Source organism: Hirundo rustica, chromosome 10 (assembly GCF_015227805.2).
Source record: "Hirundo rustica isolate bHirRus1 chromosome 10, bHirRus1.pri.v3, whole genome shotgun sequence".
In the NCBI taxonomy this organism is placed as follows: domain Eukaryota; kingdom Metazoa; phylum Chordata; class Aves; order Passeriformes; family Hirundinidae; genus Hirundo; species Hirundo rustica.
The window spans coordinates 15325074-15900386 of record NC_053459.1 but is presented as its reverse complement, the minus strand read 5'-3'; the positions used below and the strand labels follow the sequence as shown (position 1 = coordinate 15900386).

General features: G+C 44.9%; 1 protein-coding gene and 4 long non-coding RNA genes across 21 annotated transcripts; 4 read left to right on the top strand and 1 right to left on the bottom strand.

Annotated features, from left to right (window-relative positions):
* Positions 1 to 135991: 135991 nt before the first annotated feature.
* Positions 135992 to 142446, bottom strand: LOC120757426 (uncharacterized). Of its 3 annotated transcripts, XR_005702498.1 has the most exons (4): positions 142182 to 142446; positions 141848 to 141922; positions 141515 to 141629; positions 141214 to 141419 (listed from the first exon to the last, which is right to left on the bottom strand). It is a non-coding gene; the product is annotated as an uncharacterized LOC120757426 (long non-coding RNA). The 3 variants fall into 3 exon arrangements; XR_009208204.1 differs by lacking the exons at positions 141214 to 141419; positions 141848 to 141922 and adding an exon at positions 135992 to 136351 and having other exon boundaries at positions 141515 to 141632; XR_009208203.1 differs by lacking the exon at positions 141848 to 141922 and having other exon boundaries at positions 141515 to 141632.
* Positions 142447 to 142619: 173 nt separating this feature from the next.
* Positions 142620 to 475555, top strand: LPP (LIM domain containing preferred translocation partner in lipoma). 13 transcript variants are annotated; one of them, XM_058422023.1, is made up of 17 exons: positions 145429 to 145530; positions 161478 to 161753; positions 163953 to 164032; positions 164111 to 164216; positions 205179 to 205222; positions 212032 to 212761; positions 235528 to 235592; positions 249412 to 249489; positions 259558 to 259759; positions 290545 to 290657; positions 310162 to 310284; positions 345993 to 346667; positions 391790 to 391913; positions 417536 to 417705; positions 455583 to 455761; positions 458877 to 458997; positions 460617 to 475555. In XM_058422023.1, exons 9-17 carry the CDS (start codon positions 259567 to 259569, stop codon positions 460743 to 460745), a joined length of 1827 nt encoding a protein of 608 aa, XP_058278006.1. In that variant the 5' UTR covers positions 145429 to 145530; positions 161478 to 161753; positions 163953 to 164032; positions 164111 to 164216; positions 205179 to 205222; positions 212032 to 212761; positions 235528 to 235592; positions 249412 to 249489; positions 259558 to 259566; the 3' UTR covers positions 460746 to 475555. The 13 variants fall into 13 exon arrangements, 12 of the variants coding, with proteins under 12 accessions (XP_039930694.1, XP_058278007.1, XP_039930687.1 ...); XM_058422020.1 differs by having other exon boundaries at positions 205179 to 205277; XM_058422018.1 differs by lacking the exon at positions 212032 to 212761.
* Positions 475556 to 501322: 25767 nt separating this feature from the next.
* Positions 501323 to 502845, top strand: LOC120757451 (uncharacterized). The gene is made up of 3 exons (XR_005702508.1): positions 501323 to 501454; positions 501749 to 501901; positions 502350 to 502845. It is a non-coding gene; the product is annotated as an uncharacterized LOC120757451 (long non-coding RNA).
* A 28-nt stretch (positions 502846 to 502873) lies between these two features.
* On the top strand, positions 502874 to 510094 carry LOC120757450 (uncharacterized). The gene is made up of 3 exons (XR_005702507.2): positions 502874 to 503173; positions 508266 to 508434; positions 508552 to 510094. It is a non-coding gene; the product is annotated as an uncharacterized LOC120757450 (long non-coding RNA).
* An 18512-nt stretch (positions 510095 to 528606) lies between these two features.
* On the top strand, positions 528607 to 574335 carry LOC120757449 (uncharacterized). Of its 3 annotated transcripts, XR_005702503.2 has the most exons (13): positions 528607 to 528732; positions 533607 to 533783; positions 534256 to 534320; positions 534419 to 534467; positions 545964 to 546061; positions 546438 to 546609; positions 548918 to 549063; positions 549162 to 549352; positions 554120 to 554337; positions 563184 to 563322; positions 563485 to 563988; positions 573132 to 573228; positions 574065 to 574335. It is a non-coding gene; the product is annotated as an uncharacterized LOC120757449 (long non-coding RNA). The 3 variants fall into 3 exon arrangements; XR_005702505.2 differs by lacking the exon at positions 546438 to 546609 and having other exon boundaries at positions 563485 to 563607; positions 573129 to 573228; XR_005702502.2 differs by lacking the exon at positions 546438 to 546609.
* Positions 574336 to 575313: the final 978 nt, after the last annotated feature.

The window sequence follows — 575313 nt, the reverse complement described above, 5'->3', positions numbered from 1 at the left end:
GTGCTTCTCCACTGGATCTGCCACGGGGTTGCAGTGTGAACCTAGGCAGGTGCAACAGTGAGAGCATCTTCACAGGGGCTCAATAACTCTGCTGCTTTTGTAATGGATTCAGAAAAAGAGATGCTCCAAAGAGCCCTTCAACTAAAGGAGCAGTCCATGGTAAGCTGGTTGTGCCCAGCAAGTGCCTTTACAGACCACCCAGATGACTGGCTCAGGTGTGAGCACCAGCCTTGTGGGTGTTCATACACAGTCCCTGTTGGGGTTCTTCTGGCTATTCCTGCTTCCATGGGCTTTCAGAGCATCACTTCTGCCAGCCACATGTGTCAGGCTGCATTTCCCCACTTGGTTGCTTATTCAGGGAGACAAAGGCTTGAACAGCTTGAACACACCCTCAGAAGGAAGCAAGGGCTTATGCTCTGCTTTCAGGTAGGTAAGGTTTAAACCAGTCTGTAAAGAAATCCTGTTGGAGGGAAGCGCGGTGAGTTTTAGACAGGGACACAGAACAGCTGGTGATAGCTGAAACTTGCCATTTCTACGTGCCAGACTGCTAAACTGCAACACACACAGAGGAGACCTTGATCCAGCAAAGGAGATAAGGTGCTTCAACTGGTACAAAGTAGCCAGTACAGAGCTAGACTGAAAACACTGAGAAAGCTGAAAATATGAGGTGGTGGCGCAGCCTGGCGATGGGGTGCAGCCCTCAGCCACAGCGTGCCCTGATGTGTTATGGAGATAAGGGACAGCAAGAACGCAGCCAGAGAATGGAAGGAGTATCAGTTTTGCATTTTTCTGGAGTGAAACACTTTTCCTTGTTAAATGTGTAGTACTGGTGTTTCCTTCTCATTGTAACCAACTTCATGATGAGGGGAAATGGGTTGCTTTTCTTGCGCAGTCCAGCTTTGATATGGTTAATTCAGCTGGTAAAAGACCCTTGGGGTTTCTTAGAGGGTGCAATGACAACACTGTTAGGAAGGGTGGTCTTGGTGCTTCCTGGACACGGTGGTGTGTGTGCAGAGTGAGAGCTTGGTGAGGCTGAAGGCTCCCCCTGGCCTTGCAGGGCAGCCCCTGTGCCCAGGCGAGGCTGCACAGGGTCGGGTGGGCTCAGCACGGACGGAGCTGCAGGGGCCGTGCACTGGCTGCGTGCTTCGCAGAGATTGACAAATCAACTCACCTGGATTTCTCTTGCTTTCCCAGATGGTATCTTGGAATGTCTCAATCCTGTTGCTCCAGCCCAGGCTGGCGGATAAGAGGCAGCTTGTGCCTAGCTGGGGCAGGGTTTAGGCAGCAAGCGAGTCCAGCTGGCAGGAAGCGCATCGCCTGACTGCGAGGGGATGGAGTCTGTTTCTGCTGTGGCAGTCACGAGATCAAGAAATGCTTTTTCTTCAGAAGAACTTGTTGATTTTAAAAATAAAGCAGCCATGGCCTATGCTCCAAGGAATGTCTGGGATCAGGAAAAATGGAAAGACATTTTTCTGTTCCTAGAGCAATTTGCACTGTAAAACCTAAACAATGTTTGTTCCTCTGGACCTCCCCAGCTCCACACTTCTGTGGTATTTATCAACACAATGTTTTAGTGAATGACCTTCCTCCAGTTAACTAGCATGACTTAAGTAGCATGGTGATATTGCCAAATTCCTGATATCTGACAGCTTTCCTCTTCCTACCCACAGCAGCCAAGTGGATCCAGGGAGTGCTTCATTCATGGAGCTAACAGCCTGACCTGAAAGTATCTTTGGACCAAAACAAGGCCCAAATCTGTAAAAACTTATGCACTTGCTCAGATTTTAGAGCATGAGTAATCTCAGAGGCTGAACATATTATTGCTATCATTTATTCGTATGTGCTATCTCTATGCCTCTCTCCCCCTATTATCTCAGTGCCTTGTAAACATTAATGAATGATTCTCAGGTCCCAGTACTTCAATGTTTGGGCAGCAGGTCAGAGGGAATAATTAAACTGATGGGATAAAATGGCAGGTTGGATTAAAAAAATGTCTGGTTTATTAAGGTTCCTTTGCCTAGATTCTGGAACATAGGAAATTCAAGGTAGCCTAATGTGGGTTTTGAGGCATTTCAGAAAATAGGAACCATTTCCCAAGCTGCTTTTTTCCATCCCCTTCTGAAAGGTTCATGAAAATCATTAGAGGTGTCTCCAAACCTTGCTGCCACTAAAGAACTAATGTACATGGCTACAAACCAGATTTTCAGGTCATTTCAGATGAAAAACCACTTCCTCTTATTTAACTTACCTCTTAGAAAAATGTTGCTCCAGACCTTGGCTACCTTCTTTTATTGAGCATTGCCATTTTCATTGGGAGCTCAGAAAGGCAGGACTGGCCGAGGTCCAGCCAGGCTGGGCTGTGTGACCAACTGCCTTCATCCCCTGGGAGGGTGCTCCTCCCCTCCACCCCTGGGTGCTGGTCAGGGAAGTGGCCTCTGTGTCTCCCACCAGGAAAAGGAATTTCACCAGGGAGCAAAGCCTGAAGGGTTGGTTTTCTGCAGCCATGCATGTGAGATGGGGACGTCATGTTGAGTGTTTGGGAGTGATATTTTTGTCTCTGGACCCATGACCTGGTTGCTGTGGGGTTGGAACAGGTTGCCTCAGTGTGGGATCATGACTTGGGGTGGGTTCCCTGACCTTCCCTAGGGACTGGCCTCGTGCCTTCTGCCATTGTGGGAAGGGGTGTGACCCACGAACTCAGCCAAGAGCTCCACCTGCCCCTGCGCTGTCTCTATGTGACACCGCACTGGGGGAAAACCTTGCCAAAATGTGAAAAGGACAGAGCTGCCCAAACACAAAATGGAAAGCCTGGAGTGGAGATGTGTCTTCAGCAGTGAGAGGTTTGGTACGAATGTCCAGTTGAGTTAGCTCACACAATGGCAATGCGCTGGGAGATGTGCTCAATTCCCAGGCTCAGAGCTGGGGATGGGTGCAATTATTTCACCTGAAACTTCCCTTGTGTGAAAAATGCAAATTTGGTGACAAATAGTTTTGAGCATTAGTGCTGGTTGAACTAAATTGTTTGTCCTGAGAAAAAAATTCCAAGAAAGTACATTTGCAATGTTTATTTCAGTTTAAAATTCCCCTCCATTTTACTTGTAAATAGCTCCAAATCAAAGGACAACATTTTCTCCTCACCTTTCACATTTTCTGTAATTTAAATTAATAGTCCTAGTTGCAATCTGAACTAATTCCCTCCTTCCTGACTTTTCAGAACTGCTCATGAAACAAAACAACTCCAAATTCATTTTTTCAGACATCTCTCCTCAGAATCATTAGACACATTAACATCCACCACATAAATGAAACCACAGGCTATCAATGTTTTGAGACAGCTGTATTTCCCACCAGAAATTTGCATAACACCTTTGTAGCACTCTGAATTACTCTACCAATATTTTTTTGGGAAAAATGCAAGTTACTGGTACTTAACCTAGAATTAGAAGACTAAAAGTCCCCAAGCAAAACCCCAGCCATGCTCTTAGCCACCAGACCCAGGTCTCTCTTCCTGCCTGTGTCTAGCACTGGGCAACCTTCATTCCTTCCCCATCTTTCCTCATTCTGTCTGTCCCTAAGAAAGTGATGTCATCCTGTTTTCCTAGCCCATTTCTCCTCTTGCAAAGCCATCTCGCTGAAAGATTTGGTGCAAAGAAAGGTTTTAAAACTCTTTTTCATCTCCAAATCATGACCTTTCAGAGGGTTCCAGCAGCTATCGCTGCAAAATTTCCATTTTTGCCACCACTTAAGGTTTTCATCAAACTCCCATCTAACAAAGTGTAGTTCTCAGCAACTGGAAGCAGAAGCAATTCAGCCCTCTGGGAAGTGATATTTGTCTGCATCAAGAAAATTCTTGCGATTAGACAGAAAATGGATATTTCTTCCTCGGTAATATATACTTCTAGAGAAATCCCCCAGCTCAACTCCCCTCCCCCCCTCCAAAAAATAATACGAGCAGAAACAGAAAATAATGAAAAAATAAAAGCTTTTCCTGCAGAAAGCACCGTTTCCTGGTGAGCTCTGCCACCAGAGCTCCCACTGTGTCTCTTGGGAGGTATGGGCTGAGAAGGTGCAGGAAGGCAGCCGCTCACCCCGGTAGCTGTGTGCCTCCCACACCCTCAGGAAAGTGCAAGGTTTGGTTTCCCACAGTCAGGTGGAGGACAGTGGTGGGGCTGATGCTTTTCTCTGCTCTCTGGTGAGCCGTGTCTTCTCATCAGGGATGCTGATGGAAAGGGCCAAGCTCCCTCCACCCAGCGCCCTGCTGGGACGTGCAGCGGGGCAGCTGGGGATTGTGTCCCTGGGTGGAGTGGCTCAGTGTGGACTTCTCAGGCCCCACGCCTCCCACCAGAGTCCCCATGGCTCCCACGGGGTGGAGGAGGCTGGCTCTGCACGGCCCTCGGGCTGGCAGTGCTCAGCACAGTGAGCTCACCCCACCGCCTGCACCCAGGTGGAGGTTAGGCAATACTGAAGGAAAAAAACATGGGGGTGGAAAAAAGGGAAATGAGAAAGAAAAAGAAACATGAAGGAGATGATGATGAAACGTTTGCCCTGCCTGGAAAACTCCCCTATCAGGGCAGGGGTGATGCGAGCTGCACTAGCAAAACACGCTCACGCTGCCCCAGAAACGGCCTGTGGGAAGATGTGGGTCAGTTAAGATGGGTGTACTCAGGAGGACCGTGCCCAGAGATGCCAGATGCAGTGGGAGCCCTGCTGGGAAAGAGCCAGGGCGCTGTTGTTACGTGACCATTGCAGGGATGTGCTGCCAGGGCTGGAGAAGAGAAAGAGAAGAAGGAGGAGGAGGAAGAGAGAAGGGGAGTTTCTCTCATGCCACTGCCATGTGGAGCCCAGCTCAACACGTGTTGTCTTGGGAGGTTTGAGTATTGTCTTGCCAGATTGTGCTGGAGCAACTTGACTGAATGAGGAGGGTCCTGAGCAAGATGATCCAAGAGGGGCCCAGGCTCCCTTACTCCATCCCTTCGTCTTGTCCATGAGTTTTGAGGCTGGAGCTGCTCAGCAGTTGAACACTTAACCTCTGACCTGTGTCCCCAGGGCTCCCTGCAGAGTTCAGGCCTTTTTCAGTCCATGCACTCTGAAGTGTTGCCCAGGAGAGCTGAGCTCCTGCAGAGCTCATTTACAAACCCTCATGACAGGTTACTGTGCAGAGTAATCAATCCTCTGCAGAGCTCTCCCTTCTGGGAGCAAAACTCTTCCTGAGGACAGATCTCCTGAGAGAGGCCTGGAGTTGCTGCGGGGTTGTCAGGCTCCAGCAGGGACAATATTTTGCATGGAAAAACTTCCTCTAAGAGGAAGACTTTCTCTGCGTGCAGCAGCATCTCCCAAAGGTGTTGGAGGCTCTGGTTTACCACATCTGTGTCATGACGCTTCTCAGGTAGGAGCCTGCATCCAGCCCTGTGTGCAGTGCTGTAGCAAATCCAGCACAAATAGCTGGAGAGGGTGTTCAGAAATGTGTGTGTGTCTCCTACAGCCACAGAGCTGGGAGCAGGCAATGGTTTGGCTGGCCCTGCCAGGCACCATTTTCTTCCTCCACAGCTGGCAAAGGCTTTGGCACTAGCAGCTGGTCCCTCAGAGACTCCTAGGAATGAGGGAGCTGCTTGCAGAGCTTAGCATGGCAGATTTGTGGAACAAATCAGGATGAAAGTGCTGCATGTGAGTAACTGGGTTTGAGAGATGCAGTTAAAGAAGCCCACGGTTGGGGACTACCTGTTATTGCTTTCCCTGGGCCATTTGTTTGGGCTCCACAGAGATGTGCTGGGTACTTAGAAATTCTCAAGTTCTGAAACTTTCTTCTCATTTCAGGGGAATAATGAAAATCCAGCTCTAGTAATTATGTTCTCAAATTTAATCAGTTTAAAACATGTCAGCATTAATCCCAGCCCCCATGAATACTTTATGACATCAGCTATGTGTTGACACTTTGAAGTCAGGTATTTTTTAAAGGATTGTTCAGTTATTCTGTAATTAAAAGGATTCAAAAATATAGGAATGTATTAATTTTTTCTTCTAGTTTTTTCTCCTCTTCTTCTGAACAAGCCAATGAAGTAATAAAAAGCAGGTGTAATGGAAAACAAACCCAGAAGTCTCCCTGCTGGGAAATGTTGTCTAGCAATGTGGTTTTTTGTTTTTGTGTTTGGTTTGTTTTTTTTTTTTTTTTATTTCAACAGGAGGAAATGGTGACATCAAAATGATATTGTAACATAGTTGGCACTAAACAAGAATAAAGTGTTCTAGATGACAGCACATCATCTCACATGCCTTCTATGCTCTAGGTACTGAAAATAAACCACCTGTCACGTAAACCATAAATGTATTTCAGAGACTGAGTGAGATCCAGGAACACTAGATATTGCAGCTCTCCTCGATGACTGGTTGCACTGAATTTTCCTCTCCCTGTGAGGAATTTCAGAAGCATCGCAGTGGCCCCAAAGGCCCCAATGGTCAAGAACAACACTGGATGGAGCACCAAGCCTGTATGCAAAAACGTTCCTGGCCTTGTGCTGTCACCTACACCATGATTTTGCCTTGGCAATCACACTACAGCTAGTCCCCTGGACATCCTCAACAAGAAGCAAAGGATGAGCCTGTGGGCTTGCTGAGCAACTGTCTCATTTGTTTGACATCCAAAGGTGTCCCACATTTTGCTCAGGACATCGCCACCTGCCTCTTATCTACAGCTGTGTGCCAGATTCCCACTCCTGGTCTGTATCTTAAGCCCTGTCCCTTGCTTTCCTGGGCAGAGCAGATGCTGTTTTTTGCATCCAGGGCCTGTGGCCTTGGAAAAGATTTTATGAGGTTACACCATCCCCATGGACCATGGGAAACAAGAGGGAGGAGAAGCAAGGCTTGGGCACTGTCTCTTGGAAAAGATTTGGTCAAACATCTCTGAGTTTCCCAGACCCTTCATGTGGTACCAGCAGCCTGGTTCCCCGGGCACAGAAGAGTGCCTCTGACCAGCTCCCTGTACCAGCAGCTGGCAGTGGTCACACCAACATTGACAGCAACAGCTTCATCCCAACTCTCAGGTGCTGGTTCTTGCTTCCCCATGTGCGCTTTACCCACTGACTCTCTCAGTCCTGTATGTATTAACTCTCCCTGCCAGGGAGTGGATGCAGCATGGCCAGGTACTTGTCTGACCCCCACAGGATATCCAGTGAGACCAGCCAAAGGTGGTCAGGCAATAAAGACAGGGACTGACAGCAGCACAGCGGGGAGATTCAGTAGTGGGGGAGGCCATCTGAGGAATTTGGGTTGCGCCATGCCTGGAATCAAGGATTGGAATAGCCAGGTGGTTTGGTTTGAGGTTAGCTCCCTCCATTCCTCTTACCCTGACCCTCACCTCATTCCTTCCCACGTCAGAGCTCACCCACTCCTTGCCAATCTCATGTTCATCTTTTCACCACTGGTGCCCTGCTCACGCTTGCTGTCCCGCAGGTCTTCCTCACCTGAATCCTCTGTTTGCATGATGAGGACACAGGTTAAACATTCTTTCCTCTTTCCCTTCTGCCCTTAGAGGATTGGAGGTAACCAGCTGAGGAGGAACTGGGAAACTCCTTCTTCAGCCTAGCAAACCCAGCTGACTTCCTGCAATGACCCTTTTGTGGGAAGGGACAGAGAAGTTATTCTTGGTGTGTTTTGCCAGTTCTTAGGATAATATACAGTATGATGAAGAGAAAAGAAGCCCAACCATTTGTTTGTAGACTCCAGGACCTTCATGACTGACTCAATTTGGTCTTCGTGTTCAAGTGAGGAATGATTGAGCAAGAACTTGATTTTATCAGAAGGAAGTTGTCCTTTCTGTATTCCAGCAGGGATTTCTTTGGTTATTATCTATTCATGCATTTAATTTCTTTAGAACAGCATCTGCCCAAAAGCTCTGGGCAGTCTGCCATTCTTCTGATGTACAAAGTGTACTTGTTATTGAACCTGGGAATGCATTAGCTACTGATCAGGCCTTGGTTTTGTAAAGCCTTTTCCATACACTTAATGCTGAATGTGTAGAAGACAGAGGAACAAAGTGAAGCTCGCCATTTCTCTTTGCATTGCTGGAGTTACAGTGGGTCAAATTCTGACCACTTTTAAATGCTAATTCACTTTTCACTTTTTGTAAAATGCACAAGGTCCTATCCCACATGGACATGTGGGATGCAGTGATCTTTCCTACTTGTGAAATTGTATCAAATAACTCGTGTTTTTAACAGGTGTTAGTAGCTATTTAATTCTCAAGAAATATTTCAAGTAGAGCCGTTCTTCTTAGTTGCAGTCGTATGATCTTGTTGTCACTCTTAGGAGGACTGGATGGGTCCATCGGGTGTCCCAGGTTTGCACCTGGGAACTGATTTAAAACAAACACCTGCCTCTGACTGCACAAATCACAGGTCAGTGGAGCAACTCAAGCACTTTATGCAGCATCAGTGAAGGGACATACAACCTCCTCCTATAGTTTCCCACATGAACGCAAACATTCACCTTTGCACAAGCATTTCTGAGAACAGAAGTATCCAGAGGAAAGGGGATTCCAGGAGACCCTAAATCTATATACGGACAAGTTCCTTGTAAAATATGCACAGATGCCTCTGGAGAAATTTCCAGGTGCAGTAATTAGCAATAAAGCCTATTTTACACCTTTGCGACCAACTGAACTTACGCAATCCCTCTGCTCCTTACATAACGCTGGCAGAAAGCCATCCCCTCCCTGTTCTGGAAGAACCAAACTGACGTGTTAGAGGAACACGATTGGAAAGGCTGGCCTGGGCCATTACTTTGCTGGAGCACTTAAAGGACATGTGGAATATACTTGAGATGCCATGAAATAATAGCCTATGTCAAACTAGTTCTAGGTCTCCTAACGCACCTTGATCTGGCCACTGAACACACCTGTTCCCAAACTGGGGTGACACGTCGCTCCTTCTTAGGGAGCGCATGGGTGGACCCAGACGTGTCCTCCTCTGCCCCACCCAGCTCAAGAAGGTGGGTGAATCCAAGAAGGCACCATGGCAGGAATTAATCACTTGGGGAAACCCGTGATGTTCCCATCCTTGCTTACAATCTGTCCCTTACAAGGAGTTAAGCACACATGAGTTCCCTGGGTAGTGCCAGTTTCCCCTCCTAAGCAGAAAGGAGCTCCCCACTCCTGGGTTACGATGGGTCAGATGTGGGTTCTTCATTCCACTGGTGCAAGGGGGCTGCTCAAAGTCACTGCTGCCGAGGATGTTCTCCCTCAGCTCATGTGGTCATGTGAAATTTTGTGGGAAGGGATAGCAGAGCTGCTGATCATGTTTGGGTTTGATGGATGGGGAAGATTGCATTCCTGTGAGCAATGTTCCTTCTAGCCCTACTATGGAAGCATGAAGTAATATTGGAGGTGGAAAAATAAAACAGAAAGTACAAAAGCTGCTAAGAACCTTCAGTGAGTTTTGTGGACATTAAACACACCCTAATTATAAACCAGCTTCTGTTAACTCCAGAAGCAAAGAGGAACACTGAGCACATGCAGCTGGGGACCTCCATTCTTCCATCTGCACCACAGCTCTTTGCCTTGTGATTGCCTGAGTCCGGCACTGGCACCCAAAGGACCGTGCAAGGTCCTTGGAGGGTCGGGCAGCACCGAAGGGGTCCAGTCCAAGGGGAGCAGAGTGTGCCGGGGCCCTGCTGGGTGCAGGAGCCAGGACTCAGTTTCAGCCTGTGCTGGAGCGAGCACTTCGGTGTAAACAGCGGGGTGGGGAAGGCGTCTGGGCTGGGGCAGGCTCAGACCTGTGTGGCACTGGCGGCCGTCTCCCTCCGTGGGGCTGCTGATTTCAGGAGCAAAGGCGTTCAGAGAAAGCACCCGCGCCGGGCGCTGCGGGCCAGCACCACACACTGCTTACGCTGTCGTCTTCTTCAGACCCTTTCTTTGCCTCTCAGAGGCAGCTCTTCTGTAATACAGGTGGAGTTATGGGTGCAGGCTTTTTATAGAATAAATGGTTTGTGTAAAAAAAAAAAAAGTACTGTGTGGTTATTGCCCTCTTAAATTTGCTCATAGAGGGCTACAACAGGCGAGGAAGGAAATAACTTCTGACCTGCAGCTGAGCAGCTTCTGGGAATGCCCTGTTCAAGCCTGGCATTTCACACTTAGTTTTTCAAGCTGTCATCTCGTGAAATTTTGCAAGCTCAGTGTGAGAGGAGCGAAGTGATGCCAGGAGTGGGTGCGCTGGTTTGGCTGGCAGTGCTCTTGCCCGTGCCCACCATGCCATGCTGTACCATGCCGTGCTGTGCTGGCTGATCCACGCTCTGGACCGGAGCTGTGATTGTTTCAGTAGCTGCAGGTCTCGTGGTGTTGGCTTTCAGTAGCATTCAGGTGGCAGCCACAGTGGCTAGGCCAGGCTACCAGTGGTGTGGAGACAGAAGGCCACCAAACAGGTTTGAAGGGATGAGGAAACATTTAGGTCATTTTTATCCAGAGCTCATCTGCTATCTCTAAATCTTGCCAAGTGGGCACAACACCAGGAACAGGAGGTGAAGTGCAAGAAAAAAAACAAGGCCAGGCTTTTTTCTTTCTGTTTCCCTCCCCCCCACCTCCTTCTCCTGCCCTGTCAGTTTCAGTGAGATTACACCAAACGCAGCACATCTCAATGCACGTGGCCTGATGGATGTGCAGGCAGTTTTAGCGGGACAGAGCCAAATTGGTAACCCAACTAGTTTGGTGGAAATTAAACTTCACTGTTTAGAGATCACCTTGTCTGCACGAAACGGACAGTTCATCAGCTCCCTGCACCAGGGATCCCCATCAGCACCCTGACCCAGCTGCACTAATGGTGAAGACCACAGAGATGCAGGAAAGGCCTGCCCTAGGGTTCACAGAGTAAAGCAAAGGCTGCACACAGGGTCTGAAGGCAAAGAGATCCAATTAAATGCTTAGATTATCCAGAACATACTGGTTTTTTTTGAGGACAGAGTGGGGCTATTTATTTTTACCCCTTGTCTTTTCTTCTGCTGGCTCTGGAGCAATGTGGGCTGTACACACAGTGTAGGATGTGAGCACATACTGTACATCTGAGGTGAGATGAAACACAAATATGCTTTTCATAATAGCATTTACACCTGGAAGAGAAGACCGGTTTATTACCTTGGTAAACAAAAGTTAGAATTCAAGCAAAGTACAAACTTTGCCCCGGGCTATTCTGACAGCGCACCTTGTGTTTGTGAAGTGAACTCGGTTGCTGATGTGCAGCGTGAAGCAACGGGGCCATTTCCATCCCTCCCCCACCCCGTCATCCAGGGCCTAAAGTTTAGAAATTTGTTATTTTGGGAGGGATAGGGTACCTTTAGGTGCTGAGATGCACCCCAGCCACCCTGGCCGAGATGGCCACTGCTGGTGGGGAGAGCTGTGTGTGGCATATCTCTGCTGTGCATCAGGTTTTCTCTCTTTCCGGAGAGGGTGAGGATTACAAGGTTTGTAGATTTAGCAATATGTGGTGTGCCAAAATGAGACTTGTGCTGTGGGGACATGCTAATGGGGGAGAAATACCTAGAGTGCTTCTCTGCACATGGCATCAATGCCAAGTCCCAGCCTGGGAGGACCTGAGGACCATGACCCTGGCTATACCTGGCAGTGTGGGTCTCAGATCTCCAACACTCCAGTGTTACAAGACCTGGAGAAGGCTCTGGGCCACCTGGAAATAATCTTTTGTCTGGGACACATGGGTCTAAGCTCAAAAACCTTCATGGAACCAAATTTCACTCTGCAGCAATGAGATTAGTTCCTGTATTGCACAAAAGAGCAAGCTCTGCCCTGTGCCCCAGTTTGCTCTGTTGCAGTCCACACAATCTGCCAGCTGGGCAGGGAGAAAGGGTATCCAGATAGATCTGAGAAGAGTTGGAGCAGCAGGATGTGTCTGGCACCATGCTCCCAACCCATCAATCCTCAGCTATTTTTCTCCATGCCAGAAGATGGTTACTGGGCTAGGAATCAGGCTCGATCTGTGCTGCCCTGCTTTATATCCTTATTAGGCAGAGCCATGTGCTAAGGGCAGAAAAATGCCAGCTTTGACTGAAAAATATAGGATGAGCTTGATGCCTTAAAATTTACAATTGCTCTGAAATTTCTAGCTCAAGTATTTGACTAAGCAAAATCCCAAAGTGGGTTTTTTTCAAGTTTGAGATGCCCATATAATTTAACTCTGTCTTTGTTCATGCCTTTATGTAGTTCTGGAAAAAAGGGGTAAGTGACTGCAGACAAACAGTTTCAGAGAGATTGTCGGTTTCAGGGATCTGCAGCTCATAGACTGGACTCCTGGTGAGACCGTTCTCTTGAAAAGTTTGTGAAGAATCCCTACTGCTAGGTGTTATTTCCAAAAGTTTGAATTGCCCTCATTGGGCCTCTGTGGAGCTGGTGTGCCCAGGGCTGCATTGAGGATGAGGCATGCCAAGACAGCGGAGCTGTGTCTGCTGCCTTGCCTATGATGGTGTCCCCCACAGTGGCATCTGCTGACCCAGCTCTGGAGGTCATTAGCAAGACGAGACATATCTCACCAGGCCATGTGTTTTACTGCAGGTCACTGCCTGCTCTTTCTGATGACTTAAACTATTTCATCCCTCCGTACAGGAGCCGTACCACCAAGGGGAGCTGAGCTTTGAAAAAAATCTTGCCCTCTCCTAGACCACAGTGCTTTTGCTGGTTGTTTTGTTTAGCTCTGTTGACCCTAGAAACCTCCTGGGTTACTTTAACAAAAAAACATGTCTGATGATTAGATGCAACTGAGCTAGCAAATACACTGGGTATTTATTCTCAGAGACCAGTGTCTCTGGCTGTAAGAACTGATTCCTCATACTCTGTGTGAGCCCAGCTACAAGAGCATGGCATGCACATTGCAACTTGCCTCTGCTGCAACCTCTTTGGGCTGCTGGGAGGGGACCTTCCTCTTTTATGCTTTCAAGGGAAGAAAACTAGCACCCTGGATGATAAAAAATTGCCTCCACAATCACATTTTTTTCTGAGTTGTTTGTTTCCCTTTGCTTGTGTGAGGTGGAACATCACCCTTCTGAAAGCAGTCACGACCACCAAAGGGCAGACCCATGAGAAGACCTTAAAAAACAGCACTGAATTCACTTAATATATGAAAGAGATTCCCAGTGGAGACCGGTCTGATGTGTTAGGAATTGTGCTTTGCCTAAGTGAGGGATCTCTGGATGAAGTGCTTTAAGTCTAGGAAGTGGTGAAGGAGATGATGGAAAAGAAACGCTCACTCAGCTCGCTGATAACAACTTCTGTTGACCTGCACATTTTACTGGATTACAAGATAAAGTCATGAGGGTTAAATTGAATAAGAATAAAGCAACCACATTAATACAAGTGTGATTTCAATTTGTTGAATGATGGCTTTGGCTATATTTATTGCAAGGTCTTAAAAATTCTTGGAAGACGAATACTTACAGAAACTAAAAGCATTTCTGCATAGGATTTTTTTTTTAACCACATCAAATGTGCTTGATAAGTGTACATTGTACAACTGTGGGATTCAGTTCTGATCAGAGATACAAGATTCCCCAGTGCCCCTGCTGCAGCACTATGACATAACTTTGCCTGGCTGTTCTAGTCTCTTTGCTTGAGCGATTAAAAACAAGACGAGGCAAAGCAATGAATATAGCCTAGGGAAAAATTCTGCCTGGCTCATGAGAGATTGCAAATGAATCTGATAGATCACTTCCATCTCTAGCTCCTTTAGTCTCTGTCATGGTTCTCCCAGGCGTTTTGCAAAATATGTGTGACTGTATACATGGATTTGCAATGGGTCCAGAGATAAATAGAGCTGTATGTAAACCTGTTTGAGAACAGCTCTGTGAACTGTGGGTTCTGGGCAGTATTATATGTAGAGGCCTTGCCACATCTCCAAATTTCAAGGTTTTAAGCTAGGCCAGAGCAAGTCTTATCAGTTATGAACACCTGTTCCATCTCTTTGCATGTGACATCTATCATGGCCATGGGATTTACAACCGACTCTCAGGGGTCTCAGTGCTTCTGTTTGACCTAAAGTTTGTTTCTACAACATCCCTCCAGAAAATCTCCAATGGGAGATGCACAGTGGCTGGAAGACCATCTTATCTTTGTTCCCTGTGAGACATCACTGGAGTGGCAGAGCTACACCTGTGCTCCAGGCAAGACGGGCCACATGTGACTGGTTGTATTGGCATTTACAGCACTTGCACCAGCACTTCGCTGCAGCTCCAGCCATCTGCATGTGGCAATGAGACCAGCTCTGTTCACTTGTATAAACACTCCACACCTGTGCAACACTGCTAAACAGTTGCCTAGTGCATGGAGCAAGTATGTGCTGGATCATGTGCAAAGCAGCTTTGTCCAGTGCTCCCCAAGATGAATCTCTTCTGACATTGGTCCCCCCCGGTACTGGTCAGTATAAAACTATCCAGGAAGATCAAAGATGGAATAGTGAGCTCCCTTGTTATGAGCAAAGGTGTGCCCAGGAACAGCTGCCTATGCACCAATCTTCTTCTGCATAAGGCTGGCATGAGCTTAGCTGCAGCCCAAAATTGCAGCTGAGCCACATTAGAGGCATCTTCAACTTAGAAAGGGCTGGTCATGGGTTGTCTACCTGCAGACAGAGCCATAACATTCTTCAATACTCCAGGAGTAAGAGCTTGGCTAACATTATAGCCCCAAAAAGACTGAAGCTCTGAAAGAACTGCAGAGATCTTCCAGACCCAATTGGAGCTTGGACGTGAGGACTTACAATGCAAACAGTCCAGAGAGCAGAACCTGAGGTTGCTCAATGGTCAAGGCATGCATATCTCACGAGTCTTTTGGGGACAGTGCTCAGTGGGGGACCGGGATCTCGGTTTTGCCCCTGCAAATCCTGCAACACAGAGGTGTGAGCTTGCAGAGCTGGACTATGGACGAGAACTGAACTGGGGTTTATTTCCCTGAATGCAGGTGCCAATTTCAGGTGTGTCGGCTGTGCTGTGCTCCTGTGAGTGACTGAGACTGCCTGGGCAACCTTTCATGCACCAGGGAATGGCAGCTTGCGGCACTGAGAGGTGGGAGGAAAAGAGCTCAGTTCAAAGGCTTGAAATGCTCAGTTCAAAGACATTTTAACACTTCATAGTTACTTCCTCCTTGCTGTACTGTCTGCCCCTTAACTTTAATACAATAGTCACATTATATCCACGGTAAACTTATTGTACAGAATGGAACCTTCTATTTGTTACTCACTAAATCAACAACCAGCATTGTCCTAAAGCATAAGACATTCCCAGCAAATGCTTGCTTGCCTAAGATAATGTTAAATGTTGAATAACTATTCCGTTTGCAATTCACTGAGTATTTCTTACATACTGATGGAACAATGACAATAAACTGGGCTTTATTTTATTCTCTTATTGAGGATCTTACAGTGTGTTACAGAAGGTAATTGTTAAGGTTTCACAACAAGATTGGGTTGGGCATTGCTTTGATAAAAACGTTATTTGTTCGGAAAAGCACTGAAAAGTGTCAGATTTTGAAATAAGTTTTTGCTGAATATTTTTGCTGGATCTGCTTCCTTACCAAGGTTGTCTCTACCCAATACTCTACTGTCCCCCTGTCCCCTTCCCAAAGAGCCCCATTAGAATTTTGAGGGGTGTCCAAGGGTCTGGCTGCCACAGTGCCAATCCAGCAGGCCTGTCTGTGACTGTTCCTGTGGGACGCATGGCAGCTCAATCCCACTCCACACTGGTGTTTGGCTGGGCTCATCAGCCCAACAGAATGCTCCCCTTCCCTTGTGGATCCATACCAGGAGCATCAGATGATCTTCAGACAGGCCAAAAGGTGCTGCAAGGGGAAATGGGAGAGACACGATTTCCCTGTTTGCTAAGGCTTAGCTGGAGCTCTGGGCTGATCCAGTGAGGGGAGGTTAATTCAGAGAGGAAGGAACATCTGGGTGAGTGGTGCCCTGCCAGTGACTGCCTGGGACTGGAAATAAACCCATATCTGGAGATAAAGCAAAAGTCAGTTAGTATCTTTTCCAAAGGGCTCAGGTATGATCCCACCAAGCCAGCCATGGGATGCTCTGATCTGGTGACCTGGACCTCTTGTGTCCCAGCTTTGCATTGCAGGAGCACCGCTCATCCAACGTTATTTATGGTGAGCGGCTGAGCGCCCAACCATCTGGAGCCCAGCCCCACTAATCGTGTCCTCTGCCAAAACAAATTGAACCTAATTGGTTGGAAAAGAAGGAGGGGGAGAAACAATAACAGCTAAATCAACAACAACAACAACAACAACAACAAATACCCCAGCTCACCCCAACCCAATGCTAGAAACAAATCATTAAGTATTATCTAAAGTCAAATTGCACCAACTGTCTGCCTGAGGCTGGTCCAAGTCTGGCCTTATCAGCATTCAGCACCACTGCCCCAGGATGGACAAGGAAACACAGAACACCACTAAAGAGTAAGCCAGAGGGCCCATGTTCCAGTTTCTTTTCCAAAGCCCTTTATGCTCTTTTGGAAAATAGAAATAGATATATCTAACTGAGAAACAGATCTCTTCATTATCTTTGATTAAACTGGCGAAGATGCCTCTCTTTCTCTCATTTCTGCTCTTTGCAGGCAGTGCAGGAGCTCCCACTTCCTGGCACTGGGATTGGCACAGAACTCAAGGCTGCAGGTTGGCTCTGGTCTTTGCTGCAGCTGTGAGAGTCACCCTGCAGCCCTCCTTCTGTCCCATCCGTTCTTCCATGGAGGGGCTCAGGGCCATCGCCCGGAGTCCACCTTGGCACCGGACGCTTCCTCACCTTAGTGTGATGCCAGGGGAGGAGAGCAGCCTGTGTGCCTGCACCTCCAGGACCTCTCTGCCCTGTGGCCTTCTCCTGCCTCAGGGGTCTCCTGCTGCTTCCTGCCCTGGTGGCTTCTCACCCCACCTTGTCACCACAGGACCTGATCTTCCTGCGGCGCTAGGCGCGGTGACACGGTTCACATCTGCCGCTTGTTTGTTCTCTCACCCTCTCCCCGGGGGAGGACTGTGTGCAATGGACTGTTCTGCTTTGTTTTGTTTTCCCTGTGTGTGTATACATATTTTTATACATGCATATGTGGAAGCGTGGATACAGATACAGGCCTGGGTTTCCCAGCTTTCGCCTTCCCTCCCACTCGCAGATTAATACCTCTAGGCACGCTGCTCTCTCCCCAGAAATAAGTGAGGCTGTTTGGTTGCACAGTCTCCCACCCCCAGTGTATCCTGGCCCCAGATCTGTTTTTTAAAGAATGCAAACATGGAAAGATACATCAATGTGTCTTAACAGCTATCAACTGGGGGACTTCTTCTGGGGTGGCACACTGAAACCCTCCTCCTTCCTAAGCAGGTTCTGGTTTCTAAAATGCTGCATTTTCCCCTCAGAAATCTTTCCACTGGAGGACTTTCTCTTTGCCATAAAGGAGACGGTTCCATTGAGACCTAGAAAAAGCATTGCCATACGAGACCCTCCTCCTGAACATGGTGTGTTTCCTGTGTTTCCTATTCCAAGGCCATGGCTCAGATGTGATGAAAAGGTTGGGGATGGAGGGGTGCATATCACCCACTGGAAGAACTCCCTGTTCCCACATGCACAGAACTCTCCATGACCCATGGTTTTCTCCTCAGCAGGAGACTTTATGCTCGTAACTAGATGGGTACAGATAGGCAAGTCCTAGATGAAAGCCATCAGATAGTCTTTTGCAGATTGATCTACTTTAATCTTTCTTCTGTGTTTCAGAGTTGATGGAAATCCTTTGGATTCACCTAGAAAAAACATCTCTGATGTTCCAAACGGCAGTAATTGGAAGACAGAAATGCCTTGAATGCTGTGGTTTTTATTTTATCTGCTTACAAGCCAGCACTGCCTTCCAGGCAGGTGGATCATGGATAAATACAGACCACTTCACCGGAGAGACAATTCCCCAGACATTGTTGACAAGGTGAGAGATGTTTTACCTATACTTCCAAAAGCTCTTGGCCTCTTTTGTCCTTTTCAGTGAGGCTTATCTGTTGCCCATCTGGAAATGCTTTCTTCTCTGTTCTCTGTGAGCTTCCTCTACAGAGCTCAGTTCCAGTTCTTGCTTTTCTATTTCTTGTGCTGTTTTCTCTGCCCCTATTGCAGCTATAAAGGACTTCTCAGTCTCCTGCTCATCCAACATTTTATAATCCCTCAAAAATATTACTCAAGCTTCATCCTCAAAATATTGCCATTCCCTAGAGGCCCCTCTCCTTGCAGGCAGCTGTTGTCAAACTCTTTGCCAGCTGGAAACCTCCTAATTTTTATCTCAAATATTCTCATACAAAAACTGATCCCTCATTTGTTTTCATGCCAACAGGATCTTTTAGCTTGAATAGATCTTCTCCTACTCCAGCCTCTTGTGTATTTACAGACAACAAAGCTATGCCCTCTCCTCATTAGTTTTGCTAGACTAAACAAGCCATACTCTCTTGAATGCGGATGGGAAATGCGTTCCAGAGATCTGCTGAACCTGGGACACGCACAGAAGCAGCTGCTGGGGGGCCCTTTGGAGCCCTGACATGCTTTTACCATAAGCTGCTGGAAGCAGGGTGCTTGTCTGACAGCCAGAACAGTTTATCTTCTTCATCTCCATCTTTGGTCAATTCCTCCATTTTGTCCTGCTGGACAGTTCCTTCACTCCCAATGTACTCATCTTACTCCAACCCCGGGCTTGGTCTTGGACCCCCACCCACTGGGAAGTTCTGTGTCTGCCTGTCTGCCCAGCTTCCTGCACTGGATTTTTGGATGGCAAAGCTGTTCCTGTGGGTAAAAGCTAATTTGCTGTCTGGTAGGGTATCATGTGTGCAGGGAGGCTGCAGAGCCATCCCTCCCTCCCTCCCTTCCCTCCCTCCCTCCCTTCCCTTCCCTCCCTTCCTTCCTTCCCTTCCCTTCCTTCCTTCCTTCCTTCCCTTCCTTCCCTTCCTTCCTTCCCTTCCTTCCTTCCCTTCCTTCCTTCCTTCCCTTCCTTCCTTCCTTCCTTCCTTCCTTCCTTCCTTCCTTCCTTCCTTCCTTCCTTCCTTCCTTCCTTCCTTCCTTCCTTCCTTCCTTCCTTCCTCCTTCCTTCCTTCCTTCCTTCTTCCTTCCTTCCTTCCTTCCTTCCTTCCTTCCTTCCTTCCTTCCTTCCTTCCTTCCTTCCTTCCTTCCTTCCTTCCTTCCTTCCTTCCTTCCTTCCTTCCTTCCTTCCTTCCTTCCTTCCTTCCTTCCTTCCTTCCTTCCTTCCTTCCTTCCTTCCTTTCCTTCCTTCCTTTCCTTCCTTCCTTTCCTTCCTTCCTTTCCTTCCTTTCCTTCCTTTCCTTCCTTTCCTTCCTTCCTTCCTTCCACAGCCTCTGTGTTCCCTGCTGCTCCCTGGACGAGGAGAGCTTCATACCCAGTGGGGCTGATCATTCCCTCACATCCATGGATTTATTCAATCAGCATCCAGAAAACACCTGTTATCTGGGTGAAGTTTATGCTGCTTTCAGTGCATTGGCTTTTCTAAACAGTGAAAGGATTGCCATCATATTTTGATCTGAAATACACCTCACCTGGGGGACCACTGGCCTCCCTGGGAAGACAAAGTTTCGGGCAGCTGCAGTTTCGGCACAGAGCCTGCCCAGATGATGGCTTTCAGCAGCACAGAGGAGCAGCTGTGGTCAGCTTTCTCTTTTTGCAATTTCACCTATTTCGGTATGACTTTTGGCCAGGCTGCATCCCAGACCTGCAGGGCTCCTGCCGCAGCCTGTGGGCAGCAGCACACAGAGCAGCACATTCATATCATGAAACAATCTGAAGTGCTGCAATAGAACAGCTTTCCTGAGGGCTCTGCCTCTGTGTTTGTGTGTCTGTGCACACACATAGGCTGGTGTTTCAAAATGTGATTTAAGAGCAGAACTAGTGAGCAGAGTTTGGTGGGGAGTAAGGAATGGGAAGGTAAGAGTATAAATATGTGTTTCAAGTCTAGGACCACCTTGCTTCATTTTGAGAAAGCCTTGTGAACAGTGCATTTCAGCTGAGGCTTAATTTATATTTGCCAAAGAGTTGTACTGAATTCCATGCACCACATTGTTCCTGCAGAGCACCAAAAACGCTTTAGAAAGACAGCAAGCTATTGAATCAGGTTTGAAGCCTGCAGCTGTATCCTTGAGACACTTTTTTGAGACACCCTTGGCCTAGACCATTTTAAAGCAGCATGAAACTCTGATAGGTAATTTCTTTTCTCTAGCACAAAAGAGCTCTCTACAATAAAAGTTTGCGATGTATTCAAAAGAGTCAGAGCTCTACTAGGCAGCCAATCCATGGCAGTGGAATCCTTCAGCCCACGACCCCTACCCTGAAATCAAGAACTGGGCACTGAGCCGAAGTCTGTCCCAAGAAAATCCCGGTTGTGTCTCGCCCACTGCCCAGGAGTAACAAAAACAAAGCCAACACATGACAGATTTCTTGTTGCCCAATTGAGAAACACCTCAATAACACGAAGAGCAGGCTGCTGGGAGAGCACAGGAGAGAATTAAATACCCCTCACTGTTGCACATACAAGGCGCTGACATCCCTGGTGGTCATCCAGCAGCTGGGGTCAGGCTCCTTGACCATCACTTGTGGCTCATGGGCAGATTTCCAGTTTCCAGCACCAGTTTATGGAGAAGCCTGTTCTGCTCATGAGAACTTCATAGCTGGAAGTCAGAGTCCTTTGCTGCTCCAGGGTGCTGCAATGTAAGCTCAATGTGTTTCTGAGACCTGCACTGTGCTTAACATGGCAGTTTCAGTTCACAGTGGCTTGGGCAATCACTTTCCATTGCCTTACCTTTATGCCTGTTTGAGTTTTGCTTTTAGTTTAGGGCTCAGACTCACCCAAACCTTTGAGGTGAAATGAGCTTAATAGAAAGTATCATGAAAGACGACACTACCCGCATTTCCTCCAGCCTGGGCCTGTGAGAAATGTGCATGAAACTTTGAAATTGGAGGCTGTTTCATGTTTTAAATAATATTGTAAACAAAAATATTAATCAAAACATTTGCTATTTTCCAACCCATGGCACAGGAATTGATTTTAATGCATCGTTGCATTTCTTTAAAGTTTCTTGGCTCCTTCACTCAAAAGCTCCCACTGGATCCTCCTCATGGGTAGTATGGTTGCTGTGACTTTTTCTTCCAAGCTGGAGTTGTTTCCGACTCCTCTTCTTTTAGTTTTCACTGTACCAGCAAATCATCTCTTCTTGTTAGAACCAGATATCACCCTGATAGCCTGAGGGATGGAATTGAACTCATAATTTAGTAGCTGTGTAATTTCCATTTCTTCAGTATTTATCTTGAGTGGTCCAGCAAACCTTAGATTTTCTTGCAGGCTTCCTACCTCTGATCTACTTACTACAGGAATTTCTGGAAATTTAGCTCTATAACTTTATATCCTTGTCCTTCACATTTTCTCCCCATCCTCCCAGCTGTCTCTGACCCACTGTCTTCATGGAGTCCAGCAGCAGGATCTTGCATGATTCAAAAATGTCACAGCCTTTAACAATACTGCTTCTTGACACATTCTGTTTTCTAGAAGCAGGTTCGTGCCTTGTGAATTTTGGATATATCACAGCAATTCCACAGAATGATACAGTGTATGGATGGCCTGCTGTTTTTCAGCAGTTAACTAACTCCATAGTTTTAATTGGACTTTAGTAACTTAAATCCCTTCTGTGCAACCTTTCCATGTTCTGGGTCAGAGAGATTAAAACACAAGCCCACACACACCAGAGGCAGACTTCTTGGTCTAATATGTTCTGAGCACAGCGAGACAGTTGTTCTGTACTGACTCAGAAGGAAAAGCACACTCTATTGAATCAGCAACACCACTTCCTTCCTCTGTACCATTCACTCCGCTCTCCGTGAGAGAACCAGCAAGAGCAGTCCCGAGGAGGAAAGGCTGAGGATGCAGAGAAAATGTAGCAGAAGAGACATAGGTAAAATACACTGGAGGGGGAAAGCAACTTTAATCCTCTGCAGCTGATGTCTGTGATTATGTGCTCTTTATTAAACAATGTAGCTTGGCTGGAATGGGTGTCACTGAGCTTAACATCCTTCCAATAGCTGATGAAATGCATCATGTCACACTGCCAGGGCACGAATGGTCACTGAAGGGGCTGCTGTGGAGAAGGGTCCCTGACCCAACAAAAGGGAGCAGCTGCTCTTCCTAGGCTGTGCCATCTGATGTCTCTGTGACCAGACACAGCTGCCTCAGGATGTTTGTCATGGGCCGTCACAACAACACTGTGGTGAACGACTGATTTCTCTTCCCTGCTGCAAAAGCCCTGAGCAGCAGGACCCATTTACCAGCTCACCTTTTCTGGCAGGATAATTAAAAGATTTCCCTTTTCTCAAGACCCATCATACTGTCACGTTTGGCTCTGCTGGCTGAGGGAGGCCTGCAGCAGTAACAATCCCACGTGCCAAGGCAGAGAGGAGGGCTGGCTGCAGAGCTGAGCTCCCCACCACAGAATACGGATGTTGACTCTTGTGCTTTGGTGGCCAAAGCTCCAACTCTGTTGCCTTCCACTGCTTACAAGCGGGAGCTGCACACGGCGTCAGCTGTGATGGGGATCTGTAGCTTCAGATGTGCTTGGCCATGGTTGGCACAAGGAACCGAAAAGGTATTTAAAAGATGTGTAGTTTTGGCACTTAGGAGCGTGGTTTAGCAGTGGGCTTGGCAGTGCTTGGTTTATGGCTGAGCTTGATGATCTTAAATGCAGGCTTTTGCCAACCTAACTGGTTCTGTGATTCTAGGCCTCCCTGTCCTTGGTGCAGTCATTGAATTCCATGCAACCCACTGGAAAGTGGCACAAGGAAACACCAGACATGATGACAAAACTACACAAACCCTTGTTGGGATGTTGCACTATTCCAAGGACCTTTATGGAAGAGGAGTATATAAAGTTGAATTTGGGAATGATCTGGACAAATGTCACCTGATTGTCTTCACACAACCTCAAACTGAGGCACAGGCGTGTGTGCAGTGTCCATTATCATCATGACTGGCCAGGAACCATGTCAAAGGAGCTGTTTACAATGAGAGGTAAAGAAACCATCTATCCAATTCCTAGATGAATTTGGGATTTACATGGCACAGCTGGATTTGAAGCAGAGCAAGCCAGCCCACCACTCACTAAACAGTCATAATTGCATGAGACCATGGGGGACAAAATGCATGCATAGCAACAGGAGGAAGGCTTCCTTTCAAGCTAGACACATGGAATTAATTTTTAATTTTCCTACTTATTTATTATTTTGGCTCTGTTCTGATGGGGCTTTTTTACTGTTTGGTTGGTTTTGTTTTGGTTTTTTTTTTTTTTTTTCATAGAACCATGTGAACCAGGGAGCTCAAAAGCTGGGTGAAATTTTTGCCCCAGGCTCTCAACATATAAGATATGTTCCTGTGTGTGCATATACATGTCTTCATATGAGTCATTCTCACTCTTGTTTGTGTTATTTCCTGGAGGGGGAAGTGGGGTGGTTCAATCCAAGGTAGGGCAATGCAGCACACAGACCTCCTGACACAGGGGGTGGCATGCACAGAGGATTTTGTGCCACAGCAGAGGTGGCTGGAAGGGGAACCTGTAGAAGGGTGGGCAAAACAGCCCTGTGCCCCCAGTGCTTCAGCTGGTCAGAATGTGCCAAGTTTCCTCAGTTTCTGTATGTCACTGTGGGCAGAGGCAAGACTCAGAGAGGAAACCACAAGTGGTCCAGGCTGCCAGTCTCAGCAAAGAGCAGAATGGGCTCCAGGTACGGGCTCTTTGCTTTCCAAAGAACCCAGGGCATTGCTGTCTGTCCCTCTCCCGGGGAAACATCACCTCCTGCATGTTTTCCAGGACACGCCACCTTCCCCTGCCCTGTCTACCCTGCTCCTTCCATCTCCTTCTCAAATAGAGGTTGACCTTTTTGCTCCTTTGTTGTCCCTTCTTATTAAACCTATGTGATGGCTGGCAGATTTAGGGCTGGCAAAAAGGTGCAGGTCCAATAAAAACTGACCCAGATTGTCACCCATGATTTGTACCAAACTCAAATGGGACCGTTCCTGAGGCTCTCAGTTGTTTAATTCAGTGTAAGATGAATTATTTTTAATCATCTCACTCCTTCTGGATCCTGGCTGGGGACAGTACCATCTATATTATCATATATTAAAATGGAACTGAGGTTGATAATGCACAGGAACAGCATAGCAAGCTGTTCCCAGTCTAATTTATGGTTCATCCCATAGCAGAGACCAGTAAAAAGCCTCCAAGAACCTGTATCTTGCAGAGAAGATGAACCTGAGTCTGGAGGACCAGCATGCAAATAAGATTTATATAAACTTTTTAGGGCAAGATCTACTGGTGCAAGCACTGTGGAAATCAGAGGAGGGAATTCAGGCCAGGGTCTGGCCCAGGCTGTTGGTTGTCATCCACATCCCACAGCAGGGTGGGAAGCACGGTGCTGCTGGCAGAGCTGGGGGTGCTGGGCCCCACTTTCCAACACCCATGCTGCACCCCTGGCATTGTCACACGGCCCCTTCACGTGCCCTGGGTGCCCCTGAGCTTTCTGAGCACACATTTGGTGACCCCATGCAGCACACCCCTGGTGGAGGCTGCCCTGGGTCCCCAGCTGTGCTCCTCTTTGCCCGGAGCATCGCCATCGTTACAACACAAATCCACAAATCATGCCCAGAGGTGTTCCCTCAGCACTCAGGGCAGGCGTGTAACTCCTGTACTGCAGTTTGGGACTTCTGTGACACCTTCTGCAAGCAGACTCCCTGGGAGTTACCAGCACCATAAAGTCACCCCAGGACAGTGAGACACAGGCCCTCCTGGCCCCTCACACCATGCTCGTGGCTCCCATGGTTCAGAGATTTGCAAAAGCCATTGGCAGCATTGTTTGCCTGGGCGTTGCTGAACATATTCAGAAGTATCACAAGCACAGACATTTCCAACCAGCTCTAAGGCATCAGGAAGAAAATAAAGTGAGCAAACAACTCCACTGGACTCCAAATTATATTAAAGGCAACCCTCCCTCCTCCCTCTCCAGGAAGGTGAGATATTCTTTGGTGGCAGACTGTGGTTGTTTCTGCTTGAAAGGAAGAGGGAGCAGGCTGAAGCTTCCTCTGGGCAGCAGTACAATAACCATCAGTAAGAATGAGTAGCACAAAAGTAATTTTTTTGGGTTGTAGCAGGCACCTCTCTCAGAGAACAAGCCCTCCTCAGCTGCATCCCTTGCTGCAGTACTGGGAAGCACTGGTACCCTCACAGTGACAGCTGGGATAGCCCAGGGTTGCTCCAGGGTCAGAGAGAGACTCTGCACGTGGGATATCTACAGCAGTATGACCAAGAGACTGAAGTCAGTCAGGGACATCCCTCCTACATCCTTTCCCAGAGCAGAGCTATCTCTGGATCATGGCCTGGATGCCCTGGGAGCTGCAGCCTGGGGTAACTGGCACTTCTGGGGAGGTACCCAAAATGCAGGAAAGCCACTAGGGTGCCAGCCTTGCTGCCAGCTCGAGGGGCTGCTGCAGAAGGTGCTGTTCCACCTGAGCTGTAGAGGCTTGGCAGTTCACAGTGAGAGGTGCAGAAGCTTCAACACAGGGTCACCTGTGAAAGCACATAAGGCCAGGGCTCTCAGTCCTGGATTTTTTTTTTTTCCAGAGACATAGAGAAGAGTTTCATCAGTCTTAATAAGGACATTATTGGCTTTGCAGTTTTTCGTGTCATTCTGGAAAGTCCAGTTGACTTTCCCTTAACTAGTGGAGCTTTTTCCAGGCATGTAGACAGGACAATTGAAATATTTCCAAACAGCATCAGAATGTGTCTTCAAAAGATTCATAGAGGAGATAGAGGACCTTGACATGGTGGGCTGATGGAGATCAGAGATGTCCCTCTAGTGTGGTAAACTGTGGTTGTGTTTTTTGTAACCATTGTGAGTGTTAAAGGGAGGTCAATGCGCAGGGATGTGATAAGGGCAGTTGTGGTAGATAATCTGAACAGCCAGAGAGCTCAGGCTGATGCAACTGCACAAGAGCAGGTAGTTGTGGATGTACAGTGTTCCTTCTCCAAGCCTAGGGCCATGGTAAGAAATGCAGATGTCTGTGCATAAGGCCTTTATTAAAATGACCTCACCCATATGTATACATTTTAATCAAGTCAGTGAATGCCTGTTGTGTTTATTTTTAATACAGCACTTGTTTTGATGTTACAATTGTGATGATGTGGATCTAATGGCAGTGACTCTTCATCTTAGGCCTCAAATCCAGAGCTGAAAGTGAAAAGACACTTTGCATTACTTTAAAATACAAAAGGGAATGTCCCTGGGCAAATGAATCCTTCATTTCCATTCCAGACTGTAGTCAGCTGTCTGCTGCCTGGAGTCCACAGTGCACAAGCTGCTCTGGAGGTCACCTGAGGTTCCTCCTCCCGCTGTTGACCGATAGGTGACAGAAAGGCAAACAGACCTTTGGAGAAAGGTTCACATATACCCTGAACTCCAGTATCACCTTCAGGGCAAAACACCGTCTTTGCCGGCCTTGGATTTTGTTTGAGGTGCTATGACTTTCTTCTTTCTGCGCTTCCTCTTTCTTGCCTTGAATATCTCCCCAAAAGTCCTCAAGGGGAAGGTATATACCCTAAACTCAGGTCTAGCAGGGCTTTTCATCAGACAGCCTGGTGCTGGTGTTATCTCTTGCAGTAGCAGTTCCTACCAGCTTTTCATAGAGGAGAGGTGTAAAGAAAAATGTGTAAACTGAAAAAAGGTCAGCAGAGATGCTGTCAGCCAGTCCATGTGATGGAGCCCCAGGAAGACCAGGGATTTCTGACTTCAGCTTTTTCCCTAAGCTGTATTATTGTCATTGGGTCTGCAGAGATCTCACAGTTTTGTAATGCATGATATGTGCCTGTGATAGACAGACGAGCCAGCGAACTGAGGGCAAGCTGCCAGCCTTCCCTTCACTTTGAACGCCCTTGGCCGTCCTGAGACTCATTCCAAAATATTTAAATTGCTTAAGTGTGCAGCGATGTGTTTTAATTAATGCAGAAGAAGGGGACAGTAAAATACAGGTCCCTTCAGTACTAATTTGGCCTTGTGGTTGAGGCACAGGTGCTAGAAAGCCAGGGGCGCCTGGATGTGCCTCTGCCTCATTGCAGGATGAGCAGTGCTGCAGTTCCCCCAGCCTCAGTGGGGATGACAGTGCTGGGCTGCCTTTTCCAGGTGCCTGGGACACAGGGTACCATGGGAAAGGTGAGTGCAGCTCACAGACATTTATGACATCTTCTTGCTACTCTGTCTAGGAAACGAGCTACGCAAATAAACAGCAGGTTTATTATTAAACAGCAAGACCTGGAGACTGAAGCCTTCCCGTGACACACTTTGTGAAAACTTTCAGGAAGTGGCAGAGTTTCCTCAAAGTCCTCTCTCCAATGCGGGGCAAGCAATGGCATTGTATGAAGAGATGACTGCTTCCATTGCACACGTGGAGTGACAATTGTCACCTGGCAAGAAATGTGGCATCACACAAGAAATGTGGCATCAAACTAGGGCTCCGTAAACTGTCTCTGGAGGCTCACACTGTGATTTACCACAAGACCATCTTTTGTCAAACCTCCAGCCCCCCAACCAATCTGTAGGTAGTGCTAGAGAAGGGATATTTCTGAGTCCATTTTTTTCCCTGTGAACACAGCATAGAAAAGGAAAGTGGAGAACTTTCTGGGTCATGATTAGTGGCACAGGGATCAGATGATAATCGAGTTTTCGATGACATTTGGATTATTAGGGATTACATGTTGTCTGATTGAAGTGCCCCAACTCCAGTGTCTACATCCTAACGGTGATTCTTTAACAGATCTTGTTCTGACCATGTGAATGAATAGTTCATTGCAATGCCAGGAGCATTTCTTTCTAAGGGATACAGATATTATAAACCATGGCTCCGCCAGTGAACTGGTCAGAAGATCTGGTATTGATCTGGGCAGTGAATGACCCTGCTGAATTTGGAAATAAAAGGTCAAATTCTCAGACAGGCTGCAATAGATTAGGACATTTTTATGAGAGATTTCCCTTTAGAAAACCCTAACTGAGCCTTCTAAACTCCTCAGATACCCAGAATTTGAATGACAGATAGGAATGCCTTGATTCTGTAGAAGTTTTATTGGGGAAATTTAACCAACACCTGCAATTAGTCAGCATGAGTCTTACCAGAATGGTCAGTTCCTTAATTTAATGGGCATTAGAACAGTGATTCATTTCAAAGTGGAACTTGGTTATAGTGCTGCAGAAAGAAGAAATGACAGAGAGGAACAAAGAGAATGAGGAAACAGTAGTTTTAGGCTAAAAACAGACCAATATATTCCTGGAAGTACACTTTCAGCCCCTATGCAGGCCTGGCTCAAGCTGAGGGAGAAATCCCTTTATACATTTGGCTCAAATTCTCTTAACAAGGCTGACCTTATTTCATTAGGCCAAAGTTCTGCAAGGCTGCAGGTACTGGCTAACAACCCATGCCAGGCTAATCTGCACTGTAGAACCATGAAAGGAGTATTTTCCATGCATTTCCTTGTTCCGTGAAAGCACTAACAGGTTAAATACTTGCATAGAAATGTAATAATAATGCTTAATGTATTCCTTCCCAGGTTCTGGCTTTTCTTCTGGCATAATTTATCCTTCTTCAAGACCAGAGATCCTTTGCTCATGCTAGCCTTCATTCTAACTAAAGTCAGCAGGAGACAAAAGTGTTGCATGTCTCGCAAGATGAAACCCATTCTTGACCGAGTAAACACCTTCCAGAGTAACAAAAGCAATGGAGCAACTAAGCCTGTGAATAGGAGACCAAGCAGAGAAATAAGAAAACATTAATTTGCCTGGGAAAAAGTCCTGGCAAAGCTCACAGTGGTGAAACCAAATGGAAATGTTGCAAACTTTCACCTAGAATAAACAATCCGAATCAGCTGGAAGCGCTTTCCATCACACTGGTTCCCAGGAATGGGGTTGCCTCATTTTCTTGACACAAGGCTGCCAAAATCTGTAGTGACAGACTAGAATCCTGCTGATTAGCCAAGCTCTTGGCACATTTGTACGGCCAAGGATTTTTATTTATTATTTTTCTGGTAAGAATCGCTAGTAGATTAAAAATGGCAAGCAGGCAACACAAATACATATTCATTTGGGTGGAGGAGACTTGGCTTTAGGGTAGAATAAAGCGTGGTGTTACGTGGCAGCTTTCTGTCACAGGGCTTCAGATGTGAAATGCCATTATTAACCTCCCAGCACTGTCTGTGGCAGGTGAGACATGCTCCATTTCTCAGATGGGCAGAAGCTGGCCAGAGATATGAGGCACCAAATGCTCTTAGATCCCCTTGAGTCAAGCCTGACTTGCTAAATCCTGGTTCTGAGGACCCAGCTCTGTGTTTTTACATTCGCTGTTGAAAGCTGCCTGCAACACCTGCAATTGGTAGGTGCTCTGTTAGAGAAGTTAGTGCCACACTAAAACCAGAACTCAGGAACACTGGCTTTCTTCCTTTGCTATTTCTTGGATTATGTTCAGAAGCAGGGACACTGTCCCTTGGTGTTTGCTCTTCAGAATTATCCTACTGTGAAGAAAATCCCTGTTTTTTTCTTTTCTTCACAAAGGCCTTTTATTCCATGTTTGTTCTTCAAGCACTGCCTGGCTCATCTGTTTCAATGGCAGCCCAGTCCCCACTGCTCACAGGCCAGGTGTTGAAACACCTCTTTCACCCACCTCATCTTTACCAGTTCTCCCACAGTACCTACTTCTTCTTTTCACTCTTCAGTGCCTGAGCCAGCATCCCCCTGTTGTTCAAGGCAGCCTTTGTACACACTTCCCTTTTCTCTGAAGCTCTAGCAACACAAGAAGTAGGGTCTCAGAAAAAAATAAAATAGCAATGGAGAGGTTTCCCTTTTTTCAACTCTTTCTTCAGCATGGCTTTCTTTGAGAATTCTGTTCAGACTTTTCTTGCCACTTGCAACAGCATCCAGGGAACCAAGCTGCAACGTAATACATCTGGGGCTAAGTTTGAAAGAGAAGCCAGATGCAGACAGGCGTACTGGAGAGGAGGGGAAGGAAGCAGGGAAAGTTCAGACAAAAGTGGACAACCAGCAAAGATTTGCAAAGCCAACTGGCAGCCTCGTCTTCCAAGAGGCTGTCTGAAAACAGAGATTTGTCTGAATCAGAACCCTCCATCCAAACAGACGTGAACTTTGAGAAGGGTCAGGTCCAGTTTGTCTCCAGCTGGGCTCCAAGCCCTGATAAGAGAGTTCCTCCCTGGGGCTCGAGAGCAGCTGAGTCCTCAGGCAGCCTCAGGACTGACCTCTCCTTTCCAGGGTCTCCAGGATTTTTTACCCAGTTACTAGGTCGTGATCAACCCTCTTTGGGATTGTTTATTTCACCATCCAGGGACTTTCTTCTTTCTTTGGGGAGCTCTGCAAAGCAGTTTTTCAGGAGGGGAGGAGATTCAGCGTGACTCAATGGTGTTTGAGAAACAGGGAAGACAAATGAGGAGATCCTAGAGGTACTTCCTTTCTAAATAGCTCAGAGATTAGTAACACTTTGCCATACCTGTAAATAGTTCACTCACAGACACGAATGCCAAGGAGTGCTCGGAAAGCTGCACCTCGCTGCCCCTCATTTTCAAAGTGCATTTGTGATTTTTCAGCAATCACCTACCAAGCTGAGAGAAAAGAGAAAGATCCCTGACCTTTCACTGCTCTGATTTCCTAATAATTTGGACACCTTTAATCCTTGCCTCAGTCTGAAGGGCACAGTTGTGTAACACAGGCACAGTCCAGGAAGAGCCTGGCACAAGCTGGACCTCGATGTGCAAAAAAAAGCGGGGGGGGGGGGGGGGGTGCAAAAGGAAAAGTATTTCTGGGGGATCACAACAACATCAACTATATTTCTGTGGTGATTGGAGAATCAGTCACTGTGTGGAAGGCTTTTGCTTGTCACTAAAATGTCCACGCAGAGCGGTCAGACGAGTTGGGCAGTGAACACATGTACATTAATATTTGCTGTCACTGAGGTTGCAAAATAGAACAGACAGATCATTTCAGGACTCGGCCTCCTTATCTCCATCTACCACAGCCCATAAAGTTGCATAAGAAAAGAGGACTGAATAAGAAGGATTTTGAGGTGGAAGCCTGAAGAGGAATGAAGCAGATGCAGCAGTACCAAATGGCAAAGCTCCCCTAGAATGGGATTTTATGGTAATGGCAAAGTAATTCTGAACTTGTCAAACCCCGACTTCAGGTCCTACCCATCATAGGCCAAAAGAAGTTAAAATTAAGAAGGCTTCTTTTGTGGTTTGTCAGATACTCTGTGATTATGGACACTTAAATTGCTTTCTACTGAAAGACTCAAGGATGTGCACCTACTGGAAAACTTCCTTGTTTAACGCATATAATTCCAGTATGCAAAAAACTTAATGACTGAGAAAAAGAGGAAGATGTTCCCATTGTGGTTTAGTGGTGACAAAAGGGTTAATCATCTCCTGACAGGACACTAAATGCCATTGAGTCCTCGCCTTCCCCTAGGCTCCGAGAGCAGCACAGAGGGCACAACCCCATGCAGAAACAGGGTCCCACAAACACCCAGCATGCAACAGAAGAGACAAAGTGGCTCCAAAGCGCTTTTGATCTGTTGTAAACCCTGACTTTGTTTAAGAGGAGTGAAGGCTTTTTTGTTTGGGAGCCATGAGCATCTGTTTAGTGACTTCTCGGGGCATGGGAGAAGCAGCTCACTGGTGTCTTGCCAGGTAAGCAGCAAACAACATTAGGTCATTGCAAACAGTTCTCCTTGGGCTCCATCTGTCAGATAAGGACCGTGTCACTGGCAGGATGTTTGTGCTGATGAACTCTCCTTCAGCTAAGAAAAGCCAAATGTGAAGCTCGTTAAGGGGAGAACCTGAGATGCCCTCCCTCGACCAACAGCAGCTGATTTGCTGCTATGGGTTAGTTAATCTCTCATTAGCTCAGGACAAAATGAGCTGTGTGAAGAAGAAATGTCTCTGTCATGACATGTCAAACCTGTGGAGCCAACTGAGTCCCAAGTGCAGAAGCTGTTAGGGGCCACGGGGGTGGTTCTGGCTCCGAATTAGCCACAGCTGATTATGTGTGAGTGACTCGTGCAGCTGGGGCGTGACCAGCAGCCTTCTTGGGGCTCAGCCTGCAGGAGACAAGGTTGTGTTCCAGCCTCACCTTCCCTGGCTTCGGTTAGTGGCCATTCAAATATGGTGCTGTCAAGGAAGAAGCACCTAATAGTGGTGTAGATTGAGATGAGATTAAAAGAAAACCTGTGGTTCAGAGGAATGACGCCATGGAAAACATCAAGGAAAATGAGCTGGAATGTGCAGTCATTAGCAAATTGCTTTATTTATGGCTATTGGACACTGCTGTTGCGCCAAATCTTGAATTTATTTGGTGCCTTGGATTTCTTAATTAAAATCGTATTATTGAATTGTTATTTGGTGCCGTTTGCAATGATCATCCCCTTAGCTATTTTTACTTTTGTTCTGTGTATGTGTGTATGATCCTATAAAAACAGGCCAGTCTGTGGGGAGAGAGCGCATTTCCAGTCACGTTTTTTAAAAGGCACAGCTGATTTTCTCTGAGTTGACTCACTTCTCTCCTCCATTTCGCTTTTCTCCTTCACCTCGCGGGCTGCACTGCAGTGGCTCCAAGCCCTTTCTCTCCCAGTTATTAATGTTAAGCTGACAAGCTTTAAGTAAGGATTTTCAGGTGTCTTTTCAAAGCTTGTGTTGGCTGCTAGGTGTTCCCAGGAGGCTGTAGATCCTGGAATCTTCCATCCTGGCAATGTGCCCAGCCCATCACAACTGCGACCTTACTGAGGTCTCAGTACTGGGATTTTGCAGCTGTTCAGAGGTCTCCAGACACCACAGCAAATGATTTCTGCTCTCTGAGTCAGCCAGTTCCTGCTTTAGATGACAGAAATCCCAAGCCTTCCAGGTTTTCCCACTGTTCCTTAGGAGAACAACCTTCAGAGTTGGTTTCCCGAGATGGAGATGGAGCAACAAGTGGAAGCTGGTGACTGTGTCATTTGTCTTTAGTTTGCTATATGCCAAGGCAGATGGTCTTCAAGGAAGACATATGGAGATGGCAGGATGGGGGAGAGCTGAGATCTCCAGAGATGATGATTGGATCAACAACCATTTCTGCACAAGGGCTGTACTGTAGAGAAATCACATCAGCTCTCTTCCTTTAATGCAATTAAATCCATTATGCGATGCTGTGTAGATCCAAACCCTATTCAAGAAGTTTTGTGCTTTACGGGCTGCTGGATCCCAGTCACAACTGTGCAAAGCTGACAGCAGCTGCAGAAGGACAGAAGCAGCTGACTCCTGAGCCTTGCTCCCTCAAACCCTGCCCTCCTCTGATGCACACTTGTGTGTTGGAGCACCCCACAGCAACCCTAGAACTCGGACTTTGGTTTTGTACCATCATATCAAGTCATCAAGATTAAAAAGTCTTCTGTGATGAGACATAGTCACAGTAAGAATATGGGTCCTCTGCAAAGCAAGGTAAATTTGGTTTTTCTGGGACATGCCCATCATCCGTCCCTCAGGAAGATTTTTCAGTTTAGAAGCTCACAAGTACACTGCGTACCCTACATTCGGTGCTGCTGTTTTGCATAACACTTCTCAGCCTGTTTGAACCTAGCTCTGGGCTCTCTCAGGTCTCTTTCAGGTCTCTTTTGTCCCAGGGACAAATCTCTCTTGAGAACTGCAGTATCAGCCTCATGTATTGCTCAGTTTTACGCAAATAACCGGAGGCTGGTTACACTCAGGTTCATTAGTAGGTTTCACATCTTGCATGAAGCAAGATCAAAAAAGATCTTTCTTTTTCTTTTTCTTTTTCTTTTTCTTTTTCTTTTTCTTTTTCTTTTTCTTTTTCTTTTTCTTTTTCTTTTTCTTTTTCTTTTTCTTTTTCTTTTTCTTTTTCTTTTTCTTTTTCCTTTTTCTTTTTCTTTTTCTTTTTCTTTTTCTTTTTCTTTTTCTTTTTCATGATTTGGAGCACTTGGGGTGTAATCTGGCTGTCAAAGCAAGCTGAAGGACGCAACACTTGGGACATTCAGGGCAGAGAGTGTTACTAAACCATCTCGGCAGGTGTGATACTGTCTTGTACCCATTGTTTTGCAGTTCTGTCTTTTCTCCAGGACCTCATGAGATGAGAAGCTCCCTTGTGACAGCCTTCTCTGCATGGATTTGTGACTCTGAGGGAGCAGCAGTCTGTGCAGAGACACTGGGTGTGCGCTCACCTGCCTTCATATGTGACGTCTCAGCCCTTGATGTCCAGGGTGGAGGATGTTGAAAGGCCTGTCCTTCTTATTTTGGGTCTTCCCTTTGTCCTTCTCCAAGCAAAGGATGCGTACCAGGAGCTGCTCCCCACAGTAGTGGAATTGAAATAATCCCTCTAATCAGAATCCTGGCTCTCCTCCCAACACACACACACACACCTGGAGGGTTGGGTGCAGAGGTTTCGGGGGAAGATAAGATGCTGCTCTGTCAATCAGAAACACTGTGAACAGCATTCAGGCTGCTTTTGTGGGGCTGTTGTGTATTTCATGTCCCTTCCTGTGGTTCTTCCCGGGCTCCTTCTGAGGGGGAAGGCACCTGGCAGCTGGCTGTCGAGGCTGCCATCCACAGACCAGCCCCAGCACATGCACACACCTGCCTGCAGCCGGGCCAACACGAGACAAGTCATTTGTTGCCAAAGAAGGTTTCTTCAGGATCAGACTAACTAAAACTTCCTTAAGGTATGCAGGAGTTCTTCCAGGTTGCAAAATGAAAATCACTGCCTGGAATCACTGCGTTCAAAGTAGGGAAATATCCCTTTAAGGAAACCTATTGGCAGTATAACTAAAGGCCCTTAGGCTAAGCTGATATTCAACATAACTCCACCGAGTCAAGAGAAATACATCAGGGATTAAATTTGGCCCAATAGCAAAAACCACAGGCAAGTGAGACTGATTCCCAGAATCAAGTTGACCTGAAAAATGTACTTAGGTTTTGCCCTTAAAGGAATAATTTTCTTAATAACAACAGATAAAATGAAATGCTTGTCAAAATTATTACAAGCATATGGGGATGAGATGATCAACATTGCATGAATTATTTCCTTCAGCAGCTGTATTTCTGGTTCATTCTTTCACTGCTCTTTAACTCCTCAGTTTTGACCTTCTCACTGCTCTTCTAGATTTACTACCTGCCCTGTTCATTCTTGGCTTGTTAGACCCACAGACTGTGTGGTTTTGGTGCGAATCCTAGGTCTGCCACTGACTTTCTGTGGGAATTTCATGGCTTGACTTTTTTTTCCTCAGTATCCTGTGACTCCACCTCTAATAGTACATCAATAAATGGACTAATTGCCAGGCAATATTGAGGGTAAAATGCCTCATTTTATCTTTCTGGACTGGGGCCTTGCTCTTCAACTTAATGCCTGCAACCATTAACAAGCAAGGATGGTGGTTAGCATAAGGAAACACTTTCTCAGAAGCAGTGCCTGCATATGGGACTCGCTTCCTGAGAGAGGAGAATGAATGACCACAGAATAAATCTCTTTCAAAACTCTGTCCAGAGCTCATTTGTTGTGTTTAACTTGTTCTCAGCAAGTCCTAAACAAACACTTGCAAACAAAGAGTGGAAAACCCAACTATAGTTTTTCAAAAAAAACCAAACCAAAACCAAACCAAAGCAATTTGCCAGCGTGCTAAAAAGATCACTACCAACAAACATCTATAAAATAATCAGTTTATTACAGTTACAGCATTGAAAAGACAATAAAATTGAAAGGATTGAGGGGTTTTGGGAATGTTTATCACTTTGGAAGAAGTTACCAAGAACTCGTAGGTTTTTCACTTGTTTTCTCACCATCTTGTACCTTCCAAGAAGCAACAGGCCTTTTAAATCATATTTTTCTTATCCAGCTTTGTAGTTCTCAGTCCTAAAATTCATGGCTGCAAGGGAGGGCTGGAGACGCCCTCCTGAGCTCCAGCACTTTAGGATCCCTGGCTATCACTCCCTAACCTCCGTGTTTAACTCATGTTTGGCAAAGCACAACTTGATCTCAATCAGACCTCCTAGGAGGGCAGCCAGGTTGGATTTGATGGCATCAAGAAACATGGATCAAATCCTGCCTCTGGAGTTCATCCCAAAGTATAAGTGTCTTCACTGATACAATGCATGCTGCTTTCTTACTTAAACTTTCTGGGCTGCAGTGCTCTTGTCTGGGCCTTGCCTGCAGTTAAAGACTCTTTCCCTGCCACCATTTTGTCCCGATGGTGCTTACACGATGTAATGACACCACCTCTCATTTTCTGGATGAATTTAGCACATTAAAGCCTTCAAGTCTCTTAACTTTTCTTCTTAAGATGCAGACACCAGCAAAGGACAAATTATTTTTCTGTTCAATGCCCTCTATGGAACCAGAACTGGTCCATACTTCAGTCTGTATCTCCTCTCTTCCCCTCATCAGTCTGCAATGTCACACACAGGTTAGGCTGCATGTCCACCTTGCCCCCAGCGTCCTTTCCTGACTTTCTTTGTTTTCCAAGGTGAGTGTTCTCCTTCCATACAGCAGCTGCCTCCCTGTCTCCTTGGCACAGGGCTCTGGCTGCCTGAACACACATGTTCTGCCTGTCAGAGATCCACCTCTCTCCACATCAGCCACCTCCCCACCTGCCTGGTGTCATCTGCAGGTTTGGACAGCCGACATTGTCACTGCACCTTCCATGTGCTGGGTATAAGCATTGAAAATTAGTGATGTTCTCTCACTCCCTGAGGATCTCCTCTGGGAATGTGACTTCTCATTTGGAAGAACTTTGATCTTGCTGCTCTCTAAGCCATGCAGAGGTTGTGCTATTCATATCATACTATTAATATTTGTAAGAGAATCTGCTAAGTCAACCACCTCGCCAAAAATCTGTGCCTTTCAAAGTCAGTTTTCCCAACAAAACTTTTAGCCTCTCCAAAGAACATAATAGGATTTGTCTGAAAGGCCTGGTTTTCATTTTAAAAAGGCTGAATAGCAGTCAAAGCTTTTAACTCCACTCAGTTCAGCTCCCCAACACCTTTTCCATCAGGTTGTCCACAACTGGTTTCATCCTATTGTGTGGTGCAGTTTTGCTTTAAACCTCGTCATGCCCTTGTGATATTGAAGATGCTGTGCCATGCTGGGAGATGTACATGATGGGGTGCTCAGTGCCTTTAGGAGATAAAAGTCCCAGTAGAGTCTCTGCTCTCCAATCATCTGCCCTAACTGTGCCAGGTATTGGTCTGAAACTGGTGGAAGTGCTCTAGTGTGTTGCAGATACAGTTTACACGAAGAAGTGGGGGACTCAGTGCTAGGAATAGCATGGGAATTTTCCTTTTTCCTTTTTTCAACCACTTTTACTCCTCATTAAGTGCTTTCAGACCCAGCCTCAGGCTTGATTTATTTTTGAAAGGACATTTTTAGCCACTGTGTCTTGAAGGGAAAAAAAAAAAGAATAAAAAAAAAGAAAAAGAAAAAAAAAAAAAAGAATTCTGCAGAGATTATTTTTATACAAGAAACCATGCACATGCACACTAGGTCACAGCTTCTTTGCTTCTCGATATCTCACAAGGTCTTTTCCACTGTGATACAGGGATATTGTTCCACTCCTCTCACCTGCAGCTCTGTAACAACATCAAGGTGGCAGCCCTTCTGCTTTCTAGGCTGGAAAGATTATTGTTTTATTACAAAGAATAATAATCTCACAAAATTACCAGAGTCAGGACCAGCCTACTCCAGACCAACACACCTGAACCTCCAAGCTGTTGCACAGTTTGATAAAGCAACTTTTTCTGTTCAGCAGTGGGTGTAACAGAGGCTGGAGAAATATGTCTTAAGCAGGTATCTGTCACTGTTCAAAGCCAGGCTTTTTTCCTGGCTCTGATTTGGTTCTTGCTGCTCTTAATTTTCCTTTCCAGCTGTCCAGATAATGCAAGACTTTGAACTAGCAGCCTCTCTTAAATCTGCAAGCATTTACTGAGCAGTATTTAGTTAAAGGACCAGACAGAGATGAAGACCAAAGACGGTGGGATACGGAGGGTTTGTGGTTACAGCACAAGGCTCTGAATCAGGAAATTGTCAGAATCAACTTCGAGAGATCAGTCCAAGCCACAAAGCTCAGTTCTGCATCTGCTTCTGCACCAAGCTCCAACTGCCCTGGAGTTTAGCCTGTTTTGTTCTGTGCCTGTTATGTGGAGATCACCTCTGCTTTCCTTGGATTTACAAAAAGCAAATTATTATTAAAGGCACACTCAGTAGAGTGTGCTAGATTGAGAAGAGGGTCCAGTGCAGGATTAACTCACCAAAAAGCTTTCCAGCAGTGAGGAGTTTGGACCCTGTGAACATCACCTGGCTTGCAGGTGTTATGAGAACTCTCTCAGCTCATCCCAAGCTGTGCAGTGCACACACAGCCATAGCTTTTCTCTGAGCTGAAATGCAGTAGCCACAAAGCCCGTGGCATCCCTCTTCTCTGAGCTATCCGTCTGCATCAAGCCAGAGCTGTGAGGAGCAATAACAAATTCCCTCCCTGCTGAACAGCACCACAAACGATGTGCAGTATCTGATTCCCAGATGGCAGTGTTAAAAACAGAAGGCAACATGTCTGGGAAAGTACCCGAGGCATACCTGAACAATAGAAATAATAGAGATGTAAGAAGAAGATAGGTCCTTTCTTTTTTCCTGATATATGCATGCCTATGATCACTTAAAAAAACAAACACTTTTTTTTTTTTTTTTTCCCTGACAGGAAACAGTCTGTCTGAATAGACACACAGAGGGCTAGAGTGAAGTAGCTGAAATAGGTGAATGGTTGGTAGCACAGTGTGCCAATCTTTTCTGCTCCTGGTATCTGTGTTGGGTGTCATGTAGGCACGTAAATCCCTGGAATCCCTTAAGATTTATTTGGGTACCTAAAGTGAGTGCATATCTACCCTTCCAGCAACGTGGAGGATTATTAAGGACCAGAAACCCCTGTAGTCTGCTCAGGAACATGAGGCTTGGCATAGGTTTCTACGCATAGTTTTAATTTTAGGCCCTCCCAGGACAAGTTATAAAAGGTTAATGTGAGGAAGATGTGGCTGTCTTGTCTTGCACATTCCAGGAGCTAAACATCCTGAAGAAAATAAAGGCAGTGAATGTTTTGTGAGATACTCAGCAGCCATCAGAAATGGAGATACCACCCCACAAGCAGCAGGCAGCTTCATGCAGACACACAAATTCTGTCTCTCCCCTCCGCCCCGCCTGCATTTGTTCCTCCTTTGCCTGATGGCACATCTCCCCCACACAATGGCATGTACAATCTAATCTCTACTGAAAGCTCTTCAGGGCAGGAACTCACACATTCAGATCCAAATAGGCTGCTCATGCCTTTTTAATTTCACCGGATCAGAACAACAACGGCAAGGAAATAAAGTAACAGCCAAAGAATCAGATCAATACAGTGAAATGGGTCCCTTCCCTGTTTTACAACTTAATGGTAGTAGGAAATTTAGTTACAACTGGCAAATCATGTTCAATTAAAGGCTCTTTGCCATCGTAGTGGGCATCACCTGGTGATGTGCACTACAGTGATGTCCACCCCGGTGATGTCCATTCTTACTAAAGCCATGTGAACCTGGCAATCCGTGTGAGGTATCCCAGGGCTCAGCGGTGGCTGGAGAGGCTCTTTGCACCAGCTAAGGGTCTGGGAAGAGCGAGCCTGGGGTTGGTGTACTCCCACGCACATCTGCACCCCGGTCTGGCACCCTGCTGATCTCCGCAGCCATCAATCCTGCTGCCATCTGGATGACAGGTCTTGCACAAGACCAGTGCCATTACTTAAGGCTGTGGCTGTTTACAACTTCCCGCCCAGCGCACACCCGCCATGTGTTAATCAGGATGGTTCATAGTTAGTCCCGGAGTAAACAAATGCAACTTCACCAGAAAACACGGGAGCCACACCTCTTTACTCCAGGTGTGCATTTTGGCCCACTATCTGTTTCTCCATAGCGATTAGCGACTGGTATTTAAGACAATTTCTTAACAGGAGTTGGGATCGGTGGTTTATCTCCTCATTAAGTTGGTAATATCATTAATTAAGGCTATGTCAACGGACATGATGCCACAGCAGATGGGTGTTATCAGTGGCAACAGCCTTCCAGGGTTTGGGTTTACACTGTGCCTACCGCGATGCGGCGTTGGCGCCCTGCCCGAGGTGGGGACCTGCCCTTTCCCCACACCGCCTTTGAGAGCCTGCCCCACAACAAATGCATTTTGAGGCAGGCTCCAGAAATCCCCTCAAAAGTCCCTGGTCTCTCACCGATCTCCATTCCCCAGCTGACAGACTGTCTCAGAGCAGGGAGCGAGCAGTAAACCTGGAGTTTTGGCAGGACAAGACAGGGGCACACAGGCTGTGTCCACGGCCCTACTCACCCCAAGAGCAGCAGCTCCTGTGGTGTGCGTTTGGTCCCACCGAACGCAGCTGTTCATTCAGCTGGCTGCATTTTTAACTGAGGAAATGAGCACGTTATGGAGCGATATGGTGGAAGATGTGGTGGACCCTGTGCCATGTTGTCAGCAGCAGGCCAGGATACTTAGAGCAAACAGGCTCTTGAGGCCAGAAGGAATTGAGTGATCGCAATGACCCCTCTGGATTTAAGCCATACACGTCATGAGATCGTGAAACTGTGAATTTTGAAGCTTGGGAAGTGAAAAGTGCATTTATCCTGTCCCACTCGCACGATGCACCTCAATATAGTAAGAAAGCTTGAAGACCTTTAAAAAACCTTTCTTTTTTCTCCCCTTTTTACTCCAGGAAGCATATGGTTAAGTCAAACAAAGCCTTGGGCCAAGTCCTGCCCTGGTTCTGTGCAGAAGTCCCAATATATCCCAAGGAGTCAGTGCACTTTAAATACACGTCAACAGTAGCATGTGCTGGCCAGAAGATATTTTACAAAGCGGTCCTTCAAATGAATGTAGTTTCAGTTGTTTTCCTCGGTTGTTTGAGGTCACCGTTCCCCCGCCCTTATTAATAAAGATGTGATTAATGACTTTTGGCAAAGCTGCTGCCTCAAAGAGCCAATGCTTTAGGAAAAGCAAAACCAGTTTTCAGGTATTTTCTGTAAGGTTCATCTCAGAAACACACAAATACATTTCAAAGCATTTACAAAACACACTGACGCCTCCTTCCCCCGGTCTCCACCCCCCTGCAGACACATCACCATTCATAGTCTGCATGATTCTATTCCATCTACCTGGAAGAAAGCTCTCACTGTGCCTTCAGCTGGAAAGGTTCCCCTCAGCACAGCCAGGGAATGGGTTCCAGCCAGAGCAGTTATCACAGGGCTTCCTGCAGTGCCTGTGGGGCAGTAGTGGCTTTGGAATTGCTCTCCCCAGACTGAGCAGCACCCAAAAGTCCTGAGTGAGGCCTCCAAGTCCCTCCTCAAATAAATCACAGCAGTAGGGATAAAGAAATTAAAAAAAAAAATAAAAAATTTGAAGTTGTTTTCTCTGAGAGGGCTGGACTCACAGTTTGAAGCCTGTTTCTGCAGGCAGGGAGGCTTAGAAATACTGGTGGTTACAAGCAGGATGGCAAAAATTGGGATTTTCACAGCTGGACCCAGGGTGCTGCAGCAGGGATTTGGGGAAAAGCACCAAAATTTAGGGTGTTTATGCAAAAGGCAACACCAAATGTAGAAACCTAAACTGTGCTGCCTCTGTCAAAGACTCATTTCTCCTAGGCAGGCTCTGTTTCTCACAAGAATTTGATATGGCTTAGTTTTCCCAGTCAGGTGATTTAAATCTTCACGTTGGTGGGGTTTAATCTGCAACATGGGGGATTGTGCTGCTTTTGAGGGGGCCACATAGGATTTCTGAAAAAGGGTAACTCCTGCCTGGGGATGGGGATAAGGATAAGGACACTGATGCAGATGCAATAGGCCAGAAATTATGGCTGAGGACTCATGCATGGGGTATCAAATCTGTGCTGTGAACTAGCACCACAAGAATTAGGACCAAATCAGAGGTGTTAATGTCTTGTACCAGGAGGTACATCAGCTCCTTAGTCCTCCATGCCAACCTTTATCCTGCTGGACCTGAGCTTTGAGGACAAAGCTGATCTGCTCCAGGCAAGCATGGCTTGGGCCTGGGCTCGCTCTCAGCCTTCATGGCAGCTGGAAGGAGAGCTGGAGGTGGCTCTGATGTACCTCACTCTGCTTCAAGGGGCTTTGTAAGGAGACAGTTGTGCAGATTTGCATGGGATGCCATGAAATGAGCTGTACCTGCAGCACGCGGTACTTGGCGGAACTGGTGTTTTTCCAGCTGCAGGAAGCTGTACTGGGGAGATCCAGTTTGGATGAGACACTGACAGTGGAGAATAAGGAGTGCGGGCTCCAAAAGGAGTTTTTCCCCAAAGCTGACGCTAAGCCTTTACATTAGGAGGACACACAGGCATATACAGAAATTCTTACTGCTGTGACTCTCCTGCAGGCACCAAGGTGGCTTAAAGCACTGCTGAACTCCAGACAAGCAGGAGATGTGCCTGGGAGTGCTGGCCACTGGATTTCTGAACTGGCCCAGTCCAAGGAGATAGTGAACTGGCAGCACTAACAATAAGATCCCAACCCATACACTGAAGCTTCCCCAAAATTGCTGTGGGTGGCTCTAATTATAGCCTGTATCCTACCGCCTCCCCTTTCTGTGAGTAGGAAGGAGCCAAGCTTCCTTGTTACTCTAGCTGCCTGCCCGTTACCAGGTCGAGATTGCTGGTGGGATAAGGGCCTTCCATTTGTTTGTAGCACTGATGTCCTACTTGGCAACACGTGCCTCATTCCTTCAACCCTACAAAGGGAAGAGCCCCGAGCAAAGCAGGTTTGCAGCTGGCTTAGCAACACGGCTGCTCTGCATTCCTGTAAATTTCCAGGTTCAAGTACAATTTTTTCTCTTTGTTGCCAAGCCAAGTGGACATCTAGCTCCCCTCATACCACAGCTGAACCTTTGGAAAGAGTGATGGGATCTGAGGGGACTGTCTCTCGAAGCAGGCAGCAGCCTGCAGGGAGGCAAAGTGGTTCAGCAGTGCACATGGAGGCAACCACGAGCTGCATCATTTGCCCACCTTCAGACTTCCAAAGCAAAAGGAAAGCTTGCCCTTGAGATTTGAGGTAAAGAGGTAAGTACAGGTATAGATCCAAGTCCCCAGGGCTAGTCTGATTTATTTGGCAGTCCAGGCAGTCAATACTTTCAATCTTGGATGTGATGACCTTTCTTTTCAGCATGTGGCCCATTCTCAGGTTCCCATTACTTTATTCCATGCAGGGTTGGTGTTTCTTCATTGTTTTCCCCTGCGCATGATTGACATGAGCAGGAAGGAAATGTGGAAATTATAGTAACTATTCTCTGTGCTGAGGGAAGGTGCCTCATATTCTTCTGAACCTGACCCCATTGTTTGGTGCTGCACCCACAGGCACGTTCTCTGCCTTGCTCTGGATGGACCAGGGCATCCTCACCCACATTCAGGCAACGGTCACCAAGCAAGCATGAAGAGCTGACCCCATTCCCGTTGGAATCTGTGGGAGTTTCACCCCTGATTTGATTGTGGGAGGAATCAGGCCCCTACTTATAGCATATAAATAGAAGGATTTGATTTGAAGCAGATGGATATCAAGTTGTTCTGAATTTTTCCCGTGATTTCATTAGTGAGGTGATTTGTGTTACAAGGAAAACTTGTTCTGAAGCCGTCATTATTTACCTGAAACGCATCTGTGCTTTGAAGTAGGCTCTGGAAACACAAATAGAATGAAATTGCCCATAGAGCAGAGGTGGAGTGCCTTTTTCCGAGGTTTGAGACTGTTGGGTTCCCTCTACATTGGAATGCAAAATTAATGCCCTAAATTTAAACACTCACTAGGCCCTTTTTTTTTTTTTTTTAATTCGTGAATTGAGAATGAATTCAATCGTAAAACGAAATGCAACTGACACATTTGGCATGCAAAACAACCATTGTTTTTGCCAGGGGGTTTCACGTGCACGTGTGTATGTGTTTGTCTGTGAAATAGCTCATGAGCCTCCATGGAGGACTTGCGTGGTGAAATGTTGGCTTGGGCTGCCCAGAAGAAGCTAGCAACCACTTGTGGTCCTCAGTCCCCTTGTGGACCATCCATGTCCTGCTCAGAAGGATTAACTCAGCTGTATCCAGTTTCCAAAGATTTAACATCATGCAAGATCACTGTGATCTCAAACCATTAAATGAAATAATTTGACAACTGGATCTTTTCGGGCAGTAACTGGAGTGAGCTCAAACACAGCATGCAGCTTTGTGTATGCACCTTGTTTTGCTGCACTGCTGTCTTCCCAAATGAATGGTGTGATAAACGTAGCAGCAGCAGCAGCAGCAGTGTGGTGCAGAGAGCCTAAAAAAAGGTGTTTGTTTCCATTGCAGTGCTTAGCTCATTGTTCCTGCTCCTTGTCCTGTTGACTGGCTGCTCAGGAAGGCTGTGTTCCACCAGCCAGGAGCTCCTGCCTGCTCCCCAGTGCTCGGCCACCACCTTCCTAAGTTCACACTTTTTATCTCCAGTGTCCCCTTCTCTCTTTTTTGAAAGAGTTGGGTTTTTTACTTCCCTCACAAGGATGTGGTGGGTACTTTTAAAACCTTTGAAAGCTGCTTGCACTCGCTCAGATGGCATCAGTGAAAGTCACACTGGTGTAACTGGCTGGAGATACAGGGATGTTGACTTGACAGCTCTCATGAATCTGGCTTTCCTCTTACGTCTTCAGGCCATGGGAAAGTTAACCAAAATTCCCTTGTATCCTGTGCTTGAATGAAAATGCCAGTGAGCTCTGGCGTGATAATATTTATATTTGAATCTTTTCACTCAGTCTTGGGATGAATGAGATCTCACCAAGATGGAGGTTTGCTTTCCACTGCACTGTTTTTCCCTGGTGTGGCTCTTTTTCCCAGAGAAGGAACAAGCGGGAGCAAACCCCTCAGGGCCCTGGGTGCTGCCAGCATTGCAGGCAGGGTCCTTGCCTCCCTCTCCTGCCTCCTGCAGCTGAGGAACATGAGCTGGTATTGAAGGGCAAGAGATATGAGTCCTCATGCTCACCTTCTGTGCTGTGGCTTCCTGAGAGCAAGCATTGAATTACACAGCCCACTTTTGGTTGGCTTTTTTTTTTTTTTTTTAATTCGTCCACTAGCTCTGGAACTGAAACCATCAATTCATTTCACTGACAGTGTCATTCTCAGCTCCAGTCATCAGCAGCTACCTCAGCTAGCAACAGGGTTCTACTCACTGCATCAGCTGTCCCAGATCCTATGGGAAAGAAGATTCATGCTTTGTGATATGAGAGAGTGTTTTTTATTAAGAAAGCAACGTGAGGAACTTCCCTAGACACTCACTACACATCTTTATGTCCTTCTTGGAGACACATTAATCAACCCTGCTGTGATCTGCTGAGGTGGAGCAGGGGAGGGGTGACAGTGGAAAACATGGGGAAAGTCCAGCCAAACAGGTGATTTCTCATCCTGAGCCACAGCACCTGAACAGTGAATTACTCCTGTAATCTCCAACTGTATTAAGTTTGAGATCCATTTCCCAAACCATGGGTCGATGTTACTATCATTGCCATCACCCCGTGTCACACTGGCAGTGTTGAGAGGATTGAACAAGAATGGGGATCACAGCACGATGGCAGTGGGAAGGAGTTCTGCTGTGTGTTGCTCTTGCTGTGCCATATCAAATAAGGACAGGGCTGCCCTGAGCTGCAGAAACCCAAATTCTCGCTATCTGTTCTCATATCTTTCAGAGCTGAACCAAAGTCCACTGAGATCAATGGAGACTGGTGACCATGAGTTTTGGATTCAGCTTCCTCAGATGAAAGTGCAAGGGACAGGCAGGGAATTATCCATTAGGAAATCTGTTTCAGTCATCCCCTTTTATGACAGATGCTTTGGAAATTATTATGTGCTGTGTAAAGAAATATGGCCTTCTGAATTTATTCAGGCTAATTCTGAGTGAACCCAAAGCTGTTTTATACTGTTCAGACTGTGTAAAGAGTTCTAATGCACACAGAAATTAATTTACAACCCATTTAAATCACCTCTGCTCTTTCAGAACCTTAGAAAGCAGAAAAGCCTGCATTTTCATACTTGTATGCTGGTCAAGAGTGTGTTTTTCTTTAACTAGTGCAGTTAGGGTGATAGAGTGGGCTTTAGAGTGATAGGCAGGCAGAGTAATTCCCTAAGGGTGGATATGGTGCTTGCTTTGTTCAAGTCTAATTTATCCCACTTTTCATAAAGGAATAAGTCCCACACATATAAGCAGCTCTACAGAGGTACAATTCCAAGCACAGCAGGGAAGTTTCCCGCTTTCCCACGTGCTGCACAGGATTACAATAAACCCTAAGCTCCAAATCGACAAGGATCTCCTTGCTCCATACTGTGGGATGAGTTCAAAAGAAAGCAGTGGGACAGATGATTGATCTTTTGACAAAAACCTCTTTTGTGATGGTCTTGACAAACTTTTCTTGCCTTCTGTTGGCTGGAATTTCATGTTATTTGCCGCACACCTTGAAAGGTCTCCAGCTGACATCGGTGGGCTTAAGTCTACCTTAGGCTGCCTGAGAGGGTCTTCACACAAAGAGGTTTCTCGTCCCCACCACCAATTCAACACTGGGCTCAGGCAACTTCCAGCAAGGACAATAAAACCAGGTGTATCAGCCAGGACTAAGTAAGGCTGGGTGCAAAACAAAGGGAGATCACATTTTATTTTTTTCTAACAGAAGGAGAGCTCTGTTTCATCTTCCCGTAGCCCTCACAGTTTCATCCCCTACCTGGCTGTTTTGGGACAACCCCCCAAATCCATCTGAATCTCAGGAAGGGCAGTTAAAATGTCTCTTATGTTCCCCACTTCAGCATCTCCAGGCTTGGGACAGCATTGACCCCATTGCTGCCAAAAGGCCTCTGTGCTACTGGCACACAGATTGGTCACCAAAATCAACATCCCTGGGTATCCTTAGACTGAACATGCATTAATGGCTGGCTTCAGCCAGGAGACATCTGGCACACTGTTAAATTTGGGTGCCTGCCCCAGTTCCCAGTCAAGACAGAGATATTCACCATGTGAACCACACTGCTGCTCAGTCAAAACAACTCAAAATAAAAGCGCTGTCGACTAACAGTGAAAGGAATTTTTTTAGTATAGTTTACTTGGCAAATAATCCTGCACTTCAGATACATTTCAGGAAATCATGACCTGTTTTTGGATGACTTATCGTGTCCACATGTGGCAAAATTCCTCTAATAAATCAATTGTGGTGAATGATTTAATTGTTGTTGTTATTATTATTATTATTATTACCACCTGCTCTCTCCACCTTAAATGTTCTGAGACAGGATGAAAGTACTGAAACTTCTAATGCCTCCCTGCTGAGTCGCTGTTGTAGGAGTGAAAAAGAGCAGAATGGATCAGCTTTTAGTAAACCCCATGGTTTATGTAAAGCATCTGATTCAAAACCTATTTTCTATGTAGCGTTTTTTTGTGGACTGAAATAGTAGGCTGCATTCAAGCTAGACTTTGAGCTCAGTGAAAAGGAAACGCTGATGAAAATCACGACTCAAACACCCTTGCATCATACAGTTCTGTTTGTTTTATTGGTGAGATACAACCTAGGCCACGTTCCATGGCTGCAGAAGGAAACTCAGCGTAGGGCAGCAGGCCAGGCTCAGGTTTAGGCAGCCGCTGGACAGCAGTCAAACCCAAGGGGTGGAATTTGGACCAGACCAAAGTCCATGGGGACTTCACCATCAGCTTCCACAGGCCCAGACTTCACCTTAATGAGCACTCCAAGGGCAGCTCTGCAGAAAGAAAAAAATGTTCTTAAAAAACAGGCATCTCTTGTAGAGTTCAAGTTCTCCCAAGGACAGCCGCTCTTCCATCTTGGCATCTAACCCAAGTGACAGAGAGCAGACCTACAGCAGGTGCCCGGCAAAAGCCATGCCCCACTTTTCTGCATGGGGATGGTTGGGGTTCCCCTCTCTTCAAACACCCAGGCAGAATTCATGACATCTTTCCTGGCTGCCTCAAGGGCTTGTGTATCATTTGTGTGACTTTTGGGTCTTGATACCTCTGCAGCGATTGCAGCTTCTGAAAAAAACATTTCAAACATTCCTGCCTGGGAGGCTTTTGGCTAACAGGTCATCATCACCTGGGAGAAATGAAGCTACGAGGCAAACCCTACGTGCAGTGAGTGTGCACACGTGCTCGTGCCCACAGAGATCTCTGCAGGAATCCCCGTCTCCCTCTCATCTCTATGATCTCTAGAGCAGCTTTCCATTTTCAACATACGAAAAAAAATGTTTATAGCTATCGGGGAAGTGGTGACATAAACTCATCCTAAAAAGCCTTGCAGCAGAAAAGAGACGAAGCTCTTTGCTGTGAGTGTTGGACAAACCCCACGACCTGGCTCCTCATGTGAGCAGTGCCATGGTACCGGAGGTGCTCAGTCCAAGGGAAGGCTGTCGCTGTGCTATGCTGCAGAGCAGTGATGATGAGGTGTTGCCTCTTAGGAGAAAGGACCCTGGCAAGGACCCTGGCACTGAGCTGTTCCAGCAAAAGGATACCTCTCTAAGGAAGCTGTAGCCAACACTTGAGAAGCTACACAATGGTCATAAAAGATGCTCAGCCCACAATGCCTGATGAAATATGGATCGGTGTAATTGTTTCTCAGGCTGCTGAAGTATATCAAAAAGGAACAGAGAGACTTGAAGTATTGTATTACCACTGCACCCTTCAGTGGCTACAGCTAACATCTTATTTTTATTTCCATGCTGACAGCACCAGGCAAGTTGATTTATTTTCTGTGCTGTATTAAATATCAGAGGAGATATGCGTCTCCTAGAATGTGAGGCATGGGATACAGCAGATGAGCTAAATGCATGTTAACCAAAGCCTCCTCTTGATTCACTTTGACGTGCCTGAGTGTTTGCTAAGTGAACCTCTTCAGAGCATCTGTGAGCAGATCCACCAAGGGTCTTTGCATGCAGCAATTGTGATTTGCTGTCGTGGCTCAAATAATCCACAACTGCATTGATTGTTTCCTACTCCCCGTTCTTGAATGCCTTTGTTGTACACTTAACAAATATTGCTCCCAATCAAGAAATGTCTGTGATTAGCAGATTTAGATGGAAGATTTGTTTCATTATTATTTGCCTTCTAGCTCTGAAGCTCAATGGAGGATGTGTTTTCAAGCTTTCTCTTCAACCACAAGATTTAGAACTTACTTTCCTTCCCCCCATTTCTTAAAGAAAGCTGAGATTCTTATGTAATCTACCTACCTTCAGCATCTGGGACTTAAAACACAGGACCAAATATGGCTTGAAATGGAAACAATGAATGATCAACTTTTCTCACATGAGTAGTCCCTTTGAAGGCTAAGTGTCTGCACTCAGGAGCAAAGTTACATGTATATTATGAGAGCTTGCAGAACCAGAACATGAACAAAATACAAAACCTAATTTACCCTAGAAATACAAACCTTGTATAAAGTTTTCATTACGTAGTTGGAGGAAATACCCTTTCTTCATACGTACTTCTAATCTTTTTTTCCTTTCCTTTGTAAAAATACCTCCTTTGATACAGAAGTCATGTACGCCTTACAGTTAAGTCTTTCATTAAATGTTTCAGTAAATATTAAGTAAGCTTAAGGCAGTAACAGAAGTTTATGACTTTTTAAAAGAGCTTGTTTCTTTCCCTCCCACATTATGTTAGTTTGGTTTTTTTAAAAAAGTCACAAAACCTACATCTTGATCTGCTCCAGTCTGAAGGCTTCTATTTATAGTTTTTGGTTATGAATGTTTTTTCCTATGAAAAGGTCATACCTCGCACATATACAATGGTGGAAAGCCCTGCTTATTAAAAAGCAGGCAGACGGATTTGTTAAAAAGAAGTAATTTCATAATGCAGCTGCTGTGAAAGGAGGCGGCTTTAGCAGAAACACACTCATGCTGCTTTATGAGAAAAACAGGTAAAGGAATTCTGTTTTGTGGTGGAGGAGTTTTTCCTTTCCAAGCCTCGTTCACATGGCGTGATCTTCACCTCTATTTACACACTTTGTCCTACACCCACACGTACACACAGACACTCACATTCCCTTTACCCATTTTTTCCCACCCCTGCTGCCCTGGAAAGGCTGGAGGCGATACACGACTCAGTGTATCCTGCATGGACCAGTCACCCTTGGACGGCTACCCAGGGCTCAGCCACACTCAGCTTCTGTCCAAAGCCAATGGCCAGTGCCCTCGGTCAGCACAGGAGGGTTGGGAGGTGGGTCCTGGCCCTGGGGCTGGGGTCTGCAGGGCAGGACCACAGCTGGCTGAGGCAACTCCTGCTAAGGGTGACCTGTGGAGAGTCAGTGTTGACTGTCAGATGTCCTTCACCAGCAGCCGGGGGAGCTGCACTGCTCAGCACAGGACATCACTCAGGAGCCCAGGGTAACAGCAACCTGCAACTTCCTGCGTGATGACAAGCAAGAGAAACCTCTCTTATTTGATAATGGGAAAAAAGGAGAGGTCTCAGCTGCTTTGTCCTAGCTTTGAGTGAGGAGCTTTGATTAGCTGAACAAAAACCACTTCATCCCAGAAGCTTTTCTTTTCCTCCTTCCTCCCTGAAGCATCCTAAGCGCTCCACACACCTGCAGCACCCTGGAGTGATGGAAACAGCACATGTAGCCTCACATATCTTAAAAATCTGTGTTATTAAGGAAGAACTCTCCTGTGTTTTATGACATTGCAACCAACTCCTTTAAACTGAATTTTGAAAATAGACACTTCTCATTAATCCCTGGCTACTTTGTACAAAAATGACCTCCACTCTGACCAATCTCTTCTGCTTTAAAGGAAAAACCTCTTCAGAAGGGGATGGGGTCACTGCTGAATGCATAAGGTGTCCTTCAGTCTCCAAAGGCACATCCCAAACAGGATTTAATTTCCAGGAGAGCATTACTGTATGTTCATTCTGAAGGGCTTTGTCTGCATCAGCTCCTGCTCCGCAGCATCCCCCAAGCAAGTTGTCCCGGGGTTTTAGATTCAGGGATCCACCTGTGCAGGAAATACTTTGCCCTAGTAGTGATTCCACCACTGCTGCTATCCATCATGTCACTCCTGTGAGGAAAAATGAGGATACATTCACTGCAAACCCTCTCTCTCCCCAGAGTGGGCTCGACCCAGCACCTCTGGGCTTATTAATCAGCTTCTTCTTCTACCATGAAATAATGCTCTGGGTGACTCCTCCACAGTGACTTCCCACGGGGTGCCAGCCCTGCTCCCGTCTCCCCACTCCATGCAAAGTGACAGCAGTGGCAGAGTGGCCAGGGCTTTCCCCACAGGCACAGCCTGTTCCAGGGAGGCAATAGCTCTGATGAACCCCAGTCAGCACCACAGACCTCCCTCTGGATGGTGACGTGGGTGGGCAGCTCCATCCACCCTTCACGTCTGCTCCTGGATCTGTCTCTGCAAAGGACTCCCCACTCAGGGTTCAGATGGTCCTTGTGTATCTGCAAGCAGGGCTCAGCATTTCTGGTGGAATGCCATCTCACCTGAGCTTTCAGGAGCAGAGCCCAACAATGCCAATCAAGTTATTCATGGAGAGATATGGCAGCTTCCAGTTACCAGCAGCCCAGTATGAATATCAGCACATTCCCACCCATGAATACTCTGCAGCAACAAAACTCATGGGATTTAGATCTTAGGTGGTGTGTGTATATTTTGCCCCAGGTAAATCTCACCCATTTTGAAATCTAATCCAGCCTCTTATGGGATCCCATATCAGTCACCAGAAGAGCTGGAAGAATGGCACTGGAGATGGGCAGCAAATGCACAAGATAAGTGGATCTAGCCCAAGAGTCAGTGAGTCTGGAATTTAGAAACATGGAATGAAACATTGGCCTTCATAACAGACCATGCAGGTGTAACATCCATGTATTTATCTGCAATGAAATCAATGCAAAGGTTTAGTAGGGCAAAAGTGGAAAAACAAGAGAAAATAGCCTTTCCAGGTGACCTGCTCTGCCTTCTCTTGATTATTTCAGATATGAGATTCTGATAGCCATTCAACCCTGGCTTTAGCTCCCCTCCCGTGTCCTGTCCCACTCCCAACTCCCAGGCTTCTGCAGAACCATTAATTACTATTGCCTTTGCAAAAGAGAGCACCTAATTGCACCATGGGACCTGGTATGTGTGCAAGAGGATACATCGAATTACAAACCACTGCTCCTCTAAGCTGCAATGTCTGCATGTGCACTGGGTGCAAGTTACTCTGGCAAGAAAAGGCATGTTACAGATTTGTAAAGTACTCTGTGCGTTAGTCAACGTGGTCATTAAAACAAATATTGCAGTTGTAGGGGCAGATGTTAAAATGCTTATATCTTTCATGGTAACCACACTAATCCGAGAGGAAATCAGTTTGTGATCAATCTGTTGATGGCTAAGAGTGGGATTGTCAAGATTTCCCCCTCTGTGACACCACGTAGGAGGGAGCTGTGCAGCCCAGCTATGCTGTGCCCGGCCAGCAGGGTCCCAAACCTCCCCGTGCTCCGAGCATCCCAGATACAAACTGATCCCCACCTGATGGCCCTCAGCACCATCCACATTACCCTGGCTTGGCATCCTCAGACCTCTCTAAGGATTAAGAAGCTGTGACCCATTGAGATGCTGGGGAGAGGCTCCAGTGTGTTGGAGAAAGGATTATGCTCCAGCAAGGCTGGGAGAGGCCAGGAGGTGCACAGTGCTGTGCACCTGCCTGCCCACCTGTGAGCCTGCAAACCAGGGGAAAGTGAAATAGCTCTGCCCACACCACTGTCACTGCAGGGGGCTGGGGAGCGAGGAGGGCTTAGTAATACCGAGAGCAGAGTAGTCTGCATTAGTCAGATATTTTTAATGATCTCTCCCCACACAGGGCAGGAAGTGAAACTGAGGTCCCAGTCGAACCCCTGAGCCGTGCTCCCCCTCAGCAGGTCCCGCCGTGCCGGAGGGTGAGACATGGTGCTTTCAGTCAGCATGCATGGGATGTGGGAGCTGGGCTCCCACACTGACACCCACCACCCTCCCCACCCCGGGCAGCCCCATGCCACCCGTGCTGCCCTCAGTAAGGATGCCCAGTCAGGGCTGGGCTGTGGGAGGGGGACCAAGACTAGATTTCTGACCCGCTGTCACATAATCTAGGATGATCTCTTCCTGACCTTGTTTCCAGCCCAAATGGGACCTGCAGGGCCTGGGGAAGCCCACAGTGACCACATATCCCAATCCTCGAGGGACTGTGTCGACCAAGCTGGTCCTTGGCAATTGCTCCTTTGAAATCTGTGGCAGCACTGATTTGATTGCTGCCCTACCGAAGCCTGTCCCCATGGCGTTCTCCTGCTGACTGAACAGCATCTGGTCAGCAGATTGAAGGGGCACCTCCTGGCCCCCGTGCAAATGCAACCCCTTGTGAAGCAGAATGCAGGTGCTGTGCGATGTTGCACAGCAAGAGCACCGAGCAGCTCAAAGTGGACACTGGAAGGAAAGGAGGGTGGAAAGCAGGAAATGCTGCCTGCTGAGGCTCCCAGGTGGAAGAGCAGTCCCAGTACTCGGTCTTTTACCAGCAGAGCTGCAGATCAGCAGTCTTGTTGGGGAAAAAACCTCTGGGACAAATCACAGACTTGGTCCAGCCCTGTTCTGTGATTTAGCTTCAGTTGCTGAGGGTGGGTGTCTCAAAAGTGGCATAAAGAGGTGATGATTTGGTTGCCTGAGACTCCCAGGAAGATCCTTGAAAAGTGAAATCACTTGAATGTAAGTGGGCTGGGGAGGACATTGCATTGCAAGCTCCTCTCCAGATGCTTTTTGATACCTGTTCCCATGGCAGTTGAAGGAAGGGAATGTCTTAACCTCCCATCCCTTTGCTGGACCCTCAGGCAGGGTCACTGGTCACAGGTGAGACCCTGCTGGGTCACTGCACCCCTGGCTTCAGGAAGCCACAGTAAATTGTTCAGTGCTGCTGTGCCCGGGTGGATTTGGGTGGTCAGAGCACATTTCTGCTGTGCACAAAGAGGCCAGGCGGAAGAGATGGCTGGGAAGCAAACTGGGACCTCGTGTCTGATCCCTCTAACAAGGACAGCTCAAGGGAAGTGACCGAACAGTGGCACGGTCCTCCCCTCGTGTTAGCCTCATCCGCAGGGCTCGGGCAAAGGTCTTTTTATTACTGTTCTCTGCTCCAATTAAAACATCCTAGATTGTGCTTGGCAGGCTCTCAACGGCATCCAGAACTAAAGCCTGTTAACAGGATACAATCAGCGAGGTTCAGGGCTTGAAGTAAGCCAGAGGGGTAGGGAGTGTGTGCCAACTGCAGAGTGCCAAGTCCTATGGTCTGCCCGTTTTAATTCTGGCTGTTAATTGCTTTCTAGAAGCACCCACAGGTCCCAAGTGACAATCAGAAGCCCGTGGCCAAAAATGCACATGCCCAGAGCAACAGGAAGCCGAGCTTCAGAGAGCTGCATGTCCCCCCTGCGCCCGGGTGTTCCCATGGACCAAAGAAGGGTGGCAGGGACAGAGTAGTGGCCTGTGCCAGTGGGTTTTTGGCCTTGAGGACACAGTGCCCTCCTCCCAGTCGAGCGTTGCCCGGTGTTATCTCAGGCCTGCTGGGCTTTTTGCACACCCTGACAGGATTGCTTGGGCTGACTGGGAATTCTGCCCTTGCAGGAGCTGTTGGAGACACGTCAGCTGTTTTCTGATGAACACCACATCCCCCATGTCTGCAGAGAGCTCTGCAGAAGGATTTCCGCCAGCAGCAAAGCAACCAAGTAGCCTTTCTCTGGGGTGCAAAGGAGGAATTAGAAACAAGCAATAGACATAGTCACCCCAAATCTCTTCCCATCACTTCAGATGCTGTTTCTAACTGTGTCCAGAAGTCCCTGTGTGACAACAGAAGCCTAATAATACCCAGAAAAGGGATGCCTTAGAACCTCTGTGGGAGGGGAGAGGGAAAGGGGTCACAACCAAATTCTCACATTAATTGGCTTATGGCGAAACCATCTAGCACAGGGTGTGAGGACCCCTTTGACACGTCTGGGGCAGGACCGTGATGCCTTTGCTAAATGCAGCTGTGGCCAGGGGGGATGGAGGCGGGAGGTGATACCGGGCTGTAACACATTGGCACTGCCGTGGGAGAATGAGAGATGAGGTGAGCGCAGGATGTTCTGCCCTAAGCTCTCTGCTCCTGACAGACCAGCACAGCCTTGCAGCAATGCCAGGGATGGACAGCAAAAGAAACAAGCAGATTTGAAACATGAAATGACCTGTCTGATTTCTTCACACAAGCTAGAAGAGATACAAGGTGTGAACCAGCCCCTGATGAAAATAACCAGTGATTCACACCAGTTTGGAGGCTGTAGTGTCCAGCAATTTTCTTTCTAGCTCAGCTGTAATGACAAGTGAATTTGATTTTTACAACTCATTCACTTTCAATGACCTATGGCTGTCATTAATGACTGAGCTCAGGACACAACTTTTGGATAGAAAAGGTCTATGTTGACAACTGGGTCTTCATAATTACTTCCTCTTGTTTGTTTTAGTTTTCTCTTCATTTCCAAACATATAGATTGTCCTTATTGTTTCTGACACCTGTCAGCAAAGAGCACAGCCTTGTGTATGTCCTGCCATTCCCGACCAATCTGCAGGGAAACGGCTCTGCATGCTGTGTGGGAACTGTGACAGCAATTCCAAAGATCAAGGAGGGAAACAGATAATGTAAATAAATCATAATGCAAATAAATCACAGGCGCAATGGGAGACTCTCCCTATAGGGACTGGTGGCCTTAACCTCATCTAGACCAACAAGAATCAAAGGTCAATGCAGGTGTCAGCTGAAAGGTAATTTTCTATTGATTTGCAAGTAAGTCCCTGACCTACTGACCTTCGTGGTGTAGGAAATAGGAGTTCCCCTGGAGCAACATATGTGCAGGCAAATCTGTTATTTACTTTGGTAGTCCCTCTAGTATTTATAGGCCCAGGCAGGACCAAAAGAGATAACCTAAGGAATGTGGTAGCCCTCATAAAGATTTCTGTCTCACACTTAAATATTTGGGCAGCAAAATAGCAACCTTGATCATAATTTGACAGAATAAAACCACAAGGGTGCTGCCTGATTTCTACATCCTTTTACAGGCCATAAAAAACCACCCATAAATAATTTTCATGCAATGCCTCAGGAGCTCCTTGCAAGGGTCAGCTCAAGACTCTCTGGACATGATTCATGTTGTGCAGAGGAGTAAATCTATGCAGAGCTGTTCCTGGGGTGCACTGTGGGAGGGACTGGATGATCTGGATTCAGGAACACCCAGCAGAATGATGTTGCCTGTGGGGGCCATGGTTTGGGCTGGTCTGGTGAAGCACTCCCAGAGGCTCAGCCCTGAGCACCAGTCCCTGGCTAGACAGGTTCTTGAGTTTGGGGCCAGGAAGCAGCAGCACATCAGTGGCTTGGCCACAGTTTGGGGACTACACAGCTGGAAATTTTCCTCCTGTTTCTTCAGTAGGCAATTGGGGTTTTTTTAATGAAGAACTGAAAGGCTCAACAGGCTTAGCACAGAGAGTTGGCTGCAGCACTCCCTGAGGATTTTAATTACCTCTTGCTCTCCCTTTGCTTGCACTGCCATTGATGGTCCATGATTCACAGCTGATGGGAGAGGAGATAGCTTGTGCAGGGAGCTAACCTCCCTCCTAGGAAACACGGAAGGGCGGAGGGTTTCCAACCCAAGAGTCGGCAGCAGATTTCCCAATGCAGAGAGATTTATTGAAAATATAGAGTGAATGTTTTTGGTGGCTGGAAGAATAAGTGATGGAGAAACACACCATTTTTGACCACATGCAGAAGAAATGCCACATTCACTTGCACATTCTGACCTCACCTCTCTTTTGTCTCAACAATTAAGCACGTCAGGGTCTACCACACTACTCAGGCTATGTTTAATAGCCCTCCTGCTCCCATTCCTGGTGCTCCAATACCACCCTGGGTACTCCTTGTGCTTCTCCAGTCTGTCTCCTTCCTGTGCAATGTAAGGGGTCAGTAACCAGGACTTAGATCTGGGGTGTACAAGGCAAATGGCAAAGAAAATGGGGCTTCTCCTCCACAGGGTTTCCTACCAGCTGGGAGGAGCCAAAGCTCTCAGAGATGTTGCTGTCATTCCCCAGCTCTCCTGGGTACTGTTGAGGGCAAAGCTCAGGGGTAGGGATGCTGCAGAACCTTCATGGCCTGCCAGACAATGTCTGGATCAGGGCTCAGTGGGTCTGCCAGCTCCAGGAGAATCCGAATCTCATCCTCCCACAGGAAGACTCAGATGTTTCCCTTGAGCTCTGCTTCCCACACCCCATCCCAGCCCAGTTCTCATTCCTGGTTCCTCTCCTTTTCCTTCCCACTCCCAGGGCCTTGATCTCCCTGCCAAGCCCGGTCTCCTCCATCAGATTGCTGGCTGTCTTCTGCCCCACATGGCCTTCTGCTGGAGATGCATCCAGACTGCCTCAAAATTTGGGACACAGAATCTGGCATTTGCACCCTGACCCACCCAAGGTGGGAGTCTATCGCAGCCTGGGAACCCAGCCCAGGTGTGAGTCAAGCTGCTCACTACCTGCCACGGCATTGTGTATCCTGTGCTCCTGGCTGCCTTCCCAGGAGACCCAATTTCACACAAGGATTTCAAGGATGGTCTTGACACATCCTGGTGGTGGTTACAGCTTCGATCTAGTCAGGCATTTCCCGACCCACTGGGAAAGCCAAATGCAGCAGACTGGAGCTCCTGAGTCCCTCTTGCAATGCACCCCTTCTCTCCCACCACCACACACGCCCCACTGCTCCATGGAGCAGGTAAGGCTTTGGTCTTTCTCTTGGTACAAACCAAGCCACAGCTGAGGCATTTTCATGCTCTTTTGCATGGCAATGGCTCATCCCAAAGATGCCAATCCCTCTCTATGATGCTGGGTTAATGTTCCCAGCACCCATTTGGCTCTCAAGGGAAGCAGAAGGGACAAACATTCAGCAGTTGTATGAGCCAGAAAATAATTGTTGATGGGCTTATTCCCATTGCCTCCAGCCAGGGGTGTGGGTTGTGGGGCAGCCCACCTACATCCTCTGCTGCCTGCTGGCACAAGAACCAGCCCTGAGCAGGCTATGAGCCACAGGCAGCCCACAAAACATAAATTGCCCAGCCCTGGCAGTGTTATCCCATCTGTAGCCTGAAATGCTACAGCACTACATTTGGGGAGCCAGGGGACCTGCATTAAACCTGTTTTGGAAATGCTCTGCTACCTGATACCTTCCCTGCTCATGTTCCTCCTGGAACATCTCTCTCCTTGTTCAACAGCTGCTAGGATTTTCTCATTTCTCTTTTCTGTAGGTCGTGAGAGAAACCACTCAGTCCTTGCTCATCCCAGTGCCTCCTGAGGCAGCAGAGATGGCTGAGGGATGGAGAAAAAGGAAAACAAACCCCCTTCATGGGGCTGAGTCAGCATCCACCAAGGACCACAGCTGGGCTGTACCGCTGTCTGCATCCCTGTGCAGGATTCACCTGCCTTCTGCCAAGAAATACAGGGGTGATATTAATTTGATTTTACAGTGGAAGAAACAAGTCACAGGGAGGTTTAATCATAATCTGCTTTTCCAGAACTGCCCAGCCCTTTCGTAGGACCACAGGGAATCCAGGTGTGAGCTGTGTTGGACATAGCTGAGCTTTTCTCCCTGAGATGGGCAGCACCTGATCCATGTGCTGTGCTGTTTCTTGGTTGAAAATGGCATTTGCTCACTGAAAGAAATCTTTGGGTAAAGCTATTTTTGTATTAGGAGCGAGGACAAGAAACTCTACAGAATAAGCAAGTATAAACAAAGCTGTCAGCACAGGTGACTCTTCTTTGACTCTATTGCCCACAATTGGTCAGTGCCACTGCAAAGAGTGGTGTAGCTAAAGGTGATGACCAAAAGTACAGAAATACATTGCCAAGGCAGTGGCTGTTCCCACCAGCATTCTTGCAGATCTGCTACAGCTGGACTCTGCTCATCACTGCTGGGGAAGGCACTGACTGCTCTCGAGAGTTGGTCTCATATTCACATGGATGGTCTTCATAGCCTTCCTTCTGTAACACGGTCACCTTTTCCCTGATACAGTGGGCACCTTTGCCAGCCCCTCTGCAATGGGCAAATGGGGTTTCAAGTGCAAAACTGGGGCATCTTTCAATAGGCCATGACAGCAGCAGATGGGTAAAGTAGGAGAAAATTCACAGAGTAGCCCTCCCCTAGAGAAACCCTTAAAAATAAAAATTAGCTTGCAGCCTTTGACCCCTTTTACATGCACAAACCCAGGCTGCAAAACAGAGGCATGCTGCTGGGTAGTGCTAGAGGTTGATGGCTGCTCCTCCCTGCACAAACTCTCCCAGATGCTGCCGAGGAATGGAGAGGCAGTTGGTTATTATTTTTAGCCCCCCGTTCACGCGGCCTGAGGATCAGATGCACATTCCCAGATGCTCATTCTACAAATGCTGAGATCCCTGCAGCCCTCACCGCGTGGATGCACAGGGTCGGCACAGCTCTTCGCAGCGCTGGAGGAACAGCAGGGGCTGGGATGCAGCTCCCCCAGACCACAGACCCACCGTACACGTGCATGGACGCACCACCTGCTTCTCTCGGGAAGCCCCCAGTGGAAAAGGCTTTCTAGGAAACTTGGATAAATGAGTGTGAGGAAGTCAAACGGAATCAATCCATCAGGCTGATGAACATCCTGTGTCTCCTGAGGTTGCAGCTTTGCCAGGAAGGTGAAGGGCTATGTTCCTATGGGAGAAACCAGGCAGAGGCAGGCAGAGCAGGAGGCTGGGGCTGCCCGTGGGTGGAGCGGGATGTTAGGAAGGGATGCAGGAGAGCAGGAGCTGGACCAGACCATGAGGGTGAATGAAGCACCTGCAGTCTCTCTGCCACGTGGTTCTGGGATGGGCACCCATTCCATCCCTCAAAGGAAAAGGTGATCCAGGAGGATCTCCACAGAGAAGGAAAAAAGAAAAACAAGCTCCTGAAGGAGTAAACCAAGTGAAGGGCACGGAGTGCATTCTTAGTTTTGTCCTGATTTCTGCAAGAGTTGGAGGAGAACTCCAACATGTCTGAGGTGTGGGGAACAAGATGGACGTGCAGAATATCCAGAGGAAAATCATGGTCAGTCTGACCCTGGGAAAAGGTGTGAGCTCCTTCACCCAGCCCACACAGCTCTGAATGGGCTGCCTGGCATCTGAAATGTCAAATGAGAGACTGAAACCCTCACCCTCCACCCAGGCAACATTTCTGGGCAGGGAAATGTAAAGCCTGGGGTAACCCTGATCCAGGGAAGTCCTGCTGGGAGGTGATGTGGAAAGGGAGTGGAATGACACCAAGCCTGCCCAATTAGGGGAGATAAAACAAGATCCAGCAGCTGCAATCTGAAGCCAGACAAATGCAGATTAGGTATAAAATGTGTTTCTATCAGGAGGCTTAATTAAACACTGGCACAGCTTTGGAGAACTGTGATGGATTCTCCATTACTGGCAAGGGTCCTGTTTGCATTTGGAGGTATCTCTGAGCGCTCTGCTCTTGTTCAAGCACAGATATTAATCTAGTGGTAGAATTGTCAGGGAAAAAGCCCGAGGCGCGGGCTCCCAAAGCAACAGAAGTGGAGCATTCTTGATAATGTCAGTTTTGGCACCAATGGAGACTTGGGCTGCCACCAAAACCAAGAGACAAAGCCTTACAGATAAGACTCAGGATACCAAAACATCTCTGGTCTCAGTGGTGGATGTCAGATGACCTTGAAACCTCTAAGAAGGTGCAAGGACCATAGGGACGTGAGGAAATCTTGCTTTGTGGAGAGGCCATTCCTGTGAAGTCACTGCTCATTCTCTTGGGGTGGCACTGCTGAGAGCAAGTCAAGTCTTGGATGCCTAAGGCCAAAGGTGGGCATGGCTTTGCCAGCTCCACAGGCTGCAAGCAGCCTCTGAACCATACCACCATCCTCTTCTCTTACTCAGGGAACACAGCTTTTGGGCTGGGAGAGGCTCATGGTGGGGTTGTGGGCTCAAGAGGACTTTGCCAGCTACAGGGGTTGCCCCAGGCTTGAGTGCCTGAAGAAAACTGCTGACCTTGCTTATGGAAAAATGTGTTTTCTTGCAAAGCTCCTGTCCCACAGACGAGTTTCTGACTGGTAGATAGCTATGGAGTGAGTCACCTCTCTTTGTGCCCCAGTTTCCAAGCTGGCTGAGAGGCTGAGTCTGTTCACCTTGATTCAGTCACAGTGCTGCTGAGGGAGGGGGAGAGGCTGAAACAAACCTGGAGCCTTAAGCCCACTCCTTTCCAAGGACAAAGCCTCACAGCTCTTAATATCATACTTCTCAGCAGCATTGTCACCTCGAGAGGGCTGCTGCGATACCGGAGCCGCTTCGAGCCCACGGACACTCAGCTGTGACTGCAGCATGGCACTGCAAGCTGTGCACATCTCTTGGGCTCTGCTTCCTCCCAGGGTGTCCAGGCATCCCAGAGCCCAGTGCTGGCTGGGGAAATCACCTTAGGGGAGCACTGTGTCTACTCCAGCAGCTCTGCATAGCCAACCTTGAAGGGAAAAGGGAGGAAGGGATAAAATAACTTGATTAGCTGAGCCTCAGGTTCGCAGCAGTACAAAGCATCTCTGGGGAGTGGGCAAACCTTTACCAGAGGCAGGGGGATCTCCACTTGTGTAAGTGATGCCTGTAATAATTGTCATCAGGGCATGGCATTCTTCCCATAACAAAAATTGGACATACTCAGGCTAATAAGCAAGGGAAATGTTTGCTGTTTTTTTAATAACCTGAAGAGATCTGTGCCTTCTGTTCTTTAGCTGTATACTGCCAGCCCCATATGCAGAAGATTTACTAATGATCCTTCAATGTTCCACAATATTCTATTGAAAAATATAGAATCATTTATATTCCCATTTCTGTTCTGCAGCCTTCTGCAGGTCAGGAGCACTCTCCTCTGTTGAAAAGTACAAAATGGGGATCAGGCCTTTCTGCCTACCCAATCTTCTGTGCAGCAAACAAGAACTACAAATATTGTGAAATAATCTCAGGAAGAAATCTGGTTGCTGTTCCAGCCTTTAGAAAGTGTTTTCCTGTGTCCACTGCTGCCCTTTAAACGCCAAGCACCCAAGGCAGGACCTGCTTTCCCAGCTGACCTTTGAATTGATTTCCTCTTTGTTTGTTATTATGTCTGGGACCCTTCTCTCTGTAAAACCTGGGGACCCAGAGACAAATACACAAGCACGCACACACACACACACATATCTCCTACCCATGGCAGATCCCATCCGTGTTCCAGGGAGAACTGTGGTCAGCAAGTGTTAGGTTGGCCTGAGGCTGGGGCAGCTGGACTCCATCCCAGACGTGCAGGTTGCATCTCTGCAAAGTGCTGTGCCTCAGTTTCTCTTGAATGGGGACGGGGGGGAGGTGATTCAGATCTTCTCAAGGTGCCTTCAGATCTAGAGACAAGAAGAGCTGTGTTGTGTCAGTGGTATCAGAGCCTCCCGATTCCCGATCTTTATTTTGCATCACTTTGATGCCCTTGAAATCAAAATATCACACTGTGATTTCATTAGTTTTCAGAGAGGATATCAGCAATCTTTGTCAAGTGTGTGCATGCGTCAGATGAGGGGCTGAGGGTGGTGGAAGTTACCTGAGATGAGTATTAATGACTAACAGCTCCAAGCTCCAGCACTAGAAGTGAGAACATCTAAATCTAGATTGAGGCGCCTAATTAACCTTTATTAAACTTCCTTCAACACATGGACATAATACTCTCTTGCTTTTTGAAACCAGGAATCAAAATAAAATTGTCCTTTCGCACCTAGGATCAGGTTACTTCTACTTCACTGTAACATAAGTTGGTATTCAAGGCGCAAGAGCTGCCAGTGTCCAATTCCCCCATTTCATCACCCAGAGCAGCAAAATTAAAGCTCAGGAACTGGTGTTTCATTGTATCAAAGCCCTGATGCGGCCAGTGCTTTTGCAGGACCAAGGAGGTCGAGTGGTCATTTTTGGACAGCTGCTTCAAGGCCACCAGACAGCTTTGCATTAGGATTAGAACCACCTTCAGCTCTGGTCAAGACTGTTCAGATCCAGAGGATGGAAGTTCCTGTTGCCAGCCAAAGTGGACCCCAGCTCAGCCACATCCCATGTTCATCTACATTTTGTCCCAGTGACTTTTGTAACCCATTTATAAAACTTCATTTGGCACAGCCCAGGCAGGTGGCCCTCCGCTGTTCCTATTGCCATGGCCCGGGCTAACACACAGAAATAATAATATTAAAAATCCCTAGCATCATTAAGCAGCTATAATAATTAATCCCAAGTACTTTGCACTGCCTTTTATGCTTTCAAGAAACACGATGACATTCCCTGACTGTGTTCACTCACCCCTCATCTCCTTGGAGAAAACTCTGTATCACATGCTGTGTTATAGAGGGAATGAGGAATAACACGTCCACGGGCATTCATGCATTTCAGTGCACCAGATGGGAATATGGTACTATGTTTTAAACATTTTGCTGTCCTTGAGTGGTAGTCCCCATGTTCCCCAATTCACAGGGAGCTGGAAAGTTGCCAGAACAGCAGCAAACCTGCAACTAGGTCTTGCAAGTTTGGGCAAATTAGCCCAAAAGACTCCTCTGAAGATCTACCCATGCTCGGAAGGATTTCTCCGTTGATTTTTTTTATTGTGCAAGGAGCGAAAGACGTTATTCTGGACCAGGGGTGGGACAGTGCTCCATCTGCGATGTGTCGTCTGTGCTTGGAGCTTCAGGAGAGTGAACCTCCTCAGAGACAGGCAGCAGAGCTGGTTGGATGCTGCTGGTCACACTGCTGGGCAAAAGCAGAGCTGAGGTGGGCCCACGGGACACGATCGCAGCTCCCTGGTGCCGTGCTCACAGCAGTCTGAAACACATCAGGACGCAGCACAGCAAGGCTTTAGGGAGTGCTCACCTCTAAGCAGAGGAACAACCTACAGCAAAACAATGCTGACTTTGGAGCCTTATCTTTACTTAAAGGTCAAAGCATGCTTAATGCCTCAGCAGCTTAAGACTTTAGCATGAAGGCATGTTAAGAGCAGTTACCCTTTCCAGAAATGCGAACCCTGAGGAGCAGGGCTCTCCTTTTCCTTCTTCCCAGTCCCTTTGGTGATGTAAACAGCACATGCTCTGTGCTGGGGCAAGTGGAGAAGGAGCCAAGTTCTTTCCTTTGCAGCAGAGGAATGGCAGGACAGATGGGGTGAGCCAAATGGGAATAGCACCTGCTTCCCAAAAGAGCCCCTACACCACCCTGGGCTCAGAGATATCAGCCACATCTCGCGTGCTCTCGTGCCCTGCAGAAGGCACAAAGCACTGCTCATCTCCCAGGAGACCAAAGCCTCCAGAGACCTGTAGGTCAGAATCTGGGGAGCCAGGCAGGATGTGGATGCGGCCACGAAACAGCCAACACTTGCCCGCCGCCCGCAGCACATCCTCTGGCTGCCCCATGCTGTCCACCATAGGCACCCCCTGCCCTGCGCCAAGAGATATTTTGAGGGCCTGTTTTGATCTCCTTTGCATGTCAGTTATGCTATTTCTGAGCAATTTTATTTTTATTGTTTTCCGGTGGCGAGCTTGTGTTTTTTGGTTTTTTTTTTTTTAAGAAAGTTGTCTTACACTCTCGCCTTGGTCTTTTCCACTTCCTCTCGCTTTCATGCCTCTTTCCCCGCCGGGCTGACAGGCTGGGTGTTTTTTTTCACAGCTGGTGGATGAGCTGTGTCCATCCCACGTGCGCATCCCACCCCCAGTGGAGACTCCTCAGGGTGGTGGGAGTGCAGAGTCAGCCCCGGGGGTGTCTGTGTGGGTGCGGCACCCCCCTGCCTTTCACGGTGCCTCACCTGTTTCCAGCCGCTGTCATGTGCAGAGAGAAGTGTTGACTCATTAATTATCACAATGTAGGTTATGGTTAGGCAGATGAGTAAAACACCTTCCAAGTGGTGCAGCACTGCAGAAAGGAAGGCTTTGCCCTTTAATCACCCAGTTCCAGAAATGGTAAAACAAGCAGGACGCGGCTGGAAGGGGCCATTGGGTGACCACATCAGCTCCTCATTGAGGAAACTTGGCTCCCACCTGGGAAATTCAACTTTTGTTTAGTTTTGGCTACTCAAAACAGACATTCTTCATCCAAAAATGGGAAGAGGGGGAGCTGAGGGGAACAACATTGTTTTGCAGCTGAGGCGAGAGTAAGAGAAAGGTGTCTCTTGAAATTTTTTTTTGCAAAACCTCCCTTTCTGCACCATATATTTTTTGTAGTTGTTCAAAGTATGATTTTCCTCCACAAATACTCAACAAGATTAAAAAAAAAAAAAAAAAACAAAACAAAAAAAACCAAACAAACAAAAAAACCCCCCCAACTAATTAAAGAGACCCTGAATCTAAGCAGGTATCAATGGCTTATCTGTTGTAATCTTAGCCTACATTCAACACTTGTGGAAGAAGTGCACAACCATGAATCATCACGGTTCTGCTTTAGCAGGGTTTTATTGAAGCAATTCATGTGGTGAGATGCAGGTCAGAATCTGACACGCTGACAGGATCAGCACTCACATTTCCACAGAGAAGGGGCAAAACCCAAGTGGTGTGACTCCAGGACACTAGCAAAGACCAGCAAGCAAGCTGTGACCCAGGTAAGCACTGCATGCTCGTGACAGAGCCAGCCTGGATGAGCGCTAATGAGAGCCCGTGGATTCAGTGCAGCGGGGAGAATTGCAATAACAATGAATCATTTGTCGTTAGCATTGTATCATCAGGTGGTTAGTGAGGGTTTTCTCTCCAGATAGACTCTTATCTTCCCTCAGAGCAGCTGGGATCGGCCGTTTGGGGAGGCAAATGAGTGGCATGTGTGCCTTGAGAGTCTGAGCCAGGCTGCTCAGCCTTAGGCTCCTCTGAACAGCCAGGAGCTCCCTGCAGAAAGGCAGCACCAGCACGCCCGTGCTCACTCTTCCTCACACTTGTGCTCTCTCCTTCCTCTTGCTTCCTGGATTTGATCTCACACTCATCCAACTCACTGCAGGACCACCAAAATGAATGGGGTCAGGCAAAGCCCTCCACGTGCTGGGCTGCTTCCAAGCCCTTTCTTCTAGCCCAAACACCGGGCAGATGATTAGTTAATAGTCAAATGGCAAGACCCTGGTCACTTCAGTCAGGGTCAGCAGTCCAAAAGGTCAGTTGGAAATCATCTGATAATCTTTTCTAAGGCTTTGTTTTTTGTTTAGAGCTGCAGGGAAAAGCAAGGACACCTGCAGCAGGGAAAAGACATGATAAAAGCACTGAAACCACCCATGGTTGCTCAGATGCAGTGATAGTGCATTATGGCAGTCAGAGAAGTGCTGAAGTTAGATAGCAAGAGGGAAGAGGGGTCTGGGTTTACCCAGGTGCAGCCTGGACAGTCTGACCAGCTGATCTCTCCTCTCCAGCCCTAGACAGGTCTTTAAGGAGTATCAGCTTTTTGGGGACCTATCCCATACCTGTTTCCTGGGGTAGACTTGCCTTACTATCAGTGCTCTTTACCCTCACTCCCCTCCCTCAAACTGAGGTCGTTCTGCAGAGTTCATCAGGCTTGAAGCCATGTGCCAGGAGTAGCCCATAACAAGTTTTTGTTTTTAAAAATAATGTGAGGATACCTGCTGCAGAGCAAATCTTGCTCATCTTTCCCAGAGAACCTGCTCCCCAGGGCTGGGTTTGACCGTCAGTTTGCAAGTGTGATAAAACAGACAGGAAATTCAGGGTCTGGCTTCAGTGCACAGGCACTGCCCTTCAGAGATACCCACACCTGCTCCAGCACTGCTGACACGCAGCCTGCCAGCAGGACGGTCCCACTCATCTCCTGCGTGGCCTGAGTTAATTTTGTTGCAGGGGAAACCAGGTCTGTCACCTCCCGCAGGAATGGAGCTGTCATGGATGCCCTTCTGTGGGTGCCTGAGAGAGCAGGGTAGCTCTGGATAAAGTACAGGTGGTGCAGATATGCCCATCAGTGGCGAGGCAAGGCAGCCCCCTTCCTCTCTCACCCGGCTCTGTCACCTTTGCTTCACATCTCTCTCTAGCTTCTCACACCCGGCCAGGGTCTAGAGTTTAGTGATTCATGCTTGGCACAGCTTTGTGCTTGCCCTGAAATTGTATCAGACAGAAACACTTCCTATCCATGGCTCCTTGCTGTGCTGTGTCTGCTCCTCAGGGAGCTCTGGCCCGGGAAGAAAATCCCAGACCAGGTTCATACTGCCCTGCCCAAGCCCCTGCACTACCCTGCCCTTCCTGCTGTTGTGATTTCCACTGAACACTGCTGCTCTGAGCCCCCTTCCACCCACAGTCTCCGTTCACCCCTCAACCACCTCATTCTGCTTGATTTGGGTGCTAACATCCCCCCCTGAGCTGGGTAGCTTTACTGGCCTCACCATAAATTCACTCCCTACCCCTGCTCAGCCCCACACTCACTGTTCTTCCAGCAGCTGCCCTGCACTGTCCAGAGCTGCCTCTTTGCGTGAGCAGAGCCAGGCACGAACCCCCAGCAGAACACTCCTCCGCGGGCAGCGGCACATGCAGGGGGAGCAGTGGGGATGCCGGGACAAATTCCAGAGGGGATGAGCAGAGGAGCTCCTCCCGCTCCCCCCGCTCAGCACAGCTTGATCAGCCTCTTGCTTTTTCCAAGTGCTATATTCCCACATGGAGCGAGAGAGGTTTCAGGAAATTTCTGCTCCTCTCAAAATCACTTCTGATTTTTCTAGTAAAAGCGTCTGCCAGCCTCCTGCCGCCAAGTCGGTTTTTTTTTTTTTTTTTTTTTTTTTTTTTTTTTTTTTTTTTTTTAGTACATATACGATTCAAGCTGCGTTGGCTCTATTCCTGAAGTCTGGCAGGTGCTCAGTGACATATGTTCTGTGATAAATGTTTATTACATAAGTTCATTCAAGCTAACATGGATTTTGAGATATAGTCAGTTCTCATTATACAGCTTGCCTTCAAAGCTCAGTGTCCAGATTATGTCTTTTCTTGTAAGGATGTCTCCCAGGGTTTGTTTGCTCCTCTCCTGATTTAGCCAACTCTTGATTGGTTCATCAAGGTAGTTAACGAAGCACTCAGACCAACTCAGGGGAGGGGAGGAAAAGGAGCAATTATAACTTCAGCTTGTTCCAGCTCATTATTTTAATCACTGTGTATCATATTTGGTGAAAACATCTCTCTGCAAACATTAAAACTTTGAAGCTGTCATCGCTCAGAAACTAAGGGTCTGGTTTCGCTGATTCCCAAGCACTGGTCCTGCCTTAGAGGTGGATTGCATCACTGTGTCTCATTGGAGGAATTCCTCCTGATTCCTGCTGTTTTAGGGCTATGCATACAACTCAAAGTGTTCAAGATTTCCAAGTGTGTTCATCTTCATCCCAGCTGTTCTAAAAGCTTATTATAGTTTGATCTTATAATAAATTCCAGTGACTTTGTGGGCTGTTCTTTGGAAGGATGAAATTATAAGTGCTGTACCATAAAATCCTGAGCATCCTGCACAAGTCCAGAAGGACACTAGTATCAAATTTCTCCTCTTAATGTGCATGAGACGGTAGAAATCAGGATAAACTCCTCTTTGCTTTGGGTGAGGAGTTTGGAAAAGGCAGGAGCCAGAGCTGCCTTGGGGCTTCCTCCCATGTCACCACGTCTGAACCTCTCTGGGTTTTACAGAGACTCAAACTAATTTTGCTCCCCAGGTTTTGGCAGGGTTCACAGGAGAGGAGCATGCATGTGTCCAGGAGCAGCGTGGTGTGCCATTCTGGGAAAAGTCTTGGCTGTGTGGCACACGGATCTCCCTGTTTGCTCTTAGGGATCAGGCTGATCCTGCATGTTATCACTCTTGATGTGCAAATGCTTGTGCAAACGGGATGATTCACATACATTTTGCAAATTCCTTGTGATTCTGGACTCTCTGGTGAGTCCAGCCTTGCTGAGGCAGGGCTGGGTTTTGGAGAGTACAGCAGCAATGAAGCTGACGTTTTCTCAGAGGATCCCCTTGGCCCCATCATTTGGGAGACCCAAAATATCAGGACTGCCTATAGGAAGGCAAAATCCCGGCACAGGAGGAGCCCTCTCCAGTGAGGCTGTCGGGGCTCAGCGAAGGGGAAAGCAGGGTGTACATTTTACACTTGATCAGTTACGGCCAGCAGTTATAATAAACATTTTCTAGTCAACACACCTGTCTTCTCTAGCAAATTCTGAAGCAAACACAGGGCAGATGGGCTGTTACTAAATGCCTGTACCTCTCTTGGTCTGCAATCCATGTGTTTTCCTCCTGTCCTACATTTACTGCTCAAGACCTCTTAGTCAGAAACAACCCTTACGGTTGAAGGGGCAGGGTGTTTTAATACAGCTGCACAAGATAATATGTCAAGCCTTCACTGAATGCACCAGTTTTAGCAAGACATGTGCACGTTATTCAGAGAATCTAAGGTTAAACTTGCTGAGCTGTAAATCTCAGTGAGTGGCATGCACTGCAATTCCAGGGTGTCCTGAAGCATGCCTAGGAAATGGAGACACAGGGAGGACATCATCCTTAGGGTCCTTGGGATCAAAAATGCAGACTGGCATAGATCAGCTGTCTCTGCTCATGCTTTGCCTTGGGACGGTTGTGGTCAACCTCATGTTTTGGATGTTTGGAAGGGACAAAATCTGGTGGACAGAAGAGAGAGGATGCAAAAAGGAAGGAAGGAGCTTTAAGGAGAAAGCAGTGTTGCTGAAGACCCCAGACTGGTCTTTGGTTTCTCCTGTACCTTTGGGAGAAATTGGATGTCCTTCCTGCTAAATAATGAACAGTGGAGAGCACACAAAAAGCATCTCCTGCATGAATGGGAAGAACCCAACCAGAACAGCATTAATGTGCTTTTTAAATTGGTATAGGTCAAAATTCCCCCTCCATGTCTCTTGGAGTGAACAAAGCTGAAGTGGATGACCATCTCAAATGGATATGGGCAAAGCATACACTGAATCGTCCATTTTAGAGAATTGCCTCAGAAAAGGCTGTGGAAAACAGAAAAAATTATCTGAGTTAAATTCCAGCTGTGAGAAACTGACAGGTCTTGAGGGGCAACTTGGTGCAGTCAGTCCCAGATGCTGTGTGGGGTCAGGGCTTCTCTGTTGGGACAGGGTTACACTGGGAGCAGGGAGGGGAGCAGGAGTCAGTCGTGAGTTGGGACAGGAGCCTCTTTGGAGATCAGGTGGTTTTGCATAACCTTGAATTGAATTCAAGAGCACTGAAAATAATAAACCAGCACAGCTGAAAGAGCTGGGTAATTAACCTGACTCTCTTGTGAACTTTTCCTGCCAAGCTCTCTCCTCGTTGTAACTGGTGTCCAGCTCCTAAAGAAGTCAGGAAACACCTGCTTTGGTATTTGCATGCACTACAAGGTTTTTGAGGCAGGGACAGTCCTTTGGTGGCTTGTGCTGGCGGCCTTCAGAGCCAGAGGTCCTGGCTGGGGCACACCTGCAAGGCAAACCTTAACAACCAGATGCCCATCTCAGCCACTGAAGGTGAAGCAGCTTGTCTCCGGCTGGGCAAATGACTCAGACCCAGAGCAAATTAGAGTTAGCTTGGGTGGAAGTGTGATGTGAGTGTCTAGCCACCACTTGTGGGGAGGGTCAGTCACATCGTCACAGTTCCATTAGGAATGATGCAGGCACTCTCCACCTGCAGAGAATTTGGCCCAGACCTTTTAAGTCAGATCCTTGTGGTAATTTGATTTCCCTCTGCATTAAAGACAATAACATTTTAAGTGTCTTAGAAGCTGATGTGACACATAGACCAGTGGAGATGGTGGTTTTGCATGTGCTGACATTCAGCCTCTCTGAGCAATATCCCAAACACCCAACTGCTTTTGGAGCATCTTTGTCCCAAAAAGAGCTTCTACTGTGCTGAAATTAGAGCTCAGATCACTCTTCAGAGAATCAATTTGCCTGGCAACCTTGATCCTCGGGGGATATGACATTAGCATGGTGGCTATCATCAGTCTGTCTGCTGCTGAGGGCACCCTGATCTGCAGGCACTGGAGTACTCTCCACTCTGGAATGGGCCACTGAGAACAATTTAAAACTCTCAGATTTTGGGAAATTGAGTCTAAATTTTTCAGGAGGCCTGGTGAGGAAGGAGATTGAGAAAGGTATCACTGGATATGGATGTGTCTTCAGGGCTTGCAAGATTGCTCACTACAGAGCTCTTCAGGGCTTTGTGACCCTAGCTTAAGTTCACAAGCCCCATGGACTGTAGATGAAAAGTATGAAGCTGATTTGATGTTTATTTAGTTTTCCAGAGGGTTCAGGATTCAGGCTATGTAATTGAATGGACAGCTATATTCTCTTTCAGTCATGAAGCAACTCCTCCTGTTGTCTCTCTTATAAAAAGGTCTGGAAAATAATAGCTTTTGCTGCACAGCCTTGGGATTAAGCTTTCCAGAGGCAGCTCTTCATCATGAGGCTTTCATTTCTGGGATGTCTGAGCGCAGCTTGCTGGAACATCCTCTCCATTGGAGGTCTCCAACTGCTGCATCCTTCAAAGGCCCCTCCAGAGAGGTGCCTCAGACACAGAGCCCCCTAAAGGTCTGGTCACTCCTGAAAGCCCTGGTATGCCTGCAGCATGACTTTGCTCTCTCCTAGACCTTTGCTCTTGCTTGTTCAGCCCATCCTCCAGTCCGTTGTTAGTTCAGCACTTTGGTGAATTCTCTCACACACCTTTGCTCTGCTGACTTTCCTATTCAGGACGTGGATGCAGGAATCAGCTAAGACACTGGTTGTGGTGGATTAGGCATTAAGTCATTTGCATTTCCTCACCACTGCCAATTACTATTATTGCAGCAAAAGACAGAGTGCATCCACTGACTGTGGCTGCTGCTCCCGATGGGAAATCCAGAAGGGAGCACTCCTTCTGTCATAACATGCTCTGTGCACACTGACTGCAAGTCCCTGCATGCTGCCAGCTTGTTTGGTGTGCCTCTCCTTCATCACAGCAATGTGCAGGCAGTACTAACTACCCCAGATCGCTCAAAAACATTTTGGGGTTTGACCAAAGGAAAGACACCCTCCTCGGGAAAGAGCTGATATGCAGGGAAGTGATTTTGTCGGAGCTGCTTGTTCAAGCAAGACAACTGCTCAGGGTCAGGCATGGATAACAAGCCTTCAGATGACAAATGGCAGTCCTTGGCTGTACAGTAAGGGGTGTATGTTCCCAGCATGCTCCCTCTGAATTATTGCAATGGCAGCACTCACTTCCCTTCTCTGGGAAAGAAACAAGAGCAAAGCAAGCAAGAACTAGCAGCAGATGGTCCCTCCTGTGCCCAGATCGTTCCAGCCAAAACAAATCTACATCCCCAGCTGAAGGGAACGGTACAGGAATAGAACGGGAGTGTGACTCAGATCCAGTGACTCAGACAGCAAGGCGAGGGGAGAGAGGGAGGGGGAGAGGCTGAACCTGGCGCAAGAGCCTCTTACGGATGACAGTGATTATTGCTATTATTCCTGCGAGTGCTTGAGGGCACTGACAACTCTCACTCCTGTTCTCTTTTTTAGGGTTGTTTTTTTCTCTCTCTCTTTTTTTTTTTTTTTTTTTTTTTCTCCATGTCTCTTTCTTTCTCACTCTTCCCTTTTGTGGGAAAGTTGTGAGCACCCTCCTCTGCATATTTATCTGTTTGTGAGCTGGTAAATAGCTGGCCAAACACTTGTGTGCCAGATATCAGATAGGCTCAGCTGTTTGCATGCCAGTGAAAAATGCCACATGCCCATCTTCCCTCTGTCGGGGCAGCAGCCTGAGGGATTCCAGGCATGGCCCCCAGCTCTCCTCCCCCCTCTCATCCCCAGTCCACAGGCCTGTGGCACTTTTGCCATGTGCCATCCCACAGCAGTGGCTGTGTGGAACGAAGATGATGTTTGCCCAACCTTAGCAAGTCAGATTTAGAATAACGAGCTCAAGTGCTGAACTTTTGGTAGTATTCTGTCAGAGCTGCCGTGCAGGTCAGATCAGCTACTGTCACTTACGGCTAAGATGTTTTTGTGGGGCTTGGTTTTACCATGGAGGGATAGATTCACGTCTTGATACCCCTTAGATTATATGAAAGGCTTTGCAAAGCTCCTGAAAAGCACTATCACTAGAAAAACTAGGCCATTGGGTGAGATCATGCATTAAGCACTAGGGGCTGGCTGAACAATCTGTCCCAGAAACCAGCCTTGGATTAGTGCTGTGCTCTGGCCCTTGGCACAAGCACAGGTGGGATGAAGGGCTCAGATCCTGCCCGACCGCCTTGGAGGAAAATCACCCTGTGGTGCAGAACATCCTGCCTTGCCAGGTGCCCAGGTCCTGAGCACGAGGGGCTGAGCAAGGAGCAGAATGTCCTATGGAAACCCAGACTCTGCTGTGCACCAGCAGTAATTCTATTTCTCCATCTCCATCCCAGGTCATCCCCTGGGTGCCTTCCCCACCCACCCAGGCAGGACTCTGAGGCTTCTGATTTGTGTCAGACCCCAAACTGCCCCACACTAACCCCACCTAATGAGGTCTATCCCATGGCAATATGCTCTGTGACAACTGGCATGGCACGCTGACGACCCCTGAGTGAATCCTTAGTGAAGATGTAGAGCTGGCACACGCAGCTTGTGCCGTGAAATTGTGTCCACTGGGAGGCTTGGAAGAACCAGAATGGCTGGGAAAAAAATGGTCTCACTGACTGCCAGCTAGACCACACGCCCTAAACCAGGTGCCCGAAACTGAGTAGACTGTGACTGTAGTGGGCATCCCATACACATTTTGGATTTCATGAGTGACAAGAACCCGCATATGACTCTTTTAGGACACAGAGGTGCTTGAATACGCCATCCTCTCTCCTGACATGGGTCCCATGACCCGTATGGTGCCTCTGGACTCAGCAGAGCTGGCTGGGGACTTACAGCTTACTCATCACGAATGCAGACATTGGCACCCCAGTCCTAAACTGAGGGGTCCTCAGGGACAGAGCCAAGGCACAGAAAGGAGCATGTGCCAGCCCACGCACTGCTTACCAACCAGCAAGGGCTTAAAGGAAGCTTAAAGTGGTCACTGGCCCAGCCAACACATCTGGGCTGAGGGAACACGACCCAAAGGCAGGACCCCTGCCTGCTGGGTCTGGAGGGTTTTCTCCTTGGGGTAACAGAGAGGGAAAACAGAGACTGTCAGACCTTGGGTCATTGCCGAGTGGCGTCTGGGAGGTGGGATCTGGAAACAAGAGAAAGGTTGAATTTATATTAAAAATATATATAGATGTTGTTATACAAAGTGTATAGCTATTTTAAACATCGGTACCTGACGTTTGGGTTACATTTAACCAAACAGGATACAGGAGGTAAAACATTTTTCAGGGTTACATGATGTAGAGGCCCAGTGGGCTGTCACACATGAATGGCTTCCCCCTTCTTTGCATGTGTTGGTGACACGTTATAGACCATGGCATTGCTATATTTTCACACATATAATGTGCTTAAAAAAAAAAAAAAAAGTGATTCAGCAGTAATGCAGTCTGCATGCACGTGTGAGTAACTCAAGGGGAACTTTAACGTAAAGCCCCTTCTCCCCAGTTACTGCTCCAGCCCTGCTAAGGGCATGAAAATACAGCATGTTTTCTTCACTTTTGTTCTTGACCACCTTGTATAGTGCTGTACAGGATGAACTGCCAAAATGATGAAGGATGAGGGAGAGATCAAAAACTTTAGGGTCAGACCATCAATCTACAGTGTCCACGCTGGGAGAGAAGTGAACCTTTCTTTCCCAGCCCAAGCCAATGCCTCGGAGGCACAACCTTTACAAGCAGATACACTAATGCGTGATCTGATGCTGCCACTCTGTTGTTATACCCAGAGGCTGTTTCTGGGGGAATATTTGGACAACCTAGATGCAAGTTTTTGGTTCTTGCAGGGAAAACAATGTCTGAAGTCAAAACATTTGGGTGGGAGTCAAGGGTTATTTTACAATCAAGCTCTGGCACAGACTTCCTATGTGAGTTCACTAAGCAACAGGGATGCTCGCTATGGTGACCTAGGGTGCTGTTCAGATGAACAAAGCATCTCTGTGTGATTCCAGAGATTGGTATCGGGGCTGAGAGAGTTTAGGTGGGGTGAAATCATTAGATTGTAGTCTGACCCACATAGTGAATAACAATTGCTCTTATCCATCTATCCCTTACTTGTGTTCACCTAAAGCATCTCTTCCAGAAAGGTGTCTAGTCATGATCTGAAGATATCAAGAGAAGGAGAAGCTGCCCCTCCCCTTGGTCATTGGTTCCAGTGGTTGATCACCTCTTCACTAAGCACGTGCACCTTGCAGCTAATTTGAATTTGTCTGGTTTCAGCTTCTTGACACTGGTGGTTGGTGTTGATGCTGTTCTCTACTACATTGAAAAGCCCTGTTGCACTCTCTGTTTTCATCCGATGGAATTACTTATATGCTGATCTTAACTCACCCTTCAATATCCCCTTCCTTCCCCCTTTGGGTGCATGAAACAGATCGAAAAATTTCAGTATCTTGCTCTAAGGCACTTTCTCTACTCCTTAATTCATTTCTGTGGCTCTTTCCTGCCCTCACTTTAACCACCTTTTGAATATTAAAATGTGAGCCCCAGGCCTGGTTGTGTTATCTCATCCACTTTAGTCTCAGTGCTTTGTGTGGAGGAAAATTAACCTCCCTGATCCTACTTACTACATTCCCTGTGTGCTTAATCCCAGGCAGCCCTTGCCCCCATTTGCCAGGAGAGGTGTCTGCACTGAACCACTCATCCATACTGACCTCCAGCCCTCCTTCGGGAGCTCTGCTACTCTTGCAGCCAGTCTTGCTTATAATGAACAACCTCCTCTCTTCCTCCCCCCTGGACTGCAGGAGTGCACTGCGAGTGAGCCCTGCTTGCCCAGCAGTCACCATGCCCTGGCACGGCTGCCTCTTCACCCACCTTGCCACCAAAGGCGGGCATCAATGCCCTCTGTCAGCGGCCCTTTCACATTGTCTTCCAGACTGACAATAAAAAACATGGGGTAAAGCAGGGCTGAGTCCCAAACCTGCTTGGAATTTGTTGTTCGGTGATGAGTCCTCACTGACAACAACATTTTGAGATCTGTCAGTTATCCGGCTCTCAATCTGTCTCACGTATCCTCTGGTTCGTACTATTCTGTGCTATTTTTTAAGTGGGATGTCATGGTTTTAGCTCAATCCCCTTGTAGAAAATCTAAGTATAGCATATCTGCGTAGTTACTTTTATCAGGCAACTTTGTAATCTCCTCAAAGAACTAAATCAGGTTTGTTAAGTGCTATTTTCTCTACAACAACATTGAATCACATTCGCATAAGAGGGGAATGCTGAGAGGCTACTAAGTTTATTACTCTTAAACTTACTATTCTTATTCTTACTTTATATATTCTTCTGCTGTCCTCAACTAATTGGGAAGACTGATCTGACATTGTTCTCTTGGACGTAGGACCTACAAGCAGAGCCACTGAGCAGAGTCACAGAGTCCCCTGGCCTAGGCCAGCCTCGGGGGTGGCAGTGGCTTGGGGAGAGCTGTGCACAGCCGTGGGTTTGTGCTGGAGAGCACAGCCCAGAGCAGCTCATTCTTGTGAGGTACAGGCAAGACTGTGGCTGCTCTTGCAGGGGCGCCTCTCCGCTGGCCATCTCTTGGGTTTGGGGATGTGCCACCAAACCATGCTTGCCTGGAAACACCAGCTCCAGGACAGAGGAGTGGGAAAGGGCTCTGCCCCTCCCTGCTCCTTCCACCTTCCTCCAGGCGATGTGTCAGTACCTGATCAGGGGGATACCTTGTCTTCATTGTGATAAAGATCTAGAGAAGAGAAAAAGAAAGGATTCTCTCAGGTGTTGGATGCTGTCCTTCCTGCAGAACTGCCCGAAAATGGCTATGTTCAGGTCCCTTGGGTCAGCCCAGCTTCAATGCACTAAAAAGCAAAAGGAAAACTTTGGGGCTAAAGTCTCACTGATGGAGTGAATGTCCCACAGGTTTCTAACGCTGCCTTAAGCTGACCTGCTTGGTGAATTTTCCCTGGTAAGAGTTGTAAAAGTTTGTCTCTCCTTCCCAGCTACAAGGGTGCACTGCAAAGAGGCAGAGGAAGATTGTGCAGCACCTGCAAGGACCTAGTCCCCTTCTGTGTGGGATGTGTTAGCAGCTGAAGAGCTGAGCTCCTGCTTTTCTTTATGTGCTCTCCTGACTCAGCCAATCTCTGTTACAAGCACAGCTGCAGTCAAGAGAAGAATATCTTATGAAGATGGTTCAAACTGGCTCTTCTGCTGTGATAAGTTTTCAGCTACCACCTCTGCAGCACATCCTTCCTTCCTGATGGCCTTGTCAAGAGGTTTTGCAAAGACACCGTGGAAAGGAGACCCAGACATGCAGTGTTTGATGGCCTCATCTTCTGCAGAAATGATGTGTACTCATCACTTCCTGCCTTTGTGTGATTATTAACAATAAAACGAGTCTGAGGGGTGGGCAGATGTAATCAATCAGAAGGGAAACACCCCAGCCTATCCCTTCTGAACACCCCAGGATGTCACTGGCCGTGGGGGGTCTGGGAGGCCAGGTTTTGTTTAACTTAAGTCTTTCCAAAGAAGATGGGAGCTCTCACGATTTATGTCACAGTAACCAAGATCTAAAAAAATATGCCGTGTTTCCACTGCAATTTTCTCTCTCAGATGTGCCAGCTGCTCTTTTTTCACACTTTTGCTGCACATTTACGAGAGTGAGAAGGAATGCACACACACACACGCACATACACACAGCTGCAGCCGTGAGACCAGCCTGGCCTTAGCCCACACAGTGTTGTTAAGCTCAGAGATGTATTTAGTTAGAATAGAAGAAAGATATAAAAAATAATTGAAAGAAAAAAAGGTTGGTGTAACTATGTCTGGATTCCCAAACACCTGCATCAGGGTTTCCTGATATTTCTGCAGACATTTGCATCAGAGATACAGCTGCCACAGTGCTCACACAAGACCTTAACCTTCATTTGATCGTGGCTCTATTCTCCTTTCATTTTCTCTTACTTAAAACAGAGCAGAAATCTCATGTGCACCCCGAGCTGCAATGGTTGGGGTCCACACTTGTGAAAATTATCCAAGTCTATTACACCAGTTTAACATCATTTAGTCAAAGGGCTGCAGGGGGCTGTATGTGCTCTGTCAGCTTAGTTTAATTTGAATACGTGAAGAACGAGCTTAAACCACTATCTGTAATGGATTTTAAATAAGACTGAGAATTTGTGTGCAAAGAAATCCTAATTTGATGGTGTTGTAGCTTTAGGAAGAGCAGACTTCCTTACTGTTTTAAAGGAAGAGACAAATTTTAATTTTTAGTATTTTTATTCCCTCTGCACTATTGCTTTCTAGATGAATACATTAGTTTATCAGATGCTGAGAACCCAAATAAGATAACCAGGGCCAAATTCCCACCTGCTGAATACATTTAAACAGGCTTTTCCCTGAAGTGTTTAGAGTATTCTCCTTCTACTGACTTTCCTGGGGCATGAAAACACTCACCACTGTGGTCCCTTACTGAAAACTTCCCAGGTATATCACAGCTGCCTTAGACAAGTAGTGCCAGGAGTGAGAAATATGTCAGGCAGCTCATTCATTCATCTTTCTCAGCTTAGAAAAAAGAGAATGGGGACTACCACTTGGTGTTTCTACATGGTTTCACTCTCTGGTTCTCATGAGGTAGCAAAAAGCTGAAGAATCTTTAGAGGAAGTCAAGCAAACAATTTCAAGGAGATTTCTTAAAAAAAACCCCCAAACAAACAAACTAAAAAACGAAGAAAAAACCCAGAGTAAAAATAGAACAGCAACAGCTGAAATATTTTTCTTTTTTCTTGGAGATTCTGTAAAACCCCTTGCTTAACTAAACCTAGATTTGGAACCTACACTAACCTGAGAGCTTTCTTTAATTAAAACCTCATCCTCAATTTAACGTAGGAAAAAATACAATGACAACAAACACAAGCTTCAGAATAAAAATGAGATGACATCTGTTCTTTAGGGAAGACCCCTTTGTCCTGAATTCTAGAGAGCTGGTTATTTAAGGAGAGAATTAAATGAACAACTAAGATTAAACAGAAGCAGCAACACACCCTGATGCAAGCTTGAGGGTGTTGAAATTGCTCTGCTCTTCTCCCCAAAGACATTGCAGATCCCATTTCTTGAACACTGTTTATGTCGAAAGTGCTCACATTCTGATTTCCTCTACAGCCAGTTCACTGCTCTCTGCAGTCTCTAAAAGCATCATCAAGCGTTTCCTCATTAGATAATATCACCACACACCCTAATGATTAGGCTCAATGAGTCACCTTCCTTTTTGGAGCCCTGTATTCAATCCAAAATTGTGTATCCTCCCTCTCTCTTGAAGAGAACTGCCTCCACAAAGAGATGTCTCAGGAGACCAGCCCAGCTGTAGCAACAAGTTCATTAGCCAACCTATTGTGGTGGATTCTGAAAGCCCTCTGTGAGATGCCAGAGACAATCAGGGCAGGGTTAGGGGTGCTGTGTGCTGGGAGCAGAATAGACACCTCAGAAAGGGGAGCCCTTGCCTCCAGGGACTGTGACGTCTGAAAAGTGAGGAGCCAGCTAAGTGGTTAGTGAAAGGCTGTGGGGAACAGGAGGATGATAAACAGTCAGTGTAACTGTGGGCACTTGGGATGAGAAGAGAGAAGGGACTAAATATACCATGTCTATGGGGAAGGACAAGAAAGAAGAAAATGCTGAATTGAGACAATGGAGAATGTTGTAGGTAGTGAAGTAGAAGTTAGTAGAAGAGGAAAAGGGATGGGTCCCTCCTATTTGCTTACAAAGGCCTTTTCCTGTCATCGTGCTTGCAGAACAGGTTTTATTATTTATCCCTTTTTTTATTTTTATTTCAGGCAGCATTAGCAGCAATTATAAAAATAATGGCATCTCTATTGCCGTATGCACTATGTACGTTTCTGTGAAGCCTACAATCAGGGGCAGGAAGAGGGGCCTTCTGCAGGGTCTGTGGCTAGCAGAGGTGACAAGATGGGTAGGGCAGTGGCCTGTGGCCACCTGCACAAGCAGCCAGCTTGGTTGGGACAGCAGCCAGGAGGGGGAAGCCTGCCACTCTCACTAAACTTTTCATCAAAGGGTTTTCCTGCCTCTCTCTGTCAGCAGTAATGAGTGGTGGACTCTTCAGGGCTTCTGCTGGATTCATTTATTTTTATTTTATAAACATTGCAAAAAAACCAGATCTTTCCCCTGGGACATGGCTGTTTGCACCCCTTGCTCACAAGTATTTATAGGGCTCCCCTCTCTGCAGCTTCTGGATGCCTTGTGTTTTCAATTGGATCTACACTCAGATTTCCCCTCCTATGCAGGGTAGCTGTGTGCAGGCACATACAGCCAAAACTGAGGCAATCAATTCCAATACATAAATCTAGAAGTGTCCGCCTCAGGTGTCACTTAACACCTCCAACATCCCAAAACTAGGTGGAGAAATACCTTCATTCCCAGAGGGGCACTTTCTAGAAGATGTTTTCTGAACACATGTAAGACTTGCACCAAACAAGTTGCTGCCCTTTCAGGGAGGATGTTTGCGTGTTCCCTCTCACTCACCCAGCCCACTGATAGGATGTGCCACCGTGCAGGAACACATCCCCACTGCCAAGCCACAGGGCATGACTCCCTGGTGTTCCTAGTGAAATGGTGACTCACTTCAGCCTCCTGGTTGAGGAACTCATGAGCATCCCCTCCGGTATCAAGTGAGGTGTATTTCTTCTCTGCATAGAATCACAGAATGACATAAACATTTATACTGGAAAAACCTCCAGGATGATTAAGTCCAACAATCAACCTAACACAGCCAAGCCCACCGCTCAACCACGTCCCTAAGCACCACATCTCTACACAAGTCTTAAATACCTCCAGGGCCTATTCTGAATTAGGGACCTCCTCCTTGTATGCCTGGTCCCTGGAAATCCTCTGCCACCACAGGTTTTGTAGCAGAGGATGGAGATGTGGGAGCAGCAGCCTCCTGTGACAAGTACCTGTTCACAAACCAGCCCCTCTCCAGCCTGGGTGCTGCTGCACAAAGGGGTTGGGAAGGTGCCCATTTTGGGAGCCGAGAGCTGCTCAGAGGGCTCTGTACCCTCTGTGCCTGCTGCACAAGCCATGCAAGCTGAGCTTTGAACGGAGGGCTGCTATAACCATTGGCTGCTGGCTCTCACTGAGGACAGCAGCTTGCTTGGAGGTAACTTGGACCTCTCCTCTCTTTTTCCATCCCTGGGGAATCAAGTCTCTCTTAAGCTGCCTTCCTGATGCCGGTGAGGACTTGTGGTCCACCTGGCTCTCTGGAACACTTATTTCTCCCTAAGAAGGAAAGCTCTCTTTCACTCCCCTCCTTTCTCAAGCATTGCTTAGGTTTCATCGTTCTCATCACCAAAGAGGACCTCTCAAGCACTGTCCCAGTAAGTCCCAACTGACAGGAGAGGTTTTGTACCCCACAAACCAGGGAGAGGCACAACTGCTCTGTTTTCTGTCTGTTCTGCCTTGATAATTTTTTGCTCCCAGTCATCCGCCTCCTCCTAGGTCTTTTCTCCAGAGGAGGTACTCTTGTCTCCCTGTCATTGTTTCATAGACACACGCTTAGAGATTTCCCAATGGTAGTATGTGGCAACAATGAATCCCCAGTGCACGGAAATGCACATGAAATTGTATTAGTCACACACAATTAGGCAACGCACAGTCACCATGCAATCAGGGGAAGCCTGGATGCAGATTATTGAGGTGCAGAGGTTTTTGATGAACTGTATTGTCACCCAAAAATGCTAATATATGAGAAATAAAGCATTTTCCCTGAAAGGGTTGTACTGGGCATTTTTTTTTTCAATTTGAATTGTATTTTAAAGGTTGGAAATTGCCCTTTTATCATTTCCAAAATGAAAAACTCATTTCATTCAAAATTACTTTTGATTTCACAATTTAAGCTAATGAGTTTTTTTTAACGTGGCTGAATACAAAACACTTCAAAGTTATCAAAACGAAGCAGTGTTGATTGCCCCTATAGAGCTTTTTTTCCCCACTTTCATCGTAAAAATGTTTATCATCACCTATATTAGCATGTAAGGAGAAACATTTAAACACTGAAAACATTTTCAGGACAGAGCAATCATGAGTTGCTCAGCTCTAACGCAACAGCAATTTCACCACCTCCTTGTTACATGGTTGTGATATGCAGTCTTGTCTTCTTGACATCTTCCAGAGGATTCTTGCTGTCCGTAGGAGAGGTTCCTGGCCATGCAGTATTTACAAGCTGCAAATCCACTCCAGACCCTTCAGGACACTTGCTAGACCATGCAGAGATGGAGGAAATGGATGTGGTTTGATTTGCCTGACCTGGGTGGGGTCTCAGTGGGACTCAAATGGAATTGACCGAGCAAAGGGAGACCTTTGCGTGCTTTCCAGTCTCCAAGTGAGATTTCCAGCATTGTTTCCAGGCTGCAATCGGAGAATTACCCATCATTATAATTCCATTATAATAACTGGAGGCATGTTCAGTAGCTCAGCGTGTTTCCCAGAGGTGGAATGTTTGCACAAGCCGTAGGTGCTGCTGGCCAAGGTGTTCCCTGGGACACAGGAACTCTCCCATCGGGAGCTGGCAACGCAGTCACACACGTCTGGAGGGAGCACCCCAAAATTCCTGTGTGGCACCTTGCTGATCTCCATGGAGCCCTCCCTTTGCAAATCAGAGCCAAAAAGCTCACTCAAAAGATTGGTATCACCCTGACCAGTGTCTCCTCTGCATTTCCTTGGATTTTCCCCTCTATCTGCACTCCCTGCCCTTTGGTCTTTGGACCATACCAGTGTCATCCAACTTGTTCATCTGTCACAGCAAGGCCACGCTTGCAGGAGAGCCTGGGGGCTCCCTGGGCACTGCTAAGGTGTCCAGGACCATTAAGCCACATCTCCCTGGGAGCTGTTGGAATGGGGAACAGCAACACTAGTTAGAGAGCAGCAAAGGGGAGTTGCTGGGATCAGCCTCTTTGGTGCTGTTTGCTTATTTGAGCTTCAGCCAATGAAGAGTACGTGGCTTTAGTAGCTCCAGGGTTTTGCTGGTGTGGTGTGTTGGAAGTTCTGTAAAGTAAACCTTAATAGCATAATGTTTGTTCTTTTGAGTTATCACAGGACGAGGGGCTGCTGGGGGGTGCCTGACCTTTGTGTAAGTGGCCTGTGCAAGGCACCAACACAGACACTAAATTGCTCAGCTTGGGAACAGATGCTGGGGTATCTGCATCCCAGTCCTTTCCTTTTCTGAACAATTAGTTTTTCTCCTTTTCTGTACAGAACAATTTATAACCTAGCAAGAGGTGCTGTGTCTTATGCTGACCAGAGTTCCTTTGAAAATATCTTGCACAACATGGATGAAACCAAAACCACAGTGTGCTACAAACAAAGGTAGTAAAATGCAGTAAAAGGTACTAAATGCGATAAAAACCTGAAAGACTGGGATTTCCCTAAGTCTCATGTGTCCAGGCTTCACAGGGTGAGGTGACAGCTAGAAAAGGCTGCGATGTCTCGACAGCCATTGAGAACATGACAATAACCAATTTTTTTTTTTTTTTTGCGTTATCTTGCATTCAGTATTTTACAGTACAGGACATCAGACAGGAAATGCAGAGTAAAAATCCCACTACCCACAAGATTTTCTCAGCAAGAATAAATAAATTTTATGTAAAATCAACAGCATTAACCCCCCAAATATTTATGCTTAAATATTATATTTATGTTCTCTTTTGAAATACTCTTGTTTCAAACTCAAGAGGCAGGGCTGCTCACATGCCCAGCTGGCAGCATCTGTCCTTCCTGAAGCAAGAGTTGTATCAGTCATCTGATTCCCATCTTACATAACCCAGAGCTCTGCCTGGCCACGTTGCAGCTGGAGAGGGGGAAAAGAACCTGAGCTTTGCTGAAACACATTGTCACAGTGCTGCTTTAGTGTTGGTTCACCGTGGCATTCCCAAAAGTTAATTTCTGTAAAGATACACGGGTAGTTCAATCATATTAAGAGTTCTCTCCTCCAGCTGTAAAAATTATCAGGAGTTTGCTCTGAAATCACTTGTTCTTGGACTCATCCTTCCATGTGGGCTCTCCCTTTCAGGAAGTCTGTGTGCCCCAGGTAACCTGAAAGGTAAAGTACATACATATATATGTATATATATATTTAAACACACATGTACATATACTTATGTCTGTGCTTATACACCCATGCTGATATTTGTTACGTGTACACATTTTGGAGACCCCAGCCATTCTACCTTGGCTCAAGGAGCAAAGGTCTCCAAACAGGACCCAGCTGTCACTTGCACAAAGAACGTGTCCCCAAGGCAGTCTGGACAGTTCCCATGCTCCAAGATCCCTGGTCCTCAGAGGCCGAAGGGCAGAGTCAGGGCCCATCGCTGAGAGAGCTGAAAAACCCAAAAAAGGTTTGTTGTTTTGGCTGCTCCCCAGAATCTGGTACCCTTGCTCAGAGTCTTCCACACCACTGCCGTGCCCAGAGCTTGTACCCAAAGTTTCCCCAAGCATTTTGGTTAACAAAGATGGCCTGACCAAGAGGAAATGAAGCTCTTCCTTTTTTCTTTCTTTCTTTTATGCAATCATGCATCTGTCTCTCTTGTCCTGTCAGCACAGAGGAGATGTGGTTGCTGGATCCTGCGGTTGCCTCGCACCGCCCTCTGAAGCAGCCATAGGGGACAGTGCTTAGACAGCGCAGAGGAACTGCAGGAATTCCAGTCCAGCCACAGTGTGGTCTCACAGACTTCAGATGCAGGTTCCTCTGTGGTCCTTAAGAGCCCTCAGCGTAGGTGAAGATTTGTGTACCTGCCCTTTTACCATATTTGTAAAAGTTTTTGTCTGTCTTAATGTAGCAGGAGTGCCTAGCAATTTCTAGTGATCTGAATTTTGCTTGTTAAAAAACCCACAGCTTGCTATTGTGTAGGCTCTGCATTGGAGCATACCACTTCACTCTAGAATTTGTTATCATTTAAATAGAAAGCATTCATCAGGAGTAAGGAGAAACATCTTTTTCTTACTCCCATTAGCTTCAAGAGCTCAAGGAAATCTTTCTCACAAAAGAAGAGCAAGTCTTGGGGCTTTCTCCTAATGCTGCCTTTGAAGTGCCATCTCCTTTTCTGTCTCACATCCACAGCAGCACCTGTACTTGTTGGTGCATCCTCAATGAACTAATTTGTCCTGATAAGTGAAATTCAAGCCACCACGACTCACCTTGTGCCTCACCTCTCAGATATGTGTCCATGCCACAAGAACTGAGTACTTCCCAGGGCTGTCAACCCCTCTCAGGCAGATGCTGCTCAACTTATGGTGCTCTTCAATTCCTCTCTTTTTCCAAGTGGAGGAGACTTTACTTAGGAAAACTTGCACAAGGAGGGGTTTACATCTTGAGGTTTTTCACTCTCTATGAGCTTTTGCTTCTCTCTAAATACAACAAGGAAGCTCTGCAAATTGCTATCCTATGGATAAACTCAATCTCCTGAAGAACTTGCTTCTCCATTGACCTTTTCAATCCATTGAGCTTTTATGTGACTTGGATGCTTTCTTTAGCTAAATATTTGTACAGTAAACATTCACTGTATGGATGATTGTTAGGATTGCAAGCTCTGTGGGACAGAGGCTGGCTCCCGCTTTTGCACCTTGCACAGCCATAGCCAACACAAGGAACAGCTACAGCAGCATCATTCCTACGGCTTTGGAAGGGACAGACTGGGACTGGCTTTGTCAGGCACAATGGAGCTGTTATCATCTATTGCTCTGAGAAAGAAGTTTCCAAATTCACCTTTTCTGCAATGTCTGAGGAGAATGGAGGGGGTGTTGAATTCTATCACGACAATATTAGAAAGAAGATGAGTCAAATATGCCACAAGGGTGTCCATCAAAGAGGAGAGATGAAAGTACTGAATTCCAGCAGCAAATTGTGCCTGGCAGACACGATGATATAATGCTGCTTGAAGGGAGTGAGGGGAAGTGTCACGGCACCCCAGGTGTCAGAAGTGCCTCTGTGAGCTCCAGAACAGTGAAGTTGCCTTCACTGCAGCACTGCAGACTTTCTGTCTGACGCTGAGTGAGTCACTGACGTGTGGCTCACTGCAGGAGTGCAAGTGCCTGACTGCCATGGAAATCAGTGCAGGTCAGGCGCTGAAAAAAATTTAAGGATCTGAGTGTCTTCTCTCCTATGACGTACAGATAATACTTCCTTTATTCGTTTGTTTGCAAGGTCTTTGAGGAATTAAGTCATTTATGCTCAAGACTGAGCTTTGGGGACACTCTTCACTGCTACTTTGGTACAGCAATAACTGGGGAAGTCTGAAATTTTGTCTGCTGTTTGTGGAGAGGGAACATCTTGTGGACATTGCAGCCCCAGTACAGCCTCTTCTTGTTCGGGCAGAGTGGGAAAAGCCCTCATGGCTCCAGGTGATGCACAGAGGAACATGACCCACTGCACCCCGCGGCCCTCCCTCTGCTTTAGCACCAAGGCAAGGGAGCTTTGCTGTGCCCCACTTCATGCAAACGGCACTGCCACACTCCTGGTGGGGCAATGCTTGGGTTTCCCTGTTGCAGAATGACGGACAGAACCACAGTGCCTGGGAAATCCTCCTCTGACGGATCCTCCGTGCCTGCAGGGCACACACCGTGTGGCCCAGGGCTTGCCAGCCAGCCCTGGAGGAGGCTGCCTGTGCTGTGAAATGAATTTTTTAACCAAGAAACAAAGTTTCCTTTCCTGTAACCCCAGACTTATGAGTCAGCACTTCACACATCAATTATTTACAACAAAAAGCAAGAAAAGCAATTTTAAGATTTTGTAGGATGGAGGGAAAGTGGAGATATAGCCTACACTGCTCCTAAGTTAAATGTATTCCCTTTCACTGCTTTGCAGGTCCCCAAGAAATTTTCTTTATCTTTGTGCAATCTTCTGCGAGTAGCAACTCCAGGCCTCCATTTATGTTTAGCCTCAAGGTCAACGCAAAGCAAACGTGTTTTACAGATAGGGAAATCAGGCAGAGAGAGTTGAAATAATTTGGCAATGCCTTTAATTCCCCATACCAGCTATGTCAGGATCCAAAACCAGCACGTGTGCACTCCCTGCTAGGAGACACAAGAATTCATGTAAAGACACCTATCCTGTTTGTGCAGGGTAGCTGAAGGCTTTCATTTGTGCACCCTTTGGTAGCGAGTGCACACCTCTAGACCGTACATGAAAATTGCTTTGAGTCACAAGGACAATCCAGGCAACTCTCAGCCTGCATGTCTAACCGTGCTGCTGAACATGGAGCCACGGAGGCTGACAGGGCCTTCCTGAAGTGGCAAAGGGATCATTTGCTGCCTAATGTCTTTTCCAGCTTCCAAGAGCTGTTTGGCTGTCGTGATGATGTTGTGAGGTGGTGATAAAGGATGCAGGAAGTTCTGATGAGAAGGACGCTGCGATGAGGAAGCAAACAAGATGAGCTGTTAATGAAAGACAAAAAGCACTGAAATCCCTCAGAATATGTGGGGATTTTTCTGGTGAGTAATACCAAATTTTAGGAACAGAAAAATGAGTCACTCCTACTCCACATACACTCCTCTCATCCTGCTGTGATTTAAGAACAAGTGTAGTCCCATGGATTCTCTAAGCATGGGATAGAGTAAATGACCTATCCTGTAAGGAAGACAAGGTGACAAGGTTTCAGCATTTGCCCCAGACAAGGGGTCTGTCCTGAGACACCTACTGATGGAAAGAGTCATGAAGGCCCTAATGCAAAATGCGGAACACCTTTGGGCTCTGTCCAGTGACAAGAGCAGCTCTCCTGTTCTCTCACCACCCAGCTGGCAGCAATCTGCACCAAAAACTACACAAGGGATTATGCTACAAACACCTTTCCCTCTCCTCCTCCAGCCCTCAGTCTCATGGGCAGTGTTGGGTGCTGGGGATGTCAAAACTGCCTGCACCATCTTGTTTGGAGTGATGCAGCTGGTTAAAGTAAGTTGGGTGGGTGAAGGTCTTTGTTATGATGAGCTGGTCATGGGCCCTTGCACAGGCACCTCATGGGAGGGCTGTGAGCAGTATCTGTAAACAGGTTTCATGCAAACATTGTTATCCTTGGCAGCTGCAGTGAAAAAAACTGTGGCTTAAACGAGCGTCTGGTTCCTCAGTCTTTCCTGTGCTATGATCTCATGTTACAATGTGAGCAAACTTCCTATCTGTAAAGAAGGGAAGTAGAGAAGCCTCTGGGGAGCTGAGGTGGATTTTCCCTTCTTCCCATCAGGTGCTACTTTTAGTACAAAGCTGTGTCAGGAGCCTGGGTCAGGGTTAATCAGGGGCTCCTTGCAGCCCTGCTGGTGAGATGCTGACCCTCCATGACTCTTGCTGAAGTTGCTGTTGTGCAAGCAGCATGTGCTGTGGCCTCAGGGGTCCTGCCTGCTTTGGGACCCTGTCTTCCCCAGCAGGGTTGGGTTCCTTGCAGAGAAAGACATGGGAAGAGGTCAGCGTGTTCAAACCGAGCCTCCAAGAGGCAGCGGGCTGGTGCTGGCATGGAGGGGATGCATCAGGCAAACTATTCTGGCAAGCTGCTTTGTGCCTTTAATTTTTTTCCTAGTCCAAGATCTGGGGCTTTTACTGTGCTTGGGGGCACCCTGGTCATTCAGAGAAGAGGGGGGAGTCTCTGTTTTCCCATACAGCAAGGATCCTGGGACACCCGTGGCTTCCCAGCCAGGCATAGCTGGGAATGGGTGAGTTTCATACCAGCCTGGATCCAGCGCCAGCCATCTACAGCAAGAACAGCAGGAACTTGTCTGGATAACTTTGGGATCCAGGTGTTTATTTTGATAGCATGGCTGTGTTTGGATTCGTGCTTGTGATTTTTCTTTTTTTAGAAGCAGAGTGGATTTGTCCTGGCTTGTGCAATTGTTGTACCACGTTCAGGCTTTGTGTTGTACAGGGCTCAGCAGTGGTGTCAGGAGACGTGCCCCTTAAGTACTCTTATTATTTATCCTCATTGCACAAGCTGCACCAAATAAGTACCAGGCATTTCCAGAAATTGCTATTGATTGGGCAACTGTGTTTACAAAGCTAATCAATAAGTTCCCCCCACCACATATTTATTTGTGATACAACTGCTCTCTTTGTGTGCCTCATGCGCTTTCCAGAGCTTGTAATTTGTCCAGTGTAAATAGCTGATTTCATTCTTTTTCCTGGGGAAAAAATAGCCCTGCTATTATAATGCCATGCCTCTTGTGGTGAGGGAGGTGTATGTGTCTTCCTGCCTTTAGGGTGGGTAATCTCACCCTTCACAGGAAGAAGATGAAGGGATGGGAAAGAGCCTTGTTGTTTCCTGAACAGCAGAGTTACTGAAGTCTCCTGTGGGTTTTTGTCCTTTGGCCTTTTCATCCTACTTCTGTTTCTATCTTAATAAGCCCAGCTCTTTTCACGCTGCTCTTCCTGTGGCTCCGTGACACGGAAGATAACGTAATGCTGTAGCTGGGACAGAGCTGTGCAAGCTCTGGTTGGCCAGGCAGGACACAAGTGCTGTTTGGCCAGGCAGCTGCTCCCTAAGGGCTGTTACCACGTGCCCTTCCACACTGGAAACTCCTCTGGATCTCCACCTCCTGTCCTCTATGCCTTCTGCCAAATCCTGTAGGCACTTCTTGCTGCGTAAATTTCTACCACTCTTTCAAATGTGACCCAATTGAGTCAAAACCTTCAAAAGTTCTTTGAGAAGGGGATGGATTGTGGATTATCTGAGTGTCAGTCCAAAAAGAACTCTTTGTGTTGATGGCTGAATTGCCACAATATTTAGAGTTTTATTTAGGTTTCAAATTAAGAAGAATTTGGACATCTTCCTCTTCTGGCCTCAAATTACTTTATTTATGCTGCCCCTCCAGGCATGGTTTGCCTATGGGGAGAATGAGAAAGTGCATAAAGCCCTTCTAAAGGATTTCCCCACAAACTGGAAACACCAGAATTTTGCAAGACCTTTTTCTGTAGTGTGGGACTATGAATAAAGAGACATTGGCTTTTCTTGCTCTACTATGTCTGACTATGCCCTGTGTGAACTTGGAATGTCCCCAAATCTCTTCTCCATTAAGGAGAAACAGATCTACATTTGTTTTTCAAAACCCAGTGTATCCCACATTTCTCTCTGAAATTTCCCAGTTTGATCTGTACAGGCACCACATTTAGCCCTATTTTGCACAATTCAGTTTACTCTCACACACAGATCAACTGCTAGATCCAGGATGGGATTTAAGTCAACAAGTTTACGTACTTCTCCAAGATTTTGAGAGATTTTCTTAGGAACTACTGCCCTGGCCACAGTATTAAGCAAGGCCAAAACCAAAGTAGTGTAGAATGTGCTACATAAGAATATAAATTATTTTCAAAATAGTAACACTGGTATCTTTATTGTGTTCTTTCAGAAATTGTAGAACCAGTTGATCAGCCAACCTAAACAGGGAAACCCAAATAATCCTTGTCACAAAAACATTGGAAAAAATCAATGTCAAGGCAATAATGTGCTCTGTATAAGGGACTCAGAGAGTTTTCAAAAGTCATAGGTGCTGTTTGGCCAAGTGAGTAACTGTCCAGAGAGCACAAATAGCCTAAAACAAACCACAGAATATGCTGCTTCTTCCCCAGGTGATCCCTACAGGACATGGGAAGGAGCTGAGTGCATTGGGAAGGGACGGAGCTTTGAGGATGCTGCTGGTACAGAACTGGGTGAGGTGAAGGTTGTTGTGGCTGCAGAGGGAATCTTGAAGCACTGAACAAAGGGAAATGTGGGGGACACTAGAGTACCTGTGCTGGTGGAGGGAAAGGACATAGGCTGAAAATTCTTAGGTCATGAAAAGAAGAATCTGGAGGCCTGAAAAGGCATGGAAGATAAACAAAGGTGTACGATGAAATACTTTGTTTCTCCTTCTAAAAGAACTCCTATTACCCATTTTCATGAGGTTTTTAAACAACATAAAGGGCTTTCTTTGGCACTGGGTACAGTATAATACCATGTCCTAAAAAGTCAAATTGACCTCTGTATAATTAATGTTTCTTTTTAATATACATGAAGGCTTTCAGCCAGTGGAGCTAAGCTCTTAAAATGTGAGCCTTTGTCTTCTGACTTTGGTTGAGATTACATTAATTCAAGGCTCTAGACACAATTAAAATTAACTCTTATTCCTTCCTTCTGCTCCTCTGTACACTCAGTTGCTTGTCCACACCCTCAGCTTCTTGGATCATTGACTCAGATGTTTAAATGGAAAAATACTTAGCACAAGTTTATTGCAATGAGCAGAAGGAAAGAGGGTCTCTGCAAATATCTTGGTTCTTTGTATGCAGCTGGGTTCCCCTTTGTTTACTTGACTTCCCAAGTTATTTCCAAGCCTCTAAGGTCATTGCTAGTTAATAGTTGGCTAGAAATCAATAGACAGAAAGATGGTTAAAGATAAGTTTTAATAATGGGTGCAATCAAATTCTAGCAACTTTTATCTCTCTGCTGCTGCCTGTGGTGGGTGGTTTTTGTGCATTGACTTCATTTATCTTCCAGCTGTACAAACTCCAGGAAGGATTTTTATCTTTGTAAAATAAAAAGTAGAAGCCCACCCTGGTGCTTAGTGCCCTGCTGCTGGAGAGCTGAGCCCAAATGTGCTTCAATGCTTTCCATCAGTTTCAAGTAATTTTCATCCCATGCTCACAATAGTCCTGAGGAAAAAAAGACCCTGCTCAGGGAGTAAGAGCATCATCATCTTTTGACTGCTCTATAAATGGATGGGACATCTCAAAGACTCAAGGAGCTTTGTTGGTCAGTTCAGTTGCTATGTGGCTTCTGCACCCTTAATTGAGCATTTTGTTGAAGTCAGGTTTTAAAACCTTCATCTTGGAAGAGAAAGCTCTATGATTTTATTCATGCCTTTGAGCACCAGGTTTGCTTAACTTGGAGTGTGTGCAGGGCACTGAAAAAGTCTAATAGTTATCTCTTGCCAGCTGGACATTGCCACACGCAAAGCAGATCTCTCACAAATACCTCTGGTGTTGAGTGATCACTTGAACAAGTGCGTTCAGTGTGCTGGAGACAGTGGCTGCTCTGGGCTTGGGATCAGGTGCTGCGTGATGCTGCTTGTCAAGAGCTTCCTTGGCTGCCCACAGCTCGCCTGCTGATCCCGTGCCTGGCACCAGGTTCTCCTCCTGAGGGCTCCGCAGAATTTTATTGGGCTGTGACGCAAGGGCTTCCCATCTGTCCTGCTGCAGCAAATTCACATGCAGAGGAATGGCTGGCACTTCAGTGAATACCCAAGCAAGTGAAAATCTTACACGCTCCACCTAAAGCCCTGCTAGAGCTTTTCACAAATATGACAGGCCATTGGGATGGAGTGCCTGCCAGGAATTTGAGGGACTTGCTCTCATTTCCCTGTTCTGCCCCAGACTTCATCTTCTGTCCCAGGCAAATTACATCACTGCTGTGATTCAGTGGGAGTACAATGGGACTAGCAGGAGTGCCTCAGCTCGTGGGATCATTGTGAGGGTAAACACCTCTAAGACTGTAGGATATTGTGATCAGGACAGCCATACCAGTAACTGTATAAAAAATGACTGGATTTCTTCTATCTGCCAAATGCTTCCTTCAGGGAGCAGTTTGACTTGAGGAAAGGTTTGGGGAGTGCTAAACCTGCCCCAAGATGTGGGAAGGGACTAGGTAACCATTTGGGTGCTCAGGGCCTTCTCCTGTGAAAACACTGGCAAATCCTGAGAGTGTTGCCAAACCGGCACGTCAGCTGAAAATTTGCAGAAGCACCACAGGCACCTGCGGTTCCCCTGTTGTAAAATCTCCGTCCAGGCCATGAATCAGGGAAATAAATTTAGTCTGTGAAATCCAGGGCTATGGATTCATTCTGTGAGTGAGAAAGAGCTTCAGGGCGTAATTAACTAGCCCAAACTACCTGCTCAGGAATTGCCAAGAGCCTGTGAATGTTTTCAGCTTCTCCAGTGTACCGAGACACTTCAATGAGTGCAAGGCTTGCTAGGAACTTGCAAAAGTTACCAGTGGCTGCCCTGCCCTCTCAAAGCCTGCAATCTCCTTACACACATCACATCTCCAGAAGAGCTTTCCCTCCTTCCTACCACCTCCAGCCCTCCCTCCTTTCTGTAAGCATTGGTCTGCCTGGAGAAACCCCTCCTTGGCCAATGGCACCACTTGTCAAACTACTACGGGCAAAACCTTGTTTGGCAATTTCAAGCAGCCCAAGGGACACCTCTTTGGGTAATTGAAGAACACCAGGGCATTACTTTTAATGATTTGCTGAGGATGAGGTGTGGACTGCTCAATACAAGCCCTCCTGGAGGTGCATGTTCTGAATGATTCTAATAGTAACCTCTGAGTAACTACATAAGGTATTAGATAAAAGCAAAGTGGCACAACAAAAAATGGTAGAAGGTCTTGGGGGAGACTTGAACACCCAGACATCATATGGAGTCCATTATCATTATGAGACATAAATGAAAATTGTTCACATGTAGAGTATTTTACATTTATATGTAAATAGAGTATGCAGTTTCAAAATTAATAGGTGAAAGCTGAGTTACCAGTTTGTTGTTACTAGTTTGCAGAAACAGGACACCTCAATGGATTCAAGGTAATCCTGTTTTTATGGGTATCCTAGGATTCAACCTCTCTGCAGTGGCATTGTCTGCCACACCAGCTCATCACATTGTCTCGGAAATATTTCCTAGGCAGCCTATCTCTTGTGTATGATTTCCAGTCCATTTCAGGGGGTAAAATCTCTACATTAATGCTCTTGATAATACATTAGAAGAGACAAATATCTTGCCCCAGTTTTAGCAGCCTCTCTTCACAATGGATTTTGGCCATAGAGCAGTAAAATCGAAATACAGCTGAGAACCTATTCCTGCTTTCAGTGGGAAAATCATATCATACCTCTCAATCAACCTGCTAAATATAATTTAATTCCTCCTGATCATCTTCTGAGGCTAGAAGCCATTTGTTTGTCAGTGAGGATAAACCTGAGTTCCCCGTTTTTTCTAAAGGACAGCCTGTAAACCTGTACACGCCTGTAAACCTGTGCCCCTGCCTCTGGTGCTGCGTGAGTGGTGTGTGGCCAGTCACACCTGGCACAGAGCCACACCTGAAACCCAAACCTTTGCTGGGCTGATAAGCCAAGCCGTGTAACGAGAGAGGAACGCTCTGCCTTGCTTTTGAACGCACTCAAGGACACACACAATGTCAGCTTGTCTAAAGGCGGGAGGGATTTGTTTGAAAAGAGATGCAGGGAAAAAAAGAAAGTAAAACCCATATTTTTTTAATACTGAGCAAACAAAGTGAAGGTTGGGATGTTTGTGGATTAAGACTTAAAACCTGTAAGCATTAAGCTTTCATTTGTTTTCAATAAGGCCAAGGTCACAAACAACCTGAAGCTGTGGTTGTGTTGCTTTGCATGAAGACCTGGTTAGAGTTTGTGAATGAGCAGTAAACTTGGCTCAAAACTACTTTTCAAGAGCCAAGCCTATTTGCTCCTTAGCATCAAATATGGTTTGAGTTTTGGTGAAGGCAAGAATAGGGATGTTGGCATCAAGTGTTTTCCCATGGCTTGCAGACAGCATTTTTACTTCTGTTTCAAAAGAATATTTTTGATGTGCAGAACTTTGGTTTCAAACTGCAGAAAGAGGGAGGGCAAACTCCAAACACAGAATGTTGCTTGTCAAATTAAATGTTTTGGACAGACTCCGAAGTAGGTCTCCCAAAAACCTTTGTTTGTCTGAAATTGTGTGTTTTCCACTTGGTTGTCAAGGGCAAAGACAGGAAAGTCTTCCTTGTAGTCCCACCTTAAATCAGAGTATGAGATAGGAGATCACATAAAGGTTCTGGGCTCATTACTTTGGGTGCAGCACAGGCAAGCAGCAAAAACAACCTTCCCCTCCCTGATGAACGCCTGAACAGGAATTAGACAGGATGCAACAAGTGGACAAAACGCAAATGGGAGTGTTGGAGGAGGATGAAATGAGGAGGAAGCTGTGCTTCGCCAGATGGGTGTGAGGGGTAGGCTTGTGGCAGAGAGGTGTTTTAAGGAACTACGTGAAAGATGCTACTCTGTCTGTTGATGTGAATTTTGAAGCCCACATGGTAAAAAATAATCTCTGCTGGTTTTGGCATTAGTGACTGGTAGTTTCATCAACAAGACTTGAATGTGAATGCTGTCATGGGAGTTTCTGTTTTCCTCACTGTCTCAGATAGTGCTATAAGTCATGCTCAAAGCTTGTTGACGTTGACTGGGCCCACTGCCAAGGCCCATGCAGGAACCGTCTGGGGGCAGGGGGCTTTCTCTCGTGGGCAGTCAACCCAAAGGCCTTTCATCTTCAGAAAATGTCAGTTAACAGATCGAAGATGCTCAAAAATGCTGATTGCTCCTGGTTCCTGTTGTCTGCAAACTGGAGTGTGGGTGCTCAGGCCATGACTTGAAAAAACATCAGAGTGGGATTCTCAGGAGCAGCCAAATGCCTGAGCACTGTGCAACCCAGTGGCTCTCAGACACTCACAAATATATTCCTGTTGATCCTTCAGCAAGTGTTGAACTGGACACTGAGATCAGACTCCTGCCTGGAGCCTGTGATTTTCAAAGCAGTTCCAAGAAGCTATGTGCAAACTTTTAACTCCGTTCAGCTCCCTTTGACACCTCTGGAAATGTGCAGCCAAGGCAGAGAACAGGGATGAAATGGGAGGCACCGCAAGGTAGCACTGCAGCTACCAAATAATGATTCAACACCTTTTATTCCAGGGTAACCCAGAGCTGATCAATAGAATCAATTACAACTGTGGTCATGATGAAGCAGTTGATTGATACCTGTCCTCTCAAGACTTCATGATTCTGTTGCCATTCAGGTAAGGACCCTCTTACTGGGTTTCTCCAAAAGAAATGAGAAGAATAGCTACTAAACTGAAGGAGAATGTTAGCTGTTAACCACAGAGTCCTGGGATGATAATTAGGAGGAAGTTTCTAACAGAGTTTGAAATTTCTTCCCAGTAGGAGCAACAAATGTAAGAATGTCCTGCACAAGGATGTGGCTTGAAAAAAACTTTAAAAATTGTCACAATTATAAGAAGAAAAGGTTTGCAATAGCAAAAGCTTAAATGTAGTGTTCTGTGAGTCTTCCCAGCCTCCTGTTCCACTTGTGATCATCCTGTGATATTACCTTTTTTTTTCCCAAAGCAAACTGGACTAAAACTGAATTCCTTGGTATCATTTTTAGTCTATTCCCATCCCTAACCAAGCTATTAACTTGCAGTATTGGTTATTAAAGGCACCTGTGACCCCCTACAAATCTCCAGAGCCATCTGACTTCCTACTTCTCCTTCCTGATCTGGTTTGAGGTCAAGATCTGAATATGCTTCAGCACTCCAGTCCAATTAAAAAATTCAATTTGTGTTTAAAATTTGTTTGGGGGTCTTTAATTCCCTGCCGTAGCTTCCTCCCCTCCCTGCAAAGTTGTAGGGAAAAGCATGTTCCATGTTATTAACTGACTCACCAAAGTAGCCCAGTGGCTTAGAGGGCTTATGTGAGGCTTAGTGTACTCAATGGAGCACGGTGGGACACCCAGCACTGGCTGCCAGGTCAGGAGTTGAATTGGAGCTATCTGAGTGATATTATCCAGGATGCCTGGGGACAGAGGAAATTAAAAGTCACTAACGCTTATTGCCCTGAACCAAGACTCAATTGCAGAAGCACCTGCAGGGTTGGCCTGTACACCTACTGGTTTTTTTATCTCTTTTTTTTTTTTTTTTTCTTTTTTTTCTTTTCCCTTGGTCAACTCTTAAATGTGTTTTTATTTCCAAGCCAGTGGATGGCATAAGGCTGGCTCTGGATGGCTGAAATAGTCAGGGATGAGGCAGAATGGGATTCACTGATGTGCAAAAGGCCTTGGACACCGTTGGGAGTGAGGAAATGAGCAGCTCTTTCCCTTTTGACTTGTGATCTCTAAGCCTACAAAAAAAAAATGTGGGTGATGGGTTTTTCAGCCTGAACAGAAAGGGTGGGGGAAGTGGGGGAAAACCAGGCTAAGGTTATCCCAAAATTTTCATTACAAAGTATTTTTCAAGGAAAATCTGGGGTTTCAAATGACCGTAATTTTTCTTTACTGGGAGAAATATCTGCTCTTGAATTCCTTCCCCCTCTTCTTTTTTTTAGCTGGAAGTTAAATTAATGAAAATAGTTTTGGATCAAATGAAGCGTTTATCTTTTGTTTTTTACACTTTTTAGAAGATAATAAAAAATTTTATCTAAAAGATTGGAGTAGAAATGTGAAATATCAAGGTGAGCTGAAAGTTCTGGAAAAAAATTCTTCTGTTTGACTCAAAATAAAACCTTCAGATTATTCTGAACTGCCGGTGAACCGAAAAATCAGTCATTTGCACTAATGATAAGTAACTGGCAGGTTGTTTTGCCTGTCAAATTCTGTGTCTTGTGGAGTGAGCACATTGTTGTCTTCTGACATGATCTACTGAGTTGTTTCAAAAAAAAAAAAATCAAATACAGCTCCTCTCTGTTGGCAGTAAGGCTTGCTGACAGGTGCAAGGCACCTACATTCTCATGTCTGGGCTGTGGGGATGAGGGACCCCAATCCCAGTTGTGTTCCCAGAAACCACCATGGCCTAATAAACACACCAAAATTTTCCTCTGAGTAGTGATGTTCAGAGACTGTCACAGCAATAACCTCTGATTATCTGGATGGCAGCGGCGTCTGCATGCAGCCACCCGTGCCAGGGCAGGACACAATACCACAGTGTGTCCCGACAGGGGAGTCGGAGGATAAGGTGCTGGGGGAGGAGGGACTAACTGTGCTTTTCTCAGCCCTCTGCTAAGGGCCGGTGTCACCCACCACCACAAACAAGGGCAAATGACCAAAATCAGCTGGACCGGCCAGTGAGGTAAAGAAAAATGGAAAAAAGAAAAGGAAAAGAAAAGAAAAGAAAAGAAAATAAAGAAAGAAAAGAAAGAATAAGAAAGAAAAAAAGAAAAGAAAAGAAAAGAAAAGAAAAGAAAAGAAAAGAAAGAAAAGAAAAGAAAGAAAAGAAAAGAGAAGAAAGAGAAGAAAAGAAAAGAGAAGAAAAGAAAAGAAAAGAAAGAAAGAAAAGAAAAGAAAAGAAAAGAAAAGAAAAGAAAAGAAAAGAAAATAAAGAAAAGAAAACCTGGGTGTCTTCTAGTTCCTCTTTCTCGTGGGAGATGAATCTGTGTGTTGGGAAAAAAAAAATACCTTCTCCCGCAAATATACGTTATGTACCCCATACATCTTGACAATTGTACCTTGGTGCTTGTACTTATTTCCCCTGGGTGCATTTCTGATAACACTGCCAGGGGAGCAGGCTGCCTCGCAGACTAGATGGACAGGAAAGAGCGGGGGAAATGTAATAACTGTAATTTCATGGTACCTCTACCAGGTGACCTGAGACTCGCCAAGCGAGGCCGTGTCTGAGCTGGAAGGAAGGTCTGGGTTTCACCTGAGGCGCATCTGGTGGTTGTGGTTAGGGCAGAATTCTGGTAGTTTGGCGGCTAAACCAAATCAGAGTTCAGGGCTGTGTGTGAAACGAGCTGCTGATGTGGGCTAGACCTCTCATCCTCATATGGTTCCTCCTGTCTGCTGTGCTGGTCCCCAGGGGTTTGTGGCCCTACAGAAGCGGAGGCAGCTCAGCAGGAGCCTGCCCTGGCTGCTGGTGAGGCTCTTGGCAGCTTTGCCGTGATGTGGGGACAAGTCTGAGGCTCCCATCTGTGGAATGGGAGCTGTGGGATGGAATGGTTGTGGCAGTACAGTGCATTTAAGTGCTCCAGGGCTTAGGTTATGTCTGGTGATTTGGTGTTTTAGTTCTGTTAGGTCTTGCATGGTTGCTGCCCTAAGGGAATCAGTCGAGTAAGCAGAGCATGCAGAGGAGGCAGGTCTAGATCTACCACCAGCTCGCTGTCATCTCTGGGATTCTCTTCTGTGGGTAAAGGGCAAAACTCAGTAAACATAAACCTTATTTCTCAGAAAAAAATGAGGTACAATTCAGGTACGAAAAAACCATGGTACAAGTTATTATCGCTCTGGAAGCTAAACAGGCTGCTGCAAAACAGAATACAGTGATACATGGGGCTGTGCCTCCATCCCCCACTTGAAGAAAAGAATTCCTTGCATTTTCCTTCCTTTACCTAGTTTTATTCACTAAAACATGAGGTACCAGGTCCATCAGATGCCCATGAAGAGGCACAGTGAGTGTGGTAGGGGAAGGGAGGGTAGGGCTGGAGCAAGTACTCATGGTTCATTTGCTCAGAAGCCATCCTGCACACAGCCTTTTTTTGTTTTTTGCTTTTTTCCCTCTAACTTAAAATCGTCCAAATCACCGTCTTGGGTCCTTGGTGCCTGTTTTCCCAGACCAGTTAGGTACCAAATCATGGTGCAAATAACACTACAGTAAATGGCTGCTTTCCCTGTGCACCCTCCCAGGTGCCCCCATACCTTGTTGTGAGGAAAGTGGCAGGAAGGGTGCAGGAGTGTTGGTGCTTTCTGCAAACCCCATCTGAAGGCTGAGGAGCTGGACTCAACAGGCAGCACTGGCTGCCAGGTCCTGCCTTTCTTTGCCGGTTGCATTTCCTTATCTGGTGATGGCTCCTGATGCCAAGTCCTGACTGCCCTCACGTACACTGGCAACTTTCCGCTCTTCTGCCATGAGCATGACACATGTCACGTGCTCCTGCTTGGTCCTGACCCTTCTTGTGGTGAGAAAGGACAAGAACTAGCTCTTCATCTTCAGATGTGCTTGGTATTCACACCCTGGGTGCTATGTCATGCACGATAATTCCCATGCCCTCCTCAATCTTACTCCTTTTACCTTCCTCCTGTTACACTTGTCCCCACTGAGTTTTCAAGCTGAAGAAATAATTTCTGTTTTTTAAGTTGCATAGTTCATCACAGGACAAAAACTACATCTCTTTTTGCCTCTTTTCTGTTAGTCACCTAACAGGATCTCATCTCCAAATAACCCTCTAGCCCTCAAGGATCTAACTACTTGTCTCCTCTGCTTCCTACCCCGTACCAGGCACAGGCTGTCCACAGTCCCTTTCTGACTCAGCTCTGCTGAGGGTGAACCAGCAGCTGCCTCCCTTGGCCACTTCTGTCAAAGGTGGAAGTTTCCAGATGGATTAGAGCTATAGCTTAAGAGTTACAGTACAAAGTGTCTGTTGTGCTTTGGTAATCTCTGGAAAAAGAAGCCAGAGCAAATTAGTTTCATTTGTGGAAGGGCCATTTCTCTCTTGTATTTCTAAAAATCGATAGAGAATAAATCCCATGTGTTACTTGGAGGGGTGTGTGTTAGACTGCAGCTATCACTATCCCAGCCTGAGGCCAAAAACTGCCAAAGGGTTTGGTGAGTTTCCCTAGTTACATTGGGCAGGATAAAAAACACCTGGAGAACGCATGCTCCAGGACAGAAATCAGCTGCCCCCTCACCAGTGTCACCCATGGGTGCTCTGTGCACCCAGGTGCTTCATGAGCAGACAGTTTGCACCATCTCAAGAAGCAGCAGGTATCGACCATGCAGGTCTTGGGTGGCAGGAGAGAAGGAAATAAACTATCCATAGCAGCCAAATAATTCACAACACCCAGGACAATGTGCTGGGTCAGTAAAACTTGTGGCATCTGGTCTGTGTCCCATCTCTTAAAATAATAGGCTCTGCCCTGGAAAAAAGATTATAGGATGTAATTCTGCACCACCAGGAAGAGGACAAGGCAGGATTACTGGATCTTTTTCACGTATCGTAACCTGTGACCTATTTCTCCAGAAAGAAGGGGAGCAGGTCAGGCTGGAAGAGGGGACAGCTCTTTCCATAACCTTACCCAGCTTGGAAGAAATTGCTTACACAGCAACAGGAAGGAGTTAAATCCTAAAACAGGGATGCAAAAAAAAATCTCCACTGGACAAAAAAAAAAAAAAAAAAAAAAAAAAAAAAAAAAAAAAAAAAAAAAAAAAAAAAAAAGTTCATGCTCTTTAATTTTTAGCTTTTCTTTATGGAATTTGCAGGACTTTGTTTACACTGAATGTAAAGCCAAACCAAGATCAACATGTCCTTGATTTTGCTTTGCATGTAAAGTACTGCATATTTACCCCTTGCCACCTAATTTGTGAGTTTGCCAGGAATCAAAACATCCATTTTAACTAGCCTGGAAGATAGCAAAATATAAGTACAGCTAGACCATTATCTAAGGCATGGTTACAATGTACTGAGGGTGGCATTTCAAAGTCTGATGAACTATAAAAAAGCATCTAGATATAGGGAAATAAAACAAAAATTAAAAAATTACACCACCACCACTTCTTCTCCCCCTCAAAAAAACCCAAAAACCAAACAAAAAACCCCCAAACAAATAAAAACAAACACAAACAAAAAACAACAACAAAAGAGGAAAAAAAAAAACCAACCCACAAAAAAGTTTTATTTAGTCCAAAAGCTGATTGTTGGCAGAAATTAAACTGGAACAATTCAGGTTAAAAATATTTTCCCTGTGGACAAGCAGTAATGGCCTGGGAACTCTCCAAGGTTGGATGTTGCAATCTGCTTCGAGACAGGCCCATGGGTGAATCCCAGCCTCTGCTGAAACTCTCTGGCTTGTTCCCCAGGGGAGAAGGAGGTTTCTATTCACCCTTGGGCTAAAAACCTGGTAGGAAATAGAGTCCATCTGGAGACCAGGGGAAGAGATACCCCCTAATCTCCAATGCTTGTGCAAGCCAAGGGTTTTTGAGGGGCAGAGGAGGAGTGAGTGGTCCGCATGGGCTGGAGGTGATGTGTGAACTATTGCACAGAGGCTTTGGGGTTATTTATTTTTGTGGGCGCAGTTGGTCAGATTTGCCCTGATTTTTGTCTGTCTTGATGAAGATACAATGACCATGTAGAAAAGAGTCTCTCTTGTTTAAATTGTTCTTTATATTTGGTTGGTTTTCCCCTGGAAACAATTTGGTAGGGAACTGCAGGCTTTGAAGTTAAACTCAGTCTTTATGAGAAAACGCTGCTAAAAATGTTTTTTATACAACGTTTGAGTTTAATGATCTGGGAGGATTTCTGACTTTCAGTGCTTGCACCTTAATGTTTCTCAGAGCATAATGTTCAACAGGGGATAAAAAAGGTAGTCTTCATCAAATCTGTGACTGTCACCATTTTATTCCATTTTTTCCAGGCATCAGACAATGCAGGTATTGGTCCATTAGAATGCTGAAGTGGGAAAAACTTCTCTGCTTGGTGATCTGTGCAAGTGTTGGGATGTCTCATGACATTTGATGCCTTAGTTTCCCCATTTGTAGAACAGAAATTGTGGTTTTCTTCTGTTTTCCAAACACCTTTGAAAGATGGACAGTGATGCTCACATGATGTTTTAGTGAGCAATTCAAGAAAAGAAAATTATAAATGAAATAAAATAATCTAAACACGAAGAAAAGGAGATTTTTACTTTCTAGCTGTTTTTGTAACCTGTCTTTCAAAGGAAGGGGAAATCCTTCTGCAGCTCAGGTTGCAAATTGAGCTCAGCTGCATTATTAGACATCAGAAAATCCATCCTGGCAGGAGCAAGAGGAAGCCAGCCTTCCTACGCATCACTGTCAGGGAGCTATTGCCTTCACTCCAGTGTGGTGGTAATGAATTATCTCTGGAACTGTTGGGCTTTTTATTTCTGCATGCTGGCTCTCAGGAAAGGAAAGTACACAGGATTTTCAGGGTTGCTAAGAAAGCAGCAAGTGACATCAATCTGAATCTTATATTGTTGTTGATGCCCAATGGGAGCTAATAAGGTTAGCTGGAAGTGTTAATTGTTCTACACTGCTTGCTGTCTACGCTCGCTCTGGAAAATTCATGCATAGCAGCAGCTGAAAACTCAGCAAAAAGTGCTTTAACAGAGGAAATGGGCAACATTTGGCCCAGTAAGATCATAATGCAGGTGGCTGAGAAATCACTCACTCAATTATATGCATGAGGGGGACTCCATTTAAGAGCAACATTTGGAGCTTTATGGGCGACATAAAAGGAGAGAGAATGAGGTTTTTATATCGCTGTGCTCAGTTGTAGAAGAAGCAGGAGGTTGTTTCTCACCCTTTTGCATATGCTTGGACTGTGCAGGGAAAATGAAAATGTCTGCTCAGAGATTTGGATGACACCTGGGGAGGATGGGCTGGAGCTGTTCCAGAGACCCCCTGTACACACCCTGCTACATCCCCTGTTACAGAGAGATTTCGTGTGTTCATGACTGGGCAATGTCAAAGCAAATGCCATACTCTAAAAATAAAACCTTTGGCTCCTTTACTAACAGCAAACTCTCAAAGCAAAAGAAGTTTTCAAAAAATATGATCATAATTAATTGCTGCTTTTCTTGTCCCTTGGCAGTTGTTACAGCAAGCAAAGTAAGATTATCTCTCTGCACCCACAGCTCCTGTCATTTTTATCATCCTTCTGACTCCTGTAGGGACCCTGCCCCTGGAATATCACAGATAAATCTCTTTATTAATGTTTCTTTTCTAATGCCTATGTTGGTTGAGGGAAAAAGCACAGGTAAGAGTGCACGCCACCTGTGTCAAAGTATTTGTATTTTCCTTTGCTTTAAATTCTTCTAGTGCCTTAATCCCTGATTTTTGTGAGGTTGGGGCTGACAGTGCTGTAACTCTGACACTGCACAGGTCATGTCCATCTTTTCCTCCAGGCATGCCAGTTCCTGCACTCTCCCCATCTCTCCTTCCTACTGTGGATTAGACGAACCAAAACATCTTCTTCTCTGCTGCTATCAATAGTCTTTTTAATCTCTTTAGGGAAGATCCATCCACTAGCTCAGTGCTGTCTTTGCATTTCTAACAGAGAAGAACCTAATTTATTTTTCTATTAAACAAAATACAAAACTACCACAAATACTTTTTTTTTTTTTTCTTTCCCTGTGTAAAGCTTGACATCTGGGCCTGTAACAGCTCATCAGTGGATTTGTGAGATGAAGCAAATGACATTTCTACATAGAGCACTGGCTGCTGTAGAAGTCAGATGGTGAAATGGAACTGCAAAGAATTTGGTATTGAGTGATGATCTTCATCCAGGGATCTCGGAACAGAAGATTCCCCACTTTGCTGACACAGATGATGGGTGGCTTACTCCAGGCTGCACAGCAAAATTAGCTTCACAGCTGAGGATCTCTGGAGACCTGCACACCGAGCACAAGCACTCTGGAGCAGGACACATCTCTGCATCTTATAAAGCTCTGTGTTGTAACAAGTCTTTGACCCTGGTGTGGACAGAAGTGCATCTCTAAGTAGCTGTACACGAATCACTCATTCTTATCCTTGGCATGCATGCAACCCACTCGAGTGCTCGCTTGCTCCAGTGCCTAGGCAGAAGAGAACCTGTGCATTGCTTCCCTTCACACGTGCTGTTTGAGCTGTATTCTGTATAAACATTGTTCCTGTGTGTTAAAACAGTGTAAGAACACGGCAGCGCTGCCCTGCCCCGACCTCAGCAGCCTTACTCCAGAAAAAAAGGCTGGAAAGGAATTCCCAGCAGAACTGCTGGGAGTACAAAGCCAGACTGAAACTCAATGACCTGAGGCAGTTTTAAGATGAGCCTGGTAAAGTCCTAGGATATGTTTACTTGCAGCAGCAGGAGCTGCTGGCAGCCTGAGTGTCTCCTCTGTCCCCTGTGTCCCCCTGAGGGCTGTGTCCCGGTCTCTGGTCCCCTGTGTCCCCCCGAGGGCTGTGTCCCGGTCTCTGCCCTGGCCACACCGGGTGCTTTCTGGGGCTGGGTCCAGGCTGAGCTTTCCCCTTCCCGCTGGTGCTGAACGCCCGGCCCCAGCTCCGCTTCCCCAGGGTAGCTCCTTGGCTGGAGCACAGGGAACCGGCCCGGCGGTGGAAAGGGAGTGCTGCCCCAGACTGCGATGCCTTTCACTGCAGAGAGGCCGGGGTCTCCCTGCAGGGGACCACGGTTCATCCCCTCGTAAGCAAACTCAGAGTAGAGGGACGTGGCTGTGAGGATTTCGCGCTCCTCCCCGAGCGCCCGGCAGTGCTGTGATGATCCTGCTGTTACCTCTTCCATGGGAATTTGCTCTGGCAGTGCCAAGCTCTTCACAGCTTCCATACAAGAGTCTGTGGAGCTCGGGGATACTCCTTACACAGATATTTTCCAGTGTCTGACTGTGTGGATGGCAGGAAGGTTTGGAAGGAACAGGGTGCTCAGTTAAGCATCCCTCTACCCAGCACCAGCACGCTTCATGTGTTGAGACACGAGGATACCTTGATTACCATCAGTTACAGCATCTCTGTGTTTCTGGTGTTCCTGAACAAATCCTCCATTCTCTCCCTCCTCTTAACCTCTGGAGTGGCTGGGCACAGCCAGGCAAATTCTGCCTATGATGATGTGCATAAACCTTGTGCAAAGGTAAATAATGTGTTTCAGCGAAGGCTGGAAATCTAGTTCCATGCTCCAGCTTGTACATTCAATAGCAAAGACATTCAGACCCAGCTGCACCATCTCAAGCCACATCTGATCAAATCTGAATCAGCAGCGAGAACTTGCTGATTGCCAGAAATTCCACGCCTTGTAAAGAGATAGTAGTGATGGTTGTCTGTCAGCCAGGCAGTCAGCACTGTGCTCCAGCCCCTGGCAGGACAGGAGGGTGTTAAACTGGTGTCCCAAGAGGAGTCCAGGATACTCATGGCCATTGGGAGCTCTGTGGCACTCGGCTAGAGAAGGAGCATTTGTATAACTCCTGCTGCCTTCCATCCTGGGGAGTTACACGGGCTTTTTGCACTTTTAGCTGAGCCTTCAGTGAAGAATTGAAAAGCTGTAAGAGTCCTATTGTTATTGAGATGTCAGTTTTGCTATGATACAGGAAAAGGTTCTGACAACATTAATCTTCTGGCATTTTTTTAAATGAAACCTTTCAACTTTGATTGCAGTGATCTTGCATATAAGCATATATGAAAATGCAGGTATGTATATATGTGACCTATTGGTAATTAAACTTAAACATAACATACAGCTGGATAGAATTTTATTTTCTGGAAGATATTGTAGTGTGATCCCTTTCTGCCTGGAACCCATGCCATGCTGTAACATTTCAAATTCTCCTGTGGAACAGAATACATTTCCTTAACTAGCATGCAGCTCACCTGCCTGTTAAAGGCCTGGCTGGGGCTGAAGCAGGTTTATGGCTTTAAAAATTGCTTTTAGGAGCTGTGTGGGTATTAATAGCTGTGAAGATGTTTGCTTGCTGTTGGACCCTACTGTGTTCATTTGAACTGAAAGGGTTTTCCTGTCTATACTTGGTGTAAACACAAAGTGCACACTGCTCCAGCCCAAGCACAGGCACTTGGGAGCAGGAAAACTCAGCTCTGTTTCTGCTCTTGTGGTGAGTTTTCCAGCAGCTGTTGCTGTTTCATTAGAGAATCTGTAGGTGATGGCACGTCCAGAGTTTGGTGCTAGAGGTTTTTTGCAGTTCTAAAAGCAAAACAGTGATGAACCAGGACAAACTGAGTTTGCTTTCTGGAAACATTCACAAGGACACTGAGCTGAAGTGGCTCTGAAATAAACAAAACCTCAAGAAGCATTGGAAGAGGCATTGAGTCTGTTCAGAGAGGTGTGGAGTGATCTGTCAGTGGAAATTTATCTTTATAGAGTTGCTGTGGGGTGGCCCCTGCAACCCAGCACTCAGGCACAGAGTGCCTGACAATGCCTCATCACTTCCCTAAGAACAAGGGAGATAAGGAAATAAAAGAATGCCAGAAATGGCTTTATCAACTGGTAACTCTATGTCAGGTTTTCATTAAAACAGTGGAGAGTGGGGCCAGCAGTCTGGAGCTTTGCTTGATAAAGAGATTTCTAAACATACCAAAAGAAAAAAAAAAAATGCAGCAAACACATTACCTTTTGTCTCTGTTGTACAATAGCACCAAGTGGAGAGTATTAGTCACTTCTGGAAGTGGGAAAGGAATTTTACAACATAGAATCACATCTTGCTTCCCTCTTCCTTTTTCCAAGATTTTGTCCATCTGTTCCCTTTTTCAAAAACAAACAAACTATTAATACATTGCTTTGATGGAGCCTTCTGTTCAAGGCTCTTAAAGGGCTATACAGATATTCATGATATTATTTGTCAGGAAAGGCTCCAAGAGATAAATATTAAATTCCTTGCTTCCCACAGGGCAGATGCCAGAGAGGTTGTGTGAGTGCATGTGTGCAGTGCTGACATCACGACTGGCGCCCTGACTTTAGACTCTGGAGAACTTGCTCAGTCCCTGGCTTTATCTCAGCATTCCTTTTTCTCAGCATGTACTCAGGACTGTACACTAGCTGCCTATTCCATCTGTGTCTCAGTTCCCCTATTTGTAAAACAAAGGCATTTCTTTTCTTTTGCTCTTTCTTGCCATCTGCACACTGTGACCTGACTTCCGCCGATGCACACGGTGATCCATTCCCTGTGGAACTGCCCTTGGCTGCGGGGTCATTCCTGCAGGGTGGCATAACCAGATATTTTAGTAACAAAATACTCGGTGCTGGGCTGGCTGGGTTGGCTAGCAGTACCAGGGTAGTCCTGGCAACAGCACTCACTTACAGCTACCTTAATGCTTGCTTGGATTCCTAGGCAGGTTTTCTGCCTGTGCCAAGGTCTTTGCTGCTGCTGTTGGTCCTAAAGGTAGCTCATAGGGGCCTGCCAGAGCTGCTGTTGCTCATTCATCTGCATCACCAACTCTCTAAATCCCACGTGGTACAAGGATATGTGGAAGTGCAGCTTGTGGAGCCAGGGCCCCTGATCCCAAACCTTGCTACATTTTCATTAATGAAGGCAGTAGTGGCACCTGTAAAGTACCAGAGAAATAGTACATGCATTGGGGACTGCAGATTGAGGATCTCCCTTGGAAAAGACTTCCTGAAAAATCTTGTTGCCTGAAACATCAGAGCTGGGGACTGCCAACTTGGGACTGTAGCCCAGTCATGATGTTGTCTTAGTCATTTTTTTGGTCCTTTTTGTTGGTGGAAGAGACAAAAGGATAAATTGCATAAGGTGCCCCAGATGGAAAGCTTTTGTTATCAGGGAAAAAGCAAATGCATCCAAGAAAGGAAGAAACCAAATGTACCCAGCACTGAAATGTATTCAGGAATATCCGAATTGTTGTTTATCAGAAGTCAGAACCTTGGAGCCCCAAAACAATGGCATCTGAAGTCCTTTAATGAGAGAGCCGCCAATGTGAAGTTTTGGGTTTTATAATGAAAGATACTTTCTCTTCTCACTCTGTTATGAAATAGAGCTCTTGATGGTTTTCGAAATACACTCTGCAAGTCTGAGTTGGCTGGTGAGCCATTTATCCCAAACACAGACTCACAAATTTGACCTGACCAGAATGAAAATGGTTTTCAGAAACACTGACCAGTTCCTGGGTTCCTCTTTACTGCAAAATTGTTACAGCTGGGCATAAGTGGCAGGTTCTTCTCAGCAGCCTGGGCTTAGGAGCATGGTGGGACTGTAGGATGTGGTCAGTGTAGCAGACAGTCCTTGGGTCAAGGAGAATAATTGGGCAGACTATGCACCAACATAGAGGGAAGACTGCTTGGATGATCTGAGTGGCCATGGAGAGCAGCTGGATCATTTACAGGAGGGCAAATATCAAAGTGTCTCCAACCAGGAGCAGTGCAAACCGTGGTGGAAGTACTCAGTGTGTGTCTAAAGCAGATGTTCACAGGCAAAACCTACTGGATAAGAAAACACTTGCCTGAAAGGATCAGATGTCTCTTTCTTTGCCCCAGTAAGAGTCAGTCTTGGGGGAAAGTGCCTTTTTATCACAAGATAACTGGGGGAAGGCAAGGCTTCTCTGCTCCAGCAGAAATCCCAGCCTGCAGGACTGGGGTACCTGCATTCAAAATTGGAGTGTGGGGATCTACCCTGAACTTGGTTTGTTTGGTTTTTTTGGCTCATGAATATGCCATGTGTAGGCAGAGAGGCATGAAAGAGGGAATATGGGTCTGGTGCCATTCCAGAGTAAACAGGGAGGCACTGTTGAGAGCAGTGTGGAGGGACTCCTGGGCAGCATGTCCATCTCTGGAGGGGTAGGAGGAAATGAGGTTCCAGAGGTCAGCTCTGTTCCTTCTCTGATCTCTCACCACCTGCCCCCACAGAACCATGAAAGCCACTGAACCTGTAAGTAGAGAAGGATCTCTCTTTTGTGAGATCTCATTGCTGCTTGGTGGCAAGTGACAAGATATCTCTTGTTTTATGGCAAAACAAGATATTTCAGGACAGGTGGAGAACAGTGAGAGTTCAGCACAGCGTGTACTCGAGAAATTAAACTAGACACTGTTGTGCAATTTCTTGTCATGACTTGGCATGACCTCCATTATACCCATGAGATCACCTCCAGTGAGTATCAATAGTCTCTTCCACTATGTCTTAATGTATTTTTAATACCTTGTAATTGCCAGAAAAATCATATTGCTTCTGGAAGCTTTCACTGCAACATTTAGTTATGCATTTATCCTATTGCCTGTGAATTCAGAATCCTTAGTTACCCTGAGCTCAACACCTGCAAATGGAAAAAGGAGGTTAGGAATATTTATCCACAATTGTTTTAAAATAACATTGAAAGTCTTCATTATCTGTCCTTATTGCATACAGAGTCTGGTACAAATGATGAAACGCAATTCCTAGCACCTTGACTGGGATTTTTTGAGCTATTGTAACTTACTGATGACCTGGTCAGTTAAACCTTCCACATAGCTTTAGATCTAGCTTTTTAAGCTGTTTACCAAATACCACACTTTTCACAGCACACAGATATTCAGTATGCTGTCCATCAGAAGAAAGCTCTTGTAGGGCTTTTTTTTTTTTGCTAGATCTTTTCTTAGCTACTAGCTTAGGATGTATTGTTGCCCATCTTGAATCAAAATTAACTGGGATTTATGAGGCTGTATAAGGCCCCAAAATGTTCCAAGCAGTAAATATGGATTGGTGAGCAGAGCACACATAAAATGAGTGATGATACGGCCTGTGCCATAAATATAACTAATCTTACAGCTATTACCTCTACTTCAGTTGACTATGACAATAACACTTAACGCTCTTGATCAGGGGACCTCAGGTCACTCTGTAAGGAATTCTTATTCACATTTTACTGGCAGTGAAAATTCATACCTAGGAGATATAGTGAACATCTGAGACTTGAACAAACCATTACATATTGTAGAATTATAGAATAATTTGTGTTGGAGGAGATCTTTGAAGTCACCTGGTCCAACTGTCCTGACAAGGGAAGGGACACCTTTTGTTATACCAGGTTGCTCAAAACTCCATCCAACTTTGTTTTGAACACCTCCAGGGATGGGACATTCACATTTTCCCTGGGCAGCTTGTTCCAGTGTTATATCACTCTCATTATAAAAAAAGCTTTCTTCAATCAAAACCTGCCCTCAGTCAGTTTAAAGTCACCATCCCTTGCCCTACTGCTACACACCCTCAGAGGAAGACTCTCTGCAGCTCTTTCACAGCCCCCCCCTTATGATATGGAGGAGTACAAACCTCATTTCCCTTGCTTCCAGTGTGATGTCCTACTCACTGGACCATGGCACACGACTGGGTGGGAATACAGACACACCTGTAAGCACAAACATCTTCAAAGCAGAATAGAAACGTCCCAGGCACGCCAGCCAGTGCCATAACTGGTCAGCTGGATGGCATGTGAAAGCATTGAGGAGAGAAAAGAGGCCCCTTTTGATGGCTAATCTGGGAAGGGAATGACCTGGAAGGCAATTATTTTATTTTCTCTGCGCTAAAGTCTCACAAACTTTGATGTTCTGGTCTTGCTGGAGCAGGAGACAGAAACACAATGTCAGCAGCGGAGCCTTGGCCTGGGATCCACTTCTGCCTGGGCTTCCCATGTCTTTCTTTGGTCTTTCTCTGGTCTTTCTCTCTGGGAAAGTACTGCTCCCTGATGTCTCCATGCCACTGCGGTGTAACCTGCACCTTGTGACCAGCTCAGCTCAGCAGATGCTGAAGGGATGAAAATTTCCCTGCACTGAGCCCTGGAGTGGTTGGCAGTAATAGGTTGATAGCCTGATTCAGCGGCGACAGCACTCCACCCTCCTTCTGTAAGTGTCTCCTATCTCCTGCTGCCAGTCATTACAGAAATAGAGACCTAGCTTTTCTCAGGAGGATCTAAATGTCCTGCTTGCTGCTTGGTAAGGGGCATATTTCTCCAATTAATTATTAAGTGGAGCTCTGGCTGGAGGAAGGGGCTGCAGAGACTTCAGAGTGAAAAGGGGAGAGTGTTTTAACCTTTCTGGAGCTCTCCTGCAATCAGCAGCAGGTTTGCCTTGTGGGTGCTGGCCAGTTCTTGTTCTACAGCACATCAGCAAGGCTGGCCAGCAGAGAATGGCCTCATGGGGGCTCTGCCAACTCCATGGCTCATGGGCCATCTTTTCTCCCTCCTTGGCAGCAGAAAAATGCTGCAAGGAAACCGCTACTCACAGCTTCTGCCTTTCCTGCCCTTACTTTCCTGAGCTGGATGGAAGATCCTGGCTGGGTAGGCAGCAGGGGAGGCAGACTTGAAAGAGCAATTGTAGGGACAGGGAGAAGGTTCATCACCTGAGAAGGAGCAATGGGAAGGGTAGCATGGTCTAACACTGGACACAGTGCTAGTCTGGAAGTCCAAAGACCTGGGCTTCTATCAACCTGGATTACAAAGACAAAGGAGACTGCAGTGATCAACTCACAACATGCACTGGCCCTCATTCCTTGGAAGTACCCTGAGAAAGCTGCAGTGCTCCAGGACATTACTGCATCAACCCATGTGTTGGTTTCTTCAGCAGTAACATAATACTCTGCTGTGTTTTGATCCTACAGTAAAAGGCACTTCTCAGGAGCTGAAATGGGAGAGATTATTTGTGCTGTCTTTTCCAGGTAGCATTCCTGAGGCAGACCCTCCACTGGTATGAATCAGCACTGTTCAGGATAGAATATTTACTGCTGGATCCCATGTATAGGAGGATTTTTTACTGACCCCATCCTCTTCTTTTGAGATGGCTTAATTGTCCTTACAAAGAATACAGAGGAGAATGTGTGAGACAGGGCTCAGCTCCATTAATTACTAAATGTCTTCTCCAGCCTGAGCAGGGCTCACACTGTAAGTGACCTCAGCACTCACCCACTGGGGATCCTGCTGTAGGACAGCTGCCAAGGCCAAAGGTGTAGAGCAGCTCTGATTCAACTAACAAGCTGCCTAATTCTGTGTGAGGCTGCGCTTTCCTACTCAGGGATTGCTACAATCTGTAGGTATCTTGAAGCTTTTCTGGTTTCCCTGTGTCTTAGCAGCTGTTATCAAGAATGTTTAATTGCAATGGTTGGGTTCTGGTGCTCTTCTCAGTGGCAGTACAGTGGGATGGTGTGACAGATTACTCACCAGCACAGGGCCAAGCTCAGCAAACAGAAGCCTTAAGAAAGGAACAAGTAAAGCAGGATTGATCTCCAATGAGTTAATTTACTCAAGGAAAGAGCCTTTTCCAAAGTCCTCTCCACCTGCTTTCCCTGTTGCCATTGCCACGTGCCAAGTGCCCTGAGACAGCTCCTGCAGGGGCAGCCCCTCTCTATCCTGACATCAGTCACTGCACAGCTGAAGTGTGTAGTTCAGGGGTCATCTTCACATTAGGCTTCAAAGGAGCACATGACAGCTTCCTTTGAAGGACAGCTTCCTTCCTTGCTTAGCCTACATGATCATGTCAGCCTCTGCTCTTATTTTCCCGTGTTTTGTTTCTACCCAGAATTCTTTCTGAGGAAATAAATGCACAGTTTTGGGTCCCAGACACTTTGTCCCATCTGGACTGCAGGACTTTGTTCCTGAGCACAGCCATCCCACTGGCCTGGCCTGTCCAGTGGGATTACCTGAAATATGTCTGTCTGGATGAATTGTGTCCATACTCCTTCCTCTCATCCTTAGCCAGCCATTGACAGACAGATCAAAATCAGGATCTTGAGGACAAACGCTCTCAGCAGCACATTGGAGTGCTTGAGTGAGGAACAGGAGACTGTCCTAAATCAGCCCCTGCCTCACTGCTCCTCCTGTCAACCTTGTGTGACTCATATTTTTCCTTTAGCTTGCTCTTCTTTGTGTGGTTATCATGTCCAGAGTTGCTTGTGATCCCACACACTCTGGTTTAGGACCTGTGGTCCCCCTTGGCAGAGAAGGCTGCCCTGGGACCCTCAGGTTGCAGTGTATCTCTACAGCCAATCTCTGTGTTGTGTCATAGAATCTGGGGACAAGCTGCCCGCATTTTTGTCCCCTTGTTGCTCCCATCTGTGCAGTGTGGATGGTGACAGCTCCTTCCCACAAGAGCACAGCAAAGATGCAGTTTGCTGGGGGCTTTGGAAGATGAAAATCAGCCTGGGGTAGGAAAACGTCCAAGCCGACTTTTACCATTAAGCTGTCAGCAGGATGTGCTGAGGTGTTTAAATATTGATGCGAACACAGAAGAAATAGGTGAGGGTTTTATGGTGTAAAACATCCCAGAGCTCTTAGCTAGCACTGTGTGGGTCGCAGCTGTCCCTCCCTGGTACAGCACATGAGAACTGTGGGGATGGAAAATCCTCATCTCCTGCCTGCACAGACCCAGAGAGCTGAAACCCAAGACTAATATTTGGAGTGGCACAGAGGTGGATTCATGGGTGAAAAGGTTTTCCTGCACCTGAAGAGAAATCCCCAGTCTAGAGTTAAAAATACAATGGAAGTGTTGGGAGCTGGAAAGTGAACGTCTCCTTTGGGTCTGGATGTGATTTTCTCTCCTGGGAGAGGGGACAGAAAGCTGCTGAGCCAGAACTTTGCTGTCTAGGAGATGGAGTTTTGTTATTCCAGGCTCCCCACTGAAATCAAATATTTGCAAATGGAGGGAAACATTATTTCTGAGGAAACATTTTTTCTGAAGATGTTTACAGTGGGCTTCCTGCTGAGGTTTCTGCTAGCAGTTTGTAAGACTGAGCCAGAATCACATGTATGAACATTTTGGTATTTTTGTGCATCCAAATATTCAGTCTTTCCCACCTGTGCCCAGAAGAGGTGCAGAAGAAGCCTTGACTTGCCCCTCAGCATGTTTTTCATAGTCATATCCTGGCACGATTGAGCTTCTTGCTGTTTTTCTTAAGACATTTGGGAAAGGGGAACATAAAGGCACTGAGGGGGCTTGAACAAGGTGTGAAGGATGGGTATGAGCAGAGCCAGGAGGACTAAAACCTTTAACCATTTTCTGGGCACTTTGGACAGAATGTCAGCTTCTTTGAGAGGGTGGAATCAGCTGCAAGCGCCAACTCCCAGGCAAACCTCTGCAGCTCTTAGGGCCAGTGCTTTGCTCTGTCGTGTGTGAGAACGAGCAATACCAGGCTGCCTTCACTTGGGGTCAGCATCACGTCCACCTCAGAAATCTTTCCTGAGGCCATCCTCCACTCACCCAGCTTGGGGGCTTTCCCTAGGCTCAGCTCCTGGCTGGCTGTCAGAGCACCCTTGTGCTGCATTCTGGCTCCAGCTGCTGTACCACATCTGCACAGACAGGGCTCACCACCGGCTCACCCGTATTTTCGTAATGCCAATTTTTCTAATTATAGGCCTATGGCTATCAGCCAATCGACTCCATCTTTGAGACTCGTTATTGGACTTTGGATGTCAGCTGAATTTTTCCTAACTGTCCATAATAACAGTAATAGCTTGACTTCCACCATGAGACAATTAACCTTCTTAAAGTTTAGTGCCTCGGGCTGTACCTCAGAAAGATTCCCTCTACAAAGCAGACAATTACCTTTACTTAATAACCTTTCTCTTTCTAATCTGATATTAGTGCCAAAGTAAATGTAAAGGGCAGTGCTCTATGTCCCCTCGTAAGTACTTTAAATGCCTGTCCATGAAAGCTAATGAGCTGCCATTTTGCTTAATCTAGATTTGTTGTGGATCTAACAGTACTCTGCAGCATCTTCCCTTTCTAAAAAACTTAATAAAAGGATATAGAACGGTTTTAGCTTGTATTGAAACTTCACGTGAAAAAAGAAAAACCGATGAAGCAGGATGAAAAACAGCGATGTCCAAATAGCAAAACAAGACAAAGCATATTCAACACTGGTCAGCTCCTGGCTTAAAGCTGGTTTCAGTGGGAAGTGCTGTCAGTATCTATAAAGCAGGAACTTGCTGCTGGAGTTTTACAGGGTTATAGGCAGCCCCTCCTATGGACTCAGTGCAGACAGGGAGTGGAGAGACAAGGCTGGGGAGTTTTTCTGTGCATCTCTCTGTCCCACCAGCCAGGAGCACTGACCTCTCTGCTTACGGCTGCAGCAGGAGCACAACTGCTCTGTAGACGTAATTTCTTCACAGATTGCTGCCCACAGTAATTAATATGTATAATATTAGTAACTGTTGGGACACAAAATGCTCTCTCAGCAGAGAAGTTATTGCTCTGCTGACCCTGTGTTTTGCACTTTCAGTGCGGGTTCTCTACTAATATTGAAAATTGCTCAAAGATTTCTGAGATAAAGACAAAGCTGTAGGCATTTCTCTATCATGTGAGCAAACACCATTTTTCCAAGAATGCTAGCTAAAAACAGCAAAAAAACCCCAGGTTTAAAATCCAGGAAAAACAGGGCTATAGCTGCTCTTAGCAAAGATGCCTAATTCCTCAACAGATCTCAAACTATGTCTTGGGATGCAGAGTATCTCCCCAAAGAACAGAACATCACCTTCATTTTCTTTATCATTGTCCCCCTGCTAAGTCCATTCCCTGCTGCTGAGCCAACATTTGCTCTCTTCTCGTAAGAGCGCTCTGGTTTCACCATCTCAATATAATGAGCTCTGTATTATTTTTTTATTATAATAAAAGCAGCCTCAGGTCTTAATCAAGATATTGGGCTAATTGCTATGGAAACCTAATTAGGCAGACCATGCCTCAAACTCTGTAAATATTTATACGTGCACTTAACAGTCTGTGTGCAAAGCAACCCACCCTGGCCATGGGAATGGGGCTCAGCACGTGCTGAAATGTTGGTAGCAGTGGGAGCCTGCCTTGAGACAAAGTTTAGCTGAGCTGCAACACGTAGAGAGGAGCGTGTAGCAGAAATCAGATTGGGCTCCTGTGGGTGCAGATGGGGCTCAGATCAGATAGGGGCAGGGTTATGGGGCTGGGTTAACAGCTGTACAGAGCTGCCGCATTTTTTGAAGTATCCTGTAGAATAATTAAAAATATGTGAGTCTCTGTACCAGACATAAACATATATAGAGAAATACGGGGGTGTATGAAGTCTCCCCAGCCAAAATAAACCAACAGGTGCCCTGTGCTGTTTCCCAGCATAGCATTTTAAACATTATTTGAAAAGTGTCAAATGTAATCTTGGAAATTGTTTGCATGCATGGATCAGTTCATATTTACATGTTTATTGCAGCAGAGAGAAAACTCAGTGTTAGCTTTGGTACAAACACTTTAGACCAGTAAGGTATTAACTTTAGATGCTGAATATATGGGACTAATCAAAGCCCTTTCATAAACAGATTAATGAGGAGACAAAAATGCACAAGTAAAACTGCTAGGCTTTGAACAGTCATGTCTTCTGCATGTCTCTGTTTATTTATTTAGGTTAACAAGTGTTTTAATTGGTTTCATTACATGTCAGGTTTGGGAACGATGAGGTGGGGTGAATTTGCTGAAAAGGAAGAGCTGTTGTCAGATAGAAATATAAAAATGTAGATGGAGATCTGTGCATGAAACCCCATACTGATCTTTTATTTATGGTTTTTCTCTCTGTCCTCTATGTTTGCTGCACCCTCTTGTCTGAGCCCTGCTCTCTCACGGAGAGCCCTCCAATTTTGTGTGCAATATTTGGTCTCCAAGGTGTGAACAGAGGTAGAGAACAAGGACACTTAATTTGGCATAACCAGTATGACAGCATCCAAGCAAGAACAGCAAATGCTCTACCACAAAAGCGGAAGATCCCCTTCCCAAGACTTTCTGCTCAAGCACATTGTCCATTTAATATCATTTATTTCTAATAAATAACCTTGCACACAAAAAGCAATGAAACACTCCAAGAAAAAGAATGAAAAAAACCTCCAAAAACAAAATTAAAAGAAACTACCATGACCTGTTTATAAACCTTGTGCTTGGAGCAGAGGGGACAGGAGATGGAGCTGCTCAGAACAAACGTTTCCTGTGCTGGCTGAGTCTCTGCAAGGTTCAGCAGCTCAGTCCTGCTGGGGACGTCTCGCAGACCTCACTCCCCATTCAAGACTGTAAATTTCCTTCCTGAGTTTGTTAGCAGCAAACAATGTGTGTAAAAAACCCCCTCAAACACTAAAGCCCACTATAACTGCTGGTATTATGCAAAAGAACTAATGCATAAGCAATCTGCTGCCCTTGGAGGAGCATGCATCGTGACACCAGCTACCACAGAGAGCAGGGCAGCAGTTTTTCCAAACCTGGTGATAAAGAAAGGATCTCTGTGGGGCTGGCTGAAAATTTTCCATTCAACACTTTTCTTTTATCCTGGCTCTTGAGTAACCTTGTTTTTTTTTTTTTCCTCCAAAGTTATGTCGTTTCTGTACAAAACATCACCTTCTTACTAAACCAACCAAACAAGAATCTCCTCTCTCTTCCTAATCTGAATAATTTTGACCCTGGGAAAATGTCATGGGATATGCCTCGGCAAATTTTAATGCACGCACACCAAGTCCTCACCAGACTCCAAGGACAGGTTTCCCACCTGTTGTCCTGACTTCAGGAAAGGCTCGCAGGAAAAGTGGATTAATGGGCAGGAGTGCCAGGTGCTGTATGGGAAACCAAATCTGAGCAGGGCAGAGGGCTGTGCGGGAGAATGGGGCCCGAGAACTCCAGCTTCACAGACAGCAAGCCTTAATTCCCATTTCCTATCTTTCAGTTTTTCACTGAGATGCCAAAATTTTTTCTTACAGGAAAATTACATTCCAATCACTGCTGAAGTTAAGCCTTAACCTAAGAAAGTTCCAACTTTTCTTTCCAGCTGAGATGTCTCTTTCAAATTTTGCCTAAAGCTTCAAGAAGAAAGAATAAAAGCCCTGGGATTCAGAGAAACTTGATATGTCTCATGTTTAAAAGGGAGTTAGTCATATTAAAGTGAGCTTCTCTTTATACGTCAGAAAAGAGAGTAGCAGAAGTGACAACAAAACACACAGCTATTTTTTGATTTCCAGTTCACTGTGAAGAGTTGTTTTCACCCTCTCCCCCTCTCCCTTCAGGAAAAAGTGTTACATTAGCAATGAAAACAGCACATTAGCTGACAGGTACTGCAAATAATCTGATCATGAGACAGCATTAAAAAAAACCTATTCAGCATGTTGTGGATATCGGGGTTATTCTCTTCAGCAATTACATCTCAAGGAAGCTCTCCTTAGATGTTTAATGGGCTGGAGCTAAAGAATTTTTAAAGCACATCTCAGACCTGCCGGTATTGAAAAGGATCAAGTATTTCATAGTCACTGCTAAGTTTTACGATTGATTATGGCATATCCTAAGTTAAGCTCCTTCAGAAGGAAGCTGACAGTGCCTAACACGAAATTCTGCCAAAGAGAGCCTGTGTAGGCATAAAAGGAGAAGAGGCAGAACACAATGCTGGGCATCATGAATAAAAAGCCTTATTCAGCCAGGGCTCGAAAGTGACTTTTTTAATGCTTATTTTTAACTAACTGTGAACTTCTGCAATAAGCACAGAGTGCCACTTGGCTCCTTAAATAGCTGCAATGATGAGCTGGCGCTCGCTTCTGTTACTATGTGAATTTATGGAGCTGTTGTCACACGCTTTGTTGGAGGAAATATATGGTGGTTCTGTCATAGGGACTGGACACCTATAATTCTCACTTTCTTTGCCTGCTCATAAATCCCTGCTGCTCAGCCCCACGGTTATTGTACTTGGGTTTCTGCTATAATCCCCTCTCTGGAGCAGGGCCCTCGCAGCGCCTTGCAGGGGAAGCGCTGAGTCACCAGTATCGCTCCAGTGGAGGTGAAATGCTGCACAGGGTCGGTGACTGCCTGCCTGGCAAAGGAGATTCAGGCACGTAGATCTGCCCCAGGGGCATGCTGACAGACAGATCCCGGGCTGAAAGGCACTGGGTGCTTTGGAAACGCCACTCTGTGGGGGTTTTACCATCTTTAATAAAGTTTCATGGGTTTTGGTGCCTGACAGGCACCAAAGGAAATGTACAAGCTTTGATTCTTGACTTTTTCTGCAAGACTCTGCCTAAAAAAGGGCATTTTCTCTTTCTTGTTGTCTGGAGAAGCACTTGTCTTAGTGGAGCACAAGGTTAAGCAGGAGGAGCTGCTGAAGCTGGGGTTGTTTAATCTGAAGTAAAGGAAGTTTGGGGGGACCTTATTGCTCCCTACAACTACGGGATGATGTAGACAGGTGGCGGTCAATCTTTTCTCCCATGTGATGAATGATAGGTCAAGAGGAAAGGGCTTCAAGTTGGACTAGGGGAGATTTATATTGGATAGCAAGAGAAGTTTCTTCACTGAAGGGGTTGTTGAATATTGAAACAGGCCACCCAGGGAAGCAGTGGAATCACTGTCCTGCAAAGTGGTCAGAAAATGCATAGAAGTGGTGCTTAGGGACATGGTTTAGTGGCAGATCTGGCAGTGTCAGGTTAATGGTTGAACCCAGTGATCAACCTTTCCCACCTTTACTATTCTATTCTATTCTATTCTATTCTATTCTATTCTATTCTATTCTATTCTATTCTATTCTATTCTATTCTATTCTATTCTATTCTATTCTATCCTATCCTATCCTATCCTATCCTATCCTATCCTATCCTCCCCATATCTGTGCCCTTTGCCCAGGCCAGTACAGAGGACTTGGCTGTTCTTCATTTGCATGCATAAAGCCCTGCCTTGCCCTGCAGCCCTCGAGCTGCAGGCGCTGGAGCAGTGTGAGATCCTTTACTGCTCAGACACTTTGAGTCTGGCTGGGCTCAGGATGGGTTTGATCTCTGGGCTGCTCTCAGATCCCGTGCTTTGCTGCAGCCCTCCTTTGTGTCCAACACCAGAGCTGCTCTGTGCGTGGAGGCTGTCGCTGCCTCTGGCTCTGCTTTTTGAGTTGCTGCTGTCTTGCTGCTCCTCTGGCCTCTGAACCCTTTCATCTTGCCCCTCTACGCACTGCAGCCGCCTTCTTTCATCTTCTCCTCTCTGCCTGTGGGAATGCCCTTTGGGAAGCTGCTCTCTGCCTCATCCCAGTCGCTGTTTGAGCAGCCCCTGTGCAGAGGGGCATCTTGCTGCTGCATCCCTGGCAGTGGCACCTTGCCCAGCCCCACACCGACCCTCTCCGCTCTCTAGCCTAACCCCTGGGAAATTACTGCTCTCCCCTGTGCCTCTGTTCCTCTTTCTGGCTTTCATCTGTCTCTTTTGCTCAGGCCAGAGGCTGCTGTGTGTGACAAGCCTGATGGTGCCATGACGGCCTGGTCTCAGCTGGGAATGTTGCTCTAACACAGATAATAACCACAGCGCTGGGAGCCCTGTCCCCGCTGTAAGCCCTGCTCAGTCTGCACAAAGCCCATCTGTCTCTCATGTCCACTGCTCAGAGACAAGTGAGCCCTCCCAGGAAGATGGCTTGGGTTGTGTAACCCTTCCTGCACCTTTGTGGGAGCCATAAAGTCTAAAACATGGCTGTGTTTTACTCCCAGCATCAGGGTGTCTCGGTTCCATGTTGGAGGCAAGGGGTAGGCTGTGTCTACACCCACCTGTGAGCTGGATTGCAGTCCAGGAGCAGCACTTGGGGGTTGGGACAGCACTGGGGTGCTGCTAGGTGGGCTCCTATTGCTCCAGGTTCTCTCCAGGTTCCCAGGGAGCTATCGAGCATCTGTGACTTATCCCAAAAGCTTGCAGGGGGACAGACTCGAGGAGAGCTGTACCCCAAAGAAGGGAAAAGTCCTGAGGACAGAGGACCACTGCAGTAGTTGTCTCATGAAGCTTGCAGCCCACAGGAATGGCTCCTGCAGGGACTTCATCCATTCACCACCCCAAGGACCAAATCCCAGCAGCAGCTATGCACTGAGTGTCCCCTCACCCTCTGGGTGGCTCAGGGATGTCCCCCATCTGTGCTGTAAGCAAGTATGGGGAGAGTGGATGGAGACAGGGAGCGTCTGTCTTCTTCCTCCAGCGTGTGTCAGCCCATTGCACTGGAAAGTGGTCTATTGATCAGGATCCATTGCCAGTTATTTCCCGGAGAAGCAAGCAGTGATTGAAGAAAGGTTTGTGCCTCTGAGACACACTTTTCTCCCTGGAGCAGTGCACTTATCTCCTGTTCCACCACCAGAACAGGAGGGAAGGGCATGAGCCAGCCCAAGGCCATTGCTGCCTTATAAAAAGGCAATGTTGGAGATGGTCAGTGATGGATGGGCACCCACTGGAGGAGCTTAATCCCTGCTCATCCCATTTTGACAATAAAATCACATGTTTTGATAATAAAAGCTTCCACCTGGAGAGCTTAATGAAAAGCACAGGGAAGCGTTGGTTCTAGGCAGGAATTTGCTTTACTATTCTGCTCCTCAGGAGCTTTCATAAGTAGGTTTCTTTGCTACCACAACAGAAAAAACATAATGAATTGCCTTCAACTACCATGAGCCAAGCTTAGGGGGATTTTTTGTTTTTGTTTTTTTAAATGTGGGAGCATAGAAAATTAAATCTCGGTTGGATTTTTTTTTTTTTTAGCAATTATTTTAAGCACTGTGAATAAACAGGGAGTGTCTTACAAACACCTGTTATTTTTCCCATCATGAGTTTGGCTGCTGCTGAACAGTCAGAAGTGCTGCTCTTTATAGGATAAAGTGTGTTTATCTGGCAGAGAAGAATAGGGTTTGTTTTCAGCCACCAATAGCACTGACTGCTGTATAAAGTGCAGCACCAACTTTTATTGAATAGGAGGCATTTGTTCCCTGCCTTCCTCCTGTTTGCTGACAGATTGGTGAGATTCAGTTGCTCCCATCCCAAAAGAGGCACCCCAGACCTGGACAGAAGGAACTGGGGCCATGTCACTGCCAGCTTCACAAAGCTTCTGGGTTTGCTGTGAATATGGAGATGAGCTGCAGCATAAGAATTGATTCAGATTCAGCTCTCAGCCTTCTTCTGGAGAAATCAGAGGTTGCCAAGTCTGGACTTCTGAACTTCAGTAGGAATAAAATCCATCTTGGTCCATGCTCCCAAAACACACCGCCAAAGGAGGTCTGGAAACAGTTCTGGGAGATTCTCCTGATCAGCTGCTTCCTCTTTACCCCTGTTCCCCATCTCCCTGTCTGGATGCTGCAGGCTGACAGTACCATGAGGACAAGGTTGCTGCTCACACAGTAGCATTCAGAGCATGAGCAGAACAGCACAGGGACCCGAGGCAGAGGGATTACAGCAGCAGCTGGTTGGCTGAGCTGACCTGACTGAGCTGACACTTCCTTCTTTTCCAGCCTTAACCTTTGCTGAAGGTTGTCACCTCCTCTCGCCTGTTCTCCCTCCGGGTGGGGGGGAAGCTACAGAGCAGCTGGGCAGGAGCCTCGTGAGCAGGACACAGCCTGAAGCAAGGGAAAGGAGAGGTCAGAGGTGGCTGGGACTCCATAGATGAGACAAAGCACAAAGGCTGGCAGCAATGGATTTGCAGCATGCACTTGGTATTGCAGGTCAGGCTTGAGGTGACCTGACCAGTGACTATTCCACAAGAGACAGCCACGATCCCTTGTCCTTCTTCCCTCAGGTAGCAACCAAGCACCAGCGTTGTTTTTCAAGTACGTGTCTAAAGACAGCAAGGCTCCCTAACAAGCTAAGACAAGCATCACATTAGCCCCTAGCAGGGATGATTTTAGCAGGGACACTTGCAAAGCTCTATTGTAGCTGGCCAGCAAGTGCTCTGCCTCCTGGGTTTTGCTTGTTTGTAGTATGGGATTAGGTTTTTTACTACATTTTCTTGCTTCTCAAGAGTTTCCAGTAAATCAGGGCTATTTCTGAGGCCCAGTTAAAAACCAGAAAGAGAATGCAGAAGAGAGGTGAGGGGACGGTGGGATTTACTTGGTCCTGTTGGTGCTTGTGCTTTTGAGTAGTTCAGATATCAGATACCAGTTTTCTTCCTTCTCTTACTGATCTGTTAATGGTTCATCATTGGATCTGTGCTCTGCCAGGCTGAGATGTCCTGAGCAGGGCACAGTGAAGGGACACAGGGGAAGATGATGCCATGTGTTTGTGAGGCAGAACAGACATTTACAAACCAGACGTGCTGGTGTGTAGCAAAGCATTACAGGTCAAGCAAAGCTGACTGGGCTCTGAAGACCTGAGAGGGAAACAAAGAAATCTCACCAGTGTCACTCCTGTTATTACTCTTTAAAAGTCTGAACCTCTGCATGGCAAATGGGGACAGTCAGGAACTTTCATCAACTCTTGGCTAGTGGTAGAAAGGATGTTTTCAGTGGTTAAGGCGCAAGACAGGTAGCAGAGACCAGGATTCTGTCCTGGGCGTTGTTACCAGTAAACTGTATGTGAACAAATCCCTCAGGCCAAAATTTTCATTGCCCTGCCCTTCTGAAAATCAGGCCACGAGTTGCGTAAATATGGGTGTAGGTACCTAACAGTAGGCAGCCAGTTTGGAACATTCTGGCTTTAATCCCTGTGCCTGAGTTACCTCATTTATAAAATGGGGATAATTCTTTGCTACCTCGAGGGATGCTCTGAAGCACAACTCTATTGATGCTGGTGAAGCATGTCCCAGCTCGCTGGATAGCTATCATTCTATACTTGACAGAAATTGGCTATGGCAGAGCTGAACCAGTGCTCTTGGTTTAGTTTTCTGAGTTGCCAGTGGACAGCCCTTGACTCACAGTTCCTCCCCCCTCAGCAATGAGACAGAGCAGACCAGGGACACTTTTGGCGCTGCCACAACTCCATGTTGCTGCTTTCAAAAAGCCAAGTACCAATAGTTCTGCCCCTGCCTGTCACTGCTCCAGGGTCCTCAGACTGGACATAGGACATGCATCTTTCCCTCTGGGGAGGGAGATGAATTTCCAGGACTCTGGGGTGTGTGGCTTTGTAACCTTCTTCTGTTAGGAACAAATTGTGTTTGTATCTCCTCAAGATTATGTGGTGTGTTTTCATGTAGCATGAGCTCAGCTCTTCTGCTGCAGAGACAGACGTCTGTACAAGACAATTAAAAGAGCTAATTGATTCAGAATAGCTCTGGATGTTGATACTCTTCTGTAATAAAAGGATCTTTTCCTCTGTTTCACATGGGCTGTTTATAGCAGGGAGCTTTCCCATCCATTTTCCAATATGGAAAAATATCTAATTCAGCCCATGACTTCCACGTCATTTTCATAATCAGCGGCAAGACATTCTTTCCCATAGAACTGTGCTCCTTCTTCCCTCTTCCCAGCAACTTACGCCAGATACTCCTAGGAGAAACATGGATGATACACCCCTTTATGCTAAGAAACATATATTTATATTTCAAAAACTCTAATGCCACAGGATTCTTATTTGCACAATGCTGGCAAATCTTACACTTAGAGTCACTTCCAGATTTAAATCATAAAATGCAGGGAATAAGATTCTTTTAAATTGAAAAATGCCTGCTCGGTTTTCATCTTCTGTCCTGTTGGAAACTAAAGCATAGAGGAAATATTGGAAGAAGTGTGTTATCCTAGGATTGCCTCTCTGGTCTCACCCTCGGGGTGATGTGATTTAAGTTTGGGTGCCTATCTTTAATGACAGCTGCTGTATCTTCTGAGTTTCAACCCTCGACACAATGACAAATGAACCTCCATGCCCACCTTTGCACCCAACTGGTTTCATATCAGGCAGTTTCACTGCCCACACATAGGTAAGATAAAAGAGTCTTCGACTCTTTTGCAATCCTCTTACCTCCTCAGAAACCTTCTGCAATCTGCATTGTCTTCAACAAAGGGTGAGCTAAAGGATGAGTGGGATACTTCATTATAACCTCTGGCTGTGCAATGAGTCACACCTGTGATTTTGAAATACAAAATAATAAATTAAGAGGGCAGTAGTGAGATTGAGCTGACAACCTGATAATAAAAATACTGGGCAACTTGTCAACTTCAGCTGAGTAACCAAAGATCGACACTTTCTGCCAAGCACAGGCAAATGAAAGGCTCTCTTTGCTTTACTGTTTTCATGATGTGGCCAACAGCAATGTCTAGTGGTTCAATAAAATGTAAACACTGACTATATTTTCTGGAACCAGTTTCTCTTTTTGTCCTCACAGAGAAGTAAGGTTGGCATCCAGGAGTCTGAAGTAATGATTGAGAGCTGGGACTCTGCCTTGTATTTATGCCAACAGAAAAATCTCTATGACTCTGTTTACCTAAATGTAGATGACTTTACAGATAGGATTTAGAAAAGTATAATTACTATTAGCCTGATTCCCAGAGGGAAGGCATTCATAAATATTCTCTATTTATTAATCATCATATACAGTCATTCTCCTACAGCTGTCAAACTAACTGTCAAACTCTTCTCTTCATGGACTTCACTTGCTCAGTGGTACAAGGGTATGGGGTATGGGGCAGCTACCTGGGCCAGCTCACCGTCCGCAACATTTCAAAGCCACACCGCTAACAATTTGGGACAGAGCTTCATGAGCCATCTTTGCACAAAAGGGAACCGCAAAATGCCATCCTCCCACCATCTTCTGGGTTCAGCAGCAGTTTAACATCCCTTACAGGGTGATATCTTTTGCATAAAACAAACAAAAAAAACCTCCGAAACACCCAAAACCTCCAAAAAAAATTTGGGTAGGAATCAAGATTCTTCCTTATGGAAAGAAGAAGAAGAAGAAGAACAACAACAAAAAGACTAAAGACTTGTCACCAACATGTCTTCTTTGAGTGACTACAGGAATAGGTATTTGCTACCAGGAAAGCCTCTGTTGTTCTGGGCAAAGAGCTCACACTCTTTGTCTGTGAGGGGGAGGAATGCTCTCAGTGTTTCCTCGGAGAAAGGTGGGGCTGCAGCTGTGTGACTGAGATGTTCACGTGGAGGTTTGGCATGACCCAAAATTGCCACCACTACAAAAACACCCCCAAACAAAACAGAAAACTTCTCAATGGAGTACAATCCTTACTGAAGGCCTGTACAGAAAGCCAACCTCATAAACAAAGTGGCACAACTCCTAACAGAACCAAAAGATTTCTGGACTTGAGAGTAAAATGTAAACTTTAAACAACTCCCCACCTCCTCATTAAAACAGAAAAAAAAAAAAAAAAGAAAAAAATTGGTTTTTTTTTCCTATTATTCCAATAAATGTAGTGTTAGGGGATGGACACTCTGGTATGAGGCAGAGACACTGTGTTGCTTGCAAGTGGACAAAGTACAGGGTACTACAGCTGCGCATTTAGTTTCATGATTGGCTTCTGGGGTGAGCCTGTGTATACTCTAATGTCAGAAAAAACATTTCCAGCCAACGGGACAGTAGTGACTGAACTGCCAAGGACGTCCCCATTTGTACCAGCTGTGAGCCGGAGGATGGCTCATGGTGGGGAGAGCTGATTTCTTTGCACCTCTGACCCAATCAGCACTGTTCCACTGGTGATTTTGTGTCTTCAGTTTCAGAGCTTGTAGAATGATTTGGCTTGCCAGGGACTGGACACTGAAACTACCTAGTTGGGCCTAGTTGGCAGGTGGAGCACACCATTTTTAGCAGGAAGTATATATTTTTAAATATTGTAGTGAGATAATCAATGCGTTACAGTAGGTCAGCACTGACTTGAAGGATTCAGGGCCATGGGCAGCCTGTACCCCAGTGTCAATCACAACCCCATGTTCACAGCACTTCCTGCAGTAGGTATAGACCTGCTGTGTCTATATTTTATAAAAAACAGCTCCAGGTCAGCATGCCAAATTGTTCTTGAAGCAAGTGAATCTGGCAGCAAAGAGCGAGCTCAGGCCATCTTATTGGCCATAAAGTGTTGATGGAAAGGTGAGTAAGACAGATGGTGATTGCTATATCAGACACTTGGCACTGCTAATCCTCAACTCTTCTGTCATTTTACCAAGTGAAAGCCTCAAGAGAAGCCCCCACTTTCCCAAGTATGTTCATGAATTTAATCCAGTGGGACCTGGAAAAGCCAATCATCCCCATGCCCACAGCGAACGACCCTTCGGGAGGTGTCATGGCTACACTCGCAACCTGTGGCCTCTAACTCCTCCAACTGAACGGTCACCTATTTATTTACATTCTGAGACTTGAATTCATACTCTTACCTGGGCAGTGAGACATGTCTCTTGCTCCACCACTGCTACTTGCCAGGAAGTGCATAGACAAAGCAAGGTGCTCCCTCCTGCCACAAGGACAATGCGCGCATATCAGTCAATAGCCGCTGGCGAGCCCTGGAGGCTGGACACACTTCTTGTTTCAGTAACCTGGAGTGAACATGGAAAGCACCTGGCTACAAGGGCTGTAAACAAATAGAAACTTGACTGGGAGTTGCCACATAGCACAGGAGTTTAAATGAGATACTAAGCCAGGCACCTCCTACTGCTAAGGAAAATGCAAGCCACCATTTGTCCCTGCATGGTTCTGTTTTCCAGCGCCAACACACCCCGACCAGAGACAGTTTGGCATGGAGGATTCTCTGGGCCTGATGCAATGTTCCCAGCCTGGGATCAGATTAGTCCTAACCCAGGATCTTATGCAAATACAATGCTGAAGGAAGCTTGAGAATGAACTGAGAGAAAATCCCCCGATCAAGGTTGCTGATAAAAGCAGCCGCCTCCAGCCGGTGAGCACTGCCCAGAGCCCGGCTCCTGGCCTGCCACGCTGGGCAGGGGCTCGGGTGGCTGATGGCAGCCCAGCACCGAGTGAGCCCGTCAGGCTGGAGGAGAGCAGCGTGCTGTCCCATCCCAGGCACAGAACAACTCTATCTGAGTGAGCAGGAGGCCACGCCAGGAACGCGTGCAGAGGCAGACCTGCCTTCAGCTGTCTATGGGGAGTCCTTGGGCACCCGTGCTGATCTCTCAGCCGTGTGGAGGGCTGAGTGTAGGCACCATGCGCTCTCCATTTTCATGGGCTGCCTAGATATCCTCTGTTCAGAGCATTGTATATCTACTTTCTAGCGTGGACAAGATTTGGGAGTTAAGAGGGTGTCCAGGGTGCCTGTGTTTCCTAGCTGCTTGCAGACAGTACTCACAGAGTGTTGCGGTGCCGCTTTAGTTAGAAGGGATCTACTCTAGTTATCCCAAATATTAGGAGTGGAACTAGGTCCCACAGTTTGTTTCACACCGATAAATTACATTCAAATGGCAGCAACTTCTCGCCCCTGCTCTCTATGCACAGGGTGCACACTGCAGTGAAGTAGGAAGCACAGCAATTGCAGAAACAACTTCTAGTAGCCGCTGTGATCTCTGATAATTACTCTTCTTAGCCTCCCCATGTGCTTGATGGCTGCTCAGCAAAGCCAGCCGCGTGTGCTACCTGCGCAAGACTCTTGGTATCTGCTATCAACGTGACTAAGACCGACTTGCAGGTTCCGTCACTTACCATTCCCAAGAAACTTTCTCCCGGAGGCAGTCAAGGCACAGGGCACCCGCAGCAGGTATTTTGCCCAATTAAGCAAGAGAGCAGTGCTATGTGGCTGGTTGACATTTAGAGTAGAGCAGAGGAAGACAGACTGGAGGGAGATGTTGCAACCTTGTTTGTGTTGGCAGTGGATGGGGTTGCGAAAAAGCCCTAAGAGAAAGTAATAAACAAAGGGTGTGTCTTGAAATGAGATTGAGTTCAGAAACCTTTGCACAACGTGCAAGCAACACGTGCAAGAGCCAGGTGATTCAGAGCTGCCTTTCCTACGCTCTTGTGACCTAAATCCCCCAACAAAAGGGACTAGTATGTGCAAATACAACAAGAGCCTCCTGGCCTCTGGACCTGGTTTTCCAGGAAGAAAACCTGGCCTTGTTGTACAGAATGACACACTGAGGTGCAGCACAGGATGTTTTTTAGGGTTGTGTTTAGCGACTCAGGGACTGTTAAGGATCAGACTAGGATCAGACTTGGAGGTAGTGGCCCAATATTTTAGTTTTCATGTGGCTGCCTCTTCTAACATAAAGTTCCTCTTTACATTGCCTCTTGTAAGTCAACCATTATACAAATATTTCAGATTCTTTCCATTTGATTTTTTTTTTCCAAAATAGCAAGCAGCTTTTGTTTCCTTGGGAGAGGGGAGGGTTAGCACTCCATGTGTGTGATGTTTTCACAGAATCATAGAATAATTTAGGTTGGAAGGGACCTTAAAGATTATCTAGTTCCAAACCCTTCTTCATTTGCAAGGGTACCACCCACTAGACCAGGCTGCACAGCCTGGCCTTGGACACTTCCTGGGATGCTTTAAGAAATATCCTCTCAGTCCAGACCTCTATAAAAATACAGCAGGCAGAATCAACCTGTACCTGTTACTTACAGGAGAAAATATACTTTGCAGCTTTGTTGGAGCTCCAGGAATGAAATGCAAGTGTTCCTTGCCTCCTTGTTTGAGCACACAGTATGAATTATTGTTCCATTTGCTGTGGAAACACTCCCATAGAACACTGCTGTGTTACTGTACAGTAAATTTTTCTGAGCCCATGTTATTTCCTGGGAGGGGTGCTCATAAGATGACCATGAGTTTTTTAACCTCTTTGGGGACCTATTTAGAGGTCCCTCTATACTTTCACCATTGTGGGCAGCTCTTCACCCCATCTTGCATGGCCAAGAGGAGATCACACAGTGGTGCTGACTCAGTGCTCTGGAGAGGGGTTGTGTCATGAGGCACTGATGAGGCAGTGATGTCACAAGGGCGGAATCTGCATATCCTGTCGGAATAAACAGATAAATGCCAAGCCAAGCTCCTCCATCATCTCTTGCATTCTTAGATTTTTTTCACTGTCTTGTTTGTGATTCAGCCTTTGAAGCACCTGGTATTTGTATTTTTCCCACCACTGAATCATGTTCTCATTTTCACATTATCCCTTGCCTGAATTTCCCCAGTCAATGTCTAGACATTGATATCGCTGCTTTGTGAGGAATACAGCTGGAAAAGCACACTTTTATTCATGAGGATATCAGAAGCTTTTCTGAGAAGCAGAAAGCTTGCTCTCTTCTTTGAACAACACACAGGCTATCAAAAATCAGACCACAGCATGGGCAGAGATAGGAATACAATGTGTAGGAAACACAATATTCAGGTAGAGTGGCCAATGCTCTTCTCGTCTGTGTCTTAGTCTCTGTAAATCAGCCAGATATCCCACAGACAGAGCAGCACAAATAAGGTCTCCAGAAAGCACTCAAATCCAGTGAAAGAAGAAACTTTATGAATCAGCATGGTGTGTATTGAGGTCAGTGAGGAGGAAGGCAGAAGGACACTTACGTGAGAATAGTCATTTATTAAAACACTGCAGCTCTGAGAAAGAAGAGAAGGAATTGTTGATTTCAGAGATCGTGTGCAAAAACTGTCAGACAGGGGACTTCCCTTCTTCTCTACTGGAGTATGACCTCCATTCATATTTAGCTCCTCTGGTTTATATCTATATGTTGTAGCTCTAAAACCCTCAGAGCCGAGTTCGTCTGCAATATTTTTTTGCGTAAAGCATTTATTTTAACAGCTTCCCTACATGGACTGTGTGCAGTTCTTTGGGGACAAGGCCATTTTTCAAAGTTAGTGCTGCAGAGACAATAAAAAAGAGCTAAAAGAGATTATAGTTCTGACTCTTACTATATATCAGGGAGATCTTACTGGAAACCTCAGACAGATGCACAGTAAAAAGGCTAGCGCATGCTGCTTCTATGATATATTTGCCTGAAATAGCTAGAAGACTCATATAACTTTTCCCTGTTTGCACTTGAGAAACAGATTGCTTCATTTCTTGATCCAAAGTTTGGGCAGATCATGCTTGAAAAACTGCAAACCAAGGGGCATTGGCTGATAATCATGTAATTGTGCTGCTTTTTTGTCCTTTTTTTTTAGCGTATGTTGACAGCACATAAATCATCATAGCCTTCCAGATAGTTATATTGGTAGAGCTCTGCTCCCAGGATTTAAAGGCAAACTCTTGCAATATGAGGACTGAACATCAGCTGAGCCGTGGCCACTATCACTGTCAGCTTAGCTGACACTAAAAGGAGGTTAATCCAAAGCACATCGACTGCAGGCCTGCGTACAGCAAAGTCACACTGGCTTTGTTTATTACAGGCTAAGAGGGAGCACATGGAGAGTTACCACAGCTCAGCTAATATGTGGTGAGTTGCTAAGCTTGTAAGCCTTGAGTCCCTATTTTCTGATTCACATCTGACACAGGAAATGGAAGACAATAATTAATGAGTGGAAGAGGAGATACGACTTTACAATAGAGAGAGATGGTGAGATAACCTTATTACATATTTCACTGGATCTTTTACCAAACAGATGATAGACTCATTATAGAGGGTGCACAGAACAAAGAGAACACTGACATTTAAAGAGATTCTGCTCCGGAAAGCAGCCACAGAATTGGCATGATGGGTTTCCGTGACTTTTATGTTTGGCTTTCGGGTGAAGGAACAGCTTTGTGTCTATTAGACCTGCAAAGTGTTGCAATGTGGGAGTTACACTGATTTTTAGTCTGATGAGATTTAGGTCTTGAAGTATGCTTCTGTTCCTTCCTCCACCTCTTTTATTCTTTCTTTTTCTCTTTTTCTTTTTTTTTTTTTTTAACTTCATTTTCCATGAAGGCCAGCTAGCAGTTGCTTTTGCTCCACTGTTTCCTTTGTTTGTTTTTTCTCACTTGTTCACAGGCCAGGGCTCCTTTTCCCACTATACTGTTGCAGCTTCAAATCTGCCTTCACACAAGCTGATACCACCCTAGGTTAACCAGTGTGAACTTTTGCATTCGGTGATCCATATCAACTGTAGAATGTCCCATCCTTGCTCATTTACAAAACTCTTCTAACCAGCCAGAGATGAAAAAACAGCTCTATTGATACCAAAATAAGAGGGTCTGCATTGCCTTGTGCCCTGATTTAGTTAAAACTTCTTAAAGCTGCACTCTTTTAAAATTCTGCCATTGAATATGCACTCGATATGTTGGAAATATCATGCCAGGGCTGTACAAGCTGTTGAGTTATATCCTCAGTGATATACTACAAAAGCCTTTGTTTTCAATAAGCCTGGAAAGTAAGAATTAAAATGCAAGTAAGCTTGAAGTCTGTGAGTGCACTGGTGGAATTGAAGCAGCGGCAATGCTAGAATAATGCATGGGGTGAGAGAAAACCACATCTGGCTCTGTGTCATCTCTCCCTTGCAAAGCACCCTCAGCAGATGCTGCAGCCCCTGAGTGACTTTGAGAACAGTGGGTGCTGCCTGGTTGCGTTTGGGATCACTTGGAACATGATGTGTTTAAAGCTAGCTTAAGTCTCATAAAAACCTGTAGGTAGCACCCAAACAAAAGGCTGTGTTGAGGCCACGTTGCACTTTCTGAAGTGTTTCTCAGAATCTAGGTTCACAGGAAATTGCAGCTTTCCGGTCTGATTCAGGAAAACATGAAATGTCAGATTTTTCTGTGGAACAGAGATTTCAGCACTCATTCAGCTCAGCCAGCAGGTGAGGAGAAGCTTAACAGTAGCACATGGAGTTAGTGCCCACCACAATAATCCCTTGAGCAAAAGAGAACACGAGGCTGGAAAACTCTGAAAGGGAAGTCAGAATGACCCTAACAGAAACCCTTTCCTAAAGGAAACCACATCTGTTCAAGCTGGCATGGAGGACTGTTCTCAGGAGGAGAGAGATGCAAAGTTCAAGGGAACTGCCTGCAAAGACACACGGTGACGGCGCTGGGTTATATAATGTGCCTTGGTGTGAGGAAGCTCTTTGTTCTATTTACAAATCCCTGTATTACTGACAAGGAAACTTTGATGGCTGCCTTCCAAAGACAACAACGAAGAAAGAAAGAAAGGTGGGTTTTTCTTTGTCTTGCAGCTCCCATAAATCCCCTCCTATTCTGAAATGTGATTTTAAAAATTATTTTTCTTTCCCCCATGTGTAATCCCATTGCAGGTTTTACAAGCATAATTACAAAGCAATTAAATGTGGGAGCAGTGAGGAAGACTGCACCAAGGAACGCTGAGCCTGTTTGTTTGAAAACTCCACAGGTGCTGGTTACAGCTTTGAAACATGGAGGTTATTGTGTCTGAAGAGTATTGTTTCATCCACAAAGAGGTCAAATGCCGGAGAACATTCTTGGATATTATGTGAGATTTAAGTGAGACTTGTTCCTCAAAGACTACCTTATAAACCAGTTTATCTGATACAAAAGTTCCCAAACCCTGAGAAAACTCAGGGTGAGCTTGGAACACCAAGGGTGAGGATAGAGCAGAGGTCACAAAATCATGAATAATGCAGAGTAAAGGGATAGAGAATGAATAATCACTATTTGCTACAGCACGAGAACACTGATTTTCATTAAAAAACAATCACAATCATTTTTCTCTGCAGAAACAGGCTCTAATTAAATAGACTCCTCTAAGCCAATTTCTGGGACTCTGCCTCTACCATTCACTTTTCTATACTCCTCAGTAAATATTTAGACTGAATGGTGTAGAGCTGTAAATATCCTCTGGGAATAACCCTAGGTACCTGTCACTAAATCCATTCTATATCTTTGCTGGTGTGCAGTTTGGCTGTAGACTAGATGCCGTTCTTGCTATTCAATGAAAAAAATATTTTGTGAGATTTTCATCATTAGCTAAGAACAAATTCTCTTTTATTTCCTGGGTACTTTAGGTAAAAAGACATTTATTTAGTAAAAGTACATTATAAAGAACTACAAGGTAGGGATAGTCCTTCCAAGTCTTGTTCAAACTCCATTTCAGACATCAGGAGTCCTTTATCTCAGCTCTCTATCTAGGAAAATATTTACCCATTATAATGACCTAATCACAGGAAGGGGCCAGGGCCCAATTTTCTCGTTTGCCTGCCTGTCTCATTGTGGGGTGAGGCTTGATGCAGGGTGTGTACTGGTCCCAGATCCCTGTGCAGAGCCTGCAGCTGGTGCTCAACACCAACAGCATTATCCAGTGCAATGCTCTGGTGCTGGGGACAGAGTCTGGGTGCTCTCAAATGCTGCCTGGTGATATTCAGCTTCTCTACCAGGGCCTTCCTACCATTTGGACCTCATGGCCACCTCATCTAGGAGTCTGCGGAGCAACACACACCGTGGCTAAAGCAAGGCCGAGTAGGTTGTGGTTCCTAACTTATTGTAAGGAATGAGTGAAAGAACTGAAAGATGTTGGCACCATTCTGCTTAGGACAAAAGCAGAGCAGGAAAGAGCCCAGATGAAGTCATGGACATTCAAAGAGTTGAGCTGATGTGTTCCCACAGATGAAGATGCAAGCTGATCCCTCTGTAATAAGATAGGGTGGGAAAGGTCATATAATTAGGTTGCTTGCTGCTTTAGACCCTCCTTCTCTGTAATGCTAAATAAAACAAATACTTCGAGGATATAGGTCATTATCCCTGATCAGCTGCCCAAAGGGAGGAATCAGAGGGTGGTAAACACCTGACACTTGGGTGTAAACAGCTTTTGATTTAATAGTGGAGAAAAGTGGCATTTTTTCAGTCTGTGCTTGGGAGGAGTGAGATGTTAAACAGGTGAGATGGACCTCCAGAAGTTCTGCAAATGCTGGAACCTTGCAGCTGAAATGCAGACAGGATAATGCGAATACCAACTGATTTCTTTATCCTCTTTTCCCTGAAGTAGGTGTGGGACTAAGAAACAAAGGTGACACCAAAATGTCAGCTTTCCTGAAGCTTTGGAGCCATTTGACTATCTCTAAAAGCTCTGTGCAGATCAGGTATTTGTAAGCATATTGCTTCAGACTCACAACCTCAGCCAGCCCTTGCTAGGAATGTTATCACATTCCGGGAGCTGTGGTGGCTGAGGTGTGATTGTAGCATCAAACAGATACTTGAAGTGTTCTGAGAGTGGGGACAGAACACACATAGGTGTCTCTGACAACTTAAGGATTTGCCAAGGCACCAGTGAGATCCTAAGGTTTCTCCAGTGCAACCACAAACTCAGTGTTCTTGGGTTATTACTTTGAAGGGAAGATGGTGTTTCCAGCACACATTTACTCTCAAATTAGAGACAATTTGGAAGAGATCTATGAGCAATCTGGATTAGCTCTCTGCAGACATTCCTCTCCAGCCACAAGCAGCTCATGAGCAGTTTGAGCCCAGCTCTGGTGCCAGGGATCTGTCACCTCACTGGCAGCAGGGTTGGGCTGTCTCCTTGGTGATCCAAATTTTTGATGGTGCGAGGAAATGCGCATTCAGGGATGACTGAGCCCAGGGATACTGAGGTGCCCTGCATTGCCTCTGTGTCCCAAAGTGAGATGGAGCAAATGGAGCAGCCTGTGGGCAGAGACGCTCTTGGTAAAGGTCAAATGTGGGTTGAAATGGGTCTATAAAAATTCTTGAGTCAGTCCATACTTATGTGCTATAAGGTACACGGAGTTCTGAGGGTAACTAATTGTCCTAGGGTAAACCAAAACACTAATGGAAGTAGGGAGTCTGTCACTTTCATAGCCCAGTGTGATCTAGAGCTGAGGAAGGGCTGTTGTCTCCTTTTATTGATGGTGCACTGAGGCACAAAGCTCCAGAATACTGGGGAGAAACATGCTGGACAAATGTTTCTCATTAAGAAATGTTTATTTGTCAGACATGATTCCTTTCATGTAGTGCATGTGGGACTGTATCCATTTTAGCAAGATACTCTAGGAAATGTTTTCTTGGAGTCAGCATGGAATTTCTGGTCCAAATGGTCCTTCGTTGTGGCATGGTCATTCCTGGGCTGGCTGGGAGTCTGTAGGTCAGGTCTTGGAGCATGAGGCTGGCAAGTTGGGGAATTAAAACAGGCAAGACTGGTTCTCAGTCACTTTTGGCACTGTGATTTGTTTTTCACTCTGTGCTTTTTGTCCTTTATTACAAGGGAGAAAGTCCTCCAAAATGTTGAGAAGTCCTGTTTTTGTCACAGTAAAGATGGGAAGGATTCCAGACTCTCCAAGATATTGGCAAATGGTGGAAACTTTTCCAGCTCAGTTCAAGCTGCAACTTTCCCCAAGTCCCACATCTGTTCTGTTGCAGAGCCGCATACTTAACCCTGGTTTTCTGTATAGAAAATAATATAAATAAACCAATTTGCTTTTGAAAACTATTACTGCCTAATCACCTGGTGGAGAGACGGAGAAGCTGGCAACCAGAAACTGGAGACCCAGTAGCCATGTCCTCTCCTTTTGATTTCATTGTCTTCTGTTTACAAGCTGGTATTGGTCACAGCTCTCAATTCTCTAGAGAGTTGTTTTCCAAAGTAAATACTTTTCTTTACATAATTTTCTTTGTATATGCCTTTAGTACAAACCAAACTAACCTCTTGCCTTTAAATCATTTAGGACCTCTGTAGGAGACATATAGGTGTTTTGAAGCACTCCACAGAGGACACCTCCAGAGCCAGCAAATCCCGAGTTTTGCTGTTGTATAGGGCTCTGTCTGATGGCACAGTGGGATTTGGGCTACCTAGTTCCTCTGGGAATATCCACCTCAAGTTACTTGTCTTTGCCATTACCAACTGCACAGCTTTTGATTTCTTAAACTCTTCTCATCAATCCTGTTCTTTGCTCAAGTCTGCCCAAAAGCTCAGAAAGGGAAATGGAAACATCCAGGGGTCTAGCACAGAAATCAAGTTTTGTTCAGATGAAAAGTATCAAGAGAGAACGTACTACCTCTGAGCAGGGAGGCCAGAGGGTCACTGGCTTATTTTGCAGTCTTGCCAAAAAAATCCTCTTGGATCTGTTCTTCAACATAGCTCAGACTGATTTTCATCCAGAATAACTCTTCATATTTTAATTTTGGTTTCCTTTTTCTTTTTTTGTTATTTTCATTGTAAATTATTTATCCTGCATTTCACCAAGGAAGTCTAATTTTCTCATCTTCTCCCTTCCTAATATATAAGATCTCTCAAAGTGTCTCCGTAATACACTCATGTTCCCTGATTGAAGGAGTTACAGACAAAATCCACAGCTGGCATTTTTAGTTTGCAGAGATAATATTTTTGTGGCAGTATACATTTCTATGCACTGTAACTCTATTTACTTTAGCAGAAGAGACCTTAAGAATAAAGAAACAGATTTAAAATATGTATCTTGCAAATGTGTTAATGCCTATATAGGCTATAGGTCCCTGTGGAAATAAGAAGAGGCATTCTTTTAATTAACAATGGAATGCATCCAGTTTTTCTTCCTACTTAAGTTATTTCAAGCATATTCACTAAAATGCTACCAGATTCAATAATATTTGTCTCTTTCTTGGCTTCTTACATATATAACTTTCTACCATGACAACAAGTCCAAGATTTTTTGGAGCCAAAGCAGGAATAATGATGTGTTTTTGTTGTTGTTGTTCTTCTAACCAGCTGTCTTTGCTCATCTTGCTGTCACTGGGAGAAGACATCTGCTTAGTACATTCAATATTTTCACTTTGGTTCTCAACAGGGAGGTCAGAGCCCATGCAAAAATGTGCCCCAAAATATTTTGTTACCACAAACATTTCTTTTAAGACTGGGGTACTTTGTTTATTCAGTGTAGGCTCCACAAAGTATTTAACTGATTCTCTTCCTGTAAAGCAATGCACTCTTGATTTCTGTGCTCAAATCTGGACATGATACATTTACCATTAGTGAGATAATGTGCAAGATACCGAATGGTATAAAATACAACATCTAGTGGCTTCTGCTTTAATTATTACACATAATTCTAATGAGATAATAGTTTGCCTTTTCCCCTCCACTAAACTGAGACCCAGAGAGTGGGGACTGTTAATGAAATTATCAGCTTCTTTACCAATCCTTTGTGTTAACTTCATCAAAATTCATTAGAAAAGAGGAGTAATGCTAGTAGTGGTTTGGACGTGCCAAAATGACTCAGGCAGTTTTCTTCTAGGCACTAGCAAGTCTCCTTCCTCCTTAACCAAAGATACAATCTAGCAAAACACTTCAATCCTTAAATCCACCCTGTTCAATGGAACACTTAAATCTAAGCTGAAATCTCTCTGTGGGCAAATTGGATTTAAGCATGCCCTTAAAATGAAGTGTGCTACACAAGCACATTGCTCAACTGTACTTCTCAGCACCGGAATATAGCAGTTTTACAAAACTTTACCATTCCTGAGGCACAAGCAACTAGACTGTAGATAGAGCAGAGCAGGGAGCAGAGCCTAAAATGTTTGCAGAAAGGTCTATACTTTCCTGAGCCACCACAAACTCACCATGACCACCAGTGAAATGATATGGAATTGGGCAGGACTGATGGCCAGGTAAAACTGAGCATCTTGTGAAGCACTTGCAACTTCAAGATGTGCACAGAGATGGAGGGTTTGATGATGGTTGCTGTCTCTGATACACTCACAGAAACCTCAGGGTTTTGGCCCAGTCTCAGTGGCTGTTAGAGATCTGGGACTCACTAAAGCCTGCCCAGTACTGTGACTTGCATTCTTGTCTGGGTGCAAACATACCTGCAAAGTGGGGAATGACAAAGCTTGGCCTCACTGCTGTTTCTTGATTCCTTCTACCAGACAGCACACGTGTATCTCTCAATCAGAAATAATCACCCTGTTTGGAAATTAATTCAGACTTGCAGGATGAGTCTTTTCTCTCCCTGTCTGCCTAGCACCCATGCTGGTGTTTCCTCATTCCTTCCCCAGTGCCACAGGAATGCTATTGCTGTGAGCTCAGGTTTTGCATGTGCTTCTAAGAATTACCCTTTGGAGACTGAAGGGTCAAGTGTATCGGTGGAAACTGGTGTCCTCCTGGCGAGGCGGGTGAAAAGTGCTGTGGTTTGGGGCAGAGGAGCCTCCAGTTGATCTAACGCTAATTGCATCTGATCTTTGCTAATTAGGTAGCAGCTCTCCCAAAAACACATGCTTAGTGTGTTTTCCAGCCTCTTTGGCTTTTACCCACAGAAGAATTAGTTCACCAGGTGGGTGACTTTCCTGTTGTTCTGGAATTGTTGCTACTGAGGGAGTATGTCAGTTCCCCACAACTTCATCTGATTCAGAGCTGACTTGCAGCTTAAGTGACTTGGGTTAGAGATAAAGCAAACATATCCAACTGTGAAGCTCTGGAATGGATCCTCTAGATATTCTTATGAGCAGGGTAGGTGAACCCCTGTCAGATACAGGTTGTGCAGTGCTGCTTCTGGTTTATGGCCTGAGAGATGGAATTCCTGCGGCTTCCTAAGGGCTCTTCCCATCCTGAGTTTTTGCATATGAAATCTAACTGAGAAGAAGAGACCAAAACTCTGAAAAGCAAGGTTTAATTTGCTGACCTCTGGAAACTTTGCACAGAACGGGGGTCTGATAGGAGGTCATGGTGTGTTATTCCCTGTTCTAAACCTTGTGCTGTGGGTTTCTAAGGGCTCCTCCAGACACGGGAAGGTGAACTAGCTGATCTAAAGTCACACAATACAGGGGAAATAGGAGCAGAAGCCAAGTTTCCAATCTCCTAGTCATGCACCTTAAACACTAAAAAACTTAATTTCCTTGAATTAATACTGGCCCAGGCTGCCTCCTGTATTCCTGCCTCCTGACTGGCCTATGCAATGTCAGGCATTTCAGCCTTTTTCTGTTTAATTCATTTTGCTGCTATGGTGCAGGGTGCGGTAGATATTACCGAAGGAATGATTGTATGTTTGCCAGTATTTTTGATTCTTTCCAGGCAAAGAGCAGATTTTCACAGCCAGGCTCAACACCTTGAATTTTCTACTTTCATTTCCTAAGTGTATGATATTGGTCATGATAGGAAACTGAAAAAAAACCCAGAAAAAATTCATGCTGTGTTTGACAAGGCAGTGACCATTCTGAGCAGCACGTTGCAAGGGTAATGGGCTGCAAATCAAACTTCTGCTGCTGTGCTGCAGAGGATTAGTCACAGTTCATCTACCAGCAAAATGGAGGTAGTAGTTACTATCTCAGACTCTGGAGGCTCAGAGCTTAAAACTTTCAGGATCATTTAAAGGAGGCTGCTATGGATGGGCACAGTATTCTATCTTCTGTTAACAGCACTGGAAAATTTAATAAGCTTGATGGATAAAGAAGAAATAATTGTTGGATATGGGACTAGGAAAATATTTGACCACTGGTTTTGTTTGAAATACTAAATGGAGAACACTTGTCTCTCATCTTGGGCCAAAGGGGATGTTTTAGTGTTCATATACTTCCCCTAGATACCGATTGACACAACAGAAGGGTTATTGCAGCTCTGCAGGAAAAGTTGAAGAAAAAAACCCGAAACAGGCAACAGCTCCTATGGATATCTACCATCGAGAGCTCCACCATGCTGAGGCTGACAGACACGGGTGCCAGGAAACCCCTGGGGATGAGCCCCTGCTCCTGGTGGAAGAAAATCCCATTGTGGGTTGTCCTCGGGGCGCAATGCAGGAGCATGACCTCGCAGCCTAGCACTCAGCTGGAATGAGACCGGTGAACTGTAGGTTCTGCAGGAGGGAACTAAACCTGGGTTTACAGGGCCTCAGGCGAAGGCTTTGGCTGCTCAGCTTGAGCTGGTGCTACACTCTTCCATCAGGAAATCAGCCGTGCCGTGTCTTTCACAAGAGGCCACATTCAGAGCACTGCTGGCTCTCTAGGTAACACTTACGGCACCGGGTCCTGGTGACTCATGCACCGTTCAGCTTTGGTTTAGGATCTCAGCAGGGTTTAAACACCAGCTAGGGGGCCAGGACAAGGCTAGGGTATTTCTAGTCATAGTCCTAATGCTTAGAAAACACCTGCAGCCATGACTGCTCACATGGATTTAGCTTCAGTGCTTCTAAGGAGACAGTCCGGCCCTGGCAGACCTCTCTGTTCCTGGGGGGAATTTAGCACCCCTGGTACACAGGGCCAGCACGGGACACCAAATCAACCCTAGATGGGGGGCTTTGCATTGAGGACTAAATTTGGGAGATGCTGTGCTTTCCCTTCTGAGGGCTCTGCCAGGGTGGGGTGAAATCTCTTGGGGTCTCTGATTGGGAAGTACAGTGGTTTTGGCAGCCAGGGAAAGTGGAGAGTGGCTGAATCACAATCCTCTGTTACAGCTTGAGTCTTTTAGGCACTTACTGTCCTTTTTTCATGTCCAAACGAGCAATCCTGTCCTCCTGGGGCTGTCAAGCACTGACTGCGGACATTAAAGCTGGTAATGGGATAAGATGTAAACATCTTCTGAAAGCACACACCAGAGCCCTTTATTTTAAAAATGAAATACATTTGAAGTGCCTACAAACTCACCCAGAAATCTCTTTCCAAACGAGTAAGGCTTGGCAAAGCTCCCCTCCGCAGCCTGAACACAATGTAACCTTTCTGTCCTCCCGTTCTCCTCAGGGCAGATGCAGATACCGAACAGCTACTTAAAGGGTAACATTCAATTATAAAAACAATCACACTCAACATCCCAATTTATTTTAATTGCAGGCCTTAGAAATAGCCACAAAACAATCAAACAGAAAGCAATCAGAAAATAGTTTCCCTTCCCCCTCTCCTTAGTATTCGCGACAAGTCTTGTTTTGAATTTGCGAACAGGCAGCTCCTTCGGAACTCCCTGTACCTTTTACCTCCCCTCACCTTGTTCTTTGCCCCAGCTGGGGAACAACAGATTAGAAGTTGGTTGGAGAAGCACCAAAAGAATTAAAAGGAGCCCTGGGCAAAAAAAAAAAAAAAAAAAAAAAAAAAATCCCTGTGAAAAGTTGGATCCCGCAAGGTACATACGGTGCATTTCTGAGCCTAAGGCTCCCCTGGCACCGGGATGCAGAGCAGGAAGGTGATGCTCGCAGGGTCGGGACCGCTTCCAGCCCCGTTCCCCCCACCCGGGTACCGGGAGCCGCTGCCGCCCGTCCCCCCCCAGCCGCGGCGCAGCGCAGCCCCCTCCCGCCGTCCCGGCCCCGGCCCCAGCCCTTACATGGACAAATCTGCCTGCAGGGAAAGGCAGGAATTTGGGCCCTTGACGTCAGCCGCGGGCAGAGCGCGGCAGCCCGGCAGAACGGGAGGCAGCGGCCGCCGCTTTCGCTTTTTCTTTCGGGGCCGTCCCGCCGAGCTCGGGGCCGCCGGCCGCCCCTCCCTGCGCCCCAGGGGAGGTAAAGGGCCGGGGGGGGAGCGCGGACGGAGGGATGCGGAGAGGCTGAGGGACCGGAGGGAGGGAGGGATGGATGCGCGGGGCGGAGCGCGGGAGGGGCCGCCCGGGAGCGGCGCGGGGGTACCCGAGGCGGGAGCGCGGCAGGGGCCGCCCGGGGGACGCGGCGGGGCAGCGGCGCGGGTCGCGGAAGGGGCCGCCGGGCGGAAGGAAGGGGCCGGCGGCGGGGCCGGGGGCGGGCGGTGCGGGGCGGTCCCGGTGCCGCCCCCGGCCCGCCCCCCGCCGCCTCCTCCCGCCGCCGCCGCCGCGCTCGCCTCCGCTGCCTCCTCCCCCGAGGTATTGTCGCAGATAATAACTTGCCCCCTTCCTCCCCCCACCCCCGTCCGCCCGCCGAGGCAGCTGTGCCACAGCTGGAGCCCCCGGCCGGGGCGGGGAGCGCTGCGGGCCGCCCGGGGGGGCCGCGCTGGCTCCTCCCTCCGCCCGGGGCGCCGCGGCCGCCGGAGGGGCCGGCCCGGGGCGCTGCGGGCTCGGCCGCGGGGCGGGGGCGGCCCCGGGCCCGGGGCACCGGGAGCTCCTCCGGCGCACGGGCGGCCCCGCTGCTCGGCTCCCGGCCGGCGTCGCCGGGCGGGCCGGGCCGGGCCGGGTCCCCGAGCGGGCGGGCCGGTGCCGCAGGTGCACCTGGCCCGGGCGGGGGCTGCCGCAGCCCCGCCCCGCCGACCCCCGGCCGCGGCTCGTGGTAAATAATAAGTTGAGTAAAGCTCCGGCAGCTTTTTATATGCCGGGGGGGAGGCCTTGCCTTCCCCACCAGGTAAGGACGGAAAAGTTTCCCACACCCTGACGTCACCCACGGCTTTTTTTTTTTTTTTTTTTTTTTTTTTTTTTTTTTTTTTTTTTTTTGAAAGAAAGTATAAGGTTGGGGTTTTTTTATCCTCCCCTTTTCTTGCTCTCGTCTTTTGAACAGGCAAACCTTACCCCTGCCATTACTCAGGAGCTCTCCCCGCGCCCCGGGGCTGTGCTGGGAAGCCGGCAGTGCTCCTGAGGAGGCGTTGATGAAGCAACTCCTGCCTAATTGCTCTGCCGCCTGTATCTCGAGGTGCAGCTTGGCCCTGCCAGTGAAACAAACGAGAGTTGGAGTCCTCTTTCGTTTTGATTATTTTTTGTTTGTTTATTTTTCCTACACCTGTAGGAATTGACTTTTTAGCCCAGTTGTGTTGTTCTTGGGTCAGTTTCCTGTCTGTTTCTTTCCGTTTTGCTAGGCAATTGGTACACAAAAGTTTAAGGAGCTTGCAGGAGCCATCAAATCTGCTGATGTTTCTCCCTACACATCTGCAGCACCTTGGTCCCTCTGCACAAAGGGGCTTTGACCTATGCAAAAAAGGAAGGTCTCACATAGAAACCACAAGGGGTTTTGGGACACATTTCAAGATTTCTTTGGTTCCATTAAGTTATTTACCTGTAGAGTTTGTGCTTGTACATTCCAGGAATGATTTCTGGGGGAAGATCTGAGAGAATGGGGAGTGCCTGGGAGCTGGCTGATACAGCAGGTGCTGGCTCACCAAGTAATTTGAGAAATGGGGTATTAGGAAAGGATGGGAACATGCAGAGCTGGAGAAGAGGATGCAGCATTTCATCTCTATGTTAATAATGTGGCTGTATTCTTGCTGAAAAATGTTGTCTGCTGTCCTGTGTGTAGCTCAGTCTGCTGTGTAACAGCACAGTTTAGGGATGTGGGGGACTTTCTAATTATCCCCACCCTTGCTGAAGCAGGACTGGCCCACACAAGGCTAAATAATTCTCTGGGATTTCCCTTGGGAAATACGTACATCAGTGGATAAAGATTTATTGCTGAAAACTTCTCTCTGCCTGTTGGCTTGGTCTGTCTCCCCCTGACCACCCCGTGACCTTACAGCCTATTGCTCCTAAATTTATTAGCACTGTTATTCTCCTGTTTCATTTGTTTAGCCTTTGTTTGAGGGTTTTTCCCTGTCAGCAAGCCCCTTACCCTCCCTGTCACATCCTGCCTTTAACCTGGTTGTGATGCAGGTGCTGCTGATGGGCCCATCAAGCCTGTTGGTTGTATCATAGCCGGTTTTCCTTTGTTTTATTCAGGTTTTCTTTTTCCACCTGGCTCAGCCTGTGTAGGCTGGGTAAAACTGCCAGATTAGGGACACCTGGGTCCAGCACAGCAGCAAGCTGCCATCAGTTATGGTTCTGTAGAGAGATACCGTGTAGTGGGTAGGAGACCTGCTTCCCAAAAGTCACTCCCACCCTGTGTGTTGTGTGGCCGTGGGCACACTGGCTGTGTGTGTCCCGTGTTGCCAGCAGCCCTGGCTAGTGACGTGCTGCCTGGGTAAGCTCCTGGGTGCAAATTAAGGACAATGTCCAGGAAAATGAAGGCAAAACCGTCTCATTAATGCTTCTGTAGGTGCAGCCCCAAGCTGCTCTGAATTGCTGATGTTCAGTCTCTGTGGTGCTTGAGTCAGTGAGAATTACTGCTTTTCTCGCTGTACAGCTGTCTGTCTTGCCAGCCCTGATTGCCTGGTGTGGTTGGTACTGGTGGGGCACAGATGCTTGTATCAAGCTGGGTGAGAAACTCCAATTCTGTCACACAGGTGAGATTTTTACCTTTGGAACGTGTTTGGAGCTCAGCCTGGATGTCAGGGCAGGATGCTGGTGAGCATGCCCATCTCAGTGTGGGTTCCAGCTCTGAGAATCCTTTCTCTTATTAGTGTTTGGTGGAGAGTCACCCAGCTTTAGGGGATAAAAGTATTGAATGATGTTGTCTGTGATGTGCTGTTGTGAAACCAGGAAAAACTGGCTTTAGACTGGCAGGTCAGAAGTGATTTTTTGATTTTAGGAATTGTGGTTAGTTTACCTGACTTGTCTCCTGGAAATCTGCAGAGCACATTGTATTTCCAAGTTGCATTCCTGTGAGAAACACCTTCAGCTGTGCTGTGTTAGTGAGGTAATGGGCACAATGAGGAACTGGTGCAGTGTAATTCAAGCTTTCAAGCAATGTAATGGCAGATTCAGGTGTGTATCCCTTGCTAAAGCACTTGTTTATCAAGGATGTTCAGGGATGAAGCTCCAGAGCTGGACTAGTGAGTTTTGCAAGGTACCTGATAGTGTTGACTGCAATCTCGGTGGAGCTGGAGTCCTTTTACATCTATTATCATCAGTATGTATTTTTAATTATAACTCTTTGTAAGAATTTTGGTGTGGGGGTTCATGCTTAAAATGGAGACACGATTTCATTTTGAAGCCTGGTTGTTGTCTTGTTTGTCAAAATCACTGCTTCTGTCCACCTGCCATACTATAAAACGTAAGTGATACCCTTGTGATCAGTCAAACTTTATGTGTGCAGTTTTGGAGAGGGATAGTAAGAATGGTTGGGAACTAGGAAACCTGAGGGAGTTTTACCAGCAGTATGGGATCACTCCTATTAAAAGGACACGTGTTAGAAAGGTGTCAGAGAAGCAGTGAGTGCTGTGGAGAGGGGTTGTCTATTCCTTTGTGCAAGTGAAAATGAAGGTGAATGTGGTGGATTCAAATCGAAGAAAGTTAAGTGCTTTTCAAGTGTAAGTCGTGGCGGCATTTATCATGCAGAATGTTGCTGAGAAAAAGAGTTTAGCCAAGTCTGAAAAGGAGATGGGGTGGTTGTATGAGTGTCAGGTGCATTCAGAGTTGTACCAGCCCCTGGTGGTGCCCATTGTGTCATAAACATCTAATTGGAAAGAAGAAGCAGTTTCATGTGGGTTTCCGTGAAGCATCTCTGGCTGACACTGGGTAGACACAGATAGAGAAAAGCGATAGCTTGAGTGGCTGACAAATTGTTTCAAGAGCACAGTTTCCGTGTGTCTGTGGAAACAAATACCCTCAGGCTGCCCGCAGTAGTTTCTCTATTGCTCTGCCCATCTCGGTTGTGTGAACAATACATCCTCAGTGGCATTTTGCTGCTCCTCGAGCTTCTGAAAGCCTGACCCACACAGCTCTGCCTTTTTCCTGCTGAGCTCTTGTCTCCCTGACAGGGCTTTGCACACTCTGCTCTGGCTGTCTCCAGATGCTGGGTTTCACCTTTAGCTGATTGTCCGGGCTCTGCTGTGCTCTGTGGCAGCCCTTCGAAGGTGGAGCTAAGTCCCTGTGAATGCATGGAGAGGTTTTTAAAGATGGCATCAGGGTGATGAAGAAATATACACTGGCCAAGAGTAGGTCCCTTCCAAATCAGAATTTTCTATGGTTTTTTAGGTATCTGTGTGCTTTTTTGGGTATGTTGTTTTAGATGGGGAGAAACCTTCAGGGAAGATGAGTATGAAGTCCATGTGACCCAGTAGAAGTCTGTGATTCATCAGCTCTGTTTGCTGTGTGCACATGTGGGTGCGACAGTGATGCTCTTGTCTGCAAGACAAGGTCCCCCACAGCCAGTCTTTTCACCCCAGTAGCTTCCTCATCTCCCTCTGCTCTCACAGCAGCGTAATTCTGTGAAAAGCTAGAGAGATTACTGCAATTGCAGCCAGAACACAGGAGGAAGGAGCAAAGGAGATGGAAACCATAAGTTGTGAAAGGATGTGGGTTATCTGATGCACAGATTCACAAGGAACAATGCCTTTAAAGAGTGTGGGTTATACATAGGAAAATACTTGAAATAACTTTACAAACAAGGATTCCAGAGGAGGGACTGGAGGGAAGATCTTGTGTTTGGTGTCCGTGTGTGCATTGGGGTGCTGGAGGAGAGCGTCAGTAAAGTTTGAAGAACTCAGTGTTTTCCTCTTTCTGATTTAGGAAGCTCTTTGTTTTGCAAAATAGAAACAAACAGAGAAAAGAAAACAACAAATCAAACCGAAAACCACAGACCAGAAAAGTACCCCACAAAACATTAAAGCTTTTGAGAGCTTATGCCTGCTTGAGAAGCAGAGTTTAGCAGGGTTGGTTCTTTTCATTCATCCTGCTCCTGGGCACGGCAGGCCATGTAGGGCTGGTGATGTTTTGCAGTCTGAACATGAAAAAACCTAAAACCTGTTACCCACGCTTAATATTGCAATTAAGGTTATCAGTAGAGACAACTCAGTGGAGATTCTGTTTTGATCTTCAAGAGCTGGTTTCGATGAGGTTCTGAGCAACTGCAAGAGCTGGCATGGAAATGATAATTTTTAAGTCACTGTCAGCAAGTCTCTGTCATTTTAGACTGTCAGTATCTGTTGTTGAGATCTGTGGGTGACAGTGACACACACGTGTGAGTCAGAAGAACTTCCAAACTATCACAATATGCTCAGGGAAGGAAAACAAACATCGGTGGAGTTGTGGGCTGCTGATAACCTTTTCTTAGACAAAGTGATAAGCTTTTGAGTGTTGCAGGCTGTTTGGATGTTTCCTGTTGCACTTGATGGCATAAGGGAGCCTTGGAATACTGTGATTCCTCAGCAAACCCATAAATTACTTAGGTTGGTTTGGGAGCAGGGAGGGATGAGTGAGAGTCTCTGGCTTATGCCAGTTTTGTTGCTGGGTTATAACTCATCAACCCTCTTTGGGATTTGCAGATCTGGCTGGGAGGGATCCTGTCTTGTGTCTAAGAGAGGTTATGCACATGAGCACCCTCTATGCAGGTGCCATTCAGCTCTTGGCTGCCTTCCTCCCCCTGCTCCTGCTGCTCAGATGCTTCAAGGCAGGAAATTTCCACCAAATCTTGGATGATTGTGCTGCCAGTGGAAATAGTTAGTTGAGATTTAATATGGCCATTATCTTTAGGTAATAAAATATCAGCTAACTTGCCATAACTATCTTGTTTAATGTCTATTAAAAGCCCCACATACTTCACTCACTGGGTGAAATTTAATAGAAGTTCATCTAAGCATTTACTGCTTATTTAATTTAAAAATAAGTTGATCTCCATGACTGGAGTAACAGGCACTAAGGATTTAATTAACATTTAGCAAATTGCCCTGTTAGCTCTGAATTGCACAGTCAGGTTTTGTTTATGCATCCGTTTGTAACTACCCTCTCCTATTTTTATTTTTTATTTGTTTTGGCCAGTTGATCGCATTGTGGGGAGCTGCAGTCATCTTCTGTTCTCCCTCTGCTCCTGATCTCTTCTCTCATGGAGAGCCTGCCTCGGGGCTGAGGGCTGGAATAGTGCCGAGGAACCAGGACCCAGCTGCTCAGTAGTGAGACCAGCCCAGAGAGCTGGGCCAAGGCAGGTGGGATAGAGGAGGCTGAATGGACAGGTTGTCCCACAGGCCTTGAAAAAGGATCTGTGGAGCCCCATGGGGGTGGGTAGGGTTGCACTGTGTGGTGGAGTAGAAATGATCCAGCTTCAAACCTTCCCTTAAAGTTGGTTCTGTTATTTTTAGGTGTCTCCCATAGGGCTTTCTCAGCAGCAGGGCTGCTGCATGGAATTCAGGTTGGTGATGCTGGCTTTTTGGATGGAGAACGTTGGGATGTTGTTACAGGTGACGTGTTGGCGGTCCTGCTGCAGTGGCTGTGGTGGTTGTACCCCACTGGGGTGTTTTCTGTGTCAGTAATGTGCATTTTCAACGTGCTGTGTGCACATACCCTAAGGAGCTCTCTGTTTCAGCAGTTTATTACCTCACCTTAACAGATTTGAATTACTCCACTTACTGAGGCATGAATGAAAGCGGGGAGTCTCCCAGACAATGCAGGCAGCAGCGGCTGGTTTGGGAGAGTGATTGAATTAGCAGCTGATAAATGGTTGTAGCTCCAGCTGCTGCATCATCATTGCCTCACTAGCCTGGGTGTCAGGGAAGTTCCTGTTCAAGCTCCTGTTCAAGGACATCGGCTGGCTTGGATTTAACACACTTCGTTGTTTGAGATGGAGACTTGATTTGCTTATCATGGCTTTGGGCAAATCTTGAGAGACACCTCAAAAGTATCAGTGTGGCCAAGACAAGCCTATAATCTGGATATCTCCAGAAAAAATGGATTGTGATTGTGGAAGCCAGGTGGCAAACCTGTAGTTAATTGCATCCCGTGAACTTTGTTAAAGAGTGGTGTTAAAGTTCCGAAGTCCAAGTGCTCCAAAGCTATGAAATGCCAGAATGAAGGTCGTTGACACCTTAATTTCAGCCTTCCCTGCAAGCAGGTGTTATGATATAGCCACTTAATTGCCAGAGCACATACTCTTTGTGTCCAGAGTGGAAGGTGATACTTAATGAGCATCTATTCAATTGCTTTTCTCTTTGTGCAATGTGTGGCCCCAAGCCTTATTTACCACGTACTGTTCAAACTCAAGACAGAATGAAGAGTTATTAACTTTCTTTTGTTCTTTTCTGGAGTGCTCTTTGCTCTTTCATTGGAGCACTGTGGAAGTTGGAGGAACTATTTTTGTAGTGCCTTCCCAACGTGAAGGAGAATTATTCTTGCCACTTTACTGATTGGACACTGAGGCTTGGAGAGGTGTGAAAATAGCTGTCTCACATCACCCTTGACACTGAAATCATGAAATAAAAAGGAGTCAGACCAGGGTTGTTCTTTTAAGTGTTCAGTCATAACTGATAATAAAGCAAAGAAATGGCTGGAAAGAATTGTTTGTAATTACAGACTGAAGTTAACCTCCTTTCTGTTCAACTCTGGAGATTACTCTGAACTGTTCCTTGCACTAATGCTTATCTTCTCCCATATTTCCTGCTGCACCTGCCTCTTACGCGTTATCATCATTATCCTTGAGTGGGGGGCAAAGCCTATATTTACCTTGGATGGGTATTAATGTGCCTAGCTTGGTGTGGAAGCTGGTCATTGCCTCTGGCATTTGGAGGTTAGAGCAGCTTAATGCTGTTGGAACTGAAATGTTGTGGTGAGGAGGTCCAGAAATGAGCCACAAAGATGGTTAAGGTCCAGGTGGTATTTATGTATAAAAACATATTTCAGGGAGTAGAAGTAACGAGGACTTCACATCATCCGCTTGATGCTTCCTCAGTGACTTGTTTTGCCGTGTACAGTGAGACTGACATTTTTCAGGCTAGTTGAAGCTTCTTTTAAAGCTTATTCATCACTTCTGATCCTGCAGGCTATTTCTTTGGAGAATGAGAGTTATGCCTTTCTTAACACAGTTTCACTTTAGTGCTTTTTCAGATAATCCATTTCTTTTTTGCGTTCCTTGGGATGCAGAGCTGAGCTCAGAAAACACGGCATTGCATCTTTGCCATTTAAGGAGGTCTTGGTGAACCTTCTGCATAGTAAGTTTGAAATTCAAGTGTATGAGTAATCCAGCTGAACTCCGCAGTTACTTGTGTGCCTGAAGATAAGCGAGTGTTTTAGCAAACACTGTTGGATGCTGTCCTGTACCCAAATCCTAACCTATTCCCAAAGCAGATGGATAGGGAACGAAGTACAAAGTACAGAAAGGTTGAAGTTACTGGGAAGATGTCAGGCTTCTTTCCTACTGTAGCATGCAGAGTGACCAGAGCCTCACTGCAGCGAAGAGTCAGCCTTATACAGGGCAGGAGATCCTGTTGTAAGTGGTGCAGACATTTGCAGACTTTTAACAGTGGAGTTAAATAAAGGACTGTGGGGCAGAAACATATTTTGGAAGTTAGGAATGATGCCTTGGACTGCTGCATTGCTGCAGGAATTAGTGCAGGGTTCTTGGCATGTAGCATCTCTTTCTGCATCCGAGGTTTGGGAATGTGGCCAGAGCAGCAGGTGAACTTAAAACAATATAAACGAGCATGTCTTTCCAAGGCACTCCACCCACCCAGGTCCTCGAAGTGTCTGGGTGATATGATGGCAGCTCACAGAGTGCCTGTGCCTCTTTCCATGGCTTGGCATGGTGTGTTTTGCTCTGTTGTGTGGGAGAACTGTGAACTTGGGGTGTGTGGAGGCTGGGGAAGTTAGTTGAGAAATTTTTAAAGACTGTGTCGTAGCCTGGGAGAAGGAGCTACGAAAGCAGAGCTCATTGCCTTACTACACACAAGGATCCCTGCAGGGTGTGTTCATTTATAAGTCATTCTGGATGAAGTTAGTTACTCCATGCCCTCACTGCCCACACAGCCTACAGGCAGTGTGTTGTGGGCACTGTTCCTACAGCTGGGTATCGAGTGTCTCTGAGGATGCAGGGTAGGTGGCCTGATATCCCCTCACCTTTGCACTGCTCGAGTGTATTGCTTTTCTGTGCTCTGCCCCGGGATAGGATAGAGAGCATTGCTTCAGTGTGTTACGGTGATCATCTGTGCTGCTTGTCCTCACCCTGTCTGGGGTCAGGCTGCTCTCTGTGCTCTCCTACTTGTATCCACATCACCCTGCTTCCCTGGGTGCCATGGCCCAAGCCTCCAGTCTGTATTCATTTGCACACCTGAGGTGGTGTGTTAGGTCTTGGGTAGTCCTGTCAAGTGCCAGAAGTCTGAGTGAAAGTGATCTGCTCCAGCTTTGCTGACTTCAGGGCAGCTGTCTGCCTGTGTTGGCTGTTCCCCATCCCGTGGAGTGCAGTGAGACATGAGCAACCTGATGGGTTTTTAACAACTCTTGATAAATTTCTTGTGTCTCAAGTGATTTGATTCATGCCTGATTAAGGGTGTGCCCACTTTCATGGGTGGAGCTGGACGTGCAAAGATAGCTGTGTTATCAGAAAGTCACTGGCTCATCTCATTTAGTTTCAACTCCCTTGGTAGAGGCACCTGCTATAATGGAAATATATTGTGTGTTTTAGTTGTGCAAATTCTACCTGATGTACAGTGAAAGTGATTCCAGATGCTTTTGATCTCCAGAAAGACAAGACCTATCCATCTAATGAAAGCCATGATTAATTCTGGGTATGGTATTGGTATACTGGGTTCTTTTTGTCCTTTGTTTTTGCTTCCATATCCCATAGCCAACATTTTCTTGTGTTGTCCGTAGCTCTAAATTTGACCGAGTAGCATCTTGGGCTGTGCCTGGTGCTTGTTTTGCTACCTAAAGGACAGTTGTGAGTCTGGCAAACAGTGTGCATCAAATTCCTGTGAACCCGAGCACAGGCTGCACCCATGAAATGACATCTGGGTCTGAGGAGGTCCTGCCCTGGGAGCTGAAAACAAAGAATGGTGAGAGAAGAGCTGAATGATTGACTTGTGAGCACAGTGACTGATTATGAGCAAAGATCAAAAGGATGTAAAAAGTGTTTGTTAGCAGAATGTCACTAAGATAAAGACCTGATAAGTACTGAAATGTGTGGAGTAAAGGGAAGCAGTAGCTTCTGACAGAGCAAAGCTGTACACGTAGGACTTGCAACTTGGTGCAAAGCAATTCTGGGTCATGGGAACTGGCTGCTGTGGCTCTGCCAGTGCAAGCCATTGCCACTTAATGTGTCTTTACCAAATGTTCATGGTTCAATCTGGAACATACTTGGGCTCTTCCCCTCCTTCCTGGGGAGTTTATCTCCCCCACGGCTGTTTATTGCTGCAGTTTCTGAGCTGTGCAGCTTGCTGTCTCATTCCTCAGCCCTTACTCACAGGAGGCCTCTGTGTGAGGGAGGGACACCCAAGAGAAACATGAAACTTGTGAAGTCCCTTTCCACGAGGAATTTGGGTGGCTGATCAGCTGCAGCTGGGTGCTTGGGAGTCTGCTGGAGGTCTGTGGGCTGTGAGTGTGATCTGCAGCACTCCAGAGTGTGGGATGGAGCTTGGGGGAAGGTGGTTTTCCCCTGCAAAGGGCAACCCCCATCTGGGGGCTCCTGGTAGATCTTCGATGGCCCAGCCTGTTAGCAAAAGTCGGTTGTGCATTTGGATGGGGTAAAGTGGAGGAGGGGAGCAATATGACTCACTGAAGTTATCAGCGACCAGAAGTAGGCTGTAAGCTACAGGGGACATGCCTCCATCCTAAAAGTGAGATGTGTCAGGGGAGATGCAGCCATATGTGCAAATACAGCGTGTGGGTTTGGGTTTTGGTCCAGCATTCGCATCCATAAATAGGCCAGCCCCTTCCTTATCTGAGCGTTTGTGTGCACTTTTCAAACATGAACTAGCTAATCCCAACAGATGTTTGGCAGCCTCCAGAGCCCATAAGGAAGTTAAATATCATTGCACTTTGCTAGAGGGATGCCCAGGATTCCAGTAACACCTGCTAGAAGATCCCGTTGGTGGCTGTGTGGGCTCAGCTCAGCAGGGCACCTGCTGCCATTGCCTCAGGCTGCTCTGCCATAGTGTGTGAGGGCTGGGCTGGGCTTCCACTGACATCAAAGACACAACTTCCTTTTGTTTGTGAGGGAGAATGGGATTTAGCAGTATGTTTATACACTCCCACTTTATTAAAGCCTAGTTGAAAGGAGGGAGCTATGGATTTTGTCTGCTGCATGCATTTGTCCATGTGCTGATGTGCCCACCTCTCTGGGGCTCGTGTGTAAAGTCATGATGCTCCTGGTTGGCCTGCATCCTTCACTTGCCTCCCTCTCTTTCCCCAGATCAACATTTAGTTGCAAGCTTTAACACCTCTGAGGGCAAGAAAGTGGCGATTTATTCTGGAGTTGTCTCTGGACTCTCCAGTTCGTTCAAGAAGTCTTCAGGAAGGACTGAGGATCATACTCATTTCTCCTGGCCTCTATTTCATGCTCTGGCTGGGTGGCTGTCCTGATTTTCCAGGCAGAGTTGTAATTATAAAGCTGCAAAGTGAAATGCTTGGGGCAGCAGTAGGATAGTTCTGGATTACTAATAAAAAAAGAACTTTCCTTAGGCGTTTCCCCACTCAGTTCTTCGTCAGTCTCCATGAAATATGAATGACGGCTTTGAATACTCTTGTGTGGTTAAAACATCCTGCAGTCTCCTCAGGGCACAGACCCCACCAAGTTTTGCCATTCAGCACCTCAAGGACAAGTCTTGGGTGTCTTCTGTGATGACAGGGGCTGTGGGCTGCTTGTCCTGTCCCTCACTGCTCTGAACCTGCTGCAGTCGCTTTGCTGCACCAAGTGAGTGCATCTGACTCTAGCCCGTGCTGCCAGCAGCTGCTGCCCAGCTTTTTTATCTGCATTAGTTTAATTGAGTGAGGAGCTTGCAGGAGAAGCTATTCATTCCCCTGGTAACTGTGCTTGACAATCAGAAGTTATTCCGGGGGTGAAGGACTGATACAGATTTGTTTTCCTTGGTTGGGGATCCATAACCCCTAATAGTTTCCTGCTCATAGGAACAGAGTGGACTTGGTTTGCTGCTAATTAAAAGCCAAAAGGGTATGTAGTCTTTTCCAAAATAATTTCCATCTTTGGTGAACGGAACAAAACTATGCTGACTTCCTATTTGTTTCCAAACCCCTTGCTTGTGCCATGTTTGCACTGGCCCTGACGTATGGGAGGGCCTCATCAGGGCCAGCAGCTCCATCCTGGTGCACAGAGAATTTGTTCTTGAATCCTTTGTCTGCTGTTGGACCAAAGGATAAATATAGGCGGAGCACAGGGTTGTTAAAAATGTTAAGATGCTAATAATTACATTTGGGATCGAGGATGTGTTTTCTTGGTGGGAAGCCATTAAAGGCGATAGAAGGAAGTGTGTGTGCCCTGTGTGCCAGAGCTTGTTTTTATCTTGGTTTTTTATGGGCTAAAAACCACCAAGAAGAAGAAAAAGGTTTTGAATGTGCGTGCGTGCTCACTACCAGGAACCCCAGTTCCTAGATAGTTTCTCTCAGTAATTGGTTTCAGATATACACTAACTTCGATTCGTGTTGTGGAGTTGGGCTTGCTACTACAGTAGAAGATGCCCCCTTTCCTTTCTGTTTGCACAGTCTCTGCTTCTGTCAAATTTTTGCCTCGACAGGACTGTCCCTGCAGAAGGAGGGGTTCAGAGGATCTTCTCCTTTTTTGGCTGTTTCTGAGTGTCCATGCAAGTGTTTGTGCTCCTTCAGTGCAAATGGGAAGGGTTGGCTGATGGCACTGCTGGGTTGAGGACTGAAAGACGTCCAGTCCGAAGTGGTTGGGCTCCCTGGAAGCAGGGCCTGGAGCTCTGCCACTGCTGTTTGCTCCGTATGTGAAAAGCAGCAGCACCTGTCCAGCCTTCTGTTTATCCTCACCGTTACCTCATGGTGGGGTTTGGGCCACTGAGCACCAGCTGGGGTAGGAGGAATGGCTGTCTGGTCAGCAGTCACTGGCTGAACATCTGTCCTCTCAAAGGAATGGTACAGGGATGGGCAGGAATCTCTCAGGAGTGGGCTCAGAGGCTGGGACAGGATCAGCTCCATTCATAATGCTCTGGGAATGGATGTGTTTGGGCTGCTGCAGGGGCTGGTGGTGGCAGCTGTGCCCCCTCATCTGCAATGCCCCCTTTTGCTTTCCCACCCTGGGTATAAAAGTGGGTTGTGTTCACTTCACACAGGGAACATTCCCAAAATTGCTGTGCTCTGCTGTGGCATGTGCAGGGAGCAGCAAAGGGGCTGTATTTCCTTAATCTGCCTGTTTGATGAGGCAGTTTCTGGCTGTGCCCTTAGCAACGGGTTTTTTAATGCAGATCAAGTCTCCTGTTTTAATTGACTAAGAAAAAAGAACTTGAAGAGGGTATGAACCGATGACCTTGAGATAAATAGTTTCTTATTGAGTTCCTAAGCCCCTAAGCTGCCCCCTCTTGTGAGAGTAGTGTGGTTTAATCAAAGGTCAGAGGCTTTGTTGCCTCTGAGTGCCTCAGAAAAAGAGGGTGACATGAGCGAGTTCTCCCCGGTCCTCCGTGACTGCAGTCATTTTTGGCCTGTCAGGTTCCCTTTGAGCTCACTGTGCTTGTCCTCTGTTCCTGGGTGATGGCTCTCTTGACCTTCTGTGGTCTCTGTGAATTCTGATAAAGACCTGGTGGTCAGGTCAGCCGTGTTTCTGGGGGTTGTAACTGTTTATATGGTGGCTATGGGCAAATGGCTTTTGCGAGGCTGCTATGAGCCCTTGTGTGCAGCATGCAGATTCACAGCCCTGATAGGACATAGCCTTTGCTTGCCAGCTCTTCCCACACTGCTCCCACCCGTGTCTTCTGTTACCAGGCTGAAGGCCAAATGTGGTATCTCACACTGGTGTGTGGTCAGTCTTGGCATGTGCTGACTTGCGCTTCGCTGCTGATGCCTAAGATGCTGCAGTTGCTCATCAAGGTCCCCACTCATTTTATTCTGTTTCCTTCTTGGGTGGTGACCAGGCATATGTCTGTACCTCTTGTGACAGAAGCAGTGTTAGTCTTTCTGTCTCCTCTGCCTTCTGTTTTCCTGACTACAGGCACTAATGCTCTTTGAGCTTGGCTGGTGGCTGTCATGGAGCTGGTCTTGCTTGCCCATTGAATGCTGACTTCCTTGGTGCTGTGCCAATTCAGTCTTTGAAAACACTGTCTGGCAAGTCCTGGAGAGATCTCTGCCTCTAAAACTTCCACGGTTCCTTTCTGTTTTTCCCCCATCACCAAGTAAAAAATAAAAATACTTGGCTCAGTAACAAATGCTGGCTTCAAATGGTGTCAACAAAATTCCTGCTGACAAGCTTAGTATGGTAGGGTAGGAGTAGGTGAAGACAGGTGTGATGGTGGTGTTATGCTGTTAGGTGCTCCTGTGAATCACACAGCGAGACAGAAGAAGGCTGAAGAGACCTTTCCTGGTCTCGAGTGGTTTGTACCTTTGGTGTGATGTTGCGATCACACGCTGTAGCAAATGTTTGAAATGAGTGGAGCTGTACTCTTCCAAAATACAGTGCTCAGGTGTAGCAGGTTGGAGGCTATCACGTGGCAAACTCTTGGAAGAACACAGAAAATTAGTAGCCAAGAAAACTTTCTGCTGAGAAACCATCAGGTACATGGGAAGAAGCGTGATCTCTTCCTGTGAGCACTGGTGAGATCCAGGGTGCTGAGAGATGTGTTATTGCTAACTTTGCCACTTTGCAAACCATAAGCCTCTTTCTTTTCACTGAGAAACAGGAATGCAAAGTGAACCAAATCATAGAGGTTCAGGGGTGTAATTTTATAGTAATTGTTGGTGCTCTAGGCAAATAATAAAGGAAATGCAGGGAAAGTCCAGTATGTTTACTTCTCCAGGTCAAGGTAAAATGCCACAGAAGGTATAAATCCTTTTTATCATCTATTTGTAAGGACAGTAAAGGTGTGACAATACTTGCCTTTACTGTGCTGAAAAGTTAAGTGATAAATCAGTCTCCTTTTACAGACAATTAATTAAACTCCTTTGGTGGGGGAATATTCCACAGAATTCTTGTGGAAGTCTGTGTGCTGGTTCTCTTGTACAAGGTGGTGAAGGGGTATCCAAGCTCTGCCACCTTCCCTTTGCTTGTGCCCGAGTCCCAGCTGGAATGATGGGAACATGTACAGGGCTGGGTGCCAGGCAACCATGTGCTGTCCCCACCTCTGTCATCTTTTTAGGGAGAGCAGGTCCTTCCCTGGCATGCAGGGGCAGTGCGTGGAGCTGTGTGCCATCCTGCAGGCAGATCACCAGGTTGCTGTGCTGGATGGATGGGTGTTTGGCAGCTCTGCTGTGGGATAGCATGTGCATGGTCCTGCTGAGCTGGGGCATTGGGATTGCCCTTCCTTCCTGTTGTCGTGCTGTTGTGAGTGCAGGAGACCCTCTCATTCTCCTTTTTTTTCTGGTTGTTGGTGTCAGGCCGGGGTTTGCACACCCCAGGGTTGGTGATGGTGAAGTTCAGGTGTCTTTTGGGGAAGGAGAGGGGCAGCAGCTTTTTCTGCAGTGAAGGTTCAGGGCTCTGTGTGGTGGTCACAGCAGGCTGTCACCCATAGCAAAAGAAAGGGCAGCACCTTTGCCATTGTCCCTCCCCATCCCTACCTGGGAGAGGGGACTCTGTGGGAGCAGCCCAGTTTCTCCATCACGTGGAGGAAAAGCATAAAGCAGAGCCTCAAGTGCTGCCCCTACTATTTGTTTCTTTTTATTCCTTTGGCATAAGGGCCGAATTCAGACAGGAGTCTGGCTTCCAGCTGAATTCAGGGTAATTTAGGAATTAAACCAGCCTTTTAATGCATCTTCTGCGTGTCTCCATCCCCATCTATGATGGAAGTAATGGTACTCTCTTGTTCAGAAGGCAGATGCATACACAGGCATCTCTGGCCCTCGAACTTTTCAGATGTAATAAGAGCAGGTATTAGGGCTTGTCAAAATTGCTCCAGAAATTTGTATCTATATTTGGAACAAGTGGGTCCTTTCTCAAAATGGAGCTTTCTGAGGGAAATGTCAGCTTGCAACTCATTTCTTGTAAGGGGGAAAAAAACCCCTTGGTTTTTTTCCTATTATTCTATTTGTGACAGTAAAAACATTTGTTAAAAACAGAAATGTTTTTATGAGGTGCAGTCAGTGGTGAGGCCATGCCACATGCTGCTGGGTGGTTGCCACATGTCCAGGTTTACCTGAGCCTCTCTGCCCCATCCAAACTTTTTCCTTTTTTTCTTGAAGGAATATGCTTCTTTGGCCTCTCTCAGAAGCTGTTTGGAAAGGGGAGCAGCAACACTGAGAAAGTTTTGGTTTTTGTTGTTTTTTAATACATGCTCATCCCACCTGGAAGTATTTGTTGTAAATCTGAGATGGGGCAGGCCAGTCCTGGATGGCTATTAAGGTATAAAGGTCAAAGGAGATGGTTAATGCTTGGACGAGCAAGCATTTCTAAACCAGAGAGATTTACTGGTCCTGGTTGATTGTGCTTTTTTAAAGATGGATTATAATGTTTTCAAAAATACCAAGCCTGACCACGTGGGCACGGGAGTGTGGAATCCAGTTGTCTGCCAGCTATTTGTTGCTATTTTCAAATGATCTGGCCAAAAATGTAAGCCTTGAACAGGAAGACTGTCTGGTCATGTAGGCTTTAAGTTTCGCAAGCTGATTTTACAAATGGTTTGAGGGACCATGATAAGAGGGCCTGCCATGCTGCCAAGGGTTTCATTGTGGTGGCACCTGAGCAAACCTGGGAGAAGATGTTATCTGCCTTAAAACTGTGGCCATTTAAAACCAAAATGGTTAAAGTAACATTACGCTTTATTATAAAATGTTACAATAAAGCACTTAGACTTAGCACAGCAAACGTATGCCACCACTGCCATAGGAGATTTCAGTGTAAAAATGGGCTTCAGGAGTCCCTGAGCTGGGCTCCTGCCTTGGGGCACAGCACTGCTCTGCTCCCCTGTGCTCCTGGGCACTGTCAGTGTGTTTTTCTTGACCGAGCGCCTTACAACACAGGAGGTGTATTAGGGCACTGTACTACTGGTGCTGCCTGGGGAGGATGGCCGTTCCTTGGGGAGTGAAGGAATGACATTTTTAATGTTTTGGGTTGAAAAACCTTACCCATTGTTTGAAACCCAGGACGTTTGGAACCCTGATACTGTGTAATGGATTGTCCTTCTTTGATCAAGGAACTGGGGTGTATTCGAGTGAGAAAATGAAAGTGCCCCCCGTCTTGCTCAGGGTGTCTCTGACCAGGCTTAGTGAAATGCACACAGAAACAGTGGGGGAAAAGGAAAATATGAAAATAAAAACTCACTGAAGCTGTCTTGAAAGTCTTCCTTGTCCAGTAAACTGAGGGAGTGTGAGCAGCGTGAGGTCAGTAGTCTGTGCTTGAAAATACGGGATCCAATCCTGGTGTCACTAAGAGACGTATAAATCACAGGCAATGCTGCTGCCAGTGATGGGAACTGCTGAAAGGTTACTCCAGCATGGGACCTGCAGGCTTTTTCTGCCACAGACATGCTGATTCCTCTCATTCCTTAGCCACCCTTTTTTTTCTAGCTGTCCGTGGGCATTTGAAATAACAGCAGTGCAGTGTTGCCAGTTCTGCTTTTGGGTTGGTTCCCAACCATCGTGGCCCAGTGGCCTGAGCTCAGTGTGGCTGCTGGGATGATGTAGGTAGGGCTGTCTCACAGCTTCCTTAGCTGCTGTTTAGATCTGTTCTGCTCCAAATGAGCTTTTTGTTTCCTATAATACAGCAATCTATGGAAGAGTTGGATCCCATCCCTTCTGCGCTGCTGTGCTGAAGTGTTCTCTTTTCCCCCCTCTTCTCCTAACTCACTTCCCCTCTTGTTTTAGTCACATTCAATGAACACCAGGACAAACCTGAAAATCAAGTGAGACAGCAAAGACAGAACTGTGTATCCTGGTCCCAGAGCCCACTGTGCACTGCTGGAGGACCTTGGGACAATGCTTATAGCACCAGGCTCTGCACTCTGCAGCACGCAGGGGCTGCCAGGGCGTTTGCTCTATTATGGGAGCTCATTTTCCCCACCCAGGCTGACGGTCTGTGCTGCGGTCAGCATCAGCTTTCCTCCAGGACAAGGGCTGGACCAGGAGCTCGGAAGTGATAAGCCCCGTTATAGCTAATTTTGACACATGGGGTTGTGGTGGGGCTGGAAGCAGCTCTGTCCTGAGGGCTGTCCAGGAGGGGTGTGTGCTTCCTTGCAGTCTGAAACCATTCACAGAGTCACCGCTTTTCACCAGCGCAGGATCTGACACCCCAAAAGGCAGCAGCCGGGCTGTTTGTGTTGGTGACTCCCTGAGCAGGTGCCGTGCTGTCAGCAGAGCGGGGGAAGCACATCCCCAGCTTTTGTCTCGTGTGATCCTTTTGTTAGATAACTTCAGCAGTGTTCTGTTGAATTGAGCAGTTTAATTTTAATCCATGAAACCTTTGAGGCACAGATGCAAACACAGAAAACTCTCAGGGCCAGATCCTCCGTGTGTCTCTGTCCCAGCGTAGAAAGATCTCTATGTATGGCTGTGTTCAGGTGTAAAGCTACCAATGCATATAAGCTGAGTTTTAAGTCAGAGTTGGACTCCAAATTGAGATTTACGTGAAAGGGGTCTGATTTTTCCAATGTCGAGAATGTGGAGACCTCAGACAGCTCCCTCAGTGCTGGCAGTGCCCAGAGTGCCTGAGGGTCAGGGCTCTGGGGGTGGAGGAGATGGAGGAGATAACGTGAGATTTCTGAGTTTGGGAACTTTGGCCAGCAAGTAACACATATATTGGCACAGAGTGGGAAAGACATAAAAAGACATATGTCAGAACAGGGCAGGCTTTTAAGTGGTTTTCATTTAAAATGAAAAGGTCAGATTGAATGAGGTTGGCATCTGGGGAACTGTTCGTGCACCTGCCAATCAAGGGGGGGACACCCATGTCAGTTCTTGCTGATGGGTGACTGGCTGAGAGCTTGTCTGTGTTTAAAAATTGGTGACTGGAACAGTTAAAATGACAATTTTCCTTGTGGCTGTCAGGTTGAGCCATCTGCTTCATGAAGGAATGGAACAAAGGATCCCAGCACGAGGCTGCTTTATCCTACTTCAACTGGTGTTTGCACTTGGGCTTCAACAAGTACAGCTATGCTGATTTAAAAGATAATAATAGTAATAAATAGATTCTAAATATTGGTTACACTTTCAAGTGTAAAGGAGATTAAAAGTGAATGCAGCTTTTGAGTAGTCAGAAAAACAGATGCCATTCAATCCAGGCTGTTCTGGGAGAAGTGTAATTAGCTGAAGTCATTTTCACAGGTAAGATTTTTCATTTAAAGGGGCTGTGGTGTCTGGTTACTTCCATTTCTATGTGGCCACTGCGGAGTTATGTTAGTTTGAAAGTGCTGACTGCTGCTCTTTGAAACTTGGAATTCTTGCAGAGGTTTTTCCACTGTCCGTTCCTGAAAAATCTGAACCATCTAAGACAACTCAAGCCATAACATGGGACTGATGCTTAAATTCAGGCATTGTAAACTACTGGTTTTAGATCTAAATCTGCAAACAGAAGTTGCTTTCTCTGCTGTGTGGTAAATTCATTTTTTCTTTTTTCTTGAGAAACATTGATTGTTACTGTCAGTAATACAGCATCAATATTGTTTCAGCCAGTGAGTGAATGCTTCTGATCGTTTTGTCTTTAATGGAGTAGTTTGATAGACTGGCTCCGGTGGATATTGCTGTTCCAGTCAGGCTGTCCCTGTGCTGCTCACCTGTGGATGTCCTGCTGGGGGGGAGTTCCTGGAGTGCCTGCCTGGGCATCAGTGGGGTGCTGGGCCCTACTTGCTGCTGAGAGGGTTTCACAGCAGGTTTTCAGCTGGATGCCTCAGGGAGGGTATGTGGTGTCCTGCTCACCTTTGCTGCAGCAGCCCCAGTCACAGGTGACAGAGACAGCTGAGGTGGGAAGCAAAGCCAGGAAGATGCCGTTCAACTGGCCAAGTCCTATCACTGATCTTGTAAACATTTTGTGAGTTAAACCTGGTGAGAGGCAATCCTGAGCCAAGATTTTTTAAACAGAGGTTGGATCCGAAGAAGTATTGTCTTACCTGGAGCTTCTGGAGGTGCTGTTGTGAGTTGAGCTAAAGTAGTGTTGGAATCAGAGGGGAGTGTTGTTGTCTTCTGCTTTCGCAGATAAGACCGAAGGGCATTTTGCCAGGAGCCTGTGGGAAGGACCTAAATTGTATGTAACTCTACATCATTTTAAAATGAAAAGTAAACATGCACAACCATAATATTTGCTTGTACTTGTCTCCTCGTTGATGGATGGAGAGAAATTGCTCTTTGGCTGAGTTCATCAACAATAAACCTCTGCAGTTACTCATCTTCATCCCTGCAGTGAGTGGGAGAGGCCATTGCAATTTCCAGTTGTTTTTGTCCTCATAACGCCTGAGGGGAGCTCTGATGGTCCTGGGGACTTTCAGACCTGCCTGTTCCTGTGGGGAATCCGGGCTGGGTGCCAGCACAGGGACCATGGGACTGAGCTGGGTCAGAATGAAGCTCAGTGTGCTGTGGTGGTGTTGGCACAATGTGCATGTGCCACTGCTGGGAGAGGCGAAAGCCCTGTTGTTCTCCTTGTTGCTGTGGCCTCAGACATTGTGTGAGGGACAAGGGGTGTTGGAAGGGCAGGAAGCCATCTCACCGTGTGACAGGGAAGACGGGCTTGGACCATGAGCCACCAGCATATTCTGCTCCTTGTAGATTTGGGGGCTCATGTACACCATCAGGAACAGCACAGGTACAACAAACAAGTCTGAACTGAGCTTTTCCAGAGTGACAGCAACAAATAGCAGAAACTTTCTCTGCTGATCTGCAGTGACAAGCCTGTGCTTGTCATGGGCAGAGCTAGGGTTTTCGGGTGACCAGGATGTGGCTGGGACAGGATGCTGGCCGGGACAGGAAGGAGTGTGCGTTTCAGATGCTGCCAGTCTCTGTAGGATGCACCCTGACATGTGTCCAGGCATGTCCCATGCCATGTGTGAAATGGTGGCCACGTAGCCTGGTTGTCCCCTCTGCTGCAACTTCATCGTCTGCAGAAGGGGAAAACGCAGCATTGAGCAGGTCCCATCAAGAAAATGTGGTGTCTGCTTCTCAGCTTCAGGAAAGGGTGAGATAATCCCCGCTGGGAATTGTACAGAGCTCCAGAGAGAAAAGGCTGTGCTGAAGGGGAGGGTTGGTAGCTCTGCTCACAGTAATGGTAACCCCATGAGCTTAAAAATGCCTTGAATGCACCTCCTAGCTCCGTCACTGTGCCCAAGGCCAGAGATGAGCGATGGTTCCCCCTGTTCTCTTATTTTCTGGCTCTTTTGGTGTGTCCTTATCCCTCTCCCTTCTCAATGGCATTAAGAGCAGTAAAGGAGTGGTGACTTGAGGAGGAGTGAGTTGTTGGCCAGACTCTGGCAGCTGACATTTCTGGTCATTGCTGGTCACTGGCCCAGTTCAGGGTGGTGGGTCTTGCTTTTGCAGGTGCTGAAAGGAGTCCAGGAGTATGGACACTTCTGCTTAAGAAAGCTGGGGAGGAAAATGCTGCATTTCCCAGAAACTGTGTGGGTTAAACTGCTGGCTTTGGAGACAAGCTGTTTGGGAGCCCTTCCAGTGTGCATCACTCAAGTCTCTCTTTTCAGGGCTGGAAAAGAAACCTGAAGTCGTGAGTCTGGTGGAGCCCTGCGTGTTTCCAAACGCCCTGCTCTGAGTTCATCCCACCAGTAAAGCTGTGCAGTGTGAGAACTGGTATGTAAACACAAGTCACAGGCACAAGGGACAAGAAGGATGCCAGGCTTTTCTGACACTGGCACCTTATTCATGGCTCTGGAAGTTTGGAGGGAGAGTGGGATCACCGGAAAACACAAGACAAGCTGATGGTTCCCTGGTGGTGCTTACACCCAGAGGCATTGGTGGGGAAGGGCTCAGCAGTGAGAGGCTGTGAGTGTCCAGAAGTTATCCCAGGCTATGGTGCTGAGGCTTTAGACACGCTCTGTGGTGCAGTGTGTGGTGTCATAGCACGCACGGAGAGGCGATGTGGGGGTAATGACAAATGCACACACAGACACAGGCTGTACAAGTGTAGGCACATGGAAACAAAGATGGCAACGCATATATAGTATATACTATACAGTGGCATATGAGAGCTTGGGGGTGTATATACCAAATGTCTGTATATACTATATATGGCGATTAAAGAATGCATATGCATTCATGTTCTCTTTTTTTTCTTTCTGTCTCTTCTGTCTTTCTGTGGAGCTGTTGCAAAACTACCAGATTCAACCTCCTGGGGAGCCTTTCTGGCCAAGGTTTTACAAGCCAGCACCTGCTTTGCCTGCCTGACTTCTTTCTATATTTATTCCTCTGCACCCGGTTTTTGCATTTGCCTGTGGAACTGTCACAAACATTTGTGCTGGCTTTTGACTGCAGGACTTCAGCTTGCAAGTCCTAAATCTGCCTTTGTGCACGGTGGAGGAGTAGGTGTTTGTGTGTGTGGTTCTGCATGTGTATGTCTGAGCATCCCTGGTCCTTGCTGTCTGCATTATGTGGCCTTTGTCCCTGTGATTCTGCAGCAGTCCCTCTGTTCTCTGCCCTTTCAAAATGTTTTTAAGAATCAAATATTCTCAGTCATCCTGCTTATGTAATTTTTCATTTAAATTAGCCACCCCTGACCCAGTGGCTGCTTTATAACAAACTTGAGGAGGCTTGAGTTGGATTTTATTCCCAGGCCCTCAAGATTTCACTTCCCAAGCTTAGTGCTGTGGCAAGGAGGAGGATTTGTGTAGCTGTGTAGCTCCTGGTTAGGCAAAGGTTGGACATGGATGTGTCCATCCCTCTGGTTTCTCTCCTCTGTGTTGTTTGAGGTGGAAGGTGTTCTGAAGCAGAGTTGCTGAGCACAGGTGCTTAGGTGCTTCTGTTTAAAGTGAGCATGGTAGCGAGGGAGGGGGTACAAATTCATTTCAGTTGGGAAAAGGAGGGGAGATCCTAGTGCTGTCCTGGGGGAAGTCAAGCTGAGGGAGCAGCAATATTGTGGGTATCTCATCAGCAAGCAGAGGAGACATGCGCTCGTTCCCGGTTCGATGGGGATAACTTGCACATGCTGAAAAGCAGTGCTGGGCTGCCTGCCAGGAGCTGGGAAATGGCTTGTCCTCATCTGCTCAACCCCCTGCACTCCCACCCCTTCTTAACAGCTCTCTTTGCTGCTGAAATGGGAGTTCCTCTAAGGGCACAAAAGCATTAGTCCCAGGTTTCAGCCCCAAGAGCCATAAAACGGACCCTGCCTGACCCCTGTTCAAAGGCAAAGGCAGCGTGAGCAGCCCTCACTCCCCTGGGTTTCGTGTCCCTGTCCCCACCATGTGTGCCACTGCAGCCTGCATTCCTCTCCCATTCCGTAAGCCCTCTGCCTCTCGCGCTGACACAGCTAATATTTCCCTGCTGGCAGGGCAGGCAAGGTGGTGGCGTTTAACTCTTAGGGAGAGCTGTGATCTCGTCAGCTCTGGTGGGACACCAGACCTCTAAGGGCTGGTGTGTGCCTGTGATGGGGTTTTGCTCTTCCAGGTGTTCCCCTGCCATGCTTTTGTTCCTTTCCTTGACTCAGGTATGACATTAAGAATGAAGTAGACAATTCTCTACTTCATTCCACTGTTTGTCCTTGTAAAAAGCAATACCTTGGGATTTGTTTTCTGCGAAGGGCTTGAAAGCTTGAGTCAGAGTTGGTAAAACCTGCACAGACCTGACACTTTACATTAGTTTTGAGAGTATCTCCTGTTTTTGACCATGGAGAAATCTCTGGGTGACCCTGCTGCTGGCTGGGGCGCACAGCTCCTGTAGGAGGTTTTAGTGGGCTTTTGGAAAAATAATTAATCAGCTACCCATGGAGAGTTAGTCCCAGGCTGCAATGCATTGAGGTTGTCCTGGTGTACCACTTAGTGCCACTTGGACTGTTGGCTCTTTAAAGCTGCCTTTATGACACCAGCGTAATGAACGTGTGCTGGTGCTGCCTGGCAAGGTTGATTTTCTTTTGCAGTGGATGGATAACAGAGTTAAGTGTGGGTGTATTCTAAAAGGCAGAGAACTTTGTTACCTTTTAAAGCAATGGTTTAAATGTTTTCTGTCACCTGTGGCTGCTAAACTCTTGCTGCCACAGGCCCTGACCACTGTTCAGTTCCTGGAGGTAATTGCAGAGCCTCTGCCACTGCAGGATTTCAGCTCCTCCCGAAGCTTGTGCTTCAGTACCAGTGAAAGCCAGATGTACTTTAATGTCGCTTTTTTACAGTTTGTTTTGGCCATACATGGGCAGAGTCAGCTCTGGAATTCCTTCCCTATAAATTCAATAGCATCTTGTGGGTGGTGCTGGGGGATCACTCTGGTCTGGTTGGATTGCCTTGCCTCGGCAGCCTGTTTGCCTTGAAAATGTCCTGCTGTGCACATTCCTGAGAGGCTGCCTGCCCCTGGAGCGGCGGCTGCAGCTACCAGGAGGTTGCTGTCCCATGCTGGCAGGCAGAGTCAGCTCCTGCTGCCTGCAGGTCAGCCTTTGCTGCTGAGGACTGATGCTTGTGGCAGTGCTGGCATGGGGATGTTGCTCTGGTGTGCATGCAGGCTCTGCAGGGATGATTTTGCCTTCTAAGAAAACTGCCTCTTAAACTTGGCTTGTGGGTTTGAGCACTGACACTCAAGTCCATTTTGCAGGAGTAGGAAGGCTGAGTGCTCCCCAGTTCCCACCTGACATGTGTACAGTGCTGTGTGTCCTAGCAGGGACTGATGGGTGCTGCCATCCTGGGGCTCCCTGTACGTGCAGGGATCTCTCGTCTTGTCCTTCAGTTTGTGCCTTCCTGCAGAGCTGTCTTTTGTTTTTGTGGGTTTTTTTTTCCATAACCCGAGTTGAAATACATGCTCTTTATAAAGCACTAGCTTGATGAGCCAGGTCAGGGGAGATTTCCCTGTGCCAGGTGAGCAGCAGTGTGGGATGTGGTGTGACTGATGGTTGAGCCTGCCTTTTTCTGGGCCAAGCTGATATAACTACAGCCTGAATCTGCCTATTTGCCTTCAGAGAACACTCTGAAAAGTAGTTCTAGGAGGTTTTCTGCTGGTTAGTTGGGATGAGAGAGAAGTTTGTTGCAGGGGTTGAGCAACAACAACTCCTGGAGTTGCTCCCATTGAATCTTCCTGTGCATCCCTAGTAGGGGACAGAGATGCAGGCTCACCCATCATGCCAGAAGCCTCCAAAGCCCAGTTGAAGGTGATTATGTGTGGCCCCATGTCCAGGCTGTGTGTAGGTCAGCAAAGGCAAAGTGCTCAGCTCATGCTTCAGAGGGGCAAGTCATCCCTGTGCCAAAGCCAGGGAGAGAAGGGTGATTTTTTTTTTTTTTAACATCCTTTGGAGTTTTGATCTCCATATTTGGAAATGTTTACCCATTGCTCTGATCTATTGCAAGGGAGGGGAGGTGACTCAGGGTCTGGTGGAAGCAGGATTTGAATTCCTGTAGTAAGGTTTTTTTTTTTTAATCCCCCCCCTTTCTTGTTTTGGAAGCTTGTTGTGGTCAGTTTTCAGTTCTCTCTTGCTCCTGGACCTTGTTCCAAATTTGATGTGCTCGAGAGGGAGGCACGTTAGCAAAGGAGCTTGCCTGAATGCTGGTAAGTGCATCATTGCTGTTATAGCAAGCAACTTGGGATTTTTTTGTTGTTTTGTTTAGTCAGATGGATTGCATCAAAATGTGTGCATTGCTGGTGGAGGCAGGCATGTGGATCAACAGTGAGGGACCCAATGAAACCTTCTGTAGCAGGGAAAGTTGGCTTAGTGGATTGGTCTCAAAGGCAAAATGTTTCTTCAGGAATAGGAATAAAGATAATTTAAGCCAGTTCCCATTCAGTCATGGTTTTTCTTCTAGTTTCACTGGTTAGTGCAGTAAGGCAACAGAGCACTGTAGAGTTAAAGGAGGATATATTCATGTGGTCAGCAAGGAAAACATAGCTTAAGTATGAATTCTGTCTCTTAAGCAAAAGTGTGTGTTAAAAGGCTGCATAACACATAGGTATATTTCTCTCAAATGTTAATATTTAACTCTGATCTCTTAGTTGAAGTTTAGCTGGATAAAGTTTGAGTGTCTCTTTTTGTCCTGTTATTCTGTTTTCCTTAGTGTTAAGTTTTTAATCTGTCTGATATTGTGGCTGGCTGCTTTTTTTTTTTTTTTTTTTTTTTCCCCCCCTTCCCTCCCCCCCTCCTCCTGCTCTTTCCTTTCTATTTCCTGAAAGGAAGCTGCAGTTCATCCAGACAGTCGGGTATAGGGGGAACCTGGAAGATGCTCCGCTTCCTGTTTTATTCATGGCAGCTAAAACTGTGCTGAGGAATCTGGAGCAGAGATCCACCATCCTGCATTCCTCTTGTCATTTGGAGCATGTAACATGTACAGAGTGCTTTTAACACTGCTCTGGGGGTCATGGAGCAGGCAGTTCTGTGCCTCAAATGGAAAGCGCAGCACTTTATCCTTTTACTTTGGAAGGGGCATTGATGAAAACCCTTTTATAGTTCCCAATGCTGGTTAGTAATCCTTGTATCTTCTCAGCTAACTGGTATTTTTAGGCATCTTCAGACCTGTTGCTTCATACTCTCTGCCTTAAATTTATAACCTTTGTTAGAAAGTTAAACCTCTTGTTGATTTTTATTTGCCCTTTCAAATAGGGCTTAATACTCATTGCTTTATCCAGAAATGTGGATTTTCAGTGGGTCCTTGAAGTACAAAACTGTCTGGATTGTCCTGAATGGGGAAAGATAGTTTGCATGAGGATGGATGTGTGATAAAAAAACCACTCCACCACAAAAATTGATGAAGGATTGCTGGAGCCTTTTCTGTGGCTGCAACATGCTGGGGCTTTGTCGAGTTCAGCTGCATTTTAATCTTTGTTGTTTCAAAAGGCTGATTGGATTACCGCAGCTTTTGGGGTCAGGGCCTGGCTGGGCTGAGCTTGGTGCAAAGGAAAGAACTGCTGTCCTGAAGAATGCTCAGCCTGAACGGGCAGGGGAGGTGATGGGTTAGGAAACAGGGCCCTGGGGATGTGTATGGAGCTGTCACAGCACCTGGAGCCTCAGCGCGACGACTCCTCCAGCAGACACTCATCCTCTGTCGTGCATGGTGGTGCCAAGCTGTGGAATTCTGGCAGTGGGACTGTGGTCTGTGTTGCTCCTTGCGTGCTGTGCTTTGCCTCTGCGGGTGCGCACGTGGCCCTGTGTGATGGCCATGCTTCTGGTGGCACGTGGATGTGGCACATCTGGGCTTCACCAGCTGCCTGTGGCTGAGCTTGGTGTTTTGGGACCAGTATGGTGGGTCTGGAAATGATGATGTTCTGTTCCCCTCGCAGTTTCCTCCCTTTCCTGCTCACCAGGATGTGCTGTTTGTTGGAAGACAAGGATGAGCAATGCCTGGGTGCTGTAAGCCAGTGCTCTGGGCAGGGCTAGTCTGGCACGTCTGGGAAAGCGCTTTGTGACTCTTAATGTTCACGTGCTGATTCTTCTCTGTGCAACACCTCACCCCTGCGAGGATGTGACTTGAGAGCTGGACAGACTGTAAAAGATGAGCTCCCCATGTGCTGCCTGTGCCCCCCTTTCCTGGCGGGTGTGGGCAGAGCTGGGGGAGCTCTGGAGGACGAGGCGATGCCCACGGCTGGGACTGCAGGCTGCCAGGGCTCTCCATCTGGTGTTTCTCCAGGACCTGAGCAGATTCACTGACCACTGATGCTATCCAGGATCCACAAAGGATTTTCTCCTGCTCCAGGAACAGAGCCATTAAGGGCTGACCTGTAAATTAATACAGCTGTCTAAAGATTTTTTTTTTTCCTCCTCTAGCCTGTCACCTAGTAAACACTCCAGCCTGAGAAGCCTTCCATGGCACTGGCCCTCAAGAACGTTCAGAGAGCTCCATGCCTGCCTTTCTTTAGCTTCTCTCAATCTCTTTTAATGATGTATTAAACTCAAAGGACTTGCTTTAGCTGTCAGGTAGGGAGGTTTGGTACACAGCCCATCCTTCATCCTGGCTGTTGCCCTGATCAATCCAGGGCTGGCACTGCGTTGTTTGCAAAGGGGTTACACCAGCGCTGTGATTTCAGTGCTCTGAGGGAGCTCAGTATGCACTAAAGGCTGGGTGCGTGTGTCCCATGGCAGGTAAGAGAAGCTGCCCCAGGTAGCACAGGACTAGCACATGTGGGCGTGGAAGGGGTGAAGGTTACAAACCTCTGCACATCTTATACTTTGCATTTCTTTAGGCAAAATTTCAGATCCCTTAAGTTCTAAATTATGCCTGAAGGCTGAGGAAAGTGGTGTTATTGTGGTGTGCAGGCATAGAAATTAGGGCACTGTGTGTCAGATTTGGGAAAAGTGCAAATCTCTGTATTTCATGTGATGGTTTGTGCTCAGCTCCTGCAGACAGGTGGGTGCTTTGCTGCCTTGGGCAGAACGATGCTGTGAAACCCATCTATCTTACTCTAATAAAGTCATACTTTTCTGAGCACAAAATATTTCTGCATCATTTGCTTGAAGGTAAACCAAGAGGCATTGAGTATTTCATGAAGTCGATCTGTGTTGCTAGTTTGTGACATGATCTCAACACGTATTGTTACATTAGAAGTTTCCAGATGGCACCTCACCTAATTGTATGGCTGAACTTTCCTGAGATCTGAGTGGAATGCAGGCTTTTAACAAGTGTCTGTTGTTATTAGCTTTATCACACACATTCTCCTCTACCAGCTGGTCACACAGCAGTTGGTCTCACTCACAGCCCAGTTCTTCAGTCGGCTTTGGGGGGGAACTTTGCTCCTGTGAGTTAGGAATTTGCATTTGGGATGAGGTCTCCAAGTGAGAACAACTTGTTTGCCTCCAGTGACTGTATTGGTTCAAGGACTAACGTGCCCAGGAGGAGGAAATGGGTTGCTCTTGTTTCACTGATGTCCTTCAATAGTTAACTGCTCTTACTGCTTGTCCTGGTGGGGGAGGACAATGTTTTAAAGAAATATCAGGTTTCAGAAGCCTGGCTGCCTGTGGTGGAGAGGAAAAGAATCCTTGTGCTGTGCTGTCTCACACCCCTACTGCAAAAACATCAGAGGGACAAGTTCTGGTGAAGCTGCCTATTTTTGGCAGCCACTTCCCTCCTACATCCTTGTTCTTCAGGTAAATCCCTCTTCAACTCCATTTGCTGTTCCCCTTTCTTCCCTGAAAAGTCATTATCGTCCCTTGAAATTAAGAAAAGGACAGGAGGAGGGAATAAATGGGTGTTAAGAAGTAGAAAACAATCAATTAAATAGTACATAGCATGTAATTTTGCTTGGAAACTTACCATGAAATTGAGGAGCACTTTAACAACTAGTAATTTAAATTGCATTTGAGCTCCTCTAATGAGTTGTTTGCATAGGAATTTTGGTTATTTCACAGCAGGTTGTTGTCTTTGGGACCCCTTCATTCAGTTAGAAAAAAAAAGTTTAAAAATTTCTTGATGAGGAAGATGCTGTAACCAACTGGTCCAACTATTGCTAGTTGCTAGTAAAAGGTGGTACCATGGAAATTTTGCAAGGCTCTGTTAGATTCAGAGCCATTTACATCCTTAGCATTAGCACTTCCAGTGTTAAATACGTGGGAATTTGATGCTTTTTATCTAAAAAAGCTTGATATTGTTGAAAAGTAGGAAAATAGCATTATCACTATTACACTCACCAGCATGATAGAGTTGAGGAAGTGAAAGAAGCTCCTCCAGACTCATGGAGTTGGGATTTGCAGTTGTGGGACTGACCCAGGAGTAAATCTTGTGACTCAGTCCTTGTCCTCCTCAAAACAAATCAAAACAGTGCTTTGGGATCTGATCCTGACTTGCTCCACCTTAAGAGGAACAGCAGAGAGATGCTGATCGGCTGTGCCTGTGGGGTATTTGAATTTAAGTTATTAGTCTTGTTTTTCCAGTGTTTAATGCTTTCCTCCACCACTATTTTGCTTCTAAAATGCCAACAATTTTCAGCAAAAGGCAGTATCAGCCTAATCATGTTGCCTCTTTGCTACTGATAGTGCTGGGAACAGACTCTATAGGAAGGCAAATGCAAGTTACTTGTCGCCTGTTGCTGAATGAACATCCCGTTTTCAGAGCAGGGTTTTTGCAAATCCGTGGGTATGCTTAGCATATGGAAGGGGGTTCCAGTATCAAAACAAATCTGGCCTCCTGTTTCTGAATGTGTAGGTTGTTTCTTAGAAGATGGAACTTTCAAAATCTGTCCCTGCAAACATCGCTGTTAAATCCTGCTATTTCTAGAGGTGTGAGGCAGCTGTCTGCACTGAGATAAGCTACAAAAAGGCAGTATTTTCCAAACCTGGCTTTTTTAGCTATACCTGCCAGACAGCTTGGCCAGCAGGAGTTCACCAGGAGTGTCACCACTGCTGCCCTTTTATGTACAGGGGGCTGAGCGATGTAAAAACTTCTGGGCAAGTTTCCAGGGTCAGCATTAAGCACCAGCTCTTCCGTCTCTATTGGGTGAAATGCTGCTATGCAGGAAGGTGCAATCCGTGTGAAGGAAGGGGTGCTTGTTGGCTTGGTGTTCTTGCATGGTCTCCTGTTATTTCTTCAGGTGATTGATTGACTTTTTTTCTTAATTTTCATTGTGTCTTTCTTGTTGCTGATTTGATGACCATGTCTAAGCAAGGGGGATTTGAATGCCCCCGCTGTTAGTTGCTTGGAGGCATTCCTGCTTGCTGTACAGTCTTGAGGGTAGCTGGCGAGTTCAGATGAAACCAGTAACAAAAATTGTAATTTTTCCCGTGGATCTGGATGAGGTTTCTCACAGCACAGTGGTGTTATCACATAGGCTTCCTGACACGTGTGCTTCCTGCAGTGCTTTGTTAGTTATCAGCTAATTCACTGCCCAGATGTGCGAGTGTCAGAAAGCTGCAACAGATAACCTTGCAAAGGCTGTTAGGGATGGAGAAGGATTGTGGCTTCTGAACATGTTTCCAGTGAAGTATTTCCAAAAGCTGGGAGGGCACTGGGGATGGGTGTGTTGAAGTGACTGGAGCAACGTCCTCATGTAGCTGAGGAGCAGGTGTGTGTGGGGAGATGGGGTGAAATCCGTGTGGTGGAGGAGTGCAGGGAACCAGATAGCAGAAACCCCAGACAGCTTAGGTTCTCATGCTGAAAGCTGGTTCTATATCTCAACTCAGTGAACTGTCTAGCAAGTACTTTTGCCCTTTTATTTTAATTGAATGAGTGTTTTATCACCGTGATTCCTGAGAAGTGCTCCACCTGTTATGCAAATTCCCCGTCCCGCATAGCTGTGGTTGCCAACCAACCAGCCCAGTTCTGTGCATGGGCTCTGACATGGGTGGAGGGTTTTGTTTTCCCTGTTTTTATTCACTGAACTCCAGGCTGCTTCTTAGTGACCTCTGGACACCCTGTGTGTTGTGGGTAATCTTTTCTTTGTAATTTCTATTTCCTTACTCCAGTTTTGCATCTCAACGGTCTACTAGTCTTTTTTCCAGCTTCCTTCCAAAGGCAGGCACACACTCAGCTGGGGGGATTGGATGTAGATTTAATAACTGCTCCCTCACCAAACCGTCTGTGTGTCTGCTTGTCCAAAAACCTACTGAAGACTGAACAGATGTGAGATGTGGAATTTGAAATAATCCCACTGAGTTATTTTTGGCTGTGGTCTCTCCCTATGGTGCCTCCCACAAGCTCCTCTACATCTCAGGGTTTGAGCTGAGGTTGACCTGAGCTGGTAAAGGCCCTTTGTTTCCCCACCTCCCTTTCTCAACTTTTTTTGAAAAAATGGAGATAAATTCAAGTGATAACCTTGTAACAGAGATAAGGAAGAAAAAGTCTTACAGGTAGATTAGTTTGAAGTGGAGGGAAGGCAAACACCAAGGGAACCCACACTGAGCTACCCTGAAATGCTGAGGTAGCTTAATTATCACTTAATTGCCCAGTAAATGTATCCTGTGCTTTACAAGTGGGGAAGATGACAATCCTTGTCCTAAAGATTCTGTAAAGACAGGCAGACAAATGTGCACTTGAGGTCTGTGGAAGGGTTAGCACAGGTAATTGCTGGAGATCAAACTCCAGATAAAGCAGATTCCTGGAAGAGAAGGGCTTTTGCTGTGGGAGTTGTGGGTGATGAGAAGGATTTTTCAAGTGCTGGAGGAGTGGATAGAGAGAGGAAGGTAAATGGGTATGGAGGGAGGTGAGAAGACCTGAAAGGAAAGAATGTTGAAGGGGAGGGTAGAAAGTGAGAAAAGGAGTAGGAGGAAAAAAAGAGCAGCAAGTCTGCTGTGGGAGGGGGTGGTGAACATGAGAGTCAAGATGACCTTAATGTCTCTTCGTTGTGTGTTAAAAGCTATGCCATAACTCAGCTACTGCAATTAGTCATCTCCCAGGGTATGAAGTACCAGTTTCATCTCTGAGTGGTGTGTACTGGTTCTGGCTGGGGTCCAGAGCTGGAAGATCCTCTTGGCCAGGTTTGAATGCCCCATGTGGTGGGGTGCTGGGTGGTCACATCCTGTCTGTGTTCCACTGCCAAACCTTAATAGGCAAGTGCATAAGCAGCTTGTCATCTTCTACTTTATACCCACAAAGTTAGTTAGTCCCCTAGAGACTCAGACAGCAAATCAGAGATTTGTGTGTGCATATGTAGGAATGTACTTCCAGCTTGCTTATCTTTATCTGAGGCTTGTGTCTGATCCCCATTTATTTTTTTTGTCTCCTTTTACTGTTGATCCTGTTCAGATCTTCATTCCAACTCCTCATTTTCCCCACAAAGTAGTCCCCCCATCCTTCTGGTTCTTTTTTAGCTGCACATTAGTTAGACGCAGTTCTTTTGTAGCCAGTGTAAGGTGTGGGAACGGGTAGGGCATCTCTGGAGCTCAGTCCATCCACTGTCACGGCATGCTGTTCCAGCAGGAGAGAAACCTGAGTTCAGAACATCTGAAATTGCCCATTATCTCTGCTCATTTCTTGCAGTCCATAATTTGGGCATGGGGAAGAGGAGGCAAGTCGCTCTAAACATGACTCATCCCACGATCAATCAATACAAAATGTTCCATTACATTTTCATTGCCAAAAATGACTCCCCTCTTCTACCCCCCGCTTCTGTGAGGTGCTGCAGTGTCTGATTTGCTGGGGTTAGTGGTGTTGGCACGGTCAGCACAGCCAAAGGGTGTCTGAGTTTTGGTTCAGACTTTACTTTCTGGGTGGGCTGAGGTTGAGTGTGGTGGAGGTGACCTGATTTCAGAGGGGAAAGAGATTCCCGGCTGCTCTCAGGAGATTTCACGTTGCTCGAGGCATGGAGCAGACCAGTTTGACAAGAGGAGTCACTCCCAGCCTTCCCCTTGGGGAGGGAGGCCAACAGATGTGTGAGATATAAGGCAATATTAAAGGACATAATAGAAAGTATCGTGGGCTGTCTGCCAGCAGCACCTCTGGGCTCGAGAGGTGTTTCACTTGTGTGTCCTTGCTGAATTTTCCTGCTATGTGCAGTGATGGGGTGGAGATGGAGCTGCTGGGTGTTCTCTTACTTCCAGGTGTGTTTAGGGCAGTGATTTTATGGTCTGTTTACTGACCAGGAAGGGTCAAAGCTCACCCAAAGCTGCACAGATGTTGCCAGGTGTATATAAACATTTACGTGTAGGTATGTATATGGTAAAGGCAAAGAATTGATCCAAGTTTTGTGGTTCCATTTGTCCTGTCCTTCTTCCTGGCATGTTCACGAGCACCTCTATGGGCAGCCCTAGTGTAGCAGTTGGCCCAGATCGTATTTGTGCACAGGAGGCTCTCCGCCGCTCCTGCCTGGCATGGGAAGTATCACTGGCCTGACCTCAGCGGCTTCTTCAAAAGGCTACAAGGTATTTGCAGTTCTTTCACATCTTCCACCCGCCACAATCAAGGCCTTGATCTGCAGGTAAACTTGCAGCAGCACTTTAATAAAACCCCACTGCTAAGGGGTAGGGTTTTATTGGGGGAGATTCAGCCTGTAAGGGAGCAGGCTGAGTTTGCGAGCGTGTGCTCCTGTGAGTGTTATCTGTTGGTACAAATGGCAGCAACAGCATCTTCTGCTTCATCCTGTGCTGGGAGAAGGTCCTGCCGGGAGCTGGGCTGTGTGGGGTTCTGCATCGTGGTGTGCTGTGATGGCAGGGGCACGGCCCAGGACTTTCAGCAGTCCCTGGTGAGATGTGTAGGTTGGAGCTGCTGTCACCGCAGCAGAACGTTACAGGATCCAGGGTGCACACAAATGTGTTTACAGAGCAAATAAAGGTGGGAGAGAAAAAAGGAAGAGCCTGAAAGTGGCTTTGGGTGGTTTTTAAGTGGTAAAGCTGAGAAATTCCTGAGCATATGCAATTAATGTCTGTTTAAACAGAAACTTCTTTAATAGCTGAAATATCAGCTCCTACGGAAGAACTTTCCTGGTGGGTCTTTTTCATCTCCAGCCGCCCGCCCTGCCGGGGTGTGCAGGGGGATGTCTCCAAAGGTGCTGGGCGTCGTGTTTTCGGTTGGGCTTGTTAGGTGTTTGTAAAGGGCGATGCCGCCCTTCTTTCCTGGCTTGCTTCCACTTCTCTGACTGTGTGGAGGTAAAAGTGGTAAATTCTTACGAAAACTCACCCGTTTGGGTCAGGAGGGTCCCATGCCTGATGTAATTTGTTTTTGTGACATGTTATTTACTTGGATCTTAGAGGAATATGATGCAGAATCAGCTAAAGGACTTCTCCCCTGCTTGGAGCTATGTGTGCTTTGTCTGTGAGCAGGCTGCTCTCTGAGCAGCAATTCTGGTGAAAGCTTGTGAAGTTCTCAGAGTAAAACCACTGGGGAGCGGGGTACGTCGTGGGGGCAGGAGAAGCTGGTAGCAAAGTCTTTGTAGGTTTGACCTGCCTATTAAAACTTCACAGCGTCTTACTGGCTGTATGGATGTCAGAGCAGCAGCCTCCTGTGGACATGATGCTATTTGTGTGTATTTCACTTGATTAAAAAAAAAAAAGTCATGACGATGTTTTGAACGGTCTTGCTGAGGCCCGCTGTCGCCCTTCTCATTAGCTACAGCGGTGACCTGGGGCTTTCTTCTTGTGCTGGAACTTGCAAAGGTATGCTTTTTCCCTTTTTCTTTTTATCTTTTCCTTTTAAAAACACCAGTTGAAGTGCCTCTCTCACGCTTCAGCCTGTGCTGTTGTCCACGTGCTATTTGGAGGCTCCTTTGTTACTTTGGCAGGTAGCTAGCTATGAGGAGTGGTCTGTAGGTCCTGCTTCAGTGGGGCTGCACCACACCTAAGCTCAGTTATGCACAGGCCAGATCCATAGCAGGTGTGAATGGCAAAGCCTGGCACCTCACAGGCTGTTTTGTCAAGGCTGTTGTTCTCTGAGCGTAAAGAAACCATGTTGAACTCCTTGCAGTTATAAGGCTTTGAAAGCTTGACATGGACATGATGTTCCTCTCTGAGCTGTAGCTGCCGGATCTCTTGGTGCAGTTCAGTTGTTGCTTCTGAGTGCTGGAATTAATGTAGTGCAAACTCTGAGATGTTTGAACAAGCCATGCTCTCCTTGTAATATCTCTTTTTCCCTAGAAAAATGGGTGGAGATGTTTATCACTCTCTCCCACTTTCCTTCCTCCTCCCAACCTTGGCACTGTTGTCCCACTGCTGTGGGTCACTTGTGTCATGCACCAGTGTAGCATTTGTCCCTCGAGAACACACCAGTCACTGCTGGTTTGTCTCAAATCATTGTCCTTGCAGTCTTGAATAATATCCACATTAAGCAGGTGGAGCTGATACAATCACTTCCAACGCAGCTGACGGCAGCTGGGTCAGTCTTTCTCACTGTTTCCTGCCAGAGGAGAAAATAAAGCACACGTGAAGGCAAAATACACAAGTTTTCCCCTTTGTCTCCCCTCCCCAGCACCCAAGTCATGGTTTCCACAACAATTAAGAAGTCTCAGCCAATCTTTTTCACAGAAGAGGCTGAATTTCTTGGAGTCAACGTTTCCATGTCTGACAAAGTTAAAAAGCTTTAAAAAAAATAAAATAAAAAAAGGTAGAAAGGGCAGAGAGGCTGCATGCGGTCTGGCAGGCAGCCAGGCAAGGAGTGCTCTTTGGGGTTATTATTAGGCAGATAACTGTATTAAGAGCTTAAACATCACCCCGGGTGTGACGGCTGCGGTGCTCTTTGTGAAGTGCTGATGCATCTTTCATACTCGTGAGAGAATGTATTGCAGGACCTGAAGCCGCTTTTAAAAACCTTTTTTGTTTTTCTTTTTCCCCTGCAGTAGCTAGGGTGCCAGCAGAGTTCCTGGGAAGTGATTACAAGTGCTCCATGGGGAGCTGCTGCTAGTTTGGAACTTGAAAGTTCTTTTCCCACTAGTACCTCTGTATTCCTGCCGCGACAGGAACCATTTCTTTATGATAGGAACTATGCCTGGAGTTTGTACGTGTCAGAGGTGTCCCTGAGTGAACTGGACTGCCTTGAAGATTATCTAACCCCTTCTCAGGACCTGTCACAGCTCAGAGGAAGTTTTGTGGCCCGTGGGTTCTGGTTTGGAAGGTGTGTGTGCTGAGGGGTGCTCAGAGCTCTGGGGGACCCTGACACCTGCACGGCCCTGTAGAAGAGGGGACGTGTGGAGGTGGAGGGACAGGCTTTTGATGATGAGAATTGAGATGCAGCGCTTGACACGCTTGAGGAGCAGAAGCCAGTGGAGAACTGCGCGGGGTGGGATGACACGGGCGGAGCTGCTGGCTGGGAAGTTTCTTCCCAAGAACTGGAGACCAGCAGAAGAATGTCTGTTTGTAATGCTGCTAGATACCATGTATCTGTCTGTGTTCCCATCTATAGATGGTATGTGCAAGGCTATATATAAACGCTGTGATGGCTGGTATTTTGGCTGATACACTCACAGTTTTGTGCCACATTGAGGGATTTAAAAATATCTCTCTGTTCCAGGAACATCTATACCGTGGCAGATGTCATCTGGCATGGGGAGTGGCTTCTGTAAAGGGAGCTCAGCGTTATTACTATGAGCCTTAGTAGTCTATTAGAGTATTTATTGCTTCACTGCTACCACAAGACATGTGAGGTGTGTTATTTCTGCCTGTCAGAGTTTTTTCACACATGCAGGCAGGCAGCATCTGTCACTGCTCACTGCGAGTCACTAGCTTTCATTCTCAATGAACTTTCTTTCCAGCTGGAAGGAAGGCAAAATAAAGGCATCAGAACTACACAGAGCTGAGAAAGGAGTTCATCGACATTTATTTACCTTGGAGTTGCGCCTCTGAGGACTGTCTTGAATCTAGGTCCTTTCTGGCCAAGATACAGTCAACTTGTGCTTGCTGTTGTTTGATTTCAAGGAGAGTCTGTTGTGTCAGGCCCTATGGAAACCTGGTATGAGTCAGAGGTGTCTCTGTTGTAGGAGACAAAGAATAGGAGGGGAAACACGTGAGAAATTATGTGCTCAGGACTTGCTTTTAGGAGTAGCTCTTGGGTTCCCCAGGCTTCACTCAGTTCTTCGGCTGAGGGCCTGGCAGCACTGCCTCATCCTCAGTTCGTGTCAGAGTGTGAGCAAGTCCTGTTCTTGTGTGTCCTCACAGAACTGTGCTGTTTTTGTGGTGGTTGTGAAGCATTGGCTGTGCCAGGCATGTTGTGATGGAAGAGCTCAGAGTGTGAAAGCTGGCATCGCCAGCAAGCTCTGCTTGTACACTCTACACATGGGGGTTTGGATGGAGCCTTTCAGACCGGAAGGGCTGGGGAACATGTTGAGATTTGTCCCTCTGTTGTAGAGAGTTTGTGGATCTACAGAGAAAATAAGGCAGTAAAAACCAAAAAGGAAACAGATGTGAGAAGTCACACCTGAGCCTTGACCTGGGTCTCTTGTTTTGGGTTTCCCTGATGTGTCAGTTCAAATCCTTCTCTGTGAGCTGGCATGATATGCTTGTAACTGGAAGCAGGGGAGCCAAAACTTTCCCTTCTGTGCTGGGTGAGGATAGATGTGGGTTCATTCCCTGTGTTCCCTATGAAGGGGGAAAAGTAATCAATGGAGCAACAGAGGTCTGGAAAGTGGGATTGGATGCTTCACATGAAGATTGTCCAGGTAGGAAGCATCCCTGTTGGACTCCTTATTTGTCTGAGCCCATAAGGTCTTCCATGTTCCCTGCCCATTTTGCCTCTTGTTTGTTGGAGTGTTGTCAACAATGGACAGATGTCCCTGTCTGCTGGCTCTTTGTGGAGTTGAGGTGTTATTTGGAGAAGGTTTGCTGCAGAGGCTGGAGGTAGCCTGGAGCTCCATGGAGCTGGCCTGGTGAGTCACCATGGTCACAACATTGGCGTCTTGGCAGGTGTTGAATGGCCAGAGGGTTTTTGCTTCCTGGTCAAGGGCAGTCCAGGAGAGGAGTATTGTGTGCTTACATTTGCTTAGAGGCACAAGGGGCTCTTGGGTAGACCTTCACATTTTTCAATCACTTCAGTGATGGACAGAACAATGCCAGAAGCAGAGGACTGTTTGTTGGGTTTTCCTATAGATTCCGTTTCTTGTGTCCATCCCATAGTTCCGTCCCTGAGCCGCTGCCTCATGCCGGGCAAATGAACACAAGTGATAATTCAAATGAGAATGTCTGGTATCTCCTTCTAACCTGGTGATGGACTTGCAGTGTTTTCCTGACTGAAGAGAATGGGAGTAACACGTCTTGGGACTGTCTCCTCCCTGCTGTAGCTGGGGATGGAGCTTGCAGCAGTGACCTTGGGTCCATCCAGCCTGGGGTCCATCTCTGCCCGTAGCCCGCAGCAGATGCCAAGGGAAGGCTCTCAGCTTCTCCAGGTGTCCAGCAGAGAGGCACGACTGCTCACCACCCTTCCCAGTGTGGCATTGCAGAAACCTCGAGTGTGCCCAGCTGGCAGATGAAACACAGAATGCACAGAAAGCCTCGGCGGTGTGGGCGTGCGTTGGGAGAGCAGAGAGGAGGGTGTGGAAAAACATCTCCGGTGTGGCCTCAGCGAGTGCCAGGAAGTGGCCCAGCACCGGCGTGAAAGACGAGCAGGGCTGGGGTGCCACATTCTGTACATTCTGCAGCCCCCAGCGCACGGGGCAGCCTCGGATCGTGCTGCCAGGCATCCAGCCTGGCTGGTATTTGGGTGTCCTCACACCCGCTAAGCCTCTCTTTCTGCCCTTTTGTTCGCCTCCCCGTGCCCCGCTCTGCCTTTAGCTGAGGTGCACTTGTTTATCCATCGGGCTCTACAGCCTATAAACAGGATGTCTCTCTGTTTCCTTTCAGCCCAGTAACACTAAACCGCTCCGGGTGCAGATAACGCCTTAGGAACCCTCCTCCTGGCTGAATGAGCCTTGTGTTGGTGATGGCCAGCTTAGATGAGACAGCACATGCCTGTATATATATATACATGTATATGCATATGCACTGTGGTATGAGTTGGCCACGGTGAGCAAATTCACGTTGCTGTAAAGGAAGTAATGCATGTTTTAGGCAGGGTGGCTGAAACTAGACACTGATTTAAACCGGATCCTGAATATACAGTTTGTAAAAACAAGCTGTTGTATAAAACCCTAAGCCTGTGAAACCTTTTAGGGGAAAAAAAATCTGCAGTTTATTTTGTTTGAATGACTCTTCCAGAAGATTTTCTCGCTATGCCGGAGTCCTGGATACTGAGAGCCTGACAGTGAAACGGAGCATGTGGAAAGACATTGCATTAACTAATACTTGCAGTGCTGAGTGAAATTTTGAATGGAGGGAACAAAATCAGAATAGAAAAATACTAACACACTATTTCAAAAAAAAAAAAAATTCTCATTCAGAAAGGCAATGTTCAGGCTGTGTAAAAGCAGTGAGGATAAAGATCATTCTTCTGAACCAGTTTTTGATCTGGGACCTTGCAATCACAAATAATAATAACAAGCAAAATGGAGTTTTGAGGTATTCAGTGTCTTAGCTTTAATGTTCAATATGTTCAGTGATTTCTGTTGGTTGTGGTCTTGTTGTAAGATATACTATAAATAAAGTCCTTTACAGCCCCTGCCTCCTTAAATCTGTAATTTCCTTTAATATCTTGTCTTCCATTTGAAATAACCGTAAGTTTCTGGGCCTTGTGGTTGTGTAGAAATGTTTTAGAAAAAGGAATTTCTTTTCCCAGACAGGAGGTAAACTTTAAACACAGTAATTTTTATTATATTGGTTTTTAAGCTGGTCTTATCAGCACTGGGGCTGGACTGATGAATTTTGAACACTTGAAGATGCAAAGCAGGTCTCTAGAAAAGAAGGGAATGATGTCTGTTTTTTTTTTTTTTTTTTTTTTTTTTTTTTGTCCCCTTGGATCAACGTGCTCTTACTTCAAGGGAGTTGTCAGTTGAGAGCTCATGCTTTTGTAAAAGTTTTAAGTTTCTACCCACCACTTCAACCAGGTTGTCAGATCAACATGTCTCGTTTACAGAGATGTACTCTGGATCTGTTACTGAGACGTGGTTCAGAATAGCTATTGAGGAACAAGTTGTTCTGCCACAGCTCTTCTGTGAGCGCTTTGTGTGCATGCAGCTTCATTCCAAAACGAACATGCCTTTCTTAACTAAGTTCAGGCTATTTTGGAAGGTGGAGTAAGCTAAAACATGGAGGGGAAAAAAAATTCTGTTCTTCCAGAAATAAAGTGATTTGCATTGGGCATATTTTCTGTGAGCCTTTTGCATTCTGAAGTCGCTGCCTACCTGGGCGAGTAGATCCCAAGCCATGTGGCCGGCCCTGAAAGTTTTGCAAGTCATGTTCTGGTGGCAGAGACTCCTTTGGAGATCAGCTGTTTTCTATAAAAAGCTGGATGATGGTGATTTTAATAGAGGGGTCAGCGTGCTTGGCACATGGTCCTTTTGTGTGAGCAGGCTGGGTGAGTGACGGGGCTTATTTGCACTGGTTGCGTAAGGGTTTGACACAAATGGATGGGGTGATGAAGCTGATGGCACCTGCCATACAGATGCCATTTAAATAAAGATGTCCCCCTGATCGCAAAAGCATTTACCCATCACAAGGGCTGGCAGAGCTGGGTAATATTTAAGCTGTTTCGCTTAGCTCATGGAAAATAAGAGTGGATTTCAGTGTTGCCCTTCTGGGTGGGCAGTGTGACATTGCCAGCAGTCATGGGTCTCTTGGGCAGTGAGAAACCCTCGTGGAGCTTGTGGTCAGGGGAGCAGGCAGTGCTGGAGGGGTGGCTGATGCTCTTCTGTAGAACCTGGGCTTGTGTTGAGGGCCTGTCCCTGCAGACTGCTGGGACAGCAGGGAATGCCAAGACTGGGTTTTGCTTTGCCATGGTTCTGTGTAACCCCTCCTGCCTCCCCTTCAGTGTGGCCAGCTGCCATTGCTTCCTTGGTAAGGTGTTTGCATCCACCCCATCTCATGTTTCCCAGGAGAAAGCAGAGCCAAATGGTGTGAGATCTGTAACTGGGCTAATTGCCCACTCACGTTGGCATGCAGATCAGAGAGAGTGCTAGATCAGTGGCAAAGCTTCCTCTTCCACACCTAGGTGCTGCAGCAGGGCTTGTTGCTACTCTCACACCAGCAGTGCATCACCTCTAGTGTGCTCTCCCCCTCTTTTTTTGTTCTCCTTTTAGGAAAAGGGCAGAGCAGGTCTGAAGGGGAAGGGTAAAGCTAAACTTGGTGGTGAGTGCTTAAAATACTCACGTGTGCAGTAGGAGAGAAAGCAGCATCTCTTTAGAAACTCCTCTGACTGTGGGGAAGCTCCTAAAGAGGGAGGAAGACAAAGTGTTGCATCCATGTGTAGGACATGGACATTGGAACAAGCAACCACTTCATTCTCCCAGCCAGAAGTCACTCTGGATATAAGGTGGTTCCCCTTTCTGTTTTCCCTGTGTCCAAGTAGTTTCTTGCTGTCCTGGCCACCCTAAGTGGTCTCCATGGTTAAAGCTGCTCTGTGCTCCATTCATTGAAGCCAGGAGCTGTGCATTTCCCTCTCTTCTATAATGTAGGGAAGTTCACCGCTCACTTTGGCAAACATGAGGTGCTCTTCTCTGGCAATACCAACCACTGCGTGGTTTGTGCTTGAGCAGGAAGATAAACTGTACTAAAAATGATAAAACTATTGTCATTGGTGTGCCTGTGAGGGGACAAAAATTGCCTTTGTCACGTTTCAAAAATTTTCTGGTGCTACAGCAGTAGTGCTCCAAGTGCTCCTATTTTCGTTGGGTTGGTGGCTGACTTTTGTTAACAACACAATGAACTTTAAAAATTTTATTCCTAAACCTTGCACTCCTGATTTCTGTGTATTATCCTGGAGTTGTTTTAGAGGATTTGTCATGTGTGTGTTCCTGATGCCTGAGCTGCTCTGTCCCTTGGGGCATTTAATAACAGTAGGGATATGGTGTCTCATGTGAATAAGCTTGGCAAAATACAAAAGAGAACAGCTATTTCTAATGCATTCAACAGTGGTAATTGACTGGTGGTAGAAAATAGAGAATGTATAGGCTAGAAATCTTAGTAGGTAATTTCTCTGCAGCATTTTAACATTTTGGTTAAAAATATATTTGAAAAGTGCTGCTGCTGTGTAAGAGTAAGGGCAGTGTTGTATTGAACTAGAGGAGAAAGGTGAACTGATTGATTTCCTCACCACATCCCCCTCCCTCCCATTCGCTAACATTTAAAGTGGAAAAAGTCATCTGATTTGAAAAATGTCACTTGGTTAAAGAGAAAAAACAACCAACCAAAAACTCAAAGCAAGCATTTACTACATTGCTTGTGGGTGGGATTGTGGGACCTACACAAGCAATGCTTAGGAGTTGGACTGGCCAAGGAAGGAGTGGAGGGGACCAGTGTGCTGGGGCTGGATGTGGCAGAGTCAGGGGTTCTGTTGTGCAAACAAGGTGGTGGAAATGGTTCCTCCTCCCAAAAATGACATAACTTGATTCAGTCTTCTGCTTAGTAGTGTATAAGAGGAGTAATGATTAATTTGATGGAAAAAAAATGAAAACTAATGTGAGCAGAAGATTAATTTGGAGGGCACTGCTAATCCTTGACTCTTTGAATGGTTTGGGTGGAAAAAGATGTTAAGGATCATCCAGTTCCAACCTCCTTGCCATGGACAGGGATGCTTTCCAGTGGACCAGGCTGCTCAGATCCCCATCCAACCTGGCCTTGGACACTTCAAGGGGTGATGGAAGTCTATCAAAGCACTTCTAACCATCACTGTCAGAGCAGAGGTTGTTGCTGTGCAGAGTTCAAAATTATTGGCTGGGTGGAAAATGGGAAATATTTATGCATGGGGGGAAAAAATTTAGAAAGAGACCCTGCTTCCCATAAAGCCCACAGGCCCTTCAGGGTCTGAACTTTCAAGCTTTCTAGTACCTTTTTGGTGTAAGAAAAAATAGTACACCACAAAGCTCCCTCCCCTCCAAAACACCAAAACATTAACTAAAACTTATTTTGCACTAGTTGCATTTGTTGCTTGGTGGTCAGAGATAAAAGGAATATTCTCTGAGAATAAATGGATGGTGGCCTCCAGGTGCTGCCTGGAGTTCAGATGCTCTCTGCTGCTCCATGGCACTGTGTGGGTTTGCTGGGTAGAAGTACATTATTAAGGTTTTTGAGGATTTTTTTTTTTTTTTTAATCCTGGTGGATGCTGTGTAATCTGTAGTTTAATGTAATTCTTGTGGTCAGTTGTGCCAGTTATCTGTGCTTTCTGTATTTTGGGAACCTAGCAGTATTCAGCCATCTTTGGTGTTTTTATCCTCCTCTTCTCAGTTGCTTAACTGTGTCATTTTGTCTGGTTGATAACCCCTGGCTTCAAGCTCTTTACACTTTTCCTGCTGACTTAAAGTATCTCCTCCTCTTCCCTCCCCGATTTCCTCATTGCCTGCACCCTGCAGACGTGCTCCTCAGATGCTGGGTGTGGGTTACAAGTTCCTGAGAAAATCTGTGGGTAAATAATTAACGTGTTGTAACACTGAGTTCCCCCCTCCCCTCCCTGGGGCAAACTGGTGACAGTGAATATTCACCTTTTGAGCTTTTCATGCCTGTCCCAAACAGCAGATACCCTTGATTGGGTTCTCTTTCTCTCTCTTTTAATTTTTTTTTTTTTTTAAATTTTATTTTGGCTCCTCTTTGTGAGAGAAAATAATGCTCAAACTGCAAAGGAGATATGGAATTGCAGATGGGGAGCTAACTTCTAAATCTGAGCTGGTTACATCCCTGCTCAGCAAGAAAACAGCTTCTTTGAAAGAGGGTAAAGTGGGTTCCAACTGAAACTGGTGCAAGGATAAAGCCACTCTGTGCAAACAGGTACATTTGATTGGGGTCTGGTTTGAGCTTCAGAGCAAACTTGCATTGGGAAGCAGCAGCTCCCAGACCTCCATGGTGGGATGTGTCTTGTGTGCTCACCTTTCCTACCTGCTTCCTCCTGACCTGAACAGGGTGAGTGCTGAAAAGAGACCCAGCACTCCAAAAAGTCTTCTGTAACCAGCCTGGGCTGGAACAGAACATTGCTCTGAGTGAACAGCTCTTCCTCTGGCAGGAGGCACACCTGAAAGTCATTCTAGCTGCTGTAAAGCATGAGTTTCATGAGTTGGACCTGAGGATGGGAAAGAAAGGACAACAAGTGAGGTTTAAAAGCTTGGGAGTAATGGCCTGTAAAGAAGTGGCTCAGGTAGTTTTGAGGTGGGTGTCACTGAGCAGTTCAGTACAAGCTCTTAGCGTGAAGTGGTGACAAAATCTCCTCCAGGATGTACAGCAGTTGCTCAGCCAGTAAGTTGGGCATTTACTGTGTCTATGATGGCTGCAGAAACACGTGCTGCTTGAGAGGAAGAAAATGGGAAATACCCAATGTGTCTGCAAAGAAAAAGAACCCAAAGAATCCTTTGATCTTAAGCTTTTGTGGGTTTTCTCTTTATTTGGCTGGTTCATGCTCCTTGGAGGATTTCTGGAGGAGCTCCAGAATTCAGTCTTGATGAAAGCCACCTTCAGACTCCCAGGCAACATCCCCAGTGGGGCTGAGTGTATGTGGGGAGAGGTCTGGCCATGGGGCAGGCACTGCTGTTTCTCTGCTTGGACCAATTCCTAAAGTGAAGTACCAAAAACAAGGCCAGCCAGATTATGTGTTTCCCCTACCCGGTGGTATTTGTTGTGATGTAAAGCTGGAATGGTTCCTAGAAAGCATTAAAACACAAATAATATTAACCAGGACTGAGAGAGAACAGCCAGTCACTCGGAAATGAGAAATATGTTACGGTGTGACTAGGTCAGTAGGAATGAGACCGTCTGGCTTATACTGCTAAATCTGATACTCAATCCCTTGAGAGCCTCAGTGAAGCCTGGTCCAGCAGGAAAGGGTATGAGCAGGGTGCTTGTCTGTACCAGTTGGGACTGGGAGGCTTCAATTGCAGGTGTTGCTGCTGCACTGGAGCATACTGGGCAAGGCTGGCCCTGCCTGAAGATTTGTGATATCCTGGGCTGGGCAGTTGATCCCTCTGACTCAGCATATTTGGCTCAGCTGGGACAGATGCAGCCCACCCACCCCAGTAAGGCTTAAAAAGGGCATTTCCTTGTAAGGCATTTGGGGATCCTGGGAGGTTTCATGCTAATCACATGCAAAGTGCTGTCCATCAAATGCTCGGCTGTTTATTGAGATATTTACCTGGATGATGACATCTCCTCCCCTTCCCTCCAATAAAACGTGCTTGATAACTCACATGAGTGCTTGTAAGACCAAAGGGACTGTCAGCCCTTTTAATCTGTGCTGTCATGAAATAAATAACCCACTGAGCTAATTCCCCTGAGTTTGTCCTAATCTCACCTCACCCTCATCTTTGTTCACATGCACAAATGCACTGTCAGCAGTATGTAATGTGCTTCCCTTGCAGCTTAAACAATAAATCCTGTAAGACCAAAGCTTTGGAGATGGAAATTGCACTGTGTTGGTGGTCTTGGGCATGTGATTCAGGTGACTGAAGGTCAGCTTGAAAGGACAGCAATGACTTCAAAGAAATATATTCCCTTCTGTTGAAATGTCACACTATAATTTGGGGAAAAACATTTTTTTGAGTTTTGTTTCATGCTAAATAGATGTGTGCAATTGTGTTTGTGTTTTAAAGTATTTAATTTCTACCATGGCTTCTGCAAGACTTTCTCACAGCAATCATGGGAGAAAGAAACTACTGAAAACCACTGGGTTTTTTTCAAATATATTTTTTTTACATACTGAAAAGGTTGGCAAGGGACTCAGTATAAGCATAGATACTGAAACTACCTGTGTTTTTTCCTCAAGTGATACTGATTTATTTGTTACTACTCAAATAAACTTGATGGTAGAAGGAGCTTGTTACTTTGAAGTGAGAAGTTGCAGCATCCTGCAACTTCTGCCCTGTCTCTTTGTCACTTCTGTTTTTATTTGATCTGTTGTCACCTTTGGAGGAAAATGATGTCTTTCCCTGCAGGGGCTGAGGGAGGAGGGCCGGCAGGCTCCTGGTGTATTTCTGCAACAGAAATCCATATTTAAATGACAGGCAGTAAACTTTTCTATTTTCTTTTCTCTTTTGGATGGTGTTCTGTTTTATATGTTGGGATGCTGCACTTCCCTGAGGCAGGCTGTCAGCAGCGGCTCTCTTCCCTGCAGTCACTATGTAGTCTCTGTTTCTGTAATTTGTGTGATCAGCAGATATTTTGACATCCATGTGTTTTGGGAGGAGAAGACAGGCATTTAGCCTTCAGTTGGAACAAGCTTGGCATTACTGTACATTTCATATTCAGTGCAAGACTCCCACAGAGACCCTCCAGTTCAAACCTGTTCCGCTCTGTGTGGGAGTGCATGTTGAGACTTCTCCTCAGCTCCACGAGCCCTCGGGCTACTGGAGATGCAGAATCCCCTTTCACAGGGTGCTGGAGGTCCCAGAGTGGGGGAAAAAGCCCTGAAGTTGTGTTGCAGTAGGGAACAGTGTTGCTTGCCCTCCTCACAGCTGCTTGGGTAAGCAACACCTTTGGTGTTGGCTTTTTTTCACAAAGCAGGAGGATCAGGCATCCCCACTGCTTCTGGAGCCTGTTCCACCACTTTGGGGAGAAGTAAAGGCTGGTGTGGGTTTGAATCAGACACCAATCTTGGGCATAGAGAAGTTGTAGGTGTGCTTGGGAGTGTGTAGTTTGCTGTCCTGATCTTCTCCTTATTCCTGGCAAACAGCTTGTTCTTCAACCTTGATATCTTGAATCTGCAGAGTTTTCTCATCATACTTTCACTGGGGGGCATCTATAAGAAAGAGGAGGATTTTGAGAGGTAAAATACAGTCATCTTGCACTGCTGAACTGAGTTGTGTTTTGTTCAGTTGGGGCTTCCCCAAATGGAGGGTTGGACTGGCGGAATCCCAAACCTGACTGCACCATTTGATGTCTTGCTGTGAAGTGCTCCTTCTCCTGTGCCATCTTCAGCACTGAAGAGCTTGATCCCTTGCTTGGGTTGTGTAGTCCTTGGAAGAGAAGGGAAGGTCCAGGGCTTGGAAAGGATGGTGTGCATCCGTCTTCCGGGTGAGTAACGCCAGAGGTGGGTGGATGCGGGAGCAGCTGGTCTGTAATGTGGGTCATTGAGGAACAGGGAATAGTGAGGCCATCTAACCTAGCGGGGTTTGGGCTCTGCCCCAGGCTGCCACAGTAATCATCAGTGTCAACATCTGGCACATCAGTTTTTCCATTAGAAACTCGGTTCTTTCTGGGATTTTAATATCTTGGCTATTTCAGATCACGCTGAGAAACAGCATGCCCCTGTGCAGGCACTCAGGATGCTTTAGTTGTTTGCAAAGCCAACATATATAATAGTAATTTATTGCACTGCCTTGAGAATAGGCAAGATGGGAAAACCAAGCCCCCATGTAGCAGGAATTCTTTTCTATCAGCCAAGCTGTAGGAATGATGAGCTTGCAATTAACTCTAATAGCAAGAGAGTAGCTGGTGAGGGGAGGGGTTGGGCCAAGGGTTTTTTTTCAGCTGAGGTTCTGTTTTGAGAGCTCCTTGGTAGTAGGGCAGGTTCAGGATAATTTAGCAATTGCCCGTGCCCAGTGAGGTAGAAAGCTGGGGTGAAATCACTGTATTCCTCACAGGGGACATGGAGAGGTGTTAAAACCTGGTGTTCCATTTGATGCTGCGAGACTTCCTGCTTGTGACTCTGTCTTCTGTCGTGTGGACAAAACTTTGTGGTGTTTTGAGACATAACCCCACCAGGAGAAGTAGTTCAGAAGGGACAAGTGAAAGATCCTCCTTGTCTTGTGGCTGGTCCACAGTGTGATTTAGAGCAGATGGAACTGGGTCTAGGGAGATTTTTCTCCTCGTGGAAACATAGGCAGCTCTGGTGTGTTGTAGGCTTTCTTGTGAGTCTTAGCATCACTTACCAAGTCTAAAACTGAGAACTGAATCTTCACAAAATCCCTATCTGAGATAAAGCACTTCCAGACTTCAGCTTTACTTAAACCTCTGGGTGAAACACTTTGGTCCTTAGCGAGGCACAAAATTCAGGCAGTTGGGTTTGCAGCCAGTGCTTTCTTGGGGACATGAGCTGCATGTATGTGTGTGTGTGTAGCAACCCTACCAAACAAGATCTGGTTTAAGAGAGTATTTCTGTACAGGAAAGCATGTAAGTATATGCTTAAGTCTTACTGAAGTCAAAAGCAACTTAAGCACGTATTATAGTTAATCAGGAGCTTAAGTGATTTTCTGAGTTGGCCTAGATCTGGAATGACACAAAAGGCTCTCCTGAGTTGGGATTCACAGCCCTATTCTGTAGTTCCTTCCCAAGGAAAGTGCTGATTTATTTATTTTTAATTCTTGCCTTAAAGAATGGCCTGTTTTGGCTTTACTCCTTTGCAAGTTTCTGGAAAGGAAGATGTGAAAAGGTAAAGCACTCTGAGCAACATGCTTCTTTTGAAACGACAAAGAGAATTTATAGCATTCATTTCAAAAGGACTCTGTGCATCAGGAATAATGCTGTAACAGGGATGTTTCACTAAAGTATACTGTTGGAGTCGAAATGCCATCTGGTGTGATCAGAATGACAGCCTGCTTGGAATTGGTGCTGTGTAATGTGCTTCTGTAGATTGCTTCCCTTTAATATTTTTTTTTTCTTTTTGAAGTTTTTTTGTTGTAAGTGGGATACTTGCAGCATGAATTTGAATTGAATGCGATGTTGTAAAGAACAATAAGCAGGTGCATTGTATAAAATATAAGTGGAAAGCTACTGCCTAGAAAGGAAAAGTAATGTGGTTACTGCTGCATCTTTTTCCAAGCACTTACGTGTTTCGCAGTGTGATAGGTTTATTTAAGGTAAACTCCTCCTATTCAGGTGAATGGGACACTGTGCTTCTCAATTGATTTTTTAGTAGAATTTTTTATGGTTAGAACAATAGACAGTGCTAATATATGGGTTCTTTGTAAGAAGACTAACGTTTTGCCTGGAAGTTACAGGATCATTTGATGAATGCTTGAGTGTTGCTGATGAAAAGGGGTGGGAGAGGAAATTACCTTTAATAAGGAGTTTAAGTGACGTTTTTCTTATAGAACACCACTGCTCTTGATTTTCACAGAAGCAAGGAACCTGAGGTGTTTGTGAGGCAGGTGTGGAGCAGCTGGGTGCCTGAAGACTTGCCCTGTTTGTGCCTCGGTACTTACCCCATCCTTGCTTTTGAGCAGGCCAGTGCTCCCTGGGGCGCACCAGTCCTGGCCAGCAGCGTCCCTTCATGTCTGAGCACGGCCCAGCAGATGCAGTTCTTCTGGTGTTCCAGCCCATGTTTGCAGAGCACTGTCTGCTCTTGTGTTTTGTGTCCCCACTTGGCCTGGCCAGGAATGAACCCTTGTCTTGACCTGTAGCATCCTCTGGCAGGAAGGCTGCTGAGCGACTTCCAGCTGAAAACACAGATTGTTAGGAAAGGGAATGAGTTACTTTTTGGCTTTCCTTTTGGACCTCTGGCCTCCAGACTAGGCAGATCTCCTTTCTAGTCCTTACTGTAGTTAATCCAGCCTTTCCAAGACCAGCAGTGACCTTGGGTGCTTTTCTGATCAAGTCTTCTCTCAGATGTTGGCTAGAGCACAACCTTCCAACTTTAGGTCACCCTAAAGAGGAGGTTTGCTCCTGTGAATGTGCCTGAATGATGCCCTTTTACTGAGGAAAGTTTTCAGGTAATGTTTAAAATCCACACTAAGTCAAATTAATACAAGTGGTACTTTAGAAGCAGGAGGACAGGATCTCAGGGCTTTCAGCTCCATGTATGATGTGCAGAAGTCTTGTTTGTGCTGTGCCGACATCTCCTACCTGGACTGCTCATGTTTCTTTGCAGTGAGCGACCATTATGTTTTTGTTACAAAAATTGACTTGTCAAGTTACAAAAACTTGACCCAGTTTGGAAGGGTCATAGATTGCCTTTTGGGAATCAAGGAAATTGGCAGAAACTGGAAAGTGCCAGCTTTGAACTACTGAGGGCTGTTGTTCAGGAGTGCCTGGTCTCTCTGAGAAGCAGCAGCTCATAGGTGCCCCATGGCTTGCACATGCTAAAATGGACACAAAACCCAAAGCTTGTGGTGTCACCCTAGAAAGGTGATTGCTTCCTCATTTAAAGGGGAAAGGCTTGGGTTCTTGGGATCTTGTGTCTGTGTTAGGCTGGAAAAAAGGGCAAACCAGAGTTCTTTCCTTGACTTTAGTCCTTAGTCTCTGTGACCCACTGTAGATACCTAGATTTCCTTCTCTGGAAATGCAGTTATATTTTATCATTAATGACATTTGTAACAGACTTGTTCTTGCATTGTACAGGTACAAAGTTTAAGTCCTTTTTGATTTTGAGATATTGGCATGATTAACCCAATAAATTCCAGTAACTCTCCAATGGAATTCTTAGAGCTATTGTAATTCATGGGAGCTATTGGTTCTGATGTTGTTTCCACCCTGAGCTGCAGTGGGTTATTTCACTGATTCAGTGAAGCTCTGGAAGCTGCTCAGGGTGTCATCAGCAGCTCAACTATTAATGACGAAATACTGGCGTATGTCAGAGGAGGTGAGGGAGAACTGAGTTTGAATCAGACACATTTTAGAAGAAGAATAAGCAGCAGTCCCATTGTAATCCTTTCAAATGTTAGTAAAGCTTTTAGGTAAAGGCACTGCTCAGCACTTGCCTGATTTTTGTCATCTGAGGACGTAGGGATCCTTCTGCTGGAGCTAGAAGCAGGTTTTTAGGAGGAGGAGCAATCCGTCTTGAACATCAGCTATAGCGTTGGTCCCCATCTGCCTGTGCAGGAATGGACATTGCTTGCACTCAAAAAACTGACATGGAAGGTCACAAATTCTGGGGTGAGAGCATGAGTCTTTCCAGTGCAGTCCTATGTAAGAGAAAAACTGTATTGTCTATTTCTAGGGACAGTATCTAAAGAATCTGATTTTTTTTTTTTTTTTGTCTTTTTTTGCCACATCTTGTGGCTGCAGTACCTTCCTTGCTGGCTGGCCCTTCCTCGGTCCTTCCTGCTTCTGTGCACTTCCCCTCAGCCACAGCCTTTTTACCCACTGCCAGACTGTACCTGGTGCAGCCATCATCCCACATCCTTCAAGCATCCCTTTCTTTTCCAGCCAGGAGTGAGTGTGTTGGGGCAGTGCAGCTCCAAACTTCACATCTTGTGTTGTTTTTGTTTTTTTTTTTTCTCCTATACCCTTTTTGGGGGTGTTCTTTTGTGTGTGGTTGGTTTTGGGTTTCTTTGGTGGCTGTTTGTTTTTTAGCTTCTATTTCTCCTGTCTGCAAAGCAGGAGATAGGATGTAATGCTTTCTGTGGTGGGACTGTGAGGCTGCTTTGGAGCTGGTTCATTCTCACAGCTGAACAGTGGCTGTGTTGTGTTGGCCACGTGTGCTCCCAGCCAGAGGGCAAAGCCCTTTAACTGAAACCACCAAGAAGTCGTGTCACCCGAATTTGTTAAGCCGTGGTGACTTTTGGTTGCAGTCACCTTGGCATTTAGAAAGTGCTCTGGTGTCTGAGAAAGTATTGTGGGGCTTGTTAGTTTTAATTTGAATAGTTTTGAAATACTGGAGACTTCAGGGTAAAAAGAAAGGAGATTTGGTTTTCTAAGATAACAAACCTGTCCTGGATGTGGTACAGAAGCTGTGTGGCTGCTGGGGACTTGATACTTTAGCTGTGATGTTTTTGCAGACATGGCTTCAAGTGCAGCTCTTTGTACCCTTCAGTGAAGGGAATTGCAAAGGGTTGGCACAGCCTAACTTGAATTTCTGAGCTGTGAAAGCAAACAGTGTAAAATGTGTTTGGCTGGCTTTTGAGGGCAGATGTCTGGGCACTGCCATTGTCATATAATGATGGATCTTCTTTATTTGGGTTGGATGTTACTGTCCTTCATTGCAGCAGCAAGAATTTTTCTGAGTCCATCGTTCTGTCTCCAAAAATGGCAAAGATTTTTTTCTGTTAACTAATAGCCTCTTTGACAGGGATGTGACTTTAATCCCTTATGGAAAATGGTTCTGCATTCATCCCATAGCAGGGATGGGACTCAGATCTGCTGGGTGTTCCTAGCATTGCTTTTATTGCTGAGTTGCAGCAGCCACGAGGACCGGATTTGTCCAGTGCGTCCTCGTGGGAAACACTGGAGGAATCTGGATCTGTTGTCTTGATGAAGATGATCATCGTTGTGTCAGGAGGTTGGGTCTGCAGCATTGCAGCTCTGTGGCAGATGCAGAAATTTGCCCAGAGCATATCTCTGGGAATGTCCTGTGGTCCTTGGGTTAATATCCTCGTAGTGCAAAGGCGGCGGCTTTGGTGGATGTGCCGAGTTTGGATTGATTTTTGGAGGCTGAACCTTCTGCACTGAAGAAAAAGCTGTAGGTGTGGCTGTGTTTGTGAGAACACTGATGCCTTCCTGCTGTGCTGTGGCTGCACTTTCTGTTGTTGGTCAAAGGCAAAAGCTATAGTGAAGTAAAAGGAATAAAAGAAATCCCAGACTCCAAAATTTCTGGTCAGCTGGGCTTACCCTGCTTATATCCCCTGCTTTGCAGATAGGAGAAGTGGAAGCTAAAAACTGAGGGCACAGGGCAGAAACACTGTTGAGAAAAAGGAAATGTGGACTTGGCCCTGAAGGGACTTCTGCTCCTCAGTAGTTTTGCAGCGAATGTAGGTGATTGCCCTTGATGTGATGGCTCCAGGGAAATGCTTTTATGAGGAACGTGGTGAAAGAGAAGGGAGAGTCTTCCTCTTTCTCACGAAGATACTGCTTTAAATTCTTATAAGGAAAAATGAGCAGGTTCAATATCAGCATTACTGACCAAGCCCTCAGAAGCAATTGTATTGAGACACAATAAACTGGGGTTTCCCAGTGGCAGCTTATCCCCGCTGGTGTCAGGGCAGGGGCCAGGGAATATGGGGTGAATATCTTGAGGAACCCTTAGGCAACCAGCTCACCTCCAGGAGATGTGAGCATGCTGCTTCTCAGCTCTTCTGAGCTGCTCAATGAGACTGGTGCCTCCTCAAAAGTTTCAGCCGTGTTAGTCATTTGTTGCAAGACTATTTTCTTTACGTTTTTATTCTTAATGCTGTGTTATTTAGACAGCAGGAGTGAGGAAGTTTCAAAGCTGTCTACTTGGAGCAGGATGATTGTAGACCACCTATTCCTGGGCAGGAGGTGACATCCCTGGGGATGCTGATGGTGGCTGGTGCTGAGCCATGGGACACTGGGTGGTTTCCTACAGGTGGGGGACAGGTATGCTTGTCAGGGACATGTGTGGGCCTGTGTGAGGAAGGAAGCATTCACTCATGCTCCTTACAGCACACAACTGTTTTTTGCTAATCATTCCAGCCCGCAGGAATTTTTTTTATACTGATTTATGTTGTTGGTGGTTCTTTCATTCAGTCATTATTTTTTTTCTTTTCCCTCCTTTAATTGTTGAAGCTGTTTTTAATCCCTGACCATAATAAAGCCACACTGTTAACACAAGCAGCGGGGTAGCTGAAATTGCAGCTGTACTACAAGCTCTGCTTTTAATTTCAGGCTGTTATTAACGAGGCTAGAAACTTTCCCTTCCCCCAGTTGGGTTTCGACTGTGTGTCTTCATTCCAAGCAGTTTCATTCTGTGCTTCAGAGCATCCCTGACTCCATCTGGATATAACAGGTGAAGGCAGAAGACTGTCTTCAGATGTCATGAAGAGGTTTCTGGTCACTGTCCTTCCCTTTTCCTTGTGCAGACAGCTCTGTGGAGTTGTAGGGTTGGGAGCAGGCAGCTGCAGGGGCTGGGACAGAACCTCCAAAGAGAGGGTGGCAATGGGGAGCTGCAGCCCAGAGTTGCTATTGCTGGGAAGGAGATGGAACTTCACATGTTTAACAGAGGTGGGAGGGCAAGACAGGGTGGTTGGATGGGTTTGAGTTGCGTGTTTCTGCCTCTGCACTTTGATCCTAGTGCCAAGCATGAGGGGCTCTGATGGCTGGTATTGCCATCCCCCATGGGGCAGCACCCATCACTCTCTGTAAAGGGAAGGTAATGTGTGGTGCATGTCTTTTCCTCTCCTTTCTGCTTCTGCAGTGCCCTGCGTGCTCACAGGAATAGTCTGTTGTTTATAGAAGAAGCAGTAATGGCAAAAAGGTTTTATGTTTTTGAAAGGTAGTACTGTAATTGCACTGGGGATATGGAAATCCCAGTCTGCTGCTGAAATTGCTGCAATAGACTCGAACTTAGGGATTGTCAGGACTCTAGGAAAAATTCCCAGCAATTTGCATCTCTAAAGTGCAGTCCCACATTCCTGTTAATAACATGTGTGTTAGAGAGGACGTTTATTTCTGTGGCCAAAGGCATGTAATCTTCCCAGCCTCAGGTGTGTACACTCAAGGCCAGGTTGGCTTTTATTTCCTGTGCAGGTATTACTTGAGGACTGCAAACCTGTGAAACAACCCTTTAGGACTGTAGCTGCAGCAGTCTCTAGTTTTTAAGTTAACGTGCCCCCCACCCTGCCCTGCAGTGTGATAAAGGTAATTGCTGCCTGTGCAGTGCACGTGTCTGCAGCTCTGCAGGAGCACTTGCTGGGCTGGAGTCATTCAGCTGGCTCCTGTTTGGATCCTGCATCTCCAGACTGCAACGTCTGAGCCCGACACTCCATGGCGTATGCACTAGCCTTTTTCCTAGATGGATTTATTGGATTTCCAGTAAAGACAAACAAAGTCTGAGGTCTAACGGTGCTGAGCAGGCAGCGCTGCGCTCGCTGGTCCAGCCTGCTGTGCTCAGCTCCTTATACGGCCAAAAAAAGGAAGAGGAAGAGAGGGCGCAGCGTGAATACCAGACATACGATGCATTCTTCCCAGCTGCAAACTTGGAATTCGCTTTTCCCTGGAAAGTGGGCCCTCTGTATATCCATTAATTCAGGCTCTGTACTGTTGAGCAGGAAGAGGGAAGCCAGCATTGAGCTGGCTCCGAGTAACACTCAATTGTCTTGTGTAAAGGAATTTCTTTTCTGTGAGGTTTTTTCTTGCTTTGGTGGGCAACAGAGATGGGATGAGGAATGGGAGAGGGGGGCCAGTTTCTCCTGAGGCTCGCTCTGACTTGGCAAGCTGCAAGCAGGTAGACTGCAATTACATCTATTTTCTTCATCGAAAAATCAATTTGATTCATCATTAACCTCTGCCTTTACATTATATTTTCCCTGAATAGCATCTTCCGGTTAGTGGGAGGCGGAAGGGAGGTAAGGCAATCGATCCTGTTACTTCATTCATAATCTGGCTTCAGCCTCTGCTCTTTGAATCACTGTGGGCGTGAATGGCTATGCTTGGGCTGGGAGTACAATGTACAGGCTGCCTGTCTGTTGGATATGGGCTCTGCTATCTCCCATTAGGCCTGGGTTTCCAAACCACTGGGGTGTTCTCTTGGGTGCAGCACCCTTTTGAGAGCTTGAATGAGGAAGGTCAGGCCAGTCCCTCCCCTCTCCTGGTCTGTCACTGGTTCACAGTGTGCCAAGGCACTGGGAACTGAACTGCCATGGCAAGTGGTTTCCTAGATTGTTTGGAGGCCACATTGTGAACTGGAGGCCACAGCAGGGTGAATCCTGGTGCTGCCTGTGCACTGGCAGCTTGTCTCACTGCCAGCACCTGGGGCCATGTGAGCAGGGACACCTCCAGCCAGCCCTGTTTGTGCCTGTCACTCAAGGCAGAGCTTTTCCAAGACCATAGATGTGGCTTGTGCTTCTGTGGACGCTCTGTGTTTCATGGGGGCCAAACAGGTGGGAGAATTGGGCAATGGTCACTCAGCCGAAAGGCATTTGGAAAAAGCAGCTTGACAACCTTGAGTCATGTTTTACTGCCTTGGGATCAGTGTGCCTGGAAAGCAATTCTGTGTTGTCTCTTCACAGGCCTTGGGGAGGTGATGATGCTACTTAATTTCACGAGCTCCTTTCATCTAGCTCCTGCACCGTGCTTTCCCATCTTGAGGATGGGCTGTGACAGCACTTGACTAAGGCAATCTGTGTAGCTTTGTGAGGATCCCATCTGTTTCTCTCCTTGACAGCTGGGTTGTTCCACGTTACTTGCCTTCCTTCTTTCCTGTAAAATCCAGCACGTTATTAGGACTCAAAATAGTAGCTCCTCTGGGCCATGTTGTAATAGGAGGGTGTTTCATGATGACAAGTTCCAGCATTGCACGAAGGCAAAGCCCTTTTATACATGCAAGGAAATAGCAACAATCTGCTTGCAGGTCATGCATGGCTCAGCTCTTTGAACTTCTATATTGTCAAGTGTTTGCCATCTCTGTTCTTAGAGACTGTACTTTGCAACAAGCACTGTAAATTATCCAGCAAGGATAATAAAGGAGTTTGATGGTAGAAGAAAGAGAAATGAATGGCAAATCTATGCAAATTGAAACATCTGTTGGGTATTCTTTTTACTCTTTCCCTGTCCATCCCCACATGCATCCGGAGGTTTTTTAAAACCAGGTGGAATAGAAACTTAATTTTTTCCTCCGAGTGGACCTTAGGCTCTTGTGTATAGGTTTGGGTCAGAACTGTCAAGTGGATTTTTTGGCACTATTTCACATAAGTGCACTCTTGAGCATTTTGCTATAAATGTGACTTAATGGTGCTCCTTGTTCGTTAGCCAGGGCTCCACAAAAGTGGTGGGCTTGGTGAATGTTGGATTTGGGGTCCAACAGTATTTTGACTGTCTGAATTCTTTTTGTTGGTATTGATGTGGATGATAGCTGCCAGTTGAGAACAGGAGACTGGCAGGCTGGTAGGATTCCATTCCTGTGTCCTCAGATGGGTGTATTGCTTGCAGAGGGCTCTTGGATGCTGCAGTTACCTGACCTGTGTGCATGGTTTAGGACCATCTTGAGTTTTGTGGGTGCTGAAAAGTTGCAGCCTCTCTGTCTTGCTTCCATTTCTGCTAGGTTTAAATGGGTGTAAATTTCCGCTGGTTGCTCTTCTAATGCAGTAAAACACTGAACTGGTAGAGAAGGAGAAAAAGACAGGTGACCAGTAAATATTTCTTTAACCATTTGGGTAGTTTTGTTTCCAGGATGTTTCCTTCTTGTTGGGGGAGAAAAAAAAAAAAAAAGTAATTTGATAAACACAATACACCTTCCAAGTGTAGGGGAATGCTCTGCTTCTGTTCTTTATATATATATATATATATATATATATATATATATATATTTTTTTTTTTTTTTTTTTTTTTGGTGCTGCCTTAAGGTGTCTCACCAGAAGTATGGGCTGTCATTATCAGAGAATCCTGTAAAAAAGCTGTAATAATTGCACAGTGTTCTTTATTCCTGTCAAGTTTATTTATAGACTTTTTTTTAAGACACACGAGGGACTGTCTCTGCACACATCATTGATTTTGCTAATAAAATCTTATATTTTGATGGTACATTTCATTGGAAAATCATTAACTGCTCCATAAGACTTACAGTATCGTGGGATGGGAATGTTTCCTGTTGCCTTCATGGAGAGATTGATCTAGATTGATTTCTTTGGTTTCTTAACAGCTACTGGGAAAGGGCACACAATCAGATGCCTCGTCTCTGCTCCAGTCTCTCTCACCAAGGCTTTTCTTCCTGCAGGAAGTAGAGAAGGTGCTTAAAAGCTGTTTGAAATAATTCCAGTGCAAAACATGGGGAAAGGACACCCATTGGACCATGGCCACCATGTTGTCCCCAGTGGTCCCTCCATGTGAGGCTCCTAGTGGCAGCTGTGACCATAGGTCAGCTGCTCAGGTGGAGGGCACTGTTTCTGTTCAGGCTATTGAAGGACCGGAGGCAGGTTAAATTGCCTCTGTCCAATACCAGCCAGGACATACTTGAAAGCCTCAGGCTGAGTTTTTGCTGTCCCTTCTAGCTGAGTTCTTCAGGAGCTTGGATCAGCAGCACATGGTTTTAGATCCCACTGCAAGCCCAGAGCCCACGGAAGGGCCCAGAGCGAGGTGAATCTGGGCTCTGCTCTGGTTTATTTGGTTGTTAGAGAGCTTTTCCTCTGTAAGGGAGCGTTGGACTGACAGTCAGAGAGCCACCACCGAGCCAAACACCAGTCCTGTATTTAGCGGCAGTTAGCAGATTTGAGCACATCCTTCATTCAGCCAAAAAAACCTGGGAGATGCCACAAGTCCCTGTTTTATTGTATTCATTAATTTAGTGGGCATGTGTGTGTTGTATTTGAGGGAATGTTTAGTGTTCAGGTTTGTAGAGCTGAATCTGATCCTGTGTTACAGGAGACAGACCAGTTGTCCATAGCAACCTGAAATTGATTTTCCCCCCCCGCCTGCTGAAAGCTGTTCCCTCTTGAATCATCCCTTTAATTTAATATAATGAACAGGATGTCCCTGCATGCAGAACCTGTTTTTTTTACAAGTAACCTAGGCAAAAAAAAAAAAATAAAAAAAAATCTTATTTGAACAACAGCACTGCCTCTGTCTTTATTGCCACTTGACATTAGTCCTTGCTGTCCTGTTTCCTCCTGCTTTGTTTCAGGCACTGGAGGCCATTATCAGTAGTGGTTAATCACTGCTGCTGCCACAGGGGCATGTTCCCCTGCATGACCTGGCCAGCGTGGCAGTAGATCCCTCTTCGGCATGAAACTCTTCAGACTGCCCTGTTTTGTGCTGAAAAGGTCTATTTTTTTGTAGTGTGTGCACCATCAGCCCTGTGCTTTCTCCTGACGTGCGGTGGTGCTCACATGTGGCACTGGCCACGTTGTGGCTCTGGCTCTGACCTGCCTTTTTCTGTGCGTCTTTCCAGTGCAAGCAGAGGACTTGCTTCCGAGGAGGCTGGTTGGAAAGTGTTGTGGAGGAATGGGAAGAACTGCCACGCTGTTTTGTTCCTATTTACAAAAGAAGTCTATGCCTTTGTAATCTGTGTGGTGCCTGAGGACTCCAAGGGAGTGATTGCCTTGTCAGAGGAGTGCCAGGGATGAGGAATTTGGGACGTTTGTGCTTTTGCTACCTGGAAGAGGACTTGATTACCTTTTGGAAGAATGAAAGCTTGTGTGTGGTCAGCACATGCTAACGCTCTTTCCACATTTGCTTGCCCCTGGATTTTGCACAGCGTGGCAAAAAAAAAAAGCAGAGTTTTGTGTTTTTTTTTCCTGTATTCTTAGTTCTTGCCCTCCTTGTTGTGAAGCTGCTGGAGGAGGAGGTGCTGCTGGGCTGGGGCAAGGTGTGCCGTGATAGCAGTTGTCCCACCAGACTTGTCCCTGTTGATTGTTCCACACAAAGAGAAGCAAGCTGCTGCTTGCATCCGTGCTTAGGCCATTATTACAAATTGCACCAATCTGTGCTGTGAAATGTCTGCCTTTCCCTGGCTTGTTTTATGAAAAGTTAAAGGGGAAAGAAAAAAGCACACAAAATCAATATGGCAGAGGCTTCAGTTGCGTGTTCACCTGCTGTCACTGTGAGATGAAGCTATGTCACTTGACATGCCTCGTGCATGGCACTTGTTGAGAAGATAGTTATTTCATCTCTGTTTTTTTTTTTCACGTCAGTCAAAAAATGGTTTGTTTCATGTTCATCGTCTGAACATTGCACTGAATAAGTTACCCAAAAAAGGTTAATCTCCAATTCCATACTGCTTTTACTGTCGCATCCAACCGCTTCAAAGACAGTGATGAGTGTATCCTAATGATGACTCCCAGAAACATTTGTAGCATAGGCATCTACTTCTTTCAGGTGCCAAAACTGATACTTACAAGGCCTGTTTTTTTCAGAACACATCATGTTTTGTAGTGCTGTACATGGTTATAGTACAAGTCTTGATTAAAGGTTGAACACAGAATCTCAATCCCTGCCTGCTAGTTCTTGTCTCTTCTGGACACAGTCCTTCTGTATCTTTTTTCAGCCACAAAAGGCACAGCAATAAATATGTGGGAAAATTTGATATATGTGACTTTGCTCTTATCGTTCAGAAGGTTTATGGCAGAGGCATATGGCAGGATCTAATCTTTCCAAGCGACTCTCAGCTGCCAGACCACAAAGCTTCCTTTCTGGTCTCCTTACCATTGCCTGCCTTGCATGCTCTCCCTCTTCTGAAAACTGAATGAGGGCGAGGAGGCCACTGTCCCACATGGCTTTAACGTCCTTTTCGACATGACTTGGCTTTCATACACAGCAAGCATGTGGAGTGGACATTGCTCCAGGTGTCAGTGAACTTCTTGGTGTCTTGTTGTCGTTCCTCCCTTCAGCAGGAGTACTGTCTGCCCGAGAGCTGGCTATGATCTAGCTGAGTTATGCAGAAGTTCCTCGACTGTTGTCTGTAACTTCTGTCAGCGGGATATTTGTAAATTTAAATGCTTCCTCCCAGAAGTATCAAAGGAACTGAGGCCACTTTTCAGCATGGACATGAAAGGCTTTCGCGCACTGGTGCAGCCAGGATTGCCATGGAGAACAAAGGCTTTTGCTAATCGCTTCTGATGCCTTTCAAGTTTATGCCTCATTTTTTCCCCTTTTTCAGATGGCCTCCCAGAGTACTGAGACTTCACTGACTGACTCACCAAATAATTAACAGGAGGAGGACTCAATCTCTGAAACTTTTGAACACCTCTTTTAATTTTCTTGAATAAGCCAGTACTCTGGCCAGGATCCAATTTGTGTAATTACATTTGACCTAACTTAATCCCTTGGCAGTTTCAATTGCATGTGGTAGTTGTCTTGGCTCCCAGGCCTGAACTGCCATTCAGTGCTACTCCATGATTTTCAACAGCTGTTGTAATTCAGCTGTAGAAATGGGTGTATTTTCCTGGTGGAAGTATTCCTCGTATCTCTGTCCCTTGCTAAGCATCCTTATCTCACTAGTATTTTGGGAGGTAACGTGTCTGATGCTGCAGATGATCTTGCTGAAGTCCTTGGAGCTACTTTCACCCTTAAGCATGGGCCTGCATTTAGTCTTTTATCAGTTGTCCAACATACATTTTGAGATTGCTTTGTGTTTTTCACCTTTAGGCATTTATTGCTCAGTCTCCTCAGCTACTATGTGCTGCTTTAAGGATGTTGTTGGTGCAGGTATTCCTCTTTAGCCTGGGAAACAGCACTTCTGCTATCCAATCGGTGCTAAACAGGAGTGTGTCGCCTTCCTGTGCTGACAGCAGTTGGGCTGGCTGGCTGTGAGTGTTGGCATTGCTAAGAGTGCAAGTGATGAAGGAAAGCAAAAGCCCAGGACAGCTGGGTAGGATTACATAGGATGAAAAAAACCATCCCAGGCAGAAACTTGGAGATGGACAAAGTGCAGTAGCCAAAGGTACAGTCAGATGGGTGATCCATGCAAAAGGCAAGACACTGAGTTCTTGCATTGGCACATCCTTAGATGTGCAACAAGCATCTTGTTTTCACAGCAGGTGACAAATTGAGTGTTTCTTGGCTTCAGACATCGGAAAAGGCGCATTTGTTACAAAGCCACTTGATCCTTTGGGGGCAGGAGCAGCTCCTGCTAAGGGAGACAGGAATTTAGATGAGATGGGGTGCAAAAGGTGATCTGCTGTTGAAAGGTGATGTTGTTGCAAATTGTCTGCTACCATCTAACTCTGTTTTTCTGAGAGCCTCCAGAAGCAGGATGGCAAACGTATCATTGCTGCTTTCCCTTGCTGTCTGTTACCTTTCATGAAATTTGGGATGTTTTTGTCATTCAGCACTCTCCCCTGTGTTTCTGAACACTGTTCTTGTAAATCCCTTCTTTACCTTTCCACATTGTCACCAAACACTTGGGTTCATGAGAGATTTCCTTTTGCTAGGTAGAACATCCTGAAGATCAGGAGGTACAGAATATGTTATGAATACAAAAGGCATTCATCAGACCTGACTTTTGCCTTCTGGGTCTACCCCATAATTACACATATTTCAATCTCAAAGTAGACTGGAAATCTTGCTTCTGTTGGTGTCAGTGATGCTGTAAATAAAGTCACCAGTGTAATGCTAAAATTTGTCCTCTGTCACAGAGTTTGAAGGTTTGGAGTCAGAGCCATCTGATTTTGACATGTGCTGGTTTATACCTTGGTAGAACTTTCTGCAAAGTCCATGAACACTTTGTTTCCTAGAACACAATTTTTTCAAACCCTTATAGTGGTTGTCAGAGAAAATGTGGCCAACTCTGAGTGGTGGCACATGATGTATCTACAGTCAGGGATGTTGCTTTTGAAGATCTGTTTGCATGCTAAATAATGGGGTGGGGAAAATTGCACTTCAGAGTTTCTATTTTTTCCTTTACTCCTGGGCTGGCCTCTGCCTCCCATCCTGAAGGCAAGTCTTCTATTTTTCTTGTTTCAGAGTGCTTTGTTACTGTGTGTGCCTGAATGCATCAGCCTTTGGAGGTGAGCGTCTTCCCTTGAAACAGCCTTGTGATATCCAGGTGCCTGCTCTCTTGGGGTAAGGAAAGACATACACATAAAGAGATTGAGAATGTGCTGTGAGCAGAAGCAGAATGGGGAAAGAGAGGACAAGCAGCACTGCCTCAACTTGTAAATTTTGGAAACAGTGAACTTGTCGTGGAGAGAGGGAATAAACTAACTCTGTCCACTGTAATTAAAAATAATTATAAACTTAAGTTGCAGCAAGGAAATTGTGCAACTTAAGTTGCAGCAAGGAAAAGGTGTCAGTGAATAATCTGCATTAAGGATAGGTGGGTGTTGGACTGGATCCCCCCAGGAGGTTAGGCAGTTTCAGTCATGAAAAGGTTTAAGAACAAGTTGGAAGAGCAGTAGCAGATATGCTTTTAGGAGAATCAATCCTTCCATGTGGTGAAAAAATAGACTAGGTGACTTCTGGAGAGTCCTACTAAGCCACTGATGATTAGAAATGGGATTGTGTGAAATTCTTATCTTAACAACCTTACTCAAAGCTGATAAGGTGAAAGGCAAAGCAGAGTGTGTCTTTGCAGAATGGTTTGGTGAAGAATTTTTATGCAGCAGCTGGTGCTCAATGTCTTTGTTACCGGCGTGGTGATGCTCTTCTGGAGGGAAGTATGACTGGGAAAGAAGAGGTTTAATCCTCTGTTCTTGGCATGCTGTGTGAACTTCTGGCAAAACCAGGAAGTTGTATCGGTTCTGGATCCTTTGTAGTAAGTTTCTGGGAGTTTGAGTCTCTTCTATGGTCCATGTAAGGCATTTGTTCTTACTCTCAACGGTGTAATCTCGTCTACTTTATTGTGACATGAGAACATAATGCTACAAATATAGGTATACTGAGCAAAACACAAATACCATGTGGAACACAGAGGGATGAACCAAGTGATTACTTTTTGTCTCTTTTTCCAGGGCTGATGAAGTGGAGAAGAGTTTCATTTTTCTTCTCTTGCTCTTCTGTTCATGTTTCTTTGTCCATTGTGTTTCTTTGTCTTGACAGCAAACACAGCAGGCTTTTCCTGAGTTTAAAAATGCTGGTTTACCAGCTAGGTCTTGAAATTATGTCCTGAAGATGGCTGCTCCTTTAGTTCTCTTGCTTCTTCCTCCTTCATCTCTTCCCTGGGAGCTGCCGATGACAAATGGAGCCTGGGCTCAGGCAGCCTCCAAGCCCCATCGTATGACAAGAGCGGTGTTCAGGTGCTTTGTCTTCCTTAAGTTAAGAAGATTGGTGAGATACCTGTCTTATCTTGTAGGACATCTGGAATTCAGTGGGAAGTTCTTCAACCTCTTGCTGGATTTTGGTTTCTCTAAAATTTACACTTCATCCATAATGTCAGCAAACACTGGTGTCTGCCCTGGAGTTACACCAGGGTCTCATTGTTCCTTATCGTCTTCTGCTTAGCAGAGATAAGCTGTTGTGTCTTGGGAGTATGGGGACACGTAAGAAACTTGCAAATAGCTCTAAGAAATGCAGATGGTGTCAAGAAGTAAATAAGGGATGCCTTTCTGAAGTCACCTTTGTACATTTTTTTTTATTTTTTTCTCTTTTCTTTTCTCCTCCTCTTGAGCTTTTCAATTCCTGCAACTATCTACTCAAATCTTGAACAGAGAATGCATTTGTGGAAAGATACAATTGACTGTGTTCCTCCATGATCTTTTGATCTCAATCAATCAAATAAATCCAAGACCTTGCAATTCACCTTGTTGCAAGGACGGTTAATAAGTGTAGGGGTTGTCCTATAGTAGTGATGATTTTCCAGCCTTGTGCTTTTTTTAAATTGTTATCCTTTTTTTTTATTGTTCTGACCTTTTGGACTGGTCAGGGTAAGATTATTTGCAAAGAATGGTCTATAAATATGCCTGTCAGGACTGGAGTTAACATTCAAGTGTTGCTGCTTAGCAAAAGAAGGCAATATACCAAAGTTCAATTTAGATTTCCCTGCAGGGTTGAAAATGATGGCAAGACTCACTTAACATGGCAGGGACGAGTCCTGCCACCTCTATGGGAGTGGCTGCTGTGTGGTCCTGCAGGAGCTGTGTGCCTGGTTCAGTTGTCTGCTCCTAAAATTTGGTGTCTGGCATCTCATGCTGGGTCTTGCTTGTGGTGGAGGAGCCCTGGATGCATCTCCTGGCTCTTCGAGGTGCCAGCTCAGTCAATTAGTAGCTTCCCTTGATTGGGCAACTGATTTTTTTTTCCAAGTGCTGTGCTCCTTGCAATGCAGATGAGGGTTTGTGGAGCTGCTCTATGCTCTGTCCTGCAAAGCCACCCTGTTCCCAATCCCAGATTTCAATGGAATGCCAGTTGGGTTTTCCCTGCTGTGACTATTCATGAAAACAGTTCCTAGATATCTCCCACCTGATGTTTACCACCATGGAAGATGCATCATCCAGTGGTAAGAATCTTGCTTTACTGTCAGGAAATATCACAGTGGTTATTGATGTCTCTGCTGTCCTGTCAGCAGAATTGACTCCTGTGGGTGAGAGCAGCATGAGGAGTGAAGCTGGAAACCAGCAGCTGTTATTTAGGCATTAACCTGCAGCACTTGAAAGCTACACAGTCTATTGTGTACAAATGGTCTCTTTAGAGCCTGGTCATGAATGTAAGTAGTTTCTCTGAAGCATGTGGCTCTTCTGAGTTTATCTTTTCTTCCTTCTGTAGATGAGAAAGTCAAAGTGCTGAAGGCCACTTGAATTTTATTCACAGGAAGTTCATGGCAGTGGATCCCTGAGGCTGGGTCTGAAATGCATGGGTTTGGCCAAAAAATCCCCCAAGAAAAAGCCTAGATGTGGTGAAAAAAACAATGCCATCAATTGAGAAAACAGACTTGGGACTAGGTGGTGAAATAAAGGTGCAAAAAGCAATGCAGCTTGTGGAAAGTCACAGAGCACCTCCATGCCAGACCCCTGTGACAGCTCAGCAGCTCTTGGTCTAAATCAGCAGTGCTGTAACTTGCAGTGAAGTGGATGGGTCTGGTTCCTTGTCAGCACTGGCTGAAAAGTTTTTAGAGTAAAGAAATAAATTTATCTTTAAGGCTCATCTTAAAATCCAGAAGTCATTTCTCCAGCACCTGTAAATAACTGAACCCTTTGCTGGATTTACCTGCCTTGCACATGAAAGGAGAGGATATGGGGAAAATAGCTAAGAGGGTGGTAGAGCAGAGCCTTTGTTGTGTGGTGCCACGCCCTCAAGAGCCTGGTGGCCATGCTGAGAGCTGGACACAGCTGTCCCCATCCCCACAGGCAGCTGCCATCCTCCAGGTGGCAAAGGAAAAGCCCTCCAGTGTGCAGGAGCTTTGCATGTCCCAGAAGGCAACACTCTCTCTTCTTATTCCAGAAGGGACTGGCAATTAGCAGCAGGGGTAATAGCCACCTGGAATGAAATTCTGTGGAGGCATGAGAAATAGTAGGGTATATTTGGAAATATCAATTGCATATATATATTCCTCTTAAGAGAAACATGTTGGAGGTGCCATATCCATAAATACTAATAAGGCTGTTTGATTCCAATTTTCAGGTAAGATTAACATTTTATTGAGTATTATATCTGTCACATTCAATGCTTTAGTGTACCATCCTCTCAGGCTTATTAGCATAATTGCAGTGCTTAAGCAACAATAAAAAATTCAACAGTAAAATAGCGGTTAGCGCAGGCAATTTGTTATCAAAAGCTTTTACTTAAGGACAGCTTTTGAGCATATTTATTATCCAGTTAGGGCTATACATTATTTTTATTTAGAAAAACAAGAGGGAAGCAATGTAGGTATATTTTTTCTCTTTTAGTGTCTAAATCAGAAGGCCTGAGAATTGGTCACCATCTTTCTTAAAAGCACCCAGTGAATTCACTTGGAATGGGAAGGCAAGATAACAAAGCAGACTCAGGTCTGGAGCAGGGCTGTGATGTTAATAACTCAGCAGAACAATTCCATTAAATTCTGATGCTGACTGGAGCACCCTTTTGAAATTCCCTCATTGCATCCTGGGCTCTGAAGATACTGTCCTTTGTCTGTGGCTGATGGCACTGTCACTGGGGCCGTGCAAGGGCAGGGTGGCTCAGGCTCACACCCTAGAGGTGGCAGCAGCCCTGGGTGCAATGCAGCTGTTGGAGTGATGCTTGCACTGGTGAGGGGAGGGACTGGACAGGACCTGCAGGAAATCAGACTTGGATATCAGTGCTGGTTATCTCTGAGGCTGTCGCAGAGGAGCATGGCCCGTCTGTGACAGTGCTGTACACCCTTCCTCCTTTCTTTTCTCACTTTGAGGACTCTTAGGCGAACAGTCCTTTTGCTGAAAAGCTGTAGCATAGGTGGGAATGCATGTGTTTGTATGCCAGCACTTGCTTGTGCCCGTATGAAGTTTCTGTTGTCGGCATGGCAAGATTTTGTGAGTGTCTAAATTTTCAGCACATTTCCTGTGTGTACTTAAAATACAAAGTTGAACCTCATAAATGAAGAAGTAAATGAGTTTTAAACAACGCAAGAAGTCCTTAGACTAGGAGGTCCATCAAGAAAAGCACTTGGAATTGGCAGGAGGAAGACTGCTGCTGTGAATGCTTGTGGTTCCTTTTCTGGTAGAGGCTTTTTACAGACCCTCTCTTTGCTTGTGCTTGCTTTTCCAGCATCCTTCAGCCTTTGAGTTGTTGTCCCTGTTCCCCAGATCTGTGCTCACCTTCAGCATTCTCCCTGTCACCACAACCTTGGTGCATCTCCTCCCATGTGTTTTCCTCATTATTCCTTGTTCTGGGAGACCTCCTTTTCTTTGTGCTGCTTTTTCAGAGGTCACTCTTCCATGTTCTTGATGGATGACTCAGCTGTGGGCCTGTTGCTCTGTCATTTTGGTGGTACCCAAAGCCCAGGGTGAGGATCTGCCACAGCCCTGGTGGTGCCTTGATTGGGCTCACAGTCTAGATAAGCAAGATGGGCAAACTTGTCTGGTGTTTTTGCTCCCATTTTGATTGGTGTCTAAGCTCACTGTGAGGAGAAGTGAAGGCAGCGCTGCTGCCCCAGGGAAGAAGCTTGTGTTCATAGTGAAACAGGATGTGTAAGCAGGTTGTAGGAATTGGGAAGGGAGCACATGGAGACAGGTGAAACTAAATTGGGCACATATTAGAGAAGTGATGTGCTTGTGGGGTCCTCTTCACGAACACCCTCTTCTGCGAATGTGTGAAATTTGAAAGGAGCTGGTTGTTTCAGATCCCTTTTTTCTGGAAGGGGTAAAAAACCCAATGTTATTCAGAGATAAACTGTATGTTTCAGATTCTGGGGTAGTTGTGAATCTTTTGTTGGTATATAGCTCACTCTCATGAAACTGCCCAGCACTGCATGGTGTTTAGACTTTCTGTCAACAGAGAACTTGGTGATGCTCCTGAGGCTGTGAATACACAGAAACTGACTGTGGATAGCTAAACTTTGTGGGAAACTTTGCTCTTGGTGGAAATTTGACTGTGATTTGAATTGCAGTTGAAATATATGCTCTCTGCCTCCACGGTCACCTCTAGGAATGGGGGCTCATTGCTGCTGACTTAGGACCAAGCAGCTTCCTGCACAGCTCCCCACTGTTGCTCCTTCTGGCTCAGCTCATCTGGCTTTAGTAGCCCTCAAGGCACCTGAGCATCTCCTGCTTGCATTTGGCCTTGTAGCTGGGCAATGCTATCTTCTGCTACAGCCAGGGAAGCACCCTTCTATCTCCTGTGCCCAGCCAGAGGGTTCCACATCCATGGAAGGAGCTGAAGGACCAGGGAAGGTGTTTTCTTGGGGTGTTGACGTGGCTGTGGCTTCTACCTGAGATCTATAATCACCCAACATTTTAGGCAGAAAGGATCATGCAGGTCTTTTGTGCAGCTCCTGGCTCAAAGTGGGGTTGGCTTTAAGGTGGGATGAGGTTGCTCAGAGCTTGTCAAGACAGCGGTGGCCTGCTGTGGCCTTGATCATAGTGTCTGCCCTGGTAACAAAAAGACACCTTATGGAGGGCTCTGTAGGCTGTACTCTGGTGTCAGGGTAGTGCAGCGATGACTTTTTTTGTGAGAGGGTCTGTGTGAAGGGTTGAGAGACAGAGTCTGAGCATTGACACAGTGATTCCTGCATTAAATTCCCCTTGTGAAGAAGGGAACACCATGGCCAGCTCTGCTGGGATCTGGCTACCCCCACAGCTGCTGGTGACACTGCACAGCTCTCCTCAGTGTGGCTGGGGAGGGATGCTGGGAGGAGAGGGTCTGTGGCTGGAGACCTTTCCTCATGTGAACATGGCCTCCCCAAAGAGGAGAGTGCCTACATGCTTCTTGTGGGGAAAAATAATGGCTGAAGGAATTTAGCAGTGATAAGTGTCATAAAAAATACTTATGCTGGAATTTGTAAAGACTGGAACATCTGTTCTCAACAGTGCTTTGATCACGTTGTGAGGCTTTTAAAATGATACTTCCATGAATTAAGTGAGATCCTTATGGCTGCAGGATTCCTTTCAGTGCCCTTTTTTTTCATGGAGCAAAAAGGCAAATTTCACAGGGAACATTACATGACTTGAAACACATATTTTAATGGTTAGTATCAACCAAACAATGTTTTATTAGGTGCTAGGAAAATGTTCCAGTTCCATACCCCAGGAAGCAAAGCACTCCCATTTACTTTTTTAGCTTATGGGAGCTGTACTTTGGAAAAAAAAAATAAAAAATCAAGAATTCATTGCTTGTATGTTACCGTATTCAAAACCAAACCAAACATGGTGAAATGAGCTTAAACATTTTGAAGTTGTTGTTAGAAAAGGTCCATTTTGGGTTTTATTTCCAGGCAGAGCTGCAGTCGAGGCAGAGGATCTGTGTGTTTTCTGAGGGACCCACAGCAAAGAATGGCGAGACACTGAAGATTTACTTTCCTCAGTCCACTGCCTTGGATTGAGCAGCTTTTGGTCATCCACTTTTCTCTGAGGACTTGTGCTTTTTCCATTCCTGGTTGTTTCAGCAGGCTCCTGCCTCCTGCCCTTCCAGGGGCTGCGTATTTGGGGCTCAAATGTTGTGATGCCAAGTAACTTTGGTGATCTAAGGAGCGTGGAGAGCCCTCATGGCAGTGCTTTGCAGTGTCACACCTGGCAGGAGGATTTCTGCTCCTCTGCCTTCCCACTACCTGTAGGGAAAAGAATATCTCCTGGGCTGTTTGCAGAAATAGGCTGTAGGATGTGAGGGGCAGCAGGAAGGAGGGAGAAACTAAAGAAGAGATGTGGAGCAAAGGGTGGGTCTCCTCCTGTGCTACATTTGTGTGTTCATATTTGAGAAATCCTTCTCTGCTGCTGCAGCCAGCAAGTCTGGGGCTTCCAGTGGGATGCTGGGCAAGGCTTCTTGCTCCCATCTCCCCTTCCCTCCCTGGGATGAATGGATGGACCTGTGTGTGACCCCACGCCTCTACACACCAATCAGAAGCCTGGGAAACTTAATTGTTTCTTCATTTAAAGACTGTCCAAACTGTGAAAGGAGGAAAAGCTACGGTCGTAAATAACAGAGAACGAATATGGATGGGCTTTCTGGTAAGGTTCTGGGTGTCAGGGGTTAATTTACGAATACTAAACAGTTTAATTCCTCCAGCACCCAACAGGTGAACAGGCAGCTTATTGCTGTGACATATCCATTTATAGCAGTTTTCCTTTGTGAACACCTGTGACTCAGTTCTGTTACATACTTACACTGTCTGTTAATTATTTACCAGTGATTTACAAGTACAGAGTGCAAATAAAATGCTTTTATGCAGGAGACTGCATCATACACCCAGGATTCCTGGGAATTGGGGCACGGTACTACCATGTACAATCCTATCAGCGTCCCTGGAGTTCTGATGGAGGAGTCCTTGTATGTACCTGATGAAGAGGCAGCCCCTTGCCCTCCAGAACGGGCACTCAGAGGGGCTGTGGTGTTAGTAAAGGGTTTACTACTCACAAGGCTGTGGTATACGAGGGGATCTGTGTACTTTTCTTCCTTGCAGATTGCTTTTTGCCTTTTTGAATTACTTTCTTCCCCTTCCACAAAGGCTCATTCTAATTCATGAGTGATGGAAACAGCAAACTGTTTAAAAAAAAAAAAAAAAGGCCACAGCATGATGGGCTTTTTTTTTTTAAAGAATAAAATAGTATAAAAGTCAAGTAGCAGATAGAGTTATGACTCAGCTCATAACTTACGATCCTATGCTATTTCTGTAACGTTTTTAGCTTATGACCAAATTTTTCTAATATTAGGACATTGCCATAGAAAGTGTGTCAGTCCCTGGCTGCCAGAGCTTGTCACTGTACAGAATATATACACTTCCAAGCAAGTGTGCAGGAGCAGGCCAGTAAGTTGTCTGTTGTGGTTTTAAATTGCTGAAAGTTTTTGTTGGTTTTTGTTTTTTCCTTTATCTGTTTGTTTTTGGTTGTTCTTGTTGATTCTCTTAGCAGTTGTGCAGAACAGCATAGCTGCTTTTTATTTCTCACGCAGTCAGGCACTGAGCTCCCAGCCCCAGCCGTGCCTTGTGCAACTGGAGTTGCTTTGCTGGTAGATTTTTCAGCCACTGCAAACTGCTATAAGTCAATTCAAGCTGTATCAAATGTGTGGATTTTATGGAAGTTGAGAATCTGGTCATACAGCTCGTGGTTTTAGTGAGGAAGAAGTTTGGGAGATGGTTGCCTCATTCTAGGCAGGCAAGAAAGTACACGCAAAGTTTCTCTAACCTCAGGGAAAGTGTGTGTGAAAAAATAAGCATCTGTGTTGCAGAGAATGTGATTACTGAGGAAATCCCAAAGTTTACGAGCAGGATTTGTTATAGGTTCAGATCTGCTGTGGTTTCAGACACTTAAGGACACTTAAAATAATGAAACTCCAGACAGTCCAGCCACACGTGCATGACACACGGCAGCAAAGCCATCCTTGTGTTTAGCACTGCTGATCAGCTTGCTGATGCAGCATCTGCTCTGAGATTTTGCATTTAATTTTTGTCTGGATAATAAAGAGGAATGCAGGGCTAATGATCTGTGTCCTGTTTCCCTTCAAAGTGCTTTATTTACTCTTTGTGACTGCTTTTTTATGGTTCTTCGCAGCAGCCTTAAAATGTCAACTGACCTGAAGAAATCGACAATGGATGCCTAAAAAAGGCCAAGAGAAAAGCAAGGAAGGATGTTGCTTTCTAGCTTTTCATGTGAGCACCTTGTAATCAGACTCCCTTTGATTAAGTAACCAGCGAAGCCTATTCATGTGTACTCCAATTAAAATTTAATGAAGCAAGAGGATGTATTCGTATATGTTGACTAATGCAGGAGGAATAGATTCCTGTAACTCTGCTCTGCAAGCCCTTTCCTTTGCCATCAGGGCTGGATTTACTAGAAAGCTCCTCAGCAGCTGTGGACCTCCCTTGGCATGAGCAATCCTCACAAGTTTCTGCTCTTGTGCTCACAGCAAGAGGTGATGGTGTCCTGAATGTGGAAGAGCGCAGCCTTATCAATGGAGCCCAGCTTGGCTGATTGTAAGAGGTGAGGCAGGGCTCCTGCTCTAATGTACGCCATTGGAAAAGATCAGGGAATTGCTGGATGTGTGTGCTGTATCTGTCCTGGTATCAGCTGGATGAGTGGGGTAACACATATCAAGAAGAGAAGCCCTGATTTTTAAGTAGGAAACTGATGTTCAAGAGGAGTCTGTATGACAGCTAAGCTGGTGTCAGAAAACAGCCAGGCTTTTAGTGCCTCTGCCTTTGCCATGGGTTTTTGGTGCAGTTGCTTTGGTACCTGTGTTCCCGGGGGCATATGGGCCTGCTTTGCAGAGCATTTTATTTCTAACATTGCAGGGAATGCACAGATGGCTGTGTGGACAGACAGGAGGGATGAAGAAGCTTGCTTAATTTGACACTGTCTCCATCTCTTCCCATGTGTTTCTACCTCTGGGACAACTGTGGAGCTCCTGCATCACCTTACACCCAGGATGGTGATTGGAAAAATGATACTAAAAGATCTCACCTGCTCATTACACAGTGTCCTGTGACTTCATCTTTGTGCGTATCCCTGATACCCCTCCTCTGGAGTGGGATGTGGCTGTGGGGTAATGCTGCACAGCTATGTTAAATGCCATTTTTGGACAAGCAATGAAAGATCCTGCTGTATTCACTCACAGCAATGGGCTGGGCGACAGAACGGAAATGCCATGGTGGAATTTGCCTTTGCTGCTGACCCTTGCATGACATGTGAGGGCTCCTCATCACCAGACCTTTGTTTTGCCTTAGCCAGAATACAAAGCAGTGTTTCATTGGCATGGCTGGCTGTTTTCCTTCTGCCTTGACTCAGTGGCAGAAGTGCAGCAAGCTTTCCAGAGATAGACTGAGTTTTCCAGTTTCATCTGCTTCAACCCCAGTTCCATCCTGCCAAGGCTCTCACTTGTGCTGTGGCAGTGAAGTGCTCAAGAAGCCTTCAAAGGGAGATGCAGCTCTGGAGCTGAGATCTTGGCCTTCATTTTTGGCCTGGAAAGCTGCTCTTGGAACAGTAAGCATGAGCTTTCTCTTGAAACCTTCTTTGTGTGCCTTTCTGAAGAAATAGCTGGAAGGAGAAGACCTGTCAGTTGAGCTCTAAAAGAGAAACCTATTGGCTCTGAATACACTGGGGACATTATTTAAGGTCAGTTGATCTGTGAGAAGGCACAACTTATCTAATGCAGCCTAAGGTTAGTTATGCAACAGACAGGCAGTTCTTTGTTGTGAAGAACAACTTCAGTGTGTGCCTGTGAAAATCAAAAGTCTTGCTGAAGGCGTGTTGTGTTCTGGCTGGAAGCTATTGGGTGTCCTCCTCTAGTGATTTTCCTTCTTTAGTAGATTAGCATCATGGAAAGGTTTCCAGTGGGAAGGGCACTCAGCCCTTGCAGGGTGGAGCTGCCAGCAGATGTGTGCTCTGGTGGGTGCTGGTGCAGGACCACGTGTGTGTGGTGTTGCTTCAGAGCAGCTTTTACTTCTGTCTGTTCTCCCCTCTGCATCTCTGTGTCACAGACCAGGTCACTGGATTGTCTAGCTGCCTACACAGGGCAGTATTTAAGAAAAAAACACTGCATAAGGAGTGTTACCTGACTTCTAAAGGGCAAGATGCAATAATTTGTTGTTTATATTGGTTTGAAATACGACATTTGCAGTGTGCTGGCTGCATGGCACTGACATCTCCTTTCTTGGAGAACCTTTCTCTCCCCATCATCTCTTATTAAACAGGCTGCCCTGCCAAAGTGCCATTATATCTCCAGAGAAACTCAGCAAATAGAAAAAAGTGTATTTTTTTTTTTTCTTCTGAAGTAGAATTGGTCTCCTGTGCTTTGTGGAGTAGGTAAGAGTGAGCAGTTCTGGGTAGGCATTTTTGGGTTTGAGTATCTGTGTACAGTGAAAAATGCTTTATTGCTTGTGCAAGGGTAAACACAATATCCATCAAGATTGCCTGATATGCTTGTGGATTGTCTTCTTTCTGTGCTTTTGATTTGTGATTTGTGGGGTATGTACAGTGAGCTTTAGCAAATGAGGGTAGTTTAACCAGCTTTGTACCAATCCTAGTCCTGTGTGGTTTGTTAGCTGTGCATTCCTGGGCAGAACTGCGGGGTGCTGGAAATAATCAAATACCTTGAGGTGTGGTGTTTTTTTTTTTTTTTTAAGGACTCTATGTAACAGACAGAAAAATTAAACCTTAAAAGGAAATAACCAAGCTGGATAGTAATAAATTGCTGTTTTTTTCTTGAAGTTCAACATTATATACAGACACCTTGATGAAACTCATATTGTTTGTGATGGAAGGGTGATGACTGTGACGTGTGACAGTGGGAGAGCAAACTGGGGTGTCTGCAGCAATCCCTGGGTTGGGTGCCTCAGGGATGCAGATGCTCTGAGCCCAGTGGGTTCCCATCTCTCTTGATGCAGCTTGGGACCAAAAGGGTTTTCCTGAGTTGCCTCTTGCTCTGAAAGCTTTTTTGTTCTTGTAAGCTCCCTTTGAAGTACACTCAGGTGTTGCAGTTAGTAAGAAATTTCCTCTGCTTTACAAAGATCAGACTCTGCCTTCCCCCTTGTCAACATTCAAAATGATTAGCAGTTCCTGTGAATCCAAACCTATGGATTTTATGAAGACCCCTGACAGCCAGGGGTGATTGTGTTCTCCCTGAGTGTTTCCTAAGTAGGAGGAAATCAATGGATGAAGGGGCACTGTACCTGACATCTATTAATTACACTGTCCCCTTACATCTAACACACTAGAAGAGGGTCTGAAAGTCATCCCCCTGTGCCCTGGCTAATTGATAGAGAAACAAATTGATACAAATGAATCGAGCTGGTTCCTAAAATAAAAAAAAAAAAAAAAATAGAATGTTTGGTAGTTGGAATTGTAAGGAGCACTTGCAAACTCAAGTACAGCATACAGCAGTGTGAGATACTTGGTTGCAGCAGCCCCCCTGAACAGTCCCACCAACCCCACAGTGCCCCGCACTAAACGCTTGGGGATAAAACACTTGTGCCGTTAATGCTGCATCAAATGGAGGCATTGTGGAACATGCCTGGGGCAGTGGGCTGGGGGACAATTACTCTGTCCTTCCCTTAGATGAACTGATTTTGAAGCTTTACCATCCTGACTTTTGCAGCACACATTCAGCTGAATATGACATCAGTGTTAAGAGCTGTGGCACTTGCGGTTACGGCCTTGGGATTCCTTATATTTACTTTCTAGGGAACTAAAATTCAAAGCAGCTTTTATGGCTGTCATGACAATACTGTCAGTTTCAAAAGAGGTGGCTAAATGTGCACTGACCTTTAACTAATAGGCCATATCCTATTTTCTGTGTGTTTCCAATTAGGAGAAGCATGCTACAAATTTTTAAAAGAAATTGTTAAAAGTTACTTAACTGTAAGACTTCTGCTTTTTTCCCCAAATAAAAATAGCGAATTTTTGTCTTAGGGCAGAAGGTTTCGTACGACTACTATTATAAGCTGGAAATCAAGATTTAATAATAGCACGTACCATCTGTCACCAGTGGTGGAAGAACAGGAATGAACCCTTGACTGCTGTAAGCGCTTTTAATTTGCAGCTTGGAGTGAGGTCGCTGGGCTTCACATCCGTCTGTGGAGGAGAGGATGGGGTTCTTGGTTACCACTGCTGATTCTCTTACTGAGCTGCTAGGATTCTAGCACTGTAAATTGCAAGTGCAATATCTTGTTCTTGCTTGGTGTGGTGTTGTGCCTTCAGAGTAAAATAAAGGAGGGTGCTGACTATGTCAGGCTTGCCCAGCTCTTCCTGAAGCTGGAGCAGCTCTGTGGGAAGCCCAAGATGAGTTTTTTCATGTGTTTTGATGGTAGTAGGAGGTGATGGGCACATCTGGCTGAGACAAATAAGGGTCTCTCCCAATGCTGCTTCTTAGAGGCCACATTCCTCCTCCTTATTTTCATGGATGTACATTGCAAAATAATAGCTTTGTTCCTAAGACCTGGGCTCATTTTCATGAGCCATGGTGGATCTTTTGCTACCATAGAGAAAGCAGAGCATATTTTTCCACTTTTTAAAATGTACTTTGCTAAATAGGTATTTTTGTCAAATTGCAGTTTCCTCCAAAACACAACTCTTTATATAGAAAATGGGATTCCACCTCTCCCAGACCTTTGCTAACAGCTGTTCCACTCGCTAAATGTCACTGAATTAAAAAGAAATAAAAATAAGAATATGATGGCTTTGGGTAGATTTTAGTTGACTGTTTCGGTCCTAGGTAGGAGTAATCCTGCTCTCTTCTGAATGTGGGGATATTCTGGGAATTGCTACCCTGCTGTTTTAGCCTGCAGGGCGCTGTGATAGCGCAGCATTTCTGGAAGGCTGGGATGCGTGTATAACACGTACATGGCTTTTGCCGGTCCAGGGAAGTGCTGGGGCAGCCCTGTGGACACTGGAGAACTGAGTGTGCTGCTGGTTTTGGCAACTCAGCCTTTAGAGCTGACCTATAGCAAAGCTGATGCAATGGGATAGTTTCAGGTTGGGGAGTGTAGGAGAAGGGGACCCGTGCCAGCCTTTTGAAGGTTGCTTTGATTTGTTGCTGGGCACAGTGAGGACTCCTGGGGTATTATCTGAGGATTAAGTGCAACATTAAACACTGGAGCTCGCTTGTCAAAGAAAGGGCAGGTTATCAAAATATGATTTATAACCAACAGTTTACTACTAGCTACAGTAATTAATATGGAACATGATGGGGCCCATCATTAATGTGCTTTGTTGTCTCGGCTTGCACGACTGCTGCTGGCAAGGCCGGCTTCTGAGGCTAATGAGGGACAGGGAAAAAAGAAATCTGTGCTGCTGTTAGCTGATGGTAATATCTCTCCAGGTCACACACTGTACCGTGCATTGCATCTGATCACAAATCTCAGCCAGACATACCTGTCCAATAAAGGCTGCTTTCCCAAATTCTTGCTTAGAGAGACAAGAATTGCTGTTTGTGCCAAGGTCACTCAGAGCCAGGGACAAACTCTGTTAGTGTTGGGATGGGGAGGCGTTGCACAAGCTGGTCTGGAGGATGAGGAGAAATCTTGTCAGTGGTCCAAATCCTACTCAGGTGGATTGATGAGGGAAGGCAGTTAATCTCCAGTGGTGGTGACTCGTGAACTTGTCCGAGGGAGAAGAAAAACGGAAGAGGCTTTTCCAACATTCTCTCATGGCCAAGCGCCCAGATGAGGGCAGTGATTGGTGCTGTGCTGCTGATGGGAATCTGTTGGCGAGGAGCTTGTGGTTGGTTTGAGATGGGTCCCACTTCCTGATAGCCCTGTGACTTCAGCAGAAGTTTTATCATGCTAGTTTCCAGAGAGGTGTTTGGAGCCATTCCCAGCATTGGGTTTTGCTGCAGAGCTTGAGCTCATTTCTGGTGTTTTGGTGAAGGGTAAGGCAGTTGACGACTCTCTTAAGGGGTGTCAAGAGTTCATGTTAAAATAAACAAAGCTGTTTCCATGGTCTGTTTGCCATGTCAAATCCGGGTTTACCTGTATTCCAAAGACAGATCCCACAATGTCAAATTTGAGGAATACCTTAGGCTGGAGGGATGCAGGATGCAGTCAGGTCTCCTGCATGAAAATATAGCAGCGGGGAAACCAAGTGCCTTTGAAATTTGGCGTGCTTGAGCTCCATGGTCACCATGATCAATTGTGACCGTGATTGAGAAGAATATTTTTGGCTTGCTCTCCCTTACTTTAAATGTTTTGGTTGAACAGCACTTCGTGACCTGCACCTACCCATGGTGGCAACACCTAGCTGGGGCACTTTTACAGCAGAGTGTGGTATACCTTAGTTTTATTGAGCATTGCCCAAATAGTTGAGGATGTCTTAAAGAGTCTTGTGATAGTCCAGGTTTAGCTGCGGGTATTTCCCAAGAGCACCAGGGTTGTCTGCAGGGAGACATGAAGGTTTCAGCAGTTCTGCTGCAGCTGTAGCCAGGTAAGCAGTAGTCTCATGGTCCCCTCTGTGCATCACTTCCAAACGTGTCTTTTTTGGCATGTTTGGTGATCTAGTTAGATACATTCATTTCATGTTAAGATGGCATGATAAATGGTACATTTGCCAGTTTAATTTCCATGGCCTTGGTTAGAGTGGTTTTTGCTTGTGTGCATTTAGTCATCCCTGTTCCTGACTGTAAAGGGTCACTGAGATGTATCTCGTGGGGGATTATATACACCCGTCATGTCCTTTTTTATAGATCTCAGCACTTGACCTCCTTACTTATCCCATAAAGGAGTCCCTTGAACACCGACTAATCCCACCAGGATTTATGCAGTCTGGCTGAAAGCCAAGTCCTCCCTGGGTGGGTGCAAGATGCATCAAGGAGTTTGAACATTTGTGTCTTGTCTTGCCTGAACTAATCTAAGCTGAGGCACCTGGGTGACTGGGTAGTGCAGTCTAATGCCATCATTATTAAATTAATGCCAGATAGGCCATGATAATTCTATGACCATTAACAATATTTGTATGCAGACTGAGGCTGTCCCAGAATGGGGCATCACTGAGAAGTGGAGACTCTTTAGTGTGTGCATTTAGTAAATTCAGACTGTAGAGCTGACCAGATGTCAACACAGGGTTGAAAACCTTGCTTTTGCTGATTTACTTTACTTCTTCAGAAATGTATAGTATTCTAGTTGGTTTTAGATTTTTGTTGTTGAATTGGTGTTTATGCTATAGCAGCAGGATAATTTTCTCTTTAGGACCTGCAGTATATTTGACAAAGATACATTTCTTTGAGAGCCACGGGGAGATCACAGTCAAAGATTGTGGAGTAGAGCACACGGCCAGAAACAACTCTCTGGAAGTAAACATTTCTGGCTAAAATATCAGTGTTCTCGTCCGTTGTGGAGAGGCCAGAATGCTATAAATGGCTTAGTTTGATACTAGAGCCAGTAGATTACCCATCCCCAGTAATTGCAGAGTCTTCCCATTTGCAGAGTTCCTCAGAAATTTTTGCTAAAATTAGATTTGTGCTTTGCAGAGGCAGGGGCAAATTTTAAATATTTTGAAATCTTTTGAAAATAGTAGCAATCTAATCACAACAAATAGCGCAATAGTGATGTATACACACTGGTTCAAGTATTGCTTAGTAATCTTTACCCACTGCATGTTGTGCCTTGGGCCTGTCAGCATGAATTTCAATGGAATTCTGCTTGCTTTTCCAAACATATAAATAGTCCTTTTCCCCAAACTAAGGTTTGTGTTTGCTGCCTTGTGTCTGTATAGACTGACGCATATATAGGTAGATTTGGTAGCAATAGTAATATCGTGGGTGGTTTCATGCTGTATTAATGAGGAGTGTCTTGTCATCAAGTTTTCCAGTATTTGTTAAAGGTTTGCACGGGTAGTAAAATCTTGTTGGGAAAATTGATCTAATTTTGAGATTGAAAGGCGTGAGAATAAAAGATGCTTTACTGTAAATTGTAGGTAGATAACAACAGAAACTCGAATATTAGAAGAAACTGAGTATCACACAAACCACACACTTTCACATCACTAAAACAGGATCTGTGCTCACACAGAAACATGAACCTCTTTGCAAACCGCAGAAAGTAAAAGGGAGCTCTCCTGTTTCATTATTGATCTAATTGCTCTTTTCTTGATAAGGGAAACGATATGAAATGCTCTTGAATATTCCAGTACATACAGAAACAGCCCATTACTTTTGGAAACTTTTAAAGACATAGCACATAGTGGTAAATAGCAAGGTCATTTATTTCTGAGAGTCACAACTGCCTACCTAATGTCACTTAATTGTTCTACTGGAACTGAGTATGTTATGGCTTTGATGAGAACTTTCTACTCGGGAGTGATATTAAACGGAGGGAACCTAGCCCATATTTTCACGTCATTAAATCAGTTTTGGAAGATCTGTTGGTGCAATCCTTTTAAGTAAGTCCTGTTTTAAGAAAAGGCCCTCTTTTTGGAGTACCTCAGTGCTGGAGTGCTTTAAAGCTCCCTTCTAACCCAAATTGCTCTGCAGTTCTTTGTGGTTGTTGCCTTTATCTGTAATCTTTCCTTTGGTTTACAATCCCATTTAAGACCAAGTTTCCTGAGTAACCCGAAAGTTTGGGCCTGCGGGACTTGTGCAAAATGTGTGTGGTTAAAACCTTGCCGTGCCTGCGTGAGAACAAACACGCGTGGGAATGAGGTTCCTGGATTGATCCAGCGAAATCTGGGTGTGTTTCGAAGCTGTGAGAGCCTGATGAGCCATGCTTTCCTGGGGGGGAGCTGCGAAGGTGAGCGTCAGTCTGTGCTCACCTCCGTGTTTTACAACACTCCTCCATTTATGATCTCCACCAGCCCGGCTGCTCCTCCTGCTCCTGCCAGCAGTCTCACCTCCTACTCCTCTGCCAGGCGGAGCAGATTCTGGAGTCTGCTGGCTGCAGGCAGTGCCAGCTCCCTGACAGAGCCCTTCTCGAAGCTGTGGCAGAGCTGACACAAGGGGATCCTTGCTTCTCCTGGGCTTTTGGAGGTGGCTTTCTCCAGTGGCACTGGATATCTTTTCTTTCCCTTCTTTCAGTAACTTCACTCTCGCTCAGTTTCTACAACTTAAAAGCACCTGTATCACCAGATTTGAGACTCTCATGGAATGGTTTGTATTCGAAGGAGCCTTAAAGATCATCTTCCAGCCCTTCCCTGAGCAGGGACGCTTTCCACTAGATCAGATTGTTAAAAGCTCCATCCAGCCTGGACCCTCAACTAGAAATGCTTTTTTTTTTTTTTTTTTTTTTTTTTTAGTGGGTGGTGCATCCGAAATACCCAATGGTGAGAGAAAGAAACACGATGCAACCTTTAATAGAAGATATTTGAAGCAGTTTAGTTCATTTTGAGAACTACTTTTCACTTCCTAAAATCTCCAGCACTTCAAAATGGTCTTGAGATTTGCGGAAAAGATCGCTTCCAGCAGTAGCTAATAATAAAAGGTGGAGAGGAAGAGCAACTTCTCTTAATAGCTTGTTCTTAAGACATTTAAATGACTTGTTTGATGAATCAGTGATGATTTTTTTTTACCTGAATCTCCTGGCAATTCCCTTTACCTGTATGGCATGCTAAGCGCATTGTAATTTTCCTTTCTTATTTGTTGATTTTTTTTTTTCCCCTCCCCAACAAAACCAAAATTAATTAGGTCTCCTTAAGTCAAGATGAGGACAAGTCTCCCAGCTGCCAAGAATATGATGGCATGGCTGGAGAGGTGCTACTGCTACAGAGAAAAATGGCTTAGTAGTAGTTTTTCAAATTGGTGTTCAAATTCATGTTCATTTTAAGGGTGTTTTCTCTTGGATTGTCAGGCAGTCCCAAGGTACTGAAGACAAACTCAAACCAAAGTCAGCCCCTCAGAAATCTTAGGAACTATCTGGCTTTGGGTCTCTGCTCCTGAGCCAGTAGAAGAGGAAGTTGGCTTTTGGTTTAGGCAGATCAGGCCGAAACCAGATTTGTTTGCATTTGTGCACCAAGGTTTTTTTTGTTTTCTTTCTGGAATAGCAGCTGTATATATAATGTAATGTGGGAAGAGATTAGGTAAATGCCTTTCAAAAAAGCTTTAACAGACGTTTGGCAAAAAAAGTAAGAAAAAGATGATTTTTTTTCATTGTTTCCTCAGAGCTCAGCAAATCATCCTTTTGAGTCAAGGTGAATTGTTGACGTGTTTGCAGGACTAAATAGCTGTTTCTAAGATGCAGATAAATAGTCCGCAAGCTTCCAGATGCTGCCAGGAGGAGAAGTAAACATTTAGCTTTGGAAATGTGTAGATCACTTGCCCAGGTACCCTACCCTTGAAGGACTTCTTGTTTGTTGATGTTTCAGTAGCAGGAGGAAAGCCTCAGTTCAGAGCAGTTCTCTGTTGGCCAGCGCTGTGACAGCAGGCCATGACTGTCAGTGAGATGAACCACAGTCACAGCAGGTGGATGGGAAGAGCCAAGGGGCAAAGGAGAGAGGGTGGAGATGGTGTTTCTGTCAATGTTTCAGGACAGCTGAAGCACAAGACTGGCATTCATTAGCAGTGGTGACTGGCAATGCTGTTCTTGCTTCCAGCCTGTTCCTAAGAGCGTTGAATATTTCTGTGCCTGTTGGAGGGGAGCCGGGAAGAGGAGAAGCATTTTACTCTAAACTCCATCTAGAGAGAGTGGCTGAACCAGGGGGTGGAAATCCTGACCCTTCAGCTTTGTGAGATGATAAGAAATTAATTCATAATTCCCAGGTTCAGAAATTTTAATCCTCTACCTAGCTGCTGTTTTCTTGCTTTTGAGTCAGAAGCTGGAGAATATCAGCATGCATGAGTTGGATTTCCGTCTTTATACATCCAGACACTTAAATTTTAAATACAACATCTTGTGCATGTTCAGGTGCTTGCCCCACATGGCGGCTCTCTGAATTGTAAGAATCAAAATCAAACCAAACTTCCACTTTCCAGAAGAATGGTGCAGTTCCCACTGGAAGGTCATGCTGTCCTGAACTCTCACGCTTCCTGCTTGATGACATTCTTCCCTCCATCATGAACTAAAGCATGGTGCTGAGTACCCATCCAGAGATAGCCATGTTTCAGTGGAAGATGAAATTATTCCTGGCTCTATGAGTTTGTAAAGCACTTTGGGATCTTCTAGAATGGAAAGTGTTGTTTGTTTGTCTGAGGCAGTATTTTCCCCATGTTTTGTTTCAATTGCTTCTGTTATATGTGTTGGTTTTCATTATATCTTCAGATAAGGCTCATATGAAATGGGCTTCTGTTTTGTTTTCTCACCAGAGGAGTGATTCATATTCAAATTTGAAGCGTTGTATTGCTCTAAGCCAACCTTCTCCCCCTGCGCTAATGGGGGGAGAGGGAGAAACAGGCGTGGACCAAGCAGGATTATTTTTCTCCTACTGCATTTAGAAACTTTCCAAATGGCTTTTCAGGAAGACATGTAGACTTGCCTGCTGTAGGAGAATCCTGGTCTTGTATATTTTAAGAATATCAGGTGAGCATGAACCTCCTCAGTTCTCTCTTTAGGCTGCAGACCATGTGCTCCTAGCATTGTTCTCCAAAAAAAAAGAAAAAAAATCATTTGTGATCCCTTTTAAGTGTAGGATTTTTTTTTTTTTTTTTTGTGGTCCTGTATTTTCTCTTTATTCATAACACTGGTTTTAGGAAAGTTACTGGCCCTAGTTTTGGGGCAGTGACTCCACAGGCACCTTCTGCAGCATGGCCAAAGCCATCAGCTTGTGGTCTCTGCTCCTGCCTGCTATTTCTCCAAAGGAGCTGGTTGCCATCCAGAGGAGATGAAAACTGCATAGTGTAGTGATGTTTCTGTTCTGGTTAGAACTGGATAGCCCAGTGCAAACTTCTTCAAGAAGCTTTAGCACAGGTACTGAAAAAATGGGGAGAAGAGATGCTGAGATTCCAGCTGGGAACTTGTGTGTATTCAGGGTTGTGTTGCTCTGTCACCTGCAGCTCAAAGTGAATGTCACTGTCGATCTTGTGGAGCCTGGTGCCTGTCCAATAAAAACCCAGACTGAGATAATGGTGTATTTAATGGAAATCAATAAAATATAGGTGAATATTTTCACCTTAGTTAAAGTGACCTAGCTGAGCCTACTCAAGAGGATATTTACCATGTTTTAAACTTAAAACACAGCTCAGTTAATTTCTTTTCTTGGTCCTTCCAAGATGGGCTTGGGCAGGTGAAATGACCCTTCCCCAATCACCCTTTTCATTTTCACAGAGTTTGTGAAACTGTTTGAATGTTCCTAAGGTGCTCTCAGGTTTTGAGATAAATGAGGAGGCATTGACACTTTTAAAGTAGCACCTGAGGAGCCTGCTGAGCCTTGGAGGATCTGCTGCCTTGAATGGAATTCTGGCGACCACGTCCTTTGTACTGCTGTGACAGTTCAATTACATCAATGGGCCGAGGGCATTGCGAGGATCAAAAATGTTCTGCACTTTTGTTGGCATAAAATAAGAATTTATGAGAAAGTTTTTCCAAGTACAAAAAAAAAGAGAAGAGACTGTGACAGATCTTCATAGCTGATGTTTCATTTCATAGCTGATAGTTCATTTACCACAGCAGAGCTGGTGAGACAGGTGTGAGACCTTGGTTACACGTCACCTAAATACTTTCTGACTTAAGAGCATTTGAGCTGGAATCACTTGCAATTAGCATGGGCTTGGCAGAAACTGGCACTGCTGCTGTTTGTGCAGAAACTGCTTGCACAGTCCAGTTGTGCCAGGGGGAAAATTGTTGTTAGCAATTAGCACAGGGGTAGTCTTGAGGTGGTGTCCATGCTGTGGCTGCTCTTAGAGCAGCTGATGTCCTTGATGGCGCAGCAGCAGCTGTACAACCAGCAGCACAGCTGTCTGTCACCTGTACCCAAACATTATGTTCTTTAATCTATTTGTCATCACAGCCACTCATCTTTTTAGGCAGCTATTGGTGTCTGGGAGCTTTTAACTGCATTTCTTGTGGGAACCTAGGCATGTGCATGGTCTGGGGAGATGTGACCATGGCTCTGCTCTTCATGGTCTGCTTGGATGAGGCAGTTTCCTCAGCTGGCTGTGGTCAGGCTGAGGCTGAGTGCACCCTCTTGTAGGCTCAAATGGCCCAGCTAGGAACAACGGCCCAAGTGACACAATAAATTATATCTAAGTCTGTTAAATTAAGTAGATAATGAGGACCACAGAGCACCTGCTGATCCCTGTAACCTGTGTTGCTGGAGGTTGGGCAAAGTCTCCTGCCTGCCTGATGCAGCCTAGGAGCTTGTGAGTGGGTAATGTGGGAACTGGGGACAAATGAGGATTTGTACAGGGATGCAGTGTTTCTCCTTGGGGCAGAACAAGAAATGTATGATTCTTGGCCCCAGAATGAAGAAAGCAAGATGCTGTGGACTTGTTGCAACCGGCGCAGTCTGCGAATGTTTTCTTCTTGTCAGATGCTGCTGTCACAGAAGTTACTTTGTTGCCAAAGGGCAGGGAATGAACTAGCAAAGTGGGAGAGAGGGCTGCATGTTACAGAAATCAGTGCACCAAATGTGCAATTCTTAACTTTCTGTTTTTGCAGTGTTTATTTACCTACAGGATCTAGGGGGGCAGAAGGGATGGTGGTGTAGGATGTACATCTGTCTCATCCAGGAGAAAGCGCGTGTTTGGATGAGAAAGCATTATGCATACAATGCCTGAAATCAGTCCTTAAAATAGCGCACTCCACATCTTAGTAATGTATTGAATATATCTGGGTAAGAAACAGTCTGATTGAAGTATTGAGCTTATTGTAGTGTGTCTGCTGTGACTCATCAGGAAATTGAAAGTCTTGGGACAAAACTCCCCCCCCCCCCCCCTTTTTTGGGAGAGACGGGAATTAGTCTTAGATGGGAGGTAATTAATTGTTCTGTGATTGCCGTAAATAGGTACTGAACAACAAGCTCATACTGAAATATTTATATCCTAAGCCCTGTCTTGCGAGCCCAGCTATCCAGAGTCTCCATCAGACAGAGACAGTGAAAAAGAAAGTTCTTTGGAATGAGCAGCACTTCCACCTACATGCATTTAAGCAAGACTGGTTGGAGGTGAGCTGGTAGGCTGCATGCTGTAATAAGCCATTTACTAGGATAATGGCTGTAGGCTACAAATGCTGTTTCTACTTAGTCTGTCTATTCAGTGCAAACATTAGAAAAGAAAAAGCTCTCTCCCTCAGTAAAGTCTATAATACTCTTAATCCCCAGTGTACTCCATGAATATTAACTCAGCCAATGTTGTAACACCCCATGGAGGCAGATGATGCATGTGCACACTTTCTTATCCGCCAGAGAAACTGAGGCATTGGGAAGGACTTTGGGCTTCTGGTTTTGGACTGGGGCAAAATCCTGGGCAACAGACTGGCTTGATGGTGGGTAGACACCTGCTGGCTGGCCCTTGGTGGGAACATGGGAATTATGATTTTCAGGGTCTAATCCCATAAATTTAGGGTTTCATTTGGAGAGATTTGCTGCCTGCTGTTGCAGGCAGTGCTGCTCTGCTCGTGGAGTCACAGAGGGTGCATTGGCACAGCTGGTAGAAGTGGATTGTGAGGGGATGAGTATGTGCAGGAATATCTCTGTAATTTACTGAGTATCTATGGCCATTATGTATCTATCTGACTGCGGGATATTGCTGGGAATCCAGATGTTGAGAAAAGAAGCAAGAGAATCAAGATGATCAAATACCTGTTTAAAAAAAACAGTGCCCAAGGAAAAGGAGCTTGATGGCTTTGTGTTTGTCTGCAGTGGAGTCATGGCAACAGAAAACTCGTTTAGCAAAATTAACTGTTTATCTTACAAAAAAAAAAAAATCAAATTAAAATGATGTAAGGGAACATCCTTTTATCTAAACCAAATGAGTCCATTTGTGCCAAAGCAAAGGAGTCATCCTGGGGAGTTTGCTCCAGAGAGCACATATTTTATTGGTACAGAATGTAACAGTTGTCCCAAAGCCATAACTGTAAAAGCAAGGTGCCTTAGGCGAGCACTTTCAGTAACAGGAAAACCAAACTTAGGTTCCTGCACCTGCATGGTGTTGAAATAGAAGCATGATTTTAAGCTTCTGGTTGTTAGGGATTTCAGCTCAGTTAAGATCTGGATGCAGCTTTCAGGACTGTAATCTCTTTGAAGTTCCTTATGGGTAATGGCTTCATTTTGAAATTATCTAGGGACAAAATGCTGATGCTGCATTGGCTTGGGTGCACCCGAATACTTGTAAAAAACAGTTGCCTCTAGGTCCCTTTGACTTTCATTAGACCACAGCTTCTTTGTGCCCGAGACTATTTTAATCTTAATTTAAGTACTATTTGAAGCAATTCTCACACAAGCCCCAGAGATGACTCTTCTGTGCTACTTCTGTTTTGACATTCACTGCCCCTCTCCACGCACAGACCACTCTGTGAAGCAGCACAAGAGGTGAACCACACACTGACTGCACTGGTAGGCATGAAAGTTCATTTTACATCACCGAGAATCTCATATTTGGAATTCAGAAATTGTTCATCTTGGTAATGAGCAGGGGCAAGCTCCAAGGAGAATATCACGAACTCAGATGTGTTGCTTGAGGCGCCTGGAAAGTGGCGTTTCTCTTAAGCAGTGTTTTCCAACCAGTTTTTACTTTGTGGCTCTCTTGGAGATGGTTTTAGGCAACACCTTATGGTTTCCCTGAAAGTGTCTGACAGCAGATATGCAGAGTTTTTATCTGTGTGAAGGAGTGCAACAGTTTAGAGGAGATTTTAAGGATGATTCAACTTTGAGATGGCTTCTGTCAAAAATGTTGGGTAAGCTTCAGACTAATTGGAAACCTCCCCTTTCACTGAAATCACAGAATATTTTGGTTTGGAAGGGACCCACAAGGCTCATTGAGTCCAAATCTTAAGTCAGTGCTCACCAGGTGAATGGAAATTATTTTCCATTGATTCTCATACCTGGAGGACACTGATGCCTTTCTCCTGCAACTTTAACTTTGGTTTAATGAAGGAAAAGCGAATACTGAGTGTAGGGAAGGAGTTCTGATCAGTGAAGGAAAGCCACAATCGTCGTATATCCAGGTGTATAACTCAGATGTTATTTTGGAAGTGATCCATGTCAAAAGCCAGAGTTTAAGGCTTCTTTTTGGAAAGCATCCCTTTCAGGGGGGACCTCATGTGTGTAGCGGGGCTCTTCGCACTGCTGAATCACACTTATCAGATGGGTTGCACAGGCTGGCTGGGGGGTCATTGATGCTTCCCAGCTCAGCCTCAGGCTGGTGTATTTGCAGTAGTGGCCTGTTTCTTTCTGCTTGTTTTCTCATCCCCAAGCCTGGACATAGCCCTCGGTTTAGCTGTTAACAGTGTGGGAGCAGAAGATCCCAGCTGAAGCAGCCTCCTGGCGCAGCCATTCCCTTGGGCTTGGGTATTGCCATCAGGAGAGAGGAGAGCAAGGGGCTGAGGGTGGGAGTGCAAAGCCCAGGTGGTTGCACATCAGATGTTGTCAGAGGCTTTTAAGGAGTAACAACTCACCTCTCAGGCCTTCTTTGGTGAGGGATGAGATCCCCAAACCAGAATGTTCACAAGTGAGGCAGCCCCAGCCCTGTGGGTTGTCCCAGCACGCTTGGGGCAGATCAGCACAGCGGAAAAGCCCGAGGAACTGCTGCCAAACGACTGGGAAGATGCAGCCCACAGTGTCTGTTGTGTCTGAGATCTCTGTAAAGTCTCTCGCATCTTTCCTCAAGTTTAGTTTTCCAGTGGAGGCTGTTGCAGTAATGAGAATGTCTCCCATCTGCTCCTCACATGGCTTGGCACATTTAGCCAAAATGTATATATATTTTTATTATGGGGTTAGCCAGTGGTAACCATGACAATTAGACTTATCACGCAGCAGTTTTTTTCCCTCCTTGAGTCAGTTTGAAATGCTGACAATTAAGTGGATACAGTACACTTTAGAGATCCATCAGTCTCTTTGTTGTCTTGACAACCAGAGTATATTTAGAAATGTAACAAGTACATGGAGTTCAATTGCACTTTTGCTAAAACATAGTTTTGTAGCTTGAGAATTTAATCTGTTGTTTGTAGATCCAGGTGCTTATTTGAGCTATGCCTGACTTTCTCTTTGGTCTCTCTGGGAAGCTCCAACATTGGCTGGTGCAGAGAGGGTCCTTTTCAAGCAAGGACCAAACCTGCCCACTGTGTGTAACAGGGGCTTGGGTGAGGGGCTGGCAGCCACTTCCTCCTTGGGTACTGGATGTGCTGGGTGCTTGTGGCTATTGATTTGCAGTGCAGGAGGAATGCGTGTGGTTGTTGTCTCAGATGTTTGCCCCTGCAGATGCAGCTCAGAAACAGGGCTGGGGGGCCATGAGCAGCGTGTCCAAACACCCTCTCCCAGATGAGCTGCTGCCAGGGTTCAGTGGCACTTTGGTACAGGAGGACAGTGCCATGTTGTGTGACGCTGGCAGGCTGTGATGGCTCTCCTTCTGCCCCTGAGCTACCCAAGCTTTGGCTGCAACTGGAAACAACCCTCGGCCATGGAAGCTATAGCAGGGACTGCTTCTCCGTATCATTTCTTCTGTTTTGTCTTTGATTTAATGGGGGCGTGCTTCTTCAGTTTTAACAAAATACTACTACTAAATTTTTTTTTTATTCCTTCCAATTTGACTGGCAAAATTGAGCTCATCCTCTCCCCGCTGAGCTGGAATAGCAGTGTGTGGGCTAGCTGTCTGGAGCTATGGATTTTTAAGGCTGCACTCAGGGCTGGAAGAGAAGGAGGGAATTACGATGGAGTGCACTCTGTGGAGCTCTAAATAAGCTTGTCTCCCAGCAGCCCTGTGCACACACTGACGGTGGGTGTGTGTGGAGTGTCTGTGTTACTCTCTGCCCTTTCCCTTTTGAGCCAGGAGAGAGCTGTGGCCATTGCAGGCACCTGTGTGGGTGTGACAGCCATACCTGCAAGTGTGGTGATGTGCCAGTCCAGATGTGTGGCCCCCATCTGCTGCCACGCTACAGCCCACAGGCAGTGAGGTAGGGGCTGGCCCCACGGTGTCCTCGTTACACTCCTAGCACAGGACCTCACGGTGCCACGGCCTTGCCTGACACGCTGCCTTCAGATCCATGCACGGACATGTGTGGATCAGAGTACTTCCCTGCCTTGAGTGATAGATGAATAAAATGAAAGTCAGATAAGGAAATGTCTCAAATGTTCCCTGCTGCCCCTCTCCGGGGCTTGACCCTTCAGAAGGCAGGTTGAGGAGCTGCTAAAAGGGACTTCTTTGTGGTGAGGTGTTGATGGCCTTTCATAGTTGGCACCTGAATCCTGTGGCAGGGCCTGGGATGTTCGTGTATTTTCTGTAAAGCATGAAGCAAGACTCCTCCATTTCTCCTTGTCTTAGGCTTGGTTGTTAATTGATTCTTGGCAACGTAATTGGGTTGGGAGAAGTGAAAAAACTCAGACGAAATAGAGCTCTCCTTTATCAGCAAAGCTGTGGCAAGACAGGAATCTGAACAGGAGGTTAGTTACAGCAGATGAAGTGGCCTTTTGCTGGAGGGAAGCAGTTCATTTGGTGAGATGGTTTAAAGGAGACAATAGTGTGTCCATTGCATGGGTGTAGTGGTGTTCATCCCTGGACAGAGATCTGTAAAACTGGTCAGGAGTGCTGCTCTGCTCCTGGGGAGTGCGGCTAGCACAGGTTTGCCCCTGGGATGGTTTATTACAAGGAGATGAGGAGGGCTCCAGGGAGTGGAGTCCATCCTGAGGTCAGTGACAGCCAGCAAAATGTATCTGTATTTCCATGGCTGCACAACATCTTGTCTATGCACTATACTCAAAATATTAATAAGGCTCGGAAGGAGGACAGAATTGCATGCTTTTGCTTCCTTCTTCCCTGTGTTTCTTTTTCATTTATTACCTGTCAAATAATGTGGTTGATTTCTCAGTGTGTATGCATGGCTCAGTTTAGTTTTTGTATTTTCTTTCTTCTCCCTATTTTACCAATTTCCTAATAAAAATCCCAAACCATACTTATATTTCCACTCCAGCTCTGTTTGTGGACTGTTAACATGCCTTGTTCCAGTGTTTAATAGCTGCTGGGGTTTAATTCTTGAAATATAACCACCAAAACCCAACGATCCTAATGACTATTCAAGAGTGCTTTAAATAAGTTATCCCTATCCATCTGACAAGGATAATGGTCTTCTATTAGAAGATACTTAGCTGGAGGTTGGATGAGCTGTAATGTTTATGGCTCTGCAGATCTGTAACCAGACAAACTCAGAATAACTCCTTGGATTTCAGTGGAGCTGTATTTGTTTATTACAACTGAGGCTTAGGCAGTGCTTTAGATGCAAATTGCAACCTCTGTGAAGTTAAGTGGGGTTTTGATTTAATTTCTGGAAGCAGTAATGTCAGCAGAGAAGCAAAGAGTTGGGACCCACATAGCCTGAAGTCTGTAACTTTGGGTTGCTCCCTTTCCCTTGCTGTCAAGATCAGATTCCCTTGGCTGGGGCTGCTAATTCAAATGCAGCTTCTCTTAAACATCTCCTAAAGGCAGGCAAGAGAGAGTGGAAGTGCAGCCTGTGCAGATTATGTATCTCTCTCCACGCTTTGCCGAAAATGTCAGTGCTTGGGTTGTTCTCTCTGGCTTGTGGTTGGGCTGTTGACCTGGAGCTTGTGCTCTCAGCTCCAAAAATGCAAAAGGCACTATGCTGAGTTATCTGGCTCTGCTGTAGGGAGAGCTGGGATCTCCTTTCCCCCACCTTATCCATGTCCATGCAGCAGTCAGGAGACACGGACCACTGCTCATCGCCCCCACTGTGTGTGGCATAAGTGATTCACCATGCATTCATTTCTGGTCACATAACGCACATCAGTTTAAAGCAGGCTTGAGACATAGGTTAGTGTTAGCTATTTGAAGTCTGAAGTCTGAAAGCAACATCAAACAGGGAGCAGAAAATGTATCATGCACAGAAAAATCTCTGGGATTTGCTTCTCCCTTTAAAAAATAATAGTAATAAATTCCAAACTGTTTGCATATGCTGTCTCCTCTGTGGTCAGAACACCTGTCTGCCTCTTTGCTGATACTTGATACAGGCTTACAGTGCTTGCAAAAATGTTAACGTGAATTTTTTGTCATGGCAAATATGAAAAGAATATCCAGTGTCTGTGTGGGCAGGTTCTCGGCAAATTTTTCTCTGCTTTTTGCGCTTCACTGTGGACCTGAAGCAACTGATGAAATTCTGCTGCTCTTCCTTTACCACAGACCAGGAGGGCAAAGCTGCTGCCCTGCCAGACCTGGTTCTCCTGAGCAAGACTGCTCATTGTGGGGCTAATAAGTTTTAGCCTGGCTTCATTAAAAAAAAAAAAAATTAAAAAAAATATATATATATATATATATATATATATATATGCAACTGGCTAGAAGTGTCTCTCCTTCTCTTTAATGACTTTTGATCCTTGGCTGATCTCAGGAAGATAGGGTTGAGGATGCAGTGAGGAGGAGCTGGGGGTCACCTGGTGACACCAGGAGCATGTGGGCTGGGAGACAGGGGTATGCTGAGGTGGACCTTTCACACATCGCCGCTAGTGCTTTTTAAACTCACTCATTTCTTCTCCAGGACTGAGGAAATAGAAAACATCAGAGTAAGCTCAGATATCAATAAGCTGGATGTATTAAAGACTGGTGGTTGAAAAAAGCTTGTGGTAACTTAGAAAAACCCTGTGTTTTCTCTTTAATTGGGTGTCTTTGGAGGCACCCAGAAAGGAAACCAGGGCTGGAGGTAGAGGTAGTGTTTGGGCTGTCCCACCCTGACTCTTTCCACAACGGCTGTGTGTTTAATGCATCCCATCTCAGCTTTGGTGCTCCTTGATGCTCGCATAGCAAAGCCAGTGCTGTGGGAGTGACTCACGCTTGGCCTTGAGCGGTGGCTGAGGCTGGGGAAGAAGAGGCCCTTTAAGCATGAGAGGCAGAAGAGCGTCTGGTCAGGCTTTGAAAGGGGCTTTGTTACCTGCAGCCCTTGCGTCAGTGCCTTTCACCAGCTCTGCAGTGATTTAAAACAAGGAGCTTCTCTTCCAAATAAACCTCAGCTACTCCAACACATGCTCAGATGTAATCTGTGCTGCCAGCGTGTGAAAAGCCCCTATATGGGTCAAAACAGGGACAGGCTGACACATGAGTTGTGTCAGAGGGGAGGAAAAAAGGCTATGGTTTGCTCTGTAGAGGAGGGCAGCTGGCCTTATGTGCCCTTTTGGGGCTGTTTTCTTGGCGAGGCGTTACAGCCAGCTTGATTTACTTTCTGCTTTTACGATGAGCAAAACATTGATTCTGACCTTTCTGTTTGCACCCACAGAGGTCCCTTGGAAGAGCCTGTCTGTACGTCTGACTGGGTGCCTGACAGGACTGCCTTGCTTCCAGGTGAGGAATGGATCAACTCGCAGGGCTTTTGCCAGCTGCTGAGTTTAGGGAGAGTGGGAAGACCTCAGCACCATGTTCGCTCCTTCAGCAGCTGATGGGCATTTCTCCAAAGCCTGGAGTGGTGGGATGCTAGCCTGCCCAGGAGGCTTGAAGTGGTTTTACTGTTTCTAGGTCCAAGTTTGGAAAGCAGCAAACATGCAGGCCCTCCTGCAGATTGGGAGTATTGCATGGGAACAATTGCTTGGTCCTGTGGGCCATGTTGCTTTGACCACATTTTTGAACAAAGCTTTCCTGCTTGTGGACCTGAACTCATTCCCCATCTGTGACATGGCTCTCTGCAGGCTGTAGATGTTCCCAGTTGGTAATGGAGAGCTGGCTGTATTGTTAGCTGAATCTATGTTTCAGTGGACAAGTAGAAATTAATGTGAGGAGCAAATGAATTCATTCTTCAGAATTGCCAATTCTGTCAAATTTACTGGAGATATTTAGCTGTGACTTAAGGATCACTGTGATGAACCACCCCAAAGTATTGTAGGAGTCCCTTGCTGGACTGTGTGTAGGACACAAACTGTCCTTTGTGCCCATCCCATGATATAGTGGTTTGATTGAAGGAAGGGTAAGATTGCAGAACAGGACCAGTGTCAGGGCAGTTGGTCTGCCCTCAAACTTCTCTCAGTTGTGCCGCTCCATGAGACAGAAGGGTGCTGGAGGTGTTGCAAAGTCATGGCAACATGGGGAAGAAAGCAGCTTGTGCTGCCCTGCTGAGAAGACCCTGGTGGTTTTGACCAGTGGAGCTTCTTTGTTTGCTGTGATGTTACCTGACTTTAGCACCATGAGACGTCTGTGTGGCAGGCCAAAATCAGGAACAGTGAATCTTCACTCTCTTGTGTCACTGAATTTAATTGCACTTGCGTTCCTCTCTTTTGATAAGCAATATTCATCCCTACTTTTTGCATTTACCCTCTTCTTGAGTCTAATTTTTGTGTGGTGGTTTTTTTTTGGGTTTTTTTTGGTGGGTAAATTATGTCTAGCTGGAGATGAGATTTCAGTATCCTGTTTACTGCAAACAGTTGGGCCATTAATAAATGTTGACAGACAAAGACAGACCAGGGATTAATAAGCAGAAGACAGGAGATTAATAGCAAGAGCATAGAATCTGGTTCAAGGCCTGATCTTCCCAGTTGCTGGGCCATGGAAGATTAATGGTACCTCTTCTGCTAGTCTCACTCTTTCTGTGGCAGCTTTCCTGACTAAGTTTAATAAACTATTCCAGTGGGTTGCTGTAAATATGAAATCTAGGAAGAAGCCCATTGTTATATTGGCTAAATATGTCCTTATGTTAATGAAATGAGACAGTATTAGTTTTGCTTTCTAGTCAGCACTTGAGCAACAACATTAATGCATTTGTCAGTGGTGAAGTCAGATTTTCAGGTGCTTACAACTCCTCTAAAGACAAAAACGTATCATAAAATGTATCTTGCGAAGCAAGCTGTGTCTGACAAATTGTTTTTTTACTCTGTGTCCTGTGCAAGAGATTGATTTCTCTGCTCTTGACGGGGTTTTCAGCTTCATTTCTGTGAAAAATTGGGCTCTTGACCTGTTGCATCTGGTCTCTCATTAGGTTTAGTGTGAGATTAGATCATTGCAAGAAAACGCTAGCTTTGCAAAGAGCATTCCTGCTCAAATTTGTGGGAGAACTGTAGAACATGGGACTGCATCACAGAAAGTTTTATTGCGATAGAAGCATGTGTGCTGTTCAGGGTAGCCTATATAGAAAGTCAGCTTCAAACTCTTTATAGGTTGTAGTGATATGTAGGTATGTGTATGGCCGTGTTGGGAAGGAAGCAGCTGTGTCCCTGTAACAATGAGCGTGATGCAGCTGGGACTAACGTCAGAACTTCATGCAGCAATAGCTGAATTCCTTTTCCAGGGAGGAAAGCCTATGCACTGCTTTGGTGGCCCTGTAACAAAGCTTTTCCCCTCTTGTCTGCTCTTGCCTGCAGTGCCCTTGGCTTTTCAGAAGTTAATTGATTTGTCTATATTATGAGTCTCTCTTTAATTTTATTTGTGTAAAGAAGAACACACGCTAATCTTTCTCCAGAGAAATGTTTTGCATTGCTTCTCTTTGAACGTTGGCCCTGGGTCTGCCGTTTCTTAATGAGTCTTTAACTAAGCAGCTACGGTTCCCACATGCTCCAGCCTTGACACACACATACTTGTACACCCACGTGCCTGCTCCCAGCTGAACCGAGCCTGCCCGCTCCCCTCGCCCGCTCGCTGCTTTGGGATTTGCCCTGGCAAGGCAGCACCTCCCCGGGAAGCCCTGCGTGTGAGGGGGCTTTATACCTACACAGAGAGATAGACCTGGCCTCACATGAGCTGTCCTGTGAACTGGAAGGGCTGTAGCCTCTTTACCACCCTGTCCTCCCACCCCCTGGCGTGTTTAACCTGTGCCTCCAGGAGCACGGATTCCTGTGGGCTGCGCTGCCTGCGGCGAGGACCCGGCTGAGCGCCGAGCGCCCGATGCTGAATTACTGTCTGGAATGCCACTGGCTGCCAGATCCTTGATAGCTTGTTTTTAATGAAGATTCCTCCTGTAATTCCTAGAATATCTTGAAGTGCAAAAAAAAAATGAGCGGTGTGTGTATTTTGCTGTGGGCTGAATTTTTTCCTGCTCTTCACAGTTCCCTCTGTGAACAGAGAGGAGGAGGAGGAGGGGGAAGCAGCTGACTGCTTAATTTTTTGTTGTTGTTGTTTTTGTTTTTCTACTTGACTCCTGTGAAATATGTGGCGATCAATCGCTCGCGACTAACAAAATGTTTTTGTTTCTCTTTTGCAAAAGCATATGGGAACTGCAGGAAAAGCATATGGGCGTTTTTAGGAAAACATATTGGTGAATGGACAAATTATAGTGGTGCCAATATGTTTTGGATGTCTGGCTAGACCACTACTACTGCCACACTTGCTGGCATGCAGACGCGTGCACAAGATTTCCAGCATGAGGGGTGTGTGGCTGCTCCTGGGGAAAGGCGGGCTGTGCTGGATCAAGCCCCTGCTGAAGCAGTGCTGTGATCCATCTTCGGGGTGCGTGACAGCCTCATCATGTCCTGGGGTAGGTTCCGGGCTCACGTTTATGACAGCGTATCCATTCTGTCGGGAGACTGAGCCCAGAGCTCCACTTGCAGCTGCCTGCAAGCACTGGTAATGGTAACCATTTTTCTTTCCTAAGCACAGGACTGCAGCCCTCATAACACCTGAGCTACTTGCAAACAGCCAGGCAGCCTCTGGTTTTCCTCTGCTGCTCTAGCAAGATCTTTGTGTTAGCTTGGGCTGTTATTTTTAATTTCTCCATCGAGTGGTTGCTTTTCAGGAAATGCAGAACATTGGCAGTATTGTTTCTGGTCCCAGTCCTGTTTGCCCTGATACTGGTGATCCAGGGAAAAGGATCCACAGGCAGGGAGCTGTAGGGGGATTAAGTTGTCTTGGCTGGTGGGCTCTGGTGGCTCACAGCATCTCTGCAGTGGGAGCTGCCCTGCTGTGGACCCCTGCCCATGATGTCCTTGGAAGCTCCGATGGGACAGCCCTTCCTGCCCACCCCACCCCAGCAGTGAGGGAGTGCTCTGAGGGAGTGCCTCTGTCTGGGATGGGCACGGCCATGCTGGGCTGCAGAAGGGCGCAAAACACACGGCTGAAGACTGAGGGGATAAGCAAGATGCACGTTTGGGCAGTCATTTGGATGTTGTATTGTTCATTTCGGTTATGAACCTGCACTCAGATATCCTGAGTGGTAATTTAGCACCTTTTAGTGCTCTTCCTCTTATGCCAGCTTCAGGATGATTTGCTAGTGAGTAATTTTACATTATTTAATGTAGCCTCTTTCCTTATAGCTCTTTTGTTCTGTGAAACAATTCCCTATTTTATTATGCAAACAGTACATTAAGATCCTTGTGGGCCTAAGTTCCCAACAGTGCTTGAGATGATGGCAGAGAAGTAGGTTATTTCAGAAATCATGATTCTCTCCTCTAGAAGCTTTTTTCGAGTTCTGCTTTAACTGCTTTTGATATTATACGTGCTTAAAAAAAAAAAAAGGCTAAAAAAATCAGTACTTCCTAAATGTTATAGAGCTCAAAAAATACACTGTATGCCTTGTCACAATATTTAATACAGAGTGCTATTTACAGTAATGAATCAAAATGTCAGTTTTTAAAATATGAACTGTCAGAGTGTTCCTGCTTTGCAGAAAACTTTGATATGACAGTTTGTTAATCATATGACTATTACATCAAATGTGTCTAAGAGTACTTTTGCTCTACAAAGTCTTTTTTTATTCTTTTCCCCTCCCTTTTCCCTGTTAATTCTGGCAGGGCTGTTTGACTGAATGCACTCTGATTAGAGGTCAGAAGAATCCAGAGCTGAATGCTTTTGTTTGTGGACAGAAGGGATGTGTCAGTGCCTGTGTTCTTGCTGGTCACCTAATCTTAGGTACAGCCTCGTTTGGATCACGTCTCCCTTGTGAGCGTGGTGGAGTGGCGCTGATGCCTCTGGGGTAACTGCATTTGGGGCAGCTGGGCTAAAACTGTCCCTTGAGTAATAAAAAGCTGGCTTATACTGTAGCATTTCTAATCCCCATAGCTTTAGCATGAGGGCACAAGGAAAATGAAGATCTTGAGGCTGCCTGTGCATCCTCAATGAGCTGAAGAGCTGGTGGTGCCAGGGCAGGGCTGGTGGTGCAGGGCAGGGCTGGTGCTGCTTCTTGAGCAGGAGGCAGGGGGCTGGAGATGCCAACCTCCTCTCCCCAGTTGCCTTTGATTACTCTGGACCCAGGTCAAGGAGAGGGTTTGCTCTCTGATTTCCCTTCCATTAATTTAGACCAGAATGCTTCACTTTTTAAAAATTCTTTTGTTTGCTTATCTGCAAAATGGGAGTAATTAATTGATATTAGTTAACTCACAAGTCTCCTTAAAGCCGATTAGTCAAACAACTGCGCTTCTGGTGAAGACAAGGGAGAGCTTATGTAGATAATTGTGCTTTAGAAAACAGCCTCTGGAAGGAGCAGAGGGTTCAGCATGCTAATGTGAGGACTGGAGGCCAGACAGGAGTCCCAGGTGTAGCAGAGTCGTGTACCTCTGCCCGGAATGTCTTTGTGCCACATTGCCTAAGGCTTCAGATGTATCCTTACTGCTCGTTAAAACTCTCAGTTACCATTGCGTAGGTCTTACAAGTGCAATATTTCTGAGTTGGAGCTGGCCCAGCACAGCTATGGGAATAGGAGGAAATCTAAAAAGGCAAAAGCTGTGTGCCAGCAGTCCAGAAAAGAGAAGTGTGGGCAGTGCAAGACAGTAAATCTTAGAATCAGAAAATCACAGGAAGGTTTGTGCTGGAAGGGAACTTTGAAGACGCTTTAGTTTGAACTCCCCTGTGATGGGCAGGCACATCTTGCAGTAGATCGGGTGGTTCCAAGCCCCGTCCAACCTGGTTTTGAACACTTCCAGGAATCCATACCTTCTCTGGGCAATTCATTATGGTGTCTTATCATAAAAAAGTTATTTCTAAGGCCAAATCAGATGGTCCTGATTGTGAGTGTTTCTAGGGACCTGACTAATTTGGAATTTCAGCTGGGCATGTCTGTTGAATAGCATCAACATTTGCACTAAGGTAACTGAAGAGGTGACAAGGAGTTGTTTTCAGGGGTGTGGTCACATATTTAAGTGCACTTTTGAGCAGCGCATCAGCGAGCTCTGGTGCGTGGAAGGCCAGGTAAAGGCACTGCACATGTCTGAAGTCTGATATGCTGAGGCCCCGTGGGTCTCAGTGCTGGAAGGAGATTTGGGAAGGTGAGGGCAGTGCTGTAGCATTTGTCACATTAATATCCTGCTGATAGAGGAGGTGAGGAAACAACGTAGGGGAAGGAGGTGCTGGTGAGTGAGGTGATGACAGCAGGAGAGGCTTTGCTGGTGGTGGTGCCTGGTGTGGGCCACCAGGAAGCCTGAGAGAGGCTGTGGGATGAACCCATCCCAAAAGGGCTCTTACACAAACACGGGGGTGCAGGGGGGCTGCCAGCAGCAAGGGTCAGTGGCGAGGCATGTGTGAAAGTGTCCCTTTTCAAACCATATCTGTCACCTCCATCAGGCCAGTGCTGCTGGCCTCATCTCATCCCACAGAGGAGCGCTGATTATTGCTTAATTTTCGTTTTAGACAAACCACGTTTTTAGTGTGACGATTTTTATTATCATTAGTGCAATGGATGGAAAAGGAGCTCTAACAGATGTATGATTAGCAGGGCATGAAATTAAAAATGTTTGTGTACAAAGAAAAGGTTGTTGACTACCAAATTCCTCATTTGAAAATGATGTGATACTAAGATTGGCCATGTGATTCTGCAGCAGGTCCCCACTCCTTTTCTGTCCCTCCTTCAGCAGCGTTGGCTGAAAAGTAACAATATTTTTAATGTGACTTTTATTAAAAAAAATAATAACACAATTGAAAAGTCAGTACCTGCTTTTGGAGGCAGATTATTTAAAGAGGTTGTTCTCGTGCTCTCGCGCTGCTGGAGCCATTTTTTGAATTAAAAAATATTTTGACTGATGTTTAAGCCCCACTGATTAAGCCAAATTGAATATTTTATATCAAAATTCATTTGGGTGGAAAATAAGGTTCTGATTGAATAATTCTGAGTGTGGGCATGTACCTGGGTGAATAGTACTTGTTGCCAGAATGTTGAAAAATTCATGTTTGGAGTTGTTCCTGCTGCCTCTTATGCAGAGGTGTGCAGATTGGTAGGAGTACTCAGTTCTTCCCCTGCTTTGTGGGTCAGTCTTGTAGTGGTTTTGCACAGGAATGGTGTGCAAAATGGTGTTAGGTTTTTGTCTTAGAAGTGTTGGGGTTTATCTCCATAGAAAATATCTGTCCTTTTTTTCCCCCCCCTCACAATAATGAAATTTTTAGTTTGAGGAAAGGATCTTTTTTCTTAGGAGCTTTGCCTGTGATGCGTAATTCTCAAGTAGAGCTGATCTTCCTTGATTTTTTGAAATTGTCATAGAATCATAGCATATGCTGAGTTGGAAGAGTGGATCAGGATCAGGATCATCAGTCCAAGTCCTGGCCCTGCACAGGACACCCTAAGAATCACACCATGTGCCTGAGAGTGAATTTTAAAAAAATGAGGTTAAGAAGTGTGCATCAGAAACACATCATTTGTGTTATTCTGTTCAGATAAACCTGGTCCTACCTAGGACTGAACATTTTCCAGGTACTTCAAATTTATTGCTTGTCTCATTCTTTGTCCTCTAAAACCTTTGTGGCCAGATTCAAGGCTGGCACCGGTTGAAGCCTTTTGGGCTGCTCATGTGTGAAGTTTGACCTGGGTGAGCGTTTGCAGGACCCAGACATACAGCAACATCGTCATGGATTCTGCCCACTGAGCCTGGATGGCATCGAGCAGAAAATAGGAAGAAGGCTACAAGATTGTTCCTGCACTCTGGGAACAATTGAGACAGAAAATTGCTTCCAGGATTTCTTCACTTTTCCACAGAGAATAATCAGCCTGTCTAATTCTCTGCCACAGGAAATACTGCCTGAATCTGTTACTCAAAGACAGCAAGCAAAGTTCAGATAGCAGCCTGAATACCAAAGGTGCTGCAGAGCAGGGACTGTCCCTTACTCAGGGCTTTTTTTGGTGTAGTGTCGTTTTTTTGTTGTATATGTCATGGGCTATCACAGTGGTGCAACCAGTAGGACTGATAATTGAATAATGGCTTAGAGAGCCAGCACGTTCAGGGTGCACATTTAGACTTTAGTGCCCTAAACAAGAAGACAAATTTGTATGCTGAGCTTGGAGTTTTGCTTAGCCCGGCACTCAGATTCTACACCTGAGATTGTGGGGGAGCTTAGAGCAATTCCAGTGAGGTGATGGGTGTCTGGTAATTTCAGTCCTGCTCTTGGCTCGGTTTAATCTTTGCTTCACAGATGTCAGCAAATCACTGCTTCTGCACCTTTATTTGTTAATCTGGACGATGGGGCAGCACTTGGGCTGCTTGCTGGAGTTTGTGTTATGTTTCTAATAAGGCCTTTCAACCATGTGTTTTGTTCCAAACTTTAGGGGAAAATATTTAGCTTTTTTTTTTTTTGAGTGAGAGTAGTTGTGGCCAAATCACTTCATGGGCATTTATACCTGCTGGGCTCTGAAATTTGATTCCAAAATTTCCATTAATGTGTCATAGTGGGCCAAAGTATCTTGAACCACTGGAATAGAAAGGAATAAAACAGAATGGAGTTGGTGTTTGGTTATGGGCTCTGGATGTCATTGTTCCTGACTGTTCATCTGGCTAATGTTTGCTTTTGTGTAGTATTTGTCTGTGTCTGTGCTTCTGTGCACATGGGGAAAAGGAGGACAAATATCACTGGAGTGGATTAGCATTAAAAAATAGTTAACTGATCAAAGCCATAAAGCTTGTCCAAGTGAATTCTTCAGAGAAATAGTTTTGAATTTCCCAAGCAGCCGCAGGCCATAAAAGCGAAGCACTATCGTTCAGAGATGCAAAAAATCCCCTTCTGTTGGAGTGTTGGGCCTATTTGTTCCCTTTTAGGAGGGGATTCAAAATGTTTTCTTAATTTTCTTCTGAACAGTTCACTGCTATCCATCACGAGCCTTTGCCAGCTCTCTTCCCCCTCAGTTTTAACCCTCCACTGAGATATGTATATCAGTACTTAGAATTTTTGATGCCTTTTGGCTCTGTGCACTTTGCTCTTATGGACCACACCTTGTCTCAAAATGAGCTCACCTTGAGCACACCTTGAGCTCAAAATGTTGTAAAGGAGGGTCTGAATGTTGTCCTCAGTGCCTTGGTGGAGGTGACAGGGAGGGTGGGATGCAGATGGAGAGGGATGCCTGGAAAGGTTTTCCACACTTCCTGAAGGGATGGCAGGGGAGCCCTGTTCCTGATGCCACGTTCTGTCTTGTTAGTGGTGCTGCCCCAGCAGTACACCAGCCCCAGCAGGTCTGCAGATCAGGTGGGACGAAGTGGGACAGAATTTCCTTTCTCTCACATGGAGGAAAGAAAGTGCATTGTTTGACTGCTCAAAGTTATTGAAGTCTCCTACTGAAGGTTAAGCAACCAGCCTCTGGGAATTGGGCACATAAATTTGTTTTATGCTTATAAAAGTCTTTCACAGTGTTTTGCTTTTTTTGCTTCTCCTTAAGATGTAGAAAAGAATGAAGTGCTGGTGTATGGACCATACACAGGGTATTTGGATGGCACGGCCATTGATAGGAATGAAAATTATACTGTGGTGCCTCAGAGCTTGCCAAGAAAAAAAGAAAGGAGGAACTCTCAGAAGACACAAAGTACTTTGTAGCTGGAAGTGCCTGTTGCCCTGCAAGGACTCAGCTGTCCTTTTCACTCCCAGTCTTCTATTATTGAAAATATTTTTCTGCCTAATACTAGCTTTTTAATACTGCATAATTGTATGCACAACCCCCCAAAAGAAAGCCACACATTTTCCTGCTTTTGTAAATGTTCAGTTTTAGGGCCCCCAGAGAGGGTGTTAAAGGCTATGTCCCAGCTGCCTTTTAGGCAGAGAATTCCACTTTTACTTTCCTTCTGAAAGGAGTTTCATTCTCCAGATAATCAAATTTTAATATAACCACATTTGAAATGCATGTATATATACATACATACACACATATATAATTATCTTTAATCCTGAGTATATTCTGTAGAAACTGAGATCATCTTTGTAACAGGTGGGCCATGCATGGAGAGCAAAGCTGAGTCTGAGGGACAGGACTGCAGCTTTTGGAGAGAGATCAGATGTTTGCACAAGTGTGGGCATGGCATTCATGTGTGCCATGTGCACGCATCCTTGGTTTCTGTGGTAGAGCTGAGATGATTTACTCACATAGCAGGGCCATTTGCTAGCGTGAAGTCATCACTGTTCTGTTCCTGAAGCAATAGAGAGGTGCATCCATATACAGGGTAGTGCAAAGTAAAAGGGAAGCTCATCCTTCTCCTCCAAGACTGTGCTTTTGCCTCTTGTATCGGCCACATCCTACCCTCAGATGGGAGCAATGCTCAGCTGTTGATAACATGAGAAGGAATTGAATCTGAAGCCCAGGGCCCTCCTGCACAGGGAAACCATTGCAAAACAAAACCAGGGTGTGAATTTAAAGTGCAATAGCTGTTCTGAGCGTACTTCTCATGTGGGCAGTCTTATTCTGCTCTGAGAGGGCCTTTGTGCAGTTCTGCTTCATCCAGTGCCAAAGGCACTCTGAGTGCAGAAAGAAGAATGCCCACACAGGGAGCGGATAGCTTTTCCAGGCTATTTCACCAAGCTGAAGAGTCCCAGGAGATGCCATGTTTTCATGTCCCCGCGAGTGTTGCAGGAGCCTACCCTTCATTCAGCTCACGCTCCACTCAAGCTTTGACAGGAGAGCTTTGTGGTGGGTGTGTGGTGGAGTTGTGTCTTCTGGACCCTGCCAGGTGCAGCGTGTGCATCACACATTTGCTTGAACTTTCGGGGCTGTTCCCTGAGGAACTTGGTCTTGTCTGGGCGTTCCTGGTGTTGCAGTTTGGCATTCTCCATCAGAGCCATCACCTCTTGTGGTGTGTCCAGGCTGCTGAAAAGAACTCCTGTGAGAACTCCTCCTTCCTTTTGCTGTGATTATCAAGCAAACCTGTGCGCTGGGTATGATCGTTATCTGAACACAGTTGAACGGGGAAAAAAAAAAAGCCCATCTGTTCTACAAAGAGGCAGTGTAAAGAGCAGGCTCTGTGACTAAATAAATTCACATCTGTTTAGCAGAACCATCAAATGGCAAGCAGAGGGGCCTAATGTGAATCACATGTTGAAACCACAAGTATGAGTGAGATGAGCTGCAAAAGAGAGAGCCTGGAAGTGTTGATCCATGTGAGCAACTGTTGGTTTCTCTCCTTATTCTTTGCCTCTACCAGTTTCCTGGGCTAATGATGCAGAATCAAAAAATCAGGGTTGTGCACATGTCTATGCATACTTATGTGTGTAAGTTTGTATTCACTGCATGATTAATTAACCTTCCTACGTTATTTTGAGTCATTAGATCGTAACTTCCACTGGAAGGGCTCTGGGTGGTGGGAGCTGCAGAGGAGGCACCGTGGGGCTGACATGAACAGAGCAGGTGAAGCTGTTCCCTAGTGGAGGTGCTTCACAAAAAATGACCCTGGAGTATCTTGTTTTAAAAAAGAAATTGACTTGGAAGTGACTCCTTGTGATGATGTCTCCAGCAGTGTCATCTGAAGGAACTTGATGGAGCAATCTAGAAGCTTCAAAGGGTAGCCTTCACATGCTCAAGCTGATTTCAAAATAGGTATCTGTGTATCAGTCCTAACTGACTGCATCTTTCCATGGATCAAAGAAATTTGTTGCTTAGGTTTTCCCCTTAGTGTTTTAAGCCCTGCAGAAACAAAGGGCAGCTCAAGTTTCTGTATTGGTTGCATTTGCAGTTTATTTCTCTTTTGTGCCAAGAACATATCAATACAATTTCAAAACGCTATATTTTGTGACTTGAGGCAGCAATTTCTAACTTAAAAACAAGAAGGCTTTGGGGAGGTACACGCAGCTCAGGCGCCTCAGTGAAGGTTATTTGTCTCCATAGCCCCTTAGAGTGTCCATGCAGAGGAGCAAGCATCTTCTCTCCCACAGGATCTCATGAAAAGAAAATCATGCAGTGATTTTAGTCTCAAATGTGGTTTCTTGATGCTGCCTTGCCTTTTGTCCTAGATATTTTGCAGCAAACGAGGCCAAACTTGCGAAAACGAAGAGTGGTGGAAGATAGGCTGTTAGACCTGATTTGCACAGATCCTGCTCTCCTGCAGCTCAGGCTGCTCTCTGTAGCTGACAGGGTTCTGTGTACAGCTCACCTGGGATGTGAGCTCTGCAGGAGCTGCTGGAGGTAATGAAGCACTTAAGGGCTGATGTGTTGAAGGTCCCCAAGGAATGATTAAGGTGTTGGCAGCTGTGTTACTTTGAAAGAGAAATCTGTGCGTTACACAGCAGAGGCATGCTGAAATGCCTTTCAGATGCTTGGTTGTGTGTTGGGAGCATGCTTTGCCTCAGACCTGAGAGATAGTGGTAGCAACTAATGAAGGGCATTTGATAAATGGAGCTCTGTGTGTATTTACTGGCTGCAGGACCCAGCTGCCTGCCCTAGCACAGCTCAAAACCAAGTGTTTGCCAGCAGTGGCTAAAATGCAGCAGCATATAAACATCTTTGGGTATATTAAAAGTTTGGTTCTTGTTTCCCTCTAGCAGTACCCTCTGTTCATGATCCCCACCAGTCCATCACCCCCTGCCAGCCTTTTCAGAGAAAGTGCAGTGAAGGTAAAAGAGCATTGGAATGTTTTCCTGGAGGCTGTCAGATTTGAGCTGTTCTGCATCTAGGGAACCGATGTGGCCAGTCTAGTATGAAACCTCTTTTGTCACAACAGAACTTCCTACTGATTTGTGGAAAGGGGAACAAATTACTAATTTGGATGGTCAAAAACAGAAGGCAGCAAAGTGATGGTGGTGGAGCAACTGGAATCATCTTTTTAATAGGATGAGCTTGTTCAGCAAACTCACAAGGCCAGTGTGGATGCCTGGCTGGGTTAACTTCGTTGCTGGCACTGTGGTTTGCACCAGCTGGGGAACTATCTGCCAGAGGTTTGTGTATCACTGTTCTTGAGTGAATGGACACTGAGTTAAAAGGGAAGAGCAGCAGTTTCTTGGGCTGGTGCTTGGTGCTTATATGAGTTTCAAAGTAGAATTGAAAATCAAATTTCAAGCACTTGTTCTTCTGTCACAAGTTTCTGTTCAGAGCAGAACTAATGCCCTGTGGATACTAAACCAGAGCTTTATCTTCATGCACTCCAGTGTCACAATCAGCTTTGCCTTTGGTTTCAGTATTCCTCTTCACCCATTTTCCTGTGCTTTAAGAACAACCCCACCCCTTTGAACTGGTGTTAATGAGCTGTGTCATGTTTATTGCAGATGGTATGGGGTAGGTAATACCCCCTTGTCACCTACCCTTCTATCTATGTGGCTGTGGCATTGTGGAGCTCCTCCAGCTTGAGGCACCATCTCAAAATAAGCCTTTTATTCTTCTTTATTTCTTGACAAAAGGATGTGGAGCGGGCAGTGAACACCCAGTCAAATATGAGTCCAATGTGAGCTGTGATTGTCAATAAAGCAAACTGGATGTAGGGCTGCTTCAGGAGGAGCTTGGAATGTAGACTGAGTTGAGTTATTGCTCACCTTTCCTCACTACTGCTGAGGCTGTTGCCCAGTCTTGAGTCCACCAGCTGAAATGAGATGTTGAAGAGCTGGAGAGTACAGAGAAGGGTCAGTCAGGGGCTGAGAGCACACGGCCTACAAGATGAGGCTGAGAGAGCTTTGACTTCTGGATGGAAAGGAGGCTAAGGAGTGATCCAATGGCAGCCTGTGACTACTTCCAGGGGCCTTCTGAACATGTCAGAGCCAAATGTTTCCATCCAGATGGCAAAATAAAGTGCCGTGAGCATGCATAATGGATTGGGAGATTCAGCTGGAAAGTCGGAAAAACATTTTCATTGGGAAAGTAGTGTAACACTAATACAAGTCTCCAGGTAGCAAGGGATTCTTCATTTGAGAGGTTTTTCAGGACAAAGCCATAGCAAGCCTTACCTAGAGTGGGTGATAATTTAGTCTCCTGCTAAAAGCAGGATTTGGTAGCCTGCAGGGATCCTCTGTCTTTCCTGACAGTAGAGCAGGCTTTCAGCTTCTTTAAGGAGGAAGCAATTTAAATCTTTATTTTTGCTTTGTATTGCAGAAGCGAGACAAGAAGACATTGGGGTGCTCCTGTGTTGATGATGTCAAGTCACCTGTTGTCGTGAGACTCAATAGAAATGTAGTCTTTTTCCTGATTGTTTATACATAGAGTTTTGTGTACTTCCTTTCTTACAGTTCTCATACACTCAGATATCTTGCTTCCATTAGCAATCTCTCTGCAGCATCATTTCCAGTCATCTGGCAGCAATCACTCTTCTGTGTTTTAAGATACAAGGTTTTCCATAGGAAAAAGGCTATTTCCCCTGATTATTTGCAAAGTGCTATGAGCTGAGCTACCAAAACCACGACACAGGTTGGTGCAGTGCTCAGGAGGAAGTCATCCAGGGATTTGTTGTACTTGAAGCTCTGACTTCTAGGATAGCTTAGGATCTGAGGGAGGAAAAGTTAAGTGGATCAGGTGGGAGAAAGAGAATCAGGGATTAAAGATTTTGATCCTGGACACAGTTCCTGCCCATTAATTGATTTAATTACTTGATTTTTAGGCAGTACAGTGTCAAAGTCTGGGTTCTACTGCCAGCTCTGTGAGCTGTCAGAAGAAGGTTATGGTGGTGGCGGACCCACACACGCTTCCTTCCTGAGTGGGACCTGTGCTGTGCTTGTGTTCTGAGCTGCAGCTCCTTTTCCATTCACAGAAATCCTCTTGGTGGCTTGAGGTTCAGACTGCCAGTCACAGATGTGTGTTCTTCCAGGTGGGGCAACATCTGACTCTTTCTGCAATCACAGCTATTTTAGAAGAAGAGTGAAATGCAGGGACCCCCATGATAAATACAACACCCACCTACACCCAGCCAGCCTTGCTGGGTAGGACTTCAAGCTCAGCACTGTTTCCTTGTTCACTCTGTCAGCTTCCTGCTGAGCTCAGATCCCTGCTGTTTCTCCCCAGGCTGAGCCACACACACACTGCTCTGCAAAGCTAATACAATTATCTGTGTGTCAGTATGCTGCCACAGTCCCATTTGGTCCCACTGGGGTCTCGTTGATATCTCACAGCTGAGCTGCATGTTAGTTGTGCACAATTCCTCCTTGTTTACAGCCAGCATCAGCATCCAAAGTACCTGAGTTTGTTCCAACAGCCTTAACTTTGCCATTTCTTGTTGTCCTGTTTTCTTTTTATTTGAGTGATATTCTTGATATGCCTGATTTCAGTACATCTCCATCAGTTGAGAAGTGCAGTCCCTTAATATTTTTATTTGATGGATAAACTCTGTGTTGCTTGGCAGTCCCTTGCTGAAGTAGGAAGCCAAGTACTGAGCTGTGCTATAGGCAAAACATTGAATATGGGCACAGAAGGAATAAAGGCATATTTTTTGGCAGGGAGGTCTTGAAAATAAATTGTATGCAGGAAAATAGTATTGTGTAAGGGAGCTCATGGTCTGAGGCTCCCAGAATAACCTTTCTGCATAATTCCTGGTTTTGCTGTCTCTTTTAATATATTTTCTCTCTTATTTTATATATAAATTTCTGAAACATCCATCTCAAACTTTTCTTTGTGGTACAGCAACATCCTCACAAACATGTAGGTCAAATTATGAGGGAAAGAGGCTATAACAATTGGAAGAAATCTGTCTGGCTCAGAGCTACCTCCTGGCTTAGGTCCTTAGGTTCAGGAATAAGCTGTATTTGAGTAAGCCAGCAGGTCTGCCTCCTCTGTTACAATTGCCTTGGGGTTTCTTGTGACCACAAGTAGCTGAGGCCTTGGATTGATATTTTATCCAATATGATTACGTTTGGAGTAGCTGAGGATTGTCTCATGCCACAGAAGCTGAGAATCAGCTTGCTCTCTGGTGAAATTGCAGTGCAGTCATTAGAGCTGTATTAGATTAGATAGTTCTATCTGTCTCCAGGGAGCCAGTATGATCTCTTTGTTTCAGTTCACATGGACAAGTCAAGTTCAATTTATTGGGATTTTAAAGCCTAGTTTGTCATCTGACACCAGGATGTGACATGGCTGTAAAAGGAAGATCACATTCATCAGTTTTTATGCATATGTTTTGCAGCAGCAGCCAAATTCAAATAGCCAGCATCTAATCCCAAAACTCCTAATTCAATTATATTGGGAAAGAAAAGTTTTATGTTTAGTTTGCCCTTCTAACTTCTCCACTACTGAAGCTGATACGTGAAAAATGAGTTAAGAGGGAAACCTAAGGGTGGGTTCTTGGTTGATATCAAAATTGTCCCAGAAGCAGAGTTTTGAGGTAAGAATGATTGTGACATTGGGTTGATATCTGATGAACTATTTTCATGATGACATTAACTTTTCTCAAGTATCTTTGTACCACAGAGACTGTTCTTTACCATCACATCTTTGCAGCCTCCACTACACACTTGCTGTCTTCCTTTTATGTCTCAGTAACACCGTAGAAGTTGTAGTGACTTAAAAGTGTACAACGAAAAGTCACATCCCAAACTGGTGTGGATCTGATGAAAAATAAATGAACTGTGAATGCAGCTAGGAAGAAAAAGTTACTTGGGCACAAGCTCTGTTCATTTGCAAATTATTGCAACTAGAAAATAAGGAATATAATGTTGCATTGCCAGTAGGTGATATTGCTGGCATATCTCAAGTGGAATACAATATATTATTGCTGCAAACTGGAGGGAGCTGTTGAGTCCATTGTAGGCAGGGAGGCACTTCAGAGCAACCTTGGTAAATTAGAGGATGGAGCAATCACAAACCATACGAAGTTCGATGAGACAGAGTGCACCTGGAATGGGACAACCCTGGATGTATGGACAGAGGTTAGAGAGCAGTGCCTTGGCAAAAGACCTGGGGGTCCTGGTTGGTGGCAAGTTGAACATGAGCCAGCAGTGCCCTGGCAGCAGGTGGGCCCCAGCTGTGTCCTGGGGGCATCAGAGACAGCATCACCAGCTGAGCAAGGGAAGGGATTGTGCTGCTCTGCTCTGGGGTGGCCTCACACTGAATATTGTGGACAGTTTTGGGCACCACAATGTAAGGAAGACATGGAACTATTAGAGAGTTTCCAAAGGAGGGCTGTGAAGATGGTGAAGGGCTTTGAGGGGGGGCTGTATGAGGAGCAGCTGACGTGTGTTCAGCCTGGAGGAGGCTGAGGGGAGACCTCAGTGCAGTGACAGCTTCCTCCAGAGGGGAAGAGTAGGGGCAGGCGCTGATCTCTGCTCTGTGCTGAGCAGCGACAGCACCTCAGGGAGTGGCTGAGCTTGTGTAGGGGGGTTTAGGTTGGATATTAGGAAAAGGTTCTGCCCCCAGAGGGTGTTTGGGCACTGGAACAGGCTCCCCAGGGAAGTGGTCACAGCACCAAGCCTGGCAGAGCTCAACAAGTGTTTGGACAATGCTCTCAGGCACATGGTGTGACTCTTGGGATGGTGCTGTGCCAGGCCAGGAGTTGGACTTGATGGTCCTTGTGGTCCCTCCCAACTCAGCAGGTTTGTGATTCTGTGAAACTCTTCTGAGTGCAAATGAAATTGCGGGTGGCAGTCTGGGGTTTTTGAATCACAAAATAATTGATTTTGATCCCTCAAGTGATCTCTGGAGGTCATCTGGGCCAACTGCTTACTTAAACCAGGGTGCACTTTGAATTTAAGTCAGGTCTTCTGGAGGATCCCATGGAAGTTTGATTGAAGCTGTTAAAGCCAGAATGAAATATTACCAGACTACATTCTTCAAGGAATAATTCATCAGCGCTCTAACTAGGTTTCTTTTTCCTTTAATTCCTCTGATTACATTAGTGACATCCCACAGCAGGAAATAGGTGAATGCTCTCAGTCCTGTTTAACTGAAGAAGTGACTTTGATTTCATTTACTTATTTATTTATTTTACTTTGAGGGAATTGGGATGAAGATACAAACGCTTGCCTTATCCAGGCAGTTGAAATAAGCTATGAATCTGAGAGGCAGAGTTAAACTTGCTCCAGCATCATGATACCTGATGTGAAAGACTACAGCAAAGCATTAGAAAATGTGCATAAACCGTGTAAAATGGGTGCAAGCAAAGAAACCTGATTTTGGGGAGGTATTTGCCACAAGAACTTGAACTCCACCTGCGTTGAGTTTGCCTAGGGTGAGGAAGGCAGTCACTGGGGGATAATAGTGTTTTTCATTCTTCATCACCTCTCAAAGTCTCTTGGTGGCTCAGTTTACTCTTCTTAGAGCTTCACTGCTCACTGGTGGTGGAGACCACACCAGCACCATGCACAGGACTCCCAGTGCTCAGAGTCTTTTCCTGAAGCTTTGTGATGAAAAGTTGGGAGTCAATTTGCTGCTGGGATGGTTTGAGGGAGGAGCTTTATTGGGCTGGTTAATATTGCAGGAGGTAAATTGAGAGAGATGTGCAGATCAGCAATGTTCCAAAGTTCCAAAGGACTCCCAATTCCCCAAATCACGTAATTTGCCATATGATGTAAAATTGATGAGAATAAGTAGTACCATATGGGAAAGGCATCCCAGGAGAGCTTGTGCTGAGTTTGTAAGTACCTATGGCACTTTCCATGTTTGGTTAAAGACCTCTAATGAGACCTGAATACTGACATTATACCCTCTTTTGAAGGCCACGAGAAGTAGAATAGTATGGCTGGAGATCGTGTGCCATAAATGAAGAATTAAATTCATTTAACCTTCAGAGGGGAACAGTGCCAAGAAAAACAAGCAGCTTAGGCAGTTTATAAAGAGCAAATTTCTCTGGTCAGTCTCAGTCACTGCATTTGACTAATTAGAAGACTGGAGGTGATGAGGACGAAGCAAAGAACTGTATTTTATCAAGGCTTTTGAGGCTTGCAATTTGGGGAATTTTATGCAGAAAAAATCGGCTTAGAGGAGAGACATCCAGACATGAAGGTTGCAGCTCTAACAGAACGAGACAATGGGTGGCATAATTTTTGCATTGTGAAGGATGTCCCCTTCATTTAGTTCTAAAGCTGTTCTTTAAAATTCATTTGGAAGGTGATGTAAAGTCGAAACTTTTCTCTTTGAGTTCTTCTATGTGGATAGAAGAGAAGAGAGAGTGGGGAGGGTGCAGTTTGCATTTCTACACTTAGAGACAAACTTGAGTTATCAAGGGAAGGTGTTGCTTGTATTGTGTATCGGAGAAAAGCCCTAACATGGCTTTCAGTCACATTTACTGTCAACAAACAAGATCCTAATTCCCTGTATCTGGTCAATCTCTTGGCCTTAGGAGTGATGGGTCACTGTGCATGGGTGATACTAAGAAAGAACATCATAGACCTACATCCAGCCAGTGAATTTAGGAAGGCGTGGGATGGAAGACAGAGCAGACAGTCTGTAAGCACAGACGGTTGTTGCTCATTTTTTGTTAAATACTGTTGCTACCCGCTACGAAGCATTAGCTTAATTAACTCAGGGACAAAATCTTCTGTCTTGGCAAAGTCCATCACCATCCAAGGAGTATTTGGTCCATGTTACAAATATGAAAATGAATTGAAGATTTATTTGGGTACAGTCTAATCACAGAAAAGCCAGCCTGTCTCAGAGATGAATAAACTAACAATTTTAAAAGTAGACAAATTGGTACTCTACCCTTCCATTGCTTATCAGATATAAGGATAAATTGACTTGAAACTCTCAGTTTTTTTACCTTCGCTTCTCAAAGGTGAATGACATCCTGTAATTAAAAGCAAAAACAAGCTCTTATGCCCACACACTTGAAGAAAGAAAAAGGCAGTGAAAAAACCTTGTCAGGCTGTTATTACTGCATGGTATTATCTGCTATTGATATTCCTGGTCTGACATTTTTAGATAATGCGGTCTCAGCTTGGGATTCGTGGATTCCAGTTCCTCTGCTGTGGTGTGTTCTTTCATGGTTAGAATTTTCTGAACTTACAGCATTAAGATTGTCTTAATGATAGAACCGGAGCACACTGTTTGCCTTATTTATGCAGTGTGATTTCACTCTTTGCTCTTAATGCTATTTATCATGGTTAGTTTGGTCTTATCTTCTGCCTTCAAAATTAGGTGATGACTAATGCTTCCAAGGAAGGAAGGATAACAGAATCTCAGACGTCCACAGCTGATTTCAGTCAGGTTTTTGTTTTTGATATTATTCATCATTTTACCTCTTCTATTTTAAGTTACTATTCTTAGAAATGGTCGTACGCTATCAGCCACCATTTCAGAAAAGGTAGCTGGAAAATTGAAGAGAGCTTGGAGTAAACATACATGAAAGAATCAAGAGAAATCTGCCCTTTACAGGGAGTTTAAATGATGCTTAATTTAAATGTTTTGGTTTGATTTAAGTAATGATCTGGCTGCATTCTGAAGGGATCTACATAAAGAAGTGAGGCGAGTCTGTAATGCAGAAGACAGGCGCATAACAAAATGAAATCATTGGAAGTGGATCTAGCTAAAATTTAAGCCAGACACAGAGGAGAAGCTGTAATTATGTTGCTTAATTTTTTTTTTTATCCAAACAATTTACCTAATGCTGCGTTGGTTTCTCCATCACTTGCATTGTTTCAGTTGAGGCTACGTGTGCTTTATAACAAATACTCTTTAGGTCAGCTGAAGCTTTGCAGAGCAGTAGTTGGGAATAGTTCAGGGTTAGTCCAGATGATCAATGAGAAGCTTTCAAAGTAGCAGCATAAAGAAGACTTAAGGGATTTTCAGGGGGGGATGAGACAGTGAATTTGAGAAGGGGAAGCTGGCAGAGTGGTCAGTGAGTAGGGGCTCACAGGAAAGGCTTGTAGCAGTTGGATCAGGAGCGGAGCTGTGAGTTAGGGCTGGCCACATGGCTGTGGGAGGGTGGCAGGCAGACGTGCAGAAGGCTTCAGCCAGGACACAGAGGGAGGTGTGGCACTGACAAGCAAGAGGTGGCCGTCCCCCTGGGAGGATTCCCAGGGACACGGGCTCTGCTGACAAAGGGTTTTCCAGCCTTGCTGTGTTAACTGTTGTGTGGCTAGAGCTACCCAGGTTTACCAGGAAGGGGCTCATTGAATGCAAACAGTGCCTGATTTACTTGGAGCAGAAATGTGGGGGCAGATGTAGATTTAATCAGCAGGTTAATGTTTCAGTGAAAAAATAACTTTTAATGGAAGAAAACAGCTCAAAAGTGAAACGTGTGTTTGCTGGCTGTGTTGCTGGCTAGCCAGAAAAGCACTGCTGTTACCTCTTGGGAGTTCCTGTCCAAGTGCAGGCACCACAATGACACTCAAGCAGTGACAAATGTAAGAGTAAGTTTAGAGTAAGGGAATTAGTTGCAGGCCCAAGTTTTCCTGTGCTGTTTTGGTTACTTGTCCACATCACAAAATGTTCTGCTCCAAAGAAGCTTCTGATGGAAAACCAGGCAGTATTGCAGGGAGTGGAAGGAGAGCGCTGATGGCTTTGTCTGAATTAGCCAGGGTGCTCTACCATGGAGAAGTCTGCTGAGAGGTGGGGAAGCTGAGCTTGTCTGCAAGCCGCTGTCCCTTACATTTTTCCTTTTTTTTGGCATTTTACTAGCTGACAAAATGGAGGGAAAATAATAGCAAACCCAGAAGTTTAGCTTTAGCTAAATTAATTCATTTTCTTTTTCTGTGATCTTACAGAGTAGTTAGGCTAAATTTAATTGAGGCTGGGGAACTGGGGCTGGAACAGATGAGGAAAAGGGAACTTGCTGAAAACACTGTCAGTGCACGGGTAGCAAAAATGAGTGGCAGTAAATGCATAACAGAAAATGAGATGACGAGAAAGAGGAAGAGAAAAGGCTAACAGGGAAACAATTAGAAAATACCACCATGGCCAAAACAAAGGCGTTAGAGGTTAGCTGAGAGGGAGCTGTGTGCCAGCTTACAGTCAGCAGCTGAGTTACAGCACTGTGGCCTCCCTGCTCCCAAGCTGTCCATAGCAGCACTCTGCTTTTTAAGCTCATTCGCTGAAATTCTCTCATTGTCTTCAGCCATCCTCAGTGCTGTGCAACCTGGCTGCTGAAGCAGACATTCTTGGTCTGTGCATCTCACAACCCATCCCTGTCATCAACCTAGCAGACCATGAGAGTTCAGTGGGACCAAGGCATGCTGCCTGGGGGTGGTTGAGGAACATTCCATAACAGGAATGGTGATAATCTAGTCAGTACTGAGGCTTTTTCTTTCTTCTGCCTTGAATCAGTATGGAGGAAATGTCCAGGGTCTGAGGGTGCTTCACTGCAGTAGGAGGCTCTTTCATATGAGATGTCAAGCCAGAGGCTGAAAGCCTGTCAGAATTCAACTCTAGGATGCTTTTAGCAATGGGCAAGGTACAGTCATCTTTGGATATAATAACTATGCAGAGTGCAGGTTTGTCCTGTTTAGCTCTTAAGGCTGACTGCCCTCATTGCTTTCTGCTCTTAAGACCTAGATGGTTGCCTGAGTTTTATTGCTGCTTCTACAGTTTTGAAGCATGCAGGAGGAAGAGACAGCAATGTAGGTGAATCTCACTGCTGGAGTGACAGTCATTTTACAGGTCCATAGGGGCTGGGGTTGGTAATGGGAAGTGCCAGGCAGTGGGACTTGGTTTGTGTGCCCTCAGCTCCCACCCATTGTGACTGGTTTCCTCTCCTGCCTTGTGGGGAGGACCTGCCTTTCACTTCTTGCTTTCAGAATGATGCTCTGCACTCTTACTGTGGGTTAGATAGCAGGCCTGTGAGGGAGGAAAGTCATGTCCTTGCAGCTCAGCCTTGGATACATGTCTGGGCTGCTCCTCCATGCTCCTGTCTGACTCATTTCTAGCCAGCTCCAGTGCCTTCCTTTCACTGGTATTGGATCCCTAGTGCAGCAGGCTCACTTCCTAGTGGTAGGAACTGTGAAACCACTGCACATAAGCAGTCAGACTGCATGGCCAGGAGGGGACAGAAGTGTTGGGACTGATGTTGGGCACTCGCCAGTTCCTCTCTCACACAAGGAGTGATGCTGGTGCAAGATAACCAAAAATTGTTTAGTGTTGGGTCAGACATTGGGGCTTAAAGGAGAAATTACTCCTCAAATGGGAAGCTGTTTCCTGAAGTAAATTTTCTGGTTGGAATAAGGATGCCTGTATATCCATCAGTTTTAACAGTCATTGCTCTTAGCCGAAGGTACTGACCCTGCACTGCCATGTGGAGACCTTGATCATGTCTCTTGCACTGATCCTTTCCCATGATGAAACCAAATCTTTTCTGATTAGGCCACAGGTGTCTGCTGTTTTTTTGTGGCCTTAGGGGGTTCTGACACCAAAGCAGTGCATGGGCAGAAGCGACAGGGTGCTCAAGAGCTGCAGAATTAGCATTGACTTTTGTCTGTGTGGGCTCTTCATTTCTCCATCAAATCTCACATCCAGCTCCATAGGACTGTCTGATGGTACAGCAGGAGTGCCATGGCTACCCAGCGAGTCTGGTTTGTGTGTGGTGAAAAGCGCTTCTTCATTGGAATTAACAGGATTTTTATGGGCAACATTTTCAGCAGCATCTGAACCCAGTTCTCAAAAGTGATGTAGGCTTTTAAGAGGCCAAAGCCAAGGTTTTCATAAATAAGTAATGATTTGGGCTGCCTCTGTTTTTTGTTACACAAGTCTAAAAGGAGCCTGGTTGTCAGGGATTGTGAGATTCTGGCATTTATTCAAAATTGACATGCTTTTAAAATGTCTTAAGCTGGGCATTCAGAAATGGAGGCATCAAGAATGATTAGCTACTTTTGAAATGTGTTTTCTTAAAAGTCTGAATGAAAATCACTGGGGCATGGGGTCCTAAATGACATGTGAAAAAGTGCTAAAAGTGTATTTTGGAAGTGTGTGTGCCTGTCTGTGACTAGAGTTGTCCCCAGAGCACCTGTACTGCTGTACATTAATGTACTCACAAAGGCCTAACAAGGAAAGGCAGGTATATCATTACTGTGCTGAATGAAGGGTGGGATTGATGGGCTGCTTCAGGGTATCAGCCTGTCTCTGCTCTGGTTTGAAAAGGAAAATAGCAGTGATTTTTGCAGGTACCAACAAAAACCTGATCAGTGATTCTGACCAGCTGGAGAGAGAACAACAAATTTGCAGCTAAAGTCCTATACATTAGGAACAATGTATTTAAAGTTAAGCATGCACCATGGAAGTGTTTTGTAGGTTTGATTTCATAAACCAGAAAAATAGAAGGATTGCAGCTGTTGCTTCCCCAGCCTGAATTCCTAGTGTACATGTGACTCTCTTTGTGTCTCCTCTCAGACCTGAACCATGTCCCACCCGTCCTGGCTGCCACCCAAGAGTACCAACGAGCCTCTTGGTCACGTTACTGCAAGGATGGAAACCACGCACACCTTCGGGACTCCCAGCATCTCCGTGTCCACCCAGCAGACCCCAAAGAAGTTTGCGCCTGTGGTTGCCCCCAAACCAAAGTACAACCCATACAAGCAACCAGGAGGTGATGGTGAGTATTTATTTTTTAGGAAGGAACCACAACTGCCTAGTTCAGAGGAACCGACTGCTGACACAGGCTGTTCTTGATTTGTTCTTCGTTGGTGAGTTTGTGGGAGCCTTCCTTTTTCAGGTCATTCAAATCAAGAAGAATGTGAAGAACTCTCTTCCCCTTGCTCTGGCTAGCTACCCTCCTGGGAGGTGCAGGGCTCTGAGAGGACACGAGGACAGATCTTTCTTGGTTTTAATTGAAAGCAGATGTCCTATGTCCAAGACTGGTACTTTTCAAGGGGTTTTGCCTGCTTGGTCCCTGCTGGCATGTGATGATTCAAGGAGCTTGGGCTCAAAACCCCCTTCAGTATTGGTTCTTTCACTCCAGTGCAGTGGAAATGCTCTGCAAACAAGGGATAGATCTGTGTGCATATGATTGGGGGTGGTAGGGCATAAATTTGGCCAGTGAGTCTGGAAGTGTTTTCTCTCTAGTCTGCTGTCTGGATTGTTTTACTTTTGTTCTTTCCCTCTAGGGAACACTCTTGAATATGAAATAATTGGGAAGGTATTTAGATGACCATTGCAATTGTCTCTGGAGCTGTTATGTCAGCAAAACAAATGCCTAGCAGTCACTGTGTGTCAGCCTTCCTCTGCTTCTGGCTGTGAAAGTCCTCCTCTCTTGATGTAGTTGGGCAGAAAGCGTGGGATTTGGGTTCCTGGCTTGTGGACACCTGGAGGGAGAGTTCCCAGGAGCAGGAGTGCATCGCTGGGAGCACCTCTGGAACTGGCATGATGACGCACCTGAGATGCCCCTTGGTGACAATGGAGAGTTTGTGATAGAACTGCATCAGAAACAAGTGAAGGACAAGGATTTTAGGAGAGAGTGGTAGCTGTTTTGGCAGAGCATGACTTTTCTATTCCTGGTGATTTACTGTAGGTATAAATGGGGAGAAGTTCTTCCCCTCCTCCTCTCTAACCTTTCTCCAAAGAAAAGCTCAGTTGTACTCAAGAAATTTTCCAAACCAGCTTTTGTATTTGGTTTTCGATGCTCTACATTGTTCCTTCACCACTTTTTTCCTCTTTTGTGTTGAGTACAATAAGATAAATATCACCTGTATATTTTTTCCTCTTTCTGCTCTATCTTTTGAAAGCATATGCATTTTCAGGAAGGCTACAGAGTAATGGAAAAGAGAAAGAAAAACAAAGCAGCATATTAAATCTTACACTTGAGTGATTTTCTAAAGTTAAGGACATTTTATAGGAAAATTGGAAAACCTGATGAGTGTTTTGGGTATTTTTCGTCTGCTGCTCTAACTTCGGAGAATTCAGAACGAAAAAAGAAAATGTGTTGGAGGGGGAAAGGCGAAGTCATATGCACCTGTTCTGCTGCCTTCAGTAACAAAACTTAGCGAGAAATAGGAAGAGAAAGACATTTGGAATTTAAAAAGTAAAAATTAATCCATTTTTGAAATGCAAAGAAAATGTCACCTTCAAGTCAAGTAGAAATTCTTATTTTTGTAATTCTCTTGCAATTAAAAATAATGGAAAATGGCCCCTTTTTTTTCCCTAGGAAATCTATTCTTGATCAGTGAGTATTTTTTGTCTGACAAAGGTCAGTATGTCTTAGTTGTCAGTGTTTTAGTGATTGTACTTCTGATTGTATATGACTCAGGAACACAATCACCTTCTTAAAAAATTCTGTGTTTCTTGCCATTTGGGGAAGGAGGTTTTCCCAGAGAACAGAGTGGGCACTGCGGGCTGAGAAGGGGAGACAAGACACTCAAACATTCCTCGTGCAACCCAGAGTACCTGGTCGTGCAAGCAGTCGGGGGTCGCTGGGTTTGCTGGAAATGGGGAGCTGATCGGACTTTGTCAGTGCCAGTCCCTTGCCTTGTCTGATGCCGGGCTTTTAGAAATCCCATCCTTATCTGACAGGCCTGGAAGGGCTAAGGGTTGGGCAGACCTGGTCAGAGGTAGGCTTAGTGATGTGACAACATGCCTGCAGCTTTAGCTAATCCACTTCCAGAAGGTGACATGCCGCTGGTTGCTGCCAGCAGCCTGTGCAAAGCATTACCCATCCATATATAACCCTGAGAACATGAGGCTTCTGGGATCTGGCAGGCCAGGGCTGAGGGGGCAGTGAGTTAGCCCGATATGCTTCATTCACTTTCTATGGCTCCCTTCTCTCTTCCAGGCTCCCTAACTGTTTTTTCAATGATCTCCCTGATTTCTGCAGCGATAATTCAGCCCGGGAGATGGCTCCAGGCCACGCTGGTCCCCTGCTTACAGGGGCAATGCCATTGTGCCTCAGTTTGTCCTCTGTTGGACGCAGGTTTTTCTCACCTGGTTAGCTGTCGGTCTGTAGGTAGGGGAGCGGCAGCATCCCCTCAAACCCCAGTGTGTTTTCCTCCCTGCTACCCTGCCAAAGCTGCTTATCCGGAGGCACATGGGCCTCCCATGCATCCTTCTGCTGGGGATGAGTGGGAGCAACAGCACTGCTCTGGGGAAGGGTTGTCCTGGGGCTTTTATTGGTCAAGAAGTGGCTGTACTCATCACAGCCGTGGCTGCCCCAGCAGTGTCACTGGAATTGGCTCCCTGCGGTTTCCTCTTTTCCCTGTAGTATCTGGGATCTCTCTGGGAGATTGGCAAATTCTGTTCCTGGTAATCTCTTCAGCTCATTGCTTTTAGCATTTAGGAATGTGCATCCCCTGGTCTTGTTGTTATTATGATTTTGTAGGTGTGTTGTTTGTACGTAGAGGGTCTGTCCAGCTGATCACATTCGTGGTTTTATTTCTTGATCATATTGAAAGCAGAGGGGAAAGACACAGTGACAGACTGTGGAGCAGGTGCTGTGTGTACCCCCCTCTCCCTCCCACCTCCTACCAAAGCATTTCCTTAGTCTCACCTTGACTTCGATTGTACTTTTTATTTCCTGACACCTGCACAAAACTCAGCCAGAAGGTGCTGATTAAAAGCTGCTTAATGGAACTTTACCACAGGTTAGAAATGGTTACATGACTGAAAAAAAGTGAAATGGCAACAGCCAACAGTTTATAAACCAGGAGCATTTTACTGTGGTTTGAAGCACTCAAGGCATGTGTTAGACCACTGAAGCAGCAATTTTCCTGGTGCTGCCAGCCCCCCTCCTCGCTGTTTGCCTTGCTGGGTGGCTGCAGCTTGTTTCAGACCAGATTTATCCACTCATCAAAGCAGAGACCGTGTCTTGCTCTTGCAGGGATCTGCTTGGGGGCCCCTGGGTGTTACTGCAGTGGTGGTAGAAGTAATGATCATAATCCTAATCATCATCAATAAGACCCGAGCCCTGCTTAGCATTCTGCACAGCTCTCTGCCGTGCAGGCAGCCCAAGAGGCAGGCACAGCCTGTTTGTGTAGGTCCTACAAACACCTGCTGTGGTCTGGGCTGGGTTTCTGGAGGATTTAGTGCTGCCACTCCCTACTGTGATGGTTTACAGGGGATTAACCTTGCCTGATCCTGGCTGGTGTGAGCACCACAGTTCCTGGGAAATGCTGGTGCTCATCCTCTTACAGAACTCAGTACTTACCCCACAGAGAGCAGAGGAGAGCCGTTCAAGCTTGGGGAAGATGTTTATCTACACGGTGAACAATTGTGCATTGGCAGGATGTGTATCTGCTGAGGAATTAGGCTGGAAATCAAAATTAGATGTCCAGACATCTGAGCAGTAGCTCTAAGAGTTTAGCTGGGGTCAGAGGTGGTCCTTGGATGGAACTAGGTGTGTTTGAAGTTTGAGAGCATCTTCTCTTTGTGCTAGGAGAAGATGAGTCCTGAGATGGATGAGGCATCAACCAGCCGTGGATCCTGACAGTCTGCTTCTTCTCTATTTGGCTTCTTTCTCCAAGCTCATGTGTTTTGTGTTGCCTGCCCTCCCTCTTTTCCTCAGGAGACCCTGTCCAGCAGTGTGCACAATGGCTTTTGTCCTGCACAAAAAATCTCTTAAAGATCTTTCATCTGAGGAGATGGTAATAATTTTGTTTCATTTAAAAGCACTGGCTGCCCCATCATTTGAAGTGCTCAGGGTCAGGATGGACAGGGCTTTGAGCAACCTGCTTTGGTGAAAGATATCCCAGCTGATGGCAGGGGCTTTGGATTGTATTATTTTTCAAGGTCTTTCCAATCCAGACCTTTCTGTGGTTGCCCTTCCTCCTTTCCTTGCCACTTATTTCTCTCTTGCTCCCCGGCTTTTAGACTTAAATTGGTATTTCAGCATCTTCAACAGAGCTGGAGCCTTAGGGAAACACTGCCACACAGCTGTTCCCATCTATGCTGGGCTCAGGAAGATAGAAAGGATTTATAGCTTGCAGATGAAGCAAATTCCATCTTTGCCTTAGTTCCAGAAAATGGGGCCTCACCCTGCAGGGCAGACTAAGGAGGCATCTGATGTGGGGTGAGGTTGGTGATAGATGATCTGCTGGCTTTGTGCCTGGTGCTGTGGGGCTGGTGCTGCTGGAGTGGCACTGGGGGCTGTAAGGTCAGAATTGGGGGCTTCAGAAGTGTGTAAAAGTCTGTTGTCAGTCAGAGGTACTCAGAAAAGCCTGAGTCAGGGCCACTTGGTGGCTTGGGAGCAGTGGGTGACAAACTCTGCAGTGTGAGTTGCCTTTTGGTTTGGATCCTTTCCGTTCGAATCTTCTTTTGGTAACCACAAAAGTTCTTTTCCCCTTGCCTTTCCCCCTTGCCTCCAAATAAAGCTCTGCAAGCCCAGTAGAAGCAGGACTGTGCTGAAACAGGTAGAGCACAATGCTGAGCTGGGGAGGCTCAGCTGGATTGCAGGGCTGGGCTTTCCAGTCCAGCATTTGTGAGCGCTAGTGCAGCTCCCAGGGGATTGAATACACCATTGTGTGCAGTCACTTAAAGGATGATTTCACGATGGTAGGGAAGGAGATGAGTCCATCCTTGCCTACCAGGAAGTGCCAGATCATTGAATTGCTCCCAGGGGGTCTCCTGCTCCTGCAAAGATGACTCTTCCCATTCCCAAAAAACCAAACCTGTCCTGTTCTCGCAGTGTCTGTTGTTCAGACAGGACCCTGTGTTTTTCTCAAGCTGCCTGAGACAGACTGAGATGCTGCAGTTCCAGCCCTGGACAGAAAGGGATGTGCAGGCAACATCCCTCACAGGGCAGCCACTCTGTGAGGCTGCCCAGTGCTTGGAGGTGTTTCTCTGTCACACTCTGGGGCTCTCAGGACATGCTTTACAAAATTAGCCACTTTAGTTTATGCTGTTGCGTACTTCTAAATTCAGTATTTATTAGTGCTGATGTCTTTCCTTGTAATTGCCATCCTTGATGAATATAGTAACTACAGAAACAATATGTATTTAAGAATGGAAACTAAACAAAGGGATGAGACTCAAAGCAATCTCCTCCTTTCTCCTTCCTTTCCTTGGGCACCTTTCAGATATGATGAGCAACAGGTCTCATATGAAGGCCTCTGAGGTCTTACTTTCTAAAAAACCCTTTTTTTTACCTTGGTTGAAGGAGTGGGCAAGTGACTCATGAGACAAGGCAAATGAGCAGGACCAGCTCCAGGGCAAGGCTGTGTTGTGAACACCAGTGTGTATTCTTGAGCCCAGCTGATCCAGGTTTCCCAGAGCTCATCTCTCTGTGCCCTTCTCTTCCTCATGGGTGTGGAGGCTTTTGAGCACTGGCAAGTTATGTTCTGCTATGTCTGTAGGCAACTGGGAGCATGAACTGTCAGGCTCTTTGTTGTTTTGCTGTTGTGCTTTGTTTTTTTTTTCCCAGGCAGATATACCTAGTGGGTTTTGTTTACAGCAGCTGCTATCAGTAGCTCTGTCTTAATTTTTGAAGCTTGGGTATGGATTTATTGGACTAGACACCCTGTGTTACAGCTGTGCTGTTCCTTGCTCTGCAGTCTTTGACAGTTCATAGAAGCCTACAAGGTCCAGAGTCTATTCATTATTTGTATTGAGAGCCCAGAAAGAAATAAATTCAGGCTGACCGGAGAGGTTCTGTGGTTTGTTGTTGGTTTTTTGTTTTGTTTTGTTTGGTTTTTTGTTGGTTTTTTTTTTGGTTTTTTTTTTTTTTTTTGTGGTTGTCTGTGCTGGTTCTGTTCCATAGGAGGAGGAATTCTCATTAGAGGAAGGGCTGTGTTAACTGAGAGGAAGAGGGGGTGTTGTACCTGCTCCTTGGAGTATCTCAGGAGCTTCTGCAGTGCTGTGCTGGTTGCTGAAGGAAGGCTGGGCTGCAGGCACAGCGAGCTGTCTCATCCATGCTCCTGTGGTGGTTTTGTGTGTGCATTGTTCAACACTAACATGAGATAATGCAATTATCCAGAATTGCACAGCCAGCAGGAGCTGGATGTCTTGCACATGTTAGGAGTTACGCCTGTGGACCACTGCTGCTGCTCAGATGAGGCATGGGAGCAGGTTTTTACTCTGAATCGAGTCCTGGGAGTACCAGAGTATTTCCAGTGGGATCTGCTGGTCCCTCTCTTGCTCCTCATCTCTGCCACTAGCTGAAAAAAAAAAACAAAACATGGATGCTTCATCAGGGAGGCAGTGTCTCAGTGGTGGGACAAAAAGATAGGATGAGAAGTGCTCTAACACTCTTCTGGCCACATCAATTGCAGTTGATGCTGTGTCCCATCCCTCACAGGACTGAGCTCAAGGAGTTGAAAAATGTGGTGTGAATAAAGAGGTGACCTTACTGTTGCAAATCATCCTGACTGGGCCTGACCACAGCCCCCTGTTAGTGCTTGTTTCTTAGTAAAAGATTTTTTAAGCTGCATATTATAAACTTTTAAAGTCTTTCTTAATCCTTCCCTCATTTTTCTATGTGTTTCTTGTGCTGAATGGGATACAGCAGATGAAGCAATACTTTATTCATTAGTGTCAGAACTGCATCATCCACAGGCTCTTACAAAATGCAGCTGGTAAAAATGATCTTGAAGCTCCAGGCCTCTTTGTGGTGGGCTTGCTACCTTCACACAGGAACATTTAAAGCACCAACAGAGCCCCTGAACACTGCAGAACGAGTGGGAAGGCGGGGGTCCCTTGTTAAGGAGTAGCTGTTAACCAGTTTGGGGCACTCCTTTGGAAGTGTCATGGATTTCTCCTGAAGGACATCCTCTCTCCTGTTGGTTAGGAACCAAGCAAAACCAGTTGGAAATGAATGGTGGTTCTCATTTGTATAAAACTGGATTTAAGCTGCCCCAAGCAAGCTGGGCCATGTTGAAGAGGCGTGAGACCAAGCTGGTGCCTTTGTGCCTGGGCAGCGTCGCTCCACTCAATAACTTGTGAGTTACAGGGACAGGGATTATTGCCCAGCACTGTGACCAGTGTCAGGACTTGTGATTCTCACCAGTGTGAATAAACTGGCTCTGTGTGGGGCCTTCTGTCTTGTTAACAGTATTCCCAAAAGTTGTTTTGGGGGATAACAGTGTCTGCATCTGCTGCTCTTTTTTTTTTTTTTTTTTTTTTTTGGGGTGGGTGGGTTTTGTGGTTGGGGTTTTTTTTTTTTTTTTTTTTTTTTTGTTTTTGTTTTTGTTTGCGCCAGAGAGAAATCCATAGAACTGTGTCTCGGCTTAGCTCTCAGGATGAGCATTTTCTTTTTTGAAATACCACCTCAGGGAAAGGCCCTGGTAAAAATGCAGCATAAAACAAGTGCATAAAAACTGTTATTGAACCAGTATACTTATCTGTAGTTCACAAAATGTCAAGTCAAGCCACCAGGTTTTATTAAGTATTCTGACTGTGTTTTGTTAGAATTACAAATATTAAATTTTCACAGGCTCTGGAACACATTGCCTCTTATTTGGGAACTACTTGAAGTAGTGCCTAGCCTTGGGTTTCATTCTGGTGAGTGAGCTTATATTTTCTCAGTTATTTGGTTTCATAAAGCAAACATTGCACTTCTCAGCAGGTAGGTTCTTAATTTTTTTCTGCCCTGACTATTTTTTCTCATTTTCTTGTCTCCTGTCTGTCGGTTCTTCCAAGATATACTATATTTAATTTTTCCACTTCATTATTTCAAACATCAAATAGTGATTCATCTTAGCAGTGGCCTGTTCTGTGAACCACAATAGTTTGGGTAGAATAAAGAAAAAGGACAAAAAAGGGAAGGGAAAAAGAGAAAGAGAAGACATTTCTGACGCGCTGAAATGGAAGGGAACCATCATTTAGTAACCTGAATTGCAAACATCTGTCATCAACCATATCAAACCTTCTGTTAAAAAGATAGTGTTTGTCCTGTGTGTAGTTTTACAGGGCTGTGGTGCCCAGTCAAAGCAAGAGAGCAGTGCTAATGCAGAAGTAGCTTGAATTCAAGCAGACAGCACTTGTCCCTTTTATTTTAATCTGAAATGTTAACATCCTCCAGATGCTAGTCTGTTAAATAATAACAATTGTTATATGACAGTTAACAGTCGAGTAATATTTTTTTATTTTTTTGCCCTACTTCGCACAATGCTGCTCTTCTACTCACTGAAAACTATTATAGTAAAGGATTATATGTATACTTTTCCTTTTCTCTGCCTAAAGCTTTTTTTTTATTTTGCCAGGCTGAGTCCTGCTAAATCAGAGCAACCAGTAAATGTCTGTTGGATTATATTACAGGTTGGTGTAATAAAAGGTTGGAGGAATGAATGAGCAACTCTTGAAGCCACGGAAGCTGTACTTGTGGCCAAAGAGCAGGCATTTCTAGCAGTGAATCCTACACAATTACAATTTTCACTAAGTATACAAGGCCTGAAATGTTTGTTGCTAAGCAAAGTGTGTTTAGATGGACTTGGCACAGGAATTGAGAGTCTGTGAGTAGCACTGAGAATCCTGTGGCTCTGCTTGGCCCGGGGAGGGCAATTTTGCAGGAGGTGAGCAGGGATCTGCTCTAGTTCCTAATAAGCAGTGAGTTAGTTTCCCGCTATCTGAAAATTCCCCTTCTGTCTTCTTCTTTAACCAGCACACACACTGCAAAGTCACAGCCATGGAAGAAAGTGCAGGCGTGCTCCAGGGGCTCAATTGGGGATTTACCCAAACTGTTTGAGGAGCTGAAGTGCAAAAGACTCACATCTCTCTTCCAGTTCTTAATTCCTGTGATGACAGTGACTAAGGAAAGGTTTTGGTTTCATCTAGACATGACCCAAATGATAAAGCCAAGCCTGGTGTTAAGGGCTGGTGGGTAGAAATTGCACTGTCATGACAGCTGGCATTTGTTGTGCCAAGCATTGAATTTATGGGAAATGACATGGAGATGAGGAAGGAACCTGTGCTCTGGGTCATCTCTGTTACAGGGCCCACTTAAGAAGTTTTATCAACTGATATTTCTGAATACTCTGCGCTACCTGTGGTGTGAGGGTCTGCCCAGGGGTCCTGCCACAGGAATTGTCCTGAGTGAGCTGGTGGGAGGAGAGGAGACCCTCAAGAGAATGAAAATGGTATACCAAAACAGTGTGAGTAAACACAATCTTTCAAAAGTAGGTTTAATAGAAGAAAGTACAGAACTTTGAAATTTATGTTATAAAAAGTGAATGTGGTGAGGGTTGAATTCTTACTAGGTGGAGACTAATAGTTTCTGAGGTTGGTGGCCCCATTCTTAGAAAACCAATTCTTTGGTAGTAACATCAACAAAATCAACTTTCCTCAACTTTTTGCCACATGTACCCCTCAGTACAAGCTCCCAGTTTGTGCTCCAAATTTTCCATCTCCTTCACTGGCTCCATCCCCTATTCGTTTTTGCAGAGGACACAGTGCCAGGCTGTGGTTGCTTCTGCATGAGCTGGAAGCCTCTTAGGCATCCCAGCACCTTTCTTGGGACCACTGGACACCTGCAGCTGGATCTATTTCCAGCTGCTTTTCTTATCCGGAGGAATCCATCTCACCTCTTTGCAGGACCAGCTCACTTTTAACCCCTCAAGTGTCACGATCAACTTCATGACGTGTTGTCAGACCCTTCAGAGGAATGTTCTGACCCAAACTGCGCTGTGTATTTGCAAAGTTTATTTTTCAAGAGGGTGAAAAGGAGTAATCATTGTTCCCGGGCCACTTCTTGGGAAGGGTAGGAAAAGGAAGGCTGCTCAGTGAGGATCCATTAACACCGTTATGGCTGTCAGACAGCGAAGCACAGGAGGTAAAAGTCCATTCTTCTCCCTTCCCAGTCCTGTGATTTGAAATGTTTGAACGTGCGCTTCAGAAGCTGGGGAAGTAAAAGCCCCCAGTCGTGCCTGGAAACTCTGCAAAGGCCACGGCGAGCGAAGGGGCTGCGGAGTGTTAATACAGTCCATCATTTGGTAACGAGCCCGATGTTCTTGTACGAGCCGTGTCAGGCTGTTGTCTGCACGCTGTCTTTGCTGATCACAGTAATCGGGTCATAAGAGAGGGAGAAGTAATAGCGCGTCTCTTAGCAACCAGCCCCAGGAGAAAGAGAAAATTACTCAAACAGACTATCCAGCCAGGGAAGTAGAAAGATGAAATTTTCTGAAAGTCTGTTGGAAAGTGCTCAGGGAAATAATTCTTTTATGTGTGAGATCCTTACAGGCTGGATCTGATGGTATCAGACGCTTTTTTTTTTTTTTTTTTTTTTTTTTTTTTTTTTTTTTTTTTTTTTTTTTTTTTCTTTCTTGTCTTTCTGGTAAACTTTTATTTTTAATTGGCCTCAGGAAAAAAAAAAAAAAAAAAGAGGGAGAACCCCTTGAAACAGACACATTTTGAAAACATAAGGGACAGATTTTTGTATTTTTGACAATGCCAAGGAGAAGGGAGGGAGGGGAGGTCAGTGTGTCTCAGGAGGAGACGAGGGGAGCCTCTTATCTCTGCACGAGTGCTTTGAATGCTTCCCGTGTCAGTGCGAGCCAAAGCATGCTGCTGTATCTGCCAAGGCTGCAGTGGCATGTGCAAAACAAACTTGTTGGGTCTCCGCTGCATTGCACAGGGTGTCGTGTCTCACGAGTGTCACAGACTGTGAGCTGTGATGATTGACACCTTGGCAGAGAGCTGGACCCGACCTGCCCTTGCAGTGGCCGTGCCGGGAGAGCCTGGCTGGGAGGCCAGGCGGAGCAGGTACTGCTTGAGCTCCTGCCAGCAGCCTTTTTCTCATTATCCTGGTGTTTTGTCTTCATCTAAGCTGCTGGTTTGTGTAAGTCATGTAGGGAAACATCTCTGAGGCCTTCTCAAAGACCATTTGGCCAATGTTGGCCCCAGGTCTCAGAGGAAGGGCAGTGGTAGGAGCAGTCTGGAAGTCACAGTAGTAAATTGAAGCATTTGCGGCTTGTGTATGGGTTGGGGACACTTTTTTGTGCTTGTGTCTTATACTTTAAAAAATTTCTTTTTCATTCCAAAAATTATACTTCTGTGGTCAGCTGGTCTGCATCCTCTCCAGTGGGGTATGCTGGCTGCTTAGGAAAGGGCACCAAGCCTGGCATGGTCTGCCCACCCTTGCTAAGCAAGAGCATAAATCTGTGTGCGTTTAATGGAAAGAAAGGGAAATACTCTAAAACGGTTGTGGGTGCCCAGATTTGTGGTTGCATCCTTAAAACTATCACAGGGACAAAATCTTTCTGAAAGCTTGGTTTAGTCCCTGGCTTTGAGGAGAGATGAGGGCAGTGTTGAATGTGTGGAGGGGAACAGGCACTGATCCAGCTACTGGTTTGTGCCCTTCTTCTGCTTTTGTGTGCTTTATGATACCAGGGCATGTCTAGTTTGTGCAGGGGGACCAGCTCACTTCTGCAGGTGATGGTTTGACTATCTGTAACAGATCTGCTTGCAGATTCGTGTGGTTTACTGACGGGTAGAGCCATTCCCCCAAACTCGGATCTTGGGCAGTTGGGTAAAAGGTTCAGGCTGATCTGGACTGCTGTGGTTGAGTTGCTGTCGGTACCTGAGTTCATTCAAGTCTTGCTGAAGTTTTTGGAGATAAGGCTGACTTCAATGTCTTATCCTGGAAGTAGTCTGTAGAAGAGAGGAGAAAACTCCAATCTTGCAGCTGTACAGAATGAATACTTTAGGAGCAACATCTACTACTGTCAAAGAAAAGTGTGATAAGGATCACTATTAATTGCGACTTCTTCCAAGAAAATCATAGAGGCTGCTGCTTTGCTGTCTTGTCATAAAGAAGAAAGACTTTTTTCCTTAAAAGTTTAGTAACTGAAGACTTTCCTTGCTATTTTTGTGAGTACCAGTAAGTGATGTTTCCTGGAAATTTTCCCCCAACTCTATAAATACCACCTCAGGGCTTACAGCAGTGACTCAGTTTGGGAAGTCAACACCATGCACTTCCTCAGTGCAGCCTGGCCACCCCCCAGCCAGAGCGCACAACTTCTGCAAAACTGCTAATTGGTTGTTAATCTGCAGTACAATTGGGCTTCTTCTTGAAAACTGAATTCCTGTTGCTCATTCTGACCTTCCTGTCGTGTTAGAGATGATGGCACAGGGGGCAGAAGAGGCTGAAGCACAGTTTGAGTCTGGAAGGTTGTAATTGGTATTTTGAGGTGTCACCCTCTCCTCTGGATAACAAGCTCATCAAATGACCCCAACTGACAGATAGATGAAATGCTCCTAATTGCCGTATCTCACTGTCCTGGGACCAAGATTATCTCACAGACCTTGCTTTTGTAATTGGGTCCTTTCTTCCTTCCCCTTATGCTTTTGACATCACTTTTGTACCAATTGGGCACAAATAGAGCCATTTGTAATTCTTTGTGTAACACCTAAGGGGAAATAGAACCTGGCTTAGTGAATTAATTCTGCAGGCGTAGGGGGGAAAATTACACTGGGAGCTCAGGTCTGACACAGCTGTCTCACGTAAAAATCAATTTATAAAGACAAGAGGCAATGCATGAGCGAAGTGTGAGTTGGGTAAAATCATGGCTGGTCTGCTTCTCCACTGGTATCAGCATGGGCAGGATAGTTTGCAGCCTTACCAGATAATGCATGAAGCATTGCAGTATCTTCCTCATCTTCTGCTTAGTCCATTCAATGCCTTAGATTTGAATTAAATTCACAAATGATCTCTTCTTGTTAACCCGTCCCTGCCCCCAGTGATCCTGCAGAGTCTGACACCGTAGCCCTTTTCTACAGCCAAAAATTCAGCTGGGTTTGTAACAGGAGAATACTTGCCCGATTTCTCTTGGTGCGTCAGGCGCTCAGCCTGTGTGTGTGTGTAAAAATGGGACACAGGTTCTCAGGAGGGAGAGACGACCTTGTGGCAGCAGGAGGGGCTTGGGCTGGTGGATCTCTGCCTGCCAGATCTCTAGGTTTTGTTCAATTGTTTACATCCCTTATTAGGGTCAAGAGTCTTTCAGACCTAGTTGCAGGAACCATTGGTTTGGCTGAACCTGAAAACTTGTGATATTTAAAACGTTTCTTGGTGCCAGTAAATCATGTTTACTGGATAGACAGAAAAAACCTTTCAATATAGCAGCTAATCCAACACAAGGGATGTGATGCATGACCGCAGCTGAGATTATTTCCTGCAAACAGAGTTGGACTTTTTAAACAAGAAATCTCCCAATCACCATGATTCCATTCTGAGTAGATGGTGTTTTCCTGATGTATCATGGAGATGAGCTAATGGAGGGCCCATTTGATTTTTTATGCTTTCTCATGTGGGAAGACCATTATAATATTCCAGTTTCTGGTGCACATTTAGCACTGCCTCTTTGCATCCAAAAGTGCTCTGGGTAATGATCCCCTTTGCCTCAGTGAGAATGTGTTTTGTAACTGCAGTAGGGAAACAAATAAAAAAGAAATAAAGTAGCAGGGTGACTATTTTGGGAGATGAGCTTTCGCTTGGTATGCTGATTTTCCGAAGAGATATGGCACATCCAGTACCTCGTGTAAATTGACCATCCAGCATGGCATGGGACTGTGGAGCAGGAATATTCCATTTTAAGACTCTGTTGGGCAAGACATGGGCTCATGTTTGATGAATGTTGCCAACTATTTGAAGTGCTGTGAATTCGACCTGTGAAACTGGAGGCGGAGGTGACACAAGTAGGAGAATCTGGACCTAAATGTCAGGGCCTAAAGGTCACTTTTCATCAGAGCAAAGTGCAGTTGTCACCACAAATGTGGGGCTGCAGGAAGGGCATTGTGAGGCTCCCTGTCTATTTGATCTACTGCTACTTCACCAAATATTCTTTACACTAAGTCCAGAGGGTTTTTTTTTTTCTGAAAAGCCTGTCTAGCAAATGTGGTTCTGATCTTAGGACTGAAACTCCCCCTTTTTTTTGGCTTTTTTTTTTCCTCCCTATGGTCCAAGAGCTGTGAAGAAGTTTCTGGGCATTTGGACAGTGACTGAGATGAAACTGAAATCAGAGCTGTCTCTTGTTGCAGTTCTGGCTCCATCATACCCAGAGTAATGAAAGCTCTTTATGAGAGGAGCTGGAAAACTCATGAGGCATGAGAAGGAACAGGAAAATGCATCTTATTTCTCTAAGCATTTAATTGCGAAATCTTTTCACTACTTATTAAAATGATTAGTCAAGACTATTGGAAGGCAGTGAATGTCTGTTTGTGGGAGCTAGGGAAGGTTTGATCGTGTCAGATTTCTTACCTCCTTGTTTTCCTTCTCTATTGCAAACGGTAAATGATTAAAATGAGGGCGTGTTTTGAAAAGAAAACTTCTAAAGAGAGTTTGGAGGATTCTGTCCTTGTTTGCTAATTATTTCGTACGGAATAACCACCATTTGCAAGTGGCCAAGAAACAACAAAGCATTTGTTTGCTGCTCCCAGTGCTTTAGCATGCTGTTTGGGAGTGAAATCTTGTTTTTGTCTGGTTGTCCCTCATTCAGTGGTACTGCAGGGCACATTTCCCTCTGACACTTGCACAGCCCAGTTGCTGCTTGGTCAGGTCAGCGATGGCTCCTCTGAGAGCATTTGTGTAGAGGAAGACCTGAAGCCAGATACTTCTTGTCAGGGGTGGCCCACTGGAGCTGAGAAAAGGCACAGCCTGCAAGGAAATAAAACACGCTTAGCTTTAGCACCAGTAGTTCAGTTTTTATTTGGAATAAGTTGCACCAGGACACAAATGTGTTTACTGTGAAAATGGCAGTTTTTATATCAGCATATCGATGTACTTTTAAAATATTTGTTGGAAAACATGAGAATGGAGTTTTCTGTCTTTGATTAAATATTTTCCTGTTAAGTTTTGGAAGCTGTGTCCCAGGGGGCTTATTCACATCCTGTGCTTCAGCTGTGGGCTGATCTTCATGGGCACGGGGTTTATTTCACGGTTGGCTGGCATGTGGAGATGAAGGACTGCTGGAGTCACGGTGGGAGCTGTGTGTTCCTAGCTCTCATATGAGTTAGCAAGTGGAGTAAAGCTGGAAGCACTGCATTATCTTCATGTCACCCTATTGACTCCAGTGAATGTCACTGATCACAATTTTGTCACTTCCGAGCCACCCTGTGTGTGCCAGTAATGTTAAGAAGGCCTCTTAAGCCCAAAGGGGGTCCTTCCTGAACTGCTCAAATCATTAGAAGCGTGGTGCTGTCAGTGCAGGTGGGCTGGTGGATTTGTATGGGGCAGCTGCACAAAGCCTTCCCTGGGGGCTTGGGATGTTGTTTTGAACACAGTGCAGAAACCTGATCCATTTCTCATCATCTTGACATGTTCTTCATCGACATTGGTACCTGGTGAACGAAGCATTGCCTCTCAGACACCATTGACACGTCATCTGTTGCCTGTCATCTCATAAATCTCCCCGTGAAACTCTAAGTAAACACCCCTGTGTGGAATCAGCAGGTCATTTTTGTGGCATTTCTTGTCAACTAAACAATAATTCATTAAAAATTTAATGACTCTTTTGCTCTGGAGAGGAAAAAAAGAGAGCTGGCGCCTGCCTTTCAAGTTTCTGTCTTGCATTGTTTGGCGATTTTTGTTTTATTTTGGAGATCTTTTTATATTTTATTTTGAAGGAAATCAAGTTGATAAACTAAAAGAAAGACATCTTATTACAAAAAGCTTGAGTGCTTCTGAGAACATTTAAAACAAGGATGACTAGAAATGACCTTTCCATCCTGAAGCGAACTTTGAGTGTATTCTCCCTTTGGCATTTCTAATGATAGACTTTCCATCTGGTCTTTGCTTAAAAGCTAAGATGCAGCTTGGGTTTTTTCCACATAAAAACTGTACATACTCTAAAATTAATCCTCTTGATCATTTCACTTCAGGGAGAGGAGTGTAGAAACACTGGGAATATTTACTTATTTTTAGCAGCTCCAGTCCTCTAGAGAGCAGATGCCTTTTGTCCCAAATAAAGTGGTTTCTGATTTGAGGGAACCCTGGATTTCCCTCTGCTTAAATTTGGGGAGATTATACCCTCTAGAGGAGATTTTTAATGAAAATTGAAGGGATGTCAGTGGCTCTGGTGGGATCTGAATCAGTGGGGAGGGATTTGTGGTTACTTTAGCTACCCTGGGCAATACTGTCATTTCTAACTGAGAATTCCCTGCTCCCAGTTTCCCATAGTGATTCCCCAAAGCTGAATGTACAAGAGGGAAATCCTAGCAAAATGAATGCTTCAGGGAAGAACTGGGGATCTCCTGAGAGCCACCACTGCAACCATTTATCCTCATTTCAGCAGAATCTTTGGGGAAAGTACATAAACCAATCCTTTTGCTTAGTAAAGCATTCCAGCAAATGCCTAATTTGATACATGCTTTGTGAAGGCCCGTGGGATATAACATTTAAGAATGCACTTGAACTTAAGAGTGTAACTGAGCCCCTGCTGCATCCGAGCACGTGTGTGCAGGAGGAAAATATTTCTCTGGATCACATGTAGGAACATCAGACAGCAGATTTTTAATTTTTTTTTTCTTCCTACAGGGTAATTGCCACTGAATGTGCTTCCCCTCTCCCCCCCTTTTTTTTTTTTTTTTTTTCAAATGCTGGTTGGTTGGTTGGGTTTTTTTCCTTTTCATCCTTCTATTGAATGAAGTGCTACAAAAATACATGTAGGTGGCAGATTACTGGTGAGCCATCCATTCCTCAAACGTTTTTCTGCTGGGAGCAGCCAAAAGTAAGTCTGTTAGCAAAGTCACATTTCTATCGGTGCTGCATATGTGGCATGCATAGAAAACAAATTTTCTGAGCATCAAGAAGGCTGCAGAACAGCAGATGTACTTTGGGGCTTTTGGCAGGTAAATACTCTGCTGGGGGCATTGGCATTTTTGCTGCAGGTTCTTCTGGTGACCAACTTTATTAAAACAATGGGAGGGAGAAAGGATGTTACAGATAATGGAAGAGAACAATTCTGGCACACGTAGCTTCCTCTTCATAAAGCTGTTTTTCCCTTGAGGCAATATATCTTGCGTCTTATGGGAAGGAAATCTTACAATATAAAAGGAAGTCTGAACTGCTTACCAGTGAATTTAGAAGCGTAGCAGTTGGATTCCTTTCATGAGGAGATAATATGGGGCCTGTTCCAGTATATTAGGGAAGCTTTTTTAAGATGCTTCTCCAAAAATAGGAGGACTCTGGGAATCACTTCTTTAAAATAATATTTGTGGGTGGCTTATGTTAATATTCCCGGAACCTTAGGGGATGTGTGCTCAGCATAACCAAGGTGTTCAGAGAGCAAAAGCAGCAGCAGTTTGGAATCTTTAGCCTGGGTTGCAGGGCAGGACAGCAGGGGAAGATGGCTTTGTGTTCCTGGGGATGCCTCTGACGTGGGCTGGAGTGGTCTGAGGGCTGTCCTCGCTTCGCTCTCCTGCAACAGCTCCTGAGGGGCTGTTCTGCCTCCAAGAATAGCTGGCACATGGCAGTGCTCTAATTAGGCTTGTTTTCCTGCACTGGGAATGACGTGCCTGCTGCCAGCTCTGCTGCCCAGAGGATGCCCCTCTCCCGGCTCTGCTCCACGGCTGCTGCCGAGCTCCAGCTCCCCATGGTGCATCACGGCAAAAAGCTGGGTCCATCCAAAGGTTTGCAACTTCTTAGCTTCACCCCAGCGCTCTTCTGTCTTCCCATTCTCCACAGTTAAGATTAAGCCATGGAGAGAGGCGGGAGGGGGGAAGAAAGCAGAGTTGATGTTCTGTGAGTAGCACAAAAGGTGAAGTGCAGGTAACTTCAGTAGGTGTAGCCAAGTGAGGGTATTTTGTACAGACCTTAGCAAACTGAAAACAGTAAACAAAAAAAAAAAGGAAAAATGTGTCTAGAATCCTTCCAAAGAATTTCTGCAGAGTACATAATTGAAGGGGATTTTTTTGATAAAGGCTAAATTGTGTATGGGCATGAAAAATTCATCAGGGAATTTAAACCATTTCCAAACCACATAAAACATTAAACATTTCAAGCTCAAGAGTAGCTTGAATATGGCGTGCATCATCCCAAGCTTTAAGCAGTCATCTGATTTTTCTCTTGCAAATGTTAAATATATAGTAAACGAGAGCCAAAGTAGGTTTTATTTGCTTTCTCATGATGACTGTGGAACCTTGAAAGGTTTTGCTGGCTGACCTGACACACACCTTTGTTTACCTCTCTTGGCTAGATGAGTTTAGCTGCAACATTTTGAAGAATGAGGGGTGCAGATATCAATGCTGCAGTCACAGTGTCCCGTTCTGTGCTTGTGATCAGCTCCAGCCTTGGTCTTTTTTATGACTGTGTCTCAAATTAGCCTTTTAAATCCAAAGGAATTAAGGATTTTAATCAGTCAAGATGCTAATCACCATGACATGATGGGATATGTATCGCTTGATAAGGATATGGAGTTAATCTCATAGTCTTGTGAAAGTAGAGTCCTATTCTTTAAAAGATCATCAACACCCACATTTAGGTTTTATCCAGATGTGTTACTGGATTTTAAAGCTAGGTCATGCCTGTATTTTTAAACGTAAAATGTTTCCTTTGTGTAGAAATATAAATAGTGGCCAATTTCAGAATATTCTCAGATGCATTCTCAATTGCTTCTTGTTTTCTTGACAGGCCAGGTGCCTGAAAGTACCATGTTTTCTCTTTAAATAAAATAGTTTCTCACTTGAGTGTCTTTCATCAGGGAAATCTGACTGTCATTGTTTAAATCCTCTAGGAATGAGGTTTGCTTTTGCATAAAGCAGTCACCTTGGATGACTGCGTGCAGCAAGTCATGCATTACAAAATTGCAGTGTGAGTTTTCAGAACCAGCTTCTCTTGGGTTTCATGTAAACACCAAGGGAGGGTGTTTCTGCTCTTCTCTCGGAGAACACTCAGGCCATGGCTTAAGTTTGTTTCACTATGCTGGAGATGGTCAAGTAATCGTATCACAGAATCATCAAATGGTTTGGGTTGTTAGGGACCTTAAAGATCATCTAATTCCTCCACCTCTGTCTTGGGCAGGGACACATTCCACTATTCCAGGTTGCTCAGAGCCCCATCCAACCTGGAGTGGAACACTGCCAGGGATGGGGAATCTACAGCCTCTCTGGGCAAGTTGTGCCAGTGCCTCACCACCCTCGCAGAAAAGAATTTCTTCCATATATCGAATGCAAACATTCTCTCAGTTTGAAGCCATTCCCCCTTGTCCTACCGCTCCATGCCCTTGTGAAAAGTCCCTCCCCAGCCTTCCTGAGACCCCCTTTAGGGACCATAGGATGTTCTTAGCTCTCCCTGGAGCCTTCTCTTCTCCAGGCTGCACAATTAAGCCTGTCTTCATAGGAAGATATCCTCTAAGAAAACTCTGCGCCCTTAAATATCTCTGTGTGCACCCTTGCTAGGGCAGTGAATGTGCCTTGTAAAAACACCACACTGGCGAGCAGCGCCGCGACCTTCCCATTGCTTCGCCTGGGAAAAAGGCAAAAGAGTAATTGTAGTCCACAGCTCCAGGGCACCACTTAGGTCACGGGGGAGACGCTTCTGTCTTTGCTGTGATCCATGAAGGAGATAGAGATGCTGGCTAGAAAATTCTCAGAGCTGATAGGCAGCTCTGAGTGGCATAGGCTTCATGATTCATCATAAAGCCTCAGCACACCAGGAATTTCTGTGCATTAAAATGATTTCCAAGCAGTGAACCTGCCTGGTGTCTCTCTGGCTGTTTGCACTTGCTGGCCAGGTCAGCTTGGAAGTCATTCTTCCTGCGTCATCTTCTGTCTGATGCAGGAAAAGCCTACTCTTCCCAGCTCAGTGATAAAGGAGTTCTTGTTATGTGGTGAGATGGACCATCACCTCTTCTCTCCTTGCCCTCCAGTGCTCCAGCTCTTGTGGAAGCATGAGGAGGTGTGTATGTGATAACCACTGTCCATCACCGCAGGCACCAGCAGCCCTCCAAGTGTGACACAGGCTTTTGTCATCAGAGAAGATTTATCCTCTTCTCTTCCTCCCTGAGCACACACTCAAGCAGTATATCCATTTTAATTGTTTTCTGAGAGGTTATTAATATTGGAGTGGGGATTTAGAATGAAGAATCAATCATTAATCTGAAAAGGATAGACTGGCACTCTCCTGTAGCAAAGCTAGAAAAGAAGTTAGAACAAAAGAAAATCAAGAGAGGCTTCCCACCTAGCCTAATTTAATTTTTTGTTTAGCTAAAATTGTCCCAGTAGCAGTTCTGAGGGAAAACCAGACCTCAGACCAAAGATTTCCAAAGTCCAACCTAGGAACTGTAGCAATATGTTACTGCAATTTGTTACCATTTTTTTCCACAACATTTTATTTTGAGAATAAAATCTCTGGCTTTTCAAACAAAACCACAATCTTAGCGGAGGATTTTAATTTTCTTCCGCTTTATTCCTTTTAACAATATCCACAAATATTTCAGTAATTTGTTTTCCGTCGGTTAAATAGAAGAGTTTTCATTCAGTCTGGGAGCGATCTCGCCCAGGTTTCTCTACACCAAATAGCCGACCCTGCTTTAGGTGTGATGTGTTCCATGGCAAGGGCACCCTCTCCTGTGCTCTGGGCTAATGCCAGACCCTAATACTTTTCCTCTGGAAGGGAGGCACCACACGCTGAGCAGAGTTACAGTAAAACTGCTGGTTTGAATGACTGCTCTCTCAGAATGGTCAGAAGGTTAAAATGTGTGCTTGGGTAACTGCTGTGTCATGGCCCTTCTGCTGGCAGTGCAAGAGGGGATCCACGTTCTCCCCAAAACCAGCCCAAATTCCGTGCTGCCGCTGTTTATCCCTGCTTGTATTCCGAGGATAGGCAGGCTGCCTGCGTCACTCCAGGGAGTGAATTCTATTATCATCGCTGTCCTGAATGGGAATATGATTCTCATCCTTGGGAAGTCCTTTTTGTCCCTCTGTTTTTCACCTCTTCCTTGCCCGTTTTAAGGTGCTTCTGAAGGGAAATGCTTTCTCTCCTCTTGTTTTCCCCACCACAGTGCTCTGGAGTGGGGAAAAGGTGGAAGAATGGATGGTTCTTGGTAGGAGATTTTGTGGAGTATGGAAAAATACATGTAGTTACTTGTCTAAAAGGTCAGTTTAGCATGATTTTTTCCTAACCAGTTACTTTGTTGAATTATGCAAAAGTATAAATTTTAAAGCATTTCTGCTCACAATGTGGCAGTAACTGCAAGTGTAAGTGTGTATAGTAATTTTGGTGTGCTGGAAAATGGTTTTTGGTATGGAAAGCTTGTGAATCAGTGTTTTAGGGTACAATTCTTCTGAAAGGAGAGAAAGTCTGCATCTTTTTTTTTCTCGTCTATTTTCTCTTTTATCAAGAAGTACAGTAGAGAGGATATAGAGCACCTCCAGGCAGCGCCTCCTACCCAGGGAAAGATACAACCCTCCTTCTTTTTAATTTTCTTTTAATTTTAATCCCGATTTTGTTCCATGTTCTAGCCAGATCACATGGGACATTTCTAGTAGCTACCAGCAAAAGGAACCAGACCACCACCACTCCATATAAATATATATTTCTATATGTGGAGCTAGAATCATGGAATTATTTAAGTTGGAAAAGATTTTCAATATCATCAAGTACAGCCATTGACCTAACACTGCCAAGTCCATCACTGAAATTTGGATATGGAGCATTGCTCTTTATTTTGAAAAAAAATATGATAGGAGTGAATTCTATGTATCTAACATTTAATTTTATCTTAAATTATCTTCAGGGATTAAGGATGTTATTTACTATTCAACTGTTACATCAGTGAATTAGAAGGCAATTAATTTTATAGCAGAAAGAAAATCTAGATGCTTTTCTGCTTTCCAGTAGCACTGACTAACTCCACTGGAAGGAAGGAAGCCAGTGCTGTTTGTATTGGTGTAAACAGTGAACTGAGATACATTTGATGAAGACCCATTTTGCTTTCATCTTCCATGTCTGGATGTTTGTAAGTGTGACATAGGGAGGGGTGGCAAAGAGGATGGGAGGACCCAGAGGATGAGTGACCCAGTTTGAAAACTAGTCCACAGGGATTTGTTTGAACAGCTCATCTGAGCACTGCATTTGCCTTTCCCGCTTGGTGATTTTGCTCCAGTCTCTCAAAACAGGAGCAGAAGACTCAGTGAAGAGAGCACCTTGGAGAGAGGTTGACTCCCTCCTCCAGGAATGGTCTTCTTATGGCAGTGGGTTTTGTTGTCCCTCTCCTTTGCATGCTGGGCAAAGAGAATGGATCCAGTCCTTCCAGATGTTCTGCAGCACAGGCCACTGCTGACTGAGGCTCAAGCCAAGGCCCGCAGCACATGGATTTCCTCTGCTCAGATTGCAACTCGCCCCCAAAATGAGAAAACAATACAAAAACAGGCATAGGGAAAGATAAATCCAACACTGCTTAAAACTGTTGACTGCAGCTTCCAAAACTTGAAGAAGTCCCTTGGCGGTGAAGGGCTCTGAGAGATGAGGTTTTTCTGTGATCTGTGCAGTGTTTTGTATTTCATCACTAGGGACAGAGAGGGTTTGGTTGAAGATAAGATAGGTTGTGTCTTAAGGACATGGTCCCCATCTTCCCTGTCTGCTGCCTCAGGGGAGAAGGCTGACCAAATAAACAGACTCACTTTCACTGTGCTTTGCAACAGCAGCCAGGGAAAATGAGGTCCTAATCCAGTGGCGTAGCTCATTTTTTTCAACTCCTTCACAACAGCCCTCTTTAGTAAATTAATGCACATGTCAACTCTTGTCAGAAGCTCCTAGCAATGAACAAATGAGTTCAATGCCATAATCTAATAAACAAATAGATAACCTGTTCCAGTTTGTTCTAAGTGAGGCAGTGTTTCCCTTGTTGTGTTGTTTCGTGGACCCTTCTCTCTCAGAGGAGAAGGATGGTATGTGGGAATGCAGCCCATTTCCTCTCCAGGACAGGGTTTTCTCTTCTGACTTAGATGCCCTGATTTTCACTTGTTTACATGGAAATCTCTCCCTCTTAGCAGGCTGTTCTTTGTCATATTTAAAAAAAAAATATATAATCAGAACTACTTTTGTCCCCATTATTGGATCTGAGCAGCTGCAGTTGAAAGTGAGATCTCACTGTCCTTACTAATTGCTGCACAAGTAAGATGAACTTCATGCTCACTTCTCCAAATAAACACTGCAGAGAAGGCAAAGGAAAGCTTTTCATGCTGGTGGACAGAGACACAGTGGGGTTAAGTGACATCCCCAACGTCCTAAAAGAAGTCTATGTCAGGGAAGAGTGCTTAGAGTTTTTTTGTTAAATCTTACGATTCTTCTTCTGCCTTCTATTTTTTGCACAGATTTTTATTGAAGTTTTAAAGTTCCACGGACTGTTTCTTGCATCGGTTTAACTTTAGTCCTTTGCTAAGCTTTAGTAAAGGACTGTTGTGTTTTCCATGAGTCATATCTACGACAGAAAGGTTGGTGTGGGCATTAGATAGAGTGCTCTGCCCCACAGTTGTATGGAAAAATAAGCTAAAGGTGAAAATGCAGCCTTCTGTCGTTGGCTTTGTGCTTTGTGTGTTGTAAGCCTGATGTGTAGGAGGCTCAGCTGGTGTGCGTGTGGGAGGACAATCCAGCACGGGGTTGTACCTGCCTGCCCCTCCCTGCCACCACTGGGATTTGCTAGGAAGGATAGCACTACAGCCAACAGCTGGATGGAAACGAAGTCTCATCAAAAAAAGCACATTGTTTTCACAATGAGGGCCATCCACTGTGGTGAAGCAGCTGAGATTTTGCATAATTTGGGGAACTGAGCCCTTATCTCCTACCCTCGTGCTAATTACTGCCTTTGGGGTGTTTTGAGAGGGAGGTCAGCGAGTTCTGAGCGAACACTGGGGGTGGAGGGGATTTCCTGCATTGCTGACCGGAGCTGGAGTGGCAGCACTGTGTACAGGACACTAAAGATGGCATCTGTTTGTGCTAAATTAATTTGCTCATTAAAAGCTGCATCACTTGCAGTGAGCGCGGCATGGTGTGCCAGTACTGCTCCTTTTAACAGTCACAAACTTGTGGGCCCAAACTTGCAAGGGGTCCAGCTCCAGTCCCGCTGGCTATGCCTGAGTGGTGGTAAAACACAGTTAGCTCTTGAGAGGGGGTAGGAAATGGCTTTTGAACTGCTGCCTCAGCTCAGACCCGAACGTCGAAGCAGCCAGCGCTGGATCTCCCCACTGGCACGCTCCCACGTGGCTCCTCTGTCCCCACCAGAGTCTCATCTGCTTCTCCTGAAAGCTTTAGTACCTTATTCTGGCTCTAGTAACACTGGAAAAAGTCCAGAGCGATTCCAGCAGAGCTATTTTGGATTTGCATTTGCAGGAGGAATTGTACCTAGAGGTTTTAAGTTAATCGCACGGTCATTTTTCCTCTGTATATTTAACCACTGAGGTTAATTAACATTTCAAAGTTTCACAGGCTGCTTCTTCCATTATCTCAGCCAGTTGTGGTGAAAGGCAGTGTGGCAAGAGGGTGGTAGTCTGACTGGAGTTGTGCAGATAGGAAAATTGCTGGGAATTTTTTCCAGTGAAGCCCAGGGGTTTAAATAGTTGGATGGCAGGGTGAAGGTGAGGATGTGTAAGCTGCCATGGTACATGTTTCCTATTGACTTTCCATGTAGTAAACAAAATAACCAGATGATTGTTGGTGTGTGGTGGGTTTGGTTTGTTGTTTGTGTGTTTTTTTTTTTTTTTTAAATTTAAAGAGAATATTTTAAGCAGGACTGCGATTCATGATCCTGAACTGTAGGGGACTAATGTTCCTGTTCTCCAGCTGGGAGAAACTAATTCAACATCTTGTGTTGTAAACACTCACTCATTTTAACTGATTACACCTCCAATGTTCCTCAAATCACTAAAATTACTAATTGCTATTCCTTACACATCAGAGAGTGAATCCTGAATAATTAACCCCAAATAAAATTAGATGAATTGGCCCTTTTAATTAGAATCCCTGCTGCTGTTTGTTCTGAGCTTCCTTTTCTTACTGTTAAGAGACTTTTAGAATGATTAAAACTGTTTAAGACTTAAACAGCCAGTGACCTTTTAATACAATGTAAATCCATAAAAGCAATATTTCAGCTAGCAGGTGGTGAAGTAAATTTTCAGTGCAGCTACCTGACAGACTAAGTATTCCTTTTTTAAATGCTGAGGATGAAATTAGCCAGTGTGGGGTTTTTCTTTTTTTTTCTTCCTCATGGTTATTAATACAGTAGCTGATTAGCACAAGCAGTTCAAATGGTAGGATTAGTGATTGGTAAGAGTGGTAATTTAAACAGTGCTTTGGGTTGTTGGAGCTGCTTTATTTTAGGAATCACAGGCCAATGTGGCATATTTAGGTGGATTGTGGAGCTGGTGTGTCATCATGCAACAGTTTCCCCTGCACTGGTGTGGTGTCAGTGACTCCTCACAACGTGGTTGGGGCCAAAACAGGACTTTAATTGTGTGTTTTCCTTGCCTAGTGATGTGTGTTAAGTACAGTTGCTACAGGAAAATGTTCACTTTGGGAATCTTAGTAAGATGCATGTTCACACCTAGGAGGCACCAGGTCACATCTAGATGAAGTTTTCTATAAAAATCCTGTGGTGTTGCTTTGCAGTAGGAAGTTTCCCAGACCACGTAGTAACACTGTGATACTCTGCAGGCTCCTGCGGTGGTCACTGTGGAATACAGGTTCATGGTCGCCTCCATCAACGGGATTTTAGCCTAGCGCTCGATGAATTAGGGTTTAAGTGCAAATCTTAATTGTTTCAATGTAGAGAGCTTTGGCTTTCTGCAGCAGAAGGTAAATTCTTGACCAAGCAGTGCCTCTATCTGCTCAGTGCTCTGCCAAACGGAGTCTGTCTGGATCAGAACAGAAACACATCACTGGGGGTTCTCTCCATCACTGTCCTTAGTCTGGTCTCTGAGTCAGGGCTGAACTGTGTTTCTCAGGTGATTCAAACTGATTCTGGACCAGCTTCAGAATCAGAAATTATCAAGATGACAATCAGAAAGGGTTATTTTCGCTTGGAAGGAGAAAATTGAAATCAGCATCTGACATATAGTCCTCAGAGGTCAGCCAGAGATCTGGGAAGACCAGTGTAAGCCCAGGTTTTTTTGTTTAATAGGTTTCATTAACTTATTGTTTCTATGAAAAAATACAGTGTTTTGCTTTTTCATGTTTCTCTGTGTTTTTCCCCCAAAGAGTCTCTTTTACTGAACATGTGAGCCCTTCTTCAAGTCTCGAAGTTTCAAAGCCGCAAATCTTGATGTCTAAACAGCTTTGTCTATCAAGGGGGGAGGCAATTACTGTGCTACAATTCATTTGTTGGCTGGCAGATACATCTCCTGAAAACAAAGACTTGAGACATGAGCCTGATCCAGCAAAGAATGAAGCGCACTTAAAATTTTAAAGGTTAGCCTGTAAGTGAGAATGGTGTTTGCTGCATGAGACAGGATGTTTTTCTCAGCTCATACTTGTATCCAGAAGGCATGATGCAGCCAGTGGCAAAAATTTAGTGAGTTTCTATTCACCCTGACAGGTTTGTGCTGATGCAGGTATATGTTAGGGCTTTCAACAATTTTATATTTGTATACTTAGAAGTGTAATAGTGAATAGTTTAAAGCTCCTTGGAAAGTGTAGGAGGGGAAATTTTCGGGCTGAGAGGGGCAAAACCTTGCAAGTGCATCTACAATGGCACGGATTAGATTGAAGCCCTAAGCCAGGCTGGGGCCTGGGAGGCATCACTGCCTATGGCTCTGCTATTGCTTCCCAGCATAACCATGATGGACTCACCTAATTCTGCCTCCTTACTTGTATTAACACTATACAAGTGTTCTATTGCCCAGGCTGGGCCATTGCTGGGCTGGCAGTCCTGTCCCTGGTGTCTGCAGCGGGTGATGCTCTGGTGCAGGAGCTGCACGGGTGCCGAGGGAAGAGCTCAGAGCTGTGGTTTCACGGCACGTTGCGCCGCTGTATCTGAAATAACCGAGCTGGGCATGTGTCTCACTGCACAGCCCCTTCGTAGGTTGGCTCATGGCCTTCACAGCTGTACGAAGAGGGGATGAGTATCTGGTGCAACAAGGACTGTTTATTTTCTCTTCTCAAACATACAGTAATAGGTCTCATTGTAAGAGCTGAAGGCAGGCTGTGTCTTGGTGTGATTTCCTACCTCCAAACATGCCTGGCTCAGGCTGCCTCCACAGACAGACCTGCCATTGGAAGGCAAGTCTCTTCACCTGCCTTGAAGTAAAAATTGCTTTCTGGAGGTGCCTTGATACCTCTCTGTTGACAGAACTCAGTGCAGTCACTCTAATAACCTGAAATACATCCAAGTGTTCAGGTTGATGTCAGATGAAAGCCAACCAAAATGCTGGTCCTGGTGCTGAACAATAATCAATACTTCTCAGCCTTTTGCCCATCTTACCCCTTATCCACAGAGCCACAGCCTGGTTAAATCAGTCAGGAGAGGGTGAGTGCTCAGGTGGGACGTGTCCTCCACCTGCCCATGGTTAACTGGTAACCCCAGAGCCCTATTCTGCTGTGGCTGCTGGTGCATCCATGCGGACCAGGGATGGTCCCACCTCGCTCTGTGACCCTGAAGGTGGTCAGCAGTGGGTGGCAGTGCCAGCTCTAAGTAAGTGAAATCTGACTTGTAAAGCTCTGGGGGTGAGAGAAGGTCCCGGAAGTGCACTGTACGGACACTGTGCTCAAAGGGAGTGTAAACTGGCTTTCAGGTTCTTTTCCTCTATTGCTCCCTCAAACCTGTTTCTTCCCCACATCATCTAGAATCACATGCTGCTGAGGACACGGATTTTGGTCTCTGCATGCTTCCCTCTCTGCCGGAGGGCGATTTCCAGCAATGCCAATAATAACAACGCAGCGACAGCTTTCCCTTCTGCCTCCGAGGGAATGCTCTCCCGCGAGTGCAGTGGGAGCAGCCTCGGGTCCTGTGGCTGTGTGTGGGAAAGAGGAAGGCGCAGTGGCACAATAAATAACTAAAGCTGTGACGGAGAAAGGTCCATCTGTTCGCAGAGGACCAGGAAAAGGCCAAACATCTGCAAGGTCCCCCCAGTTCATCAGGCATCTGCTCTCTGCTTCCCAGTCTAAAAACCTTCCCACTTGTGGGGAGAGTGGAGCCAGCAGCTTATCTAACACAGGATGGAGTCAGCAGAGCTGGGCTGGGATGTGGTAGAGCCAGCTGTCTCCTACTGCAAAGAAGAGTTTTCTTCCAAACTCTAGGAGAGAGCTCTTTTTCTGTCCTTCGCTCCTTTTTTGAAAAACCTTGCCAATGTTTTTGTTTGGTTTTCTTTTTTTTTTTCTTTCAGGAGGAGTGGGTCTTCCAAAGGGGCAAAAATGGTGTTTTGTTCGTTTGTTCTAACAGTCATTGTTAGATGCAGACTTCTGTTTATGCCTCTTTCCCTGTCTCATCTCCTCCAGCACATTCTCTGCCTTGATTTTCCTTAGGTGTTTTGAAGGGTTGTAATAAAGCAAGAGTGTCTGACTAATGTTCTGTGCAAGGAGGTCAGTCTTTGGCATCAGAGCCAGGAGTAACTGAGAAATATCGTCTGAAGCGTAATCTTGAGAAGTCTGTGTCCGCTGGAGTTGAATTTGTTTGCAAAATCATGTTGGCTGGTTGAAGGGTCATTTTCAGAGCAAAGGAGAAAAGTTTAAGAAGCACTCAAATATCCCAGCATTTTTTTAGAACTAACCCCTTTGATATTAGTTTCAAAATCTCTTTACTTTTCTTTTTATTTCATATTGTATTTCACATGAATTGAAATAAAAGATTGGGTTAATTATAGGGCAATGAGGAGGATACTGCAGATATTATTGGACATAAGTTTTTTAAAAATCAATCCTGAACTCTATAATAGTGTGAACCAGTGGGTTTCATGGGATTTTATCTGTTGGAGCAACGTGTTTATCTTAAATTAGTTTTCAGTGTGTTGTTTTTGAGATGTCTTTGAGCATCTGTATTCAGGATGATACTTTCTTAGGGATTCAGAAGGGGTTTTTTGAGTCCCATCCATGCTCATTTTGGGAAAGTGGGAAGAAATTGCTTTCCTCATAAGTAACATCTCTGAAAGTCCATGGGGAAGTTCGTGTCTTTCAGAGAGTGATTTGAAATAGAAGAGAAAAAGTTTTGAGGGCTGCAGACCCATCTGCTTCCCATGGCAGAGAGCGTGGAAGTGCTGTGCTGGCAGTGCTGCCCAGCTGGTGCCTGTGCCTGGTCTGGGCTGAGCCTAGGGCTTTAAACCTGAGCACAGGTGGCCCAGAAGGCTGCAGGTCAAGGGGTTTGGCTCAGCACCTTCCTGAGCGGTTTGGAGCCTGCTCCTTGGCATTTAGGGGAGGTGCTGAGGGCCTCTGGCCTGAATGCAGTGTGATGCTGAATGGAGATCTGGAGGGTCAAGTAGAGAGCTCATATTTCCTTCCAAAAGCAATAGTTCCTATATATTTGAAATATCACACTTTTATTAATCTGGAATCTTCCATCCCAGATGCTACACACACAAGAGCCAACAGCAAACAGCTCTACTTGCAGCATCAATCTTCATAAGGAGAAAGAAAAACTTACCAAAGTGGTCCAAATTGCAGGCAGCTGCCTTCCCTGGAGTCAAATCCAGTGCTAATGGCAAATGCTCTTTTTCCACCATTAGGAGGTGCTTTTAGAGCCTGGTGTCCTGCAGCCTGTGCTGCTCTGTCCTTGTTTTCTTTCTCCTTTGGGGTCCCACATCCCCTGAAGTTCTCCCACCTCCCATTTCTATTCTAAGCTGTATGGCTTCACAGCCAGTATGTGCAGCTTTGTCTTTCCATCAGCACTTTTGGAAGATTAACATGAGCAAGTTGAATTCTAGATATTTTGTACATCAGCCCCCTTGTAAAAATCGAGAGTTAAGAGAGGTGGATTCACGTGTGCTTGCACCTGGCCCATCACGTGGCTCTTGTCACTGAGAAGAGCCTGTGATCTTCCCAGCAGTTCTTTACATGAAGCTATCAAGTCCCTATAGGAAGAAGAAGATGCAAAGAGCGTGGCTGCCTGCCAGCAGCAGGGAGGCAGGAGATGGGCTGGTCTAGATTCCGGGCTCCAGCTCCAGCCCTCTGTGTATCTTCTGCAGCAGGGAATCCCTGCTTTTGGACAGCACCTGATGCTGCCTTTATAGGGATCAAGAAGAGCTGGCGTAGTTTAGCACATGAGGGAAGTGAATTGGATTGGATCCATTGCAAGGTTAGACATGGGGTGTTCATTAGTGCGAGTTTTGTGATTGCCTGTGGCGGGTTTGAGATGCGACTTGGATCTGTGGAGCTGCTTTGCTGTGGAATCTGAGCACCCCTAGGCCATCTGCCACTGTTACTGAGCTGGGTAGCCATCTCCTGAGGCAGTGAGGGGTGAAGCTGAGCATTTAATAGTTAAGCAATGTGTTATGTCCTGTGCCGCAAAACCGATGGGCAGAGCTGAAAGTACTGGGGAGTTCCTGCTGGTCATCCAAGTCATGATGTGGGGAAATGCTGCTGAGTCTAAATTCTCCCATTCTCTCTCCTAGGGGACTTTCTTCCTCCCCCACCCCCTCCTGTGGATGACCTTGGGAACATCACATCATCACAAGGTGCCTTTCCCCCACCACCTCCTCTGGATGATGTTACTTACAATGTACAGGTAAGAAGACAAGAATTTTGTCATTCATGCAGAACCAATCCAGAAATTGTGGGAATCAAAGAATGGTAAAAATGAAATGAGGTGGCAAAATTCTGGTTAAAAATCATGGGTAACCAAGTAAGCTTTAGCAAGCTGTGTTTCCCAAGCAGGGAATATTTCCATTCAAAACTTGCTGGGCTATTAAAGGATTTTTTCCCATCCGGCTTGAATTAGAAGACTAATTGCCTTATGTCGTTGTGATGGTGGAGGGCAGTGAGATCTTCCCAGAATGAATTGTCTCCTGGAATGGCCATCTCCTTCCATGGACTGTGGAGAGACTTTAGGGCAGTAATCTGATCCTAAAAGTGCTTTGTTTAGATGCCTGAAATTAAATGAAGCAAATAAGCCTTGGCCCAGGCTCCAGTGATGTAATTGAGACCCTTTTCACCCTCTTCTTGCTGGCTTGGATCTTCTAGATTGGCCACATGATGAAAATGCAACTTCTGAGATGCATCACGTGATGATTGCATGTCCAAAGTAAATATGGACAGACCTTGAACACCTTTGAATGACATGAACACTTTTGTGCAGTTATTGCAGGTTTGACTGGAGTGCCAGGTTTATGTTTGCACAGGCATATTCTGGAGAAATGCATCCACACTTCCAGGATAAGGCATTCAAGGTGATTAAGGAGTGAGGAGCTGATCTTCCCAGTGGAGACCAGAGGAGTTTTTCTTGTTAGCTGAGCAAAAGGAAGGCTGAGGATGGGTCTGGTGCAAATTTGAAATACACTTGGGGAATAAGCCTGTATTTCAGCTCTCTGTGGGTGTTGGTGCAGGAACAGGAGAAGCTGAGCTTGCCAGAAGTCCCTCCATGCTGGTGTTAAGAAATTTTCTAAGCACTGAGGCTCCAAAGCTCTGGAAGAGCCTTCTGTGAGAAGTAGTGAGGACAAAGAGAGCATGGTCTAAGATTGAGGCTGTTGAGAGTCATGCAACCACATACCCACAGACATGGGACTGCCCTTGATGGCCCTGGAGATTGTGGCAGTCCTGTATCCCTTGGTGGGTTTGAACGTGAGAGCAGGCCAGCAGGCAGGCGTTAAACAGGATTCAAAGGGTCTGACTTAGTTCCTGACCCTCTCACCAACTCTAGAGTCAATTTGTCTGCTTTGTGCATTGGGAAAAACAAAACATTCCCCTCCCACATGGGCTTAGTGGGATCTCTTGCCCGTGGCAAGATGTTCAGATGCTATGGCAAAGCCTCAGCCTTTCCTGCTATGGGCTAAGTGTTGGAAGCAGCCTTTGAGAAGGAAGGGGTTAACAGAGATTGTGTTCTCCCTTGCCAGGAAAGGCTGCAGCCGTCAGGGACATTGCCAAGTGCAGAGCATGGCTTTTCCCAGCCCTGGGGGAATGAAGTAATTCCCCAGCAAGTGTTGTTCTGTCTTTTATCTGTCTGAGAAGAGTGGCCCCCGCGGGAGCAGGGGAGCTTCCAGGGCGCCCTGGGAAGCCGTGGGGCAGCAGGCTCCTGGCAAAGGCATGCATGGTGCCTGCACAGGAGCCTGGCTAGCAGGAAGGGGTCGTGGTGCCTCACAGGATTCCTCAGGGTCAGGCTTCCCCCTTCCCAGGTCACCCAAGGAGAGGACCTTGTGTGTTTATTGAAAGAAGCTCCCTCCTGCCGTGGCTCCAGAAGTGTCCCTGAGTCACTCGAGGCTGTCACGGCAATGTGCCCCTTGGTAGAACCACTCAGCAGAGCAGCTCTTCCCTCTGAACTCATGGAATTGCTATTTGTCACACCCTTTCTCTCTGGCTTTGGGAAGCTGGGACTGGAGCTGTGTTCGGTGCTGGGTTTTAGCAAGAGCTTGGTGAGAGCAGGATTCGTTTGCATGGTATCCTGCTCAAAGGTGAGACTATCAGTTGCACCTGAGCAGTCCTGCCTGTTACCACCCCAAATGTATGCAGCAAACACGGCTCCCTGCATTTCTCCTGTGCTCTCTGGCCACCTATTCCCCTTCCTTTTCCCTTCTATTTTCTGTAGGAGATCAGGAGCAGGCAAAAGTCAGGGCTAAAGTCAGGAGCCAGTAGGGTTTTATGTTGCAAGATCAGCTCCTTATCTTTCAGGAGCAGCAAAAGTCATGCTGAAGCAAGATGTAAAGCCCAAGAGAGGGAGGAAAAGGACAAGTGGTGCTGGAGAACGCTGCCCAATGCCTTTGTGCAGCAAACACAGTAATTTTCTCAATTCTGGACGGGCGTTCTCGTGCTAAAGGAACAGAATGAATGGTGTCTGTTCTTCTGCTGTGAGGACATGACTGAAATCAGAGATCTCATGAACGTGTGTTGTATTGGGCTCCAAGAGGCTGATTTTGCTCTCCAATGCCAGACCATTTAATTTCCATGCCTCAGTTTCCCCTACTAAATGTAAGCGCTGGAGCAGCAGACCGAGTTCCTGAACATTGACCAGACCTGAGGGTGCTGTGTGGAGTGTTTTGGCTCATGTGGGCCTGGTGAGAGCCCTCCAGATCTCCTCCAGAGTTTGAAATTCGACTGTTCCATCATTTCACCCATTTTACATCAGAAATGTCTCTCTGGACAATGCAGTGCTAATGACAGCTTATGAAATATGTGTGCTGTGGGGCTCTAGGTAAAGCTTTTTATACTAGGTGTTAAGTTGATGAGGACAACAGGATAAATGTTTAGTTTATTATCAGTTTGTGTGTTACTGTTACCAGAGGGCTGAAAGCTGCGCAGCTTATTGCAGTTAAAGCTGTAGCTTAAGAGCAGCAGTTAAAATAATAATATCCAGTTTTCATAGACCTGTTTATCTCTGGATCTCTATTTGGGCAGTGGAACTGGCCACTTAGGATCAGATCCAAAAAGGTACTTTAGTATCTGACTTATGCTCTGATGGAAATTAGAGGAGGGCTGGGTCATGAAATACCTTTGTGATAGATCTGGCATTTTCTTGTAGTTTCTGTGTTCCCTTCTAGATCCGTCATATTCGGATTCACAGCAGGGCTGTGGGGAGGAAAGGGGAAGGAAATTTAAACTCTTTTCTTATTAACTGGAATGCCTTTTTTTTTTAGAGGAAAAAAAAAAAAAAAGGAAAGAAAAGGCAATATTTATTTTTAAAAGAGTGTGTTTGGGCTGGGGGAGAGTTGTGTTGGGAAGTTCCCCTTCGGCTGCAGGCGGGGAAGAGAAGGACTTGTTCCCAGAATGGTGGTGAGGGCGTGGCGATGGCATGTTTGACAAATAAGGACATGAGCAAAGAGCCTTTTGCCACGTTGGCCTGGGCTCAGTTTAAAAGAGAAAGAAAAAAAAAAAATTCTGGACGGGAAGAAAAATGAAATCACTGTTTGTCAAAGGGAAATAGATAGATCTGGGAGGGAGGGGACAGAGTTTTATTATGTTTTTGCCTTCTAGTTTCAAAACAGGCATCTGCCCAGGCCAGGCAAAGCAAAAGTGAAAAACTCATCAGCCACCTCTCAAGTAGCCTGTTTGCTCACAGGCAGGGACCCTCACCCATGGCTCTGGCAATTTCTTCCTTCCTTACCAGGCAGGACTGTGCAGGGATGAGAACTGCACAGCTGTGTGAAAATCCAGTGCCTGTCCCATGCCCCATCCTTGTGAAGGCTGTCTCAGGAGTCAAGGGTGCTACTGTCTTTGAAATGAGCAGGTCTCCTTGAAGGGGTGGGTCAGAGCCCAGCATTTTGTGTTGGGGTGGGATGTGGATGGCTCAAAGCAGTTGTGACCTTCAGCTGCCAACTTGCCAAGGGCCACTTTGGGAAAACATCCAGTTACAGATCTCTGCTAATTACCTGCATGTGCTGCATCTGCACATGGGTCTGGTTTTCTTTCAGGATCGGAGATGCTACCACAGCATGGGAAAGAGAGGATTGTGTTGAGCTGGGATGACACCTCTTTCCCAGCAAGCCCCAGCTGTTATCAGTGTGTTTTTTATTGACAGGCCACAAAACACTTAACAAAAGAAATACCACTCTCTTCCTGATAAGGAAGCTGGAGCAGGCAAAGTGCTTTGCCTAGGTCACCAGACTGACCAGTAGCAGGCTAAAAATAAGACCGAGATCTCCTGTCTACCAGGGCAATTCTGCCTGCTACATCCCAGAGCCTCATTACTGTAATAACTGCAAATTAATGACTAAACACCATCAGTGCCTGAACTTGGGAACAATTCAGGATATATCAAAGCGGATGTCAAGAAATAGCTTTGGGTTGGGGGTTAAAGTGAAGAAACAATCGGACTTTGAATAGTTGCATGAAGTGCAATATAAAGAATTTTAATATACCAGTTCTTGTTATAACCATCTATGCTTGGAGGGGCTGCAGGGCTGCATGGGCAGGGAGCTGTTATCGCATTCAGACCTACTGAACTCACCGCTCGTACCGTCCTGTTGTGATGTGCAGAAAATCAGCCAAAGGGCCCGGATTCCTATTGCCAAGGAATTTTGGAAGGAGAGAAGCCGAAGCGCGTTCTGGAGGCGTGTGCGCCTTCCTCGGCGAGGCTGTTCCCAGGAGACCTGTCTCGCCTCTCCCTGGTGCCTCTCGCGCCTGGGAGAAGGTGGGAATGTGTTGATAGGTGTGAGAAGAGAGAGCCTCATCCTTGTTAGGGAAGAGGCTGCCAGGTGTTTCGCTGTCTGACTCCGCTCCCCGCGAGCGGCGGCGGCGGTGCCTCTGTGGGCTCTGATTCACCAGCTGAAGGAACAGCCAGGACACAGGAATTGTTTTTGGTGGTTTTCTTGTTTGTTTGTTTTCTTGGTTTTGTTTTGGTTTTTTTTTTTAAATTTATTTCTTAATTTTGGGTGCACATCTTAGCAAATAGCTGGGGAGGAAAGAGCGTGAATTTTGCCAGTGTGGGTTGCTGCCTTAAATAGCTCATCTCCTGTTCAGAGGCTGGGCTCTGCCTGCTGGTGCTGGGCTTGCTTTAAATCACCTGCCTTTTAATGTCTGGAGAAGCTGAAAAGGCCAAAGAGATCAGAACATGTGTTCAGCCTCCCTCTAGTGCTAGATTTTGTTAATCATTGGGATTATTGGCCTGGTTGTAGGTGCTCCCTGGCGAGGAATGTTGGCACCCCAGGGCAGCTCTTACTGCTGGTGGGGCTGCCTGACTCCAGGAGGGATGAGTAACTTTCAGAAACTCTGTAAATAAAGCCACCGTCTGTGTGCATTGCCTGCCATTCAAGATCAGCTTTTGCGGATTTCTGTGACTTCTGATTTATTAAAATCCGTGTGATAAGCATCTGCCTTTTATCTAAATTGAAGTTATGTCCAACAGTATAAATAAATTACCTGGTGATGTTGACCCTCTTACTCAAACCTTGGCCTTGCAGGAATGCTTTTCATCTGTTTCCTTCCTGCCTTCCTTGTGTGTTTGAGAAACAGGAATGTGCTGCACTCTTAAGTTAGACTTAAACAAATAGCATGTATGTTCTCTGAATGTTTAAATGCTCACTGGGTCTCTACAGGTCGATATGTGTTTGCTCTATAATAGGAATTTCTAGTCTCTAGGGTGAGAAAAATCAGTAACATCTGTATATGTTGTTGAATATTGGGATGCATGAGAGATAAAATGCACGCATTTCTTATATGTGTATAGATATATATTTGCACCCTATAGATACACATGCGAGACATGAATCATGAGTGAGGATATACAGCAGATCTTCAGGAGGGAAGGAACACTGAGCACTTCTTTCAGGCAGCTCTTGATGCATCCCATCTTATACGCATGTTTATTTTACAATGCCAAACCACATTCTGCTTTAAATCTTTAATGAACCTCTGTTCCCATCCGTGTAACTTTCCAATCCTTACTCTCTTCAGAGTAGACAAAGATGCTTATTATAAACCACAAATTTTACTGAAAGGGTAAACTGGAAAAGTTTTAATTGTGCAGTGTAAGCCTGTCATTCATCTCCCTGCCTGGCTATTAATATCTTGGCAATGTTATAATGCAGCGCAGCCTGTATTAGCTGAACCTCTCGGCAAGGACTACAAAGTAAGCAAGGACCCAAACAGTTGACTTTGCCCATTATTTTCATCATGCTTATTACTGTGTTATTTAATGTATTTGTTATGTTATTATTTAATACAGTCACTCAGCGCACAGGATGTGCCAGGACCTGCACACTTGTGCCTTCTTTGGGAGGAGAGCTCTGTGGCTGAGGCTGGGAGATGCTTTCAGAGATGAAACAGGGCTGCTTATGGTAATCTACCATACAGCAGGTGATGAGGTGCAGGAACAGAAGAAAGCAAAAGCCTGGTACAGATCATGTGTAAATACAGGTATGGGACTTACTAATAAGTCATGAGAGGAAACAGAAAGGTCAGAAATGTTGCTGCTTATGATGGTCAGAGCTGATCAAGGTAAATCCCAGGTTAAGACACAGCTCATGTGCCAGCTTGGTGCCAAACAGAAGGCTGTGCTCCCCCAGTATTGTGCCCAAGGCCACAAACACTGCTGGGCATCTCCTTGGTCCTGTGGACACATCTCTGAGGGACATTGTTACACTGCAAATGATGGAGTCAGCCACAGTTGGCATCTGCAGAGAGTTTACTCTGTAACCTGGATTGTACTAATGGATAATAGAGACATGAATGTGGAAAGTGATAGTGGAGGCATGGAGAGCATGCAGAAAAAGCAGACAGTTTTGTTCTGTCAGATCTTGGCTGATGACACACAAAAAGTAAGCAAATACGTCATTGTATCTAAGGCAGAAATATTTAAGCTGGGAGAAAACAAAAAGAAAATGAAGATGTGGAAATTTTCCTATCAAAGCAGGTGAGCTGTGTGATGGAACAGAGTGAGATAACATGACCAATGCAGAAGAAGTTTCCATTCCTCTCATATCTGAGTGCTATTCAAGTCTGGTGTTGGATTAGCAGGTCCTAGGAAAAATATCTTGCAAGATGGGTTGTTCTTGTCTCAGATCTGGGTAGCCTGTGCTGCATTAGGAAACTATAATGCAGCAGCAAGACTGAAATGGACTGTCAGTAACAAGAAGGAATGCTAAAAACTACAGCAGACAAATTATTATGCTGCTTCTGTGAAGCTAGCTGGGATTGGAAAATGTGGTTTAGAAAGTCAGAGTCTTTCCATGCATCTTGGGCATGGTGGTTGTCTGGAACGTGACAGAGCAGTCAGATTCCCACCTTGGGTTTGGTGCTTTAAGTACTGTGATGCTGTGCAGTGTAGAAAAGAGCTTTGGCCAAACAAGGTAAAAGGAAATAAACTCTACTGATTGAGGAATTCAGTTGTGGCCTAAAATCAGTTTTAGAGCCCTGGAGTTTTTCGAAGTGTAGGGCAAACTTCACTGATTTTTGATGAAAATTTTATCTGGCAGCAATGAGATGTGGATATGGAGAAGTTGTGAGAGCATCTAATTTCCAAGAATGGAAGTGGCTGAAATGAAGGTTCCTGTCCCTGTTTTTCTGTTTCCATTGCTGGTGAAAAACAGCTTCAGCTGCCATGAAGGGTGGTTTTGTTGTTAGAAAATGTTGCCTCTGTGGGGAGTGTGTGGCACAGTGACTGAGCAAGATGGAAGATGGTGGAAATACCAATGAGAAATGTTGCAGCCAGAGCTGAAGGAATTTGTTCCAGACATGACTTTAAGTGTCTGCTACCATAAAACTCCCATCTTTGAAGGACCATTCTCCACAATTGAGTTTTTCAGTTTCATTTGCTGATTAAAATGCAGGATGTTGATTAGCTTTAACACACAACAGGTAAGGAAGAGCATCTGGAAAACATCATGTGATGGTTTTAGTGTTGCTTTTAATGGTGAGAGAAGTAAAATATAAATGTTTGGAAAAGCTGTAGCAACTCCCAAGTGTTGCTGTAGCCAGTAAGTGACAAAGGTGCTTTACAAACTCATTCAACAGTCCTGAGGCACAGATCCTTCCCTCTCCATCTCCATGTTTCTCTTTTGCTGTGGGAACAGTCTCACATTTTTTCACTTGGGAGGTCTGGCCTTCCTCTTCAGCTCCTGAGTTGCTTGCCCCTTCCTCCCCATCTCTGGCTCTGCAAATCCCTCCGGTTCAGCCCTGCAGTCCTGCTCCCTGTGTTACTGAAGGATGCCCCTGCCAAGGCCTGCAGGTGTCTCACAGGTGATGGTAGGGCTCTCCTCAGCATGTGCTCAGTTCTGAGGTCAGGTGAGGAACACACTTCCAAGGCAGAGGTTTGGCTTCTGTGGAGTGTTGGCCCCAAGCAGAGATACAGTTAAAACCTGTTTTCCTGAGGTCTAGTGTGTGCTGAGGGCACCACCTTTTCTGATGCATGAATTCTAATTGAAAGACAGCACTTTATGTTCATTTATGTGCACGTGGACAGTATCAAATTAAACTTTGGAGCTCACCCAGGAGGGATCTGCAGACTGTGGATTCCATTTTAGGGCAGCAGAACTTATCCATTGTTCAGCTTTCTGTGTGATTCAGGTCCCTTTTCTTCAGCTGAGGTTCCCATCCGAGGAGATGTGTAGAACGTAAAGTGTCCGAACAAGGCAGTTGTTGTTAAAAAAGAAATAAAAACCCATGGTCAGCCAGCCATATCCAATACCAGACACACATCTGGCAGCCTTGTAGGGACTGTAGAAGTGGGCCTAATGGTTTGGAAAATGAGATTGCAAATTTCTTGAAGGCAAGAACCTTCTTCATTGAATCAGACTGGGGGGTTTGCCCAGCTGTGGCCCTGTGAACTGCAGCCACTGACCACGCCAAAAATGTGTAGACTGAGGCAGAGTCCAGATTTTCATCTTCATGGCTTTGAGATATATAGATTTTTAACATGATTCATTTCCTCAGAACCCAAACCTAAGCCATTGACTTTCATGTAGTTTTAGACATCCATTTTGCCAGGTTCACTGGGAATCCTTGCAAACATTTTGGCACTCACCCCTTCCTATTACAGCAAAACGAGCAAACAAACTCAGAAATCTGTTACATGTTTAATTTCTGGACTTAGTGCTTACTCAGGCTGTGAAAATTGACCAGCCAGTTTTAATTTTACTTTTTTCCTCATTGGTGACTTCCTAATAGCTTCACTCAGGAATGCTTTCTCAAACTCAGAGAAGCTTGGCTGTGTGCTTGAACTTCATTAAAGTTGATAGAACTTAAGCACACGTGTAAAATTAAGCATATGCTTGTGTTTTATACAGTCTTTTTGCAGGTGACACAAACAGCTGCATATGGGTTTCCAATATGTGATTAAATTCCAAAAGGAGTTTTTTTTAAAACAGTTTTAGTCAACCTTAATTTTCTGAAATTGGTAGCTTTAACAAAACCTATCTTTTTTGATTTAAATTGCCTGAGATGTGCACCTTTTAAAAAGCTCTTTATTTAACTGTCACAATATGCAGTCTTGTGTGGGATAGAGTTTGTTCATGTAAATTTAATTTCCAGTTAAAGTGGTGCAAACACAAAGTGATGTCAATAGATCTTTATGGACTGGCAGAGCTGTTTTTTTCTCACCTCTGTCAAGGTGGGGGCCAGGCAGAGCCATTAAATTGTCAGCTGTGCCCTTCTGCCTTTTGCAGATCATAAAGCTTTGCCTGGTCACCCAGGGAGACCAAAGGCATCCAGCCTTGATCCAAAGACATCAAGGGGTGGAGAAATCTTGGAAGTTTGTTTTAACATTTAATTGCCTGCAGTATTACACATAAATAAGTAGCTCTGTTATTTCTAAATGAAATTTCTCTAGCTTTGGCTTCCTGACTGCTGTGTGTTTTTCTGCTTTGCTATGTTGGACAGTCTTGTGGTATCTGGCATTTTCATTCTGTGAAGCTGTTTAGATATTGCTATTGAGCTACTCAATCTCCTTTGTAGGTGAAACCAAGTGAGTTCTCTATTTGTCTCCTTTTCAGCTGTTTTCTGCTTTTTGGGGGTGTCTCAAGTTCTGAAACTCTGGCTCCTGTACTGGACACAATATGGTAGTGCCAGACTCACCATAAGTGTTAAAAGAAATAAAATCGCCTTCAGCTCTGCACTTTCCTTGCTCCTAGCAGGAGATGATGTTTGGTGTGGTTTTCCCCTCTGGGATATAAATCCAGAGTGGTGGGGCTGGGTGTGACAGGTGTGTGTAATTCATGGCTTGTCAGACACCTCCCATGCTGTCCAAGGAATCCACCTCTTACCTCTTTCCTTATCCCAGAAAAGGAAAAATGAAGATCACAACTTGGCCAGGATGTGAAGATGAAGGGAGTCTCTTCTCTTTCACATCATCAATGGATCTTTAAAAATGTAACATTCACGTCATATGAGTCAGTGGGAAGGTCTTCCATTATTGCAGTGGACACTTAATGAGCTATTTGGTTTCTACACTGATTAAACTTCGCAGCTGTATTGGGGTAATTGGCTGCTCTTTGGTTATGTTTCCCCTTGGAGGCAGATGATGAAATATCTGCTATGTTCTCCTATTTCTCAGTTTTTCTGTAAGCATCAATACTCTGTGGGGAACATCATCTCTGCTTGATGGCTAATTAAACATTAATTTGTGACGATATTGGAGCAGATTTTAAGATGGTCGTGGAGTGGGCAAAGAAAGGGGAAACTTTTAACAGTCACCATAATTGTCAATAATGAGTCCTAATGTAATTGCATTAATTAAAAAAAAAAGGGATATATTCCCTGCTGCTGTAAAGTTAGTTAAAGTCAGTGAAAGTCATGCTGGGTCAAAAAGACTTCAAGGCCAGCTGTTCTTGCCCTGTGGACAGAAAAGTAGTGCTGTCCTGCCTAAAGTGTAAAGAAAAAGATTATACATCCCAGTTCTTATTGCATATTCTGCTGATGAACAGGAATGTTTCACAAATTCAATTTAATTCCCAAGGACGAGTAATTGTAACTCCACCCGGAGAATATTAAATTGCCTTAATGGAAAAATAAACTGGTTTTATTCTCCCCCTTCTCTCCCCACCTTCCCCAGTTTTCAAATAACTTTATATGCCTCCTTAGTTTATTAATACACTTCTCATCTTGCTGCTGATTTTGCATCTGGTAGCACTTAACACAGACAAGACTCCCAAAGCTTTTGATCAGACATGTTAAGTAAACTCTCAGGACTGTCGGGTCTGCTGCTCTGGCAGATGTTGGCTTGTGGGACTCTCCTCTCTCTTCATCCCTTGACTGTTCCTTATCAAATCCATCCTGTTGCTTTCATGTGCTGAGGATTGTGGTGCCTTTCCCCACGTATTCTCTGGCCCACAGCATGAAGATCCTCTGGTCAGCTGAAAGGTGTTTGTTGTTTTGCTGGTTTTTGGTGTAGAGGCACAGAGAAGCACTGCACTTTTAAAAGCCCCATTTAGCCAACCTTAATATTTCCAGGACTTCCTTCTATGAGCAAAACGAAGCAGTGAGAAACCCATAGAAGCTGGGTGCAGGTTTATATTCCTGAGGTGCAGGTGTCAGCCTGTGATGAGCAGGGAGCTGGGTGACCCATCCTGAGGCAGAGCCGATGGGGCTGAGGGACTGGACAGCACAGGACCTCTGTGTTGGCATCTCCAGTTTCAAGTCACCTACAAGCACACTCCTGGGCTGCAAGGAGGATTTGCTGAGTGCTGTTTACTGCATCTTCTTTATTCCTGTTGCATAGTTGCCTTCTGTTTCCTCAGGGGTGGCAGAGCAACAGGGGATGTTGCAGATCTTCTCATGGTCTGTTGTCCATGTCCCATCAAATCCACCAGCCATCCACTGCTGGCGTTTGATCCAGGGCTTCAGCAGAGTGTACCCTGAGGCCTTGGATCCTGTTGGCTAAACTTCTATGATGCCCTTCCATCCTTTATTTTTTTTTTTTTTTAATCTCTGCTCACTCATCTAATATCCATGGCCAAATTCTCTTCTTGAGAATTCTGGGCTAACCACAGGTGTTTGTGGCAAAATCTTCCCTCTGGTGTTAGGGGCAGGAGCTGCTGAGAAGGGAAGGTAGTCCTGGATTACTCTGCTGCTCATCCACACTGCTGGCATCCTGCCCCCACCAATGTGCTAGTGCTGGGTCTGGAGCCCTGCTCAGGATAAGCAGAGAGCAAGAGCTTATTAAAGAGTGATGGAAGATGACCACAAGACCCACTGGACCACTGTCCAGTTGCTAGCCATGGCAGTGGCTCACACCCACCCATGTCATGTGAAATCAGGAGTATCCTGCAACAGAATTGCAGCTGGAGCTTGGATGGCTTGGACAGGGGTTTGTTTATCTTCTGGCATGTTTTGTCAGGTCTTGGATGGCAAATACAGAGAATGAAATGTCCTTTAAGGAGCTGGCTTACCCAGGGGATTAGTGTCTTCATCTGGTGGCCTGGAGGAGCTTGGTTGTACATCCAAGTTTTCAGCACCTCGCTCCCACCCCTCTACCTGCTTTCCCTTCCCAGGGCTGGTATCCAACTGGCAATAGTCTCCTTGGGACAAGGATGTTTCCTAGGTATTGTGTGTGAACAGTGTCTGTCACGCTGATCTCTAGGGAAATATAAATCTTTATTATCAGGCATATTCATAACTGCAACAGATTCTTTGCTTTCTTTTATCTGTGCATCCCAGGAGGCTGAGTGCAGTTGACTATAATTTCTGCTGTCTCTGCTAAAAGAAAGCAAGAAATAGGTTTCCACCTGTTGGGCCAAACACTGACACAAAGGGCTGTGGTCAGTTATTTACCTGCAGAGACTGGAATGTACCCACCTGCAGATATGACTCCTGGCAGGTGTCAGCAGATGGAGAGAGAACACAAGTGGAGGCTTCATATGAATGTCTCTAGAGCCAAATCAATCACTAGTGACCAGAGAAAAATGTGAAAGGGAAGCAGAGAACATTTTATATTTATTATGTATCCTGGAGTTTTCTTCCTTGTGTTTCTCCTGCTGCTTTTGAAATCCATGTAAACTCATAGCAACCACAGTGTCTTGCAGCAGAAATAGCTCTGCAGCTTGGCAGTGTGTTGTGTGACAAAACACCTACCCCCTTTCCTTTGTTTTGAGACTGATGCCTCTTAGTTTCATGCTTTCTTGTTATCTGCTTTCTTTATATTTTTTATTTTTAAAAATGTTTTTTTATCTGTCCTTTTCATAAGCTTTCTACGCCACAGTGAGTTTTTAAATCGGTTGTTAAGGTTTTGCAAGGTGTCTCCTAGCAATGCTTAACAAATAACTTTCCTTCATCTGCTTGTTTGTTTGCCCCAGCTGAAAGCCCGTGCCGTTCTTTACCACACCTTGTTGCTTCAGAAATGAGTTCAGTCCTGATACCCAATGCTATTTGTGTTTTCCATGAGTGGAGAAATTGAATGTGGGACTGCGGCTACCCCAGACTGATTGCTGTAGGTGTGGCTGAGCAGAGCTCCCTTTACCCCACTGTGCCTCCTGCAGTTTGTTGTGGCACAGCTGCTATTGTGAGCTTTGCCAAGGGAAGATATTTGGCACTTTCATTTTTGGGACCGTATAGGCTGGTGTTTAGTAGATGGTCACCCCCACCCCGTTCAAGCCCTGTTCTGGGTAGTCCTGACTTGCGTCTTTACAGTGAAATCTTCAAAAGTGGCCAGAGTCAAAGAAACATTGCTCAGTTAAATGGCAGCGGTACCTGAGAGGCACCAAATGGTGCCTTTGAACAGCCCTTTTTAAACTTTTGAAGTGTTTTCCTTTGGTCCTGCTAATATCCAGCAACACAAACCAGGTAAAAACTATTCTGTGCCTGAAAAAATGAAAGAGCAGGGGGGAAAAAATAAATCAAAACCTAACTTCCCTTTGGCTTTTATCCTTGATGTCATCAAAAGACTAAAAAGGATATTTCAGGCCTGGCTTCAGCCTGATGGAACAGCAGGGAAGTTCTTTTCTATTAGATCCTTGATACAATCACATCTGGTGAAATCACTGCGGTCACATCTGCTGAAATCTTCCATCATTTCAGATTTGTTTCAAAAGACTCAATCTTTCTGTTTTTAAAGGGCACGAGTTTTTTTGCAGCCCTCCTTGGTGCCTGGAACAGAGATTAGGCATCAATCAAGCATCTCAGACCCCCCCTTGCCCTGAATGCTGCAGTCAGCTCATCTCCACGTGCGTGTGTTGGGGGGGCAGCCTCTTGGGACTGTTTAAATTTACATTAGGGAATTTGAGAGAAAATGTTTACACTTGTCCATAGGCTTAGGGGAGAATAGACACAGCAACTCCTAAGGGTGCTTCATATTCCTGGTAGATTCCCTTCAGTATACATCTTTTTTGTCACTGCAATGTGTTTTGGGGCTTTAGATGGCTTTTGTGACCTTGGAAAGAAAAATGAATAAGAGATGGGGTAGCAGGGGTGTGTGACTGAAAAAGACCTTGCCTCTGGCAGTGATACTGTTAGAGAAAGTGCAAAGAAAGAGAAAAAAAGGAAAAACTAAACACAACTCCCAGCCTGAAGTATATCAAGACTGAATCACTTCCTTTCTTCTTCCTAGTTAACATTTCTCACAGACTCTTCTTGTCAGTACAGTGGATGCTATTGACATCAAACACTTTCCTGTCCCTCACCTGTCTCCAGCTGAAATAGGAAATAAGAACCACATCCTCCTTGCTCTGTCTGCGTCTCTGTCTAAGCCCAGTGTCCGAGGCCATGGAGCATAGGCTATGGAGGAGAGGCTCACTCCTGTTCTGTTTGCTCTTCCCACCACGTCAGTGCCTCTCCAAGGATTACAACAGCCTGCAGAGCGTGGTGGGTGGCTGCCATGGGTGCAGCCTGGTGGTAGCAGGCAGTGGGCACTGAATTTATCAGCTCTGCCACCTCATCTGTGGCTCACTGACTTTTACCGGAGGAAAAGTCAGTAAAATCTTTCAGAGTAGACGTACTTATGGACTATGTACTTGCCCATAACTCCTGATTTGCTTAAATTCCACTTGCTCCTCTTGTTACCTTTGTCCTTCTTTTGCCCCAGAAGGCTTTTCTGCTTTTCTCTGTTCTTGGATGTGTAAATGCAAAAAGTGTTGATGTGTTACAGGTCAAAGAGATCTCCCAGCCACCTCAGGCTCCCAGTAAAACCAATGTACCAGGAGCAGAAGGCACTGTGGGTCCCCTGCTCTGTTTTGAGTCATTAGCTGTGACCTTTGCTGATATCTGTGGCATTCATCTCCAGTCTTTCACTTGTGAATTAGGAGGTTATCAGTGACCTGTGATAGCACAGCATGTGGAGTGAGCTGATGCTACGAGAAAGGTTGTGTGTTTAGCTGCAGCTCTGCTGTCTTGGATGTGTCTGCACTGATAAACCAGCACTACATTTTCCACAAATGACAGCTCACGTTCCTGGGACACAGTTCAGAGGGTGAGCTGCCCACAGCACTCAGGAAACATGAAAATGTGCTGAGCTCAACCTCTGTTAGACAAGACTTTTGAGGTCTTTTGATGGAGAGATGGTGGATATTGATGCTGGCAAATTGCACTGTGGTGAGCAAAGTCCTGAAGCTCCCAAAGTATTCAGGACTTTGGCCATTTCCTTCTTTTGGTAGAAAATAAACCCTGGGGCTCTGGAGTTACTTGTAGCCTGCCACCCATGTCAGCAGGTCACTGCAGCAGAAGCACTCTCCATGTTTCCCTGACACAGCAACACCACCTGGCACCAGCATTTGGCTCAGAGGCCAACCTGGCAGCCCATATTGCGTCTCTCATCCCAGGGGCTGATGCCTGGCCTGAGCTACAGCCCTGCAGGGCAGCAAAGAGGGCATGAGAGAGGGGAAAACAGAATGAAAGAGAGATGGCTGGGCCTGGGTAGGGGAAGGAATTTGGAGCAGGAGCTAGGAGGGACATCTGGGAGCCAGATTCTTCTCTTTGAGCCTGCTGCAAGGAGCTGGCTTGGTTAAACGAGAGATGTTCTTGTTCCTCTGCTGAAAGCTGCAAAACATGATAGGAGTAGGTGATCTAGGGTTGTAGGAAGAGGTGACATCTAGGGAAATCATTGTGCTTTTCATGTCTTTTAGCTCGGTGAATAGTCTTACAGCCCTTTTAGCACAGTGAGGCAAAATTTGAGACCCTGTGTTGACCTCTGCACTGCATGTTCTGTAATGAATGTTCCTTGAGGCGGTGTGGGGGGACCTGTGGCACTGACTGCCCTTGGGTTGTAGGATTAGCAAAAGTAAAGCAAATTTTCATCAGAGCAGAGTGGGTTGATGGGGCTCAGGAGTGGATTACCATCAGAGCGTCTCTGAGCTGCACACCAGGAATTCAGGGGCAGACAAACAAGCCAAACAGTGAAGCTCTCTGCTGTTTTTCTCTCTTTTGACTCACAGCAGAGACCGAGCCAGGGGATAGGAGTGTAGGCGTTGCAGAAGTTCACGTGAGTGGATAGTCTCTGGCACGAGTAATTTGTTGGACTGGGTTGGCTTACATTTGCTTTTTGTTGAAATCACGTTGGCTGAGCCAAAGATAGCATCCTTTTTCTTTTTAAACCCATTTTTCCATATTCTGCTGGCTGGAAGAGGGGGCGCACAAGCGACATGTCTGCAACAATGCCATAAATCCAGACAGAAATAGAGTTAGCAGTTCCCTCTGGTTCCGGTGTTTGTATCTGCGGGGCTCTGAGCTTAACCAGCCCGGGCTCCTCGGAGCAGAGCCGTGTCTGTGCGAACCTGTTGTGCCTTGGGACCTGGCGCTCGGGTTTTGTTCCAGAACAGTATCATAAAACTTTTATGGCAACGTCATGACAAAAAGCATGGGAAGAGGAATAACTTAACCCTCTCTTGCTGAAGCTAGTGTTGCAAATGCTCCAGTTTGCTCACGCAGCAAGTCCTTCGGTTGAATATAGAACACTGTGGGGAGAGAGAAAGTTCAAGATGTATGGGGATGGGGAAGAAAAAGCAAGCAGAGATCTGTCTTTGTGAGGATTACCATTTCTTAAATGTCTTTAAAGTCCAATTCTGCCCCAGTAGACCCTGGCACACATCGGTAGTGTCATTCGTTGGCACTGTTGCACTGCATTACGTTCCTGAATTTGTAGAGTTGGGCTTTTAATCTACGTTGATTATGTTTTAATTGAATAAATAAATCAGAGCCCAGAATCAATAGAGATGCTTCTATGCTGTTTTATTTTATTTTTCTAGGTTTCCTAAGGACATTTAACTTTTACAACCTTATAACTTGTTCTGCAGCATTTGCTAGTCAGCTATTGCATAATTGTTCCGGGGAATGAGAACCTGGGAATAATATGGCCCAGAAATGCTAAGAAGCAGAAATTAAATTGGCTGATCTTCTCATCTGCCGCCATCCCTTCTCTCCAGGGTCGGGGTACCAGGCAGGTCCTGTGTGGACTCCAGTGTTATTCCTGGGTCTGCCATTGGCTTGATTTATCGCCTCACATGTTGGGGCCTTGGATGCCCTTTGCATCTCCCTTCTCCTTTCCAGGCTGAATTTGGCTGCTTAGCTTCAGAATTCTCTGGAGTGGAGCAATCACAGGCTTTCTGTCTGAGAAGCCAGTGGCAGTTACAGGCCAACAACTGGAAGATGGAGAAAAACCAAACAAGAGCCATGAAGTGGAAAAGAAGTTGTACTTTTGCAGATTTAAAAAAACAGGTGCCTGCAGTTAGCCAAGAGTAATGGTCTGGGCTAATTCCTGTGAAAAATACTTTTTTTGAACAATGGTTTGGAAGGAAAGACTTTGGCTCTATAATAAAAATAGGCAGAAAAAGTTGAGTTTGTAAGTATTTTCTGACTTAATTCTCAGCTTTTTAGATGGTGTGTTCTTGCATAAGCCACACTGGAGCTTCCATTTTCTTGTTAGTCAAGCCAAGTATATTGTAATCCAATAAGATTTAATAATCATTAGGAACTAATGAATGCCTCAGCACGTATAAGTTTGGCAGATCACTGCCAGCTTTACATAGCTGGTTTCTCTTTGACCAACTTGCTATTTATGTGTCAGATTGATAACTGGAGAGTTCTTTAAAACGGGTAATGATCGACTGCTCCTAAAATAAAATTTAAGGAAAAACTATCTGAAACAGCCAGTGAGCGAAAGGTAAAGGCAAAAATTTGCCATGGAAAATTGAAATAACATGGTGAGAGTGAAGGCACACAGAGCTGGATTGTCTGTGGGAAGGTGCTGGTATGGTCTGAACAGCTTTTTCCATTGAAATTAGGTGAGCTGTTAGGTAATTCTTTAATATTTTTACTATTGACATCGTCAAGCTCTAAATGAGCTCTTCCACACCGAACTCTGTAGTTGCACTTACGCAGAGAGGCTGTGTCCTGTCCAGGGGACTTGCAGATAAGTAAGACGTGGAAGAACAGAAGAAAAATAATTCAGGTTGAGAAAAGACTTTTAGTGTAATATTTCATTTGATTCAAGGACTTTGGTTTCTGTGCATGCCCTTGTGGCGCCCTGGCTCAGTGGGGCTAGCCCCTGGCACCTACTTTGTCCATGGCAGGGATCCTCAGCTGGTTTTCTTATTTTCCCATTCCTAGTGGAGCTTCCTAATTCCCAAAGCACTGAAAACATAGAGGAGGATGTTTCCTAGCCTTTACCTGACTTTGTGCCCTGTTGAGATGTCCCACTGTTCGGTTGGGCTGTACAGCACAGAGGTCCTTCCCAGGAGTTTTGGACTAGGTTGATTTATCAGTAACAAAGCATGTGAATGAGTCCTCTAGAAATGCTGATTCTAGAAGGGATTGCAGTACTGCCCTTAAACAGTGGCTTGAAGGTCACATGCTCTGCTGCGGTGCTGAGTTCTTGGTTTTACTTTTTGAGGTGGGTGGTGGTGGTGGTGAAAATTGACATCCCTTCCCTTCCAAGTGAGAGTCCCTACCAGCCTGGGTACAAATGGGACTGGGCTGTTTTGAAAGCAGAAAGAAAGCAAAATGTATTGAATTAGGGTCCTTGGCTGCATGTTGGCATTTGCTTTGGGCATGGACTTTCCTGCATAAAAGCCTTTTCACAAGGACCTTACTTATGTTATTTTGTGACTGCTTGCAGCAAATCACACCCTTCACCTTCAGTCTGCTAGAAATGGATTGAACTTTTTCACTCCTCCTTGAAGGAGCTCATTTTTCAGATGGACTTTGTGAAGAAGTGTTGAATCAGACAGGTACACCTACCAAGAATTGGTTTAAAATAATTATAGGTGCACGTGGCCAGGCACTGGCTACTGTGGCTTGTAGCTCTGTTCTGTTTGTGTTTTGCTTGAGATGAGAACATGGCAGAAGGGATGCTTTCAGGATCCAGGTGCTCCGAGCCTGTCCCCAGCTTTGTCATTTCAGACAGGTGTCTTTCTATAACACATCTCCATCTTACACTGTGGGGATTGTCCTGTCTCTTCAGCTCAGCAGCAGATTGCTGAATTGCTAATCCTCCGTTTTACACAATGGGACCTTGTGGCAAATACGTGAAGAAAAGCCCCAAAGCAGCATAAATTCCTGTGAGATGGAGGCTTGCTGTTAGGTCTGGAGGGAGCTGTAGGATTTCAGCACATTTGCCCCTGCAACCCGAGAGTTATTGCTGGGCATGGGTGCAGCTCTGTGAGGACAGTAAGAGACCATGTGCCAGGCCAAGTGGTTGGAATAACTGGAACTTTTCCTTCTTCTTTAAGGCGAATCCTGGTGGCAAGACACTTGAGGAGAGGCGCTCCAGTTTAGACGCAGAAATTGACTCTCTGACCAGCATCCTGGCTGACCTGGAGAGCAGCTCTCCATACAAACCTCGGACCCAACAGGTTAGTGGCACGTTGCATAAACACAGAGTGGGAAAGGGGCCAGCATTGACTTCTGGAGTCAATTTGCTAAGTGCTTGGTATTTGTTGCGAGAAGGCCTGCCAGTTCCTCCTGATAGCATCCAGATGTGGCTGTCAATGGGGAGAAGGGTGCAGCTGCTCTGAGGGGGCACCGGCTCAAAAGCTGCCGCACCTCTGAGCAAAGGGCCTCTGATCCTGATTGTCAGATTGCCACAGAGATTGCTAGAAAAATACTTGCAAAAATGGTATTTCATTTGCCTCAACTTTCAGCCAACAATGACTTGTGAATTAAAACCTTCTCGGCTCACAAGTACTTTTGTACTTTTATTTTCTTGTTGTTTTTCTGTTCTGCTAACTTTTGTCTGTCGCGCTGCCAGAAGGATCCAGATATCCGCATCTCATGAAGTGGCTTGGATGGGAGCTCAGCTGTCAGGGTGGCTGTAGCCCAGCAAGGCAGACTGGAATTCGCACTTCTCTGCTGTGTCTAGACGAGGACTGCAGGGGTGACAGCGACTTGGCTAATTTTTGTCACTCATCTAGGTAGTGCTTGAGTGGAGCTATTTAAGTTCTGGTGAGATGTCATCTATTTATCAGAGGAAGTGGTGACACCCCGGTGGCACTTTTAAAAGAGCAATTCTTGAGATCTCATAAAATCATCCTAGATATGTTTGTGCCTTGTCTTTCCTTCCTAATCTCGTGACTGGTCTCATTTCTTACACGTGTGTGTGTCTGTAGGCTGTATACAGCTATATCTGTGCTGTATTTCTCTTAGTAAAGCCCCCAAAGTCAAAAGTATCAAAGGGATAGGTGAGTGATGGGTGCACATCCACTCTCCATACAAGCCTTCTCTTTCTTTTGTCTTTTTTGGTTGTTTGCATAGCTCCATTTCTTTTAAGTAACTGAGAAGTGATACTTTTGGAGCAGAACTAAAATAGTGATCCGAGTCTCTTTAGATTTGCTCTTCTACAAGTCTTCAAATGGAGCAAAAGCAGAGCGAAATCAGATTTGTGCTCTTTTGAAAATGTCCCCCTGCACACAGAGGCTCTGCATTTCCCTCCTTTCTACAGGAACCTCCCTATAAACTCATCTTTCATTTTAGTGGCATGTGCACCGTTATTGCATAAACTTACAGACTTGTCCTTGAAAAATAGTCTAATTTAGGTTAGTCAGTCAAAAAGACCAACAATGTAAACCAGATAAAATTCAGCTGTTTTCTCTTTTTGTTGTTGTGATAAATGAGACGAGTTCTGAATAACCCATGCTCAGTTTGTTTGCACAGGCCAAACACACACCAGTGCCTACTGTTGCTGGGGAATGCTTTTATAGACTCAAAACGCGGCTAGGAGTGGGTGAAAGAGATTTGTGCTCCTCATTTTCGTCAGCAACACTCACCAGTCAGCTCTGACATCTTTGTGGGGACATGTAACTTCTGTACCGAGTTCATGGAGCGTCTGCAGTTTGCTGTTTCCCGCTGCTTCTTCCTTTGGGATCTGGGGTTTTTTTTTACTTCTATTTTATGCCTTTACCATGAAAAGAAAAAATGTAAAAATCATAACACTCAAATGCAAACTTCTGCAGGTGTATATGAGTTTCTGGAGGATTTGAAGTCATAGCCCAAGTTTGGGACTTGATCTGACTCCTGAAGCTCATCACCCTCCAAGATGATGTGCTCATTCCCATTCATGCACGTGCTTGTTCCCATGGCTTTCTGCCACAGCTGGGGTGGGGGCTCTGCAGACTGGTCACCTGTACCCAGGAGCACCAGGTTGATGAGGCTCCCAGGTGCACTACACACTGTGTCATCTGGTGGGCAGAAGAAGCTGAACTCCATCTCTAGGGTCAAATCCCAACTTGATTTGTTCAGCGTATCTGACTTTTCAGCATCTCTTGGTAGTGATGCCCTGTGAAAAGTACTGCTGCAGTGACTTCTAACTAGAGCTGTTAGAGAAAGAAAATGCCAGAGTTGGGTGTATCATCTGCTGTAATTAAGGAGTACTCAAACAAGTCCTTGAAAGGTGGAACTAGAACGTAAAGCTTTGATATTTTCCTTTGTTTGATCTGTACTAAGTATTAAAAATGGTGAGTCATTTGATGGTCTTATAGTAGGATAATAGATTAGGCTGCAAACTGTAAGGTACTTACTCAGAACATCAGCACATTAATTGGATTACACCTTAGCTGACCTTCCCAAATTTATCAGGATAATGACTGCAGATAGGAAAAAAGAGCTACGACTTGTTTTCAGAGAAGGCGTTTTCAGTTGTACTTACGCAGTTAAAGCATTATAATAATTTTATAGGAATACCTTGCCCTTGGGGATACTCCTGTTCTGGAATAAGAGAAATTTTATTGTTACCTTTCTTTTTTATGTTATCTTCAAGACAGTTTTAAAGCAACATAAGATAAATCGTAGCACAGTCCTCTCTCACTGGAGTAGGAGTGATAGCAGGGTAATGACAAGCAGTTTATTTAACATTCACTGCCCATTGGCATAAATTCACACAAAAGGGAGCTCTTTCGATCCTCTTGGTACAAGTTCAAGATTGCAAAGGCACACACTGCACCGGGAGGTGCCTCTCTCACAGAGGGGTGTAATGTTTCTCAGAAGGAGTGAGCCAGCATCAACCCCAGACAGCGTCCCTTAGCCCCTACTGTTGAGAACGTGGGTGAGTGTGAATCTTTGCATCATCCCTGCGTTGCTTACCTGGCTGTTACTCTGGTGACATCTTTTGTGTGCCAGGCAGGTGACAAGGACACTGCCATGAGCTGAAACTGACCACCATTAATAGAAGGCAGGGAGAGAGTTTGGACACCTGTGTTCAACAGGGCCCTCCTGGTACTTCATGCTCCTGCCTAATTCTAGGCAGCTGAGTTGGAAAGCAAAGGTGACCTGGGCTGAGTCCATGTCTTGCAAGCAAAAGTCTCTGTGACAGAAGCAGTCAAAAGTGATTAAAAGCAAGTTTTTTCCTTTCAAAATTGCACATACCTAAAAGCACAGAAAATTACAAGACTAAATGATCATCTTTAGCCTCAGTAGAGCAGCATCTAAGGATGTTTTCTGTCATGTAATGTGGTGTTGGAGAGAGTGTATTAAAGAATTCAGCTAGAACTGAAGTTTTAGAAATGATCTACATGACCTTCACCAGCATGACCAGTTCTAGCCCTCTGGTGCAGTAAATTGAAGCGGACAAGATGACCAACATGATCTCAAAATTGCCATGACTGCAGTGGCATGAGGTTTAACTTGCCTTGGGTGTTGTTCGAAGAACTGCAGATGCATTATGAAAAAAAATCTAATTAGTATTTTCCTCCTGTTTGGTGCAGTTTGGAAGTACTAGTGTGATGAGTAAAGTACAGAGCACCTCTTGTGTAGCTGCAATGTGCCTCTGTGTACATATCACACCTTCTAAATTGCAGTAACTCATTGGAAAGTCCAGAGGCAGAGAACCCAGTGTATCTTTCATTAGTAAAAGGAGGCATTAGTAAAAGACAAGATATTAGGTACATAATTTCCGTGGATGGGAGCAGGGACAAGTCAGAAATTATGTGAACCCTCTAAGCAGAGGATTAGTGAATGCTGTGGTCATCTGACTCCTCTATTAAAGGGTATTTTCCCCAGGTTTTACCTGTTCTTAAATCCTTGCGTAAAAGACCACTGCAGCAAGATCTTAACCAAAAAAAACACTCCAAACCAAACATGCCAAATTTCAGCCCATAAAACAAATGTTTGCATTTTTTAAAAACAAGAAAACTTTGTGACTCTGGAGAAGGGGCTTCCAGCAGAGACTGTGAAAATGAAATGCTGGAAATAGCAGCACATGTAAGCTCAGGATTTTTTGTCCCTGCTGTGAATTATGTATTGAATGATGATTGCTTTGTCTGGAATTGGACACCTACCTTCTGAAACTCTTGAGTTTTATCCTAAATTTCCAACAGAATGTCTGTTTGGCAAAATAGCACTTTGTTAGAGGTGTACCAGGTAATAAGATGTACCTGGTCTAATGGTATTTAATGTTTTTCTAAAAGTAAATGCTGTGTGGCCAATATTTGTAAAGTATTTAAATAGCAAAAAATCTTGTTTGACCATGCACCATGGTCAAGATGAAATCTGCTTGTGTACAGCTCTCGGAGGCAGCTTGATCCAGAGGGACCTGGGCTGGCACTCTGGAGACCTGTTTCATTCCCAGCAGCCACTGCTGTGCTGAATGACTTTGAATGTACTGTTTCCCCTCTTCTTCCTCTCAAAATCCCTTCTGTCCTTGTAGCTTGGCAACCTCTTCAATGTGATTTGCCTCTTACTCCCCATGTGTATGGCACGTAGCAATGTGGAACCTTGGTCTGGGTTGAAGGCCTTTGGGTGATGTGGTTGTGCAGACAGGTGGGGAACGTGAAGGCAGGGTTAGGCAAGATATCTAAGGATTCATGCCCGTGTCCCTGCCTCTGTCATTGCCCCCAGTACTAGACATCTGTCACTATCCAACACTTAAAGACAAAGTGAGCACTATTTTGAAGGAAAAGAGGCTCATTCTCAATGTAAAATAAAAACGTAAAGAAAGTTAAATTTAAAAATCTGTGATATATTTTCATTAAGTTTCAAGCATACTGGGAAATAATGTCTTGTAATGACTGGAATTTAAAAGGGATTTAAATGTTTGACAGTGCTGGTGGTTATCCTGTCACTTCTTTTGATAACCATTTAGGGATAATAAAAACAGAGAAAAGGCAATGGACGTATTTTCTTGCATAGTGGTGGGACAGGATTGAAGTTTCAGCTGTACAGCGGCAAGCCAAGGCAAAATGTTGAGTGCTGACGACAAAACAAAATAAGGCAAAATGTTGAGTGCTAAAGACTCCTAGGAGGTCACTTCCCTGTGAATTTCTAATTGTAGTGCCCCAGTTACAGCTGTCAGAAATGTACAGCTGAGAATTCAGGTGTTTTATCTTGGTTTATGCAGAGCTGCATCTCCAGCCATGATTAAAGCTTCCAGCCCAGCAAGGGGAAGCACATTCCCCCAGCTTTGAGAAAGATCCTTTTGATTGCTCTTGGTTTGGGCTGTGAGGCTCTGTGAAAAACAGATCACTGAATCTGAACTCATAACAGTCTGTGCAAATTTGCTAGTCCAGGCTCAGAGTTGGTTTCATTGTTCCGGGTACTTTCCTAAGCCTGGCTGCTTAGTTTAGTTCACGTCAAAAGGATTTTGGAAGTGCAGTACACAGGGTATGTTACAGAACTTGAGTTGTTGTCAGGAATGTATTTATTTCTTTTAAGAAAGAAAATGTAGGGGTACAAGCAGATTGAGATTGATTTGGTGAGTTCAGAATGAATTCCTCCCTCCTGGAGCATATGTGTGACAGAGAGTTTTATGGTTCCTGAGTTACAGGGCTCAGGGGGATATGGCTTTTTCAGATGCTCACTTTGGGCTGAAATGGATGGCTTAACTTTTGCCATCTTCACATAGGATATTTGAGGTAAATAAAAGTTTCCTGGCCTCGTTCTGCTGGTCTGAGCGCATCTAACTGCTGGGCAGCTGCACAGCTTTGCCAAAGAGTCTTCAGTGTCCAGCAGCACAGCACGGTACCCAGGCAGTGCTTTCCCAGTTGCAGAGGGCTCTTTGTATTTGTTTTCTTGAGGTCTGTTTGGGCTTTGTAGACATTTGAATCTCTTTGTTGTAGGACAAAGGGACTCATTGGCAATAAGCTCATCTGCTGAAACTGAGAAGCATCCGCTGTCCATCCTAAAGGGTTGATGACCTTTTAGTAGGAACATCCAGCTACTCCAGAGATTTTTGTGCTACACACTGCTTTTCCTGGAGGCTGTGAGTGCTGCTATTTTATTGACTTGGATGGCTCATGTGGACACAGAGGGATGACAGTGGCTCACAGCGGTGTGCCACAGCTCAAGCTGGCCTTGAGCTGGTGAGCTCCTTGTAGCAGCATCAGATGGCTTGTGCAGACTCACTGCAGGGTGCTGACTATGGCTGTTTTCAGTGGGCTATGACTCTTTTTCCATAGTCACAGACATTAGGAATTGCACGGGCTCTTCTGAAGATGGGGGTCACCTCTTGAGTGCTGTGCTCCTTTTTCTGGCTGCAGCACGCTGGCTTTGTGCTGTCTGGAAAATCCAGGTGGATTACTGAAAGTAGGAAAGGAAGCATTGGAGTAATTTCAGTAGGTTCCTCCCAGCACTCAAAATGCAAATTCTCTACATCCAGAAGCCCTTTCTGCTGTGGTTCCCCTCTCCAAAGGCAGTGACGTTCCCACCCCACATGGGTGGTGTTTAAGGTGATCCCAGGATTGAAGCTTTCTGGGAGGACCACTGTGAGTGCACTGGCTGTGAGCAGCACATCTGTCCTGCCATCCCTCACATGTCTGCAGGCAGGAGGTGCACAGGACGGGGGTGCTCAGCCATGAACTTGTGAGTTGGGAGGCATAGCCAAGAGATGATTTAATGTATATTTGGATTTGATCTTTCTCTACAAGAAGGGAAACCTTCCCGCAGTCATCAGCTCCAGCCGGTGCGTGCGGCAACTGATGCTGCTCTGATTAGCAGATGCCTGAATCGGTTGCATCTGCTGGTATGTATTAAACCTTAATCCTTTTGATAAGAGCACGCCCGTGAAGATTTTTAAAGAAAGTTTTCTGAGATCCCGGATTATCAGCCTGTCACAGATGAACAGGATAAGAGTGACCTTTGCAGGGTATTATTTCTTCCTCTTGTACTATCATCAGAGTGAAAATAAATCAGCACTACTCCTGCTGTTTCTTTTTCTGATATATAATCAAGTTCACAGAAATATCAGTAAGGTTTTCTTTTCTGTTTTTCTCTTTTTCTGCATCCATTTTGATTTTCTGCCTACGTGTTTGGCTAAAGCTTTAGATTATGACTAGTGTTGGACTTTAAAATCTGTGCAGGCATCTCAAATTTGTATATGGATAAAGATAAACATTTACTTTGGGAACAGTGATAAAAAGCAAATAGTACTTCATAATTTGGTCTTTTTCTCATTCTGCATTTGTGATTGTTTTGCTGTGAGTGGTTGAGAGCAGGGCTCTTATTCTCTAAAGCTTTTCAAGGCCTTCTACCTATTGTTACGTTTTGTTTTCTATCTTCTTCCCCACAATGGGACCGAGCCGCCGTAAGCCATCATCTCAGGAAGCCTGTCATCATTTCCCCATCCTTGCATTTTGGCACTCGCTGTGGTTTGGCACTCTCCTCAAAGGGCTGCGGCGCACTTCATGAGCTGTCCATGTGTCCTGCCAGCAAAGAGCAGCTGCCTCTGGGGCAGGAACCTGTGTTTTGTTGGGACGCAGCCTCTGCTCTACTTTTTGCATGGGTTGATGCATCTGAGTGCTTCAGCGGCATCAGATTCACCACCAGGACTGCCGCCCTGTGAAACGGGGAAGTACACTGGCTGTCTCATGGGCAGGGGAGGAACCTAGGCACTGGGAGATCAGATGACTTGGTTTGTGCCTGAGTCACCAGAGGAGATGAGGCCACACCATGGGCATCTTATCATGGATTTGTCTTCGTTTCATACCCCACGGGAATGGATGGGTAGAGCGTGTGAGAACAACCCCTGTCAGGAAGATGTAAAGAGGTCTCAGGTGTGGGGTTGATTTCCCCACGTGTTGCAGCCACTCTTCTGTCCAGTGCCTGCCAAGGAAATAACTGGAGCATTTTGAAACGAAAGCACAGTTGATTAATTCTTCCTACCCGGCACCCATTGGTGTCCAGCAGTTGGCTGCTTCCCACATATGGTTTGATTTCTGTGACTGCTCTTAAGTGGGTCTACGGGAGGGGTATCTGTGTGAAGAACTCTGTGGCTGGGGAGGAGGGATCCCTCAGATCCCTGTCTTGGAGAGCTGCAGGGAGGTGCTGGCTGTCCTTGCTTGGCCCATGGGGTGGCCCCAATGCACACGTGCACAGTGATCTCCAAGCCTGCTGCATGTCCTGCAGGCAACGTGAACTTTTGCTCTCCCAGACTGTGCTGTAACCAGGATCTCTGACCTGGAACATGGATTGTTTGGCTGACACACACAGACAAATGCCAGCGCTAGTACTAGGGGGAGAAGGGAAGTGGGGGGTGCAGTCAGGAGAGGTAACAGATGAGAACAGGAAGGGTCAGAGTCTGCTCAAGACGCAGGACACAAGTCCATAGGAAATCAGGCTTCCTTTGCTCTGCTCTCTAAGGTTTCTGTTCCCTTTGTGTTGTGTTTTTCTCTTCTGTGCACAGGAGGAACCAGCTGCGTTTCCCTCCCTGCTAGGGAAAGGAAATAGTTCAGTGCCAAGGGAACAGCACAGCAGCTTGTAGAAACACCTGCATGGCAATACGTCACTTGGGACTTTGCTCCCACTGTGGACGCTGCTGGGTGTATTTCCCAGGCCATTTCCACCAAAATGGGAGTGATGGCTTTGTGATTCGTGCATCACACTCGCAGCAAGGAGGGCATTGCCTTGGTGTGCCTTCAGATTGCTTGCAGTCTATCCAGAGACCATTGCAGGGCAGGTATAGATCCCGTTGATGGGAGTTCCTGTGAAATTGTTCTCTGTAGAAGAGGAGGGCAGCTGCCTTCTGTAGTGGTAGTTTCTAAATACAATTTGAAAGGCGAAGGCTTAAACACACTGGGAAGCCCTGGCATTTAAAGTATGGCCTTTGTGAGTTTGTCCTTGTTACTTATTGCTGCCTGCTTGCAGGAGTGCTTGCAACTTTCCATGTGTTTACCCTTGTTGTGCCCCGGGGTGGGAGAAGTTTGGTTCTTTTGTTCTTCAGATGGAGAACTGAGGCACAGAGAGACCTTGCAGCTCATTGTAAAACAGGGCCTTGGACAGACATCAGTGACATTCTGGGGTAGTGTTGTCACTCTCTGGTCCATTCCTGTTCATCGTGGTCTGTTTTTCCAAGGGTCTGCCCTGCCAGGGAGGGAGGACCTCTCCCTGGAGCCCTTGCTGGCCATTCCAAAGGCAGATCAGGTCTATTCACAGCTTCATTTCAGGTATGGCCACTTGTAAGGACCTAGAGCTCCATAGAAGAGTGAGACCTGGCCCTGTCATTTCTACATCAGACTTTGTTACCAGTGTGTAAATAAACCTGATCCATTTAGCCTGAATATATTTTAGGGTTGTTCCAAGATGTTCTAGTTCAGAACCTGGTTCATTAAAGTAGGAGGCAGAGGCATCTGTGAATGGTTTGAGAAGGAGTGTCTATATTTTCTCTTATTGATTGCCTTTGGCCTTCCTGTCTGGAACCTTTTGAAAGATAACTGTGATGCTGAAATTCATTGTCTCTTTCTGTATATTAAAGCTGCCTAGGCTAAAAAAAAACCCAAAAACCAACAAACCCAGCCCACATCTAGCCTGTATCTGAAAGCCATGAATTGATAGATTCTAGCTCTTCAAGTAACTGTAAATTACTCCAGGCTGTTACAGTTTCATTGTAAGGAAGTTCCTTCCTTGACTGAGAGTTCTTTGCATCACAGTAAAATGCAATTAGGTGACGTACTTATTGTGGCTTGGAAGCACTTAGAATCCTCTGAGCCTTATGTTGTCAACTTTTGCTCAATAGCAGGCTTGTGGACTGTGTCACTGCGGCTGTGTTAGCATATATTAGCACCATATGGTGTTTCAGTAGTGAATAGGAAACTTCTATGAGCATGTAAAAGAGGATGAAATGAAAAAAAAAAAAAAATTACAGTAAGATAAAACTAACATGCTGCTTCCCTGCTGAAAGTGAGCATTCTAACTAACTGCTGTTTCTGTGGGAAATCAATAATGTGTTTGTCCATTGGGTATTACTGACTTCCCCCACAGATTTTAAAAAAGAAAACTAAACAAACAAACAAAAAAAGGACCTGGCCAGAAAAAGGAAAATTTGAAGCTGTTATAAATACTTCTGCCAATGTTTGCAGTCTGATACTGATTCCTCCCTGCCCAAACAAAATATTTTGGGTCTTACAATGAATTCTTCACTTGTAAGGAAGTAGTTTTGTGTGCGTAAGTACGGAAAGAGCGAGGGCAGGTTGTGCAGTCTGCATGGCATGATGTGCCTCACAGGCAGGATTGTTGCAATCATCTCACCTGATTGCCAGCATAAGCCAGGTCAGAGACTTTGCTGTCTTGCCATAAGCAGCACCGTTGTTTCTCTCAGGCTTGACAAGAGGCTGAGTACGTTACCCCCTCTGGAGTGATTTGTGAGATGTCGATGAGAACCCATTCCTGTCCCAGACAGCTCAGAACCATGAAGAGTTGCCACCTTGTGTATCAGCAATCACTCCAGTCATCCTGGGGCCTCAGGCAATTTTGATGCTGTCTTCCAAAACCATTAACTTGTGATCCAGGGAGAATTCAAGAAAGATGGGCGGCACAGTTCTCTTTCCATCCAGCAAAAAGCCAGGATGCATGTGCAGCTTCAAGCTGTGATTATCAAGAGGGGAAGAGAAGATGTTGGGGTTGATTACTGTGCTGGTTTGCAGAAAGATCAACTGTGCATTACGTGGAATACCTGTGCAGCTAAGACTCTTTTACAGTCCTAAAAAGTGGAGAATAACAGTTGTTCAGTTGGATTTTTTTGAGCACTGTGTAGTTCAGCAGAGAGATAGTACAAATATTGTTTTGAATTATATTTAATCTTTTTCTGGGAAGATTTTGACTAAAATCTGCATCAGCAGCTCATGTCCAAAGTGCAAGACAAGGGATCTGGCTGTGGAAAAGGGTTACCACAAAGATCAAGGTGTTTTATGAGGCCCCAGTGGCAGCTGCTACCGTGCTCGAGACAGCACTCTCTGCTTCCTGAGAAAAGCTGTGGGGATACCACACAGAGGATGAATTCTGAAGTGGTTCTTTTGGGTAAATGTTGGTCACTGTTAGGTTTTGGAGATATCTGGAAGAGCCAGAGGCAGCAGCCCAAAGCAGGACTGTTTAATACTGGAAATCATCAGACTTTCTGGCAAGACTTGCCTTTGACAAGACTTGGCTTTGACGTTGTTGAGTAATGTGGTCATTTCTAACTAATGGCAATAAAACTTTAGGGAACACCTGCTGTTTGGATATTGAACATATGTGTGCGTGCTCATGTAAAATCACAAATGCAGGCAGGTCTAGAAAATACAATTTATACTTGGCACCTTTCCTACAAATTGTATTTCAGAACACCTTAAAGCCTTCCTGTAAATAAAATTGTTTCAGAATTGAGCTCATTAATGGAGAGGAGAAGGTGAGGTAAGGCACAAAGACAAAGGAGGAAAAAGGTGGCTTTTTTTTTGTTTGTGGACTTTTTAAAAAACAAAGCATCCATTTGATGAATGCAATCATTTGCTGAATGTACTCAGTGATTTCTCAGGAGGACATATGGACAATCTCAGGAGACTGTCTGCATGATTGGAGCTGCGTGGAGCCAAAACCAAAATGATGGGCTGATCGCTTAAAAAGTATAAATGGAGGGAACATCTGAGGATCTCTGGCTGTTTTCTTTATGAGGCAGTGCTGGATTATCCCCTATAATCAGTGTTTTCGCCAGCCCAGTTTCAAATAAATTAAATGTAAATATCTCATTGCTTTCTTTGGGTGATTATTCCAGACTGAAATGTATACAGCTGCTAAGAGCTATTTGACTTCAGCATTTCCTTTCTTAATTTAATCTCCTTGTTCTGAGTGACACTTCATATATGTGTCCATGCATATGTCCTCGTACCATATGGACGCATTCCACGTCTACACATACGGAGTGTGAGGAGGTTGAAATTTCCCAGTACAGACAGAGCTGTAATAAAAGGACTGACAGACTGGGTCTATAATATGCCTGACCTGACAATTAAGCAAACTTATTACCATGTCAGCCTGCCAGATGGATCATCTACTCATGATGTAACGTGTGTTGCTTCTTGAATATATTGGAGTGCAGTTTCCTATTTTATGTTTGTTGAGCTGAGAAAGGGAGAGGGAAGAGACAGTTTTATTTGAACTAAACCCACTCGTTTCAAGTGTGTTTAATGATAGCAATATGTGACAGATAAAATAAAATCCTAGGCCCTGGTCCATGTTTATTTTAATTTCAAGCAATGAGGAGAGATAGAAGAGATAAAATTACAGGCTAAAAATGTCTCTTGATGTAAAATAGCGGCTAGAGTCCTGAAGGGGCTTTCCTTGCTGCACCCTGCAGTGTTCTCAGATACATTTGTCAGAGATTTGCCAGGCAGGAATTTGGGGCTTTGACTACAAGAAAAGTCAGGTTGGACTGATTGGCATCAGCTTTATAATTGTTTCCTTTAGCTTAAGATAGTAAGGCTACACTGAAAGAGTGGGGAGGAAAGCAGTGCTCAGTCTGAAGCATCTATCACTAATCTGGACTTTCTTTTAGCCAAGTCCCACCCTGAACCTGAGGAGGAGGTAAGTTGTTCTCAGTTCTGTGTTGTGTCCCTGAGGCTGCCAGTCTTCTGCCTGCTGTTGTGTCACCTTGGCTGAGCCATCTTCTGCCTCTGGGCTGCTCTTCTGTTAAACAAAGCCCCACTTCTCTGCCCACCTGCCCAGTGTGCAGTGTCTGGGTGAATGTCCAGTACCTGGTGCAGTAAGGATGTGTAGGTGATGTTCTATTTCTGACCTTTAGTATTTGCATCTGGACCGCTGGGGTTTTGTTCTCTCCACTCTTCTGTGACAGCAGCGTGGGTGGATTTGGATAAAGTGTCTTTTTCCAAGTCTTAGGTGGTGCACAGCCTTGCAAGTTTGTGCAGCTGTTTCACCTTTCTGTGTGGCTGAGTTGGCAGAGTCAACAGCACCAAGGTGCTGTTCTCCGTGTTTAAGCTGTCTCTGACTGAACAGCCTAAGAAGTCCCGGTGCATCCAAACCAGGTCCCTCAACCCGCTCTAACACCTCTGAGGAGCTCTAAGCCAACAACTCAAGGAAACATTAAGGTGATCCTCTTGTTCTGCAAAGATGCTTGAACTGGCTTTGCAAGTGGAATGTTGTGCCCAGAAGCTGGGAAATTTTCCTGCACACAAGTGCAGAATAGTAAAAGGGAGACAGTACTAAGATTAGTGCCCAGAGCTGTCACCTCCCTTGGAGATGCATTTTGTGGGGATGTACCAGTACGTCCAGCACTGGCTCCACCACATGCTTTTGACTCCATTGATTGCACTTGTATGCAGAAGACACTGCAATATCAGTGTTGGAAGCCTGTCCTTTGGGGAAGTTTTAGTATCTTATTTACCTGTCAAGTTTTCTTGAGTGTCTCAAATGCTGGCTGTTGTGAGGACTCAGCTTCATCTCTGGCTTGGCTCATTTGGTGAAAGCATTTTGGTATCCTGGACTCAGGTAAATGCTCCTGTAGGATTTGTTGTCTCCAACTGAGCTTGGAGGGAATTGAATCTGGACTGTATTCGCTCAAACACATTTGGTCCTGACTCATATCACTGTAGTGTTGGTCAGCTGCTGCTGCTTCTTTAAAGACAGAGGTAGCAAAAGTTTTAGAAAAGTAACCTGCCTGCATGAGAAACTGGAATTTTAAACCTTTGCTTTTCAGTATCTTTCTCTCATATGTCAGAGTGTATAGGCCTGAAATTAAGAACCTGACATTGCCCACCCTGTGTCGGATGAGTGGTCACTCCAGCTCAGTGTTCTTCCCCACACCAGATAAAGGAGACAAGAGTGGTGCAAATTCATATCGACGCTGCCCCAGAATATTTCCCTTTATCTAAGAATTTGCTGTTCATAGAGAACTGGCTTGATTTAAATTATGTCTTCCTTAATATTCAGTCAGGGATTTTTCCTCCATCTGCTCATCCAATTGCTTTATGAGCTCATGTAAATCTCTGGAATTTAAAACATCCCATAGCAAAGAAGTTCAATGGAGGTGGGGCAGACCCACCTAATTCCTGATATTTTCCCTTTGCCTCCCACAGGGGTGGTTTCCTGTTGCTTCTTTCTAGCACTGGAAATGACAGAACAATCATTCCACCTGTTTGTACCAGTCTGAGTCTTAGCTGTCTCTTTTCAAGGTTCAAGGCTCCAGGGATACTTGGTTGTTTCAGAGGAATGTGAAAAATGTAGGTGCAGTATCCATTTGTTTCTGATCAGGTATTGCTATCTAACTGCGAACTGGTAGGCTTTTATGCCAAAAAAACCGTGGAAGTGGAAGACTATTGGACCTGTGTTATTTTATTTTTTATTTGCTATTGACTTACTCTGAAACAATGGCTTAACTGTGGATTTTACTTATTAGGGGTAAAGTCTGTGGTTCGGATGTGGGACTTTGAGAATAAATTCCATAATGCCCTGCTTTTTTCTAGTTTGTTTTGGTGGTTTTATTTGTTTGGGTGGTTTGGGTTTTTTTGTATTGTTTTGTTTTGTTTTTTGATTTGTTTTGTTTTTGTTTTTTTGTTTTGGTTTTTTTTTCCCCAATCATTGCAGGATTAAACAATTTGTGTGGATTTTGACCTTTTTGCCAAACTTTTTGTGTGTTAGTTTCCAAAGACAGTATCCGTGGGCACTTTGCTTGCAAATACAAAGTGATAGGAGAGATAAAGGATGACTGATTTGAGAGAGGTCTGATGTAGCCACAGCAATTTGGAACAAGATGGGATCTGCTGTTCTCCCCTTCCTCACAGACCTCTGACATGTCCCTTTATTTTCAGTAAGATTTTTAATTTTTCTAGCATTAAGTTTTCCATCTGTAAAACAGAGGTGGTAATAATAACATATCCCACCTGGCTGGCTGCCTTTAGAAAGGATTTTCAAATCTCCAGCTGAAAATTCTTCTGCAAGCACAAAAATATTACAGTTTTACCAGCTTATGTAAAAAATTGTTTCTTGCCGTGAAAAATCAGTATATCAAACACTTTTATTTTCTGTAAGGGAATTCAGCATCAAACTCTTCCAAATGTGTTAGGTAATGTTTTGCATTATGGATTGTATGCTGTTAATTTAATTTCAAGTTCTATGCAGAGAAGAAATTGTTGAGTGTACTTTAGTGATTTATACTATGATTCGATCAGTGTGTTAGTAGTCTGGCAGATCTTAACTTCCAGAAACATCTAAGAGTTCAGTACATTAGAGATGAATAAGCTATGTACATGAACATGTGTGCTTTTATTGCTAAAGCTAAATTAAAGCTTGAGCCCTTTTGGGCTGAATTAGCCAGCACTTCTCCAGCTCTTTTTCTGTCTTTCAAAACTCTTCTGTGCAACCAGTATGATTCTAATGTGCTCTGCATTATTTTTCTGCTTTAACATGAAGACCTGGAGAGACAGTGAAAGCTCTGTATAGAGTGTATTGTACAGTGAGGGAGGGAGCCCAACAAAGCTAATTATACAGACACTCCCACTCCATTACCCTTTAGAGAAATTGAGCCTAACATTCTGCTCTGAAGCTTGTTAAACTATTCTTTTTGGGTGCAAGGAGCTTATTGAGGGAATGAAATAGCTGCACTGTGTAATCAGAATGGGAATTGGAGCAGATCATTATATTTACTCATTTGATTAGCCATAAAATAGCTACTGAAGTCCCCATTTTAAATCTGCTTAGCAATTGTGCAGCAGGGCAAACTGGGTCTTTTAATTAGAAAAGAAAAGAGATTGCAGTATTTTTTTATAAGTAATAAATATATAAACACACACACATTGTGATCCTGTTTATGTAAATAACCTCTTCCCTGTGGGTGTTCTTGCCTCCTAATTGTTCAGGGTCTGTCTGCTTCCAGCTGCAAAGAAAAAAGGAATGACATCCATGCTGGAAAGCACAATGTCTGAGACTTAAAACCCAGCCAGAGATTGAGATTAGCCATTAGGGTAAAACTGCTGTAGGAGGGATAGCTAGCCCCAGAAGAAGATGGCATGGAAAAGGGTCATTGATTAGTGGAGGGACTTTGGGTCAGGTTGTGCAAAGGTCTGTCTGAAGTGGTTTAGGTGGGGTCAGTCCTGGCATAACAGAGAGGACTGGGCTGAACAGACTCCTGAGGTCCCATTCAACCTGTAAGATTTACTCAAGAGAGGTCATTCTGCATCATCAGGGGTTGTCTTGAGCAAGTCCCATTCCCAAGGGAGCTGGGGGGCCTCAGGCAGGGGCAGTGCACAAATTCCACCCCCCCAGATGTCTGAGGCCAGCAGGTCCTGAGCTGCCTTGCAGGCACTGCCTGCCTTTGTGCACAGCCACAGCCAGGGATGCCCTGCTTTCCCTCTAAGAAAATTCAGTGCCCAGCCATGGCCGTAAAGGCTTGGAAAGGAGCCATTACTGAAGGTTTCATTTTCTGGCTTCTTTTGCTATCTGAGGAACTTCAAGTCAGAGCAAATATTCCAAAGGCAGCGAGCTCTGTAGCCACTGGTTTCTCTGTTCAGGGTGATCACTGTCTTAACACTTCTTAAGTATAAAATATGCTTTTAGAAAGTCAGAAGCTGTGAAAGTATTTCAGCTTTTTGTTTCTTTAATTTGGTTTTAAGACAACCAAAGCTGGGTTACAGAGAGCAGACTTGTTTTTAAAATGCATTAGACTGTGTGGAGGGCTGACCATTGGTAGGTGTGTGTTGTGGCACTGTACTTCTGTGGGTCACTGAAAAGTCATGTTCTTAATGACAATAACAAAATATTTCTTTTGTTGTTGCCTGTGGATGACGAGAACTTTGAGCAGCAAGAAGGATTACAGTAGAGATTTACCATCAGCTGTAAGGGATGAAATAAGTATTTGGCCTAGTGACTCTTCTTTTGTGGACATATTCTCCAGTATTTCCTTTTTTGTAATTTATTTAACTGGTCCATGGGTTAAAACCCACTTGCAAATGCCCAGAAATCCTACTGTGTTGAGAAGTCACGTCCAGTGTGACTCAGAGCAATCCTTCCCAGATGTGCTATGGGGACCTAAGAGGCCACACCTCAGGGGAAGAACTGGCTGTTCTGCATCTGCCAAGAAAGATGTTGGTGCCTGGGGATTGTCACTCTGATGTTGTTCCACAGCACTAAATTGTATAAGCAGGACATTGGGTGGACCACAAAAAAGATGCCATTATTAGGCCCAAAATACCATTAGTTGTAACTCCCTGGCCAAGAGAACAAGCACCTAAGTATAAAGAGGTTAGAACTATACTGTAAATTTTAGTGAATGCCTGATTCTCTTTTTAATGTGTCTGGGACACCTGGAGTGAACTGGGGCTGTTCTGCATTGCCCTGCATCACTACAACCACCCCAGAGCCCACCTGGCTGTCAGGGGGAGCAGGGGTAAAGGAAGATTGCATGGTTTAATTTTCACTTGATTGTGGCAGAAGGGCTTTCTCTGAAGTTCTGCACACCCGTAGCTGCCATCAAAATTAATGGAACATTTGACATTGATGCCAGTTCTTCTCCTTTTTTTACCATCTACCAGCCTGTTTATATCCTTTCTGTGCCACAGGGGTAGTGAGAGCCCTAGCCTAAATCTCACCAGCATGGTGTATGCAGAATAACTGGCCAAGTGAGGATCCTGGAAGAACATTTTTTAAGGTTACGTCTCCTTTTGGATACGTGCCTTTCCCAACTGAGTGGCTGCTCTACACCCGGAGAAGCAGGGTTTGTGTTTAGAGCACGTCTGTGAATTGCGATTGTTGACTGGATCAAGCTGTCACTGTGTCACTTAAATGTTACAATCTCTCAAGCTGTCATGATGACTTTTAAATCGAAGCAAAGGTGATGGCTTCCTTCTCACATCAACAGCCGCGCCATTTCCAGAGCTGTGCGTTCTGGCGCTCCGCCGCCTGCCTTCTGCTTTGAGGACTTTTATTCCCCCAGCCTCTTTCCTGGGGTTATTTGTATCTCACCTGCCTGGCTGCCGTGAGGGCACAGTTAGATCAGGACACACGGCTCCATACTTTCGGTAAGCGAGGTGTTTCCAGCCAAGAATGTAACTTTCCATAGTAATTTGGTGTTATTTGCATAGGGTTCTCTCCCTTCCAGGGAAAAGCGTACTCCTGTAATCTGATCTAAAAGGGCTCCTAAAGGAATTATTTAGCTATTTCTCTAGAAGTATGTAATAAATTTCCCAGGGGGACTGGTGCTCTTCTGCATGATGGAGGAGTGAGAAAGTATTTAGTGAGATTTCCCAAGAGATGAGCCTGAATGTGTCTTTTCTGTAGACATATCTGCTATTATTGCTCATTGCAGGGAACTCTGCAGTTTACAGAAGCAGCTTTGACTTTGCTGGGGTTCTGCCACTTCAGAAAGGGCTTTCTCTTCTGAAAAGCTGATCTCACTTATGCTTGAGTCCACATACTTGGGTACTTCCTCTCAGTGAAGTGCTGGGCTGCTGAGGTGGTCTCACTTAGGTGGAATGAGCTGCCCTCAGGAATGAGCACACACAGAATGCCTTTAATCTGTGGAATGAAGGCAAGGGCACAACTATTTCTGTACGTGTCCAGTTGTATATGTTGGGAAGTCTCTCTGGATTTTTTCCAAAGACTGTGTGAACTGCATTTTGGCATTTACAGAACAACAAGTCTGATGCATGTGTTCACGTGACAGGCAATGGGAATTCATTGCACTTCTCAGTGAAGAAGTCTGATTTTTGAATCCATCAAAAGTTGGTCTCATGCTAATCCCTTAAGATGCTGCCTAGACTGGAGCAATACCCACCAGGAGCCTGATGGACCTGAGGTTATCAGGTGCGCACTCCTGATCTGGTTGTAGCAATCGGTGCTTTCACATCAAGCATTTTTCAGGTGAGGACATGGTGACTTGCAGTAATGGTAGGTGAAATGCCTGAGCTGCTGTGGCAGCTGAGCACTTAGATGGTGGTGGTTTGCTTGTTTGCTCATAGTTGCTGAGATTTTGGGTAGGAGGAAAAGAAAATCAAATCTTGAGTGTTATGGGAAATTTGGTCTTTGGCATCCGAGTAGGAAAATGTTTGGCATTCAGCATCCACAGGGAACTTGGTGCTCAATCAAGCAAAGAGCTAGAGGAGCTGAAGAGTATGACCTTCTGTCCATTTTAAGGCATGGTCACTGCCTTTTAGCCCATTGAAGCTAGCATTTTCCACGGAATGTTCTTTCCCAGGCTATGCTGCGAGGTGAGTAGGCTGCTGGTTTTGCAGAGCTGGGTGAATGCAGGAAGCCCCAGAGCCTCATTTCCACCCTCCTGCAAAGGACCAAGTCACCTCTGCTTCTGGACTCATGACATTGCAGTTGAATTTCTCCGTAGCCTTTGGAATTCCCAGTCTCAGGTCACCTCCAGTTTTGGCAGAGCAGGAGATGGTGTGGAAATGCTTCCCCCTGGCAGGGACTGGCAGTGACTGGATTCACCATTGCAGTCAGTTCTTGGTCCAAGCACTCCATTGATATAATTAATGCTGCACAGGGGGGAGCAGCCACTTCTCCGAAGCTCTTTGCAGGATCCTTGGAATCTGCCTGTGCGCTGTTTCTGTCTGTGTGTCCCTGTGCCATTCAGGGTTGGAGGAATGACTAAGTAGTGCTGACGACATCAGTTGTTGGCCTGTATTAATTATTTCCGCGGGTTCTATTTACTTGCGTGTTCCCTATGGGAATGTTGTGCATACAGATCACAGCAGCACTTAATTTTATTGCAGTGAACGGCTGAGGTTGGGGAAGGGGAGGGGTGAGAGGAGAGAAAGGGTCGTGTATGCATCAGCCCTGTCAGGCTTTTCCTTCTGTTTCATTTGTGCTGAGGTTTTTATTATCATTAAGCCGATTGTATCTGTGGCACAAAGGGCTGAGTTACCTCGGTAACCACACTAGCTGGGATGGTAATCCATTTATAGCATCACTGCTCAGGTCTGATTAAATTAGCATGCTGATGACGTAAATGCTTGGCTGGGTGATGCTGATGAGGCTGCTCCTAATAGGAACTCTCGCCCTTACATTTATTCTCATTTATTTCATGAGACCCCTGCAGGAAATGTACAGAAATAAGGCTACAGATGATTGACTCTTGTTTTCAGAACAACTTGTGCTGCTAGCAACAGACAGCGCTTGATCTGAATGCAGACGGCAGCCTGCACGTTTCGCCTTGTTTCTCCCCGCTGCAGAATTCCCCACACAGCCCTGCCGAGGCAGAGCCCCGCTCTCGAGCCCTGCTTGCCATCTGCCACAGCAGCAGCGGGAGCAGCTCCTCTGGCTGATGGGTTATTTCCAGACGCTGCTACAAAAGAAATAAAAAAGGTAATAATAAAAGAAGTGGAACACCCTGATTCCTTACTCCCTCTTGTGAGATTCCTGCAAACACAGACGTCCTTTTACTCACTCCAAACAAGCCAGTTATTTATGTCTGAATTCTCAGTGCTGAACAATACTGTTCCGTGCTCACATGTGGATCAAATGCTTTCAGCATCTTCTGTCCAGCCCCTTGAGGGAAAACACTGACAACTGCATGATCACATTGCTGTGCCTGTTGTTTGCTGAAGTGGTGAGAACACGAGGGCTGAGAGTTGCTGAAACTCCTGGTTTCCCTTCCCAGCCCTGCCTCTGATTTAGTGGATAAGGAGACTTTGGGGTAAGCAGCTTCCTAGCAGGCTATTTGGGGTTCCCAGGATTTCAGTTTTTTATCTGTAAAAAGAGAATTTAAAAGGATGCTTTTACTTTTTTTTCCATTTTGCAAGAAGCATGGGAATAATTAAGAGTGTTTAAGTTCCAAAACTATTTGGAGATCCTCAGGTGGAAACTCTGAGGTTCTGAACAATTTGCCATTTTAATTGTCAGATTTGATTTATCCGGTTGGCATAGAAGGATTTAAAAGGAATTTTTGAACAAAAGCAGTTTTGGGATGGAGGACTAAAAATGCAATAAATTTTAAGTAGCAATAAATAGTTTGGCATTTGCGCTGGAGTATGAGCAGATGTGGTTGCACAAAAACCACTGGACTACACCTGCTTTTGGTTGGACTTGGAAACGGAAATCTGTTATTTTTGAAATAACGAGCAGGGTTTTGAGACACAAACGTGAATATGTCAGTACTGTCATTTTCTGGGCCTGCAAATTCCTACCTAGAGCTCACAGGGCTTTTCCTTGGTAACACTGGGATAAAGGTCATTGGATACATGGGAGCCCTCTGCCATGCCTTTCCCAGCTATGGTTGCTCTCTTTGAGAATTATCCAGTGCTTGAAGGACCCTGCCCAGAATCTGTAGCTCTGCAAAGGTGAGGGGCACTGAATTTGGCAGTGCTTCACCCGCCTGGCAGCCAGCTGAGCCAGAGCATCCCGATGCTGCTGCATTTGCTCTGTACTTCCTGTGCAGTGATAGGGAGCAGCTGAGCTGGGGACGCTCCTGCTCATTCCTTGGACTGTGTGGGACACGTGTGCTCCAGCCACAGCCCTGCCAGCACCACGCTGAGAGCTCAGCTCTGCTCCCCAGCCTCCTGCCAGAGCAGGTGCACTCTATTAATGAAGGTATTTCGAAGAGTTTGATTCTACCTCTGGCTCAGTTCAAGGCATCCTGCTGTCAAGAAGTCCCGCACCCATGGCCTGGGATGCCTTACCCTGGGGCTTCCCTTTTAATGTAAACTTCTGTGGCTAATTCCATTAATTTACTCTTTTCAATGTGAAAGTCAGCAGCAGCAGCAGCATGTTCAAGGGGAGCTGTGGGTACTCCTTAACTGGACTCTGCTTCCTCCAGAAGCGACAGGCGTGAGCGGTATTTTCCTGATTTATTTCCTGCATAACCTCCACCTCCTGGTAGAATGAGCTGCTCTGAGGGACACAGACTCATGGGCACCCACCCAGCCCATGAGGTGGTGGAAGCTCTCAGAGGAAATGTCCAGCACTCAGCAAGAGGGACTCCAGACTGTACTGAGGCTTGGGAGATCATCCCTTTCCTCCTCAGGTCCGCAGCATCTCTGCTCAATAAGTAAATAATCTGCCTTCTTTTGATTGCCACCCGTTGGTTAATTAACCCATGTGCTGGGGCTGACAGCAGCACACGGAGAGGAGATGGCTGTCTCTGTTCCAGCAGCATTCACAAGCTGACTGGCAATATTTTGGCATCAAAACCATCCTGTTCATTTCAGGGACAAGAGCCTAGCTGAGGTCTGAGCATCTCTTTTTCAGCTTTTTCTTTTCCCAAAGATTTATCCAAAATAAGAATATTTTGGTCTGAAGGGTCTGCCCCTGATTTGGTTGGCCAAAGGAGAAGTTACTTGAGCTCTAAAAGCTCCAGTCAGACAAGGACCACAGGGCAGGAGGGGAAGTCCCACTGAAATTCCCCTCCCTTCCCCACGGGTTTCTGTGATTTTTGGCATGAGTGCACTGACTTAAGAGTGCCTGGAAATTTTCATTATAGGTGAGCAAAATTTCAACTCATTTGTCTACCAAATTAGAGCAAGGCAGGAGATGAACAGTAATAAAATTCCTGTTTGTTGAAACAAACCCATTCTTGCTCATTTGGAGAAAAAGAAAACCCTTTCATATTTTCATGTTTGCATGGGTTTGGATTTTGATGTTGCTTTAGCCTGGTCCCTCTCTTTCCTGAAGTCCTTGGGATTTTTTTATCTTATTCCAGTGGGAGAGGAATCATCAAGAAACCCCCTAAGATGTTCTGTTGGTAGAATTTGCTTTAACACTATAAGGATATTTTTTTTTAAGAGGGGTAGCAAGAATTGGGGTTTTTTTAACTATTTGTATTCTTCCAAAGGAAGGTTTGCTGCTTATTATCTCACAAGCTTTTATCTGGTGCTGAGTCATGGAAGTGAGAGAATGTGTAGGCGTCTTAGCATAAGAGAGAGTAATACTGTCATTTACATTAACAGACAGTTATGCTTTCCAGAAAACTTTTTTTTTTTGTGGGTTGAAAAAGTGATTAATCTGTTGTTGAAGCTGTCAAAGGAGGTTTTCTGTTTAAGAATTTTTTTTTTTTTGAGAGAAAAAATCTGTTTCTACTTATAGGAAGTAATAAGGTAGAAGTGGATATATATGTATTAAAAAAACAAAGAAAAACCAACAAAAAACACCTGAAAGAACAGACAAGAAAATCTTCCCTTTCCTAATTATATTTTTCCCTTTTCTTTTTTTGTATCTACTCATCTATCAGCCTATATATCTATTCTTCTGTCTCATGGAAATATCATGTGGACTTTGATACAAAGCTAAATATAGTAGAATTATGTCCGAGTTCAGTATTATCAATTCCAGCTGTTAAAAATATCATGGGATCAGTTTAAAATAAGTTTTTTTTTCTCTTTAAAGAAAACTTATTTCACTTTCTTTTTAGTTGTCCATCAGGCTCTTTAGTTTTTATGTTTTAGGCTTTTTCTGCACTCTTGAAAACTGCATTTTTAAAAAATGAAGTCCAAAGCCCTCAATTAAATATTTCTCTGCAGTAGTAGTAGGATAAACTAATTTCTTTTCTTTTCCTTCATCCTTTATTTTTTTAAGTTTTTTTCCTTTGTCATAATTCTTTTTTCTAATTGCTATTAGGTTTTTCTTTTATTATTAAAAAAAGGAATTAATTGCAGCTGAGACAAATCCTTTCCTCATTAGGACATATTCTCAGTGGTGAGAACTGTAGTGCTGTTGGAAGGCTAAAGAGAGTTTACGAGTTGCAACCAAATTTGTATAGACCATCGACAGCAATGGCACAATTAGCTGTGATTTTTGTTTGCTGTACCCATTCCTGAGGACAAACTGGACAAGAATTATTTAGCCTGGAAGTTGAGTGGTTTTGTCCCTAACAAAGTAGGTAGTGATGTTTTCAAGTGATCTTCTGGCACAGTAGGGGTGGGAGTATTAAAACTTGTACCTCGCCCATGGCAGGGGTTTGGAACTGGATGGATGTTCAGGTCCTGTCCAACCCTAACACTTCAATGACCGTATCATCAACGCCACATCTGCTCACTTGTCTTGGTTAGAAGTGTTCTTAGCATCTCCCTTATCCCTGCTTCAGTTCAAGTCTCTGCTCTCCTCTTACCCCATTTCTCACAGCTGCCCCTTTTCCCTCCCCAGCCGTAGTAGCTTCAACCATGATCCTTTAACCTTCCGCAGAAAATTATTTGTGCCATGTAAGAGGAGTATCGATTTTTACATCACATAGCCCATGAGGCATCAGAAATCACATTTTTTCCTGTAAATGTGGCTTATCTCTAGCTTTTAGGAAAAAATTAGCTTTGGGCCCCGTGAGATTTCCTGTTCAGGGTGAATGGGTTCTGCATTTAGATCTTTTCACTGGAAAGCCACGCACTGCAGCTGGACTTCTAAATTAAAGGGGGAAGGGAATTAACCTGGCTTAACCTAAGTTTTGACAATTCCATTGAGAGGCCAGTGACTCATTTAGAGAATTCATCGAGTCCACAAGGGTTAGAATGATACTTCTGAAAGCTTATAGAATGTCATTGCTTTGTGTTTCAACAATTGCGTCCTGCAGTGAATTTTTGTGGGTTGTTATGGAAAAAAGATTTATTGATGACTTGTGATGCCAGGATGTTTCCTCTGTGCATAATTTTTTTCTCTTAAAATACAAATACATCATAAACTGCAAAAGAGAAAGAAAGAAAGAAAGAAAAAAAAAAGGATGCATTGCAAACTAGAAACTAAAATTTAAATATGATTTAATTCCATGGTAAAGTCAGACCTAGACCTGAATTTTCCTCACCCCCCTCAAGCTCAGGTCTTGAGCTTAATTTTATTTGCGACAAACAAGAATTAAAGCCACAAAACTCCATTTTGGATCCAAAATTCGTTGCAGTTTTTGGCCATCCACTGCTGAGTTTTGGAGAGCCTTGAGCCCTTGTTAGAAACATTGTTGATGCCAAGCTCTCAGATTTAAAATTAACACTCCCCAGTCCCGAAGTTTGTTAGCATTTAGTACTCCTGCCTCTGGGCTAGAAAGTCACTGTTTCAAATTCTGGAGTTAAAAATGTCAAAATCAGTTAGACTACAAGTTGCAGTAGCCATCAGTATGCATTTATACATCCACCACAAGGGGAGAAGTGAGGAGAGATGGAGGATGTGTCTGTTTGTTTTGAGTTAGCACACTTGGGTTCAATTCCTGATGCAGAAGGGTTCGTGGCTGTGTGCACAGGTCAGGGTGCACAGCTGGAAGTGCTGCTGCTGGGACGGGCTGAGCTCAGTCCTTGGAGGTGCTGAGCTTTAGTCCAGTTCAGGCTGTACTTCATCTCAATTAGAAATTTCATTTGCTTTCATTCAGGCTGCCGCAGGATGAATTGCCAAGATCTCCAGCATGTTGAGTTTTGAGCAAAGCTGGACAATTAGTACCTGCAGGATGTCAGATTGGTAGGATTCATTACTCTTTGCATAGAAACCTCTGCTGTGTTCCCCGTGGGGAGACAAACCTGGTGAATTCAGAGGCAGTAGAAGGCCAGACCCAGATCTGCAGCAGCCAGCGTGTTTGGAGTAAATCTGCTGGAGTCAATAGACACACTTGAGCTGGCACCACTGTCACCGAGATCAGAATCTGGCTTGATATAAAGTGCTTTAAAAAAATGTAATTCAGACACTGAGGGGTATGGAAGAAAATTTTAGTTCTAAGTTGTGACTGTGATAACCCAGTCAGCAAGCCATGGAACAAATGTATTAGGATGTTATTTTGGCCCAAGAGCAGTGTAAATTAGAAAAATTACAAATCATAACTTAATTGGGCTCATTAGGTGATTAGCGATGAAGTTTGGGAGCTTTTTTTTTTTTCTTCCTAAAACTCACTGAGCGGAAAGGAGTGTGGCAAAGGAGAAAGCCGGTTATGAAACTAGAATATAGTACTTAGCTGTATCAAAAAAGGTTGACATTTTTGGACAAACTATATAACCTAGTCAGCAGTATCAGTCATTGAAAACAACAGCTCTTGCATTCTGGTTAAGAATGAAGAGAAGGTGGGGGTTTTTTTGTTGTTGTTTTGGTGGGGGTTTTTTGTTTTTTTTTTTTTGGTGGATTTTTTATATTAAAGCTTACAATGGCTATTTGTGGTCTCGTTTCCTCAAGGCATATTTAGAAAAACTGGATTAATTTATAATGCCATTTGCAACAGAAGGAACCCTGGTGAGACAGTGGATTCGTCATTCTTTTACACAGGGTTTTTTCAGTGATACTGTAATGATTCTAAATTTTTATCAGTGGGTTTTTTGAGTAAACACTTTATTTTCCATACATTTAATGTAATTATATAGTCTATGAAAAGAGGAAAATAATGCAGAAACAGTGATTATTCTGAGCTAATACTTGAATTTAAAAATAACTTTCTATATTGTTTCATATCCAATTATTTCTGTGGTACACATGGTTTTTTTGCTTGTGCTATAAATTAATGCTCTCTCTTTCACTTTTTCTGTCTGGTTATAGTACTGCCCTGGTGTTTTGACTAGACGTGTTGCAGGGGGTTTCTGTGTATCTTGGTGTATGTATTTATATACCTGGAGACTAATTTTAAAAGCTACAGCGGGCAAAGGAAAACCTTTCCAATCAGATTTCTCAACATCGTGCTTGGAGTCTGTGATACTGTGGAAAGATTAAGGTATTTCAGGCAGTGGTGATAACCCAGGCAGACGGATAAATGAGGGAACGTTCCACTCCACTTCCCAGAAGGAGCCATCTGGGAAAACTGTTAAATTTGACCTGTTGTTGGAGCTCATCAGCCTTTTGGAAAGGTGTACACTGAACCTAATAGGAAAATAACCTCTCTGTCACATATGCCTGTCTTTTATGGGGTTGTTGTTTTTTTTTTTGTTTTGTAAGACTCTTGTTTTTTCGGTGTTGCTGTATAGTTTTTTCCTGCTGCTAACCACTCAACTTATTAACTTGAACCATTTTGCAGCCCACTAAAAATACTGGCAGATGACAGTGGGTTCTGGACCTCAAGTGAACCATAAGAAAGCAGATGTTGTATGAACACAGAATTGTTCACTGATGCTTCTGCTCTTCTGTGCTGCTATTTGCACAGGCTTTAAAATGTGGGGAAAACAAGAATGAAAACACATGGTTTTCACAGGAAATAGAGACAATACTAACATTCGAAAATGTTTATGCCCTCTGGTAGGATAATCTGGTTTTAAATCTGGTTTAATAGAGTTTTGGAATTTGAAAAGATAAATAGGTTATAAATGCAACACAGCAAATAAATGGAATCGTAAACAAATAAAAAGTAACACAAAGTAAACCGAGTAGTGTCTGGGTCCATATGTATTTCCTATTATTTTATGTGTGCATCGGCACACTTCTTTAGTGTTCTCTAGAACTAATAAAGGAAAAAAGCGTATATACTCTATAAACACTCTAAAACTCCTTTGCAATTTAGTAGGAAATGAGAAGTTTTTATAGTGGCTTTGGACTGTTCTTTGTATCTGTTGTTCAATACACAATAGAAAATGATAACTTTTCCATATAAATTGTAGAAGACTTCTCCAGAAGACTTTGTGTATGTGTAATTTTGTCCCGTCACTCACAGGTGCAGACCTCTTTCCTCACTCATGCATCTTCCATTATACCTTCTTAATCCACTTTCTGTAATCATGATGCACATTCATGGATGCTGATATAACCCTCAAATCTGCCCATATTTGTCATGCACAGGAACTTCTTTTCCATTACAAATAGCAAGTTAAAAAAGGAAGGAAAAAAAGCCTGTGGGTGCTGTAATTATGATACTTTAAGTTTTACTAGCTTAGTAATAGCAAAAGTCATAAAAATACTTCGCTTACCCAAAGTTCTTATTTTTAGGGGGTGGGGGCTTCCCAATTTTCAGGCTTAGCAATATTTGCCTAAATTAAGCAAGGGAATTTGCTCAACCCATTAGAAGTGCCCAGTCTGGTGAATGGAAATGCTTTGGACATTCCTGCATTGCTAAGACTTAGAGGAGGTGTTCCTTAAGGAGTTCTGTTTCAATGCTCCATGCATGTGGTGACTTGTCTTCACATGGTGCAGTGCTGGTTTTTTGTGGTCTTTGCTTCTGTGATTGTCTTTGGTAGTTCTGCCTTTTGGTGTGGCCGAAGGGCTGTGGTGGCTTTTTACAGCTCTTTATGTAACTTACTGCTGAGAACATGTGCCACTGATTAAATCTGTGCAGGGGGCTGCCATTGCATAGTACTCAGGTCCAGATGGGTGCAAATAATGTCATTTTAGTGATGAGAGTAGGAAATTAGAGAAATATCCCAAGATGAATTCAGAAAATATTTAACTTCTCTTGACTGGCATCTTCTGTAAATTTTTGACAGTTATATCTCATGCTGATATCTGATATTGTTGTAGGTAAAGTTGCTACTGCATTTAAAGTGCTCAAGTGGAATTGCTTAAATAGAAGTGTTTAAATGATAACTAAAACTTTCAATGAATTAAGCTAGAATTATGGACTTTGTCCACCAGCATTAAAAGTACTTAGGTCAATTGTTTGTACATCTTTTAATACTGGTCTCTCACAAAGTCCTTCTCATGAATACCAGATGATCAGTCATCAGAAAAGGAAAAGCAAATAAAAAAGCTCAGAGTAGTCATCGTAGTGATAGTATTAGGTAAACAAAAAAGTAAATATGGAACTGAGAAGGAAATTCTTCCCTGGAATAACACTGTTGTGTTTTGGAGACCAAATTTTTCAGATGTGTTCAGACTCTTTGGAATTAATGGAGTGTTGCAAAGTGGAAACCCAGACTGCCTAAAGCACTTGATGCCCGCACTGAAAGCTGAACCAAGGTGTGTGTAACTGCACGCATCAGTTGTGGAAGGCTGTTTCTCATGATAAAATATTGGAGGTCAACTCTTAGCACCTTTTCTTCTGTGCATCATCTCCCATGGTTTCAGGCTGGGCCACCACAAGGAGTACAAGAGCGGTTATGGACAGAAACATTAACAACTATGTTGACTCCTTTTCCACCTGTGGTAGCAGCTGAAAAACAGATCAAAGCTCAGAAGCAGTTGTGTTCCTGTAACACTTTATGGCATTCACAAGGTATTCTCTTCATTTGAGAACCAGAGATGAACACTTCATTGGATTTCTCCTCTTCTTCTTTTGGTGTAATGCCTGGGAGCAGTCTGTTTGAGTACCTTGATAGCTTCTGGTGATCAAGCCAGCAAATTGAATCCCACATCTGTGAAGTCTGAGTGTGGCTACTGATCCATGCACAGCCCATACATCCGTGACACTTGCTTGTCGGCTGTAAACTAGAAATGAGAGAATGATGAAAGTGTAAAGAAGAACTTCATCTGATTATAAGTGTGTTTTGGCTGAGGGGTTTAAGGTTTGGACCAGACTTCAAAACTTTGGATTGGATTCTAAGGACATTTTGACACTTAAAAAAAAAAAAAAAATCTGTGTTAGCAACTGAACTGTGTGCACAGCATGGCAGCAGTGCAGAGTTTAAAGATGTGTCCTCAGTGTGCTTGGACTGTCTGGACCTTATAAAAAAGGCCAGGGAATGCAGTATATTGAAAATGCATCAGGTATGCTAAATGGGAGCAGTCCATCCACTCAAGATCTCTGGACATGAAGCGGCCCAGCTGGAGCTCTACCAGGACTCCAGGCATTTGCAAGTCCCAAATGAGAGGCCAGATTTCTTATTTTCACCCAGATGTTATTTCAGACAGAAATAACAGGTTCAGAGGAACTTGGCCATACATTATCACTGGCAAAGCAGCTTGTTCAAATACAGAATTTGAAGTCAGCAGGAGGTAGAGGTGTTTGCACATCAGGAAACCCCCTAAAACGCCCGTTCACATTTTCAGGTACCCAAAGGCCCAGGTTTCAAAGCAGAGTATTTTATTTTTCTCTGAGGTTATCTCTCCCATATTGAGGGGGAGTTGAGGTTTGCTACCTCAGGCAGAAGTGAGGCTCAGCCCAGATGCTACTCCTGGAAAAGCAGCCGCTTAATTTTCAGTAGGAGCCACTGTTCATCCCAGTGGTGGATGAGGAGGTAGGGGAGGGTGTCCCATTCATGTCAGCTCCCTTCATACCCTAGAAATAAACTTGCAACACAACCTCTTGATCATGCCTTGGCTACAGGGTGCTGCACGATCCTGGCAGACTGTCTGAGCTGCTGGCACTCAGAAATCCCTTTGGTGTGCTGCTGTAGCTGTGCTTGAGTGGCAGGGCACTTAATGCAGGGAAAAGGGATCTCTGCGTCTTACAGTCGCATCAAAATTACCTGCTTATTGTGGAATTTGTCTCCACTAACTTGTGCTGTCTAAATATTCAGTGACTTGTCTTGCCTGTTTTTACGCTTCTTTTACTGTCAGCAGAGTGAAGTAGATTCCCCCAGTGGATGATTCATCTCCCCTGCTTTAGGCTTCAATATTAGAATGGGATAAATGACCCTGTGGAGATAACATTTCAGAGAGAAAGCTTTAAGCATCTCCAGCTAGCCAAGGTGAATGCCCATCATTGGTGTTAGGAAAAACCAAGTTAATTTTTCACTGTTTGCTGCCCATCCCACCCAGGCCTGCAACATTCACCACCATTGAATGCTGCTTAAAGGATTTCTTGTGGCCTGAGCTGGCCCTGTGCTTCAGCCCAGCTTGTGTCAGTGGACCATGCAGGAGAGGGGCCGAGTTAGAAGGAGGGATGCTGCAGTGACCCGTTGAACTGGCAGCCCCCTGAGAGCACCGCATCCTGGGTTCAGCCCACCGGTAGTTGCCAGGTTTCTGCCTTTCGAGGAAGAAGAATTGTTTCATTCCTATCCTGGAGTAATTAGTGGCTGAAATGCCCAAAAAAGACAGCCCCAGCTAGAGCTGTGGTTCTCAACCTCTGCTCTGCAAACCCTGGGGGCCCATGGATCTCTCCTAAGGTAACTAAGAAGAATTCAATGAAAGGTAACTGAAAAACCTGTGTTTATTGTCAATAGATTAACTTTCTCCATAAAGGAGCTTGTCTCTTCTGAAAAACATTTGGGGGCTGCCGAGCATAAAGGTTGAAAATCACTGAGCTGGAGTAATGTATCTTTATACATGATAATTTGACAGCTAAAGGGCTAAAGCTATTCAACTGTACCTTTATGAAAAAATGTCTGGAGAATTGAATAGAATGTGGTAAACTTTGCATTGGCATTTTTGATTCAGTCTCTGAAACTTGAGTAACTGAAGGGATTCTATAAAAATAATTCTACAAACGTGCAAAGTAAAAGAATGAAGTCCAGTCCTTTTCATATTGATTCCAGCTGATCATATAGAATCATTCTCATGCTGTAGACTGTGATTATTCTATACTCTTTTTTAAGAGTTAACTCTGACAAGTGGTAAAGAATTATAGATTAATTTCTGTAGAACAACAGGTTTCATCTCTAGTACCTATGTAATGACTTTTTAGGTGTAGATGTACATTGAATTTAATTTAAGATCTATGTAAATAATTTCTGCGGGGTAAAGAATCAAAGATACTCAGGATTTTGGGTTTTCCTGCCAGGATAGTTTTGAATCCAGACACTCAGCTCTGACAGTCATATCCCTTAGACAGTGTGGCTTTATCACAATGCCATAGACTTTTCCTATTGTGATTGGTCCAAGAAACTCCTGAAAATGTTTATAAACCTCTACTGCATTTAAGAAGACAAGGCAGGATTTGCCAAGCAAAATGATTCCCCTCATGGTTATACATAGTAGACTTTTTTAGAAGTGTTTCCTCCCACATTTGATTGAGTTTTTACTTGATTTTGTCCGTATTAGTTCACCTTTAGTTGAACTGTTGGATAATTCATTTGTAGAAGAGGGAGTACATTTAGGTACTTCCATCTGTGTTTAAACAAGGCTCTTGTGCTTTCCCATTAAAAAAAAAAAAAAAAAAAAAAAGGTTTTGTATTATAATGCTTGTGGTAGATGAGGTTCTGAATTTAACTCCTTCCTACTCTAGTTTCTCTTAACGACTCTATGTTATCAACACCTGGGGTTTCTAATTTACTCTCTTTGCAAATATGAATTTGCAAGAAGGGGTTGATGGTAAGTAGCGTGGTTTTAATTTGCACTTGCGAAGTGTGTCAGACAGTTTCATCAGGGCATGGCGAGCAGAGGAAAGCCTGTCTTCCTCTGAAAACAGCCCTCAGAGGATGTCAGAGAGTGCATTTGGCTGCGATAATCACTTGCAAATGCAGTATGGTTTTGAAATGAGCTGTCCAGGAGCTGCTGGAGAAAGGGATTCCTGTGCTCCTATGAATTCACTCTTTGTCTTTCTCCTTTTTCCTTCTCCTGTTTCTACTTGTTTTCATGTTTCTGAGCTGTCACTTTGATGTGCTTTTGGATGAGTCTACCTTGTTGTGTTGGTGGAAGTTCTATGGATTCACTTGGATGAAAAACTTGTGATAGTCATCTGTTTTGCTAGACTGTACCCAGTGATATAGTTAGCCCCTTCCAGCCTTCTGTTCATTACTCCATCTACCTGGCATCTTTAGAGCCTCATCCATCACTCCTATCCTCCTAGTGCCTTCCAGACAGCTGTTGAAATCTCTCTTCTAGTGGTATCTGAGTACCCTTTTCTCATCCTTCCACGCATTCCTGTCCTCAGAGCCGGAATCTTGTCCATAGTTACTGTTCATTTATAAAGTTTTTTCTTAATCCATTGGTAATCTTAAGGTTTAAGCCTGGGGTGATATTTGAGTACATGGCTGGACTCCGGCTACCCTTCTCCGTCTCAGGCAAAAGGGCAGAGGATTTATGGTGATACCTCACCTGTGCCCTTGCACAAGAGCTACAACCAACTTGTGTCTCCATAAATCACCAATGCTCCAGTAGTGTTAAATTCCCTGTAGCTTGTCCCATTTCTCTACTACACCTCATCAGCTAGCCTTACACCTCCCCCCACTAAACCCCAGCTTTCATCACACACTTGCCCAGTGCCCTCAGAGGAATTCAGAATGAGTCACGAAGGGCGCCTCTGGGGACTCCTACTGATGCAAACTTCCTCCTCCTCAAGGCAGCCTGTGGTTTGATGCCACAGTGCAGCCGGTACTTGTTAGCTCAGGCCTTCGCTGTGGAGTTGATAGCCAAGTTTGGGCCCTGCTCCCCTAAACTGCCACCCTCCTTCACTGGATTTTGCTGCAGTTCATCTTCTCTGTCGTGTCACACACAGGAACTGCCTGGTGCCAGTCCACAGATTTTGAGGGTTTGAGGTTTTTTTGGAAGAAGGGTTTGTCATTCATTCGTAAGGTGTATTCCAGTCCAGGCAGGAGACTGGCATCAGCCCATTAAGTGAAGTGTTAATGTGGATGATTATGTGTAAGATTAAAGTCCCCCAGTTCTTGAGATAGGATCAAAAGAACTTTAGTAGTGTCTGTCTTGACCTGCTTCCAGAGTCAGCATTCAGAAATATAGAATGTGGTGAACAGGGCTGACTTCCATTGTTTTGGTTTGGTCTTTCCCCCTCCCCCAGACAGGCCATTGTCTTTGTAACATTATCCACCTTCTACCTCTTCACATGGGAAAAAAAAAAAAAAAAAAAAAGCTTTTCTGGTGGTAATTACATAGTGCTGCATTGTGGACCTTTCATCCCATTACAGTAAGTGGACAAGCTACTGTAATTTGCTAGAATGAAATAGGTGAGGAAATGGGAAAGTTTTTGACACTCCCAGGCATAAATGCCAACCTGACATAGGAGAACAATTCTGGCAGAAAACAAGTTTTCTTGCTAGCAATGAGTGCTGATGCAGTTGTGTTCTGATGCAGGGATGGAGGAATGCGGCTTCTCTTCAGGTGTTTCAGAAGTAGAAGAATCGGGCAGTATTAATGGAGGGCTACAGACCCTTAACCTCTCTCTGCCTTTGCAGTTCAACTGAGACATGCTTCAGCTCTTCCTTGCTCTTAGTTTCAAAATCTCTTCAGTCTGTCTATGTGCTGCCTTGTCATGGATCTGTTAGCAAGGTCAGGGTGCGAATACATTGAGATGTTTTTTCTCCAGCAGAAGTTTGCTGCCTTAATATTCCCCACCTCTGAATACGCACCTTCTACGTCTCTCAGAACAGACTGATGCTGTTATTTGCCTGGGTTTTTTTGATGATTTATAGTGTTTCCTCGTGGGAGGTTTACCCTGAAGGTGTGATTGCAGGAGTAAGATCTTTACCAGTGCATCAGCAAAAAAGTATTTGCACATCACCAGGGAAGAGCTACCAGTTGGGTGGTAGAGCTTCCTTATACCTTGGGTAAACTTGCTTGTAGGCTGTTGCAGTAGAAGCTGAGTGGTTTGCACTTACCTTCTTTTTCATTGTATAAGGTGGTTTCCAAATGGTGGTGGACACAACCACCCTGTAGAGAGGATGAGTTTGGAACCCTTGGAGGCTCAGGGTGGCTGAAGTTCCCCCAGCCCCCTCTGGGTGGTTTGGCAGCAATTAATTGCCGCCATCTGCTGACCAGGCACAGGATTTCTCTGGCCCCAGTACAGCTTGTGCATGTGCTGGAGAGTCCTCACCATGCCCTCCCCAGCAAGAGGGTGCTGGAGCAGTAGGTGGAGGTCAGGGTGCATGCATAAAGCAGGCACACCTGGGGACAAATACAAGGTTGGTCATTTAAAGGTGGCACATAAGCCTTAGAGTGTGCAAAAGCATGGGTGAAGGCTGAGCTGGTCTGCCTTTGGGCTGCTGTGGACTCGTAGATTATCAAGCAGATCATGGATAGGATCAAGCCTGGTACGGGAAGTTTGGATGAGATATAACTTCACAGAACTATGGTGTTAAGTGCAGTTGAACTGTGTGTCTTCACTTTAATGCATTTCTCTGCAGAAAGCATAAAATTCAGGTACTCTTTTAGAATAAAGGAAAATAGAGAAGCAAGAAATTTTACCTAATCCTAAACTCTGGAAATTTAAGTTTGGTCTTCTTTGACTTAGCGAAAAGACATAAAGAGTGTTTGTCAGTGTTCTTCAGAAACTATTTCACATTGTTAGCTCTTTAACAAAGATGTCTTTCAGTCTGGTGGACATTAAATGCAAGGTAAGCCAGACAAGCAAGTACATTAGACTGAAGGATGTGTGATGCCTGTTAGATAGCGTCACTGCACCAAAGCTTTATTCCATGGCCAAATTGCATGAAGCAGCAGCATTTGCTGTGGTCCTCTTCCCTGGCTCCCCCACCATTGCTGTGCTTGTGGCATTGGTTCAGGGTTACATGGCTTCCATGGTAGGAGCCGGCTTCTGAAGCTCTTGGAAATCCTGACCTGCTTTCTGCCCTTTAATGGAGCATGTGTAGCATTTAACTTTTCTGGGGTCACTCCAGGTTTTTAACCAGTACAGCCAGCATAAGGACACCTCAGTGACTTACTTTGATCAGAGTTCATTTTTACAGCCTGGAACCTGCTTCCAGGCTGTCCAAATCTGCTGCCTCCTCTGCATTTAAAGGAACTCCTGTATTGGGGCAGAACCCTACAAGTGCTATAGGAACCCAAGGAATTTCATGTCCCCGTAGAGACTATAATCTCACTTTCTGTCTTTTTCATAACGGCCTCACTTTCACAGGAATGCATGGGGTTTTCCCTAATTATCCTCTAGCGAGTCTGCCTTTGTTGTTTTTTTGTTGTTGGTTTTTTTTTTTTTTGTATGTATCATTTTTTAATTTGTTTGTTTGTTTGGAGGCGGAGGAGAAGCCGCTGAGGAGAGATGAAATGCCATGCACGGCTGTTCTGCTCGGCTGCTGTGGTGCCGTCCCTGTTCTGTCAGAGCAGGGGAAGGTTGCTATTACCAGGCTATAACGCATGGCCCTAGGTTATTCTTGCTTTCCTAAGCAGTTTGAGTTTCTGCACAGATGTTTCTGTAAACCCCCATTTCCACCCTTGTTGCTCGACCCAGAGCCTGAATGGCCCCTCCTGCTGACCCTGTGTCTCTCTCCTTGCTCTCCAGGGCTCTGGCACCTCAAGCAGCTCCACTGCCGCCACCCCATCCGTGTCCACTCCTGTCACTGGCCACAAGCGGATGATCATCCCCAACCAGCCTCCCCTCACTGCCACCAAGAAGTCCACTGCCAAGGGCCCGGGGCAGCCAGCGCCCATCCCGGTCACTCCCGTCGGCACCCTGAAGCCGCAGCCGGTGCCGGCCTCCTACGCCACGGCCTCCACGCCGAGCCGCCCGGCCTTCAACGTGCAGGTGAGGACGGCGCAGCCCAGCCCGCACTACCAACCGCCCAGCCCGCAGCCCGGCCACTACAGCAGCCTGGGGCCCGGCCAGCCCTACGCCACGGCGCCGTCCCGCCAGCCCGCTGCCCCTCAGTACGGAGCGCCACAGCCCCACGGGCCCGGCTACGGCTATGCCCCTCCGCCAGGCCGGCCCACCGAGCCCACCTACGGCTACGCGCCTCCGCAGGGCCGCTACCAGGAGCCCTACTACGGGGGGTACGGCGGCAGGAATGGCTCCGAAGCGCCCTATGTGCCACAGAGCTCCTGGAAGGCCGAGCCGGCCTATCCTGCAAGTAATGCCATGGGCCAGGCTGCCCCTGGGCTCTACCAGCCACCGGGCACGAAGAAGACCTACATCACTGACCCGGTGCTGGCCCCGCAGCCGCCCGCCCTGCAGCAGAAGGTAAGAGATGCCGGTGGTCACTGGCATTCCTGAGAGAGCCACGTGGCTGAACGTGGCCTGGGAACACTCCCTGAAAGGTGGTGGGGGTTAAGGCGGTGCTATCAGAAGAGCGGGGCAGGTCCCCCTACATACGGCTTCTTAAAAGCTGGGAATAGGGCATTCTCATCTGCTTTGAAAAGAGCCTCTGCAGGGGCTTAGAAAAACCATCAGCCTCAAATGGTGAGATGGTTTCATGTGTGGAAGCATGGTGTCAGCCCGCGAGAGGGAGGGAGGCTTTGTCCCTGTGACATGTTGCCCGAGGAGCTCCCTGGCTGTGCCTCCGTAAGGCATCGCTGAACTGGAGCCTTTTCTTCTGGGCACTCCCAAAATAAAGTGAGAGGTTGGGTATGAGCTGCTTCATGTTCTTGTGGACATCCCTGGTTCAGCAAATAATCCTGCCTGTCCCCAGGCAAATGGGAGTTACGTGAGAGGCTGGTTTTGATTGTGGTTCAGCATGATTGCGGAGGTTGTCCTCTGGTGTGTCGCTGTTCAAAGATCACTTATCACTGAAACCACATGGAAATGAGTCCCCACAGGGCTCGGCTCTGGTTCTCCTCTCCGATGCTGGTACACCGGGTGGCCCCCATCCACTTCAAAAAGAGCCTGGACCTCACTAAGTGAAGTCAGTTTGAAATAGAAAGTTAAAGAGGGTCTGCCTGGTTTCTCTGCCCAAGCTTACCCTGCCTGGTTTTTGTCACTTCTGCTGGTGGACGTCTCTAATGTGGCTCTGGGAGGACAGAAGTGTTTTAGCTTTGTGGGGCCCTCGTTGTGTATGATGGGCTCAAGTTCCACAAAGGGTGAGGCAGGGAGGCAATGATGCTGTTGCTGCCCAGGCCCACCTTGGCACGTCTGAGCACATCGTGCTCTTGAGTTTGTGGGTGCTCACAGGGAAAGGGGAAAAAGCTTCTGACACATAACAGACAGCCTGTCCCTTTGTAATTTCCTTCTCTAACAGCACACAGATGGTCTTCCCTGTGTTCCAGGTTTCCTGACAGTGGGAACTTTGAAGGGCAAAGATGTTTCTTGAGGTAGTTTAGAGAGGGCAAGAAATTACAGAGGTTCATGAAATATTATCTACTAGCAGCGAAGAAGCTGCTTTTTCTTTCTTCTTCCCCTTCTTTAACAAGAATCTTTGAAGCAGGGAGAGAAGCAATAAACTCTCAGCTCTGCAGGTACTTGGTATAGAGCTTAGACTGAAAAGTAGTGAAAGACACAAAATTGGCACATAGCCTTAACTGGTGAAAATTGTTGTGGTTCCAGTGGAGTCACTGAGGAAATGCTGAGGTACAGCAGATCCATATTTAGACTTTTATAGATACAAGTAGGCTTATATATATAAAAAATTTAAAAACTGTAGTTCAGTCAGCATCTCTATGGAAACGCAAATCATCTCGAACCACAAACAGCACAAGCCTGTTAGTCTCATTTGCATTACAAAGCTGGAGGGACAATTTAATTTAGCTCAAGTTTGGGGTTTCATGTATGCCTATATATATTTATATATGTGTTGGTGTGTGTGCACGTGGCATTTACAAATACGCATGCAGAAATACTTTCATAAATATCTCTATAAAAAATAATTTCAGTTCTTCCACAGAACAGACTATCATCTGCTTGATGATAAATTCCTCCAGAAACTTTGTCTTCCAGCCTGCTAAATAGCTGTTTTCTTGCCTACTTCTCTTTTGAGCTTACAGATCTTCTGTAACATATTGGTGACAGGCTTTGCCTTTAAAGCAGTGTTGTCCAGCCTTACCATGTGCTGTTCTCTTCTTCTGCAGAGTAACTCATTCATAAAATTGAGTTTGGGAATTATTTAAAAGGGAAAAAGAAGGCTGTGCTAGAGCCAGATATCTGTTAGGTAGAATTGTCACTGTAATTTGACTTTGCTATCATATGAATTTTAACTTATTTTCCTACGCGCACACACACACACATGAGTCTGCATTTGGTTGTGTTCTGCCTTTTCAAGGTTGATTTGAGACCTTGAGGTAAGAAGCATTAATACATACCACATAAAATGTAAGATGACCTTTAGGAGTTTTTCTTCTTGAAAGGGAATGATTTTAAAATATCAAACAATTTCTAAATGTATTCAGAAAAGTGCACGCCTAATCTTGAACACAGTTTGTGTGCAAAATATTAAGAATGTTGTAGCAAATCCATCTGAGATTAAGAGTTTATGGTCCTTAATTCTAACACATACCATGATCCACCACTGTGAGAGGCAAAATTTTTCATTAAATTGGTTTCATGTTTTCAAAGGGTAAAAAAAAATAGGTTTATATTTGGCATTCTGGCTAGGAAGAGGTTCATGACACTGTGGATCTGTGTTTTTAGTTGTGTACTAATCGTGTTGAAGTCGCTGCTGATCCAAAATAAATCTGGATTGGTATGGGAACAGCAAATAATCTGTACTGGTTCTTAAAGCCTGCCGAAAACAATGAGTTTTACTCACATGCAATTCCACATTGCATTCTGTCCTACGGCCACTTATGGAGTGAGAGTCATGCATGCAAAGCCTCTGGGCATTTTAGTCTTTTGCAGCACTGTCTATCATTAGTGCCCAAGTCCTAGTTAGGAAATGATCTGGTGGAGTGCATGTCCTCATTTAAACCTTCATGTGCTTCAACATCCAAAAAACCTCAGGAGCTTTCTCTTCTGGTGGTGGGAACTTCTGTAGGAGCAGCAGCAGAGTTCTCATGAGACCATTTGTCTCCTCTCATGCTCTTGCTGTGCCTGCTCAGACCAAGTCAAAATCTGAAGCCTCTCTCTTAACTTCCCCTCTCCCAGAGCGCAGAGGGCACAAGGCCAGGGTGGCTCATTAGGGACTCCCATTTCTGGCACCAAGGTGTCCATAGTAGACATATGACAAATCCAGTTTCTGACGTGGAGTATTCCCAGAACTTTGCCCTGTGGCCAAAGCAGGACTGGTAAATTCCTACCGCTGACCAACTCATCTATCACCAAATGTTTCTGTGCTGAACTGGTTAAGACACCGAAAACCCTTGTTGAGTTCTCATATCTCCAAATAGGTCTAGCTCCTTTCACTGGTTTGGTCATGTTAGAGCATTTTTGAGACACTGTCCTATCTCTCAAGTGATTTGTGGACCTTTTAGGGACTTCATATATCTCCTGGTCTATTTGAGGGCTGTCTCTGGGAGTTCTGTTCTTCCTAGATCTCAGGTCCCAGCTATTCTCCTAATTCTACTCACAGGCTTTGGGAAGCACATTCCTTCCTAAAGGGACCTTCACGTTTTCAACATCTAGACTAAGTACCACTGAAGCCATTTGAGACGGCTTTGTGGCTCTGGTCCAAAATGGTGTAAATCTTAAAAAAACCAATGATCTCTTGAGAGCAATTTACCAATTTGGTGAGGACAAAAGTGTCTTGTAACTCTGATTCAGTACAGCATCCAAATCCACATTCCTTTGCTGCAGATTTGCTGGAAGGAGATATGTCCCTTTGGTAGCCGTGTCCGTTCTCCCAGTTGTGGCACAAGTGCCTGAGTTCCTTAACCTGGTCAGCCACGGGTTCCAGAATCCCCATTTGCACCTATAGAGGCATCAGTGTATATGGAGCATGGCCTCCTCTTCAGACAGCCCTTCAGTTTTGCACACCTTTCCAGGTGAACACCATGAAAAGTGGGGAGAGAGCTGTAAACCAGGAGGATTTAATGAGGCAGCTCATGCTTGTGGCATGGTTTAGGTGGCGGTGGCCACTCGTGACTAGCGGACCTCAGCCACTGCATGGTTTCCGCACTGCTGGAGGTGATTTCTTTGCTGCCTGCTGCACCCAGCCCTGACATGCAGCTTGCAGTGCCCAAAAGGGACTGTGACGGCTCGCTGTTTTCTCATTTTACACAGCTTTTGTCAGTTTTTCCACTGATTTAATACCTGTGATGGAGACATTTGCTTGGAAGTTTCATCTTTGCCTCCGAAACATATGCTCACCAGTGCCCTTTGCTATGACTGATGCACTTCTTTGTACCGGTTTAATAATTTTTACAGTCTGCCATCACTCACATAAAGGAGATACCTCCGGCACTTGTGTTTGAACTGAGATTAATTCTCTTGCTGTTTGCTGTTAATTTAGCAACTAGAAATTTTTCCTTCTCTGCAGATGAATAAAAGCAGTCTGCCAGATTCCCTCCTGCTGTCACAGGGATATATTCCTTCCTAGTGTTGCTTTTGACTTGTGGAGAAAGGCAGGCAGCTTGCTTTGCATTGCTTGCCTCCCCCGAAGTGTCTTCTCACCCAAAAATTTTATATCTTCACCCAAGTGTCTTCACAAAAGTCACATATCAAAAATTTTCAATGGATGGAACTTGGAGACAGTATAAAATGATTATTGAAGTTGATTTTCTGTCAGTGTGGGACAGTGGTTTTAATATGCTCAAATAAAGCAAAACAACGTAAAATTTAAGAGGGTTATTTAAAATATTCTACTTTGGCATTTAATAAATTTAAAAAAATGGAAAGCTAATGTGAAATGAAATAGAAGGTGAAATTCTGAAATTCAGAGTTGAATCTGCGAGTTCAGTGTGACATTTCAAAATTTCCAGATGAATATGCAGTTCCTTTCTACCCTGAGAATAGCAACAAATGTCAAAATGTTGACATTCTTCACAAAACAGTAATTCAGAGTTCTAACCAGCACTAGCTGTATATCAGCTGCTGACTCTGTCATTGCTTCTGGGTGGATTAAATTAAATACTGTTGCTTCTATTAAAAGGAGGAGGAGGGGAAAGAAGGCAGTTGTGTCTAACAATAAGATGAGAAGCTCAGGACTTGTGATACTGGGGCAATGAGAATGGTGTTTTCCTCTTCAAGTTATAATAAATCTCTGCATGAAAATCTTTGGGTTTTTTCAGGTGAATAGGTGCTGGCAAGGGATGTGAAGAGGTGTTTTCAGAATGGTGTCCTTATCCTGACTGCAGGAATCTGACACAGTCTGGTTTATACCCTAGACTTTTGAAAGAGCCCAGTTCTTGGCATGAAATGTGTTTAACATGTTCATTTAAGAACTTTACTCTTTGTTCTTTGTATTATATTTTTATTATTTAAGCACTCCATATAGTAGCAGGAACCAGCTGATGACAGAGCAATTAATAATTTTTTTCTCTTAGGAATCATGTATTTGAATTGTTTTCCTGAAATAGTGAAACAAAGAGTTGCCAAACAATTACCTTGAAGTTAAAGATAACAGGGAGCTTGCAGTTACAGGAGTAAGTCAGGTCAGCATATACTGAAAAACCAACTTAAATTTACAGCTTCAGGATGCAGCTTTTGCAGCTTTAGCCTTTAGTCAGCCACAATGGGTTAGAAATACAAGAGGAATAATTGAGAAAGAGGCTTTTGGCATAATACCTGGATGTTCTTTCTTGCTCCTTCTTAAAATAAGCTGAGGACAATGCCTCCACACAAGATAAGGCATGGGGCAACCTTGAAGTTAATCAAGGGCTCTGTTTCTGTGCTGGTTAACTCTTGATAACCAAGTGCCTACCTTGAGAGATCCTGCTGCACTGTGTTACAGGCTAACGTAAGAATTTTGGGTCTGAGGTCTTAAGATGCAGTGGGTGTGTATACGTACATAGCATCAGATGGGGAGGCTGGCTGGTTTCCTGGAAGTGGGGCTTGCCTGAGCTCAGGTCTCTGAGGGGCAGCCTGGTCTGCAGCATGATGAGACCAGGATGGGTGGCCTTGCTACAAGGTTTACGGCTTTCAGTACAGAAAACAGCACCCATAAAAGTGAGTGCCACTTAATTTGCAGGCAGACTCTGGCTACTGTGTGTGATGGTGCTGCTTATTACTGGGGGAGCTGATTCCTTCCATTTTAAAACACACTCAAGTCCAACCCCATCGTAATTCTTTCAAAGCTAGGGCGTGTGAGGAAGCTGTTCTTCTGTTAGATAACCTCTGTGTCAGTGCCAAGTTTATTGCAATGAAGCCAGAACCTGAATGGGTAGAGAAACTTGTCGAGGGTTAGGCACCAATTGATGAGGTGAGTTGGGCAGAACAAGGAGACGTGGAGCATCCTGGTGTCGTTTGGTGGCTCTTCTGTTTGAGGTGAGAAGGTCTCTGGCTTCCCTGTTTATGTGAAACTCTTTGGGAGATGCCAGTGTTAAGACATGTGACTATGATCACAACACAGTGACAACATAGATGATGCTTTGGGTGATGTCCTATTTTGGCCATGTCATTTGGAGTGGATCTTCCTATATTTGGGTGGTTTTTCCCCACTGACCTCTGTGAAGCATATTTGCAGTCTTAATCCAGTTTTTAATGGCATGCATACAGATAAAATAGTAATGGTTTATTACTGAAGCAGCACTTTGTGTAGGGGGCTGTGCACAGTTTAAAAGATGAATCATTTTTCCATGGATAGGGATGGTTGTGCATAGATAGGCCCTTGAGCCTAGTACTTGAATAAGCAGGCAAGTTAGAAAACTATCGTGGTTCACAGTGAGCAGTGCCAGCCATGTAGGATCCCACCAAAAATAGATACTCAGTTGTAAAGATTACAGAGTAGTCTATAATGTCTGCTGATACAATATTTGTTTCATCCAAGAATAATGGTATGAAGCAATTGCTAATATATAGTTACATTTACTGATCGTGAATGTTCTGGTGTTAAACTAACTTTGGCCTCCACATAATGGGCTTCCTGTTAAGATTTACCTCTGAATAACTATAAAGAAACATAATATAGTAAATTTAATAGCAACCTTTAGGGGGAAGAAAAGTTTAAAAAAAAAAGAAGAGGTTTCCTATCACAGGCTGGAAGAACTCCTGCAAGGCAAACAGAATCTGCAATTACGCTGACAGTTTTGTTCTTAAATGAAAATAATAGTGAATTATAAAGCTGTAAAATTGTTTTCACAACAACATTTTGTTTTTATAACTCATAGTATTTCACTTAGTAGCTGCCTGGCTCCACAGCAAGTTACATAACATGATATTATGAGTATGATGCCTCAACTTTTTGTCTAGAGAATTAATTTAAGGGTTCTAAACTTTCCAGTCACATTTTCTTCTTTGTTCCGGGCGCAGTGTATTCTCTCTACTGAAAAAGTATCAAATGAACTACGTCTTGATTGTAGCAGAGTAATATTCATGTGCCTCTTTATCCACACTAATAGGGCAGTGACTTAGTTTCGCATGGCTCCTCAAAATAGTCCAGATTGAAATGGGCCATCTAAAGTCAGCTACACAAAACAAATTAGAAGAGTGGAGCTGCTGTGTGTTAGCTGATCAATGTAGCATTATCCATAGTGTGGCTTAGCACCAGCACAGACAAATGAATTATTCTTACTGTCAGTATCCCTCGTCCTTGCAATTAAATATTTTTCTAAACAAACAAACAAAATTTCCTCAAATGAGTCTGCTGTAACTTAACCTGACTTATTATGGTTAGTTTAGTAATCAGTAAAATGGAACCACACCTGAGCTAAAATATACAGCAGATTAGCTATCATCGTTTTCAAGCTATTATTGCCTAGTTAGATTCTACTTAACCGACACCTGAAGAATCTTTTTTTCAAGCGCTTCCACCAGCTTTGTGAGAGCTGGCTGTTCATTAAATAAAATCTTTCTTTTCTGTTGTTGAGGCGATAGAGCCTAAAGTGAAAATTCATGCCTTTTCCCTGGAGAAAAATGGCCTAAGTGGACAGGGAAGGTCGTGCTCTGTATATGCTACTGGTGGATTCCTTCTAGGCTGTCACCAGGAAGTCTGGTGGGTTTTATATTGCAGTCCAAGTCGCCCAACAGAAGAAATCGCCATGAAGAAGTGCCCTGCAACATTTGTGTTCTTGTAAACCTCTGTTTCATGTGTATCTTGCAGACTCAAAGATTCCGGTGACAGTTGTGTTTTCCTGACCTGATGATCAGCATCAGAAGAGTGCCCTGCATCTTCTTCTTCAGCTTGTGTTAGAAGGCTGCTTTTCTGTTCCTTGCTGCATCAAAATCCTTTCCCCCTCCTATTATGCAATACTTACTTGTGATCTCTCTTTCACAGGCTGCATCCCAAAAACATGCTTTAGAAGCACATAAATTCTTGCACGACCTTATTCGAATACTTCAGTTAAAACTTTCCCCTGAACCCATTTTCTCAACTGCATTTCCCGTCATCTAGATTTTTCACAACTTTTACGTGTTTCTACATCACTTTCCCTCAGGGTTTTTGTCCTCAAAGGCTTAGGCTTAAAATTAGGCCTTTTGCTGCTGTAGAATTTCCAGATCACTGAGCAAGTGGTAGATGAGTCTTTCTAGTAGATTTTTCAGTGCAGAGAAATAGTGCAGTTGTACTGCAGGCAAATACGGCCTTATAGGTACTGGACAGTGTTGGGACTGCATGTGCTTGTGTTTGTTTCTTTGTGAGGTTGCTCACCAATAAATACATCCAAATAGTTTTCAAATCTGAGTTCAGCTTCCCACCCACCTTTCTGTACCATTTCACCATCAGGTCACCTTCTACTGATTAAATACAGAACACAAATTAAAATCATATGTGTAATTAAAAGAAGTTCAGTATAAATTTAAACAGCATGAAGATAAGAGAGGTAGAAGGATAAGTTCAGAAGCTCAGTTCTGTGTGACCTGCTTTTGAATAAACAACATTATATTCCACAGTCAATTATCCAAAAAGTACAATGTGTTCTGTTGCCAAAAAAAGGTTGTCAGATAGAAGTTGTTAGTCAAAAGGACACATGCACTGGAGTGAACATTAGTCTATTGTACTCAGTACAATATTGTACAAACAGAGCTGGCTTGTTACTGGCTTTTTTATTTTTTTTTTTTTTTTAATTTTTGACCATAGATGTGATTATGCAGCTTTTTAATATTATTTCATGAACATCTAATTGCAGGCTTCAGCAAGAGGTGCAGACCTTGCTAGGGAAATCAAATAAGGTATGCTCTGTGCAGCCCAATAATAAGGCTTCCAATACAAAAGTGGAAAAACAAGTCATTAGTTACAACCATCGAACGGAAGAGGTCTAATGGGAGCCACAGGATAAACATTCCATTTTATTATGTCTTCGTTATATGTTTTGCAAGAATCCGTGGTTATAAATTAAAATTGCTTTTTGCAGCAGCGGCTGTAAAAAGTTCAAAATCTGTGAATGTACCTATTATTTTTATTTATACCACAGCAGGCTGCTAGCAAAATTAACTTTTTTTCCCCCCTCCTGTTCGTTGGTTAAAAGATGGAAAAAGCATACAAATGGATATCTGCGGGCAGCACTCAAAAATTCCTCCCCCCTTTTTTTCTTATGTTTTTAAATCAAGATGGCATCAATTTAAAGTGGGAGACAAAAGAGGGGAGGAAACCCAAACATCTCAGATAAAATTAACTTCTTCACCATTACACGAGTTGGTAGGGTCTGGTGTTTGTTTAGAAATTTAAATTAATGCTAGTGAAAGCATCCAGACTGTATTTGACAGATTAGACAGGGCTTTGCTTGAGACCATGTCGCTGACAAAGCAGAAGAATTTCCAGGGCTCTTCTCCAATTGAACTGGCAGTCATGGAGACCCTGATTACCAGCAAAAAAAAGAGCAGTATTAGAACAGGATTTTCCAATGCTGTCTTCTGCCTTCTGAGCTGTTGTGTGAGGGAATGTGTTCAACCTCCGACTCTGCCCCAGACTCTCTCTCGAACCTTCCAGCAAAACAATTAATTTGTTTGTTTCTTAATACAGCATTTGGAAGTCACTGCCCCAAGGTACCAGCCAGAGCAAGAGATTTGTGGAATGGAAATTTGTGGTGGTTGGGAACATCTGTTTCTCCTTTTAGAAAGGATACAAAGACTTGCAGTCCTAAACCTTCATCACCCTCATCAACCCTTCTGCTTCTATTTAGGAGTTAATTATTTAGTGAGGCACCATAGGCAGCTTCTCCTCTCGAGGAGAGAGGCTATCCTGGGCAGGAAATCCGTGGCTTTCAGTGTGCAAACCCCAAGCATCAGCAAATTACTTCTGAGCTGTCCTTCCCCTGATCTAGGAAAGCCTTTCTTCAGAAGCTTAAATTCATTATGTGGAGCCTGCACATCCAAGGAAGAAAAATAATTGTATGCAAATGAAAAAAGGCAAAAACCCCCACTCTTTCACATTACTCTTTCACATTAGCATTCCCATGGGCCATTGAGGAAGCAAGCCAAGGTGGTCTCACCTGGGCTGGAAATTCCTGCTGTAAGCACTGTTGAGGTTCATAGGAATCTTTCTCCGAGTACTGGTCAGAAAGAGCCTCCAGGCAGGGACCATAGCACCTTCTCTAGGATGGATCAGATTAGAAAATGGTATGTTTCTGAGTCTCCATGATGCTGCTGTTGCTGCTCCCTGGTTATCACCATTATAATTCTGCTAGTGATGCTTAGTAATTGTTCTAAATACTAGGTAATGCCGAGAATTCAATACCATGGAACCTAATTGTTTTTCTGTCATTGGGAAATTAAAAACACCCCGTGTTTAGTGCTGAGGAACCTATTTTAAAGTAAAAACCTGGATTTTTTAACTCAAGATGCATTCCTTCGAGCTTTGTCTCCCACTGTGCTGCCAGTTGCTGAGAAATTATATTATTTCCCAGTTTAGATGTTGGGCAGTGACTCAAATATGCCCTGGAAATACTATCATTCTAGCAATTTTCTCATGTGGCTTAATGTTGGAGAAATGGGTAGTTATGAGTCCAGACACTATAACGTTGGACTTGGGTTCTAAAAATAAATGTTTGGTTAACTTTTAGTCGTCAACAATTTTCTACTGCCACACATGTTAGAAAATGGAATAAATGGTCTCATGAAATTCCAGGCACACTCTGTGGTCAACAGAAGTATTTGCAGAAGATTAAATATGGTGGTAATACAGATAAATGTGGTGGCCACTCTTGCCATATGGCGTGTGCACCCTGATGTTTAGAACCTTGAGAGCAGAAGAGTTAACTGTTCAGTAAGAAGAAAAAGTGAGCAGTCGTGCATCTAGACAGACCTTACTATCATGCCTGATTTCTCAAACGTCTTCTTTCTGGCTTTAGGATTGGTGGTTTAACCTTTTTTATTCTTAGTTTCCTCTCTAAAACAGGTATAATGTTTACCTCCTGTATCACAGTGGGGGCTTTGAGACTTGATTGTCTGCAAATTAGTTTTAAAGTCTATAAATGCAAAGTAGTGTTCCTATTTTCTGTGGAAAGGCAATGAAAATCATGTGCAGAGCCTCTCACAGCAGGCACAGTGGTTATTTGAAATGAAGGATATTTCTGCACCTTTGTACAGAAATGAAAGAAAGATCTCTCTTAAATCTGTGGCTATTAAAAACAGTTAACTTTTAGCATTTATGTAGTGTTTTATATTCTTAGAGCTCTCTTATGAATCTCAACTAAATTCTTCACAAAGCCTCTGAAAAGCTTATGGCAATATTCTGCTATTATGGTCATTTCCCCAAACTCACAGAGGGAGAAAGTAACTCAGCCAGGCTCATACAGGTGGCTTTCTCCTCCCTTGGTGACAGACAGAGAGCAAGGACCTGTTCCAGGCAGATAAAAAAGGTTCCCTCAGAGGTGGAGAATGAGCTATTTAATCAAGTCATACAGTTTTATGAATAAGTCGACATTAGGAAAGTAGGGTATATACATTCCTTGAGGAGCAGTGCAGAGCTGTGACCTTGTCTGGATCTAAGAGCTTTGGTGGGATTTAGGATGAACGTGGCCCACCCTCCCACGTGCTGAGTATGTGCTTAGAGCAGAAACATGCGGTCCCTCACCGTCCCTGTTTTATTTTGTTGCCAAGCACGGGGAAAGAGCAGTGAGATCAGGCATGACTACTGACATCCTCAGCTTTCCTGTTAGTGGAGCAGCTGCATGTTTTATGAGGAGCAAGATGCAAAGAATTTGGGAAATGAGGAAGAGAATAGATGTTGTTGCCCAGTGTTCCGGATTGTTCAGCCAGTTTCCTTTGGTCTTCAGCCTGGGATGGTTCATCAGACATTTGGTGGCCACGTTATGCCCCATTTGGTTTTAGAAGGCTTTAAAACAAACTCATTTATGAAAGGAGCTGTGCTGCAGCTGGAGTCAGGCTATCTCTGTACAGTAATTCCAGCTGTTGCTGGAAGGAGATGAGAAACCAGGAATGGAAACAAGCAGACATCCAAAAAAGCCACAGCAGATACAACACCTCATATATGAAATACATATATAGAATTTGTATAGAATAACATTTTAGCAGTGACTTTGAACTATCCTATGAAGGCTCTTGAATTGTAATATACAAGTTTTAATTTTGCAGTGTGTATATTGACTGACTATACAGACTGATGTCACTATAGCAGTAATTGACTTTGGAACAACTCTGTTGATTTAGTAACAGCTGGGAGTATAGATCAGAGGCTAACATAGTATTGTCATCTGGGGTTCTCAAGCAACAACTAGGAGACTGAGTAGATCATAGAGTAGCCTTTTGTGTTCTCTTATTTCCTGCCTGAGTAAAACAGTTACACATTGAACCTGTTTCTGATACAACAGTGACTTTATGGTTAGCTCTAGGGGAATCAACACCTTAACCCTGCTGGTTACCAGCCTTAAAATTTTTCAATACTTTCTTTCGTAAGACATTGTTTCTAAGCAAACAGATTTTACTTCACATATAGGAAGATATCCCTGTGTGAGTTCTTGTAAAGAAGAAGGAAGAGGAGTCCTGTAACAGCACAGCTCCAGTAAATGACACCCTGCAGTGGAAACCCATCCATTTCTGGGGAGGTTTGCTGTAGCATTCAGAGTGGGCTGTGAGTGTCTGGGGCTGTTTCTCAGCAGACACCACCAGTGATGTGAACCTCATCAGGAGGGACTGTTGGCAGTATGGGTAGAGAGCAAAGATAGGTGTCAGGAGGGGTTGCTTGTGAACGTGCATCCTTACAGATATGAAGCAGAAATAATGTTGAAAACTTGGGCCATTTTTATGGATATGCATTTCTTCCTAAGCTTTCTTTCCAAGCCCCCTACTCCTGATTTTTCCCAGAAGGATTTCTCTGAATCTCACATCCTATTTTTCTTGGACAGAGGTTTTTTTCCTGCTTCTCTTACGCTCTGCACAAGAGGCAGCTGTTCACTCCTCCTCAGTGATGAATATATATAAGGGTCAGTGTACAGGGTCCAGAGCATTGTGATGACAGTGAGCAAGGCAGCTGCACTGAGCTTTTACTGCTGAGAGTTTATTACTTGTGGTTTCATATCAGCTCATATCTGCCTCAGCTGTTCTGCAGATGCCTTTCTTCCCCAACACTGATTTTTCACTTGAATTGCAGGAGATTGCAGTTCCTCAGCCAAGGTGTGTGGCTTTCCTCAGACCTGTGTGATTGCCCCTGGGTGGATCTAGATTGGCAGAAGCTTAAGAGATTTGAGTGCTGAGAGAACCATAAGGACTCTTAAATTGTGGGTGTACTAGGATGAATACGAAACCCTACCTGACAAAAAGAAGCAACTTGGCGATTGCTGACATACATTTAATTGGAGGTTTGTTGTGGGATATTGACACCCAAATGCATGCACATGTGTATAGACAAACATCAGCTGGATAATAACACTTCTAGAGCTCTACCCATGTCCTCGGTGTTGGCTCATCATCCATGATTTCTGCTCTTTTGTGCCTCCTATTCATGAAATTTAAAGTACTGAGGACTGACTCCTACAGCCGTCAGCTGAATATGTGTAATGAGTTGTTTTTAACCAAAACATGATGTTTGAGTGGCCTAATGTCAGCCTTTAGCACACTTGATCAAAGAATTTGCCAGCTTGGACCCTGTATTACCTTCCTTTTCCTTGAGGTTTGCTGTGGTTAAGCTGTTTCGCCCAGAGGTGAAAGGGGGTTTCCCGCATCAGCCTGCTTGTTCCAGGCATGAGCAATGCAGGTGGCTCATTCTCCTTTCATAGGAATTCTGGTGGGATCACTAAATCTTCCCCCAAGGAAAGAGGCCTGGACATTACTGTGTGCAAGCAGTGAAGGACCATAAGAATGCCTCTGAACAGGCAGTGCTCATCATGCAGATGCAAAAACCAAACCTTGTTTGGTTTAATTAACATGCCCAAGTCCAAAGAGAAAGTGGTGTTGAAGTGGGGGAAGTGAACCCAGAGGTTTTGACACGCAGTGGTCTGTGCTTCCCCTGAAAAGGGGAAGTTGTAATGGCACCTGTAAGGTTTGCAGGGTTTTCTGTGAGGCCATCCAAACCGCCAAATCCAAATTTCAGTGAGTCTCTCGTTTTTCCTTGGTTCCTGCTTCACTGGGCTCTCAGAGAGTCTCTGAGGGAAGGGGCCATGTCTGTGTGTCCTCCTGGGAGCTGCTGGGCACCACTGGTAAGCCTAGGAGCTGAAGTCCTGATGTCTTTTGAGTGATACTTTGGAATGACATTGGCTCTCTGGCTGGGATGCACAGGCACGGGGCAGTGAGCAGAGCAAACAGGCTGGGTTTGTGTGTGTGTGTGTTTGCTCAGCAGAGCGCAGCTGCCTTGTCTGCTTGTCTGCAAGGGAAAGGGGACAGCCAGCGGTCACCAGCCGCCTTCAGTAAAGCATTATCTCAATTAATCCTTTGGTTGTGTTTTTTATTAAGGGACAGTACTGCCCACACAGCATGTAAGTTTATCCTCTACCTTGTCTTAGTCAAAAGGCTAGGGCAGCCTGACAATGCAGCAAGCCTGAAATTCCTCCTGTGGATGACACTGAAAGAGCAAACCTCAAGAAAAGCTTTCAGTGTAGCTCAAGGCATAGTCAGTCCTGCTTGTTTGATCTCTCCCTGCTTTCCCTCTCTTGCCACCACAACACACATTAGTGCTTGCTGATTCACAAATGCACATATTCCTCTCACTCTACATCTCTTTTTTGCATCGTCTAACAAACAAGGAGTTTGTACAACTGTCTGGCTTCTGGTGAAAGCACTGAGCACCTTGCAGAGCTGACCTTCAGCATTTTCCTTGTTGCAGCACAAGCAGGTTTTAACTTAAAAGTGACAGGTCAAGACCAAGGCCAGACTTAAATCGTGTTTGGTGCTCTGTTGGTCCATCAGTCTTTGTCTTGGTTATATCGTTGTAGTAGTAATGAATTCCAGAAGTTCATTGCTATTTCTTTTCCTGTGTCTTCAGCATCCTGATCAGTAAAACCAGCAGTCCTTCCTTTTTTTTATTTTTTTTTTTCCCCCCCCCCCCAAACCAAGGGACTGTTAGACATACCACTTTTTGCAATCTTGTGTTCTGGAAGGCCACTGCATGTATCCATTGCTCTCTTTATCTGTCTCATTTGAAAATCTGCTGGTGCCTTGTATATAGATCAGCTTCTTCAGAGACCTTCTCTTTTCCCCACCAGTGCATGAGCTGTTTTGGTCCCTGCCTTTGCTTTGGAGAGTTTTCTTTTGTCATTCAGTGTCTACAGAGCTGCTGACTTTCTTAAGCACCTTTGTTGGTCTGTGCTGGGACACTGGCACTTGTTCAGCTGGGGCTGGTGATCTGTGTATATTTGACGTATCTTTTACTCTTGTCACGCCATGTGTCCTTTAATTACATTGTCTTGGATGTGTGCCAGGAGGAAAAGGACAAGACCTACAGCACAATCTGAGATGGCAGAGAGGTTCTACTGGTGTGTGAGGAAAGATTTTATCTTGCCATTTTAGCAAATGTTTGATAGTCATAGGAATGTCTAAAGTGCTCTCCTTGTTCTCAGGGGCCCAGCTCCAAGCAGTTGCAGTTGCAAACAGCCCTCTCAGCCTTGCACAAGGCTCTGTGATGTGAACACATGGCTGTTTTCACACAGGTCCTCCCTGCACAGGAGTGGTGTCCTTAGTGCCAAATCACCTTTGAGCCACAAAGCACTCATTAATCCCACCAAAAGCTCTATGGCTGACTGAGACAAATTCACCTTTGAATATTGAACTAATGCAATGTGATGACTCAGAAACATCAAGGGATTTTTTTTTATTTGTTTGTTTTGAACCACAAATGGTGCTGCCTGAGGTTTACCTAGGGTCAAGCTACAAGCTATACAGCCAAATTTTGACAGTGCTGATCTTTGAAGCTTAGCCCATTATAGGAAAGCCAGTCCTTAACTGGGATACATAATCAGATTTGAATTTCACCTCAGAGCCAAGAACTGATCTCTAACTTCTACAGTTCTGCATTTTCTGTAAAGTATGTATTTATAATCAATGTGACACTGCCATATGACTGGTAAACAAGCAAGTCCCCAAAGTAAATACTGTAAAATAGGAAACCTATAAACAGTATTTACATCATCAAAGTTTCCCTGAATATTTTCAACTATTATAATTTGTCTAATGTTGTCATCATCTTTTTTGTTTGTTTGTTTTTTGTTTTTCTTAATGGACTTTGTACAGATTCCTTTTAATGTGAACTACGCACCATGGTTTGCTGGTATTTTGCTAGGGAGAAATGTTCATCTGGTTTGGAGGGAAATCCTATTCAGGCATGAAGAAAAAACAAGATTTTTGTAGTAGGTGCAAGTTACATCAGTTTTCCTCCGTTGTCTAAGTATGAATATACCATTTAGGTGGGGAGAGCTGATGCTTATTTCTAGTACAAAACCAGCTGATCCTCCTAAACTGAGTAAAAGTAGGTGATAATCCCAGGGAAAAGTAAAGAATTTTTCGGGGCATGTGCCATTTCAGACTGGGAAGTGTAGCTTTTTCTTTTTGTGTCTTCACATGTGATCTTGCCAAAATTTCTAGCATGCTCACACTGCTCTGACTTCATTGCTGCTTTGCTTTTCTTGACTTGTGATCATCTCAGCTTCCTTTCTAACAACTAACCCCTTTCATCACACTCTCTGTTTATTTAGAGATTGACCTTTTGAGTGTTTGCCCTAACAGTTTCTCTTTGTGAATTGTTCAACCGCTGAAAATAAGTTCCAAGAAAGGGAATGTTGTTTTTCTCTTGCATACTTGCAGCGTTCAGAAGTTGTGCCTGCGCACCTGCTTTTCAAAAGAAGCGCACCCAGCTGCTCTTGCCAGTTTTGGGATGCCCAGAGCTTAGGAGACAATACCTTGTAATGAAAATTAACAATTGTGATTTGGCCTAGAGGGTGGCATTAGGATGCATTGGCACCAGTGGTAATAAGGGGGCCAAGCACTTTGTTTTGCATCCCCTTTGAAAAGTGTCTTCTCAGAGGTACACAGTTTCTCCAGAGCTGCACACATGAACAGCGTGTTCTACCATTTGCAGGGCTGGCTATGAGAAGGACTCTGCAGAACCTGCAGCATTTAGAAGAACAAAACAAATATTCTCTCTTTTTTCTGTACAGCACCTGAGATGCAAATAAAAGGCAGAGAAATCTTGCATACGGAAGAGCCTGCACATTTTCAGTTTTTTGTTATCCTTGGCTACAGACAAAAGTAAAGTGTGCATATGTTAACAGGACAGCAAGGTCTTGGTCTGGCAGTCATTCTAGAGGTTAATGTGTGAACCTCTCAACCATTGATAAAATTTCCTGTATGAAGAAGAGGAGGCAGAAAGTTTCAGCAGGAAATGCAGAAACTCAGATCAAACTAGAGGAGCAAGCATTGAAAAAGTTCAGAAGCCCTGTTTGCTCCAGAGCAAAGCAAAGCTGAGGAATGGAAGACACAGAGAAAGCAGGACACTGAGGACTGGTGCCTACCACAAACAAAATCAGCTTTGGAATAGTTATTGCATAGGAGAGCATAGGAGCCCCAGTGCTCAGAATTTGGCTGGAGTGACTGTAAGGGCTTTTGACAGAGCTCTAGGATGCATCTCCTCTGCCAGGTAGGAGAGAAACGAGAAACCACAGGGAAATGACTGCAAACCCCCTTGTCAAAAGCTTTAAGAAATCTTCCTGAGTTTTACTTTTCCAAACTTGACGCTGTTATTCCTAAATCTGTTACATTACAAAACACAGCACATGTGCAAGCCGCTGAGTTGCTGTTTAATGAAGCATAGTTTCCTATTGCCTGTGAGACAGTTTTTACAGACGTGAGGTTTGCACTTTGGTTTGGCTACTAGAGCCCTGAGCTCGAGGGACTGCAGTGGTCTCAAGAAAGGGACGATCATTCTGTTATTTCTGCACCTCATTTAGCAACCCTGTAGAATTATCTAAGACTGACAAGATGAAAGCCAAGGTCAGATTCCACATCTTCAGCCCCAAGAAGAGCTATGAGAAGTTAATCTTCGTGGTATGTGGTGTCAGCATTCAGCTGCACTGTCACCTGCAGTGTTCTAACCACATGGTGCAGGAAACAGCAATACATTGAAAAGAGAAAATATTCTGCTCCCGTCACAGTCATTTCAGGCCAAAGCTGGGTCTGGCCATGTCCTTTGGTGCATAAAAACTTTCACTGGCTGTGGGCTCTGGCATCTGCCTTGCACACAGGTTTCTCAACCTTCAATCTATTGGCTAAGAGCCACATTTTGTTTAAATCTTATGGGATTGCAGCTGGCCAGGTTGGTCATGCTGAAATATGTGAGTGCTGTGCCTTGCAGGCCACTGTGATCCATCTGCAAGAGAGATTAACCTCCTAGGTTTCCCTTGCCTAATCCCTGAGCTTTGACATGGCCGGGCTGTTCTTCAGCCTGTAGCTCATGCTGGTGCTGGTACCAATCTCCCAGTATCCCTGGGTTAGCCTGTAAGGTTGTTGCCTTCCCCTTAATTCATCTGCTCTGAAACTGCCCAAATGTCATGGATTAAGCCAAAACCAGCACATCAAAGCATACTGTCTTTGATCTTGATTACAGCAGATCTGGCTTTGCTCACTGCATATATGCTTTTCCTTCTTGATTATCTGGCTGTATCTTGTACACCCAGGATCCCTTATTTATTCACTTGTCTGCAGCTTCATTGCTTCTTTGCTGCAGTCCTCACCCTTGTTCTTTTTACCACCACCTTTGTTCAGATGTCTGGGTGGACTGTCATGACTGGGACCAGGGATACTGCTGGTCACCCCTGGGTGTTATCTTCAGCCTCACACATCCACCATCTGCTTTTGTCCTTGGTGAGGATCCATCCCTCCCTGTCACTGCTGTCCTGCACTGACAGCCATACTCAGAGAGTTTGGTGCAAATCCAAGTAAATTTGGCAGAAATGTTCAGACCCAATGGATTTCTTTGGGTTTCAGGTCATGTTATGGGGACAGACTGAAGCATTTAGCACCCAACATGCCACCTGTGTGCTGGAAGCAAAATTTTAACAGTGTGGTCACCACTCTAACTCTGTTCCATCACAGGACAGCAACTCCATAATGCAGCATCCAAGCTGGGAAGCTTCTGCCCTGCCTGCTTTTTGGCAGTGTTACAAAAGGGATGCCTTGGGGGTGGCAGCTGTGGTAGACCAGCTCTGTGCACCTATGACCTTGGTTAGGGACAGGGCATCATTTCCTAATTCTTGTGCTTTGCAGCATTGGGAAATATTGGACAACTGGAGTAATGCTGACCAACAGTTTTGGGAACATGGCAGGGACTCAGTGACTCTGTGGGAAGAGACAGGGAGCAGAAACTCCCTTTTAAGATAGGGATGTAACTAATAGGTCACTGCAGCTGTCTTCCCTTTTTGGCTACACTTTTCCTCTTGATTTCTAGCATGGAGAGGAGCAGGGAATACTGAAAGTCTTTCCTGCTGGCAGAGAGGAGCAGTTTGGATGTCTCTCTGCCAAAAATGTACATTCTTGAGAGAACAGCCAGGTGCCTTGGTGTCACCCAAGATGTCTCAGTTAATTGAATCTTAGAAATGTAAGGTGTGGGAGGGATGGAGACTCTCCATGGACACTATCCCATTCACATCAGGAAAGCAGGATTGAGCGTATCTCAAGGATGACCTTCCAGACACTTCTGGCAAAGACCATTTCTAGTTGGGAATCTCAATGTTGCTACCAAATACCTGCTGGGCTCCTGTCTTGAATTCCTGCTGGTGTGGTACTAAGAGGGTGCCCTGGCTCAGCCAGCCAGCCCTGTTAAGATTTTTCTTCCATGGCAAGTTTGATAGGAGCAAATGTGGCCCTGGCATGGGGGCAGTGGGCTGCTTTGGGGAGTGGATTTTGGAGGGTTTGAGACCCTGAGCTGCCTTGTCTTCTCTGTTCCCCAAAACAAGAAAATATTCATTTTTGTTGCCAAAGTGTGATTTTTTTTTCCTTCAATATAAAATCAAGGCCTTGGGCCCGAGTGTTACAAACACAAGTTAGCACCAGATCTTTCTCACTAGAAATAACTGTGCAGTGAGAGTATGATACTGCACCTATAACACATTGCAGTTTTTCTTTTCTTTGAGGCCAATTTTTTTTATCTGGCACCCAGCGTTAGAAATACATATCTGTACTTGGCCACTAAAAAAGCAGCCTGAGGTATGATGTTCCATAGTACTATGCATTTGTCTTCAGCAGGGGCTGAGGGGATGCAGCAGTTCAGAAAAGGTGACCTCTCATTTAGTGTTTACAGATGCATTTCAAAGCTTGACTTCAGGCACATGAGTTTGAAAATGTTTCACCTGAAGTCCTTTTCCCCTTTTGGTTTACTGCCAGCTCTTATCTGGTTGTTACTATAGCAGGTCACCACATTATCCCTTACTAGCAGCTATCAGTAAGTGTCAATTCCCAGAAAATGAATTCAGCAGCTTGACAATATATTATTTTTTATGATGTCTATTTAAAGATGACAAAAATCATAAATCTTGTAGGCTTGTCACTGAGAGTTTTTATTGAGTTTGTAGATGAAACAACTTCACAGCTCAGCTGAAGAGGAACTGCAGGGTATGAAGAAGCAAAAGACTTTTGATAGTGTGCAATAGTCCAAGAAATTGAAGATAAAAACCAACTTGCTGGCATTCTGTCCATATTCCTTCTTCCTGGTCAGGAGGTTCTCTTCACACCCCTGAGAGAGGCAGAGCATTTTCCAGTCCCTCTGGAAGAGGCCAGTCACCACATGAAGCAGGGGCTGTTTTTAACTACGGGAGTTAGAGAAGGGGAATTAAGACCCAGAGGGCGGCAGTCGGGGCGAGCGTCACCTCCCTGAGTGCAGCGTTGTTTCCTTCTCTCCTTCACATCCTGCAGTGGAAAGTTCCATTGCAATACTGCTGGTTTGCAAACAGTATTACAATTATTGCAAACATTACAAATTTTATTTGCTGAGGAAAGTTTGAATCTTGTGGACATTTTGATAACAGCCCATAAACTCTCCTCCATAAATCTGTTTGGTGAATTCCCTGGTTGCCATTTGCGTTCTCGTCCTCTGTGCAGGCCAGTGGCTCTCGTTGACACTTACTTTATTTTGCAGTCAACGAATTGACTGGCAGAGTTTATGGAGTAATTGCAGAATTATGCAACAAGTGGGAAGGTTTATGGTTTTCTGTAGAAGGAAGATATAATTGTAACAACTAATATAACTGCTTTAGCAACCGCCCTGACACCAGGTTGGTCCATAAAATTCCAAAATTGGATTGAAAATAGTATCTAAAAAGTGTGTGTCAGGAATAAACTTCTATTTAACAGAGAGGAACGGATCTGGTTTTAACTATTGAAGTTGTTTTAGGTATCATTCCCTATTCTTGAAAAGCAGGGATTTGTTCATCTTCCAAGCTTCAGCAGACTGATGTTACTTAAAACTGTGGCACAGTGGTACTGCAGCTGTATGTTTATCAAAGTTAATGTATTAAATGTAGTATTAATATCTTTGGCTATAACAATAGTTATCTACTGTATCTCGTTCCACTGTTCATTCAGTGGAACAGTCAGTCTTGCGTTACCCACCAAAAAAGCCCCATTCTGCAGAGACAAAATCAGACTATGAAGTAAATCCAATACTAGGTTGTGCTGGTCTCTGAAGAGAAATTACATTTTCAAAACTTAGCCTTGGCCAAACTCCCGCTGACTCTGGCTGAGCCAAAATTTAACCTATGATATAGTAAGCACCATTTCTTTTTTTTTTCCCGTTAAGTAAATTGAGTTGCATCAGAGGTCCTTTAAGTGTCCTTCTATTTTTCAGTCTCCCTGCAGATGATATTTGACCAGCACTCCCATAAAACATGCATGCACTTAGTCAAAAACCAGCAGTGCTGACTTGTCTGTGTCCAGAGTGCACAGCTTTCCTTTCCTCTTTGCCACGCTGTCTCAGAGGATCCCAACTCCAGTGCCTGAATGCTCTTGTCCTCTGAGATGAGTTTGGAAATGCAGGCTTAAGGTAAAATTTCCTGCGCTGGTATTGGGCCCAAAGACAAGTGACTCCATCTTCTAAACACTGTTGTTGTGGCACTTCCAACTTGCTTCATGAAGTTGCCCAGATTCATGACCTACGTGCTTTGCAGGTGGGTGTGTTTTTATAGCTGTACTACGTTTGTGTATATTTTATATATTGTACAAATGTATATTATATACCTGGGATTAAATTTTTGAAAACTCTTGGTCTTGTTCTCCTGCTAACTCTTTTCTCTAGTATGCAAAGCAGAGCTTGGAGAGGATATGTTAAAAAGATTCAGACTGAAGGAGTGGAATTGGGATGTTGCAAGCTTGCCCAGGGGAAAGAAGTAATGTAAGTTTAGTGCAAAGCATTTCACAGCGTTGACCTCTGGTACATCAGGCCTAAAGCCTTTACTACATTCGCACGTGGTTTTGGTGTTGCCAGTTCCTCAGCTGGATTATTTTAGACTACTGAGCAAGACTACAAAGCCTTTTCTGTGTCGTTGCTAAAGGGTCTCGGGAAACTAATTGCCACAGCAGAGAGCCCTGAACTCTGACCCTTGGCCTGAGAGCTGCAGTAGGTTGCTGTCCTGTGTGTGGCGCAGCACAGAGCAGCACAGTGTAGTCTGCTGCCCTGTGCTGGTTATCAGGCACATTAACAATGTGTTCAGCAAATTTCTCTCTAGTCATGCCTATTTAAAAAAGCCATTTTAATAACTGAAGGCTTAATGCTAAACTTCCAAACTTCTAATGCTGTTTACACAACAAATCAGACCTATTTTGACAAGCCCTGAATCTTTGTCATGTGCCATTACCTTGTTTTATAACAGCACCGGACTTTCAGGAATTGCAGTAAATAAATGAATGAAATTAAAGCCCTGTGGTGAACTTCAACCAGGGCAGTGGATCCACTGGAGGCTGTCTGCCTGCTGCAGAACATCACTTCATCTTCTCTGATGAATCACCACGTTGTGTGCGGCATTAATAAACAAGTGCCAGAGAGAAAAAAGGGTGTTATCTAGATGTAATGAACTCCTGAACTGACTGGAGAAGGTGACATGCTGACAAGAAGTCATCCACTACGAAGCAAGACGGGCCCCCTCACCTCTGGAGCCCAGTGATAGGTATCACAAAGCCACTGTTACCTGAACAATTATCTGTGGAGCCGGCCCTGCATGGTTGCCCCATTAGCATTTTGTGTGCAAAGAGATGAAGCTGTGAATGCTTAAAAGTCTCCCAGTGGCTGAACTGCAAAGCTTTTATATTTTCTTTATTTGAAGACTTAACACACAGGCGTGTGCTTGCACATAATCTTCAGCCTGGAGATTTCAAGCTGTTAGGTAAATGAAATGTTTCAATGACAACTTTTTTGGGTTTTGTCGCTGTTAGCCTTTAGTAAATTAGGAATAAATACTTGCAAAGAGAGTTTCATTTTTCTTTAGCACTATTTTCTGGTGGCAGCTGGACAGATAATGCAGCCACGAAGTGAAACTTCTTTATAAAGAAGTGCAAGTACAAGCTCTTCTGAGGCTTGCAGGCAAACCCCTGCAGCTTCATAGCAATAGTCAGCAATATTTCAAACAGTGAGAAGATAATGGTCACTTTGAAATGTAAGAAATGGATTTGGATGGTGAATTTCAAAACCAAGCCCTGATCCAACAATTCTGACCACATCTGATTGCAGCAGTCATGCTGAAGGGGAGCCTGAGTCATAGTCACACTTGAAACCTTTGTGCATCACTCTGGTTGTAAAAAATGGGTTTGAAGTGGGGGCTAACTAATCTACACCTGCCCACTGCAGGAATTGCCAAAAAAAGGTGTAGGGCAAATGTGAACCAGGCATCTTGTGGACGGGAGAATGCTTCTTTCAGTTTATGGGCACTTACAGAACATTCCCCTCTTGCAAGTGGGTGAGTGTGGCTGTCTCCAGTATTATTCTGCCCACCTTGAAAAGAGTGGGCTGCTCAGATTGTCTGAGGGTGTTCAGTAGTTTTTAAAAGCTGAGTTCCTTTGAGATGTCTGGCAGTGAGATATGTCAGTGTCTTCAGCAAATGTTAGGTTAGGTGTTTGAATGTGATTTAAAGGTACTGTGAGCTGCTAATTAACTTATTTTTTAGTCTGTCCTGCCCTCTTGTCCACCCAAATATTCTGCTTAAACCCAGAGAAGGGAAAAGTGCATCTGCCCAATGTGCCTGTACATGAGAGGTTTGCAAAAAAAAAGTAATGCAGACTGCAAAATGGAGAGAAGTCTGAAAAGTCAGATTGTGTCTCTGGTCTTTCTCATGTATTCCCACAGCATGGACAAGTCTCTAAAAGCATGTCTTTTCTAAATTGCCCCGTTTCCTCTTCCTCCTCTGTAATGCTGCTGCTCCTGTCCACCCAGCATGAGTTGAGCTGTGGAGTCCACCTGCTTTTTGAATTAATTACAGGGAAAAAATCTGCTAAAGGAAGAGAGTTGAGAAGATGCACTCACAGGAGCCCTGTGGCTCACATGTCGCTGCTGCTGCTGCAGCTCTTTCAGCATTGGACAGAGCTCTGCGGGACTGCCACGGCACAGCAAACGCCCCAGCTGTCCTCAGCAGCAGCAGGGCTTCCAGAGGGGCTTCCAGAGCTCTGCAGCCTTGTGCCATCCCAGCAGGGCTTCCACGGGTGTGCAGCCTCCGGCCATCCTTCCTGAACTCCGAAGGTTTTGCCACAGTTCCTAGCAGCATCAGCAGAAAGCTATAAGAAGCTCAGTACCTTCCTTGGGCAGAAACTTTCATGGAATTTGATTTTGGCTGGATGGGTATTGTGTGTGCTTCTTTGATGGTGTTTCAGATAACCTAGTGGAAACTTAAATATTCACTCATAAACCCGTATAAAAATAATACTGGCCATCTGTTTAACTAGTCTTGGTCTGTCTTGTAACAGTTCACTGACCATCTGTTACTGTGGCGTAGAGGTAGACATTGTGAATCCACTTGACTGTGTGCATTTCAGACTTCAGTTTATTTTTGGTTGCTGGTACATATGGACCCTGTTCTGTTACTCTCCATGTGTTTGTTCACAAGGACTTCTTAGCACAAATTTCCCTAGGAGGGGTGTTTCAGAATGGGGGAAGAAGGGGAAGAAAAGCAATTAATTTTCTACTTCAGTAATCATAAATAGTTTCTAATTTGGATCCCATCTCACTGTCTTTTCCCCAGCAAGCTGTGTGGATGGATGAAGCAGCCAGGGGAGAGTGGCAATCCAGATGTGAGCTATCTGATTAATGAAGTTACTGTCAGGCATGCATGGTAAAACTCAGACAAAATGAATCATTTCAGAGTTCTCTTATCAGTGTTTCTGCTGTCTCCCCTCTCACATGGTGTTAAACGCTGGGCAAGGTGTCTGGGCCCTGCCACAGTGCTCCTTTGTCTCCACATCCAGCAGGTGTCTGACAAATTAGAATGGTGCTTAAGTGGCTGGATGCATTTTCAAGGCCTGCTTGTGAGACGTGCTCTTGGTTTTAGCAGTGATGCTCTTGGTTTTATTAGTGATGTTTCTAGTAGCCCAAGTCAGAGTAATCTGTGCACCAGGCAAAGATCAGGAAGAAGTGTCTCCTTTGCAGGGGCAGCCAGTGTTATGACAAAGAGCTGATGTTAGGTTGAGCTTGTTGCAGGTCACCATTTGTGGCGTGTGGCTGTTTTATTGACCCTTACTGAGTTCAGTCTTGATGAAAAGCATTGGAAGAAGATTTTTTCTAAGATTATAATGTTGTTCCCTGTGGACAGCTTCCTGGTAGAACTTCATGGTTCAGCAGAGCTCGAAAGGGAGCTGGCTTTTCTTCCTGCTTCTCTTTTACTACAGAGTGAAAATTCACATCTATAGTACTCCTGCCTTTGGGTGGCATAAGGTGGAAGTGAAACTTCCTCAGCCTAAGCAGGTATGAGCCAGGCAGCTGCTAGGCAATTAAGCTAAATGTTGACACAGTCTCCATTCCTTTGACGGAAGAGTTTTAGAATGGCTGTGCAGGTGACGCAGCAGCATTCCAGGAGTTGGTCTGTACTTGTTCCTATTGCTCATGAAATACTCTGTGCTTTCTTTCTAAGTTAGCCTATTTAGACAAGCAGCAGCATTCATTCAGGCATCACCTAGCACTCCAAAAGAATCAAGTTCAGCTCTAGATCAGCTATAAGCCATCACAACTCCTCTTGTCAGGAAATCTTTCTAGCACACACAAATGCTATGAGGAAAAATACAGCCACAATAAAGTTTGTACTGGGAGGCACAACATAAACGTGGAGATGGAGCAGTGTCCCAGCAAACAGCAGTTTCCAGACTGGGGGAAGCGTTTCAAAATCCCCCCAGGACCCACAGTATCACTGTGCAAAGAAGTGAGTTCCCATGCAGGGAGGAGAGGCAACCAAATCCCCTCTCCTTGGGAGCCAATAGTGCTCCTCTGTGTGTAACTGTAGCAGAACTTGTAGGCAAAACAGGATTATGGTTCTGCATTAGTTATCAGCTAATTAGCCCCTTGTTTTTAGACAAGGCCCACTTTATAAAAATCAGGTGAAAGGATTTCTTGCATCTATTACTTCACCAAAGCTTTGTTAACGCCTCACCACCTTTAATCTCTCACCATTCTTATTTGTATTTAGTAATCTATCTGAATTAGAAGTGGTGTGACCCATTCTCTGCTGAGGCCAGACTGCCAGCTTATAGAAATTACTGAAACGAGGCGCCAAAGTAATGTAAGGACAAATGTCTCCCTGTACAGATTGGCATGAACACTGGAGGCAGCATTTGAGCGTAATATTGACTAATTATTTAACCATGAGTGGCAGCTTTGAACATTGTGTTCTTTTTGCTTCACTTCCCGCATTTACTGTGAATCCTAATTACGAAGGGAACAAGTATTCCTTCTCAGGTCGCCGAAAACACAGCAGCCAGCTTTGGGAGAGTGCATGGGATGCAAAGTGGAGGCAGCCCTGAACTGTGCATCATCTAGTTCTCATACTAGGGCTAGTTCTGTGTGCTAGCAGTAGTACTCACTGAGCAGAGAGCAGGTGTTGGTGGGGATCTGGTCTGAAAATTCAAAAGCTGCTGACAAGAGAAAAAATAGATCATGGACTAAAAATGCTTAATTTGAGATGAGCCACTTAGATGATAAGCAACATGATTCTTTCCCCGCTTCCCATTTCAGAAGGCTTGGCTTTTTAGTGATTCTTTCTGTGATGTTAACAAGAGGTGTCCCCAGTTGGATGCTTTTCAGTAGAGGTCATGTGCATCAAGAGATCTGACCCCTAAAAGAGGAATGTAAGCTTCTGGCATTAACTTTGTGGAAATACCTCTGCCACAGATGGAAACTTATCTGTATTTAAAGGAATATGCATGGACAGCAAACAGCTGGATTCCCTGAATGAGAAGGGGCAACTGACAGTTGCCTGAGAAGGCAGATGGTTATCTTATTCTTTCCCTTGCTGCTGTCTTTTGGTGTCCTAACTCATGGGGTGAAAAATAAGACTTCAGCTTCCAAAGAACTGAGATAATAAACATGGCAGTAAGGTGCTACACTGAAGTTTGTGACACCCAGACCAATTAGACAAATGCCTAATAAGAAAATTGATCCTATTTATTCTGAAGCCCCTAGAGAAAAGGACTGTCTCTTCAGTGTGTTTGTGTACAGTCAAGTCAGACTCATGACATGGACCTCAGTGGAGATTGTGTCCCACAGGCCCTCTGGAATAACCTCTCTAAGTGCTCGGTTAGGCTTGATGTCTCAGCTTTTAATTGAAGACTATGCCAATGACATGGCCTTATGCCTTGTCTTTGTCCCTTGGAGAAAGCCTGTCTTCAGGGCTTTCAGAAATTGTAGGATTTCTTGGGTTCAGAGAACATGGTTTTAGCTCAGCCCAGAGATCAGCTGTGACTCTAGAGTCTGTGTAGCCTCTCTAGCCGTGTGCACATTGCTGGGCTCTTCAAGGACGCTGTCTGCTGCAGCTCCTTGTGCAGCTGCCAGCTCAGCCTCTCTATGGCTTGTTGGGTTTCTCTTCCATAAGCAAAAAGTCACCTGGAAGACTTTGCTTGGCCCTCAGGCTCATTCAGAGTTGTGGGCGGCAGCTGGAAGACAGTGAGAGCCTCAGTGGTGGAAGAAGGTGTGCTGGGTTGCTATCCACGCTCCAGCTCCCCTCAGCAAGCCTGCCTGCACAGACCTCTGCTTTTGTGGCAGATTGGTACAGGAGTTGTGGCAGGCTAAGGACACCACTGGCTAAAAGATCACATTGCTACTGCCTTGAGGTGCATTCTTGGAGGCAGCAGTCATGTGCAGTGTAAATATATCCTCTTACTCTTTCATCTGGGGTCAGATGATGCCAGGCTATTATACTAAATGCTCTGTTGCAGTATGTACTCTATGGATGACTTTGTGAATGATACTTTTTTCCACAATAAATTAGTTGGAAATCCCCTACCGCTAGAACAGGGTGTTAATACCAGTCACAACCCTTTGTTTCCATTAAGCTTGATTAAGTTAGCTATGGTTGCTACTTGCTGATTTTCCTTTGTGAGAAACATAGTGCCTGTCTTTCCTGGAAGTGCCCAATGGATGATCTTCACTGCAGAGGTTATTGAGACAGGCCAAGACCAAGATGTCATGGTTGGCCTTGAACATTTGTCTCTGCATTACCGGAAAATTTTATTTGTGATGTAAAATGATTGCCAAAAGCCCATTAGATAACTTGATGCCCTCTGTTCCTTCCTATTCCCAAAGTCTGCTGCAGGGCTCTGATTCCAAATGCACTTTTAATAAACTTGCAATTGTATTGTTTATTTTAAATTTAAGGTACCATTTCTGCAAAGACAGAGTTGTACTGCTTTCTTTTTGCACTTGATACTGAGTTGGTTGTGAATATTAATTAAGGGCCATTAGCAGAGCAAGTGCAGAGCAGTGCAAAATGTGACTGAGCACATGTGCTGTACTGCAGTCTGCAGTGTTCAGTGTTGTACCACTTTTTGATGAGATTTGAAAAATTACTAGTGAAAGCATACTCTTCCTTTATTAGCCATTATTATTAGAACCATATGGCTTGAACTGAAGAATAAGTGTACCTGACATATATCAACCTAGTGTGTGTCTGCAGGTTAATATAATTTTTTAAATGTAGATTAAAGAGGAACTTAAGGTGGGATAGTAGCATTCACACAATTTCTCCAGGAGATGATAGCACTTTCTCTTGTTTTTAAGGTCCAGGATCTCTGGAAGATGACACAGAGGTGCAAGGCAATTTCTCTGTAGAAATGCTGATATATAGACATGCATTTGCATTCAGCTTTTTGCATTCCCTCATAAAATGGAACTCATCCTTTTTTGTGGAGAGGTTGACACGTGATACATAGCATGACTCCATGGAAGATATTTGCACATTAGTGTGCTGCTTGCTGCTATGCTGCTGAATGAAGTTCAAGATGAGACCTTGACCATCCTTGCCTGGCTTGTCATGAGATAAGAGATCATGCTGTTACACTGTGTAAGAGGCTCTGTTCCTACGAAGAAACGTAAATCCTCCTATCTCAAAGCAGTCTAATTACAAATTACCTGGAGTGAAGAAGAAATTAGTCTTTTGACATAATATTTAGTATTGTATTGTTTTACATTTCTTGGATTTTTTTACCCCTTCATCATCAGGTGATGGTTCTTCTCAAAGATGCAACCCTGCAGTGGATAGAAATTGCAGCTCTGGGCTGCCCTGGTGATCATGTGAGTTTCCCTTTGTTCAGCGAGTGTTTGGAGTATGAGCACTGTGGACACCCAAGATTTGTGGTGTGCTCTTACTAGGAAAATTAAATGTTTCTTCCTCTGTCTCCAGAATTAATATGTCTTATAGGTCAAACGCGTACTTTATTTTATTCCTTCTTGGGATAAAGGGGTTTATTAAGCAATCTCTCAAAATCACTTCTAAATCTTTTCTCTTGTTATTTCTTAGTTACACAGGCTTGCTAGCTGTCTTCTCTCTGCTGCTTTTAGGGTTTAATTAAGTCCCTGTTGGTGTTGAAGGACATTTGTCCAGGCCTGCAGCCTTGATATATGAGTACAAGTCACAAGTCAAGGAACCAGCCACTGCTCTGCTGTCCCACTATCTCCTCATGCAGACAGGGATTCCAAGCAGCATCCTGGGGTGAACGATATCCCACTTCCTACTGGCATATTTCACCCGGCTGCTATCACAGGAGAGTCTCATTGATCCAACAGCAGCCACCACCAGCCTAGCATCAACGAGTAGCTAAAAATAATGCAGGGTGGAAAAAAACCACCTAACATCTAAATATAAATCTCTAATGCCTCAGTAGGGAGCATTGCATTTCTAAACATTCAGTCAAATTGTTTAAAGATTGATTAATACTAGAAAGCCTTATGTTTCCACCTCGGTCACTGGTCTCTCTTTTTACCAGCTCTTTTTTAAGAAGGCAGAAATTTCTTTTCCCTTCCCTTCCAGTTCTCTGGTAGCTCTTCCTTTGCCTGTGTGCCCTTTTCCATAAGCCCTGCTGGCCACTGGAGCAGTGGGAGCACCATAAAGTGCCCAGCCGCATTTGCAGAGCTGTGCTGGCTCCTGCAGCCACCTCCCAAAGGGCAGCACATATGGGGAAGTGAAGGTGTGCAGGGGACACAGTGTGACACTTAGGGCACCAGTTTTGCCATCTGCAAGCTGACAGCTCCCACAAACTCAGCTTGTTGAGTTGTGCCACCTGGGTTTGCCACCCACCCTTAACCGTAGCACAGGTGGAATGAAATAACACACAGACATGGAGAAAATTGTGAGAATGGATTTTTTTCCTAACTCGTCAGCTGGCTGCCTTTGAAAATCAAAGGCTAGAGTGATTTCTTTCCTCGGGAACACATGCCATGCAATCGTGCTCCATTGTTGCTGGCAGATTTGTTTTTGCACACTTCAGACAGGAAGAGCGGCACTCTCGGGGCGAAGACACTGGCACAGATCGAGCGAGATGGGAAGAGGGGAAAGAGCCGGTGAGCGGCGGGGAAATCTGCAGCAGCTTTGCCATGTTCCCTAGCAACCCACGCCCCCAGAACCGCTTCCAGTGGCTGCTCTTCATCAGTGCAGCTGCATGGATGTGCGAGCCTCACCGTGGTCTGACTGGCGCTATTTTGGGTGTAAAACATGAAGCGTGTGATTGCGGCGCTGTCGTGGGCATAAGGGCTTTGGATTGCTCTCTTGCACAGATGGGAGCAATTCACAAGGAGCATTGGGAAAGTGACTTTCTGTTCTTGCTTGAATGTTGTCTGGTACCAGCTAGTAAATACTGTCTTGTGGCATAAAGACTTTGCGATGCCTAGATTAGATAGCTCCCCTACCATTTGTTTTCCCCAGACACTGGTGTTGCAGGGAGAGCTGGCATCGATGTTTCTGAAGTAACTTCTTTCCTTCCATCCACGGTGGACACACGTGGGTTTTTGCACAACAGACATGTGGAGCGTTCTGCAGTCTGGGGCACCTATGATGATTTTCTGAATGCTTTTTGCCTGCCATTTCCATGCTCCTGGCCAGACTCACTGCATCCTGTCTAGCTTCAGGGAGGTTTTAATAGAGATTCATCACTGACTGCCAGATGGGCATTCCTGAGGACTAGGACAAAAGAAGCTGGCTGTTTGTCTAACACAAATATTTACTGCCCATACAGTGGGTGCTCTGAATGTGCTGCCTCTTGCACCTGGAGTCAAAGCTCGAGACAGAGCATTTTGGAGATGGTAAAAGCAGGACAGGGCCTGCTTAGGACCCAGCTTCTTTGTCTTACTATTGCTGAACAAACTTTCCTTGATTTAGTGTTTGGAACAAAACCACCAAGTAACTTAACACTGCATATGAGCTTCCTTTCCTGTAAGCAGCTTCAGCCCTGAAGATGATCCATAGGGCTTTCAGCTGGCTTAGCTCAACTCTGTTGCAGAGTATGTCACAACTGCTATCACAATCACAGAAGCATAAACAGTAAAGCCGGAACAGACTTGAAGATCTGTCTGCTGCTCAGAGACAGGATCAACTCTGCCTAAGCTATTCTTCACAAATATTTGTTTGGTCCTACTCTAAAAAGCCTCAGTGATGGAAATCACAGACTCTCCCCAGGCAATCTCTTCCAGCACTTTGCTGGCATCACTTTCTCATCCTCTGTGTTGCAAACCCTCTAAAGTGTGTGAGTGATTTTCAGATGAGGGTCCTACACAGGGAGGGGGCCTCAGTCCCTTCTTTGATAGCGTAAAACTAATGCAGAAGGGCAGAAAGGGAGTATGGAGAGAATACGTAGTATTGAGAGAAAAGAGGAGGGAGTCTGTAAAGTGCTTGTTCTCAGCTGTTTTTCTAGACATGATGCTGAAATTTGCATGGCTCTTAGGAACAAGTGTGGATGAGGAAGGAGGTGGAGGAGGCATGTTTGCTCTGAAGGTCATCTAAAAGAGGGAGCCAGGTCCTCAAAATGAGCCAGGAGAGAGGAGGCCCTGAAAAACATGTAAGCTTGACCAGGGAGTTGGTAACAGGAGCCCATGAAAGCCAGACTGACATGTGCCCCACAGATGGAGACAGAGACTTTTAACCTCACTTTTTAAGTAAGCCCTGGAGTGTCACCTGCAAGGAAGCTGCTGTGAATCACCCATATCCTCAGAGAGTGGGGTCTTTGTCTGTGGTGTTCACTCCTGGTCTGGCAGTCTGGAAGCCAGTTTTCTTTCTGTGTCATATTTTCTGTGAGAGACAAATGCAGCTGAGGGCTCAGGGGCCTGCAGTTAGTCTGGTGTGGGTTTGGACAGCCTTGTTGACTCAAATAGTGCCTCTCAACCAGCCGATGTACACCTGAGTACATTGCTCTCTTTGGCATGTTGAGCTAGATTCTCCGCTGCTGTGTAAATCAGCGAGTTCTCTGGAGCGACTCTGATTTGCACCATCTGAATGTCTACCCCATCCTTTTCAAGTAAATTCAGCAAAATTATATATAACCACCTTTGTTTTTCCCCTTCAGCCTTTGCTCAGTCAACCTGCGAGCTGCTCAGTCATTAAAACACAGGAGGATGCTGCTGTTGTGGCTGAGCAGGACATGAACATAGTTCATGGACAAAGTGATCTTTCCAATACATCAGAGTGGCCCAGGCACAGTGTTGTGTGTCCAGCCACAGCCCCCAGCCTCCTCAGCTCTAATTGCAGATGCCACCACCTCTGCCCGTTCACTCGATTCTCCATGAAGTACTGCTCGACCAATTAGTGGGATAAGCCTGTCTCCAGCCCAGGATGGATGTGGACAGCCTTCTTAGCTGCATCTCTGTGCATGGACGAATGTTTTGACAACTAAACATGGATCTTTTTGAGCTGTCAGTTCAGCTAACTCGCCCAAGTGTCTCATTTATTGCACCATCAGGCTCTTCTTGACCTCCTCAGAGTCAGTCCCAGTCTCATACAAAAGATGGCACAGAAATACAGCTTGAGCATGGCCTTCTGATCAGGATGAATTTCTCCAAGCATTTGATGCCTTGAGCAGTGTGGATCATTAGGTCTGTATGTCAGTGCAGTGACTGTGCCCTGGCAGCACAGGATGGCAGCAGCCTTAGAGGCTGCAGCTGGGGAAGTTAGATTCCCTTCCTTAGTGCACAGTCTGCTTCAGCTGCCAAGATCCTGAGGCTTTTTGAGAGACTGATGGGAAAGCAGAGGATGAGGAAAAGGAGCAGAAAAGCTCTGGATGTAGGGAATCCCATATTCCTTTCCAGCTCCAGCACCAAGCAGAATTCCTTCTCCTTGCCCTTTATTCCATAGGTACTTCTGTAGCACACAGCACAATCTCCACAGCACAAGCCCCTATGCATTTACCATCTTAAGCATCACGGCCATTAAAGTAGTTTCCTATTTGGCTGGAAAGCATGCCTGTGACAATTGTGGGGTCACACACTGTATGTGGCTGGGGAAGTGCAAAGGAGGATCATGTGACATTGAAACCCCATATATCACTTCCATGAGGGAATCAAAACTGACACTAAGGGTGTAGTGCTCTGTCCTGGGTGCCTAGTGTCTCATCAAAAACACATACACACGTGTGTCTGTGTCTGGAAGCATCTGACCAATCCCATAGACTGAAACTGCTGCGTTTTGTTAGCATTGGACAGTTCCTGTAAAAAGGAAATTATTCAGTAAAATCAGCAGACACTGATGCCTCTCCTTTGGTCTTGCTTTCCTGCTTGCTCCCTGCTCTGAGGGTGCTATTAGTCCATCCTTGTATTTCATACAGCTTCTCTGCACTTTTGTCTTCCCTTAGCCACTCTCCCTGTAGTGGGTGCATATCTCCATGTGCCCCCTCTGCAAGGACTCTTGCCAGCTCTGGAAGCTTCTAGCCAGGCTGCACTTTCTTCTCCTGCCTCTCTGCCTCATCCCATCCTCCCCTTTGATGCTAGGCTGTGGCTCAAATCACTTACTGCATGCTGCCTTCTGAGTGGTTTTCCCCCTCTTCCTACCAGCACTTCTCTCTTGCCTTTGTAGTTCTGCCTTTTTAAATTGCTGTATTTGTTAAATGCTAATTTGCTCTTTCCCCTGCCTCCCTCCCCATGTTGCCAGAGCCTTCATTCCAGGTCTGACTTTCACCTCTGTGTTTCTGTGGCTCTTCTCCTCCAAGGGCCATCTCCTGCCCTCTGCACAAGCAGGATTCATAGGATCCACAGCAGGAATAGTACAGCCAACTCACTCCTGTTCCAGCGGGTTGCAAGGAAAAGGCTGAGACCCTTTGAATATTGAATAGCCATGGTGAAACTTCCTGCAGCATTTTTTGATAGCCCATAACCTCTGCTTCTTTGCCTTCCTGCCATGATTTGGCCACCAGCTGAGATGTGCTGGGTCTTCAGCCTGTGGTTCTCTCTGAGGAAAAATGTTCCTCTTCTCTTGCTGCCCTTTTCTCAGCTCCCCTCCCTTGTGATTGTGGGAAATTCCTGAGCAGGGACAGTTTTTCAAGGGAGACTTGGAGCTTTTATTTGAGTAATACTTTACTGCCCTGGACTCTATTACAGGAGAATTATGACTTTGTTGAGAAATTTCTACTGCTGTGAGCCAAATGAGAGATCATTTTTGTAAGTACATTGGGTGAAATAAATTATAATCTAGATGACGGGCATTTACCCTGGCCTTTTTCCTCCAAGTGCAGTGTAGAATTTGGCACTGCTTTGTTCTGAAAATATTATTTCTGATTATCCTGAGGTAATTGATAGTGGAACACGTACAAGTCTCTTCTAAAGCAGCAGTGCTTAGGCTATCAAGATGACTCTCTCTCGAGTCTGCAGCCCTCCAGTCTTCCCTCCTTCTTTTCTTGGCTATTAGTCCCTCTGCTCTTGATGACACTGTTAAATTTCACCACCTCTCTCCTTCCTGCCAGTGTGTCCTGTCCCCTGCCTGATGTTGCTGAGCATCACAGTAGCACCTGCAAGTGCAGGTAATACCTTGTGGGTGCAGCTGTGCCGTGAGCTGGCTGCCAAACCCTTCCCCAGACTCTCACGTGGGCGAGCATCATCAGATCTGTGAGCAAACTGCCTGCTTTTGGTGGGGACCTCCATATAACAGAAGGTGAAGGGTTCTCTAACTTTTTAATCACCAGGGCTTGATGGTAGCAGTGTGGTCTGCTCAACACTGACGGGCGGAGCGATTGCTCCTCCTGAATTAAATAACATGTGTTTGCAAATGGTACTTGACATGATGTTAGATGACTGAGCTGAGATCCACGGGACGTACAGATACCTGCAGAGGGCTTTTCATGAGGAGAATGAGTTGTTTTAAATGCAGTAAAGCTTCAGTCTCTTAAAGGTCAATATAGCAATTCAGCAACAAAACCACCCATATAGATGGTATAAAATACAGAGATGCTTTAATTGAGATAGAGATGAGGTGAATTCTGATCTTTACTGCTTATATATCATCTTGAGCTGTGTCAGTATCCCTTAAATAATCTTCTCTACAGCCTTTCACCACAAGACCTGGAGGTGCAAGCAAATGAGGTCTCCCTGTGACTTTGATGAGTACCAATCTTCTCATTATTATTTGCAAGTTCTCTTTTCTCTTGCATCACTGGAAAAGATGTCACTTTGAAAATTTTTTTGCCACCCTTGAAGCACACCTTGGCCGAGAGGTGAGCACAGTAAGATGGACTGAGCAGAATTCAGATGTCTGGACTGTCTCTTAAATGTCTGCCTCTGTTTCCTTGTCTCAGTTACCTGACAGACTCAAAGTCAAATGAAGGATCATACTCAGTGCTTACACTATCTGAGGTGTTTGGAGCTCCCTGTCTTCTTTCTAAAAGAACTTATGCTCATTTTGTTAAAAGGGGTTGGCACCCTCCAGTAATCTCTTCAAGAAACACAACCTGTGTAAAGTTAAAGGAAAAACAGGAAAGCTCTTAGAATGAAAGCAGCTACACATAAGGAAAAGAGAACAGGTGATTCTGGGATTGGAACATGAGTAAAATGCAGAAATCTCCCAGTTGTGAAGTAAGGCAGAAGCTTCTGAGTCTAGCAGGAATGTATTTTGCTTTTGCCACACTATTGTTTCCTCAAATATTATTCTTATCATTTTTATTTATACAAGACTACTGAGGACATGATTGGAGACCAATGTTTGTTTTGAAGGTGTTATAATCTTAAAAGACAAAATGTAGGCACATGTGAGTGAAAGGAGGCACAATTTTGGCTGGTAAAGTTAATTCATAATAGTCATGATTTGTACTCATTCAGCATCTTTCATTCAAGGATCTCAGAGCATTTTGTAATGAAGAGTTCATTGAGCCTCTCAAACTCTTTTGAGACAGCCAAGCATTATGAACACCATTTATAACAGCAGGGTGCAGGATCAGACTGGTTAAGAATATTGCTGAGGATAAAGCTCAGGAATCCTACCCTCCAATGCTATGGATGTTGAATCAAGCACCCGCTCCAGTCTGAAAAGCTTTTTTTTTTTTTTTTTTTTTTACTGTAATTAATATATATAATCTTTTAATGTTAAGCAAAATATGTAGTCTTCATTTAAGTCATTGGTATCCTGGGAAGTGTAATGGCCCATGTCACAGTTGACTAAAAGTGAGACTACAGATAGTGGGTTACACACACTTGGTTAACCATTTGTTTGCTGTTACAGTTTTTACATGAAAAAACCTTGTATTAAAACCTGTCTTGGTGATGGAAAGTGATGTGATTTTAGGTTTCTTTGTGTATTAAAACAGAAACGCAATTTGCATATTTTAAGTATCTTTTCTAGCCTATTCAGGCTTCTGGCAAGAAAGCTATATTTAACCTGTTAATACAGTATGAATACAAGTTTCACATGCAAAATTAGTACCATTAAAGTGGTGAGATTTATTTTTCTTTTGAAACAAGTGATGCCCCGGTACTTCTGTTTTTGTTGCCTGCGAAGGCCCCGCAGCTGGGGCTGCCTGTTTTTTCACCGGGTACCGAAGCCGAACCGCAGGGCAGGTGGTGCTGGTGCAGAGGAGCCGTGTCCAGCCCCAGCTCTGGGGGTGAATGGTGGTGAGGGGGTGCTGGGGACCTCCCCGGGCACTCTGTGAGCTCCTGTCACCCATCCCGTGGAAACAGTTCAGCCCTGCCTTTCTGAAGGGCTTTGAAAATGAGAAACTTAAGGAAGGGCAAAGCTCAATTATTTCCTTGGATTTTAAGGGTGCTTCTGGAAGGGTAGGCTTTGGAAGGAAGGTGCTTCTTTCAGTCGTTCTGTTGTGGCAATGAATCATCTGGGCGAGTTCAGCACTGTGTCAGCAAACACATCTCTTTTCATCAGAATGAATATTGAAGCATTGCCATTTTTATTAAGTTTGCCTCTGTGCTTGTCCTATTAGATGGGAATATGGCTTGGTTTGTGGTGAGACCAGGAGCCCTTGGAGTGCCAATCACTGCCACTGGAGCCCCCCACAGCTTGATGTCTTTTAGTAATGTGACCCTGGACTGGCACAAGGGAACCCTGTGGAGGTCTTGAGACTCATCAGCTGCCCAAGCAAGGAGTCCCAGATGCACTGTGCACCCCAGGATCTATAGCTGAGATGTCAAGAAGTGAATTCCAGTTCTTGTACGGCAGTTTGCTGTGCAGCTCGGCATCAAACCTGTGAGACTCTTATTGCCAGTGGAAGCTTTTGGCTCCTACTCTGAAATGCAGATTTTGACCTGTTGATAGCAGTAAATATAATGCTTAATTAATTAGTGCTTTGAAGGCTATTCTGGAAGCCCACAGTGTTATGAAGGGAGGAGGAGGGGAGTTGATAAGCAGCCTGTATAGGGTTTTTACTGCTGGTGATGATCCATGGGAGTAAGAGAGTACTTGACTGAGCCCAGAGACATGTGGCAAGGCAAGCAGCTTACAGCAGCATAAAGCCTTTGATCTTGAAACAAACAGATGAGTAAGCATAGGACCTCCTGATGTAATTCTGTGGAGCAGACTGAGCTCTTTCAGCCAAAAACATAGGACTAAAATGGTAAAGTCTCTTTGTTTGCATATGGGTGTAATAATGGTGCCTCATTCTCTCTCTCAGCAGTACCAATCTAGCTGTTCCTTGAGTTCTTGGCTTTTTCAAAAAGTGCCTAAAATGTCTGTTACCAAAATAAGTGGGGTTAATGGAAAAACACAAAACAAAACAGCCTGCTCCCCTTTTCGTATGAGATAAGCCTTGACAAGTAAAGCATATTTGTGTAATGATAGGGCCAAGAGGCCCCAGGCAAGATCAGGCACTGCTGCATTTGTTTCTGGATATACATTTAAGCACCAATGGGACATTAAAATGTAGTATTTTATATGTGAAATATAGCTTAAATCTGATGTCTCCTGAGATGACACGTAAAAAATTTATTATTTGGAGAACCAGCCACTGCTTTGTATTTTATAATGAGAAACGGTCAGTGTTGGTCCATAAAAGTCTTGCACATCTGCTGTTAACCCTGAATATATAAACAGTCCATAGTGTCCAGCAGAAGCAAGGACTTGCCAGAATAGCAGTGGAAGGTATCATTTAATACAGTCATGCTCAGTGCAGAAGCCAGAAGCAGATGGTGGTGTTTACAGAGTATTCAGTTTTTATAATACCTAGCAAAAATAACCAGCCCTTCCAGATTCAAAACATTAGTGAGAATATGAAGAATAGCAAGAAAAGCTACTTAGTCTGTTTACATATAATAGCATAAAACAATCCAAGGACAAAGTAGTCATGATCATTTGTTACCATGCTTGATGTTTAATAAAACGCTCTCTCTCTGTGTAGTCGCTTGTATCGCAGAAGCTTGAACAGCTCCGTGGCACTGATTAATTAAGACAGAAATGTTGTTAAATACATTTTACAGAGTAAGTAGGGTGCATGTATGGTGAGCCTGTTGAATTCACTATCAGTACACAAAGACCAAGATTTGGGGTTCATGTAAGCTAAAAGCTCCGCTCTGGTGAGTCAAAATAGACAGCTGTATGAGCAGCCTGATTTTCAGAATTCCAGGAAACTTCTCAATTCTATAGTGATTTTGCATTCTGGCTCTACTGTCTTTTAAAACTATTAATAAGATACCTCCCCTTCCTACCTATCTGCATCCCAGTTTCACAGTGTAAAGAAAAAGAGACAATTGTGCAAAATTGCAGGCTGTGAAGTTAGAACAGAGGAAAATACTTTTATTGTTATTATTACTCAAATTCTGTGTAGCTTGATGCCACAAGAGATCACTGAAACTAAGAGCTTAGCAGGATTAGGACAGGCAATGTGCATGGATAGCTAAGTGTGGATACAGTTGCAATAATGAAGTTTAAAAATAAAGAAAAATATCCTCTAGAGCTTTGAAGCAGTTACAAAACTGTCCTATTTCAAAGCCAGGCAGCGTTAAACAAGTGAGGGCTCTGCTGGCAGAACTGCACGTTCTGGATTGCTGGGTTGCTGTGGGGTGGCAGGGCAGCTGGGCAGCGAGGGAACCAGTGGCCTGTTCCACTCTGGCACGTCCCAGAAGAGCCCTCTCTCCTGGCAGCCTGACACTTGAAATTTTGGTCGTCTGGTGTGGGCTGGAGGGCAATGGCTGTCAGTGGGTATCTCCTCATGCAGGGCAGCTTCTCCAGAGAATCTTGATGAGCTATCCTCTGACCAGGAGTAAACCCAGAAATGTGCATGCTGCAAGGATTCCAGGCAGAATCCTCTTTTCAGGAATCTTTATGTACTCTGGCAGCTGTAACCTTTCACTGGGAAAATAAATCAAGAATTTAAATATTTTTTCTAGTGCATCTCCTCTGTAAGACTTGGCCTTAACTATAAATTGAATTACAGCTGTAGGCAATCTTGATACTTCCTTGGGAGCTCAGCTCATGAGAGATGTGGCACTCTGCTGGATTTCTTGCTCTGAAAGTTTGCGATTGCTTTGGACAGTCAATAACTTTAAAAAAAAAAAAAAAAGTGATCTTTGTCAAACCATTGAACAAAAAATTATGCTGCAATACTTTTTAACTGACAATTAGTTTTGGTGAGTGAAGTGAAAGGACTAACTTTATGCAGTTGAAGCAGGAGGAAAAAAATGAAGAGAAAGTAACTATCAGTGAAAGATGTTTCTGGCTGCCTTTCAATTCCAAATTTGGCTAATTCTACCTTCTGAAAAGAAGATAATTTCCACGTTTCGGTAGCTGGGAACACATAATTGAAGTTATTTTCTCCCTGAGAGAAGCAGCTTCTTCTACAATGTTTGCAAATGGACAAGAAAAATGACCACATACAGTGTATTCTGAATGATGGTGCATTCATCACAGCATCATCTTCAGATGTCTTTGCAGATCTTGCACTGCAGTTTTTACCCATATGGGTAAATATTTATGTGGGGATGGGGAAGGTTCTTTTAGGCAAATGCACCACACTGATGGCAGAGCTCCCTTTTCTGGGCAGCCTTTACATTTGGGACAGTTCTGGAGTAGAAAAACATGTGCCAGGGAAGCACTGAAACTAGTATCAGCTTTGTGTACCAAAATAATTTTGCAGTGATTCCACCCGACTGCTTCTTTTGACCTGGCTTTTCAGGAACTGAACTTTATTAAGGAAGATGAGCCAGATGTTGTTGCAGCATTTTGATAGTGGCACAAGCAATTAGCTCACTTCCTTTGTAGCATGAAGATACTTTCTGCTACAGGGCTTAACCCTGGAAGTGCTGTTTTTTTCCTCAACATCCCAACTAAGTATGCAGGACAGTGTTTATTTAGGAATACTTTTACATCTGCACATGCTACTGCAATCCTATTCTCTTCCTGAGCTTGCTCCTGCAATCTTCTCTTCCCTGAATTTGCTCAGTGTTTGATGACAGTAGCAAAAAGGAGGCATTCAGGTGCCTGTGCTTCCAAAGCATAGTCCCTCCTGCCAGCTTTTTGCTCTTTTCCATTTTTGTGGGTCAGTTTATCGTCCCTGATGCTTCTGTGGTTAGCCAGACAGAGTGGTGCTTGGGGTCTGCAAGTCAGTGCAGTCCCTTTCTTTGAGCTGTGTCTAGCTAAAGAAGTGGATATTTGTGTGCATTGAGGCATCATAGAGAAAAGAGAATGCATGAAGTTAACTGGCAGATCAGACAGCAAATTGAATTTCTAGACAGCCTTGATTATTGTACAGATCAGGAGAAAATAGAGGAAATTTAATATAAACAACAACACCACAACTCTGTTTTGTAAGGAAAGCCAGAGTTATATTTTTACCCTGACCTAACAAAGGAGGAGGAAGGAAACTGTTTTGCTGAAACAAGCATTTTATATTGGACTAAGGATACGCTTTCCTCTCTGTGTTTGTGTGTGTGCATGTCCCAGCAAACAGCAGGTTCATATGCATGAAATGCGTTTTTCTGGAGTCACGTAGTCAGCATGTGCCATGGGAGGAGGAAAAAGATGTGCCTCACACTACTTAAATACTGGTGAAAAAAAGCATAGCATTTTAGTCAAAGTAAGTTAAAGTGTCTCCTAACACTGTGGTTAGCTTTCTTATTTCTGCTGACATTGGGTACTGGACAAGAAATCTGCCTGGTTTGGAAAACTGCAATGTAGATAAAATACGAGAGCAGCCTATTTGTTGTGTGTATGAGGCAGTGCGGCCTCCAAAACCAGAGAGAGTCAGACAAAACTGAAAATCTTGCGGATTTTGGTCTTTCATTTTAAAGGGCCTAGTCCAAGCCCTTAAGAATTAGTTACAGAGGGCTCCCCAGTTGGGAGGTGTGGGAAGCCGGCATGGAAAAGAGGGAGAGGCTTCACTCATCTCCTGCCAAAGCTTGGCTGTGGTGGCCTGCAGGTGCAGTGGCTTTGGGTTGCAGAGTGTTCAGTGTAGGTCTGCAATGCCAGGTACAGCCCCAGCGGGCTGTGTGGGAGGATGGAAAGTGTAGGGCTCCCAGCAGCCTGGATGCAGGATTTGTCTTTGCCTTAGAGCCCGTGTGTGATGCTGGGCAAATCGCTTCAGCTCCATGTATCTCACTGCCCTTTCCTGTGAATAGACTGCGGCTTGTGCCTTCTGTTTTGGTCCATTTATATTACAGGGCCCGAGGTTAAAGGCAGTGTTGCAGATGATGTGTGGACAAAGCCCAGGAGAAGAGGCTGGTGATGTCTAATGGGAAATACAGGGATGGGGGCCATCATCAGCTTCAGACCGTGCCGTCTTCTCCATGCAAAGTCTAGGAAAGGACTCTCTGTTGATGGAATGGCAGTGGTCATTCTTCTCTGCATAGAAACTGAAATAGGTACAATAACTGGAATAGAACCTCGAGAAGCTCAGTTGCCAGATTGATTTCTCAAGCTAATAAATCCTTGGCTGCACTTGCTGTGTTAAAATAAATGTTCAGGCAAGATTCGTGATCGGCTCTTAGGAACAAGAGAGCAAAGGGGAAGAACAGGTTGTTCCAAGATTAAATGTCTTGCATTTGACACCTTCAGTTGACTTATTAATAACTTTTTTTTTTCCCTTAAGGATTATGCTATATATTATTTCTAATGAAGTAGTTGTAAACTAGCCCTTCTAAAAAAAGCTACAAAGCTCTGGCCAAGGAAGTCTGGGTATTCTGGGTCAAATACCTGCTTCTAGAACTTCTAGTCATATGAATGGCCTTATCCACAGCAAAATCATATAGGAGACAGAGATGACACTTAAATGACTTAGAAGGCAAATGCAGGTGCACGATAGTGCCTGCCTCCCCATGTGAAAAAGTAAGTTGTGGTAACCCAAACACGTCGGCATGGTTGCATTTGTACAAAAAAGTTTACTGCTCTGTATGTGGACATTCAGCATTTCCAGATACCCAACAGCTACCTCAGGACAACTGCTAGGCAACTAGAATTCCTGGAGAGATTCACAAAACATTTAAATGTTCAGAAAAAAGCCCCTCATAACCAAAAACCCCTGAAACATCTGTGGGAAAACCTGAATGGATGTTAGGTCCAATCTATGTTCTCAGTTGAGGAGGCTGAATGTGTGGCAAGCAGACATTGCACAGCCCTCCAGGGAGATTCATCCAGCCTGGGGCTTATTCCAGGCATACTTTTTTCCCTTGGGGACCATGCCACCCCTTTCCCTTGTGAACTGTTGCTACTCTGCTACAGAGTGGGTTTTGGGCAGGCAGTGAGCACAGCTGCTGCACTGAGTGTGTGCAGAGCAAATCCAGCCCTTCCAGGGAGCACAGGCACCTGCTGAGGCCAACAAGTGAGGCTACAGCTTAGTATTGACCCTAGAGAAGTAAGTATGATGGGGGGAGGAATATGCAGATGTTTGGGTTTTGGGAGTGGGTGATTGAAGTATTAACCAAAAGTGTGATTCTGAAACCTCTTCTACATTGATTGATGTGTCATTCAAAATCTCCTTATTGCCTGAAAGGAAAAAGCATGGAAGCATATAGTTAATTCTCTTGAAGTGCAGTGTTTTAAAGCTGCTGTTCTCTGTTGAACATCACTGGCTCAATAAAGATTTGTCATGTCAGATGTAGTCCCTACAAATGGTCAGTGCATTGTTTCTCCAGTGATTTTACATTTTCTTGCCATTTAAATGGTTAGAGAACATGGAAAAATGTTTCCTTGTTTCATATCAAAGGTCCAGTCCTTGATGTAGGCAGCAATTAATCAATGAAATTATTTGCTTTACTGAAATGTGTTTTATAAATAAGTTTGTTTTCATATGCAAGTCTTGCAAGAAAACAGTGCGCACAAAGGAGGGCTGGTGTCAGCATTTCTTAATCCTGAAATGACCGAGTTTCTCCTTATGGACACCAAACTTAGCTTCTTCTAAGAAACTTCTAGGCATAAGACTATTTCTGTGCTTCTCAAAATATGCCCTTCTCTTGGTGTTTTCCAGGGAAAAAACTCTCTGAGACAGGCTGCAAATACTATATGCAGCTGTTAGCTTATGAAGGCCAAGAGATCTCAGTTTCTACAAACATATTAAAACCTTTGTATCTCTAGTAGTAAAAATCTGTGGACCAGCTCCTGATCTCACTAATGTTAACAGCAGGATTTGTGTTGAAACAATCAAGAAGAGAACATATTTAGCAGCTTGGGATTATCTGTCTTTGTCCATATATTCTACCACTATAGAATTATCTTTTATGTTGTGTTGTTAAGCGATGGAAACTTTTACCAAGTTTGAACTTAAATGTTTCCAAAGCCTTTTTCAGTTTTGGAGAACGTTTGTATCAAGTTATTCTTGGAATAATCTTCTGCTTTATTTATTATTATATGCTACCCAGATATGCTATCTAATTATGAGGCACAGGATACTTCCCATCCTAGGGGGATACGTAGTACTTCGCTGGATGTTCTTCACAGTTCGTTTTCATTACATTAAGTAAGGTGTTTACTTGCTTGAATCCTTTGGGTCCTAAAAGAGAAGAAAAATAAGACAAGGAATGAAGTTCAATACTGAACAGCCAATATCACCCCCTTACTGTGTATGAATGCTTTTATGCCACTTCACAGGCTGGTTTGTTTTTTTTTCAGAGTGGGTATCCAAGCTCTGGACCTGCATCAAGCACTCCTGCCTTCAGGCCTGAGGATGAGCTGGAACATCTGACCAAGAAAATGCTGTATGATATGGAGAATCCTCCCTCTGATGACTACTTTGGTGAGCCATGTCACAAGTGTCTGTGGCCCTCTTCTGTATTTACCAGGTTCAGTAATGGGAGGCCTGACAGCTGCACTGGTTACGTAGTGACACTCATGTTGATGGATGTGCTTTCCATGCTTGGGCTGGAAGTGTAATCATCCATAGGAATTCCTCTGTAATTTCGGCATAAATCTCATGCTCACTCACTGTATGTTTATAGTCTTACTGGATATAAAGTTGAATTTTTCAGTGTCTGGTTCATTTTCACACCATCTGTCCCCAGCTTCCAGGCTACCAGTCTGAATTCAGGTGCGGTCGCTGTCGTGCCTGCCTGCCCCATCCCTTCTCATTGCAACTGCAAAAAAATCTGGCAGTGTAAATGTGTTCTGCTTCCAAGGCATGGATTTTCATTTTCTGTGTGCTGGCACAGATTAAAAGGAAATCCATTTTGAATCAATCAGGTTGGTTTTACATGGGAACCCAGAAGTGGGTCCAACAAATACAAGTAAGACAAATCTGGACTGATTGGTTCATAACGGTGTCATCTTTGTCATCTTCTTTACCTGGAAAAAGATAAACATCTAATTTCCTTCTTAAGTGGTATAATTATCTTAGGCATCTATAGGTGTAGAATTATATCTTGCCTTTACATGAAACATAGGTGATAAGGCCTCTGAACTCTTCATTGAGATCAAGACTCGTGGGCACTATTGATGGATCTGCCCGTGTGCTTAGTTCCTTACAGACTTGGGTAATAATGTTATTATGAAACAAACTGCTGGAGTTTGTAGAGTTAAAGACTGGGGCAGGCCATTCATTCTGTGTTCTGTATCTTCCTTTATTTCATCATTCCTTAAAAAGTCATTTAGATTGCCCCTAGGCGTATTTGCTATAGAGTTTGGTTGGACCGAAACATTTCTGGCTTAAAGAAACTTTTGTGGTCTGGTTTAATCAGAAAGTGGGTGGAACCACAGTTTCACTGACAAACAAGGATCTTGCAGTGGCAAGGATCTGATGAGAAGATTAAGGTGTCCTCATCAAACAAATCTTGCCCTTGTAGGTGGGTTAGTATCAGTCCCAATTCTCTATCAGTACCTTCTACCTTCTGTGGGTTGCACCCTAATAACCAAAATGTCTTCTCTGTAAACACTGATAGTCATCAGAGTTGATGACTATGACAGATCTGAGTGTGAGCAGGAATGGCTAACTGAATAGAAAATAGCCAGGGAGCTATTTTCTGTGTTGCTGCCTTTGACTTCATCTGTCACTCCATAGCCATTTGGGTTCAAACTCTGATATTTTAAACACAAAGCTACAACCAAGTGAACATATCATGTATTTTGCCATTAGCTAGTCAGGCAAGAACGAGAAGCTTTTTTTCTGTCCTCTTCAGGCAAATGGCTGAAGCCCTGAAGCTTGAGATCTGATTACAGCAATTTTCTTTACGCAGAACTGTGTGGCAGAAGTTGGTTGATGGACCAAAGCTCATTCAGTTTTCCTTTTAGCCCAAGAAGGTAGGCAGATAAACAAAGAATATTCACAGGCTCCCAAGGTCAGAAAGGACCTTGCCATTATACTGCCTAATGTCCTACTCTCAGTTTCTCCCAGAAACATGATTGAATCATGACTTTAAAAAAAAAAAAAATCTAATCTTATCTTAAAAACTTCGAGCAATGGTGAGTCAACCACCTACCCTGATAAGCTGTTCTAGTGATTAATTTTCCTCACAGCTCGGAAATTGCTTCCTGAAGTGAAGCTTTAGTTTTGTTTACCACTTGTATTTATGAAGCTGCAAAGCTCAGATTTTGCAGACTAATATTGTATGACTAAGATTGCTCTGCTCTGTTTGAGAGGGTGGTACATCAAAGTTTCTTCATCCAAAAGGGATGCATAGCTGAAAGGGTGGGAACATAAAGTCTCTCAGTGTTAGGTCATCAATTTGGCTATCAGATGGCATTGGTCAGACCAATGCCATTCCAATAGCTCTTTATTCAGCAGGAGACAAGAAAATGAAAAGGCGGCTAGAGAACTCTGAAGTTTTGCCAGTGTTATTTATATAAACAGTAGCATAATCAAAGATGGAATAATCATGCATGAGGCAAGGTGGAAAAATCAAACAGCAACCTTAGTCCTACCCTGGGCAGGTCATGTGTAATTACCAGCTGCACCTGATTAATCTTATTGTGCTGTGTGCCACTGAAGTTTGTCTCTGAGGTGGTGTCCAGCCTTGGCATTCCTGATGTGCCAAAGAACCATGTATTAGGCTGAACATCTCCTCAGCTCCCTAAGTGTCCACTGCCCCATACAGCCTTCTGGGACATGTCTGTCTAACAAAATATGGAATGCTGGAGCACAACTGCTTTTTATGCTTAGGTACAGTGAGGGAGGTAGGCTGCCCTCATCTTCCTAGGTTTGCCCCAGCCCAGGCTCCTCCCTGAGTCTCTGGAGTCACAGTGGATGAAGCTTTCTGATATGGCAGTGCAGGCTGTGAGTTTTGTACTAATTCTGGCTATGTCAGAACTAAATACCCATCTCTACTTGAGCTGTCAGCCAGTGCCTTTCAGTAACTTCGTGCTCATGTGGAAAGAACAAATTAAGTGTGGGAGGGAAAAAAGAGTCTTTCAGCTTTGGTTAACTGTCTCAACCAATATCTCTGCCCTTGTTCTTTAGTCTTTTAGCATGGTAGTGTGGACTGTACAGGATTCATATGGCACATTGATCAAATAGTTCGAAAAAGGACAAATGGGCAGAGACATTGACTCTGATTTGCATTAAATATCTTATGCCTGAGGTCTAAATGCCATGGTAATTGTAGCATACCAGATAGCTGTCAGCTAATCACTTTTATTAGTTTGAATTTAGAAAACTGGATTTCAGCATATTAAAAGTTGGTTAAGAGCAGATAGGTTTTGAATTGAGGAATCTAATTAACCTTGCTAGAAAGCTGCAAGGCGTTACATTAAGTCATGAAAATAATTTGTTGCAATAATTATATTTGAACTGTCAGGCTGGAGAAAGGTCATTTTACTTGGTCCGCCAGCACTCTGGGATCTTCTCTTTAACCGACTTCCTTCTGCAAGTTCACTTACCATAACTCTGGTTTTCAATCAAGAATCTTGGTTCTGTAGTCAGCAGAATCTGCCCAGCAATGGGCAGGGTGAAGGTTCCTTGGGAAGGAAGAGAACTAGGAGTCACTAAAGTTGTGTCTTTGCCCTGGAAATGCTGTCTGGTACTGCTGGCAGACTCAGTGAGCTGAGGAGGAGGACAGCCAACACTTCCATCCAGGCTGTGCTCACTGCACCTCTATGCAGCTTCCCAGGCAGAAACCACTGAAGGTGGTTTCAGAGTTGGAGGAACTGTTCTAGGCAGTGGTTGCTCACACAAGCACCCACAGCTGCCCTCCTGGGGAGCCTGGGAGGGTGGTGGGAGCCAGGAGCAGCACGCTGGAGACACTTGGGAGCAGCATGATCCCAGCTGGCAGCTTTGTCTTCCCAGGACTTACCACAGCAGCACAATCCAGTCACTGGGAATTCCTTTAGCTGCCATTGACAAGGCAGTGCTTAAGCATGGAAATATCACTAGGTATAATAATTTTTTTAAATTTCCTGTGAATTTTTAGGAATTAAACATGTATGTTGGATATTCTGCCTAACTTAACTTTGTTAAGACACACTGCTCTAAGTCTAAGCATCCCAATCCTTGGTGTATGTCCCCTCCTACCCCCTTGTAGGTTCTGGAGTAACTTGTGGAGTGACTACTCCTGGGAAGTCCTTGGCAGATCAGCAAATTAAAGTCTTTTAAGTCTAAGCTGCTCTTCCTTCTTTACTGATGATTAAGTTGCTGATCTGTGGTAGTTGGCTGTCTTTAATCAAATCCCTTTTTATTAGAAAGGATTCCCAAATGTCTTTTGCTCTGTGCAGTAGGGATAGTTTCTCTCTATCACAGCACTCTCTGTTGATAAATATGCTATTGTAGACAGGCATCTCTGATTTGTTTGGAAAAAATAATACTGGAGTGGAACTTGGGTAAGGTTGAGGGAGGAGAAATGGATACTTATAGGAGATTAAAATGAAACTATCAAAATTGTTTTCTGTCCGCCATGGGAAATTACAGCCCTTGATTTTGCATTTTAAAAAACCCAACCAAATACACACACACAAAGATCACAACTGTTCTGGACCACTGTTTCAAGTCTTATAGGAAGAAATTACTTCTGGCAGCTTATCAGTCTCTATCACCATGCAGACAGTGCTGATTAAGACTGGAAAAGTGCCATTGGGGCCCCTCATCTCCTGTTGCCTTCTGGACTATGTCCCAGCTGAGTCACTCCCCACAGCAGTTTCCTTAACTGGTGGGAAGAAACTCTCACTGGTATTTTACCATAAATGCTCAGAGCTACCAAAGGAACCACCAGTTAATGTAGCAGTCTCCTTTTGTAGTTCCAGCATGCTGTAGGAATGCACGTGGGGAGAAGAGAGATGCTAAAATCATCCTGTGGGAAATACTCAGTTTGTGCAGTAAAGGAATCTTGATTTAACTCTGAGCTAATAATTCAGGATATATTGGGGTTTTATGTGTGTTTTCTGTGTACCCTGGCTTTGACAGTGGGAGAGGTGGTACAGAATTGAGTTGAAGAGCAAGGCCAAGAAACAGGAGGCCTGACTTTTATTTCTGCTTCTCATCTTGATGTCTTGACCTGTGGCAGATCATTTTACCTTTTCAAACCTAATTTTTTCCTTTTTCACAAATTTGCTGAAGATGGTTAGCAGCAGCAGTCATATGAGCATCCCTCATGGAGAAGCCTTCATCTCCAATGGTTCTTTGAGATGCCATGTCACTGTTAAGATTAAAGAATAAGTGACACTGGTATTGAATCTGCCAAGGCTCTGCCAACCTTTCCCAAGGCTTTGTGTCTCCATTTGGCTTCCATTCATAAGCTAAAATTCCTTCAATAGGATCAGAGACCTAGTACCCAAACAGCGTTGAATGTGTTCCCTAATTTTACTTCTTGAGGGTCAAGACATGGGTTAGCAGGTTAGCAGGTCCAAGTCAGGTATGGGAGTCGGGTAGGAGGTTCAGCTGAGGAGACACATTGGATGGTCCAGGTGTGACTTCCTTTGGTTCATGGTGTCTTTGTTTCCTTTAGCATGGCTCTGAGCACTGTATAGTTCTAGAGGCTCCAAACTGAACATGGTCTGTGTTGCATTTCAGCCTTGGTCAGGCATATCAGCAGCCTCTAAGAGGCACAAGTAGCCACTTGGTTTCATCTGAATTATTACCAGAAAAAGAAACTGAAAGTTGTCATATCTTGCCTGTACTCTTAGATCTGTTCTGAAAAGGTTATCATTAAAAGAAGCATATTATTATTACAAGCACATAATTACATTGTAATTTTGCCATGTAATGCGGTGTGTCTTTTGTCTAAAGGCAGGGGTTCTGCTGCAAGATGGTGTCTGTCCTCATTTGAACAACATCTGGGTCAGAAAATAGTAGGTTAGAGTTTCAAGAACTGATGAGCCGACAGTCATTTTCTGTTATGTAACTGCTCACAAAAGCCGGAAGAACAGACATATAATGGGGACCCTTTTCTCCATTGTAGTTCAAGTCATTATTTTTTATGTTCAAGCCATATTCCCATGTTTTCACACAGGCTACAAAGCCTGGGAGCAACCTCTGCTGAGGGAGGTCACAGTGCAGCACCATCAGCATCCAGCGGTCCTGTTGTGGCCTGCCGCAAGGTGAGTCACCCTCCCTCTGCTCCCCAGGGGCTTTAATTATCTTGGTAAATGGCTTTCAGAGCCTGTTTCTTCAGTCTCACTTCTGTCAATACTTGCCAGCCTCATCTAGCCTCTTTTCGGCGCGTCTTCTGTCTGCCGGCATCCTTGCACAGCAAGTGGGGGTAGAGTAAATTTATAAGGGTAATCTCAATGCAACCTAGATGGTGAATTTTAGCCCACAGTTCCAAAGTAAGAAGAGAAAAAGAGTAGGCCAGTGAGTGGTTGGAGAACAAAATATACGATATCTACATGCAGTTATCTCCAGCCATGAGAAAGATAAGAGGCTGTGATCTGGTCTAAGTTGCTTCTCAAGCATTTGAAAGACTGGAAATGGATGCAGAAGTTTGATTCTTCCTGATGTTGATCCTATCCACATCTTACTCTCTATTAATTCTGGGAAACATGTTTTATGACGCTAAGCACCTAGGTCTTTTTATGCCAGGGATCTTATAAATGCTTGAGTGCACGTCTTTTAAGTGAAGATCCAGCAGATGTAGCAGTCAGGAATGAGAGAAGGTTGCATTTCTGTAAGTCCTGAGCACCTGATACTCACATGGGCCAGGGCCCAGGAGACTCTTCTTATCCACACTAGAGTGGTCAAGACTTTGTATCATGAGTGTTTCTGAAACACAGTCTCTTCAGAGACCACTGCTGCTTCACAAGTTGGATCTAAATCTTACATCAAAACCACAATTACCCTTTGTTACTGTAGGTCATGAAATCCCAGTTGGAACAGGTAGCGAGCAGCATGACAGAATTCTGTGTTTTTAATTCCCTGGTCTAGCTTGAATTGCTGGCAGTCAGTGTAGACATATTCTTACTTTTAAACAGAACTGATTTTTAATGTAGAAGTTATTTAATGGAGAATAAGTTCAGAATACCGAAGTAGCGCTTGATCAAAGGGATTCCCATGATCACATGTATGCTGTGAAAGAGAGGTGGGTTTCAGGCCATGAATGAAATTAGGTTTGTCCCAAAAGTTAGTAGATAAAAACTGATAATTACCTGCTGTCTTCGAAGAGGAGTGAAAAGTGATAATGAAATTCAGGGATGTGTCTTTTCAAAGTACAGATGTATTCTACATGATTCTTCAGCATGCTTAAAAACTAACATAGCCATGAAAAAATAAAAATCTGAGGGTGGTGGATACTTCTTTTGTTGTGAGAGGGCCCTTAGTGTGCTAGGACCTGTACAGATGGACAGGAAAGCTCATCCTCTTTCAGAAAAACCTTTGAACAATAATGAGGCAATTAGCCAAGCCCTCATATTTAAGAGTCATACATGGAAACAAACCAAATCTTTCCTACCTTAGTTTGACCAACAGTTCAAAGACAATCCAGCTTGTTCATGATGAACTTACAAAGTAAAGTAAACTTTCTGTGGACTGAAAGGGCTGAAGAATTTATAGTGAGCCATAAAATCTTCAGCTGCAGATCATTAGTCTGTAGCTAACTCGGTTCATTAAGAAGCAAAAATGGGACCTACCTGTTGGCTGTTTCCTGCTCCATATGAAATGAGGTGGCTGGTCCCTGGGGGTTCTCTGTGGGAGTGTCATCACCTGATTAAAACCCACAAATTGTGGCACCTGGAGGACTCTTGGTTAGGAATCTCCTTGATGAGGCCAGGAGCTGAAGATGGACTGTTAGTCTAGGACATACAGGATGGAAAAGGTTGATTCTCCTGTTTTATGGAGATGAGTTTCCTCCATGTGGGAAATCATAAGCTCTAAATTCTCACATACAGGTTTTTTGAGAGGGGGTGCTTGTATGCGTGTGTCTATGAATGAGTGAGAATGTTTTTCTGAACTGTAATATTATAGAAATAATTTTCACTTCAGATAGAGCTTTTGGAGTGTTCAAAGCCTCAAGACATTCTTTTGCCATGACTTGTAGCTAATTTGTTGAGTGAGGCACAGACATTCAGTTTTGGAGCTGGAGTTAGAAACCCTTCCAGCCATGCAGTCTTGGATAAATCTTTGTCCCAATAACATGAAAACAGTTTAATTTCTCTGTTTTGAGTTAGTTGTGTACATGATCTGACAGAAAGGAACCCTTTCTTTTTTTTTTTAAAACCAGCTCACCTGTTCTTTGAAGCTGGATGCACTAAATTTGCAGTCGGCTCCTGTGTTCCATTATGGCTCATGGTGTTACAGTGGCATCCTAGGCTGTGGTCACACTGTACTATGTGCAAATTAAACATGGAATAGGAACAGGGTGCATCCCTCAGAGTTCTGAAACAGAAAATATGTCAAGGACCAGGAAATTACTGTCCCTAATTGACAAAGGAGGGGCCGACTCATGGCAAAGTTAATATGAGTCACCCAAAGTCATGCTGAGATCCAGTAGCGAAGTGGGAATTGAGCCTAGAATTCCTTCAAGTTCCATGCCTTACCCAAAGCTGTGGCCACACTCTTTTTATTTTATGTGAAAATCAACCAAAATGGACTTGTGAGCCTTGTCTGATAAGAAATCACAACCAGTCTGAAGGCTCTTCCCAGCATGCAGAGCAGAAGCCCTATTTTCCAGGGTTAGTAACAAGGCTATGAAAACAAGAAAGGGAGGAAAATGTGCTCCAGGATCGCACTTGATCATTTTAACTGCTGTTAATGAAATATACCCACTAATGTTATCACACTTCAGCATTTAGATAGTTCAAGGCTATTAGAAAAATTGATAATTCACCATAGTAATCTGTTACTTTCCACTCTAGCAATCACTGTTCCATGGAAGCAGGGCACCGTGTGGCATTTGTTATTCTTCTTCTGGTGGCATTTGTCTCATGCTGTCTTTTTTTGATAGGGTAATTTGTCTTTTGCTAGTAGGTTTTGGGGGTATTTTAGTGTCATTAACTCAAAATGAGTTATTTCCAGTGGGGGGAAAGGACAGATTTTATCTGAGAGTGAAAAGAAGAATTAAACAGGAGTGTCTCATTTGCTGAGTGTTCTCCAGCCTCTTCTCTTCTGATGGAAGTGCATCAAAACTGTTTGGTTTTTTTATAAGGAATTGCTTTGACTCAGATTCTGTGAGATGAATCATAACCCACTTTCTGATCTGAAATGCGAAAAAAAAAGAAAAATTCCAGCTCTGCTGTCAATGTCAGCATAATCAATACAGAGTGATTCTTAGTGGTGCAAGGAGGTAGGGGAGGATTAAAAGAATGAAAAGAATCAAAAGTAGCCAAACTTCCCTGCTGGTTTTAGTAAGCTGGACTGTTTTCATGTTTCCAAGTGCACCTTGCTGTTCATCGTGTTGTGTCATGAACACGTGTTTTCATGTCTCTGGCTACAAGCCAAGGTCACAACTGCTGCTCGAAAGTCAGGAGACTGTCGTCTCAAACTGGCAGGCAGATCACAAGAAGCCAGCCCTGGCAGACATTTGGGATGCTACAAGCAGCCAAGAGTAAACCTGTTTTGATTTGTGGAGCCTGCAGTTGAGATATCCCCTGCCTGGACTCTGCCAGCACAGATTGTGTCAGCTGAGCAGGAGAGAGTGGCAAAGCAGTGTGCCTGTCCCATGGCCTTGCCTAAGCCAGCCCCATTGAGGGAAACAACGTCAATAGCAATAGGATCACTGTGTGTGCAAAGTGGAGATGGGAGACTACATCTGATACCTTGTCACCAGCTTTCATTTAGGAACTTGCTCATTTGCTTTTTTTTGCCTTTTTTTCCCTTGTGTAGCTGCCAAAACCTGCACAGAGATGTAGAAATAATTACTTCTGGAAGTGTGAGCTAAGAGCCAAACCTCTGAAAAACTGTGTTCACAGCACCAGGGTCAAAAGGGGACAGCACAGGTAGTGACATGAGTTCTGTCAGTTGACAAAATGTATCTCCCCACTGAACACAAGTGGTTCGGTAAAACACCATGGCAATAGCAGACCCCTTTGTTGTCAGTTTAGAGGTATGGGTACAACCATCTTCCACAGCCTAAGGCACTGTCCACTGCTAAAGACAGACTGCTGGATGTGGGGTGTGAATTGTTTCATAGATCCTTCCAAATCACTGTCCCAGCCATGCTAAACTGTCTGTTTAAAGCTGTGAATCAGTCTGTATTCAGTTAGCAGCAGTGTTGAACTTTAATATACAATTTCCTCACCAAATTCTGGTTCCAGACAATATCTTGAGAGGTTAATAACTTACTGTCTGTTCAGTACATGTTCTGATTCTGTCAGGGGCAGGCTGTGCAGATGATGTGCTGCATTCTTTGTGAGTGCAGGTTGAAAGAAGGGATACTTTTTGTGGGGGGGTTAGTTGCTTTTTTTGTAATTTAAAACTACACTTGAAAAAAACCCAGCTTTGTCTCTATTTCCTCACGATGTGCTTGCCATGAAAGACAAGTGAATTCAGCATGAGACTATTAAAAAAACTGCAGAAAGCCTGAAGCCTTTTACCTTGATTTTTCACTTGTATTGATGAATGGCTGGGACATGACAATATTGACTTTCCACTCCTTTTAGTGCAGAGTTTGTGATCACAATGAGCTAAGGAATTGTGTCTGGCTGAGCTGGAGGGAGATGTTTAGAAAGGACTCTAATGTGGGTACTTTATGCTGTGCAGAAGACTATAATATGAAACCAGCTTTTCTGGACAGGAAAGTCCTAGAGATTGTCACTGCCAACATGGAGCTAATTCTGGTCATGTGTTCTTGTTGTCATCTCCATGAGCTGGGCAGCTGCTTCGCATTTCTATCTTCTCATTTCTGGCTGAAATTGGTGAGAATCCTAAAATGCACGAATAAATATGCATGTGTGTACACATGTATACAGTGCAGGATGCTGCCTGGAGTCTGATTCTAATGGCATTCCTTTCTCTCCCATTCTCCATCTCAATATCTCACATCAGCTGATCCAGCTTTTGATGCCTGCATGGGTCATGTGAAGTGTTACTCTCTCCAACACTGGCAAATCTGATGTGTGTTGTTTAGAGGAGGGAGGAAGGTGTGGAGGAAGGGCAGGGCCGAGGAACGTATCGCCACAATAACGGTGGATGTTTGGGTGGGACATTTTAAAATACTCTATCTTTTATCTGTGTATGCCTAAAACCATTGTCTTCTTCTAAAGGTAAAAGGGCAAAACACAGGCTTCAGTGTGCTGTGTTTGTGTAGTTCCATTAGGCCACTACTGATGCTCAGACCACTATAACCTCTTATTCTATGTATACTCAATTTCCATGCACGACGACAAAAAAAGGGAGGGAAGTGAAAAATGGAGGTTGCTCATGGTCAGATTTATTTCTAATGTTTCTTCACAGGCAGAGTTCAGAAGGTGAATAAAGTGGAGTGTGTGCACTGTAGATGTGCACAGCTGGTGCATTGCCATCTCCATGGCATCCTCTGTCAGAAAAGCAGCTGAGGAGAGAGAGCCACAAGGTCTGTGTCAGTTATGTGGCCAGCTCCTAGTGAAGGCTTGTAATTTGAACTCTTTCGGTCTCTTTCTGCCCTGCTGTCTCTAAATTGAGTGAGGAATGGAAACTGCTCTGTTCAGTCACAAAGGGAAGAATCACATACTTTCTTGAGGGCTTAGGCAAAAAACCGCACTGATAATGCAAGTTTTAGGAGCCTCAGCAGGAGGGTCAGAGACAGGCTTTGGAAAAGAGGCCACCCCCAAGCTTAGGCCAGAGGAGCATTGCTGCTCTGGGGTTGGAGATCTGTGCCCTGAGCTAGCTCTGGTCAGAGTCTGGCAAGGGGTTTTTTGTTCGTGAGGTCCATTGATCTAAATGTGGCTTGGTCTTTTAAACGAAAACAATACTTCACAGAAAGCAAATGAGTCTTGGGATCTCGGTGGGTTTTCTGCTATTTCTTTGCTCTGATTACAGCAGGACATTGGGTGAGGAGCCATAACTAAGCTGTTTCAAGCTTACAGACTCTGCTTCCTTCTGTTTTGTACAATTGCAAGGTGTGCAGACACAGCCTTGCTGCCTATTGGCCTTTGTTGCACAACTTTCAGGGAAGACAACGTGGCTGACCTGTGGCCTTGAGTCCTGTGTAAGTGACAGAAGTCCTGGTACTGTGAGTGACAGGTGTTAGGTAGCAAGTAGGAATGGTGTGCATCCAGCAAATGTCTGATTACAATAACTGTTCTGGCCTAGGGAAATTGCAGAACAATTTGTTCAGAGGAACAAACATTTCATAGGATGATGTTTTGGAGCATGGTCTAATTGTGGCACATAGTGGCTCACATCTCAATAGGTTGACTAGAAGATGCTGCAACTGACATCAGCTTGGCTAGTGTGAAATCAGTCTGGCTGAATAAATACTGCCTAAACTCCTAGGACGTCAGTGTGTGCAGTAGCTTCATTCTTGTGCTCTGGGGACAGGGGAGAACAGAACTATATACCTCACAAATAAGACTGTAAAATGAGATATGAATATTGTTTCTCCATGCCAATTTACTAATTTTGTGTCACTCTTAGCTGAGAATATCACATGGTGGCCTTTAATACCTCAGACAGGGCTCATCTGCATGAAAAGGAGCTCTTAGGACTTTAGTCTGTGATTTCCAAAATGCTAGTCTCTCTCTTTTTTGCTACGGTGAGGTTCCTTTCACTTTCTCATGCAGCAATACTGGAACTCAGACTTTTTTGCAGGTGTTCTAATGTTTGGACAGGGATCTAAAACTTACGTCAAACTCTTCTGGAATCATCTGGTCTAGAACATGGTTGTAAACTTCCCATAAGCTACATAATACATTTTGTTTTGTAGGTCCTCATCTGTGCAGGGACGCTTAGAACAATGGAAAACCATGAAAGCAATTCCTAAAAAGTTTGAAGTCCCAAAAGGTTCTGTTTTGAAGGCTTTTGTAAGTTGTAGCTTTCCACCGGGACAAAAGTCTCCCAGACTTTTTCCTGTACTAGGCTGTGAATAATAGCTTCTCTGATCTACCCATCACATCTGACTTTGTCAATATAATAAAGCTGCAACATTTTATGTGCAAATGGAATCCAACTGACCTAAACCAGTGTTGGCTTTCTGGGTTTGGTCATATAAATTCAAAAGAAGTCAACTAAGTTTACATCAGCTAAACTTGGTATTAACTGTCCCTACATTTACCTCAGATCTAAATTTGGAGGTCTAGTGGATTTCAAATTATTCAATTGTCACATGTAAACAAGTTCATCAGTTTTCCCTACTGTCACACCAAAGAGTTTAATGAGGATTAGATACCCTTACTGTTATCACAGTGAACTCCCGTGAATGTAGGAAACCAGTAAAGAGCACCCTGAAAGTTCAGAGCAGAGCGATTGGCCAACTTTGCTCATACAGAGTTGCTGTGACTGGTACGGTACGCTCAGGACATTTTCCAACACCAAGTTTTTGGCAAACACTTACAATTCCTGCAGATGATGGCCTTTTCTAATGCCTGCTCAAGGGCATTGGACTGGCAGAACTCATCATGAGCTCTGGATATTGAATCAGTCCTTTCTGATTGGTTCAGCTGTGGGAGGGAGGAGGAAAAGCTTTTGTGGTTTCAGTTTCCATTGGCACAAAATTTTCAGGTCACGAATTGTGTGAATAATTCAGGAGACAGGGATTGGTGCCCTTAGCAAATTAGGAATCCAATTCAGGAAGAATCTTCCATCTTAGTAGTACTAAGATGAGTGATGAGTGATGTGTAGTTCTTTGAGCACGCCCTTGTAGATACCGGTCAACATCAGAGCATACTCACAGAGAACTAAAGGTGAAATGTCAGGACAGTCTTTAATCATGATAAATGGATCAGTACCCACAATTCTCATGTCCCCTAGAGTCAAAACCACCACCTTAAACAGATCAGACAATGCCACTAAAGAGCTTGATTTTATGGTGTGAGTTTTTTTAAAACTTATTATTTTTTAAGCCTTGCTAATTTTGAATCAAAAGCTGTAGGATGTGTGAGAGTGACACATGCAATTGTGCAGATGGATTTCCACATACTTTCTTAAAATAAAATAATAATCGTTATAAATATGTATCTCATATTTTGCACTAATTCACTTGTAATGGAGGCCATGCAAGGAAACTTTGATATCCTTATGCAGCAAGCTATGAGAATGTGGCAGTCAGGTGAGTGAAATGATCTGTGGATACTTGATATGACTTCTCCATCATGGACTCCAGATGAAGCATGTGCCACTGGGAGGTTATTCTCAAATTAGAGAGTTATTAGTGTTACTTTCCATCTACCCCAGCTCATAAAAGCAGGTCCCATGACCCAAAGGATGAGCAGAATTATTGCTTAATTACATTAGTCTAATAAATATGGTGTCACCAACATCAAATGACATTTTAAAAGGACTTTTGCTTTCAATACCAATGTCACATTTTAAGATTATGACATGTGTGGTCATTTCAGAATAGGAACAAATCTTGAACTTCCCCTACAGAATCAGAGTGCTTCTCCATCCCAGGTTGTAAAGTTCCTGTTACTTGTCCAAGAGAGTAAACAAATATTGGACCTCGTACCTGGTTGGAAAGGTCTTGGATTTTGGGGTGAAGAAGGAAACCTCTGTCTAGTATGTTGCTTTAATGAGAAAAAAAACACCAGCATTAGTTGATTCCAGCTACTGAGAAATTTGGAGTGATGGAATTCAGTGCAAGGAACAGTGGATGCTCGGCATACAGGTGAGGTGGTTTCCAGTGCCTGAGGGATGTGATTTATGGCAGGGCTGCTGTCAACACACAGACAGCACATGTTTCAAAACAGTGAGGAGGCTTTGGGCTGGTGCCGGATTGTGAAAGGCAGGGTTTTCAAAAGACCTGAAATAAATGAGGTGCTGGTTGAAATTCAGTGTGACATCTTCTGATGCAGCCAGGCACCTTTGAAAACCTCAGTCCTTAATGCTGTTAGGCCTATGAGAGCTGCCATTTGTTCAGGACAGTACTCTTTGTCAGATCTAGCCTTTCTTCACTTTTTTTTTCTTTCAGTTTTGGCAGTGGGGAGGTAGGTTCCCTCCCTGTTTTTTGAGTTTTGTCAGATGTTTTTCCTCAGGCAAGCATGCAGGAGGCATTCCAGGTTGGTAGGCCAGAGCCAATGACACAGGAAACATCTCCGACTCAAAACTTTGCCACTATGCAGGCAATATCATCTTCACCACTGAACAGAGCCTTTGGTAAAAAGCAGTTCGTGCCACCACCTTCCCAGTGATGCCACGAGGCAGAGACAAGCACAGTCAGGCTATGGAAGAGTGAATTGAGTCATTCATGCCCAGCCATGGATGTGATTTTTGGCCAGGCTTGAATCTGCTTAACACACTGATGGTGCCTATCCTGGGCTTATGAAATGGATTGGCTTGGCAGGGGGACAGAAGTGGTTTGAAGTGCCCCTTTGCAACATGGACACAGTTGGAGATGAAAGTCTTTGGGACAGGGGACATTGTTTGCTCTTGTGTTTGTCCTGAACCTAACATCACAGAGCTGTACCCCCTTGCTTGGGCTCCTTGAGCCTGCTTTTCATGTTGAAAATGGCAAACCCAACGACAGTCCATTTGGAATGTGGAAAAAGACAGCTCATTTTTTGACCTAGACATAAAGGCTGCTCTCTGTATCACGTGAGTCTTAGCCGGTCCCTTCTGACTGCATTCATGGTTCAGCTCTGTAAGAAAGCCAAGAGCTCAGGAGAATTTGATCTATGTTTAAGGTATGCTTGCACTGAGCAGCAGCATGAGCCTGTGGCCAGTCTCCCAGCTGGAGGAGTGGCTGGGAGAAGCTTCATGAGCCATTGCACAGTGAGCACCAAGCCTCTGAGGTGAGCAGCTCGTCTGGCATCCAGCTCTGCTCTGTGGTACAGCCATCGCTTACGGACGGGGTCAGGTGCAGCAGCCCCTGAAATCACCCTCCACTGCTCTGCCAGCAAGGCTGGTCTCCTGACCACGGAGGGAGCAGGCTGGGACAGCACGCTGGGAGAGGCACCTGCCAAAGGACCCACGTGGGCTGGGCAGAGCTGCCCCACGTAGCTGCTGCCACTGGCAGCCCCTCTAATGACAAGGTATTTTTTTGTGGCTTTCCAAAAGAGGATCCTGAAATTTGGTGCAGCAGTACAGAATGAGCCCAATGGAGCAGGGGATAGCTCAGGAAATGCCCCCTTGCCCATAGCCCCTGATGAGGGTGGGAGGAGGAGTGATTCCTGCCTCATATCCTGCCTTCCTTTCCCTGCAGGAGATTCATACAAGCATGGTTGGTTCACCTTGTGTGCCGTTGTATATTGGGTGGTTTCACTGTCCAGGGTTTAAATATGGCTTTGCAAGTGCGAGTGCAAAGGGAGTGGCTCAGTGGTTGTTCCTGTTGGCATCACCAAAACTGCCAGAATTTGTCTGATCTAGACCTCAGCCAGCAAATGTTCCCCTTTGCTAAGGTCCTTCCCAGGAGGGGTAAACCCCCACAGAATCAGCTTTGGGATAAATTGCCCAGAGAGAGGTTTCCTGTCAGCCCCAGTAGGACTTGGCTGGTAGCCTCACCTTCACCAGGGCTTTAGTAGAGAGCTGCTGAGGTTCCTCCCTGAATGCCACATATTGGTAACATCTCACTAAAAAATAAGATTTCGACATTAGTGATGTGTTCCAAGGAGAAGAGTAATTTTTGGTTTGAAGGTCTTATTTTCCTATGAAAGTAAAATAAAATAAGAGGTTTCTCAGCTTTTGAAAGCATGGGAAAGGCCCACTTTCTTACAGCCTTTATAATTTTTGCCCGATATTTATTTTGAAAAAAAGAGGTTTCTATGTGTCTTGCTTTTTGAACTTACTACATGCAATCAGAGAGGAATAACAGCACAAGAATGTGGGGGACTTCTGTAAAAGTAGGGTTGTGGTGTTTTGGGGTTTTTTTTGTTTGTGTGTTTGTTTGTTCTGTTTACCGAATGAAAAGATTGTACTCCTTAGTTAAGTTGGACCCAGTTGTTGGCTGGGTTGGTTTTTTGTGGTTTTTTTGGTACAAATTGCTTTGAAAGTCTTGCCCCCGAACACCAGCGCGTGTGCAATTAAAAAGAGTTATCACGAAACGCTACTTCTTTCAGCTCTACACTTGCACCTTAAAGCTCCTTCTTTTCCATCCCCATGCCCAGTTGGGCGCGGGCTGGGAGCAGTGGGGAGGGGAAGCAGGTAGCAGGGAGTGCCCGGCACACGGCAGGGGACATGGCACCGTGTTTGCCGTGTTGGACAGCCCGGGAGGGACGGGGCTGGAGGAGGAATTGCTGTGGCTGCCAGGGACAGCCCCGTGCCTGGCGAAGCCGTGCTAACAGCTCGTTCCTCTCCTTCCCGAGCCCGGCTCGTCTGTGGATATACAGCCCTAGTCTCTGTCATCTGGCACCTTTCATCGGCATTAAAGGAAACATTTCTGAAGGAAATAGAGTACATTTTACTCTCTTCCTTGCATTTCCTTGATCAATTAGCAAAGGGAGGAATGTTTCCTCTCTCTCTCCCACTTACCCCGCCCCCCCCCCGCCGATGTAAGCGGGGCACTATTTCGAGCCGTTCGCACACGGTAAAACACGTGCCAAAAAGTTGACAAAATGTAACAACAACGGGAGGGGAAAGGGAAAAAAAAAAAAAAAAAAGGCAAAGCATGCTGCAAAAAAGGTGTCTGGGACCTTAAATACTGTAGAGCATCACTGACCCCCACTGGGCTGGCACACTCACTGCACATCACCCAGCGCGGGGACTGGCACCTCATCCGTGCGTGGGGCTCAGGGACACACCGCCCTGCCACGGGGGCATCTCCCTTTCCGTCCTTACAGCTGCTCTTGGCCCAGCCCAGCCTATCTGCTTGCTTTATGCCGTCACCAACGGAGTAGAAGGGCATTGGCCTGGCTTGCTGTGAGGGCACTGTGGTTGGAGGGCACAAGGCTCACCAGTAGGTACTACTTGCTGAGATTTTTTTTGTCCAAGTGCTTGGTGAAATCTCTGTTGCTGGGTTTTTTTAGGAGCGGGTTAAACAAATATCTGTCAAGAATGCTGTGGAGAGAGTAAGTGCTGCCTTCGAAGCAGTAAGATCCTTTCCATGTCTTCTCAAGATCCTGTTCAACCTGAATTTTTATATTTTTTTGGGAAAATCAGGAGTGGTCCTCTCCATTTTGTGGCAGTAATATATTGTAGCTGCAATAATTTAGGGAGGTACCTCTCATTGTAATCTGCTTTATATCACAAACAAGCTCAATTGTCTCTTGTGTTCCAGGATGTTGAGGAGAGCGGGATGTAGATGGGTAGAGGATTGCCACCACACAGGTGTTGAAGGAAGCAGAGACCTTTCTTTCTCTGTCAATAAACAGAGGACAGTAGCAGAGGCACAGAACTCTCTGTACTCAGTTGCTGTGTGGCTCAGCCAGGCTGCCAGAGAATTATGGCTGACACAAAGAGAAAATTCCTCCTCCTGGGGAGGGGATTTTAGCAAGGCTGGTACTGGGAGCTCCCTCTGAAATGGAGTTTTTATGCTGCAAGCCCTTCTTACCATCAAGCCTTTTCAGAGATGGCCTTGTGGTTAAAGAAACCAGACTGTGATTGAGAAGATAGGTTTCAGTTCCTGGCTCCATCATAAACTTCTTGTGTGACCCTTGGAGGGTTATTTAACCTGTGTGGGTCTCAGGTTCCCTGCCTGCATGTTTGGATGTCTTCTGCATTCCTTGGGGTGTCTCAAAGGTTCACTGTGAGGCCTGGAGATCAGCTGGGACAGTAATCTTGTGATGAGTAGCATGAAGAAATGTTTGAAAAGGTAAAGTGTTGGCAGAGTGAGCCTGCACAGTTGCAGTGCTTTTGCTCTGTGGTGTGGAATGGGACCTCCAGGGCATACTGAGAAAGTGTCAGTTTTTTACAGCCAAGCAAAGTGAGAATATGAAGTTGTATTGTGGTTAGAGGAAAGGGATGCGAACAACATGAGAGTGCAGCTCCTGCACAGTGCTGTACAGTACAAATGACAAGTAGGTCACTGCAGGGACCTGTGCATCTGGAGTACAAGTGCAACACAGTTAAAGCAGAATAACCAGGACACAGTAATTAAATCATGGCCTTGGATTTAATTTATGGAGTGTTTCAGGCACACATTGCAGCATGAAGCCGTGTTTACTGTGAAAGATTGTGTTTTCTGACGTCTGCCGAAGAAGAGGGAATTAAGATTGATCTGTCTCGTGTCCAAGGGCTGTGTAAGACAACTGATGCATACAGCCTGCTACTGTCAAATGGTGACACTTCAAGCTTAGATTCTGGCACAGTAAACCATTGCCAAGGGCTTCCCATTCAGTGAGAGGTCTTGAGTTCAAAAGTAAGAAAAGGGTAGGTAAGGAAGGCAAGGGTAGTATGAGCTAAATAATATAGTTTTCCAGAAAATGTACAAAATGCCTCTGGGTTTCCCTTTACTGTTACTGCAGTGCCCCGAGTTCCAAAATGTCAGAATCACTTTGGGACAAATATGATCAACACATCTTTGTCTAGCATAATCAGTTAGACGCAGACCTCTCATGCACTGTAGAAGGACATAAACCCTCCCTTGTGCATCAGAGATCCCTCTTCTGTTCCCTTTGGATGAATCAGAGAACCCAGGACCTGTTGGGTACTTCTGAGTTGCAGAAGCTCTGACACTGGGATTCAACTTGACTAAGGTGTACTAAGATAAGTTCTGCTGTTACACTGTTATCCTAATAATCAGTTCTGCTCCTGTATCCCCTTAAAATGGAGTAATTGTGCCTGTCTGACATAGGTGTCCTGAGGAATCCCATGTGCTTGGGAAATGCTTGAAAACCCTTGGATAAAAGTCACTAGGAAAGAGGAGGGAGAGAGAGGAAAGTCTTTTTACATTGTTGACTTATGGTCAGCGTTGTCCTCGAAATGCTGTTTTGTCATCAATATTTCTTCATTAGGAATAATGATTTTTCCACATTTACTGCCAGCTGATTCAAAGCCATCCAAAAGCAGAATGTGACACGAATCTCTAAAATGCATTCGCTGGCGAACTCTAAACAGAGATGATTAGAAAAATAACGCAGCGGAAATACTGGATGTCTTGAGGCTGCCAGGGGAACTTTTAGTGAGATATTTTGTTCAGTGTATTTATATATTTTAAAAGCGTTCTTGCTACCGTTTTGAAAAGACAGTGTGCTGTATTTTTTTAGTTCTCTCTTGCATTGTGTACCAGGGCTGCAGTGAGAGCCGGGGAATACACTTAGCTGATCAAGGGAAATTGTGTAATTGATAGGCACTGAGGATATGACCTTGTGGTGTATTCCCTCAGCACAGTTAGGTGGGAAACAGTTTTTTCCATCATGCAGAGTTTTTTGAGATATCAACATTTTTTCCCCACATTTCAGCAAATGCAGAACCTCCCTACTTTGATGCTTTTATCAGAAAATTATCCCGTATCTCTCCTCTACATAGAATGCATGCTTTGAATTCATGAATTTAAGTCTTTTGTGGAGAGGTTTGCACATTTTTCTCTCTGCTTTCCCTGCTCTTGGCATCTGTAGTCACTGCCTGAATTATTGTGTTAGGCACTGTACATCACACTGGTGCTGCCAATGGCTTGATGTCTAAGTAGGTATGACAGAAAAATAATGCTCTGGCCTACAAAAAGGCTACTGAAGTCCCTGGCTTGCAAGCAGGAGCATCTCAAACAACCTGTGTGGAGTTACATTGCCTTTATGTTCTGCTCTAGTGTGATTGCTATCAGAATATTACTGCCATAAGCATTAGTGTGGCATGTACCTATTCCATCATCCATCTTCAGTGGTGTATGTTTGTCCCATTTGCTTATGTTCCCAATCTGACATTTAAAAGTGACGTATGTCTCAGATAAAGTTGAACACCCTGTGCCTAATTCCTCATCTTCAGATTCTGCCCAGTTTCTGGCCAAATCTTAAGAATCTTGCTGAGTAACAGCTCAGAATATGGCCTTTCCTATTTATCCTCACAGTTAAAACCTGCATCCAAGCTCCAGTGACCTTGAATCTCTGCAACATCCTTTTCAAAAATGTGGTTTCTCTCTATTCATGCTCAACTAGCTGCAGAAATAACTCTCTGGCTTTTGACTTAGGCCAGATCATTTCTGCCTCTTAGTCACAGAGTCATAGAATATCCTGAGTTGGAAGGGGCCCACAAGGATCATTGAATCCTACTCCTAAACATCTCTCTTCTGGTTTCATTTCTGCTTCATATCAAACAAAAGCTTCATGTCTTTACCTGCATGACCTGTAATGACTTATTCCCACCCTTCTTCCTCTAGTATTCTCTAGTGACATACCAACTCATCCTTCCCAGTCTGAAGGCATCTATGTTCAATCTTCAAGCACTTACATTCTCTTTTGTGTTGTCTTTGTCCTTTCTTCAGAAGCATTCCATTAAACTTCCTTTAAACTCCCTCCGGGTCCTCTTTCAAATTCTTCCTTAGCCTTTTCCTTTGCTATGCTGTCTACGGACTCCTTGTCAACAGTAAAACATTTAGAGCGCTGAGACCACAGCTTCTCTTGCTGACTGGTTTTGTCTGATTGTTTCCTTCTATTTCCTATCACTTCCTGGCTGTTATTGCTTGTATTAGGTTGTAAACTCCTGCAGTTTGAGTTCTGTGTTTTTCAATACCCAGAGAATGTATCTGTTCTATAATCTGAGCAGCCAGGATCTGGTGGTGGTATAGGTGAAAACCATGTGATAATAGTATTGAGATAACAAGAAGTTAGAACACAGCATCACGTGCAATATGAGTTCCTCTTCTCCATTCCCCCTATTCCTTCAGATTCACTATATTTCAAATATTTAACACAACAGAAGACGGTAAGCGAGGCTTCAGACTAGAGTATAGTAGCTGATGTATCCTTTCAGCTGCTGAAGTGTTTTTGTGTGATCCACTCACTAATGATGGCATTTTCAGCAGGGAAACCTCTGTGGGCACTTCTGTACATCCCCCCAAAGTAAGACCACCATGTGGCAGCCAGGCTGGGCTGAAGGAAGGTCACAGCACAGCCAAAGTTATGAACCTCTTTCATGCAAAAATAGAGGAATCTGGTCTCCCAGGCTTGCTGCCAACATATCACCTTCTAGTTTTGCTGAAATGATCTCGAAAAAGGATCTAAAAAGGGCTGAAGGGGCAAAAGAAGAATGTTGAAATGACATAGCTTCTCATCTTCATGCAGTTTAGTGCTAATTTTGTCCTTTGTCTTTAAGCTGCCTTTTAAATGCTGTTTGTGGGAAACAAATGGGTCACGTTGTTCTGTGTTTCTACTGTAGTACGCTGCCTGCTATTTTTCTCTTAGATTATTTGTGTAATCTTTTTTGTGCAATCTGTTTGTTCTTGAGTCTTGCAAACTTTGCCTTTGCTACTTCTTTCCCAATAAGCAGTGCAACTTGTTCTGTGTTCACTCATGGGTATTCTGCACACAACAGACTGGGTTATTTGAGCCAGTGTGAAAATATTAAAATGGGGAACATGTGTGGGCACTTAATTGTGGTGAGCCCAACCACAAATACCTTCGCTGTTGGTAACTGGCACACAGGAAAAGCAGACCTTTGTTTTGTTTTTATCAGGCATAATGATAGATACATTGTTTTTAGTGGGGTTTTTCTGGTTTTCTAAGGAAATGAGGCTTGTGCAATCTCACTGCCTGTGTGCATGTGCCTGTCTGCTTGTCAGTTCCTCCCTCACCAACACTTGCAACTAATAGCCATTTTCAACTACATTTGAGCAAGTTGCAGGAGCTGGGAGAAGAGACTGGTTTTTGCAGAAGTCTTGTGAGTTCCCAGATTGCACCAAGGTCTGCAGGAGGTGCAGTCTCCAGTGATCACATTGCTGCAAACCAGATCAGTTGTGTATTTGCCCATGTGCCTTTAAGTGCATCCAGCCACCCAACTGTAAGCTACCAAATTTGAATATTTTGGCTTATTTGCTTTTACCTTTTGGGTGAATGAGTCAGTTGAAAGAGTTGCTAGGCACAGAGCTTGTGTTTTGATTCTCACTAGAGTGGCCATGTCTCATGAAGAACTGGTTTGCTCAAGGCCACAGTGTTATAGTTTGCATATAAACTTATAAAAAAGGAAGCTTTCTTTTAGCTTTCCTGTATGAGAGTTTATAGGAGTATTTCTGTCTGTGTACTTAATAGCAGAATCTGGACTTCTCATAAATGTAGAGAGGTTAAGTCTGTCACTCAGTGGGAATCTTCTGTGGAAAAACCCAGAAAGAGGAAGGAAAGCCTCAGGGAACCAACTTAAAGGGGAGAAGTTGGCCAAGAGTTGTGTTGTGCTGCTCTTTGGTTTGTATCTGACCACCAGCAGTGTCGTTGGGGAATACCTCAGAGCTCTGGGGGAATGTAGCCTCGGGGCACCTTTGGGAGGCAGAGAAGATGTCTTAATGCCCTTTGCTCAAAGAGGGGACAGAGATACAAAGGCACTGAGTGACTTGTCAGAGATTACAGGAGTATGTATCTGAGTTAGGAAAGAGACCCAGGTCCCCGGGCACAAGTACAACCAGAACTGTGGTCTCCATGTAGACAGCTTCTTCAACAAATGGAGAGATGCCTTGGTCAGAGAGGAAGATAAATGCTGAAGCACGCAAGACCTTGCTAAATTATGAATGTGAGAAGAGAAGGAGGGGTAGAAAAGATTCCCACATGTTCTGCTCAGATGTTAACAAAGAAAGCTGAGAAGTGTTTGCATAGACACTACATTATTCCATGTCCAAATGCCTCATAAAAATAATACCGGATGATCACAGAATGGCACACTAGGGAAAATAAATTCTTCAGCGGAATATTCCCTCTGGAAAAACACTGTGTAAAGTAATACACTAATGGCTTTCAATTTCATGTTTTATATATAGAGATATTAACTGCTCCCCAGACGTCTCTTCATATTACAGCCCAGCTACACGAGATGTTTGGAGAAGGCCCTGGAGCAGCTCTGTGCTGTCCACACGCAGGGCTGAGCAGGGCTCTCCTGTGGTCCACAAGAGCAGTCTTCTGCCTCCTTCTCGGAGCACTGCTCACTCCTGTGGTTCTCTCCAGTGGGTTCGGTTTTTTTCCTTCCTAGCCCTCATGTTTTTTTCCATTCTTTCCCCATACTCTATAGCCTCATCCCCATGCTGGGAAACCTGAATTCCTTTTCTGCTCATAAAAAAGGAGTCCTCTCTAGAAATGTTAGAGTGGAGTGATTAAAGCACAACAGTGACAATCAAAACCCTAATAACAAATGCTAAGGAAAGTTAAGTTTAAATACAGCATTAATAATTCTATTTGGGGGGCTTTCACACTTGTGAAAAGTGTGGTGAGTTCTCCCTCCACGTTGCTCAGGCTGGGAGCTGTTTGAGTAAGGAACTGTCTGTCCTGTATAAAGCCAACTACAGTTACACCATTGTAGCAAACGATAATGATTTGGGTTCTTTTCCAAGCTTTCCTAGTATATCTCAGATGTGTATGTATATATATATCATCCTGCCACATCCTGAGGGATCCAAAAGTAACTTACATGCTTTGTTCCCTGAATGTAGCTTGTTGGAGTGTGGGACAGGCAGGAAAGAAGTCATGAGTGTGGAGACATTGGCAATGCACAGTGAAGTGCAAGAGTCCTGCTCTTGGGATGATAAGACAGGTCTAAGTCTTTGTGGGAAGTTGTGCAGTGCAGTATTTGCATGAAAAGACCATGGTATGGGAGAGTATTGTATCATTACTGGATTAGGCAATTATTATCGGGTACATATTACTTCTATATGCCTTTATGAATAATTCTATATTGAACTCAGTCTGCTTCTCTTCCCACCCTCACTGACCATACCACTCCACCCATGAAGCCTTTAGAAGTGCAGAGCCCCAAGGCTGTGGTCACCACAGTTACTCTTAAACTGGAGAGTACCATTTTGGATGGCACAATGTCCCAGTTCATAGCTGCTCTATTACCTTTGGCGGGGTTCTCCTGTGTAGTGTGGCTGACCTTGTCCTTAATCACTTCCATTTTCGACATCAGCTGTTGTCTAATGACATTAGAACGTCACGGGCTATCTCCATTTTCTAGAACTCAAATGACAGAGAAAAATGGCAAAGGTGTGCCTTCTACCCACCTCTTCCATCATCTCTGCACCACAGTCTTCCCTGGTGAAATGTTTTTCCCATGAGCTAAGGAAATCTTGTCTTCACTTTAAATCTGTCTGCTGCATAACATCTTGAGCAACAATCTGAACAAGGCAGCGAGCCTTTTGTACGTGTGTGTCTGCAGACTTTTTGTTATGCATTTGTATCTGACATTAAGGACCTTTTTCAGAAACAGACAGAGATCTTAAGGCTTGTCTGTACTTAGAGTCTTTGCCAGCAGTTTCTGATATGCCTTTCTTGAAGGATGGTAAGAATAAAGTACCCACGTATGAGTTTCTTTAGGAATAGTTTCTGTGCTACAAATAGACAGAATATCTTAATCTGTATTAATCTTTGAACAGAAAAAAAAAGTAATTGGCTCCATTGAGAGAATTGGTTTAAGCTGTACAAGCAAAAACTTCTCTTTAAATTGTGCTGCCACCAGGCAGCTTTATGAGGCCTCCTATAACAAAATCCTTTCATGTGGAAACAAGGCTTAAAGCACAGGTTTATCCCATCTAACTGAGGAGCTGAGGGTGACTATATAGCTGGGTTAGATGATAGCTGAGTGGTTTGTATCTGGAGCTCAAGATCCTTTCAATGATTGCTGGCTTACAGCAGCACAGCTGACATGAGTGCTTTCTTGGGAGCCAGTTTCAATCCTTTCTAGATCTTTTCACATGGACCAGCACTAGAGTGCCTTCCAGTAGCATTGGATCTTTGCCAGCAGTGGCACAAGTTGTTTTTTCTGTGGACTGAGCTGCCACATCCCCCTTACTGGTTCTGCAGCCAAGGGCGAGTGGAGGGACCTCCTCTGCAGCTGGGACGAGGGCTTGCTTTGACGCCTGTCCTTTCCCCCGGTGACAGGACGCTGTGCCCGCTGCGGGGAGAATGTTGTTGGAGAAGGCACCGGTTGCACAGCCATGGACCAAGTCTTCCACGTGAAGTGTTTCACCTGCATAGTGTGCAGCAACAAGCTGAGGGGACAGCCTTTCTACGCCGTGGAGAAGAAAGCCTACTGTGAACCCTGCTACATTGTGAGTACCCGTTCCTCTTTGTTCCCTGATTTTAATGCACAGACATGGGAAGCATCTATTTCTTTCATTGCTGTGGAGTTGCCTTACTGTTAAAATCTGACAACCCTGTGGCAGTACCATGAGCAACAGGTTTTTTATGATCTTCAGAAGAACTCTGGTCTTTTCAGCTTACTGGGTGGATTATATTTCCTGGTCTGACCTGTCTCTGAAATGAAGTGGACGCAGCAGGAGAAAGAGCTGGGGTTTGTGATTGTTTCATCTCTGTAAGGAGCAGACTATGCGGTCATTTTTTAGCAGTAGTGTGGTTCTCAGCTTTCTGTGTTGAGAAACCTGATACCAAAATGGTTACAGTCTGTGGTGCCCCCTAAGATTAAGGAGGTGGGATGCAAGAAAGCACTAAAACTTCTAAATTCAAGATTTTTGCCTTGCTTGATGGAAGACTCTATTGAACTATGGGTCTTTGGATTAGGCATCTTTTGAAGCTTACATTAACTTGAAATTTCATTTCATACCCCCAACAAGGTTTTAAAGCAAATAATTTACAGTTGCTCCAAGGAGCTACACATTTTAAGAGGTTCCCATAATAAGTAGCTGGAACCAGTTGCACAGGTGCAAATTAAAGAAACATCCCATAATGTGCCTGAGGCTTTACCTTGGTCTGACCTTAGCATCCAGTATATAAGGATTATCCTTGTAACTTAAAGTAAGAAAAGCACTGGAGCATTCTTAAAACACTGACAGATCTTTCTGTTAACTTCCCGTTTTGAATTCTTACAAACACTGGACCTGAGACCCTTACAGAACTGGATTCACAATTCTGAAAGTAAAAATGGAGGTTTTTCATGACACTTCTGTCATTCCAGTGATAATTAGAGCAATAATACTATAATATTTCTGAAAATGCCACCAGTATCTCATTGTTCTCTCTGTTTCTACAGAGCCTTCACAGTGGGACTGAAATATTGAATATAAAAAGGGAGGATTGTATCTTATTTACAATGGCAGTGATAGATGGGCCTTGTTAATTTGCTTTTAAAAGCTAAATGGTCTTTTGGTGGAATATGTACCTTTTAAATAATTTCTCTTTTTGTTTGCACTAAAATGATTGCACCATAAAAAATTTAAGTTTCATTTTGTGGCAAGTTTAACCACGTGCAAAGCACTGAAGACTTTAGGAAGGTGCATTCATAATATAATTGGAGCAACTTTATGTAACTGGAATTAAACATTTCATTGACTTCAGGCTGGAATTGACTTCATCTGCTTGCAGATTGATACTTTCTTTTCTTCTTTTTTAAATCAAGCACGCATTCTGCACCACTCATCTGCTTTAGTTTGGGAAAACATCTGCATTAGCCACTGTAGTAATGGTTTAAGATTATTTAATCCCATTACTTATACACTTCATTAGCCTGAGTGAATTGTTGGCAAGGGTTCAGTAAACTTCCTACATTGGGAGATAAAAGGATAAAAAAGGAAAGGGAGAAGGATTCTGTTCCTCATTTTCTTTCAAATTTATCTTCTATCTATTTAAGGGATAAAGGAACGATAATTGCCTGGTTGCATCTGCATTTGTATGTTCTGTGATAGGGCTTTGCAGCTCTGAGTACAGAAGAAAGAGTAAACGTTTAATAGCTTCCTTTTATATAACCAGAAGGGGCCTTTAAATGTTTATCTATGCAGTGCACAAAAACATGGTTATGGAGTTAACCCAAAACACGTCTGGATGCATCTGCTGCTGCACATGCAGGGGAAGGGATGGCAGTGCTGATGGAGCTACATATATGTAGCTGGACAGCTGGTATTGTGAGTGGAAAATGAGAAGCAGGAATCTGGCAGTCTGATGCAGTAAAGAAAAAAAAAAAAACAAAAAACAAAAAACCCAAAACAAACCAAAAACCCAAGGACATATTAAACTCTTAAATGTGTAAGAAACAAGTGTTGGGTTGCAAGCCTATGTCTCAGTGTCTTTCAGAAAGCTCAGGACTCCACTGTGTTGAAAGCCAGATCTATGAGGGATCTAGGCTTCTGCTGTGCCGCTGGCTTTAGGCCTGAGGAATTTGTGTCCTAGAGCTTATGTCTCATTGATTTTGCTGTGGAATGAAGCCTGCATTGGCTTCAGTAGGATAATGAATGCCTTAGTACACTGAGGCTTTGAGCTAGCCTTGCAAGTTGTTCTTGCAGATGAATGAGACCCTTAAATTGATGAGGCACAGTCTGACTGCTTTTGCCTTTAGATGCCTTTAGATGTGTGATGCAGTTATCCTGAACTCTGAGAGTTAATGACCTGCTTAAAATCTAGCCTGTCTAGCCACATTCTGCTGAATTGTGACCTCTGATTATTTTTGGTTTGGTTTGGGGTTTTTTCTGTTTCTTTTTGGTTGATTGGTTGGTCGGTTTTGAGGGGTTTTTTGGTGTTTGGTTTTTGAAGGTGGGTGGGGTATTTTTTTTGTTTCTCAAAGTCCCTGTATCAGAAAATACCTTGGATACTAGGAATCCTAGATCTGTAGAAAGTCAATGGGACTGAAGTACCTTGAGTCAGATTCCTCTGGACCTGAATTCCCATGGAAGGTGCAGCAGATGTGACTGGCCCAAGACTGCACAGCTAATTCATGGCAGTGGCCAGCTGAGAAAACAGGGTTCTCAGCTGATGTGAGTAATTCAGTGAAACTTGTTTCTGGTCTACCTAATTCACACTGATTTCTAGCACACATCCCTGTTTTCACAAGCTGCAAACTCTTGACCTCTTATGAAAGCCATAGCGGCTTCATTCATATGAAGAAAAAAACCTAATACTTGCCAAGTAACACTTGCCTAGTTGTGATATAGAAATTCTTGAAGCCTTATTTTTTAATAATTCACTGGTGTGACTTGTGGCCTATGCACACAAAAACTATGCACAAAAACAAGAATAAATGTTTTTCAACAATTAGAATTGGCTAATCTTCTCAGTTTGTTGTGTGACTTTTCTTAGCTGTGGTGTAGTGAAGCCATAATTAAGATTACTGTGAAGAGCTGTATTTAATTACTGGTTAGTCAGTACCAAGCCTAAATAGCCTGCAGAAGGGGTTTTCTTTGTTGTTTTGTTTTTCTGGTTTTATTTATCAGTGATCCAGTTAAGATGAAATTCCCCAGAAGTCTGAATTAACATCCAAGGAAATCAATCACCTGTTTGAAAAGAAATACTTTTCTTAATGGGAATTTGAGTATCAGAGTTAATTTCTTTCACACAAAAATCTTCCCACCCAAAAAACCATCACTGTCATTTCCTGTTACATCTTCTGAGTGCAGTGAGTTCTGTTGCCAATGTGTTTGCTGGTTTTGCTCTGCATCCAAGGATTCTTTCATTATTGATGTTATTTCTAAAAGAGTACCAGTCTTCTCCATTAAGACACTTCTGCTGAACTAAAAGCAACTGTAAAAACTAAAGTGTTAATAGGAGACAGATGTTTCCCAGTCATTATGACAGTCAAGTTAACATTTGAAATACCATGATATGGTTTCCAGTGTAACCAGTGCACTGCTGTGCACGTGATGAACGACGTGTCTGCAGTATGTAATCAGTGTATTTTCTCCCTCCCTTACAGGGCAGATTACTGACAAAAGAGCATTTGGTTTGCTTCCTCTAAGTAGTTCAAGAGATTTTAGGAGTGGACTCAGAGCAGGGAAAAGGCTAAGCGTAATATCAGTGGAACTGTTGTTACAAAAGACTGAAGAGCAAGATGTTAGCAGTGCCAGCTGTCTGCTGTCCAAATACCATATTATGGTAAGGACTGAACACAAGGTTAACCAGACACACCAGTCTGGCAAGAGTGATGCTGCTGTTTTGTGAATGGGACGTTCTTTGATGTCCAGATAATATTCTCCAGGATGTGGAAATTTTCCTCCATACTTTCTCCCCTCTCCCGGCAGTCTGGTGGTTGGCAGCTGGAGATGTGCACTCTGAGGTGGGGGCTGGGAGGGGCTGAGCTCCTGCAGTGAATGCAGAAAGCAGGAAGATCTTGCTGATGCTCCTGGCCTCTCAGGGTTTCTTCTGCTGTGTCCAAGTCAATGTGACCCACTTGAGGAGAGGACCACAGTGGGACAGGGAAGGGTACAAGAAAGCAGAAATAACCAGGGTCAGAAGAAGGACTTCAGAGAAATGGTGGGCTAGAGATCATGAATATTGAAGGAGAAGAAAGAAACTCTCATTTCTATCAAGCTAGAGCAGGGGGGAGGGAATCCTCTGAAGAGTCCTGTGGAGACCCAGGGATTGAGGTTTCTTATTTCTGCTGAGCACTGCGAGATATTGAGGACAATATCTTAAACCCATCCCCAAAGATCACTCACAAGGATTTTTTGCAGGTGAAGTTCATCTTTCCATAGTACTAAAGCTTTGAAAGTGCTTAAAGGAAGAAGAATCATGCATGGAAGTCTTGCTCTGATTATTGCTGTTCCCCAGGTTTGAACTTGGGATCATAGTGCTCCACCTTTCCCCCACCCCCTCCTTCTCCCCCATTACTTGTTTGGTGAGTAGAAAAAAGTATATCTTAGAGGCTTTTTTTTTTTTCCTGTTACAATCTTCCAACTTCCTGGCCTATCAGTGGCTGTAGTTCAGTAGGAGAAGATAGTTCAGAACAGAACACAAGAAAAATGCTGATGTTTTAAGAAATGGTACAACGAGTGCCACTGCTGCCATGGAGCATCCTGGGAAAGCTTAAATTTGCTAATCATTCTAAAATGTCAGTGTTAATTCAGTTTGCGTTATTTCATTGAAATCTCTGGTGAGACTGCTATTGGCTTCAGTGTGACTGGTATTGTAAACCTCACCCTGTGTGCACGTGAATGTGGTTGGTTGAAAGCTGTGCAAGAGCAGCTTCCTGCAGCACATAGGGTTTAAAGTGTAAGGTTGTTCCCTGCAGTAAAACTATGTCTATTTTTAAAAATAATTCTGCAATCTGTAAGCAGGGATTACAGCACTAATTTAGAAACTATGTAACAATTTAAATTGGACCAGAAAAGAGAAACTATAATTTAAAGATTTTTTTTTTAATGATACAAGTTTTCTTCTTTTTAAAGTAAAAAGCCCTTTATTCTTGTTTTTGTCAAGCAACGTATTGAATTTGAGAGTAATTTATGGAAAGTGCTGCCAGCATGGTATTGCAAGTGCTCCACAATTTGAATTTAAACTGCTCAATGGGATCATTAAGACTATTATGCCTGCTTTCCAAAGAGTTTGAATTCAAAATGACAACTGGAACAAAAATATAAAATAAACTAAAGAGAAGTCACGCTCTCTTTGCCTGGTGGAATTTTTCTGCCCTCGAAATATTTCATTGAGATCAATGCTGCTCTTCAATCCTCTCCTAGAAAAAAGCTGGTGTTGCTAGTTTTAGTTCGGAGCTCCTGTGTGAGTCATCAGCAGCAGGGAGCTGAACCTGTGACCCGTGGATCGAAAAGCATTAAGGCTCAGCTCCTGTGGCACAGAGATGGAGCTGGGCTGTGCCAGGCAGCAGCAGGCTCAGCCTTGGGTATTTCTTAACCTCAACAGAAGTGGTCTATGGGCGTAGCAGCCACAGAACGGGTCCAGAGTTTCGGCTCACTTAAAGGTGTGTTTTATTCCTACTGATTATTAGCACTGACAATTTTGCTAGTCTGCAATTGGGAAAAACATAATCACAAGGGAAATCTGTTACATCTAGTAAAGTGATCATTTGTAAAAGTGAAAAATTAGTAAATCCATTAAGATTGTAACGGATTGTAAATTGTAAGCCCTTTCTATTGATAACACCCAGCAACAGCTGATATAAAAAACAGAGACAGAAAGTGGAGGAGGAGTGGTGGCCATAAGCTCAACTCTACTACTTTGAGTAGTAAATGTTCTTGTGCAATCAGGGCACAGATAGAGGAGGATGGGATGCTATTGCATAAGCTGCACCTGGGGCTTCCAGGAGTCCAGGTCTAGGAGGTACAAAAACATGTGAGAGAATGTGTCAATGAAGCAACTTCTGTCAGAACTGGGACAGCTGAACTTAGCTGACCCTCTGGAAGACTGCATCTGTTTTTTCAGTGGCCTACCAGCTGTTACAGGGGATTGGTCGTGCCTCTTGTTTGGTCACAAGGCAAGGGAAAAGGTTTCTTTGCAGGGGTGGGTGGGTGAGGGAGTCAGCAGAGGTCAATAACCTCCTTTCTAAACTGGAATTACAAAGAAAGGGCAGAAAATGTACCATGAGATGATGAGGTAATGCTTTACAGGGACACCTCTGTAGAGACCAGATATTAAAGAAGACAGGGCCAATTCATCTTGCTGTCCAACAAGGACGGGACAAGAAGTCTGCAAACCAAGCCTGTAAGAAGGAAAATTCATAGTGTTCTTGGAAGACATGAGAGAGAGCCCTGCCAGGAATTGCACTGGGCTCACCTTGGTGATGGATTCTGAGACCAGTGTACCTTGGTGTAATTGACTTTCCAGAAAGGTGACTGGAGTGTTGCTTTAGAGGAAGACCAGCCATGGATTATGGAGGTGAAGCAACATGATGCTACCAATGAGAACAGTGTCATAAGGGGGATATTTTTGGAAAAGTACCAGAGTGTTGGACAGCATTTTAATAGATACATCTGTGTTGGAAGATTGGGCATGAAGTGCTGATTAACTATTCACTGATGTCTTGGTGGTGGAAAGTTTTGTTAGGAATGGATCACTTTTCATTCCTTTTCATGGCCTCTATATAAAAATGTGTCCATATTAAGTGATGATGACTCCTCTGCACCTGGAGATTGAGATTGCTTGCTTGAGATTGTGATGGCTTGCTAGAATCCAGGTCTTTCTTCCTGTGTGTGTTGGCAGCATAACAACTTGAATTGTAGTCTTGTCTCTGCCTAGTGCTTTTATAATTAGAGGCATTTTTCATATTTTGATTATATGAACTAAGCATTGATTTGACATGTGTAATCTAGAAAAACTATACCATGGGAAATTAAGAGTTCTTAGTGACTGAAAAGATGATACTGTGAAGGACCAGCTGCTGCCATTCAGTGAATTTCTTGCCTCACAGGGCGAATTCCACTGACCAACTGTATATTCTTTGGAAGAAAATAATCTCCCTTTCTGCAGGACTAATGGGATTTTATGGCTCCTGGCTATAGATCCACTTATGGATCATGCTACAGTAGAGGGGATGGTGAAGTCATTTAGCAATGGATTTTAGCTGTCTGTTGAGCTTTCCCCATGGAACGTATCCCGAAGCTTGCTGCCTTTGCAAGTTAGCAGAAATGGCTTATAAGGAAAGAATAACATCTTTGTAGTATCTTCCTCATTTGCAGTCAAATGTAAATGAATATTGGCAAGTTACATCCAGTGATGGTGTTCATCACTTTTCTTTAAACTGTTCTTCACCACCTCCTCAGTGAGCTACTTGCTGCTTTCACCCTTTGCTGCCCGAGTGGCATCTGGAGATACCACTGCAATAAACTGTCACTGTGGTGTGTCAGTGAATGAAAGTCTCTGCCTCCAAAAAACTTCTTTGTAAACAGCAAGTCTATGGAAAAGGCAACAGCAGTGTCTCCGTATTGCAGATGGAGATCAGACCCTGAGAAGTTTAAATGCAGTTTGTTTAGATCAAGGATCTCCATTGCTGGAATCCTTCAAGAACAGATGGGACAAACATCTCTTAGGAATAGCTAAAGTCGAGGCATGGGCAGACCTAGGGGTGTTTGCTAGCCTTACTTGTTCCAGTTCTGAGCTTGAATGACCTGTTCAGGACCACAAACACATCCTGCACTGTACAGCTCAGGTTTTCCATGCCTCTATTTTCTACCTATTTGCAGTCCAGCCTGCCAAGATCTCGAGGTGAAGGAGCTACCTTTCTTTTCTTCCCCTCTTCCAATCACAGCTGTTTAGAGACTGGACATGAATATGAACAAGCATCTGAAAGCTGAGTGAGGGCTCTTGGAAAACCCAGGACGGTGGAAGGTACCATGACGGTGTTCCCTTCCATGTAGTCCTACTGCTTGCTTGTAACCCTGCATATTTATTTGTCAATTCAAACTGCTGAAGACAATTATTCTGGAAAGGTTGTGATTTATATGAAATTGGGCCTGTAATTTAGGCGTATGTTTCCATCAGATCTGTGTGTTATGGAGCTCTGTCCTTTCTAATGCAGTGATGTCAAGGTGCTGCAGTGTCCAGACATAAAAAAATTGGAGGTCACTGAAGTAAACAAACCATGAAGTATTAGTTATTTTTACCAGAGCTGCTGGCAAAGCATACTGCAGGACCTGTGAGTAACAGCTGAGTCTGTCCTGGAATGGGTGTATTTGGATTTAGCAGGTATGGTTTCTGAGCAGCTGTGAAGAGAGCAAAATCTTGTCTTGCTCACTCTCAATTCCAGATCCCCTCTTCCTTCAGCCCAGACAGTGATTTGCAAGCCTGAGTGCCAGGGAGCCCAGCAAGCTCTTGCAGCATGCCACTTGAGCCGTCTCCTTGGTGAAGCCACACTCCAAGGAATTTGCTCTGGCGAAAGCTTAGTCTGTGAGTTGATCCTCCCTCCAGTGTGTGCCTCTGCTCTTCACTCCAGGACATGATTTGCGTGCGTGTGATGTCTGTTTGCAGTGGGGAAAACTGTTTAACTTGCCATCACGCATACATAAACCCCAGTGGGCTTGGGAGATTTCTGGTTAGGAAAAAATAAAACCGTGCCAGTGTAGGGAAAGTACAACAAATGGGAATGGTGACAGAAGAAAAAATTTATTGATTCTAAGAGCATGGAGAGTGTCTGGTACTCACGTAGGGACAAAGCAAATCGTAAGACTGTTGTTTAATCTCATCTGCTTTGATTACAAAGCTGTGGGCCAAGTACAATATTGACAGAAGAGAAAAATCGTCCACTGGAGTATTTTGGGCAGAAGGAAAACCAGATTATAGCTCAACTCTGATGCTGTGGCTTTTGCTGGGGACAAGAGATTATTGTGCACTGGTAGGTAGCAGCCTTCACAGGAGCAGAGAGGTTGATGTGGCCAGTGAGACCTTTGGTCTCGCGGTGTGCGCCCGTCTCTGTGAGGCCTCTGGTGGGGTTAGGCAGGGATGGCACCACACACATCGGCGAGCATGGAACTCACGAGGCATCTGGACTGCTGAAAAAGAGTGATGAGATCTGCTCAGTGTTGTCCCTGCTTTTCCCTGGCTGCTGTTTCCTGACAAACACTTGACACAGAAGCACCATGTAGGTATTCCACACCAACCTGATGCTGTAGCTGTCAAAGCTGACTTACCACACAGCTCTCTAAGGCAGTGCAGGAAGTTAGAAACCGGTGGCAGTTATGTTACCTGCCCGTTTTTCAAAGGTTTTTGTTCTTGTTAAAAATGGAGCTTTATGGAAAGAGATAAACTAAAATCTTTGTGACCGCTTTCTGAGGTTTTAAAGCACAGATGCGATAGTCTTTAGTCACTGTAGGAATCTGCTCCTGCAGGTGCTGGCTGTGGAAAAAAATCCTTGTATTGTTTTGATTTTTATTTTCTTGCTGAAGTCGATCCACTAATGTGTATAATGCTGCAGCTCATTGCATTTGCATCCTTGCTGTTTGACTCTTTAGCACCGAGTGGCCTTCCATATTCTCCTGTCACTTAACATTATGTAGGTGTTTTTTCAAACTGCTTCGAAGATATAAAAAGTAATAGTTATTGTGCTCAAAACCTAAAAGTTGCTGCTGACCAAACCCAGATATCTTCCCTTGTTCGTGAAGGGAAATACAGCAAGAGGGGGAAAAAATAACTGTTGAAATGTAATTTAATTCTCAGATGTTATCAGGGATTGAAATTTTAAGTATGAATATTCCATTAGATCCTGACAAGGTAGTTTTTTGTTTAAGGTCGTGTTTGAACCAATACACCATCTTGGCATTCCACCAACAAAGGTATCTGTGTAAATGCAATCTGTGCTCAAGCCAGACAACACTTTAAAAATTTTATTTAATATTTCCTACAGCAAGCCATCTGTGACTGGTCATATTTTAGGAAGCAAACGAACATCATAGCAACGTTCGCCAATCTCTTTGAGTAACTTCTAGACTTTTTAAATTAAATGTGCTGCCAAATATTTATGTTCTGTTGTGAAAAGAAAAATATTTGTTTGACATCCTAGTCTCCCCGGCAATTTGCAGTCGTTTGCTCCTCTGAGGCGCTGTGCTTTTCTCATGGGTGCTGCGGGGCCAAAGGAGGATGTGGGAATCCTCAAAAGTGCCTTTTGGCCTCCTCAGCAGGGAATGGGGGCAGCTGTAGCATGATGGGGCTCTGTGGGGACTGAGAGAGGTTGAGCCCTGGGTTCTCTCATGGAGGGTGTGACAGGGGCAGGCTGGGGGCCAGGCTGTGCCCAGTGCTGACACTGGCAGGGCAGAGGGTGGTGGAAGAGGCACAGGTGGCCATCACAGCATTCCTGCCAGCAGCACGAGGCTCAAGAGCTCCCGGAAAAGCCAAACCACTTTGCAGGTTGTCTTCCAGAGCATCTGCCCACAGGCACTGCAGCCATCACCAAGGCAACCAAGTTGCCAGAATTCAGCAGCAGCAAAACAGAAGGAAAAATTAGTGATGGCCAAAATCATGGCTGCTAAATGCCCTGATGGAGCTGAGCTGTGCTCTACATCACATCTAGCATTTAGTAATAATTTTCAGAAAAAGTCTTGGTTTTTTATTCTGTTCTACAGATTTATGGGTGGCTTAAACTTGATCATTCTAAAGTAGTGAAATGCCTTTGTTCAAGAACTTGGAATTCTGTGTTATCCTCTTACTATATACAGGTACTAATAAACAAGTAAAATGTCTAAAATGCCCCTGAAATAGTGAATTCCATTTTGGAAAGGCTGAAATGTTCTGAAGAGTCCCTGGTGGCACAGCACCAATCTTTGCTCAGTACTCATTTGAAATGGTCCATATAATTTGCCTGTACTCACCACCTTGGGACTGTTGCAACCAGCAGAAGCCCAGGGGAAACATCAACCCGTAACTTGTCCACAAGTGTCTGTCACCTACAGGATCAGTGCCATACATAGAACATGCATATTCTTATGTTCCTGAAAAAGGCCTTTGCAACAGAGCAGAGAGAGAAAGCAGTCTTGATTTGCTCTATTACCTCTGACAGTTTTACTTTTACTGTGGCACGGCAATAAGATTAAAGTTTTACAGTAATATCACCTCCATCCAGACCAAAAAAAAAAAAAAAAAAATTAAACCTCTCCTCTCTGGTACTTAGATTTTGAACTCTTTTTATAGAGCCTCTGCATCTGTTAATAAAGTTCTTAATTCATTTTGAACATTTTATTGTCACTTTGGATAAAAGTTTAATCAGATAGAATTATTTCCCTTCTAATATTCCCTTAACCTTTGCATTTTAGGATTAGACCATATAATTTTAATTTTAAAATCACTCTTTTATAGACTTGAATGCCCCCATCTCTTTTTTAGAGGGTACTTTTGCACAGGAATGCTGTAGTCTGTCTTGAGGTCATGTGAAAACTTAAAAGGCTCCAATGCAAGTACTGCTCCCTTTCCACTGAAATGTCTTGCACGCCCTATTAATTACTTTAATGGTGACATGCTGGTTTAAGGGAGTTCTTATTAATGCCACTAATTTTTTTTATTATTATTATTGTTGTTTAAACGTATTTTCTTTCCTTTATGTAGATGCATTTAATCCTTTCTGTCATTAAAATAAATGAGTGCATGAATCCACACAAGGTGTTTGACATTTCCAGCTTTCCTTCTCAGGAGGATGTAGGAAGGACTTTGGTCTCTTGTCTGTGTTGCCCACATCCCACTAGACATGCACATCTGTACTGTCTGTCTTCATCTGTTAGATTGCTGTAGTGGAAGTAATATTTGAAACCTGATCTCTCTCTTTCCAGAAATAATATACAGTAAATTTGCTTTTACTCTTCCAGGGTGTTAGGACTGTAGAGGTCAGTTTGGATTTTTTGCTGAAAGTGCAACCCTCACATTCTAGAGAGGATTTGCTTATGTTTGAGCCTTTTCCTAGTAAGGAGGATGAGTTGATTTGCTCTCCTCAATCTGAACTAAGTAAGAGTATTCTAGGAGTCCATTTTTACTTCAAAGATAACATTCACTATACTAGATTATTTATAGAGCAGCCCTTTTGCTGAACTAGCTAGCTGGTAAAACACTGACATCTATGCCTGCAGCTGGATTTTAGTCTATCAGATTTCTATTTTTTTTAAGGTGAAATCTTTTACAAAGCAGCTATTCTTGATTCATCTGAGTTGCAGATTTTCTTGGTCTGGGGAGGGGAAGCAAGGTGTAAGAGAGAAAATATCATCAGGACCTGGAGAAACTTTTTCAAAAGCGCATAAATTACTGAGGAATTGGCTGCTTTTGGTTTGCTAACCCGCTGTTGACAATGAGACTTAAACTCTTAGTAGTAAGTAATCTAATTCTTTAGTCACTTTAGAAAGTGTTATGTCTCCAATAACCATTGATGGTTTCGCCATGGGACTCTTGACATTTGAGATATATAAATAAACTTTATTGGTTTTAAAGAAAATTGGAATGGATTGTTGAAAAATTTGTGAAGAGGTTTCACTAACAGCAACTAGTTTTTTTCTTTGGTGAGGGAACAGTGGTTTAGGGCTTGGGGTTGTGTTTTTTTTGTTTTCTTTGGGCAAAGTATGAAAGCTTGTGTTACATTGCAGGGTTTCTCTTGACCTCCCCTCTCCCAGATGACTTCTGGCTCCTAAAAACATCTGTGCCCAGCTGGGTAACAGAGTTTCTGTGCAGCCTTTCATAGTTAATGTATATCTGTACATACACACAGACTTGCACAGGCCGAATCTGGAAGCCTGAATTCAATCTGAAATGATTTGGCATTTGCCTGGGAAAGGTATTCCTTCCTCTTCTGGACCTTCCCTCAGGTTTGTCCAAATCAGTCTTCAGTAGCACACTTTGCTGTTGAGTGGGCAGAGCCTTTTGCTCACAACTGCTACTTTAATTTTGGGAGCAGGCAGTACACTCATGCACTTATATGGTACTAAAGGGTACCTTCTGCATTTTCAAACTGCTAAATGGCACCCTTTGCATTTTAGAATAAGTAGCTAATTAAATGGCAAGGCTGAGTGCTGTTTGAACCATGGGTTAGTGTCACTCTAACTTAGGTAAGGGACTGGATCCCATAAAACAAATTAGTCTAAGCTATGGGCCTGCTCCCACTGATCCAAATTTAAATGTTTTCTTTTAAATTAATAGGAGGTGAATCTGATTTGTGGTGCCCAAGACAATGTGGCTAATGAAAGACATGAGACACAGATCCCATCTCACAAAGTGATCCTCTTGAGTGTGTGAAGAATCTAGACTGGCTTGATCAAAAGAATTTTCAATTTCTGTTTTTTTAAAGTAGAAGTAAGGAAGATTCAAGTTAATTTTAGTGGAAATTCCCTAAAATTAACTGAAAAGCTCAAAACATACTTTTCCCCATTCTAAACTTGTTTCCTTCCCTTTTCCCATGTGGTTACCTTGTTTATTTTTTAAATAAATAATCATATTTTAAAGCAGTGTAAATAAATTACAAAGTGTGCTCCAATGGGGTAGATAAATATATTCCATCTGCTGGGGAGTGATTATTAAATAATTCACCAGTGGCAAACCCAGAAGTGGTTATCCATTTTCCTCTCATTCATGGGTAATTTTTTCTACATCCCGTAGGAGCTCATTATGTTTTCTTTGTACATAATGTTTAATAATTTTAAAATCTGGCACTAACCCCTCCATCTGCAGATTCTTTAATTTTTCCCAAGTATTTGTGCATGTGTACACATGTATGTATTGGCAGAGGAAGTTTTTTTTGTGGTGGTGTTTTGTTTTTTTTTTTTTCCCTATTGAGAGAAGGTGAGAATTTATGTATGAAACAAGGTGGGGAGTTGGAGGCAAATTTCCTCCAACTGTGCAAGGGAGTTTCCTCCTGCACAGATGGTGGATGGGTCACATCCCTGTTCTCACCCTTGGATGGCAATCAACAGAACTTCAGAGCTATGGCATTAATATGAACCTCTTACTTCATGATTTGTAAACAAAGGAATAGGAAGCAAGTGAGGCAGTGGGGCATCTGAAGGGCCCTGCCTCTTTTTTCTCAATGTTAGGAAGAATTTGGTTATCTTCTAAGGCACCAAGAGTGAGCCCAACAAGCCTGGTCTGTGGACAAGCACCAAGCTATTACCTGATTGAAAACTGGAGCTATATCCCATCAGTGGAAAAATTGCCACAGATATGTGGATTGGTGGGCTGTGAATCTGACCTTAAGGGAAGAGTTTGGCTCCTGGTAAGAGACCCGAAGGTCTCTGTGGGCTTTGATCAGGCAGGGTGGGCAGCTGGGTGGAGGACTGGATGGGGTTGGCACAGAGCAGGAGGCTGCACACAGTTAGGAGCTGGTACGTCCAGTGCTGGATCCCATTTCAGAAATGGTCATGTTCCCGTGACTGTGTGTGCTCCACGGGGCAGGAGGTGAGGGACCACCACCCTGTCCTGCAGCCACCCAGTGCCAGTGCCCCAGGAACTGTGGTCAGAGCTGGGCTCTCCCCCAGGCTGGAGGCAGATGTTTGCAGTTAGAGGACAATCAGTACCTTGGTGCTAAAATGTGTCACTAGCCACAGGAAATCCTTTCCTCAGCTGATGAAGACAGGAAGGTAAGTGTGTCTCTTAATGCTTCCACTGTTTTTCCAAGGGAGTTGAGTGAATCTGGCTGCCCTCACGGAGGGGAGCAGCAATCCTGTTCCCCAGCAGGTCATGGTCTCTGCTGTTCTCTTGCACATGTCTACTTGTCCATACTGTTGGCCAGAGAGGAACAAAACCCTCTCACTGTGAGGTAGGGAGGTGTTTTATTTCACTCTCCCTCTTTTTCACATTCCCTGTAGGTATGTGCAGACTCTGGGTTTCAGAGGCAGCTGGGCTCTGTACTAAGCAGGAGCAAACAGCTTTTCCCTGGGATAAAGACCAGATCCAAACAATTTGGTTTTGACTATAATTTCCATATGAATCTTGACCTGGAAATTCCTCTTTTTGTTATTCTGCTAATCCCTTTTACTACCTGGGGAACAGGTTTGGGAAGTAGTTCAGATGTGAATTAGCAGAACCTTGAATATTTTGCTTGTTTGTGAAGAAGGGCTCTTCTTTCCTTTGCACTTCCCAAGCTGATATTGTGCATATTTCTATCCCGTATCTCCATCAGAGTCAAAGCCAGAATAACATTTCCCATGACTGGTTTCTGTGCAAAACGTGAGTTTTGCTGTGCTCAGTATAGGAATAGAGTGCTGCAACTGGTGAGGCTGGTTCTGGCTCTGAGCTCCCTTCTCCATCTCATTTCCTGCTCCAAATGATTTGTAATTTTCACTCCTAGAAATGATGCTCCAGGATGGAAGAGCACAGGGAAGCTACTGTTCAGTTGGAAGAACAGTGTTGAGTGATCAGATGGAATACAAAGGTCCAGGGCAAATGAACATGTTGTTCCGCACTGTGTGCACTATGTGAAAGAAGTTGCACTTTGCAGAGCAAGGGCTGGAGGATAAGATGGGGTGTGCTGGCCAATGTCCCAGATGCAGAAAAAGTTGTGTGAACTGCAGGTTTGTAGAGCTGCTCTAACTTAAACCTCAAGAAACTGGTGTGAGGGAGAAAAGAAACCAGCTGTGGAGTGGAATGGTGTTTGATGGATCTGACAGGAGCTGGGGACTACAGAATTACTGCTGTGCTGGCTCCTCTGTGCCCATGGCTCATCCTACATTAGCAGTTCTCCAGCTGTACAGCACAAGAGACACCTGTGTTCTTGCAAACCCAGACTGCTGGCACTTCCATCAGGGATGCTGTGGAATTCTCTGCTGGTTGATGTCCTTGATATTAACCAGGGCTGAGCACTGCCACTTGAATGGAGCAGGAACAGCAAGCTCAGTTCTCTAGAAACCTGAGCTTAGGATGTAGATAGAGTCATTTCCATGATGCCCTTTATTTTCTTCCTACATGCACATGCTGCCTCTCCCCCTGGACCTTGCTGTCTTCAGGTCTCTATGTCCCGAAGACAGCAATTATTGTGTGAAATTTCCTGTCCATGATGGTGATTCAGTTGCTCTTTTGCTCTCTGTCAAGCACATTTAGAGTAAGAGGAGAAGTGGTTGGCTTAAATGGGCAGGGTATGTCCAAGGGCGGAGCTGGGAAGTTGCCTGGGGCTTCCCCACACCCTGTCCAAGGTGTACATCATTACCCAAGCACCTTCTCCTGCTGCTGTTTCTGCAGTGGCCCTGCTGGCAGCCCCTCTGCCTAAATACCCATAACCCTCCCCATGCTGACATGGAGCTGGGCACTGATGTGCTCTACAGCCTGTATTGCAATGTGCCATTAGGAAAACTGTAGTTGCCAAATGTTTCTGTTTTTACATGAAGCTATTCCACCGAGGTTATCTGATTTTTCTTTGGTGCTGAGAAAAGCAGTTGAATCAGATAAGAGACCTTGTGGGTGGAATACATTATGTCCAAGAATCAATCATAAGGTAAGGTAGGAATAGAATTGAGTTTATTTACAGTCTGTTGACTTTTATAGTTAGCACCATTTATTAGAGAAGATGAAGAAGAAAATTAAGCAGAGGGCAGGAAAATGTTTCTTTGTGATATTTTTGTGCCTGGCAATGGAAAGAGATGTGTGTACGAGCTGACAATTTATCTTCTGCCCTGAAGAGAAATGACTTGTTCTCAAATGGGCATGAAATGAAATAGTGCAGAACACGATAGGAACTTTTCTGAGTAAATGGGTCAATTTCCTGTCATTCTCTCGATAATTGTATGTAGAGCACACTACGCTCCAAACACTGGCAAATGTGATTTTTTTTTTTTTTTCCCCTCCTGTTATTTTACTCCTCTTGTAAATGGGTGGAAAACATATTCCAGTGCTGGCACTATTATAATCAGCTTTTGCCAGTGGCTAATAGCAGTCCATTTTCGGTGAATGCTTATTACCTCCAAGCAGTCCAAGACACTACATAATAACCCAGCGCTGTGTAGACTGGTGCAGCTAGGAATGAGATGTAGTTATAGAGACTGCACTGCAAATGCCCCATCACAGCGGGAAATTTGCTTGTCCCTTTATCTTCTCTTGCCTAATTGCAGAATAAGTCCTGGTGCTCTAGCTGGAGAAGGAGCCTTGTTTGTCTTCCAGAACTTCCTGGTATGGTCAGGGACTTTCTGCCTCACCATCCCTTAGCAGGCTGATGCATTTTCCTCCACTGAGAGCAGCCCTTGCTGTTGCTGGGGGGACATGGACTCAAGTCAGACTCACTGAGGACTGAGCTGGTAATTTTATTTTGGATGTGGTTAATTAAAAATAATAGAAGTGTTTTATCAGGGGTCCAGCGGGTGACAATTAGGATCTGTGTGGCAGATTGGGTAAATCTCACTGGGACAGGTTAATGCAGTGACAGAGCCTTATGTGTCCCTTTGAACCTCAGTCTTAGGAAAAGGGAGAGAATACTATAGGGTTGGCCCCAAGGTGCTGGGTTCTGGCTGTGGAAATATAGGGATAAATCCCAAATACTTGATTTCCATAAATTTTCTCCCCTTAACTCCAAGTTAAACAAGATGTAGACTTGTCCAGCCTATCTAATCATGCACAGTATTATACTTACAGCTGGAGGTTATAGGAAGGATAAAAAAACAATCTCGGCCTGATCAGGACTGCAGATACTTGAGCTGTGATGTATCGCCTGATGGGTAACACAGCCCTGTGAGAGCTAGAACCCATCCCTGCCTCTCCAATGACATAGGGAGGAAGTTGCCCAAGAAATGGATTTCAGCTAAGATCACTGAGAACTTCTGTTTTCACCCCAGTTATTCCCTAAAATGAAAATCTTAAATCACATGTTTTGAAGACAAGAATCTAAAAGCTTTGAAATTAATCCCCAAGAGCAGGTTTTTCTTTTTTTTTTCTTCCCACTAGTGAAAAGCTGATTCTCAAAAGTGTTGCAGAATTAGGCATTTCTTATGCAAATTGTTCATTTAGGAGGGGAAGTCAGGGGCCTTTCTAGACCTTTAAACAACCTTGTTTTTGCTTACTAGTTGTAACTAGAACTCTTCTGTGAATACAGCCCAGGGTCAGTATCACCTTCTTTCTGTATATGCAGGACAGGTTTCAGTCCAATACAGGCTGGACTGGGTCACGACTTTAAAAAGGCTATTGAAAAGTTTTCAACCTCTGATTTTCTTTTTTTTGTAGTTGTTGCTTGTTTGTTTGTTTGTTACTATTAGTATTATTATTTTTTCCAATAGGCTAGGAAAATACCAGCTTTTCATAGCTGTCTGTAAGAACAGACAGGTCTATTTGTCTTGTATGTATACTGTTGATGCAAATGGACTGGAAATAAGGCTATACAGAACAGGTCTTCATCTTCTGCATCTGCTGTCAGGGGAGGAATTCATGTAGCAATCCCACTCTGAATCAGCAGTTGCTGAAGTACGCACACAACTGCTGGATGGAGCTGGCCCCACTTGGCTCCAGACTCCTCACAAGTCATGAGGAACAGGAAGTAAATGATCTCTGACCTTCGTCAGCAGGGAGCATGGAGAAATGTGTGTTGTTTATTCCACCTGTCTTTGGAAAAGTGCAGCCCTGGAGGACTGATTCAGAAGACAGTTATGCTCAGTAAATCTGGAACAGCTCAGCTGCCTGGGATAGGATCGGCCCACTGTAAAAGCCACCAGGGGAATTGGGTCAGAATTCCACCGTGCTGCTGCTTCGACCAGAGAATGAGTTCTAATGACTCTTACTTGGAGCAAAATAGGAGAAGATCAAGGGCAGAATTAGTCATTTTCCCCATGTTACATAACAATATTTTAGCAAACATTCTTCTCCCTGAACATTTAAATGCATTGCTTGAATAATCACTGAAGACAATGTGGTAATAATATGTTCCTGATGTGTTGGAGGCAAAGCATTTACTCTGGTTTTACTTTTGCAAAGTATATTAAACTACTTCGTTTTTGCTGATGTTTACACAGAGGGAGTGTGGGGGGTTGTTTTGGTTTTTACTGCTGTTTCTTTAAGGCAGCACAAGGGGATTGCTGTTAAATGGGTCTGATGCTTGTGGTGGAATTCATCCCAGATAACTTCATCTCGTTACAAGCCACGTGCTTGGGCTGACACGCATGTGCCTTGGGAGTGATGGTGAAGAGTTATTGGTACCTCCTAGGGAAAAGATATTTTAACCAGCCCTACCAACGACTCTTGCAATCACCCCAGTGCTGATGTCACCTTTGCTCGGTGTATTTAAGGCAAGCAGCATCTGAGTACCTAGAAAGTAGGTTTTCTTCCACCTATAGCTCCCAAATGGCCTAGTTGTTTAGTCATGCTCTAATTCACTCTCGTTCAGCACTGACTCCACCGCAAAAGGCTATTCTGACCATTTTTTCTGATGCAGCCAGGAGGAGAAAGTGGAGTTGCAATACATCCAGGTGGTTTTAAGTAGTTAGGAAATGGGGCCTGGAGATGAGTGGACCCAAGCTCTGAAACTGCCTCAGCTGGAGGGCAAAGCCAAAATCACCCTCTCATATATATAGGGGAGATGTGACAGAAAAGACTGCTCTGGAAGAGCTCTTTTTGTAGCTCCAGCTGAAGCCAACACACAGAAAATACCCTGGGATGTGCCAGAGACGGTCAAGGCAGGGATGGAAGTGTTCACTGGAATGATGTGGGTCAGGACTGCACTTGTCTTCCCACTATGATCTCCCAGCCTGCTCCACCTTCCCACTTGGAAAAACATGGCTAATACAGATGGCTGCAAAAAGGATATGGAAAAGGGCCTTAATCCATGGGAGATGGGCAGTGGGCACCATGATGGGCATGGCAGTCCTGGAGGACTACAATGCTACCTGTGAGCAAGCGGTGGGTTAGGAAGATATGTATGTGATTTCTTCAGTTGGCTGGGTTCTTATTGTCAGAAATGGATTTTACTGGGCTTGAAACTTGGATTAAAAAACATGTCTTTATTAGCTCCAGACAGAGATGCGTCCTGGAATCTTGGAAACTGTTTCACTGCTGTCTTTGGGAGGAAATTTTGGCTTTCTAAGTTACAACATGACTGATATGTTCTATTTGGTTTTTTGAGATTTTTTTTTTTAATATTCCCATGACTCAAATCCTTTTGAATTTTTCCTTCAAACCATGTGTTTGTGCACTCTGACTAGCATAGCATTGCATTGGATATTCTGGCATTGGGCAGTGGAGGATGGAGGAGTGTTTTTCCACTGCTACCACAGCGGTCTTCAGCTCAGTGTTGCAAAGCACAGCTTTTAGCACAATCCACCACACTCAGACTGACACTGCCCAGGGGGAGCAGGCACAGGGGTTTTGATCCACCAAGACCAGCACTGCTGAATAGATGCACTACAAAGAGAGACACAAGCCTTGCCTCATACTGTGATGACTTTCTGGCCTAAAATGCGTCACCTCTTCCTCTGCCTGAGTTTTGCTGCTTTTATGTGCTTAAATAGGGTCTGTCCTTTAATGACATAATTGTGGGGGGGCCTTCTTCCCCCACCCTTGGGTCCTCCGCGCTGTTCACTGACTGCAGCTGTAGGATATTCACCCAGTCTTCTGTCCCTGCACTGCAGGGTGCAGGGGCTTGGTTTAGGGCATCTCTTATTTGCACAGGTAAATACTTGCTGGGCCAGAGCGAGATAGGCAGAGGAATTGATGCCATTACTGTAAGGTCAAGCTGTTTGCTGGAGAGAGAAAGAAAGGACATCCGCCCTCCAGGCACGTTCTAAGAACACACTGCAGATCCAGCTCTGCAAACAAGATGTACAAGGACATGTCCTATTTGTGAATTGCCACCAGCCCTGAGTCTCCAGCCAGCATTGAACAATCACCACATAAATGATTGTGTGAGTGCCTGGTGATGATAAATGGAGGCACCTCAGGGACTTTATTGAAAACCTACATGTTTTCCGTTCCTGCCATCTGCACCAGCTCCCCAAAGGCTCTGAGAGCCGAGTCTGCAAGCTCCTTTGCCCCCTTAGGTGCTGTTTGGGCAATTGGGAAGGCCTGGCAAGGCTCTCCAGGACATCCTCCCCATGTAAGGAGTATTACCACCACCACCAGGGTGCCACCATGGGAACACAAACACATCTCCTGATGCCTGAGAAAGCATGGGAGTCCACCTTGCTTTCTGGGAGCGAGCTGCATTACTTGAAGGGCTAAAAGGGGTAAAAACTTTTTTTGGGGTTACTGGCTCTGGTGCACTTGTGTAAGCAGGCAACATTTTCGCATTTACACTGTTTGCTTTAACATGTCAAATAGCTGATGTTTTGCAAGGTTTCCCTAGCTCCTTTCTCCCTCCTCTTTTCTACTGTCTCTATAAAATAATACTGCTATAATCCAGTTTGACTCAGCAGGATCCCTTTCACGCTGGCTAATCCCCATATATAGGCATCAGTTCAGGGAGGTGCACCAGAACGCTGCAATATTTTCCCTAACATTTTGTTTAACCAGGATGACATTATTCAGACAAATTAATTCCTCCAAGACGTAAACTTGTTCTGACTGAGTGCTGCAGCAGCCTCCCTGAGAGCAACAAACCATGATCTGACATCTTAACAGCTCTCCACACAGTCAGGGGGAGTCTTACATAAAAGATCTTCAGCTGTGCATATCTGCAAGGTGCAGCTGCCCCTTTCTGCAGTAGATTTCTTTTTCAGCAGGTTTTGGTGGGAAAAAATAGCATTTTTTAGGAAGTGAATGGGATCTAAAGCACAAATAATTTTGGAAAATATACTAGGATATAAACACCTACAGTAGAGATTACCCTACCCTCTGAAATCCTTGCCAAAGATTTTAAAAATGGGGTTCTACTGTGATCACTCTCCTTCCGTTTTGAATTGAGTTCATCTTGCATGTCCGAGCTAACGTGTTGCTAGATGGGATTTACCAAGCTCAGGGGCATGTGTGGGTGATGTGTCAGCTGTGTGTGCCAAATGGCAGCACCTGTTGGAAGGGAAGAGGAAAATGTAAAGAGTCCTTCACAAGTCTGCCAAGAGAAGGAATTCTTGGTCTGCCTCATAGAGGGGAGGTCCTGGTGTGAAAAATGGCCCTGTGGTGCTTCTTTTACTCCAGATAGGGTATGGATGGGCTGCTGAGCTACCCTGTGCCCCTCTGTGACACCAGGTATTTGGGGTGGCGTAGCCAGGCTGTCGGAGCTGCCTTTGACACTGGGTTTTCTGTCCACACTCCCCTGAGGTGTTTTTCTGGCACTTAAGTTACCTCTTGTACTGTAATGTTATGGTTCTGGGAGCCAACTGGGAAATGCCTTTTTCCTCCTCTTGCTTGGCATTCCTTCCCCTTGTTGTTTCCTTAGCTCCTAGATCCAAAATCGAGGCTGTCTTGCTGGCCTCAAATGTGCCAAAACAGCTGAGGGTACCCTAAAGGAGGAGGAAGGAAGGAAGAAATCTGATTAACTTAAAGTAGCAGAGGCTGAGCTATTTGAACACAGTTCCGGGTCCATATCTCAACAGCCCTGGCTTCTCTTCTGAATTCTTCATTGCCTTTTGTCTATTTTTTGATCTGCTTGAGTTACTTCACTGTGTCTTAGTTATACATTCCTGAGAAATGGGTTGATGTTAATTGTTTGTTCATTGAGACTTGCATGGAGTGACTTCAGCGGCCTTAGCTGACTGGATTGTCATGGTCTTGGCATGCTGGGAGCTTCTAGCTGGATTTCTCTTCTTCACCTTCCCATCTCTTAGGCTAGCAAGGACAGCTAAGGGAGAACATATTCTCTTTTCTGCAGCAGTATATTATTGACAGAGGGCATCATTAGGGACTCCTGATGCTCTACTTCAAGTATCTTAATGTAATATCATCAACATTAATTCAAACTGTGTTAAGGTTACAGCAAGTAACTGTAACATCCAATGGACACTGAATAATTTAAAAGCTTTATGAAGTTGAAGCTTACAGAAATGGATTTACAGATGCATAAAACTACCTCAGATTAGTTTCAGAGGTTCCCCTTGCTCAGTATCCGCTGTTGCAGATGCTTCCCACTTGCTTCCCAAGGGAACTTTCACATCTTTTTCTCCTGGTTCTATTTGTGAAAGATCTAACATTAGGATTGCACTTTCTTTCACACTGCAGTTTTTTCTTTTGGGAAATAGTTAGTCTTCAAGCTCTCTCCATGCTTTTAGCCCTAGGATCATCTCTGCGTGCTGATTCTGAGCCCTTTACTTGCTGCAGACATAGGCTTGACCAGTAGCTTTGAAAATGTAATTTAGGCATTTCATATCATCAACACAATAACGGCCAGAGTGAGCTTGTTGCTTTCCAGGGGCTTGGTGGACTAATTAGCAATTTATATTGTTGAAGCAATTCTTAAGTCTTTATGGAAAAAGACATTTTTAATTCATAATAAATGTGTGGAGTAACTTCCACACATTATACAAACTCTGAAATGTCATTAAATCACAAAGTTTATTAGTGGTTTCTGCTTCAGACTCCCTGTGATGTTAACCTGGGATAAACCATCTGCCCCCCAACCACATCTTTGAGACCAGTGCAACTGTCCCTACAAGAGAAACCATGTGAATGACCACGGCTGAAACAGATTTCTAGTGTGATATTGCAGACCTCTTATGTCTGATAGTACCTGATGCTTACCTGTAATCTCTTATTAATAACAAAGAAAAAAAACTGCTGATAAACTTAGTGGATTAGTAAGATGTCAGAGCAGTGGAATGGAGAGGCGTGGACTGATGAACATCCCGGACTCATTTGAGCTAATTTGGTTTAACACACCCAACTGTGAGGCCATCTATTTGTTCAGGAACAAAACCATCTTCTGGCTCACCAACTTTATCTCCAGGTAGAGGTTCATCTGGCAAAGTATCTTCCTTAGGAAGGATCAGAGCTTTCTGTACAGCCAGCTAAGGGAGCCTTAGCAAATGGTATGTCTGTGTCTCTTGATGTGTTCAGGCTATGCCTGGGCACTGCAATGGAGCTCTTAATTTAGTAAAACCTGTAAAATGCTAATGTCCTAAGTGGATTGGTTGCCAGGGATTCTGCACAGAAACAATGCTGGTTTAGCACCAAGGACCTCATAAACTGTGAATTTTGGGTAGAAGGAGTGGAGCCTTGTTTGGTTTTCTTTTTGTCACGTTCCCAAAAGAGAGCAGAGAGCCCAAGCACGGTGGGAAGCATGCACATAGCGTACTGGCAAGATCTTTGTGTTCTGTACATGGCACTAGCTAACACATTCCTCCTGTTAGACCATTGCCACAGCAGGTCCAGATGTCAGTAACTCCAGCTGATACCCCTAAAGGAGGATGATTTATGGCCACCAGAGATCTGTCTGCCTTTGTTTAAGGAGCACAAGAAAAGGACTTGGAGGTTATGCTTGGGGTGGTCAGCTATCTTGGTCAGAAGAGGTAAAAGCTGCTGTTTTCAAAAATTGATCTTCTTTCCAGCTATCTTGTGGTTTGTCTTCTCTGTCAGAGAATATGGGCTGCTTTGTGTTTTTCCAGGATGCTGAACATACCCCACCTCATGCTGCTGGCCTGAAGTGTCTTTAAGAAAAGGTGGTTTGAATTAACCACCCTAAAATATAGAACACCCTATCCCTGAGGACACTTTGCAGTGTGTGACTGTTAAGCCTTTAGTCATTAAAAGGAGGGCTATACCCAAAGTTAATTAATTCTTACATTAGGCCCTGAAAAGATTGACACTATACCCAGCTGAAGTCACAGGAATGCCAGGCAAACAGTGGAGTTTAAAGTGCATGGAAGCAGGAGAACCAAGTGGCAAAGACAAGCCTTTGGTATCCAGGTAGTATTTTCTTACCAGCAGATCTCAAAGTGCTTTCCAAAGCCTGGTAAGAACAAGGATATGTGGGGTTAGGTGAGCCCTGGAGTGAGTGCCTTGTTTTCAGTCACATATTCCAGGTCTTGGCTCAAATATTTTTGTGTTGGGTCTCTTTCAGAAAAGTGCAGAAAGACCTTGGAGCCAGAAATACTGTATAAAACACACAGGATAATTAGCAACCTCCTGGAAACATGTGAAACTTTAATAAAACTTAAACTCCAGTTCCTTCCCACAGGTGGAGTCGAGCAGTATGCTAGGCAATATGCACAATTAAGCTATTTTTATGCCTGTTCATCTAAAAATGTGAGTGTTAAAACATATGTAGGTAAAGCAAATGGAAAGCTTAGACTTGCCTGCGTGCCATGCTCATTTGAACTCACTGCATTAGCCTGGATTGCTGAGCAATGTGTGCTCCAGCAAAAGTTTTGCAAAGGGAAATGTCTTCACCTACAAACCTGGCTTCTTAAAAAGCCCTATGACTTTGCAGCTCCAGAAGATACTGACTTTCCCTGCCAGCCACAAAGGGGAATAAATGACTGGGAGGGCTCAAGTAATTACACAGAGTGCCAGGATCAACTTTTCCATGGGGATCCTGTAGCTACTGGTCTGATGGCTTAATAATGTGCTTCTGAAATGGCTGCTTTCCTCTGCTGTTTCTCTCTGGGGCCAGATTTCCAGCAAGACTCCTTAACTGCCCTTGCAGAACTGGCAGGACAATGCTCACTGGACTCATGCTGCATGTGGACGAGCCAACAGTAACTTTTCCATAGGAAAACTTGCAGGTAGGGCAGAGCTGGACTGTGCTGCTCCAGCAGCAAACTTTGAGAAAGAGAATGACTCAGAAAACCCTAGATACCTTCTTTGTTCCCCACTCTTCACTGCCACTCCCTGTCCCTCTGTCCTTGTCCCTCATATCTTTGGAGGCTGGTGTGGCAGGGCATGTGTGAAGTGACCACCAGCACTTGTCCTTGTGGCCTGCGTGAGCCACCTGCTAATACCAGGCTGTCCTGTCCATTTTCACCTGGATCTGGTCTATAGTTAGAGCCTGATGAAGGGTGGCTCTTCCTTCTTTTGTTCCTCATAGGTCCATTAAATCAGAAGCTGTGTATGGAAAGATGTGGTCCAGTTTTACTTTGCATGAGCTCCTTGGCCAGACATGAGGGTCAGATTACTTTGGGTGTTCAGATGTTCTTGCTGGGGAAATGACAACTTTTGGTCCTCAGAAAGGAAAGCTGGAAGCTGTATTAGGGTGGAAATGAGCAATTCAGCAGTTGCATTGGGAAACAACCATTGATGCAGGCCATCTCAGATCTTTTAAAGTACTGTGAGAAGCACTGGAGCATGGTCTTTTCCACTGTTATGGAAAGAAAGTCCCCATAATGGAATGGAACAGTTAGAGATCAGAATGATCCTGCAGTAGTGTTGTTTTTTCCTCTATATTCCATAACCATCGTGATTTTAGCCTAAGACTCCATACACTGAGAGGATGCTATCGATTCAAGAATGGACATGTTATATAACATCTATTATACATTCAATATGTTTATATAAATGCATGTCTCTTATGTAACTGTGTCACTAGGAAAACTGAGGATGGACAAGTTGGTTTCTCCTGCCATTTCTGCTCTGCTTTGCTTGTTGATTCTTAAGTGCTGTCACAAGACACTGCAGGTTGTGCTGCTGATGTGTGTGCCCAAGTGAATCTCTTCTTTTCAGCAGCTCCATTCACTTTGGGTTTTGCTGGGTGCTTTCTCAACTGTTTGTTTTTTTTTTTTTTAATGTAATATTTGGCAGAAAGCCCTTGGTGTTGCTTTCACAAACGCAGGAGTAATCTGGTTAGTAAATACTATGGACTGACAGTTGACTAGCACAGTGTTCAGTTGCTGTGCTTTTTAACTTGAAATAACATCCAGGGCAGCCTCCTCAAGTGATATAAAAGACCTGGTAAAGAAATGCCAACTGTCAGCTTGATTTTTGGTCTTCTCTGCTCGGACATAAACCTTTCTGACAGCTCAGACCAGTGTCCTTCATATTCCAAATTAATCCAAAATTTCTCATGGTAATGTAAGGGAAAGAAATTACTTTAGAGTGCATGTTCCCTGCTCTGAACATCCTTGACTAACCCTGCAGACACCAGAGAATTACCACCTACTCAGACATGCCCGTCTGCTCTTGATACAACTCTTGAGTTTATTTGCATTCCAATGGTTTTGCCGTCCAAGATCTCTGTATTCAAGTCTCCATGTTGTCTGTACAAAATAGGAAAAGCTTTTTTATTTTTCAGGGAGCCCTAATTTTTCTAGATTGAGAGCAAAGGAACAATGCCAAGAGGCTGAATCAACTCAACAGACAATTGTGTTGTAAAGACTTTTCTGCCCAACTTCCCACAGTAGTATCTTTAACAGCAGAGTAGCCCAAAGATTCTGGTTTATTTTTAACTTATTCAAGAAGGGATCTGATCTGTTGCATGGGTATCTCTTTGTAAGGCTAGAAGGAATAATATGCCGTCCCTTCTCTCCCAACTGTACAGCAAGCTGAGTTCCAGCAGAAGCACCCTCAGAGGTGGGCAAGCGGTGCAGAAGGACTGATGTAAATCATCTTCTCTATCTCTGTCTTTGTGGATGAGATTATCTCATAGTGGAGGAAGGAAGGTGATGGATGAGTTCACAGGGTGGAACATCAGTCTCCAGCTTTTGCTTTTCTCACATCTCACTTGACCTCTTTGGGAAGTTCTCTTTTCTGTGCCATGCCTTGTCTGGGTTCTTCTTACATAGCCGTCTCAATTTTCTGGTTTTGTATCCCTTCCTTCTTTGTCACTCTTATCTCAGCAGGTGGCTCAAACTTGCTTTCCCAGACAAGGAACTGAATCAAAGATCCAGGTCAACTGAATGAAAAGAATAGGGATGTCATTTCATCTAAAAATAATCTCACTACCTGGTAGGTGAAATATTTGACCCTGGACTTAGTCAGCAGCCTGGATTTATTTCCAATCAGAGTCTGACTCTAGATTTTGTGTTGTTCCACAAAATAATTCAATTCAAACCTCTGAAGAAATCCTGCTCCCCCCCAAAAATGAAACTTCTAATCTTGGTGTAGAGAGGAGAGAGTATAGTACAGTTCTTGCCTTACATTGACGCACTGAATTTTGGGTTCTGTTATTCTTGACAGTGGCCAGTGCTGATTGTCTGTGGGTTTCCAGTGTTCTTTTAGAATCTTTAAAAATAGATACTTCACTCAGGAGGCTTTCTTCAAGAAATAAGAAACTCCCTCTTTCTCTCCCTTTGGAAGGACCTCAGAACACCCACAAAGATTTCAGTCCTCATATTTCAGGCACAGATAATTCTCTCACTGCCCCAAAGGCTCCAAGTTCTCCTCACATCAGGGCCATAAATGTATTTGGCAACTCTTTAGGAAACACATCACAGATTTGGACAAATCATATTCTCACTGTCAGTTTGGGTACCAGCAGCATCTGAGTGCTGTGAGGGTTTGGGGGGAGTTTTTCTCCAAGCTTTATACTGGATTATGTTATCTATTAAAAGCAGCTATTTTTATGCTGAACTGCTGCAATGACCCGTATTTCACAACTTGCATGTATACACTGAAAAAAACATTATCTTGTACTCAAAAGGTGTTTCAGTGAAAGCTGCATGAAATTCAGTGCAAATCTCATTATCTTCTTGCTTGGGTTTTCATTTTGTTTCAGTTTGGGGAGGTGTTTATTTCTTGGTAGCTCCAGGTGCCAACTTTGGTGTTTGCGATAGAGATGTGACTTCTCTCAGAGCATCACACACTTCCTAATAGCTGACTAAAACCATTCCATAGATAATATGAAGAACAAAGGAGGAAAATAATGAAATTGTTCTCTGAGTCACTGGTGATCCAAGGACAGAAGCCAAATACCCTTAGTTTCCAGTGCTCTGCTCCTTCCACTAGAAAAAATTAATTTATCTGGTATGAGATCTTCAGGAGAAGGTTTGCATTCTCTTCGTTTGAGCAATTAAGGTAGAAGGGACAGCTGTTAAACTGATATCCAGGTGAAATATTTAATTTATTTAGTAACCATTAGAAGTGAGTTAGAGGCACCCTTATTTGTGACTTCAAATAAGCAGAGGAAAGTAGATCATGTGGCTTAGAGATGAGGGGTTTTAAAGCTCAAGAAGTGAAGGGGAAGAATTCTTTTTTTTTTTTTTTTTTTTTTTTTTTTTTTTTTTTTTTTTAATTTTTTTTCATTACAAGCTCTAGAAGAACCCAGTTCTTGAGCAGTAGCCCCATCTTTCTCCTATTTTTTTGGTTTCTCCAGGAAATCTCTCTTGGAGAGCACAGGAAGCAGAAAAAGCCAGATTTAAACAGGTTGTAGTTAAAAGTCTTCTTCAATCTGTAACCAAGGCAAGCCCAGCTTTGCTGGATGCTAATTTACTGATGAGAGTTTCCAAGTAAAATTTGTTTTCCATTTTAATCAACGAAGTTCCATTTTCTTGTTGTTTTTTATGTCACAAATTTTTGCATTGCTTGAACAGTCCTTCAGGAAATGCATGGCAGGTGAGAACTCATTTCAAATATAAAAATACCAAGAAAGAGGAGAGTAAGGGGAACTATAAATAACCAGAGATGTCAGAGTCTCAGTCATTTTTTCCTCTGCAAGTCAGCTTTAGCAGTTAAGGTCAAGATAACATTTCCATGTCAATGGTCAGTTACATCAAAATTCTAAAACAGGAAAATTGAATGGAATATTTGATTTTTTTTCTTGTATTGTGCCCGGATTTGACCAATTTATAGTTTCTTTGGTCCGTCAGCCCTGAGTTCCAATGTTATTTTGGTTAAGCTTCTTGCCAGAGTGGCAAGCTTGGATTGGAACATTGGGTTTATTAAAGGCTATGAAATTAAATTCCTCACCAAAAGAATAGGAAAAAAAGCCCACTTCTTGCTGATAGTAATTTCTCTGTTTCCTTTGATGCGGTTCAGTTCGATTTGAATTTTAGCCTAACAATTTGCTACACAATTTTGTTTTGTTTTCACAAAGTTCTAATCAGCTTAAACTGCAAACGGTTTGAAATGCCTCTCTAACAGCTTCCTTGGTATTGCTAATTAAGCCTGAAATCTCTGTGTTGTCCACAATTGTATCTAAACAAGGAGGAGAGTGTATCTGCTCGATGTTTGCCACATCTCCCAGCTGCATGTAATTCTGCTGCCTGTGCAGAAAGTAATCACAACAGGACAGAATCTTTATTTAGGCAAAACTCCCAGGGTGGCATGCAAGGTCAGCCACATCATGTTTAGAGAACACATAAGGCAAGCAGAGCTACATCAACAGCACAAAGAATGGAAGTGCTTGGGAATAATGAAGAGTTGTCCTCCAGAGCACTTTATTCCACAGCTCCCTGAGTTATGTATGGTCTGTAGGTGCTCTCACCTGATCTGTGGGTGTTAAAAATAGATAAAAGCACAGGCTATCAAAACCTGCCATGTATTCCCCTAGTCCCTCAGAAGCAAAGCTAATAGAATATCATAGTTTTTAAAGCTACCAAGGTTCACTTCAATGGAAAAAGAGTCCTAACAAATCCTCAGACACATCTTTCTGTGTTGGGCAAAGCCACAGGCTGGTTTCTCCCTAGGTAGGGGCCACAGTGTGTGAAGCAATACTAATCTGCTGAGGCACGGCTGCTGTTGTGCGACACAGCCCAGGGATTTCTGCGGTAGCTCTGTGCCGGTTTGCCTCAGCTGCAGGAGCCTTGAGCAAACTGTTTACCTCTGACATTCTGGGAGGGATTTTGAGGGATTTCCTTCAAACTAGAAATCTTTGAAAATCAGCATCTTGCGCCAGGCGTTCTATTGTGCAATGTCTTGGACCGAAGGTCTGGTCGCGCATTAGGATCTCCTTGGATTGAAGGAGTCAGAGGTGGAAACTGTTTTATCAGATCATCCCTCCCTGCCAAGGCAGGCTCATCTCCTGTGCTCTGCTGTGCTTTACAGATGTTTTTCTCTCCAGTGCTCCAAAAGCCTATCCCAGCTTTCTGGTTGGACGTTTTCTGGGCCAGTTGCAGTCCTGATGTGGAGTGACCTATTTCATGTGGTTATACTGGTTCGTACCTGGGGTGTGGTGGCAGTGCTAACAGCAAGAGTGAGCTCTGCTGCACAATGTGCTGCTTCAATTCTCTAGGGTGCATGCAGCTCCCCTTTCCTGGTGGCAATAGACAAGATGTTTTGGAAATGCAGCTTCACTAGAGATTTACTGAAGGGACTGGAGCTGATTACTAAGATATTTAACAATGTTCTTTTAAATAGCAGTTGCTAAGGATGCTTTCAATTGTTTGGCTTACTGTAGTATTCCACGCAGCTATAATTACTGTTGCTGAAAAAATTTCATATGCGTAGACTTTTTTGTTCTCCATGCTATTATAGAGTCAACTGTAAGTTAGAAGCATTTCCCGGGTATTAAACTGCTTTTCTCTTGCAAAAGGCTGTAGCCACATTGGAGTATTCTGAATAACAGCTCAGGTGCTGTTCTCTGGTACTGCACCACCCAAAGTTGACTTTTGAGATGTGTGCAAGTCATTACAGATAAAAAGAATTATTTTTTTTCTGTTAATAATATCTTGTTTCCATTAAGTAACCACTTAGGCACACAGACTGCTTCACAAGTATTTATCAAACCTAACAATATCCAGTTTCTCACTGGGATATGTAACTTCTACAGCCATTTTATTTACAGGCCAGCTGAGGCACAGAGCATGGGAACGCTTTGCTTATGGCAGCTATTTGATTTTAAACCCAGAAGCCCAGGTATTTTATCTTCCAGCCTACTAGTATAGAGGACAATTTCCTCATTTCTTACATTCATAGGCTCTGCCATTTTAAAGGGACAAAGATCTCTGTTGTCAGAGGAATGTACAGAAGATGAGTAGCTTTGAGTGCCAGAAATTAGTTAAGTAATTTCCAACACAGGGCTTCTTGCAGATTTGTAGCTGGAAGGAGTCATTGTGGCTGTGGTTGGACGTTGAGCGTAATGCAGAGCAGATTGTTTACCCTGACATTCCTTCACTCTCAGCTTGGTGGTGCTAGAAAGGGATGCAGGCCTTACCTAAACTGGCACTGAGCATCAGAAAAGTCACCCAGTCCCTGCCTCTGCTGCTACAAGCATCAATTACATTCAGCATTAAAAATATAATTCTTTCTGCAGGTAATATAGCCAGCTTGTGTGCCTGCCAGGTCCAGCAGCGTTCTCTGTTTGCACTCCAGCCTTTGGTGTGCTCAGACAATGGCAAAGCCATCCCTCAGCCTTCACTTGATAAGAAAAATGGAGCTTCTTTCTCCTCCAGCTTATCATTTGAGAAGCATTTCTCAAGCACTGTTCCATTTTCATCATGGCCGTTCTGTTATTGCACATTTGTGGACTCAGTTGCATGTCATTGTTATCTTTGCTACTAACATAAGCCATGAAACACATCTAGCCTTTCTCTAGTAGTTGCAGGGCAAGGGGAAGGGACTCCTCCATCCCATATACTGAGAGGACTTACTGCCAGGTTCACCTCCAGCTGCTCTGAGTCCAAAACTACAAAGCCGAATTCAGTTTTCCTGACAAGAAAGGCAAATTCCAGCAGAGGAGATGCATGCCAGCCGTGGTATTGCTACTGTGCTGGGAAAGCCACTACGAACTGAGCCGAATGGCAGAACGATTTGAAAGCCACTGAACACAGTAACCTCCAGGGCCTGAGTCTGCACTGTGCAAGGGGTCGCTGTAAGCACAGCTCAGACCCACTACCAGCACGCTGGTAACATTGCAGGGATGCTCATGTAATTTATTCCCATATCTTCCTTTCCCATCTCCCAGCAAATCAAGCTATACCATCTAAAGAGCAGCCTCACTGCTCACTCACCACTGTGTCTGAATTAGGCTGTCAGGGATCACATCTCTTGCCCCAAAACAGCATGATCTGAAGGTTAAAATGCCAGCCAAGGTGCTTCTGCAGTGCTCTGCCTTGCTGCAAGTTCCCCTCAGAGCAGCAAGAAGGGGAGTGTCACCCTCTGCTAATAATGTGTCCAGCTGGTCAGGTGAAGTGAGAAGGATTAACTCATGCCAAAGTTCTCTCCTCAGACATGCAGGAAGGAATTTCATGCTGGCTATTAAATGTTATGTTTGCCAAGATATAATCGATCTGTGGAGATAGCAGTTGGGGAGCCTTGGGTGGAAATAAGGTCTTGGTTTTCCTTTTCTAGAAATAATGCCAAAAAAGTGTTTGAAACTGTTGAAATTGCATCTTGACACTTAACCCCTCCACCACTGTCTGCTTTATATTTAATTTATAATACAACTATATATTTTTGGACCCAAAACCTAAATGAAACCATTTGCAATTATTTTGAAGTGCAGTTATTCAATTGACCTGATCTAATTTGAGGTTTATAACTTCACCAGTCTTCTTGAGATTAAAGTGTTCTGTCTTCACTTAAGTATGGAAACATTCTCAAGCCTTAAAAAATATCCCACAAAGGGGAAGATGTCTGCTGCTCTGCTCTCCTTGCTGTCTGAGGAAATGAAGGACGGAGTCACAAGATTTAAAGCATGTCACTTACCACACTTTACTAAGTTACAGTTCAACTATAGTATTTGACCGTGTGCCTGTTTTTAGCACAACAGTCACATTTCATTCGTGCAGCTTAAAACCATCTCCTCTGCTCAGTCGCTTCGAAAAATGTATTTCTTCTGCAGTGCTTACAGAAAGTGAGTTTGTGTCCCTGTGCATGAGTTGCCAATGTAATTTATTCCAGCAACTTCCCTCCCATCTCCCAGCAAAATAAGCAATACCATGCTCGTGTCCCTGTGCGTGAGCTCTCGGTCTGCTGTTCAGAGTGCAGGAGACATTATTTATGTTCATTAGAGCTTGGGATGAATTGCCAATGCAGAAGCAGCAATGACTAATCTGTGTGGCTTTTCTTCTGCACTCATTGCTGGGTCATTGTGGCAGAGTCTTTGTGCTGGCATAATACTGTAAGTTACTGCTGTCCCCCAGGTTTGGTTAGGAGGGGTAATAATCTGCAGCATTAGGGCAGGGGGATGAGCTGCAGGCCATGGGCTGCACCTCTGCTCCCCAAAGCCTCTGCCGCCTTGCCATCTGGGATGTGACGTTTTTGGGAGAGGTCTCAAACACTCCCCATCTCCAGTCTTCCTTGGCTCTTGCAACCCAGAAGTCTTTCCCAGCAGCTGGAGGTTTTACTTTGTGTTCCGTGTTCAAACCTAAAATCTGCAGAGCAACTCCCTTTGGCTTTCTGTGGTTTCTGAAGGGACAAGTATTGCTCCAGGGAGGTCAGCTCCAATCCCACTTGCTAGATGCTTGCTCCCAAGCAGCTTATTCCCACTTTGCTATTCCCATTGTGCTGTACACATTTAAATCTCTTAATTTTAACTTGCAAGATGATACATGATGTCCTGCCCATTATAGTTCTTTCCTTGTGTTTTAGAGTATCTTTGCTTGGGGTTATTTTTCTTGTTAGGTATTAGGGTGCATTATTCTCTCCATGTGAGATTCTTTTTCTTTTCCATGAATATTCTGCCCTCAAGAGACATGGACCCAGACTCAGCCTTAAACATTGTAACAGCCTTTCCATTTAGAAATGGATGGCTCCTTCCCTATGCTTTTCCAATCCCCAAAAAATTAGTTGGATTTGGAGACACAAGGGCACTCCCTGCCTCTTCGCCAAAAATATGGGAAAAGAATGGTAAACTTTACTCTCAGCCCACACTAGATTTGTGGTCTATATTCTTATAACATGAATGTGACCACAACCTCTAGATCTGATGTTTCCTAGCTGTTTCTCATCTTTCTTCTTTGTGCCTTGCCTTAGCTCTCAGTGTAGCTCAGATGCATTCAACTCTACCTGTTGGTTACAGAGCAGGCTTGCAACCACAGCTGGAGAGAAAATAAGGAAAATAGACATTTTAGGCATTTTTCTTCATCTTGTTTGTCTTTTTGAAGGTCTGAAAGCTCCAGGAGGTGCTAGGAGAGTTAGACTAACTGTGAAAGACAGCAAAATCAAGAAGCCAGGCTTATAATCCTAAAGGGATGCTGTTCTCATAATGTGCAGAAATACCTTTGTGCAGGTTGTTAGCTGCTGGGGCAGCACTTAGGCATGTGGGATAACCTGATTAGAGAATCAAAGAAAACTCTGGTAGCTTCACAGGCCAAATCCTGCCTTACAGCAACCTGATGTCAAATGGGTGTGAATCAAGGAAGCTTTCCCTTTGGCATCATCTGGTAACACCTTGAAGAGAAGGGTCTGAGCCAGCCAGAGTTCTAGTAAGGAGAGAGGCTTAAGCAAATACACTCCCAGACAGGGAGTGAGCTGGAGTCTGGAACTAATGACTTTGTTTTTCCTTACTGGTACAGACTTGGAAGGATGAAAAGAATAAATTTCTCAGGTCTGATTTTCAGGTTGTATAGAAGGTTTAATCAGGAGTTGGTTAATTTATAATGCTTGTCTTATTTAGCTGTGAGAATGTCAAGCTGTGACTGTACTGAGACTTGGGAGCAGAAGATGTGTGTTTTCAGAAGTTATGATCCAGCAGGGTGATTGCCTGTTGTCCTGGTCACTGCAAAGTTTCCACCAAAGACAGTGCTAACATGGGATGTCAGACAGGTTGTACTGATCCCTCGTGGGCTTCCACTCTGTGCCCAAAATGCGCGAGCGGGAGTTACATCGGATCCGTGGTGAGAGCAGTTCCAGGCCACGCTGTTTGGTACTAGACCCCTCTGCAGTGTGGATTGCTGCTGCAGGTGCCTGCCCAGGTCACAGTCCAGGAGCAGACCAGGGGAACTGCTGAACAGATCAGTCCCCAGCGTGGAAGTAAGCCACGGAATTCCCGGTGATGTTGTGGAGGATCAGTGTTTATCAGAATGCAAAAATCAATCAGGAAAGTTTATGGGAGAAGCATGCACTTGAGGCAAAGTATGGGGAAGCCAAGCTCTGACTCAGGAAGTCCCTAAACCAGTAATCAGTGGAGACTGGCAGCAAATCCCAAGGAATTTCTGTGTTTTGCTTACCGTGTTCTCATACTTTGGCCTCTGTTGTTGGCAACTGTTGGAAATGAGGCAGGCAGTGACTTGGTGAGGTAAATGCTCCATACCCGCGTGTGTTCAGAAAGTTTCATGGCAAATGCCTTAGGAATGGCACAATCTTCCATCAGTATCCGCAGGTATCCTGCCTTCCCTCCTTGGGCAGAGAACCGCATGGATGCGGACTGAGATGATGTGATCTGCTTATGCAAAGCAAAATGGTCAATCTGCCAGGTTATTTCTCCATGGAGAAAATTATTGACCTTGCTTTTTCTGGCATACCAGCCACCGTTATAATGATGATGATGGTGACAGCAAGCAGACAGAAAGGCCAGCAGTCATTCTTTCCTGCCCATTATTATAAGGTATAAAGCAAAATCCAGCCTGAATTTGATGCTAGTCTGGCTGTGCCGTCCTTACAGATGCATGAGGCAGTTCTCACGGGTTGAAATTCAGGACTTTTCATGTCGACCTTTCCAAAAACAATCCTTCTGATCCTCTGATAGGAACTCATGTATTTCTGTGTTTGTACCTTACCAGTGATGTGCAGCCCAGAGATAACGTCTGAGAGCAAATGTATGAGTGTGGAACCTTCTGAGCTCCTGGGTGATTCATTTCCTTACACTACATTTTGGTTGCACATGTGAGGACTGGATCTTGCCCCTGAGAATACTGGCTCAAAGAAGCAATAACAATACAGTCACTCAAAGCACTACTTTCCCTGGGAATTTTGTTGCATGAGGAAGCAGAACTTTAGAACTTCCTTTGTTTGTCAGCAAGATCTGCTTTTCAGCAACTTTCTATATTTCTGTCATGTTAGATTTTTTCCTTTTTTCCCCCCCACCTGCCTATTTCTGTGTTTCTAAATAATAATCAATAGTGTAATGATAGATTTTTCTACCTCACCCAAGATGCATCTGCTGGTTGATAACATTATTTGATAAATTCAGGTGCATCAAGCAAGAATAATGGGTGAAGTTTGCGTTTCTAAAGCCCAGTGAAAATACCCAAATCATTGCCATAAATCTGTTGTTTGTATCTATGTGGTTTGCATCCTCCATTCATGGCATGTGTCTTTTAAAGTGCTTGCTTTGAAATGGTTAGTTACCCAGTTGGTGTCAGAAGGGCGGGTGTGGCTCACAGACAACCATCTGAAACAAAATTATCTTGATGTTTCTATAATTAACTGCAAGGGTGAGTGAGGGTTGAAATGAGATGAATTCAATGGACCCCACTTGAAAAGTGGGAATTTTTTTGGCTCCAGCACTTTAGGCGCAGGCTAGTATGTAGAACCTGTGCAGCAAGGATCATGGCCTTAGAGCTGGCCCAGAGATAAATGAAGCATTTCAGTCACCCTGACCCCCTCTCCTTGCAGATGCTTTCCTTGCAGCCACTGCTTTGTTCTCTCCCCAGGCTTAACAGTATTCTCTGTGGTGAGAGAGGAGGATCAAGATTTTCATACAAGGAGGATAAAGATATTTTTATGGGATCTGCATTGGCAAAGTAATTAGAGGGTCTCTGTGTAGCCCCAGGAGTTTGCTTTCCAGTTTAGCACTGCCCTCTGTGGAACTTGTCTCTAATGAACTCCACAGCAAAAGCTCGCTCAGACTGGGCAGTCCAGAGGCAAAAGCCCAGGAGTGTCGGCTGCACAACTCCTTCCTTCACGTGCTCCTGGCTACAGAAACTGCTGTGTCTCAGATAACCCACCTGATGAGCCATCTCTGATCACTTGTCAGAGCTGCTGAGAGAAGGCTCTGATTTGTGTTCTCACACTGTCCTAAAGGCTTGACCCGGGCCCTGTGCTGTTATCATACTCTCTGATAACTGTTGACTGTAAGGCACTTTAGAAGAAATGAAAAGAGGGTTCCTAAAGCTTCCAAGCAGACCAGCAGTAGCCTCCAACCTAGCTGACCTTTGTGAGTGTCCTGCTGAGATGGTGCTCACATCTGTTGTGTGTGTTTTCTCTGCAGAAGACACTGGAGCAATGCAGTGTCTGTGCAAAGCCCATCATGGAGAGGATCCTCCGAGCCACTGGGAAGGCCTACCACCCCCACTGCTTCACCTGTGTGATGTGCCATCGCAGCCTGGATGGGATCCCCTTCACTGTGGATGCTGGCGGCAACATCCACTGCATCGAGGATTTCCATAAGTAAGGCCTAAGCTCCTGTTTGTTTGCTTTGGTTTTTGCCTCAAAAAATTCTCCTTTTTCAGACTGAGCGTTCAGGAAGTCCTGAACCCTATATCACTTCCTCCCAAGGCTCTTAAATAATAGGGAGAGCTTTGCTCCAAGCAGGCACGTCGTGGCATACAAGGTTAATTGGTTAGGGGACGATTCTGCTTGATCTCTGTTTTGCTTAGAGCTGAATTGAGGGATAACCTCTGTGTCCCTCTGTTTTGAGTGCTCTGCCTTCCCCTTGCTTTTTGCTGTGCATGTGCATGTTTCTCTTCACTGCCTCTACCTGCACCTTCACATCACCACCTCCCTGCTTCTTCCACTGAGCAATTAAGAGAGGTCCTGTCCTCCTGCACTTTGCAGGTGTTTGCTTACCTCCTAGAGGGATCTCAGTGGCCACAGGCTGCTCACAGCTCCTTTTGTTTCTAGTTGCTAATTAGCTTTTTAAAGCTACTAAAAATACAGCCCTGGTAATAATTTATAGTGAAACTGCTATTTAAAGTAAGTTGAAAGGTATAGCTGCAAGTAATTTCTGTCACTGACATGCTACCACCCCCATCATCACAACTAATCTAGGGAAGACAGGTAGATATAATCAGAGCACAAATGTTTGCCCTATATGGAAAAGACAGATACATTACACCCCTCAATTAAAAGATGAAATCAATACTGACAAATGTGAGTTTACATCTCAACCATTTACCTCTTAATTTCTAAGGGGGTAGACTTAATTAGAGCCTCTTGACATCAGTGTGTGGGTCTGAAAGCTCAAAGAAGCTGGCTGACTTGACAGAAAGGGAAGCAGCCACAATTAACTGTCACGTTAGAATCCAACAGGAGGATGTTCCCTGTAGCTCAGCTAGGCTGGGTTAATTGGCAGCTGCGGTGTTGCTCTGCCTTTCTGTGCCACCACTTGTGTGTAAGGTAAAACGTGGTCCTGAGCACAGGCCCAACAGGACTTTTATGCACCACCCAGGCACCTGAACACCCCCTCACCAATATGGAGAGTGCCTCTTCCCAAAGCTCCACAGGCCAAGGGCTCACATGCTTTCAGGAGAAAGAGGGCTGATGCCCCACTTTGAAGCCCTTTGGCAGTGACTGCATATGGACCTCGGGGCTCTGAGTGTGGAAAGTGGGAGGCTGTCAGTGCAAGGAAGGTCATAAAAATTGTTGAGTGAAGGATTGAGGGGAAGGTGATGGAAATAGCACAAGACCCAACGTGACATTCAGAATGTCTTTGGCCAACCACATATTTTGCAGTACTTTGGCCAGCCCAGTTTTAATTGATTAGGGATGACATGTCCTTCTGATCTGGAGGCTGAGTGTTCTACATCTACATCCTCTCGCTAACAAAACTGTAGCTGATGCTCACACTGTCACTCAGCTACCCTGAACTCAGGCCCTACAGTAACAGATCCACATCCCTTGAAATCTGCAGGAATGATCTCAGGATCCTGGGAGATAATATTTGTCTCATAATGAATTACTCACAGTAGCCTGGGCAAAGAAATGTTGAAGTATTTTTTAAGTACCACATTTGAGCTAAATGGCACAAGGAAGGGCCTGCATGAAGCAGCACATAATTAATTGCCTTCACAGCTCCGGTCATATCATGATCCATTTAAGTTATTTTTCAGAGCACTCGTTATAGCCACTGTTTAATTCATTCTTTCATTAGATCACAGCTACATAGGCATCTTTCATCTGCTGCCAGTGAAATTAATATTTTTCTTTATTCCTAGTGCAGATAGATTTCTTTTTCTTTTGTAAGATAGCTAATTCTGAGGTGGTTCATGTCACAGGCTGGGTGGCAGAGTCAGTCCTTACTATGCATTTCAGAAGAGAAGGGCCTTTGATTTCCTGGTGTTCTGATGTTTGCCATCAGCTTTGCCCTCTGTCACTCCACAGCCCCTGACCATGGCCCTCATTACATGGCAGCAGATTCTGTGGGTGTAGGTTTCCTTTTTTGCGGGCAGAATTTGCAGCCAGGAAAGTGGTACCAATAGGTTCTGAACAAAACCAGCAGATAATGATTCACCACAGGCTGAATGTTCCCAAGCCTAGGAGCAGAGATGGCCACTTCTCCTGGGACCTGAGGGGAGCAAAACCAGAGGGAACACAGAACATGACTGAATTATCCAGAAGGGCATATGGTGAGCAATAGAAGGGAAAGAGAAACAGCTGTGCTTCTCTTGATCCCTGAGCTGACCCTGATTCAAGTCAGTCTCTTCAGGCAGTGAGTTATTGTCACTGTACAATTGGAAGTCAGGCTGACTGGAAGAGAGAACATTGGGGTCTCTGCACCCAGACCTGTTCCCTTTTAAGCCTGGACAGCACCCTGCTGGATAACTGAGTTGGTTTTAGCTAGAAAATGCAGCTAGTCAGAATTGCCCTGATGCTTCTTGTCTGAGAGTGAGCACAGCCAGAAATGTGTTTCTGTGTGCGTAAGTGGGTAAAATGGTGATGCCTTGAGAGGCTGCCTAGAACAGAGGCTAGGCAGTGTTAAAGGAATAAAGTAGGTATTTATTAAAAGTTGGAAGTTTAAAGTGGATGGCATAAACCTCAACAAATTAGTGTTAGGACAAGGTAAGTCTATTTACCATTTCTTTTCAGACTTTTAAGTTATTTGTTCCAATCTCCAAATCTTAATAGTTTGATTTTTGTTTTCAAGAGATGCTCTTGAAGTAGATCCTGGTCATCTTTCTAAGCTTGGGATTTGCATGGATTATTTTAGAGGCTGAGGATTGTGGCAGTGCATAGGTGCAACAATCAAGGGTCATTCAGCAGGCGCTTTAGTTGTTAATTAAGGCAGGCAAAATGCTTTGCTGCTTGTCAGTTCTATAAGTCCTTTCCTAATAAATGTTTTTTTAGTATCCTACATGCCTGAAATTGCCTTGTAAGACTAAAGTGCTCCTGCCTGTTTTCTTTCCAGGGTGTGACCTGTGCAGCGCTCCCACCTGTGGTGTGTGTGCACATACGTGTGTGTGTGTGTGTGTGTGTTGGTACAAATGCACACATTTCTGGCTGGCTGCTTAACAAAAACTTTTGCTCCAAGTTTGAGGATGACTGTGCCTGTCTCTTGCTTCCTCAGGAAATTTGCCCCAAGGTGTTCTGTGTGTAAGGAGCCCATCATGCCAGCCCCGGGACAAGAGGAGACCGTGCGCATTGTTGCCCTGGATCGTGACTTCCATGTGCAGTGCTACCGGTGCGAGGTTGGTGTTCCAGTCAGGGCAGGGACAGAAAGCAAGGGCTGGATTAGCTTCCTCCCCACCTCACGTTGCTCACACGACAGGCATACCCCATTGTAACACTGGCTCTACAATCAAATTACTTCATTGACTTGAGCAAGCAAGGAATTCTTCCTCATTTGTATCTGCGCAAATGAGAGGAAAATCAGGTCCCTTGTTTATAACAGGTTCATTAGAAGAGCAAAAGAATGTGACTCAGGCAATTAGAGCTTAATACTTGAGAACTTCATAAATTATAGCCTGGACACAAACGTAGCTCGTCTTTATGTTCTTAAAATGAAAGCTAATGCATGTTAGGCTTTGAGCAAGATTGTACAGGAAACTCAGTGTTGAACTCTGGGTTGAAGAATTTTAATGGACACATAAACATGATCATTCTTGTTTTGTGCAATGCTTTTTATGCTACTTTTCCTGTTCAGTTTCATTACACACTTCATGTAATTTTGATGGTACGAGTCTGAAGACAGAGAATAAAAATCACCTTAAAGCAATTAGCATGTGGGAACAGCTGTGTTAGGGAACCTTCAAGAATTCTTCAGTGCTTCAGTGTTACTTGTTGGATAATACATCAGCCAGATGGCAGGGTAAGAAAATGAGACCAAGTACATTTCTTATTGCAGTTGCAGGTTTTAATAACCTTAATCAGAAAGAAGGATGGACTAAGGTTTAAAGGTCTAGGCTGAAACTTAGGGCATCTGGTTCAATTCTCAATCTGACCTTGGCTTTCAGGGTTTATATTAGCCCATTACTTAGGCCTATTATTTTTTAAGGTGCTGGGGCATTCTTACACTAAATTTTGTAGAGCCTAATTCATCATGCAGCATGTCCCCATTCTGGCTTCCAAGATACCCAGGCTTTCACACACATGGATCCATCAGCAGTCTGGGGCCAAGTGATTGCTTGATCACATAGTGAGGGGTATTCCCAACTTTCCTAGCAGCTATACTCAGCCTTAAAGCTTTCAGGCTGAGGTCTCTGGAGCAGGTTTGGGGACCTTACAGTGTGGTTTCTGTGTTCCTATCTGACATACTCCTTTCTGCCACAACGTTTTTGGCCAATTGTAATACAAACACAGGTGACAGTTCTGGTAGGGGGAGACAGGCAGAGACTTTGCTTAGCTGCACCCCCTGGAATGGAGGCTGTAACTTCATGGCATTAACTCTTCCAAAGGAGATTAGTCATTATAGTCAGATATTGGTACTAAACTTTTTTCCAGTGATGCTTCTTTTATAATCCTTTTTGTGAATTAATAAATATGTGCTTCAGTTTGATGTTTCTCCAGTGCTAAAGACCTTTGCTTCCTCAGAAATGTGAAGGGAATAATCTCCTTTTATTTTCAATTGGATTAAATTCAGCAGAGAGCTTGGGAACCCATCTTCTCTGCAGCATTGTCTCTTATCAGAAAATGGCTTAATCGTAAAAGACATCACATACCTCAGCTTCATGCTTTGTGCTGACTCAGGCTGACTCACTCTCCTCTTACAAGGTGGAGAGTGAGGAGACAGTTTCTTTGACTAATAGATTCTTTGCTTAATCTTATTCTTTCTTATTTACTTTGCTCTTCCTGTTCACTTGTTTCCTAGGACTGTGGTGGCCTCCTGTCTGAAGGAGACAATCAGGGCTGTTACCCTCTGGATGGGCACATCCTTTGCAAGACCTGCAACTCTGCTCGGATCCAGGCTCTGACTGCCAAGGCCAGCACTGATCTCTGAGAATCAACTGTGACCCTCCCCAGGATGCCCATTGGGGGATATTGCACAAGCTTTGCATGATTTCTTTCCAGCCTAGGGTCTGAATCTCTGTTATTGGGAAAAAAAAAAAAAAAAAGAAAAAAAAAGAAAAGTAAAACTGGAAGGCCTTGGAACAAGAGGGCAGTTTGAGAGGCCATGTTCAGACTGCCCATGACAGGCACCTAATTTAGACACAGCTGTTGAGGAGGGCAGTGAGTGAGTCAGAGCAGCTGCTCTGTCTGCAGCTGATGGAGTTAAGGGTGCTAAATTATCTGCCTGTAGAAGGAGGTCTGAACATGGTCCTTACTATGCTTCTGTGTTTGATTCCTGTTTCTTAAGAAGCACATGAAAGTAGAGGGTGAAAGATGGCTGAGGTAGTTATTTCTCCCAAGTTACTTTGAGAACCTTACCAGCTCTCATTGAAGTGATGGGACTTCAGTGGCTGCTGGTGACTTTAATAGGATCTGTGTCATCAGCAGAAGTAGCTCCACTACTAGAAGGCGTGAGAACAGACCCAGCATTAACACAAAAAGTGCAACTGCAACTGTACTGCACCTGAGTGTAGGTGTGATCTTGTATCCTTGGGATACAGACTGGTTATTTCCTAGGCCCTTACTTGTCTCCACTCCCTTCCAGTTCAATAGGGTTTTACTTTTATTCATGAAAATCTACTTAGCTATTGCATAAATTTATTCAGTAGTGATGCTTCCAATTCACAATATATGAGCAATCACAGAAAGATGTGAGCTTGCACACACTGTACACTACACACACACTACACACATACACTACACACACACTACATGCTTTTGATTTACCAGAGGCATAAGCCAGTCATGTCCATTGAGAAGATCTTTAAGGGATGTGGAGCTGGAAACACATTTCTGAAATCCCAGTGGTTAAAAAAAGAAAAAAAAAAATGGCTACACAGAACTGCAGTGCAAAGCGATGCTCAAAAAAATCTTATGCCACTCTCTCATACAGCCCATTCTAGTGGGACCACTGGCAGTGATGGTCTGTGGCTAAACATTCAAGGAATTATGCCTTGTTACATCTCCTGTTATGGCAATGGAAGGATTTTCCTTCAACAGTATCAGGGATTGAATCAGGCTTTGAGAAGACACACATTTCTCTGATGTTAACACATGTGATCTGTATTTTTCAATTTAAAAAATCAGATCTGGTTTCAACAACAGCAAAAAAGATCCTGTTAAATGTATGTTCAGTTTTCATCTTAAGAAAACTGAAGAGGGTATTAAGCCCTTCACTATGCCATTCCAGAAAGCATGCAATTTTTTCCTCTTCCATTTTCATCCCAGCCACTTATAACTTGCCTCTGGTGAAACTCATGGCAGTAGAGTGCTGGGCCAGCAACAGCATTTTTGTCTTCAGTCTAGAATTAATATAAAGGCCAAGGTAAATAAAACTTGGGCACAGATAATCCTTTTTTTTTCACATGATCCTGAGTTTGGGTTGGTTTTTTTGTTGTTGTTGTTGGGTTTTTTTTTTTAGTTTGGTTAATTAAAAACAAATCAAAAAATTAGAAATCCATGGCATTCTGAGCAGCTATAATAGTCTTGTTCATGAAACCCATAATAACTAAGGTGCAGATTACATAGCGAGGGAGTAATTTTCATATCACTGAATTGACATTAATATCTTATTTGCAGATGTAATCAAGGAAAATACCTTTCTTTGCACTTAAATTAAGAATCAGAACTGAAACAGTTGCAGGCTGATTGACCATGTAAGTGACAAACTGGCACTTTTCAAGAGTAAGTTATAAGTTGTTTTTTTTTCATGCATCTCACTGAAAAACAATAAGAATGTAGTGCTTCCCTCTTTGTATCAGGCTTCTGTTATACAGAATAATTATATCCACTAATGCTGCAAAGAAAAGTTACATGAGCTGAAATGATAGGAAACAAAGGGAAAATTGTGATGTGATACTGCAGCTCCTGCAAATGATGCATTTCCTTTCAGTTTAGCATTAACCTTTCTGGAAGAGCACTGTGATATTCAGTAATTTCAGCTGTCTGTGGTAAATTCAAATGCAGAAATCCCAGGAGACTCCTATAACCAGTCTGAAACCTCCATTCCTTACATGGTTTATATGTTGGCAAACTTCACCAGTGTCAGGGAAGTTTCCCAAAATTCACAGCTTGAAATGAATCCTTCTTTGTAGAAGTGTGGCATCATTGAGCAGAAGACTTCCTTCAGCACCATAGGGGCTGCACTGAAGCAGTTTAACTTTTTATACTGGATTTCTACCTTGGCCTGCAAGAATGTTACTGCCTCAGACATAAACAGATTTTTTGGCACCCTGGCTCCCACCAGGTTCCACCTGGGCTCCTGCTCCCTGAACCGTGGCATGTTAGGTCCTTCTGAGCTCGCTTCTTGGCACGCAGTCTGCAGCACCACCAGTCCAAAAAACCTTGCAAAAACTGAGCAAATCTAGTTTGAACTAAGCCTACAAAAACAGGGGAGGTCAGTGCTGGGATACAAGCATATACAAGATAATGTGATGCATTTGGGTGCAGAATGAGCCATTCCTCAGGCAGAAGATGTAGCTCTCGCATTCCTTACTCTTGCAAGTATTCAATCAGGTGCCTGATGAGACTCTCCTGAATAACACTGGGGTAATTGATGGGAACAAGCTGTTGTCCCTTCCAGCAGAATGTGGCCTTGACTAAGGGGGACACAAGTTCAGAGCCTTTGGGCTTTTTATGGCCCTGCCATAGGCTGAACTGGAGCAAGTCATGTCTCCTTGTCTTCTGTGCTCTGCATCAGACAGCTTCTTTGCAGTTTCCCAGAGTATGGGGATTAAACTAGTCACAGATTAGCCCAGACTACTGATTTCTGGAGCTCTATTTTCTCTTTCCAGAAAGGTTTGCTGGTATGTAGGCCTGGGACTCCAGCCCATTTCAATGCATGCAGCCAGCCAGGAGATCCAGCTCTGAATCCTCTCTGTTTATGAGAGTGCTGCGGTGAGTTGGGCTGGCATGCAGGGAGGTGAGAGCCAAACTTTTCAAGCATTAAATACTTCATGGATGAAATATGATTGACAAAGATTGAACAGTGCTGATGTTTGAGGTACTGTGGCTGGTTTCTAGACCTGATACATCTGTGCAAAGGTACTGTGATGGGGGTTTTTTCACCCCTAAACACCAAAGCCATCTGCCTGTTGGAAGGAGTGTGTCCAAAACCCTCTTCTTTATTCTGTGTGGTTTTGCTTTCCAAAATTGCTATAAATATATTTGAAAGATATTGTATATATCTTACAGAGGCTCTCATCACCCACATGCATATGGAAATCTCCCCACTGATGCTTCAGGATTTAATTAGGAAATGCTGGTGGGATTTATCTCAATTGCACTGCAATTAAGAACCACTGGGATATGGCTTCATCACAATATTTATCACATATTTATAATATATCATGTTTATCTGTTCCAAAGAAGTAGTCTTTTTGCCAAAGAGACCTTGCTTTTTTAAAGTTGGACCTTCTTAGCCATGACAAAAATTCACATCATCTGTGGCTGTGGTGATGTCCAAACTGTTCCTTTCAGAAAGAATTGGAAGATCACACAATCATTTCTGTTCAAGTCTGCAGTTTTTGCTTATGCTGCTTTGTCTTTGCCTAGCATTTGTTGGCAAGTAGGGCCTGATCCCATGATTTGTGCGGCCAGACAGGGCCCAGGATCAGGTTCTAATTTAGCAAAATATTTAAGTCCCTGGGGTTTGTTTAAGTGCAGACTTAAAGCCATTGCATGGTGTGACATAAGCCATTAATACCAGACTGGTTCTTTATCCCCTAATCACGCAGGTTTGATCTGGGTAGGATGTGGGCACAGTCAAATTCCTATCAAATTACTCAGAACACGGGAAATGGCTCCTGTGTCACCCTTATGCCAACTGCAGGAGAACACCAAAGCTGATCAAATGTAACATTTGGATGCGGGGAGGCTGAGTTGTTACGAGATGAGTGCTTTGTGTTGGTTAGCTGTGGCACCTTCCATATGTCACAAGGAGCCCTACAGCCACATTTATGTATCTTTGAGCAATGGCTTTAAAACTGTCTTCTTAAACTTTCTCCAGGAGATGGGGTTGCCTTGGTTACAGCCCAATCCTTAAGCATATCCCCAAGGCTAACACTAGTATTTTGTGAATGTGGTGGTTTTATTGTCACTTATTTTATTCATTGAACATTGCTTTTAAAAACAGAAAGCCACACCAATTTTTAGCCTATCAGATAAGACACCTTTAATTTTGGTTTTGGGAGCGGTGTTAAAGTTTTAATTCTTAGATTTTTATCACGGCTGCAAAACACTTTTGTAACTGCTTAATCATAGAGGTGTGGGAGTACCAAAGTGTTTGTCACTCTACATAATAGTGTTCATCCTGATAGCAGGAGCCTTCACAAAACACAGGCCTTAAGTTGACTTTCTGCCTATCAGCAAAATGTGCCTGAGAAGAATGAGAAAAAGGTGTCTTTAAAGAAACGGTGGTTGTTAAAGAGAATATGTGACAAGTCTGTCTGCAATCTCTTTGGACCTGTTACAGCTGCTGCCTGGCTGAGGTTAGCTCAAGCCTGGCTTAGGTTTGATAAATGCTGGTTCCTTTTGATTTTGAGAAAGTCTGGAAGGCAAGGGATAACAGGACCCAAGAGAAGGTTCTTGAGAGAAATCCTGTGTCAAGGATAATGTTAGACACCTGGTGCTTGCGCTGAGTGACTCAGAAAGGGTTTGAGTTGCTGACTGGTGTCTGTTTGGTTCCTGCAGTTGGGTCACAGGGTTGATTTGCTGTTTGTTCAGCAGCCTTGGGTGGGCAACACCTCGCACAGGTTCAAGCTGGGGCTGTTGGAGAGGGGGTGCTGAACCATCCCACCGTGGTGAAATTCCCACGAGAAAAGACCAGCAATGGTTACCGAGCGTTTGTTGTGGAAGTAGGGCAGGAACTGCTCCATAACGTAGAGGTTAGTAAAATACAGACCAAGAGAACTGTGAGAACACTATTTCCAGTCAGAGCTGGTTGCAATTCTTTTCACTTAATTAGGTGATACCAGAAGGACTATTTTTTAAATCAGAAATTCTCTCTTTTTGCAATGTTAACCACAACATTTTTTAGGGGTTGTTTTTGCTGTTAGGATTTAAATTATACTGAATTTTTATCTAAATAAATTTCAGAATTGTTAACAAATATTGTTATTTCTCAAAGACCCATGTCGTCTTTCAGAGTTTTTTGTAGTGCTTGGGTTTCTTCTACTGGTAAATTAAAGTTTCTGTTACGATTCTGAAAACTTCTTTGGATAAAAATTCTATGTAAAACCAAGCAAATGTTCTTGGGAAATGGTTCAATAGTGGACCTGGAGAAATAAATAAAAAAAAAAAAAGCTATGAAATTTTTCACAATATTTTTTTCCCTTTTTTTATCTAGTTTTGCTAATTTTGAAGTCACTGTTTCCTTTGTTAGAACAATCCAAGTAATGTGACTCTTAAAATAACAGTGTTATTTCTGTTGGATTAATTTTTCTTATCCATCTTAAAGCCATGGAGTGGCTGGCTATAGGGACTGCCAGTGTCTTTTTCTGTGGCAGCTGCAATTTTCTCCTTTGTTTTTATCTTGGGGTCTTTTGTGTTTGGCTTTTCCCCCAGAAATTATTGAAGAATATAAGCACATTATGGGAACTGCCATGAAAAATCAAGAGATATTGACTGAACTTCATCTCCTTTCTGGGCTTGGGAATGGCATTTTTCCTTAAACATTTCTAGAAATATTACCTGTCTTCCTCAGCATTTCAACTTTGAATTTGCAACAGTTGGTTGCCGAGCTGGCATTCGGAGCCTGAGAGAGAACAGACTTTACACCTGTGAAATTAAAACATTCATCCACCATCTAAAAATCTAAGAGAAAAAACATAACCTCAGTAGGTTTCCTGGTGGACACTGAGGAACAGCTCTCATTTCAGCCTGGAAACTTTCTGCTGTGGCCTGAAAAAAAATGAAGTTCCACCCCTACAGAGCAGCCTGGCATACACGCACAAACACGTCAGGTGTTTGTAGGGCTATAACTGAGCAGAAATACAGGCTGCAATATTGACTGTTGCTACTTATACTCCACTGGGCTTTATCCCTGACTGTGTGTCCCTGGTCTCTTTGGCTTCATGTAACGTGTGGAAGCACAGGGTTTATCAAGGGTAACAAGAGAATCCAGTTAAAACTTTTTTTTTTTTTTTTTAAATTTTTTTTTCTATTCGTCCAGTATTCTTATCTTACTTAGATATTTTAGAAAATGAGGAAGGAAACAGAAGCCCCATTGGTGGCATTACCTTTACATTTCCAGGGGTTAGAGTCCCTCCCCAGGAACATCACACTTGGGGTGTCTCTGCTTTCCTGCCTCTGCCTCCCCTTGTCCACAAGCCTCTCTCTTACCCACTTTTTCCATGTCCTCAGTGTGCACTCATCTTTGCAGTAAAGATGGTTTCTTACTTACTTCACCGAGGTATTGTGAGTCTTAGCTAGTAGTTGGAAAAAGTTGTTCAGATCTTTAATCAAGTAGTTTTGTGCGTCCTTAGTATCAGTGCCCTGCCATATGGATATCAAAGAAAATTGTTATAATTATTGCTTTTAAAATGATTATGAAATTGTGCCTTACTTTTTCAGTCATATTTAACCATGTAATTTAGAACCACATGATTGCAGGGATTAACCATGAAGAAATATGTTTGAAGGATAGTTTGTTTTTTAAATATCTTTTTCCTCAAAAATGATTTTATTAGCTTTTCCTCTTTTATTTTTTTCATCCAGTTATATTCCTTTAATATGTTTGTGTAAAAGGGCAGCCAGAATTTGCATTTGTGAGAGACAGAAGATTTTATTTGGTCTTGTATGTGTAGAGCTTTCATTTTCTTTTATGTTCCTTCAGGAAAATTCCTCTCTCCCCAATTACTCGTACTGAGATGTCTGTAAATGCAGGCTGACCAGTAAGGGTTTTTTGTCGTTGTTTAATTTAGTGTGTGGTTTGCTTTGTGGTTGTGGTTTTTCTTTTAATTAACCAGATATCGGGTGCCGGGGAGGTATTGCACATTAATGCAGAACGTTAATGCTAATTTTCACAGAAAAGACAAAATTAGAGTCTTTCCCTGTCTCCAGCGCAGTTTTGTTACTGCTCTGTGTACAACACTAATATTAAGCCAGACTGTAAAGGCTAAATACTCAGAGTGACCTACTTCCATTCACCAGCAAGAATCCTTTGTCAGCTGACTCCTGTTTGTTTGTTCATTTTTAAATGTCGGATTACAGAACCAGCATCTCCTAAAGATGAAAGAAAACAGTGTTTTCATGTGCAGGAAATTAGGGGTTGCAGTAACAGAACATTTTCTTTGTGAATTTCGATGTCATGGTGTTTTAAGCTCCTGCCTGGAGCCTAAATCAATTTGGCCTCTCATCCAGTTCATCTAACTGGTGCTCCTAAAAGGCTGCAGCCCTGCAAAAGCTCATGCAGCATTTTTGGCTGCCTTCCCTTGCTCCCATTTGGTACATATTTGCACAATTTAACTGAGCTTTTCTTTCTGCTGAAGGTCAGATGCAAGCGATACGAAACGCTAAACTTTATAAACAAGCAAAACCATTTCAACCACAGCATTTTGGACTAGAATGAATTTTTAGGTGGCGCACTGTCTGCTGGCCTTTGGAGAGGGGATCCTGAGACTGCATTGGCCTGGAACAGGATGCAAAGCCACAAGCCTTGGTTTTTTTAATAAACTACTTACTGTAATCCAGCTACGCAGTTTCAGCCTCACACTTCAGAAGAAGCTTCCAGTAGCTATGCACGTACAGGCACTTTCTCTCTTGCAGAAAGTGAAACTTTCCCAACCAGAGTAAATTTAAGCTATTGCATAAGATGCTGGAAGTTGGTTGTTTTTTTATTTTCTTTGGGATTCTTGCTGTAACCTCTGTGTGCAGAGGATGAATAGCTTTTCTTTTTCCCCCTCTTTTCCCTCTTTTTTTTTTTTTTTCCTGACAAGATTAGATGTTGCATATTGATGAGCTAGCATTTCAAAAGTCCGTGGGGCTTTGGAACATATTAAGAATCTCTGAAGTTTAATATTCACCATGTTTTAAATATTCAGAAGGAAAAATCTGCATAAAATGGCTTTTGATAAATACGTTCTAGGGATTCTTTCTATCTTACACAAGCATTGTAGGGATTGTGGCTGTGCCAATTTTGTTCCAAAGCGTCTTTTGTTTCAGCATTTCGGGATCATTTTGGTCCCGTTTGTATACCCCGTACCGGTCCTGGGTTTCTACTGGGACTGTACAGTGGGCAGGTGGATGTAACCGAGAAAAAGGCTCAGCTGAGCATTGGAACTCCTGAATATCTGCTTGGGGGCTCCCTCCTTCTGACGGCTGGGCACATCCAGCCCTTTTCTGTGCCTTCTTCTCGTGATGGGGTTGGCATCCGTCCAGTGGTCAGGCCCAGCTGAGATCTTTCAGCAAAGGTGCTCTGTACCAGTTGAGTTTTGAGACTGGAAAGGGCAATATCCTGGGTGCAGGAGCAAAGCAAAGTGTCATTTGATGCCTCTCAGATCTCACAGGCGAGTCACCCCTTCCTTGGAAGTCTCTTTGGTGAGAATCTCAGCAGTAAAAAAAGTGCCTTTAGGAGAAATCCTCCCCAGGGGATGCTCCATTTCTCATGCTCTTGAAAATCTGATTGAAGCTTTAGATGAGGAGGATCAGCTGCTTGCTGCAAAGGCGCAGCTGTTTTGTTGTATTATCAACATGTGTTCTTACCCTCCATGTGGTACATCCCAGGGTGTTGCAGGGCAGCGCTTTGGTCCCTCTCACACCCAGCCTTGGCTTTGTCACACCAGTCCCTGTTGAATCAGTGCCTGGTATTTGTTCTCAGGACCGCTCTGGCTCAGGCCAAGGGCACCTCATGCCTCTATGCAAAAGGTGGTGCTTTCAGGTTTTACCTTCCAAATAACGCAGCCCTTTCAAACTCACCTTTCTTCGCTCGTGTATTCTTGACAGAAGTAGGATTTTAAATATTTCATAGCATTCTTCTTTCTTCTTCCTTTTTGCCAGATGCCTTGAAAACATTGTCACATTGTGATCTGGGGGAGATCAGGATCAGTTTCCTTTCCTTCTTGATTGCATGGTGTAGGTTTGCAATGAGAGTTTTGTCCTTTTTTCTTTTTTTCTTTTTTTATTAGTCTTACAGAACAGATGCCTTCATTTTATGCAGAGAAAGATTGTCTATGATTAGAGCTAATCCAGGATGGCAGGATTGGACCCCCACAGTGAAAGCTAGAAAAGTGATTGCAAAAGTATTCTGTTTCTCCTTTATTAATTGCACAGGAAGTTTCCACCAAACGCTCATGTAACCCAACTGGCCTATGTAATAAGTAGCAGGGCCTGTAATTACAGTCTGTCTTCTGATCCTATCTGTACTCTGACTTTCTAGGCACTGCAGTTCTACTTGCATCTGGCTCTTTGTCACCTTTTTAAATTTTTGATTGGTCACTAAGGGAAGGAGAGCACAAGCCGTGAGCCCTGCAAGGTGCAGCGAGTATAAACAAGGGAGTCCTCCTCCCTCTCAGGTATCCACCTGATTTGGGACACAGAAAGAGGAGCAGGAGGATTTTACCAGTCGTGCAGCAGAGGAAGTGGGCTGCCTTCCAGCTAGGTATCTTTCAAGACCTCAGAGTTCTTTATAGGACTGGAAATTTGAACCTTTTACAGGTCTTAACTAGTGTAGTCTCCTGTGAGATAGTTCATCAGCATTTCTTTGCTCAGAGCTGTTCCTGGAGGATTTGACCCTTTTTCTCTGTAAGATTCAAGGCTTTATGGTTGCAAAGAGATCCTTCCCCATATGGCATGAGGAGAGAGATGGCTTTTGGCATCCTGCAGAGAAGCTGTGTTACAAATCCTGGTATCAATGAGGAAAGCAAGAGTAACTGGAGTGGGAGGGGGAAGGCAGTGATTTACACATGGTTCACTACCAGGTTCACCAGCTCTGAGCACCAGCGAGCACAGCCTCAAGCAGATGAGCTCCCTGGGGTGTCCGTTCTGAGACCTGCAGGAGATTCATGGGCTCCTTGTGGGAGTGCTTGGTGCTGGTCACTTTGGCAGTAATCTCTTGTCTCTGAAAACAAGCACTAAACTTTGGGTAAAGCTACAGAATGGTGCCCCCCAGTCTTTTATTCTCAAGGCAGACTCCCAGTACTGTGTTTGATCAAGAGGAATGAAAGCCATTAGGCAAATAGTGTACTCTGCAAAAAAACCCATTAGCAATCTACTATGGATACTTTTAATGCCCATTAAACTGTTACACAAATTGTCCCTTTTCTACAGCTTGCACTGCTATTTCATTATTTTAACCTGACTTCTGTTTGAAAAATACCCTTCAATTATTTTTTATTTCTTTGTAACTCTGTTTCTAAGAAAGTTGATGCTTTAAAGGAAAAAAAAAAAAGAAAAAAAAACAACTTAGTTTCAAACATGGGTTTTTCAGGCTTCTAAATTAATAATTTCTACACCTGACCCAGTTCCTGCAGCTGCCAAAAAAGAAAAGAGAAAGCTATTTAAATTTCTCATAGAACCATTTATCTCTTAAAATATGCCAAGGCAATTTGAGGTGGGGGTGGAGACTCAGCTATTTATCTCAGCAGCTTGATTTTTCTCTTTATGTTTCTAACTGTCAGGGGGAAAAAACCGGTAGGAAGCTATTCTTGGGCTATTATTGATGTATTGTGTTGCCATTATGCAGGATGTCTGCTTTGCTATATACGGAAGGACATTAATAATAGCCATCTCCCCTGCCCCCACCCTCGGTTCCTCTTTGGGAAGATATGGTTTAACTGGAGCATCTGCTGTGTTCAAATTGCTGCTCCTTCCTCCCCTTCCCCCAGTTCATTCCCAAACTAGTTTTAGGAACCAGGGCTAAGGAAATAAGGAAATATTATTTTTGCCATTTTTCTGCCTGCTTCTGTGGTTGCTCCCAGCAAATAATTTCCATGCCCTGTACCTGTCTGCCCTTTTCCTTCCCAGGTATCGCCCCTGCTTTCATTTTAAGTTCATCAATGCAAAGAATAAACCCTTTCTTGCTGTCTTTTTCTCACAAAGGCTGGCTGGCAGAACGGGCTCAGCAACAGACCTCTGATTTGTTATTACCTAGCATTTCATATCCATAAACACCGGTTTCATTATTTGCAATTAGTAGGAAAATGTATTCCTGTTCCCATCCCTTCTACCCCTTAGGTTTAAAAAATTGTTGTGAGACTTTAAAGGGTCCGTCTACTTGTTTAAAGACTGGGATGCTTGTTTTATTTTTGGAAGCAGAGTGTACAGTGAATGGGAATAGTTTGATGTTTAAAAAACAGCCCTAGTTCATCATTCCCCTGAAGTGCTGGAAGTCCTGTCTCTGCAGGGCTGTGCCAGCAGCGTGACAGCCCAGAGAGCAAAGCCAGGTTGAAAAGGAAAAAGAGCTGGCCTGCCCCACTTCATCTGTGAGAAGAGAGAGGTGAAAATAATAAACGTGGCAAGAATATAAAGGGCAGAATTGCTCTGATTTTTTTATTTTAATGGCTGTTCCTATGTCTCCCGCTGATTTTGTTCCATAGTAGCTTTGCTTATTCAGCATTTTTGATAATCAGGACCATGTGCTTTTTAGTGGTATCATTATTTTTACTTTTCATTTGTTAAGTTGTAGTCTTGCCCTGGTTCCCATAGGATATGGAGCGACTTTGGTTTGGGCACTGAATGAAAACAGTTAGGAGCTCTGTCTAGGAGAGCTTACCTAGAATTTGGAACCAGCAAATGCAATCAGAATAGTTTCCAGTCTGATAGAGAGAGGTTTTCAGAATAGGAATTCTACATGGAAGGAATGCCTTCACTGGGAGGGAAATGCTTAGATTTCAAAATGAAAGGGAGATGGCCATTCACTGTAGTTTCTTGTAGCTTTTATAATCTTCCTTGATGGTGTACAAGAAAAATTACACCCTCTGTTCCCTAAGCTAAGCCAGAGCCCAGCATCTCTTCTGCAAACATTTGCTCCAGCTTTCCACACTGCTGCAGCATGGGAGTGAGGAAGGTCTGCTAAAGGGAGCAAGGTCAACCTCATCCCCTCCACAGCCCGTGCTGCTCCCCACGGTGAGTCTGCGTCCAGCCTGGGGCTTGATCCTGACTTCCTAGTGTGAGTATTTTGCCAGAATCAGCTGTTTTCTCTCTGCCATTAGCTATGGGATTGTGTGCAATGATGAGGATTTGCAGGGAGGGAGGAGAAGATCCTGTTCCAATTAGGCTGCCTTTGTGCTAATGTTTCATTCAGGGCTGCATGAGATAAGAGCAGTTTGCACTGAAATGCACAGCCGGAGGTTGTAGCTTGCGTTTCAACTGCCTTGAGATGGTACCCATTGAAAATCCGAACTGGGGCGCTTTTTGCATCTGCCAGTGCTTTACTGACAGCTCTGTGTGGGCTGGAAACACATTTCAGTTTGGCAAATGGACATTCTGTGCCTTGTCCCCTACGTCTGATCTAGTTATTTGCTTTATCCACCTAAAAAGTAGTATTTCTAATGTGCCGAAGTAGCTGAGCTCCTGACAAGCATCTCAACAGAGCAGCCAGCAAGGTGACAAGTAGGCTATTGACAGAGCTGCCTTTACAAAAAGTGCATTCCACTTTCTTCACTGTGTGCCTTTTCAGAGACCTGCTGTGCTGCTTTTTGGACAGCAGAGAAACAGTCCTAGTGCTGAGCAGGGATGGGAACTAGGAGGGTGATGGAGAAGAGAAGCAAGAGGCTGATGCTGAGCATCTGTTCTCCACGGGGATAAGCAGAGCAATGGCTTATCCCATCAGTGCAGCTTGTCTTGCTTTACACACCCTATAGTCTGGGGGCAGCTGTTCTGTAGCAGAGGTACTTGGGTATATCTCCTCAAACACCTCCTCCTGATCAGAACTCCAGAGTCATTAATATCTGAAGAATTTTTTTCCCTTAATATTGTCTCTTATAAAATCGCCATCACTCTTTATATAATGCTAGAAGAGAAAATCTGAAGGCGAATCAAAGTTTAATTGGTGCTACTGTATTAAAAAGGCTGATACGCTCTTATTTTCAGTCCTCAAAATAATGATTTAGCAAACTTTTCCCTGCTGTGATCAGAAAGGAAATGCAAGGCATATTGGAAATGCAGTGAAGGGAAAGATTTGGTGTTTTGATGCTCGGAACTGCACCACTGTTACCTCCTCTGCTGTCTCTTTGGAGAGTGTAAATTGAGAATTGATAGAGGTATGGGCAGAGCCAAGTAATGTCTGGACTTTTTCATAGTCTTGCTAGAAAGGATCTGCCTTGGTGAGACTTCCTTAATAGTCTTATACTTTCCCATGCCACAGCTTGTGTTTTGGACAGTCAGAGAGACTGGAGAACAGCCTCCAGTTCCTTCCCTCTAGTCAAATGAGAGACTCTGAGTACTAATTCTGCAGTTTTATTGAAGTCACTTTCTAGAACAGAAGTGCAGAGGTTTGTCATGTTTCAGAGCCCAATCTCTCACGCTGGCTTCACCTGTGGGCTGATACAAGGGCGTCTGAACAACACATAGGTCATTCCAGAAGGATTCCTCTTGGCCACATGCCCCATGGAGAACCCCCTAAAGCTGAGAGAATGATTCAGCTCTTTCAGAGTGTAAGGAGGAAGTTCCCCCAGGAATGTATTTGTCCTACGTAGCTGCTAATCTTTGGCCTGTCCCTGCCAGTTGCAGACCTGTGTGCTCAAGTATGATCTGTACTGGATGTGCAGTAATTCACCATGGTTTGAGGTGGTGTTTCAGCTTCATGGTGGTTGTTGGTTTAGCCCGTGAGATGGAGCAGGTTTTGCGTTGTTGCCTTTCTTGCAGCTGGGAGGGAGCGTGACTGGCCACTCTCCTCCTTGTCTGGTGTCAGCAGACAGAGGCTCTCAGTGGTATGGGAAGCATCTTCCTTTTAAATGTGAATCACTAGCCTAGGGATCTGAGCAAGGAGGGGCACAAGGAAGCACTTCCTGTATGAGGAATGCTTCTGTTGCACACTCTGTGCCCTCGGATCCTAATGAAGTAACATTCATTACTTGAGCTTTTAGGAGTGGTCTCCTGTCTGTCAGAGCTTGGGGGTACCAGAGTTTCACTCCTCGCTGAGCAAAAGCACTACCCAAGTCTGTGGGGAGCCTAATCCTGCTGCCATTGGAGTTTTCCTGATTCCTGTGAATTGCTGAGTGCACCTCCTGTGAGCTGCTGAGTAGCCTCCCTTGTCACTGAACCCATCAGGCCACTTGTCTCCCTCACTGACTGCTTCCATAGGGCTTTGAGGGCACTCAGGAAATGCAATCAGCACCTTACAGGATCGATCTGCTAGGCAATAAATGAAGTTTTTTCTCTGGTAACTTGTGTGCATGAGTTGAAAATCATTTATTCCAATTTGTTCTGAGGACAGATGCAGCATATACACATTTTCTATATTTATAAATATATATAGATATATATATTGTTCTCAGCTAGTTACCTCTTCTAAACTGCAATTTTCAGAGCAACTGGCATATATTTTTTATTCAACACATAAAATAACTTTTTACAGTAAGAGAATGAAAGCTGTTTTAAGCATGTGTTTTCTGTGTTTTTATTATGCATTATCCAATTATATTGAGATGTATTTTCCTCTTTGCTCTGCTCTTTCAGTTGTTATCCTTTTTATCAGTTATGCTTTTCAAATGTTTTGTAAGGGAAAATAAATATGCAAAATCGCCAGATGCCTTTTTTTCTTTGCAGAAGAAGTATCACAAATGCTTTTTTATTACATTTTACCAATCCAATAAACTTCTTATAAATTTCATTTTTGTTTGCTAGCGTGTGAAATTATTTTTTCAAGTTGAGTGGTATTTACTTTCTCCCAGCCTCCACCTGCAATTATGTTTCCATATCCTTCATCTTTTTCTCTTTTAGGTTCAAAATTTCATTGTGTGGTTCCTGAGCATACCTAATTCAAAAGTCTGTTTAATTACTGGGTGAAGTAAGGATGCAAGTGTCCCAAGAGAGCCTCCGCCCTGTCATACTGACCATCTCTTGATGAATTTTGCACTGTTCCTAAAAATGTGTGCCTGTGCAGTGGAGAGCACTCCATTCCTAACCCATGCAGTAATCTGCAGAGTTGGGTTGTGTGGGAAGGTGTCCACAAATGTTCTCAAATTTGGGTTGTGATGAGGTGACAGCAGAGCCAGACACCATGATCTGCAGCTGAATGGAGGAACATTATTCAAACTGTTATGGGGAGAGTAGAAAGAAGTGTGGTTAGCAAAGCCTGTCTCTTCTAGAAACTTGTTTCTAGGCTATCATTGTGGTAAATAATCAGGATTGTTCCCATCTGCTTAAAAAATGTCTCTGGTTGGCACACAGCCTGACCTCCTCCTCTCCAGCCAGAGAACCTGATGCGGCGCTGAACACTCTCCCTGACAGAAATTCTTCATGTCTTGGGGAGTCCAGTGTATCCTGGTAAGCTTTGCCACAAATACCTGCTAATATCTGCACCCTCCTTATAGCCTCTGTTTTTCTGCCCTTTCTATCCCTGGACCTTTTTATAAAAACCCTTTTCTCTCAGAAATCTCCTGCACAGTGCTGCACAGATCGTCTTCTAGGTGGGATTCATCTCCATGAACTTTAGCAGCCTGGAAGACAGCTTTGTTGTCTAAGGTGGCCCTCCTGTCAGTGGAGAAGCTTTGTCATCTTTTCTTTAGGTAAGCATCTGAGACAGGTTTGTTTTATGCCTTTAAGGGTTAAATGAGATGAATACTGTTCTCCCTATCAGTAGAAGTGGTTATCTTAAAAGAATTTTTGAGAGTTGTAGAAAGATCCCAAGCCACGCAATACAACCAAACCCATTCCTTCCATGTAATTCCCAAGAAAATTTTATCTAGTGTGACCTTGAAGACCTCTGCATATGGAGATCCCACAACCTCCCTGGCAGTCCTCTGTATAGCAGTGTTGTCGTCACCCTTGGACAGTCTCTCCTACTGTGCAGACCAAATATTCTTGGCTGTAAATTAAATCCCATCCTTACTTTCCCACCACCAGGGAAAATGAAGGACTTCTTTAGTAGGTTATGAATTGTCAGGGGTTGCTTTGTTAGCCGTGGAAGGAGGTGCAGGCAGCAGCCTTGCTCCCAGCTCCTCCTCCCCTTCCCCAGGGGACTTTAGGAAGGGCCTGTGTTCTCCCTCAGGAAAGGACAAACTGCAGCTTGTTCCTACAGGACACGGGAGTCTGACAGGCTTTGTCTTGGCAGTAAAGGGAGCGTGATGGTGTGGGCTTTCAAGTCTATTCAAACTGCTGTATAGTTTTCCAAACTCGAGATTATTACTTCCTTTATAGCACAAGGTACTTTTTCCTAAACTTGTTACGATGGAAAAGTTCCAGGGATACGTTGTCCACACACAAATCAAAATGCATTAGCAGGCCAAGGGCCAGAAGCGAGGGCCAAAGGTGGGGGAGCTATTAATTCCAAACTTTGGCACCACTTCTCTTGCAATCAAAGGCTACCACAATCCTTTGAAGACAATGAAAGCTTTGGGAGTGAAGTGCATCTAAAATCCAGGTGCCAGTGGGGACCATCCTGGGGCTGAGGGTGGGCTGGAGGCAGAGGTGACTGTTTGACACTGTTGGTGATATCCCTGGTCAGATGAAGAAGCAGTCATATCCCTGTGTCCTCCTGGTGCAATGGCTGTCTCCAGCCGCGGCTGCTGGAGATTTAACCACCTGGCTTTGGAGAAAGGTGGATCTGGGATGTTTGTCTTGATGTTTATCTATCCTGTATAACTTCTGTGTCAAAAAGGGAGTTTTATGTTGCTTTCTAGTCAATTTTTAGAAAATTTCCAGGGCTTCCTGAGCTTCCTCAGGGATTTTCAAAGCAGAAAAGAAACTGGAAGGCTGATAAATCTGGTGCTGGTCTTAGTATTATTATTCCAAATCCTTCCCAGAACACAAGTATTGGTGTTCTGGGAAGGGTTTGGAATAATAGTTGGGAAGGGAAGAGCCCAGTGCAAGAGAGCAGCAGGGCTCCCTCTGTGAGAGATGGACACTTCCAAAGGGCCATTCCTCCAACACAGCTTTGGCAGGTGCTTCATGGCAGGGAAGAACTTCCTGGAAAGGTCTCTGTCACTCCATCAGCTGCCAAGGGACTCTGAAAGATCATACCAGACCTCTTCCTTTCGGACAACTGAAACTGGAGAAGCTGAATGGACAAGGGAGTGGGCCCTTTCAGTGTTCCATTCCCCCAAAAATGGCAGGTGGCTGCACCACAGCAGCACACAGCACCACCATGGCTGCCAAAACAAGCGGAGAAAAGGAGGAAGAGGAGTTTGGCTGGGGCTGTCAGGAGAATTGCTGCTGCTGTCAGTGTCACATGTCACAACCTGCCAGGGTCGTGCAAACAAAGTGCCACCACTCCAGTGATAACCAAGGAATTCCTTTCCCCCAGGGAGTTCCTGTGAGGAAAATTAGGACCTCTCTGCCTCTGCTCTGCCTGACCAGGCAATCCTGGTAACAGTGAGTCAAAGGGGGTGAAGCCTACCCTTCTTTTGCTGCTGAGAGTTTTTTGGGGACAATGTTTTATCGATACCGAATCCACTTAAAATACAGGTCAGTCCTGGAGCAGAGCAGAGATGTAACAGCTGCTTTCCAAGTGCTAACCACCTCCAGTGCCATGTCACCAGGAGTTACACATGACGCTGTTTTCCATGAGGTAAGGAGAAATAGATAAGACCAAATCATTGCATAGCAGAATGGTCTGCTTTTTTATCTTGCCATATTGTTGGTGTTGGACTGAATCTACTGTCTTAAAGTATAAATATAAAGACGCTGCTAAATCATCACTATTTCAGCAGCTAATTAAGGTGTAATGCTCGTGGTGCAGCCGTATATGAGGCAATAAATGGCTTTGGCGGCTGATTAAACACTGGCACCGAGGCATTTAATTACAGCAAAAGCCAATTACCATGTGCATATTCTGACACCACGGACATTACTCCTGTTCTGGGATGGAACAAGGAAAGGCAATAAACCATGCTATAGAGACATAGAGCACAGGACCCCTTAGCTTTGCCAAAACTGCCACCCTTCCTGTCCAGTGGCTCTGAGATGAGGACTTCGTCTCCATTTGGAAGGCTCAAAACAAAGTCCCAGAGTAAAAATGTTTTTTAATTTACAGGACTCATTTAAGATCTAGAAACAGAGCCAAGTATTGCACATCCTCCCTGCACTAAGGCACATTTCACCTAATGTAGAGCCTAATATTCCCACACTCAGGTAACAGGTGCATTTAAAGCCTCACCTGAGCATATTTACCATCGATGGGCAAGTCAGTGACACTGAAGGAGGAGGTTATGTGTAGCCTTCTTTTCCCTCAGTTATTGCATTGCAGAAAGCACAATCAGTTGCAAAACTCCACATGCCATTCTTCAGTTAATTGATTTAAAAGCTGGAGTCTGATTTTCACAGGCTTTCAGCTCTTGCACCATCCATTTGACTTAACCAGCTCAGCACCTCTTCAAATTAAGCCCTCGCTCTCTTCAACCAGTAGTGAATTCTTCTTTTTAAAGGAGTTTCCTAGAGAAATTCTCTCTTAGAAAATACTTGGCAGGAAACCTTAGCCAGCCTTGGCATGCAAACCTGCCTCACGCTGGCATTAACAAGCCTCTTATTTAAATGTTGATGAGCTCTTTGCTGCCAGTTAGCAACGGGAAATGCAGTCTGTGTGTTAAATGAGAGCTGGGAATGACTTCCAAATACCAAAATGTTTGTTAAACTCGCAGCCCACCTCTTCCCTCCTTGGGAGTGGGAAGCTTCCCAGCAAATTGGCCCCATTTTGCACAGAAACTGCCAGGCAGGATCAGACCACGCATCCCTCTGGTTCTGCGGCCCACGTGGGAGCAGCGCCAGGAGCACAGCTTCCCAGGGCACCCTGTGTACCCCTGGTGTGGCTGAATGCCCCGGGGGACCCTTCCCTGACCCCGTTAATTACATATATTCTCATGAATCAAAGACAGGTTCCCCCTGCCATCGTGTTCATTTGGGGTTCAGTGGTTGCTTTTGGTCTCTCTCGATACACAGGGTGGCCGTTCCTGTACTGAGAGTTGAAGAGTCGCACCCCAAAGCCTTTCTGGACCCCCTTGATTCTCTACAGAGAATCTTTACAGAAATGCATTCCACAAACTGATTGTGATGTTATGTTTACTGATGTATCACTTTAGCTAGATAGACACCCCCTAAAATTCAGCCAGGGACTCTGAGAGCAAGTTCTGTTTTCTTGCCATCCCATGGAGACCAAATACTTCCTTGCCTCTAAATGAGGAATATCATTTATGGTGGGGGCTCTTCTGTCTTTCTGGGATTCTTCCCTTTCATAGTGAGTTAAAGGATGAGATTCAAATACTAAATGCCAGGCGAGGAAGTCTCCCTGTATCCTTGTGTTACCTTTGCTGCCTTCTGAAATCAACATGTTCCCCAGCCAGGGAATGTGTAAATTCTTTTGGCTATCGCTCACTTTTGGATGAATCCCAACTGTGCATATATACAATGGTCGGTTTCCTCGGTGCTTGAATGAACCAGAAAGGCTTTGTCTGCTATAGATGGGTGCTTTCAATCCCATTTATGGTACATTATATCAGCCTGAAATGGCATCTGTGAGGTCCTTCAGCTGAACCACCACCAGATTTACAGCCACCGCAGAGGAGTTAGCGGGCTGGCTCCAGAGAGCTATGAGCAGCAGCCGTACTCTCCTGAAATATTTGCTTTCTCTGCAAAGCTGACCTGAGGAAGAATCTGTTGTTCATTTGAAGATGTCAGTTTGTTCATTTATTCAGAGAACATCTTCACTTCAGAATGTGAGGAGATAAGCTTCAGAGCTGAGAGCCAAACCCATGATTCTTGTTATCGCAGAGCTGGTGACAGCTGCACAGACAGGGAGCTTCCCATGGTACATCCACACATCTGCAAGGTAAAGCATGGAGAATTGGAGGTTTTTTGCTCATCATGAGATGAGCAAGGCAGCTGAATTACACACAATCATCCTCTCCTACCTCTGCCTGGAGTATGCCCAGGACCTCATCTGAAACTCAGCAAAGAGAACAGCAAATGCATGCACAGACAAGTTCTCAGAGCTTAGTCTTTCTGCTGCTTTGAAGAGCACTTAAAGCACCTTGGCAAGGCGGCAACAGCAGGGCCAAAATAGGATGCACCAAAAATCTTCCTCAGGAGCCTATTCCTTGGTCACTCCCAGTCTGTTGCGTACCTGTGCTCCAATGCAGGCCAAATTCGGGAGTTATCCCAACTACTTGCCCTCACTGGAAACATCTGGGGAGCGGCTGGGTTTTCTCAGTTGCCCTGGGAAGTTCAGGAAGCTGGCTGAGACTGGGGGAAGTTTTGCTTGATGCTCTGCAGACACGGCCACTGACAGCTCATGCCTCAGATGCTCCCTGTTTAAGCAGGCAGGACACATGAAGAGCGGGCAGTGCTGCCAACTCAAGCTGCCAGAGCCCTGTGTTTATGTGAAATCCTTGGCTTTCATTTAAAATAGTGATAATAATAATAAAAAAAATCTGACCTGCTCAGTTGGAAATATGATCTGTAAAGAGTCAGAAACCACAAGGCCACTCAAAACCTCAAGTAATTCATACATATAAGCTTATAGCTCTTCATTTTTAAGCTGAAATCATGGTGTTTGGAGGCCCAAATCAAGACTTATGAATTCCTAGAAGCTGACAGTATCAAGTGGGAAAGGGGCAAAATTAGCCTATGGTAAAAAAAAAAAAAAAAAAAAAAAAAAAAAAAAAAAAAAAAAAAAAAAAAGCGTTACACAAAGGTATGACAGCAGGTCAGTGGGAGAGCCAGGGCCAGGCCTCCTGTCACCTCCTCCTCACCCCATGGACCAGCCACACTGCCTGGCTTCCTGCCCCAGAGGCCGTTAAGAGTCCTTAAACCAACCCTGACTTTTCTAATTTTGTGTTTCCATCCTTCTTTTGATGCTCTTATTTTCAGCAACACATAGATCTTGCAGCATCCTGCTGCTCCCCGTAGGACGTTACTCCATCTCTGGGACTCATGGCCATGGTACTGTGTGCTGATGACAGCTGTAGGAGTTTGCAGTGGCTTAACATTTGCATGCCATGAATATGCAGTTCTGAGCATGGCCCAGTTCTCCATGCAGCAGTGTGTGCATGTTTGCCAGGGACAGCAGCATCCTGCATGTGTCTAGATCCCAGGAGACACCAGTTCCTGGAGTCTTGGGTGGCATTTTTGTGTACATTTAGCTGTTTATAATCGCAAACACCTGGATAACCAGTGTCATGTTCAGTACCCTGGGAAATCTGGGTTTGCTTTTAATCACAGCAGAAATCAGGGTCTTCCTGGTTGAGCAGCAATCATCCCTACCTGAGCTTTTTCCAGGATCTGATTTCTGCCTGCGAGCAAAGCACGGAAACCTCCTGGCACACAGCACAGCCCTGGCCAAGGGCACAGCCTGCCAGGGGCTCCTCTCCCTGTCACACTGACTTCTAATTTCTGTTTACACCAGCACAATGTCAAACATCACAGCAGCAGCTCTGGAGGAAGGTGAGTCTGTTAGAACAGAGGTGTCGCTTCCTCTGCTGAAGCCTCTCTAATAACGCCAAGATGCTTTTCTAACTAATTAATTACAGGGCTTTGGCTGAGTTGCTTTAATGATTCCCATCTTCCTGCTGCTGCTCTGCAATCAGCACTACTTGCAGTGCTGTTCAGAGCAACACTGATGCCATCAGAGCAGACGGATGAGCGATATGGGGCACAGGGGCTGTTTCTTTAAGCCAGATGTACTCTGAGATGCTTGCCTTTCTGCTCTCTGATTTACTTTCTTGGAGAAGAGGACAAAGATACAGTAAGCAGGTAGCTCTAGCAGGTCTTTAACCCTGAACAGGATTGCTGTCTCCAGGGAATATCTTATGCAGAGTGTAAATAGTTCTCACCTTCTCATTAAAAAGCCATAAAATCTCAGGATCCAGCTTGCATGTGCATCCAATTGACTTGGTGGATCAGAAAAACTTGAAGCTGCAGTCTGGAAACTCTGCTTCTGGACCTTGAATATGGAGATTGGCTGTAGATGGAATGGCCTTCTCAGAGCCAGTGTTCCAGCCTACCTTTTATTTATGCTCTGGTAGCACAGAGTTGTAGTGCATGGCCTCCCCTGCTTGTACAAATCAAAAACTTGGGTCCAAGTACTTTTAGAGTCAGGAGACAAAGATTGTGGCATAACCTGACCAGGCCGCACCAGACATGTTGCATTATAGCATGACTGTGTGCAGGGGTTATCCAGGCGCTGCTGCCACTTGCTGCTCACTTCATTCATTGCCTCTCCCCGCTACAGGAGCAGCCCCCTGCCCCCGGCTTGCCCAGTGTCTTCCTGCAATGGTGATGGCAACTCCTCACCTCAAAAAATAGGGTAAGCAGAGTAGGAGATGAAAGGCAGCAAGAGAAGGCAGCTGGGAGAGAAGCAAGATTGCAGGAAGGCAGCAGCCTCAGGACTCAGCTCCTGGATGGCTGTGGGTCACTGCAGAGCAGGTGTCAGGAAGAGTTTGAAGGCACACTTGTGTCCTGCAAAGCCCATTCCAGGAGTTTGCACAATGAAATGTTAAGGTATTTTTCTGAGATGTGTGGGATGGACTAGGTACATGAAAGGAAACTTGAGATTGTTTTTTCCTAGAGTTCTTTTTTATTATTTTTTGGTTATTCGGAATGCCTGTATAGGTATTCCCATTTCAGTCCCTGGGTCATGAGCCAAACAGAGGTGATGAGATGAAGTTTTGTGAGCTCTATAATTAACAGATGCTCCCCTGAGCAGCAGAAATGATCAAGCCTTCTTTCCTATGGATCTATGCCATATGTGGATTCTTTTTTAAGAAGGAGGGAATGCTTTCTCCAGTCTTTTGCTCACAAAAGGCCTTATTGAGGTAATTTTATTTGACAAAACATTTGCGGGAATCTAATATCTTTAAGATTTTTCCACTCCCTTTCTTTCCCTACAGCCTGAGGGAGTGAAATTGGTGAGGGAGTCCTGGAATTATCAGAGGGTGGGAAAGATGGATGGTAAGCAAAAGCTGGCAAACAGATGAAAGCAAATGCCATAATGTATTATAAAAAAAGCTCTTGGAAGGGAGCGTGTGTACATCTGAAAGGAGGAAAATTAAGGTTAGAGACCCATTCTCCATGATTACTTCCTGGGGCACCTAAAACATCAAATAAGTGACACACTGGTCTCCAGCACACCAGCTCACCAGCTGAAACTGCTGCACATGGTACAGCTCTTCCAAATACATTCCTTCATCCAAATCTCCAAAGAGTCCCCCCTCTGCTACAACTTCTATCCCAAGCAGAAATCCAAATGCAAAGCGCTGTGACCTTCCTCTCAGTGTAATTGAAAAATATTAGCAGTGCCTTTGTACCGTCTTGAAGCTTTTGTGCTGAATTTGCATCTAATAAGAAGGGATCTTTTATGGAGCAAATAAACAAATAAATGGAGGAAACCTTCTCTTTGAGCTAATTTTAGGCACATCCATGCTGACAGCTGCTCTTCCCTGATATATCTCAGCCACATCCTGGAGCAGCCAGGGGGACTAAGCTCTGTTCATGCCACTGTAGCTGAGAAAAGACCTTTGTTTGTTTTGCTTTTAAGGGACTGATGGCAGCTGGTTTTCCAGAGTTCCCTTCATCCTGGCTTCCATTATGACACAGGTGGGAACAGGGGCAAGGAATCACGGCACTTGTACAGGCGTCCAAGCCATACACAAGGCAACAACGGGTGGCAATGCTGGGCACGGGGTGTGAGGCTGAGGTCTGCACTTGATGGCCTTTTCCCATGCTGCTGACTGGGGAAGAAATCCCAGAGCACCAGGATGTGAGCCCTGGAGATATCCCAAACATCCAGTGAGCCAGTCTGGGGGTGAGCCTGGGGGACAGAAGCCCTGAGGGGCTGCAGGTGTGCAAGAGACAGGTCTGGGGAGGGAGTGAGGCAAGACTTGCTCCTTTGAGTCTCATGTTCAGTCTCATGTTGAGTCTCATGTTCAGCTTCTCAGTCATCTGTCAGTGACTTGACAGATCTGTTCACGCTTCTGGCGAGGTGGGGAGGGGTAGGAAAGGCTTCTTCCTCCTCTGGGTGTGAACTAAGCCAAAATCTGCACCTTGCATTGCTTTCCCCAAGCTAAGTAACCCTTGCATCTCCCCTCAATCCATCTCCCAAGACATATAAAACTGAGGTGACCATGGCTAGAAAAGTCCCAGCCCATGTCTGCTTAGAGAGTAAAAGGCAACAGGGCGTAGATACTGCTCTTTCCTCTTCACCTGTAGCTTTTTTTTTTCCCCCTGCTCAAATTAGAAACTCAGGACTTGTCTAGCTTGGATGATTGTTTCATTTCCTCGTCGAAAAGGTGATTACCCCTTTAGTTCTCATAATTACCTAATCAGCAAAAATCAATCAATGTTAATTTCAACCCTAATAAATATTCTCTGCTATTCTATACATTTATGTATGTCTCTAAACTCAACCTAATTTCAAGGAAAATATGATTTCACAAGTCAGAACAACTTGCTCAGCACCAGGCTCAGCAGTGTGCCACACATCCTGTGAACACACAGGGAGGGGTCAGCTCATGACAAAGAGGAGCTGATGGGATGGAAATTGGGATGGGAGGGGCTGACGAAAAACAAGAGGTCAACTGGTCCATACCCTGCCACAACATAGGATCAGCTGGAGCCAAGCTAACTCAGACAGGTGTCTGCCTCTGTCCTATTCCTGGAAGCATTTGAGGATACAGACCTCACAGACGCCCTAGGCAGTGATTTCAGTGCTTAACTGTGTTTGCTATTTAAAACATTTAGAGATGGGCCAAAGTCAATCCCTCTCAATGCACTTTAAGCTTACTGTTTTCTGCCCTGCCCACACTGGATTAACCGTCTGTGCTTCACTTGGGTTACTTCTTCCTGAGGCAGGTGGATCTGGGGGTGATGTTAAAAGGTGAGGGCTTGAGCCTGGACTGGATGTAGTTGTTGCACAAAAACTGCCTGATGGTTTCTGTGAGTTGGTAAATTCAAGAGCCAGTTGAGACAGAAATGAGGTCTTTGCTGGTCTCCTGAAACAACAAAGAGTCTCAGTTTTTGAGATGAACTTCCCCACTCATTTCCCTACTTCCCTACTACAAGTCGCATAAAGGGCCCAGCTGGTGCTTGCCTGCCTCACCCTGCTCCACAAATAGGACTGGAACATTTCTCTGCCTTTATATGCGTTGGCCTCGATGCCTTTTTACTGCCATGACTTCTACTCCAGCAAAGATCTGTGGGGAAAGGGAAGGGTGGAAAAAAGCAATGTGAACTTAGCAGTCACCTACCTGCTATTATTTACCCTGATAAGGGCTCAAAGGCTTCCAGCATTGGTAACAGAAATACTTCAACCTTAATTGTCCCAGCCCAACTGTCTTCTTTGCATTGTCCCAGATGCTGAGATGCCTCTGGCAGGTTCTTCCCCATTTGCACATCTGTGCCCTCCCTGCTGGCCGGGTGTTGATGAATTGTGACAGCTCTCCTGGACAGTCGAATATCAGGTGTGTGGGGCCAGGACCATCACTGCAGGCTGGGTTTGTGCAGCATCAAGCACAGTGTCTGTGATGTGGGCTCATCTCACACTGGGCATCTGCTGTGGAAGGACGTGAGCCACACAAAGAGGACTGGGATGACTTTGCTGGAAAATTGAGACTCAGTGTATGTCTCTAGCCAGATCCTCTTGGGTGGAAGGGTCTCCTTCCCTCCTGCAACCTGCGCCCTCCTCCCAGCTGTCCTACATCACGGGACTGTGTCTGGACCTTCTCATCCTTTGGAGGAGGCTGACGTGTGGCTTAGAAGTCGGGAGGGTTGCATGTTTGTGGTTAGCCAAGGCCTGTGTTTTAAAGGATGCTTTGGCCCCAGATGACTTTCTCTCTGTGGGGCTGGCCTCGACGACAGATGCTCAGCAGCGAAGTGATGTAGTGCCAGGTTTTTAGATGCTAGCACTTACTGTGTTTTTTGAGGAAGTTCTTCTCCATGAAAACACTCTTCTTTTGTTCTTTTCAGGACTTTCCTGAGTAACTCCTGGTACAGGTAAACCCAACTCATCTATTTCTTAGGCTGCACATAGTGAAAAATCCTCCTAAAGCCACGTCTGTCTGGCAAACGCAGCGAGCAACCGTGGCCTTCCGGCACCCAGCTCCCACGTGGCAGATGGAGCTGAGCAAGAGGCAGTTTGGTGCTGGTTTGTGTCTTTCAAGGAAAAAATTCCTGAAGAGGAGGGAGGGCTCTACTCTGGGGAGATAAGCAGTCCCATTGAGCCAGACCTCTTGTGTTTCTTCTCTTCCCTTTTCACAAAGCAGCAACTTGTGGGAGCAGGGTGGGAGCCCTGAGGTGCTGCCTGGAAGCCTGTCTCCATCCAACCACCTCTGAAGGGAGGAGCAGATCCTCTGCCTGGTGCACAGCCTGACTGCCCTGCACTGCTGGGGAACAAGCCTTTCTCAGCTCTGGGAGCAGACCCTGCCTGACCGCTCCTGCCAGGCCTTGCAGAGAGAGCAGGGCTTGGGGCACTGCTGGTGTGGACCCGGCTGTGGGGTGTCTCAGGTCCTGTGAGCAGGCTCTGACACCTTGTGTGTGCCAACCCCCTCCCCTGAGCTCTCCCCAGCCTCCTGCTTTGCTCGGTGGGGTCCCACTTTCATGTACCACTGCTGACCCTGCCCACACCCCTTGGTCAGAGGGGACTCTCAGGCCTCGTTTCCCAGTACATCTCCTTGCACAGGGGCTGTGCCACAAGACTCAGACAGGCACTGGCCAGCAGCAGGAGAGGAGACCCCACACACCCTGTGCCCTGGACAGGCCAGGCTGGACCAGGAAAGACAACATGGGAGCAAGCAGGTACGGCAGGAACGGGAGAGGGAATGGGCTGGGATTGGAACCACGCCTATGTCCAAACAGGAATGGCACTGGATGAGCTCCTACATCAGTGTAGGGCTCAGGCAGTGGTGCCCACAGCTGGGATGTCCATGAGCAATATGCTCAGACCATGTGGAGTTGACACAAGAGTAGAAAGTGGGAGGGAAATAAACCCCAGATCTGGCAAAGGTTTGGGCTGAGAACTAAACCACTAAAACCATGTGCTGGAAACTGTGCCCTGAGTGTAGGAAGGCTTGTGGCACATCATCAGAGTGGTACAGCAGCCCAGGGCATGATGGATCTGCAGGTCTGCCTGGGAGGGTTTTAAAGCGGCTGTAAACAGAAGGAACCTGAATGTCCAGAGCTGAATTAGTAGGAGATACTGCACCTAGGTAGCATGTGAAAACTGCAGCAGCCTGGGAGGAGGGATTGCAAGAGTTCCTCTTGGGTCAGGACCCCAAGCCTCATTTTCAACACTGCCAACATGCGAGAGTCCTTGATTCAAAGAAACAACTAGAAAACAATGTGGTTTTAATCAGAAACATGACACAAGACGCCTGTGAGGAAAGGTTTACAAGGACCAAGGGCATTGTAGTGCATGTTATGGCCACAGGATCTCCTCAGAGCGGCAGGGGAAGACCCCAGCAAGGCTCGGGAGGACACCAGACTGGTCACTGGGGAAAGCCCGCGGGCGTGTGTGGAGTGTGGGATCAGGTTGGTCTCTAACAATGGCAAGCACCAGCTACCAACGAGTTTGGCAGCCCAGCCCCTCTGCAAGCCACATGTTCAACCACAGCCAGAAGAGCCTTCCCCGTGGTCTGACCTTCCTTTCTTTACCATGAAAATGTCAAGATTTGGAGCAACCAAGCTTGCCAAGCACGGTGTGCCTGAGCAGCATCATGTGTTCTGGGTGCAAAAAGATAAATAAAACACCATGCAGGAACTTCATCCTCTTCAATCCCCCCACTCCCCGTTTTCCTGTCTAAGCCCCTGTTCCTCTTGCGATTCTGGGCTGTCATTCAGGAAAGCAGCCCCAGTTCCCCAGCAGTATTTGTCCTGGGCACAAGGGCATCAGAAGCAGAGCTTGACTGTCAGCAGATCCAGGAAGCACAGGCCTGCACAGTCCCTAGGGGGGAATTATTCGCTGATTGCATCTGTTTCCCAGAAGCATCACTCCAATTCATCCTGGGATTCACGTTTTATCCAGCAAATAAGCACCTTGGGAGCTTCATTTCCATCTCGGTTGTTAAATTTAGAAGTGGTGTTTCCCCTTCTCCCACCCTCTCTTGCCCCCTCCCCAACGGCTCCCGTATCTCCCTCCAGCCCCCACCCTCACCTCCAGCTCTCCCTCTTTGTCGCATTACATAGTAATCTGAGATGCATTGGCCGAGCTCCAGGGAACAGAATGTACTTGGCAGGGAGACGGGTCTTGATGTCTGCAAAATGTCGGGAAATGCAGCCAAGAGCTGCTAACTGGGTCATTAACCTCTAGAAGAAGAGCAAGTTGTGGAGCTGTGCTCTGTCTCCCTTCATCTCGCCAATAAAAATGTCCCAGCAGTGAGAGAGGGAAGAAGAGGTTTACAGCTTTAAGTCCTAAGCAGTCAATGCAACCACCCTTCCCCGACCCCCCTTCTCCTTTCCCTCTCCCCCAGAGCGGTATTAAAGCTCGTGAGTGGCCTTTTAAAAACCCAGCGGTCCCCAAACAGCTGTCCCTTGGTGCTTGTAAAGAGGCTACTGGAGCAAACCAGTCACTTCCAGCGGCGTGCTCCTCCTGCCGTTCGTGGTTAGAGGGGCTCCAGGGAAGGGCTTTTTCCTTGTCCCATTGCAACCCCTGTGCAAGATGGGACCAGGTGCTGCCGCTGCCCCTCTGCTGCCAGTGCCTCTTCCCCATTGCCACGGAGCTGTGTAGCCCTCTCTGCCACCCCCAGCTGTATATGGTGTTTCTGGCCACCCCATGGGCATGAGCTGCCTGCCTGCGTTGGAACTGGAGGTTGCAGGCAGAGCTGGCTGATGCCCCTCCACGGGAAGAGGTGCGGTGCTGGGAACAGGCAGCCAACAGGCCAAGGAGGGTCCTGAGCTCAAATAACACAGCCCGTGTGGCTTTGTGAAACTCTAAATAAAGCAAACCTGCTTGTCAGTGGGAGTGAGGGTTCTGCAGGCTGCAAGAAGGTGGTTCTCCCAGAAATGGGGGTCCCGGCCAGAGTCAGCCGAGGGGCCGGGAGATGGTGCTCCATCTTAAAAAATCCCCATTTCTCCCAAACCAGGGTGGCTGTGTGATGTGCAGGTCACGGGATGGAGGCTAGTGGCAGGACGGGAGAGGGGAAAAGAGGTGCCACATCGCCAGACCCCTTCCTCACAGGTGCCTCTTTTCCATCCCTGTCCCTCTCCATCCTTAGGAGAGATTTGGCCGGGCTTCCCAAGGAGCGCACCGCCGCTCTCCTGTGCCCTCACGGTGAGGGCCCCGAGGCGCTCTGCAGGCCCCGCGGCTCCGGCCTGGGACGAGCAGGTGCTGCCCGGCTCCAGGTGGGGCGAGGCGCCACGCCGCTCCGCCAGTGCCCTCTGCCGGCCGGCCCGAGCAGCGCAGCGCGGCCCGGCCGCCGCGGGGACGCGCCGGGCCCTCAGGGGGCCGGGAGCGCGCCCGAGAGAATCCCTTTAATAAAGGTTCCTCTGAAGGCAGGGAATGGCAACTCCTTCCTTAGCAAATGCGCAGCTTTTAACACCTTCTCCCTCCGGCAAGGATAGCTTTGTCACCTGCCAAAAAGCTGTTAAAGGAATGCGGCCTCCCTTTCTCCGACCGAAACATTCCCCTAGTCCCGCGTTATCAGGGGCAGTGGCAGTAAAGCCATGCTGTAAGTTAAGGCACTTTATTCCCTCCTTCTCTTTCCAGCTCCACGCTGTCATTCCCAAAGCACGAGCTACCCCAGCTCCTCCTGACTTCCCAAGTGCATCCTTGGGTTTTCTGGGCGCCTTCAAAACTGCAGAGCAAATGCGAAAAAGTAAGAAGCCCCTGCTAGGCTCTGTCTTGCTTGCAGTTGCTCCAGGATGTCCAGCACCTCTTCTGGGATAAGCTGTAGGGACGTGGGCCAGGCGAGGACACTTGTTTCCAAAGCAGAGTGATCCCAGGTCTCTACTGATTGCTTGGGCAAACCTGTTCAGAAGAAATATTATCTCTATGGGAGGAGCTGAGTGAAGGCCCCTTTGAAATCCCCGACCCAGACGAAGCAGCAGCTAGTGACATCCAAGCCCCATGCCTATGGCAGCAGCGACAGCCACAGTGTCCTCCTTTCAGCAGTATTTCACTTGGAGGAAATGAAAACATCGGAAAAAGGAAACGGGGCTGAAAAGGCTTAGATCCCCAGCGAGCCGGCCTTTGTTTTCCCATTGTGCTTGCCCAGCTGAGCCTGTGTTGGAGCAGAGCCCTCCTGCAGCTGGGCCCAAAAGCAGCAGCCAAAGAGAAACCCCGGCAACCATCTGTGCGAGAGGAGGAGGGATGTGCAGGGGCTGGAGCGCTCCTCCGTGCTGGGGAGGAGAGGTGAAGGGCTGGTGGGCTCACAGCCCACATCTGCAGCCCCAGCAGGGCACAGCAGCTGCCTGCCCTAAGGAAATGAGACAGTCTTGCCCATGCTGAGTAGAAGTCACAGAGAAGAAGCCTACAGGGATAGGTCAGAGGAAGCAACAGACTTGGAGAGCAGGACATCAACTTTCACTTGGCTCTGGACCACAGCAGCACTGACCAAGGTTCCTGAGGGCCAGGGCTGTGATCTGACCTCCCTGGCTGCATGCCATGGCCAACAGCTCCATCACCAGCCCATCCAAAAACTCCATAAGCTGTGCCTGTTTCTAGACATCTCAAGGGGTGCTGGGACCAAAAGTGGATTTTAAGAGTTACCACAGCATGTTGGTGATGCATGTGCTGAGTTCCCCATGCAGAGCTGGTGGTAAATCTCTGGCAAGAGAGACAACACCTCTGGCAAAATAGTTTCTCTACTGGAAATCCCAAAAAAACTGGGCATGAGGAAGTATCCTGCAGAGTACAGCCCTGTCAGTGACCTCGCTGGCTTGGTGTCAGTGCAGGGAAAGTGCTACCTTCTCTTTCAGAGAGCAAGGGGTTAAACACAGCTCTGCTTCCTCTCTCTGCCCTGAGGGAATGGTCTGTGAATTTGCCAAGGTCCCACCTGCAACACAAACCGAAGGGCCGTGAATTTCTTCCAACCTCAACTCCTGCTCCCTCTCTCAGAGGAGACTTAGTGTAGATGTTTCATCTGATGGTGATCTGCCCTAAAATGACCCAATACCTCTTGAAGGGAGGTCACAGCTCAGTAGATGACTAATCAGGGGTCATTCTTGGGGGGCTGGGCAAAAGGCCAAGCCATGATCCTTTCCCTCTCGCTGTGTCACTGATGAACCCGTAGGAAGCAGTGCTTCCGAGGTGGCAAGGATTCCTGATGCCCTTCTTTGGGCAGAAGGGGCCTGAAGGACCACTTCAGCAGCGCTGCTCAAGATGAAGGCTGGAGTGAGTGTTCTTAGCTGCCATCAGAGCCCCCTCAGGTGTCCAAGCTGCCCTCAACCAGATGTGAGAGAAGCTTTTATTTTTCTCACTTGGGTGAAGCTGGAGAATGGTGCCTTGGGAATTGAAACAATCCCGTTCAGTCTTTCTTGGCCTGGCTGTGCAAAACAGGACACAACACATATAAAGCAGCTAGAGACACAGATCTCACAAGGACTTCTTAGTTCCCAGACTGAGGGCTGTCTCCACTGAATTGGTACCTTCAGGAGGCTGTGATGGAAGGACTCTGCCTACTAACCCTGCTGCTTAACACTACCGCAGCTACTAAGGGCTTTTGGAGCAGAATGATGGTGCTGGTGCCGTTGCACTGCCGTGCAAATGTCTGGCTGAGGAAGGGTCCCTGGGGCTTCTGCTCGAATTTTCCAGTAGCAAAAACATTTGGTGGCTTTTTAAAGCCCTGCTTCCTGGATTTGTGCTATTGCATGAATGTTTTTATTTATTTTTGGAGAAAGATCTTTTAGAATGCAGAATTACTGTGAAAAAAGGCTTCATTCTTAAAGGCTCCCCAAAGTAAATAAATTAAAAGAACCAGCACTTGAAAATTTCTCTTGAAGCTAATGATAGAAAAGACTGATGACTCCGGGCCTCTGAACTCCTGGAGCCAAACAACACTGCTTCTGCTTCCTGAAATGTCTTTTTCTTAAAGAAAGGTGTTTTCTCCAGTCGATTAAGGATCTACAATGTTTTATTCATGCACAGCCCGGGATTATCAGCAGTGTTTTTACATTTCAAACCAGCTAGTGCCACCACTTCCCCAGCTCGAGGAAGCTGCATTTCCTCAGTGTAGCTTGAGGCTACTCCTAGAGAAGGTGTCACAGCTATTACTACTTGTTGCCCTTATTTGTTAACCTCTGGGATGAGCTGTTAATGCTTGTCTCTGGTGCTGCCTTGGCTGGCTCTGTTCCCTTAATTTTTTTTATGCACCCAAAACACTATGGCAAGTGATCATCCTCCTATGAGTCAGGGCTGATCCCGTTGTTGCAGTGAAGTGTCGGATTTTATCCAAATAAGGAGCTGCACTTCTGCACTGGGTAGAGCATTTCTTGGATATGTATGAATATATAGCCAGCAAAATTCAGACATCCGTGGCTAGCCAGGGTATCTAGCTGGTGTCTCTGCCTGTCCAGGGACCACTTGGAGCCCCAAGGTGGCTGCTCCCATTTCCAGACTGTTACCCCTCCTAAGAGTGAGAAATTCCATTTTTGTTGCTAATCCTGGAGGGATTAAAATACACAATGATTTCTGATCATTAAAGAGGGGGAACAGTCCATTGTATTTGTAAATAATAAAGGCCTAACTGCTGAATCTTACTGAAGGCAAAAGTGGCTACAGCAGCCAATAATTCGGCCATCAGAGGAAATACATGGAGAAAACCCCAAGTTCCCTGCTGTATGGTTACTGCACAGCAAAGAGGGTCATATATTAAAATTGTGAGACTGCCTAAGCACTCTGTAATTAACTGCTGTCTATTTAACCAGACAGCTAAAGCAAGTTAATTCAGTGTCAGTTAGGGGACTTATTAAGTGTCTGTATTTTTTTAACAATTTCCTGGTCCATCATTAACTAGCCCTAGATTATCTTGTCAAATTGATAATTAAATGCCTCAAAAATTCATTACAGACTCAATATATTAATAGGAATATAATTAAGTAATGTTTGCGTATGTGATCTGCAGTTTATTACCTGCATGCTGATTTATCTCCAAGGCATTTACTAAGCCTTAGCTGCAGCCTATTCAGAATCAATACAGGCCCAGGAGTCAATAAACATCGTATCAGATCCAAACGAGCTATTTAATTGGGAGAATGCATTGAAGTTGTCTTCTGGATCTCCAGTGAGTTTGAAGAGGGGAGTGTGACCTTACAAACAGCGGCTGAAGAACCTGCAGTTGATGATTTATGGATGGGTCAGCATCCCCCCACACAGGTTTTTGGTCTAATTTTGTTGACTGTTTGGTTTGGGTCCTGTAGTCTGTTAGAAACTGCCTAAATTGGTCTTACTGTGCTAGTCAGTTGGTGCAGTGATGAATCAGAGGCTCTATTTTTTTAAAAATGCCAGAGTTAACTCCTCTTGTCCTACATAAGGAAGATAGTCTAATGAACTCCCTAAATTTGTAAGCCTTGGACTTTGCATGCCATGTGAATTTTTCAGACAACTTGCAAGTTGCTTCATTAAGTAGCTTGATTAATAAGACACTATTTTATTTAATTATGAGGGGAAAATAAATGCTTTTTTCCACTCTGAATAACTGTTAAGATTGAAGCAAACATCTGAGATTTGCTGCACTGCTCTAGCACACCAGTTTGCTATTAAGGTCCATTATCAGTGATCACAGTCTGTTGGGATTAGCCAGACTGCAGATAGGCTACTGATCAAGATAAATCTGTGGAGGAGCAATAGCCACCCAAGGGATGTTCTGGAGCTGGTGGCTTGATGGGAGGAGGGCTGAGCCCCTGTCTGGCCCCTGGGCTCAGCTGTGGCCATCGTTGCCGTAGCTGTGGCCAGCTGCAGAGCCTGTGCTCCTGATGGGTTTGTAGGCTGGAGCTCCATGTATGGTTTTGTAGCCTCCCTGGTAATTTTGAAGACTAGGGAAATCTCATTAGGATGGATTTGAACTTGTGTGTATACATGTATGGGAGATGCATGTTTAAAAATAAAGTGTAGGCTGGCTAAATTGTTCCAAGTTGCAGTGTCATAAGCCCCATGAGGTAGACGGTTACATTTAAAAGAAAATTTAAAAGGTTAAAGTTAATATAATTGTAGCAGTACTCTCAGGGACTTGAACTTCCCTTTGCAGTTCAGTGATGTTAGGAATTAACTATGTTGACATGAATAAGATATTTCAGTGTTTTTTGACCCAGATTAGGTTAAATCATTTTTTTTTACCTGGGAAGTCAATGTTTTTGTTGTAATATTTTGCCGTTGTGGCATTATCACAAGCTTGGGGTGACAGGCTGTTACTCCTTTAATGTCTTACTCTGAGCTATGGTAGTCCTTCTGGAGGGAGGTAGAAGGCCAGAAGCTGATGAAGCATCCAATGGCTTCTTTTTCCCGGTGCCAAACACGTTATTCACAAACAGTCCACAAAAGAGTATGTGAATACAGATCCAAGATGGGTTTTGGCATGGAAGTGTTTTTTGGAGCATATCTGGGGTTCGATTTTTTTTTTTTTTTTTTTTTTTTTTCCCCCCTCCAATTTTAGGCAAATATAACTTTGGTTTTCACACTTGAATATATTTGGACTATTTTGTTTTCAAAAACTGGTGTTCTACTGTTTGATTTAGATGAAAAGCTAGCCAGATCCAAGCAGAGCATTCCTGGGGGAGAGTTCCCAGCAAGCATGCTTGTGTGCGTGCAGCCTTTGGTGTCTGCCAGGCTCTTCCATAAAATGATCATACTGCTTCAAAAACAACAGGGGAAAAAAAAAAAAAAAAAAAAAAAAAAAAAAAAAAAAAAAAAAACAACCACACCAAAACAGGCTGAATTCTGCTCTGAAACCCATGCAGCTCCCGGGAAGTTGGTTGGCTGTGGGAGTAGAGCTGAGAGCAAAACTTAAGCTGGCATCTTTAGGGCATTTCTCAGTGAGTTCTGTATGTGTCTATTCCAAACGTGGAGCCTTGTGAGTCCTGACCAGGAATGCAAAACCGTTGTAAAATTTACACGTGTTGTGTACTAAGAGCCTTTGCATGAGGAATTTGGTTGGGAAATATTTTTCTGCTTCATCCTTCTCTGAGCTTTACAGGAATTAAAGCTGAACCAAACTTTTCAGAAAACTCTGAAATGCTTCAGTAACTTGTGTTTGTTTTCCTCATGCCTCTGTACTTGGCTTCTGGCAAGGACTGAAAGCAGCACTGAGTCACTCAGTAAAGAAGTCTGTTTTGACAGCATCCTCTTGGCCTAAGCAGGAAGTTCTCAAAGTCTGAAGGCATTGAGACTTTTGGACCTCTCATGGTTAAAGCCCAGATGCACAAACTCTAAGGGCATCATCAGAAGGTATTCCAGGTTCTGGAGCTGCTTAGACCCTGAAAAGTTGGCAGCCTGGAGAGCCTTGCCTGTCACTGGGGTTAGCCGAAAAGGTGGCTCCACCAGAAATCCTTAATCATACAGTAATTTTGAGAAAGAGTCAAATTCTTTGAAGTCTTTGTATTTTTCTAATGAGATTATTTTTTTAAAAAAGTGTGGGGTGTGGGGAGAAAAAGCTCCATCTTACTCACCAGATCTGCAGGCTCTGTGTTTTCTGAGTCATAGCTTCTGGCTGCACTGACAATGGCAGGGTTTTTTAATTTGCTTTCCAGCCTCGTTAATGCAATAAGAAGGGGCAGAGCAAACACTGGGACAGAGATAGGATTGTGTAAGCATCAACAAGACGATAAATTGGACCATTGGTTTTCCTTGTTGGGAATAGCACTCAGCGAGGAAGAGCTCAGCTTTAGTCTGGCTCCAGTAGGAGTTTTGCAAGGTAGAAATTGGGAATGGGAAGTAAGGAGGTGAGAGGGAGAGGAGCCCAGAAGCTCCTCAGTAACAGAGATACCCATTTATGAACAGCTGATGTGCAGACTAAAAGACAGCTGTGTTCCTCTGTACAACATCCTGTTAGCATTGCTTTATATGAAAGTCACTGAAATGGATTTCTTCTAAAGCCAGACTTCAGATCTGGCAAATGGGTATTTCCCATGGTGCTGGTGTTTGTGACATTGTGAGGCAAATCATGGAGGAGGCCACCCCTGTGAATACAGACATCTTCTTTTATCTTCCAAGACGATGAAGAAGGAAAAAATATGCAATATATGTGAAAGGGGAAGAGTTGGGTCTCTTTTGATATTTGCTACCAGACGCCTGCCATGAAAAAGCAAGTGCTTATTAACACTTCCTACGTGGTGGGATGTGGCACACCACACTCGTCACTCTGCACACAGAGGAGGAAATCACTGATAGCTGGTAGTTTGCTGTTGTGGCTACCTCCTTCTAGTATCTAAATGGTCATAAAATCTAAGAAGGTGAAGAAAGGCAGCCCCTTTTCATTTCAGTGGCGTGCTAAATCTGCTCTCCTCTGCTGAGCTGCCTCCATGTTCTCACCCTGAAGCAGTTGTATTTTAGGACCCAGTACAGCACTTCGTAACATGTGAATGGCCACTGGCCCTGTACTCCCATAGCCAGAATCCTCCAGTGGAGTTTATTTTAAAACAGTTCCTATCATTGTGCTCATAGATGACTTTGGGTACCATCTGGGAAAAATTGGTCTTTTTAAATTCCTCTTTATTACCCTTGGGATATGTATTTAAGGCATGAGATGCTGAAAGATGTACTGAGGACTGTAAAAGCAGCTTGAAGTAAAGATGTAGGAGGGAAAGTACTCAAGCTGTTTTTCTGCTTTTGCAATTGAAAGGAAACTCATGATATAGCAAATTTTAAATGGCACAAGAAATTCTGCTGTCTCCTTCAACATGGCACTATTAGGCCAGCAACAGGGGGAGCAGCTGCTCAGCCATTGCATAATTGACATCAATGATAACGACCTTGGATTCATAATTAGGGTTTGCAAGGACCAGGACAAAAAGAAAAAGAAAAACAGGACCCTTAAAAAGGTCACAAACCTGTGTGAATGAGCACATTGGAATGCAATGAAGGCTGAAAAAATCCTGCCTGTCCCAGGGCCTTGTGGGGGATGAGATGTGGGCTCTTGAGCGGGGAGAGGTTCCAGCTCTCTCTTGACGATATTGAGCAATTGACCAGAAGTGCTGACATTTTAAGGGAAGGCTAGAGAATTTTATATTAGAACACACTGCTCTAAAAGAACATAATTTTTCCCCTTGGGAATGAATAAGCAGGCTCATGCCAGCAACACCAATCTGTGGCAAGGCACACAGGGACCCCTGCCTCCAGGTGTAATCAGAGCTTGAAAACCCCATGCTGGCACATGTTGCTTGTTGTTACCTCCTTTATCATATGTATTTGAGAGCTCAGACTTTGACTGCTACCTGAAACTGGATGCTGTAGTTTTCTTTCCCCACTCAGTGGGTCATTTGGTTATGATCCCATATCCTTTCATGAAGCTCTTCAGAGTCCCATGTAACCTTTATCCACTACTCTTTCTAGCAAAAATGTATTTCAGGAAATTCCATAATTGCATATCTCTATATGGTGAGGTTTGGCACAAAAAACCTGATGTGAGGTTGACTTATTTTTCTTCCCTTTAACTTACAATGTTTAAGTTGGGTTCCCTCACATTCAGCAAACACATTCTGCTGGGTCATGCTGGCCAAAAAGGGGAAGAAAAACACACTGAGCTTTCTGCTGCAAGCTGCCTTTACAGAAAATGCCACAGTATTCCTGTGCCTAGAGACTTGACCATACGGTTTCCACTGAACTTGTCTTGAGCTGCAAGGAGCGACAGATCCACAGATGGATGAGGTAGTGCTGGGGTCTGCAGTCCCTCCATGCTCTGGATTTCTCTCGGGTTGTGCCCTAGACTGAGGACCCTCTGGCTGTTCAGGGAGGGGACTTCAATTTCCTTCAATAAATAATGTTCACTTGTGTTTGGGAAATGCCAGTCATGTTTGGCAGCTACCGAAAACTAAAGCAAAAGGAAAGTAAAGATGCATGAGCACAATCTTCTTACAAAACAGTTTGTGTTGCATTCCCAGAGGGGGTTATGCACCTTTTTTACTGTGGGGTCAGAAGTCTGAACCTATTCCTTTCAGAGTTGCCTTGAAATTTCATTAAATAACTGCTTTCATGAGGCTGAGTCTTAATCAGGCAGGCTCTGGTACCTTGTGGAAGATGGATCCCGTCAAGCTAAATTTGGGATTATTTGTGATTAAATTAAAAATAAGGTCAAAAAAGATACTTGCGGTTTGAGACTCATAAAAAATATTTGTCTTGGTACTCATAACACTTGCACTAGAATGATTCAAAATCAATGTGACAGAGTAAAACGATTAAACACTGGCTTGGAAGCACATCCCAAGATGTCATTGTAAACAGGAAATCAGAGCTGAGGGGGAGTATTTCTTGTGGGGTCTCCAGGACGCTTTGCGGGCCCAAACAGCCGACTGTTTTGAGAGTGGGCAAGCAGCGCGCAGGGAGTCGGTGGTCAGCCTGGCCCTGGCCCTGGCTGAGGACACACAGCCCCCTGGGCCACGCTGAGAGCCAGGCAGGCAGCAGGCCGAGCTCTCCGCAGTCACCCCGTGCTCAGAAAGGAGAGGTCTGCGCACAGCCACGTCCTTCAGCTGCAGCCGTGTGCAGGTTGTGCTGGGGAAGTCCAAGAGCACACACTCCTCCAGGAAAAGGAAGAGCAAGGAAATGTTTGAACTGCAGCTGCCCCCTATCAGAAGCATGTTTAATTAAACAGGAGATGCTCCCAGGGTGCCAGAGCTCCTCTCTGGCCTTCCAGTCTGTACTAGAAGAGCTGCTGCTACAAGGATGGGCCTTACCTGTCTTGGGTGACATTGCACCAGAGAAGTGCTCGAACAGCAGAAGAGAAGTTGCTCATGGCATGTAAAGAATGAGGCCGTTGTGGGCAGGATGCCTTGAGCTCCCTGACCTCCTAGTCAATGGAGAAAGGACCCTTCTTTGCTCTATGCCTGCATTCAGACAAAATGTGGTTCGTTCCAACCAAACATCCAGACATTCTCCCTGCAGCCTTTTCCCTGTGCCTTTTGAACTCAGGAAGGAGATTTCTGCTCCTTGAGCACTGCTTTCCCCTGCTGCTGAGTTTTCCTTTTACCCTCTCAGCACAGGGTGGACTGTAGAGCTGAAACTTGGGCAGAGGAGCAGAAGCTAAATGCGGCATCTGGGAGAATAAGTGGGGCTTATTAATGCTGCTCCTTGTAAAACAGAAATTACAGTGGTATGCATGTCCATACCTGGATGGACATGTAGCTGGAAGGAAAGAGCTATAGGGCAGCAGGGCCTCTAGCTCTAGATAAAATATAACAGTATTTCCACTACTCCCGGAGATACTCTTCCATCAAAATAATTAAACTTAGGCTCTGCAATCATCCTTGCTCTCTGGTAATGTAGGGGGTTGGTTTAGTATTTATCCCCATTTAGTATTATCCCCATTTAAAGCCTGCCTCAGCTCTGCCACACAGGGGAGTCGCAGCAGGGGGACAGCTTGGGTCTGGTCAGTTTGGGACCTGGAGCAAGACCTATGGGGGTTACTTTTGTGGGTAAATAAGAGGAAGCCTGGATATGCTCGCACATTACTCCTAAAACCATTGATTGGGTGGTCCTGACTGCAGCTGTGATTTCTCGTTCATGTTCTCTGCCTGCTGACAGGGCCTTCTACTGCCTCGCCCCTAGTTCCAGCTGGATGCAGAGATGCTGGGGGAGGTAGCACAGGCAGCACCAGCCCTTGCCTGCAGACAGTGGGAATATTTTGATATTTCAGGAGTAAGGAGGTCAGGCTGGGTTTCTGGGCCCTGTGAGGCTTTTTTTTTTTTTTTTTTAGCGGCTTAGTTCTGTTTAGTTTTGCTTTTAAAGGGTGAAGAGGGGGAAAAAACAGCTTCCAGAAGAAAACAACAACTCAAGCTCCAAGAGCCAGATCTTAGCATGAGAACCCGACCCAGCAAGGGGGAGGGCTGTGTCAGATCGCGGCATGCCCGACGAGCAAGAATTCACTGCCTGCTGAAAAGCCACAGGGCTCAGACCCTATTTGAAAGAGTAACATCTTTGATATAAAAAAAAACAACCAACAACCCAAAACCATCCAGCCAATAAAAAGCCTCAGACATACAGGATCCCATTCATGGTGGGAGGGATTTAGTGGAAGTATTTTCCTTCTTTAAGGTTTGGCACAGCCTTAAAGGATTCTCTTTAAAAGCTTCCAGAGCCGACTATATTTTGGATTGTGTTTCAAATCACCCTTCCCCCCCAGGTTTGGTGGGTCCTCAGACAAGTTCCCAGAATAAATTAGACGTAACGGTAGCAGGATTTTTTTTTTTTTTTTTTTTTTTTTTTTTTTTTTTTTTTTTTTTTTTTTTTTTGACTTGAGAAGGAGGAAGGAATAAATGACACCAATTTCTGTAATGGAAAGAAAAAAAAAGAAAAAAGTGTATATTGGAAACTGCTGCTGAGTGACTCATGCTGCCAGACAAACGGAACCTCACTCATCACTCCATCTTCATCCTCCTCTGGTGAGAGAAAAAGTCTTGGAAAAATATCAGCTCACCCCCCCCTCCCCGCCCTGCTGCTTCTCCCATGGCATCCATACACAGGGAAGGAGTCCAAGCCACAGTGATGGCTTCATGTGCTTCTTGGGGCAGGCGGAGGGTTTTTTTTGTTTTAATAGCCAACTAGGAAAAGCCTCCGAGGTGACCTTGGAAAAATGTGTGCACCAAAGGAAACAGTTGTGGAAAAGGGTGGGAGAGCAGTGTTGGAGTCCTTGTGTGCTTTATGTTTGGAGACTTTTTTTTTTTTTTTTCCTTCAGAATGTTTTTCCAAATTTCCACTGACATAGATTTGCAAGTTATTATTATTGTCGTTACGAGTGGGAAGAGAGGTGAGGATGCGCCATGTGAAAGGAGGAATAAGCCGGGCACAATTCCGACTTAAATAAATGCTGCGTCATAAAAGTAAAAAGGGTAAGGCAAGAAGAAGGGTGGGATGCAAAAAAAATTTTTCTGTTTCTCCTCTGTTTGGGAGAGTAATTAGCACTTTTATGCAGCATATAAACTCTATACAAATCAAATATGCTTTTATTAACATAAAAATATAAAAATGAGGGGAGTCTTTCATATTTCCTTTTTTTTTTTTTCCCCCTTCTCCTTCTCAAAACATCCTCACAAATATTTGGCACTGTCTGACAGAAAGCCACTTAAAATGCAGCTTTTCAGACTGCCCATTCCAGCCAACCCTGCTGAGGGCATGAGGACTCTTAGCCAGTGGCAGCCCCTTCCCAGCAAATGCTTTCTCAGGGTGGTGGGGTTGAGCGGGTACACACACAACAACTCAGCTCCACCTCACAAAAAAGTCTTGCCTAAGGAGATGCCATGTTTTTACAGGCTGTTACTTCTTGTTTTTCCTCAACAGGTTACTTCTCCTTCCACCCTGAGATGCCTTGAGTTTGACTGGGCGTGGAGTGAAAATAGCCACGAAGGGTTGTGATACTCTGTTCTTCTCTGCTTTTTGTGGTTGTGATCAATCCCATGCCCTTTTTCAATGCTCCCAGTTGTCCCCCTTATCTTCCCATTATAACTTTTCCCTTTTTCTAGTGCCATTTGCTGTCTCCAGCTCAGGCTTGCACATCACACCATCTGCAGAGCTGGAGGAGCTCCCGAGACACTGGGAAGGAGCAGTGGAAAGAGCAGAGGGTGGCCTGTGACAGCAGTTTGGGGTGGCCAGAAGCCATCTGAGGATGCAGGAAAACAGCACTGGGGCCACTCTGCCTGAGCAGTTCCTTGGGGCACACACAGATACAATGAGATGTTGCTGGTGGCAGCAGCTGCAAGTCCCTGACCTGGTGGAGCTCATCCTGTGCGCCTTCCCTCATCTCCCATCTTTCCCTGGGCACGATGTCCCAGAGCCAGGTGCTGTCCCTGTCCCCAGCTGCTCTGTGCATGGATGAGAGGGGCCAGCCCTGCTCCTGGACCCAAATTCCTAAGGGCAGAGCAAGGAGAAGGGCCTCGTTTCCCAGCTGAGGCCTGGGAGCAATTTTGGCCGAGGAATGTCTTTCATCTGGAGCACATTAGCCATGGGTGGTGCTGCTGGGGAGCAGCAGCTCTACTTAAGGCAGCCTCTGCCAGCTGCCTCTGGGCTATCAGTGGTGGCTCTGCCAAGCTGGGGTCTTGGGTGCTCTCCTGTGGGCTGAGGCTCCCCAGGAGATCTGTTCCTGTGCTGGGAAAGCCTTCCTGACTGTAAGTGCAAGGTTTCACCCACCTCCCTTCCCCTACCTCTTCCCTTTGCTTTGTTCCACAGGAAAGCAATCATAGTATCAAGTGTTTCTTAATAACTTTTTAGGTTGATGACTAATTTTTCAGCCATGCTGAATGATGGGTAATAGTAAGATATTAAGCCCTGCTGTGAAATAGGTATCCAAGTGAGAAAAGCATTAGGGAAGCTGTGCAGGAGAGGGAGGTTTCTGAAATATCCCAGTTTCAGGAAAGCCTCTGTCCAGAGATTCTGTGCCTGGGAAGCTGAAACCAATCCATTGCCAGGTAGAAACCCATAAGAAAATGAGTTTTGGTGGAGCTCATGCTTGTGGCCTTGCCTTGCTGGCTGGGGGAGGGAGACCTAAGAGTTTTTTTTCTCTTAAAACCCTCATCCTACCCTGGGGGAGGATATTGGATTTCAATCCAGGCTTTTCAGATGAGCCTCAAACAAATGGAAGGGCTTGTGAAAAGCGTGAGGAAGTAAGATGTGGGTTTGGATCCCAAAACTCTTGCTCCTAACAAGGAGCCATGTGAGTGCTGCTTTGGAGGCTTTCAGCTCTGAATTGCTGGATGCTCCCTGTGGTGCTCTCCTTTGTGGTGCCTCTCAGGCACCCAGGCACTTTGGGCTGGACAAATTCACTGTTTTGGGCTTATGGTCCCCATTTGGGGACTGTGAGCTCCAGGCACGCCTGTGCTGTGCCTTCCCCGCTCTCCAGCTGCAGCCTTCCATGAGGATTTAGCTGAGGGGAGTAGAGAAGTGAGCAAGAGCAGGACGAAATCACCTTTTTGTGTAAGTCAGCTGATGTGCTGTATAAAATGCAGGTCTGGGTTTTGAACCTAGAATTTTCTTTAATAACAAACCCTGTTCAATGAATGTAAAAGCCCCATGCAGAGCCTTTTACTGTGTTATTCATAGCTTGAAGCCTTTATGTTCCCTTTTCTAATGGCAAGTATTATCCAGCATGCTTTGTTACAGTGCAGTCGTTGGAGGGTGTGGAAGTAATGATGGTGCCTGAATGCTGTTTCAGAGATCGCTGCTACAATTCACAGCACATAACAGGAGCCACAGCCAGACAGATAATAGAACTGACTGGGATCCATTTATTGCTAAGAGACTGAATATTTGTACATAGCCTGAGCCACTCCACCCTCCTTCATCACATTTCCCAGGAAAGAGGGGGGGAAGCCCTAAAACCTCAAGCCTAGGGCAGAATGGGGAGGAAGGGAGAGATTTGCAGACTCTGATGCATTCATATATACTGGTGGGTTGTTTTTGTTTTTGTTTTTTTTAATGGCCCTTGTCATAACTGAGCAAGAATGGTGTAGGTTTCTAATGTATTTACAGTCTGCCTTTGCAAGTGAAGGTGTGGGATGATGACCAGAGGCAAGTGGTGGATTTGGGATGGAGCCTATGTGACATCTAAACTAACATCTGAACCCAGAGCCGTGCTTCCTTGCAGGTAAACAAGCAGCCTGAGGGAAGGTCTCAGAGATGGGCTGCAGGCAAAGCCAAAGTCTGGAATTTCAGCAGGAGCCAAGTTAGAAAAGTTTGACCTGATTCATAGCATCGCAGTTCACAGCCACTTCAAATTTTCTCGGTCTTCACAAGCTTGCTAAGCTGCTTAGGCCTTCTAGAAGCTGTCTGGGGAGGTAATTTGTGTGCCAAAAGGTATATGTGTTGTTAAAGTTACTCAGGGTTTTTGGTGTTTGACTGACCCTTCACTCACCTTTCCCTGCCTAGGGAGTGTTGGCAGTTTTTAGGAGCATAAAAAGTTGGGGAATTTTTTTCTTTTTTTTTCTTGCTTTCAGAGTATTTTCTAATGCGATATTTGTGCATGTGGAAGTTAAAATACTTGTAGTTTATCCTCCTGGTGGTAGCTCTTTGTCTTTCAAGGGGGCCCATGGCTGTGTTAGGCCCTCTCTTATCCTGGCTCTGGCTCTGTTCAGTATTTGCTGTTTCGAGGATGATGGTGAGGAGCAAGAAACAGGCAATAGCTAAGTCCAGTGCAGCAACAAAGGAAAAACTGATGATAGCATGTTTTCCTACTTATTTTTCAAGGTGGTGGTGAGTAGGGAAGTTAAGCCACAGTGTTCCTGGCTCTGGGGGAGGACTGTGGTTTGGTGTTGGTTGAGGAGTTGGTTTGTAGGAGTTTACTAGGGGTCACTGCTGGCTCCTGGCAGCAAACCTGGCTGTGCTGAGGCCCTGATGGATGTGGATGTTGTGCTGTGAGAGCTCCCTCCCTGCCTCCTGAGCCATGACTGGTGGCCTCTCCTACTGTCTTGGCGTCCTGGCCCCCTCTGTCAGCACAGGTCTGGGTGCTGCCATAAGTAAATGCAGCCTTGCCCCCACCTTACCTTTTGCTTTGAAACACTGAGTGGTGTTGAGAGCATGTCTGAGAGTCTCTGATCTGAGGCACTCATGGCTCCCAGGTGTTAGGGCTGCACAGCTGGCATGGAGTCTTTGCCAAGCCTCTCCTCTGTGACCATTCATTTTTATATCCCACATTTTTTTCTCAATCATCCTAGAGGTCCTTAGTCCTTTTCTTTATTGATCAAACAGTTCGTTAGCAGCACTTATTTTTCCTGTGGGCCTTGGAGATCACTGAGTTTGTTCAGTAGTGGTCTAGGTTAGACTTGTGCTAAGGAGGAAAAGTCTGTCGTGACTGGCAAATGAGTTCAGGTGCAAGTCTGTTTTCAGCCCTGGATCTGATCCATGTGCTGTCAGTTGTTGATAGCAAGCATGTGAGGGAGATAGGAGCTTTGATCACCAACCAGGGCTCCTGGGTTCTGTTCTTGGCTGTGAACAGGTGTGTGAACACTGAGCACCTTGTGTTCTATCATCAGGAGCTGATCTGGGCAGGGACACCCTCTGTGTGCCGGAGGCTAACAAATGCTGCCGGGGTGGACAATGAGGGAGTAACAAGAGCATCTCTCAGAAAGGGGCATTTGTGTATGAAAATGGGTGAGGCAGCTAGGTGCTGCCCCTGGACACAGCAGGTGTACAATGCTGGGGAGTCCTGACCTCCCTTAAGCTGCCCTAATAGGGGTGCAAGACCAGAAATCAGCATTCTCCATTGTAGGCTTCCTCTCCCACTCACCCCTTCTTTCACATTTTCCTTAGAACCCAGAGGTCTGCAATACGGGGTATTGCACAAATTTGTAACATAGCTCTGCAAAAGTCCCAGTATTCTTGAGTAAATTAATGAAGGCATGTTGTTTTCCAGCTGGTTGGAAGAGATCTTTGTCTTGGAGAGCCTTTCCTCTTGTGAGACTTCCCCTGGGAGGTTATGTGCAATGAGCCTTTTGCTAGCAGCCAATACTGGTCTTGAAGCGTTTTCCTGAAGCTTTTGTGGAAGGTGGAGGGGTGGGGATTCTCTACTACACTGAAATTAAACATCAAAATTTTACAACCCATCAGTTAGCCCTTTCAGCTGAAAGATCCCACCAATGCTCTGGGAAGACAGTGTTTGCTTTCTTTTCCTTTCTTTTCCTTTTTTTTTTTTTTTTTTTTTTTTTTTTTTTTTTTTTTTTTTTTTTTTTTTTAAGGTGATATAGGAAGGGCCAGTTCAGGACAGATGTTAAGAGAACTGGACTACTCAGGTATTAAGAAATGAGTTAATCACAAAAGATGCAGGTACATTCCAGGCTAAATTTGGATTTTCTAAGATGTTTTGTTACCCAAACTGAAATGTGAAATTTAGGTAGTGGACATTCCTCGACTCCAAGAGTAATTTATTACATTTCTGCACATATAGTATGTGGCTCACTTACCAAAAGTCCTTCAGAGTTCTCACAACTCCTGGGTTCAGGTCCAACAGGCATATATGCTAAGAGAAAAGGAATGTCTTGAACTGTGCTCAAAAACAATGACTATATAGTTTAAATATCATTTTGAGGAAAAGAATTTATGTCCCAGAGGAAAGAGTTCTAGCAACTCCAGCACTGGTGGTGTGTATGATAAAGTATTACTAAAATGTTTTTCAAAGGCTGCACTGTCTCTCTGGAGATGAGCCCTTTCCTTGCCATCTTTCAGAATGATGGTGGCCAAAATTTTTCCATAGTAGGAGTTGGTCAGTGGTCAGTCTTCACCACAGAGTCTGCATGAAATTACTGTGACTTGTGGTCCCAAATCACTGAGGTATTTTTGAAATGTTACTGTTAGGCTCTTAAATCTAAGCTTGGGAGGAGCTTTAATGGGAAAAAAAGGAACAACCCTATTTTCATTAAAGTTTAGGAGTTGGCAGAGATGGAGACTGCCTAACCTTCAAACAGATGGCTGAAGCTCTGACTGTGCTTTCCTAGTGGCCGGCAAGACCTGAGTTCTAACTGCAGTTGTGGCTATAAATAAGTTATGGACCACAGGCAAATTCTTGTGCTTGCTTCCTCCCTTCCAGAGTGGCTGAATTTGTTCTTAGAAACACAGCTGGTCCTTCCTGCATGGTAGAGGCTGTCAGGATCTATGTGACCTACCCATGCCAGTGGCAATCTTTTTATCAGATTCTGAGTCCCTCAAAGAAACAGGGGAGAGGAAAGATGTGGGTCAAATGAAGGGCATTTTAACCCTATGTTTTTTTTCAGCTCAAGCCTGAGGTAGCACAAAAGAACTACAAGTTTTGATGCAGGCTACTAGCTTTCCTGACAAAATGAGTGAACTTTTTAAAGAACATTGATGGACAGGCTTAAATCCTCCTTCAAGCATGAGATCCTTTCTTGAATCATACCTTGCCTCTGCTCACCCTGAATAGTCAATGTATGCTGCTAGAAGACCGAAGTAATAGAGCAGCAGCATCACCATCAGAGATAGAAAAGTAGGACGAAATCCTGGTTGAAATCCAAGACCTGAGCATGAACGTGCTTGCAGAGATGATCCAAAATGCTGTCTAAAATATGGCAGCCTGGAGAATTGGACATGACCACCCAGGAACTCCCTTGGGTTTTATGCCCAAGCTGCTGACTACAAAGTTTTTCACTTGCATTGTCTACCAAATGCATGTGTAGTTTCAAACAGAAGTATCTGAAAATTGTCTCCATTAGTTTTGTTGGCTGGAAGTAGTGATCCGTATTCCTTTTGTTCTAGGTCTGACAAATGTCTCAAACATGAAGAAACAAGGATATAATAAGGCTTGTATGCTGAATTCCAAACATTCTTGTGCTTTGCCTTCTGCCATCGATATAATGGTTATAACCAAGTATTTTGACTATGAGATCGGTTTGAATCTGTAGTTTGATACATCTGTAATGACAGAGTGAGTACATGAAGAGTTGAGGCCTGTTACACTCCTCCACGCTGGTGTTTCGGGTTTAATGGACAGCTGAGCAACTGTCAAAAGAAGATCTTTTATCTTTCTTCTGTGTCCATTTAGATCAACCCTAAGCGAGCAGACTGAAAGCTGCCACTGTCCTTTGACCTGTGTGAGTGAAGCTGAAGAGTGTGACTTATGAGGAAACAGCAAAACAAACAGTCTGTGATGAATGCTTGCCTCAGTGGTTCAGTGGGGAGCCCTCCTGTTATACCACTGCTCTGGGTGATGTAGCTTGCCTGTACAACAGAGTCTAGTATGATCCTCTTTGCATGTCCCCAGCTCTGGTCTGGTTCAGGTTTGTTCCTCATTGTGGTCTCCAGTGTTCATCTCTGACTGGTCTGGGCACTAATGCACTTTGTGACCTAAATCCTTCTGAACATCTCTTTATACCAGAAGAGGCAACCATAATTCCCCTGAAGCTGCAGCACAGTCAGAACCCAGAATGTACCTCTAAAGTACCGTTAACTTTTACTGTATCCTGACTTCAGCCTCTGCTTCAAATCTGGGCCAGGTGGTTTGGTATTTTTCACGGAGGTCTTAGAATTAATCTTACTGCTTGCTGTGTGCAGCTGTAAGTGGTGAGATGTATTGACTGTAACCATATAGATTAAAAGGAAAGGTCTCAGTTTTTGCCTACAAATACAATCTGCTGCCTAGTTAGCCAGGTTAGAAAAAGATTTCATGAGCCTGGACAGGAGGTCTAGAGTTTAATTTGTCTCTCTCCTGCTGCTGTTAGGGAGGATCAGGCTTAACAGACCATTGCACAGATCTGTTTGGCACTTTGGACTTTCTGTGTCTCCCTAGGGACTGACCTTGGTCCTCATCTGAGAAACTGTCTTGAGGGTCTCTTATAATAAGCATTGAGTTTGATCAGCTAGTAGCTATAAAGAAAGCCCAGGTCCAGGGAAATCAGAAGTCTGCTAGCCAGGAAATATCCCTGGATGGGAAGGAAATTTCCAGAGTGTAATTTGAGATCCTCAGTTCCTATTAATGGACCTTATTCCCTGTTTTGTAGAACTGTAAACTTGAAGATAATCTGAAATATAAAAGCGACAGAGAATTTAGTCATAGTAGCTTAAATTCTTTTCTTTTGAACCACGTGAAATGTCAGGACAGGAAAGCTCTCCCAAGGGTTAATACCATCCAAAACTCTAGCTGCCTCTGAATTAACAAAGTCCCCAAGTGGACTGATACCACAGGATGCAGATGTTCTGGCAACTACCATCAATCTGCAAGCCAAGTTTATGCTAAAATTTTCTTCTTTTTCTTTTTTTTTAATAGGCTTGGCTTTAAAAAAAAAAAAACCAACAAACTCAAACCTAAATGCTCACCCAGACTATAAGCCTTGTTTAGAAATGTGAATGGGTGTATGTTCTCCTGCTGGCTTGGTAATTTGGTAGATGTTAACACAATGTAAATACAGCACAATACAGTTTGGCATGGTGTTTATAAGGACATATGGGAACTATCATTTTTATGCAACCTAGTACTGGGTTTAGTGCTTCTGAAGGGCTTCTGCTTCGCCTGTGTGTGAGCTTGACTGTAGTGGGAATGAATTATGAAGAGCGGTGAAATGTGCACGTCTTGTAAACATGGTCATGTTGAAAGACCCAGATAGATGGGTAAATGCTTTTCAAAGCAAATATAAAAAAAAGAGCAAATCTGAGGTCAGAAGGCAAAATCTTTGAAATGCAGAACTGAGTGTTTCTCTTCCTGTTTGGGAGCATTTCCCTCCCATGCCATATGGAGAACAATCATTGATACTGCTTCTCAGTCTAGGCCTGCTCTGGCCCAGAAAGGAGGTGGGCTGCCAGCTACAGATCCTACAATGAGCCCCATGTCTTCACTGCTCAGTGTTTCCCTTGTGCAGCAGAAATGTTGGACATCTGTTGCCGGCCAGCAAAAAAACCAAAACCCTAGGAATGTGAGTATGAAATGCACTGTCTGATTCAATGAATCAAAGTTGCCACAATCCTAATTTACTGCATATGAGATGTTTAGACCAGCAGGGCCTTCCTAGCCTTTGCTAATATAACATGTTGCAGACCATCTCTCTGTATTGCATGACAAGAGATGAGTGAATGCATGCAAGGCGAAATGCCAGCAGAGGCTTTCCAGTGCTGATGGGAGGGTGTTTGCCAGGGCAGAATCGGTGCATGATACTGAGGATGCATCAAGCCCCAAACTGCAGAGAGGGGGAGGTAGAAAAAGACAAGAATTATTTACATAGTGGTCATTGCAACTGAACTTGGAGGAGTTTCCCTTCTGACCCCAAATCTGGCATTTAGTCTAACTTTGCTTGGGTGAGGAAAAACAAACTGACTGAGTATGGGGAAGGTTTTTCAGTGTTGGGAGGAATTCCCTGCTTCCTTCCTCATCCCCCTTCTCAGCTCTTCTATACCAAAGATTGATCTCTGCTCTTTCTATCCAAGGTGAAGTGGTTCGAGTGCCCAAGCTCATGGATCAGAAGGAAAACATCTCTTGTGGCCTGTATCATAGCTGGAGCAAGTCAGAGAAAAGTCCATTATTGTGTCTTCTGCCTGTAAGGGACAAGAGAGCATCATTAGGAAGGGTGACAGCACAGGGTTTTCATTAGGCAAAAGGAAGGTTTCATGCAAAGCCAAGTTACTTTCATTGCTATGGAGGCTTCATGGCACTCTGGTTCTTGGGTGTGGGCTCAGTCCCCCCATTGAGACTTGTTTATTCCAGAGCTCAGTAGGTTTCTGGGAAGTGCTGTAATAGCTGGGAGGAGATCCCATGGAGAGGGTGGATTCTCTTGGACACATGCTGTTTAACAATGCCACTGTCTGCAGAGAAACAGAAAATAAACAATGCAGAATCCCTGCCGTAAACCATGCACAAACACCAGAATATGAATAGCCTCTCAGAAGGTGGCTAGTGCCAAGCAGCTTTGCTGCTATTATTTATTGTGGTAGAGGAACTAGAACCAGCTTTTCAAAATAGGTCAATATTGCCCATTCATAATGGGTTAATGGTTTCTGCAGCTGAAACTGAAGTATAATGGTTCCTGGTGAAATGGGGGAAACATCTGTAGAAAGCAAATTTGGAAGCAGTAAAAACTGCAATGAATTAATTTTGTTTTATTCAGACATCTTGGGCAGGGAGAATGAAGGCCCTGTTTGGATAGCTGTTGCAATTGCAAGCAATAAAGGCTGAGGGATTGTCTCTGAGGGCTGATCATTGAAGCACCAGGCAAGAGAAGCAGGTGAAAGCAGTCAGATGGGTGGGAGCAAAGGGTAGCTGGAGTGGCTCTGAGGGTGGGTTCCTTCCAGCTCAGAGTATTCTGGGATTCTGTGTCACTGGGCACTGTGAGTGGCTCTGCAGGGTAAATCGGATGGTCTTGTCACATAAGGTCAGTGCTGCTGGCATTTCTGGGGATGTTTTCCTCTGGATTAGCTCTACTCTCCAGCTCTTAGGATTGGATGTGGGTGCCTGGAGTGTGTTTGGTATGCTCTGGCATGTATCTCTCTCTGGTTTCATCTGAAAGGAGTCCCCTTGCACCCTCCAAGATCACCCTGTGAAGTGAACCAAAGTGCAGTAAGTGGGGACCAGCTGGAGGTCTGCTTCAAAAGCCCCTGCTCATCTGAATGCAGATGCTTGTGTTTGTATGCTCTAGGCATGCTGACATGTGTCTGAGGACAAAAGTAGCTCCTGGGGCATGCCAGCTGCACATCTGTAAAGCCCAAAAGCATGTGTCTGAGCCAAGAGAGAGTGCAGGGTGCTTTGATGCTGCCAATCGCTTCTTGTGTTTATTCTTTGCATGCTGGTCAGCTGAGAGGGGATTGTTTTATTCTTCTGTCTGCAAGTTTGGGCAACCCAGGGAATCCGTGGCTTTTGGAAAGCAGCTCCCCGAATCTTTGACAAGGCCACTGAAACTTATCTGTGGCCTCCTGGGAAAGCTTGCAGGTGTTTAGCAGTGAGCCTGTGCACACTCAATGCCTAGGTGGTAGTGACTCTCATTTGCCCTCTGCTCATCCACCCCAGCCATTTGCAAGGACACTTCATGCTGAAAGCAGAGCAGCAGCTGCTGTGTCTTTGAGTAAACTGGAGACAAGGGCTTTCCCCAGAGGAGCCAGGTCACTCTAAAATAAGATAAACACCACCTATGCTAATTGCAGTGGAAAACTGAGAGCAGCTTGTATTGGGCTGCTGTGTGTTGTCCCTAAGTAGGGATTATGCAGAGCAGCTGGGTTCCAAAAGGGCTCTGGAAAAAAAAAAAAAGGTGCTCAGAAGGGAACAGTGTTTCCTGCACTGAGGGGCAGTTTTCAGGTGGGGTGTGGTTTTTTTTCTTTAAGATATATTTTTAGGAGATGCTTGTATGTGCATTTAGGCTGTGATCTCTGGAGCCTGTTTTCTATTCACAAATGCATTCTGTAGTGAAGATCAGTTTGTCAGCAGTCTTTTTGAATTTTTTTTTCTACTCCTAACATATGACCCACTCTGGGTCATATGAAGGAGACATGGATGGTATGTGACTGAGAGGCTGCAGTCTGCAGCTGACTTTCCAGCAGGGCTTGGTACGTGGAACTTTCCCAAGTGCAGCATCTCTTGCTCCAGCCCTGAGGGCCAGTGCAGCTGGACACAGCACAGGGTAAGTGGTGTATCTGGGACACCCCTGAGGTAAATGGCATCTGTATTTTGGTGAAGTATGACATGTTGGACATTCAGCAACTCCTGTCCCAGCTACTGACATGCTCAGCAAGAATAATCCCCAAGGGGTTATTCAGAGGTGAGTGAAACAAGATCCTTTTCCCTGAACAGCAGCAATGTAGCCTTATGCATCGGTGGCTGGTGAGTACAGTGGCAGTGACTTCCAGGAGATGTCCAGCTGGGTCAGGTGCTTTGAGAGTAAGAAGCTCTCAAAGCTTATTGCTGCACCTTAGAGCTCTTTAGCTCCTCCCTAGAGGTACTATAATGATTAAAACTCTGAGATTGAATATATAAATGCCTGCAGCTGCTGGAGACATTCCTTAGGTCAGATACTCACTGTCTGGTTCAAGGTTACAATTCTGCCAGTGATTCTCACTGAACATTATCCCAGGGCACATAAGTGCTGCCAGGGTTTGTGCTGTTCTTGCCAACCCATGTCTGCACGGGCCCCATTGCAAACCAGGTCCTGAAAGGAAAAGAGCAAAAATTATGGGGACCCTTTTGGGTCTGACAAGCATGGTAATATTTTCTGTTGGTCCTGCAAGATCTCCAGCAATGAAGAAAGCAAATACCAGTCTGGAAATCAGACTCAACTGCTTGTCTTGACTCTTCAGCCTTGTTAGAGTACAGAATAATACTTCTTGCCCGGCTGCAGTTGTGCTCTGAGCTTGCCTGCCAAGGACAACCATCCTTGTGTTTCAAGAAAGCCATGGTAAATCAGACCAATGTACCCTTAAAATCATGCTAGACAAGCTTTTGAAAGCTCAAGAATTAAGGAAGTCTGGATGGATGAGAGAATGAAAAGTTCTTGAAGTATTATCTGGCCTCAGAGAACAGACCAAATTCTAGCTATTTTAGGAGTAGATATTTCCAGATTGTTCTTTTAGATACCCCTTCACTGAATTATTAGGCATGCCTGACAGTCTGCTGCATAGAATACCTTGAAGGTTTAGGGAAATTTTATCTCTTCTCAAACACCAGGGAAGGGAGACTTATGGAGACTAAAATCCACATCCTCAAAGGAATGTAGATTTGTAATTTGCACTGGAAACTGGTGGAGATAGCAGGATTTCCTCAGGGTTATGGTTAAGCTGATTGACTTTTCTGGTATAGAGGCATGTAATTGATTATCTTGGAGGCTCTGGGTCTAAGCATTTTCCTTAGATGGTGTTTGTAGGAGAGGACAGAAATAAGCCTGTGTTTCCTGAGCCAGTCTTCCCTGAGTCACTCACTGCTGCTGCCTGTGGTGGTGTTTTTTACCCTTGCCTCTGATCCAGCTGATTTGAACTCTGTGGGAGCCATGTGGGCTCCGTTTTTTGGTAAAGGTACTGCAGGCGTTGTCTTTCAGGCTCAAAACACAAGGCCCTTCTCTTACTCTTCCTGTAATCGCCCTGTATTCAGCTGTACAGTCCGGAGAGCCTGGACTGGCCTTGCCTCTCCTTGCCTAACCTCTCACAAACAGCCACGAATTTTTGAAAAGGGCCTTGGTTTGCTCTGCCAGCACTCCTTAATATTGCCTTTCCTCCTTGCAAGCCACACTGAAGCAGCGCTTTGCTATTCTCCGGGAGGAAAACTTTAAAAAAAGAAAAAAAAAAAAAAATAAAGTAGGTCATGGTGTCACGTAAGGCAGCCGAGCGCTAACATGGAGCCAGGCGAGCGGAGCGAAAAAGAAAACAAAAAAAAACAAACCAAAACACAAAACCCTTGCGGGATCGGCGATGACGAATGAGCAGCTGTGCGGGATGAACAGGGCTGAAGGGATCGATGGGGAGCGCCGGAGCCGAGCGCGGCAGGTGGAGGCGCCGGCGGCCGCCCCGCTCCCGCGGCCGGGGCTCCGCTGCACCATGCGCCCTCTCCCGGCACAGGTGTTCCCGCTGGAACAGCCTTCCTTGCTCGTGCAAGAAATGCTGGGATTTGGTGGGTTTTGTTTGGTTGGGTTTGTTTGTTTTTTATCACGGTTTTCTTCCCCTTGCCCCCTCAGTTCAGTCTAAATAGCGCTCGCAGAAACCTTGGGACAGGCATGGAAAATCACTCTTAGACCAAAAAAGAAAACAATTTTTTTTAAATTTTTTTTTACCCCCATTATGGATTAGAGTCCCCTTGTTTATGTCAGCTGTGTTTTATATTTTTTCAGAATTGACTTTTGAAAGAAGCAGGGTGTTTTATGCCTGCTGGGCTCTCTTGATTCTCACCCAGCATTACTCACTGGGCCTGGAATAGATCTCTTTGGAAGATGGACTGGAGCCTGAATTTATCTTTGAGGCAGGATTCCACCCTAGTGTTTAAAGGGAGAAATTCAAGTCTGGAGATGTGACTTATCACTGTAAGCATCCCTTAACTTGAAATACTGATTACAATTTGGTGTGGATGATGATCTCTGCTGCATGCAATTTCAACCTATTAAAAAGACCCAAAAATCATAAAACAACCAAAAACAAGGGTGAGAATAAAACTCAAAGGCAAAAACACTTCAGAGCAGTGCCAACTGAAAGAGCGTAGGGTGTTAGTTTTCTTGCTGTAGTCCTGTAGATACAGGGATTGATTTTTGACTCTCACCAGCCTGTTATGGCATCTCTATCGTCTCTCAAGACAAATTCACTTTGGATTTGTCCTGGGTCAACATGTGTTGCAGGGCTCCCAGTCCTCCAAAACACAGGCAGCAAGGACAACTTACTTCTTCCCCAAGTCTCAACCTCCAACCTCAGAACTGGGGTGAGAGCCCAGTGGGAGGAAGTGACCCTGGATTACGAGGCTCAAACTGACAACACTTAGAAGTGAGGGACCTTTTAGAATTTCGAGGCCTTGAGATATATGTGTGTATATATATATATTTTTTTTTTTTCTGTAGCCCCGTTCAGAGAAACCAAAAGTTTTCTGTGTATGGCTGGCATTTAAATCCTGCTCATAGCTCCCATCCTCTGGCTGTAAATGCCTCTTGAGCCACTCGAGGCAAACCTTCCTTGTACCCAGTGTTTGGGGAATGAAGCTGTCATGTTTAACAAGCTGAAAGATTCTTGTGTTTTTTCTCCACTCTTTCCCTGTATCAAACAGAGCTGGGCAGTCTCCTAGTGTTGTCAACGTTTGCTGCCTGAGCTGCACAAAAACCAGTGCTGAAGTCCTGTGTCTGAATGTTTCTTGAAACATTCTTGTTCTTCATCTTTTCCGGTTCTTCAGCCAATTTACTTCTGCAAGTGCTTGGAAATGCCGGTGAGTGGTGGAAGCAAGCATTCTCCAGTCTAACCAAGGATTTCTACTGCTCCTGGCTCTGCAGAAGAGATTTTAAGGCCAATTTTAAAATAGTTCTGCCTAGAAAGAGCTGGTTCAGGAGGATGGCACTAGCTACCATGCACAGACCAGAGATCTGCAGCCAGTTGTCCCTGTAGACAGGCTGTATCTGGTGTTTGAGCTGAGCCATGCTATGCAGCAAGCTCTTCTGTCCAGAGTGAGAGTCCCAGCAGTGCCAGGGGCCAATTGCCCCTCCCCTGTCAAAAGCAAATGTCCTGTTTACTGTTTGAACTGTCTGACTCAAAATTCCAGCTTTAGTCTGTGCTTCTAAAAGATTTTGGTTCCAATGATCTTTGAACACTGTGCAGACACCAACAAGCCTTCTTGGTGCCCCTAGAAGGCCGCTTGGCGAGGAGGATACCCCTCGCACGAGAAGTGAGGAGGCGGTGGCTGCCCATCTGTGTCCCCGTGCTGGTGTTCCTGGCTCCTGCTGCCAGGTGCTTGAGCCATGGGACAGCTCTGTGCCTCCCCTCACAAAGGCACTGCTTGTCCTGCAGTTACCAGCCTGTTTTATGAGCGGAAACTGAGTCAACACATGGCGCTCACCAGTGTAGGCCACTGTTGCTTCTCCTACCCACTAGGTGTGAGCTTGGAAAACAGTTTGAAACAGAAGCATAAAAATGGGCTTTGTTGAAATGTGTGAGCTCACCTGGAGTCTCCAGAACCTGTGTGTGTATTTTTGGAAGTAGAATAACCCAGCTTTACAACCTGCAGTTATTTGGAAGCACAGCACGATTACGTGGCTGTTCTAGCCCCTGTGAGACTGGGAGATGAAAATGATGGTTTTGGAGGTAGAGAGTGGGGTGGAGAGAGCCTTTGGGAAGCAGGAGTAGATTAAATGGCATCAAAGCACTGCTGGTGTTCATTTACTTGCCTGAAGGACTTTAAGTCTTCTGTTAGGCTCTCCCTAATTATTTGTAAGGCAATAAATGTGATCAGAATACTGAAAGAGCTTCACCCAGAACAATAATTGTGTTTTAATGTTCCTGCTAGCACATTCTGTTATTAATTGTGTTTAGAAGGTTGGCTGGTGCCACTTTTTTTTTTTTTTTACATTTTGTGTTTTTGATGATCATCAGGTATCCTGATACCCAGAGCTTCAACATTTCAGAGCCAAATTTGTGCCAAATACTGTCTCTTTTCTCATTTCTTTCTTCTCTTACTCTTTAAGTACTAGGACTTGTAACAAAGCCTGCTATCAACCTTTGGCTTGGATTCTAAATACTGACCCACATTTGCAATTGGTTCCATTTGTTACAATGGATGGAACTAATTCTCTGGATCCATACAATCAGATGACACTAGATCATAACTCCGGGCACTGAATTCAAAAAACAAGTTCATTTCCCTTTATCTTTTCCTTCCATTGACTAATAATAGTCCAGTACAAGCCTTTCCTCTTCAAAAATCTATTATGAGCCTCCTCAAAGGCCAGTGAAGCCTATAAAGAGAGAGCATGACAACCTGGGAGGGAACAGCTTGTCTTCACATGCTTGCAGGACCAAAGCAGTGGAAATATATACATTGGGGGACTTCCAAATAATCATCTCTCTTTTAGTTTTACCTTATGTCCTGGTCTCTGTATTTTAACTAACATTGAATTGTTTAATTACCTGTTTTGACTTTCCCTGTTTTGTGCACTTTTCCACAAGACAGCAGCTGAACCATTGCTTTGTGCTGCAGGTGCTGTGTGGTACCCTGTCAGTGTTGGGGATACTCTGGAGCTAATACTTCTGGCCTGGAATGGAGAGATCAAAAAGCTGCCTATTCTCTGTGATCACTCTGGGTTAGGTGCTCTCCCTCCTGAGAGATGGCTCCTCTGTCAACATCCCCAGCACAAATCAGACACCCATGGTGCTGACTCTGGAGCATGAAAGACAGTTTAATTCGGTTTCAGTAGCATCATCTCATTTCAGGATCAATCCCAGTAGCAGCCCAGAGCTTTTAAGTTAGTTACTGTCCTGCTAAAATAAAAAACTGAGTTCATGGTGACCTTATGGTGAGACTGATTTTTTTTTTTTTTTTTCCCCCTTTTTTTCTTTTTTTCCTGGGGACTGATTCATAAAATTGGCTGAAAGGAAACAGGCCAGGAACACATGCTATTCATAATAATGCCTCCAGAGAATAGCTCATTTCTTTTTCTCTTCCAAGGGTATTGTCAGGCTTGTGTACTTCAAAACAGATCTGGCACTGACAGTACAGATAAGTTAATGAAAGTCTGCAGAGGGTTTGGGGTTTTTAAATTTTTTCCCCTTTAAACTAAGGGTAATGATAAGTTCTAGTGAAACTCTATTTTCTTTTTAACATCCCTTACTTGTAGTTCTGAAGAGCTTGGCTAGCTTTTTCCACATCTTGAAGAACATAGGAAATCTTGAGTTGCTCTGTGGCAGCAGGAGAATGCACGAATATTAAATTTCTGAAGAACCATGAGCTAGTTACTCATGCAGTGTCAGGAGAGTCATCTGTAATTCTTTTACTCTACAGAGTTCTGGAGAAACAGCTGGAGCATTGTATACAATTTGCTGAGCACATTTCAGGGAAGATGTGGACAATGAGGAGATGCCAAAGGAGAACAGGGTGAACAATTGTAGGTCTTAAAAACATAACCTCAAAACAAGGAGGGGGGGAAAAGCTGACTTAACTTTAATTAAAATAAAGTACAAAAAGAGTTTTCAAAAAATAAAGAAAAACTCATGCAGAGAGGGAGAAAGATGGTGTTCTCCATAGCAATGGAGATAGGCTGGGAAATAATGCACTTAGATTGTAACAAGGAGGAATCAGGTTGGATGCTTAGGAAATGTTCCCAGCAGTAGACACTGATGCAGTAGTTTGAAATATTTGGGAATATCATGGGGTTCTTGTCACTAGAAGTTTTTAAGGTGAGGTTAACCAAACATGTTAAAAATAACATACCTCATGCTCAGTTACCAGAAGTGATTAATATTTGCTTAGGACTCTTTCTAATACCTGCCTAATGCATAATCCAAGCTTTTTGAATTGTAGGAAACTTAGCCACCCTTATCATTGCAAACCTTAGGATTTATAATAGAGAAAAATCTGTTTTAAGCTCAACTGCCTTCTCTATTGACTTCAGCAGATCTTGGATTGTGTTTGCAGATATCACAGAGAATAAACCAGGCAAAGATACCCAAGGAGTTGAAGCCTGAGACCTCAGCTGAGATGGGTGCTTTGAAATCATGTAAGAGGAAGCAGAATTACTTAGCCAAAATGTAATTCTCATGATGTTTAGCCCACATTAACCCCAGAGGGAAATGTCAGCTGGTTTTCCCAACACTGATGCTTATTAGACCATAAAAATTTTTTCCCTTTGGGAGATACTTAGAAGTGAATTGGACAAAGTGTTGGAAAATGTAGGGTCCTGTATGGTTTGGAGACAAAAGGTTCCATTTATCTGGGGCATCTGAACTGGGTTCTGTTTCCTATTTTGTCACTGTTTTATTGTGTCCTTGCATTGCTCTTATTTTGAGATCTGCAGTTGGGAAGAGCTGTGAGTGCTGAGCTACTCTGACCAGAGGGTTGAAGTGGTGTAGGATCTAATCCTATTCCTGCTTTCAGATATGCTGTGTGTGCAATTTAGCAGCAGTGATGCTAAAGCAAAGTAGGGGCACATACATTCCTGTGTTTGAGGGTTAGTAGTTAAAGTTTATTACAAAACTGAGGACTATAAATCAATCTCAGGCACTCTGACAAAGTGCTGATATCTCAGCTAATTCCCTGCTGTTTTGCTTTTAGAAAGTAGTGTAAGGGAACAGCTATATGGAGGTCATTTCCATCACTCACCTGTACAAGAACCAGCAGTGAAATGAGAATGGTGTCTTTGCTTGCCTGTTGGTCTAACATAAGTCTCAAACTCTCCTTTGCTACTCAAGAGGTAGCAATGCTTGTTCTTTTGCATTATCTAGGGAGATATCTCTTCAGGAACTTACCAGAGCCCTGCTCTAAGAGTATTTTTTCCACGTGACATGCAGTCTGGTGTGATCTGTCTTTGTTTTTAATGCTTTTTAGAAAACAGCTTAAATTTGTTTGTTTGTTTTGCTTTGTTCTTTATTATTCTGATGTAGAATACTCCACTCTGAAGCACACAGGATTGATTATTGTCATGGCTAACCAAGTAATGCTACTCACCATGCTCTTATCTTTGCAGATAGCGGCTGAGAAGATGTTTAAGCAAAGGTCTTGATATATGTCAAAAAAGATTGTTGTAATGTTCCAAAAACTCCTGGATCGGTCATGTACAATCAGAGGTCGGAATTTAGGCTGGTGTTGTGGTTTCTTTTGCATATGGCTGGGAATAAAATCTAAATGGATCTGAGGGAATTCTAAAATGTGGAAAAGTTGTCTAACCAGGTTTATTCTTGTGTTCCCATTTGGGAAAAGCAAAGCCATGGGACCCACCAGAGCACCTTTTCTGATGTTCTCTAGATTTGTAGGTCCTGTTCTCTTGAGTATCCGATTTCTTTGCCTGCTCTGGCTATCTTGTTTTTATCCTATCTTCTCCCGGCTTCATTAGAGCCTTGCTTGTGTCTAATCAGTCTGTAGCATCCTTCAACTTCTGGCTATCTTTCTTACAAATCTGAGTAATGCGGAGATAGAAGCTGCTCCAGGAGGTTTTCTAGCTCAGCATGATGCCATACCAATATTAACATCTGAATGTGTGACCTTGTTAGCTCAGTATATGCAAGGTAGGTATTTTTTTTCTGTCCAATTTACTGCTTATTATTAATGAGCTGTGCTGTGTAAAACAGTACCATTAAATTTCTCCCAGCTGGAAGCCTTACTTTGATGTTAACTTACCCATTATAGGATTTGGGGAGAACTTAAGCCACAGCTTAGAATGCAATTCTGGTAACAAATGATTCTGTAGCTTGGCACTAACGCTGTAGCCATTGTATCAATAGCTCATGAGCAAAATCCTAAATTTGTGTAGTAAGTACGAGGATCCATCTTCGTGTCATGGTTTGTTTCTTGTGGGACTTGCTGGAAGCCAAATGAAGTCTATTTCCAAAACCATCAGGGATAAATTAATGAATCAACAGTAAATAACTCACTGCATATTTCCTGAAACAAAGAGTACCTGTAACATCCGAGGGCTAGCTGCCTGGCAGGAGACTGGTCCACTTTTAGGTGTATAGGAATGTTGGGACTGGGTAGAGAGTTAGGGACAAGTGGATACACAGAACCAAGTGTGTGGTTTGGGCTATGAGACCTTTTTGTCAGGGGTTGGTACCTCTTCAATGCCTCTTTCTGTTCCTTGATAATAAAGCCCATGTTTGTGTGGGATCTGACCTCAGGGGAGGTTAATGCTTCTCCTACTGAGGAAAGCCAAGTCACACTCCTTTCAATCCTGTTTGCTGTTGCTTGTGAGGCTGTTTCTATTTGTGTTGTCCTTTGGGTGTGATGCCTGCAAGGTGGGAAGTGCCTTAAGCTTGGTTTGTTTGGTGAGAGAAGGAAGGCCTGTTTGTCGGGTATGTTCTCCTCTGAACTTCAACTTTTGCCAACTTAGTCCCAGCCCTCAGGCTAAAGACACAGGTGTGAGGTGAGCTATAAAAATAAAACCACCCCAAAACACATGGAATGGGCTTGTGAATGGGGGAGAGGAGGAGGTTTGCTGCTGATTCTGGGTTGTGTGGGAGGCACTGAGGGTCTGGACCTGTGTTTCAGCAACCCAGGGTCCTGAGGCCCTGTGTGTGCCCACTGAAAATGCTGCAGTAGGTAGCTGGAGAGCAGGGTCTCTCATGTAGGAGCCCTCTGGCTGTGCCTGGGGTGGGAAAGGCTGTATTTCTCCTTGTCTTTAGGGATGTCGTCTGCCTAGAGCAGAACAATGTGTCAGCTGCCCCACACCAGCCCCTCCTCTCTGAGCAGGCTGAGAGATGGAGAGACTTGTTAAACAGGTTTAAGGTCACCCTTGAAATCGATCTCATGCTTGAACTGTAGCCTTTGCATGTGCGAGATATTGCTTCTCTGCAGTACCTCAAGGAGCACCCGTGGACAGAGGCACCTTTGATGTTGATGTTGCACAGACTGGTGTAAAAGAAGTGCTTTTCCTTCTTGGAGACTTTAGAGATAACAGGGATGAGCCTGTGTCAACTTTGTGTTTGAGTGGATTTGAGAGGAGGGTTATCTAAATGCCAGTTTCTCTTCTGGAGAAGTTGAAGTTGCTTAAGCAGCTGATGACTCAGCTTTTCTGGCTGTAGGATGCAGATGAGAACTGTTGGCTTTCCAGATAATGAATGAGATTTTCCCATTTGGGATGTACTTTGTAAAATGTAGGATGTTAAAAATGATGATATGAAGGTCAGTGCGTAGACTCACACTCAGCCTTTGACCCTTCATAAGATGACACAGCCACTCAGTAACCTTTGGTCTGATGGCCCAGAATAAGAGAATGAGGTGATGAGGTTTCTGCTCATGTGTCGTTGAACCACAAGAAAGATGAGCATAGAATTGCTTCCTTAAAACCACAGAAGTTTTTAATATACAATTATATAAAGAGAGGCTCTGGGAGATGAGGAAATAGAGATAAGGTGTTCACAAATCTAGTGATGCCTTGAGAGTCACTGCAGTATGACACAAACTTGAAAATGTTTGGGTGGTGGGAGCTGAATTACAGACTGGGGAAGTGGCTTTTACTTTCTAGTGGGAAATGGATTCCCCTGCAGCAAGGTCTTTGCTCCACTCTTGTGTAATAATAACTTTCCCTTTGAAGACTTCCATTTAATGGCAATCTTCAACAGATGCTGAAGCAGAAACAGTTCTCAAACAGAAATTTTGGGTGAGATGCCAGAGCAATGAGCAGAGTTAATTCCAGTGAGTTCCTTCCCGACACTGTGGCGTGTAGTTGAGCTCAGTGGTGAATTCTCACCACAAATCAAGAAATACTTTGCAAGATGCCCTACAGAGCTGTTCCCTGAGTGACCTTGGCGTGCTAGGTCACTGCTACCCACTGATGCCAAACCACGAGTGGGGTTTAGTGGATGGGAGAGGGGGGTAATGTGGAAAAGGGATGTTTGCCCATTGGACCACTCTTGGTCACGGAACGCTGCCGTCGGGTGATTGCCAAGGTGACATGGGAAAGTGTTCTGTTGATAGTTTAAGCAGATGAATTATTGCTGTGTCTTCCCAAAATGGTGTTTCATTTCTGAACTTTTTTCCTGAATAAAGCTGTCCTTGTTTCCTACCGGATTCTGCGCTGGCACGTGGAGGAGCAGTGCCTGTCTAGTGTTGCCAGAGATGCAGCTCTCTGGAGGAGCAGGCTGGTGTATGAGGGTGGTGATGATGGTGCTCTGTATTTGTAAAAGGGAAATTGTGGGAATCCATACACTATGGATGCTGACATCTCCTAACAAAGGTCTTATAAACCCTAGCAGTCATCTTGAAGGCAAGAATACATTCTGCTTCGTCTGCCAGTCATACTGGCTGCCTCCAAATTTATGCATGTTTTCCCTTGTAAATATTTTCAGTGGGCTGTTTTCCCAGGACCATTTTGTTCACCATCTTCTCCATCCTCCCTGTCAGAGTAATTTTTAGACGAAGAGAAGGGGAGAGGATGTTGTTTGTAGCAATTAGTGTTATAAACATGCCATGCATGGTTATTTTGGAAGATTAACAGTTCTCGCTGTCACTCTGTAGAGTGACATAGCTCCCCAGAAGTGTTCCTGGTTTTGTTCCCAGGAATAGGACAATCTTGTCTTTCACCCAGCTTCCCTGCTTAGTTGAGGAGAGAGGAAATAGAAGTTGGAGCAAGGATTCACTGTGGTCATGACTCCTTGCTTCCTCATCCTAGCTCAATACTGAGCGGCCTGGAGGCTGTTCAGCTTTAACACTGCTGGCAAAATCACACTCCTGCCACTCTTGTTCCTTGCCCTGGCTTGCCCTCCCTGGTAGGGTAATGCCAGGATCTCCCTGCTACCTGTGCAGCTGTGGGGGTGACACAAGCACAGCTTTGTGTTCCATGTGCATTTAGAAGCTGTTTTCTCATTGCTGGTGACCAGAGCAACATCTGTCTCCTTGTTTACAAGGACGCAATTGTAAGATGATCAGAAAAGCGGGGTTTCTGAGGCTGCTACTTATTCTGAATACTGAAATGGATTCCTGCACCAGCAGGAATACTCTCATAATATATAGATAGACCATCTAGTCTGTTCTGCATTAGCAAATGATGGAGGCAGTCCAAGCACCAATAATGAAAGTTTGTCTGATGGAAAGCTGTCAAGATCCTTTTAGCTCCATCTTGGTGGTTTAAGTTGGGCTGAGTGCTGTCCTGCTGAGCTCTTAGGCACAGAGGTTTGACCTGGGTGGGGACTACAGATCCCTGTGTGCACCATTACCAGCCCTGCCTGGGATAGTTGTCAGGTGGGCTGGGCTGTTCCAGGGCTGCCTCCTTCAGTGTGGTGAAGACCATTAAAGGTGGTATCTTCATCACTAGTCCCAAATATTATCTCTAGCACTGAGGGGACAGCCACTAGCCTTAGACTTTGAGCACATACTCAGACTTGCTGAAATAAGTGCCTGCAGTGCAGCTGTGCCTGAGAAATTTTTGATTCATGTGGGCACCTGGGTTTGGAGTCTCTGAATGAGGCTGCTTTCCTGTCACCTGCCTGTATCTGGGCACAATCCATGACTTCTGCAAATCTTTCTCAAGGTGTTTCCCATTTCTTGTGGGAATCCTCTTCCTGCCACTGATTGCGTGGTTTCTATCCTGTTTTTTTCATTTTGGTCTTTCCCTTGTACAGAAGGATAAGGGTTACAGTGGTGAACTTCCTTGAGGAGCAGAAGCTGGATGAAGGGGCAAAATTTTAAGGCCTCTGATCTGTTAATGTGCCTGGACAGAGTTCAATTGTGTGGCATCTGTGGGATGTCTGGGCCCACATGGCTGTTTTTGTGGGCTTAGAGTTCTTTATGTGACTTCCCGTATTTTCAGTATTATTTTCTGCACCCTCCCTTTTGCTTTTGTTTCATCTGTTGCCTTCTGGTGTGTGAGAACAGTGCCCAGCTCTTCAAGAGCTCTACCAGCAGCAGATAAAAAGGAGATATTTGTGTCTGGTGATGTCCTCAGGACTGGAGCAGTGAACACCTGCCTGTCCAGTCTTCACCTGAGAAAGCAGGTAAGCATGTCTGGGTAACCTTGTGATAACTACAGAACAAATGGTCTGTAAACCAAAAAAGAGATGGAGCCTTTTCCTGCAGAAGAACAACTTGTCACTATAATGAGGGGGGGCTGCAAGCAGAGGTGCCTTGTCCAGATGTTTTACTGTCTTTCCAAGTAAATGTGTATGTGCTTAGGGTGCTGATTGCAAAAAGCCCCTGTTTTTTTGGTCAGTGGAGTAAGTTATGTCTGTGTCAGCTCTTCAGGAAGTATTGTCAGTGGGAGTGTGGAGTCTCCTGATCTTTTAACTCTTTGACCTTACTTAAATTCCCTGAGTTCTCAGCAAACAAAGATTAATTGAATGCCTTTACACATTCAGTGGAAGCTCGTGCTGCACTGACCTTACTGATTGCCACTGACAAGAGCAGGAAGAATTGTACTTTTGAGCTTTTACAGACACAGCTTTTCATCGCTGTATTGGAAACAGATCTTGTCCCATGGGGAAGGAACATGTTGGTGTGCAGAAGGAGGTGCTATTGTTTCCAACTCTTTTGGAGGTTTAACTAGCAAATAGATACTTAGAAAAAAACCTAGCAAATTAGCTGTCAGTTGATAGTAGATGAAGCAACATAGTTGCTGGTGTCTTTAAATGTTTGTTTTCAGTGCAAAGGCTGTACTGTCGTTTGAAGTTCTCATCTTTGTGGCTTGATTTGTTCAAGAGAAGGAAGTATTAGCTAAAGAGAAGGTGAGGTGCTTGCATCAGATGTTAAGCTGGAGCTCAGGAGATTTTAGGTGTGTTTTTTGAGTAGGCTATCAATGACACATGACCACAGGCAAGCCATGAAACATGTCACTGACCTCATCTTTGTCTTATTTACTTGAATCTTAAGCTCTTTTGAACAGAGTCTGATATTGCTGACTATTTGCAGTGGGTTTGCTTTCTGGGCCAAACCTTTGGACACTGCCATTCTGCAAGCAGTAGCTCAAGCTCATCTATTTCTACTGTGTTAGCCTGCATAAATCCGTAACCTCTGCTGGAGCTTCTTTTGCACCCAGCTGGATGTTTGGAAGGAACTGTTCACTTAGATGTTAGCAGAGGAGCTGAGAGGCTCCATCCCATTACTGTTTCAGTATTTGGGCGCTTTCTTTTAATGTGTATTGCCAGTGCTGGCTGCCCTTTGCCAGTGTCACAAGCAAAGCAGCCGTTGCTCATCTAGGTAATGTGTTGTGTCCTTACAAAGTCATTGGCACAGGTTTCCCTGGCACTTACTGGGTTTTACCTCAGTGCCAGGTTCCCTCTGTCACCTCGATGGATTGCGGTAACACCCAGCAGTAATGCTCTCCTCTGCTGATTCTCTTCTGAGGCTGAGTCCCTCCTCTGGGGCATGTCCTTAGGGGTTTTTATTGCTTGTCCCCAGAGTCTTGTGACATCACCATCACTTACGCTACATTGCTTTAAAACGTTCCTCCTGCCTTACCTTGCTCTGCCAGTCTGTCTCTGTCTGTCTTGCCTGTCAAGGCTGTAAGTCTTTGGAGAAAGGGCTTAGCTGTGTCATGCCTGCTCCACTCAGTCATAGCTTGTCACTCGGTGGGGAGTGGCCCCTGAACTTTCACTTGCAGAACAGCTTTGATTATATTAGGCAGGTCTAATTGTAGGGCAGCTAAGGTCTCCAGTGCAGCCTCTAAGCACGATACTAATATACATAGTAATTTGTGTAGCTGTGTATATTCTGAGACCTCACAATACCCAGAGCTGGAGCAGGCCATATTTTGTCTTTTCCCTGAGTGTACATTTTGATGGGTGCAATGGGCATATTGTAGTATGCATATCCTATTAAAATAGTTTCTATTATGAGATTTCCTGTTTGGAGAAGTGATTATATATGCAATCCCATGTAACACCAGGTTACACTCTCCTGATACTACTGTAGTTATCCTGTTTTGGGCCCAAGAATGCTAAAACTTGTTTCCATGTATTTTTTTGCTTTCCTGGGTAAAAAGTAACATAAATACCTGGTAATCTGATGTTTGACCCTGTGCAGTACAAACCTAGCATTAGCCCACTGACTGCTGCACTTAACAATACTGTTTCTGGAGTAACACACAGTCTGGCAGAATCCAAACTTGCAGCAGCCCAGCACTGAGGGTGAAACCACTGCTGGATCCTTGAGGTAACCTCAAAGACCCAGTAACACTGGGAAAATACCAGCCAGGGCACAGAATGAGAGCTGGTCTCATGGGCATCACTTCTACATCAGTCTGTGGGTGGTCATAAAGGATCAAGAAGTTATATTGACAGAGAAGATAAAATCTTTTTGTGTGTGTGTGCTAAGGAAGTTGCTGCCTCAGTCTGGGACATTCAAGTTCAGTTTTGTCATTCCAGGTGAGTTGAGATGCACAAACTAACTCTGTTCTCTGGGTAAAGCCATGGACAGCTGTGTTGTGCTCATGCCTATCAGACACTTGCTAAAGCTGCCTTCTCTTGACCTTCTGATCTGTATTTTACCTTCTTCCCTTCTAGGTGTTCTTGAAGCACATTCTAAGTGCTGGATGCCCAGGCACGTGTCCAGTCGCATTCACTTCTGGCTGGAATTGTGCTCCAGAATGGGGTTTACTTGTGAGGGATGAAGCAGGACAGCCTCTCTGATTATTGCTGAGAGTTGAATTTAGGTGTGCAGGCTCTGATAACCCAAGCTGGAAGGTGGCCAAGGGCGCAAAGGTGAGCTGCTTTTGGGATGAAGTGGTGTAATACCTTTGATGACCAGAGGGACCAGGCTTTGTTTCCTTTAAACATTCCCTTGAATCATCGTGGGGAATTTTGCACTGTTCTTAGGTTTGCAAGAAGAGGCAGAGGTAGAGCCCCATTTTAGTGAGCAAAGGCTCCAGGGGAGCAGAAAGGAGGCACTTTTCTCAAAACCTTGACATGTAGCACACTTGTTCTCCTCCAACTACCTCATGCCGGCAATACAGATGCTCCCTGCTGGCATTCCCCCTTCCAGCAGTGTCAGGTGATCTTATTGAGGCTCGGTTCAGCCCTGTAACTGCGTTTTTCCCACAGCTTCACTCCAAGCTAACACTTGGCAGTGCTCTGCTCCTGCCTGGAGCCTTCAGCACTGGGAGAGCTCCAGCAGGACATGGCCTGGTGGTGCTGGGGAGAAGCAGCCAAGGACATCAGGCAGGTAGGGGATGGTTACTAATTAGTTTGCATTGAACACATTTTAAATAATTCAGTTCAGATAGGGGTTTATGCTCTGCCTAGCTCCATGCTGACTCCCCAGATCAGGCTGGAGCCTTGGACTTTGGGAGCAGTGATGGTCTTCCTTGACTTCCCCAGCTATATGCTGGACAAGCAGGGCCTGTGCCCAATCCAAGCCTGGGCAAGTTTCCTGCTACTTTGCTCAAAGGCTTTCTGAATTGGAATTGGATTTTGCACTTAGATTTGCACTTCACTGCACTGCATTCAGCATGGATCTGTCCTTAGAAGGGGAGGATCTGCTTCCACCTGGAAGAATCCTTTAACAAAGTTGTTCAACAAAAATGAGAATAGGGCAGGATTTGCAGGACCAAGAAACCCTTATCCCAGGAGCTAAAGGCAGGATCACAGAAAGCATTAAGTGGTGAATAAGAGCAGGCAACAAAAACTTCAGATACTCTGCATAGGTAAAGCAAAATTATTTTTGGCTCTTGTCATGTATTTGGAACAGAACTCCCTTTCTGTCTATGTGAAACAGAATGCCATGAGGTTTTAAGTTCTCCATGTGACCAGATGGGGTTTGCCGCAACAATAGGGTTTCTGCTTGGTTTTGGGAAGGGCAGCAGTTTTGCTGGCATTACAAAAGGCTATGTGTGATAAAATAAGGAACCTTCTTTCTCCAGCATATCTGATTTATGAAACTGCTGGAAATCAAAACTTCTTTGCCATTTGGATAATTTTTTTATTCCTCCAAACCGTACTGGATGTTCTTCACATATTAATTTGTGGATTACAGAATGTTCTAGGCAAAACATTAGTGGGACAGTAAAATGTTAATACTAGAGTTCAGCTGACATAAAATAAAACCACAGTGTTCTTCTATCCTGCTTAATAATGACTCAAGTGAAATGGGGACAGTTGTGTGGTCTAGTGGCTAGTGAGGGGTGTGGTCCTTTGGATTCCTGGAGCTGCTTCCCAGCTCTTCTTTCCCATGCTGGGTGACCTTAAACAAGTTTACCCCTTGTAAATTGGAGCCTGATGTCTGGCTAGGAAGGCTTATTAGGAAACTTAATTTTTGAGAGAGCGTTTTGGGAACTTGAGATGACAGGTGCTAAATAAAGATGCTTCTCTCTATTAAGTAGCTCTAAGAAAATGCACTCAGATTTCAATTTTGTGACACTGGTACTTTGGGAACTCATCTTTCGGCTTTTTATGAATTGAACATTCTTTATCTGGATGATAAATGTGGATATTCCTGACCATTTTGCTGGAATGATTGTTCCAATTGTCAGCACTTTGGTTTAATGGCATCAAAAGAACAATGGCTTAATTTCCACGTCATCAAATTATTCTGGATTTAAACAGAACTGTGTGGCAGTGGTCACAAGACCAGCAAAAGGTGCCCCAGAGCCAGGAAGTTAAATTGATTGTAAAAGGCAGTAAAGCAGACTGGCTGAGCTTCGCTTTCTGAGCCGAATGTGAGGTATCAATGAGGGAAAGCAAAGCAAAAAGTAGGAAAAAAAAAAAAAGTGTGTTGCAGAAAATGAAGACTGGATGGGCAAGAGAAAAGGATTTTCCTGCAGAATGCCACTTTTAGAGCACTTAGGCTAATTCTGCAGAGATGTATTCTCTTGAAAGAGGGCAGCAAACATCCTCATGCCTCAAAGACCGGGTATAATGTGAGGTTCCAAAATGCTGAGATGCTGTGATAGTAGAGACCATACAGGTAGAAAGAAAGAACAAGCTGTGAAGTGGCTTCATGACTGAAGGATCTTCATGCAGGTGTCATCCTAATTAAGTTGTTTCTTTAATCTAAATCTTTGGACAAAGAAAACTTTTTACTCATCAGCCTATTTTTCCTCTTCCAATCTCCACTGAGGGAGCTCAGGTCTGAGTGGCTGATCAGAACTTCTCCAGCAATGTGACAGGGAGGGTCTGACTGCTTCTGAGCAGTGAAGTGTGAGCTGAAGACTTTGGGAAGGAAGTTTGGCATTCTCAGTGTTTGCACCAGAGTCTTGCCATTGGATTTTGCTGGAAGCGGATCAAGCTGTTACTTTGAATGTACTCACGATCAATTAATTTCAAGCTGTGTCCTCATCTATGGCCAGAAGAAATCAAGATTTTTCTGTTCCTCCCCCAAATGCACAAGTGACATCATATTGTTGGGTAAATGTTGCTTTCTTGTCCAGCCAGCAGTTTGTCCTGGCTTGAAGTTTGGTAGCAGTTCTCTGCACAGTGTGTACTGTACTGCACAGGACACCTGGAGAGTGTGCTTTGCATCTGCAAGTAGTTGATGCATATTTACATAGCAGAGAAGTGAGGATTTCTGATCTGTGTGTGCTAGACAGACAAAGGCAGGCTTGTGGCTAATTTAGATCTTGATTGCATTGAAAACTACTTTTTTTTTTTTCAGGCACTTGTTCCCAGCATTAAGATTTAGGCACTACTTACCTGCAAGGAACCATTTACAAACTAAAATTTCCTCTGAGCTCTTGATAGCAGGCAAATCAGCCTATATAAACCTCTTGGCTGTGAGATCAGAAAGTCAAAGTCCCACTGCAGTATTGGGCAAAAGGGTGTTGTGATCCAGAGTGCCTGCTAATGAGGTCCTCATGCCTAATATAAGAATACATCTCTTCAAGAGGTGAGGGTTTATTTGCACTCATTTCTCTTTAAAATCTATGTCATAAATGGCCCCATTCTATTGATAATCCAATGAAAATAGAAATTAGATTTTTAAAATTTTTTTTGAGTTCAAAAGAAAAACATCAAGATATCAGGACTACCAGAAGAAGGGACACAAGTGAAATGATTCACCTGGACTCTTATGATTAGAAGCAGCCATGATTTCCTACATGTCAATCCAGTCTATTTCATGGAGAAACTTCTACAGGTCCAGCTGTGTCCTGATCTTTACTTCACCCAAGCTGGAGAGTCAGTGAGGAGCAGGGCTAGGTTTAGCACCATCACAGTAAGAAAAGGTGGTGAGATATGGCTCTCTGACTGATTATCATGGTCTAACATGGAACCAGCTAGAAAAGCAGAGCGCAGAGGAGTCATGGGGTAGGTGTGTGAGCCTGGCTGGTTCTGGAGTAGCTCCTCTCTGCTGTAGGAATCCAGCAGCAAGTTCAGCCAGAGCAACTGGGCTAGTAATCCCCTTGATAGCAGGGCTTTGGTGCATCTTTGGTACTAGCCATGACCCAGTGGGTGGAAATTTTGGGGAAGGAGTGTCTTCTGAGCCCTCTGTGCCTCAAGCTTTTCTTCCTTCTGTCCTCTCCTTCATCACTGAGCTAAGAGATGAATTCTGCTTCTGGGTTGTCTGAGGGAAGGAGAGGTGCACCTGAGAAACACAACTCTCAGTGGTTTCTTCCTGTTCTTAGTGCCTGTCATTCTATAGCGAGGCAATGACTGGGGCCCTTGGCACTTTCACCAGGATCAAACAATGAAGAGAGTTGTCCCCTTCCAAATCTGACCAGGGAGCTCCCCTATGCCAACACAGTCAGAGTAATTCACATTAATGCACCAATTATAATCTCTAACAGAAATTCCCAGTAGGATGGGACACTGCTACGCACAGATGTGTTACCATTTTGGTGATGATTAATGATATAATTATTTAGAGAGCTGGTGATAGGGGTTTGACTCTACAGTGTCTGACTCTCAAATCTATGCTTTCCTGTATCTATCCTCAAAGGACGTTATTTAGAACAACTTCTCCTTCCAAACAAAAAATAAATTTGGTAAAGACACATTCTCAACTCAGCTATGAAATGTCATCTTTGTGGTGATGATGATTATGGGATGCAGCAAATGCATGCATAATTATTCTCAGTGCTCACAGAGCAGCAGATAGGCCCATTTCCTGCCTCCTGAAATATATAACCAAACACTTTTCCTCATGCTGTCTGCTGTGTGAATTTTCATGAGCATGTTCCCTAGGGCTCGTTGTGAAATTATTCTAATTTTTTGAAATAAGGAGAAAAAAATGAAATAGTTCTGTTGGAAATGGCATTGATTTGTCTATGAAGTCATTACAGCTGTTTCTCTCTTGAAGGCACAAGACGAGGAATTCCTGATTTTATTTTTTTATTAGTAGAGGGATGTGGGAAGCAGCTTGACAGTAAGAATGCAGAGAATTTTGGAAGCAGTTCTTGAGGTGCTTTCCTATTATGCATGTGAGAATGCAGGACAAGGACAAAAAAGTAAAGAGTATTTTCTGGCTCTCAGAGGTATAGCTTGGTCTGTGTCAATAGTTATAACTATCTTGGTGTAGGGTAATTTATTAGATGCAAAGGGTTATGTTGGACAGCGTGAACTTGTCAGCCTTGAGTCACATAAGGGAAGGCCCAGCAGAACACATAATGCAAATGTTCATGTATTATAATGAAAAATACCCTTCTGAACTATTTTCCATTAAAAATGAAAATTAAAATTATTTAACAAAACATCCTTTTTCTTCCTGTCTTTTAGCAACAAACAAAAGCTCTGATGTGCAGTCTAAAATTGCTCATCAAGGGGAGAGACCGGGCTAGGACTTAGTAAATGGCTTTTTTTTTTTTTTTTTCTAAATAAAGCAATTAAAGAGAACATGTCATCTTCAGTACATTGCTAAGGTAGAACAGTCATTGTGCTTTCTGGCACTCCATCAAACTGCTCCTTGTGCATAGTTATTGGAGAAAGTGCATTTACACGTTCTGTCGACGTCCAATGCCGGGAAGAGGTTTCTTAAATAACAAGACACAGGCTATTATGTGCATTAGCTTTATTATTTTTTCAAAAGTGTCTTAGCCTTTGGGGACTGCAGGTACTTAATAATATGTTGCAATTACAGTGTGCCAATGTGTTGTCGTCCTGTCTCAGGTGCTTGACAGTCAAACAAGTGCAGATTAACCCTTAGATGACCATTGAATTTCCAGCTAGCTGCTTCTATGTCTAGAGCTGGTGCTGTGTCCGCAGTGCAGCAAAGCCCAACCTACATCTGTTGTCTTGGAGCATTGCCAGAGGCTGTCCCAGGAGGAACGTCCTCTGCCACCCCAGGTATGCTTAGCCCACTTAGGAGATATGACCTCTGTGCTTTTGATTTGGATGGCCTGTGACTTCCTGAGCAGAGGTATGCTCTTCTCTGAAGAAGCAGCATAACCAGACAGCTTCCCCCAGGAAAGCTTGTGTTTGTGAGGGTTGTGATTTAACCCTACCTGGCAGCTGAATACTACACAGCCACTCGCTCCCCTGGCCTTGGTGAAGAGGAGAATAGAAGAAAAACAATGTAAACCTGATGGGTTGAGGTAAGAGCAGTTTAAGAACGGAGGTGATATCTGGTGGACTGCTCAGACAGCTGTAAGCTAAGAGTGAAGTCCCAAGCCAGAGAACTCACCAAGGGGAGTTGAACTAGGGGTGTAGAAGAAACCTGAAGTAAAATGTCTCATGCACAGGGCTGTTCAGTCCCTAAACCAAGACAGTATGAAATGAGTTCTGCATTGTGGGTTTTCTGTTTGTTTTCCTCCTCCAGCATCCTTGGTATTGAAAAACCTCCCAGAATGGATGTCAAGGAGTTGTTCTGTTGAAGCATGGCAGGTACATCACCCTTAAGCCATAGAAAAGATCCATTTTGAGTTGCTCTCTGCTAGATATCCAGGTACAACTTGCCATTATTTACATTCTGTATTTTGTAGCTGTCTGCATGTGGACAGAAGGAAGCAAAGGGAAAAACAGCTGCTGTCTGTAAGTACCACACAGCAAGAGCCCAAAGCAGACAGTCTTTGTTTGCTGGACAATACAAGAGCTTTTGTAGGTGGTGTGAAGTGTTCGGGGTTTTTTTTTTTTTTTTTTTTCAATTTTTGATTTTAACTTCCTTTGGAGTATGAGTACAACTCAGAGGGAAAGTTTGGATATGCAAGAAGTTCAAGGAAGTTTTAAAGACTAGGTGCAGAGGCCAAGTAAAAACTGTGAAGTACTAATTGAGCTATGGCTCTTAAGATGGTGCCTGGTCAGTAAATGAGCTAAAAGGACATGAATTCTAGAGTGGCAGGGATGCTTTTGTTGTTGTTGTTGTTGTGGTTGGTTGGTTGATTTGGGGTTTTTGTTTGTTTATTTGCTTAATTCTGAAAAAAGGATGTCTCCTGCTGAGGAAACTTGGCTGGCACGCAGATTAGTCCTACTCTAATCTTCAGATTGACTTTCTCTGTGCAGTGTGAAGTGAGGTGATGTGATGGTGCAGCAGACAAGCTGCAATACCTTGTCCAGGGAAGAATTACTCTCATTTGAGTCAAACCTTGCATCTGCAGTTAAGTCAACAGTTGAACTCAGGCCTGAGATGTTTCCTTTATGCAGCAGGAGAATGCAATTCTCCTCTGTGGTGCAGGCCATTCAGCAGATTGTCAGTCTCTACAGCACAGCAGTACAGGCAGAGATGTCAGGATCACCAACAAGATCAAGGCTTTCCCATGAGAAGCCAGGGTTTGCAAGAGCTCCCAGGTTGCAGACTCTGACTGTTTCAGCTGATGCTTACTGTGCAAAAGGTCATTCTTCTCTCTCATTTTGGTCTTGGTTTTGTTTTTTCTTTCTTTGTGTTTTGGAAAGCTCCAGTTAGAGCGGTTCAGCTGTTTTGGAGAAGGAGACTGGAAATTGTTTGTTAATAACAAAAAATAAGCTTAATTGTCCTCCTCAAGTTCCGTATTTTAGAGCAGGATCTTGGGCTTTAGAGGACAAAGTTCATGGGATCCCAATGGTGTTAAGGAGATGCCTTGCATGACATGTCTATGTGAGGCTATGTGTTATCGAATTATACAATTCTTCTAAAAAAAAAAGAAAAGCAGTTTCATTGTCTGCCAGCTAATCCTCCTGATGTTTCTCCTGCTGGGATGGGAATATGGGCAAGGCTGAACAGGCTTGTCTTTGGTGTTGTTGCTCCCAGATGAAGGTGCTTATTGCGGGGCCAGGCTCTATGAAATGGGAAATGTCAATCAGATGCATGTGACCAGGCCTGGCAGATTTTTCTCAACCATAATACTGGATTTCAGGGCCTTTTTCCAAAGTGTGGAAAATACTTTTCTTAACATCTTGCTTCAAAAAAATTAATATGGGTTACACAGTTCTCTCTTTTCTAGTATATGTGTTACCAAACCCCCAGCCTTTTACAATCAGGTTAGATGCATCTTCCCTAAGTCTAAGGAAGCCCTCCTGTAGGCTTGTGTTCTGGCAAAAATGAGAGTTATGCTGCTGGTGTTGGCATGAACAGGAAAGCCTCCAGTCATTGGTTCCTCCCCCTGGTTTAACTGCTCAGACCAAACCTGTAAAACCTACAGCAACAACTGAAGCTCTTAAGGAAAGTCCTGTGCAGAAGCCTGAAGGAGACCGACAAAAACACAGGTGAGACTGTGAATGGGAGAAAGAAGAGGAAGCATGGCTCAGGGCAGGAAATAACAATGGATCCCCTTACTAGGAGAATCTCCACAGTGAGGGTTAGGACTAGACTTCTTAGCTTTTTTTATTTACTGATAATGCCTAGACTAAAGTAAGTCTCCATACTACAGACAGCACTAATGGAGGCTGGTCTCCACTGCTCACAATCATAAGAGAACAATCAATCTTGCATGCTCTGAGAGCTCATTGGAGCTTCACAGCTTTGCTTGGAGCAATAATTCTTTGGTGAGCTTTAGGAATCCACCTGACTTCCCCTCATGCCTCTGGAATTCAGGATGGGGGTTGTTCCTAGAAATGCTGTTATTCCTTAGGGTGAAAATCTCTGGAGAGCATGGACTCCGGGACATGTAGTGATAGGACAAGGAGGAATTGCTGTAAGATGAAGGAGGGCAGGTTTAGATATTAGGAAGAAATTCTTTGCTATATAGGTGGTGAGTTACTGGCCCAGGAAGGCTGTGGACTTGCTGTCCCTAGAGGTGTTCCAGACCAGGCTGCATGGGGATCTGAGCAGCCTGATCTTCTGGGAGGTTCCCTGCCCACAGCAGAGGGGCTGGAATGAGATGGTCATTAACTATGCTTTAACCTAACCCTTCTATGACTGTGATATTTCTGGGTGCTTGTTAGAGCTCTGATAGCTGTGATTAAGACTGAGTAATGAGGTGTGACTCAGTGAAAGAGCTGACTGTGAGAGTTGGCCACTAAGCTCAGTGTTGCTCACCCTCAGGGTTTGGATCACTATAGGCTTTGGCTTGCTCAGCACACAGAATGACCATCCATGCTGGAGGGCAAAAAGGAGTCAGTGGCCTCACAAATAGTCCAAGCAGTGGAAAGAAACACTAAACCACCCATTCATATAACAGAAGAAGAGAAAAATGAAAGCCAAGAGCTGCATAAAAGGATAAGGATTTTCTACCTTCATGGCATGAAACATGGTTGCCTGGAACCATGGAACAACTTTCATGGGAGAAATCAGCTCCAGCTGGAAACTGGTCCCTGCTTTCATGTCTACTCTACAGGTCTAAATGGATTTGTTATGCTTCGTGGGACACCCAAGAAGCAGCTAGCCCAGCAGCTGGCCTGCTTGAGTAGGATTGCTTCTCATACAAAGCTTCTTGCTGATGGTTCCAACAATTTGGGGCACTTGGCTGTCTTCTCCTAGCAATTCCTATTGGTCTGGGATTGAGAACACTCACTGAGAGCTTTATCCTTGTCTCTTGAGAAGTCCTAGGCAAGTGACTGATGCACTTTAGGTGCTTTTGGGGTAGGAAGAAGCGTTCTTTGTGGAAGCTTGATATTTGGTAGCCCTATATTGGTCATCCCAACTCTTCATGAAAACCTCCTGGCTCCCCAGGCATGGAGCCCCCTGCCAACAGGTTTGTAGTCCCCATCCTGTGATGTGAGCAGAGCTGAAGAGAACTTCTATTTTTCTTCCTGACTGAAATCCTGAGATCCTCTGATATTTTGTTGTTGTTGTTGGGGGCTTATTAGGAGACCTGGGAAAATGGCTTGTCTCTCTTACTTTCTTCGTTTGGATGCTTGATTCCTGGGAAACCATTTAGAGGGAGAGTCTGAAAAATGCCTTTTGCCTGGCAGTGGTGTTATTGCCTGGAAATGTAAAGCCAATTCCGCTGAGCTATAGCACTGGATTCCTGGAACTGCATGAGGCAGCTCGCAGGGCATGGAAGCTGCTGCCACCTCACTGATACAGAGCTTTAGGGAATTGTGCAATTGCTTTCATGCCTGAGCAACCTGGAGCCCTGCATCTTCTGGCTGGTGGTCACTCTTCTGTGAAACTAGGGAAGTGTGGGTACACAGCACTCTCCTGTCTGCTCCTGTGGCTTCTGGTAACACATGGTGGGAGAGGCAGGGAAGAAATTAACCCCACTATGAACATGATAGGCAGTGTAATCCCTTATGTGATACATGTGTGGGAGCAATTCCTTCCTGACCATGGTGAACATTTGGCTCATGTCCTAAAGAGCAGGATTTAGATCACTTTTATCTTTATTCTCATAGCTACAGGGATTGTTAATGTCTATAAAATGACCCAGCTGCAGCATTTGACTTGGTGACCTTCACTAACAATGAATTTTATAGTCTGGCTATGTATTAGGGGTGGGGAAAGTTTTCCTTATTCTTGAAGAATGTGGGAATGCTTTGTAGAGATGCTAGACTGGAAAAGAGACCTTGAGGGACTGTCTACTTCATTTACCAACACTCATCTAAGCAGCTGAAATTTGTGTTGCTTTCTGGTGAGAGAAAGAGGGGGGAGTAGAAGACCTCACCTGACTCACATGAAGCAAAGCATTTATCCCATAGCATAAGGGCTGTGTTTACACATGGTGCCTGTGCACTGGTGTACGTGGTTCTAATTCGTGTTTAAAAGTACTCAAGTTATCTGTGCATTAGTTCTGGCCTAGGAGCTTTGCACAGTGAAACCACCCCTCTGTACCCTTCCTACAAACACTGACAGGCATTTTTACCTTGTCCTGAGTTTGTGCCCCTGTGGCTCAGGCCAGGCAAAGAGAAGCCTTTGGCCTCTGCTTGGTCTGCTTGTTATAAGGCCCACTAGAATTAGCTGAGGGTTTTTGTGGCAAAGGCCTTGGACAGAGGCTACCAAGGTGATTTGTTTGGTCTTACACAAGTAATCCACCGTTCATCAATGGTCATCCACCATTCTGAGAGGATCCAATGTGGCAGGTTTTTCCTCTCAGTTCACTCATTTAGTCTTGTTGTACTTTCAGTTATGTGAAGTCTGCTGTAAGAGCTGAGGTATTCTTTGCAGCCAGCCCAGGGAGACACTGCACACTCCAACTACACACCCATCTCCTCTAATGCTGACCTGTTTTGAAAGAGTTAATTCATCTTCTCTGCCTTCATTTACATGCTGGCTGTCAAGATATAAGAGCAGCATTTGACAGTACCGATGCTGCTGTTTGTATCAGCAGTCACCAGCCTTACAAGAGTGTAATTTGACTAACAGCTCATGACATTATTACTTTTATTTGTTTATGGCAAAAGAAATGCAGCAGCAACTCTCTTCCATGGCATCAGCTCAGCCAAGGCTCTATTTGAAAAATTTAGCCATACTCCCCCACATCTTGCTAACTTCACAGTCCCCCTTGGCATCTGTGTGCAGTGAACTGAGCTGTTGAGACTAAATGCAATTTGCAGTCAGGCTTCTGTTAACATGGAGATGTACCGGCTGCTCTCCTGCAGTATGGATTCTCATGCTGTCTAGCATATGGTAGCATTAAACCCAGTCTGGAGTGCCTCTCGTTACCACGCTGTTGAGTGGAGAACCCTGAAAAACAAGTGTGAGAGAAATGTATTTTGGGAACCAGCTCTCCTCCAGCACAGCTTGTCAGGAGCTATCAAAAGGAGACTGTACCTCAAAAACTGGCCCTGACAGCCATCCAAGCAAGTACAGAAAACTGACTTGAACACTGATGCAAAAGCCATGTACATACCAAGGCAGGTATTGCACAGGGAGAAGGGAACAAGGAGAATCAGGGAAGAGGAAAGTTCATTATTAACAAGTTAAAAAGCTAGAAGCAGTCTATTCTTCTGCTACCAGTATGGGTGAGATTTTGGTTCAGGAAGATAGCCTTGGCTATGAAGACAGCAGTTATGTAAAGACTTGATATAAATGTAAGCAAAACAAGAAATATATCCATCCATAGAGGGGAAAAACCAGGTGAGCCTTTTAACCATCAAGTGTTTCATTACAGGTCACTGTGTAGCACAAAAATGTAGCTGTGGAATTTCTTCAGTGTTAGCATGTCCCTCATTGTCAAGTAAGGTAGTTTAATTTTAATTTTGCTATTTGAGTGATATGAATAATTCAGAGTGTTTTCTCACTGTCGGCTCTGAATGTCCTCGTCTATTCTTCCCTGAGGCGCTCAGAGCACTGCCCTTAGTGAAAAAGATACAAGCTGCATCTCAAGAGAATTGGGTTTGAGGCAAGTCATCTGTTGCTGTGACCCAGCAGGGACATGGCATCTGAGTCATGAGCTCACAGTGCTGCTTATTCATTGTCTTTGGTCAGTCCCACCCTGAAGACCATAAGCATCTGTTCTACTTTGTACACCCATGTTATTTGTTACTTGCAAAACCACCAATTTGTTTGGTGCCCTGAGCCTTTGATGTGTGAAGAGTCTCAGCTGGGGGCTGTGGCCAGAAGTTAAAGTTATCGAGTGACTGCATTTGATCTTAACACCTGTTTTTCTTAGACATTTCTCTGAAAATTTCTTATGAGTGGAAGTTCTTTCAATGTAGACCTGTATTTGGCTGTTGAGTGGAACAGGAGACAGAAGCAGTATCAGTAGCTCCAGGAGTATGATTACAAAAGCCTGGAATCCTGAGATGCAGGAGGGAAAAATGGCAGTAGATCAAAGGCTACTCTTCCATCCTGGAATCTTCAGCCCTGGATGGGTGACTCTATAAATGGCTGCAGTATCCCAAAGTGCTTCCTGACAGTATTTTCTTTAAATAAGATTAATGTGCCTGTTGGGCATTGCTGCTTCTTTCTTTATTACACTTCTCTATACCTCTTGGTAGAGCTAAAGCGTGGGGCAGTGTGTCTTACCTGGCTCGGACTCTTGTGTTTCATTGGTTCTCACATCTGCAATATTGCTTTGTGAATACTTCATTGTCCCAACCCATAATGCTGTGAACAATCTGAGATGGGGACAGATGTGGGCAAATTTGTGAGAAAAATAGAACTAGGCTGTTGGGTAATGAAGCTGTTTGTTCTTTTTTTTTTTTCCTTAGAGAATTATTTTAGACAGCAGAAAGACCTGGACCAGAGAGCAGATGAGGCAGACTTTGACCTTTCTCAGTTCCAGATGGCCAGAATACTTCATGTGTGCCCACACAGAGAAATCCTGTAACTTTACATGGAGAAAAAAAGAGGTGTGCTCATCCCAGCCTGGACCCAGCCTCATCTTTCTGTTATCTTCACTTTAATTAAAAATGTGAGGATTAACCTGGCAGGGTCTCATTTTTGAGCTTTAGTTTACTGCAGTTTCAGCTTTGTACAGCTAGTGAAAATGAGGGTAATCTCCATCATGAGAGCTGAATAGACCAAGAGACATCTCATCTCCCCCAGGAGGTGACTAATCCAAACTTAATCCAGGAAGATAAAAATGAATTTTAAGGAAGTATCTTAGCATAGGTCTAAAATCCAGAAAGCATGATGGAATTCAAAAATAAACTTCTGTGTTTATGTGCTTATATGAATATGGGTAAGAGTGGGAATATTTCCAAGTAACTTCCTATTTCAGACTCTTAAACCTCTTTCTGAGAAAACCCAGATGTCAATTTTTTCCTGACTGTCAGTGGTTAGTTTGTCCTCAGTAGCAGGAGGACAAGCAGCTATTGCTTGTCATGTTTATCCTAAATGTGACAACAGACAATCCCTAACTGTGTAACTCTCTCTTCTCCTCCTCCACATGGCATTCTCACTTAGTTGCTTCAATGATATCCAACTGGGCTCCATCCCAATTATTTGCTTTTCTGGTAATCATCCATATTTCCATGTTTAAAAAAAATGGCATTGGGATAACTTTGGTTTTGCAGAGGAAATAACTGAGCAGACAACTCTATTATGCATCTGGAAAAGAAAGAAGGGAAGATTCTTTTTGGGGAGGCATTTTCTTTGGGTTTAACCTGTTTCCTGGAAGCTTTCACTGGAAACCTTAAGCTGTGCTGCCCTCCTCTCTGCTCCTGTGCTTTGGTGCCTCATGACGAGGACACACAAGATCTATGAGGTTCTGCACAGGGCACTGATGCCATTGTCTGCTGGGGAAGTACCTGCAGCACTCAGACCTCAAATGCTTGTGGATTCAGTCTGGCAGACTTCATTTCAGCTGACTTAGATCTGGCTTTGTGTTCCTTTGCCATGAGTGTCCTCAGGTTATGTGGGAGCACCGTTTCTGGCCATCTTTCCAAAAGGAGGTTCTCCTTTTGTCCATGTGTGCTACAGGAATGCTGTGTACGTGGTTATACATGACTTGTGGCTTGGGTTTTGATTGACTCGAGTAAGTTTCCCATCAGAGCCACCTTCACAGTGGTTGTCTGCTTCTACCTTGCTGATCTTTTGCTACTTTTTCTCATTTACTTTCAATCCTCACCCATTGCTGCAGCTTTGCCTGTCCTGTTTCTAGTTCTGACTTCTGGGGAAGCTTTACAGAAAGGAGAAAACTGCAATTTCAGCAGTAGAAATAGATAAAAGTTCTTCACAGTTTCTGCCAACTGTACTGAAGTGTCAAGAAGTTGGTACAGAGGAAGTTGTATGAAGGGCCAAGATGGACAGGTCCTGCATCTTAGGCATTTTGAGAGTGCTGGTGAAATAAAGAGGGTGAAGTTGAAGGCATATTTTTGGAGATCCATGGGCCATAGATAACAGTGTTGCCATGGGGTTGATTAAGGAATACCTTAGTTTACCTGTTTAGTTTAGCTGTTAGTTTACCTGTAATGATTTAAAAGAAAAAAAAAAAAGTTTAAAAAAATACAGTGGCTCTGACGTGAGGGCCATTGGGAATTGAGAGTCAAATTTTGATAGCCTTCATTCTCATACTCTGATGCTGTGCACAGTAATTCACAATAATTTCTTAGAAACTTGCTTGAGGAAAAAGGGATGTGATTATTTATACTTGAAAGGATTTTCTTTTGTTGTTCTGGGGACAAATAGCAAAGATTTTGGGAACTTAGTAGCAAATGAAGCCATCGGTTCTCTGATGGGACTTCAAAAGTAGAATTGTAATACTGTAAAATATTTATCTTTGGTATTCATTGTTTGGTCAGTTCAGATTCCCTTGGCTGAACTTAGGATTAAGAAAATTAATTACCCAGAGATATTTACTCGTTCATAGCGTGTGAAACACTTGAATCTCAGGAAATTTTTGAATGGCCAAAAATAAGAACTTCTCACTTCTGTGCAGTGTGGTCTGTTTACAGGGTAATGAAGGGAAAGATATCTCCATAGTAACCTGTAAAACAGGCAAGTCTACTTCTTCCACTTCAATACAGTCTTCAGTAAACAGATTTTACATCTGGTTTATAAAAAAAAAAAGCAAACAGAATAAACCACATTTTTGGATTATGTGACTTCCATTACTACTGAATAGCTTCTGGGTTCAAGATCTGTCCCTCTGCTTCCCCCTCTATGTTACATTTAAAGTGATCCATGAAAGCCAATAAATTTTAGCAGATGTGAGTTGCTGTTCCATCAAGGGGTCTCTGCCTGAAGAGTTCTACTTCAGGTGGAGAGGCAGGTCATTGTGAGTACCCTTTAAAACGTGTAAACAGCTGCTGTGAAGAGAAATCATTTCTACTGACTGTAGATAGGGGCAAAAGTCTTAAGCTTACCTTGAGACAGAAAATGTGATCAAGCCTAGATATGCAATGGTATTTTCTGAGGGTGAGAGGATTTAATGGATTTCTGGCAAGGCTATATATTTTCCCTTTCTTGGGACCTAAAAAAGAATAAACAAAACAAATACACACACTTCACCTGCAAAAAAAAAAAAAAAAACCCAAACCCAACTCCCCAAAAACCACAGCAGAAATTCTTTAAGTGGAGATAACCATGCCTTGAGACACTGGACATGTGGTATCAGTGACTTTTTGAGTTCCCATTCAGTACTGCACTCTACATTACATTTCCTAGGGGGCTCTCCTGGGAAGCAGGTATGTTTTATTCTGGGCAGAGGAAATGAAACTGCCTGCTGGTTTTCGTCTGTTGCTGCTTCTGGCAGACAGCTGTGTGTGAACCTCTCCTCTTGGAAGGAAAGATACAGGTGACAGAAGTGAGGTCTGGCACACAAAAATAAATAAAAGGATGGTTGAAGGAGTGGCTTCAAACATCACTGCTTTCAAGTTTAACTTTCACTTGGGGTAGAGGAGCCAATTAAACCAATCGTGCACTGCCTGGAGGTTGGCTGTGTGGCACTGGCATCTGAATGGGGACAGAGGCTGTAGAGACCCAGGCTCTGGAAAAGGGATGAAAGGTAGGGCTTGCTCTACAGCGTGTCCCAATCCATTCCTTGTGCTGGTATCTATACTGTTTTGTGTCTTTGTTTCCATGCATTATGACTAAATCCTCAAGTTTCCTGTGTGACTCTGGAGAGATGACTTGTAGGAGCTCTAAAATCCAGCTGGTTTTCGGGTTTTATTGGTCTGAGGAGGGTAGCCTTAGGGATACAGAGGGGGCAAGCTTCTGGAACTCCCTGTTTCAGCTGGGCTAGTCTGATTTTCCATTGGTATTTCTCAAGATGGCAGATGAAAATGGAAATTACAGATTGCTGGAAAATAATTCCAGTTACTATTTATGTTTTTTAAAACTTCAGAAAGAGTATTATTCTGGTGAAAGCTGACAAATAATGCAGGGGCCAAACATTTGTGAATGCTTATGTTATCTGAGGATGATTCTTGACTATTGAGGGCCTGTTGAGACTTGGATAACATCTTCTTTCCCTGGGCCTGTTCTTAAAAAACTGTAGGTGTGGTGCTCAGGGCCATGGTTTGGTGGTGGACTTGGCAGTGGTAGGTCCAAGGTTGGACTGGGTGATCTCAGAGGTCCTTTCCAACCTGAATGATTCTACAATTCCTTTTACTCCGTGATTTCCACCCCCCCCCCCCCCCCCCCTCCACTGGTAAAATAGCCACCTTCATTTCTGCTGCTCCCAGTATCTCCTATTGCCAACTGTAATCCTGCGTGTTAACCAAGAATAATCAGAGCTTCCCTGTTGCTGCCGTGTGTTTTCTCCATAAAGGCTGTCCTCAAAACAATTCAGCTTGCGGCAAAGCGCTTCCAGGGCGTGGCGCGGTGTGGAATGGGATGAGGGCTGGGAGCCAGGGGAGGGATGCTCTCGGGGCGCACCTCCTGCTCGCTGCCCAGTGCCCGGGGCCGGCAGGGTCTGTCCCGCGGGTGTCGCCGGGCGATGCCGGCCGGAGCTGTCGGTGGCCATCTGCTGCCACCTCCCGTCCGAAGGGACCGCGGGAGCAGATGGGAATCCACCCCCAGCCCTGCGAGAGTCGAGTGTTTTCTGTCACACAAAGTCCTGTACCGGGGTTAAAAGATGAACGGAACTTGCAGCTTTTTGGTCTTTAGAGATGTTTATTCTGTTTCTCGTCTCAAGGTCCGCACGTCGCTAACACCTCGCTTAGCGCGGTGGAAAACACGGCTGGCAAGAATGCCAGCCAGAGAATTCCAAAGTCTTTTAAAGGTTTCTAGTCCAAATAACTCTTAACACGGACTATATTTACACTGTTGTGCCAATAATCGCTACCTATTCTAAACACGCAATCTCTGCGTCAAACCCATTCTACCAATGTCTTTGTGCCACTGTCACAGCAGAAAATGGAGTAGGAGAAGAAGATGAGACACTGCCCCAAATCCTCCATCTTGCTCTCATCTGTCTCCATCTATCTCCAAAACTATAAATTTTCACCCTGTGACAAACTAAACTACTATTTATTTCAAATCTTTCTTGCTTTTAATTCATCTCTAAGTGTGGGAAGATTTTCCCATGGACTAAGGTCAAAGGCAATGCTTTCCTGGGGTCCCAGCCAGGGTCTCGGACCCCCCAGGGCAGTTCGAGGGATTTTCCACGTGCCCTGGACTCCAACACAGCCTTCAGGAAGGGGATTGCCGTCTCCTTGAGATGCTGGTAGTGGTGTCTATGACTGCAAGGGCAGCCAGGATCTCAGCCATCCTGGGTGCTGCTGCTGACCTGTCTCGCCGCATTTTCTCCTGTCTCCACCATGCAATGGTCTCCCTTCTTTCCACAGTTTCTCTTTTCTGGGTATCTTGGCCACTCGGATCCCCTGACCAAAGAATGACCAACACCAACAGCTTGGAGGCACCCAGCCAGCAGCAACATCAGGAGGTGAGCTGGCTGCTTCCCTCTGGCAGAGCAGCAGTGGGGAGCAGGGGCAGGACTCCTCTCCCTTCTCCCCCTCGTTGCCGTTCACAGCAGCTCCCAGCTCTGCTGGCCTTCCCAGTCGGCTCTGGAATGCTTGGCTGGGGCCTGGACACCGGAGCAGGGTGTGCCACGCTGCTGTGCCAGAGCTGCTCGCTGGCAGCCAGGCTCTGGCCGGGCGGCTGTCCTGCTGCTGGCCAGCCTGCAGTGACTCGCTAGCACTGGCCACTAGTAGTTGCTTTTTAATTTGGGTCCCTGAGCTTCCCCTCTCTGTTTTGGGAGGAGGGTAAGGACTATTCTTTGTCCCTGCTTGCTTTTACTTCTTTGGCTTGTTCTCTAATAGCTATTGCAGCTTCCCCACTGCCTGCGGTGACTACAAATTTGAGCTGAATTAATCCCAGACAGAGGCTCAATCTGAGGCAAACTTTCCTTCCAAAATGTTCAGTCTGAAGAGACGTGAAAGCAGGACGGGCTGGCCACCTACCTTCCCCGTGTTGGTCTCATCCTGGGCAAAGGTTTGTTCTCTCCCTTCTAGCAGGACTGAGAGGCTCTTGGTGCTGTGCTGGGCACTGACCAGGCACACATGGAGGGGAGAGTCTGTCTGCCAGACCTCAGTGAGCAGACAAACAGAAAGCAGCAGCGTGGCTGGTGCTCACAGGTTTTCCTTGCCACCCTGGAAGCAGCCCTTGGTTGCAGCAGAGGTGTTGCTTCTCCTTCCCCAGCTGGCCCAGCTTGCTGGCACAGCTCAGACCCTCAGCCTGTCCTTGTGCAACCCTGTGCTGGCCAAGTCTCATCCTGTTCAGCTATCCCTCTCCATGACTCTTAGGGGCATCAAGATTTCAGCTTTGGTTTCTCCCTGTTTCCTTTCTCAAGGAGTCTTATTTCGTGGCATCCTGCCCTTTTGTGCTGAGGTTTGTTTTCCTGCTGCCTGGCTGAGGTCAGCATCTGTTCCCACAGTCCCTGCCCAAGGGGGCTCTCTGATACCTGATAACACAGTTGCAGGCCACAGACCCTCTCTGATAACAGCAGGGTGTTAGATCCCAAGCAGCCATTCCTAAATCAAACACAAGGAAACAAATTGTTGCCTTCTTCATCTCTGGGTCCACGTATGCAAGTATTTCCCATAAAGAAAGAGGTACAGATACCCTGTGGTGGGGACCACCACAGGATCCCCTTTCCCACAAGGTGTTCCTGGGAAGGGCTTTTCCTCTGAATTCGGATTCTGCTTCTTCCTTGACCAGAGACTAGCAAAGAGCTCCTTCCAGCCTCATGCCTGTAACAGGTAAAAATCCTCTGAGCTGTTTTTCTGTGGGAGTCTTGTGGGTTTTTTGGTGGGTTTTTTGTTTGTTTGTTTGTTTGTTTTTGGGTTTTTTTGTGTGTTTTTTTTTGTTTGTTTTTTGTTTACCTTGGAGCTCCTAGTGCTGCCATATTTCAAAAGAAATGCCAGAGCAAAAGCACAGAAAGCCCCTGCGTCCCCCTGCCACAGTGCTCTGCGGAGCACGTTGCTGTGCCATGCAACAAGCCTTTTCTTTGGAACTCATAGATAATTGCTAGTCCTGTCAAGGGCCATTCATTTTAGTAGTGTAAAAATCACTATGGTTTTATTTCAAGCTTGAAAAACCACTTTGTCAGACTGGGCAAATTTTACCAAACCAGTATGCGGGCTGTGGGCGCAGCTGGAGTTCAACAGAAAGAGCCCAGTTCCACAAAATACCAAAGGTTCTCTGACTTGGTTTGAAACAAGGAAACAAAGTAAATGAGGGAAGGAAGGGCTGGGGAAGTGGGGAGAAAGGAAGGGGTGAAAGCTTCCTCCTTTCTGATGAAACTCTTTTCACCTCTTTATTCCAATGAGAGGTTTTCTGACATATGGGGTTTTAAATGTTTGTTTTCTCTGTCTGCTTGGTTGTTTATTGCTCTGAGAGTCTGTGCTGCCTTTGCTGGCATGCTCAGTCTTCCAGGGAATATGACAGAGTTTAAGGCTGTTTACTTATTCCCACTAGCACTTATTTAGCAGGAAAATTGTTTTCTGATCCAGGTTTTGCCAGGAACTAGAAACTGTTGCAGGAATGTGGTGGTTGTGGGGACTTTAAGGGAGAACTATTGCTTCTCCTAGGCAGTATAACTTCCATTATATGCTTTGCTATCACTGATGTATTTGGCTCAAGGCAGAGGGGAAAGTTCTTTTACTCCTAAGTTTTTTCCACTTGGAAAAACAAAGGGCTTTGCAGAGAAGGGGAGAGAGAAGGAAGATGAGGGAGGTGTTTGCTGAAAGGCCATGCAGAGTATCCATGGGAGAGTTAAAGTTAGACAGGAATTTGCTGGGTCCCTTACTCCTGCTCTGTGAGCATCCACCATCCTGACACGTACCCTCCACCAGCTTCTCTTTCCTGACCTGGCTGTGAAGGCAGGCTCTGTGCTGTCCCAGGGCTGGTTCCAGGGGTGCAGCACAGCTGTGTGCCATTGAGGACCTGTGGAGATAATGGATGAGCCTGGCCTTTGCCATCAGCTTTGGGCTAGCTCAGCTGGAAACTTGCACTCGTAGACAAGCCAACTACTGTTTTGGAAGTTCATGACCCTTACTAAGCTTCCTATTCCTTTGGCCACATCTCCATAAGGCTGCAATTACTTCTCAAATGCATCTTTTCCTTCATCCTCTTAACTGCAGTGTTGGGAAGGAGCACTTTTGCTGCTGGAGCCTACGGTAGTACACCTGCAGACTAAACAGCAATCTCTGCACAGCTTCAGGCTGGTCCATTGACCCAACACAAAGAAGTCTGCTTCTCCTTCAGAATGACCTGCTGTTTCCTCTGGTTTTCCACACAGGAAGAATGAATGACACTTCATTTTATTAAGCCCAGAAAGGAGGCTGTTGGCCACTTTGTTCAACTTCCCCGTTGGTACCACCCATGAGTTTCTTCTTGCTCTCAGGATTGGGTTAACAACATGCTTCTCATCCAGAATTTTTCCAGGTAATAATCTGAGAGCTACTGATGCTGTCTAAACAATGCTATCCCACTTTTGGTCTGAAAAAATGTTCTTTTTACATATTTCTGTTCTGTCGTTTAAGGATCCTGAACTCCAGATCTATCCATAACTGTCTTTCAAGGAGGCGAAGTCTACTTGCTATGTACTGGAATGTGTCCTTTATATTTGATATTAACTAATGGGGATGAAATTGTTCTTGGCTCTTGATATTACTGAGTGTTCCCTTTGGGGGCTGGATTCCTTCCCAGCAAATGGTAGCAGCCATGAGCAAAGGTGAGTTTGACATTGCTGCAAACTGTCCCTAAAGCAACCCATGCAACTGTGCCAGCACTAACTCCCTTTGTTCGGATTATTTATTGAAGGTGAACTCCTTGAGCACACAGAGCACAGAATGTTTTGTGAGTACAGAAAAAAACCCAGAGATGTGCTGGAAGGAAAAGTTCTCAGGGTTAAAACCACGTCAGGCACTGCACAGGCGGTAGGCTGCTACCTCCAGCTTTTGGCTACTTGGTTCCAGGCAAGGGGCAGCTTCAGCTTCCCTGGTTCTGAAAGGGCCTGTCATTTCCTGTAACTGAGGGAAGAATTACTGTTGTTTATGGTTTAGAAAGCAGGGAGAGAGAACTGGGATACTTGGCCCCCTATGCCTTACTATTCCTATCTATAAAGTGACAATATTTTACCTCCTTCAGAGGGACATTTCCAAGCTAATGGACAGAAAGTGCTCAGGAACTCCCCACCTTGGCAGTTGGGACACCTGGGCGATCTGTCCAATGGCTTTTTGGTGCCCTACCTAAGCAACAAAGGGCACAGATGCTTTGTCTCCAAAGTGCTGGCTGCTCCCTGCGTGCTGTGTGTCTGTGGGCAGTGTTGTTTGTTGTGTTGGGAGCCTTCTCCTCCCTCTGCTCAGGTTGCACAGAAGCTGCCTGCAATTCTGCTGGCAGAACTGCTTTTTTAGCCAAATGAGAGGTTTCCTGTGTTTCAGCATCGCCATTAACTCAGAGAAAGTTTGGCTAATGAGCCATGGTGCCTGCAGGCCCCTGAGGGCCAACATGCTTCTGCAAGCCCCAGGATGGGACCCTGCCTGCTACCTCCAGCCTCTTACCTGAATGCTGACATTTTTTATGGCATTACCATTATGCTCTCTGCTGGCTCTAGATGCTCAGAACTAACTAACTCTCTGTCATATCTGTTTCTCTGAATATTTATGCTGTAAGACTGGGAGCAGGATGCAACCCTAGAGGCTTTCAGCAGTGTTAACCTGGCCTCATTGCTAGTGTATGAGAAACGTGCCACGCTGTGTCTTCTTTGATATCTTCCCTGAGTTTGTGCTGCTGAGAGGCTTCTCTGATCTTTTCCACTAAAAGACATGAGCGAACTTAGCAGAAAAGGGTCTCTGAGTTTTAAAACCAGAGTAATCTTTGGGAAAGAAATAACTTAGAGATCTCTGGTCCAAAAGGCCTGACAACTAGGGCATGCAGGAGAAACCCAGTTATTCAAACAGTGGAAGCATGAAGAGAAAAGTGTTACTGTCAATCTTAGGTTAATTGGAAAATATTCAAAGGACTTAGTTTTGCTTAATTTTGAGGTTAGAACTTCCCTGGGGTTCTATGAAAAGAATGCAACGCTGGCAGCTCCTTTGAAATATGTCAGAGTGAGCTGCAAAGCAAAGAAGTTTTTAGAGGGGATGTGACCTCCTCCTGGCTGGCTGGACAGCAAGAAAATGAAGATGAGAATGTTATGCAGTTGCTCTTGCTTCAAGAGCAGTCTGTGGTGTGACATAGGTGGACAGGTATGAAGACATCATTTCGAAAGCAGATCCTCTGTTCATCCTGATAACCAGCATCAAAGATGAGGTTTCCTAGCTCCAGGCTCTCTCTGAATGCACACATGGCCCATGGGAAGCACCAGACACGTCAGGTATGCTGTGACTCCACTGGTGGGTCACAAACACCACTGGCAGCATCGGTGGTAAGATGTGCATTGCTCTGCAGTAAAAGACCAGTTTTTTGGATTAACTGTATGTCCTTGTTAAGGACACTCTTTTTTTTATTATCTTTTGTTTTCCTTTTTTGCTTAAATATCAGGTGTTTCAGGTCAGGGAGTGTCTTAGCTTACATTTTTGGAGTATTCTGCAGAACAGGAACCTGCCCATGGTACTGGGGACTCTTGGCACTGCTGGTTGTAACCTGTGGGCACGGGAGGGTGGGGAGACTCACCCAGCAAGTCTGGAGCCTGCAGAGCCAGTTCAGCTCAGGGACTCACACAGGGGAGCCTCTGGGGCTCCATGCACTGAGGGGGGAGCAATAGATCAACCACCTTCTCTGTCTTTTTCCCTGTGCCAGGGTAATTCCAGCTGGGCACTCTGCTATACAACCTGCAGTAGGGCAGCACAAGTAGATGGAGTCTTGCCATCATACTGGCTAAGAAGAAGTTCGAGAGCAGCTCTTTAGCCAGGGAAAAGCTGTGGGAGCCTATTCAGACAGGAGGCAGAATCACTGTCCTAATTTACTTTTGAAGAAAAGGAAATTCTCCAGGATTGTGAGGCCCTTCCCTACTGTATTGCCTCAGAAGCATTTCAAGCCTTGGAGAGCCTGAAGTCTAGTAATCATGTTCAGGGTGCAGTGTTTAACCACATACTCAGATTCAAGACATTGGTGGTGCAGTGATGGAAGGAGGGCCCCAAAATAAGAAACAGTGCCTGGGAAGTGAGCACACCACCAGCTTGATCAGGACCTACAGCAGACCTTTTAGAAGAGAGAATCCTACAGGATTCTTACAATGAGCAGAAGTGTCTCTCATCCCTTTTGGCCTGTGTGCCAGTTCTGATTGAAGAATCACTTCTATTGATTGAAGAACTCTTTCTTCTAGCAGTTTGAATCACAGGATAAGGAAAGTAGATGTCAGGCCTCTCTTGGGTTTTTGTTTCTTCCCCATTTTGAAGGCTGAAATGGGTTGTTCTAGTTTGATAAACTCTGTAACTCATGCTGCCAAAATCCATATGGTTCCCCTTCTGCCAGAAGTGGGGACCTCTCTTCTGCCCCTGGAAAGGTACCTGGTCAGGGCTGCAGACATTCAGGGAAACAGTCTGTCACTTCACTTGTGTTGAGTCTTCCCACCCAACTCCAAGGTAATGAGGCAGGTTTTGTTTTCCCTCTGACTTTGGCTGGTTCAGGCTCTTAGCTCTCACTTTTTCCTCTGCATTTCACCCCTGTCTTTAAGTCCACTGTAGTAAAAATACTATTCCATACTGAAGGAACCAGACAGTACTTTTAGGCTATTGTGAAGCTGTTCATAGACCTTCTCTTTTTGCTCCTGGAGTGCTTAGAAGGCTCTGGGAATACTCATTAGTGTTGTGTAATGGTCACAGTGCACTCCAAGAGTCAACAATATGTTGTAAAAAGGCCAAAAGCCAACACCCGTGTAGACTGGCCCCTTCTAGCCAACAAAAAAAGTAACCTCTGGAGAATTTTAACCTCATTCTGACTTCTTATTACCATTACTTTCTCATGTGTCATCATCAATCAGCTTTCAACTTAGTTTGAGTTGAAATGCAATTGAAGACAGTATAATATATAAAAGAGAAAATTCTGAAGGAAAAACTCCAACTTTACACATTATCTATAATTATAGACTGGGCATTGCATTAGGCTGAGTTCAATTTTATGTTAATAGAGAATAGTGTCCCTTCTTTAGGAAGATAACTGATTCACTAATGGATTGAATTGTCATGTACAGCCAATAAAAGCATTGCTGGAAATTTTTTTATTTCAGCTCTTCAGTGTGCAGGGTCTGAGCTTCTAGCTTTGTTGTTACCTGTTTCTTTTGTTAATGCTGAAGTAGATGAGCTCCTTGGGGAGTCTGGGTTATCCAAAACAGCACAGAGGGAAGATGTTCCTACCCTCTGATAGAAGCATAGTCCGGAGGGAATCAAAATCAGTGTGAGCTACAGTTTTGGCCAGAGCTTGGAGTGATGCCCTTTAACAAAATGTGTTGAAAACTTCCACTACATAAATGTCCATGACCAGTTTTCAAAAGATGGAAAAGAGAGACATGAGTCAAAGCCAAGCACGTTTTCTGTGCCTTGGAAATGAATTGCCTCCAGTGAGCCCTCCTAGGAATTTCAGGCTGTTTACCATATGGAAGTTACTATGGCCTTATCTCTGTGTTCTTTCATCTGTGGTCAGGAACCAGTCCAGCTGTACCAGTGCAGTTGTGCTGAGCTGCTCTTTCCCTGAAACCTGGGTGAGTTCAACTTGTGTTCATCCCCGCGGTGTTGAACCGGCCGGAGTGCGCTGCTCCCCCACACCACGCCTCGTTTGGTTCCTCGCTAAACGCAAGCTGATAAACCTACGCCTTGGTTTATCTGGGTGTGCACAAAAGGGTAAACGACTATGAGACCTGAAAAGCCGGTGGGGAAGAGGAATGGTTGAGCTAGTGGTCTGGTTTTCCTGGTTGCTTTCTCTTGTTGAAATGAAATCTGATTGGTCTAGATTTGGGTCTGATGTTTAATATTGGAGTTGCCAAAAGTAGCATACAGGTTTGGATGATACTCTGGACAAACTTTCAGAGGTCCAGGCATACTTAGAGACTTATAAGCCTGTATTTCTGTTGCCTGAGTCTTTTAAAAACTCTAGAATAACCTTTGCCAGAGTATTCAACCTTTCTGAACTTGGGTAACAGCACTAGTCTCCTATGAGCTGAGTGGTGCAGGTTGAGATTCAGCTAATATTTGTTGAAGAGTAGGAGTTCTTAAGAGGCATGAGAGGCTTAGCTAATATTTGCAGAACACTTTGAGGTCTTGGGATAGATACTGTTACCAAAGGATGAAGTGGTATTCACATGTTCTGTCATGTCTGTGTTGTTTACAAATAGAATAGAATGATGTTTTGAAGGTCAGGGACCTTGAGAACAATAGTGGGTTTGAAGCACTCATTTATTTTTACCAAGTTCAGATGCCTGGCATACACTAGCATTTCATTTATATAAAGGATCTGATCAAACATTTTGGTTGTTTAGAGGAGTTGTTTTGCTTGTTTTCAGGCTGTTGAAATGTCAGATGGCAAAAACAAGCAAGAGCTCCAGATGGAGCAACTGGAAGAGAAACACGACAAAGATGGTGATGGGAAAGCTTCAGATTCACATTTGATTGGGAGTCCTTTTCTTGGGATTGGGAGTCCCCACCTGTGGCTTCCAAACCCACTCTCTGTGCAAGCCATTGTGCAAAGCGGCATCCCTTGAGGAAGTTCTTCATTATTATGGTAAGCAGAGCCAGTAACAGTTAATTTTCACTGTTCATTAGCCCATCCATGCTGGGGATTGTTTGGGAGCTGCAATTTCATCTGGAATATTCAGCTTTTATATGGCCAAGAAAATCATAAGCACTCTGCTTTAATGACCCCAAATTTGAATTGGAGTTTCCTGACTTACATTAATAGGGCAAATAAATGCCCAGTAGTTTGATCTCATTCACTGGCAGTCATGCTGTCATTTGTGCAGGCAGATCAATCCATCTTCCTAACTTCTAGTGAGGATACAGACTAAATCTGTGTCTGAGTAATGTTGGAAGATGGGTGATATAATAAATGCTGTAAACCCCCTGGTCATAGATGGAGAATAAAAGCTGGTAAAAAAATCTATCTAATCAGACAGCTCATTTAACACAAAAAATTTGTCTAACTTCCTCTAGTCTACGGCCAACTTTCTTGAAGACAAAGGGAGGCGTGATTTGTACTGGCAAAGCTAACCCTGATTTAAAATCAGAGTAAACATTTGGCGCAAGTTGCAGCTTTTGTTTGTTTACACTTGAAGCTGTGCTAGTCACTGAGGGCTGGAGCTACAGCAAATTCCTAACGTATGCTGCCATCTAAGTTTAATATTGGTGGTGGCTTATTCCCTAATGTTTTGGAATCAGAGAACAGTACAGGAGACTGAAATTACCTTGCAATGACCAACTGAAACAGCTTCCTTGGTGGTGGCCACTGTAATATGGAAATGTACAAGGATGGCATTAGGATGTGCTTGGTCAATCGCTACTGTTTATTGTGTCAAACAATTATTTTAAGGACTCATTTCTAAGTGTTTTAAACTTTTTCTACCTTCACTGAGACAGAAGCTGCTGAGCACCTTGCATGGCTATGTCCTTAGTTTCTGTGCCAGGCTAAGGGATGGGCCGAGAGGATTTCAGAAAGGAAAAATGTTACACTGAAAAAGCATTTAATCTGTGATACAGCATGAATGTGATCTTTAGTTCTGTCTTGGAGACCGCTCTTACAAAACACCAGCTCAGGAGAGCCATGCTCATCAGCGGAGACATTCATAAGCTGCCATCAGTGGCTATCCATGAGCTATTGTACCCAAAAGACAAAGGGGGCCGGAAATAATTATACCTGAATTTGACAGTTCAGGACATGTGACGTATAGAGGAATGGAGCTGGACCCATGGGATCGGTGCTGCCTAATTCATGGCTCTTTGTTGCTGTGCCATAGCCTGCACTGTGCTGAGCACACACTCCAACAGGCAAGTTCCCTGTGCCTAGCTTTGGATCTTACCAATTCAGGCTTGACACATACTCTCAAAAACTAATCTGGAGCTTTCAGCCATGTAATAATCTGTCTATGTGAGTCAAACAACAGGAATGTATGAAATCAGACATGTACATGCACTCATGACTGAGCTTTCATTTTAGAAGTTAGTATTCAGTTGGTTAGAACCCCAAGTGTAATGATTTTGTGAGAAAGTCATTATTTACTGGCTTTGAATCCAATGGTGAGATGCAGATCAGAGGTGCTTTGGTATAAGGGTATAGACAGTAACTTGCAGAAGTTACTGAGTTCTTCTTGCTGAGTAGAAAAAATATCTGACTTTGTTAATTATAGTCCTTTCTGTCTAGTTCCTTTGCTTTGCATTTCTCTGTGGAAGGCAATTTTATCCTCTGAGGAAGACATCAATACAGTCAAATTAGAGCTGTGAAGGAGGAATGTTAGGGAGGCTGAAATAATCAAAAATGCCCCTCATTCTTGTGTTTTGCTGCTGACATGAAGAGACTCTAATGTTGAAGCTTGTTGGATTTCTAGGTAGAGGAACATGTGAGGTCTGAGGCCTTCACACACCTTTTATATCTCCAGAGAGAAGAGCAGTAGCTCCACGCTTTTTTCCTCCTCCAGCCCTACCTTTTGTGTCAGCTGTCAATATTCAATGTTTCATGCAGAATCAGCCAGATTTTCTTTTTTTCCCCCTTTTTTTTTCCCCCCCCTCATTTAACGTTGCTCTAAATTTGGTATAGTTACAGGAAACCTACTGAAATAACAAATAACAAGGAATCCAAGTAAGGTAAAAACTTACAATCCAACGGATGACTGTAACAAGCTCTGAGCCTTTCTGTGCTTCCACCTCAGGTTCTGTTGTAATAACTCAAGATATATGAGATTGCTTTGGTAATTTTTAATGCTTTATTTTTGGTGACTGAGATCTTGCTTGCTCAGAGCTAATTGATCTTTCCCTGTCATGAATTCTGTGACAGAATGCCAGTGAGGATGTCATGGCTGCCTTGTTGCCCTCTACATGAGACATATGGAGATACAGATAATTCAATTTTTTTTTGTTTTTATTTATTTTAGTCAGATAGAAGATAGGTGAAGGGTAGCTGAGTAAGTTTTTTGGCTGTTATGGAATACAAGATGAAAAGGAAACTAATGCTAATGACTTTCTACGAATGTACCACCTACACATTTATCACTGAACTGATGACCTGGAAATCAAGCTGAAGCAGTTATATTTTAGCTGTGTTCTTTCGTTGCCAGGTTTACTTTACCATTCTTTTGCAACGTTCCCTGACTTTAGCCAGGAGTGTTTGACCAAGCCATGGAAGGTCTGTGGTAGAGAAAACTACTCCAGCTCTGGGGGGTTGACTGAGAGATCTTGAAGGTTCTTGTGAGGTCAGGCTGTGGTGATGATGTAGGTGGTGGGTTGCTGGAGAGAAGCCTTGGCTGGGCTGAGAGAGGTGCAGCAGAGTGCTGCTCATGAGCTCTGTGCACACAGGACAAGTGCCCAAACACCTGGACTGCGCTGGCCTCAGTGCTGGTGTTGCTTCACGTGTAGTTGGCATTTGGCCCAGCTCATCTAGAGACATGCGTCTATTTAGAATGCAGACCTATTTCTAATAATAATCTTTCTGAAGTGATTGCTAGATAAGTCAATTATCTCACTCCTCTTAGAATGGTAACTATTAATTACTTGAGTTACAGGCACAGAGCAGAGATGATCAAAGCAGATGATGCAATTGGAAACTGAGATCCACCGGGCAGTTTAACACTGATGATGTCTGTTCACTGTTTCTGAAATTCTTTGAAGATGGTTGATATGTAATGTTTCTAATTGATTATATTAGTAAGAGTGTTATCTGGAGGGCACTTGATGGGGATTCAGGATAGCTCACACTGTTTCTTCATATTTCATTGGCGAGTTAATTCCTCTTCCTGTGCCTTAGTTCTCCTACTGTTAAAATGCAGTTAATCACTCATAAAACTGAGATAATTATACTGCCCTTTCTAAAAAGTGTTCAGACATTTATTGATTACAAATTCTGGATGCATTTTTGAAGTTATTACCAATTTATTTGTTTAGATGATAACATCCAACTCCAGTAAATCTGATTTCTTTAGAGCAGGCAAGGAGACATGGGAACTTGAATCACTATGGGTTTCACTTTAAAGTTCTCTGCTATTTCTTTAAAGGAAACTATAAAAGTTGATGCCAGAGCTCTTCTCTTTGCTGCAACTTGGTGCTTCTCTGCAGTGCTTATTTCTAGTTAAGAGAATCCCAGCATTTGTCAAATGACAACTCTTCAGTCTAATAGGTGGCACAGCACTCTTGTCTGGGAGTGTAAATGTTCTGAACTTAAGAATCTTTGCAGGTGGCACCCTCGATTTAGCAGAGACAAGAATAACATCTATTGCCATTCCTGACAATTCTTACATCCCACAAAGCCATTTGAAAATGTAGAAGTAGAGGATCACATTTAGGTGCTTTGAAAACGCGTTGTGTACAAAATAGCTGAATATCAGCCTGAGGTGTCATCTGCCAAATGTCATCCATTGAAGGAAAGACCTTTTTTTAATTTTTCTTCCTTACGTACTGCTTCTCTTCTTGATACTTTCTGAAAAACTTGTCATGTTCGTATTTGTCATCCTAAAGAGGAGAAGAAAAGAAGTCCCTGACTAGCCTTGAGTTAGTGAAGGTTAATGTGGCTGGAAGGAAGGTGACCATTTATACCAGTAAGAGAATGGAGACCTGCTGGTGGAGCCAACACTGCTGATAGAGAACTGGCGTTGAAAAAACTCACAGGTTATTCAAGGTGCCTGAAGACTGTTGAAAGGAGACACCTTAGGTCAGAATTACTGCAAGGTATCCATTTCCATCACAAAGTTAGGGCACTGAATGCTTCCCACTCTTCTCTAAAACTGGATCTGGCCTCGGGACCAACCCATTTTGCAGCTGATTTGCTGCTAAGGACAAGTCCACAATCAAAACTCATTTTCTGCTCTTGTAGGATGGGAAGCTTCACATAAGAAGCATCACCTGGTCTTGTTGGAGCAGGTAAAGGCAGAAAAGAGTAGAAGAGATTGAGTAAATGGCTTTCCCACTGGGAGAGGCTGGCATTACTAAAACAGCATGAACCCTGTGATCAGCAAGCTCGGTGTCTGAGACTATCTTCTCTAAAAGACAACATCCAAATAATCAATTAGCAATAAAATGAAACTAGTTTGACACTGAAACTTCTAAATATCTTTGGAAAATAACTTTCAGAACTACAATTGTGTAACTATGATTCTCTGGGAATGTTCATCTGAGAAGGACCAAAGTGCTTCCCAGGTCTTGCATTTGCAGTTTTGAAAAGTGCTACTGTTTGGGAGAAAGATTTCACAAAAGCCCTTGAAATAATTTAAAAACTGAATATACTTTGCATTTGGAAATATTAAGGCTATTAGTTAAGGCTTCTAAGTAATATTGACACTATCATGGCTGTTAATATCAAGTCCATTTAATTGTTGCCTTGGAGCTCTTTACAATACAAGCCAGCTTAGTTAATGAGTGCAGTTCTGTGTTATTAGTTACCCAAAATCAGCTGGAAAAGCTACTGGCTTTTATCTCTGCAATGGAACTGAATATGCTCGTTCTCTAGTGATGGGAACGAAGAATCATCTGTCAATTCCCTTCCTGCCAGCTGATGCCAGGGTCAGAGAAGTAGGTCACACCTTTCTGGTTTTGAGATGGAGCAATTCTTATTTTAGACCAATTTGCTCTGAGCACGGAGCTCATCTGCTGGGTTGAACCAGGGCATTGTTGCTTTCTCTAGTGCATTGTTCTGTTCTCCCGCTAATTATCTCCAAATGTTTCTTATACCCGGAACACAGTAGTAGTGATGAATAATGGGCCCTCTTCTCTTAACCCTTCGACCTGTAATTTGGCTTTCCACTCCCACCTAGATGCTTTCACTTTCCTGCCTCCACCAGCGCTGTGTTAGTCTGACACCTGCCTGTATCAGATTTGCTGCCCCATAACCTTCTCTCTTCTGTTCTGCAAATTGAGTAGGAGAGTGGCGGAGCGTGGTTTTGGTTCTGACATTTACTGTCAGGATTGTGGTGTTTGCTTTGCATGTGTCAGTGTGGATAAAGGGGCATCTCACATGACTGTGGCCCTGGGAAGGGGAGCAGCCACAGTCACTTCAGACCTTCTGCTTTGGAGATCTCCTGCTCAGAAAAGCTGTTCAAACTCTTGATTTGTAGGGCTTGTTGCAAGCTGATTCTCAGAGATGGGATTTAATTGCTGATCACTTTGGGTAAACAGTAGTGCCCCTCAGATAGGTTTTCCTTATGAAGGGTAGGCTGCAGATATTAGATCACTTGTGAACAGATCCATGAGAAGCCTGAAGAAGGTGTGGGGAGTGACATCTGTGGGTTCCTACAGGTGACCGAGGTTAGCGGGAAGAAGGAGAGGGGAGACTTGCTGCAGATGAGTCATGGAGGCAGTGCTTGGAGGGAATTGGACTAGGGCATATCCCATCCTACAAAATAGTACAATGTCCAAAGACATTTTCATTACACTCCTTTACACCTCAAATCCTTTTGCTTAGATTTGGAGGGGTTTTTTTCCAGTTTAGAAAACTGAGCTGTCAGCCCAGCTTGTGGAGCTATTGAAGGCTATCGTAGCCCCTTGGGAGGGGACCTTTGGGGGCCTGGCAGGTGTAGTCCCCTGGGCCAGCACTCCCATTTCAGCGCAGAGGGCAATTATGCCCTGGCTGGCACAGTGTGCCATGTCTGTGCCATCTCCCAGACCACTCCCTTGGATCACTGGCAACACCTTTCAGCCTTGACAAAACCCCTTCCTCCACAGAAGAGCAAGAGCACTGAGTGCTGTGAGCTTCTGCTCTCTGCCTGCCTCCTACCTACACCTTCTCATGCTATTTCCACAGAGAAATGCCTCAGAGTACTTGCAAAGGCCAATGCACTGTCATCACACTTGGCTTGCTTTATAACTGTCCCGTCTCATAAAACACTGGCATTTGGTTAGGTTGGAAGCAGATTGCAGTTGGAATAGCACTGCTCCATGTCTCTGGTGAGAAAAGCTGAGCTTTTGTTTGTGTTGGTGTTGTCTGCCCTGCAGTGCATAAGGACTGGGCTGAGGGTGGTGATGCTTCAATATTGTGATGCTTTTGGAAGCCTCTGTGGAGGCTTCAAAATGTTTAGGCTAACCCATACATCTTCTCTATCTTCTCACGTATCAGTTCTTGCCCAAGTCTCCTCTGAGCTGGTACCATAGCCCAGGAGCCAGTACTCCAGCTGAGGTACGGAATGGCCTATCTATTAATCCTGGATTGTTTGGTGTAGAGAAGAGTTCCTTTAGGCTCATGTTTTTTTCTTTGTAGAGACAGGTAATGACTGTGCAAGAGAAACCACCCCATTAGCTGAAGGCCATGTGACAGTCCTTGGAACTGCTGTCACTGTTGTGTCCACACAGCCTATGAAGGGAGTTTGCCAAGGTGGGAGTCAGTCCCTACAGCTGAAAGACAATTCTTTGTGACAAGAACCTTGATATTTGTAGACTGTAATTACACAAAGAGACCATGCTGCTAATCTTATCTCACCTTCTGCCTCATTCAGATGAGACCTGTACCTGTAATGTCTGCATCAAGGCTAATAATTCACTGTTAAGCTACAGCACACGTTTTAGGACAACAAATCTTGTTTTAAGAGCTCTAAGGGTGGAGAATAAAACTCTCCCCTACATCATTTGTTCAAGTGATTAACTACTGGCGTAATTGCAAGCTTTAATTTCTAAATACTCGTATTATTTCCAGTTTGATTATTTCCAGCTTTTACTTTGAGCTTCTGGATCTGGTTATACTTTTATTTATTAGATTTTTGAAGTCCTTTAGCATCTCTCACAGTCCTCTGCTGAGAAATGTTAACAGAGTTAGATCAAATCACCTCCAAACCTTCCCTTTGGAAAACCAAATAGGGAGATGGAGAGACTTCAGCAGCCTGATCTTTCTCGCTCGCTACAACATCTGGAACTGAGAGATGTGTGAGGTTGAATCAGTCATCTCTTCAGAGCGGGATCTGACCACCTATTGGATGATGCTTAAATACATCCTGTGGAAAGTACTTCTTTTACTTGTGGCTGTTTTCTCCACCAAAGCCATCAGTGCCTATTTTCCACTGCCTGTCCCGATGAAGCAAAGCCCGGAGCCGAGGGCAGGCGGTACCTGCCGCGCTGCGGGGCCGGGGCGCACCGGGCAGCCGCCGCTCCTGCCTCGGCAAATGCCGCTGGACCATTTCTTCTTACCAGTTTGTCGCGATCGGCTTCTTGCTTCCACTTTTCCGTCCCTTATTTGCTATTGCCCTCTAGTGGAAATAGGATGGCCGGTGGCTTGGCTTCACAAGCGCTCTTATCTCCCTGTCTTTATTACTCCGGGGCTATCTCCTTGCTTATATGATGTTGCAATATTGTTTACATGGATTTTAACGTATAGCTTTGTTGTTCAGTTTTATTCTATGCAGGAAACAAATATCTGGTCTCTGCAGTTGATAACTAATGTGGTTTTCTGTCTGGGAGTAGAACAGGCTTCCCTGCTCATCAGTGTTCTTTATAAGGGAAACGGCAGAAGATGTTCCCGTTTCAGGCTTAGAATAATTCAGTCGTGCAGAGTCGGAATTCTGAAGTGAACTTTGTGTATGCTGACAGCACCCACCAGCCTGGTACAAGGAGTGATCTCTGGAAGCAGAAATACTGCCTTTTTACTATTTATATTTCTATCTGAAGTCTTTGCTTTTATTTTAAAGAGTGAACTATTTAAAGCACACTCTTTTCAATCAATCATTTAACTTTGTCGGACAAGCCAAATCATTTATTGAGCGATCTTGGCTAATCAAATTCTCTCTTCTTACAGAGATCCTAGAAGATGGTTTATTAATGAGACCTAGATTTTTTTCCCTGGTTGTAATACAGGGAGATCTTAATAAGCAATGAATTGCTGTGTCTGCAATCACTTTTGAGAGGCTTAAAAGAAAAACAATAATACTATGACTAATATGATTGCTCTCCCTACACTGCCATCCGGCGGATGCAAAATTCATTTCCTTTTGTAAATGTGAAGGGAAATTCTCCTACTGATATCACAGCTTGCAAACTTGTACCAAGCTGATTCTCACTTGTAACGCAATTTCCAGACCCGTAAGGAAAATGTTGGTTATTCTTTAATTTTAGTTGTTTCATATTGGAAAAAGAAGATTTCCAGTCTCTCATCCACAAAAAACATCCTCTGTTTTGTAGTGGAAACCTGTCTGGATCTTGAAAAAGGACTCTGAAATCTTCCCAGATTCTCTGCTCTTGGTGTCTGGCATTGAGAGCCCAAGCCACTAAGCACTGCTTACTGTGGCTGGTTTTGGAAAAAAAGGTTGAGCTCTGATGTTGATTTTCAGATAATCAGTGTGTGAGCTATTAACAACAGAGCCTAGGGTCGGATGCAGCATTGCATTTTTGCTTTGGGGTGGAGAGGACTGGGGACAAGGATTAACCCTATACTTTTTTCCTCTGGGGTTGAAGACTGAATGTGGTGTGTCACAACTCCTACCTGCTGGTCAGCAAGTGGAACCTCACAATGAAGTGCTTCCCAGCGCAGCAAAACTTCCTGACCACCACTGACTGCGTTGGACACTTTACTGCTCCAGAGAAATCCAAAGAAGTGAGTACTGGGAATGGATGGAGGCAATGTGAAAGACTGAGTGCTTCAGCTGAGTGCACAGCTGTTAGGGCTCTGTCATTGCCTGCATCTCTCTCTGTTTCTGGATCCTACATAAATCAATGCAACAGCTGCAGCAATAATATTTCCTGTGTTTCTGTTCAGGAGGGCTGTGGAAGTGGAGCAGAACAGGACCAACTCTGGCATTTTGGCTGCTCCAGATGAGCCAGGAAATCAGCAGGAAGTGGCACCCATCCCCTGTAGACACCACAGCCCATGCTAGTCATGGTACCAATCCTTACGTGGGAGCCTTGTGTTTTCCTTCAGAGCCCATCAGCTCTCCAAAGGGATGCTGCAGTGTGAGGTGTTTGGGACCAGGAAGGTCCCAGTTTGGAGGTGGGAAGTCCTGCTGCCTCACAGTGCTGCCAGAGTGTTCCAGTCCCGAGCCATTCCCTTGCCTGTTTGCTTTTGCTGTTTACTGATTTACCACCGAGGTGTCGGCCCAGAGCAGACTGTGCCGAACTCCTTCGGTGGCCTGGGGGCTGCTGCCAGCTCTGCCAAAGTCCTGCGGTGCTGGGAGTGTTTCTCCCCCAAGCGAGGGGGAGAGAATCATGTTCCTGTGAGAGCAGCACCACCTCGAGCTCCTCTCAGAAGCGCGCCTGGCTCTAGGTAACGAATGCAACAGCACAGGGTAAACTTTCACCCTCATCACAGAGCCCCCAGCTCCCAGATCTGCTCCCTAAACCGGCTGGGGGGGTAGAAAGAGGTTAAGAGGCATATCCTTTGCTGTAATTATATCCTGTTGCTAGAGATATTGTGCTCTGCTTAAAGAAATCATCATAATGCAGCCTCCCGGAGAAGGTAATTACTGTGCATCTTATGAGCGGCTGCATGCGAATGTCTGCTCAAGCTGCTGTCAGCAGCAAGTTTCAACACATCTTACATACCAGGCATTTTATAGCCCTAGTTTTATTTGTTTTCATCACCCCTTGCCTTGTGCTTTAGTTTTCATTAGTGGATCTGGGGGTTTTTGTTTGTATTGGTTTTCTTTTTCTCTTTTTTTTTTCCTCCCTTTTTTTTTTCCAAAGAGGCCAGAGTTCATGTCTTTGATGGAGCCTTTGAGTGGTGGCCATAGCTCTTATTTGCTACATTTTTATTGCTCTGTGGTGGCTTGAGGGGACTATCTGGAAGATGTTGTTTCCAAGCCATTCCCATATGGTAGGATCTGAGTGGGCCCTGTTTTCCTGCTCTGATCCCAGATAAAATAGACATTACTGGTGTTGACAAAACTTGGTGTCACTCTACTGGTAGCATAATAGCACAGATTTAAGCCCATGAGACTGCCTCTTTTTTCCTGTTGTACTTTCTGAACTTCTCTGTCTCTCATGTTGAAAAAGGGTTGGTGAGGGATGCCAGACCTTTGAGCTTTCCAAAACCAATCACCTGCCTGCCTTGGCTGGGAACCAGTGCACGTGTCACTGTGTGGTGGTTAGAGTTTTGGGGTCTCACAGCCTGATCGTTCTGTGCATGGAGGTTGCCGTGTCTTCAGACCCTCATCCTTTGGCTTTGCAGGGACACTTGAGTCAAAGAGATGGAGCAATACCAAAGAGCCCTGGTTTGTCACAGCAGGAGTGACCCAGCTACTTTTTCTTTCTCAAAGGTCACTCGTGCTTGCCTTTTCCCAGCACTGTGTGATTTGCCTTCATGTTGTGCATGCAGGGCCACAGTGTGTGACCATCCTGCATTGCTGTACCAAGCTCTTGTCCATCGCATGGACAGCTCAAGAGAGGATTTGAAACTACTCCTTAAATGTCCTCTTTGTGAAAATGGCTGAGGGTTACTCTTGCAATGCTGAAGCTGAATTATCTTAGTACCCTCGCTAATTTATTGTGCTTGTGGCCAGTCTTCTGTGCATGCTGAGCATCTGCTGTGTTGCATCCTGGTGCTGTGTCCATCCCTCTCTGTGATTTTTGGTGAAGCCTGAAAGGCAGCCTGGCTGCGGGAGGATGGAAGATGCTATAATAAATGTGAGCTCATAATGTTGTTGTTAAAAATAACTGGAGCTAATTTATAAAGAAAAAAATCAATCTTATTCAGTCCTAGCCCAAGGGGGAAATGGACATGAGGGATTGGGCAATCCTTCTGTAAGTTCTTTCTTTAGACTATATTTAAACCACACTGAGAGCCAGATTCTCAGCTGGTGTCAATTGTTATTGACTTCAGTGGAGTGAAGCTGGTTTACACAAGTTGAGGCTGCTAAATGCCAGTATTTGGATGAAGCTGAGGCAGCTGGAATTACTTTTGCAGAAAACTCTAGTCTGATGCTGGCTTAAAAGCTCTGATCCCTCCTGAGTGCTTGAGCTATCAGTGCTCTGATTTAGCAGCTCTTTTGGGATGGGAATGGCTGTGAAAAGACCTTTACTTGGGTCAAAATTTGCTCTAATCTTAGCTAGGTTCTGCAACTCTGGTGTCTGTCATTATTCTGTAGTCACTGCTTTAGATGGGCTCCCCTGAAAAACTCTGCAAAACCCTTTTTACTTGCTATTTCACTGGCATCATCTCCTGTCTAGACACCGTAATTATGAGAATCAGGGAGCATACACTGTGATCTGTAGATAAACCTGGATAACTCCAAGGCAACAGAGTGTTGCTTCCATCCTTCCCCGACTGCCCTCCAAACCAATTTTGCCAATTTGTTGTCTGCTCCAGTATGAACATTAGCAAAGTGGGGACTGTACAGGGCCACCTGGGCAACATTCACTTGAATTTTGCATTCAGAAGCAAATGTTCCAAGCCATAGAAATGGAGAGGCAAACCTCAAATTGCAGCGGGATCTAGCAATAGTGGGTTAGCCTTCCCTACTTCTGTTTTTTAGTATGCCTAAAAACTCTCTGGATTAAATAAACAAACCTCTCCTACCACCACTGTCAGCAGAATGCATTAAATCTGTAAGCTGATTTGAGTAATTTTTGTGTACTTATAGCCACTCTAATTCCCTTCTTATCCATGGAGTTGTTTTCTATTTATGCCAGCACGGACTGTATCCAAACTCAACCTCTATCTATTTCAGCTTTTTTTTTTTTTTTTTTTAATAAGAGCTTTTAACACTACTGATTTAAAAGGCGACCATCAAATAATCAATACAGTATAGAATATTGGAATGCATTTTATTGTTTCAGCTGCTGTCCGCGGTACGTCACCTTCAAAAATGTGTAATGAGAAGAAAAAAAGCCACATCTTTCTATTGCCCCTCTTTAATATGTCATCTTTCCTGATTCCTTGCTGTAACTGGTACCGGAGAGAATTGTCTGTAATATTTAGCAAGGCCCCTGGGATTCAGGCTCTTTCTCAAGTCTCTGCTCTTGGAGTGCCACATGGGTTTCCATGGGTCTCTGCAGGAGCTGGAGCATGTGAGAATAATCTGTTTGCTGCATTTTGACTGCAAATCAATGTGTTTATAGGGAGGGATTTTTTGTTTGCTTTTTGTTTTCTTGGTAGCAGCTTTTGAAAATCACCGTACTGGTCCATGAGAGAAATGCCACCACGCAGCTCCTTTGCTCCAAGGGAGGCACTTCTTGCACTCCTGGTGGTGACATGGGTGAGGGAATGCTCTGGGATGTGCATTCAGGCTTCACCTCTTTAATGTCTGGATCAAAAAACGTCTTTTTGAGTCCTGGTAACGGAATTGTGCCATGAGCATGGATGACTTGAAAAAAAAAAATAATAATAGAGCAGGTTAATGGGTGACCTGGATGAATCTTCTAGCTTTTGGCTCTGACAGGAGCTGTTGAAGTTTGAGCTGCACAGAGCTGCCTCTTTGGGAAAATTGCACAGGTTTAATTAGAATCTGTTTCCCAACTGATGGAAAAGTCTATTTGGATGCTCTTCTCTCAGTGTAAGTTTGGGGTTTCATCTGAATTCACCTAGGACACATCAGAGTGTATCTTTATAAAGAGCTGAATTTGGTGGCTGATATATTGAAAGAGTGAATCTCCAATCCTGATACCCTAAAGTCAAGCCCCAGGTAGGATTTCCAGACCAGTCTATATGGCAATGTCCTCAGCCTGCGTTTAGCCAAATCTGAGACTCCAGATGGAGCTGTGGCTCTAGGACTTTTCCCAAAGGAGATTTGGGAAATAACAGAGTCAAGGCCAGGCCAGCTCCTGTCCTGTATGGAATTGGGAGCTCATCTTTCCACTCCCCAGCCTATTTTACTCTCAGGCTGGTGATCTGTTTTGTGCTGGGTTGTTGGACACTCGCTAATGTGAGTTTAATGCATGCACAGGAACCCAAGGAAAAAGGAATCTCCATGTGAGGGAAACACATTTCTTTCCTTCCCTCCCCCCCATCACTGTACCACCTTGTTGGTGTGAATGGGTGCATGGACACTGTGCTGCAGTAGCTTCCTGCACCGGATGCAACTCTCAACCAGCCCATAACCAGTTCTCCCATGCACCAGGGTGACACGGCCACATCATCCCTTCTCCCTCTGTTGATTCTTGGAATGGATCATCTTTGTTACCTTTTGCATTGCATTGCTACTAAACCTGCAGCAATAGCAGGAAGCTGGCTGGCGCTATTCTGTATGAGACCTGTAGGAAGAGTAGGTTTGTACTTCCTACACCAGTTTGAAGGTCAGGGTGCCAGGCTGGGTATGTATTGAATGTTCCACCATGGTTATTTTACTCCTTTCCTTGCTGGGGGATGTTTCCACAGAATGTTCCATGTCAGGCTTTGAACCAATTTGTTGTTCCTTTGTTTACAATGAAATTAATTCACTTGTTTTATGTAAACTCTCCATGAGATTGTTTACTTTGGCACAGGGATCCATGTGCTTTCGGATATGCAAAGAATTTAGCTACCGGTAGCCTATTAATTTAGTTTGTTGCATTTGCAAAACAGATGGTGGAGGGCAAAATATACATGTGGGGAGGCTTTAGGACAGGATTTGGTTGATGTTTACTACCTCTGTAGTTTTCTTTGTTGTTTTCTGGCTGAAGCAGGATGGGATTCCATCACAGGGAGAAAAAAACACATGAGAACTGATGTGCATTTTGCACACAGGGAAAAATAAATATGATTTGGACTGAAGCTGTCATTTTGTGGGCATCTTTGCCAAAGTGGAACTCCCAGTTTCTAGGGCTGGTGGAGGTACAGAAGCACCATGGGGTCCTTGTACATTGACTCAGCTCTGCTCTCTGGAGCCCCATGGGCCTCAGCAGACCTCTGAGGCATCTGTGATAACACTTCTGTGCTGCTGCAGAGCAAAAGGAGGGAAATCTTCATGAGATGTGCCCCAGAGCTGGCTGGGGTGAGGTGAGGCCATCCCCATGACACTGGGGTGTCTTTCAGTTAATGCATTTAGGTACAGAGCTCTGCTGAAGGGAGAAAGGGCAGCTGTCCTCAGTGGAAAAGTGAAGCAGATAGTAGAGGAAGCAGGACCTATTCAAAGTCCCACAGAGGGTGACTGAAGGAGAATGAGGGTGGATCCCAGCTCTGCTTAGCCAACTATTTGAGCCTTGTGTCAGGAGTATCATTTTGGAACAAGCCAGAGTTTCCCTGTTCCAAGGGCCAGATAAGTGACAAGTTGCAAGGGATTCTTGTAAGGCTCTGCCATGTCCATTTGTGGTGGGTTATGCATGCTGGGTTGTAGGGCATTGGGAGAAGTGTCACTTTCCACTGTGCTTCCTTCTGAAAAATTGTCTGTCCTCTTGGGCTCTGCCACTCTGCTTTATGTATTTGGGAGACTTGGCCAAAACCCTCTCAAAGTTTTATGTCTTGTCTTTGGGTTTATTATGGGTTGCAAGCAACTCCCTCTTTGCAAGATCTTCACAAGAAGGATTTTGGAGCAATTGGCCCTAATCAAACTTGGCACTTGCTCAGGGCACGATCATATTCCCCTGCATTCCTCCATGGATATGGCAGGCAAAGAATCTGTCACCATGTCTGATGACCTTGCCTGCAGTGCATGGTGCCAAGAATGCCCCATGTTTTCTCAGGGTGGGGTGCTGCCCACCACCAATGGCCAGCAAAGCGTGGTGATGGGGTGAGCGAGCGCTGGGATTGCTGGGGCATTTGCTGGTGGGCTTGGTGGGGGAGGAGCCCACATGCCACCCCCTGATTATTTTGGGCAATGGACTGAGCCGCTGAGCTGGATCTTTCACAGCTTCATCCAATCTTCTACCCCTACAGAAAAATTTCTCAGACACTAACGCTTTGCCCATCTAGGTGTCGTGTTTCTGAGACCTCTATGCTCCCCAGTATGAGCCCAGTGCTTTTACCCTTCTTCAAATCTCAGAGGCAGTGGTTAAAGGTGCTTGAACATTTTGCAATCTTCCATTGACAGAAGGGTGGCTGTCTTGCAGGTTGAAGTTTTCTGTCTGCTTATTGACCTCTTTTTTTAACCAAGGCTGGGTGGACATTGGTTACATTCGGACAGATGCTGCTTCGGAAAGTGGAAACTTTATAAGCAACCATTTAACCCTTGTCCCTTTTAGGTGTTTATGAGCTTGAGAAGTCTTATATACCTCCAATTTCCATATGAAGAAGTTGAGGCATAATGAGCTGCAGTGGTTTGTCCCAAACAAGTCTAACTAGAAAAGTGCTTGAAATTCAAATATCTTCTTAATCAGTCAGATTCTTGATAAGAATGTCCTTCTGTTTCTGGTAGTAGAGACTGCTGATATCTGTGTGAAGACAGAGGGTATCTTTCCTAAATAGGAATTACCAGGAGTACGCAGTCTTGCATCTCCTAGTGTGCCCAAAATGAACAAAGAGATGGTTGGAGCAGGAAAAACCCGTTGTCATGGATGAACCAACTGTGGAGAATAACAAAAGTTAATATCTTCCTTGAGCAAGATGCCTTCTGCCATATGTGCTGTAACATCACAGTGCCCTGTAGCAGGGTGTGCTTGCAAGGTGAAATGTAGCCTCCAGGCATCACCTCGGAGCAGTGCTCTCCGGGATGGGCTGGATTTTGCCTGGCTTTGTGTGCAAGTGTGGTTGCCAACACCTGCACAAAGCAAAGGCAGAACAGACCTGAAGAGCAGCACTGGGTACCTGTTTGACCGTGGCAGGGTGCATGGCCAGGTGAAGGTGTGAGCAGCAGCACTGAAGGTGAAAATGATGCCAGCAACAGTTTTCTACGGGGCTCCAGCCCTGTGTATCTTTACTCTTCCTCCATCATGTGTTGGAGCCCAATCTTTCTCGTAATTGTCCACTTGGATCAGTCACAGATTAGGCCCTGCAGCCAGCTGTGGGAAGCACGGATGTATGGCACCATGCAGCAAGTCCAGGGATGGCCTGGCCTCTGCTCAGTGGTCCTGCCTGGAGTCCCATGCTCTTGCCAAACTCTACTTGCAATGTAGGTAAACTGCAGAGGAGGGGAGCACGTGTAAGACAAGAGAGGCAAACCAGTGTGTCTGCATTTTCCTGTCTCTTTGCAGACTTTTCAATGAAAAACAAAATAGTTTCATGGCCCTTGGTGCTATTGGTTTGCTGTTTCCCTCTCGAGATCTTAAGGTGTGGATCACAGACCCATGCTGGTAGACACTGCACGGACTGCTACAAAGGAGACCATCCCAGTCAAGCTTTAGGACTAGATTCCATATAAAAGGCCAAAGCAGGATAGCTTATAGGTGGAGTAGAGCTGGAAGGAGAAAGTGACAATGCTGTGGAAGGGTATAGTGGAAAATCAGGAATTGCACCTTGCATCTAATCTAACCAGGACCCTAAGGGAGAAAGCTTCCAGGTGTTGTGGGAGCAGCTTTGCACACCTTTACGGGGGGAGGTGTTTGGCAAAGAGCTAATTCTCAAACTTTGGCGCATGACCCCTCATGTAACCACTGATTAGTGAGTGCTGCAGGACATCGTTGCTGCAGTTCATGGGAAGAGACCTTTAGAAAGGGAATAAAAAGCAGTCTATAGGAAAGGAGATAATTTCAGGAACCCCTGAGGTGTCGTTGCCTTGGCTGACCTTCTCAGATCTTGTGCATTCTCTGGCCTGCCCTTTTGGCCTCAGTGTCTGTTGTTGTGCCACTGCAAAACTGCTGGTGTGTATACTTTGGGATGCCTGTGGTAGGACAGGACAGGATGTTTGTTGGGAAGGGTAGGGCTGAGGAGGACAAATGCACCAGGGATGGCAGGTTGGTAAGAGAAGGGCTGTGGGTCCTGCATAGATTGAAGTTGAAATCTTCTTTGTCATCTGGTTGTGCAAGAGTGTCTGAGGCAGAGGGGATGTGTGTGATGGACAGGAAGGAGGGGTGCCTGCATGTGTGCATAAGGAAGTACCTGCAGCAGCTGTTGCAATGGTTTTAATAAAGGAATGTTTCCCTGAATTTCTCTTTTGGTACCTGAGGGCCCTTCCCAGGATGCCTTTGCTGAAGTTGCTGTTTGATTTCCGGGGCAAATGCAGTGCACACACACAGAGCCCCATGTTGTTCATACAAACCCACGATCCCATCAGCACGTGGCTCCTCTTCCTTTTGCTAACAGGGAAGGGGGGATGCGGGGATTGGAATAATGACAGAGCTGATTATAATTTATGGGGTTTTTATGTCTGAAGAGCAAAAGTCCTGCCCAAGTTCCCCAGCTGAGCACAAGCCAAAGTGCTAATTCCCTGTAGGGGTGTGTTTTATTACTGACGCTCTGCATGTCGAGGCTGGTCGCAGGGCCTGATGCTGTGCGTGTGGAATTTTTGTGGCTATTTTCTATTGTGCCAATGAAAAGCAGGATCCCATCCATATAATAAAAAGGAAACTTGAAGGTTTCCACGCCTACATGGAGGTGAATGCTTGCAGCATTAGTGTTTTAATTACGCACTTTACCTTCGCATGACTTTTCTGTAGGATCGCATTGCAAACGATTGAGCAGATGTTACTGGGGCTGGAATATGATGAGATTCTCAATGGCCCTTCCACAAAAGGTTTTGGCTACTCCTTGGTTAGGCTGGTCTGTAGCTGGTTTGTTTTATAGTCTCGTAATTCTTCACTGGGCAGTGTGTGCTGGGTTTGATTCATCCCTGACCGTTCCTCTTTCAGAAACAGGGCTCTGCCAGAATGACAGGGACAGGGAGGCACTTATGGCTTCCTGATCCTCTCTTGACCAGCTGGGTGATCTCAAACAGGTTGCTTGCTCCTCAGGACTCGGATTTTTCTATGTGCCTGATGTCACACACAGATTGAAGGCTGGGCTGGGTGTGGAAGTTGCCCTTAGCCAGGCTGTCTACACAGTGTAATAGTAGTGAGGGATCTGCCCTTCCCAAATCAGTCCAAAGCTACATCCTGCAAGTACTGATCACTTCAGTGGCCTGAAAGAAACCCTCAGCACACACCAAATGGACAGGAAAAAGTGGTTCCCTATGTGACACCTTAGAGGTACATTTAACTGGGAATCGTAGAAACTGGCTGCAATCCTGCAAGCTTTCAAAGATCATCTGAGCCTTTTGGATGTGAAAATGTGGAGAGCTCCAGGAGTGTTGGCAGCCTGGATTGTCTTTGTACCTGTGCAGCCTTTTGTCGCTTAAAGCAAATTTCAACCATCAGAGAGTACATGTATCAGTCCTCTGAGAGAGATGCTGCCTGGGCAGGCCCTAGGAGCCCCCAGACATCCCTTCTCTCTGTCCCCCTCACTAAGGAGGGGTGGGTTGTCCCTGCTGTAGCTGTGTTTCTCTGGCCACCAGGTGAGAGCACACTGGGACATAGGCCCGCAAGTGACAGCTCACAGCTTCTGCACCCAGCTTCAGCCTTATCTCTGGTAAAGAGGAGGGTGTTTCCCTGTGAGGTGGCTCACTGTCTTTCCCTTTCTATCAGCAGAAATTCCACCAGGAACAGGCTGAACCACACCAGCCTTGGTGGCTGCTCCCACCATTCCAGGATGGATGTCTCTTCATCTCCCACACAGCTGGCCCAGGTACTGCCGTTGCTCAACCTCCTCCTTTCTGCCCTTTTGGCAAAGATGTGGACAAAAACAGCCTATAAATCTATTCAGATTGTGAGCTTCAGTGCCTGACCCTGGGTCTCCAGTCTGCACTTGTAATACCTGCAACTCCAATGCGATCTGGCCTCCAGGGGTGAGATGCTTTGGGCTTTGAACTTTGCACCCCAAAAATACATTCAGCTGTTTGACAGAGGTCTGAGGTTTTCTCTGAAACTTTATTATTATTTTCACTGGATTTTTTTTGAACTTCCAAATCCTGGGGTTTTTGGGGGGGGTTTTGTTTTTTTTTTCTCTCCTCTACCCCAGAAGAGCATGCTCAGCAGCTAAAGGAGGAAGCTGGGTGGAGCACACAGACTGTGAGCAGTGTAGGAGCTGCTGGGAGAGGGAAAGGGCAGCAGGAGAGTTGTGGCAGAGCTTGTGGCTCCTGCCCTCGATTAGCTTGTGTGGCCATCACTGTTGAAATGAAAGCACAGCAGGTCCCCAGGGGGTTCTCTTGTGGGTCTTACTGAACTTATAAGCTGGGACCACAGTATAACTTAATTTCCTGAAATGTCAAGTGGCTTAAACTGGCTGCCTGCTCTATTGGTGTTGGTTTGGGTTTTTTTAATGAACACATTCCATTTCCTGCAAAAAAAATCCTATCAGTGTTTGATGATTGCTTAATAAGAGAAATCAGTAAGCACACAGAATGTCCACATCCTGCAGATGAATATAGCGACTATAAGCTTTCTCCTGGGTTGCCAAGGGTTGGTGGGGTTTTTTTTTTTTTTTGATTGTGGTTTGATTTATTTGTATTTTTATCCTTCCAGCTGAGAACATTGATCTGAAGCTGTACCCTGAAATGCTGAGACCACTGGTGAGCTGTAGGAGGCCTTCAGCAACCACCAGCTTTACTCCAGAAGGAAAAGGTAGAATTTCCTGGATGACCAAGCTGAGAGAAGGGATATCAAATTGGGAAAAGGAACAATGCTGAGGACAAAGCTGTCATTTTTTACTACCTGTCTTGTGATAGACTGTGGGTTTTGATAGATTTTGCAAGAGAAGAGGGCTTATATAATTGTATTGTGGGTGTGAACTCTTAGGAAGGTGACTGTAAGGCTTGCAGGCAAGCTTGAAGGGTCCCAAATGGATTTGTTGTTATTTTTTATAACTCTGTTTCTAGACAAGTCTTTATATTATTTCATAGGTATGATTTCTGCGTTGCATTAGCTCTTTATTTAAGATCTGTCTTTTAAAATTCTCATGTGAGCTAAAATTCTTTTAGACCTGGAGACACTGTGTTTACAGGGAACCTGACAGAAAATTGAAAAAGCCTTTTCTTCATGTTAATTTTCGTTACTAACTCTAACACTCTTCTGTCTAGGGCTTTCTCACTTCAGAGTGGTGTGCAGTCTATCAGCTGACTGCACAGCCCAGGTAAATGGGAGGTAAATAAAACTCCCTGCCATCTGTAAGGCTTTTGAATTTTTCTTAAGTCTGAGTGTGGTGTTGAGCAGGGAGCCACAGAGAGCCACCCATTGGGAAATATTTGGCAGAGGGACTGACTGAACACAGGCCTGAAAGGAAAATCTTGTGTTGTGACTGTTTGCTTTCCAAATGTCTCTTGCAATTTGTGTCCTCTCCAAGCTCTGTTTCATGGTTCTCATCTCCTTTCCTCGCAAAAGACTATGGTTTCCCAGGCTCTGGGGGAGAAAAGAACTAGCCAGCAATTGTAATGGAAAACCTTGCCTGATTAGGTGTCAGGAACTTATTGAGAATAATGCAATTTTTATGCCACTTCCTATATTTTAAAACCCAAGGGCCAGTAAGAGAGAAATTGGTCAAGAAAAAAAAAAAAATCACAATGAGCGTTTTAATCCTCCAGTGATAATTAGCCTTGGTCTGGAGCTGAGAGATGCACTAGATTTTTTTGAAAAGGAGCAAAGCACATTTTCTCATCACACCACAGACACAGGCACATTCTTTTGTTCGGCTCCTTCCCATCTCAGTGCCATACGTATCCCACACGCAGGAGTATCATCTGATCACACAGTAATATCTTGGTTCCCTGAATATTGG

What these genes read in the sequence shown, in the direction of transcription:
- LPP (XM_040074760.2), top strand. Translation starts at nt 259,567, where the DNA reads ATGTCCCACCCGTCCTGGCTGCCACCCAAGAGTACCAACGAGCCTCTT. An exon ending in CAAGCAACCAGGAGGTGATG is followed by an intron (nt 259,760 to 290,544) that starts GTGAGTATTTAT and finishes TCTCTCTCCTAG; the next exon opens with GGGACTTTCTTCCTCCCCCA. An exon ending in ACAAACCTCGGACCCAACAG is followed by an intron (nt 310,285 to 345,992) that starts GTTAGTGGCACG and finishes CTTGCTCTCCAG; the next exon opens with GGCTCTGGCACCTCAAGCAG.